The 576716-nt window shown below is 36.2% G+C and overlaps 2 protein-coding genes across 3 annotated transcripts; both read right to left on the reverse strand.

Annotated features, from left to right (window-relative positions):
• Positions 1-185165: 185165 nt before the first annotated feature.
• Positions 185166-196448, reverse strand: LOC149345473 (uncharacterized). 2 transcript variants are annotated; one of them, XM_089546663.1, is made up of 6 exons: positions 196292-196448; positions 192569-194900; positions 192444-192485; positions 190250-190336; positions 188302-188549; positions 185166-185521 (listed from the first exon to the last, which is right to left on the reverse strand). In XM_089546663.1, exons 2-6 carry the CDS (start codon positions 192675-192677, stop codon positions 185186-185188), a joined length of 822 nt encoding a protein of 273 aa, XP_089402789.1. In that variant the 5' UTR covers positions 192678-194900; positions 196292-196448; the 3' UTR covers positions 185166-185185. The 2 variants fall into 2 exon arrangements, with proteins under 2 accessions (XP_089402789.1, XP_089402790.1); XM_089546664.1 differs by lacking the exon at positions 192444-192485.
• A 58708-nt stretch (positions 196449-255156) lies between these two features.
• On the reverse strand, positions 255157-258716 carry LOC149345474 (uncharacterized). The gene is made up of 3 exons (XM_089547430.1): positions 257328-258716; positions 255564-256220; positions 255157-255360 (listed from the first exon to the last, which is right to left on the reverse strand). The coding sequence occupies exons 1-3, from the start codon at positions 258714-258716 to the stop codon at positions 255247-255249; spliced, it is 2160 nt and encodes a 719-aa protein (XP_089403556.1). The 3' UTR covers positions 255157-255246.
• Between the last annotated feature and the right edge of the window lie 318000 nt (positions 258717-576716).

Below are 576716 nucleotides of genomic sequence, written 5' to 3' on the forward strand. Positions count from 1 at the left end.
TTTTTTTACATCACGCACATGATAGGGTGACCAAACAGCGCATGTATGATCAAGAATTGGTCTTATTAGGCATTTTTATATGCGGTAAGCTTGTGCTTTTGAGCAAATTAAGTCGATATGCCTGTGGATTAGGTGTTAATGTTATTCCCAGATACTGAAATCTCTTTACTTGTGATAAGTTGTTTGATCTGTTTTTATAAGTGTATTTAAATGGTTCGTTTTTGGTCGTAAGTGTCATGACAACGATTTTCTTGAAATTAAATTTGCCATTTATCACTTCAATCGCAGAACACTGAAAACGCTTCATTTAGTTTCTCTTGCTGCCGTAAATAAATCTCATTGCTTTTCTTTGAAGAGACTCAGGTTTTTTTACATCACGCACATGATAGGGTGACCAAACAGCGCATGTATGATCAAGAATTGGTCTTATTAGGCATTTTTATATGCGGTAAGCTTGTGCTTTTGAGCAAATTTTTATTTATTTATTTCAGTATACTGCAAGCCAGAGTTGGCCCAAGCAGGAGGGGCATACAACTAAAAAAATTTCTAAAAGAGCATCAGCTACAACACCGCGAGTCAGTAAACAGGACACAAATCCAGAGTCATCAAACAAGATACTAGGAGCCATACAATAAGTTCTTGAGCTCCTTCTCAAAATTTCTAGACTTACATAGACCCGAAGGAAGGCCATTCCACTCCGCGACAGTGTTCGGAAAAAAACTGTTCTTAAACCCACTAGTTCGTGCAAAAATTGGTGCTAATGACTGCTCATGTACATGACGTGTTCTCCTAGTGCTCGCCAGCTTCACGCAATCAGGAAGATCTGCCTTCAAATTTCCAGACATGTAATTATGAAGCAGTACTAGACGGGTAACTTTTCTTCTTATTGCCAAGAACTGTAAATTACTCTTTCGAATTAATGCAGTTGGAGAGTCTATCCTTCTATATTTCCCATAAATAAAACGAACTGCTTTTCGCTGAACACGCTCCAGTTGAGCAATGTCTTTCTTGTTATGCGGGTCCCACACTGCTGCCGCATATTCAAGTCGGGACCTAACACAAGCCTTGTATGCAGTGATTCTGGTACTCACGGGAGAGTTTCTGAGTTTTCTTTTAATAAACCATAACTTCTTTACTGCTGATGAGCAGATGTCAGCTATATGAGTGGACCAAGTAAGTTTGTTCGTGAGGGTTACTCCGAGGTACTTATAGCTTTCTACTTCTAAAATGGGATGATTGTGAAGTATATAACTGTGAATTCTGGGTGCTTTTTTTCTTGTGATTCTTAATAATACGGTTTTGTTTGGGTTAATATCCATGCCCCAGCGCTCACACCAGTCTGCAATTGCTAGCACAGTTTTTTGAAGTGACAAGTGGTCAGAATCACTTACTACCTCTTTAAAAATTATACAATCATCGGCAAACAGCCTCACCTCTACATCCTTTTCAACAATATCCACTAGGTCATTCACATAGATTAAAAATAACAGGGGTCCCAAGACACTGCCTTGAGGAACCCCTGAAGTCACATGCAGCATGTCAGAACAAGAGTCCTGGATTGCTACAAATTGCTGCCTATCTGTAAGATAGGCATGCACCCACTGAATTATAAAAGAGGGAAGTCCAATCGATTGAAGTTTAAACAATAATTTTCCGTGAGGCACCTTGTCAAATGCTTTACTAAAGTCAAAAAATAAGACGTCTGTTTGTCCGGAAGCATCCAGGACTCTTGAAAATTCATGCACTACAGATAAAAGTTGGGTAACAGTAGACATACCTCTCCTAAAACCATGTTGGTAAGCTGTCAAAATATTACGGTCCTCTAAAAATTTTACAATATAACAAAAAATAGCATGCTCTAACAACTTACAGCAATTGTTCGTCAATGAAACAGGGCGATAATTGGTAACTAGTTGGCAGTCACCTTTCTTAAGAATAGGGACAACTCGAGCCTTACGCCAATCAGACGGTATAACACCTGTTGTCAAAGACAAGTTAAACATATCAGTTAAGTATTGAGATATTTGTTCCGCGTAGCGTTTAAGAAATGAATTCGGAACACCATCGGGTCCGGAAGATTTTTTTGTGTTAAGTTTAAGTAACATTGCTAAAACTCCTTCGCGACTAATTATCAGTTCGTTACTACAAACAGAAGAATAATCATTACTACAAACACACTGAGGTTTAAAATCATCTAGCTTCGTGAAGACACTCTGGAAGTAATTGTTAAAATGTGTTGCAATCTCATTAGCGTCTGTTATAGTCACCTCGTCAATTTTTATCTTCGTGATTTCGTGCCTGGAAGGATTCAAATGGCGCCAGAACTTTGATGGGTCCGACCTCATGAACTCTTCAAGCCTGTTTTTGAAAAAGCTATTTCTGGCTTCTCTTACTTTGTCTGTCATCTTGCTTTTTAATGACTCAAACAGTGGAGTTCCTGTCCTGTGCTGTTTCCTAAGTCTTTTAAGTTTCCGTTTAACATGAATTATCTCTCGATTAATCCAAGGATTTTCACTGCGTTTAACGACTTTCTTGAGCGGAACAAATTTGTCAATACAAAACATAACTGCATTGCAGAATTGTGTCCAACAACCCTCAACATCACTGGTAACAGAGCTAAGGTGACATTCCAAATAATCAAGAATCGCGACATCATCAGCTCTGCTAAAATCTCTGAAGCTGATCACTTTAACGGTTTTTTCGGTCTTATCACCAGTGATTTTCCCGCAAAAGCATATTAATTTGTGGTCGGAGATGCCGCGCTCTACGTGAACAGTGCCATTACTGAACGACTCGCTCACAAACAACAGGTCCAAGATCGCTGATCCCCGTGTACAGTCATTCACAATCTGTTCAAGATTGAGCGAGAACATCATATCTAAAATGAAATCATTAGACGAAGAGAGGCCATAGTTCAAGTCATTCCAGTTAACAGACGGCAAATTAAAGTCACCGGTAATAATTATATTCTTACCACGAAATTTCAGCAAATAATCGTATAGCTTGCACAAAAACAAATCATCCGAGTCCGGCGCACGATAAACTGCACAAAGAACAAACGTGTTCCCCCAAATAGAAACCTTCAAACACAAACTTTCATGGTCTTCCAACTGGTCGATTTCAAAGACATCGATACTGTTTTTTAGAATGATCGCTACTCCCCCACCACGGGAAGCCCTATCTCTTCTTTGCATTTTATATCCTGGTGGTATAATCTCATCATCTCTAATCATATCGTGCAACCAGGTTTCAGTTAGCACGCAGATGTGCGGATCATACTGCAATAACACGTGCTCAAGTTCATTCACCTTATTAACTATACTTCTAGCATTCAGAGAAATCAGACGGAGCTGGTGTGACTTTCGTTGCTAGCTTTGGGAAAGCGCACTGCACAAATCAGGAACCAAACGGCGAGAGCCTGTCTTTTCATCCCACGTGTAAACTTTGCCATCAATTCGGAGCTTATCGTGTTTCAGTGACACCTTTTTCCCGGCTGCCTTATCTGCTCTAGCGCTTTCCCACAGCTGCTTGCGTTTGCGCTGTGTGTCAGCGGTGTAATCATTCTGCAAACTTATTCCAGTTCCTTTCAGCTTCCAAGCATTTCGCAAAACTTCTTGTTTGTCTGCATAGTTGTGAAAACTTAAAATAACCGGCCTTGCCAACGAACCCTTTCCTAGTCTTTGAATTTTTGCAATAGAAGAACAGGTCACTCCCAATCTATGCTTGAAAACATCGTTGATTATTGCATTACGCAATTCAAGTTCAGATTCGTTTTCGAGCTCTGAAATCCCAAAAACAACAAGGTTAGATTTACGATCACGGTCTTCAAAATTGGGAAATATTTCGTGCTGGTTCCTCAGGATATCTCTAACATTAGCTGTGAAAGCGTTTAGTTGCTCCGTCCCGCCCCATTTGATTGCAACTCATTGATGCTTACTTCAAGGTTAATCAGACGCCTACCAAAACCAGACACGATTTCTTCAGTGCGTTCAAGGCATGCTTTGATGTCTGCAATGTCAGCCCTAATGGCCTGTTGCCCATCAATAATTCTGAGATAAGTTTCCTCCAGTGGGGGACCAGGGTTTACCTCGATATCCCCGCACAACACCAGCATGCAGGAACAGAAACAGTTGTAGGCAATATTCAAACACATGCGTGGGCACGGGAGGACTACAAGAAATCTATCGTCACTACGTAAGGAAGAGCAATAACTAACCTGCGCCACAAAGAAAAGACGCATGGTGAACGTCCGCTGCCGTGCGTCCTCTCCGCGCCCACTGACGATGTTTGCTGTCGATGCAGTCTTTATAGGCGTCGATCCTGATGACGTCTGCCATCCTGATGACGTATTCCAGCTTTGATTATGAATTGTAACTGTGTCGTCGCTGATAAGAGAATGGTTCCCAGCTTGCGTCCCGCTGAAGCCTGACAAGGGTGTGGTAGGCGTGATGTGAAGCCACGCTGATGCATTGCCCGAAAGCAGCAAAGCGATGTTTGCTGTCGATGCAGTCTTTATAGGCGTCGATCCTGATGACGTCTGCCATCCTGATGACGTATTCCAGCTTTGATTATGAATTGTAACTGTGTCGTCGCTGATAAGAGAATGGTTCCCAGCTTGCGTCCCGCTGAAGCCTGACAAGGGTGTGGTAGGCGTGATGTGAAGCCACGCTGATGCATTGCCCGAAAGCAGCAAAGCCTGCGCCACAAAGAAAAGACGCATGGTGAACGTCCGCTGCCGTGCGTCCTCTCCGCGCCCACTCATTAAGTCGATATGCCTGTGGATTAGGTGTTAATGTTATTCCCAGATACTGAAATCTCTTTACTTGTGATAAGTTGTTTGATCTGTTTTTATAAGTGTATTTAAATGGTTTTTTTGGTCGTAAGTGTCATGACAACGATTTTCTTGAAATTAAATTTGCCATTTCTCACTTGAATCGCAGAACACTGAAAACGCTTCATTTAGTTTCTCTTCCTGCCGTAAATAAATCTTATTGCTTTTCTTTGAAGAGACTCAGGTTTTTTTTACATCACGCACATGATAGGGTGACCAAACAGTGCATGTATGCTCAAGAATTGGTCTTGTTAGGCATATTTATATGCGGTAAGCTTGTGCTTTGGAGCAAATTAGGTCGATATGCCTGTGCATTAGGTGTGAATGTGAAGACTGAAATCTCTTTACTTGTGATAAGTTGTTTGATCTGTTTTTATAAGTGTATTTAAATGGTTCTTTTTTGGTCGTAAGTGTCATGACAACGATATTCTTGAAATTAAATTTGCCATTTATCACTTCAATCGCAGAACACTGAAAACGCTTCATTTAGTTTCTCTTGCTGCCGTAAATAAATCTTATTGCTTTTCTTTGAAGAGACTCAGGTTTTTTTACATCACGCACATGATAGGGTGACCAAACAGCGCATGTATGATCAAGAATTGGTCTTATTAGGCATTTTTATATGCGGTAAGCTTGTGCTTTTGAGCAAATTAGGTCGATATGCCTGTGGATTAGGTGTGAATGTTATTCCCAGATACTGAAATCTCTTTACTTGTGATAAGTTGTTTGATCTGTTTTTATAAGTGTATTTAAATGGTTCGTTTTTGGTCGTAAGTGTCATGGCAACGATTTTCTTGAAATTAAATTTGCCATTTCTCACTTGAATCGCAGAACACTGAAAACGCTTCATTTAGTTTCTCTTGCTGCCGTAAATAAATCTTATTGCTTTTTTTGAAGAGACTCAGGTTTCTTTTACATCACTCACATGATAGGGTGACCAAACAGGGTATGTATGCTCTAGAATTGATCTTATTAGGCATTTTTATATGCGGTAAGCTTGTGCTTTGGAGCAAATTAGGTCGATATGCCTGTGCATTAGGTGTGAATGTTACTCCCAAAGACTGAAATCTCTTTACTTGTGATAAGTTGTTTGAGCTGTTTTTATAAGTGTATTTAAATGGTTTTTTGGTCGTAAGTGTCATGACAACGATTTTCTTGAAATTAAATTTGCCATTTCTCACGTCAATCGCAGAACACTGAAAACGCTTCATTTAGTTTCTCTTCCTGCCGTAAATAAATCTTATGGCTTTTCTTTGAAGAGACTCAGGTTTTTTTTACATCACGCACATGATAGGGTGACCAAACAGTGCGTGTATGCTCAAGAATTGGTCTTATTACGCATATTTATATGCGGTAAGCTTGTGCTTTGGAGCAAATTAGGTCGATATGCCTGTGCATTAGGTGTGAATGTGAAGACTGAAATCTCTTTACTTGTGATAAGTTGTTTGATCTGTTTTTATAAGTGTATTTAAATGGTTCTTTTTTGGTCGTAAGTGTCATGACAACGATATTCTTGAAATTAAATTTGCCATTTATCACTTCAATCGCAGAACACTGAAAACGCTTCATTTAGTTTCTCTTGCTGCCGTAAATAAATCTTATTGCTTTTCTTTGAAGAGACTCAGGTTTTTTTACATCACGCACATGATAGGGTGACCAAACAGCGCATGTATGATCAAGAATTGGTCTTATTAGGCATTTTTATATGCGGTAAGCTTGTGCTTTTGAGCAAATTAGGTCGATATGCCTGTGGATTAGGTGTGAATGTTATTCCCAGATACTTAAATCTCTTTACTTGTGATAAGTTGTTTGATCTCTTTTTATAAGTGTATTTAAATGGTTCTTATTTGGTCGTAAGTTTCATGACGATTTTCTTGAAATTAAATTTGCCATTTCTCACTTCAATCGCAGAACAGTGAAAACGCTTCATTTAGTTTCTCTCTTGCTGTAAATAAATCTTATTGCTTTTCTTTGAAGAGACTCAGATTTTTTTACATCACGCACATGATAGGGTGACCAAACAGCGCATGTATGCTCAAGAATTGGTCTTATTAGGCATTTTTATATGCGGTAAGCTGGTGCTTTAGAGCAAATTAGGTCGATATGCCTGTGCATTAGGTGTGAATGTGAAGACTGAAATCTCTTTACTTGTGATAAGTTGTTTGATGTGTTTTTATAAGTGTATTTAAATCGTTCTTTTTTGGTCGTAAGTGTCATGACAACGGTTTTCTTGAAATTAAATTTGCCATTTCTCACTTCGATCGCAAAACACTGAAAACGCTTCATTTAGTTTCTCTTGCTGCCGTAAATAAATCTTATTGCTTTTCTTTGAAAAGACACAGGTTTTTTAACATCACGCACATGAAAGGGTGACCAAACAGCGCATGCATGCTCAAGAATTGATCTTATTAGACATTTTTATATGCGGTAAGCTTGTGCTTTGGAGCAAATTAGGTCGATATGCCTGTGGATTAGGTGTGAATGTTACTCCCGGATACTGAAATCTCTTTACTTGTGATAAGTTGTTTGATCTGTTTTTATAAGTGTATTTAAATGGTTCTTTTTTGGTCGTAAGTGTGATGACAACGATATTCTTGAAATTAAATTTGCCATTTATCACTTCAATCGCAGAACACTGAAAACGCTTCATTTAGTTTCTCTTGCTGCCGTAAATAAATCTTATTGCTTTTCTTTGAAGAGACTCAGGTTTTTTTACATCACGCACATGATAGGGTGACCAAACAGCGCATGTATGATCAAGAATTGGTCCTATTAGGAATTTATATATGCGGTAAGCTTGTGCTTTTGAGCAAATTAGGTCGATATGCCTGTGGATTAGGTGTGAATGTTATTCCCAGATACTTAAATCTCTTTACTTGTGATAAGTTGTTTGATCTCTTTTTATAAGTGTATTTAAATGGTTCTTTTTTGGTCGTAAGTTTCATGACGATTTTCTTGAAATTAAATTTGCCATTTCTCACTTCAATCGCAGAACAGTGAAAACGCTTCATTTTGTTTCTCTTGCTGGTGTAAATAAATCTTATTGCTTTTCTTTGAAGAGACCCAGGTTTTTTTACATCACGCACATGATAGGGTGACCAAACAGCGCATGTATGCTCAAGAATTGGTCTTATTAGGCATTTTTATATGCGGTAAGCTGGTGCTTTGGAGCAAATTAGGTCGATATGCCTGTGCATTAGGTGTGAATGTGAAGACTGAAATCTCTTTAATTGTGATAAGTTGTTTGATGTGTTTTTATAAGTGTATTTAAATGGTTCTTTTTTGGTCGTAAGTGTCATGACAACGGTTTTCTTGAAATTAAATTTGCCATTTCTCACTTCGATCGCAAAACACTGAAAACGCTTCATTTAGTTTCTCTTGCTGCCGTAAATAAATCTTATTGCTTTTCTTTGAAGAGACACAGGTTTTTTTACATCACGCACATGATAGGGTGACTAAACAGCGCATGTATGATCAAGAATTGGTCTTATTAGGCATTTTTATATGCGGTAAGCTTGTGCTTTGGAGCAAATTAGGTCATATGCCTGTGCATTAGATGTGAATGTTACTCCCAGATACTGAAATCTCTTTACTTGTGATAAGTTGTTTGATCTGTTTTTATAAGTGTATTTAAATGGTTCTTTTTTGGTCGTAAGTGTCATGACAACGATTTTCTTGAAATTAACTTTGCCATTTATCACTTCAATCGCAGAACACTGAAAACGCTTCATTTAGTTTCTGTTGCTGCCGTAAATAAATCTTATTGCTTTTCTTTGAAGAGACTCACGTTTTTTTACATCACGCACATGATAGGGTGACCAAACAGCGCATGTATGATCAAGAATTGGTCTTATTAGGCATTTTTATATGCGGTAAGCTTGTGCTTTTGAGCAAATTAAGTCGATATGCCTGTGGATTAGGTGTTAATGTTATTCCCAGATACTGAAATCTCTTTACTTGTGATAAGTTGTTTGATCTGTTTTTATAAGTGTATTTAAATGGTTCGTTTTTGGTCGTAAGTGTCATGACAACGATTTTCTTGAAATTAAATTTGCCATTTATCACTTCAATCGCAGAACACTGAAAACGCTTCATTTAGTTTCTCTTGCTGCCGTAAATAAATCTTATTGCTTTTCTTTGAAGAGACTCAGGTTTTTTTACATCACGCACATGATAGGGTGACCAAACAGCGCATGTATGATCAAGAATTGGTCTTATTAGGCATTTTTATATGCGGTAAGCTTGTGCTTTTGAGCAAATTAAGTCGATATGCCTGTGGATTAGGTGTTAATGTTATTCCCAGATACTGAAATCTCTTTACTTGTGATAAGTTGTTTGATCTGTTTTTATAAGTGTATTTAAATGGTTTTTTTGGTCGTAAGTGTCATGACAACGATTTTCTTGAAATTAAATTTGCCATTTCTCACTTGAATCGCAGAACACTGAAAACGCTTCATTTAGTTTCTCTTCCTGCCGTAAATAAATCTTATTGCTTTTCTTTGAAGAGACTCAGGTTTTTTTTACATCACGCACATGATAGGGTGACCAAACAGTGCATGTATGCTCAAGAATTGGTCTTGTTAGGCATATTTATATGCGGTAAGCTTGTGCTTTGGAGCATATTAGGTCGATATGCCTGTGCATTAGGTGTGAATGTGAAGACTGAAATCTCTTTACTTGTGATAAGTTGTTTGATCTGTTTTTATAAGTGTATTTAAATGGTTCTTTTTTGGTCGTAAGTGTCATGACAACGATATTCTTGAAATTAAATTTGCCATTTATCACTTCAATCGCAGAACACTGAAAACGCTTCATTTAGTTTCTCTTGCTGCCGTAAATAAATCTTATTGCTTTTCTTTGAAGAGACTCAGGTTTTTTTACATCACGCACATGATAGGGTGACCAAACAGCGCATGTATGATCAAGAATTGGTCTTATTAGGCATTTTTATATGCGGTAAGCTTGTGCTTTTGAGCAAATTAGGTCGATATGCCTGTGGATTAGGTGTGAATGTTATTCCCAGATACTGAAATCTCTTTACTTGTGATAAGTTGTTTGATCTGTTTTTATAAGTGTATTTAAATGGTTCGTTTTTGGTCGTAAGTGTCATGACAACGATTTTCTTGAAATTAAATTTGCCATTTCTCACTTGAATCGCAGAACACTGAAAACGCTTCATTTAGTTTCTCTTGCTGCCGTAAATAAATCTTATTGCTTTTTTTGAAGAGACTCAGGTTTCTTTTACATCACTCACATGATAGGGTGACCAAACAGGGTATGTATGCTCTAGAATTGATCTTATTAGGCATTTTTATATGCGGTAAGCTTGTGCTTTGGAGCAAATTAGGTCGATATGCCTGTGCATTAGGTGTGAATGTTACTCCCAAAGACTGAAATCTCTTTACTTGTGATAAGTTGTTTGAGCTGTTTTTATAAGTGTATTTAAATGGTTTTTTTGGTCGTAACTGTCATGACAACGATTTTCTTGAAATTAATTTTGCCATTTCTCACGTCAATCGCAGAACACTGAAAACGCTTCATTTAGTTTCTCTTCCTGCCGTAAATAAATCTTATGGCTTTTCTTTGAAGAGACTCAGGTTTTATTTACATCACGCACAGGATAGGGTGACCAAACAGTGCATGTATGCTCAAGAATTGGTCTTATTACGCATATTTATATGCGGTAAGCTTGTGCTTTGGAGCAAATTAGGTCGATATGCCTGTGCATTAGGTGTGAATGTGAAGACTGAAATCTCTTTACTTGTGATAAGTTGTTTGATCTGTTTTTATAAGTGTATTTAAATGGTTCTTTTTTGGTCGTAAGTGTCATGACAACGATATTCTTGAAATTAAATTTGCCATTTATCACTTCAATCGCAGAACACTGAAAACGCTTCATTTAGTTTCTCTTGCTGCCGTAAATAAATCTTATTGCTTTTCTTTGAAGAGACTCAGGTTTTTTTACATCACGCACATGATAGGGTGACCAAACAGCGCATGTATGATCAAGAATTGGTCTTATTAGGCATTTTTATATGCGGTAAGCTTGTGCTTTTGAGCAAATTAGGTCGATATGCCTGTGGATTAGGTGTGAATGTTATTCCCAGATACTTAAATCTCTTTACTTGTGATAAGTTGTTTGATCTCTTTTTATAAGTGTATTTAAATGGTTCTTTTTTGGTCGTAAGTTTCATGACGATTTTCTTGAAATTAAATTTGCCATTTCTCACTTCAATCGCAGAACAGTGAAAACGCTTCATTTAGTTTCTCTTGCTGCTGTAAATAAATCTTATTGCTTTTCTTTGAAGAGACTCAGGTTTTTTTACATCACGCACATGATAGGGTGACCAAACAGCGCATGTATGCTCAAGAATTGGTCTTATTAGGCATTTTTATATGCGGTAAGCTGGTGCTTTGGAGCAAATTAGGTCGATATGCCTGTGCATTAGGTGTGAATGTGAAGACTGAAATCTCTTTACTTGTGATAAGTTGTTTGATGTGTTTTTATAAGTGTATTTAAATGGTTCTTTTTTGGTCGTAAGTGTCATGACAACGGTTTTCTTGAAATTAAATTTGCCATTTCTCACTTCGATCGCAAAACACTGAAAACGCTTCATTTAGTTTCTCTTGCTGCCGTAAATAAATCTTATTGCTTTTCTTTGAAGAGACACACGTTTTTTAACATCACGCACATGAAAGGGTGACCAAACAGCGCATGCATGCTCAAGAATTGATCTTATTAGGCATTTTTATATGCGGTAAGCTTGTGCTTTGGAGCAAATTAGGTCGATATGCCTGTGGATTAGGTGTGAATGTTACTCCCGGATACTGAAATCTCTTTACTTGTGATAAGTTGTTTGATCTGTTTTTATAAGTGTATTTAAATGGTTTTTTTGGTCGTAAGTGTCATGACAACGATTTTCTTGAAATTAAATTTGCCATTTCTCACTTGAATCGCAGAACACTGAAAACGCTTCATTTAGTTTCTCTTCCTGCCGTAAATAAATCTTATTGCTTTTCTTTGATGAGACTCAGGTTTTTTTTACATCACGCACATGATAGGGTGACCAAACAGTGCATGTATGCTCAAGAATTGGTCTTGTTAGGCATATTTATATGCGGTAAGCTTGTGCTTTGGAGCAAATTAGGTCGATATGCCTGTGCATTAGGTGTGAATGTGAAGACTGAAATCTCTTTACTTGTGATAAGTTGTTTGATCTGTTTTTATAAGTGTATTTAAATGGTTCTTTTTTGGTCGTAAGTGTCATGACAACGATATTCTTGAAATTAAATTTGCCATTTATCACTTCAATCGCAGAACACTGAAAACGCTTCATTTAGTTTCTCTTGCTGCCGTAAATAAATCTTATTGCTTTTCTTTGAAGAGACTCAGGTTTTTTTACATCACGCACATGATAGGGTGACCAAACAGCGCATGTATGATCAAGAATTGGTCTTATTAGGCATTTTTATATGCGGTAAGCTTGTGCTTTTGAGCAAATTAGGTCGATATGCCTGTGGATTAGGTGTGAATGTTATTCCCAGATACTGAAATCTCTTTACTTGTGATAAGTTGTTTGATCTGTTTTTATAAGTGTATTTAAATGGTTCGTTTTTGGTCGTAAGTGTCATGACAACGATTTTCTTGAAATTAAATTTGCCATTTCTCACTTGAATCGCAGAACACTGAAAACGCTTCATTTAGTTTCTCTTGCTGCCGTAAATAAATCTTATTGCTTTTTTTGAAGAGACTCAGGTTTCTTTTACATCACTCACATGATAGGGTGACCAAACAGGGTATGTATGCTCTAGAATTGATCTTATTAGGCATTTTTATATGCGGTAAGCTTGTGCTTTGGAGCAAATTAGGTCGATATGCCTGTGCATTAGGTGTGAATGTTACTCCCAAAGACTGAAATCTCTTTACTTGTGATAAGTTGTTTGAGCTGTTTTTATAAGTGTATTTAAATGGTTTTTTTGGTCGTAAGTGTCATGACAACGATTTTCTTGAAATTAAATTTGCCATTTCTCACGTCAATCGCAGAACACTGAAAACGCTTCATTTAGTTTCTCTTCCTGCCGTAAATAAATCTTATGGCTTTTCTTTGAAGAGACTCAGGTTTTTTTTACATCACGCACATGATAGGGTGACCAAACAGTGCATGTATGCTCAAGAATTGGTCTTATTACGCATATTTATATGCGGTAAGCTTGTGCTTTGGAGCAAATTAGGTCGATATGCCTGTGCATTAGGTGTGAATGTGAAGATTGAAATCTCTTTACTTGTGATAAGTTGTTTGATCTGTTTTTATAAGTGTATTTAAATGGTTCTTTTTTGGTCGTAAGTGTCATGACAACGATATTCTTGAAATTAAATTTGCCATTTATCACTTCAATCGCAGAACACTGAAAACGCTTCATTTAGTTTCTCTTGCTGCCGTAAATAAATCTTATTGCTTTTCTTTGAAGAGACTCAGGTTTTTTTACATCACGCACATGATAGGGTGACCAAACAGCGCATGTATGATCAAGAATTGGTCTTATTAGGCATTTTTATATGCGGTAAGCTTGTGCTTTTGAGCAAATTAGGTCGATATGCCTGTGGATTAGGTGTGAATGTTATTCCCAGATACTTAAATCTCTTTACTTGTGATAAGTTGTTTGATCTCTTTTTATAAGTGTATTTAAATGGTTCTTTTTTGGTCGTAAGTTTCATGACGATTTTCTTGAAAATAAATTTGCCATTTCTCACTTCAATCGCAGAACAGTGAAAACGCTTCATTTAGTTTCTCTTGCTGCTGTAAATAAATCTTATTGCTTTTCTTTGAAGAGACTCAGGTTTTTTTACATCACGCACATGATAGGGTGACCAAACAGCGCATGTATGCTCAAGAATTGGTCTTATTAGGCATTTTTATATGCGGTAAGCTGGTTCTTTGGAGCAAATTAGGTCGATATGCCTGTGCATTAGGTGTGAATGTGAAGACTGAAATCTCTTTACCTGTGATAAGTTGTTTGATGTGTTTTTATAAGTGTATTTAAATGGTTCTTTTTTGGTCGTAAGTGTCATGACAACGGTTTTCTTGAAATTAAATTTGCCATTTCTCACTTCGATCGCAAAACACTGAAAACGCTTCATTTAGTTTCTCTTGCTGCCGTAAATAAATCTTATTGCTTTTCTTTGAAGAGACACACGTTTTTTAACATCACGCACATGAAAGGGTGACCAAACAGCGCATGCATGCTCAAGAATTGATTTTATTAGGCATTTTTATATGCGGTAAGCTTGTGCTTTGGAGCAAATTAGGTCGATATGCCTGTGGATTAGGTGTGAATGTTACTCCCGGATACTGAAATCTCTTTACTTGTGATAAGTTGTTTGATCTGTTTTTATAAGTGTATTTAAATGGTTTTTTTGGTCGTAAGTGTCATGACAACGATTTTCTTGAAATTAAATTTGCCATTTCTCACTTGAATCGCAGAACACTGAAAACGCTTCATTTAGTTTCTCTTCCTGCTGTAAATAAATCTTATTGCTTTTCTTTGAAGAGACTCAGGTTTTTTTACATCACGCACATGATAGGGTGACCAAACAGTGCATGTATGATCAAGAATTGGTCCTATTAGGAATTTTTATATGCGGTAAGCTTGTGCTTTTGAGCAAATTAGGTCGATATGCCTGTGGATTAGGTGTGAATGTTATTCCCAGATACTTAAATCTCTTTACTTGTGATAAGTTGTTTGATCTCTTTTTATAAGTGTATTTAAATGGTTCTTTTTTGGTCGTAAGTTTCATGACGATTTTCTTGAAATTAAATTTGCCATTTCTCACTTCAATCGCAGAACAGTGAAAACGCTTCATTTTGTTTCTCTTGCTGCTGTAAATAAATCTTATTGCTTTTCTTTGAAGAGACTCAGGTTTTTTTACATCACGCACATGATAGGGTGACCAAACAGCGCATGTATGCTCAAGAATTGGTCTTATTAGGCATTTTTATATGCGGTAAGCTGGTGCTTTGGAGCAAATTAGGTCGATATGCCTGTGCATTAGGTGTGAATGTGAAGACTGAAATCTCTTTAATTGTGATAAGTTGTTTGATGTGTTTTTATAAGTGTATTTAAATGGTTCTTTTTTGGTCGTAAGTGTCATGACAACGGTTTTCTTGAAATTAAATTTGCCATTTCTCACTTCGATCGCAAAACACTGAAAACGCTTCATTAGTTTCTCTTGCTGCCGTAAATAAATCTTATTGCTTTTCTTTGAAGAGACACAGGTTTTTTTACATCACGCACATGATAGGGTGACCAAACAGCGCATGTATGATCAAGAATTGGTCTTATTAGGCATTTTTATATGCGGTAAGCTTGTGCTTTGGAGCAAATTAGGTCATATGCCTGTGCATTAGATGTGAATGTTACTCCCAGATACTGAAATCTCTTTACTTGTGATAAGTTGTTTGATCTGTTTTTATAAGTGTATTTAAATGGTTCTTTTTTGGTCGTAAGTGTCATGACAACGATTTTCTTGAAATTAACTTTGCCATTTATCACTTCAATCGCAGAACACTGAAAACGCTTCATTTAGTTTCTCTTGCTGCCGTAAATAAATCTTATTGCTTTTCTTTGAAGAGACTCAGGTTTTTTTACATCACGCACATGATAGGGTGACCAAACAGCGCATGTATGATCAAGAATTGGTCTTATTAGGCATTTTTATATGCGGTAAGCTTGTGCTTTTGAGCAAATTAAGTCGATATGCCTGTGGATTAGGTGTTAATGTTATTCCCAGATACTGAAATCTCTTTACTTGTGATAAGTTGTTTGATCTGTTTTTATAAGTGTATTTAAATGGTTCGTTTTTGGTCGTAAGTGTCATGACAACGATTTTCTTGAAATTAAATTTGCCATTTATCACTTCAATCGCAGAACACTGAAAACGCTTCATTTAGTTTCTCTTGCTGCTGTAAATAAATCTTATTGCTTTTCTTTGAAGAGACTCAGGTTTTTTTACATCACGCACATGATAGGGTGACCAAACAGCGCATGTATGATCAAGAATTGGTCTTATTAGGCATTTTTATATGCGGTAAGCTTGTGCTTTTGAGCAAATTAAGTCGATATGCCTGTGGATTAGGTGTTAATGTTATTCCCAGATACTGAAATCTCTTTACTTGTGATAAGTTGTTTGATCTGTTTTTATAAGTGTATTTAAATGGTTTTTTTGGTCGTAAGTGTCATGACAACGATTTTCTTGAAATTAAATTTGCCATTTCTCACTTGAATCGCAGAACACTGAAAACGCTTCATTTAGTTTCTCTTCCTGCCGTAAATAAATCTTATTGCTTTTCTTTGAAGAGACTCAGGTTTTTTTTACATCACGCACATGATAGGGTGACCAAACAGTGCATGTATGCTCAAGAATTGGTCTTGTTAGGCATATTTATATGCGGTAAGCTTGTGCTTTGGAGCAAATTAGGTCGATATGCCTGTGCATTAGGTGTGAATGTGAAGACTGAAATCTCTTTACTTGTGATAAGTTGTTTGATCTGTTTTTATAAGTGTACTTAAATGGTTCTTTTTTGGTCGTAAGTGTCATGACAACAATATTCTTGAAATTAAATTTGCCATTTATCACTTCAATCGCAGAACACTGAAAACGCTTCATTTAGTTTCTCTTGCTGCCGTAAATAAATCTTATTGCTTTTCTTTGAAGAGACTCAGGTTTTTTTACATCACGCACATGATAGGGTGACCAAACAGCGCATGTATGATCAAGAATTGGTCTTATTAGGCATTTTTATATGCGGTAAGCTTGTGCTTTTGAGCAAATTAGGTCGATATGCCTGTGGATTAGGTGTGAATGTTATTCCCAGATACTTAAATCTCTTTACTTGTGATAAGTTGTTTGATCTCTTTTTATAAGTGTATTTAAATGGTTCTTTTTTGGTCGTAAGTTTCATGACGATTTTCTTGAAATTAAATTTGCCATTTCTCACTTCAATCGCAGAACAGTGAAAACGCTTCATTTAGTTTCTCTTGCTGCTGTAAATAAATCTTATTGCTTTTCTTTGAAGAGACTCAGGTTTTTTTACATCACGCACATGATAGGGTGACCAAACAGCGCATGTATGCTCAAGAATTGGTCTTATTAGGCATTTTTATATGCGGTAAGCTGGTGCTTTGGAGCAAATTAGGTCGATATGCCTGTGCATTAGGTGTGAATGTGAAGACTGAAATCTCTTTACTTGTGATAAGTTGTTTGATGTGTTTTTAAAAGTGTATTTAAATGGTTCTTTTTTGGTCGTAAGTGTCATGACAACGGTTTTCTTGAAATTAAATTTGCCATTTCTCACTTCGATCGCAAAACACTGAAAACGCTTCATTTAGTTTCTCTTGCTGCCGTAAATAAATCTTATTGCTTTTCTTTGAAGAGACACACGTTTTTTAACATCACGCACATGAAAGGGTGACCAAACAGCGCATGCATGCTCAAGAATTGATCTTATTAGGCATTTTTATATGCGGTAAGCTTGTGCTTTGGAGCAAATTAGGTCGATATGCCTGTGGATTAGGTGTGAATGTTACTCCCGGATACTGAAATCTCTTTACTTGTGATAAGTTGTTTGATCTGTTTTTATAAGTGTATTTAAATGGTTTTTTTGGTCGTAAGTGTCATGACAACGATTTTCTTGAAATTAAATTTGCCATTTCTCACTTGAATCGCAGAACACTGAAAACGCTTCATTTAGTTTCTCTTCCTGCCGTAAATAAATCTTATTGCTTTTCTTTGATGAGACTCAGGTTTTTTTTACATCACGCACATGATAGGGTGACCAAACAGTGCATGTATGCTCAAGAATTGGTCTTGTTAGGCATATTTATATGCGGTAAGCTTGTGCTTTGGAGCAAATTAGGTCGATATGCCTGTGCATTAGGTGTGAATGTGAAGACTGAAATCTCTTTACTTGTGATAAGTTGTTTGATCTGTTTTTATAAGTGTATTTAAATGGTTCTTTTTTGGTCGTAAGTGTCATGACAACGATATTCTTGAAATTAAATTTGCCATTTATCACTTCAATCGCAGAACACTGAAAACGCTTCATTTAGTTTCTCTTGCTGCCGTAAATAAATCTTATTGCTTTTCTTTGAAGAGACTCAGGTTTTTTTACATCACGCACATGATAGGGTGACCAAACAGCGCATGTATGATCAAGAATTGGTCTTATTAGGCATTTTTATATGCGGTAAGCTTGTGCTTTTGAGCAAATTAGGTCGATATGCCTGTGGATTAGGTGTGAATGTTATTCCCAGATACTGAAATCTCTTTACTTGTGATATGTTGTTTGATCTGTTTTTATAAGTGTATTTAAATGGTTCGTTTTTGGTCGTAAGTGTCATGACAACGATTTTCTTGAAATTAAATTTGCCATTTCTCACTTGAATCGCAGAACACTGAAAACGCTTCATTTAGTTTCTCTTGCTGCCGTAAATAAATCTTATTGCTTTTTTTGAAGAGACTCAGGTTTCTTTTACATCACTCACATGATAGGGTGACCAAACAGGGTATGTATGCTCTAGAATTGATCTTATTAGGCATTTTTATATGCGGTAAGCTTGTGCTTTGGAGCAAATTAGGTCGATATGCCTGTGCATTAGGTGTGAATGTTACTCCCAAAGACTGAAATCTCTTTACTTGTGATAAGTTGTTTGAGCTGTTTTTATAAGTGTATTTAAATGGTTTTTTTGGTCGTAAGTGTCATGACAACGATTTTCTTGAAATTAAATTTGCCATTTCTCACGTCAATCGCAGAACACTGAAAACGCTTCATTTAGTTTCTCTTCCTGCTGTAAATAAATCTTATGGCTTTTCTTTGAAGAGACTCAGGTTTTTTTTTACATCACGCACATGATAGGGTGACCAAACAGTGCATGTATGCTCAAGAATTGGTCTTATTACGCATATTTATATGCGGTAAGCTTGTGCTTTGGAGCAAATTAGGTCGATATGCCTGTGCATTAGGTGTGAATGTGAAGATTGAAATCTCTTTACTTGTGATAAGTTGTTTGATCTGTTTTTATAAGTGTATTTAAATGGTTCTTTTTTGGTCGTAAGTGTCATGACAACGATATTCTTGAAATTAAATTTGCCATTTATCACTTCAATCGCAGAACACTGAAAACGCTTCATTTAGTTTCTCTTGCTGCCGTAAATAAATCTTATTGCTTTTCTTTGAAGAGACTCAGGTTTTTTTACATCACGCACATGATAGGGTGACCAAACAGCGCATGTATGATCAAGAATTGGTCTTATTAGGCATTTTTATATGCGGTAAGCTTGTGCTTTTGAGCAAATTAGGTCGATATGCCTGTGGATTAGGTGTGAATGTTATTCCCAGATACTTAAATCTCTTTACTTGTGATAAGTTGTTTGATCTCTTTTTATAAGTGTATTTAAATGGTTCTTTTTTGGTCGTAAGTTTCATGACGATTTTCTTGAAATTAAATTTGCCATTTCTCACTTCAATCGCAGAACAGTGAAAACGCTTCATTTAGTTTCTCTTGCTGCTGTAAATAAATCTTATTGCTTTTCTTTGAAGAGACTCAGGTTTTTTTACATCACGCACATGATAGGGTGACCAAACAGCGCATGTATGCTCAAGAATTGGTCTTATTAGGCATTTTTATATGCGGTAAGCTGGTGCTTTGGAGCAAATTAGGTCGATATGCCTGTGCATTAGGTGTGAATGTGAAGACTGAAATCTCTTTACTTGTGATAAGTTGTTTGATGTGTTTTTATAAGTGTATTTAAATGGTTCTTTTTTGGTCGTAAGTGTCATGACAACGGTTTTCTTGAAATTAAATTTGCCATTTCTCACTTCGATCGCAAAACACTGAAAACGCTTCATTTAGTTTCTCTTGCTGCCGTAAATAAATCTTATTGCTTTTCTTTGAAGAGACACACGTTTTTTAACATCACGCACATGAAAGGGTGACCAAACAGCGCATGCATGCTCAAGAATTGATCTTATTAGGCATTTTTATATGCGGTAAGCTTGTGCTTTGGAGCAAATTAGGTCGATATGCCTGTGGATTAGGTGTGAATGTTACTCCCGGATACTGAAATCTCTTTACTTGTGATAAGTTGTTTGATCTGTTTTTATAAGTGTATTTAAATGGTTTTTTTGGTCGTAAGTGTCATGACAACGATTTTCTTGAAATTAAATTTGCCATTTCTCACTTGAATCGCAGGACACTGAAAACGCTTCATTTAGTTTCTCTTCCTGCCGTAAATAAATCTTATTGCTTTTCTTTGAAGAGACTCAGGTTTTTTTACATCACGCACATGATAGGGTGACCAAACAGCGCATGTATGATCAAGAATTGGTCTTATTAGGCATTTTTATATGCGGTAAGCTTGTGCTTTTGAGCAAATTAAGTCGATATGCCTGTGGATTAGGTGTTAATGTTATTCCCAGATACTGAAATCTCTTTACTTGTGATAAGTTGTTTGATCTGTTTTTATAAGTGTATTTAAATGGTTCGTTTTTGGTCGTAAGTGTCATGACAACGATTTTCTTGAAATTAAATTTGCCATTTATCACTTCAATCGCAGAACACTGAAAACGCTTCATTTAGTTTCTCTTGCTGCCGTAAATAAATCTTATTGCTTTTCTTTGAAGAGACTCAGGTTTTTTTACATCACGCACATGATAGGGTGACCAAACAGCGCATGTATGATCAAGAATTGGTCTTATTAGGCATTTTTATATGCGGTAAGCTTGTGCTTTTGAGCAAATTAAGTCGATATGCCTGTGGATTAGGTGTTAATGTTATTCCCAGATACTGAAATCTCTTTACTTGTGATAAGTTGTTTGATCTGTTTTTATAAGTGTATTTAAATGGTTTTTTTGGTCGTAAGTGTCATGACAACGATTTTCTTGAAATTAAATTTGCCATTTCTCACTTGAATCGCAGAACACTGAAAACGCTTCATTTAGTTTCTCTTCCTGCCGTAAATAAATCTTATTGCTTTTCTTTGAAGAGACTCAGGTTTTTTTTACATCACGCACATGATAGGGTGACCAAACAGCGCATGTATGCTCAAGAATTGGTCTTGTTAGGCATATTTATATGCGGTAAGCTTGTGCTTTGGAGCAAATTAGGTCGATATGCCTGTGCATTAGGTGTGAATGTGAAGACTGAAATCTCTTTACTTGTGATAAGTTGTTTGATCTGTTTTTATAAGTGTATTTAAATGGTTCTTTTTTGGTCGTAAGTGTCATGACAACGATATTCTTGAAATTAAATTTGCCATTTATCACTTCAATCGCAGAACACTGAAAACGCTTCATTTAGTTTCTCTTGCTGCCGTAAATAAATCTTATTGCTTTTCTTTGAAGAGACTCAGGTTTTTTTACATCACGCACATGATAGGGTGACCAAACAGCGCATGTATGATCAAGAATTGGTCTTATTAGGCATTTTTATATGCGGTAAGCTTGTGCTTTTGAGCAAATTAGGTCGATATGCCTGTGGATTAGGTGTGAATGTTATTCCCAGATACTGAAATCTCTTTACTTGTGATAAGTTGTTTGATCTGTTTTTATAAGTGTATTTAAATGGTTCGTTTTTGGTCGTAAGTGTCATGACAACGATTTTCTTGAAATTAAATTTGCCATTTCTCACTTGAATCGCAGAACACTAAAAACGCTTCATTTAGTTTCTCTTGCTGCCGTAAATAAATCTTATTGCTTTTTTTGAAGAGACTAAGGTTTCTTTTACATCACTCACATGATAGGGTGACCAAACAGGGTATGTATGCTCTAGAATTGATCTTATTAGGCATTTTTATATGCGGTAAGCTTGTGCTTTGGAGCAAATTAGGTCGATATGCCTGTGCATTAGGTGTGAATGTTACTCCCAAAGACTGAAATCTCTTTACTTGTGATAAGTTGTTTGAGCTGTTTTTATAAGTGTATTTATATGGTTTTTTTGGTCGTAAGTGTCATGACAACGATTTTCTTGAAATTAAATTTGCCATTTCTCACGTCAATCGCAGAACACTGAAAACGCTTCATTTAGTTTCTCTTCCTGCCGTAAATAAATCTTATGGCTTTTCTTTGAAGAGACTCAGGTTTTTTTTACATCACGCACATGATAGGGTGACCAAACAGTGCATGTATGCTCAAGAATTGGTCTTATTACGCATATTTATATGCGGTAAGCTTGTGCTTTGGAGCAAATTAGGTCGATATGCCTGTGCATTAGGTGTGAATGTGAAGACTGAAATCTCTTTACTTGTGATAAGTTGTTTGATCTGTTTTTATAAGTGTATTTAAATGGTTCTTTTTTGGTCGTAAGTGTCATGACAACGATATTCTTGAAATTAAATTTGCCATTTATCACTTCAATCGCAGAACACTGAAAACGCTTCATTTAGTTTCTCTTGCTGCCGTAAATAAATCTTATTGCTTTTCTTTAGGTTTTTTTACATCACGCACATGATAGGGTGACCAAACAGCGCATGTATGATCAAGAATTGGTCTTATTAGGCATTTTTATATGCGGTAAGCTTGTGCTTTTGAGCAAATTAGGTCGATATGCCTGTGGATTAGGTGTGAATGTTATTCCCAGATACTTAAATCTCTTTACTTGTGATAAGTTGTTTGATCTCTTTTTATAAGTGTATTTAAATGGTTCTTTTTTGGTCGTAAGTTTCATGACGATTTTCTTGAAATTAAATTTGCCATTTCTCACTTCAATCGCAGAACAGTGAAAACGCTTCATTTAGTTTCTCTTGCTGCTGTAAATAAATCTTATTGCTTTTCTTTGAAGAGACTCAGGTTTTTTTACATCACGCACATGATAGGGTGACCAAACAGCGCATGTATGCTCAAGAATTGGTCTTATTAGGCATTTTTATATGCGGTAAGCTGGTGCTTTGGAGCAAATTAGGTCGATATGCCTGTGCATTAGGTGTGAATGTGAAGACTGAAATCTCTTTACTTGTGATAAGTTGTTTGATGTGTTTTTATAAGTGTATTTAAATGGTTCTTTTTTGGTCGTAAGTGTCATGACAACGGTTTTCTTGAAATTAAATTTGCCATTTCTCACTTCGATCGCAAAACACTGAAAACGCTTCATTTAGTTTCTCTTGCTGCCGTAAATAAATCTTATTGCTTTTCTTTGAAGAGACACACGTTTTTTAACATCACGCACATGAAAGGGTGACCAAACAGCGCATGCATGCTCAAGAACTGATCTTATTAGGCATTTTTATATGCGGTAAGCTTGTGCTTTGGAGCAAATTAGGTCGATATGCCTGTGGATTAGGTGTGAATGTTACTCCCGGATACTGAAATCTCTTTACTTGTGATAAGTTGTTTGATCTGTTTTTATAAGTGTATTTAAACGGTTCTTTTTTGGTCGTAAGTGTCATGACAACTATTTTCTTGAAATTAAATTCGCCATTTATCACTTCAATCGCAGAACACTGAAAACGCTTCATTTAGTTTCTCTTGCTGCCGTAAATAAATCTTATTGCTTTTCTTTGAAGAGACTCAGGTTTTTTTACATCACGCACATGATAGGGTGACCAAACAGCGCATGTATGATCAAGAATTGGTCTTATTAGGCATTTTTATATGCGGTAAGCTTGTGCTTTTGAGCAAATTAAGTCGATATGCCTGTGGATTAGGTGTTAATGTTATTCCCAGATACTGAAATCTCTTTACTTGTGATAAGTTGTTTGATCTGTTTTTATAAGTGTATTTAAATGGTTCGTTTTTGGTCGTAAGTGTCATGACAACGATTTTCTTGAAATTAAATTTGCCATTTCTCACTTGAATCGCAGAACACTGAAAACGCTTCATTTAGTTTCTCTTGCTGCCGTAAATAAATCTTATTGCTTTTTTTGAAGAGACTCAGGTTTCTTTTACATCACTCACATGATAGGGTGACCAAACAGGGTATGTATGCTCTAGAATTGATCTTATTAGGCATTTTTATATGCGGTAAGCTTGTGCTTTGGAGCAAATTAGGTCGATATGCCTGTGCATTAGGTGTGAATGTTACTCCCAAAGACTGAAATCTCTTTACTTGTGATAAGTTGTTTGAGCTGTTTTTATAAGTGTATTTAAATGGTTTTTTTGGTCGTAAGTGTCATGACAACGATTTTCTTGAAATTAAATTTGCCATTTCTCACGTCAATCGCAGAACACTGAAAACGCTTCATTTAGTTTCTCTTCCTGCCGTAAATAAATCTTATGGCTTTTCTTTGAAGAGACTCAGGTTTTTTTTACATCACGCACATGATAGGGTGACCAAACAGTGCATGTATGCTCAAGAATTGGTCTTATTACGCATATTTATATGCGGTAAGCTTGTGCTTTGGAGCAAATTAGGTCGATATGCCTGTGCATTAGGTGTGAATGTGAAGACTGAAATCTCTTTACTTGTGATAAGTTGTTTGATCTGTTTTTATAAGTGTATTTAAATGGTTCTTTTTTGGTCGTAAGTGTCATGACAACGATATTCTTGAAATTAAATTTGCCATTTATCACTTCAATCGCAGAACACTGAAAACGCTTCATTTAGTTTCTCTTGCTGCCGTAAATAAATCTTATTGCTTTTCTTTGAAGAGACTCAGGTTTTTTTACATCACGCACATGATAGGGTGACCAAACAGCGCATGTATGATCAAGAATTGGTCTTATTAGGCATTTTTATATGCGGTAAGCTTGTGCTTTTGAGCAAATTAGGTCGATATGCCTGTGGATTAGGTGTGAATGTTATTCCCAGATACTTAAATCTCTTTACTTGTGATAAGTTGTTTGATCTCTTTTTATAAGTGTATTTAAATGGTTCTTTTTTGGTCGTAAGTTTCATGACGATTTTCTTGAAATTAAATTTGCCATTTCTCACTTCAATCGCAGAACAGTGAAAACGCTTCATTTAGTTTCTCTTGCTGCTGTAAATAAATCTTATTGCTTTTCTTTGAAGAGACTCAGGTTTTTTTACATCACGCACATGATAGGGTGACCAAACAGCGCATGTATGCTCAAGAATTGGTCTTATTAGGCATTTTTATATGCGGTAAGCTGGTGCTTTGGAGCAAATTAGGTCGATATGCCTGTGCATTAGGTGTGAATGTGAAGACTGAAATCTCTTTACTTGTGATAAGTTGTTTGATGTGTTTTTATAAGTGTATTTAAATGGTTCTTTTTTGGTCGTAAGTGTCATGACAACGGTTTTCTTGAAATTAAATTTGCCATTTCTCACTTCGATCGCAAAACACTGAAAACGCTTCATTTAGTTTCTCTTGCTGCCGTAAATAAATCTTATTCCTTTTCTTTGAAGAGACACACGTTTTTTAACATCACGCACATGAAAGGGTGACCAAACAGCGCATGCATGCTCAAGAATTGATCTTATTAGGCATTTTTATATGCGGTAAGCTTGTGCTTTGGAGCAAATTAGGTCGATATGCCTGTGGATTAGGTGTGAATGTTACTCCCGGATACTGAAATCTCTTTACTTGTGATAAGTTGTTTGATCTGTTTTTATAAGTGTATTTAAACGGTTCTTTTTTGGTCGTAAGTGTCATGACAACTATTTTCTTGAAATTAAATTCGCCATTTATCACTTCAATCAAAGAACACTGAAAACGCTTCATTTAGTTTCTCTTGCTGCCGTAAATAAATCTTATTGCTTTTCTTTGAAGAGACTCAGGTTTTTTTACATCACGCACATGATAGGGTGACCAAACAGCGCATGTATGATCAAGAATTGGTCTTATTAGGCATTTTTATATGCGGTAAGCTTGTGCTTTTGAGCAAATTAAGTCGATATGCCTGTGGATTAGGTGTTAATGTTATTCCCAGATACTGAAATCTCTTTACTTGTGATAAGTTGTTTGATCTGTTTTTATAAGTGTATTTAAATGGTTTTTTTGGTCGTAAGTGTCATGACAACGATTTTCTTGAAATTAAATTTGCCATTTCTCACTTGAATCGCAGAACACTGAAAACGCTTCATTTAGTTTCTCTTCCTGCCGTAAATAAATCTTATTGCTTTTCTTTGAAGAGACTCAGGTTTTTTTTACATCACGCACATGATAGGGTGACCAAACAGTGCATGTATGCTCAAGAATTGGTCTTGTTAGGCATATTTATATGCGGTAAGCTTGTGCTTTGGAGCAAATTAGGTCGATATGCCTGTGCATTAGGTGTGAATGTGAAGACTGAAATCTCTTTACTTGTGATAAGTTGTTTGATCTGTTTTTATAACTGTATTTAAATGGTTCTTTTTTGGTCGTAAGTGTCATGACAACGATATTCTTGAAATTAAATTTGCCATTTATCACTTCAATCGCAAAACACTGAAAACGCTTCATTTAGTTTCTCTTGCTGCCGTAAATAAATCTTATTGCTTTTCTCTGAAGAGACTCAGGTTTTTTTACATCACGCACATGATAGGGTGACCAAACAGCGCATGTATGATCAAGAATTGGTCTTATTAGGCATTTTTATATGCGGTAAGCTTGTGCTTTTGAGCAAATTAGGTCGATATGCCTGTGGATTAGGTGTGAATGTTATTCCCAGATACTGAAATCTCTTTACTTGTGATAAGTTGTTTGATCTGTTTTTATAAGTGTATTTAAATGGTTCGTTTTTGGTCGTAAGTGTCATGACAACGATTTTCTTGAAATTAAATTTGCCATTTCTCACTTGAATCGCAGAACACTGAAAACGCTTCATTTAGTTTCTCTTGCTGCCGTAAATAAATCTTATTGCTTTTTTTGAAGAGACTCAGGTTTCTTTTACATCACTCACATGATAGGGTGACCAAACAGGGTATGTATGCTCTAGAATTGATCTTATTAGGCATTTTTATATGCGGTAAGCTTGTGCTTTGGAGCAAATTAGGTCGATATGCCTGTGCATTAGGTGTGAATGTTACTCCCAAAGACTGAAATCTCTTTACTTGTGATAAGTTGTTTGAGCTGTTTTTATAAGTGTATTTAAATGGTTTTTTTGGTCGTAAGTGTCATGACAACGATTTTCTTGAAATTAAATTTGCCATTTCTCACGTCAATCGCAGAACACTGAAAACGCTTCATTTAGTTTCTCTTCCTGCCGTAAATAAATCTTATGGCTTTTCTTTGAAGAGACTCAGGTTTTTTTACATCACGCACATGATAGGGTGACCAAACAGCGCATGTATGATCAAGAATTGGTCTTATTAGGCATTTTTATATGCGGTAAGCTTGTGCTTTTGAGCAAATTAGGTCGATATGCCTGTGGATTAGGTGTGAATGTTATTCCCAGATACTTAAATCTCTTTACTTGTGATAAGTTGTTTGATCTCTTTTTATAAGTGTATTTAAATGGTTCTTTTTTGGTCGTAAGTTTCATGACGATTTTCTTGAAATTAAATTTGCCATTTCTCACTTCAATCGCAGAACAGTGAAAACGCTTCATTTAGTTTCTCTTGCTGCTGTAAATAAATCTTATTGCTTTTCTTTGAAGAGACTCAGGTTTTTTTACATCACGCACATGATAGGGTGACCAAACAGCGCATGTATGCTCAAGAATTGGTCTTATTAGGCATTTTTATATGCGGTAAGCTGGTGCTTTGGAGCAAATTAGGTCGATATGCCTGTGCATTAGGTGTGAATGTGAAGACTGAAATCTCTTTACTTGTGATAAGTTGTTTGATGTGTTTTTATAAGTGTATTTAAATGGTTCTTTTTTGGTCGTAAGTGTCATGACAACGGTTTTCTTGAAATTAAATTTGCCATTTCTCACTTCGATCGCAAAACACTGAAAACGCTTCATTTAGTTTCTCTTGCTGCCGTAAATAAATCTTATTCCTTTTCTTTGAAGAGACACACGTTTTTTAACATCACGCACATGAAAGGGTGACCAAACAGCGCATGCATGCTCAAGAATTGATCTTATTAGGCATTTTTATATGCGGTAAGCTTGTGCTTTGGAGCAAATTAGGTCGATATGCCTGTGGATTAGGTGTGAATGTTACTCCCGGATACTGAAATCTCTTTACTTGTGATAAGTTGTTTGATCTGTTTTTATAAGTGTATTTAAACGGTTCTTTTTTGGTCGTAAGTGTCATGACAACTATTTTCTTGAAATTAAATTCGCCATTTATCACTTCAATCGCAGAACACTGAAAACGCTTCATTTAGTTTCTCTTGCTGCCGTAAATAAATCTTATTGCTTTTCTTTGAAGAGACTCAGGTTTTTTTACATCACGCACATGATAGGGTGACCAAACAGCGCATGTATGATCAAGAATTGGTCTTATTAGGCATTTTTATATGCGGTAAGCTTGTGCTTTTGAGCAAATTAAGTCGATATGCCTGTGGATTAGGTGTTAATGTTATTCCCAGATACTGAAATCTCTTTACTTGTGATAAGTTGTTTGATCTGTTTTTATAAGTGTATTTAAATGGTTTTTTTGGTCGTAAGTGTCATGACAACGATTTTCTTGAAATTAAATTTGCCATTTCTCACTTGAATCGCAGAACACTGAAAACGCTTCATTTAGTTTCTCTTCCTGCCGTAAATAAATCTTATTGCTTTTCTTTGAAGAGACTCAGGTTTTTTTTACATCACGCACATGATAGGGTGACCAAACAGTGCATGTATGCTCAAGAATTGGTCTTGTTAGGCATATTTATATGCGGTAAGCTTGTGCTTTGGAGCAAATTAGGTCGATATGCCTGTGCATTAGGTGTGAATGTGAAGACTGAAATCTCTTTACTTGTGATAAGTTGTTTGATCTGTTTTTATAAGTGTATTTAAATGGTTCTTTTTTGGTCGTAAGTGTCATGACAACGATATTCTTGAAATTAAATTTGCCATTTATCACTTCAATCGCAAAACACTGAAAACGCTTCATTTAGTTTCTCTTGCTGCCGTAAAAAAATCTTATTGCTTTTCTTTGAAGAGACTCAGGTTTTTTTACATCACGCACATGATAGGGTGACCAAACAGCGCATGTATGATCAAGAATTGGTCTTATTAGGCATTTTTATATGCGGTAAGCTTGTGCTTTTGAGCAAATTAGGTCGATATGCCTGTGGATTAGGTGTGAATGTTATTCCCAGATACTGAAATCTCTTTACTTGTGATAAGTTGTTTGATCTGTTTTTATAAGTGTATTTAAATGGTTCGTTTTTGGTCGTAAGTGTCATGACAACGATTTTCTTGAAATTAAATTTGCCATTTCTCACTTGAATCGCAGAACACTGAAAACGCTTCATTTAGTTTCTCTTGCTGCCGTAAATAAATCTTATTGCTTTTTTTGAAGAGACTCAGGTTTCTTTTACATCACTCACATGATAGGGTGACCAAACAGGGTATGTATGCTCTAGAATTGATCTTATTAGGCATTTTTATATGCGGTAAGCTTGTGCTTTGGAGCAAATTAGGTCGATATGCCTGTGCATTAGGTGTGAATGTTACTCCCAAAGACTGAAATCTCTTTACTTGTGATAAGTTGTTTGAGCTGTTTTTATAAGTGTATTTAAATGGTTTTTTTGGTCGTAAGTGTCATGACAACGATTTTCTTGAAATTAAATTTGCCATTTCTCACGTCAATCGCAGAACACTGAAAACGCTTCATTTAGTTTCTCTTCCTGCCGTAAATAAATCTTATGGCTTTTCTTTGAAGAGACTCAGGTTTTTTTTTACATCACGCACATGATAGGGTGACCAAACAGTGCATGTATGCTCAAGAATTGGTCTTATTACGCATATTTATATGCGGTAAGCTTGTGCTTTGGAGCAAATTAGGTCGATATGCCTGTGCATTAGGTGTGAATGTGAAGACTGAAATCTCTTTACTTGTGATAAGTTGTTTGATCTGTTTTTATAAGTGTATTTAAATGGTTCTTTTTTGGTCGTAAGTGTCATGACAACGATATTCTTGAAATTAAATTTGCCATTTATCACTTCAATCGCAGAACACTGAAAACGCTTCATTTAGTTTCTCTTGCTGCCGTAAATAAATCTTATTGCTTTTCTTTGAAGAGACTCAGGTTTTTTTACATCACGCACATGATAGGGTGACCAAACAGCGCATGTATGCTCTAGAATTGATCTTATTAGGCATTTTTATATGCGGTAAGCTTGTGCTTTGGAGCAAATTAGGTCGATATGCCTGTGCATTAGGTGTGAATGTTACTCCCAAAGACTGAAATCTCTTTACTTGTGATAAGTTGTTTGAGCTGTTTTTATAAGTGTATTTAAATGGTTTTTTTGGTCGTAAGTGTCATGACAACGATTTTCTTGAAATTAAATTTGCCATTTCTCACGTCAATCGCAGAACACTGAAAACGCTTCATTTAGTTTCTCTTCCTGCCGTAAATAAATCTTATGGCTTTTCTTTGAAGAGACTCAGGTTTTTTTTACATCACGCACATGATAGGGTGACTAAACAGTGCATGTATGCTCAAGAATTCGTCTTATTAGGCATTTTTATATGCGGTAAGCTTGTGTTTTGGAGCAAATTAGGTCGATATGCCTGTGGATTAGGTGTGAATGTTACTCCCAGATACTGACATCTCTTTACATGTGATAAGTTGTTTGATCTGTTCTTATAAGTGTATTTAAATGGTTCTTTTTTGGTCGTAAGTGTCATGACAACGATTTTCTTGAAATTAAATTCGCCATTTATCACTTCAATCGCAGAACACTGAAAACGCTTCATTTAGTTTCTCTTGCTGCCGTAAATAAATCTTATTGCTTTTCTTTGAAGAGACTCAGGTTTTTTTACATCACGCACATGATAGGGTGACCAAACAGCGCATGTATGATCAAGAATTGGTCTTATTAGGCATTTTTATATGCGGTAAGCCTGTGCTTTGGAGCAAATTAGGTCATATGCCTGTGCATTAGATGTGAATGTTACTCCCAGATACTGAAATCTCTTTACTTGTGATAAGTTGTTTGATCTGTTTTTATAAGTGTATTTAAATGGTTCTTTTTTGGTCGTAAGTGTCATGACAACGATTTTCTTGAAATTAAATTTGCCATTTCTCACTTGAATCGCAGAACACTGAAAACGCTTCATTTAGTTTCTCTTGCTGCCGTAAATAAATCTTATTGCTTTTTTTGAAGAGACTCAGGTTTCTTTTACATCACTCACATGATAGGGTGACCAAACAGGGTATGTATGCTCTAGAATTGATCTTATTAGGCATTTTTATATGCGGTAAGCTTGTGCTTTGGAGCAAATTAGGTCGATATGCCTGTGCATTAGGTGTGAATGTTACTCCCAAAGACTGAAATATCTTTACTTGTGATAAGTTGTTTGAGCTGTTTTTATAAGTGTATTTAAATGGTTTTTTTGGTCGTAAGTGTCATGACAACGATTTTCTTGAAATTAAATTTGCCATTTCTCACGTCAATCGCAGAACACTGAAAACGCTTCATTTAGTTTCTCTTCCTGCCGTAAATAAATCTTATGGCTTTTCTTTGAAGAGACTCAGGTTTTTTTTACATCACGCACATGATAGGGTGACTAAACAGTGCATGTATGCTCAAGAATTGGTCTTATTACGCATATTTATATGCGGTAAGCTTGTGCTTTGGAGCAAATTAGGTCGATATGCCTGTGCATTAGGTGTGAATGTGAAGACTGAAATCTCTTTACTTGTGATAAGTTGTTTGATCTGTTTTTATAAGTGTATTTAAATGGTTCTTTTTTGGTCGTAAGTGTCATGACAACGATATTCTTGAAATTAAATTTGCCATTTATCACTTCAATCGCAGAACACTGAAAACGCTTCATTTAGTTTCTCTTGCTGCCGTAAATAAATCTTATTGCTTTTCTTTGAAGAGACTCAGGTTTTTTTACATCACGCACATGATAGGGTGACCAAACAGCGCATGTATGATCAAGAATTGGTCTTATTAGGCATTTTTATATGCGGTAAGCTTGTGCTTTTGAGCAAATTAGGTCGATATGCCTGTGGATTAGGTGTGAATGTTATTCCCAGATACTTAAATCTCTTTACTTGTGATAAGTTGTTTGATCTCTTTTTATAAGTGTATTTAAATGGTTCTTTTTTGGTCGTAAGTTTCATGACGATTTTCTTGAAATTAAATTTGCCATTTCTCACTTCAATCGCAGAACAGTGAAAACGCTTCATTTAGTTTCTCTTGCTGCTGTAAATAAATCTTATTGCTTTTCTTTGAAGAGACTCAGGTTTTTTTACATCACGCACATGATAGGGTGACCAAACAGCGCATGTATGCTCAAGAATTGGTCTTATTAGGCATTTTTATATGCGGTAAGCTGGTGCTTTGGAGCAAATTAGGTCGATATGCCTGTGCATTAGGTGTGAATGTGAAGACTGAAATCTCTTTACTTGTGATAAGTTGTTTGATGTGTTTTTATAAGTGTATTTAAATGGTTCTTTTTTGGTCGTAAGTGTCATGACAACGGTTTTCTTGAAATTAAATTTGCCATTTCTCACTTCGATCGCAAAACACTGAAAACGCTTCATTTAGTTTCTCTTGCTGCCGTAAATAAATCTTATTGCTTTTCTTTGAAGAGACACACGTTTTTTAACATCACGCACATGAAAGGGTGACCAAACAGCGCATGCATGCTCAAGAATTGATCTTATTAGGCATTTTTATATGCGGTAAGCTTGTGCTTTGGAGCAAATTAGGTCGATATGCCTGTGGATTAGGTGTGAATGTTACTCCCGGATACTGAAATCTCTTTACTTGTGATAAGTTGTTTGATCTGTTTTTATAAGTGTATTTAAACGGTTCTTTTTTGGTCGTAAGTGTCATGACAACTATTTTCTTGAAATTAAATTCGCCATTTATCACTTCAATCGCAGAACACTGAAAACGCTTCATTTAGTTCCTCTTGCTGCCGTAAATAAATCTTATTGCTTTTCTTTGAAGAGACTCAGGTTTTTTTACATCACGCACATGATAGGGTGACCAAACAGCGCATGTATGATCAAGAATTGGTCTTATTAGGCATTTTTATATGCGGTAAGCTTGTGCTTTTGAGCAAATTAAGTCGATATGCCTGTGGATTATGTGTTAATTTTATTACCAGATACTGAAATCTCTTTACTTGTGATAAGTTGTTTGATCTGTTTTTATAAGTGTATTTAAATGGTTTTTTTGGTCGTAAGTGTCATGACAACGATTTTCTTGAAATTAAATTTGCCATTTATCACTTCAATCGCAGAACACTGAAAACGCTTCATTTAGTTTCTCTTGCTGCCGTAAATAAATCTTATTGCTTTTCTTTGAAGAGACTCAGGTTTTTTTACATCACGCACATGATAGGGTGACCAAACAGCGCATGTATGATCAAGAATTGGTCTTATTAGGCATTTTTATATGCGGTAAGCTTGTGCTTTTGAGCAAATTAGGTCGATATGCCTGTGGATTAGGTGTGAATGTTATTCCCAGATACTGAAATCTCTTTACTTGTGATAAGTTGTTTGATCTGTTTTTATAAGTGTATTTAAATGGTTCGTTTTTGGTCGTAAGTGTCATGACAACGATTTTCTTGAAATTAAATTTGCCATTTCTCACTTGAATCGCAGAACACTGAAAACGCTTCATTTAGTTTCTCTTGCTGCCGTAAATAAATCTTATTGCTTTTTTTGAAGAGACTCAGGTTTCTTTTACATCACTCACATGATAGGGTGACCAAACAGCGCATGTATGCTCAAGAATTGGTCTTATTAGGCATTTTTATATGCGGTAAGCTGGTGCTTTGGAGCAAATTAGGTCGATATGCCTGTGCATTAGGTGTGAATGTGAAGACTGAAATCTCTTTACTTGTGATAAGTTGTTTGATGTGTTTTTATAAGTGTATTTAAATGGTTCTTTTTTGGTCGTAAGTGTCATGACAACGGTTTTCTTGAAATTAAATTTGCCATTTCTCACGTCAATCGCAGAACACTGAAAACGCTTCATTTAGTTTCTCTTCCTGCCGTAAATAAATCTTATAGCTTTTCTTTGAAGAGACTCAGGTTTTTTTTACATCACGCACATGATAGGGTGACCAAACAGTGCATGTATGCTCAAGAATTGGTCTTATTACGCATATTTATATGCGGTAAGCTTGTGCTTTGGAGCAAATTAGGTCGATATGCCTGTGCATTAGGTGTGAATGTGAAGACTGAAATCTCTTTACTTGTGATAAGTTGTTTGATCTGTTTTTATAAGTGTATTTAAATGGTTCTTTTTTGGTCGTAAGTGTCATGACAACGATATTCTTGAAATTAAATTTGCCATTTATCACTTCAATCGCAGAACACTGAAAACGCTTCATTTAGTTTCTCTTGCTGCCGTAAATAAATCTTATTGCTTTTCTTTAGGTTTTTTTACATCACGCACATGATAGGGTGACCAAACTGCGCATGTATGATCAAGAATTGGTCTTATTAGGCATTTTTATATGCGGTAAGCTTGTGCTTTTGAGCAAATTAGGTCGATATGCCTGTGGATTAGGTGTGAATGTTATTCCCAGATACTTAAATCTCTTTACTTGTGATAAGTTGTTTGATCTCTTTTTATAAGTGTATTTAAATGGTTCTTTTTTGGTCTAAGTTTCATGACGATTTTCTTGAAATTAAATTTGGCATTTCTCACTTCAATCGCAGAACAGTGAAAACGCTTCATTTAGTTTCTCTTGCTGCTGTAAATAAATCTTATTGCTTTTCTTTGAAGAGACTCAGGTTTTTTTACATCACGCACATGATAGGGTGACCAAACAGCGCATGTATGCTCAAGAATTGGTCTTATTAGGCATTTTTATATGCGGTAAGCTGGTGCTTTGGAGCAAATTAGGTCGATATGCCTGTGCATTAGGTGTGAATGTGAAGACTGAAATCTCTTTACTTGTGATAAGTTGTTTGATGTGTTTTTATAAGTGTATTTAAATGGTTCTTTTTTGGTCGTAAGTGTCATGACAACGGTTTTCTTGAAATTAAATTTGCCATTTCTCACTTCGATCGCAAAACACTGAAAACGCTTCATTTAGTTTCTCTTGCTGCCGTAAATAAATCTTATTGCTTTTCTTTGAAGAGACACAGGTTTTTTAACATCACGCACATGAAAGGGTGACCAAACAGCGCATGCATGCTCAAGAATTGATCTTATTAGGCATTTTTATATGCGGTAAGCTTGTGCTTTGGAGCAAATTAGGTCGATATGCCTGTGGATTAGGTGTGAATGTTACTCCCGGATACTGAAATCTCTTTACTTGTGATAAGTTGTTTGATCTGTTTTTATAAGTGTATTTAAACGGTTCTTTTTTGGTCGTAAGTGTCATGACAACTATTTTCTTGAAATTAAATTCGCCATTTATCACTTCAATCGCAGAACACTGAAAACGCTTCATTTAGTTTCTCTTGCTGCCGTAAATAAATCTTATTGCTTTTCTTTGAAGAGACTCAGGTTTTTTTACATCACGCACATGATAGGGTGACCAAACAGCGCATGTATGATCAAGAATTGGTCTTATTAGGCATTTTTATATGCGGTAAGCTTGTGCTTTGGAGCAAATTAGGTCATATGCCTGTGCATTAGATGTGAATGTTACTCCCAGATACTGAAATCTCTTTACTTGTGATAAGTTGTTTGATATGTTTTTATAAGTGTATTTAAATGGTTCTTTTTTGGTCGTAAGTGTCATGACAACGATTTTCTTGAAATTAAATTTGCCATTTATCACTTCAATCGCAGAACACTGAAAACGCTTCATTTAGTTTCTCTTGCTGCCGTAAATAAATCTTATTGCTTTTCTTTGAAGAGACTCAGGTTTTTTTACATCACGCACATGATAGGGTGACCAAACAGCGCATGTATGATCAAGAATTGGTCTTATAAGGCATTTTTATATGCGGTAAGCTGGTGCTTTGGAGCAAATTAGGTCGATATGCCTGTGCATTAGGTGTGAATGTGAAGACTGAAATCTCTTTACTTGTGATAAGTTGTTTGATGTGTTTTTATAAGTGTATTTAAATGGTTCTTTTTTGGTCGTAAGTGTCATGACAACGGTTTTCTTGAAATTAAATTTGCCATTTCTCACTTCGATCGCAAAACACTGAAAACGCTTCATTTAGTTTCTCTTGCTGCCGTAAATAAATCTTATTGCTTTTCTTTGAAGAGACACAGGTTTTTTAACATCACGCACATGAAAGGGTGACCAAACAGCGCATGCATGCTCAAGAATTGATCTTATTAGGCATTTTTATATGCGGTAAGCTTGTGCTTTGGAGCAAATTAGGTCGATATGCCTGTGGATTAGGTGTGAATGTTACTCCCGGATACTGAAATCTCTTTACTTGTGATAAGTTGTTTGATCTGGTTTTATAAGTGTATTTAAACGGTTCTTTTTTGGTCGTAAGTGTCATGACAACGATTTTCTTGAAATTAAATTCGCCATTTATCACTTCAATCGCAGAACACTGAAAACGCTTCATTTAGTTTCTCTTCCTGCCGTAAATAAATCTTATAGCTTTTCTTTGAAGAGACTCAGGTTTTTTTTACATCACGCACATGATAGGGTGACCAAACAGTGCATGTATGCTCAAGAATTGGTCTTATTACGCATATTTATATGCGGTAAGCTTGTGCTTTGGAGCAAATTAGGTCGATATGCCTGTGCATTAGGTGTGAATGTGAAGACTGAAATCTCTTTACTTGTGATAAGTTGTTTGATCTGTTTTTATAAGTGTATTTAAATGGTTCTTTTTTGGTCGTAAGTGTCATGACAACGATATTCTTGAAATTAAATTTGCCATTTATCACTTCAATCGCAGAACACTGAAAACGCTTCATTTAGTTTCTCTTGCTGCCGTAAATAAATCTTATTGCTTTTCTTTAGGTTTTTTTACATCACGCACATGATAGGGTGACCAAACTGCGCATGTATGATCAAGAATTGGTCTTATTAGGCATTTTTATATGCGGTAAGCTTGTGCTTTTGAGCAAATTAGGTCGATATGCCTGTGGATTAGGTGTGAATGTTATTCCCAGATACTTAAATCTCTTTACTTGTGATAAGTTGTTTGATCTCTTTTTATAAGTGTATTTAAATGGTTCTTTTTTGGTCTAAGTTTCATGACGATTTTCTTGAAATTAAATTTGGCATTTCTCACTTCAATCGCAGAACAGTGAAAACGCTTCATTTAGTTTCTCTTGCTGCTGTAAATAAATCTTATTGCTTTTCTTTGAAGAGACTCAGGTTTTTTTACATCACGCACATGATAGGGTGACCAAACAGCGCATGTATGCTCAAGAATTGGTCTTATTAGGCATTTTTATATGCGGTAAGCTGGTGCTTTGGAGCAAATTAGGTCGATATGCCTGTGCATTAGGTGTGAATGTGAAGACTGAAATCTCTTTACTTGTGATAAGTTGTTTGATGTGTTTTTATAAGTGTATTTAAATGGTTCTTTTTTGGTCGTAAGTGTCATGACAACGGTTTTCTTGAAATTAAATTTGCCATTTCTCACTTCGATCGCAAAACACTGAAAACGCTTCATTTAGTTTCTCTTGCTGCCGTAAATAAATCTTATTGCTTTTCTTTGAAGAGACACAGGTTTTTTAACATCACGCACATGAAAGGGTGACCAAACAGCGCATGCATGCTCAAGAATTGATCTTATTAGGCATTTTTATATGCGGTAAGCTTGTGCTTTGGAGCAAATTAGGTCGATATGCCTGTGGATTAGGTGTGAATGTTACTCCCGGATACTGAAATCTCTTTACTTGTGATAAGTTGTTTGATCTGTTTTTATAAGTGTATTTAAACGGTTCTTTTTTGGTCGTAAGTGTCATGACAACTATTTTCTTGAAATTAAATTCGCCATTTATCACTTCAATCGCAGAACACTGAAAACGCTTCATTTAGTTTCTCTTGCTGCCGTAAATAAATCTTATTGCTTTTCTTTGAAGAGACTCAGGTTTTTTTACATCACGCACATGATAGGGTGACCAAACAGCGCATGTATGATCAAGAATTGGTCTTATTAGGCATTTTTATATGCGGTAAGCTTGTGCTTTGGAGCAAATTAGGTCATATGCCTGTGCATTAGATGTGAATGTTACTCCCAGATACTGAAATCTCTTTACTTGTGATAAGTTGTTTGATATGTTTTTATAAGTGTATTTAAATGGTTCTTTTTTGGTCGTAAGTGTCATGACAACGATTTTCTTGAAATTAAATTTGCCATTTATCACTTCAATCGCAGAACACTGAAAACGCTTCATTTAGTTTCTCTTGCTGCCGTAAATAAATCTTATTGCTTTTCTTTGAAGAGACTCAGGTTTTTTTACATCACGCACATGATAGGGTGACCAAACAGCGCATGTATGATCAAGAATTGGTCTTATAAGGCATTTTTATATGCGGTAAGCTGGTGCTTTGGAGCAAATTAGGTCGATATGCCTGTGCATTAGGTGTGAATGTGAAGACTGAAATCTCTTTACTTGTGATAAGTTGTTTGATGTGTTTTTATAAGTGTATTTAAATGGTTCTTTTTTGGTCGTAAGTGTCATGACAACGGTTTTCTTGAAATTAAATTTGCCATTTCTCACTTCGATCGCAAAACACTGAAAACGCTTCATTTAGTTTCTCTTGCTGCCGTAAATAAATCTTATTGCTTTTCTTTGAAGAGACACAGGTTTTTTAACATCACGCACATGAAAGGGTGACCAAACAGCGCATGCATGCTCAAGAATTGATCTTATTAGGCATTTTTATATGCGGTAAGCTTGTGCTTTGGAGCAAATTAGGTCGATATGCCTGTGGATTAGGTGTGAATGTTACTCCCGGATACTGAAATCTCTTTACTTGTGATAAGTTGTTTGATCTGGTTTTATAAGTGTATTTAAACGGTTCTTTTTTGGTCGTAAGTGTCATGACAACGATTTTCTTGAAATTAAATTCGCCATTTATCACTTCAATCGCAGAACACTGAAAACGCTTCATTTAGTTTCTCTTGCTGCCGTAAATAAATCTTATTACTTTTCTTTGAAGAGACTCAGGTTTTTTTACATCACGCACATGATAGGGTGACCAAACAGCGCATGTATGATAAAGAATTGGTCTTATTAAGCATTTTTATATGCGGTAAGCTTGTGCTTTGGAGCAAATTAGGTCATATGCTTGTGCATTAGATGTGAATGTTACTCCCAGATACTGAAATCTCTTTACTTGTGAGAAGTTGTTTGATCTGTTTTATAAGTGTATTTAAATGGTTCTTTTTTGGTCGTAAGTGTCATGACAACGATTTTCTTGAAATTAAATTTGCCATTTATCACTTCAATCGCAGAACACTGAAAACGCTTCATTTAGTTTCTCTTGCTGCCGTAAATAAATCTTATTGCTTTTCTTTGAAGAGACTCAGGTTTTTTTACATCACGCACATGATAGGGTGACCAAACAGCGCATGTATGATCAAGAATTGGTCTTATTAAGCATTTTTATATGCGGTAAGCTTGTGCTTTTGAGCAAATTAGGTCGATATGCCTGTGCATTAGGTGTGAATGTTACTCCCAAAGACTGAAATCTCTTTACTTGTGATAAGTTGTTTGAGCTGTTTTTATAAGTGTATTTAAATGGTTTTTTTGGTCGTAAGTGTCATGACAACGATTTTCTTGAAATTAAATTTGCCATTTCTCACTTGAATCGCAGAACACTGAAAACGCTTCATTTAGTTTCTCTTCCTGCCGTAAATAAATCTTATTGCTTTTCTTTGAAGAGACTCAGGTTTTTTTTACATCACGCACATGATAGGGTGACCAAACAGTGCATGTATGCTCAAGAATTGGTCTTATTAGGCATATTTATATGCGGTAAGCTTGTGCTTTGGAGCAAATTAGGTCGATATGCCTGTGCATTAGGTGTGAATGTGAAGACTGAAATCTCTTTACTTGTGATAAGTTGTTTGATCTGTTTTTATAAGTGTATTTAATTGGTTCTTTTTTGGTCGTAAGTGTCATGACAACGATATTCTTGAAATTAAATTTGCCATTTATCACTTCAATCGCAGAACACTGAAAACGCTTCATTTAGTTTCTCTTGCTGCCGTAAATAAATCTTATTGCTTTTCTTTGAAGAGACTCAGGTTTTTTTACATCACGCACATGATAGGGTGACCAAACACCGCATGTATGATCAAGAATTGGTCTTATTAGGCATTTTTATATGCGGTAAGCTTGTGCTTTTGAGCAAATTAGGTCGATATGCCTGTGGATTAGGTGTGAATGTTATTCCCAGATACTTAAATCTCTTTACTTGTGATAAGTTGTTTGATCTCTTTTTATAAGTGTATTTAAATGGTTCGTATTTGGTCGTAAGTTTCATGACGATTTTCTTGAAATTAAATTTGCCATTTCTCACTTCAATCGCAGAACAGTGAAAACGCTTCATTTAGTTTCTCTCTTGCTGTAAATAAATCTTATTGCTTTTCTTTGAAGAGACTCAGATTTTTTTACATCACGCACATGATAGGGTGACCAAACAGCGCATGTATGCTCAAGAATTGGTCTTATTAGGCATTTTTATATGCGGTAAGCTGGTGCTTTAGAGCAAATTAGGTCGATATGCCTGTGCGTTAGGTGTGAATGTGAAGACTGAAATCTCTTTACTTGTGATAAGTTGTTTGATGTGTTTTTATAAGTGTATTTAAATGGTTCTTTTTTGGTCGTAAGTGTCATGACAACGGTTTTCTTGAAATTAAATTTGCCATTTCTCACTTCGATCGCAAAACACTGAAAACGCTTCATTTAGTTTCTCTTGCTGCCGTAAATAAATCTTATTGCTTTTCTTTGAAGAGACACACGTTTTTTAACATCACGCACATGAAAGGGTGACCAAACAGCGCATGCATGCTCAAGAATTGATCTTATTAGGCATTTTTATATGCGGTAAGCTTGTGCTTTGGAGCAAATTAGGTCGATATGCCTGTGGATTAGGTGTGAATGTTACTCCCGGATACTGAAATCTCTTTACTTGTGATAAGTTGTTTGATCTGTTTTTATAAGTGTATTTAAACGGTTCTTTTTTGGTCGTAAGTGTCATGACAGCTATTTTCTTGAAATTAAATTCGCCATTTATCACTTCAATCGCAGAACACTGAAAACGCTTCATTTAGTTTCTCTTGCTGCCGTAAATAAATCTTATTGCTTTTCTTTGAAGAGACTCAGGTTTTTTTACATCACGCACATGATAGGGTGACCAAACAGCGCATGTATGATCAAGAATTGGTCTTATTAAGCATTTTTATATGCGGTAAGCTTGTGCTTTTGAGCAAATTAGGTCGATATGCCTGTGCATTAGGTGTGAATGTTACTCCCAAAGACTGAAATCTCTTTACTTGTGATAAGTTGTTTGAGCTGTTTTTATAAGTGTATTTAAATGGTTTTTTTGGTCGTAAGTGTCATGACAACGATTTTCTTGACATTAAATTTGCCATTTCTCACTTGAATCGCAGAACACTGAAAACGCTTCATTTAGTTTCTCTTCCTGCCGTAAATAAATCTTATTGCTTTTCTTTGAAGAGACTCAGGTTTTTTTTACATCACGCACATGATAGGGTGACCAAACAGTGCATGTATGCTCAAGAATTGGTCTTATTAGGCATATTTATATGCGGTAAGCTTGTGCTTTGGAGCAAATTAGGTCGATATGCCTGTGCATTAGGTGTGAATGTGAAGACTGAAATCTCTTTACTTGTGATAAGTTGTTTGATCTGTTTTTATAAGTGTATTTAAATGGTTCTTTTTTGGTCGTAAGTGTCATGACAACGATATTCTTGAAATTAAATTTGCCATTTATCACTTCAATCGCAGAACACTGAAAACGCTTCATTTAGTTTCTCTTGCTGCCGTAAATAAATCTTATTGCTTTTCTTTGAAGAGACTCAGGTTTTTTTACATCACGCACATGATAGGGTGACCAAACAGCGCATGTATGATCAAGAATTGGTCTTATTAGGCATTTTTATATGCGGTAAGCTTGTGCTTTTGAGCAAATTAGGTCGATATGCCTGTGGATTAGGTGTGAATGTTATTCCCAGATACTTAAATCTCTTTACTTGTGATAAGTTGTTTGATCTCTTTTTATAAGTGTATTTAAATGGTTCTTATTTGGTCGTAAGTTTCATGACGATTTTCTTGAAATTAAATTTGCCATTTCTCACTTCAATCGCAGAACAGTGAAAACGCTTCATTTAGTTTCTCTTGCTGCCGTAAATAAATCTTATTGCTTTTCTTTGAAGAGACTCAGGTTTTTTTTACATCACGCACATGATAGGGTGACCAAACAGCGCATGTATGCTCAAGAATTGGTCTTATTAGGCATTTTTATATGCGGTAAGCTGGTGCTTTAGAGCAAATTAGGTCGATATGCCTGTGCATTAGGTGTGAATGTGAAGACTGAAATCTCTTTACTTGTGATAAGTTGTTTGATGTGTTTTTATAAGTGTATTTAAATGGTTCTTTTTTGGTCGTAAGTGTCATGACAACGGTTTTCTTGAAATTAAATTTGCCATTTCTCACTTCGATCGCAAAACACTGAAAACGCTTCATTTAGTTTCTCTTGCTGCCGTAAATAAATCTTATTGCTTTTCTTTGAAGAGACACAGGTTTTTTAACATCACGCACATGAAAGGGTGACCAAACAGCGCATGCATGCTCAAGAATTGATCTTATTAGGCATTTTTATATGCGGTAAGCTTGTGCTTTGGAGCAAATTAGGTCGATATGCCTGTGGATTAGGTGTGAATGTTACTCCCGGATACTGAAATCTCTTTACTTGTGATAAGTGGTTTGATCTGTTTTTATAAGTGTATTTAAATGGTTCTTTTTTGGTCGTAAGTGTCATGACAACGATATTCTTGAAATTAAATTTGCCATTTATCACTTCAATCGCAGAACACTGAAAACGCTTCATTTATTTTCTCTTGCTGCCGTAAATAAATCTTATTGCTTTTCTTTGAAGAGACTCAGGTTTTTTTACATCACGCACATGATACGGTGACCAAACAGCGCATGTATGATCAAGAATTGGTCCTATTAGGCATTTTTATATGCGGTAAGCTTGTGCTTTTGAGCAAATTAGGTCGATATGCCTGTGGATTAGGTGTGAATATTATTCCCAGATACTTAAATCTCTTTACTTGTGATAAGTTGTTTGATCTCTTTTTATAAGTGTATTTAAATGGTTCTTTTTTGGTCGTAAGTTTCATGACGATTTTCTTGAAATTAAATTTGCCATTTCTCACTTCAATCGCAGAACAGTGAAAACGCTTCATTTTGTTTCTCTTGCTGCTGTAAATAAATCTTATTGCTTTTCTTTGAAGAGACTCAGGTTTTTTTACATCACGCACATGATAGGGTGACCAAACAGCGCATGTATGCTCAAGAATTGGTCTTATTAGGCATTTTTATATGCGGTAAGCTGGTGCTTTGGAGCAAATTAGGTCGATATGCCTGTGCATTAGGTGTGAATGTGAAGACTGAAATCTCTTTACTTGTGATAAGTTGTTTGATGTGTTTTTATAAGTGTATTTAAATGGTTCTTTTTTGGTCGTAAGTGTCATGACAACGGTTTTCTTGAAATTAAATTTGCCATTTCTCACTTCGATCGCAAAACACTGAAAACGCTTCATTTAGTTTCTCTTGCTGCCGTAAATAAATCTTGTTGCTTTTCTTTGAAGAGACACAGGTTTTTTTACATCACGCACATGATAGGGTGACCAAACAGCGCATGTATGATCAAGAATTGGTCTTATTAGGCATTTTTATATGCGGTAAGCTTGTGCTTTGGAGCAAATTAGGTCATATGCCTGTGCATTAGATGTGAATGTTACTCCCAGATACTGAAATCTCTTTACTTGTGATAAGTTGTTTGATCTGTTTTTATAAGTGTATTTAAATGGTTCTTTTTTGGTCGTAAGTGTCATGACAACGATTTTCTTGAAATTAACTTTGCCATTTATCACTTCAATCGCAGAACACTGAAAACGCTTCATTTAGTTTCTCTTGCTGCCGTAAATAAATCTTATTGCTTTTCTTTGAAGAGACTCAGGTTTTTTTACATCATGCACATGATAGGGTGACCAAACAGCGCATGTATGATCAAGAATTGGTCTTATTAGGCATTTTTATATGCGGTAAGCTTGTGCTTTTGAGCAAATTAAGTCGATATGCCTGTGGATTAGGTGTTAATGTTATTCCCAGATACTGAAATCTCTTTACTTGTGATAAGTTGTTTGATCTGTTTTTATAAGTGTATTTAAGTGGTTCGTTTTTGGTCGTAAGTGTCATGACAACGATTTTCTTGAAATTAAATTTGCCATTTATCACTTCAATCGCAGAACACTGAAAACGCTTCATTTAGTTTCTCTTGCTGCCGTAAATAAATCTTATTGCTTTTCTTTGAAGATACTCAGGTTTTTTTACATCACGCACATGATAGGGTGACCAAACAGCGCATGTATGATCAAAAATTGGTCTTATTAGGCATTTTTATATGCGGTAAGCTTGTGCTTTTGAGCAAATTAAGTCGATATGCCTGTGGATTAGGTGTTAATGTTATTCCCAGATACTGAAGTCTCTTTACTTGTGATAAGTTGTTTGATCTGTTTTTATAAGTGTATTTAAATGGTTTTTTTGGTCGTAAGTGTCATGACAACGATTTTCTTGAAATTAAATTTGCCATTTCTCACTTGAATCGCAGAACACTGAAAACGCTTCATTTAGTTTCTCTTCCTGCCGTAAATAAATCTTATTGCTTTTCTTTGAAGAGACTCAGGTTTTTTTTACATCACGCACATGATAGGGTGACCAAACAGTGCATGTATGCTCAAGAATTGGTCTTGTTAGGCATATTTATATGCGGTAAGCTTGTGCTTTGGAGCAAATTAGGTCGATATGCCTGTGCATTAGGTGTGAATGTGAAGACTGAAATCTCTTTACTTGTGATAAGTTGTTTGATCTGTTTTTATAAGTGTATTTAAATGGTTCTTTTTTGGTCGTAAGTGTCATGACAACGATATTCTTGAAATTAAATTTGCCATTTATCACTTCAATCGCAGAACACTGAAAACGCTTCATTTAGTTTCTCTTGCTGCCGTAAATAAATTTTATTGCTTTTCTTTGAAGAGACTCAGGTTTTTTACATCACGCACATGATAGGGTGACCAAACAGCGCATGTATGATCAAGAATTGGTCTTATTAGGCATTTTTATATGCGGTAAGCTTGTGCTTTTGAGCAAATTAGGTCGATATGCCTGTGGATTAGGTGTGAATGTTATTCCCAGATACTGAAATCTCTTTACTTGTGATAAGTTGTTTGATCTGTTTTTATAAGTGTATTTAGATGGTTCGTTTTTGGTCGTAAGTGTCATGACAACGATTTTCTTGAAATTAAATTTGCCATTTCTCACTTGAATCGCAGAACACTGAAAACGCTTCATTTAGTTTCTCTTGCTGCCGTAAATAAATCTTATTGCTTTTCTTTGAAGAGACTCAGGTTTTTTTTACATCACGCACATGATAGGGTGACCAAACAGCGCATGTATGATCAAGAATTGGTCTTATTAGGCATTTTTATATGCGGTAAGCTTGTGCTTTTGAGCAAATTAGGTCGATATGCCTGTGGATTAGATGTGAATGTTATTCCCAGATACTTAAATCTCTTTACTTGTGATAAGTTGTTTGATCTCTTTTTATAAGTGTATTTAAATGGTTCTTATTTGGTCGTAAGTTTCATGACGATTTTCTTGAAATTAAATTTGCCATTTCTCACTTCAATCGCAGAACAGTGAAAACGCTTCATTTAGTTTCTCTCTTGCTGTAAATAAATCTTATTGCTTTTCTTTGAAGAGACTCAGATTTTTTTACATCACGCACATGATAGGGTGACCAAACAGCGCATGTATTCTCAAGAATTGGTCTTATTAGGAATTTTTATATGCGGTAAGCTGGTGCTTTAGAGCAAATTAGGTCGATATGCCTGTGCATTAGGTGTGAATGTGAAGACTGAAATCTCTTTACTTGTGATAAGTTGTTTGATGTGTTTTTATAAGTGTATTTAAATGGTTCTTTTTTGGTCGTAAGTGTCATGACAACGGTTTTCTTGAAATTAAATTTGCCATTTCTCACTTCGATCGCAAAACACTGAAAACGCTTCATTTAGTTTCTCTTGCTGCCGTAAATAAATCTTATTGCTTTTCTTTGAAGAGACACACGTTTTTTAACATCACGCACATGAAAGGGTGACCAAACAGCGCATGCATGCTCAAGAATTGATCTTATTAGGCATTTTTATATGCGGTAAGCTTGTGCTTTGGAGCAAATTAGGTCGATATGCCTGTGGATTAGGTGTGAATGTTACTCCCGGATACTGAAATCTCTTTACTTGTGATAAGTTGTTTGATCTGTTTTTATAAGTGTATTTAAACGGTTCTTTTTTGGTCGTAAGTGTCATGACAGCTATTTTCTTGAAATTAAATTCGCCATTTATCACTTCAATCGCAGAACACTGAAAACGCTTCATTTAGTTTCTCTTGCTGCCGTAAATAAATCTTATTGCTTTTCTTTGAAGAGACTCAGGTTTTTTTACATCACGCACATGATAGGGTGACCAAACAGCGCATGTATGATCAAGAATTGGTCTTATTAGGCATTTTTATATGCGGTAAGCTTGTGCTTTGGAGCAAATTAGGTCATATGCCTGTGCATTAGATGTGAATGTTACTCCCAGATACTGAAATCTCTGTACTTGTGATAAGTTGTTTGATCTGTTTTTATAAGTGTATTTAAATGGTTCTTTTTTGGTCGTAAGTGTCATGACAACGATTTTCTTGAAATTAAATTTGCCATTTATCACTTCAATCGCAGAACACTGAAAACGCTTCATTTAGTTTCTCTTGCTGCCGTAAATAAATCTTATTGCTTTTCTTTGAAGAGACTCAGGTTTTTTTACATCACGCACATGATAGGGTGACCAAACAGCGCATGTATGATCAAGAATTGGTCTTATTAAGCATTTTTATATGCGGTAAGTTTGTGCTTTTGAGCAAATTAGGTCGATATGCCTGTGCATTAGGTGTGAATGTTACTCCCAAAGACTGAAATCTCTTTACTTGTGATAAGTTGTTTGAGCTGTTTTTATAAGTGTATTTAAATGGTTCTTTGGTCGCAAGTGTCATGACAACGATTTTCTTGAAATTAAATTTGCCATTTCTCACTTGAATCGCAGAACACTGAAAACGCTTCATTTAGTTTCTCTTCCAGCCGTAAATAAATCTTATTGCTTTTCTTTGAAGAGACTCAGGTTTTTTTTACATCACGCACATGATAGGGTGACCAAACAGTGCATGTATGCTCAAGAATTGGTCTTATTAGGCATATTTATATGCGGTAAGCTTGTGCTTTGGAGCAAATTAGGTCGATATGCCTGTGCATTAGGTGTGAATGTGAAGACTGAAATCTCTTTACTTGTGATAAGTTGTTTGATCTGTTTTTATAAGTGTATTTAAATGGTTCTTTTTTGGTCGTAAGTGTCATGACAACGATATTCTTGAAATTAAATTTGCCATTTATCACTTCAATCGCAGAACACTGAAAACGCTTCATTTAGTTTCTCTTGCTGCCGTAAATAAATCTTATTGCTTTTCTTTGAAGAGACTCAGGTTTTTTTACATCACGCACATGATAGGGTGACCAAACAGCGCATGTATGATCAAGAATTGGTCTTATTAGGCATTTTTATATGCGGTAAGCTTGTGCTTTTGAGCAAATTAGGTCGATATGCCTGTGGATTAGGTGTGAATGTTATTCCCAGATACTTAAATCTCTTTACTTGTGATAAGTTGTTTGATCTCTTTTTATAAGTGTATTTAAATGGTTCTTATTTGGTCGTAAGTTTCATGACGATTTTCTTGAAATTAAATTTGCCATTTCTCACTTCAATCGCAGAACAGTGAAAACGCTTCATTTAGTTTCTCTTGCTGCCGTAAATAAATCTTATTGCTTTTCTTTGAAGAGACTCAGGTTTTTTTTACATCACGCACATGATAGGGTGACCAAACAGCGCATGTATGCTCAAGAATTGGTCTTATTAGGCATTTTTATATGCGGTAAGCTGGTGCTTTAGAGCAAATTAGGTCGATATGCCTGTGCATTAGGTGTGAATGTGAAGACTGAAATCTCTTTACTTGTGATAAGTTGTTTGATGTGTTTTTATAAGTGTATTTAAATGGTTCTTTTTTGGTCGTAAGTGTCATGACAACGGTTTTCTTGAAATTAAATTTGCCATTTCTCACTTCGATCGCAAAACACTGAAAACGCTTCATTTAGTTTCTCTTGCTGCCGTAAATAAATCTTATTGCTTTTCTTTGAAGAGACACAGGTTTTTTAACATCACGCACATGAAAGGGTGACCAAACAGCGCATGCATGCTCAAGAATTGATCTTATTAGGCATTTTTATATGCGGTAAGCTTGTGCTTTGGAGCAAATTAGGTCGATATGCCTGTGGATTAGGTGTGAATGTTACTCCCGGATACTGAAATGTCTTTACTTGTGATAAGTGGTTTGATCTGTTTTTATAAGTGTATTTAAATGGTTCTTTTTTGGTCGTAAGTGTCATGACAACGATATTCTTGAAATTAAATTTGCCATTTATCACTTCAATCGCAGAACACTGAAAACGCTTCATTTAGTTTCTCTTGCTGCCGTAAATAAATCTTATTGCTTTTCTTTGAAGAGACTCAGGTTTTTTTACTTCACGCACATGATAGGGTGACCAAACAGCGCATGTATGATCAAGAATTGGTCCTATTAGGCATTTTTATATGCGGTAAGCTTGTGCTTTTGAGCAAATTAGGTCGATATGCCTGTGGATTAGGTGTGAATATTATTCCCAGATACTTAAATCTCTTTACTTGTGATAAGTTGTTTGATCTCTTTTTATAAGTGTATTTAAATGGTTCTTTATTGGTCGTAAGTTTCATGACGATTTTCTTGAAATTAAATTTGCCATTTCTCACTTCAATCGCAGAACAGTGAAAACGCTTCATTTTGTTTCTCTTGCTGCTGTAAATAAATCTTATTGCTTTTCTTTGAAGAGACTGAGGTTTTTTTACATCACGCACATGATAGGGTGACCAAACAGCGCATGTATGCTCAAGAATTGGTCTTATTAGGCATTTTTATATGCGGTAAGCTGGTGCTTTGGAGCAAATTAGGTCGATATGCCTGTGCATTAGGTGTGAATGTGAAGACTGAAATCTCTTTACTTGTGATAAGTTGTTTGATGTGTTTTTATAAGTGTATTTAAATGGTTCTTTTTTGGTCGTAAGTGTCATGACAACGGTTTTCTTGAAATTAAATTTGCCATTTCTCACTTCGATCGCAAAACACTGAAAACGCTTCATTTAGTTTCTCTTGCTGCCGTAAATAAATCTTGTTGCTTTTCTTTGAAGAGACACAGGTTTTTTTACATCACGCACATGATAGGGTGACCGAACAGCGCATGTATGATCAAGAATTGGTCTTATTAGGCATTTTTATATGCGGTAAGCTTGTGCTTTGGAGCAAATTAGGTCATATGCCTGTGCATTAGATGTGAATGTTACTCCCAGATACTGAAATCTCTTGTGATAAGTTGTTTGATCTGTTTTTATAAGTGTATTTAAATGGTTCTTTTTTGGTCGTAAGTGTCATGACAACGATTTTCTTGAAATTAACTTTGCCATTTATCACTTCAATCGCAGAACACTGAAAACGCTTCATTTAGTTTCTCTTGCTGCCGTAAATAAATCTTATTGCTTTTCTTTGAAGAGACTCAGGTTTTTTTACATCATGCACATGATAGGGTGACCAAACAGCGCATGTATGATCAAGAATTGGTCTTATTAGGCATTTTTATATGCGGTAAGCTTGTGCTTTTGAGCAAATTAAGTCGATATGCCTGTGGATTAGGTGTTAATGTTATTCCCAGATACTGAAATCTCTTTACTTGTGATAAGTTGTTTGATCTGTTTTTATAAGTGCATTTAAATGGTTCGTTTTTGGTCGTAAGTGTCATGACAACGATTTTCTTGAAATTAAATTTGCCATTTATCACTTCAATCGCAGAACACTGAAAACGCTTCATTTAGTTTCTCTTGCTGCCGTAAATAAATCTTATTGCTTTTCTTTGAAGAGACTCAGGTTTTTTTACATCACGCACATGATAGGGTGACCAAACAGCGCATGTATGATCAAAAATTGGTCTTATTAGGCATTTTTATATGCGGTAAGCTTGTGCTTTTGAGCAAATTAAGTCGATATGCCTGTGGATTAGGTGTTAATGTTATTCCCAGATACTGAAATCTCTTTACTTGTGATAAGTTGTTTGATCTGTTTTTATAAGTGTATTTAAATGGTTTTTTTGGTCGTAAGTGTCATGACAACGATTTTCTTGAAATTAAATTTGCCATTTCTCACTTGAATCGCAGAACACTGAAAACGCTTCATTTAGTTTCTCTTCCTGCCGTAAATAAATCTTATTGCTTTTCTTTGAAGAGACTCAGGTTTTTTTTACATCACGCACATGATAGGGTGACCAAACAGTGCATGTATGCTCAAGAATTGGTCTTGTTAGGCATATTTATATGCGGTAAGCTTGTGCTTTGGAGCAAATTAGGTCGATATGCCTGTGCATTAGGTGTGAATGTGAAGACTGAAATCTCTTTACTTGTGATAAGTTGTTTGATCTGTTTTTATAAGTGTATTTAAATGGTTCTTTTTTGGTCGTAAGTGTCATGACAACGATATTCTTGAAATTAAATTTGCCATTTATCACTTCAATCGCAGAACACTGAAAACGCTTCATTTAGTTTCTCTTGCTGCCGTAAATAAATTTTATTGCTTTTCTTTGAAGAGACTCAGGTTTTTTTACATCACGCACATGATAGGGTGACCAAACAGCGCATGTATGATCAAGAATTGGTCTTATTAGGCATTTTTATATGCGGTAAGCTTGTGCTTTTGAGCAAATTAGGTCGATATGCCTGTGGATTAGGTGTGAATGTTATTCCCAGATACTGAAATCTCTTTACTTGTGATAAGTTGTTTGATCTGTTTTTATAAGTGTATTTAAATGGTTCGTTTTTGGTCGTAAGTGTCATGACAACGATTTTCTTGAAATTAAATTTGCCATTTCTCACTTGAATCGCAGAACACTGAAAACGCTTCATTTAGTTTCTCTTGCTGCCGTAAATAAATCTTATTGCTTTTTTTGAAGAGACTCAGGTTTCTTTTACATCACTCACATGATAGGGTGACCAAACAGTGCATGTATGCTCTAGAATTGATCTTATTAGGCATTTTTATATGCGGTAAGCTTGTGCTTTGGAGCAAATTAGGTCGATATGCCTGTGCATTAGGTGTGAATGTTACTCCCAAAGACTGAAATCTCTTTACTTGTGATAAGTTGTTTGAGCTGTTTTTATAAGTGTATTTAAATGGTTTTTTTGGTCGTAAGTGTCATGACAACGATTTTCTTGAAATTAAATTTGCCATTTCTCACTTCAATCGCAGAACACTGAAAACGCTTCATTTAGTTTCTCTTCCTGCCGTAAATAAATCTTATGGCTTTTCTTTGAAGAGACTCAGGTTTTTTTTACATCACGCACATGATAGGGTGACCAAACAGTGCATGTATGCTCAAGAATTGGCCTTATTACGCATATTTATATGCGGTAAGCTTGTGCTTTGGAGCAAATTAGGTCGATATGCCTGTGCATTAGGTGTGAATGTGAAGACTGAAATCTCTTTACTTGTGATAAGTTGTTTGATCTGTTTTTATAAGTGTATTTAAATGGTTCTTTTTTGGTCGTAAGTGTCATGACAACGATATTCTTGAAATTAAATTTGCCATTTATCACTTCAATCGCAGAACACTGAAAACGCTTCATTTAGTTTCTCTTGCTGCCGTAAATAAATCTTATTGCTTTTCTTTGAAGAGACTCAGGTTTTTTTACATCACGCACATGATAGGGTGACCAAACAGCGCATGTATGATCAAGAATTGGTCTTATTAAGCATTTTTATATGCGGTAAGCTTGTGCTTTTGAGCAAATTAGGTCGATATGCCTGTGGATTAGGTGTGAATGTTATTCCCAGATACTTAAATCTCTTTACTTGTGATAAGTTGTTTGATCTCTTTTTATAAGTGTATTTAAATGGTTCTTTTTTGGTCGTAAGTTTCATGACGATTTTCTTGAAATTAAATTTGCCATTTCTCACTTCAATCGCAGAACAGCGAAAACGCTTCATTTAGTTTCTCTTGCTGCTGTAAATAAATCTTATTGCTTTTCTTTGAAGAGACTCAGGTTTTTTTACATCACGCACATGATAGGGTGACCAAACAGCCATGTATGCTCAAGAATTGGTCTTATTAGGCATTTTTATATGCGGTAAGCTGGTGCTTTGGAGCAAATTAGGTCGATATGCCTGTGTATTAGGTGTGAATGTGAAGACTGAAATCTCTGTACTTGTGATAAGTTGTTTGATGTGTTTTTATAAGTGTATTTAAATGGTTCTTTTTTGGTCGTAAGTGTCATGACAACGATTTTCTTGAATTTAACTTTGCCATTTATCACTTCAATCGCAGAACACTGAAAACGCTTCATTTAGTTTCTCTTGCTGCCGTAAATAAATCTTATTGCTTTTCTTTGAAGAGACTCAGGTTTTTTTACATCATGCACATTATAGGGTGACCAAACAGCGCATGTATGATCAAGAATTGGTCTTATTAGGCATTTTTATATGCGGTAAGCTTGTGCTTTTGAGCAAATTAAGTCGATATGCCTGTGGATTAGGTGTTAATGTTATTCCCAGATACTGAAATCTCTTTACTTGTGATAAGTTGTTTGATCTGTTTTTATAAGTGCATTTAAATGGTTCGTTTTTGGTCGTAAGTGTCATGACAACGATTTTCTTGAAATTAAATTTGCCATTTATCACTTCAATCGCAGAACACTGAAAACGCTTCATTTAGTTTCTCTTGCTGCCGTAAATAAATCTTATTGCTTTTCTTTGAAGAGACTCAGGTTTTTTTACATCACGCACATGATAGGGTGACCAAACAGCGCATGTATGATCAAAAATTGGTCTTATTAGGCATTTTTATATGCGGTAAGCTTGTGCTTTTGAGCAAATTAAGTCGATATGCCTGTGGATTAGGTGTTAATGTTATTCCCAGATACTGAAATCTCTTTACTTGTGATAAGTTGTTTGATCTGTTTTTATAAGTGTATTTAAATGGTTCGTTTTTGGTCGCAAGTGTCATGACAACGATTTTCTTGAAATTAAATTTGCCATTTCTCACTTGAATCGCAGAACACTGAAAACGCTTCATTTAGTTTCTCTTGCTGCCGTAAATAAATCTTATTGCTTTTTTTGAAGAGACTCAGGTTTTTATTACATCACTCACATGATAGGGTGACCAAACAGGGCATGTATGCTCTAGAATTGATCTTATTAGGCATTTTATATGCGGTAAGCTTGTGCTTTGGAGCAAATTAGGTCGATATGCCTGTGCATTAGGTGTGAATGTTGCTCCCAAAGACTGAGATCTCTTTACTTGTGATAAGTTGTTTGAGCTGTTTTTATAAGTGTATTTAAATGGTTTTTTTTGGTCGTAAGTGTCATGACAACGATTTTCTTGAAATTAAATTTGCCATTTCTCACTTGAATCGCAGAACACTGAAAACGCTTCATTTAGTTTCTGTTCCTGCCGTAAATAAATCTTATTGCTTTTCTTTGAAGAGACTCAGGTTTTTTTTACATCACGCACATGATAGGGTGACCAAACAGTGCATGTATGCTCAAGAATTGGTCTCATTAGGCATTTTTATATGCGATAAGCTGGTGCTTTGGAGCAAATTAGGTTGATATGCCTGTGCATTAGGTGTGAATGTGAAGACTGAAATCTCTTTACTTGTGATAATAGTTAGTTAGTTATATTGATTTTTATGGCGCAAAAGCAACTGAGGCTATGCTGCGCCAACCTCAAGGTTAGAGTTTTTGTTAATGGTGAAGCTTTTTTAAAAATACTTAGAGTTTGTTTAAAACGTTGGCTTCCTTGAGAAACCTAAAAATACATGAAATGTCAACCAGTGCTCGATCACCTAAGAGTAGCATGGGGTGTAATGGGATGCTTTCCCTGTAAAATGTTGTGAAATATTTCTTTCTTAGTTCTTCTAATTTTATGCATGAAATTAAAATGTGGTTCACTGTGAGTTCAGCACCACACATTTCACAGACAGGTTTGTTTTGTTTTGCTAGCAGAAAGTTGTGCGTGAGGTGGGTGTGTCCAATGCGGAGCCGACATAAAATAACTTCGGTAAAACGTTCTTGATGCCTACATGATTGCCATTCCCCTAAAATTAGTTTCACAGAATGTAATTTGTTGTTTACGTGATCTTGCCATGCGGCCTGCCACTTATTTCTGAGTTTACTGTTGATAAACTTTAAGCAATCCCTGTGCGGTATGCTCACTTGTTTTATTTGGCCATTCCGGGCTTGTGCAGCGCATACATCTGCTTTTTCATTACCTACGATTCCAACATGGCTAGGAACCCAGCAGAATTTAATGTTACGTTTTTGTTTTGTGATTTTAACAATGTTATGTATGATGTTACCTATTATGGGTTCAGCAGCATTTCTGGAGTGCAGTGCTTTGAGCATACTCAGGGAATCGGTGTAAATGATGCTATTTTTGATATTCTCTCTTACTATTTTTTCCACAGCTACAAAGATGGCATAACACTCAGCAGTAAAAACCGATGCGCATTCTGGTAGTCGCATTATCTGTTTGTTTTTTCCTTGTATTACTGCACTTCCAACGTGATTTTCTGTTTTTGAGCCATCGGTATAAAATTCAATGTAAGTGTCATACTTTTCTTGTAGTGCAAAGAATTCCTGTAATATGTACTCATTTGGCGTTTGCTTTTTATCTAAATGTGTCATTGTGAGGTCACATACTGAAGGCAGGCTGTACCATGGTGGTAAATATTCATTCCTTTGTGCAATATTCGGCAGGGCATCTAGTACTGTTAGCTCTTCACATTTGTCTTCAAAGCGCAATAGTAATGGTCTGATAGAATGTGGTTTGTTGATGAATAATCTTTTAGATGGGCACTTGGTGACAACTGGATGGCAGAGATGTTTCGGAAGAGAACGGATTTTTAAGACATATGAGCATGTAAGGGCGATTCTTCGGTCCTCAAGAGCGGGCTCATTAGTTTCAACGTATAGGCTGGCTACTGGTGATGTTCTGTATGCTCCAGATGATAGGCGGAGACCAAGATTATGAATGGGGTCTAATCTTTTCAAGTAGGATGCTCTTGCCGAGCCATATACTATGCACCCGTAGTCCAGCTTGGAGCGCACCAGAGAGCGATATATTTGTAAAAGGCTTGCTCTATCGGACCCCCACCGCTTCCGTGAGAGCACTTTTAAGACATTGAGGGCTTGAGAAGCTTTCTTTTTAAGGTTGTTAATGTGTGGTAGAAATGTGAGTTTCTTGTCGAAAGTTAGGCCTAAAAATTTGTGTTCTTGTTTAATTGGTAGCGCAGTGTGATTCAAGTATAGACTGGGATCGACCTGTAGGCCTCGTCGCAATGAAAAAAGAACAGCTACTGTTTTTTGAGGAGAAAATTTAAACCCATTTATGTCTGCCCAAGCACCTAGTTTATTTAGTGTGATTTGTATTTGTCTCTCACAGGTTGATATGCTAGAGGACGTGCATGCTATTTGTAGGTCATCTACATAGACTGAATACATTATGGACTTGGGTATTACTTTAGCTAAGGAATTCATTTTTACTATGAAGAGTGTCGTGCTTAGAATGCACCCCTGGGGTACGCCGTTCTCTTGGGTGAAAGTCATGGAGAGAGTTGCTCCTAGGCGGACTCGGAATGTGCGGTTAGCCAGGAAGTCGTTCAAGCAGTTCAACATCCTGCCGCGGATACCTAGCTCTGCTAGGTCACGGAGGATGCCGAACTTCCACGTAGTATCGTAGGCCTTCTCCAAGTCGAAGAAGACCCCAATACAGTGCTGCTTGTGGATGAACGCCTCCCGGATGGTGTTTTCTAGGCGGACAAGATGATCTGTGGTGGAGCATGTTTTCTTAAACCCACATTGGTGTTTATCTAGTAGTTGCCGAGATTCAAGTACGAAGGTTAGTCTAATGTTTATTACACTTTCGAAAGATTTAGCAATGCAGGTGGTGAGGGCTATTGGTCTGTAACTGCTAGGACTTGTTGGTGGTTTTCCGGGTTTGAGAAAAGGTATTATGACTGCTTTTTTCCACTCGTCAGGTATATTTCCAGTTATCCAGATTTTATTAAAGAATTTTAACAGTGCCTCTACAGCAGCCTCGGAGAGATGTGCAAGCATAGCGTAATGCACGTTGTCTGGTCCTGGTGCTGTCTTTTTTCCAGAAGATAATACTTTATTTAATTCTTGTAGTGTGAGAGGCTGGTTATAATCCTCATGTATACCTGCTCCGGATGGAAATTTTTGTTTTTCAGCTATTGATTTGTGTTTCTGAAATGTGTTTGTGTAGTTGGATGAGCTTGAGATCTCAGCAAAATGCTCGCCCAGTATGTTGGCCTGTTCTTCTAAAGATGTTTGTGTCCCGGGTGCTGTCAAGAGAGGAAGTGTGAAAGGGGTATGGTCACCAGTAAATTTACGCACTTTTTCCCACATTTTCTTTGATGTTATTGAACTATTTATTGAGGAGACATATTTCTGCCAAGAGGTTTTCTCTGCATTTCTTCGCACATACCGCGCTCTGGCTTTTGCCTTCTTAAAGGTGAGTAGGTTCTCTGCAGTGGGATATCGACGCAGAGCGCTCCAGGCTTTCTTTTGTTGTTTTTTTGCTAATGTGCATTCTTTTGTCCACCACACTTTGTGTTTCTTTTGTGCAAGTCCTGTTGTTTGTGGTATAGCGAGTGTTGCGGCTGATATTATGCATTCTGTAAACTTCTCATTAATTTCATCTGTGCTAAGGTCGTCACAAAATTCTTTTTCCAGAGTGGCACTTTTTGTAAAAAGTGACCAGTCGGCGAGCTGAATTTTCCAGCGCCGTGGCCTTGTGGGGATGATTGGAGTGGACGATGAGAGCCTGATGACGGTAGGTAAGTGATCGCTGCCCATGGGGTCATTTAAAACATCCCATTTAAAATCGTTAAAAAGTAATGGTGATGCGAAAGCTAAATCGAGAGAGCTCATTTTTGCTGAGCTTGGACAGCAATATGTGGCTTTTCCCGTATTTAAAAGACAGACATTATTAGAAAGTATAAAATCTTCGATTGTTTGGCCTCTAGAGTCACAGCGTTCGCTTCCCCAAAACGGAGAGTGAGCGTTAAAATCGCCAACTACCAGAAATGGCTCCGGCAGTTCATCGATCAGGGCTTCTAGATCTTGGCATGTTAATGTGATGTGTGGGGGAAGATATACGGAACATATTGTAATGGTTTTGTAGCTGATGACGCTAACCGCAACCGCCTCAAGTTTCGTTTTCAATTTGATTTCTTGAGTCGGGACGCCGCTTTGGATGATGATTGCGACGCCTCCCGAGAGTCTATTTGCATGTTCGTGATCACGCCTAAAAGTTGTATAATGTTTTAAGATATTTGAATGTTGTGGACCAAGATTGGTCTCCTGGAGACATAGGGCTAGAGGCATCACTGACCCTAGAATATGAGTTATATCACTGTAGTTCCTCAACATTCCTCTACAGTTCCATTGTATTATGAAAGCCATCTTAGTTTTGTGTTTGTACTGATTGAAAAGCTAGATCAAGTTGTTTATGGCCCCGTGACACGGGGCCTGTCTCTTTTTGACCGATCCAGGGAGCTCCGCCGACCATCCGACGTGGACGGTGAGGGGCTGCCCGGGGTCGTGTCCATCGCCTCTGCAGAGGCACTGGACGACCGTGCAGGAGGCACATTGATTTTTGAGTTAGACCTCGACCTGTGGGAAGAGGTCTTTGGGCCCGCCGACCCGGGGGTCTGCGTCCCCTCCTTTGGGGTAGGCGGAGTAGCGTGAGCTACTCCACCAGACGGCGCGGATGGCCCCGCCCCAGGCTCACTACGTGTGACCTGGACAGGTACCGAAGCCTGGTGTGGTGCGCCGCGCCCACGCACCACATCGGCGAAGTTTGTTTTTGCAGTGAAGGAGAATTTGTTTGTTTGAGAGTATTGCCTTCTTGCTTCTTTGAAAGAAATGTTTTGCGTAGTCTTGAGAGTAATGATTTCTTTTTCTTTCTTCCAGGACGGACAAGCCCTGGAGTAGGCAGCATGGTCGCCTTCACAATTTGCACACCGTGGGTTAGCAACACATTCTTCAGATTGGTGTTCTTTTGACGAGCATTTTGCGCAAGTTTTGCGGCCGCGACAACTCTGCGAGCCGTGGCCAAATCTCTGGCAGTTGAAACATCTGCGTGGGTTGGGAATATACGGTCTTACATTGATTTTCAGGTAGCCTACTTCAATGGATTCGGGTAATGTGCTCATGTTGAATGTCAAGATCAGGTGTTTGGTGTCCACTTCTTTGCCATCCTTCCGGATTTTGATCCGGTGGACATCTATAACTTCTTGGTCAGTAAGTCCTTCGAGCATTTCCTTTTCAGAAAGGTGGACAAAATCTATTTCAGAAATGACGCCTCGTACAGTATTCAGAGACCGATGTGGGGTCACAGAGACAGGGATGTCCCCAATGGATACAATTGTTGCAACTTTTGAGTGTTGTGTGCTGTCGCGCAGTTCAAGAAGTAAGTCGCCACTGGCCATTTTTGACACCTTGTAGCCAAGGCCTAAGGCATCTGTCAAGCGTTTTGAGACTTGGAATGGGGATATTATCCTTGCTTGCATTTCTTCTGCTTTGCTATGGATGACGTGAAATTTTGGAAATGATACTTTTCTTTTTTGAAAAAAGTCGTCTGCTTCGGTCCGCCCTCTCTTGAGAGAGCGATCAAGTTTTGAAAGGGGGGGAGCCATAAAAAATTGAGGTTTTTCGGTCATGGTGCCAGCCACCCACCATGGAGCCCAACAGGGGGACGCGACAGGAACTTGAAAGCAAGTCCTGCCCACACCAGCTGTACACCTTAACTATAACCTAATATGACTCAACTCAGGGTAGTTGGTCACACACGGTTAACCCTCGCCGCCAGGAAAAAGCGGAAAAAACGAAGAAGAGAGGAGGAGACAGGAGAGTTGTAAGAAAGAGATAGTAAAGTGAAAGATAGAGGGGAGGATAGGAAAAGGCGACTGCCGATTTCCTCCGGTCGGGTCAGGCCGGAGGTGCCGTCTACAGGAAGCTGGGGCCAAAGTGGTGTGTTGCCTCCGCCGAGGGGCCTTAAGGGTCCAAACGCTCGGCATCGGCTCAACCACCAGGATCCCCTTTTCCCCGGACACGGCGATGCCACGCACGGCTAAGCGCGGATGCTCGGGTCCGTGGTGACGCATTGTTCACCATCATCCCCCTGCGGGGATGTCCCTGCGGATGCTCGGGTTAACCCCGTGGTGTCGCCACTCACCAACGTCTGCATGCTGCAGACGCCTCCCTGCGGGGATTTACTTGTGATAAGTTGTTTGAGCTGCTTTTATAAGTGTATATAAATTGTTCTTTTTTGGTCGTGTCATGACAACGATTTTTTTTAAAATTAAATTTGCCATTTCTCACTTCGATCGCAAAACACTGAAAACGCTTCATTTAGTTTCTCTTGCTGCCGTAAATAACTCTTATTGCTTTTCTTTGAAGAGACACAGGTTTTTTTACATCACGCACATGAAAGGGTGACCAAACAGCGCATGCATGCTCAAGAATTGATCTTATTAGGCATTTTTATATGCGGTAAGCTTGTGCTTTTGAGCAAACTAGGTCGATATGCCTGTGGATTAGGTGTGAATGTTATTCCCAGATACTGAAATCTCTTTACTTGTGATAAGTTGTTTGATCTGTTTTTATAAGTGTATTTAAATGGTTCGTTTTTGGTCGTAAGTGTCATGACAACGATTTTCTTGAAATTAAATTTGCCATTTCTCACTTGAATCGCAGAACACTGAAAACGCTTCATTTAGTTTCTCTTGCTGCCGTAAATAAATCTTATTGCTTTTTTTGAAGAGACTCAGGTTTTTTTTTACATCACTCACATGATAGGGTGACCACACAGGGCATGTATGCTCTAGAATTGATCTTATTAGGCATTTTTATATGCGGTAAGCTTGTGCTTTGTACAAATTAGGTCGATATGCCTGTGCATTAGGTGTGAATGTTACTCCCAAAGACTGAAATCTCTTTACTTGTGATAAGTTGTTTGAGCTGTTTTTATAAGTGTATTTAAATGGTTTTTTTGGTCGTAAGTATCATGACAACGATTTTCTTGAAATTAAATTTGCCATTTCTCACTTGAATCGCAGAACACTGAAAACGCTTCATTTAGTTTCTCTTCCTGCCGTAAATAAATCTTATTGCTTTTCTTTGAAGAGACTCAGGTTTTTTTTACATCACGCACATGAAAGGGCGACCAAACAGCGCATGCATGCTCAAGAATTGATCTTATTAGGCATTTTTATATGCGGTAAGCTTGTGCTTTGGAGCAAATTAAGTCATATGCCTGTGCATTAGATGTGAATGTTACTCCCAGATACTGAAATCTCTTTACTTGCGATAAGTTGTTTGATCTGTTTTTATAAGTGTATTTAAATGGTTCTTTTTTGGTCGTAAGTGTCATGACAACGATTTTCTTGAAATTAAATTTGCCATTTATCACTTCAATCGCAGAACACTGAAAACGCTTCATTTAGTTTCTCTTGCTGCCGTAAATAAATCTTATTGCTTTTCTTTGAAGAGACTCAGGTTTTTTTACATCACGCACATGATAGGGTCACCAAACAGCGCATGTGTGATCAAGAATTGGTCTTATTAGGCATTTTTATATGCGGTAAGCTTGTGCTTTTGAGCAAATTAGGTCGATATGCCTGTGGATTAGGTGTTAATGTTATTCCCAGATACTGAAATCTCTTTACTTGTGATAAGTTGTTTGATCTGTTTTTATAAGTGTATTTAAATGGTTCGTTTTTGGTCGTAAGTGTCATGACAACGATTTTCTTGAAATTAAATTTGCCATTTCTCACTTGAATCGCAGAACACTGAAAACGCTTCATTTAGTTTCTCTTGCTGCCGTAAATAAATCTTATTGCTTTTTTTGAAGAGACTCAGGATTTTTTTACATCACTCACATGATAGGGTGACCAAACAGGGTATGTATGCTCTAGAATTGATCTTATTAGGCATTTTTACATGCGGTAAGCTTGTGCTTTGGAGCAAATTAGGTCGATATGCCTGTGCATTAGGTGTGAATGTTACTCCCAAAGACTGAAATCTCTTTACTTGTGATAAGTTGTTTGAGCTGTTTTTATAAGTGTATTTAAATGGTTTTTTTGGTCGTAAGTGTCATGACAACGATTTTCTTGAAATTAAATTTGCCATTTCTCACTTGAATCGCAGAACACTGAAAACGCTTCATTTAGTTTCTCTTCCTGCCGTAAATAAATCTTATAGCTTTTCTTTGAAGAGACTCAGGTTTTTTTTACATCACGCACATGATAGGGTGACCAAATAGTGCATGTATGCTCAAGAATTGGTCTTATTAGGCATATTTATATGCGGTAAGCTTGTGCTTTGGAGCAAATTAGGTCGATATGCCTGTGCATTAGGTGTGAATGTGAAGACTGAAATCTCTTTACTTGTGATAAGTTGTTTGATCTGTTTTTATAAGTATATTTAAATGGTTCGTTTTTGGTCGTAAGTGTCATGACAACGATTTTCTTGAAATTAAATTTGCCATTTCTCACTTGAATCGCAGAACACTGAAAACGCTTCATTTAGTTTCTCTTGCTGCCGTAAATAAATCTTATTGCTTTTTTTGAAGAGACTCAGGTTTTTATTACATCACTCACATGATAGGGTGACCAAACAGGGCATGTATGCTCAAGAATTGATCTTATTAGGCATTTTATATGCGGTAAGCTTGTGCTTTGGAGCAAATTAGGTCGATATGCCTGTGCATTAGGTGTGAATGTTGCTCCCAAAGACTGAAATCTGTTTACTTGTGATAAGTTGTTTGAGCTGTTTTTATAAGTGTATTTAAATGGTTTTTTTTGGTCGTAAGTGTTATGACAACGATTTTCTTGAAATTAAATTTGCCATTTCTCACTTGAATCGCAGAACACTGAAATCGCTTCATTTAGTTTCTGTTCCTGCCGTAAAAAAATCTTATTGCTTTTCTTTTGAAGAGACTCAGGTTTTTTTTACATCACGCACATGATAGGGTGACCAAACAGTGCATGTATGCTCAAGAATTGGTCTCATTAGGCATTTTTATATGCGGTAAGCTGGTGCATTGGAGCAAATTAGGTCGATATGCCTGTGCATTAGGTGTGAATGTGAAGACTGAAATCTCTTTACTTGTGATAAGTTGTTTGATGTGTTTTTATAAGTGTATATAAATTGTTCTTTTTTGGTCGTGTCATTACAACGATTTTTTGAAATTAAATTTGCCATTTCTCACTTCGATCGCAAAACACTGAAAACGCTTCATTTAGTTTCTCTTGCTGCCGTAAATAAATCTTATTGCTTTTCTTTGAAGAGACACAGGTTTTTTTACATCACGCACATGAAAGGGTGACCAAACAGCGCATGCATGTTCAAGAATTGATCTTATTAGGCATTTTTATATGTGGTAAGCTTGTGCTTTTGAGCAAACTAGGTCGATATGCCTGTGGATTAGGTGTGAATGTTATTCCCAGATACTGAAATCTCTTTACTTGTGATAAGTTGTTTGATCTGTTTTTATAAGTGTATTTAAATGGTTCGTTTTTGGTCGTAAGTGTCATGACAACGATTTTCTTGAAATTAAATTTGCCATTTATCACTTCAATCGCAGAACACTGAAAACGCTTCATTTAGTTTCTCTTGCTGCCGTAAATAAATCTTATTGCTTTTCTTTGAAGAGACTCAGGTTTTTTTACATCACGCACATGATAGGGTGACCAAACAGCGCATGTATGATCAAGAATTGGTCTTATTAGGCATTTTTATATGCGGTAAGCTTGTGCTTTTGAGCAAATTAGGTCGATATGCCTGTGGATTAGGTGTGAATGTTATTCCCAGATACTGAAATCTCTTTACTTGTGATAAGTTGTTTTATCTGTTTTTATAAGTGTATTTAAATGGTTCGTTTTTGGTCGTAAGTGTCATGACAACGATTTTCTTGAAATTAAATTTGCCATTTCTCACTTGAATCGCAGAACACTGAAAACGCTTCATTTAGTTTCTCTTGCTGCCGTAAATAAATCTTATTGCTTTTTTTGAAGAGACTCAGGTTTTTTTTACATCACTCACATGATAGGGTGACCAAACAGGGTATGTATGCTCTAGAATCGATCTTATTAGGCATTTTTATATGCGGTAAGCACGTGCATTGGAGCAAATTAGGTCGATATGCCTGTGCATTAGGTGTGAATGTTACTCCCAAAGACTGAAATCTCTTTACTTGTGATAAGTTGTTTGAGCTGTTTTTATAAGTGTATTTAAATGGTTTTTTTGGTCGTAAGTGTCATGACAACGATTTTCTTGAAATTAAACTTGCTATTTCTCACTTGAATCGCAGAACACTGAAAAGGCTTCATTTATTTTCTCTTCCTGCCGTAAATAAATCTTATTGCTTTTCTTTGAAGAGACTCAGGTTTTTTTTACGTCACGCACATGAAAGGGTGACCAAACAGCGCATGCATGCTCAAGAATTGATCTTATTAGGCATTTTTATATGCGGTAAGCTTGTGCTTTGGAGCAAATTAGGTCGATATGCCTGTGGATTAGGTGTTAATGTTATTCCCAGATACTGAAATCTCTTTACTTGTGATAAGTTGTTTGATCTGTTTTTATAAGTGTATTTAAATGGTTCGTTTTTGGTCGTAAGTGTCATGACAAGGATTTTCTTGAAATTAAATTTGCCATTTCTCACTTGAATCGCAGAACACTGAAAACGCTTCATTTAGTTTCTCTTGCTGCCGTAAATAAATCTTATTGCTTTTCTTTGAAGAGACTCAGGTTTTTTTACATCACGCACATGATAGGGTGACCAAACAGCGCATGTATGATCAAGAATTGGTCTTATTAGGCATTTTTATATGCGGTAAGCTTGTGCTTTTGAGCAAATTAGGTCGATATGCCTGTGGATTAGGTGTGAATGCTATTCCCAGATACTTAAATCTCTTTACTTGTGATAAGTTGTTTGATCTCTTTTTATAAGTGTATTTAAATGGTTCTTTTTTGGTCGTAAGTTTCATGACGATTTTCTTGAAATTAAATTTGCCATTTCTCACTTCAATCGCAGAACAGTGAAAACGCTTCATTTAGTTTCTCTTGCTGCTGTAAATAAATCTTATTGCTTTTCTTTGAAGAGACTCAGGTTTTTTTACATCACGCACATGATAGGGTGACCAAACAGCGCATGTATGCTCAAGAATTGGTCTTATTAGGCATTTTTATATGCGGTAAGCTGGTGCTTTGGAGCAAATTAGGTCGATATGCCTGTGGATTAGGTGTGAATGTTATTCCCAGATACTTAAATCTCTTTACTTGTGATAAGTTGTTTGATCTCTTTTTATAAGTGTATTTAAATGGTTCTTTTTTGGTCGTAAGTTTCATGACGATTTTCTTGAAATTAAATTTGCCATTTCTCACTTCAATCGCAGAACAGTGAAAACGCTTCATTTAGTTTCTCTTGCTGCTGTAAATAAATCTTATTGCTTTTCTTTGAAGAGACTCAGGTTTTTTTTTACATCACGCACATGATAGGGTGACCAAACAGCGCATGTATGCTCAAGAATTGGTCTTATTAGGCATATTTATATGCGGTAAGCTTGTGCTTTGGAGCAAATTAGGTCGATATGCCTGTGCATTAGGTGTGAATGTGAAGACTGAAATCTCTTTACTTGTGATAAGTTGTTTGATGTGTTTTTATAAGTGTATTTAAATGGTTCTTTTTTGGTCGTAAGTGTCATGACAACGATTTTCTTGAAATTAAATTTGCCATTTCTCACTTCGATCGCAAAACACTGAAAACGCTTCATTTAGTTTCTCTTGCTGCCGTAAATAAATCTTATTGCTTTTCTTTGAAGAGACACAGGTTTTTTAACATCACGCGCATCAAAGGGTGACCAAACAGCGCATGCATGCTCAAGAATTGATCTTATTAGGCATTTTTATATGCGGTAAGCTTGTGCTTTGGAGCAAATTAGGTCGATATGCCTGTGGATTAGGTGTGAATGTTACTCCCGGATACTGAAATCTCTTTACTTGTGATAAGTTGTTTGATCTGTTTTTATAAGTGTATTTAAACGGTTCTTTTTTGGTCGTAAGTGTCATGACAACGATTTTCTTGAAATTAAATTCGGCATTTATCACTTCAATCGCAGAACACTGAAAACGCTTCATTTAGTTTCTCTTGCTGCCGTAAATAAATCTTATTGCTTTTCTTTGAAGAGACTAAGGTTTTTTTACATCACGCACATGATAGGGTGACCAAACAGCGCATGTATGATCAAGAATTGGTCTTATTAGGCATTTTTATATGCGGTAAGCTTGTGCTTTTGAGCAAATTAGGTCGATATGCCTGTGGATTAGGTGCGAATGTTACTCCCAGATACTGAAATCTCTTTACTTGTGATAAGTTGTTTGATCTGTTTTTATAAGTGTATTTAAATGGTTTGTTTTTGGTCGTAAGTTTCATGACAACGATTTTCTTGAAATTAAATTTGCGATTTCTCACTTGAATCGCAGAACACTGAAAACGCTTCATTTAGTTTCTCTTGCTGCCGTAAATAAATCTTATTGCTTTTTTTGAAGAGACTCAGGTTTTTATTACATCACTCACATGATAGGGTGACCAAACAGGGCATGTATGCTCTAGAATTGATCTTATTAGGCATTTTATATGCGGTAAGCTTGTGCTTTGGAGCAAATTAGGTCGATATGCCTGTGCATTAGGTGTGAATGTTGCTCCCAAAGACTGAAATCTCTTTACTTGTGATAAGTTGTTTGAGCTGTTTTTATAAGTGTATTTAAATGGTTTTTTTTGGTCGTAAGTGTTATGACAACGATTTTCTTGAAATTAAATTTGCCATTTCTCACTTGAATCGCAGAACACTGAAATCGCTTCATTTAGTTTCTGTTCCTGCCGTAAAAAAATCTTATTGCTTTTCTTTTGAAGAGACTCAGGTTTTTTTTACATCACGCACATGATAGGGTGACCAAACAGTGCATGTATGCTCAAGAATTGGTCTCATTAGGCATTTTTATATGCGGTAAGCTGGTGCATTGGAGCAAATTAGGTCGATATGCCTGTGCATTAGGTGTGAATGTGAAGACTGAAATCTCTTTACTTGTGATAAGTTGTTTGATGTGTTTTTATAAGTGTATATAAATTGTTCTTTTTTGGTCGTGTCATTACAACGATTTTTTGAAATTAAATTTGCCATTTCTCACTTCGATCGCAAAACACTGAAAACGCTTCATTTAGTTTCTCTTGCTGCCGTAAATAAATCTTATTGCTTTTCTTTGAAGAGACACAGGTTTTTTTACATCACGCACATGAAAGGGTGACCAAACAGCGCATGCATGTTCAAGAATTGATCTTATTAGGCATTTTTATATGTGGTAAGCTTGTGCTTTTGAGCAAACTAGGTCGATATGCCTGTGGATTAGGTGTGAATGTTATTCCCAGATACTGAAATCTCTTTACTTGTGATAAGTTGTTTGATCTGTTTTTATAAGTGTATTTAAATGGTTCGTTTTTGGTCGTAAGTGTCATGACAACGATTTTCTTGAAATTAAATTTGCCATTTATCACTTCAATCGCAGAACACTGAAAACGCTTCATTTAGTTTCTCTTGCTGCCGTAAATAAATCTTATTGCTTTTCTTTGAAGAGACTCAGGTTTTTTTACATCACGCACATGATAGGGTGACCAAACAGCGCATGTATGATCAAGAATTGGTCTTATTAGGCATTTTTATATGCGGTAAGCTTGTGCTTTTGAGCAAATTAGGTCGATATGCCTGTGGATTAGGTGTGAATGTTATTCCCAGATACTGAAATCTCTTTACTTGTGATAAGTTGTTTTATCTGTTTTTATAAGTGTATTTAAATGGTTCGTTTTTGGTCGTAAGTGTCATGACAACGATTTTCTTGAAATTAAATTTGCCATTTCTCACTTGAATCGCAGAACACTGAAAACGCTTCATTTAGTTTCTCTTGCTGCCGTAAATAAATCTTATTGCTTTTTTTGAAGAGACTCAGGTTTTTTTTACATCACTCACATGATAGGGTGACCAAACAGGGTATGTATGCTCTAGAATCGATCTTATTAGGCATTTTTATATGCGGTAAGCACGTGCATTGGAGCAAATTAGGTCGATATGCCTGTGCATTAGGTGTGAATGTTACTCCCAAAGACTGAAATCTCTTTACTTGTGATAAGTTGTTTGAGCTGTTTTTATAAGTGTATTTAAATGGTTTTTTTGGTCGTAAGTGTCATGACAACGATTTTCTTGAAATTAAACTTGCTATTTCTCACTTGAATCGCAGAACACTGAAAAGGCTTCATTTATTTTCTCTTCCTGCCGTAAATAAATCTTATTGCTTTTCTTTGAAGAGACTCAGGTTTTTTTTACGTCACGCACATGAAAGGGTGACCAAACAGCGCATGCATGCTCAAGAATTGATCTTATTAGGCATTTTTATATGCGGTAAGCTTGTGCTTTGGAGCAAATTAGGTCGATATGCCTGTGGATTAGGTGTTAATGTTATTCCCAGATACTGAAATCTCTTTACTTGTGATAAGTTGTTTGATCTGTTTTTATAAGTGTATTTAAATGGTTCGTTTTTGGTCGTAAGTGTCATGACAAGGATTTTCTTGAAATTAAATTTGCCATTTCTCACTTGAATCGCAGAACACTGAAAACGCTTCATTTAGTTTCTCTTGCTGCCGTAAATAAATCTTATTGCTTTTCTTTGAAGAGACTCAGGTTTTTTTACATCACGCACATGATAGGGTGACCAAACAGCGCATGTATGATCAAGAATTGGTCTTATTAGGCATTTTTATATGCGGTAAGCTTGTGCTTTTGAGCAAATTAGGTCGATATGCCTGTGGATTAGGTGTGAATGCTATTCCCAGATACTTAAATCTCTTTACTTGTGATAAGTTGTTTGATCTCTTTTTATAAGTGTATTTAAATGGTTCTTTTTTGGTCGTAAGTTTCATGACGATTTTCTTGAAATTAAATTTGCCATTTCTCACTTCAATCGCAGAACAGTGAAAACGCTTCATTTAGTTTCTCTTGCTGCTGTAAATAAATCTTATTGCTTTTCTTTGAAGAGACTCAGGTTTTTTTACATCACGCACATGATAGGGTGACCAAACAGCGCATGTATGCTCAAGAATTGGTCTTATTAGGCATTTTTATATGCGGTAAGCTGGTGCTTTGGAGCAAATTAGGTCGATATGCCTGTGGATTAGGTGTGAATGTTATTCACAGATACTTAAATCTCTTTACTTGTGATAAGTTGTTTGATCTCTTTTTATAAGTGTATTTAAATGGTTCTTTTTTGGTCGTAAGTTTCATGACGATTTTCTTGAAATTAAATTTGCCATTTCTCACTTCAATCGCAGAACAGTGAAAACGCTTCATTTAGTTTCTCTTGCTGCTGTAAATAAATCTTATTGCTTTTCTTTGAAGAGACTCAGGTTTTTTTTACATCACGCACATGATAGGGTGACCAAACAGCGCATGTATGCTCAAGAATTGGTCTTATTAGGCATATTTATATGCGGTAAGCTTGTGCTTTGGAGCAAATTAGGTCGATATGCCTGTGCATTAGGTGTGAATGTGAAGACTGAAATCTCTTTACTTGTGATAAGTTGTTTGATGTGTTTTTATAAGTGTATTTAAATGGTTCTTTTTTGGTCGTAAGTGTCATGACAACGATTTTCTTGAAATTAAATTTGCCATTTCTCACTTCGATCGCAAAACACTGAAAACGCTTCATTTAGTTTCTCTTGCTGCCGTAAATAAATCTTATTGCTTTTCTTTGAAGAGACACAGGTTTTTTAACATCACGCGCATCAAAGGGTGACCAAACAGCGCATGCATGCTCAAGAATTGATCTTATTAGGCATTTTTATATGCGGTAAGCTTGTGCTTTGGAGCAAATTAGGTCGATATGCCTGTGGATTAGGTGTGAATGTTACTCCCGGATACTGAAATCTCTTTACTTGTGATAAGTTGTTTGATCTGTTTTTATAAGTGTATTTAAACGGTTCTTTTTTGGTCGTAAGTGTCATGACAACGATTTTCTTGAAATTAAATTCGGCATTTATCACTTCAATCGCAGAACACTGAAAACGCTTCATTTAGTTTCTCTTGCTGCCGTAAATAAATCTTATTGCTTTTCTTTGAAGAGACTAAGGTTTTTTTACATCACGCACATGATAGGGTGACCAAACAGCGCATGTATGATCAAGAATTGGTCTTATTAGGCATTTTTATATGCGGTAAGCTTGTGCTTTTGAGCAAATTAGGTCGATATGCCTGTGGATTAGGTGTGAATGTTACTCCCAGATACTGAAATCTCTTTACTTGTGATAAGTTGTTTGATCTGTTTTTATAAGTGTATTTAAATGGTTCGTTTTTGGTCGTAAGTTTCATGACAACGATTTTCTTGAAATTAAATTTGCGATTTCTCACTTGAATCGCAGAACACTGAAAACGCTTCATTTAGTTTCTCTTGCTGCCGTAAATAAATCTTATTGCTTTTTTTGAAGAGACTCAGGTTTTTATTACATCACTCACATGATAGGGTGACCAAACAGGGCATGTATGCTCTAGAATTGATCTTATTAGGCATTTTATATGCGGTAAGCTTGTGCTTTGGAGCAAATTAGGTCGATATGCCTGTGCATTAGGTGTGAATGTTGCTCCCAAAGACTGAAATCTCTTTACTTGTGATAAGTTGTTTGAGCTGTTTTTATAAGTGTATTTAAATGGTTTTTTTGGTCGTAAGTGTCATGACAACGATTTTCTTGAAATTAAATTTGCCATTTCTCACTTCAATCGCAGAACACTGAAAACGCTTCATTTAGTTTCTCTTGCTGCTGTAATTAAATCTTGTGGGTTTCTGCGTGGACACAGGCCACCACCCACCGCGGGTTCGAGCTTCGCGCGAGCCAAGGGCCCCGACCAGCCGTCACCACACACACACTGGGACACCGATGCGGTGCACTCAACCTCCGCTGGGAGGAGAGCGATTCGCCGCAAAGAAATAGGCCTCCAAGTTCACAAAGGAGACGTTTATTCACATCGTCCTCCAGCTGGTACACACACACTCAATAGTCACCCCGTCCCGGGGGCGCGCGAGGAGCAAGGCTCCGCTGCGCGCACGAAGCGACTCGAGTAATGCGCACCGCTAGCACGCCGCTGCAGGAGAATGTCCCCGCGGCAGTGCTGTGATCTCTCTCTCGTGTCGACCGTTGGGCCGGTTGCGAGAGAGAGTGGGCATTCAACACAAGGTACGCCTGTCAGAGGTCGCTGGACCCCGCTGGACAGGCTCGAGCCGCTGCAGGTCAGAGGACACGTGCGGGCGAGCTCGAGTAAGCACTGGTCCGAACGGCAAGGCCGGCACGGACAAACAGTAACGTACGCACCTTGCGCTGTCTCGGAGGGATCTCTCTCTCTGGGCCCCGCTCGGACGGTCGCGCGGCGCGCGGCCGCCCAAAGCGGGGTCCCGAATTCCCGCCAAAAGGCGCCAATGGCAAAGGCCCTTGGGGAGCCGGGGCGGAGCTGTGGCTAAATGACAGTGATTAGTCACCCAGCCGCCTCTCCACCGCCTGAGGCGGGAGCAAGGGAAAGAGGAGAAACAACGCGGGAGGCCGGCTAGCCGCGCAAAGGCGACGGCGAAAGCCAGGATTCCCACATCCCCCTCTCCTTAAATGCCCTCCTACCCATCGGCAAAGCACGCGGCCAAAATAAAGAAATCAATACACAAAAAAAAGCTACACTTCAGTTCCAAAATAAAGAAATGAATACACAAAAAAAACTAGCTACACTTCAGTTCCAGCCAGAACAATGTAAAAAAAAACAAAGGAAAAACAAGGCAAACAACACTTGCATACGCTTCAGTAAATCAAAACAGCTTGCAGATTATATACACGGTACACAAGAAGATGTGAATACAACTGTACAACTATGTTACAGGTGGATGCCAGCCTCAAAGTTCGGTGGCGCGGCCCAGTGGGCCTGTCGGCGACTCACCGCTCGCAGACTTCAAGTTTAACGGGTTGGGAGGGCCGACGACTGATGGCGGTCTTCTTTCCGTTGATGTAGGGTGCGTTGATGACGACGGGGCCGCGGCAGAGCACTGACCTCGCGCCCTTGGACACGACATCACGTTCGGGCACAAGACAGTTAGTGCACCCCCTTCACGCCGGCTGAAACGGGCGAGGACGTTCGGCGGCGTCCAGATGTGTAACCTTGTCCACAGCGAGGGGTCCTTCTCATCCTCGCGCTCACGCAGAAGGACACAACGGCACAACTCACAGGCGTCGCCTTGGCTCATGGTTACGCGCGCACACAGCCACAGCCACAAACACGCATACACCGGCACGTGCGCGGACGCTGGTCGGCGACAACGACCCCCCTCATCAGAAGCGTCCAGAGGCGCCGCGGCGAGGGTCAAAGGGTGCACTTTCCGCCCCCCATCGTCCCAAACGCCCCGCCAACTTCCCCTCCATACGGGCCGCACAAAACTCGCACCGCGACACACGGCTCCTTAACGATCCAACCACCCACAGTCGGGCCGGAAATGAGAAAAGGCGCGCTGTACAAACGACACCCAATCTATTCCTTCTAGCAGATAAGAGCAAGCACGAGCGGGCTGAAGTTTGCCTATGTACATCTGGGTACAGTTAGAACCAAAACAGACGAGCAAGCGGGGAAACGAAAGTGGCTAGAAACTGACTCAAACAAAACAAATAAATAAATAGATAAACACGCAAGGCTGGAACTGACCATGATGCAAAAACAAAAAAAAATTAACACACCGTGCTTCGCCTGGGTAGGGCCTGACGAGAAAGCTCGCCAGCTGGCTGAGGCTGCGTGCCTTCGGTTGCGGAAAAGTCCGCCGTCCGGCATCAATCACACCGGTGACCGTCGCCTCAGATTGTACCGGTGCTCCGTACGCTTGCGTTCCGCAGCACCAGTTGTGCCTTTGCGCTTGCCTTTGATACCAATGGGTATCGGCGCAAGCTCGTCAGACCGTGACGCGTAGGCCTTCAGGTCTGCGATGTGGGCACGGCTGGTTTTCCCCGTAAGGGGATCCTCCAGCAGGTACGCGAGTGGCGACCAGACTCTGACCACTCGGTACGGACCAAGCCACTTAGGAGCGAGCGAGGCTGAGAACCCCTTGCTGGCATCGCTAAGAACGTGGTTGCGCTTCAGGACAAGATCACCCACCTGAAAAGTCAGGCGGCGGTGCTTGCGGTCATATTGAGCCTTCTGTTGGGCTCTGGCTGCCGCCAAACTCTGCCTTGCTCTGTTGAGACTCAGGTTTTTTTACATCACGCACATGATAGGGTGACCAAACAGCGCATGTATGATCAAGAATTGGTCTTATTAGGCATTTTTATATGCGGTAAGCTTGTGCTTTTGAGCAAATTAGGTCGATATGCCTGTGGATTAGGTGTGAATGTTACTCCCAGATACTGAAATCTCTTTACTTGTGATAAGTTGTTTGATCTGTTTTTATAAGTGTATTTAAATGGTTCGTTTTTGGTCGTAAGTTTCATGACAACGATTTTCTTGAAATTAAATTTGCCATTTCTCACTTGAATCGCAGAACACTGAAAACGCTTCATTTAGTTTCTCTTGCTGCCGTAAATAAATCTTATTCCTTTTTTTGAAGAGACTCAGGTTTTTATTACATCACTCACATGATAGGGTGACCAAACAGGGCATGTATGCTCTAGAATTGATCTTATTAGGCATTTTATATGCGGTAAGCTTGTGCTTTGGAGCAAATTAGGTCGATATGCCTGTGCATTAGGTGTGAATGTGAAGACTGAAATCTCTTTACTTGTGATAAGTTGTTTGATCTGTTTTTATAAGTGTATTTAAATGGTTCTTTTTTGGTCGTAACTTTCATGACAACGATTTTCTTGAAATTAAATTTGCCATTTTTCACTTCAATCGCAGAACACTGAAAACGCTTCATTTAGTTTCTCTTGCTGCTGTAAATAAATCTTATTGCTTTTCTTTGAAGAGACTCAGGTTTTTTTACATCACGCACATGATATGGTGACCAAACAGTGCATGTATGCTCAAGAATTTGTCTTATTAGGCATACTTATATGCGGTAAGCTGGTGCTTTGAGCAAATTAGGTCGATATGCCTGTGCATTAGGTGTGAATGTGAAGACTGAAATCTCTTTACTTGTGATAAGTTGTTTGATCTGTTTTTATAAGTGTATTTAAATGGTTCTTTTTTGGTCGTAACTTTCATGACAACGATTTTCTTGAAATTAAATTTGCCATTTTTCACTTCAATCGCAGAACACTGAAAACGCTTCATTTAGTTTCTCTTGCTGCTGTAAATAAATCTTATTGCTTTTCTTTGAAGAGACTCAGGTTTTTTTACATCACGCACATAATAGGGTGACCAAACAGTGCATGTATGCTCAAGAATTTGTCTTATTAGGCATACTTATATGCGGTAAGCTTGTGCTTTGGAGCAAATTAGGTCGATATGCCTGTGCATTAGGTGTGAATGTGAAGACTGAAATCTCTTTACTTGTGATAAGTTGTTTGATCTGTTTTTATAAGTGTATTTAAATGGTTCTTTTTTGGTCGTAACTTTCATGACAACGATTTTCTTGAAATTAAATTTGCCATTTTTCACTTCAATCGCAGAACACTGAAAACGCTTCATTTAGTTTCTCTTGCTGCTGTAAATAAATCTTATTGCTTTTCTTTGAAGAGACTCAGGTTTTTTTACATCACGCACATGATATGGTGACCAAACAGTGCATGTATGCTCATGAATTTGTCTTATTAGGCATACTTATATGCGGTAAGCTGGTGCTTTGGAGCAAATTAGGTCGATATGCCTGTGCATTAGATGTGAATGTGAAGACTGAAATCTCGTTACTTGTGATAAGTTGTTTGGTTTTTTTTATAAGTGTATTTAAATGGTTCTTTTTTGGTCGTAACTTTCATGACAACGATTTTCTTGAAATTAAATTTGCCATTTTTCACTTCAATCGCAGAACACTGAAAACGCTTCATTTAGTTTCTCTTGCTGCTGTAAATAAATCTTATTGCTTTTCTTTGAAGAGACTCAGGTTTTTTTACATCACGCACATGATATGGTGACCAAACAGTGCATGTATGCTCAAGAATTTGTCTTATTAGGCATACTTATATGCGGTAAGCTGGTGCTTTGGAGCAAATTAGGTCGATATGCCTGTGCATTAGGTGTGAATGTGAAGACTGAAATCTCTTTACTTGTGATAAGTTGTTTGATCTGTTTTTATAAGTGTATTTAAATGGTTCTTTTTTGGTCGTAACTTTCATGACAACGATTTTCTTGAAATTAAATTTGCCATTTCTCACTTGAATCGCAGAACACTGAAAACGCTTCATTTAGTTTCTGTTCCTGCCGTAAATAAATCTTATTGCTTTTCTTTGAAGAGACTCACGTTTTTTTTACATCACGCACATGTAGGGGGACCAAACAGCGCATGTATCCTCAAGAATTGTTCTTATTAGGCATTTTTATATGCGGTAAGCTTGTGCTTTGGAGCAAATTAGGTCGATATGCCTGTGCATTAGGTGTGAATGTGAAGACTGAAATCTCTTTACTTGTGATAAGTTGTTTGATCTGTTTTTATAAGTGTATTTAAACGTTTCTTTTTTGGTCGTAAGTGTCATGACAACGATTTTCTTGAAATTAAATTCGCCATTTATCACTTCAATCGCAGAACACTGAAAACGCTTCATTTAGTTTCTCTTGCTGCCGTAAATAAATCTTATTGCTTTTCATTGAAGAGACTCAGGTTTTTTTACATCACGCACATGATAGGGTGACAAAACAGCGCATGTATGATCAAGAATTGGTCTTATTAGGCATTTTTATATGCGGTAAGCTTGTGCTTTTGAGCAAATTAGGTCGATATGCCTGTGGATTAGGTGTGAATGTTACTCCCAGATACTGAAATCTCTTTACTTGTGATAAGTTCAAAAGAAAACATTCGACAGAAGTCTGTCTGGTTGGGAAATTTAATGTTAGGAGAAGGTAAGTGACGCCAACCAAGTAAAATACAGGAAAAACACGACGTTTCGGGACCGGCTCGGCCCCTTCTTCACGGTGTGACTACGGGCGAGCGCAGCTTGGCTTTTTAAGCCCCTGTGTGGAGGACCTGCGGGTCAATGGCCGCAGCCCATGGACGTAGGATGAGGGGAGAGTCCCCAGGGAACGATTAACATTCTCTCGTGTTTGCTGTATGTGCCACGACTCGAGTAGAAGCCTCCTGCGTGGGTTAGCTTCCGTTTCCAATACAATGGTGCTGTCGAAGTCAATTGGGTGGTCACACCCTTCACAGTGTTCGGCCACGGCGCTGCGTTGACGATTCATGTGACGGACGTCCGCTTTGTGTTGGTTCATCCTTTCCGCGAAGTTCTTCGTTTCCCCTATGTACGACGCCGGGCAGACGGAACACGGAATTTTGTACACGACGCCCTGGGCCTTTTCTCTGGGCTGCCGGTTTTTTGGGCGGGGGAGAAGGCGACCGATAGTGCTGGTCGGTTTGTGTGTTGTCAGCACCCCTTCTTTTCCGAGAATGCGACCGAGCGTCTCGCTCACGCCTCTCACGTAGGGGATGCAAACACGTTTTCGCTTCTGGCATGCGTCTGAGGAAATAATAGACCGGATTTTGTTTTGCCTTTCTTGCTTCCTGATAATGCGCCGGATGAATGAGCTTGGGTAGCCGTTCTTTTGGAGGTCAGAAATGACTCGGTTCTTCTCCTTCCTTTTATCTTCACTTGAGGAACATATGGAGTCGGCTCTCTTCAGTAATGACGTCACGACAGATGCTTTGTGCGGGATGGGATGGTTCGAATCGAAATGTAGGTACCGTCCTGTGTGGGTTGGCTTCCTGTGCACAAAGGCCTGCAGTCCTCGGTGCACAGGAAGCCAACCCACACAGGACGGTACCTACATTTCGATTCGAACCATCCCATCCCGCACAAAGCATCTGTCGTGACGTCATTACTGAAGAGAGCCGACTCCATATGTTCCTCAAGTGAAGATAAAAGGAAGGAGAAGAACCGAGTCATTTCTGACCTCCAAAAGAACGGCTACCCAAGCTCATTCATCCGGCGCATTATCAGGAAGCAAGAAAGGCAAAACAAAATCCGGTCTATTATTTCCTCAGACGCATGCCAGAAGCGAAAACGTGTTTGCATCCCCTACGTGAGAGGCGTGAGCGAGACGCTCGGTCGCATTCTCGGAAAAGAAGGGGTGCTGACAACACACAAACCGACCAGCACTATCGGTCGCCTTCTCCCCCGCCCAAAAAACCGGCAGCCCAGAGAAAAGGCCCAGGGCGTCGTGTACAAAATTCCGTGTTCCGTCTGCCCGGCGTCGTACATAGGGGAAACGAAGAACTTCGCGGAAAGGATGAACCAACACAAAGCGGACGTCCGTCACATGAATCGTCAACGCAGCGCCGTGGCCGAACACTGTGAAGGGTGTGACCACCCAATTGACTTCGACAGCACCATTGTATTGGAAACGGAAGCTAACCCACGCAGGAGGCTTCTACTCGAGTCGTGGCACATACAGCAAACACGAGAGAATGTTAATCGTTCCCTGGGGACTCTCCCCTCATCCTACGTCCATGGGCTGCGGCCATTGACCCGCAGGTCCTCCACACAGGGGCTTAAAAAGCCAAGCTGCGCTCGCCCGTAGTCACACCGTGAAGAAGGGGCCGAGCCGGTCCCGAAACGTCGTGTTTTTCCTGTATTTTACTTGGTTGGCGTCACTTACCTTCTCCTAACTTGTGATAAGTTGTTTGATCTGTTTTTATAAGTGTATTTAAATGGTTCGTTTTTGGTCGTAAGTGTCATGACAACGATTTTCTTGAAATTAAATTTGCCATTTCTCACTTGAATCGCAGAACACTGAAAACGCTTCATTTAGTTTCTGTTCCTGCCGTAAATAAATCTTATTGCTTTTCTTTGAAGAGACTCAGGTTTTTTTTACATCACGCACATGATAGGGTGACCAAACAGTGCATGTATGCTCAAGAATTTGTCTTATTAGGCATATTTATATGCGGTAAGCTTGTGCTTTGGAGCAAATTAGGTCGATATGCCTGTGCATTAGGTGTGAATGTGAAGACTGAAATCTCTTTGCTTGTGATAAGTTGTTTGATCTGTTTTTATAAGTGTATTTAAATGGTTCTTTTTTGGTCGTAAGTTTCATGACAACGATTTTCTTGAAATTAAATTTGCCATTTCTCACTTCAATCGCAGAACACTGAAAACGCTTCATTTAGTTTCTCTTGCTGCTGTAATTAAATCTTATTGCTTTTCTTTGAAGAGACACAGGTTTTTTTACATCCCGCACATGAAAGGGTGACCAAACAGCGCATGCATGCTCAAGAATTGATCTTATTAGGCATTTTTATATGCGGTAAGCTTGTGCTTTGGAGCAAATTAGGTCATATGCCTGTGCATTAGATGTGAATGTTACTCCCAGATACTGAAATCTCTTTACTTGTGATAAGTTGTTTGATCTGTTTTTATAAGTGTATTTAAATGGTTCTTTTTTGGTCGTAAGTGTCATGACAACGATTTTCTTGAAATTAAATTTGCCATTTCTCACTTGAATCGCAGAACACTGAAAACGCTTCATTTAGTTTCTCTTCCTGCCGTAAATAAATCTTATTGCTTTTCTTTGAAGAGACTCAGGTTTTTTTTACATCACGCACATGATAGGGTGACCAAACAGTGCATGTATGCTCAAGAATTGGTCTTATTAGGCATATTTATATGCGGTAAGCTTGTGCTTTGGAGCAAATTAGGTCGATATGCCTGTGCATTCGGTGTGAATGTGAAGACTGAAATCTCTTTACTTGTGATAAGTTGTTTGATCTGTTTTTATAAGTGTATTTAAATGGTTCTTTTTTGGTCGTAAGTGTCGACGATTTTCTTGAAATTAAATTTTCCATTTATCACTTCAATCGCAGAACTCTGAAAACGCTTCATTTAGTTTCTCTTGCTGCCGTAAATAAATCTTATTGCTTTTCTTTGAAGAGACTCAGGTTTTTTTACATCACGCACATGATAGGGTGACCAAACAGCGCATGTATGATCAAGAATTGGTCTTATTAGGCATTTTTATATGCGGTAAGCTTGTGCTTTTGAGCAAATTAGGTCGATATGCCTGTGGATTAGGTGTGAATGTTACTCCCAGATACTGAAATCTCTTTACTTGTGATAAGTTGTTTGATCTGTTTTTATAAGTGTATTTAAATGGTTCGTTTTTGGTCGTAAGTTTCATGACAACGATTTTCTTGAAATTAAATTTGCCATTTCTCACTTGAATCGCAGAACACTGAAAACGCTTCATTTAGTTTCTCTTGCTGCCGTAAATAAATCTTATTGCTTTTCTTTGAAGAGACTCACGTTTTTTTTACATCACGCACATGATATGGTGACCAAACAGTGCATGTATGCTCAAGAATTTGTCTTATTAGGCATACTTATATGCGGTAAGCTTGTGCTTTGGAGCAAATTAGGTCGATATGCCTGTGCATTAGGTTTGAATGTGAAGACTGAAATCTCTTTACTTGTGATAAGTTGTTTGATCTGTTTTTATGCGTGTATTTAAATGGTTCTTTTTTGGTCGTAACTTTCATGACAACGATTTTCTTGAAATTAAATTTGCCATTTCTCACTTGAATCGCAGAACACTGAAAACGCTTCATTTAGTTTCTCTTGCTGCCGTAAATAAATCTTATTGCTTTTCTTTGAAGAGACTCACGTTTTTTTTACATCACGCACATGATATGGTGACCAAACAGTGCATGTATGCTCAAGAATTTGTCTTATTAGGCATACTTATATGCGGTAAGCTGGTGCTTTGGAGCAAATTAGGTCGATATGCCTGTGCATTAGGTGTGAATGTGAAGACTGAAATCTCTTTACTTGTGATAAGTTGTTTGATCTGTTTTTATAAGTGTATTTAAATGGTTCTTTTTTGGTCGTAACATTCATGACAACGATTTTCTTGAAATTAAATTTGCCATTTCTCACTTGAATCGCAGAACACTGAAAACGCTTCATTTAGTTTCTGTTCCTGCCGAAAATAAATCTTATTGCTTTTCTTTGAAGAGACTCACGTTTTTTTTACATCACGCACATAATAGGGTGACCAAACAGTGCATGTATGCTCAAGAATTTGTCTTATTAGGCATACTTATATGCGGTAAGCTGGTGCTTTGGAGCAAATTAGGTCGATATGCCTGTGCATTAGGTGTGAATGTTGCTCCCAAAGACTGAAATCTCTTTACTTGTGATAAGTTGTTTGAGCTGTTTTTATAAGTGTATTTAAATGGTTTTTTTTGGTCGTAAGTGTCATGACAACGATTTTCTTGAAATTAAATTTGCCATTTTTCACTTCAATCGCAGAACACTGAAAACGCTTCATTTAGTTTCTCTTGCTGCTGTAAATAAATCTTATTGCTTTTCTTTGAAGAGACTCAGGTTTTTTTACATCACGCACATGATATGGTGACCAAACAGTGCATGTATGCTCATGAATTTGTCTTATTAGGCATACTTATATGCGGTAAGCTGGTGCTTTGGAGCAAATTAGGTCGATATGCCTGTGCATTAGATGTGAATGTGAAGACTGAAATCTCGTTACTTGTGATAAGTTGTTTGGTTTTTTTTATAAGTGTATTTAAATGGTTCTTTTTTGGTCGTAACTTTCATGACAACGATTTTCTTGAAATTAAATTTGCCATTTTTCACTTCAATCGCAGAACACTGAAAACGCTTCATTTAGTTTCTCTTGCTGCTGTAAATAAATCTTATTGCTTTTCTTTGAAGAGACTCAGGTTTTTTTACATCACGCACATGATATGGTGACCAAACAGTGCATGTATGCTCAAGAATTTGTCTTATTAGGCATACTTATATGCGGTAAGCTGGTGCTTTGGAGCAAATTAGGTCGATATGCCTGTGCATTAGGTGTGAATGTGAAGACTGAAATCTCTTTACTTGTGATAAGTTGTTTGATCTGTTTTTATAAGTGTATTTAAATGGTTCTTTTTTGGTCGTAACTTTCATGACAACGATTTTCTTGAAATTAAATTTGCCATTTCTCACTTGAATCGCAGAACACTGAAAACGCTTCATTTAGTTTCTGTTCCTGCCGTAAATAAATCTTATTGCTTTTCTTTGAAGAGACTCACGTTTTTTTTACATCACGCACATGTAGGGGGACCAAACAGCGCATGTATCCTCAAGAATTGTTCTTATTAGGCATTTTTATATGCGGTAAGCTTGTGCTTTGGAGCAAATTAGGTCGATATGCCTGTGCATTAGGTGTGAATGTGAAGACTGAAATCTCTTTACTTGTGATAAGTTGTTTGATCTGTTTTTATAAGTGTATTTAAACGTTTCTTTTTTGGTCGTAAGTGTCATGACAACGATTTTCTTGAAATTAAATTCGCCATTTATCACTTCAATCGCAGAACACTGAAAACGCTTCATTTAGTTTCTCTTGCTGCCGTAAATAAATCTTATTGCTTTTCATTGAAGAGACTCAGGTTTTTTTACATCACGCACATGATAGGGTGACAAAACAGCGCATGTATGATCAAGAATTGGTCTTATTAGGCATTTTTATATGCGGTAAGCTTGTGCTTTTGAGCAAATTAGGTCGATATGCCTGTGGATTAGGTGTGAATGTTACTCCCAGATACTGAAATCTCTTTACTTGTGATAAGTTCAAAAGAAAACATTCGACAGAAGTCTGTCTGGTTGGGAAATTTAATGTTAGGAGAAGGTAAGTGACGCCAACCAAGTAAAATACAGGAAAAACACGACGTTTCGGGACCGGCTCGGCCCCTTCTTCACGGTGTGACTACGGGCGAGCGCAGCTTGGCTTTTTAAGCCCCTGTGTGGAGGACCTGCGGGTCAATGGCCGCAGCCCATGGACGTAGGATGAGGGGAGAGTCCCCAGGGAACGATTAACATTCTCTCGTGTTTGCTGTATGTGCCACGACTCGAGTAGAAGCCTCCTGCGTGGGTTAGCTTCCGTTTCCAATACAATGGTGCTGTCGAAGTCAATTGGGTGGTCACACCCTTCACAGTGTTCGGCCACGGCGCTGCGTTGACGATTCATGTGACGGACGTCCGCTTTGTGTTGGTTCATCCTTTCCGCGAAGTTCTTCGTTTCCCCTATGTACGACGCCGGGCAGACGGAACACGGAATTTTGTACACGACGCCCTGGGCCTTTTCTCTGGGCTGCCGGTTTTTTGGGCGGGGGAGAAGGCGACCGATAGTGCTGGTCGGTTTGTGTGTTGTCAGCACCCCTTCTTTTCCGAGAATGCGACCGAGCGTCTCGCTCACGCCTCTCACGTAGGGGATGCAAACACGTTTTCGCTTCTGGCATGCCTCTGAGGAAATAATAGACCGGATTTTGTTTTGCCTTTCTTGCTTCCTGATAATGCGCCGGATGAATGAGCTTGGGTAGCCGTTCTTTTGGAGGTCAGAAATGACTCGGTTCTTCTCCTTCCTTTTATCTTCACTTGAGGAACATATGGAGTCGGCTCTCTTCAGTAATGACGTCACGACAGATGCTTTGTGCGGGATGGGATGGTTCGAATCGAAATGTAGGTACCGTCCTGTGTGGGTTGGCTTCCTGTGCACAAAGGCCTGCAGTCCTCGGTGCACAGGAAGCCAACCCACACAGGACGGTACCTACATTTCGATTCGAACCATCCCATCCCGCACAAAGCATCTGTCGTGACGTCATTACTGAAGAGAGCCGACTCCATATGTTCCTCAAGTGAAGATAAAAGGAAGGAGAAGAACCGAGTCATTTCTGACCTCCAAAAGAACGGCTACCCAAGCTCATTCATCCGGCGCATTATCAGGAAGCAAGAAAGGCAAAACAAAATCCGGTCTATTATTTCCTCAGACGCATGCCAGAAGCGAAAACGTGTTTGCATCCCCTACGTGAGAGGCGTGAGCGAGACGCTCGGTCGCATTCTCGGAAAAGAAGGGGTGCTGACAACACACAAACCGACCAGCACTATCGGTCGCCTTCTCCCCCGCCCAAAAAACCGGCAGCCCAGAGAAAAGGCCCAGGGCGTCGTGTACAAAATTCCGTGTTCCGTCTGCCCGGCGTCGTACATAGGGGAAACGAAGAACTTCGCGGAAAGGATGAACCAACACAAAGCGGACGTCCGTCACATGAATCGTCAACGCAGCGCCGTGGCCGAACACTGTGAAGGGTGTGACCACCCAATTGACTTCGACAGCACCATTGTATTGGAAACGGAAGCTAACCCACGCAGGAGGCTTCTACTCGAGTCGTGGCACATACAGCAAACACGAGAGAATGTTAATCGTTCCCTGGGGACTCTCCCCTCATCCTACGTCCATGGGCTGCGGCCATTGACCCGCAGGTCCTCCACACAGGGGCTTAAAAAGCCAAGCTGCGCTCGCCCGTAGTCACACCGTGAAGAAGGGGCCGAGCCGGTCCCGAAACGTCGTGTTTTTCCTGTATTTTACTTGGTTGGCGTCACTTACCTTCTCCTAACTTGTGATAAGTTGTTTGATCTGTTTTTATAAGTGTATTTAAATGGTTCGTTTTTGGTCGTAAGTGTCATGACAACGATTTTCTTGAAATTAAATTTGCCATTTCTCACTTGAATCGCAGAACACTGAAAACGCTTCATTTAGTTTCTGTTCCTGCCGTAAATAAATCTTATTGCTTTTCTTTGAAGAGACTCAGGTTTTTTTTACATCACGCACATGATAGGGTGACCAAACAGTGCATGTATGCTCAAGAATTTGTCTTATTAGGCATATTTATATGCGGTAAGCTTGTGCTTTGGAGCAAATTAGGTCGATATGCCTGTGCATTAAGTGTGAATGTTACTCCCAAACACTGAAATCTCTTTACTTGAGATAAGTTGTTTGATCTGTTTTTATAAGTGTATTTAAATGGTTCTTTTTTGGTCGTAAGTGTCATGACAACGATTTTTTTGAAATTAAATTTGCCATTTCTCACTTCGATCGCAAAACACTGAAAACGCTTCATTTAGTTTCTCTTGCTGCTGTAAATAAATCTTATTGCTTTTCTTTGAAGAGACACAGGTTTTTTTACATCACGCACATGAAAGGGTGACCAAACAGCGCATGCATGCTCAAGAATTGGTCTTATTAGGCATTTTTATATGCGGTAAGCTTGTGCTTTGGAGCAAATTAGGTCGATATGCCTGTGCATTAGGTGTGAATGTTGCTCCCAAAGACTGAAATCTCTTTACTTGTGATAAGTTGTTTGAGCTGTTTTTATAAGTGTATTTAAATGGTTTTTTTTTGGTCGTAAGTGTCATGACAACGATTTTCTTGAAATTAAATTTGCCATTTCTCACTTGAATCGCAGAACACTGAAAACGCTTCATTTAGTTTCCGTTCCTGCCGTAAATAAATCTTATTGCTTTTCTTTGAAGAGACTCAGGTTTTTTTTACATCACGCACATGATAGGGTGACCAAACAGTGCATGTATGCTCAAGAATTTGTCTTATTAGGCATATTTATATGCGGTAAGCTTGTGCTTTGGAGCAAATTAGGTCGATATGCCTGTGCATTAGGTGTGAATGTGAAGACTGAAATCTCTTTGCTTGTGATAAGTTGTTTGATCTGTTTTTATAAGTGTATTTAAATGGTTCTTTTTTGGTCGTAAGTTTCATGACAACGATTTTCTTGAAATTAAATTTGCCATTTCTCACTTCAATCGCAGAACACTGAAAACGCTTCATTTAGTTTCTCTTGCTGCTGTAATTAAATCTTATTGCTTTTCTTTGAAGAGACACAGGTTTTTTTACATCCCGCACATGAAAGGGTGACCAAACAGCGCATGCATGCTCAAGAATTGATCTTATTAGGCATTTTTATATGCGGTAAGCTTGTGCTTTGGAGCAAATTAGGTCATATGCCTGTGCATTAGATGTGAATGTTACTCCCAGATACTGAAATCTCTTTACTTGTGATAAGTTGTTTGATCTGTTTTTATAAGTGTATTTAAATGGTTCTTTTTTGGTCGTAAGTGTCATGACAACGATTTTCTTGAAATTAAATTTGCCATTTCTCACTTGAATCGCAGAACACTGAAAACGCTTCATTTAGTTTCTCTTCCTGCCGTAAATAAATCTTATTGCTTTTCTTTGAAGAGACTCAGGTTTTTTTTACATCACGCACATGATAGGGTGACCAAACAGTGCATGTATGCTCAAGAATTGGTCTTATTAGGCATATTTATATGCGGTAAGCTTGTGCTTTGGAGCAAATTAGGTCGATATGCCTGTGCATTCGGTGTGAATGTGAAGACTGAAATCTCTTTACTTGTGATAAGTTGTTTGATCTGTTTTTATAAGTGTATTTAAATGGTTCTTTTTTGGTCGTAAGTGTCGACGATTTTCTTGAAATTAAATTTTCCATTTATCACTTCAATCGCAGAACTCTGAAAACGCTTCATTTAGTTTCTCTTGCTGCCGTAAATAAATCTTATTGCTTTTCTTTGAAGAGACTCAGGTTTTTTTACATCACGCACATGATAGGGTGACCAAACAGCGCATGTATGATCAAGAATTGGTCTTATTAGGCATTTTTATATGCGGTAAGCTTGTGCTTTTGAGCAAATTAGGTCGATATGCCTGTGGATTAGGTGTGAATGTTACTCCCAGATACTGAAATCTCTTTACTTGTGATAAGTTGTTTGATCTGTTTTTATAAGTGTATTTAAATGGTTCGTTTTTGGTCGTAAGTTTCATGACAACGATTTTCTTGAAATTAAATTTGCCATTTCTCACTTGAATCGCAGAACACTGAAAACGCTTCATTTAGTTTCTCTTGCTGCCGTAAATAAATCTTATTGCTTTTCTTTGAAGAGACTCACGTTTTTTTTACATCACGCACATGATATGGTGACCAAACAGTGCATGTATGCTCAAGAATTTGTCTTATTAGGCATACTTATATGCGGTAAGCTTGTGCTTTGGAGCAAATTAGGTCGATATGCCTGTGCATTAGGTTTGAATGTGAAGACTGAAATCTCTTTACTTGTGATAAGTTGTTTGATCTGTTTTTATGCGTGTATTTAAATGGTTCTTTTTTGGTCGTAACTTTCATGACAACGATTTTCTTGAAATTAAATTTGCCATTTCTCACTTGAATCGCAGAACACTGAAAACGCTTCATTTAGTTTCTCTTGCTGCCGTAAATAAATCTTATTGCTTTTCTTTGAAGAGACTCACGTTTTTTTTACATCACGCACATGATATGGTGACCAAACAGTGCATGTATGCTCAAGAATTTGTCTTATTAGGCATACTTATATGCGGTAAGCTGGTGCTTTGGAGCAAATTAGGTCGATATGCCTGTGCATTAGGTGTGAATGTGAAGACTGAAATCTCTTTACTTGTGATAAGTTGTTTGATCTGTTTTTATAAGTGTATTTAAATGGTTCTTTTTTGGTCGTAACATTCATGACAACGATTTTCTTGAAATTAAATTTGCCATTTCTCACTTGAATCGCAGAACACTGAAAACGCTTCATTTAGTTTCTGTTCCTGCCGAAAATAAATCTTATTGCTTTTCTTTGAAGAGACTCACGTTTTTTTTACATCACGCACATAATAGGGTGACCAAACAGTGCATGTATGCTCAAGAATTTGTCTTATTAGGCATACTTATATGCGGTAAGCTGGTGCTTTGGAGCAAATTAGGTCGATATGCCTGTGCATTAGGTGTGAATGTTGCTCCCAAAGACTGAAATCTCTTTACTTGTGATAAGTTGTTTGAGCTGTTTTTATAAGTGTATTTAAATGGTTTTTTTTGGTCGTAAGTGTCATGACAACGATTTTCTTGAAATTAAATTTGCCATTTCTCACTTGAATCGCAGAACACTGAAAACGCTTCATTTAGTTTCTCTTGCTGCCGTAAATAAATCTTATTGCTTTTCTTTGAAGAGACTCACGTTTTTTTTACATCACGCACATGATATGGTGACCAAACAGTGCATGTATGCTCAAGAATTTGTCTTATTAGGCATACTTATATGCGGTAAGCTGGTGCTTTGGAGCAAATTAGGTCGATATGCCTGTGCATTAGGTGTGAATGTGAAGACTGAAATCTCTTTACTTGTGATAAGTTGTTTGATCTGTTTTTATAAGTGTATTTAAATGGTTCTTTTTTGGTCGTAACATTCATGACAACGATTTTCTTGAAATTAAATTTGCCATTTCTCACTTGAATCGCAGAACACTGAAAACGCTTCATTTAGTTTCTGTTCCTGCCGAAAATAAATCTTATTGCTTTTCTTTGAAGAGACTCACGTTTTTTTTACATCACGCACATAATAGGGTGACCAAACAGTGCATGTATGCTCAAGAATTTGTCTTATTAGGCATACTTATATGCGGTAAGCTGGTGCTTTGGAGCAAATTAGGTCGATATGCCTGTGCATTAGGTGTGAATGTTGCTCCCAAAGACTGAAATCTCTTTACTTGTGATAAGTTGTTTGAGCTGTTTTTATAAGTGTATTTAAATGGTTCTTTTTTGGTCGTAAGTTTCATGACAACGATTTTCTTGAAATTAAATTTGCCATTTCTCACTTCAATCGCAGAACACTGAAAACGCTTCATTTAGTTTCTCTTGCTGCTGTAATTAAATCTTATTGCTTTTCTTTGAAGAGACACAGGTTTTTTTACATCACGCACATGAAAGGGTGACCAAACAGCGCATGCATGCTCAAGAATTGATCTTATTAGGCATTTTTATATGCGGTAAGCTTGTGCTTTGGAGCAAATTAGGTCATATGCCTGTGCATTAGATGTGAATGTTACTCCCAGATACTGAAATCTCTTTACTTGTGATAAGTTGTTTGATCTGTTTTTATAAGTGTATTTAAATGGTTCTTTTTTGGTCGTAAGTGTCATGACAACGATTTTCTTGAAATTAAATTTGCCATTTATCACTTCAATCGCAGAACACTGAAAACGCTTCATTTAGTTTCTCTTGCTGCCGTAAATAAATCTTATTGCTTTTCTTTGAAGAGACTCAGGTTTTTAAACATCACGCACTTGATAGGGTGACCAAACAGCGCATGTATGATCAAGAATTGGTCTTATTAGGCATTTTTATATGCGGTAAGCTTGTGCTTTTGAGCAAATTAGGTCGATATGCCTGTGGATTAGGTGTGAATGTTATTCCCAGATACTTAAATCTATTTACTTGTGATAAGTTGTTTGATCTGTTTTTATAAGTGTATTTAAAAGGTTCGTTTTTGGTCGTAAGTGTCATGACAACGATTTTCTTGAAATTAAATTTGCCATTTCTCACTTGAATCGCAGAACACTGAAAGCGCTTCATTTAGTTTCTCTTGCTGCCGTAAATAAATCTTATTGCTTTTTTTGAAGAGACTCAGGTTTTTTTTACATCACTCACATGATAGGGTGACCAAACAGGGTATGTATGCTCTAGAATTGATCTTATTAGGCATTTTTATATGCGGTAAGCTTGTGCTTTGGAGCAAATTAGGTCGATATGCCTGTGCATTAGGTGTGAATGTTACTCCCAAAGACTGAAATCTCTTTACTTGTGATAAGTTGTTTGAGCTGTTTCTATAAGTGTATTTAAATGGTTTTTTTGGTCGTAAGTGTCATGACAACGATTTTCTTGAAATTAAATTTGCCATTATTCACTTGAATCGCAGAACACTGAAAACGCTTCATTTAGTTTCTCTTCCTGCCGTAAATAAATCTTATTGCTTTTCTTTGAAGAGACTCAGGTTTTTTTTTACATCACGCACATGATAGGGTGACCAAACAGTGCATGTATGCTCAAGAATTGGTCTTATTAGGCATATTTATATGCGGTAAGCTTGTGCTTTGGAGCAAATTAGGTCGATATGCCTGTGCATTCGGTGTGAATGTGAAGACTGAAATCTCTTTACTTGTGATAAGTTGTTTGATCTGTTTTTATAAGTGTATTTAAATGGTTCTTTTTTGGTCGTAAGTGTCGACGATTTTCTTGAAATTAAATTTTCCATTTATCACTTCAATCGCAGAACTCTGAAAACGCTTCATTTAGTTTCTCTTGCTGCCGTAAATAAATCTTATTGCTTTTCTTTGAAGAGACTCAGGTTTTTTTACATCACGCACATGATAGGGTGACCAAACAGCGCATGTATGATCAAGAATTGGTCTTATTAGGCATTTTTATATGCGGTAAGCTTGTGCTTTTGAGCAAATTAGGTCGATATGCCTGTGGATTAGGTGTGAATGTTACTCCCAAATACTGAAATCTCTTTACTTGTGATAAGTTGTTTGATCTGTTTTTATAAGTGTATTTAAATGGTTCGTTTTTGGTCGTAAGTTTCATGACAACGATTTTCTTGAAATTAAATTTGCCATTTCTCACTTGAATCGCAGAACACTGAAAACGCTTCATTTAGTTTCTCTTGCTGCCGTAAATAAATCTTATTGCTTTTCTTTGAAGAGACTCACGTTTTTTTTACATCACGCACATGATATGGTGACCAAACAGTGCATGTATGCTCAAGAATTTGTCTTATTAGGCATACTTATATGCGGTAAGCTGGTTCTTTGGAGCAAATTAGGTCGATATGCCTGTGCATTAGGTGTGAATGTGAAGACTGAAATCTCTTTACTTGTGATAAGTTGTTTGATGTGTTTTTATAAGTGTATTTAAATTGTTCTTTTTTGGTCGTGTCATGACAACGATTTTTTTTAAATTAAATTTGCCATTTCTCACTTCGATCGCAAAACACTGAAAACGCTTCATTTAGTTTCTCTTGCCGCCGTAAATAAATCTTATTGCTTTTCTTTGAAGAGACTCAGGTTTTTTTACATCACGCACATGATAGGGTGACCAAACAGCGCATGCATGCTCAAGAATTGATCTTATTAGGCATTTTTATATGCGGTAAGCTTGTGCTTTGGAGCAAATTAGGTCATATGCCTGTGCATTAGATGTGAATGTTACTCCCAGATACTGAAATCTCTTTACTTGTGATAAGTTGTTTGATCTGTTTTTATAAGTGTATTTAAATGGTTCGTTTTTGGTCGTAAGTGTCATGACAACGATTTTCTTGAAATTAAATTTGCCATTTCTCACTTGAATCGCAGAACACTGAAAGCGCTTCATTTAGTTTCTCTTGCTGCCGTAAATAAATCTTATTGCTTTTTTTGAAGAGACTCAGGTTTTTTTTACATCACTCACATGATAGGGTGACCAAACAGGGTATGTATGCTCTAGAATTGATCTTATTAGGCATACTTATATGCGGTAAGCTGGTGCTTTGGAGCAAATTAGGTCGATATGCCTGTGCATTAGGTGTGAATGTGAAGACTGAAATCTCTTTACTTGTGATAAGTTGTTTGATCTGTTTTTATAAGTGTATTTAAATGGTTCTTTTTTGGTCGTAACTTTCATGACAACGATTTTCTTGAAATTAAATTTGCCATTTTTCACTTCAATCGCAGAACACTGAAAACGCTTCATTTAGTTTCTCTTGCTGCTGTAAATAAATCTTATTGCTTTTCTTTGAAGAGACTCAGGTTTTTTTACATCACGCACATGATATGGTGACCAAACAGTGCATGTATGCTCAAGAATTTGTCTTATTAGGCATACTTATATGCGGTAAGCTTGTGCTTTGGAGCAAATTATTTCGATATGCCTGTGCATTAGGTTTGAATGTGAAGACTGAAATCTCTTTACTTGTGATAAGTTGTTTGATCTGTTTTTATAAGTGTATTTAAATGGTTCTTTTTTGGTCGTAACATTCATGACAACGATTTTCTTGAAATTAAATTTGCCATTTCTCACTTGAATCGCAGAACACTGAAAACGCTTCATTTAGTTTCTGTTCCTGCCGTAAATAAATCTTATTGCTTTTCTTTGAAGAGACTCACGTTTTTTTTACATCACGCACATAATAGGGTGACCAAACAGTGCATGTATGCTCAAGAATTTGTCTTATTAGGCATACTTATATGCGGTAAGCTGGTGCTTTGGAGCAAATTAGGTCGATATGCCTGTGCATTAGGTGTGAATGTGAAGACTGAAATCTCTTTACTTGTGATAAGTTGTTTGATCTGTTTTTATAAGTGTATTTAAATGGTTCGTTTTTGGTCGTAAGTTTCATGACAACGATTTTCTTGAAATTAAATTTGCCATTTCTCACTTGAATCGCAGAACACTGAAAACGCTTCATTTAGTTTCTCTTGCTGCCGTAAATAAATCTTATTGCTTTTCTTTGAAGAGACTCACGTTTTTTTTACATCACGCACATGATATGGTGACCAAACAGTGCATGTATGCTCAAGAATTTGTCTTATTAGGCATACTTATATGCGGTAAGCTGGTTCTTTGGAGCAAATTAGGTCGATATGCCTGTGCATTAGGTGTGAATGTGAAGACTGAAATCTCTTTACTTGTGATAAGTTGTTTGATGTGTTTTTATAAGTGTATTTAAATTGTTCTTTTTTGGTCGTGTCATGACAACGATTTTTTTTAAATTAAATTTGCCATTTCTCACTTCGATCGCAAAACACTGAAAACGCTTCATTTAGTTTCTCTTGCTGCTGTAAATAAATCTTATTGCTTTTCTTTGAAGAGACTCAGGTTTTTTTACATCACGCACATGATAGGGTGACCAAACAGCGCATGCATGCTCAAGAATTGATCTTATTAGGCATTTTTATATGCGGTAAGCTTGTGCTTTGGAGCAAATTAGGTCATATGCCTGTGCATTAGATGTGAATGTTACTCCCAGATACTGAAATCTCTTTACTTGTGATAAGTTGTTTGATCTGTTTTTATAAGTGTATTTAAATGGTTCGTTTTTGGTCGTAAGTGTCATGACAACGATTTTCTTGAAATTAAATTTGCCATTTCTCACTTGAATCGCAGAACACTGAAAGCGCTTCATTTAGTTTCTCTTGCTGCCGTAAATAAATCTTATTGCTTTTTTTGAAGAGACTCAGGTTTTTTTTACATCACTCACATGATAGGGTGACCAAACAGGGTATGTATGCTCTAGAATTGATCTTATTAGGCATACTTATATGCGGTAAGCTGGTGCTTTGGAGCAAATTAGGTCGATATGCCTGTGCATTAGGTGTGAATGTGAAGACTGAAATCTCTTTACTTGTGATAAGTTGTTTGATCTGTTTTTATAAGTGTATTTAAATGGTTCTTTTTTGGTCGTAACTTTCATGACAACGATTTTCTTGAAATTAAATTTGCCATTTTTCACTTCAATCGCAGAACACTGAAAACGCTTCATTTAGTTTCTCTTGCTGCTGTAAATAAATCTTATTGCTTTTCTTTGAAGAGACTCAGGTTTTTTTACATCACGCACATGATATGGTGACCAAACAGTGCATGTATGCTCAAGAATTTGTCTTATTAGGCATACTTATATGCGGTAAGCTTGTGCTTTGGAGCAAATTATTTCGATATGCCTGTGCATTAGGTTTGAATGTGAAGACTGAAATCTCTTTACTTGTGATAAGTTGTTTGATCTGTTTTTATAAGTGTATTTAAATGGTTCTTTTTTGGTCGTAACATTCATGACAACGATTTTCTTGAAATTAAATTTGCCATTTCTCACTTGAATCGCAGAACACTGAAAACGCTTCATTTAGTTTCTGTTCCTGCCGTAAATAAATCTTATTGCTTTTCTTTGAAGAGACTCACGTTTTTTTTACATCACGCACATAATAGGGTGACCAAACAGTGCATGTATGCTCAAGAATTTGTCTTATTAGGCATACTTATATGCGGTAAGCTGGTGCTTTGGAGCAAATTAGGTCGATATGCCTGTGCATTAGGTGTGAATGTGAAGACTGAAATCTCTTTACTTGTGATAAGTTGTTTGATCTGTTTTTATAAGTGTATTTAAATGGTTCTTTTTTGGTCGTAACTTTCATGACAACGATTTTCTTGAAATTAAATTTGCCATTTTTCACTTCAATCGCAGAACACTGAAAACGCTTCATTTAGTTTCTCTTGCTGCTGTAAATAAATCTTATTGCTTTTCTTTGAAGAGACTCAGGTTTTTTTACATCACGCACATGATAGGGTGACCAAACAGCGCATGCATGCTCAAGAATTGATCTTATTAGGCATTTTTATATGCGGTAAGCTTGTGCTTTTGAGCAAATTAGGTCGATATGCCTTTGGATTTGGTGTGAATGTTATTCCCAGATACTGAAATCTCTTTACTTGTGATAAGTTGTTTGATCTGTTTTTATAAGTGTATTTAAATGGTTCTTTTTTGGTCGTAAGTGTCATGACAACGATTTTCTTGAAATTAAATTTGCCATTTCTCACTTCAATCGCAGAACACTGAAAACGCTTCATTTAGTTTCTCTTGCTGCCGTAAATAAATCTTATTGCTTTTCTTAGAAGAGACTCAGGTTTTTTTACATCACGCACATGTAGGGGGACCAAACAGCGCATGTATGCCCAAGAATTGTTCTTATTAGGCATTTTTATATGCGGTAAGCTTGTGCTTTGGAGCAAATTAGGTCGATATGCCTGTGCATTAGGTGTGAATGTGAAGACTGAAATCTCTTTACTTGTGATAAGTTGTTTGATCTGTTTTTATAAGTGTATTTAAACGTTTCTTTTTTGGTCGTAAGTGTCATGACAACGATTTTCTTGAAATTAAATTCGCCATTTATCACTTCAATCGCAGAACACTGAAAACGCTTCATTTAGTTTCTCTTGCTGCCGTAAATAAATCTTATTGCTTTTCATTGAAGAGACTCAGGTTTTTTTACATCACGCACATGATAGGGTGACAAAACAGCGCATGTATGATCAAGAATTGGTCTTATTAGGCATTTTTATATGCGGTAAGCTTGTGCTTTTGAGCAAATTAGGTCGATATGCCTGTGGATTAGGTGTGAATGTTACTCCCAGATACTGAAATCTCTTTACTTGTGATAAGTTGTTTGATCTGTTTTTATAAGTGTATTTAAATGGTTCGTTTTTGGTCGTAAGTGTCATGACAACGATTTTCTTGAAATTAAATTTGCCATTTCTCACTTGAATCGCAGAACACTGAAAACGCTTCATTTAGTTTCTGTTCCTGCCGTAAATAAATCTTATTGCTTTTCTTTGAAGAGACTCAGGTTTTTTTTTACATCACGCACATGATAGGGTGACCAAACAGTGCATGTATGCTCAAGAATTTGTCTTATTAGGCATATTTATATGCGGTAAGCTTGTGCTTTGGAGCAAATTAGGTCGATATGCCTGTGCATTAAGTGTGAATGTTACTCCCAAACACTGAAATCTCTTTACTTGTGATAAGTTGTTTGATCTGTTTTTATAAGTGTATTTAAATGGTTCTTTTTTGGTCGTAAGTGTCATGACAACGATTTTCTTGAAATTAAATTTGACATTTCACACTTCAATCGCAGAACACTGAAAACGCTTCATTTAGTTTTTCTTGCTGCCGTAAATAAATCTTATTGCTTTTCTCTGAAGAGACTCAGGTTTTTTTACATCACGCACATGATAGGGTGACCAAACAGCGAATGTATGCTCAAGAATTGGTCTCATTAGGCATTTTTATATTCGGTAAGCTGGTGCTTTGGAGCAAATTAGGTCGATATGCCTGTGCATTAGGTGTGAATGTGAAGACTGAAATCTCTTTACTTGTGATAAGTTGTTTGATGTGTTTTTATAAGTGTATATAAATTGTTCTTTTTTGGTCGTGTCATGACAACGATTTTTTTGAAATTAAATTTGCCATTTCTCACTTCGATCGCAAAACACTGAAAACGCTTCATTTAGTTTCTCTTGCTGCTGTAAATAAATCTTATTGCTTTTCTTTGAAGAGACACAGGTTTTTTACATCACGCACATGAAAGGGTGACCAAACAGCGCATGCATGCTCAAGAATTGGTCTTATTAGGCATTTTTATATGCGGTAAGCTTGTGCTTTGGAGCAAATTAGGTCGATATGCCTGTGCATTAGGTGTGAATGTTGCTCCCAAAGACTGAAATCTCTTTACTTGTGATAAGTTGTTTGAGCTGTTTTTATAAGTGTATTTAAATGGTTTTTTTTGGTCGTAAGTGTCATGACAACGATTTTCTTGAAATTAAATTTGCCATTTCTCACTTGAATCGCAGAACACTGAAAACGCTTCATTTAGTTTCCGTTCCTGCCGTAAATAAATCTTATTGCTTTTCTTTGAAGAGACTCAGGTTTTTTTTACATCACGCACATGATAGGGTGACCAAACAGTGCATGTATGCTCAAGAATTTGTCTTATTAGGCATATTTATATGCGGTAAGCTTGTGCTTTGGAGCAAATTAGGTCGATATGCCTGTGCATTAGGTGTGAATGTGAAGACTGAAATCTCTTTGCTTGTGATAAGTTGTTTGATCTGTTTTTATAAGTGTATTTAAATGGTTCTTTTTTGGTCGTAAGTTTCATGACAACGATTTTCTTGAAATTAAATTTGCCATTTCTCACTTCAATCGCAGAACACTGAAAACGCTTCATTTAGTTTCTCTTGCTGCTGTAATTAAATCTTATTGCTTTTCTTTGAAGAGACACAGGTTTTTTTACATCACGCACATGAAAGGGTGACCAAACAGCGCATGCATGCTCAAGAATTGATCTTATTAGGCATTTTTATATGCGGTAAGCTTGTGCTTTGGAGCAAATTAGGTCATATGCCTGTGCATTAGATGTGAATGTTACTCCCAGATACTGAAATCTCTTTACTTGTGATAAGTTGTTTGATCTGTTTTTATAAGTGTATTTAAATGGTTCTTTTTTGGTCGTAAGTGTCATGACAACGATTTTCTTGAAATTAAATTTGCCATTTATCACTTCAATCGCAGAACACTGAAAACGCTTCATTTAGTTTCTCTTGCTGCCGTAAATAAATCTTATTGCTTTTCTCTGAAGAGACTCAGGTTTTTTTACATCACGCACTTGATAGGGTGACCAAACAGCGCATGTATGATCAAGAATTGGTCTTATTAGGCATTTTTATATGCGGTAAGCTTGTGCTTTTGAGCAAATTAGGTCGATATGCCTGTGGATTAGGTGTGAATGTTATTCCCAGATACTTAAATCTATTTACTTGTGATAAGTTGTTTGATCTGTTTTTATAAGTGTATTTAAAAGGTTCGTTTTTGGTCGTAAGTGTCATGACAACGATTTTCTTGAAATTAAATTTGCCATTTCTCACTTGAATCGCAGAACACTGAAAGCGCTTCATTTAGTTTCTCTTGCTGCCGTAAATAAATCTTATTGCTTTTTTTGAAGAGACTCAGGTTTTTTTTACATCACTCACATGATAGGGTGACCAAACAGGGTATGTATGCTCTAGAATTGATCTTATTAGGCATTTTTATATGCGGTAAGCTTGTGCTTTGGAGCAAATTAGGTCGATATGCCTGTGCATTAGGTGTGAATGTTACTCCCAAAGACTGAAATCTCTTTACTTGTGATAAGTTGTTTGAGCTGTTTCTATAAGTGTATTTAAATGGTTTTTTTGGTCGTAAGTGTCATGAGAACGATTTTCTTGAAATTAAATTTGCCATTTCTCACTTGAATCGCAGAACACTGAAAACGCTTCATTTAGTTTCTCTTCCTGCCGTAAATAAATCTTATTGCTTTTCTTTGAAGAGACTCAGGTTTTTTTTACATCACGCACATGATAGGGTGACCAAACAGTGCATGTATGCTCAAGAATTGGTCTTATTAGGCATATTTATGTGCGGTAAGCTTGTGCTTTGGAGCAAATTAGGTCGATATGCCTGTGCATTCTGTGTGAATGTGAAGACTGAAATCTCTTTACTTGTGATAAGTTGTTTGATCTGTTTTTATAAGTGTATTTAAATGGTTCTTTTTTGGTCGTAAGTGTCGACGATTTTCTTGAAATTAAATTTTCCATTTATCACTTCAATCGCAGAACACTGAAAACGCTTCATTTAGTTTCTCTTGCTGCCGTAAATAAATCTTATTGCTTTTCTTTGAAGAGACTCAGGTTTTTTTACATCACGCACATGATAGGGTGACCAAACAGCGCATGTATGATCAAGAATTGGTCTTATTAGGCATTTTTATATGCGGTAAGCTTGTGCTTTTGAGCAAATTAGGTCGATATGCCTGTGGATTAGGTGTGAATGTTACTCCCAGATACTGAAATCTCTTTACTTGTGATAAGTTGTTTGATCTGTTTTTATAAGTGTATTTAAATGGTTCTTTTTTGGTCGTAAGTGTCATGACAACGATTTTCTTGAAATTAAATTTGCCATTTCTCACTTCAATCGCAGAACACTGAAAACGCTTCATTTAGTTTCTCTTGCTGCCGTAAATAAATCTTATTGCTTTTCTTAGAAGAGACTCAGGTTTTTTTACATCACGCACATGTAGGGGGACCAAACAGCGCATGTATGCTCAAGAATTGTTCTTATTAGGCATTTTTATATGCGGTAAGCTTGTGCTTTGGAGCAAATTAGGTCGATATGCCTGTGCATTAGGTGTGAATGTGAAGACTGAAATCTCTTTACTTGTGATAAGTTGTTTGATCTGTTTTTATAAGTGTATTTAAACGTTTCTTTTTTGGTCGTAAGTGTCATGACAACGATTTTCTTGAAATTAAATTCGCCATTTATCACTTCAATCGCAGAACACTGAAAACGCTTCATTTAGTTTCTCTTGCTGCCGTAAATAAATCTTATTGCTTTTCATTGAAGAGACTCAGGTTTTTTTTACATCACGCACATGATAGGGTGACAAAACAGCGCATGTATGATCAAGAATTGGTCTTATTAGGCATTTTTATATGCGGTAAGCTTGTGCTTTTGAGCAAATTAGGTCGATATGCCTGTGGATTAGGTGTGAATGTTACTCCCAGATACTGAAATCTCTTTACTTGTGATAAGTTGTTTGATCTGTTTTTATAAGTGTATTTAAATGGTTCGTTTTTGGTCGTAAGTGTCATGACAACGATTTTCTTGAAATTAAATTTGCCATTTCTCACTTGAATCGCAGAACACTGAAAACGCTTCATTTAGTTTCTGTTCCTGCCGTAAATAAATCTTATTGCTTTTCTTTGAAGAGACTCAGGTTTTTTTTACATCACGCACATGATAGGGTGACCAAACAGTGCATGTATGCTCAAGAATGTGTCTTATTAGGCATATTTATATGCGGTAAGCTTGTGCTTTGGAGCAAATTAGGTCGATATGCCTGTGCATTAAGTGTGAATGTTACTCCCAAACACTGAAATCTCTTTACTTGAGATAAGTTGTTTGATCTGTTTTTATAAGTTTATTTAAATGGTTCTTTTTTGGTCGTAAGTGTCATGACAACGATTTTTTTGAAATTAAATTTGCCATTTCTCACTTCGATCGCAAAACACTGAAAACGCTTCATTTAGTTTCTCTTGCTGCTGTAAATAAATCTTATTGCTTTTCTTTGAAGAGACACAGGTTTTTTTACATCACGCACATGAAAGGGTGACCAAACAGCGCATGCATGCTCAAGAATTGGTCTTATTAGGCATTTTTATATGCGGTAAGCTTGTGCTTTGGAGCAAATTAGGTCGATATGCCTGTGCATTAGGTGTGAATGTTGCTCCCAAAGACTGAAATCTCTTTACTTGTGATAAGTTGTTTGAGCTGTTTTTATAAGTGTATTTAAATGTTTTTTTTTGGTCGTAAGTTTCATGACAACGATTTTCTTGAAATTAAATTTGCCATTTCTCACTTGAATCGCAGAACACTGAAAACGCTTCATTTAGTTTCCGTTCCTGCCGTAAATAAATCTTATTGCTTTTCTTTGAAGAGACTCAGGTTTTTTTTACATCACGCACATGATAGGGTGACCAAACAGTGCATGTATGCTCAAGAATTTGTCTTATTAGGCATATTTATATGCGGTAAGCTTGTGCTTTGGAGCAAATTAGGTCGATATGCCTGTGCATTAGGTGTGAATGTGAAGACTGAAATCTCTTTGCTTGTGATAAGTTGTTTGATCTGTTTTTATAAGTGTATTTAAATGGTTCTTTTTTGGTCGTAAGTTTCATGACAACGATTTTCTTGAAATTAAATTTGCCATTTCTCACTTCAATCGCAGAACACTGAAAACGCTTCATTTAGTTTCTCTTGCTGCTGTAATTAAATCTTATTGCTTTTCTTTGAAGAGACACAGGTTTTTTTACATCACGCACATGAAAGGGTGACCAAACAGCGCATGCATGCTCAAGAATTGATCTTATTAGGCATTTTTATATGCGGTAAGCTTGTGCTTTGGAGCAAATTAGGTCATATGCCTGTGCATTAGATGTGAATGTTACTCCCAGATACTGAAATCTCTTTACTTGTGATAAGTTGTTTGATCTGTTTTTATAAGTGTATTTAAATGGTTCTTTTTTGGTCGTAAGTGTCATGACAACGATTTTCTTGAAATTAAATTTGCCATTTATCACTTCAATCGCAGAACACTGAAAACGCTTCATTTAGTTTCTCTTGCTGCCGTAAATAAATCTTATTGCTTTTCTTTGAAGAGACTCAGGTTTTTTTACATCACGCACTTGATAGGGTGACCAAACAGCGCATGTATGATCAAGAATTGGTCTTATTAGGCATTTTTATATGCGGTAAGCTTGTGCTTTTGAGCAAATTAGGTCGATATGCCTGTGGATTAGGTGTGAATGTTATTCCCAGATACTTAAATCTATTTACTTGTGATAAGTTGTTTGATCTGTTTTTATAAGTGTATTTAAAAGGTTCGTTTTTGGTCGTAAGTGTCATGACAACGATTTTCTTGAAATTAAATTTGCCATTTCTCACTTGAATCGCAGAACACTGAAAGCGCTTCATTTAGTTTCTCTTGCTGCCGTAAATAAATCTTATTGCTTTTTTTGAAGAGACTCAGGTTTTTTTTACATCACGCACATGATAGGGTGACAAAACAGCGCATGTATGATCAAGAATTGGTCTTATTAGGCATTTTTATATGCGGTAAGCTTGTGCTTTTGAGCAAATTAGGTCGATATGCCTGTGGATTAGGTGTGAATGTTACTCCCAGATACTGAAATCTCTTTACTTGTGATAAGTTGTTTGATCTGTTTTTATAAGTGTATTTAAATGGTTCGTTTTTGGTCGTAAGTGTCATGACAACGATTTTCTTGAAATTAAATTTGCCATTTCTCACTTGAATCGCAGAACACTGAAAACGCTTCATTTAGTTTCTGTTCCTGCCGTAAATAAATCTTATTGCTTTTCTTTGAAGAGACTCAGGTTTTTTTTACATCACGCACATGATAGGGTGACCAAACAGTGCATGTATGCTCAAGAATGTGTCTTATTAGGCATATTTATATGCGGTAAGCTTGTGCTTTGGAGCAAATTAGGTCGATATGCCTGTGCATTAAGTGTGAATGTTACTCCCAAACACTGAAATCTCTTTACTTGAGATAAGTTGTTTGATCTGTTTTTATAAGTTTATTTAAATGGTTCTTTTTTGGTCGTAAGTGTCATGACAACGATTTTTTTGAAATTAAATTTGCCATTTCTCACTTCGATCGCAAAACACTGAAAACGCTTCATTTAGTTTCTCTTGCTGCTGTAAATAAATCTTATTGCTTTTCTTTGAAGAGACACAGGTTTTTTTACATCACGCACATGAAAGGGTGACCAAACAGCGCATGCATGCTCAAGAATTGGTCTTATTAGGCATTTTTATATGCGGTAAGCTTGTGCTTTGGAGCAAATTAGGTCGATATGCCTGTGCATTAGGTGTGAATGTTGCTCCCAAAGACTGAAATCTCTTTACTTGTGATAAGTTGTTTGAGCTGTTTTTATAAGTGTATTTAAATGTTTTTTTTTGGTCGTAAGTTTCATGACAACGATTTTCTTGAAATTAAATTTGCCATTTCTCACTTGAATCGCAGAACACTGAAAACGCTTCATTTAGTTTCCGTTCCTGCCGTAAATAAATCTTATTGCTTTTCTTTGAAGAGACTCAGGTTTTTTTTACATCACGCACATGATAGGGTGACCAAACAGTGCATGTATGCTCAAGAATTTGTCTTATTAGGCATATTTATATGCGGTAAGCTTGTGCTTTGGAGCAAATTAGGTCGATATGCCTGTGCATTAGGTGTGAATGTGAAGACTGAAATCTCTTTGCTTGTGATAAGTTGTTTGATCTGTTTTTATAAGTGTATTTAAATGGTTCTTTTTTGGTCGTAAGTTTCATGACAACGATTTTCTTGAAATTAAATTTGCCATTTCTCACTTCAATCGCAGAACACTGAAAACGCTTCATTTAGTTTCTCTTGCTGCTGTAATTAAATCTTATTGCTTTTCTTTGAAGAGACACAGGTTTTTTTACATCACGCACATGAAAGGGTGACCAAACAGCGCATGCATGCTCAAGAATTGATCTTATTAGGCATTTTTATATGCGGTAAGCTTGTGCTTTGGAGCAAATTAGGTCATATGCCTGTGCATTAGATGTGAATGTTACTCCCAGATACTGAAATCTCTTTACTTGTGATAAGTTGTTTGATCTGTTTTTATAAGTGTATTTAAATGGTTCTTTTTTGGTCGTAAGTGTCATGACAACGATTTTCTTGAAATTAAATTTGCCATTTATCACTTCAATCGCAGAACACTGAAAACGCTTCATTTAGTTTCTCTTGCTGCCGTAAATAAATCTTATTGCTTTTCTTTGAAGAGACTCAGGTTTTTTTACATCACGCACTTGATAGGGTGACCAAACAGCGCATGTATGATCAAGAATTGGTCTTATTAGGCATTTTTATATGCGGTAAGCTTGTGCTTTTGAGCAAATTAGGTCGATATGCCTGTGGATTAGGTGTGAATGTTATTCCCAGATACTTAAATCTATTTACTTGTGATAAGTTGTTTGATCTGTTTTTATAAGTGTATTTAAAAGGTTCGTTTTTGGTCGTAAGTGTCATGACAACGATTTTCTTGAAATTAAATTTGCCATTTCTCACTTGAATCGCAGAACACTGAAAGCGCTTCATTTAGTTTCTCTTGCTGCCGTAAATAAATCTTATTGCTTTTTTTGAAGAGACTCAGGTTTTTTTTACATCACTCACATGATAGGGTGACCAAACAGGGTATGTATGTGTGAGGACTCTGTGAGAGATTGCAGGTCTTATTTTCAACAAACACCAAAGTACAAACAATAAACGAGGCGGATTTTAACGGAAAGGAAACCAATTACAATATGAGCGAGAAGAAAGGAAAGGAACAAGAGAACAACACAACAATACACGGGAAAAACACACGGGGGAACAGAACAAGGTGCTTATGATAAATGCAGGAAAAAGAGTCAAAGAGGAAAGTTCACACTACTTGTCTTATTCGAGCAACGAGCGGAGAGGACTGGCTGGGTGTCGGGCAATCAAGGAGTCTCTTGGCGTTCCAACGTCGATGCAACGCTACCGCAGCGTTCGTGGGCTCCCGGCACGGTTTCCAGGTCTGGTATCCCGGAAAAGTCACGTAGGCGCCCGAAGCGGCCTATGTAGAGCAGCTGACGGATGGACGGAGAAGAGTAGCGCCTGAGCCTGGTGGTTGAGGCTCTCGACGATGGAAGTCCAGGTCTGGTGGCCCGGACGTCTGCGGCTAAGGCCCAAGCCCGGAACTCGGGGAGCCAGCAGAACTCGTCCACGTCCGTCGCCCACCGCGCTCTTCTCTTCTCTGCCACGTAATCCTCTTCGACCTGCCCCGCGTTCGTTCCCCTCAGCACGCGCTCCTCGTGCTTTGTCTTCTTCTCCTCACGAACGCCGCTGGGTGGCGCTATCTCCTTACAGTATGCTCTAGAATTGATCTTATTAGGCAATTTTATATGCGGTAAGCTTGTGCTTTGGAGCAAATTAGGTCGATATGCCTGTGCATTAGGTGTGAATGTTACTCCCAAAGACTGAAATCTCTTTACTTGTGATAAGTTGTTTGAGCTGTTTCTATAAGTGTATTTAAATGGTTTTTTTGGTCGTAAGTGTCATGACAACGATTTTCTTGAAATTAAATTTGCCATTTCTCACTTGAATCGCAGAACACTGAAAACGCTTCATTTAGTTTCTCTTCCTGCCGTAAATAAATCTTATTGCTTTTCTTTGAAGAGACTCAGGTTTTTTTTACATCACGCACATGATAGGGTGACCAAACAGTGCATGTATGCTCAAGAATTGGTCTTATTAGGCATATTTATATGCGGTAAGCTTGTGCTTCGGAGCAAATTAGGTCGATATGCCTGTGCATTCGGTGTGAATGTGAAGACTGAAATCTCTTTACTTGTGATAAGTTGTTTGATCTGTTTTTATAAGTGTATTTAAATGGTTCTTTTTTGGTCGTAAGTGTCGACGATTTTCTTGAAATTAAATTTTCCATTTATCACTTCAATCGCAGAACTCTGAAAACGCTTCATTTAGTTTCTCTTGCTGCCGTAAATAAATCTTATTGCTTTTCTTTGAAGAGACTCAGGTTTTTTTACATCACGCACATGATAGGGTGACCAAACAGCGCATGTATGATCAAGAATTGGTCTTATTAGGCATTTTTATATGCGGTAAGCTTGTGCTTTTGAGCAAATTAGGTCGATATGCCTGTGGATTAGGTGTGAATGTTACTCCCAGATACTGAAATCTCTTTACTTGTGATAAGTTGTTTGATCTGTTTTTATAAGTGTATTTAAATGGTTCGTTTTTGGTCGTAAGTTTCATGACAACGATTTTCTTGAAATTAAATTTGCCATTTCTCACTTGAATCGCAGAACACTGAAAACGCTTCATTTAGTTTCTCTTGCTGCCGTAAATAAATCTTATTGCTTTTTTTGAAGAGACTCAGGTTTTTATTACATCACTCACATGATAGGGTGACCAAACAGGGCATGTATGCTCTAGAATTGATCTTATTAGGCATTTTATATGCGGTAAGCTTGTGCTTTGGAGCAAATTAGGTCGATATGCCTGTGCATTAGGTGTGAATGTTACTCCCAAAGACTGAAATCTCTTTACTTGTGATAAGTTGTTTGAGCTGTTTTTATAAGTGTATTTAAATGGTTTTTTTTGGTCGTAAGTGTCATGACAACGATTTTCTTGAAATTAAATTTTCCATTTATCACTTCAATCGCAGAACTCTGAAAACGCTTCATTTAGTTTCTGTTCCTGCCGTAAATAAATCTTATTGCTTTTCTTTGAAGAGACTCACGTTTTTTTTACATCACGCACATGATATGGTGACCAAACAGTGCATGTATGCTCAAGAATTTGTCTTATTAGGCATACTTATATGCGGTAAGCTGGTGCTTTGGAGCAAATTAGGTCGATATGCCTGTGCATTAGGTGTGAATGTGAAGACTGAAATCTCTTTACTTGTGATAAGTTGTTTGATCTGTTTTTATAAGTGTATTTAAATGGTTCTTTTTTGGTCGTAAGTTTCATGAGAACGATTTTCTTGAAATTAAATTTGCCATTTTTCACTTCAATCGCAGAACACTGAAAACGCTTCATTTAGTTTCTCTTGCTGTTGTAAATAAATCTTATTGCTTTTCTTTGAAGAGACTCAGGTTTTTTTACATCACGCACATGATATGGTGACCAAACAGCGCATGTATGCTCAAGAATTGGTCTTATTAGGCATTTTTATATGCGGTAAGCTGGTGCTTTGGAGCAAATTAGGTCGATATGCCTGTGCATTAGGTGTGAATGTGAAGACTGAAATCTCTTTACTTGTGATAAGTTGTTTGATGTGTTTTTATAAGTGTATTTAAATTGTTCTTTTTTGGTCGTGTCATGACAACGATTTTTTTTAAATTAAATTTGCCATTTCTCACTTCGATCGCAAAACACTGAAAACGCTTCATTTAGTTTCTCTTGCTGCCGTAAATAAATCTTATTGCTTTTCTTTGAAGAGACTCAGGTTTTTTTACATCACGCACATGATAGGGTGACCAAACAGCGCATGCATGCTCAAGAATTGATCTTATTAGGCATTTTTATATGCGGTAAGCTTGTGCTTTGGAGCAAATTAGGTCATATGCCTGTGCATTAGATGTGAATGTTACTCCCAGATACTGAAATCTCTTTACTTGTGATAAGTTGTTTGATCTGTTTTTATAAGTGTATTTAAATGGTTCGTTTTTGGTCGTAAGTGTCATGACAACGATTTTCTTGAAATTAAATTTGCCATTTCTCACTTGAATCGCAGAACACTGAAAGCGCTTCATTTAGTTTCTCTTGCTGCCGTAAATAAATCTTATTGCTTTTTTTGAAGAGACTCAGGTTTTTTTTACATCACTCACATGATAGGGTGACCAAACAGGGTATGTATGCTCTAGAATTGATCTTATTAGGCATACTTATATGCGGTAAGCTGGTGCTTTGGAGCAAATTAGGTCGATATGCCTGTGCATTAGGTGTGAATGTGAAGACTGAAATCTCTTTACTTGTGATAAGTTGTTTGATCTGTTTTTATAAGTGTATTTAAATGGTTCTTTTTTTGGTCGTAACTTTCATGACAACGATTTTCTTGAAATTAAATTTGCCATTTTTCACTTCAATCGCAGAACACTGAAAACGCTTCATTTAGTTTCTCTTGCTGCTGTAAATAAATCTTATTGCTTTTCTTTGAAGAGACTAAGGTTTTTTTACATCACGCACATGATATGGTGACCAAACAGTGCATGTATGCTCAAGAATTTGTCTTATTAGGCATACTTATATGCGGTAAGCTTGTGCTTTGGAGCAAATTAGGTCGATATGCCTGTGCATTAGGTTTGAATGTGAAGACTGAAATCTCTTTACTTGTGATAAGTTGTTTGATCTGTTTTTATAAGTGTATTTAAATGGTTCTTTTTTGGTCGTAACTTTCATGACAACGATTTTCTTGAAATTAAATTTGCCATTTCTCACTTGAATCGCAGAACACTGAAAACGCTTCATTTAGTTTCTGTTCCTGCCGTAAATAAATCTTATTGCTTTTCTTTGAAGAGACTCACGTTTTTTTTACATCACGCACATAATAGGGTGACCAAACAGTGCATGTATGCTCAAGAATTTGTCTTATTAGGCATACTTATATGCGGTAAGCTGGTGCTTTGGAGCAAATTAGGTCGATATGCCTGTGCATTAGGTGTGAATGTGAAGACTGAAATCTCTTTACTTGTGATAAGTTGTTTGATCTGTTTTTATAAGTGTATTTAAATGGTTCTTTTTTGGTCGTAACTTTCATGACAACGATTTTCTTGAAATTAAATTTGCCATTTTTCACTTCAATCGCAGAACACTGAAAACGCTTCATTTAGTTTCTCTTGCTGCTGTAAATAAATCTTATTGCTTTTCTTTGAAGAGACTCAGGTTTTTTTACATCACGCACATGATATGGTGACCAAACAGTGCATGTATGCTCAAGAATTTGTCTTATTAGGCATACTTATATGCGGTAAGCTTGTGCTTTGGAGCAAATTAGGTCGATATGCCTGTGCATTAGGTTTGAATGTGAAGACTGAAATCTCTTTACTTGTGATAAGTTGTTTGATCTGTTTTTATAAGTGTATTTAAATGGTTCTTTTTTGGTCGTAACTTTCATGACAACGATTTTCTTGAAATTAAATTTGCCATTTCTCACTTGAATCGCAGAACACTGAAAACGCTTCATTTAGTTTCTGTTCCTGCCGTAAATAAATCTTATTGCTTTTCTTTGAAGAGACTCACGTTTTTTTTACATCACGCACATAATAGGGTGACCAAACAGTGCATGTATGCTCAAGAATTTGTCTTATTAGGCATACTTATATGCGGTAAGCTGGTGCTTTGGAGCAAATTAGGTCGATATGCCTGTGCATTAGGTGTGAATGTGAAGACTGAAATCTCTTTACTTGTGATAAGTTGTTTGATCTGTTTTTATAAGTGTATTTAAATGGTTCTTTTTTGGTCGTAACTTTCATGACAACGATTTTCTTGAAATTAAATTTGCCATTTTTCACTTCAATCGCAGAACACTGAAAACGCTTCATTTAGTTTCTCTTGCTGCTGTAAATAAATCTTATTGCTTTTCTTTGAAGAGACTCAGGTTTTTTTACATCACGCACATGATATGGTGACCAAACAGTGCATGTATGCTCAAGAATTTGTCTTATTAGGCATACTTATATGCGGTAAGCTTGTGCTTTGGAGCAAATTAGGTCGATATGCCTGTGCATTAGGTTTGAATGTGAAGACTGAAATCTCTTTACTTGTGATAAGTTGTTTGATCTGTTTTTATAAGTGTATTTAAATGGTTCTTTTTTGGTCGTAACTTTCATGACAACGATTTTCTTGAAATTAAATTTGCCATTTCTCACTTGAATCGCAGAACACTGAAAACGCTTCATTTAGTTTCTGTTCCTGCCGTAAATAAATCTTATTGCTTTTCTTTGAAGAGACTCACGTTTTTTTTACATCACGCACATAATAGGGTGACCAAACAGTGCATGTATGCTCAAGAATTTGTCTTATTAGGCATACTTATATGCGGTAAGCTTGTGCTTTGGAGCAAATTAGGTCGATATGCCTGTGCATTAGGTGTGAATGTGAAGACTGAAATCTCTTTACTTGTGATAAGTTGTTTGATCTGTTTTTATAAGTGTATTTAAATGGTTCTTTTTTGGTCGTAACTTTCATGACAACGATTTTCTTGAAATTAAATTTGCCATTTTTCACTTCAATCGCAGAACACTGAAAACGCTTCATTTAGTTTCTCTTGCTGCTGTAAATAAATCTTATTGCTTTTCTTTGAAGAGACTCAGGTTTTTTTACATCACGCACATGATATGGTGACCAAACAGCACATGTATGCTCAAGAATTGGTCTTATTAGGCATTTTTATAGGCGGTAAGCTGGTGCTTTGGAGCAAATTAGGTCGATATGCCTGTGCATTAGGTGTGAATGTGAAGACTGAAATCTCTTTACTTGTGATAAGTTGTTTGATGTGTTTTTATAAGTGTATTTAAATTGTTCTTTTTTGGTCGTGTCATGACAACGATTTTTTTGAAATTAAATTTGCCATTTCTCACTTCGATCGCAAAACACTGAAAACGCTTCATTTAGTTTCTCTTGCTGCCGTAAATAAATCTTATTGCTTTTCTTTGAAGAGACTCAGGTTTTTTTACATCACGCACATGATAGGGTGACCAAACAGCGCATGCATGCTCAAGAATTGATCTTATTAGGCATTTTTATATGCGGTAAGCTTGTGCTTTGGAGCAAATTAGGTCATATGCCTGTGCATTAGATGTGAATGTTACTCCCAGATACTGAAATCTCTTTACTTGTGATAAGTTGTTTGATCTGTTTTTATAAGTGTATTTAAATGGTTCGTTTTTGGTCGTAAGTGTCATGACAACGATTTTCTTGAAATTAAATTTGCCATTTCTCACTTGAATCGCAGAACACTGAAAGCGCTTCATTTAGTTTCTCTTGCTGCCGTAAATAAATCTTATTGCTTTTTTTGAAGAGACTCAGGTTTTTTTTACATCACTCACATGATAGGGTGACCAAACAGGGTATGTATGCTCTAGAATTGATCTTATTAGGCATATTTATATGCGGTAAGCTTGTGCTTTGGAGCAAATTAGGTCGATATGCCTGTGCATTAGGTGTGAATGTGAAGACTGAAATCTCTTTACTTGTGATAAGTTGTTTGTTTTTTTTTTATAAGTGTATTTAAATGGTTCTTTTTTGGTCGTAAGTGTCATGACAACGATTTTCTTGAAATTAAATTTGCCATTTCTCACTTCAATCGCAGAACACTGAAAACGCTTCATTTAGTTTCTCTTGCTGCCGTAAATAAATCTTATTGCTTTTCTTAGAAGAGACTCAGGTTTTTTTACATCACGCACATGTAGGGGGACCAAACAGCGCATGTATGCTCAAGAATTGTTCTTATTAGGCATTTTTATATGCGGTAAGCTTGTGCTTTGGAGCAAATTAGGTCGATATGCCTGTGCATTAGGTGTGAATGTGAAGACTGAAATCTCTTTACTTGTGATAAGTTGTTTGATCTGTTTTTATAAGTGTATTTAAACGTTTCTTTTTTGGTCGTAAGTGTCATGACAACGATTTTCTTTAAATTAAATTCGCCATTTATCACTTCAATCGCAGAACACTGAAAACGCTTCATTTAGTTTCTCTTGCTGCCGTAAATAAATCTTATTGCTTTTCATTGAAGAGACTCAGGTTTTTTTACATCACGCACATGATAGGGTGACAAAACAGCGCATGTATGATCAAGAATTGGTCTTATTAGGCATTTTTATATGCGGTAAGCTCGTGCTTTTGAGCAAATTAGGTCGATATGCCTGTGGATTAGGTGTGAATGTTACTCCCAGATACTGAAATCTCTTTACTTGTGATAAGTTGTTTGATCTGTTTTTATAAGTGTATTTAAATGGTTCGTTTTTGGTCGTAAGTGTCATGACAACGATTTTCTTGAAATTAAATTTGCCATTTCTCACTTGAATCGCAGAACACTGAAAACGCTTCATTTAGTTTCTGTTCCTGCCGTAAATAAATCTTATTGCTTTTCTTTGAAGAGACTCAGGTTTTTTTTACATCACGCACATGATAGGGTGACCAAACAGTGCATGTATGCTCAAGAATTTGTCTTATTAGGCATATTTATATGCGGTAAGCTTGTGCTTTGGAGCAAATTAGGTCGATATGCCTGTGCATTAAGTGTGAATGTTACTCCCAAACACTGAAATCTCTTTACTTGTGATAAGTTGTTTGATCTGTTTTTATAAGTGTATTTAAATGGTTCTTTTTTGGTCGTAACTTTCATGACAACGATTTTCTTGAAATTAAATTTGCCATTTTTCACTTCAATCGCAGAACACTGAAAACGCTTCATTTAGTTTCTCTTGCTGCTGTAAATAAATCTTAATGCTTTTCTTTGAAGAGACTCAGGTTTTTTTACATCACGCACATGATATGGTGACCAAACAGTGCATGTATGCTCAAGAATTTGTCTTATTAGGCATACTTATATGCGGTAAGCTTGTGCTTTGGAGCAAATTAGGTCGATATGCCTGTGCATTAGGTTTGAATGTGAAGACTGAAATCTCTTTACTTGTGATAAGTTGTTTGATCTGTTTTTATAAGTGTATTTAAATGGTTCTTTTTTGGTCGTAACTTTCATGACAACGATTTTCTTGAAATTAAATTTGCCATTTCTCACTTGAATCGCAGAACACTGAAAACGCTTCATTTAGTTTCTGTTCCTGCCGTAAATAAATCTTATTGCTTTTCTTTGAAGAGACTCACGTTTTTTTTACATCACGCACATAATAGGGTGACCAAACAGTGCATGTATGCTCAAGAATTTGTCTTATTAGGCATACTTATATGCGGTAAGCTGGTGCTTTGGAGCAAATTAGGTCGATATGCCTGTGCATTAGGTGTGAATGTGAAGACTGAAATCTCTTTACTTGTGATAAGTTGTTTGATCTGTTTTTATAAGTGTATTTAAATGGTTCTTTTTTGGTCGTAACTTTCATGACAACGATTTTCTTGAAATTAAATTTGCCATTTTTCACTTCAATCGCAGAACACTGAAAACGCTTCATTTAGTTTCTCTTGCTGCTGTAAATAAATCTTATTGCTTTTCTTTGAAGAGACTCAGGTTTTTTTACATCACGCACATGATATGGTGACCAAACAGTGCATGTATGCTCAAGAATTTGTCTTATTAGGCATACTTATATGCGGTAAGCTTGTGCTTCGGAGCAAATTAGGTCGATATGCCTGTGCATTAGGTTTGAATGTGAAGACTGAAATCTCTTTACTTGTGATAAGTTGTTTGATCTGTTTTTATAAGTGTATTTAAATGGTTCTTTTTTGGTCGTAACTTTCATGACAACGATTTTCTTGAAATTAAATTTGCCATTTCTCACTTGAATCGCAGAACACTGAAAACGCTTCATTTAGTTTCTGTTCCTGCCGTAAATAAATCTTATTGCTTTTCTTTGAAGAGACTCACGTTTTTTTTACATCACGCACATAATAGGGTGACCAAACAGTGCATGTATGCTCAAGAATTTGTCTTATTAGGCATACTTATATGCGGTAAGCTTGTGCTTTGGAGCAAATTAGGTCGATATGCCTGTGCATTAGGTGTGAATGTGAAGACTGAAATCTCTTTACTTGTGATAAGTTGTTTGATCTGTTTTTATAAGTGTATTTAAATGGTTCTTTTTTGGTCGTAACTTTCATGACAACGATTTTCTTGAAATTAAATTTGCCATTTTTCACTTCAATCGCAGAACACTGAAAACGCTTCATTTAGTTTCTCTTGCTGCTGTAAATAAATCTTATTGCTTTTCTTTGAAGAGACTCAGGTTTTTTTACATCACGCACATGATATGGTGACCAAACAGCACATGTATGCTCAAGAATTGGTCTTATTAGGCATTTTTATAGGCGGTAAGCTGGTGCTTTGGAGCAAATTAGGTCGATATGCCTGTGCATTAGGTGTGAATGTGAAGACTGAAATCTCTTTACTTGTGATAAGTTGTTTGATGTGTTTTTATAAGTGTATTTAAATTGTTCTTTTTTGGTCGTGTCATGACAACGATTTTTTTGAAATTAAATTTGCCATTTCTCACTTCGATCGCAAAACACTGAAAACGCTTCATTTAGTTTCTCTTGCTGCCGTAAATAAATCTTATTGCTTTTCTTTGAAGAGACTCAGGTTTTTTTACATCACGCACATGATAGGGTGACCAAACAGCGCATGCATGCTCAAGAATTGATCTTATTAGGCATTTTTATATGCGGTAAGCTTGTGCTTTGGAGCAAATTAGGTCATATGCCTGTGCATTAGATGTGAATGTTACTCCCAGATACTGAAATCTCTTTACTTGTGATAAGTTGTTTGATCTGTTTTTATAAGTGTATTTAAATGGTTCGTTTTTGGTCGTAAGTGTCATGACAACGATTTTCTTGAAATTAAATTTGCCATTTCTCACTTGAATCGCAGAACACTGAAAGCGCTTCATTTAGTTTCTCTTGCTGCCGTAAATAAATCTTATTGCTTTTTTTGAAGAGACTCAGGTTTTTTTTACATCACTCACATGATAGGGTGACCAAACAGGGTATGTATGCTCTAGAATTGATCTTATTAGGCATATTTATATGCGGTAAGCTTGTGCTTTGGAGCAAATTAGGTCGATATGCCTGTGCATTAGGTGTGAATGTGAAGACTGAAATCTCTTTACTTGTGATAAGTTGTTTGTTTTTTTTTTATAAGTGTATTTAAATGGTTCTTTTTTGGTCGTAAGTGTCATGACAACGATTTTCTTGAAATTAAATTTGCCATTTCTCACTTCAATCGCAGAACACTGAAAACGCTTCATTTAGTTTCTCTTGCTGCCGTAAATAAATCTTATTGCTTTTCTTAGAAGAGACTCAGGTTTTTTTACATCACGCACATGTAGGGGGACCAAACAGCGCATGTATGCTCAAGAATTGTTCTTATTAGGCATTTTTATATGCGGTAAGCTTGTGCTTTGGAGCAAATTAGGTCGATATGCCTGTGCATTAGGTGTGAATGTGAAGACTGAAATCTCTTTACTTGTGATAAGTTGTTTGATCTGTTTTTATAAGTGTATTTAAACGTTTCTTTTTTGGTCGTAAGTGTCATGACAACGATTTTCTTTAAATTAAATTCGCCATTTATCACTTCAATCGCAGAACACTGAAAACGCTTCATTTAGTTTCTCTTGCTGCCGTAAATAAATCTTATTGCTTTTCATTGAAGAGACTCAGGTTTTTTTACATCACGCACATGATAGGGTGACAAAACAGCGCATGTATGATCAAGAATTGGTCTTATTAGGCATTTTTATATGCGGTAAGCTCGTGCTTTTGAGCAAATTAGGTCGATATGCCTGTGGATTAGGTGTGAATGTTACTCCCAGATACTGAAATCTCTTTACTTGTGATAAGTTGTTTGATCTGTTTTTATAAGTGTATTTAAATGGTTCGTTTTTGGTCGTAAGTGTCATGACAACGATTTTCTTGAAATTAAATTTGCCATTTCTCACTTGAATCGCAGAACACTGAAAACGCTTCATTTAGTTTCTGTTCCTGCCGTAAATAAATCTTATTGCTTTTCTTTGAAGAGACTCAGGTTTTTTTTACATCACGCACATGATAGGGTGACCAAACAGTGCATGTATGCTCAAGAATTTGTCTTATTAGGCATATTTATATGCGGTAAGCTTGTGCTTTGGAGCAAATTAGGTCGATATGCCTGTGCATTAAGTGTGAATGTTACTCCCAAACACTGAAATCTCTTTACTTGTGATAAGTTGTTTGATCTGTTTTTATAAGTGTATTTAAATGGTTCTTTTTTGGTCGTAACTTTCATGACAACGATTTTCTTGAAATTAAATTTGCCATTTTTCACTTCAATCGCAGAACACTGAAAACGCTTCATTTAGTTTCTCTTGCTGCTGTAAATAAATCTTATTGCTTTTCTTTGAAGAGACTCAGGTTTTTTTACATCACGCACATGATATGGTGACCAAACAGTGCATGTATGCTCAAGAATTTGTCTTATTAGGCATACTTATATGCGGTAAGCTTGTGCTTTGGAGCAAATTAGGTCGATATGCCTGTGCATTAGGTTTGAATGTGAAGACTGAAATCTCTTTACTTGTGATAAGTTGTTTGATCTGTTTTTATAAGTGTATTTAAATGGTTCTTTTTTGGTCGTAACTTTCATGACAACGATTTTCTTGAAATAAAATTTGCCATTTCTCACTTGAATCGCAGAACACTGAAAACGCTTCATTTAGTTTCTGTTCCTGCCGTAAATAAATCTTATTGCTTTTCTTTGAAGAGACTCACGTTTTTTTTACATCACGCACATAATAGGGTGACCAAACAGTGCATGTATGCTCAAGAATTTGCCTTATTAGGCATACTTATATGCGGTAAGCTTGTGCTTTGGAGCAAATTAGGTCGATATGCCTGTGCATTAGGTGTGAATGTGAAGACTGAAATCTCTTTACTTGTGATAAGTTGTTTGATCTGTTTTTATAAGTGTATTTAAATGGTTCTTTTTTGGTCGTAACTTTCATGACAACGATTTTCTTGAAATTAAATTTGCCATTTTTCACTTCAATCGCAGAACACTGAAAACGCTTCATTTAGTTTCTCTTGCTGCTGTAAATAAATCTTATTGCTTTTCTTTGAAGAGACTCAGGTTTTTTTACATCACGCACATGATATGGTGACCAAACAGCACATGTATGCTCAAGAATTGGTCTTATTAGGCATTTTTATATGCGGTAAGCTGGTGCTTTGGAGCAAATTAGGTCGATATGCCTGTGCATTAGGTGTGAATGTGAAGACTGAAATCTCTTTACTTGTGATAAGTTGTTTGATGTGTTTTTATAAGTGTATTTAAATTGTTCTTTTTTGGTCGTGTCATGACAACGATTTTTTTGAAATTAAATTTGCCATTTCTCACTTCGATCGCAAAACACTGAAAACGCTTCATTTAGTTTCTCTTGCTGCCGTAAATAAATCTTATTGCTTTTCTTTGAAGAGACTCAGGTTTTTTTACATCACGCACATGATAGGGTGACCAAACAGCGCATGCATGCTCAAGAATTGATCTTATTAGGCATTTTTATATGCGGTAAGCTTGTGCTTTGGAGCAAATTAGGTCATATGCCTGTGCATTAGATGTGAATGTTACTCCCAGATACTGAAATCTCTTTACTTGTGATAAGTTGTTTGATCTGTTTTTATAAGTGTATTTAAATGGTTCGTTTTTGGTCGTAAGTGTCATGACAACGATTTTCTTGAAATTAAATTTGCCATTTCTCACTTGAATCGCAGAACACTGAAAGCGCTTCATTTAGTTTCTCTTGCTGCCGTAAATAAATCTTATTGCTTTTTTTGAAGAGACTCAGGTTTTTTTTACATCACTCACATGATAGGGTGACCAAACAGGGTATGTATGCTCTAGAATTGATCTTATTAGGCATATTTATATGCGGTAAGCTTGTGCTTTGGAGCAAATTAGGTCGATATGCCTGTGCATTAGGTGTGAATGTGAAGACTGAAATCTCTTTACTTGTGATAAGTTGTTTGATCTGTTTTTATAAGTGTATTTAAATGGTTCTTTTTTGGTCGTAAGTGTCATGACAACGATTTTCTTGAAATTAAATTTGCCATTTCTCACTTCAATCGCAGAACACTGAAAACGCTTCATTTAGTTTCTCTTGCTGCCGTAAATAAATCTTATTGCTTTTCTTAGAAGAGACTCAGGTTTTTTTACATCACGCACATGTAGGGGGACCAAACAGCGCATGTATGCTCAAGAATTGTTCTTATTAGGCATTTTTATATGCGGTAAGCTTGTGCTTTGGAGCAAATTAGGTCGATATGCCTGTGCATTAGGTGTGAATGTGAAGACTGAAATCTCTTTACTTGTGATAAGCTGTTTGATCTGTTTTTATAAGTGTATTTAAACGTTTCTTTTTTGGTCGTAAGTGTCATGACAACGATTTTCTTTAAATTAAATTCGCCATTTATCACTTCAATCGCAGAACACTGAAAACGCTTCATTTAGTTTCTCTTGCTGCCGTAAATAAATCTTATTGCTTTTCATTGAAGAGACTCAGGTTTTTTTACATCACGCACATGATAGGGTGACAAAACAGCGCATGTATGATCAAGAATTGGTCTTATTAGGCATTTTTATATGCGGTAAGCTCGTGCTTTTGAGCAAATTAGGTCGATATGCCTGTGGATTAGGTGTGAATGTTACTCCCAGATACTGAAATCTCTTTACTTGTGATAAGTTGTTTGATCTGTTTTTATAAGTGTATTTAAATGGTTCGTTTTTGGTCGTAAGTGTCATGACAACGATTTTCTTGAAATTAAATTTGCCATTTCTCACTTGAATCGCAGAACACTGAAAACGCTTCATTTAGTTTCTGTTCCTGCCGTAAATAAATCTTATTGCTTTTCTTTGAAGAGACTCAGGTTTTTTTTACATCACGCACATGATAGGGTGACCAAACAGTGCATGTATGCTCAAGAATTTGTCTTATTAGGCATATTTATATGCGGTAAGCTTGTGCTTTGGAGCAAATTAGGTCGATATGCCTGTGCATTAAGTGTGAATGTTACTCCCAAACACTGAAATCTCTTTACTTGTGATAAGTTGTTTGATCTGTTTTTATAAGTGTATTTAAATGGTTCTTTTTTGGTCGTAAGTGTCATGACAACGATTTTCTTGAAATTAAATTTGACATTTCACACTTCAATCGCAGAACACTGAAAACGCTTCATTTAGTTTTTCTTGCTGCCGTAAATAAATCTTATTGCTTTTCTCTGAAGAGACTCAGGTTTTTTTACATCACGCACATGATAGGGTGACCAAACAGCGAATGTATGCTCAAGAATTGGTCTCATTAGGCATTTTTATATTCGGTAAGCTGGTGCTTTGGAGCAAATTAGGTCGATATGCCTGTGCATTAGGTGTGAATGTGAAGACTGAAATCTCTTTACTTGTGATAAGTTGTTTGATGTGTTTTTATAAGTGTATATAAATTGTTCTTTTTTGGTCGTGTCATGACAACGATTTTTTTTAAATTAAATTTGCCATTTCTCACTTCGATCGCAAAACACTGAAAACGCTTTATTTAGTTTCTCTTGCTGCTGTAAATAAATCTTATTGCTTTTCTTTGAAGAGACACAGGTTTTTTTACATCACGCACATGAAAGGGTGACCAACAGCGCATGCATGCTCAAGAATTGGTCTTATTAGGCATTTTTATATGCGGTAAGCTTGTGCTTTGGAGCAAATTAGGTCGATATGCCTGTGCATTAGGTGTGAATGTTGCTCCCAAAGACTGAAATCTCTTTACTTGTGATAAGTTGTTTGAGCTGTTTTTATAAGTGTATTTAAATGGTTTTTTTTGGTCGTAAGTGTCATGACAACGATTTTCTTGAAATTAAATTTGCCATTTCTCACTTGAATCGCAGAACACTGAAAACGCTTCATTTAGTTTCCGTTCCTGCCGTAAATAAATCTTATTGCTTTTCTTTGAAGAGACTGAGGTTTTTTTTACATCACGCACATGATAGGGTGACCAAACAGTGCATGTATGCTCAAGAATTTGTCTTATTAGGCATATTTATATGCGGTAAGCTTGTGCTTTGGAGCAAATTAGGTCGATATGCCTGTGCATTAGGTGTGAATGTGAAGACTGAAATCTCTTTGCTTGTGATAAGTTGTTTGATCTGTTTTTATAAGTGTATTTAAATGGTTCTTTTTTGGTCGTAAGTTTCATGACAACGATTTTCTTGAAATTAAATTTGCCATTTTTCACTTCAATCGCAGAACACTGAAAACGCTTCATTTAGTTTCTGTTGCTGCTGTAAATAAATCTTATTGCTTTTCTTTGAAGAGACTCAGGTTTTTTTACATCACGCACATGATAGGGTGACCAAACAGCGCATGTATGATCAAGAATTGGTCTTATTAGGCATTTTTATATGCGGTAAGCTTGTGCTTTTGAGCAAATTAGGTCGATATGCCTGTGGATTAGGTGTGAATGTTACGCCCAGATACTGAAATCTCTTTACTTGTGATAAGTTGTTTGATCTGTTTTTATAAGTGTATTTAAATGGTTCATTTTTGGTCGTAAGTTTCATGACAACGATTTTCTTGAAATTAAATTTGCCATTTCTCACTTGAATCGCAGAACACTGAAAACGCTTCATTCAGTTTCTCTTGCTGCCGTAAATAAATCTTATTGCTTTTTTTGAAGAGACTCAGGTTTTTATTACATCACTCACATGATAGGGTGACCAAACAGGGCATGTATGCTCTAGAATTGATCTTATTAGGCATTTTATATGCGGTAAGCTTGTGCTTTGGAGCAAATTAGGTCGATATGCCTGTGCATTAGGTGTGAATGTTACTCCCAAAGACTGAAATCTCTTTACTTGTGATAAGTTGTTTGAGCTGTTTTTATAAGTGTATTTAAATGGTTTTTTTTGGTCGTAAGTGTCATGACAACGATTTTCTTGAAATTAAATTTGCCATTTCTCACTTGAATCGCAGAACACTGAAAACGCTTCATTTAGTTTTTCTTGCTGCCGTAAATAAATCTTATTGCTTTTCTCTGAAGAGACTCAGGTTTTTTTACATCACGCACATGATAGGGTGACCAAACAGCGAATGTATGCTCAAGAATTGGTCTCATTAGGCATTTTTATATTCGGTAAGCTGGTGCTTTGGAGCAAATTAGGTCGATATGCCTGTGCATTAGGTGTGAATGTGAAGACTGAAATCTCTTTACTTGTGATAAGTTGTTTGATGTGTTTTTATAAGTGTATATAAATTGTTCTTTTTTGGTCGTGTCATGACAACGATTTTTTTTAAATTAAATTTGCCATTTCTCACTTCGATCGCAAAACACTGAAAACGCTTTATTTAGTTTCTCTTGCTGCTGTAAATAAATCTTATTGCTTTTCTTTGAAGAGACACAGGTTTTTTTACATCACGCACATGAAAGGGTGACCAACAGCGCATGCATGCTCAAGAATTGGTCTTATTAGGCATTTTTATATGCGGTAAGCTTGTGCTTTGGAGCAAATTAGGTCGATATGCCTGTGCATTAGGTGTGAATGTTGCTCCCAAAGACTGAAATCTCTTTACTTGTGATAAGTTGTTTGAGCTGTTTTTATAAGTGTATTTAAATGGTTTTTTTTGGTCGTAAGTGTCATGACAACGATTTTCTTGAAATTAAATTTGCCATTTCTCACTTGAATCGCAGAACACTGAAAACGCTTCATTTAGTTTCCGTTCCTGCCGTAAATAAATCTTATTGCTTTTCTTTGAAGAGACTGAGGTTTTTTTTACATCACGCACATGATAGGGTGACCAAACAGTGCATGTATGCTCAAGAATTTGTCTTATTAGGCATATTTATATGCGGTAAGCTTGTGCTTTGGAGCAAATTAGGTCGATATGCCTGTGCATTAGGTGTGAATGTGAAGACTGAAATCTCTTTGCTTGTGATAAGTTGTTTGATCTGTTTTTATAAGTGTATTTAAATGGTTCTTTTTTGGTCGTAAGTTTCATGACAACGATTTTCTTGAAATTAAATTTGCCATTTTTCACTTCAATCGCAGAACACTGAAAACGCTTCATTTAGTTTCTGTTGCTGCTGTAAATAAATCTTATTGCTTTTCTTTGAAGAGACTCAGGTTTTTTTACATCACGCACATGATAGGGTGACCAAACAGCGCATGTATGATCAAGAATTGGTCTTATTAGGCATTTTTATATGCGGTAAGCTTGTGCTTTTGAGCAAATTAGGTCGATATGCCTGTGGATTAGGTGTGAATGTTACGCCCAGATACTGAAATCTCTTTACTTGTGATAAGTTGTTTGATCTGTTTTTATAAGTGTATTTAAATGGTTCATTTTTGGTCGTAAGTTTCATGACAACGATTTTCTTGAAATTAAATTTGCCATTTCTCACTTGAATCGCAGAACACTGAAAACGCTTCATTCAGTTTCTCTTGCTGCCGTAAATAAATCTTATTGCTTTTTTTGAAGAGACTCAGGTTTTTATTACATCACTCACATGATAGGGTGACCAAACAGGGCATGTATGCTCTAGAATTGATCTTATTAGGCATTTTATATGCGGTAAGCTTGTGCTTTGGAGCAAATTAGGTCGATATGCCTGTGCATTAGGTGTGAATGTTACTCCCAAAGACTGAAATCTCTTTACTTGTGATAAGTTGTTTGAGCTGTTTTTATAAGTGTATTTAAATGGTTTTTTTGGTCGTAAGTGTCATGACAACGATTTTCTTGAAATTAAATTTGCCATTTCTCACTTGAATCGCAGAACACTGAAAACGCTTCATTTAGTTTCTGTTCCTGCCGTAAATAAATCTTATTGCTTTTCTTTGAAGAGACTCACGTTTTTTTTACATCACGCACATAATAGGGTGACCAAACAGTGCATGTATGCTCAAGAATTTGTCTTATTAGGCATACTTATATGCGGTAAGCTGGTGCTTTGGAGCAAACTTAGGTCGATATGCCTGTGCATTAGGTGTGAATGTGAAGACTGAAATCTCTTTACTTGTGATAAGTTGTTGGATCTGTTTTTATCAGTGTATTTAAATGGTTCTTTTTTGGTCGTAAGTTTCATGACAACGATTTTCTTGAAATTAAATTTGCCATTTTTCACTTCAATCGCAGAACACTGAAAACGCTTCATTTAGTTTCTCTTGCTGCTGTAAATAAATCTTATTGCTTTTCTTTGAAGAGACTCAGGTTTTTTTACATCGCGCACATGATATGGTGACCAAACAGCGCATGTATGCTCAAGAATTGGTCTTATTAGGCATTTTTATATGCGGTAAGCTGGTGCTTTGGAGCAAATTAGGTCGATATGCCTGTGCATTAGGTGTGAATGTGATAGACTGAAATCTCTTTACTTGTGATAAGTTGTTTGATGTGTTTTTATAAGTGTATTTAAATTGTTCTTTTTTGGTCGTGTCATGACAACGATTTTTTGAAATTAAATTTGCCATTTCTCACTTCGATCGCAAAACACTGAAAACGCTTCATTTAGTTTCTCTTGCTGCCGTAAATAAATCTTATTGCTTTTCTTTGAAGAGACTCAGGTTTTTTACATCACGCACATGATAGGGTGACCAAACAGCGCATGCATGATCAAGAATTGGTCTTATTAGGCATTTTTATATGCGGTAAGCTTGTGCTTTTGAGCAAATTAGGTCGATATGCCTGTGGATTAGGTGTGAATGTTATTCCCAGATACTGAAATCTCTTTACTTGTGATAAGTTGTTTGATCTGTTTTTATAAGTGTATTTAAATGGTTTTTTTGGTCGTAAGTGTCATGACAACGATTTTCTTGAAATTAAATGTGCCATTTCTCACTTGAATCGCAGAACACTGAAAACGCTTCATTTAGTTTCTCTTCCTGCCGTAAATAAATCTTATTGCTTTTTTTGAAGAGACTCAGGTTTTTTTTACATCACGCACATGATAGGGTGACCAAACAGTGCATGTATGCTCAAGAATTGGTCTTATTAGGCATATTTATATGCGGTAAGCTTGTGCTTTGGAGCAAATTAGGTCGATATGCCTGTGCATTAGGTGTGAATGTGAAGACTGAAATCTCTTTATTGTGATAAGTTGTTTGATCTGTTTTTATAAGTGTATTTTAATGGTTCTTTTTTGGTCGTAAGTGTCATGACAACGATTTTCTTGAAATTAAATTTGCCATTTCTCACTTCAATCGCAGAACACTGAAAACGCTTCATTTAGTTTCTCTTGCTGCCGTAAATAAATCTTATTGCTTTTTTTGAAGAGACTCATGTTTTTTTTACATCACTCACATGTTAGGGTGACCAAACAGGGTATGTATGCTCTAGAATTGATCTTATTAGGCATTTTTATATGCGGTAAGCTTGTGCTTTGGAGCAAATTAGGTCGATATGCCTGTGCATTAGGTGTGAATGTTACTCCCAAAGACTGAAATCTCTTTACTTGTGATAAGTTGTTTGATCTGTTTATATAAGTGTATTTAAATGGTTTTTTTGGTCGTAAGTGTCATGACAACGATTTTCTCGAAATTAAATTTGCAATTTCTCACTTGAATCCCAGAACACTGAAAACGCTTCATTTAGTTTCTCTTCCTGCCGTAAATAAATCTTATTGCTTTTCTTAGAAGAGACTCAGGTTTTTTTACATCACGCACATGTAGGGGGACCAAACAGCGCATGTATGCTCAAGAATTGTTCTAATTAGGCATTTTTATATGCGGTAAGCTTGTGCTTTGGAGCAAATTAGGTCGATATGCCTGTGCATTAGGTGTGAATGTGAAGACTGAAATCTCTTTACTTGTGATAAGTTGTTTGATCTGTTTTTATAAGTGTATTTAAACGGTTCTTTTTTGGTCGTAAGTGTCATGACAACGATTTTCTTGAAATTAAATTCGCCATTTATCACTTCAATCGCAGAACACTGAAAACGCTTCATTTAGTTTCTCTTGCTGCCGTAAATAAATCTTATATCTTTTCTTTGAAGAGACTCAGGTTTTTTTACATCACGCACATGATAGGGTGACCAAACAGCGCATGTATGATCAAGAATTGGTCTTATTAGGCAATTTTATATGCGGTAAGCTTGTGATTTTGAGCAAATTAGGTCGATATGCCTGTGGATTAGGTGTGAATGTTATTCCCAGATACTGAAATCTCTTTACTTGTGATAAGTTGTTTGATCTGTTTTTATAAGTGTATTTAAATGGTTCGTTTTTGGTCGCAACTGTCATGACAACGATTTTCTTGAAATTAAATTTGCCATTTCTCACTTGAATCGCAGAACACTGAAAACGCTTCATTTAGTTTCTCTTGCTGCCGTAAATAAATCTTATTGCTTTTTTTGAAGAGACTCAGGTTTTTTTTACATCACTCACATGATAGGGTGACCAAACAGGGTATGTATGCTCTAGAATTGATCTTATTAGGCATTTTTATATGCGGTAAGCTTGTGCTTTGGAGCAAATTAGGTCGATATGCCTGTGCATTAGGTGTGAATGTTACTCCCAAAGACTGAAATCTCTTTACTTGTGATAAGTTGTTTGAGCTGTTTTTATGAATGTATTTAAATGGTTTTTTTGGTCGTAAGTGTCATGACAACGATTTTCTTGAAATTAAATTTGCCATTTCTCACTTGAATCGCAGAACACTGAAAACGCTTCATTTAGTTTCTCTTCCTGCCATAAATAAATCTTATTGCTTTTCTTTGAAGAGACTCAGGTTTTTTTTACATCACGCACATGATAGGGTGACCAAACAGTGCATGTATGCTCAAGAATTGGTCTTATTAGGCATATTTATATGCGGTAAGCTTGTGCTTTGGAGCAAATTAGGTCGATATGCCTGTGCATTAGGTGTGAATGTGAAGACTGAAATCTCTTTACTTGTGATAAGTTGTTTGATCTGTTTTTATAAGTGTATTTAAATGTTTCTTTTTTGGTCGTAAGTGTCATGACAACGATATTCTTGAAATTAAATTTGCCATTTATCACTTCAATCGCAGAACACTGAAAACGCTTCATTTAGTTTCTCTTGCTGCCGTAAATAAATCTTATTGCTTTTCTTTGAAGAGACTCAGGTTTTTTTACATCACGCACATGATAGGGTGACCAAACAGCGCATGTATGATCAAGAATTGGTCGTATTAGGCATTTTTATATGCGGTAAGCTTGTGCTTTTGAGCAAATTAGGTCGATATGCCTGTGGATTAGGTGTGAATGTTATTCCCAGATACTTAAATCTCTTTACTTGTGATAAGTTGTTTGATCTCTTTTTATAAGTGTATTTAAATGGTTCTTTTTTGGTCGTAAGTTTCATGACGATTTTCTTGAAATTAAATTTGCCATTTCTCACTTCAATCGCAGAACAGTGAAAACGCTTCATTTAGTTTCTCTTGCTGCTGTAAATAAATCTTATTGCTTTTCTTTGAAGAGACTCAGGTTTTTTTACATCACGCACATGAAAGGGTGACCAAACAGCGCATGCATGCTCAAGAATTGATCTTATTAGGCATTTTTATATGCGGTAAGCTTGTGCTTTGGAGCAAATTAGGTCGATATGCCTGTGGATTAGGTGTGAATGTTACTCCCGGATACTGAAATCTCTTTACTTGTGATAAGTTGTTTGATCTGTTTTTATAAGTGTATTTAAACAGTTCTTTTTTGGTCGTAAGTGTTATGACAACGATTTTCTTGAAATTAAATTCGCCATTTATCACTTCAATCGCAGAACACTGAAAACGCTTCATTTAGTTTCTCTTGCTGCCGTAAATAAATCTTATTGCTTTTCTTTGAAGAGACTCAGGTTTTTTTACATCACGCACATGATAGGGTGACCAAACAGCGCATGTATGATCAAGAATTGGTCTTATTAGGCATTTTTATATGCGGTAAGCTTGTGCTTTTGAGCAAATTAGGTCGATATGCCTGTGGATTAGGTGTGAATGTTATTCCCAGATACTGAAATCTCTTTACTTGTGATAAGTTGTTTGATCTGTTTTTATAAGTGTATTTAAATGGTTTGTTTTTGGTCGTAAGTGTCATGACAACGTTTTTCTTGAAATTAAATTTGCCATTTCTCAATTGAATCGCAGAACACTGAAAACGCTTCATTTAGTTTCTCTTGCTGCCGTAAATAAATCTTATTGCTTTTTTTGAAGAGACTCAGGTTTTTTTTACATCACTCACATGATAGGGTGACCAAACAGGGTATGTATGCTCTAGAATTGATCTTATTAGGCATTTTTATATGCGGTAAGCTTGTGCTTTGGAGCAAATTAGGTCGATATGCCTGTGCATTAAGTGTGAATGTTACTCCCAAAGACTGAAATCTCTTTACTTGTGATAAGTTGTTTGATCTGTTTTTATAAGTGTATTTAAATGGTTCTTTTTTGGTCGTAAGTGTCATGACAACGATTTTCTTGAAATTAAATTTGACATTTCACACTTCAATCGCAGAACACTGAAAACGCTTCATTTAGTTTTTCTTGCTGCCGTAAATAAATCTTATTGCTTTTCTTTGAAGAGACTCAGGTTTTTTTACATCACGCACATGATAGGGTGACCAAACAGCGAATGTATGCTCAAGAATTGGTCTCATTAGGCATTTTTATATTCGGTAAGCTGGTGCTTTGGAGCAAATTAGGTCGATATGCCTGTGCATTCGGTGTGAATGTGAAGACTGAAATCTCTTTACTTGTGATAAGTTGTTTGATCTGTTTTTATAAGTGTATTTAAATGGTTCTTTTTTGGTCGTAAGTGTCGACGATTTTCTTGAAATTAAATTTTCCATTTATCACTTCAATCGCAGAACACTGAAAACGCTTCATTTAGTTTCTCTTGCTGCCGTAAATAAATCTTATTGCTTTTCTTTGAAGAGACTCAGGTTTTTTTACATCACGCACATGATAGGGTGACCAAACAGCGCATGTATGATCAAGAATTGGTCTTATTAGGCATTTTTATATGCGGTAAGCTTGTGCTTTTGAGCAAATTAGGTCGATATGCCTGTGGATTAGGTGTGAATGTTACTCCCAGATACTGAAATCTCTTTACTTGTGATAAGTTGTTTGATCTGTTTTTATAAGTGTATTTAAATGGTTCGTTTTTGGTCGTAAGTTTCATGACAACGATTTTCTTGAAATTAAATTTGCCATTTCTCACTTGAATCGCAGAACACTGAAAACGCTTCATTTAGTTTCTCTTGCTGCCGTAAATAAATCTTATTGCTTTTTTTGAGGAGACTCAGGTTTTTATTACATCACTCACATGATAGGGTGACCAAACAGGGCATGTATGCTCTAGAATTGATCTTATTAGGCATTTTATATGCGGTAAGCTTGTGCTTTGGAGCAAATTAGGTCGATATGCCTGTGCATTAGGTGTGAATGTTACTCCCAAAGACTGAAATCTCTTTACTTGTGATAAGTTGTTTGAGCTGTTTTTATAAGTGTATTTAAATGGTTTTTTTTGGTCGTAAGTGTCATGACAACGATTTTCTTGAAATTAAATTTGCCATTTCTCACTTGAATCGCAGAACACTGAAAACGCTTCATTTAGTTTCTCTTCCTGCCGTAAATAAATCTTATTGCTTTTCTTTGAAGAGACTCACGTTTTTTTTACATCACGCACATAATAGGGTGACCAAACAGTGCATGTATGCTCAAGAATTTGTCTTATTAGGCATACTTATATGCGGTAAGCTGGTGCTTTGGAGCAAATTAGGTCGATATGCCTGTGCATTAGGTGTGAATGTGAAGACTGAAATCTCTTTACTTGTGATAAGTTGTTTGATCTGTTTTTATAAGTGTATTTAAATGGTTCTTTTTTGGTCGTAAGTTTCATGACAACGATTTTCTTGAAATTAAATTTGCCATTTTTCACTTCAATCGCAGAACACTGAAAACGCTTCATTTAGTTTCTCTTGCTGCTGTAAATAAATCTTATTGCTTTTCTTTGAAGAGACTCAGGTTTTTTTACATCACGCACATGATATGGTGACCAAACAGCGCATGTATGCTCAAGAATTGGTCTTATTAGGCATTTTTATATGCGGTAAGCTGGTGCTTTGGAGCAAATTAGGTCGATATGCCTGTGCATTAGGTGTGAATGTGAAGACTGAAATCTCTTTACTTGTGATAAGTTGTTTGATGTGTTTTTATAAGTGTATTTAAATTGTTCTTTTTTGGTCGTGTCATGACAACGATTTTTTTGAAATTAAATTTGCCATTTCTCACTTCGATCGCAAAACACTGAAAACGCTTCATTTAGTTTCTCTTGCTGCCGTAAATAAATCTTATTGCTTTTCTTTGAAGAGACTCAGGTTTTTTTACATCACGCACATGATAGGGTGACCAAACCGCGCATGCATGATCAAGAATTGGTCTTATTAGGCATTTTTATATGCGGTAAGCTTGAGCAAATTAGGTCGATATGCCTGTGGATTAGGTGTGAATGTTATTCCCAGATACTGAAATCTCTTTACTTGTGATAAGTTGTTTGATCTGTTTTTATAAGTGTATTTAAATGGTTTTTTTGGTCGTAAGTGTCATGACAACGATTTTCTTGAAATTAAATTTGCCATTTCTCACTTGAATCGCAGAACACTGAAAACGCTTCATTTAGTTTCTCTTCCTGCCGTAAATAAATCTTATTGCTTTTCTTTGAAGAGACTCAGGTTCTTTTTACATCACGCACATGATAGGGTGACCAAACAGTGCATGTATGCTCAAGAATTGGTCTTATTAGGCATATTTATATGCGGTAAGCTTGTGCTTTGGAGCAAATTAGGTCGATATGCCTGTGCATTAGGTGTGAATGTGAAGACTGAAATCTCTTTACTTGCGATAAGTTGTTTGATCTGTTTTTATAAGTGTATTTAAATGGTTCTTTTTTGGTCGTAAGTGTCATGACAACGATTTTCTTGAAATTAAATTTGCCATTTCTCCCTTCAATCGCAGAACACTGAAAACGCTTCATTTAGTTTCTCTTGCTGCCGTAAATAAATCTTATTGCTTTTTTTGAAGAGACTCATGTTTTTTTTTACATCACTCACATGATAGGGTGACCAAACAGGGTATGTATGCTCTAGAATTGATCTTATTAGGCATTTTTATATGCGGTAAGCTTGTGCTTTGGAGCAAATTAGGTCGATATGCCTGTGCATTAGGTGTGAATGTTACTCCCAAAGACTGAAATCTCTTTACTTGTGATAAGTTTGATCTGTTTATATAAGTGTATTTAAATGTTTTTTTTGGTCGTAAGTGTCATGACAACCATTTTCTCGAAATTAAATTTGCCATTTCTGACTTGAATCCCAGAACACTGAAAACGCTTCATTTAGTTTCTCTTGCTGCCGTAAATAAATCTTATTGCTTTTCTTAGAAGAGACTCATGTTTTTTTTTACATCACTCACATGATAGGGTGACCAAACAGGGTATGTATGCTCTAGAATTGATCTTATTAGGCATTTTTATATGCGGTAAGCTTGTGCTTTGGAGCAAATTAGGTCGATATGCCTGTGCATTAGGTGTGAATGTTACTCCCAAAGACTGAAATCTCTTTACTTGTGATAAGTTTGATCTGTTTATATAAGTGTATTTAAATGTTTTTTTTGGTCGTAAGTGTCATGACAACCATTTTCTCGAAATTAAATTTGCCATTTCTGACTTGAATCCCAGAACACTGAAAACGCTTCATTTAGTTTCTCTTGCTGCCGTAAATAAATCTTATTGCTTTTCTTAGAAGAGACTCAGGTTTTTTTACATCACGCACATGATAGGGTGACCAAACAGGGTATGTATGCTCTAGAATTGATCTTATTAGGCATTTTTATATGCGGTAAGCTTGTGCTTTGGAGCAAATTAGGTCGATATGCCTGTGCATTAGGTGTGAATGTTACTCCCAAAGACTGAAATCTCTTTACTTGTGATAAGTTTGATCTGTTTTTATAAGTGTATTTAAACGGTTCTTTTTTGGTCGTAAGTGTCATGACAACGATTTTCTTGAAATTAAATTCGCCATTTATCACTTCAATCGCAGAACACTGAAAACGCTTCATTTAGTTTCTCTTGCTGCCGTAAATAAATCTTATTGCTTTTCTTTGAAGAGACTCAGGTTTTTTTACATCACGCACATGATAGGGTGACCAAACAGCGCATGTATGATCAAGAATTGGTCTTATTAGGCATTTTTATATGCGGTAAGCTTGTGCTTTTGAGCAAATTAGGTCGATATGCCTGTGGATTAGGTGTGAATGTTACTCCCAGATACTGAAATCTATTTACTTGTGATAAGTTGTTTGATCTGTTTTTATAAGTGTATTTAAATGGTTCGTTTTTGGTCGTAAGTGTCATGACAACGATTTTCTTGAAATTAAATTTGCCATTTCTCACTTGAATCGCAGAACACTGAAAACGCTTCATTTAGTTTCTCTTACTGCCGTAAATAAATCTTATTGCTTTTTTTGAAGAGACTCAGGTTTTTATTACATCACTCACATGATAGGGTGACCAAACAGGGCATGTATGCTCTAGAATTGATCTTATTAGGCATTTTATATGCGGTAAGCTTGTGCTTTGGAGCAAATTAGGTCGATATGCCTGTGCATTAGGTGTGAATGTTACTCCCAAAGACTGAAATCTCTTTACTTGTGATAAGTTGTTTGAGCTGTTTTTATAAGTGTATTTAAATGGTTTTTTTTGGTCGTAAGTGTCATGACAACGAGTTTCTTGAAATTAAATTTGCCATTTCTCACTTGAACCGCAGAACACTGAAAACGCTTCATTTATTTTGCTTTTCCTGCCGTAAATAAATCTTATTGCTTTTCTTTGAAGAGACTCAGGTTTTTTTTACATCAAGCACATGATAGGGTGACCAAACAGTGCATGTATGCTCAAGAATTGGTCTTATTAGGCATATTTATATGCGGTAAGCTTGTGCTTTGGAGCAAATTAGGTCGATATGCCTGTGCATTAGGTGTGAATGTGAAGACTGAAATCTCTTTACTTGTGATAAGTTGTTTGATCTGTTTTTATAAGTGTATTTAAATGGTTCTTTTTTGGTCGTAAGTGTCATGACAACGATATTCTTGAAATTAAATTTGCCATTTATCACTTCAATCGCAGAACACTGAAAACGCTTCATTTAGTTTCTCTTGCTGCCGTAAATAAATCTTATTGCTTTTCTTTGAAGAGACTCAGGTTTTTTTACATCACGCACATGATAGGGTGACCAAACAGCGCATGTATGCTCAAGAATTTGTCTTATTAGGCATATTTATATGCGGTAAGCTTGTGCTTTGGAGCAAATTAAGTCGATATGCTTGTGCATTAAGTGTGAATGTTACTCCCAAACACTGAAATCTCTTTACTGGTGATAAGTTGTTTGATCTGTTTTTATAAGTGTATTTAAATGGTTCTTTTTTGGTCGTAAGTGTCATGACAACGATTTTCTTGAAATTAATTTTAACATTTCACACTTCAATCGCAGAACACTGAAAACGCTTCATTTAGTTTTTCTTGCTGCCGTAAATAAATCTTATTGCTTTTCTTTGAAGAGACACAGGTTTTTTTACATCACGCACATGAAAGGGTGACCAAACAGCGCATGCATGCTCAAGAATTGATCTTATTAGGCATTTTTATATGCGGTAAGCTTGTGCTTTGGAGCAAATTAGAACATATGCCTGTGCATTAGATGTGAATATTACTCCCAGATACTGAAATCTCTTTACTTGTGATATGTTGTTTGATCTGTTTTTATAAGTGTATTTAAATGGTTCTTTTTTGGACGTAAGTGTCATGACAACGATTTTCTTGAAATTAAATTTGCCATTTATCACTTCAATCGCAGAACACTGAAAACGCTTCATTTAGTTTCTCTTGCTGCCGTAAATAAATCTTATATCTTTTCTTTGAAGAGACTCAGGTTTTTTTACATCACGCACATGATAGGGTGACCAAACAGCGCATGTATGATCAAGAATTGTCTTATTAGGCATTTTTATATGCGGTAAGCTTGTGATTTTGAGCAAATTAGGTCGATATGCCTGTGGATTAGGTGTGAATGTTATTCCCAGATACTGAAATCTCTTTACTTGTGATAAGTTGTTTGATCTGTTTTTATAAGTGTATTTAAATGGTTCGTTTTTGGTCGTAAGTGTCATGACAACGATTTTCTTGAAATTAAATTTGCCATTTCTCACTTGAATCGCAGAACACTGAAAACGCTTCATTTAGTTTCTCTTGCTGCCGTAAATAAATCTTATTGCTCTTTTTGAAGAGACTCAGGTTTTTTTTACATCACTCACATGATAGGGTGACCAAACAGGGTATGTATGCTCTAGAATTGATCTTATTAGGCATTTTTATATGCGGTAAGCTTGTGCTTTGGAGCAAATTAGGTCGATATGCCTGTGCATTAGGTGTGAATGTTACTCCCAAAGACTGAAATCTCTTTACTTGTGATAAGTTGTTTGAGCTGTTTTTATAAGTGTATTTAAATGGTTTTTTTGGTCGTGTCATGACAACGATTTTCTTGAAATTAAATTTGCCATTTATCACTTCAATCGCAGAACACTGAAAACGCTTCATTTAGTTTCTCTTGCTGCCGTAAATAAATCTTATTGCTTTTCTTTGAAGAGGCTCAGGTTTTTTTACATCACGCACATGATAGGGTGACCAAACAGCGCATGTATGATCAAGAATTGGTCGTATTAGGCATTTTTATATGCGGTAAGCTTGTGCTTTTGAGCAAATTAGGTCGATATGCCTGTGGATTAGGTGTGAATGTTATTCCCAGATACTTAAATCTCTTTACTTGTGATTAGTTGTTTGATCTCTTTTTATAAGTGTATTTAAATGGTTCATTTTTGGTCGTAAGTTTCATGACGATTTTCTTGAAATTAAATTTGCCATTTCTCACTTCAATCGCAGAACAGTGAAAACGCTTCATTTAGTTTCTCTCTCTGCTGTAAATAAATCTTATTGCTTTTCTTTGAAGAGACTCAGGTTTTTTTACATCACGCACATGAAAGGGTGACCAAACAGCGCATGCATGCTCAAGAATTGATCTTATTAGGCATTTTTATATGCGGTAAGCTTGTGCTTTGGAGCAAATTAGGTCGATATGCCTGTGGATTAGGTGTGAATGTTACTCCCGGATACTGAAATCTCTTTACTTGTGATAAGTTGTTTGATCTGTTTTTATAAGTGTATTTAAACAGTTCTTTTTTGGTCGTAAGTGTCATGACAACGATTTTCTTGAAATTAAATTCGCCATTTATCACTTCAATCGCAGAACACTGAAAACGCTTCATTTAGTTTCTCTTGCTGCTGTAAATAAATCTTATTGCTTTTCTTTGAAGAGACTCAGGTTTTTTTACATCACGCACATGATACGGTGACCAAACAGCGCATGTATGATCAAGAATTGGTCTTATTAGGCATTTTTATATGCGGTAAGCTTGTGCTTTTGAGCAAATTAGGTCGATATGCCTGTGGATTAGGTGCGAATGTTACTCCCAGATACTGAAATCTCTTTACTTGTGATAAGTTGTTTGATCTGTTTTTATAAGTGTATTTAAATGGTTCGTTTTTGGTCGTAAGTGTCATGACAACGATTTTCTTGAAATTAAATTTGCCATTTCTCACATGAATCGCAGAACACTGAAAACGCTTCATTTAGTTTCTCTTGCTGCCGTAAATAAATCTTATTGCTTTTTTTGAAGAGACTCAGGTTTTTATTACATCACTCACATGATAGGGTGACCAAACAGGGCATGTATGCTCTAGAATTGATCTTATTAGGCATTTTATATGCGGTAACCTTGTGCTTTGGAGCAAATTAGGTCGATATGCCTGTGCATTAGGTGTGAAAGTTACTCCCAAAGACTGAAATCTCTTTACTTGTGATAAGTTGTTTGAGCTGTTTTTATAAGTGTATTTAAATGGTTTTTTTGGTCGTAAGTGTCATGACAACGATTTTCTTGAAATTAAATTTGCCATTTCTCACTTGAATCGCAGAACACTGAAAACGCTTCATTTAGTTTCTGTTCCTGCCGTAAATAAATCTTATTGCTTTTCTTTGAAGAGACTCAGGTTTTTTTTACATCACTCACATGATAGGGTGACCAAACAGGGTATGTATGCTCTAGAATTGATCTTATTAGGCATTTTTATATGCGGTAAGCTTGTGCTTTGGAGCAAATTAGGTCGATATGCCTGTGCATTAAGTGTGAATGTTACTCCCAAAGACTGAAATCTCTTTACTTGTGATAAGTTGTTTGATCTGTTTTTATAAGTGTATTTAAATGGTTCTTTTTTGGTCGTAAGTGTCATGACAACGATTTTCTTGAAATTAAATTTGACATTTCACACTTCAATCGCAGAACACTGAAAACGCTTCATTTAGTTTTTCTTGCTGCCGTAAATAAATCTTATTGCTTTTCTTTGAAGAGACTCAGGTTTTTTTACATCACGCACATGATAGGGTGACCAAACAGCGAATGTATGCTCAAGAATTGGTCTCATTAGGCATTTTTATATTCGGTAAGCTGGTGCTTTGGAGCAAATTAGGTCGATATGCCTGTGCATTAGGTGTGAATGTGAAGACTGAAATCTCTTTACTTGTGATAAGTTGTTTGATGTGTTTTTATAAGTGTATATAAATTGTTCTTTTTTGGTCGTGTCATGACAACGATTTTTTTAAAATTAAATTTGCTATTTCTCACTTCGATCGCAAAACACTGAAAACGCTTCATTTAGTTTCTCTTGCTGCCGTAAATAAATCTTATTGCTTTTCTTTGAAGAGACACAGGTTTTTTTACATCACGCACATGAAAGGGTGACCAAACAGCGCATGCATGCTTAAGAATTGATCTTATTAGGCATTTTTATATGCGGTAAGCTTGTGCTTTGGAGCAAATTAGAACATATGCCTGTGCATTAGATGTGAATGTTACTCCCAGCTACTGAAATCTCTTTACTTGTGATAAGTTGTTTGATCTGTTTTTATAAGTGTATTTAAATGGTTCTTTTTTGGACGTAAGTGTCATGACAACGATTTTCTTGAAATTAAATTTGCCATTTCTCACTTCAATCGCAGAACAGTGAAAACGCTTCATTTAGTTTCTCTCTCTGCTGTAAATAAATCTTATTGCTTTTCTTTGAAGAGACTCAGGTTTTTTTACATCACGCACATGATATGGTGACCAAACAGCGCATGTATGCTCAAGAATTGGTCTTATTAGGCATTTTTATATGCGGTAAGCTGGTGCTTTGGAGCAAATTAGGTCGATATGCCTGTGCATTAGGTGTGAATGTGAAGACTGAAATCTCTTTACTTGTGATAAGTTGTTTGATGTGTTTTTATAAGTGTATTTAAATTGTTCTTTTTTGGTCGTGTCATGACAACGATTTTTTTGAAATTAAATTTGCCATTTCTCACTTCGATCGCAAAACACTGAAAACGCTTCATTTAGTTTCTCTTGCTGCCGTAAATAAATCTTATTGCTTTTCTTTGAAGAGACTCAGGTTTTTTTACATCACGCACATGATAGGGTGACCAAACCGCGCATGCATGATCAAGAATTGGTCTTATTAGGCATTTTTATATGCGGTAAGCTTGAGCAAATTAGGTCGATATGCCTGTGGATTAGGTGTGAATGTTATTCCCAGATACTGAAATCTCTTTACTTGTGATAAGTTGTTTGATCTGTTTTTATAAGTGTATTTAAATGGTTTTTTTGGTCGTAAGTGTCATGACAACGATTTTCTTGAAATTAAATTTGCCATTTCTCACTTGAATCGCAGAACACTGAAAACGCTTCATTTAGTTTCTCTTCCTGCCGTAAATAAATCTTATTGCTTTTCTTTGAAGAGACTCAGGTTCTTTTTACATCACGCACATGATAGGGTGACCAAACAGTGCATGTATGCTCAAGAATTGGTCTTATTAGGCATATTTATATGCGGTAAGCTTGTGCTTTGGAGCAAATTAGGTCGATATGCCTGTGCATTAGGTGTGAATGTGAAGACTGAAATCTCTTTACTTGCGATAAGTTGTTTGATCTGTTTTTATAAGTGTATTTAAATGGTTCTTTTTTGGTCGTAAGTGTCATGACAACGATTTTCTTGAAATTAAATTTGCCATTTCTCCCTTCAATCGCAGAACACTGAAAACGCTTCATTTAGTTTCTCTTGCTGCCGTAAATAAATCTTATTGCTTTTTTTGAAGAGACTCATGTTTTTTTTACATCACTCACATGATAGGGTGACCAAACAGGGTATGTATGCTCTAGAATTGATCTTATTAGGCATTTTTATATGCGGTAAGCTTGTGCTTTGGAGCAAATTAGGTCGATATGCCTGTGCATTAGGTGTGAATGTTACTCCCAAAGACTGAAATCTCTTTACTTGTGATAAGTTTGATCTGTTTATATAAGTGTATTTAAATGTTTTTTTTGGTCGTAAGTGTCATGACAACCATTTTCTCGAAATTAAATTTGCCATTTCTGACTTGAATCCCAGAACACTGAAAACGCTTCATTTAGTTTCTCTTGCTGCCGTAAATAAATCTTATTGCTTTTCTTAGAAGAGACTCAGGTTTTTTTACATCACGCACATCTAGGGGGACCAAACAGCGCATGTATGCTCAAGAATTGTTCTTATTAGGCATTTTTATATGCGGTAAGCTTGTGCTTTGGAGCAAATTAGGTCGATATGCCTGTGCATTAGGTGTGAATGTGAAGACTGAAATCTCTTTACTTGTGATAAGTTGTTTGATCTGTTTTTATAAGTGTATTTAAACGGTTCTTTTTTGGTCGTAAGTGTCATGACAACGATTTTCTTGAAATTAAATTCGCCATTTATCACTTCAATCGCAGAACACTGAAAACGCTTCATTTAGTTTCTCTTGCTGCCGTAAATAAATCTTATTGCTTTTCTTTGAAGAGACTCAGGTTTTTTTACATCACGCACATGATAGGGTGACCAAACAGCGCATGTATGATCAAGAATTGGTCTTATTAGGCATTTTTATATGCGGTAAGCTTGTGCTTTTGAGCAAATTAGGTCGATATGCCTGTGGATTAGGTGTGAATGTTACTCCCAGATACTGAAATCTCTTTACTTGTGATAAGTTGTTTGATCTGTTTTTATAAGTGTATTTAAATGGTTCGTTTTTGGTCGTAAGTGTCATGACAACGATTTTCTTGAAATTAAATTTGCCATTTCTCACTTGAATCGCAGAACACTGAAAACGCTTCATTTAGTTTCTCTTACTGCCGTAAATAAATCTTATTGCTTTTTTTGAAGAGACTCAGGTTTTTATTACATCACTCACATGATAGGGTGACCAAACAGGGCATGTATGCTCTAGAATTGATCTTATTAGGCATTTTATATGCGGTAAGCTTGTGCTTTGGAGCAAATTAGGTCGATATGCCTGTGCATTAGGTGTGAATGTTACTCCCAAAGACTGAAATCTCTTTACTTGTGATAAGTTGTTTGAGCTGTTTTTATAAGTGTATTTAAATGGTTTTTTTTGGTCGTAAGTGTCATGACAACGAGTTTCTTGAAATTAAATTTGCCATTTCTCACTTGAACCGCAGAACACTGAAAACGCTTCATTTATTTTGCTTTTCCTGCCGTAAATAAATCTTATTGCTTTTCTTTGAAGAGACTCAGGTTTTTTTTACATCAAGCACATGATAGGGTGACCAAACAGTGCATGTATGCTCAAGAATTGGTCTTATTAGGCATATTTATATGCGGTAAGCTTGTGCTTTGGAGCAAATTAGGTCGATATGCCTGTGCATTAGGTGTGAATGTGAAGACTGAAATCTCTTTACTTGTGATAAGTTGTTTGATCTGTTTTTATAAGTGTATTTAAATGGTTCTTTTTTGGTCGTAAGTGTCATGACAACGATATTCTTGAAATTAAATTTGCCATTTATCACTTCAATCGCAGAACACTGAAAACGCTTCATTTAGTTTCTCTTGCTGCCGTAAATAAATCTTATTGCTTTTCTTTGAAGAGACTCAGGTTTTTTTACATCACGCACATGATAGGGTGACCAAACAGCGCATGTATGCTCAAGAATTTGTCTTATTAGGCATATTTATATGCGGTAAGCTTGTGCTTTGGAGCAAATTAAGTCGATATGCTTGTGCATTAAGTGTGAATGTTACTCCCAAACACTGAAATCTCTTTACTGGTGATAAGTTGTTTGATCTGTTTTTATAAGTGTATTTAAATGGTTCTTTTTTGGTCGTAAGTGTCATGACAACGATTTTCTTGAAATTAATTTTAACATTTCACACTTCAATCGCAGAACACTGAAAACGCTTCATTTAGTTTTTCTTGCTGCCGTAAATAAATCTTATTGCTTTTCTTTGAAGAGACACAGGTTTTTTTACATCACGCACATGAAAGGGTGACCAAACAGCGCATGCATGCTCAAGAATTGATCTTATTAGGCATTTTTATATGCGGTAAGCTTGTGCTTTGGAGCAAATTAGAACATATGCCTGTGCATTAGATGTGAATATTACTCCCAGATACTGAAATCTCTTTACTTGTGATATGTTGTTTGATCTGTTTTTATAAGTGTATTTAAATGGTTCTTTTTTGGACGTAAGTGTCATGACAACGATTTTCTTGAAATTAAATTTGCCATTTATCACTTCAATCGCAGAACACTGAAAACGCTTCATTTAGTTTCTCTTGCTGCCGTAAATAAATCTTATATCTTTTCTTTGAAGAGACTCAGGTTTTTTTACATCACACACATGATAGGGTGACCAAACAGCGCATGTATGATCAAGAATTGTCTTATTAGGCATTTTTATATGCGGTAAGCTTGTGATTTTGAGCAAATTAGGTCGATATGCCTGTGGATTAGGTGTGAATGTTATTCCCAGATACTGAAATCTCTTTACTTGTGATAAGTTGTTTGATCTGTTTTTATAAGTGTATTTAAATGGTTCGTTTTTGGTCGTAAGTGTCATGACAACGATTTTCTTGAAATTAAATTTGCCATTTCTCACTTGAATCGCAGAACACTGAAAACGCTTCATTTAGTTTCTCTTGCTGCCGTAAATAAATCTTATTGCTTTTTTTGAAGAGACTCAGGTTTTTTTTACATCACTCACATGATAGGGTGACCAAACAGGGTATGTATGCTCTAGAATTGATCATATTAGGCATTTTTATATGCGGTAAGCTTGTGCTTTGGAGCAAATTAGGTCGATATGCCTGTGCATTAGGTGTGAATGTTACTCCCAAAGACTGAAATCTCTTTACTTGTGATAAGTTGTTTGAGCTGTTTTTATAAGTGTATTTAAATGGTTTTTTTGGTCGTGTCATGACAACGATTTTCTTGAAATTAAATTTGCCATTTATCACTTCAATCGCAGAACACTGAAAACGCTTCATTTAGTTTCTCTTGCTGCCGTAAATAAATCTTATTGCTTTTCTTTGAAGAGACTCAGGTTTTTTTACATCACGCACATGATAGGGTGACCAAACAGCGCATGTATGATCAAGAATTGGTCGTATTAGGCATTTTTATATGCGGTAAGCTTGTGCTTTTGAGCAAATTAGGTCGATATGCCTGTGGATTAGGTGTGAATGTTATTCCCAGATACTTAAATCTCTTTACTTGTGATAAGTTGTTTGATCTCTTTTTATAAGTGTATTTAAATGGTTCATTTTTGGTCGTAAGTTTCATGACGATTTTCTTGAAATTAAATTTGCCATTTCTCACTTCAATCGCAGAACAGTGAAAACGCTTCATTTAGTTTCTCTCTCTGCTGTAAATAAATCTTATTGCTTTTCTTTGAAGAGACTCAGGTTTTTTTACATCACGCACATGAAAGGGTGACCAAACAGCGCATGCATGCTCAAGAATTGATCTTATTAGGCATTTTTATATGCGGTAAGCTTGTGCTTTGGAGCAAATTAGGTCGATATGCCTGTGGATTAGGTGTGAATGTTACTCCCGGATACTGAAATCTCTTTACTTGTGATAAGTTGTTTGATCTGTTTTTATAAGTGTATTTAAACAGTTCTTTTTTGGTCGTAAGTGTCATGACAACGATTTTCTTGAAATTAAATTCGCCATTTATCACTTCAATCGCAGAACACTGAAAACGCTTCATTTAGTTTCTCTTGCTGCTGTAAATAAATCTTATTGCTTTTCTTTGAAGAGACTCAGGTTTTTTTACATCACGCACATGATACGGTGACCAAACAGCGCATGTATGATCAAGAATTGGTCTTATTAGGCATTTTTATATGCGGTAAGCTTGTGCTTTTGAGCAAATTAGGTCGATATGCCTGTGGATTAGGTGCGAATGTTACTCCCAGATACTGAAATCTCTTTACTTGTGATAAGTTGTTTGATCTGTTTTTATAAGTGTATTTAAATGGTTCGTTTTTGGTCGTAAGTGTCATGACAACGATTTTCTTGAAATTAAATTTGCCATTTCTCACATGAATCGCAGAACACTGAAAACGCTTCATTTAGTTTCTCTTGCTGCCGTAAATAAATCTTATTGCTTTTTTTGAAGAGACTCAGGTTTTTATTACATCACTCACATGATAGGGTGACCAAACAGGGCATGTATGCTCTAGAATTGATCTTATTAGGCATTTTATATGCGGTAACCTTGTGCTTTGGAGCAAATTAGGTCGATATGCCTGTGCATTAGGTGTGAATGTTACTCCCAAAGACTGAAATCTCTTTACTTGTGATAAGTTGTTTGAGCTGTTTTTATAAGTGTATTTAAATGGTTTTTTTGGTCGTAAGTGTCATGACAACGATTTTCTTGAAATTAAATTTGCCATTTCTCACTTGAATCGCAGAACACTGAAAACGCTTCATTTAGTTTCTGTTCCTGCCGTAAATAAATCTTATTGCTTTTCTTTGAAGAGACTCAGGTTTTTTTTACATCACTCACATGATAGGGTGACCAAACAGGGTATGTATGCTCTAGAATTGATCTTATTAGGCATTTTTATATGCGGTAAGCTTGTGCTTTGGAGCAAATTAGGTCGATATGCCTGTGCATTAAGTGTGAATGTTACTCCCAAAGACTGAAATCTCTTTACTTGTGATAAGTTGTTTGATCTGTTTTTATAAGTGTATTTAAATGGTTCTTTTTTGGTCGTAAGTGTCATGACAACGATTTTCTTGAAATTAAATTTGACATTTCACACTTCAATCGCAGAACACTGAAAACGCTTCATTTAGTTTTTCTTGCTGCCATAAATAAATCTTATTGCTTTTCTTTGAAGAGACTCAGGTTTTTTTACATCACGCACATGATAGGGTGACCAAACAGCGAATGTATGCTCAAGAATTGGTCTCATTAGGCATTTTTATATTCGGTAAGCTGGTGCTTTGGAGCAAATTAGGTCGATATGCCTGTGCATTAGGTGTGAATGTGAAGACTGAAATCTCTTTACTTGTGATAAGTTGTTTGATGTGTTTTTATAAGTGTATATAAATTGTTCTTTTTTGGTCGTGTCATGACAACGATTTTTTTAAAATTAAATTTGCCATTTCTCACTTCGATCGCAAAACACTGAAAACGCTTCATTTAGTTTCTCTTGCTGCCGTAAATAAATCTTATTGCTTTTCTTTGAAGAGACACAGGTTTTTTTACATCACGCACATGAAAGGGTGACCAAACAGCGCATGCATGCTTAAGAATTGATCTTATTAGGCATTTTTATATGCGGTAAGCTTGTGCTTTGGAGCAAATTAGAACATATGCCTGTGCATTAGATGTGAATGTTACTCCCAGCTACTGAAATCTCTTTACTTGTGATAAGTTGTTTGATCTGTTTTTATAAGTGTATTTAAATGGTTCTTTTTTGGACGTAAGTGTCATGACAACGATTTTCTTGAAATTAAATTTGCCATTTATCACTTCAATCGCAGAACACTGAAAACGCTTCATTTAGTTTCTCTTGCTGCAGTAAATAAATCTTATATCTTTTCTTTGAAGAGACTCAGGTTTTTTTACATCACGCACATGATAGGGTGACCAAACAGCGCATGTATGATCAAGAATTGGTCTTATTAGGCATTTTTATATGCGGTAAGCTTGTGCTTTTGAGCAAATTAGGTCGATATGCCTGTGGATTAGGTGTGAATGTTATTCCCAGATACTGAAATCTCTTTACTTGTGATAAGTTGTTTGATCTGTTTTTATAAGTGTATTTAAATGGTTTGTTTTTGGTCGTAAGTGTCATGACAACGATTTTCTTGAAATTAAATTTGCCGTTTCTCACTTGAATCGCAGAACACTGAAAACGCTTCATTTAGTTTCTCTTGCTGCCGTAAATAAATCTTATTGCTTTTTTTGAAGAGACTCAGGTTTTTTTTACATCACTCACATGATAGGGTGACCAAACAGGGTATGTATGCTCTAGAATTGATCTTATTAGGCATTTTTATATGCGGTAAGCTTGTGCTTTGGAGCAAATTAGGTCGATAAGCCTGTGCATTAGGTGTGAATGTTACTCTCAAAGACTGAAATCTCTTTACTTGTGATAAGTTGTTTGAGCTGTTTTTATAAGTGTATTTAAATGGTTTTTTTGGTCGTAAGTGTCATGACAACGATTTTCTTGAAATTAAATTTGCCATTTCTCACTTGAATCGCAGAACACTGAAAACGCTTCATTTAGTTTCTGTTCCTGCCGTAAATAAATCTTATTGCTTTTCTTTGAAGAGACTCAGGTTTTTTTTACATCACGCACATGATAGGGTGACCAAACAGTGCATGTATGCTCAAGAATTGGTCTTATTAGGCATATTTATATGCGGTAAGCTTGTGCTTTGGAGCAAATTAGGTCGATATGCCTGTGCATTAGGTGTGAATGTGAAGACTGAAATCTCTTTACTTGTGATAAGTTGTTTGATCTGTTTTTATAAGTGTATTTAAATGGTTCTTTTTTGGTCGTAAGTGTCATGACAACGATATTCTTGAAATTAAATTTGCCATTTATCACTTCAATCGCAGAACAGTGAAAACGCTTCATTTAGTTTCTCTTGCTGCTGTAAATAAATCTTATTGCTTTTCTTTGAAGAGACTCAGGCTTTTTTACATCACGCACATGATAGGGTGACCAATCAGCGCATGCATGCTCAAGAATTGATCTTATTAGGCATTTTTATATGCGGTAAGCTTGTGCTTTGGAGCAAATTAGGCCATATGCCTGTGCATTAGATGTGAATGTTACTCCCAGATACTGAAATCTCTTTACTTGTGATAAGTTGTTTGATCTGTTTTTATAAGTGTATTTAAATGGTTCGTTTTTGGTCGTAAGTGTCATGACAACGATTTTCTTGAAATTAAATGTGCCATTTCTCACTTGAATCGCAGAACACTGAAAACGCTTCATTTAGTTTCTCTTGCTGCCGTAAATAAATCTTATTGCTTTTTTTGAAGAGACTCAGGTTTTTATTACATCACTCACATGATAGGGTGACCAAACAGGGCATGTATGCTCTAGAATTGATCTTATTAGGCATTTTATATGCGGTAAGCTTGTGCTTTGGAGCAAATTAGGTCGATATGCCTGTGCATTAGGTGTGAATGTTACTCCCAAAGACTGAAATCTCTTTACTTGTGATAAGTTGTTTGAGCTGTTTTTATAAGTGTATTTAAATGGTTTTTTTTGGTCGTAAGTGTCATGACAACGATTTTCTTGAAATTAAATTTGCCATTTCTCACTTGAATCGCTGAACACTGAAAACGCTTCATTTAGTTTCTGTTCCTGCCGTAAATAAATCTGATTGCTTTTCTTTGAAGAGACTCAGGTTTTTTTTACATCACGCACATGATAGGGTGACCAAACAGTGCATGTATGCTCAAGAATTTGTCTTATTAGGCATATTTATATGCGGTAAGCTTGTGCTTTGGAGCAAATTAGGTCGATATGCCAGTGCATTAAGTGTGAATGTTACTCCCAAACACTGAAATCTCTTTACTTGTGATAAGTTGTTTGATCTGTTTTTATAAGTGTATTTAAATGGTTCTTTTTTGGTCGTAAGTGTCATGACAACGATTTTCTTGAAATTAAATTTGACATTTCACACTTCGATCGCAAAACACTGAAAACGCTTCATTTAGTTTCTCTTGCTGCTGTAAATAAATCTTATTGCTTTTCTTTGAAGAGACTTAGGTTTTTTTACATCACGCACATGATAGGGTGACCAAACAGCGAATGTATGCTCAAGAATTGGTCTCATTAGGCATTTTTATATTCGGTAAGCTGGTGCTTTGGAGCAAATTAGGTCGATATGCCTGTGCATTAGGTGTGAATGTGAAGACTGAAATCTCTTTACTTGTGATAAGTTGTTTGATGTGTTTTTATGAGTGTATATAAATTGTTCTTTTTTGGTCGTGTCATGACAACGATTTTTTTGAAATTAAATTTGCCATTTCTCACTTCGATCGCAAAACACTGAAAACGCTTCATTTAGTTTCTCTTGCTGCCGTAAATAAATCTTATTGCTTTTCTTTGAAGAGACACAGGTTTTTTTACATCACGCACATGAAAGGGTGACCAAACAGCGCATGCATGCTCAAGAATTGATCTTATTAGGCATTTTTATATGCGGTAAGCTTGTGCTTTGGAGCAAATTAGAACATATGCCTGTGCATTAGATGTGAATGTTACTCCCAGATACTGAAATCTCTTTACTTGTGATATGTTGTTTGATCTGTTTTTATAAGTGTATTTAAATGGTTCTTTTTTGGACGTAAGTGTCATGACAACGATTTTCTTGAAATTAAATTTGCCATTTATCACTTCAATCGCAGAACACTGAAAACGCTTCATTTAGTTTCTCTTGCTGCCGTAAATAAATCTTATATCTTTTCTTTGAAGAGACTCAGGTTTTTTTACATCACGCACATGATAGGGTGACCAAACAGCGCATGTATGATCAAGAATTGGTCTTATTAGGCATTTTTATATGCGGTAAGCTTGTGATTTTGAGCAAATTAGGTCGATATGCCTGTGCATTAGGTGTGAATGTTATTCCCAGATACTGAAATCTCTTTACTTGTGATAAGTTGTTTGATCTGTTTTTATAAGTGTATTTAAATGGTTCGTTTTTGGTCGTAAGTGTCATGACAACGATTTTCTTGAAATTAAATTTGCCATTTCTCACTTGAATCGCAGAACACTGAAAACGCTTCATTTAGTTTCTCTTGCTGCCGTAAATAAATCTTATTGCTTTTTTTGAAGAGACTCAGGTTTTTTTTACATCACTCACATGATAGGGTGACCAAACATGGTATGTATGCTCTAGAATTGATCTTATTAGGCATTTTTATATGCGGTAAGCTTGTGCTTTGGAGCAAATTAGGTCGATATGCCTGTGCATTAGGTGTGAATGTTACTCCCAAAGACTGAAATCACTTTACTTGTGATAAGTTGTTTGAGCTGTTTTTATAAGTGTATTTAAATGGTTTTTTTGGTCGTAAGTGTCATGACAACGATTTTCCTGAAATTAAATTTGCCATTTCTCACTTGAATCGCAGAACACTGAAAACGCTTCATTTAGTTTCTCTTCCTGCCATAAATAAATCTTATTGCTTTTCTTTGAAGAGACTCAGGTTTTTTTTACATCACGCACATGATAGGGTGACCAAACAGTGCATGTATGCTCAAGAATTGGTCTTATTAGGCATTTTTATATGCGGTAAGCTTGTGCTTTTGAGCAAATTAGGTCGATATGCCTGTGGATTAGGTGTGAATGTTATTCCCAGATACTTAAATCTCTTTACTTGTGATAAGTTGTTTGATCTCTTTTTATAAGTGTATTTAAATGGTTCTTTTTTGGTCGTAAGTTTCATGACGATTTTCTTGAAATTAAATTTGCCATTTCTCACTTCAATCGCAGAACAGTGAAAACGCTTCATTTAGTTTCTCTTGCTGCTGTAAATAAATCTTATTGCTTTTCTTTGAAGAGACTCAGGTTTTTTTTACATCAAGCACATGATAGGGTGACCAAACAGTGCATGTATGCTCAAGAATTGGTCTTATTAGGCATATTTATATGCGGTAAGCTTGTGCTTTGGAGCAAATTAGGTCGATATGCCTGTGCATTAGGTGTGAATGTGAAGACTGAAATCTCTTTACTTGTGATAAGTTGTTTGATCTGTTTTTATAAGTGTATTTAAATGGTTCTTTTTTGGTCGTAAGTGTCATGACAACGATATTCTTGAAATTAAATTTGCCATTTATCACTTCAATCGAAGAACACTGAAAACGCTTCATTTAGTTTCTCTTGCTGCCGTAAATAAATCTTATTGCTTTTCTTTGAAGAGACTCAGGTTTTCTTACATCACGCACATGATAGGGTGACCAAACAGCGCATGTATGATCAAGAATTGGTCTTATTAGGCATTTTTATATGCGGTAAGCTTGTGCTTTTGAGCAAATTAGGTCGATATGCCTGTGGATTAGGTGTGAATGTTATTCCCAGATACTTAAATCTCTTTACTTGTGATAAGTTGTTTGATCTCTTTTTATAAGTGTATTTAAATGGTTCTTTTTTGGTCGTAAGTTTGATGACGATTTTCTTGAAATTAAATTTGCCATTTCTCACTTCAATCGCAGAACAGTGAAAACGCTTCATTTAGTTTCTCTTGCTGCTGTAAATAAATCTTATTGCTTTTCTTTGAAGAGACTCAGGTTTTTTTTACATCAAGCACATGATAGGGTGACCAAACAGTGCATGTATGCTCAAGAATTGGTCTTATTAGGCATATTTATATGCGGTAAGCTTGTGCTTTGGAGCAAATTAGGTCGATATGGATGTGCATTAGGTGTGAATGTGAAGACTGAAATCTCTTTACTTGTGATAAGTTGTTTGATCTGTTTTTATAAGTGTATTTAAATGGTTCTTTTTTGGTCGTAAGTGTCATGACAACGATATTCTTGAAATTAAATTTGCCATTTATCACTTCAATCGCAGAACACTGAAAACGCTTCATTTAGTTTCTCTTGCTGCCGTAAATAAATCTTATTGCTTTTCTTTGAAGAGACTCAGGTTTTTTTACATCACGCACATGATAGGGTGACCAAACAGCGCATGTATGATCAAGAATTGGTCTTATTAGGCATTTTTATATGCGGTAAGCTTGTGCTTTTGAGCAAATTAGGTCGATATGCCTGTGGATTAGGTGTGAATGTTATTCCCAGATACTTAAATCTCTTTACTTGTGATAAGTTGTTTGATCTCTTATTATAAGTGTATTTAAATGGTTCTTTTTTGGTCGTAAGTTTCATGACGATTTTCTTGAAATTAAATTTGCCATTTCTCACTTCAATCGCAGAACAGTGAAAACGCTTCATTTAGTTTCTCTTGCTGCTGTAAATAAATCTTATTGCTTTTCTTTGAAGAGACTCAGGTTTTTTTACATCACGCACATGATAGGGTGACCAATCAGCGCATGCATGCTCAAGAATTGATCTTATTAGGCATTTTTATATGCGGTAAGCTTGTGCTTTGGAGCAAATTAGGTCATATGCCTGTGCATTAGATGTGAATGTTACTCCCAGATACTGAAATCTCTTTACTTGTGATAAGTTGTTTGATCTGTTTTTATAAGTGTATTTAAATGGTTCGTTTTTGGTCGTAAGTGTCATGACAACGATTTTCTTGAAATTAAATTTGCCATTTCTCACTTGAATCGCAGAACACTGAAAACGCTTCATTTAGTTTCTCTTGCTGCCGTAAATAAATCTTATTGCTTTTTTTGAAGAGACTCAGGTTTTTATTACATCACTCACATGATAGGGTGACCAAACAGGGCATGTATGCTCTAGAATTGATCTTATTAGGCATTTTATATGCGGTAAGCTTGTGCTTTGGAGCAAATTAGGTCGATATGCCTGTGCATTAGGTGTGAATGTTACTCCCAAAGACTGAAATCTCTTTACTTGTGATAAGTTGTTTGAGCTGTTTTTATAAGTGTATTTAAATGGTTTTTTTTGGTCGTAAGTGTCATGACAACGATTTTCTTGAAATTAAATTTGCCATTTCTCACTTGAATCGCTGAACACTGAAAACGCTTCATTTAGTTTCTGTTCCTGCCGTAAATAAATCTTATTGCTTTTCTTTGAAGAGACTCAGGTTTTTTTTTACATCACGCACATGATAGGGTGACCAAACAGTGCATGTATGCTCAAGAATTTGTCTTATTAGGCATATTTATATGCGGTAAGCTTGTGCTTTGGAGCAAATTAGGTCGATATGCCTGTGCATTAAGTGTGAATGTTACTCCCAAAGACTGAAATCACTTTACTTGTGATAAGTTGTTTGAGCTGTTTTTATAAGTGTATTTAAATGGTTTTTTTGGTCGTAAGTGTCATGACAACGATTTTCCTGAAATTAAATTTGCCATTTCTCACTTGAATCGCAGAACACTGAAAACGCTTCATTTAGTTTCTCTTCCTGCCATAAATAAATCTTATTGCTTTTCTTTGAAGAGACTCAGGTTTTTTTTACATCACGCACATGATAGGGTGACCAAACAGTGCATGTATGCTCAAGAATTGGTCTTATTAGGCATTTTTATATGCGGTAAGCTTGTGCTTTTGAGCAAATTAGGTCGATATGCCTGTGGATTAGGTGTGAATGTTATTCCCAGATACTTAAATCTCTTTACTTGTGATAAGTTGTTTGATCTCTTTTTATAAGTGTATTTAAATGGTTCTTTTTTGGTCGTAAGTTTCATGACGATTTTCTTGAAATTAAATTTGCCATTTCTCACTTCAATCGCAGAACAGTGAAAACGCTTCATTTAGTTTCTCTTGCTGCTGTAAATAAATCTTATTGCTTTTCTTTGAAGAGACTCAGGTTTTTTTTACATCAAGCACATGATAGGGTGACCAAACAGTGCATGTATGCTCAAGAATTGGTCTTATTAGGCATATTTATATGCGGTAAGCTTGTGCTTTGGAGCAAATTAGGTCGATATGCCTGTGCATTAGGTGTGAATGTGAAGACTGAAATCTCTTTACTTGTGATAAGTTGTTTGATCTGTTTTTATAAGTGTATTTAAATGGTTCTTTTTTGGTCGTAAGTGTCATGACAACGATATTCTTGAAATTAAATTTGCCATTTATCACTTCAATCGAAGAACACTGAAAACGCTTCATTTAGTTTCTCTTGCTGCCGTAAATAAATCTTATTGCTTTTCTTTGAAGAGACTCAGGTTTTCTTACATCACGCACATGATAGGGTGACCAAACAGCGCATGTATGATCAAGAATTGGTCTTATTAGGCATTTTTATATGCGGTAAGCTTGTGCTTTTGAGCAAATTAGGTCGATATGCCTGTGGATTAGGTGTGAATGTTATTCCCAGATACTTAAATCTCTTTACTTGTGATAAGTTGTTTGATCTCTTTTTATAAGTGTATTTAAATGGTTCTTTTTTGGTCGTAAGTTTCATGACGATTTTCTTGAAATTAAATTTGCCATTTCTCACTTCAATCGCAGAACAGTGAAAACGCTTCATTTAGTTTCTCTTGCTGCTGTAAATAAATCTTATTGCTTTTCTTTGAAGAGACTCAGGTTTTTTTTACATCAAGCACATGATAGGGTGACCAAACAGTGCATGTATGCTCAAGAATTGGTCTTATTAGGCATATTTATATGCGGTAAGCTTGTGCTTTGGAGCAAATTAGGTCGATATGGATGTGCATTAGGTGTGAATGTGAAGACTGAAATCTCTTTACTTGTGATAAGTTGTTTGATCTGTTTTTATAAGTGTATTTAAATGGTTCTTTTTTGGTCGTAAGTGTCATGACAACGATATTCTTGAAATTAAATTTGCCATTTATCACTTCAATCGCAGAACACTGAAAACGCTTCATTTAGTTTCTCTTGCTGCCGTAAATAAATCTTATTGCTTTTCTTTGAAGAGACTCAGGTTTTTTTACATCACGCACATGATAGGGTGACCAAACAGCGCATGTATGATCAAGAATTGGTCTTATTAGGCATTTTTATATGCGGTAAGCTTGTGCTTTTGAGCAAATTAGGTCGATATGCCTGTGGATTAGGTGTGAATGTTATTCCCAGATACTTAAATCTCTTTACTTGTGATAAGTTGTTTGATCTCTTATTATAAGTGTATTTAAATGGTTCTTTTTTGGTCGTAAGTTTCATGACGATTTTCTTGAAATTAAATTTGCCATTTCTCACTTCAATCGCAGAACAGTGAAAACGCTTCATTTAGTTTCTCTTGCTGCTGTAAATAAATCTTATTGCTTTTCTTTGAAGAGACTCAGGTTTTTTTACATCACGCACATGATAGGGTGACCAATCAGCGCATGCATGCTCAAGAATTGATCTTATTAGGCATTTTTATATGCGGTAAGCTTGTGCTTTGGAGCAAATTAGGTCATATGCCTGTGCATTAGATGTGAATGTTACTCCCAGATACTGAAATCTCTTTACTTGTGATAAGTTGTTTGATCTGTTTTTATAAGTGTATTTAAATGGTTCGTTTTTGGTCGTAAGTGTCATGACAACGATTTTCTTGAAATTAAATTTGCCATTTCTCACTTGAATCGCAGAACACTGAAAACGCTTCATTTAGTTTCTCTTGCTGCCGTAAATAAATCTTATTGCTTTTTTTGAAGAGACTCAGGTTTTTATTACATCACTCACATGATAGGGTGACCAAACAGGGCATGTATGCTCTAGAATTGATCTTATTAGGCATTTTATATGCGGTAAGCTTGTGCTTTGGAGCAAATTAGGTCGATATGCCTGTGCATTAGGTGTGAATGTTACTCCCAAAGACTGAAATCTCTTTACTTGTGATAAGTTGTTTGAGCTGTTTTTATAAGTGTATTTAAATGGTTTTTTTTGGTCGTAAGTGTCATGACAACGATTTTCTTGAAATTAAATTTGCCATTTCTCACTTGAATCGCTGAACACTGAAAACGCTTCATTTAGTTTCTGTTCCTGCCGTAAATAAATCTTATTGCTTTTCTTTGAAGAGACTCAGGTTTTTTTTACATCACGCACATGATAGGGTGACCAAACAGTGCATGTATGCTCAAGAATTTGTCTTATTAGGCATATTTATATGCGGTAAGCTTGTGCTTTGGAGCAAATTAGGTCGATATGCCTGTGCATTAAGTGTGAATGTTACTCCCATACACTGAAATCTCTTTACTTGTGATAAGTTGTTTGATCTGCTTTTATAAGTGTATTTAAATGGTTCTTTTTTGGTCGTAAGTGTCATGACAACGATTTTCTTGAAATTAAATTTGACATTTCACACTTCAATCGCAGAACACTGAAAACGCTTCATTTAGTTTTTCTTGCTGCCGTAAATAAATCTTATTGCTTTTCTCTGAAGAGACTCAGGTTTTTTTACATCACGCACATGATAGGGTGACCAAACAGCGAATGTATGCTCAAGAACTGGTCTCATTAGGCATTTTTATATTCGGTAAGCTGGTGCTTTGGAGCAAATTAGGTCGATATGCCTGTGCATTAGGTGTGAATGTGAAGACTGAAATCTCTTTACTTGTGATAAGTTGTTTGATGTGTTTTTATGAGTGTATATAAATTGTTCTTTTTTGGTCGTGTCATGACAACGATTTTTTTGAAATTAAATTTGCCATTTCTCACTTCGATCGCAAAACACTGAAAACGCTTCATTTAGTTTCTCTTGCTGCCGTAAATAAATCTTATTGCTTTTCTTTGAAGAGACACAGGTTTTTTTACATCACGCACATGATAGGGTGACCAAACATGGTATGTATGCTCTAGAATTGATCTTATTAGGCATTTTTATATGCGGTAAGCTTGTGCTTTGGAGCAAATTAGGTCGATATGCCTGTGCATTAGGTGTGAATGTTACTCCCAAAGACTGAAATCACTTTACTTGTGATAAGTTGTTTGAGCTGTTTTTATAAGTGTATTTAAATGGTTTTTTTGGTCGTAAGTGTCATGACAACGATTTTCCTGAAATTAAATTTGCCATTTCTCACTTGAATCGCAGAACACTGAAAACGCTTCATTTAGTTTCTCTTCCTGCCATAAATAAATCTTATTGCTTTTCTTTGAAGAGACTCAGGTTTTTTTTACATCACGCACATGATAGGGTGACCAAACAGTGCATGTATGCTCAAGAATTGGTCTTATTAGGCATTTTTATATGCGGTAAGCTTGTGCTTTTGAGCAAATTAGGTCGATATGCCTGTGGATTAGGTGTGAATGTTATTCCCAGATACTTAAATCTCTTTACTTGTGATAAGTTGTTTGATCTCTTTTTATAAGTGTATTTAAATGGTTCTTTTTTGGTCGTAAGTTTCATGACGATTTTCTTGAAATTAAATTTGCCATTTCTCACTTCAATCGCAGAACAGTGAAAACGCTTCATTTAGTTTCTCTTGCTGCTGTAAATAAATCTTATTGCTTTTCTTTGAAGAGACTCAGGTTTTTTTTACATCAAGCACATGATAGGGTGACCAAACAGTGCATGTATGCTCAAGAATTGGTCTTATTAGGCATATTTATATGCGGTAAGCTTGTGCTTTGGAGCAAATTAGGTCGATATGCCTGTGCATTAGGTGTGAATGTGAAGACTGAAATCTCTTTACTTGTGATAAGTTGTTTGATCTGTTTTTATAAGTGTATTTAAATGGTTCTTTTTTGGTCGTAAGTGTCATGACAACGATATTCTTGAAATTAAATTTGCCATTTATCACTTCAATCGAAGAACACTGAAAACGCTTCATTTAGTTTCTCTTGCTGCCGTAAATAAATCTTATTGCTTTTCTTTGAAGAGACTCAGGTTTTCTTACATCACGCACATGATAGGGTGACCAAACAGCGCATGTATGATCAAGAATTGGTCTTATTAGGCATTTTTATATGCGGTAAGCTTGTGCTTTTGAGCAAATTAGGTCGATATGCCTGTGGATTAGGTGTGAATGTTATTCCCAGATACTTAAATCTCTTTACTTGTGATAAGTTGTTTGATCTCTTTTTATAAGTGTATTTAAATGGTTCTTTTTTGGTCGTAAGTTTCATGACGATTTTCTTGAAATTAAATTTGCCATTTCTCACTTCAATCGCAGAACAGTGAAAACGCTTCATTTAGTTTCTCTTGCTGCTGTAAATAAATCTTATTGCTTTTCTTTGAAGAGACTCAGGTTTTTTTTACATCAAGCACATGATAGGGTGACCAAACAGTGCATGTATGCTCAAGAATTGGTCTTATTAGGCATATTTATATGCGGTAAGCTTGTGCTTTGGAGCAAATTAGGTCGATATGGATGTGCATTAGGTGTGAATGTGAAGACTGAAATCTCTTTACTTGTGATAAGTTGTTTGATCTGTTTTTATAAGTGTATTTAAATGGTTCTTTTTTGGTCGTAAGTGTCATGACAACGATATTCTTGAAATTAAATTTGCCATTTATCACTTCAATCGCAGAACACTGAAAACGCTTCATTTAGTTTCTCTTGCTGCCGTAAATAAATCTTATTGCTTTTCTTTGAAGAGACTCAGGTTTTTTTACATCACGCACATGATAGGGTGACCAAACAGCGCATGTATGATCAAGAATTGGTCTTATTAGGCATTTTTATATGCGGTAAGCTTGTGCTTTTGAGCAAATTAGGTCGATATGCCTGTGGATTAGGTGTGAATGTTATTCCCAGATACTTAAATCTCTTTACTTGTGATAAGTTGTTTGATCTCTTATTATAAGTGTATTTAAATGGTTCTTTTTTGGTCGTAAGTTTCATGACGATTTTCTTGAAATTAAATTTGCCATTTCTCACTTCAATCGCAGAACAGTGAAAACGCTTCATTTAGTTTCTCTTGCTGCTGTAAATAAATCTTATTGCTTTTCTTTGAAGAGACTCAGGTTTTTTTACATCACGCACATGATAGGGTGACCAATCAGCGCATGCATGCTCAAGAATTGATCTTATTAGGCATTTTTATATGCGGTAAGCTTGTGCTTTGGAGCAAATTAGGTCATATGCCTGTGCATTAGATGTGAATGTTACTCCCAGATACTGAAATCTCTTTACTTGTGATAAGTTGTTTGATCTGTTTTTATAAGTGTATTTAAATGGTTCGTTTTTGGTCGTAAGTGTCATGACAACGATTTTCTTGAAATTAAATTTGCCATTTCTCACTTGAATCGCAGAACACTGAAAACGCTTCATTTAGTTTCTCTTGCTGCCGTAAATAAATCTTATTGCTTTTTTTGAAGAGACTCAGGTTTTTATTACATCACTCACATGATAGGGTGACCAAACAGGGCATGTATGCTCTAGAATTGATCTTATTAGGCATTTTATATGCGGTAAGCTTGTGCTTTGGAGCAAATTAGGTCGATATGCCTGTGCATTAGGTGTGAATGTTACTCCCAAAGACTGAAATCTCTTTACTTGTGATAAGTTGTTTGAGCTGTTTTTATAAGTGTATTTAAATGGTTTTTTTTGGTCGTAAGTGTCATGACAACGATTTTCTTGAAATTAAATTTGCCATTTCTCACTTGAATCGCTGAACACTGAAAACGCTTCATTTAGTTTCTGTTCCTGCCGTAAATAAATCTTATTGCTTTTCTTTGAAGAGACTCAGGTTTTTTTTACATCACGCACATGATAGGGTGACCAAACAGTGCATGTATGCTCAAGAATTTGTCTTATTAGGCATATTTATATGCGGTAAGCTTGTGCTTTGGAGCAAATTAGGTCGATATGCCTGTGCATTAAGTGTGAATGTTACTCCCATACACTGAAATCTCTTTACTTGTGATAAGTTGTTTGATCTGCTTTTATAAGTGTATTTAAATGGTTCTTTTTTGGTCGTAAGTGTCATGACAACGATTTTCTTGAAATTAAATTTGACATTTCACACTTCAATCGCAGAACACTGAAAACGCTTCATTTAGTTTTTCTTGCTGCCGTAAATAAATCTTATTGCTTTTCTCTGAAGAGACTCAGGTTTTTTTACATCACGCACATGATAGGGTGACCAAACAGCGAATGTATGCTCAAGAACTGGTCTCATTAGGCATTTTTATATTCGGTAAGCTGGTGCTTTGGAGCAAATTAGGTCGATATGCCTGTGCATTAGGTGTGAATGTGAAGACTGAAATCTCTTTACTTGTGATAAGTTGTTTGATGTGTTTTTATGAGTGTATATAAATTGTTCTTTTTTGGTCGTGTCATGACAACGATTTTTTTGAAATTAAATTTGCCATTTCTCACTTCGATCGCAAAACACTGAAAACGCTTCATTTAGTTTCTCTTGCTGCCGTAAATAAATCTTATTGCTTTTCTTTGAAGAGACACAGGTTTTTTTACATCACGCACATGAAAGGGTGACCAAACAGCGCATGCATGCTCAAGAATTGATCTTATTAGGCATTTTTATATGCGGTAAGCTTGTGCTTTGGAGCAAATTAGAACATATGCCTGTGCATTAGATGTGAATGTTACTCCCAGATACTGAAATCTCTTTACTTGTGATATGTTGTTTGATCTGTTTTTATAAGTGTATTTAAATGGTTCTTTTTTGGACGTAAGTGTCATGACAACGATTTTCTTGAAATTAAATTTGCCATTTATCACTTCAATCGCAGAACACTGAAAACGCTTCATTTAGTTTCTCTTGCTGCCGTAAATAAATCTTATATCTTTTCTTTGAAGAGACTCAGGTTTTTTTACATCACGCACATGATAGGGTGACCAAACAGCGCATGTATGATCAAGAATTGGTCTTATTAGGCATTTTTATATGCGGTAAGCTTGTGATTTTGAGCAAATTAGGTCGATATGCCTGTGCATTAGGTGTGAATGTTATTCCCAGATACTGAAATCTCTTTACTTGTGATAAGTTGTTTGATCTGTTTTTATAAGTGTATTTAAATGGTTCGTTTTTGGTCGTAAGTGTCATGACAACGATTTTCTTGAAATTAAATTTGCCATTTCTCACTTGAATCGCAGAACACTGAAAACGCTTCATTTAGTTTCTCTTGCTGCCGTAAATAAATCTTATTGCTTTTTTTGAAGAGACTCAGGTTTTTTTTACATCACTCACATGATAGGGTGACCAAACAGTGCATGTATGCTCAAGAATTGGTCTTATTAGGCATATTTATATGCGGTAAGCTTGTGCTTTGGAGCAAATTAGGTCGATATGCCTGTGCATTAGGTGTGAATGTGAAGACTGAAATCTCTTTACTTGTGATAAGTTGTTTGATCTCTTTTTATAAGTGTATTTAAATGTTTCTTTTTTGGTCGTAAGTGTCATGACAACGATATTCTTGAAATTAAATTTGCCATTTATCACTTCAATCGCAGAACACTGAAAACGCTTCATTTAGTTTCTCTTGCTGCCGTAAATAAATCTTATTGCTTTTCTTTCAAGAGACTCAGGTTTTTTTACATCACGCACATGATAGGGTGACCAAACAGCGCATGTATGATCAAGAATTGGTCTTATTAGGCATTTTTATATGCGGTAAGCTTGTGCTTTTGAGCAAATTAGGTCGATATGCCTGTGGATTAGGTGTGAATGTTATTCCCAGATACTTAAATCTCTTTACTTGTGATAAGTTGTTTGATCTCTTTTTATAAGTGTATTTAAATGGTTCTTTTTTGGTCGTAAGTTTCATGACGATTTTCTTGAAATTAAATTTGCCATTTCTCACTTCAATCGCAGAACAGTGAAAACGCTTCATTTAGTTTCTCTTGCTGCTGTAAATAAATCTTATTGCTTTTTTTGAAGAGACTCAGGTTTTTATTACATCACTCACATGATAGGGTGACCAAACAGGGCATGTATGCTCTAGAATTGATCTTATTAGGCATTTTATATGCGGTAAGCTTGTGCTTTGGAGCAAATTAGGTCGATATGCCTGTGCATTAGGTGTGAATGTTACTCCCAAAGACTGAAATCTCTTTACTTGTGATAAGTTGTTTGAGCTGTTTTTATAAGTGTATTTAAATGGTTTTTTTTGGTCGTAAGTGTCATGACAACGATTTTCTTGAAATTAAATTTGCCATTTCTCACTTGAATCGCTGAACACTGAAAACGCTTCATTTAGTTTTTCTTGCTGCCGTAAATAAATCTTATTGCTTTTCTCTGAAGAGACTCAGGTTTTTTTACATCACGCACATGATAGGGTGACCAAACAGCGAATGTATGCTCAAGAATTGGTCTCATTAGGCATTTTTATATTCGGTAAGCTGGTGCTTTGGAGCAAATTAGGTCGATATGCCTGTGCATTAGGTGTGAATGTGAAGACTGAAATCTCTTTACTTGTGATAAGTTGTCTGATGTGTTTTTATGAGTGTATATAAATTGTTCTTTTTTGGTCGTGTCATGACAACGATTTTTTTGAAATTAAATTTGCCATTTCTCACTTCGATCGCAAAACACTGAAAACGCTTCATTTAGTTTCTCTTGCTGCCGTAAATAAATCTTATTGCTTTTCTTTGAAGAGACACAGGTTTTTTTACATCACGCACATGAAAGGGTGACCAAACAGCGCATGCATGCTCAAGAATTGATCTTATTAGGCATTTTTATATGCGGTAAGCTTGTGCTTTGGAGCAAATTAGAACATATGCCTGTGCATTAGATGTGAATGTTACTCCCAGATACTGAAATCTCTTTACTTGTGATATGTTGTTTGATCTGTTTTTATAAGTGTATTTAAATGGTTCTTTTTTGGACGTAAGTGTCATGACAACGATTTTCTTGAAATTAAATTTGCCATTTATCACTTCAATCGCAGAACACTGAAAACGCTTCATTTAGTTTCTCTTGCTGCCGTAAATAAATCTTATATCTTTTCTTTGAAGAGACTCAGGTTTTTTTACATCACGCACATGATAGGGTGACGAAACAGCGCATGTATGATCAAGAATTGGTCTTATTAGGCATTTTTATATGCGGTAAGCTTGTGATTTTGAGCAAATTAGGTCGATATGCCTGTGCATTAGGTGTGAATGTTATTCCCAGATACTGAAATCTCTTTACTTGTGATAAGTTGTTTGATCTGTTTTTATAAGTGTATTTAAATGGTTCGTTTTTGGTCGTAAGTGTCATGACAACGATTTTCTTGAAATTAAATTTGCCATTTCTCAATTGAATCGCAGAACACTGAAAACGCTTCATTTATTTTCTCTTGCTGCCGTAAATAAATCTTATTGCTTTTTTTGAAGATACTCAGGTTTTTTTTACATCACTCACATGATAGGGTGACCAAACAGGGCATGTATGCTCTAGAATTGATCTTATTAGGCATTTTATATGCGGTAAGCTTGTGCTTTGGAGCAAATTAGGTCGATATGCCTGTGCATTAGGTGTGAATGTTACTCCCAAAGACTGAAATCTCTTTACTTGTGATAAGTTGTTTGAGCTGTTTTTATAAGTGTATTTAAATGGTTTTTTTTGGTCGTAAGTGTCATGACAACGATTTTCTTGAAATTAAATTTGCCATTTCTCACTTGAATCGCTGAACACTGAAAACGCTTCATTTAGTTTCTGTTCCTGCCGTAAATAAATCTTATTGCTTTTCTTTGAAGAGACTCAGGTTTTTTTACATCACGCACATGATAGGGTGACCAAACAGCGCATGTATGATCAAGAATTGGTCTTATTAGGCATTTTTATATGCGGTAAGCTTGTGCTTTTGAGCAAATTAGGTCGATATGCCTGTGGATTAGGTGTGAATGTTATTCCCAGATACTTAAATCTCTTTACTTGTGATAAGTTGTTTGATCTCTTATTATAAGTGTATTTAAATGGTTCTTTTTTGGTCGTAAGTTTCATGACGATTTTCTTGAAATTAAATTTGCCATTTCTCACTTCAATCGCAGAACAGTGAAAACGCTTCATTTAGTTTCTCTTGCTGCTGTAAATAAATCTTATTGCTTTTCTTTGAAGAGACTCAGGTTTTTTTACATCACGCACATGATAGGGTGACCAATCAGCGCATGCATGCTCAAGAATTGATCTTATTAGGCATTTTTATATGCGGTAAGCTTGTGCTTTGGAGCAAATTAGGTCATATGCCTGTGCATTAGATGTGAATGTTACTCCCAGATACTGAAATCTCTTTACTTGTGATAAGTTGTTTGATCTGTTTTTATAAGTGTATTTAAATGGTTCGTTTTTGGTCGTAAGTGTCATGACAACGATTTTCTTGAAATTAAATTTGCCATTTCTCACTTGAATCGCAGAACACTGAAAACGCTTCATTTAGTTTCTCTTGCTGCCGTAAATAAATCTTATTGCTTTTTTTGAAGAGACTCAGGTTTTTATTACATCACTCACATGATAGGGTGACCAAACAGGGCATGTATGCTCTAGAATTGATCTTATTAGGCATTTTATATGCGGTAAGCTTGTGCTTTGGAGCAAATTAGGTCGATATGCCTGTGCATTAGGTGTGAATGTTACTCCCAAAGACTGAAATCTCTTTACTTGTGATAAGTTGTTTGAGCTGTTTTTATAAGTGTATTTAAATGGTTTTTTTTGGTCGTAAGTGTCATGACAACGATTTTCTTGAAATTAAATTTGCCATTTCTCACTTGAATCGCTGAACACTGAAAACGCTTCATTTAGTTTCTGTTCCTGCCGTAAATAAATCTTATTGCTTTTCTTTGAAGAGACTCAGGTTTTTTTTACATCACGCACATGATAGGGTGACCAAACAGTGCATGTATGCTCAAGAATTTGTCTTATTAGGCATATTTATATGCGGTAAGCTTGTGCTTTGGAGCAAATTAGGTCGATATGCCTGTGCATTAAGTGTGAATGTTACTCCCATACACTGAAATCTCTTTACTTGTGATAAGTTGTTTGATCTGCTTTTATAAGTGTATTTAAATGGTTCTTTTTTGGTCGTAAGTGTCATGACAACGATTTTCTTGAAATTAAATTTGACATTTCACACTTCAATCGCAGAACACTGAAAACGCTTCATTTAGTTTTTCTTGCTGCCGTAAATAAATCTTATTGCTTTTCTCTGAAGAGACTCAGGTTTTTTTACATCACGCACATGATAGGGTGACCAAACAGCGAATGTATGCTCAAGAACTGGTCTCATTAGGCATTTTTATATTCGGTAAGCTGGTGCTTTGGAGCAAATTAGGTCGATATGCCTGTGCATTAGGTGTGAATGTGAAGACTGAAATCTCTTTACTTGTGATAAGTTGTTTGATGTGTTTTTATGAGTGTATATAAATTGTTCTTTTTTGGTCGTGTCATGACAACGATTTTTTTGAAATTAAATTTGCCATTTCTCACTTCGATCGCAAAACACTGAAAACGCTTCATTTAGTTTCTCTTGCTGCCGTAAATAAATCTTATTGCTTTTCTTTGAAGAGACACAGGTTTTTTTACATCACGCACATGAAAGGGTGACCAAACAGCGCATGCATGCTCAAGAATTGATCTTATTAGGCATTTTTATATGCGGTAAGCTTGTGCTTTGGAGCAAATTAGAACATATGCCTGTGCATTAGATGTGAATGTTACTCCCAGATACTGAAATCTCTTTACTTGTGATATGTTGTTTGATCTGTTTTTATAAGTGTATTTAAATGGTTCTTTTTTGGACGTAAGTGTCATGACAACGATTTTCTTGAAATTAAATTTGCCATTTATCACTTCAATCGCAGAACACTGAAAACGCTTCATTTAGTTTCTCTTGCTGCCGTAAATAAATCTTATATCTTTTCTTTGAAGAGACTCAGGTTTTTTTACATCACGCACATGATAGGGTGACCAAACAGCGCATGTATGATCAAGAATTGGTCTTATTAGGCATTTTTATATGCGGTAAGCTTGTGATTTTGAGCAAATTAGGTCGATATGCCTGTGCATTAGGTGTGAATGTTATTCCCAGATACTGAAATCTCTTTACTTGTGATAAGTTGTTTGATCTGTTTTTATAAGTGTATTTAAATGGTTCGTTTTTGGTCGTAAGTGTCATGACAACGATTTTCTTGAAATTAAATTTGCCATTTCTCACTTGAATCGCAGAACACTGAAAACGCTTCATTTAGTTTCTCTTGCTGCCGTAAATAAATCTTATTGCTTTTTTTGAAGAGACTCAGGTTTTTTTTACATCACTCACATGATAGGGTGACCAAACAGTGCATGTATGCTCAAGAATTGGTCTTATTAGGCATATTTATATGCGGTAAGCTTGTGCTTTGGAGCAAATTAGGTCGATATGCCTGTGCATTAGGTGTGAATGTGAAGACTGAAATCTCTTTACTTGTGATAAGTTGTTTGATCTCTTTTTATAAGTGTATTTAAATGTTTCTTTTTTGGTCGTAAGTGTCATGACAACGATATTCTTGAAATTAAATTTGCCATTTATCACTTCAATCGCAGAACACTGAAAACGCTTCATTTAGTTTCTCTTGCTGCCGTAAATAAATCTTATTGCTTTTCTTTCAAGAGACTCAGGTTTTTTTACATCACGCACATGATAGGGTGACCAAACAGCGCATGTATGATCAAGAATTGGTCTTATTAGGCATTTTTATATGCGGTAAGCTTGTGCTTTTGAGCAAATTAGGTCGATATGCCTGTGGATTAGGTGTGAATGTTATTCCCAGATACTTAAATCTCTTTACTTGTGATAAGTTGTTTGATCTCTTTTTATAAGTGTATTTAAATGGTTCTTTTTTGGTCGTAAGTTTCATGACGATTTTCTTGAAATTAAATTTGCCATTTCTCACTTCAATCGCAGAACAGTGAAAACGCTTCATTTAGTTTCTCTTGCTGCTGTAAATAAATCTTATTGCTTTTTTTGAAGAGACTCAGGTTTTTATTACATCACTCACATGATAGGGTGACCAAACAGGGCATGTATGCTCTAGAATTGATCTTATTAGGCATTTTATATGCGGTAAGCTTGTGCTTTGGAGCAAATTAGGTCGATATGCCTGTGCATTAGGTGTGAATGTTACTCCCAAAGACTGAAATCTCTTTACTTGTGATAAGTTGTTTGAGCTGTTTTTATAAGTGTATTTAAATGGTTTTTTTTGGTCGTAAGTGTCATGACAACGATTTTCTTGAAATTAAATTTGCCATTTCTCACTTGAATCGCTGAACACTGAAAACGCTTCATTTAGTTTTTCTTGCTGCCGTAAATAAATCTTATTGCTTTTCTCTGAAGAGACTCAGGTTTTTTTACATCACGCACATGATAGGGTGACCAAACAGCGAATGTATGCTCAAGAATTGGTCTCATTAGGCATTTTTATATTCGGTAAGCTGGTGCTTTGGAGCAAATTAGGTCGATATGCCTGTGCATTAGGTGTGAATGTGAAGACTGAAATCTCTTTACTTGTGATAAGTTGTCTGATGTGTTTTTATGAGTGTATATAAATTGTTCTTTTTTGGTCGTGTCATGACAACGATTTTTTTGAAATTAAATTTGCCATTTCTCACTTCGATCGCAAAACACTGAAAACGCTTCATTTAGTTTCTCTTGCTGCCGTAAATAAATCTTATTGCTTTTCTTTGAAGAGACACAGGTTTTTTTACATCACGCACATGAAAGGGTGACCAAACAGCGCATGCATGCTCAAGAATTGATCTTATTAGGCATTTTTATATGCGGTAAGCTTGTGCTTTGGAGCAAATTAGAACATATGCCTGTGCATTAGATGTGAATGTTACTCCCAGATACTGAAATCTCTTTACTTGTGATATGTTGTTTGATCTGTTTTTATAAGTGTATTTAAATGGTTCTTTTTTGGACGTAAGTGTCATGACAACGATTTTCTTGAAATTAAATTTGCCATTTATCACTTCAATCGCAGAACACTGAAAACGCTTCATTTAGTTTCTCTTGCTGCCGTAAATAAATCTTATATCTTTTCTTTGAAGAGACTCAGGTTTTTTTACATCACGCACATGATAGGGTGACGAAACAGCGCATGTATGATCAAGAATTGGTCTTATTAGGCATTTTTATATGCGGTAAGCTTGTGATTTTGAGCAAATTAGGTCGATATGCCTGTGCATTAGGTGTGAATGTTATTCCCAGATACTGAAATCTCTTTACTTGTGATAAGTTGTTTGATCTGTTTTTATAAGTGTATTTAAATGGTTCGTTTTTGGTCGTAAGTGTCATGACAACGATTTTCTTGAAATTAAATTTGCCATTTCTCAATTGAATCGCAGAACACTGAAAACGCTTCATTTATTTTCTCTTGCTGCCGTAAATAAATCTTATTGCTTTTTTTGAAGATACTCAGGTTTTTTTTACATCACTCACATGATAGGGTGACCAAACAGGGCATGTATGCTCTAGAATTGATCTTATTAGGCATTTTATATGCGGTAAGCTTGTGCTTTGGAGCAAATTAGGTCGATATGCCTGTGCATTAGGTGTGAATGTTACTCCCAAAGACTGAAATCTCTTTACTTGTGATAAGTTGTTTGAGCTGTTTTTATAAGTGTATTTAAATGGTTTTTTTTGGTCGTAAGTGTCATGACAACGATTTTCTTGAAATTAAATTTGCCATTTCTCACTTGAATCGCTGAACACTGAAAACGCTTCATTTAGTTTCTGTTCCTGCCGTAAATAAATCTTATTGCTTTTCTTTGAAGAGACTCAGGTTTTTTTTACATCACGCACATGATAGGGTGACCAAACAGTGCATGTATGCTCAAGAATTTGTCTTATTAGGCATATTTATATGCGGTAAGCTTGTGCTTTGGAGCAAATTAGGTCGATATGCCTGTGCATTAAGTGTGAATGTTACTCCCATACACTGAAATCTCTTTACTTGTGATAAGTTGTTTGATCTGTTTTTATAAGTGTATTTAAATGGTTCTTTTTTGGTCGTAAGTGTCATGACAACGATTTTCTTGAAATTAAATTTGACATTTCACACTTCAATCGCAGAACACTGAAAACGCTTCATTTAGTTTTTCTTGCTGCCGTAAATAAATCTTATTGCTTTTCTCTGAAGAGACTCAGGTTTTTTTACATCACGCACATGATAGGGTGACCAAACAGCGAATGTATGCTCAAGAATTGGTCTCATTAGGCATTTTTATATTCGGTAAGCTGGTGCTTTGGAGCAAATTAGGTCGATATGCCTGTGCATTAGGTGTGAATGTGAAGACTGAAATCTCTTTACTTGTGATAAGTTGTTTGATGTGTTTTTATGAGTGTATATAAATTGTTCTTTTTTGGTCGTGTCATGACAACGATTTTTTTGAAATTAAATTTGCCATTTCTCACTTCGATCGCAAAACACTGAAAACGCTTAATTTAGTTTCTCTTGCTGCCGTAAATAAATCTTATTGCTTTTCTTTGAAGAGACACAGGTTTTTTTACATCACGCACATGAAAGGGTGACCAAACAGCGCATGCATGCTCAAGAATTGATCTTATTAGGCATTTTTATATGCGGTAAGCTTGTGCTTTGGAGCAAATTAGAACATATGCCTGTGCATTAGATGTGAATGTTACTCCCAGATACTGAAATCTCTTTACTTGTGATATGTTGTTTGATCTGTTTTTATAAGTGTATTTAAATGGTTCTTTTTTGGACGTAAGTGTCATGACAACGATTTTCTTGAAATTAAATTTGCCATTTATCACTTCAATCGCAGAACACTGAAAACGCTTCATTTAGTTTCTCTTGCTGCCGTAAATAAATCTTATATCTTTTCTTTGAAGAGACTCAGGTTTTTTTACATCACGCACATGATAGGGTGACCAAACAGCGCATGTATGATCAAGAATTGGTCTTATTAGGCATTTTTATATGCGGTAAGCTTGTGATTTTGAGCAAATTAGGTCGATATGCCTGTGCATTAGGTGTGAATGTTATTCCCAGATACTGTAATCTCTTTACTTGTGATAAGTTGTTTGATCTGTTTTTATAAGTGTATTTAAATGGTTCGTTTTTGGTCGTAAGTGTCATGACAACGATTTTCTTGAAATTAAATTTGCCATTTCTCACTTGAATCGCAGAACACTGAAAACGCTTCATTTAGTTTCTCTTGCTGCCGTAAATAAATCTTATTGCTTTTTTTGAAGAGACTCAGGTTTTTTTTACATCACTCACATGATAGGGTGACCAAACAGTGCATGTATGCTCAAGAATTGGTCTTATTAGGCATATTTATATGCGGTAAGCTTGTGCTTTGGAGCAAATTAGGTCGATATGCCTGTGCATTAGGTGTGAATGTGAAGACTGAAATCTCTTTACTTGTGATAAGTTGTTTGATCTGTTTTTATAAGTGTATTTAAATGTTTCTTTTTTGGTCGTAAGTGTCATGACAACGATATTCTTGAAATTAAATTTGCCATTTATCACTTCAATCGCAGAACACTGAAAACGCTTCATTTAGTTTCTCTTGCTGCCGTAAATAAATCTTATTGCTTTTCTTTCAAGAGACTCAGGTTTTTTTACATCACGCACATGATAGGGTGACCAAACAGCGCATGTATGATCAAGAATTGGTCTTATTAGGCATTTTTATATGCGGTAAGCTTGTGCTTTTGAGCAAATTAGGTCGATATGCCTGTGGATTAGGTGTGAATGTTATTCCCAGATACTTAAATCTCTTTACTTGTGATAAGTTGTTTGATCTCTTTTTATAAGTGTATTTAAATGGTTCTTTTTTGGTCGTAAGTTTCATGACGATTTTCTTGAAATTAAATTTGCCATTTCTCACTTCAATCGCAGAACAGTGAAAACGCTTCATTTAGTTTCTCTTGCTGCTGTAAATAAATCTTATTGCTTTTTTTGAAGAGACTCAGGTTTTTATTACATCACTCACATGATAGGGTGACCAAACAGGGCATGTATGCTCTAGAATTGATCTTATTAGGCATTTTATATGCGGTAAGCTTGTGCTTTGGAGCAAATTAGGTCGATATGCCTGTGCATTAGGTGTGAATGTTACTCCCAAAGACTGAAATCTCTTTACTTGTGATAAGTTGTTTGAGCTGTTTTTATAAGTGTATTTAAATGGTTTTTTTTGGTCGTAAGTGTCATGACAACGATTTTCTTGAAATTAAATTTGCCATTTCTCACTTGAATCGCTGAACACTGAAAACGCTTCATTTAGTTTTTCTTGCTGCCGTAAATAAATCTTATTGCTTTTCTCTGAAGAGACTCAGGTTTTTTTACATCCCGCACATGATAGGGTGACCAAACAGCGAATGTATGCTCAAGAATTGGTCTCATTAGGCATTTTTATATTCGGTAAGCTGGTGCTTTGGAGCAAATTAGGTCGATATGCCTGTGCATTAGGTGTGAATGTGAAGACTGAAATCTCTTTACTTGTGATAAGTTGTCTGATGTGTTTTTATGAGTGTATATAAATTGTTCTTTTTTGGTCGTGTCATGACAACGATTTTTTTGAAATTAAATTTGCCATTTCTCACTTCGATCGCAAAACACTGAAAACGCTTCATTTAGTTTCTCTTGCTGCCGTAAATAAATCTTATTGCTTTTCTTTGAAGAGACACAGGTTTTTTTACATCACGCACATGAAAGGGTGACCAAACAGCGCATGCATGCTCAAGAATTGATCTTATTAGGCATTTTTATATGCGGTAAGCTTGTGCTTTGGAGCAAATTAGAACATATGCCTGTGCATTAGATGTGAATGTTACTCCCAGATACTGAAATCTCTTTACTTGTGATATGTTGTTTGATCTGTTTTTATAAGTGTATTTAAATGGTTCTTTTTTGGAAGTAAGTGTCATGACAACGATTTTCTTGAAATTAAATTTGCCATTTATCACTTCAATCGCAGAACACTGAAAACGCTTCATTTAGTTTCTCTTGCTGCCGTAAATAAATCTTATACCTTTTCTTTGAAGAGACTCAGGTTTTTTTACATCACGCACATGATAGGGTGACGAAACAGCGCATGTATGATCAAGAATTGGTCTTATTAGGCATTTTTATATGCGGTAAGCTTGTGATTTTGAGCAAATTAGGTCGATATGCCTGTGCATTAGGTGTGAATGTTATTCCCAGATACTGAAATCTCTTTACTTGTGATAAGTTGTTTGATCTGTTTTTATAAGTGTATTTAAATGGTTCGTTTTTGGTCGTAAGTGTCATGACAACGATTTTCTTGAAATTAAATTTGCCATTTCTCAATTGAATCGCAGAACACTGAAAACGCTTCATTTAGTTTCTCTTGCTGCCGTAAATAAATCTTATTGCTTTTTTTGAAGATACTCAGGTTTTTTTTACATCACTCACATGATAGGGTGACCAAACAGGGCATGTATGCTCTAGAATTGATCTTATTAGGCATTTTATATGCGGTAAGCTTGTGCTTTGGAGCAAATTAGGTCGATATGCCTGTGCATTAGGTGTGAATGTTACTCCCAAAGACTGAAATCTCTTTACTTGTGATAAGTTGTTTGAGCTGTTTTTATAAGTGTATTTAAATGGTTTTTTTTGGTCGTAAGTGTCATGACAACGATTTTCTTGAAATTAAATTTGCCATTTCTCACTTGAATCGCTGAACACTGAAAACGCTTCATTTAGTTTCTGTTCCTGCCGTAAATAAATCTTATTGCTTTTCTTTGAAGAGACTCAGGTTTTTTTTACATCACGCACATGATAGGGTGACCAAACAGTGCATGTATGCTCAAGAATTTGTCTTATTAGGCATATTTATATGCGGTAAGCTTGTGCTTTGGAGCAAATTAGGTCGATATGCCTGTGCATTAAGTGTGAATGTTACTCCCATACACTGAAATCTCTTTACTTGTGATAAGTTGTTTGATCTGTTTTTATAAGTGTATTTAAATGGTTCTTTTTTGGTCGTAAGTGTCATGACAACGATATTCTTGAAATTAAATTTGCCATTTATCACTTCAATCGCAGAACACTGAAAACGCTTCATTTAGTTTCTCTTGCTGCCGTAAATAAATCTTATTGCTTTTCTTTCAAGAGACTCAGGTTTTTTTACATCACGCACATGATAGGGTGACCAAACAGCGCATGTATGATCAAGAATTGGTCTTATTAGGCATTTTTATATGCGGTAAGCTTGTGCTTTTGAGCAAATTAGGTCGATATGCCTGTGGATTAGGTGTGAATGTTATTCCCAGATACTTAAATCTCTTTACTTGTGATAAGTTGTTTGATCTCTTTTTATAAGTGTATTTAAATGGTTCTTTTTTGGTCGTAAGTTTCATGACGATTTTCTTGAAATTAAATTTGCCATTTCTCACTTCAATCGCAGAACAGTGAAAACGCTTCATTTAGTTTCTCTTGCTGCTGTAAATAAATCTTATTGCTTTTTTTGAAGAGACTCAGGTTTTTATTACATCACTCACATGATAGGGTGACCAAACAGGGCATGTATGCTCTAGAATTGATCTTATTAGGCATTTTATATGCGGTAAGCTTGTGCTTTGGAGCAAATTAGGTCGATATGCCTGTGCATTAGGTGTGAATGTTACTCCCAAAGACTGAAATCTCTTTACTTGTGATAAGTTGTTTGAGCTGTTTTTATAAGTGTATTTAAATGGTTTTTTTTGGTCGTAAGTGTCATGACAACGATTTTCTTGAAATTAAATTTGCCATTTCTCACTTGAATCGCTGAACACTGAAAACGCTTCATTTAGTTTTTCTTGCTGCCGTAAATAAATCTTATTGCTTTTCTCTGAAGAGACACAGGTTTTTTTACATCACGGACATGAAAGGGTGACCAAACAGCGCATGCATGCTCAAGAATTGATCTTATTAGGCATTTTTATATGCGGTAAGCTTGTGCTTTGGAGCAAATTAGAACATATGCCTGTGCATTAGATGTGAATGTTACTCCCAGATACTGAAATCTCTTTACTTGTGATATGTTGTTTGATCTGTTTTTATAAGTGTATTTAAATGGTTCTTTTTTGGACGTAAGTGTCATGACAACGATTTTCTTGAAATTAAATTTGCCATTTATCACTTCAATCGCAGAACACTGAAAACGCTTCATTTAGTTTCTCTTGCTGCCGTAAATAAATCTTATATCTTTTCTTTGAAGAGACTCAGGTTTTTTTACATCACGCACATGATAGGGTGACCAAACAGCGCATGTATGATCAAGAATTGGTCTTATTAGGCATTTTTATATGCGGTAAGCTTGTGATTTTGAGCAAATTAGGTCGATATGCCTGTGCATTAGGTGTGAATGTTATTCCCAGATACTGTAATCTCTTTACTTGTGATAAGTTGTTTGATCTGTTTTTATAAGTGTATTTAAATGGTTCGTTTTTGGTCGTAAGTGTCATGACAACGATTTTCTTGAAATTAAATTTGCCATTTCTCACTTGAATCGCAGAACACTGAAAACGCTTCATTTAGTTTCTCTTGCTGCCGTAAATAAATCTTATTGCTTTTTTTGAAGAGACTCAGGTTTTTTTTACATCACTCACATGATAGGGTGACCAAACAGTGCATGTATGCTCAAGAATTGGTCTTATTAGGCATATTTATATGCGGTAAGCTTGTGCTTTGGAGCAAATTAGGTCGATATGCCTGTGCATTAGGTGTGAATGTGAAGACTGAAATCTCTTTACTTGTGATAAGTTGTTTGATCTGTTTTTATAAGTGTATTTAAATGTTTCTTTTTTGGTCGTAAGTGTCATGACAACGATATTCTTGAAATTAAATTTGCCATTTATCACTTCAATCGCAGAACACTGAAAACGCTTCATTTAGTTTCTCTTGCTGCCGTAAATAAATCTTATTGCTTTTCTTTCAAGAGACTCAGGTTTTTTTACATCACGCACATGATAGGGTGACCAAACAGCGCATGTATGATCAAGAATTGGTCTTATTAGGCATTTTTATATGCGGTAAGCTTGTGCTTTTGAGCAAATTAGGTCGATATGCCTGTGGATTAGGTGTGAATGTTATTCCCAGATACTTAAATCTCTTTACTTGTGATAAGTTGTTTGATCTCTTTTTATAAGTGTATTTAAATGGTTCTTTTTTGGTCGTAAGTTTCATGACGATTTTCTTGAAATTAAATTTGCCATTTCTCACTTCAATCGCAGAACAGTGAAAACGCTTCATTTAGTTTCTCTTGCTGCTGTAAATAAATCTTATTGCTTTTTTTGAAGAGACTCAGGTTTTTATTACATCACTCACATGATAGGGTGACCAAACAGGGCATGTATGCTCTAGAATTGATCTTATTAGGCATTTTATATGCGGTAAGCTTGTGCTTTGGAGCAAATTAGGTCGATATGCCTGTGCATTAGGTGTGAATGTTACTCCCAAAGACTGAAATCTCTTTACTTGTGATAAGTTGTTTGAGCTGTTTTTATAAGTGTATTTAAATGGTTTTTTTTGGTCGTAAGTGTCATGACAACGATTTTCTTGAAATTAAATTTGCCATTTCTCACTTGAATCGCTGAACACTGAAAACGCTTCATTTAGTTTTTCTTGCTGCCGTAAATAAATCTTATTGCTTTTCTCTGAAGAGACTCAGGTTTTTTTACATCACGCACATGATAGGGTGACCAAACAGCGAATGTATGCTCAAGAATTGGTCTCATTAGGCATTTTTATATTCGGTAAGCTGGTGCTTTGGAGCAAATTAGGTCGATATGCCTGTGCATTAGGTGTGAATGTGAAGACTGAAATCTCTTTACTTGTGATAAGTTGTCTGATGTGTTTTTATGAGTGTATATAAATTGTTCTTTTTTGGTCGTGTCATGACAACGATTTTTTTGAAATTAAATTTGCCATTTCTCACTTCGATCGCAAAACACTGAAAACGCTTCATTTAGTTTCTCTTGCTGCCGTAAATAAATCTTATTGCTTTTCTTTGAAGAGACACAGGTTTTTTTACATCACGCACATGAAAGGGTGACCAAACAGCGCATGCATGCTCAAGAATTGATCTTATTAGGCATTTTTATATGCGGTAAGCTTGTGCTTTGGAGCAAATTAGAACATATGCCTGTGCATTAGATGTGAATGTTACTCCCAGATACTGAAATCTCTTTACTTGTGATATGTTGTTTGATCTGTTTTTATAAGTGTATTTAAATGGTTCTTTTTTGGAAGTAAGTGTCATGACAACGATTTTCTTGAAATTAAATTTGCCATTTATCACTTCAATCGCAGAACACTGAAAACGCTTCATTTAGTTTCTCTTGCTGCCGTAAATAAATCTTATATCTTTTCTTTGAAGAGACTCAGGTTTTTTTACATCACGCACATGATAGGGTGACGAAACAGCGCATGTATGATCAAGAATTGGTCTTATTAGGCATTTTTATATGCGGTAAGCTTGTGATTTTGAGCAAATTAGGTCGATATGCCTGTGCATTAGGTGTGAATGTTATTCCCAGATACTGAAATCTCTTTACTTGTGATAAGTTGTTTGATCTGTTTTTATAAGTGTATTTAAATGGTTCGTTTTTGGTCGTAAGTGTCATGACAACGATTTTCTTGAAATTAAATTTGCCATTTCTCAATTGAATCGCAGAACACTGAAAACGCTTCATTTAGTTTCTCTTGCTGCCGTAAATAAATCTTATTGCTTTTTTTGAAGATACTCAGGTTTTTTTTACATCACTCACATGATAGGGTGACCAAACAGGGCATGTATGCTCTAGAATTGATCTTATTAGGCATTTTATATGCGGTAAGCTTGTGCTTTGGAGCAAATTAGGTCGATATGCCTGTGCATTAGGTGTGAATGTTACTCCCAAAGACTGAAATCTCTTTACTTGTGATAAGTTGTTTGAGCTGTTTTTATAAGTGTATTTAAATGGTTTTTTTTGGTCGTAAGTGTCATGACAACGATTTTCTTGAAATTAAATTTGCCATTTCTCACTTGAATCGCTGAACACTGAAAACGCTTCATTTAGTTTCTGTTCCTGCCGTAAATAAATCTTATTGCTTTTCTTTGAAGAGACTCAGGTTTTTTTTACATCACGCACATGATAGGGTGACCAAACAGTGCATGTATGCTCAAGAATTTGTCTTATTAGGCATATTTATATGCGGTAAGCTTGTGCTTTGGAGCAAATTAGGTCGATATGCCTGTGCATTAAGTGTGAATGTTACTCCCATACACTGAAATCTCTTTACTTGTGATAAGTTGTTTGATCTGTTTTTATAAGTGTATTTAAATGGTTCTTTTTTGGTCGTAAGTGTCATGACAACGATATTCTTGAAATTAAATTTGCCATTTATCACTTCAATCGCAGAACACTGAAAACGCTTCATTTAGTTTCTCTTGCTGCCGTAAATAAATCTTATTGCTTTTCTTTCAAGAGACTCAGGTTTTTTTACATCACGCACATGATAGGGTGACCAAACAGCGCATGTATGATCAAGAATTGGTCTTATTAGGCATTTTTATATGCGGTAAGCTTGTGCTTTTGAGCAAATTAGGTCGATATGCCTGTGGATTAGGTGTGAATGTTATTCCCAGATACTTAAATCTCTTTACTTGTGATAAGTTGTTTGATCTCTTTTTATAAGTGTATTTAAATGGTTCTTTTTTGGTCGTAAGTTTCATGACGATTTTCTTGAAATTAAATTTGCCATTTCTCACTTCAATCGCAGAACAGTGAAAACGCTTCATTTAGTTTCTCTTGCTGCTGTAAATAAATCTTATTGCTTTTTTTGAAGAGACTCAGGTTTTTATTACATCACTCACATGATAGGGTGACCAAACAGGGCATGTATGCTCTAGAATTGATCTTATTAGGCATTTTATATGCGGTAAGCTTGTGCTTTGGAGCAAATTAGGTCGATATGCCTGTGCATTAGGTGTGAATGTTACTCCCAAAGACTGAAATCTCTTTACTTGTGATAAGTTGTTTGAGCTGTTTTTATAAGTGTATTTAAATGGTTTTTTTTGGTCGTAAGTGTCATGACAACGATTTTCTTGAAATTAAATTTGCCATTTCTCACTTGAATCGCTGAACACTGAAAACGCTTCATTTAGTTTTTCTTGCTGCCGTAAATAAATCTTATTGCTTTTCTCTGAAGAGACTCAGGTTTTTTTACATCACGCACATGATAGGGTGACCAAACAGCGAATGTATGCTCAAGAATTGGTCTCATTAGGCATTTTTATATTCGGTAAGCTGGTGCTTTGGAGCAAATTAGGTCGATATGCCTGTGCATTAGGTGTGAATGTGAAGACTGAAATCTCTTTACTTGTGATAAGTTGTCTGATGTGTTTTTATGAGTGTATATAAATTGTTCTTTTTTGGTCGTGTCATGACAACGATTTTTTTGAAATTAAATTTGCCATTTCTCACTTCGATCGCAAAACACTGAAAACGCTTCATTTAGTTTCTCTTGCTGCCGTAAATAAATCTTATTGCTTTTCTTTGAAGAGACACAGGTTTTTTTACATCACGCACATGAAAGGGTGACCAAACAGCGCATGCATGCTCAAGAATTGATCTTATTAGGCATTTTTATATGCGGTAAGCTTGTGCTTTGGAGCAAATTAGAACATATGCCTGTGCATTAGATGTGAATGTTACTCCCAGATACTGAAATCTCTTTACTTGTGATATGTTGTTTGATCTGTTTTTATAAGTGTATTTAAATGGTTCTTTTTTGGAAGTAAGTGTCATGACAACGATTTTCTTGAAATTAAATTTGCCATTTATCACTTCAATCGCAGAACACTGAAAACGCTTCATTTAGTTTCTCTTGCTGCCGTAAATAAATCTTATATCTTTTCTTTGAAGAGACTCAGGTTTTTTTACATCACGCACATGATAGGGTGACGAAACAGCGCATGTATGATCAAGAATTGGTCTTATTAGGCATTTTTATATGCGGTAAGCTTGTGATTTTGAGCAAATTAGGTCGATATGCCTGTGCATTAGGTGTGAATGTTATTCCCAGATACTGAAATCTCTTTACTTGTGATAAGTTGTTTGATCTGTTTTTATAAGTGTATTTAAATGGTTCGTTTTTGGTCGTAAGTGTCATGACAATGATTTTCTTGAAATTAAATTTGCCATTTCTCAATTGAATCGCAGAACACTGAAAACGCTTCATTTAGTTTCTCTTGCTGCCGTAAATAAATCTTATTGCTTTTTTTGAAGATACTCAGGTTTTTTTTACATCACTCACATGATAGGGTGACCAAACAGGGCATGTATGCTCTAGAATTGATCTTATTAGGCATTTTATATGCGGTAAGCTTGTGCTTTGGAGCAAATTAGGTCGATATGCCTGTGCATTAGGTGTGAATGTTACTCCCAAAGACTGAAATCTCTTTACTTGTGATAAGTTGTTTGAGCTGTTTTTATAAGTGTATTTAAATGGTTTTTTTTGGTCGTAAGTGTCATGACAACGATTTTCTTGAAATTAAATTTGCCATTTCTCACTTGAATCGCTGAACACTGAAAACGCTTCATTTAGTTTCTGTTCCTGCCGTAAATAAATCTTATTGCTTTTCTTTGAAGAGACTCAGGTTTTTTTTACATCACGCACATGATAGGGTGACCAAACAGTGCATGTATGCTCAAGAATTTGTCTTATTAGGCATATTTATATGCGGTAAGCTTGTGCTTTGGAGCAAATTAGGTCGATATGCCTGTGCATTAAGTGTGAATGTTACTCCCATACACTGAAATCTCTTTACTTGTGATAAGTTGTTTGATCTGTTTTTATAAGTGTATTTAAATGGTTCTTTTTTGGTCGTAAGTGTCATGACAACGATTTTCTTGAAATTAAATTTGACATTTCACACTTCAATCGCAGAACACTGAAAACGCTTCATTTAGTTTTTCTTGCTGCCGTAAATAAATCTTATTGCTTTTCTCTGAAGAGACTCAGGTTTTTTTACATCACGCACATGATAGGGTGACCAAACAGCGAATGTATGCTCAAGAATTGGTCTCATTAGGCATTTTTATATTCGGTAAGCTGGTGCTTTGGAGCAAATTAGGTCGATATGCCTGTGCATTAGGTGTGAATGTGAAGACTGAAATCTCTTTACTTGTGATAAGTTGTTTGATGTGTTTTTATGAGTGTATATAAATTGTTCTTTTTTGGTCGTGTCATGACAACGATTTTTTTGAAATTAAATTTGACATTTCTCACTTCGATCGCAAAACACTGAAAACGCTTCATTTAGTTTCTCTTGCTGCCGTAAATAAATCTTATTGCTTTTCTTTGAAGAGACACAGGTTTTTTTACATCACGCACATGAAAGGGTGACCAAACAGCGCATGCATGCTCAAGAATTGATCTTATTAGGCATTTTTATATGCGGTAAGCTTGTGCTTTGGAGCAAATTAGAACATATGCCTGTGCATTAGATGTGAATGTTACTCCCAGATATTGAAATCTCTTTACTTGTGATATGTTGTTTGATCTGTTTTTATAAGTGTATTTAAATGGTTCTTTTTTGGACGTAAGTGTCATGACAACGATTTTCTTGAAATTAAATTTGCCATTTATCACTTCAATCGCAGAACACTGAAAACGCTTCATTTAGTTTCTCTTGCTGCCGTAAATAAATCTTATATCTTTTCTTTGAAGAGACTCAGGTTTTTTTACATCACGCACATGATAGGGTGACCAAACAGCGCATGTATGATCAAGAATTGGTCTTATTAGGCATTTTTATATGCGGTAAGCTTGTGATTTTGAGCAAATTAGGTCGATATGCCTGTGCATTAGGTGTGAATGTTATTCCCAGATACTGAAATCTCTTTACTTGTGATAAGTTGTTTGATCTGTTCGTTTTTGGTCGTAAGTGTCATGACAACGATTTTCTTGAAATTAAATTTGCCATTTCTCACTTGAATCGCAGAACACTGAAAACGCTTCATTTAGTTTCTCTTGCTGCCGTAAATAAATCTTATTGCTTTTTTTGAAGAGACTTTTTTTTTTTTTACATCACTCACATGATAGGGTGACCAAACAGTGCATGCATGCTCAAGAATTGGTCTTATTAGGCATATTTATATGCGGTAAGCTTGTGCTTTGGAGCAAATTAGGTCGATATGCCTGTGCATTAGGTGTGAATGTGAAGACTGAAATCTCTTTACTTGTGATAAGTTGTTTGATCTGTTTTTATAAGTGTATTTAAATGTTTCTTTTTTGGTCGTAAGTGTCATGACAACGATATTCTTGAAATTAAATTTGCCATTTATCACTTCAATCGCAGAACACAGAAAACGCTTCATTTAGTTTCTCTTGCTGCCGTAAATAAATCTTATTGCTTTTCTTTCAAGAGACTCAGGTTTTTTTACATCACGCACATGATAGGGTGACCAAACAGCGCATGTATGATCAAGAATTGGTCTTATTAGGCATTTTTATATGCGGTAAGCTTGTGCTTTTGAGCAAATTAGGTCGATATGCCTGTGGATTAGGTGTGAATGTTATTCCCAGATACTTAAATCTCTTTACTTGTGATAAGTTGTTTGATCTCTTTTTATAAGTGTATTTAAATGGTTCTTTTTTGGTCGTAAGTTTCATGACGATTTTCTTGAAATTAAATTTGCCATTTCTCACTTCAATCGCAGAACAGTGAAAACGCTTCATTTAGTTTCTCTTGCTGCCGTAAATAAATCTTATTGCTTTTCTTTGAAGAGACACAGGTTTTTTTACATCACGCACATGAAAGGGTGACCAAACAGCGCATGCATGCTCAAGAATTGATCTTATTAGGCATTTTTATATGCGGTAAGCTTGTGCTTTGGAGCAAATTAGAACATATGCCTGTGCATTAGATGTGAATGTTACTCCCAGATACTGAAATCTCTTTACTTGTGATATGTTGTTTGATCTGTTTTTATAAGTGTATTTAAATGGTTCTTTTTTGGACGTAAGTGTCATGACAACGATTTTCTTGAAATTAAATTTGCCATTTATCACTTCAATCGCAGAACACTGAAAACGCTTCATTTAGTTTCTCTTGCTGCCGTAAATAAATCTTATATCTTTTCTTTGAAGAGACTCAGGTTTTTTTACATCACGCACATGATAGGGTGACCAAACAGCGCATGTATGATCAAGAATTGGTCTTATTAGGCATTTTTATATGCGGTAAGCTTGTGATTTTGAGCAAATTAGGTCGATATGCCTGTGCATTAGGTGTGAATGTTATTCCCAGATACTGAAATCTCTTTACTTGTGATAAGTTGTTTGATCTGTTTTTATAAGTGTATTTAAATGGTTCGTTCTTGGTCGTAAGTGTCATGACAACGATTTTCTTGAAATTAAATTTGCCATTTCTCACTTGAATCGCAGAACACTGAAAACGCTTCATTTAGTTTCTCTTGCTGCCGTAAATAAATCTTATTGCTTTTTTTGAAGATACTCAGGTTTTTTTTACATCACTCACATGATAGGGTGACCAAACAGGGTATGTATGCTCTAGAATTGATCTTATTAGGCATTTTTATATGCGGTAAGCTTGTGCTTTGGAGCAAATTAGGTCGATATGCCTGTGCATTAGGTGTGAATGTTACTCCCAAAGACTGAAATCTCTTTACTTGTGATAAGTTGTTTGAGCTGTTTTTATAAGTGTATTTAAATGGTTTTTTTGGTCGTAAGTGTCATGACAACGATTTTCCTGAAATTAAATTTGCCATTTCTCACTTGAATCGCAGAACACTGAAAACGCTTCATTTAGTTTCTCTTCCTGCCATAAATAAATCTTATTGCTTTTCTTTGAAGAGACTCAGGTTTTTTTTACATCACGCACATGATAGGGTGACCAAACAGTGCATGTATGCTCAAGAATTGGTCTTATTAGGCATATTTATATGCGGTAAGCTTGTGCTTTGGAGCAAATTAGGTCGATATGCCTGTGCATTAGGTGTGAATGTGAAGACTGAAATCTCTTTACTTGTGATAAGTTGTTTGATCTGTTTTTATAAGTGTATTTAAATGTTTCTTTTTTGGTCGTAAGTGTCATGACAACGATATTCTTGAAATTAAATTTGCCATTTATCACTTCAATCGCAGAACACTGAAAACGCTTCATTTAGTTTCTCTTGCTGCCGTAAATAAATCTTATTGCTTTTCTTTCAAGAGACTCAGGTTTTTTTACATCACGCACATGATAGGGTGACCAAACAGCGCATGTATGATCAAGAATTGGTCTTATTAGGCATTTTTATATGCGGTAAGCTTGTGCTTTTGAGCAAATTAGGTCGATATGCCTGTGGATTAGGTGTGAATGTTATTCCCAGATACTTAAATCTCTTTACTTGTGATAAGTTGTTTGATCTCTTTTTATAAGTGTATTTAAATGGTTCTTTTTTGGTCGTAAGTTTCATGACGATTTTCTTGAAATTAAATTTGCCATTTCTCACTTCAATCGCAGAACAGTGAAAACGCTTCATTTAGTTTCTCTTGCTGCTGTAAATAAATCTTATTGCTTTTCTTTGAAGAGACTCAGGTTTTTTTACATCACGCACATGAAAGGGTGACCAAACAGCGCATGCATGCTCAAGAATTGATCTTATTAGGCATTTTTATATGCGGTAAGCTTGTGCTTTGGAGCAAATTAGGTCGATATGCCTGTGGATTAGGTGTGAATGTTACTCCCGGATACTGAAATCTCTTTACTTGTGATAAGTTGTTTGATCTGTTTTTATAAGTGTATTTAAATGGTTCGTGTTTGGTCGTAAGTGTCATGACAACGATTTTCTTGAAATTAAATTTGCCATTTCTCACATGAATCGCAGAACACTGAAAACGCTTCATTTAGTTTCTCTTGCTGCCGTAAATAAATCTTATTGCTTTTTTTGAAGAGACTCAGGTTTTTATTACATCACTCACATGATAGGGTGACCAAACAGGGCATGTATGCTCTAGAATTGATCTTATTAGGCATTTTATATGTGGTAAGCTTGTGCTTTGGAGCAAATTAGGTCGATATGCCTGTGCATTAGGTGTGAATGTTACTCCCAAAGACTGAAATCTCTTTACTTGTGATAAGTTGTTTGAGCTGTTTTTATAAGTGTATTTAAATGGTTTTTTTGGTCGTAAGTGTCATGACAACGATTTTCTTGAAATTAAATTTGCCATTTCTCACTTGAATCGCAGAACACTGAAAACGCTTCATTTAGTTTCTGTTCCTGCCGTAAATAAATCTTATTGCTTTTCTTTGAAGAGACTCAGGTTTTTTTTACATCACGCACATGATAGGGTGACCAAACAGTGCATGTATGCTCAAGAATTTGTCTTATTAGGCATATTTATATGCGGTAAGCTTGTGCTTTGGAGCAAATTAGGTCGATATGCCTGTGCATTAAGTGTGAATGTTACTCCCAAAGACTGAAATCTCTTTACTTGTGATAAGTTGTTTGATCTGTTTTTATAAGTGTATTTAAATGGTTCTTTTTTGGTCGTAAGTGTCATGACAACGATTTTCTTGAAATTAAATTTGACATTTCACACTTCAATCGCAGAACACTGAAAACGCTTCATTTAGTTTTTCTTGCTGCCGTAAATAAATCTTATTGCTTTTCTTTGAAGAGACTCAGGTTTTTTTACATCACGCACATGATAGGGTGACCAAACAGCGAATGCATGCTCAAGAATTGGTCTCATTAGGCATTTTTATATTCGGCAAGCTGGTGCTTTGGAGCAAATTAGGTCGATATGCCTGTGCATTAGGTGTGAATGTGAAGACTGAAATCTCTTTACTTGTGATAAGTTGTTTGATGTGTTTTTATAAGTGTATATAAATTTTTCTTTTTTGGTCGTGTCATGACAACGATTTTTTTTTAATTAAATTTGCCATTTCTCACTTCGATCGCAAAACACTGAAAACGCTTCATTTAGTTTCTCTTGCTGCCGTAAATAAATCTTATTGCTTTTCTTTGAAGAGACACAGGTTTTTTTACATCACGCACATGAAAGGGTGACCAAACAGCGCATGCATGCTTAAGAATTGATCTTATTAGGCATTTTTATATGCGGTAAGCTTGTGCTTTGGAGCAAATTAGAACATATGCCTGTGCATTAGATGTGAATGTTACTCCCAGATACTGAAATCTCTTTACTTGTGATAAGTTGTTTGATCTGTTTTTATAAGTGTATTTAAATGGTTCTTTTTTGGACGTAAGTGTCATGACAACGATTTTCTTGAAATTAAATTTGCCATTTATCACTTCAATCGCAGAACACTGAAAACGCTTCATTTAGTTTCTCTTGCTGCCGTAAATAAATCTTATATCTTTTCTTTGAAGAGACTCAGGTTTTTTTACATCACGCACATGATAGGGTGACCAAACAGCGCATGTATGATCAAGAATTGGTCTTATTGGGCATTTTTATATGCGGTAAGCTTGTGCTTTTGAGCAAATTAGGTCGATATGCCTGTGGATTAGGTGTGAATGTTATTCCCAGATACTGAAATCTCTTTACTTGTGATAAGTAGTTTGATCTGTTTTTATAAGTGTATTTAAATGGTTTGTTTTTGGTCGTAAGTGTCATGACAACGATTTTCTTGAAATTAAATTTGCCATTTCTCACTTGAATCGCAGAACACTGAAAACGCTTCATTTAGTTTCTCTTGCTGCCGTAAATAAATCTTATTGGTTTTTTTGAAGAGACTCAGGTTTCTTTTACATCACTCACATGATAGGGTGACCAAACAGGGTATGTATGCTCTGGAATTGATCTTATTAGGCATTTTTATATGCGGTAAGCTTGTGCTTTGGAGCAAATTAGGTCGATATGCCTGTGCATTAAGTGTGAATGTTACTCCCAGACTGAAATCTCTTTACTTGTGATAAGTTGTTTGATCTGTTTTTATAAGTGTATTTAAATGGTTCTTTTTTGGTCGTAAGTGTCATGACAACGATTTTCTTGAAATTAAATTTGACATTTCACACTTCAATCGCAGAACACTGAAAACGCTTCATTTAGTTTTTCTTGCTGCCGTAAATAAATCTTATTGCTTTTCTTTGAAGAGACTCAGGTTTTTTTACATTACGCACATGATAGGGTGACCAAACAGCGAATGTATGCTCAAGAATTGGTCTCATTAGGCATTTTTATATTCGGTAAGCTGGTGCTTTGGAGCAAATTAGGTCGATATGCCTGTGCATTAGGTGTGAATGTGAAGACTGAAATCCCTTTACTTGTGATAAGTTGTTTGATGTGTTTTTATAAGTGTATATAAATTGTTCTTTTTTGGTCGTGTCATGACAACGATTTTTTTTAAATTAAATTTGCCATTTCTCACTTCGATCGTAAAACACTGAAAACGCTTCATTTAGTTTCTCTTGCTGCCGTAAATAAATCTTATTGCTTTTCTTTGAAGAGACACAGGTTTTTTTGCAGAAGGGTTGAAATGCGGGCCAGTTGGTACATTGAAGGCAGTGGCTGAATCGCTGCTTCAGAACCTCAAGAAAGGACGCACGAAGAGGACTGACGTTGGGCCAACTGAACGAAAGAAGTTCGAGGTCATGCCGTACGTGCACAAAGCGAGCCACAACTTGAAAAAAGTGGCGGCCAAGCAGGGAGTGAGCATGGTGTTCTCTGCTCCTTGCAAGCTGTCGGCACTGTGTTCGCGCATTTCTCGAGGCAGGGAAAGGAACCACGTTTGCACAACGCAGCATGAGAATCGCTTCACGACATGTGTCGCACAGGTGGTGTACAAGTTCCCCCTCACATGCGAGAGAGTTTACATCGGCCAAACTGGCCGGTGTATTAATGACCGGCTTCGTGAGCATCACTCCTCCCTGGGGTCCGGTGGCGGTGCAAACTTGCCTCGCCATTGCAACGAATGTGGCTGTTATCCTTTGTTTAGCAATGCCACCATTCTTGGTAGAGGCAAGGGAAAACAGGAGCGGGAAATACTGGAGGCATATCATATCGGTTTGTTAGGCTCTGATTGTATAAGCACAACTTCGGTGAGCTTACTTGAAAAAGAATTTGCTTTTTTAGATCGTCCACGATAGTTTAGATTTCTTGTCTTTGTCTCTTTTGCGCAGTGATTATTGATGATGCTGTTGCGCATGCTCTGCTGGCCTTGCTCGGACCATGTATTTTCCAATAAACTTCAGTTGTTAGTCCAGTCGTTGTGGTGTGTACACTCTTCTTGTCCGTCGTCTTGTGTGACTGGTTTTTTCTCAGTTTACAGGTTTTTTTACATCACGTACATGAAAGGGTGACCAAACAGCGCATGCATGCTTAAGAATTGATCTTATTAGGCATTTTTATATGCGGTAAGCTTGTGCTTTGGAGCAAATTAGAACATATGCCTGTGCATTAGATGTGAATGTTACTCCCAGATACTGAAATCTCTTTACTTGTGATAAGTTGTTTGATCTGTTTTTATAAGTGTATTTAAATGGTTCTTTTTTGGACGTAAGTGTCATGACAACGATTTTCTTGAAATTAAATTTGCCATTTATCACTTCAATCGCTGAACACTGAAAACGCTTCATTTAGTTTCCCTTGCTGCCGTAAATAAATCTTATATCTTTTCTTTGAAGAGACTCAGGTTTTTTTACATCACGCACATGATAGGGTGACCAAACAGCGCATGTATGATCAAGAATTGGTCTTATTAGGCATTTTTATATGCGGTAAGATTGTGCTTTTGAGCAAATTAGGTCGATATGCCTGTGGATTAGGTGTGAATGTTATTCCCAGATACTGAAATCTCTTTACTTGTGATAAGTTGTTTGATCTGTTTTTATAAGTGAATTTAAATGGTTTGTTTTTGGTCGTAAGTGTCATGACAACGATTTTCTTGAAATTAAATTTGCCATTTCTCACTTGAATCGCAGAACACTGAAAACGCTTCATTTAGTTTCTCTTGCTGCCGTAAATAAATCTTATTGCTTTTTTTGAAGAGACTCAGGTTTTTTTTACATCACTCACATGATAGGGTGACCAAACAGGGTATGTATGCTCTAGAATTGATCTTATTAGGCATTTTTATATGCGGTAAGCTTGTGCTTTGGAGCAAATTAGGTCGATATGCCTGTGCATTAGGTGTGAATGTTACTCCCAAAGACTGAAATCTCTTTACTTGTGATAAGTTGTTTGAGCTGTTTTTATAAGTGTATTTAAATGGTTTTTTTGGTCGTAAGTGTCATGACAACGATTTTCTTGAAATTAAATTTGCCATTTCTCACTTGAATCGCAGAACACTGAAAACGCTTCATTTAGTTTCTCTTCCTGCCGTAAATAAATCTTATTGCTTTTCTTTGAAGAGACTCAGGTTTTTTTACATCAGGCACATGATAGGGTGACCAAACAGTGCATGTATGCTCAAGAATTGGTCTTATTAGGCATATTTATATGCGGTAAGCTTGTGCTTTGGAGCAAATTAGGTCGATATGCCTGTGCATTAGGTGTGAATGTGAAGACTGAAATCTCTTTACTTGTGATAAGTTGTTTGATCTGTTTTTATAAGTGTATTTAAATGTTTCTTTTTTGGTCGTAAGTGTCATGACAACGATATTCTTGAAATTAAATTTGCCATTTATCACTTCTATTGCAGAACACTGAAAACGCTTCATTTAGTTTCTCTTGCTGCCGTAAATAAATCTTATTGCTTTTCTTTGAAGAGACTCAGGTTTTTTTACATCACGCACATGATAGGGTGACCAAACAGCGCATGTATGATCAAGAATTGGTCTTATTAGACATTTTTATATGCGGTAAGCTTGTGCTTTTGAACAAATTAGGTCGATATGCCTGTGGATTAGGTGTGAATGTTATTCCCAGATACTTAAATCTCTTTACTTGTGATAAGTTGTTTGATCTCTTTTTATAAGTGTATTTAAATGGTTCTTTTTTGGTCGTAAGTTTCATGACGATTTTCTTGAAATTAAATTTGCCATTTCTCACTTCAATCGCAGAACAGTGAAAACGCTTCATTTAGTATCTCTTGCTGCTGTAAATAAATCTTATTGCTTTTCTTTGAAGAGACTCAGGTTTTTTTACATCACGCACATGAAAGGGTGACCAAACAGCGCATGCATGCTCAAGAATTGATCTTATTAGGCATTTTTATATGCGGTAAGCTTGAGCTTTGGAGCAAATTAGGTCGATATGCCTGTGGATTAGGTGTGAATGTTACTCCCGGATACTGAAATCTCTTTACTTGTGATAAGTTGTTTGATCTGTTTTTATAAGTGTATTTAAACGGTTCTTTTTTGGTCGTAAGTATCATGACAACGATTTTCTTGAAATTAAATTCGCCATTTATCACTTCAATCGCAGAACACTGAAAACGCTTCATTTAGTTTCTCTTGCTGCCGTAAATAAATCTTATTGCTTTTCTTTGAAGAGACTCAGGTTTTTTTACATCACGCACATGATAGGGTGACCAAACAGCGCATGTATGATCAAGAATTGGTCTTATTAGGCATTTTTATATGAGGTAAGCTTGTGCTTTTGAGCAAATTAGGTCGATATGCCTGTGGATTAGGTGTGAATGTTATTCCCAGATACTGAAATCTCTTTACTTGTGATAAGTTGTTTGATCTGTTTTTATAAGTGTATTTAAATGGTTTGTTTTTGGTCGTAAGTGTCATGACAACGATTTTCTTGAAATTAAATTTGCCATTTCTCACTTGAATCGCAGAACACTGAAAACGCTTCATTTAGTTTCTCTTGCTGCCGTAAATAAATCTTATTGCTTTTTTTGAAGAGACTCAGGTTTTTTTTACATCACTCACATGATAGGGTGACCAAACAGGGTATGTATGCTCTAGAATTGATCTTATTAGGCATTTTTATATGCGGTAAGCTTGTGCTTTGGAGCAAATTAGGTCGATATGCCTGTGCATTAAGTGTGAATTTTACTCCCAAAGACTGAAATCTCTTTACTTGTGATAAGTTGTTTGATCTGTTTTTATAAGTGTATTTAAATGGTTCTTTTTTGGTCGTAAGTGTCATGACAACGATTTTCTTGAAATTAAATTTGACATTTCACACTTCAATCGCAGAACACTGAAAACGCTTCATTTAGTTTTTCTTGCTGCCGTAAATAAATCTTATTGCTTTTCTTTGAAGAGACTCAGGTTTTTTTTACATCACGCACATGATAGGGTGACCAAACAGCGAATGTATGCTCAAGAATTGGTCTCATTAGGCATTTTTATATTCGGTAAGCTGGTGCTTTGGAGCAAATTAGGTCGATATGCCTGTGCATTAGGTGTGAATGTGAAGACTGAAATCCCTTTACTTGTGATAAGTTGTTTGATGTGTTTTTATAAGTGTATATAAATTGTTCTTTTTTGGTCGTGTCATGACAACGATTTTTTTTAAATTAAATTTGCCATTTCTCACTTCGATCGCAAAACACTGAAAACGCTTCATTTAGTTTCTCTTGCTGCCGTAAATAAATCTTATTGCTTTTCTTTGAAGAGACACAGGTTTTTTTACATCACGCACATGAAAGGGTGACCAAACAGCGCATGCATGCTTAAGAATTGATCTTACTAGGCATTTTTATATGCGGTAAGCTTGTGCTTTGGAGCAAATTAGAACATATGCCTGTGCATTAGATGTGAATGTTACTCCCAGATACTGAAATCTGTTTACTTGTGATAAGTTGTTTGATCTGTTTTTATAAGTGTATTTAAATGGTTCTTTTTTGGACGTAAGTGTCATGACAACGATTTTCTTGAAATTAAATTTGCCATTTATCACTTCAATCGCAGAACACTGAAAACGCTTCATTTAGTTTCTCTTGCTGCCGTAAATAAATCTTATATCTTTTATTGAAGAGACTCAGGTTTTTTTTACATCACTCACATGATAGGGTGACCAAACAGGGTATGTATGCTCTAGAATTGATCTTATTAGGCATTTTTATATGCGGTAAGCTTGTGCTTTGGAGCAAATTAGGTCGATATGCCTGTGCATCAGGTGTGAATGTTACTCCCAAAGACTGAAATCTCTTTACTTGTGATAAGTTGTTTGAGCTGTTTTTATAAGTGTATTTAAATGGTTTTTTTGGTCGTAAGTGTCATGACAACGATTTTCTTGAAATTAAATTTGCCATTTCTCGATTGAATCGCAGAACACTGAAAACGCTTCATTTAGTTTCTCTTCCTGCCGTAAATAAATCTTATTGCTTTTCTTTGAAGAGACTCAGGTTTTTTTTACATCACGCACATGATAGGGTGACCAAACAGTGCATGTATGCTCAAGAATTGGTCTTATTAGGCATATTTATATGCGGTAAGCTTGTGCTTTGGAGCAAATTAGGTCGATATGCCTGTGCATTAGGTGTGAATGTGAAGACTGAAATCTCTTTACTTGTGATAAGTTGTTTGATCTTTTTTCATAAGTGTATTTAAATGTTTCTTTTTTGGTCGTAAGTGTCATGACAACGATTTTCTTGAAATTAAATTTGACATTTCACATTTCAATCGCAGAACACTGAAAACGCTTCATTTAGTTTTTCTTGCTGCCGTAAATAAATCTTATTGCTTTTCTTTGAAGAGACTCAGGTTTTTTTACATCACGCACATGATAGGGTGACCAAACAGCGAATGTATGCTCAAGAATTGGTCTCATTAGGCATTTTTATATTCGGTAAGCTGGTGCTTTCGAGCAAATTAGGTCGATATGCCTGTGCATTAGGTGTGAATGTGAAGACTGAAATCTCTTTACTTGTGATAAGTTGTTTGATCTTTTTTATAAGTGTATTTAAATGTTTCTTTTTTGGTCGTAAGTGTCATGACAACGATTTTTTTTAAATTAAATTTGCCATTTCTCACTTCGATCGCAAAACACTGAAAACGCTTCATTTAGTTTCTCTTGCTGCCGTAAATAAATCTTATTGCTTTTCTTTGAAGAGACACAGGTTTTTTTACATCACGCACATGAAAGGGTGACCAAACAGCGCATGCATGCTTAAGAATTGATCTTATTAGGCATTTTTATATGCGGTAAGCTTGTGCTTTGGAGCAAATTAGAACATCCCAAGCAGCACACCAACAATGGACCGACGCTGGCATAATGCTGGTCAAAACCGGCTCGAAAGTCGTACCGACGTCGGCATTGGGGCAAAAAGTTACTTTTTCCAACCTTGGCCTGATGTTCGGACCAACACTGAACCGACATTCATGCCACTATCAGACCACTGTTCAGCCGCTCTACCAACACTGAACCGACATTCATGCCACTCTCAGACCACTGTTCAGCCGCTCTACCAACACTGAACCAACATTCATGCCACTCTCAGACCACTGTTCAGCCGCTCTACCAACACTGAACCGACATTCACGCCGCTATTGTACCCACTTTCAGCCACTCTACCAACACTGAACCGACATTCATGCCACTATCAGACCACTGTTCAGCCGCTCTACCAACACTGAACCGACATTCATGCCGCTATTGTACCCACTTTCAGCTGCTCTACCAACACCGGCTTGACATACCACAATTAGGCCACTGTTCAGCCTTTCTGCTAACGCTTGCCCGAAGTTTATGCCATTGCATTTCCAGTTCAGCGAATATTCACATTCCAGTTAATGTTCGCATTGGGAAAGCCATGGGTTTTGGCATTGCAAAGCTGCAATCATCTCTTCTATACACATGCACAACAAAATGAGGCAACGAAAGAATCCAACTGAGAAACTATTTATTAAATAATTAGGCACCGTGGCTGGGGACGCGCGGTTGCGCGAGTCCTGCGAGGCAGCGAGGGCCGCGCAGGAGGCGGGACCTTGGGAAGGAGCCAGGGCCGCGCGGGAGGAGGATTTCTGGGAGGTGGGGGCCGCTTGGGGAAGGGAGGGCACTGTGCTGGGGGCTGAAGCACAGGGGCTCGCAGTGGTTGCCAGGCCGGCAGCGGTACTTGGCAGAAACGCTTCGGCAAAACGCCTTTTGCGTCCGCCGCCACGGTCCACCGAACCTGGCAACCACTTCCTAATAAACCCCTGCGCTTCCACCACATCCGCCCCCGTCTTCTCACAGATGGCATCTGCATAAGATAAGCGTTCATTTTAGGCCAGCAGAAAAAGTTTGCTCGTTAACAGAAATCAAGATTATTTCAGCAACAGAGAAAACAGAAAAGGCCACAAGTACATGTTAACTCAAAGTGCGTGCCAAAATGAAAGGACTACAGTATCCAAATACAACTTGAGGAGAAAATCCACCTGAAAGCTCTTCTAACCAACTGTATAAAGCTGCTGTGACATCACGGTCGACCACTTTGCACTACTAACATATGGGAGCACAAATGGCTGGCAGATACAAGGCACGACTACGATCCATGACAAGAGATGGATATGACTGATGGGAGGGCTTTCTTTGAAAGGCATCTGCTGACTCATATATCTTCAGATGCACATGGAAGAAAACTGCAGATGACTACCCCCATAAAAACAGTAACAAAATATTCACCTGTAATGAAAAAGAAAACTGGTAAAGTATCAACTGAAAAGAAGAAAAGAAAACAAAGCGCAGCAGAACCTGGTGCATGTTCTTCCACTCATCTTCTAAAATTCAGTTAAAAGCTACTGCAACAACATACCTGTTGCCACCTTGCATAGCTTCAGGGCAATAAATGACCACTTGCCCTTGCGGCCATGGAGGCTGTACATCCTCTGTACAGCCACCCCCATGATGGCGGTCATTATGTTGGAGCCCACCTCCCTCAGAAACACCACAGGTGCACAAGCTATTAGGCACAAACATCAATTATAATTTCATTTAGTTTAGCAGAATCGAATAGCTAAGACAATTGTGTGACTACCTGTCAACAGCCCATGCGAGTACCTACAATCATAATGCATAATTTCTGTATGATACAATAGCTTGACTAGTTGCTACCAGCAGAAAGCACCACCACCAATATGGACATTCTTTTTTTTCCCAGTTTACTAAGAGCAGGGAAACTTTAGCGATTAAGCAAAGGTGGCCAACTCCTACCCATTATGCTTTGCATCTTGGACATTATTATATTATAACTATAATGCTTTTTGCAGATATCTATGTGCTGGATGTGTTTTCTCTGCACAGCCGTTACGCTAAAATTGATTTGGTTTGTAGAACTTAAAGTTCCAAAGTGACTCAGGCTATGATGAGGGACACCATAGTGGAGGGCTCCGGAAGTTTCGACCACGTGGGGTCTTTAACATGCGCCACTGACATCACACTGCACACGGGCGCCTTGCTTTTCGCCTCCATGGAAAACTGGCCATCACGGCTCGGTTTGAACCTGAGTCTTTGGGTTCAGCAGTCGAGTGCCCTAACCACTGAGCCACCATGGCGGGGCTCACTACCCTGAAATTGAGCAGTCTAATTAATGCTATACAAAGGGCGCTTATTTAAATCCCCAAGCACCTGAGTAAAGCTGCGTGCTTAGCAACCACATTTAATTAAACGATGTTGCTTGTTTTTGGCAGCAGATTAAGTAATGAAATGTGCATAATGTGAGCAAAAGACAGGGAAGAGGTGGGTTAAAGCTGCCCCATTATTTGGGAAACCTAGCCGAAATTAAAGACGCGCTGAGAGAGGACCAACTTCCAGCTGTGTTCACAGCAGTTCATGCAACAGTATATTAACCGAAAGCTCAGCTTCCTGTAAAACAGACCTTACAACATCCTTAATGTTAGCTACAAAGTCCACTGCTGAACTAAATTAAAACAGCACAACAATAAATGACAAATGTAAGGAAAATGAGGGGCTCGTTATGAGACACATACGAAGAAAGGCAGCCACAGGCAACAAAAGCATAGGGGATTTTTTTTTGCTGTTGATCGATGTAAAACAATAATGTAATCACAGAAATATTTGACTGAGAAAAAAAATTTGTTGGAACCAAGTCTGTTATGCAACGACCGGCCACCGGCAGAGCTCTGGAAAACTACATCGAATGACATTGAGTGACACCATCTGAGAGCAACTGCCCCAAAAAAGCCTGTGACTGCACCGCCAAATACCAAGCTACTACAAGATGTGATAGGTGCAATGCTTCGCACAGAACCAGCATCAGTAGCTTGGTTTGCTGTTTAGCGCTCCTTCTCGCCTAAACGCTCTGATGCGACAGCAGTCTCGCAGGTGGCATTTTCTTTGCATTGCGTGGCTGAAACATGATGTAACTGGCACTTGCCGTAAGCAATATTGCGAGCGCCACATGTTCAGCACTGCTACTGAGCCCAACAAATTGATAGGAGCCAAAGAGCAGATAAAGAGAGTCCCCTAACAGCTGTCCCGACACGTGATGCAGTTTTTGCAAGCTCTGCTACCGGCTGGGCATTGCGTACCACTTTTGCTTCCAACAGTAAATCTCACCACACAAGGAATCGACAGGGCGTTCCAGTGAACACTCTCAAAAATTCCTAAAGAAGCGCAAGTTCGATATGGGAAAACAATTTTTTTTTTTGGAGGAACGATCTCTCAGCAGTGGTGGACATAATTTACTGCATAACTGTGCGTGTGTACCTGCAAATATTTCTTCTATTTTGAACTCCCTATTCTTAGGAATTCCTGAAAATGTTCACTGAAACAGCCAGTGTGTATATCAGCAAGCAACTTTCATGAACAAGACATTTACATTAACAAAACACACTGTGACAGCACACTCCAGCACAACAGTAGGAATTATATCTATGAAGAGCATGTTATTCACAGAGCACGGCATGCAAATACTCTTGGAGCTCAAGATTTCTTCACAAACCTCGGAATTACATTATGCATGCAATTCGTTAGTAGGCATTCATTTTTTCCAGACACGAATTATCAGAAACATTAAATCACCAGTCCAGCAGCCACGCTGTCGTCCTGGACGGCAGCTTCCGCAGTGTCCAACTCCTCGGGGGAGAATGCGGGCAGTGCAAGGGTGGGAGGCGGTGGCGAGGGGGACACTGGCCGAGTCCTCTGCTCCAGCTGCCGGTCCGACCGCAGCAGCACGTGATCCTCCAGCCTTTGTAACCGCTGCATTAAGTCGCGCTGCTGCTGTCGGACCTCCAGCACCAGGCACATCAGCTTCAGCAGGGTAGCTGAAACTGAAGCAATCAACAATTTCAGTGAGAGCAGGGTTAACCTGGGCGCAATAATATCATTTGCGCACTGAGGTACAATAAAGAACAGTATGAGGCTAACAGTAGGCAGCAACACACTCTGTACTATGCTCCTAAACTTCCCCCAGTTTTTATCCTCCAGGACACTTCTAATTCATGTTCTATTCCTTGCTAGCCTAATTTAAATGCCATAAATGTCACCATGCACTGACAAACACCTAGGTGAAATGGAGCTGCTCTATGTGTGATAGCTAGCACAGAACCTGCAGCCTTGTTGTGTAAAGGACTTCTCAGTCTATGAGCTTCGCCAATTTTTACATTGCTTCATGGGCATTTCCACTGCTATTGCACCATGGCAGAGATGGCAGCAGTTAGTCGCAAATGGATTCTTCCAGTGTCATGAGAAGCATGTGCTAATAGAAGCGAGAAAGCAGAGCAGGCCTGTGCCCTTAATATAGCATTGCACCATTTGGAAAGTATTGCTCACGGCAAAACCCACATTGGCCAAATGCTGGAGGTAGACATCTGTTCTAACTGCAAGTGCTGGCAGGGATCAATGCATTAAAACTGCAACAAAGATAGCCCTTATGGAATTATAGCCCTTAGCTGACAAGCGAAATGCAACAAAGAGGTGGACCAAATGTTTCTTGCTAGGCACAGGAGGTCCCAAACCGTTGAGAAATAAAACAAGGTCACATTTATCTCTTACCACGCATCCATTTTCTGCAGGCAAGACAAGACTAGGAGCCAGCTGATGTGCTCACAAGGCAGTTAGGCTGTTCAGTTCTTTCCTAAGCAAGAGGTCCTCCTTCAGAGCATGCCACTATTATTGGCTGCTTATCTCCTTCAGCACCCTTTATGGGAGCTTTGTGATAGCGCAATTAATTTTTTTTCAGCACATTTCGCTGCATCCAAGGCACTGCATTGACTTCCAACCAGTAAACTTTTAAAATACTTTGAAAGACAATGAAAAATTACAATATGGGCCTTGCTGACCAACCGCGACCAAGCGACCAAATTATGCTGGTAAGGAAACAAATGCACAGAACATGGGACTACTGTGTAGAGTGCAATTCGTAGGAGTGGCTTCCTGGTGGTGATGTAGGCCGAGAGAGGCAACAGAAATGCCAGGATCCAAAAGAACCCAACAAAAGCACAACATACAGCTCTTGGGAAGGGCACACAACAACCACTCCACTATGAATCACAAGAGGAGAAAGCAATGGAAGTACTAGGTTGTAAATTCCAGTACCACTTCAGTTCAATACAATGGTTTTTGAGAAATACATGTGATGATTTTCAGAGTGACCCCTTTCAAAGCACATAGTTTGAAACTAGAAATGTGCTCCTAGCACCGTTTCAAGAGCCACTGAGGAGAACTCCGTGCAAATATCTTCCTGAATAAGTATATTCTCTAGGTCTTTCTGGGCCTGTTGACTGCTGCTCGGCAGCAGCAGGTACAATGAGAAATTTAAAATTTGCTCTGTTTTTCTTTAAGGCAAAGCAGATCTAGCTTCTATATTTTGTTGTGTCACTTGATACTAGACAAAATAAGAGTGTAATCAAAAGAAAGGAACACAGTGAAAAGACGGGACAAGCAGCATTTGTTCTGTCCTCTCACTGTGTCCCCATGTTTGGCTTGCATTTCTCTTTTTGCACAAAAGTAAACAAAGTGAAAATCTCACCATCAACAGTCCCAGCTGTCGACCCCTCCAGCTTGCTGGGTGGCGCACTGTTTTCGTTCACGCTCTCCCCAGCATGATTCAGTGGGGCTGGAGATGAACATGCGTCATTGATGGCAATCCAGGAAGTACAGAACACACTACTGTGTACAACCACAATGTCACATTTCTATCCTAATTGAATGCAGAAATGCTACTTCAGGATATTTTTGGAGAAGGGACAGAACAGTTGCATGGCCAGGCTGTTTTTCATACAGGTGATCTTTTTAAAACACAATAGACACAAAATTACGAAGTTCAGAAACAAATTCCTGGTTATATAGAGATGCCCCCCAGGCAATAGTAACACTTCCTTTGGCCGAAAAGATATTTTAATTTGGTTTCAATCACAGGCTGTACAAAGACTTCATAATTCAAAACCCATCAAAACCGACACCTCCATGACAAGTAGTTGACGTGACAAACAATGTCACATCATGCAGATACCTATGACACATAAAAGAACGTTGTGATCCGACTGCGGCGGCGCGTTTCGATGGAGGCGAAACGCAAGAGGTGCCCGTGTGCTGTGCGATGTCAGTGCACGTTAAAGATCCCCAGTCGGCTGAAATTATCCCAGGGCGCTACGGCACCTCCTTCTTCCTTTCTTCTCACACTCCCTCCTTTATCCCTTCTCTTATGAATGTCCACCGAAATGCGAGAGAATTACTGCACCACTTTCTTTCCTGAAAAATCAGTTTTCAATTTTTTAAATATGTGTCTATAGTACTTCAATAATTACATTTCTCATGCACCAGCATGGTGCATTGGTACCGTATTTTCCGGTGTATAAGACGCGGCTGTTTTCAAAAATCTTGCTGGTGCGTCCTATACAAGGGTGCGTCTTATATGCAAATTTTTCGTTTTTTTTTTAGAGAGTTCAGAAATTACTCAGGTTCATGTTCAAGCCTTTTTTACCGAAAAAATATCACTAGCAATGAAGCGGTTGTAACACGGTTAATACTTCAATACGGGGACCACCGTGCGCAACTTTTTTTAGGTGAACTTTATCATGAAACGACGGGGATGACGACTTCCGGGATCACAAACACACCACCGTTTCGGAGGCCCCAAGCAAAAGTAATGTGAAATGCCAAAAGATGACGACAATCACGCTTCTCGCCATTGTCAAGACAAGCCAGGACAAGCCGGCGTTCTTTTTTCAGCCACCCTTTGCCACTTTGTTTGCTCCATGTACGTAGTGCGAAGAGAATATTTCAGTCGCGCTGCCACCAGAAATGGGCGAACTTTTTGATAGCGCATCCGAAGGTGAAGACTTCCAAGGTTTTAAGTAGAAATAAAATGTTCTTATGGACATGTGGGAGAGTTTTTTCGTTTTTCTTTCTTTTTTTCCAAAACGTGGGCAGGAATGGCGTGAGTGTTGCCTTTTTCGACCACTTAGCGTTGCTTAAGAATTTCTCACAAGTACGGTGAATTTCGTGATGGTCGCGCAAGCGTGTTTAATTGATCCTCACTAGCCCAACTGGGAAAACTGGGGTGCGTCTTATATAGCAACTTTTTCAATTACAGCCTGCATATATGGCGGGTGCGTCTTATACACGGGAAAATACGGTACATTTAAGGACACAAAAGAAACTGTCATGGCGAAACCAAACACAGAGAGCGGAATATATGTCATGTGAATAGAAACCTGTTCGCAGTACTGTTAACGTGGGTAAGAGAGTTTGCCACGAAATGGTTACTGGCAGAATCACTGCTGATCTGAGAGCATGGCAAATGTAAAAAGCTGATGCCAAGTCTGAGCACGTTCCATTTCTCTGCAAGTGCAATTAGCTACGGTGGAGTTTTTTTCCCAGATTTTGCAAGCATACTACCATAAATCCCCAATCAAAACTAACACAATGTCGACCTTACATTAAATAGAAATGAGAAATGGTGTTTTAGTTTTAAGGCGGTTAACATCCAAAGACGACTCAGGCTATGAGGGACACCGTAGTGAAGGGCTCCGGAAATTTCGACCACCTGGGGTTCTTCAACGTGCACTGACATCGCACAGCACACGGGCCTCTAGAATTTCGCCTCCATCAAAATTCGACCGCCTTGGCCGGGATCGTACCCGCGTCTTTCGGGTCAGCAGCCGAGCGCCGTAACCACTGAGCCACCGCGGCGGCTTAACAAATGAGAATTCATGTCTTACGTGGTGACGGCGGCTGTACAACATCGTTGTGGCCCTCATTTCCTAAAAAAGAATTGCACATGAACGTCTTGTTGAGTATGCAAAATAATTTCTCATCAATAAAGAAATATGAGAATTTCAATTACCAGAAACTGCCGAGCTTTCTAGGGCTGAAGTGAACTCGTAGCGCCGCACCTTTTTTTCGGCGCTCTTGTAGGATCCTGCAAACATTCTCAATATCTCGACAAAAACCATGTCATCTCCAAGCAACAGTACGGATTTCAAAAAAACAAAACAACTGAGGCCGCCTTACTGGAAATCAAAGAAAAGCTAATTGAAAACATAGAAAATAAACTGCTAACAGTTGGCATATTCCTCGATATGAGGAAAGCGTTTGACTCGGTTAACCATAAGATATTGCTTGAAAAAATGCATTGTTATGGAATACGCGGTGTTCCTTTAACCTTATTTGCTAGCTACCTTGACAACCGATCTCAAACAACTATCATTAACGGTATTTCATCTGGGATCGGTCAGATTGTGTCTGGTGCGCCACAGGGCTCCGTTCTAGGACCAACGTTGTTCTTATTATATATTAATGATATCGTCAACCTTCATCCAGCAGACAACATTATAATCTATGCAGACGATACTAACGTATTTTTTTCAGGGCAAGATAGTAATATTTTGCAAGCAGCCTCCAATAGTTGGTTATCCCAATTGTCTGTTTGGTTAAAATCAAATAGGTTAGAACTTAATGTCAGGAAAACAAAGTACATACTGTTTAGAGCCAAAAATAAGGAAGTTCCGAACAACTTCCAAATTCACTTCGAGCAAGCTCCTATAACTCATGTCAGCTCTACAATGTTCCTTGGAGTCATTTTTGAAGAACATTTACTCTGGACAGATCGTGTAAACTACGTTTGCACTAAAATGGCTCGCTCTGTTGGTATCCTAAATAAATTTCGCACAATACTGCCTCGAAAATTCAAACTACAAATTTATTTCTCTCTAGTCTTTTCGCATGTACAATATTGTTTGTTGATCTGGGGAACGACTACCTCAACCAATTTTGTGAAAGTACTTACTTTACAAAAAAGAGCTGTACGAGCGATTGATAACTTACATTACAGTGAGAGCACGGGTCCTTCCTTCCTCAACCATAGACTGCTAACCATCACGGCCGCTTACCACAAGAAGCTTGCTGTTTATATCAGAAACCTTATGAAAGGAAACTGGCAGACTTTCGAGAGCACATATTTAATTGCCCAAACAGCATACAGTCTTAGGCACCCTCAATACCATGCACCAAAATCTCGTACAAACTATGGGTTCCAAAAACTAACTCACATAATTCCTCATAATTAAACACGTATCCATACTTAACAGAATTGTCGCTACAAAATATGTCCGAGGGCTGCTTTGCTGACTTGATGCCCGTTCAGCTGCCTGTATAGCAACACTCAGGCCAACAGACTATCAGTTTGAAAGCCTGTGAAACACTCATGTGGCAGAGGCATTGTTTTATTTACAATTAAAAGTGTGATTCTGGTTTCTAGGATTTAACAGCTTTAAGCTATGAAGAATGACGTAGCGGAAGACTCCAGATTAATTTAGACCACATGGGGTTGTTTAACATGCACTGATATTACAGAGCACAAGCGCATTCTGCACTGCTCCATTTCACCACAGACAGGATGTAACCTGGGCCCTCGGCTCAGCAGCATGGACCACTCAGCTACTGCGACAGGCTAACAATTCAAACTGAACTAAATGTAAACAGCTGGATGAGTTGGTTCTGAATTTGCATTATGAAACACTGTCTCAGTGCACAACAAACATGGATGAGGAAAGAGCACACAACGCAAAGCATCAATTGATGTCTGGCATTTGTATTGTGTGCTCTTTCCTTGTCTGTGCTTTTTGTGTGCCAAAAAATGTTTCATAATGCAAAAAAAAAAATTACCATACTAAACCTTTCTGTACTAAATATTATAAAGCATACTGAGTGCAGCACTAATTCTGGGAACTACAGGTCTTCAAAAACAAGGCACTAATGAGTTTCAGATGTAGTTCATCAGCTTACAAGTGCAATAGCTAACAGTTCATTCTGCTCCTCTTTTTGACAGCTGGCTAAGCGGTGGCTATCAACATGACTTCTTAGTCGTAATTTAGCCATGCAGAGGTGCAGACTCACAGAATCTAGCAAAGAGGCCTTTACAATCGCTGATGAAGCTACCATCAATATGTCTGCAATAAGACTACTTATGGCAAGTGGTAACGACGACCACTGGGCAACGCATCCACTCCCCTCCGAGAGCTGGCTCGGCCTCAGCTTTTGCGAGCCGCGTCACCTCCGAGCTCCTGGCCACAGGCCAGTAGCACTCTTCTTTTGTCTCTGTGAGCCATCCGACAGGAATGACTGCAAGGCAGTCGTCCTCAAGAGGAAACTTCACCACAGCGAATGGTTTTGACATGCTGCACAGAGGAAACACGACAAAAGATTAATGGGCAAACAAGGATTTTTACCAGACACTCTCTGTGCCATTCTCTACTGGCACTTGCCTGTTTGGGTGCCGAAAACTTCACACTACCATGACAACTGACAGGTACTCTTACAACCATCTCGTTCTACTTCGCAACGCACTTCTGAACTTTCATGAGTTGAGAGTTACAAGTGTCACGAGCGCCTGCAATTTGGGACTTATTTAAACAATATTTCTGTGCCTGCTGTCATGTGAAACAAATAATAGCCAGCAATAGTGGCGTGCAACTTCACTGCATTGAACATCAAACTGAGTGCAGTCTACCAGGAGCATAGTGATGAAAAAAGAAACCAGTAAAACGCAAGATTGACCAAATGAGGAAGAGAGAAAACAAGCGCGTTCAATTAGCGAGCTCGAAACTAGCACTCGCTATATGTAGAGTCACACTGATCTAGACTTTGTAATACAAGGCTCTGAGTAGCGGGAAGGGACACACATAAATAAAAAGTACTCTCAATTTTTTTTCTGTAACCGATCACTGGCAGGAGCAGCATTACTTCTGGCAGTACAGAAGAATTGTGTTCATTCATCCTGTTCTTGTCACATTTCTCTCATCGCACGGAGACTCGCAACGCAACAATGTCAACACTGCCATGGAAGCATTTGTCAATCAAGCACAAGGCATGCAGGCTGCGACTCTATGACGTCTGACATGCATGCCTGAACCAAGCGATTAGCCTCACAAAAGCAAAAATTGGCGATGAAAAACACTCAACTGCATCGCACGTGGCAACTGGTTGGTCATGGGGGGCGCCGCAGAGAACGGCTCCGGAAATTTCGACCACCTGGGGTTCTTTAGAGTGCACCGATATCGCGCACAGTACACGGGCCTCTAGAATTTCACCTCCATCGAAATTCGACCGCCGCAGCCGGGATCGAACCCGCGTATTTCGAGTCAGCAGCCGAGCGCCGTAACCACATGACGACTGTCATTGCGATCATGATCATAATATCTATACACGTACATAAATGTACGATGTGCCGTGAGAAACAAACCCTCTCAGAAGCAATGCGCCAACAAGATTTGCCGGGATAGTGCGTTCACCCTGATGAAGGAACACACAAACACACACGACATTTAGAAGCGCTTCCCTTCGTGTACGTGTGTGTTACTTCATATTACCCCAACCCTTACACGCAGTTACACCTTGCAATGCGCCGCTGAGTTAATCAAAAGACAACTGCTGACAGATGCCTACAGACAAGTTAGATAAAGGGGCGACACACGAGGCGTGCTCATTGTCCTCACTCTTGACAAGTTCACAAGTAAATATTAGCTGACAACTAACATGAAAGGGAAAAAAGGACAGAATGTATACTTACGCAAGCAGTGCCTCCTGGTTCCCCTCGGTGACTCACGCGTGCCGCCACCAAACTTCAAAAAGCTTGAAGAAATAAAAATTCACAAGCGCGCGCTTTGCTGCCAAACGTCCAAACGAAATGACCACAAGCTATGGATTGGGATTGGCTTGGAACGTACGTGGGAGCGAGAGCGGATGCCTACGTTTATGCGTAAAGCGGTGTTTAGTTTCGAAAAATTTCTTTGAAGCTTAGTGTTGACAACACCGCCAAGAATAATTTTTATCAATTTTTTTACACTTCAATTTATTAATGAGCAAAACATCTTATTTTACGCGACAGCTAAGATGGAATGGCATGGCTACTTTTGACTACTTTCAGCTCAAGTTTTGGCTCCTTTTAAAATGTTCCCAACGGCAACCCTGCCCGCGAGTCATGCCGCGAGTGCTCGCGCTTGTTTTTCTTTTGTGGTGTGGAGGTGTTGGTCGTACTGCCTGTCTGCTGTCCCTTTGTGCGGCTGTTGCGGTCCTCGTCTTTCACCGCAAAGCTTCTGCATTTCGCCATGAATGCAAAGCAACGCAAGTACCGTATCGTTGAAAAAGAATACCGTGAGATCTTGCAAGATCTCGGTATTTCACAACGGCCGGTCGCATCTACGTCTTCAAGCTTGGATCAAGGCGGCAGGAAACGATCGCACTCCGAAACATCAGTCGACGTACGCACCCCCCAACTCTTGCTACCGTCCGAAGCAACCACGCGACGCAGAAGCGAAGTGCGCGCTGAAGACGCGTGATTGAAATCTATGACCGTAATCAATATGAAGACGATTAACCGATAGCGATTAATACGTCCCTATCGAAAAATCTCGTATATATGTGTCATATGTGTCTGGTTCATACGAGATTATGGAATATCTCGTATGTGTCATATGACATCATATGTGTCTGGTTTGCAATTTTTGGGAAAGGAAAGGGAAGGGCTGGGGTGGAATTATAAGGCAATTAACAATAAAATAGCTTCCATTGAAGTTAGTAAACTAAAGAAAGTAAAAAAAAAATTCGGACGCGAAAAAAAAAACTACGCGCCGTTCCGGATTCGAACCACCGACGTAGAGATCTACAGCTCACTACACTACCCATTACACCACTGCTGGCATGGCAAAAACTGCTTTACATTTCGATGACAAGACTTATGCTATGCTTCCCACTATAGAATTCGTCGGTTAGGTGCGAGGACAAATGTTTATTTTTAAGGTATAAGGAGCTGAACTACAGCCGATTGCACTTCCACTGATTTTGTGGATCTTGATGTGCTCTGCGATAAGCACTGAAAGATCTGATATTTGTATGTATTTTAATTTTCACAGCGCCTGCACCATTGATCGTAGTACTCTCATTGCGCACATATTGTTAACTACAGTCGGAGCTCTTGCATGAAAATACCTGGCGTTATTAGCTCAACTAAGCCCAGAAGGCAACATTTGCCTTCTGGCTGAACGTTTGTCCAAGCACATTGGAAACGCCTAACGTCATACTGTTTGGATAGGCGCGGTTTACAACAGGAGGGCACAAGCAGAGAATCAAGGAGAAAAATATTTGAAACAGGCCAAGAGTTTTTTTTATGCGTTGGTTGGGCACTTGTTAATCGCTTGTTCATCCCTTCTTTTCCGCGTGTTTCAAACAGCAAGGCCCACTCTATGAGAGGCACTCATCAGCGGCTATGTGTTTCGCACGAGATTGATGTAAGCTGATACGGTGCATATCGGAGCTCTTGTGTACGCACGAGTGTCGCGTGTCAGTTAAGGTATGCCACATATGTAATCCATACAAGTCACCTTTCCGTAGCGCGTGAACTACTATATATGCAGCAGATGTGTTCATCTGTGACATTTGTGACGCGTATGAGCTCGTAAGCAGCCTATACGCGTTCATACGAGACACATTAATTTGTGACACACATGAACTCGTATGAAGTATATGTGCTGATACGAGGCGCATTTGTCGACACATGGCTCATATGGTGCCCATATGAGTCAAACGAGGCACATATGAACTCGTATGAAGCCTATATGTGTTCATATGAGGCACATATACTGACACATATAACTCATATGGGCTGCATACGAGGCAAAGGGAGAGAACGAGTACCGTGGAGGCGCAATGCCTTCGCATTCTTCCAATTCGAGTTCCCGCAGACGATGTAACGTTTTTTTCTTAAGCTATATGTATCTCTTATATAAGCGCATGGTCAGCGCTGTCCTATCATGGAGCAAACGCACGTTACTCTTTACCCATTCCTGCTTTAATGGAGTGCTCGACACGTTGCGCCATGCATATATGTTTTGGTGCTGTTCTGCAGGTATACCGCATTAACTGCGACGCCCAAGCACATCAAGGTACAGCGTATTTAACGTTAGAGTCGAGAAGTTATTTTTATAAAATGCTATTTATAGTTTTTGAAATTCAGGCCTGAAAATCGGTGCTGCATATATGTTTCTCCGACTCGCATTCTTTCATTGCACGACTGGACTTTTTACATTTACACAGAACGAAGACCACAACCTTAAAGGGGGAAATAATCGCATGCATGCATGCAACTTTGCATATTTTAGTTTAAAAAACAGATTTAAAAAATCTCACAGGAGGTTATGCGGGTTTTTACGAAGATATCATTATCTACGCCCCGGACTATATATGCTAATAAATAATTAACAATGTGCGAGCTATATATATATATATATATATATATCGCGCCTATCGCCGCAATTGAGAAAACTAAGAAGTCACAATAGCAACTGCATGATGCTCCATAGCAGTCGGCACTTCAAAGTTGCGTTGCCTATTGCAGGAATTGGCCAGCTTCTAAATATGGCAAAGTCAATGCAGGGGAAACATTCGAGAAAGTGGTCCAATACTGCCAACTTCTAAAAATGGCTGAGCCAAGGCGGGTGAAACGTCCGAGAAATTGGTCCAATACTACCAACTTCTAAAAATGGCTGAGCCAAGGCGGGGAAAACGTCCGAGAAATTGGTCCAATACTACCAACTTCTAAAAATGGCTGAGCCAAGGCGGGGAAAACGTCCGAGAAATTGGTCCAATACTACCAACTTCTAAAAATGGCTGAGCCAAGGCTGGGAGAACGTCCGAGAAACTGGTCCAATACTGCCAACTTCTAAAAATGGCTGAGCCAAGGCTGGGAGAACAGAGGCAACGCGGGGCCTTCACAGGGCTGTCGTTTGCCAACTCAGATCCTACATTGGACCGATGTCATGTGCTGCTTGGGATATGCCTGTGCATTAGATGTGAATGTTACTCCCAGATACTGAAATCTCTTTACTTGTGATAAGTTGTTTGATCTGTTTTTATAAGTGTATTTAAATGGTTCTTTTTTGGACGTCAGTGTCATGACAACGATTTTCTTGAAATTAAATTTGCCATTTATCACTTCAATCGGAGAACACTGAAAACGCTTCATTTAGTTTCTCTTGCTGCCCTAAATAAATCTTATATCTTTTCTTTGAAGAGACTCAGGTTTTTTTACATCACGCACATGATAGGGTGACCAAACAGCGCATGTATGATCAAGAATTGGTCTTATTGGGCATTTTTATATGCGGTAAGCTTGTGCTTTTGAGCAAATTAGGTCGATATGCCTGTGGATTAGGTGTGAATGTTATTCCCAGATACTGAAATCTCTTTACTTGTGATAAGTTGTTTGATCTGTTTTTATAAGTTTATTTTATTTAAATGGTTTGTTTTTGGTCGTAAGTGTCATGACAACGATTTTCTTGAAATTAAATTTGCCATTTCTCACTTGAATCGCAGAACACTGAAAACGCTTCATTTAGTTTCTCTTGCTGCCGTAAATAAATCTAATTGCTTTTTTTGAAGAGACTCAGGTTTTTTTTACATCACTCACATGATAGGGTGACCAAACAGGGTATGTATGCTCTAGAATTGATCTTATTAGGCATTTTTATATGCGGTAAGCTTGTGCTTTGGAGCAAATTAGGTCGATATGCCTGTGCATTAAGTGTGAATGTTACTCCCAAAGACTGAAATCTCTTTACTTGTGATAAGTTGTTTGATCTGTTTTTATAAGTGTATTTAAATGGTTCTTTTTTGGTCGTAAGTGTCATGACAACGATTTTCTTGAAATTAAATTTGACATTTCTAACTTCAATCGCAGAACACTGAAAACGCTTCATTTAGTTTTTCTTGCTGCCGTAAATAATTCTTATTGCTTTTCTTTGAAGAGACTCAGGTTTTTTTACATCACGCACATGATAGGGTGACCAAACAGCGAATGTATGCTCAAGAATTGGTCTCATTAGGCATTTTTATATTCGGTAAGCTGGTGCTTTGGAGCAAATTAGGTCGATATGCCTGTGCATTAGGTGTGAATGTGAAGACTGAAATCCCTTTACTTGTGATAAGTTGTTTGATGTGTTTTTATAAGTGTATATAAATTGTTCTTTTTTGGTCGTGTCATGACAACGATTTTTTTGAAATTAAATTTGCCATTTCTCACTTGAATCGCAGAACACTGAAAACGCTTCATTTAGTTTCTCTTGCTGCCGTAAATAAATCTTATTGCTTTTTTTGAAGAGACTCAGGTTTTTTTTACATCACTCACATGATAGGGTGACCAAACAGGGTATGTATGCTCTAAAATTGATCTTATTAGGCATTTTTATATGCGGTAAGCTTGTGCTTTGGAGCAAATTAGGTCGATATGCCTGTGCATTAAGTGTGAATGTTACTCCCAAAGACTGAAATCTCTTTACTTGTGATAAGTTGTTTGATCTGTTTTTATAAGTGTATTTAAATGGTTCTTTTTTGGTCGTAAGTGTCATGACAACGATTTTCTTGAAATTAAATTTGACATTTCTAACTTCAATCGCAGAACACTGAAAACGCTTCATTTAGTTTTTCTTGCTGCCGTAAATAATTCTTATTGCTTTTCTTTGAAGAGACTCAGGTTTTTTTACATCACGCACATGATAGGGTGACCAAACAGCGAATGTATGCTCAAGAATTGGTCTCATTAGGCATTTTTATATTCGGTAAGCTGGTGCTTTGGAGCAAATTAGGTCGATATGCCTGTGCATTAGGTGTGAATGTGAAGACTGAAATCCCTTTACTTCTGATAAGTTGTTTGATGTGTTTTTATAAGTGTATATAAATTGTTCTTTTTTGGTCGTGTCATGACAACGATTTTTTTGAAATTAAATTTGCCATTTCTCACTTGAATCGCAGAACACTGAAAACGCTTCATTTAGTTTCTCTTGCTGCCGTAAATAAATCTTATTGCTTTTTTTGAAGAGACTCAGGTTTTTTTTACATCACTCACATGATAGGGTGACCAAACAGGGTATGTATGCTCTAAAATTGATCTTATTAGGCATTTTTATATGCGGTAAGCTTGTGCTTTGGAGCAAATTAGGTCGATATGCCTGTGCATTAAGTGTGAATGTTACTCCCAAAGACTGAAATCTCTTTACTTGTGATAAGTTGTTTGATCTGTTTTTATAAGTGTATTTAAATGGTTCTTTTTTGGTCGTAAGTGTCATGACAACGATTTTCTTGAAATTAAATTTGACATTTCTAACTTCAATCGCAGAACACTGAAAACGCTTCATTTAGTTTTTCTTGCAGCCGTAAATAATTCTTATTGCTTTTCTTTGAAGAGACTCAGGTTTTTTTACATCACGCACATGATAGGGTGACCAAACAGCGAATGTATGCTCAAGAATTGGTCTCATTAGGCATTTTTATATTCGGTAAGCTGGTGCTTTGGAGCAAATTAGGTCGATATGCCTGTGCATTAGGTGTGAATGTGAAGACTGAAATCCCTTTACTTGTGATAAGTTGTTTGATGTGTTTTTATAAGTGTATATAAATTGTTCTTTTTTGGTCGTGTCATGACAACGATTTTTTTGAAATTAAATTTGCCATTTCTCACTTCGATCGCAAAACACTGAAAACGCTTCATTTAGTTTCTCTTGCTGCCGTAAATAAATCTTATTGCTTTTCTTTGAAGAGACACAGGTTTTTTTACATCACGCACATGAAAGGGTGACCAAACAGCGCATGCATGCTTAAGAATTGATCTTATTAGGCATTTTTATATGCGGTAAGCTTGTGCTTTGGAGCAAATTAGAACATATGCCTGTGCATTAGATGTGAATGTTACTCCCAGATACTGAAATCTCTTTACTTGTGATAAGTTGTTTGATCTGTTTTTATAAGTGTATTTAAATGGTTCTTTTTTGGACGTAAGTGTCATGACAACGATTTTCTTGAAATTATATATGCCATTTATCACTTCAATCGCAGAACACTGAAAACGCTTCATTTAGTTTCTCTTGCTGCCGTAAATAAATCTTATATCTTTTCTTTGAAGAGACTCAGGTTTTTTTACATCACGCACATGATAGGGTGACCAAACAGCGCATGTATGATCAAGAATTGGTCTTATTAGGCATTTTTATATGCGGTAAGCTTGTGCTTTTGAGCAAATTAGGTCGATATGCCTGTGGATTAGGTGTGAATGTTATTCCCAGATACTGAAATCTCTTTACTTGTGATAAGTTGTTTGATCTGTTTTTATAAGTGTATTTAAATGGTTTGTTTTTGGTCGTAAGTGTCATGACAACGATTTTCTTGAAATTAAATTTGCCATTTCTCACTTGAATCGCAGAACACTGAAAACGCTTCATTTAGTTTCTCTTGCTACCGTAAATAAATCTTATTGCTTTTTTTGAAGAGACTCAGGTTTTTTTTACATCACTCACATGATAGGGTGACCAAACAGGGTATGTATGCTCTAGAATTGATCTTATTAGGCATTTTTATATGCGGTAAGCTTGTGCTTTGGAGCAAATTAGGTCGATATGCCTGTGCATTAGGTGTGAATGTTACTCCCAAAGACTGAAATCTCTTTACTTGTGATAAGTTGTTTGAGCTGTTTTTATAAGTGTATTTAAATGGTTTTTTTGGTCGTAAGTGTCATGACAACGATTTTCTTGAAATTAAATTTGCCATTTCTCACTTGAATCGCAGAACACTGAAAACGCTTCATTTAGTTTCTCTTCCTGCGGTAAATAAATCTTATTGCTTTTCTTTGAAGAGACTCAGGTTTTTTTACATCACGCACATGATAGGGTGACCAAACAGTGCATGTATGCTCAAGAATTGGTCTTATTAGGCATATTTATATGCGGTAAGCTTGTGCTTTGGAGCAAATTAGGTCGATATGCCTGTGGATTAGGTGTGAATGTTATTCCCAGATACTTAAATCTCTTTACTTGTGATAAGTTGTTTGATCTCTTTTTATAAGTGTATTTAAATGGTTCTTTTTTGGTCGTAAGTTTCATGACAACGATATTCTTGAAATTAAATTTGCCATTTATCGCTTCTATCGCAGAACACTGAAAACGCTTCATTTAGTTTCTCTTGCTGCCGTAAATAAATCTTATTGCTTTTCTTTGAAGAGACTCAGGTTTTTTTACATCACGCACATGATAGGGTGACCAAACAGCGCATGTATGATCAAGAATTGGTCTTATTAGGCATTTTTATATGCGGTAAGCTTGTGCTTTTGAGCAAATTAGGTCGATATGCCTGTGGATTAGGTGTGAATGTTTTTCCCAGATACTTAAATCTCTTTACTTGTGATAAGTTGTTTGATCTCTTTTTATAAGTGTATTTAAATGGTTCTTTTTTGGTCGTAAGTTTCATGACGATTTTCTTGAAATTAAATTTGCCATTTCTCACTTCAATCGCAGAACAGTGAAAACGCTTCATTTAGTTTCTCTTGCTGCTGTAAATAAATCTTATTGCTTTTCTTTGAAGAGACTCAGGTTTTTTTACATCACGCACATGAAAGGGTGACCAAACAGCGCATGCATGCTCAAGAATTGATCTTATTAGGCATTTTTATATGCGGTAAGCTTGTGCTTTGGAGCAAATTAGGTCGATATGCCTGTGGATTAGGTGTGAATGTTACTCCCAGATACTGAAATCTCTTTACTTGTGATAAGTTGTTTGATCTGTTTTTATAAGTGTATTTAAACGGTTCTTTTTTGGTCGTAAGTGTCATGACAACGATTTTCTTGAAATTAAATTCGCCATTTATCACTTCAATCGCAGAACACTGAAAACGCTTCATTTAATTTCTCTTGCTGCCGTAAATAAATCTTATTGCTTTTCTTTGAAGAGACTCAGGTTTTTTTACATCACGCACATGATAGGGTGACCAAACAGCGCATGTATGATCAAGAATTGGTCTTATTAGGCATTTTTATATGCGGTAAGCTTGTGCTTTTGAGCAAATTAGGTCGATATGCCTGTGGATTAGGTGTGAATGTTACTCCCAGATACTGAAATCTCTTTACTTGTGATAAGTTGTTTGATCTGTTTTTATAAGTGTATTTAAATGGTTTGTTTTTGGTCGTAAGTGTCATGACAACGATTTTCTTGAAATTAAATTTGCCATTTCTCACTTGAATCGCAGAACACTGAAAACGCTTCATTTAGTTTCTCTTGCTACCGTAAATAAATCTTATTGCTTTTTTTGAAGAGACTCAGGTTTTTTTTACATCACTCACATGATAGGGTGACCAAACAGGGTATGTATGCTCTAGAATTGATCTTATTAGGCATTTTTATATGCGGTAAGCTTGTGCTTTGGAGCAAATTAGGTCGATATGCCTGTGCATTAGGTGTGAATGTTACTCCCAAAGACTGAAATCTCTTTACTTGTGATAAGTTGTTTGAGCTGTTTTTATAAGTGTATTTAAATGGTTTTTTTGGTCGTAAGTGTCATGACAACGATTTTCTTGAAATTAAATTTGCCATTTCTCACTTGAATCGCAGAACACTGAAAACGCTTCATTTAGTTTCTCTTCCTGCGGTAAATAAATCTTATTGCTTTTCTTTGAAGAGACTCAGGTTTTTTTACATCACGCACATGATAGGGTGACCAAACAGTGCATGTATGCTCAAGAATTGGTCTTATTAGGCATATTTATATGCGGTAAGCTTGTGCTTTGGAGCAAATTAGGTCGATATGCCTGTGGATTAGGTGTGAATGTTATTCCCAGATACTTAAATCTCTTTACTTGTGATAAGTTGTTTGATCTCTTTTTATAAGTGTATTTAAATGGTTCTTTTTTGGTCGTAAGTTTCATGACAACGATATTCTTGAAATTAAATTTGCCATTTATCGCTTCTATCGCAGAACACTGAAAACGCTTCATTTAGTTTCTCTTGCTGCCGTAAATAAATCTTATTGCTTTTCTTTGAAGAGACTCAGGTTTTTTTACATCACGCACATGATAGGGTGACCAAACAGCGCATGTATGATCAAGAATTGGTCTTATTAGGCATTTTTATATGCGGTAAGCTTGTGCTTTTGAGCAAATTAGGTCGATATGCCTGTGGATTAGGTGTGAATGTTTTTCCCAGATACTTAAATCTCTTTACTTGTGATAAGTTGTTTGATCTCTTTTTATAAGTGTATTTAAATGGTTCTTTTTTGGTCGTAAGTTTCATGACGATTTTCTTGAAATTAAATTTGCCATTTCTCACTTCAATCGCAGAACAGTGAAAACGCTTCATTTAGTTTCTCTTGCTGCTGTAAATAAATCTTATTGCTTTTCTTTGAAGAGACTCAGGTTTTTTTACATCACGCACATGAAAGGGTGACCAAACAGCGCATGCATGCTCAAGAATTGATCTTATTAGGCATTTTTATATGCGGTAAGCTTGTGCTTTGGAGCAAATTAGGTCGATATGCCTGTGGATTAGGTGTGAATGTTACTCCCAGATACTGAAATCTCTTTACTTGTGATAAGTTGTTTGATCTGTTTTTATAAGTGTATTTAAACGGTTCTTTTTTGGTCGTAAGTGTCATGACAACGATTTTCTTGAAATTAAATTCGCCATTTATCACTTCAATCGCAGAACACTGAAAACGCTTCATTTAATTTCTCTTGCTGCCGTAAATAAATCTTATTGCTTTTCTTTGAAGAGACTCAGGTTTTTTTACATCACGCACATGATAGGGTGACCAAACAGCGCATGTATGATCAAGAATTGGTCTTATTAGGCATTTTTATATGCGGTAAGCTTGTGCTTTTGAGCAAATTAGGTCGATATGCCTGTGGATTAGGTGTGAATGTTACTCCCAGATACTGAAATCTCTTTACTTGTGATAAGTTGTTTGATCTGTTTTTATAATTGTATTTAAATGGTTCGTTTTCGGTCGTAAGTGTCATGACAACGATTTTCTTGAAATTAAATTTGCCATTTCTCACTTGAATCGTAGAACACTGAAAACGCTTCATTTAGTTTCTCTTGCTGCCGTAAATAAATCTTATTGCTTTTTTTGAAGAGACTCAGGTTTTTATTACATCACTCACATGATAGGGTGACCAAACAGGGCATGTATGCTCTAGAATTGATCTTATTAGGCATTTTATATGCGGTAAGCTTGTGCTTTGGAGCAAATTAGGTCGATATGCCTGTGCATTAGGTGTGAATGTTACTCCCAAAGACTGAAATCTCTTTACTTGTGATAAGTTGTTTGAGCTGTTTTTATAAGTGTATTTAAATGGTTTTTTTGGTCGTAAGTGTCATGACAACGATTTTCTTGAAATTAAATTTGCCATTTCTCACTTGAATCGCAGAACACTGAAAACGCTTCATTTAGTTTCTGTTCCTGCCGTAAATAAATCTTATTGCTTTTCTTTGAAGAGACTCAGGTTTTTTTTACATCACGCACATGATAGGGTGACCAAACAGTGCATGTATGCTCAAGAATTTGTCTTATTAGGCATATCTATATGCGGTAAGCTTGTGCTTTGGAGCAAATTAGGTCGATATGCCTGTGCATTAAGTGTGAATGTTACTCCCAAAGACTGAAATCTCTTTACTTGTGATAAGTTGTTTGATCTGTTTTTATAAGTGTATTTAAATGGTTCTTTTTTGGTCGTAAGTGTCATGACAACGATTTTCTTGAAATTAAATTTGACATTTCACACTTCAATCACAGAACACTGAAAACGCTTCATTTAGTTTTTCTTGCTGCCGTAAATAAATCTTATTGCTTTTCTTTGAAGAGACTCAGGTTTTTTTACATCACGCACATGATAGGGTGACCAAACAGCGAATGTATGCTCAAGAATTGGTCTCATTAGGCATTTTTATATTCGGTAAGCTGGTGCTTTGGAGCAAATTAGGTCGATATGCCTGTGCATTAGGTGTGAATGTGAAGACTGAAATCTCTTTACTTGTGATAAGTTGTTTGATGTGTTTTTATAAGTGTATATAAATTGTTCTTTTTTGGCCGTGTCATGACAACAATTTTCTTGAAATTAAATTTCCCATTTCTCACTTCGATCGCAAAACACTGAAAACGCTTCATTTAGTTTCTCTTGCTGCCGTAAATAAATCTTATTGCTTTTCTTTGAAGAGACACGGGTTTTTTTACATCACGCACATGAAAGGGTGACCAAACAGCGCATGCATGCTTAAGAATTGATCTTATTAGGCATTTTTATATGCGGTAAGCTTGTGCTTTGGAGCAAATTAGAACATATGCCTGTGCATTAGATGTGAATGTTACTCCCAGATACTGAAATCTCTTTACTTGTGATAAGTTGTTTGATCTGTTTTTATAAGTGTATTTAAATGGTTCTTTTTTGGACGTAAGTGTCATGACAACGATTTTCCTGAAATTAAATTTGCCATTTATCACTTCAACCGCAGAACACTGAAAACGCTTCATTTAGTTTCTCTTGCTGCCGTAAATAAATCATATCTTTTCTTTGAAGAGACTCAGGTTTTTTTACATCACGCACAAGATAAGGTGACCAAACAGCGCATGTATGATCAAGAATTGGTCTTATTAGGCATTTTTATATGCGGTAAGCTTGTGCTTTTGAGCAAATTAGGTCAATATGCCTGTGGATTAGGTGTGAATGTTATTCCCAGATACTGAAATCTCTTTACTTGTGATAAGTTGTTTGATCTGTTTTTATAAGTGTATTTAAATGGTTCGTTTTTGGTCGTAAGTGTCATGACAACGATTTTCTTGAAATTAAATTTGCCATTTCTCACTTGAATCGCAGAACACTGAAAACGCTTCATTTAGTTTCTCTTGCTGCCGTAAATAAATCTTATTGCTTTTTTTGAAGAGACTCAGGTTTTTTTTACATCACTCACATGATAGGGTGACCAAACAGGGTATGTATGCTCTAGAATTGATCTTATTAGGCATTTTTATATGCGGTAAGCTTGTGCTTTGGAGCAAATTAGGTCGATATGCCTGTGCATTAGGTGTGAATGTTACTCCCAAAGACTGAAATCTCTTTACTTGTGATAAGTTGTTTGAGCTGTTTTTATAAGTGTATTTAAATGGTTTTTTTGGTCGTAAGTGTCATGACAACGATTTTCTTGAAATTAAATTTGCCATTTCTCACTTGAATCGCAGAACACTGAAATCGCTTCATTTAGTTTCTGTTCCTGCCGTAAATAAATCTTATTGCTTTTCTTTGAAGAGACTCAGGTTTTTTTACATCACGCACATGATAGGGTGACCAAACAGTGCATGTATGCTCAAGAATTGGTCTTATTAGGCATATTTATATGCGGTAAGCTTGTGCTTTGGAGCAAATTAGGTCGATATGCCTGTGCATTAGGTGTGAATGTGAAGACTGAAATCTCTTTACTTGTGATAAGTTGTTTGATCTGTTTTTATAAGTGTATTTAAATGGTTCTTTTTTGGTCGTAAGTGTCATGACAACGATATTCTTGAAATTAAATTTGCCATTTATCACTTCAATCGCAGAACACTGAAAACGCTTCATTTAGTTTCTCTTGCTGCCGTAAATAAATCTTATTGCTTTTCTTTGAAGAGACACAGGTTTTTTTACATCACGCACATGAAAGGGTGACCAAACAGCGCATGCATGCTTAAGAATTGATCTTATTAGGCATTTTTATATGCGGTAAGCTTGTGCTTTGGAGCAAATTAGAACATATGCCTGTGCATTAGATGTGAATGTTACTCCCAGATACTGAAATCTCTTTACTTGTGATAAGTTGTTTGATCTGTTTTTATAAGTGTATTTAAATGGTTCTTTTTTGGACGTCAGTGTCATGACAACGATTTTCTTGAAATTAAATTTGCCATTTATCACTTCAATCGGAGAACACTGAAAACGCTTCATTTAGTTTCTCTTGCTGCCGTAAATAAATCTTATATCTTTTCTTTGAAGAGACTCAGGTTTTTTTACATCACGCACATGATAGGGTGACCAAACAGCGCATGTATGATCAAGAATTGGTCTTATTAGGCATTTTTATATGCGGTAAGCTTGTGCTTTTGAGCAAATTAGGTCGATATGCCTGTGGATTAGGTGTGAATGTTATTCCCAGATACTGAAATCTCTTTACTTGTGATAAGTTGTTTGATCTGTTTTTATAAGTGTATTTAAATGGTTTGTTTTTGGTCGTAAGTGTCATGACAACGATTTTCTTGAAATTAAATTTGCCATTTCTCACTTGAATCGCAGAACACTGAAAACGCTTCATTTAGTTTCTCTCTCTGCCGTAAATAAATCTTATTGCTTTTATTGAAGAGACTCAGGTTTTTTTTACATCACTCACATGATAGGGTGACCAAACAGGGTATGTATGCTCTAGAATTGATCTTATTAGGCATTTTTATATGCGGTAAGCTTGTGCTTTGGAGCAAATTAGGTCGATATGCCTGTGCATCAGGTGTGAATGTTACTCCCAAAGACTGAAATCTCTTTACTTGTGATAAGTTGTTTGAGCTGTTTTTATAAGTGTATTTAAATGGTTTTTTTGGTCGTAAGTGTCATGACAACGATTTTCTTGAAATTAAATTTGCCATTTCTCGATTGAATCGCAGAACACTGAAAACGCTTCATTTAGTTTCTCTTCCTGCCGTAAATAAATCTTATTGCTTTTCTTTGAAGAGACTCAGGTTTTTTTTACATCACGCACATGATAGGGTGACCAAACAGTGCATGTATGCTCAAGAATTGGTCTTATTAGGCATATTTATATGCGGTAAGCTTGTGCTTTGGAGCAAATTAGGTCGATATGCCTGTGCATTAGGTGTGAATGTGAAGACTGAAATCTCTTTACTTGTGATAAGTTGTTTGATCTGTTTTTATAAGTGTATTTAAATGTTTCTTTTTTGGTCGTAAGTGTCATGACAACGATTTTCTTGAAATTAAATTTGACATTTCACATTTCAATCGCAGAACACTGAAAACGCTTCATTTAGTTTTTCTTGCTGCCGTAAATAAATCTTATTGCTTTTCTTTGAAGAGACTCAGGTTTTTTTACATCACGCACATGATAGGGTGACCAAACAGCGAATGTATGCTCAAGAATTGGTCTCATTAGGCATTTTTATATTCGGTAAGCTGGTGCTTTGGAGCAAATTAGGTCGATATGCCTGTGCATTAGGTGTGAATGTGAAGACTGAAATCTCTTTACTTGTGATAAGTTGTTTGATCTTTTTTATAAGTGTATTTAAATGTTTCTTTTTTGGTCGTAAGTGTCATGACAACGATTTTCTTGAAATTAAATTCGCCATTTATCACTTCAATCGCAGAACACTGAAAACGCTTCAATTAATTTCTCTTGCTGCCGTAAATAAATCTTATTGCTTTTCTTTGAAGAGACTCAGGTTTTTTTACATCACGCACATGATAGGGTGACCAAACAGCGCATGTATGATCAAGAATTGGTCTTATTAGGCATTTTTATATGCGGTAAGCTTGTGCTTTTGAGCAAATTAGGTCGATATGCCTGTGGATTAGGTGTGAATGTTACTCCCAGATACTGAAATCTCTTTACTTGTGATAAGTTGTTTGATCTGTTTTTATAATTGTATTTAAATGGTTCGTTTTCGGTCGTAAGTGTCATGACAACGATTTTCTTGAAATTAAATTTGCCATTTCTCACTTGAATCGTAGAACACTGAAAACGCTTCATTTAGTTTCTCTTGCTGCCGTAAATAAATCTTATTGCTTTTTTTGAAGAGACTCAGGTTTTTATTACATCACTCACATGATAGGGTGACCAAACAGGGCATGTATGCTCTAGAATTGATCTTATTAGGCATTTTTATATTCGGTAAGCTGGTGCTTTGGAGCAAATTAGGTCGATATGCCTGTGCATTAGGTGTGAATGTGAAGACTGAAATCTCTTTACTTGTGATAAGTTGTTTGATGTGTTTTTATAAGTGTATATAAATTGTTCTTTTTTGGTCGTGTCATGGCAACAATTTTCTTGAAATTAAATTTCCCATTTCTCACTTCGATCGCAAAACACTGAAAACGCTTCATTTAGTTTCTCTTGCTGCCGTAAATAAATCTTATTGCTTTTCTTTGAAGAGACACGGGTTTTTTTACATCACGCACATGAAAGGGTGACCAAACAGCGCATGCATGCTTAAGAATTGATCTTATTAGGCATTTTTATATGCGGTAAGCTTGTGCTTTGGAGCAAATTAGAACATATGCCTGTGCATTAGATGTGAATGTTACTCCCAGATACTGAAATCTCTTTACTTGTGATAAGTTGTTTGATCTGTTTTTATAAGTGTATTTAAATGGTTCTTTTTTGGACGTAAGTGTCATGACAACGATTTTCCTGAAATTAAATTTGCCATTTATCACTTCAACCGCAGAACACTGAAAACGCTTCATTTAGTTTCTCTTGCTGCCGTAAATAAATCATATCTTTTCTTTGAAGAGACTCAGGTTTTTTTACATCACGCACAAGATAAGGTGACCAAACAGCGCATGTATGATCAAGAATTGGTCTTATTAGGCATTTTTATATGCGGTAAGCTTGTGCTTTTGAGCAAATTAGGTCAATATGCCTGTGGATTAGGTGTGAATGTTATTCCCAGATACTGAAATCTCTTTACTTGTGATAAGTTGTTTGATCTGTTTTTATAAGTGTATTAAATGGTTCTTTTTTGGACGTAAGTGTCATGACAACGATTTTCCTGAAATTAAATTTGCCATTTATCACTTCAACCGCAGAACACTGAAAACGCTTCATTTAGTTTCTCTTGCTGCCGTAAATAAATCATATCTTTTCTTTGAAGAGACTCAGGTTTTTTTACATCACGCACAAGATAAGGTGACCAAACAGCGCATGTATGATCAAGAATTGGTCTTATTAGGCATTTTTATATGCGGTAAGCTTGTGCTTTTGAGCAAATTAGGTCGATATGCCTGTGCATTAGGTGTGAATGTTACTCCCAAAGACTGAAATCTCTTTACTTGTGATAAGTTGTTTGAGCTGTTTTTATAAGTGTATTTAAATGGTTTTTTTGGTCGTAAGTGTCATGACAACGATTTTCTTGAAATTAAATTTGCCATTTCTCACTTGAATCGCAGAACACTGAAATCGCTTCATTTAGTTTCTGTTCCTGCCGTAAATAAATCTTATTGCTTTTCTTTGAAGAGACTCAGGTTTTTTTACATCACGCACATGATAGGGTGACCAAACAGCGCATGTATGATCAAGAATTGGTCTTATTAGGCATTTTTATATGCGGTAAGCTTGTGGTTTTGAGCAAATTAGGTCGATATGCCTGTGGATTAGGTGTGAATGTTATTCCCAGATACTTAAATCTCTTTACTTGTGATAAGTTGTTTGATCTCTTTTTATAAGTGTATTTAAATGGTTCTTTTTTGGTCGTAAGTTTCATGACGATTTTCTTTAAATTAAATTTGCCATTTCTGACTTCAATCGCAGAACAGTGAAAACGCTTCATTTAGTTTCTCTTGCTGCCGTAAATAAATCTTATTGCTTTTCTTTGAAGAGACACAGGTTTTTTTACATCACGCACATGAAAGGGTGACCAAACAGCGCATGCATGCTTAAGAATTGATCTTATTAGGCATTTTTATATGCGGTAAGCTTGTGCTTTGGAGCAAATTAGAACATATGCCTGTGCATTAGATGTGAATGTTACTCCCAGATACTGAAATCTCTTTACTTGTGATAAGTTGTTTGATCTGTTTTTATAAGTGTATTTAAATGGTTCTTTTTTGGACGTCAGTGTCATGACAACGATTTTCTTGAAATTAAATTTGCCATTTATCACTTCAATTGGAGAACACTGAAAACGCTTCATTTAGTTTCTCTTGCTGCCGTAAATAAATCTTATATCTTTTCTTTGAAGAGACTCAGGTTTTTTTACATCACGCACATGATAGGGTGACCAAACAGCGCATGTATGATCAAGAATTGGTCTTATTAGGCATTTTTATATGCGGTAAGCTTGTGCTTTTGAGCAAATTAGGTCGATACGCCTGTGGATTAGGTGTGAATGTTATTCCCAGATACTGAAATCTCTTTACTTGTGATAAGTTGTTTGATCTGTTTTTATAAGTGTATTTAAATGGTTTGTTTTTGGTCGTAAGTGTCATGACAACGATTTTCTTGAAATTAAATTTGCCATTTCTCACTTGAATCGCAGAACACTGAAAACGCTTCATTTAGTTTCTCTTGCTGCCGTAAATAAATCTTATTGCTTTTATTGAAGAGACTCAGGTTTTTTTTACATCACTCACATGATAGGGTGACAGAACAGGGTATGTATGCTCTAGAATTGATCTTATTAGGCATTTTTATATGCGGTAAGCTTGTGCTTTGGAGCAAATTAGGTCGATATGCCTGTGCATCAGGTGTGAATGTTACTCCCAAAGACTGAAATCTCTTTACTTGTGATAAGTTGTTTGAGCTGTTTTTATAAGTGTATTTAAATGGTTTTTTTGGTCGTAAGTGTCATGACAACGATTTTCTTGAAATTAAATTTGCCATTTCTCGATTGAATCGCAGAACACTGAAAACGCTTCATTTAGTTTCTCTTCCTGCCGTAAATAAATCTTGTTGCTTTTCTTTGAAGAGACTCAGGTTTTTTTTACATCACGCACATGATAGGGTGACCAAACAGTGCATGTATGCTCAAGAATTGGTCTTATTAGGCATATTTATATGCGGTAAGCTTGTGCTTTGGAGCAAATTAGGTCGATATGCCTGTGCATTAGGTGTGAATGTGAAGACTGAAATCTCTTTACTTGTGATAAGTTGTTTGATCTGTTTTTATAAGTGTATTTAAATGTTTCTTTTTTGGTCGTAAGTGTCATGACAACGATTTTCTTGAAATTAAATTTGACATTTCACATTTCAATCGCAGAACACTGAAAACGCTTCATTTAGTTTTTCTTGCTGCCGTAAATAAATCTTATTGCTTTTCTTTGAAGAGACTCAGGTTTTTTTACATCACGCACATGATAGGGTGACCAAACAGCGAATGTATGCTCAAGAATTGGTCTCATTAGGCATTTTTATATTCGGTAAGCTGGTGCTTTGGAGCAAATTAGGTCGATATGCCTGTGCATTAGGTGTGAATGTGAAGACTGAAATCTCTTTACTTGTGATAAGTTGTTTGATCTTTTTTATAAGTGTATTTAAATGTTTCTTTTTTGGTCGTAAGTGTCATGACAACGATTTTTTTTAAATTAAATTTGCCATTTCTCACTTCGATCGCAAAACACTGAAAACGCTTCATTTAGTTTCTCTTGCTGCCGTAAATAAATCTTATTGCTTTTCTTTGAAGAGACACAGGTTTTTTTACATCACGCACATGAAAGGGTGACCAAACAGCGCATGCATGCTTAAGAATTGATCTTATTAGGCATTTTTATATGCGGTAAGCTTGTGCTTTGGAGCAAATTAGAACATATGCCTGTGCATTAGATGTGAATGTTACTCCCAGATACTGAAATCTCTTTACTTGTGATAAGTTGTTTGATCTGTTTTTATAAGTGTATTTAAATGGTTCTTTTTTGGACGTCAGTGTCATGACAACGATTTTCTTGAAATTAAATTTGCCATTTATCACTTCAATCGGAGAACACTGAAAACGCTTCATTTAGTTTCTCTTGCTGCCGTAAATAAATCTTATATCTTTTCTTTGAAGAGACTCAGGTTTTTTTACATCACGCACATGATAGGGTGACCAAACAGCGCATGTATGATCAAGAATTGGTCTTATTGGGCATTTTTATATGCGGTAAGCTTGTGCTTTTGAGCAAATTAGGTCGATATGCCTGTGGATTAGGTGTGAATGTTATTCCCAGATACTGAAATCTCTTTACTTGTGATAAGTTGTTTGATCTGTTTTTATAAGTGTATTTAAATGGTTTGTTTTTGGTCGTAAGTGTCATGACAACGATTTTCTTGAAATTAAATTTGCCATTTCTCACTTGAATCGCAGAACACTGAAAACGCTTCATTTAGTTTCTCTTGCTGCCGTAAATAAATCTTATTGCTTTTTTTGAAGAGACTCAGGTTTTTTTTACATCACTCACATGATAGGGTGACCAAACAGGGTATGTATGCTCTAGAATTGATCTTATTAGGCATTTTTATATGCGGTAAGCTTGTGCTTTGGAGCAAATTAGGTCGATATGCCTGTGCATTAAGTGTGAATGTTACTCCCAAAGACTGAAATCTCTTTACTTGTGATAAGTTGTTTGATCTGTTTTTATAAGTGTATTTAAATGGTTCTTTTTTGGTCGTAAGTGTCATGACAACGATTTTCTTGAAATTAAATTTGACATTTCTAACTTCAATCGCAGAACACTGAAAACGCTTCATTTAGTTTTTCTTGCTGCCGTAAATAATTCTTATTGCTTTTCTTTGAAGAGACTCAGGTTTTTTTACATCACGCACATGATAGGGTGACCAAACAGCGAATGTATGCTCAAGAATTGGTCTTATTAGGCATTTTTATATGCGGTAAGCTTGTGCTTTGGAGCAAATTAGAACATATGCCTGTGCATTAGATGTGAATGTTACTCCCAGATACTGAAATCTCTTTACTTGTGATAAGTTGTTTGATCTGTTTTTATAAGTGTATTTAAATGGTTCTTTTTTGGACGTAAGTGTCATGACAACGCTTTTCTTGAAATTAAATATGCCATTTATCACTTCAATCGCAGAACACTGAAAACGCTTCATTTAGTTTCTCTTGCTGCCGTAAATAAATCTTATATCTTTTCTTTGAAGAGACTCAGGTTTTTTTACATCACGCACATGATAGGGTGACCAAACAGCGCATGTATGATCAAGAATTGGTCTTATTAGGCATTTTTATATGCGGTAAGCTTGTGCTTTTGAGCAAATTAGGTCGATATGCCTGTGGATTAGGTGTGAATGTTATTCCCAGATACTGAAATCTCTTTACTTGTGATAAGTTGTTTGATCTGTTTTTATAAGTGTATTTAAATGGTTTGTTTTTGGTCGTAAGTGTCATGACAACGATTTTCTTGAAATTAAATTTGCCATTTCTCACTTGAATCGCAGAACACTGAAAACGCTTCATTTAGTTTCTCTTGCTGCCGTAAATAAATCTTATTGCTTTTTTTGAAGAGACTCAGGTTTTTTTTACATCACTCACATGATAGGGTGACCAAACAGGGTATGTATGCTCTAGAATTGATCTTATTAGGCATTTTTATATGCGGTAAGCTTGTGCTTTGGAGCAAATTAGGTCGATATGCCTGTGCATTAGGTGTGAATGTTACTCCCAAAGACTGAAATCTCTTTACTTGTGATAAGTTGTTTGAGCTGTTTTTATAAGTGTATTTAAATGGTTTTTTTGGTCGTAAGTGTCATGACAACGATTTTCTTGAAATTAAATTTGCCATTTCTCACTTGAATCGCAGAACACTGAAAACGCTTCATTTAGTTTCTCTTCCTGCCGTAAATAAATCTTATTGCTTTTCTTTGAAGAGACTCAGGTTTTTTTACATCACGCACATGATAGGGTGACCAAACAGTGCATGTATGCTCAAGAATTGGTCTTATTAGGCATATTTATATGCGGTAAGCTTGTGCTTTGGAGCAAATTAGGTCGATATGCCTGTGGATTAGGTGTGAATGTTATTCCCAGATACTTAAATCTCTTTACTTGTGATAAGTTGTTTGATCTCTCTTTATAAGTGTATTTAAATGGTTCTTTTTTGGTCGTAAGTTTCATGACAACGATATTCTTGAAATTAAATTTGCCATTTATCGCTTCTATCGCAGAACACTGAAAACGCTTCATTTAGTTTCTCTTGCTGCCGTAAATAAATCTTATTGCTTTTCTTTGAAGAGACTCAGGTTTTTTTACATCACGCACATGATAGGGTGACCAAACAGCGCATGTATGATCAAGAATTGGTCTTATTAGGCATTTTTATATGCGGTAAGCTTGTGCTATTGAGCAAATTAGGTCGATATGCCTGTGGATTAGGTGTGAATGTTATTCCCAGATACTTAAATCTCTTTACTTGTGATAAGTTGTTTGATCTCTTTTTATAAGTGTATTTAAATGGTTCTTTTTTGGTCGTAAGTTTCATGACGATTTTCTTGAAATTAAATTTGCCATTTCTCACTTCAATCGCAGAACAGTGAAAACGCTTCATTTAGTTTCTCTTGCTGCTGTAAATAAATCTTATTGCTTTTCTTTGAAGAGACTCAGGTTTTCTTACATCACGCACATGAAAGGGTGACCAAACAGCGCATGCATGCTCAAGAATTGATCTTATTAGGCATTTTTATATGCGGTAAGCTTGTGCTTTGGAGCAAATTAGGTCGATATGCCTGTGGATTAGGTGTGAATGTTACTCCCAGATACTGAAATCTCTTTACTTGTGATAAGTTGTTTGATCTGTTTTTATAAGTGTATTTAAACGGTTCTTTTTTGGTCGTAAGTGTCATGACAACGATTTTCTTGAAATTAAATTCGCCATTTATCACTTCAATCGCAGAACACTGAAAACGCTTCATTTAATTTCTCTTGCTGCCGTAAATAAATCTTATTGCTTTTCTTTGAAGAGACTCAGGTTTTTTTACATCACGCACATGATAGGGTGACCAAACAGCGCATGTATGATCAAGAATTGGTCTTATTAGGCATTTTTATATGCGGTAAGCTTGTGCTTTTGAGCAAATTAGGTCGATATGCCTGTGGATTAGGTGTGAATGTTACTCCCAGATACTGAAATCTCTTTACTTGTGATAAGTTGTTTGATCTGTTTTTATAATTGTATTTAAATGGTTCGTTTTCGGTCGTAAGTGTCATGACAACGATTTTCTTGAAATTAAATTTGCCATTTCTCACTTGAATCGTAGAACACTGAAAACGCTTCATTTAGTTTCTCTTGCTGCCGTAAATAAATCTTATTGCTTTTTTTGAAGAGACTCAGGTTTTTATTACATCACTCACATGATAGGGTGACCAAACAGGGCATGTATGCTCTAGAATTGATCTTATTAGGCATTTTATATGCGGTAAGCTTGTGCTTTGGAGCAAATTAGGTCGATATGCCTGTGCATTAGGTGTGAATGTTACTCCCAAAGACTGAAATCTCTTTACTTGTGATAAGTTGTTTGAGCTGTTTTTATAAGTGTATTTAAATGGTTTTTTTGGTCGTAAGTGTCATGACAACGATTTTCTTGAAATTAAATTTGCCATTTCTCACTTGAATCGCAGAACACTGAAAACGCTTCATTTAGTTTCTGTTCCTGCCGTAAATAAATCTTATTGCTTTTCTTTGAAGAGACTCAGGTTTTTTTTACATCACGCACATGATAGGGTGACCAAACAGTGCATGTATGCTCAAGAATTTGTCTTATTAGGCATATCTATATGCGGTAAGCTTGTGCTTTGGAGCAAATTAGGTCGATATGCCTGTGCATTAAGTGTGAATGTTACTCCCAAAGACTGAAATCTCTTTACTTGTGATAAGTTGTTTGATCTGTTTTTATAAGTGTATTTAAATGGTTCTTTTTTGGTCGTAAGTGTCATGACAACGATTTTCTTGAAATTAAATTTGACATTTCACACTTCAATCACAGAACACTGAAAACGCTTCATTTAGTTTTTCTTGCTGCCGTAAATAAATCTTATTGCTTTTCTTTGAAGAGACTCAGGTTTTTTTACATCACGCACATGATAGGGTGACCAAACAGCGAATGTATGCTCAAGAATTGGTCTCATTAGGCATTTTTATATTCGGTAAGCTGGTGCTTTGGAGCAAATTAGGTCGATATGCCTGTGCATTAGGTGTGAATGTGAAGACTGAAATCTCTTTACTTGTGATAAGTTGTTTGATGTGTTTTTATAAGTGTATATAAATTGTTCTTTTTTGGTCGTGTCATGACAACAATTTTCTTGAAATTAAATTTCCCATTTCTCACTTCGATCGCAAAACACTGAAAACGCTTCATTTAGTTTCTCTTGCTGCCGTAAATAAATCTTATTGCTTTTCTTTGAAGAGACACGGGTTTTTTTACATCACGCACATGAAAGGGTGACCAAACAGCGCATGCATGCTTAAGAATTGATCTTATTAGGCATTTTTATATGCGGTAAGCTTGTGCTTTGGAGCAAATTAGAACATATGCCTGTGCATTAGATGTGAATGTTACTCCCAGATACTGAAATCTCTTTACTTGTGATAAGTTGTTTGATCTGTTTTTATAAGTGTATTTAAATGGTTCTTTTTTGGACGTAAGTGTCATGACAACGATTTTCCTGAAATTAAATTTGCCATTTATCACTTCAACCGCAGAACACTGAAAACGCTTCATTTAGTTTCTCTTGCTGCCGTAAATAAATCTTATATCTTTTCTTTGAAGAGACTCAGGTTTTTTTACATCACGCACAAGATAAGGTGACCAAACAGCGCATGTATGATCAAGAATTGGTCTTATTAGGCATTTTTATATGCGGTAAGCTTGTGCTTTTGAGCAAATTAGGTCAATATGCCTGTGGATTACGTGTGAATGTTATTCCCAGATACTGAAATCTCTTTACTTGTGATAAGTTGTTTGATCTGTTTTTATAAGTGTATTTAAATGGTTCGTTTTTGGTCGTAAGTGTCATGACAACGATTTTCTTGAAATTAAATTTGCCATTTCTCACTTGAATCGCAGAACACTGAAAACGCTTCATTTAGTTTCTCTTGCTGCCGTAAATAAATCTTATTGCTTTTTTTGAAGAGACTCAGGTTTTTTTTACATCACTCACATGATAGGGTGACCAAACAGGGTATGTATGCTCTAGAATTGATCTTATTAGGCATTTTTATATGCGGTAAGCTTGTGCTTTGGAGCAAATTAGGTCGATATGCCTGTGCATTAGGTGTGAATGTTACTCCCAAAGACTGAAATCTCTTTACTTGTGATAAGTTGTTTGAGCTGTTTTTATAAGTGTATTTAAATGGTTTTTTTGGTCGTAAGTGTCATGACAACGATTTTCTTGAAATTAAATTTGCCATTTCTCACTTGAATCGCAGAACACTGAAAACGCTTCATTTAGTTTCTGTTCCTGCCGTAAATAAATCTTATTGCTTTTCTTTGAAGAGACTCAGGTTTTTTTACATCACGCACATGATAGGGTGACCAAACAGTGCATGTATGCTCAAGAATTGGTCTTATTAGGCATATTTATATGCGGTAAGCTTGTGCTTTGGAGCAAATTAGGTCGATATGCCTGTGCATTAGGTGTGAATGTGAAGACTGAAATCTCTTTACTTGTGATAAGTTGTTTGATCTGTTTTTATAAGTGTATTTAAATGGTTCTTTTTTGGTCGTAAGTGTCATGACAACGATATTCTTGAAATTAAATTTGCCATTTATCACTTCAATCGCACAACACTGAAAACGCTTCATTTAGTTTCTCTTGCTGCCGTAAATAAATCTTATTGCTTTTCTTTGAAGAGACTCAGGTTTATTTACATCACGCACATGATAGGGTGACCAAACAGCGCATGTATGATCAAGAATTGGTCTTATTAGGCATTTTTATATGCGGTAAGCTTGTGCTTTTGAGCAAATTAGGTCGATATGCCTGTGGATTAGGTGTGAATGTTATTCCCAGATACTTAAATCTTACTTGTGATAAGTTGTTTGATCTCTTTTTATAAGTGTATTTAAATGGTTCTTTTTTGGACGTCAGTGTCATGACAACGATTTTCTTGAAATTAAATTTGCCATTTATCACTTCAATCGGAGAACACTGAAAACGCTTCATTTAGTTTCTCTTGCTGCCGTAAATAAATCTTATATCTTTTCTTTGAAGAGACTCAGGTTTTTTTACATCACGCACATGATAGGGTGACCAAACAGCGCATGTATGATCAAGAATTGGTCTTATTGGGCATTTTTATATGCGGTAAGCGTGTGCTTTTGAGCAAATTAGGTCGATATGCCTGTGGATTAGGTGTGAATGTTATTCCCAGATACTGAAATCTCTTTACTTGTGATAAGTTGTTTGATCTGTTTTTATAAGTGTATTTAAATGGTTTGTTTTTGGTCGTAAGTGTTATGACAACGATTTTCTTGAAATTAAATTTGCCATTTCTCACTTGAATCGCAGAACACTGAAAACGCTTCATTTAGTTTCTCTTGCTGCTGTAAATAAATCTTATTGCTTTTCTTTGAAGAGACTCAGGTTTTTTTACATCACGCACATGAAAGGGTGACCAAACAGCGCATGCATGCTCAAGAATTGATCTTATTAGGCATTTTTATATGCGGTAAGCTTGTGCTTTGGAGCAAATTAGGTCGATATGCCTGTGGATTAGGTGTGAATGTTACTCCCAGATAATGAAATCTCTTTACTTGTGATAAGTTGTTTGATCTGTTTTTATAAGTGTATTTAAACGGTTCTTTTTTGGTCGTAAGTGTCATGACAACGATTTTCTTGAAATTAAATTCGCCATTTATCACTTCAATCGCAGAACACTGAAAACGCTTCATTTAATTTCTCTTGCTGCCGTAAATAAATCTTATTGCTTTTCTTTGAAGAGACTCAGGTTTTTTTACATCACGCACATGATAGGGTGACCAAACAGCGCATGTATGATCAAGAATTGGTCTTATTAGGCATTTTTATATGCGGTAAGCTTGTGCTTTTGAGCAAATTAGGTCGATATGCCTGTGGATTAGGTGTGAATGTTACTCCCAGATACTGAAATCTCTTTACTTGTGATAAGTTGTTTGATCTGTTTTTATAATTGTATTTAAATGGTTCGTTTTCGGTCGTAAGTGTCATGACAACGATTTTCTTGAAATTAAATTTGCCATTTCTCACTTGAATCGTAGAACACTGAAAACGCTTCATTTAGTTTCTCTTGCTGCCGTAAATAAATCTTATTGCTTTTTTTGAAGAGACTCAGGTTTTTATTACATCACTCACATGATAGGGTGACCAAACAGGGCATGTATGCTCTAGAATTGATCTTATTAGGCATTTTATATGCGGTAAGCTTGTGCTTTGGAGCAAATTAGGTCGATATGCCTGTGCATTAGGTGTGAATGTTACTCCCAAAGACTGAAATCTCTTTACTTGTGATAAGTTGTTTGAGCTGTTTTTATAAGTGTATTTAAATGGTTTTTTTGGTCGTAAGTGTCATGACAACGATTTTCTTGAAATTAAATTTGCCATTTCTCACTTGAATCGCAGAACACTGAAAACGCTTCATTTAGTTTCTGTTCCTGCCGTAAATAAATCTTATTGCTTTTCTTTGAAGAGACTCAGGTTTTTTTTACATCACGCACATGATAGGGTGACCAAACAGTGCATGTATGCTCAAGAATTTGTCTTATTAGGCATATCTATATGCGGTAAGCTTGTGCTTTGGAGCAAATTAGGTCGATATGCCTGTGCATTAAGTGTGAATGTTACTCCCAAAGACTGAAATCTCTTTACTTGTGATAAGTTGTTTGATCTGTTTTTATAAGTGTATTTAAATGGTTCTTTTTTGGTCGTAAGTGTCATGACAACGATTTTCTTGAAATTAAATTTGACATTTCACACTTCAATCACAGAACACTGAAAACGCTTCATTTAGTTTTTCTTGCTGCCGTAAATAAATCTTATTGCTTTTCTTTGAAGAGACTCAGGTTTTTTTACATCACGCACATGATAGGGTGACCAAACAGCGAATGTATGCTCAAGAATTGGTCTCATTAGGCATTTTTATATTCGGTAAGCTGGTGCTTTGGAGCAAATTAGGTCGATATGCCTGTGCATTAGGTGTGAATGTGAAGACTGAAATCTCTTTACTTGTGATAAGTTGTTTGATGTGTTTTTATAAGTGTATATAAATTGTTCTTTTTTGGTCGTGTCATGACAACAATTTTCTTGAAATTAAATTTCCCATTTCTCACTTCGATCGCAAAACACTGAAAACGCTTCATTTAGTTTCTCTTGCTGCCGTAAATAAATCTTATTGCTTTTCTTTGAAGAGACACGGGTTTTTTTACATCACGCACATGAAAGGGTGACCAAACAGCGCATGCATGCTTAAGAATTGATCTTATTAGGCATTTTTATATGCGGTAAGCTTGTGCTTTGGAGCAAATTAGAACATATGCCTGTGCATTAGATGTGAATGTTACTCCCAGATACTGAAATCTCTTTACTTGTGATAAGTTGTTTGATCTGTTTTTATAAGTGTATTTAAATGGTTCTTTTTTGGACGTAAGTGTCATGACAACGATTTTCCTGAAATTAAATTTGCCATTTATCACTTCAACCGCAGAACACTGAAAACGCTTCATTTAGTTTCTCTTGCTGCCGTAAATAAATCTTATATCTTTTCTTTGAAGAGACTCAGGTTTTTTTACATCACGCACAAGATAAGGTGACCAAACAGCGCATGTATGATCAAGAATTGGTCTTATTAGGCATTTTTATATGCGGTAAGCTTGTGCTTTTGAGCAAATTAGGTCGATATGCCTGTGGATTAGGTGTGAATGTTATTCCCAGATACTTAAATCTCTTTACTTGTGATAAGTTGTTTGATCTCTTTTTATAAGTGTATTTAAATGGTTCTTTTTTGGTCGTAAGTTTCATGACGATTTTCTTTAAATTAAATTTGCCATTTCTGACTTCAATCGCAGAACAGTGAAAACGCTTCATTTAGTTTCTCTTGCTGCCGTAAATAAATCTTATTGCTTTTCTTTGAAGAGACACAGGTTTTTTTACATCACGCACATGAAAGGGTGACCAAACAGCGCATGCATGCTTAAGAATTGATCTTATTAGGCATTTTTATATGCGGTAAGCTTGTGCTTTGGAGCAAATTAGAACATATGCCTGTGCATTAGGTGTGAATGTGAAGACTGAAATCTCTTTACTTGTGATAAGTTGTTTGATGTGTTTTTATAAGTGTATATAAATTGTTCTTTTTTGGTCGTGTCATGACAACAATTTTCTTGAAATTAAATTTCCCATTTCTCACTTCGATCGCAAAACACTGAAAACGCTTCATTTAGTTTCTCTTGCTGCCGTAAATAAATCTTATTGCTTTTCTTTGAAGAGACACGGGTTTTTTTACATCACGCACATGAAAGGGTGACCAAACAGCGCATGCATGCTTAAGAATTGATCTTATTAGGCATTTTTATATGCGGTAAGCTTGTGCTTTGGAGCAAATTAGAACATATGCCTGTGCATTAGATGTGAATGTTACTCCCAGATACTGAAATCTCTTTACTTGTGATAAGTTGTTTGATCTGTTTTTATAAGTGTATTTAAATGGTTCTTTTTTGGACGTAAGTGTCATGACAACGATTTTCCTGAAATTAAATTTGCCATTTATCACTTCAACCGCAGAACACTGAAAACGCTTCATTTAGTTTCTCTTGCTGCCGTAAATAAATCATATCTTTTCTTTGAAGAGACTCAGGTTTTTTTTACATCACTCACATGATAGGGTGACCAAACAGCGCATGTATGCTCTAGAATTGATCTTATTAGGCATTTTTATATGCCGTAAGCTTGTGCTTTGGAGCAAATTAGGTCGATATGCCTGTGCATTAGGTGTGAATGTTACTCCCAAAGACTGAAATCTCTTTACTTGTGATAAGTTGTTTGAGCTGTTTTTATAAGTGTATTTAAATGGTTTTTTTGGTCGTAAGTGTCATGACAACGATTTTCTTGAAATTAAATTTGCCATTTCTCACTTGAATCGCAGAACACTGAAATCGCTTCATTTAGTTTCTGTTCCTGCCGTAAATAAATCTTATTGCTTTTCTTTGAAGAGACTCAGGTTTTTTTACATCACGCACATGATAGGGTGACCAAACAGCGCATGTATGATCAAGAATTGGTCTTATTAGGCATTTTTATATGCGGTAAGCTTGTGGTTTTGAGCAAATTAGGTCGATATGCCTGTGGATTAGGTGTGAATGTTATTCCCAGATACTTAAATCTCTTTACTTGTGATAAGTTGTTTGATCTCTTTTTATAAGTGTATTTAAATGGTTCTTTTTTGGTCGTAAGTTTCATGACGATTTTCTTTAAATTAAATTTGCCATTTCTGACTTCAATCGCAGAACAGTGAAAACGCTTCATTTAGTTTCTCTTGCTGCCGTAAATAAATCTTATTGCTTTTCTTTGAAGAGACACAGGTTTTTTTACATCACGCACATGAAAGGGTGACCAAACAGCGCATGCATGCTTAAGAATTGATCTTATTAGGCATTTTTGTATGCGGTAAGCTTGTGCTTTGGAGCAAATTAGAACATATGCCTGTGCATTAGATGTGAATGTTACTCCCAGATACTGAAATCTCTTTACTTGTGATAAGTTGTTTGATCTGTTTTTATAAGTGTATTTAAATGGTTCTTTTTTGGACGTCAGTGTCATGACAACGATTTTCTTGAAATTAAATTTGCCATTTATCACTTCAATCGGAGAACACTGAAAACGCTTCATTTAGTTTCTCTTGCTGCCGTAAATAAATCTTATATCTTTTCTTTGAAGAGACTCAGGTTTTTTTACATCACGCACATGATAGGGTGACCAAACAGCGCATGTATGATCAAGAATTGGTCTTATTAGGCATTTTTATATGCGGTAAGCTTGTGCTTTTGAGCAAATTAGGTCGATATGCCTGTGGATTAGGTGTGAATGTTATTCCCAGATACTGAAATCTCTTTACTTGTGATAAGTTGTTTGATCTGTTTTTATAAGTGTATTTAAATGGTTTGTTTTTGGTCGTAAGTGTCATGACAACGATTTTCTTGAAATTAAATTTGCCATTTCTCACTTGAATCGCAGAACACTGAAAACGCTTCATTTAGTTTCTCTTGCTGCCGTAAATAAATCTTATTGCTTTTATTGAAGAGACTCAGGTTTTTTTTACATCACTCACATGATAGGGTGACAGAACAGGGTATGTATGCTCTAGAATTGATCTTATTAGGCATTTTTATATGCGGTAAGCTTGTGCTTTGGAGCAAATTAGGTCGATATGCCTGTGCATCAGGTGTGAATGTTACTCCCAAAGACTGAAATCTCTTTACTTGTGATAAGTTGTTTGAGCTGTTTTTATAAGTGTATTTAAATGGTTTTTTTGGTCGTAAGTGTCATGACAACGATTTTCTTGAAATTAAATTTGCCATTTCTCGATTGAATCGCAGAACACTGAAAACGCTTCATTTAGTTTCTCTTCCTGCCGTAAATAAATCTTATTGCTTTTCTTTGAAGAGACTCAGGTTTTTTTTACATCACGCACATGATAGGGTGACCAAACAGTGCATGTATGCTCAAGAATTGGTCTTATTAGGCATATTTATATGCGGTAAGCTTGTGCTTTGGAGCAAATTAGGTCGATATGCCTGTGCATCAGGTGTGAATGTGAAGACTGAAATCTCTTTACTTGTGATAAGTTGTTTGATCTGTTTTTATAAGTGTATTTAAATGTTTCTTTTTTGGTCGTAAGTGTCATGACAACGATTTTCTTGAAATTAAATTTGACATTTCACATTTCAATCGCAGAACACTGAAAACGCTTCATTTAGTTTTTCTTGCTGCCGTAAATAAATCTTATTGCTTTTCTTTGAAGAGACTCAGGTTTTTTTACATCACGCACATGATAGGGTGACCAAACAGCGAATGTATGCTCAAGAATTGGTCTAATTAGGCATTTTTATATTCGGTAAGCTGGTGCTTTGGAGCAAATTAGGTCGATATGCCTGTGCATTAGGTGTGAATGTGAAGACTGAAATCTCTTTACTTGTGATAAGTTGTTTGATCTTTTTTATAAGTGTATTTAAATGTTTCTTTTTTGGTCGTAAGTGTCATGACAACGATTTTTTTTAAATTAAATTTGCCATTTCTCACTTCGATCGCAAAACACTGAAAACGCTTCATTTAGTTTCTCTTGCTGCCGTAAATAAATCTTATTGCTTTTCTTTGAAGAGACACAGGTTTTTTTACATCACGCACATGAAAGGGTGACCAAACAGCGCATGCATGCTTAAGAATTGATCTTATTAGGCATTTTTATATGCGGTAAGCTTGTGCTTTGGAGCAAATTAGAACATATGCCTGTGCATTAGATGTGAATGTTACTCCCAGATACTGAAATCTCTTTACTTGTGATAAGTTGTTTGATCTGTTTTTATAAGTGTATTTAAATGGTTCTTTTTTGGACGTCAGTGTCATGACAACGATTTTCTTGAAATTAAATTTGCCATTTATCACTTCAATCGGAGAACACTGAAAACGCTTCATTTAGTTTCTCTTGCTGCCGTAAATAAATCTTATATCTTTTCTTTGAAGAGACTCAGGTTTTTTTACATCACGCACATGATAGGGTGACCAAACAGCGCATGTATGATCAAGAATTGGTCTTATTGGGCATTTTTATATGCGGTAAGCTTGTGCTTTTGAGCAAATTAGGTCGATATGCCTGTGGATTAGGTGTGAATGTTATTCCCAGATACTGAAATCTCTTTACTTGTGATAAGTTGTTTGATCTGTTTTTATAAGTGTATTTAAATGGTTTGTTTTTGGTCGTAAGTGTCATGACAACGATTTTCTTGAAATTAAATTTGCCATTTCTCACTTGAATCGCAGAACACTGAAAACGCTTCATTTAGTTTCTCTTGCTGCCGTAAATAAATCTTACTGCTTTTTTTGAAGAGACTCAGGTTTTTTTTACATCACTCACATGATAGGGTGACCAAACAGGGTATGTATGCTCTAGAATTGATCTTATTAGGCATTTTTATATGCGGTAAGCTTGTGCTTTGGAGCAAATTAGGTCGATATGCCTGTGCATTAAGTGTGAATGTTACTCCCAAAGACTGAAATCTCTTTACTTGTGATAAGTTGTTTGATCTGTTTTTATAAGTGTATTTAAATGGTTCTTTTTTGGTCGTAAGTGTCATGACAACGATTTTCTTGAAATTAAATTTGACATTTCTAACTTCAATCGCAGAACACTGAAAACGCTTCATTTAGTTTTTCTTGCTGCCGTAAATAATTCTTATTGCTTTTCTTTGAAGAGACTCAGGTTTTTTTACATCACGCACATGATAGGGTGACCAAACAGCGAATGTATGCTCAAGAATTGGTCTCATTAGGCATTTTTATATTCGGTAAGCTGGTGCTTTGGAGCAAATTAGGTCGATATGCCTGTGCATTAGGTGTGAATGTGAAGACTGAAATCCCTTTACTTGTGATAAGTTGTTTGATGTGTTTTTATAAGTGTATATAAATTGTTCTTTTTTGGTCGTGTCATGACAACGATTTTTTGAAATTAAATTTGCCATTTCTCACTTCGATCGCAAAACACTGAAAACGCTTCATTTAGTTTCTCTTGCTGCCGTAAATAAATCTTATTGCTTTTCTTTGAAGAGACACAGGTTTTTTTACATCACGCACATGAAAGGGTGACCAAACAGCGCATGCATGCTTAAGAATTGATCTTATTAGGCATTTTTATATGCGGTAAGCTTGTGCTTTGGAGCAAATTAGAACATATGCCTGTGCATTAGATGTGAATGTTACTCCCAGATACTGAAATCTCTTTACTTGTGATAAGTTGTTTGATCTGTTTTTATAAGTGTATTTAAATGGTTCTTTTTTGGACGTAAGTGTCATGACAACGCTTTTCTTCAAATTAAATATGCCATTTATCACTTCAATCGCAGAACACTGAAAACGCTTCATTTAGTTTCTCTTGCTGCCGTAAATAAATCTTATATCTTTTCTTTGAAGAGACTCAGGTTTTTTTACATCACGCACATGATAGGGTGACCAAACAGCGAATGTATGCTCAAGAATTGGTCTCATTAGGCATTTTTATATTCGGTAAGCTGGTGCTTTGGAGCAAATTAGGTCCATATGCCTGTGCATTAGGTGTGAATGTGAAGACTGAAATCTCTTTACTTGTGATAAGTTGTTTGATGTGTTTTTATAAGTGTATATAAATTGTTCTTTTTTGGTCGTGTCATGACAACAATTTTCTTGAAATTAAATTTCCCATTTCTCACTTCGATCGCAAAACACTGAAAACGCTTCATTTAGTTTCTCTTGCTGCCGTAAATAAATCTTATTGCTTTTCTTTGAAGAGACACGGGTTTTTTTACATCACGCACATGAAAGAGTGACCAAACAGCGCATGCATGCTTAAGAATTGATCTTATTAGGCATTTTTATATGCGGTAAGCTTGTGCTTTGGAGCAAATTAGAACATATGCCTGTGCATTAGATGTGAATGTTACTCCCAGATACTGAAATCTCTTTACTTGTGATAAGTTGTTTGATCTGTTTTTATAAGTGTATTTAAATGGTTCTTTTTTGGACGTAAGTGTCATGACAACGATTTTCCTGAAATTAAATTTGCCATTTATCACTTCAACCGCAGAACACTGAAAACGCTTCATTTAGTTTCTCTTGCTGCCGTAAATAAATCTTATATCTTTTCTTTGAAGAGACTCAGGTTTTTTTACATCACGCACAAGATAAGGTGACCAAACAGCGCATGTATGATCAAGAATTGGTCTTATTAGGCATTTTTATATGCGGTAAGCTTGTGCTTTTGAGCAAATTAGGTCGATATGCCTGTGGATTAGGTGTGAATGTTATTCCCAGATACTTAAATCTCTTTACTTGTGATAAGTTGTTTGATCTCTTTTTATAAGTGTATTTAAATGGTTCTTTTTTGGTCGTAAGTTTCATGACGATTTTCTTTAAATTAAATTTGCCATTTCTGACTTCAATCGCAGAACAGTGAAAACGCTTCATTTAGTTTCTCTTGCTGCCGTAAATAAATCTTATTGCTTTTCTTTGAAGAGACACAGGTTTTTTTACATCACGCACATGAAAGGGTGACCAAACAGCGCATGCATGCTTAAGAATTGATCTTATTAGGCATTTTTATATGCGGTAAGCTTGTGCTTTGGAGCAAATTAGAACATATGCCTGTGCATTAGATGTGAATGTTACTCCCAGATACTGAAATCTCTTTACTTGTGATAAGTTGTTTGATCTGTTTTTATAAGTGTATTTAAATGGTTCTTTTTTGGACGTCAGTGTCATGACAACGATTTTCTTGAAATTAAATTTGCCATTTATCACTTCAATCGGAGAACACTGAAAACGCTTCATTTAGTTTCTCTTGCTGCCGTAAATAAATCTTATATCTTTTCTTTGAAGAGACTCAGGTTTTTTTACATCACGCACATGATAGGGTGACCAAACAGCGCATGTATGATCAAGAATTGGTCTTATTGGGCATTTTTATATGCGGTAAGCGTGTGCTTTTGAGCAAGTTAGGTCGATATGCCTGTGGATTAGGTGTGAATGTTATTCCCAGATACTGAAATCTCTTTACTTGTGATAAGTTGTTTGATCTGTTTTTATAAGTGTATTTAAATGGTTTGTTTTTGGTCGTAAGTGTCATGACAAGGATTTTCTTGAAATTAAATTTGCCATTTCTCACTTGAATCGCAGAACACTGAAAACGCTTCATTTAGTTTCTCTAGCTGCCGTAAATAAATCTTATTGCTTTTTTTGAAGAGACTCAGGTTTTTTTTACATCACTCACATGATAGGGTGACCAAACAGGGTATGTATGCTCTAGAATTGATCTTATTAGGCATTTTTATATGCGGTAAGCTTGTGCTTTGGAGCAAATTAGGTCGATATGCCTGTGCATTAAGTGTGAATGTTACTCCCAAAGACTGAAATCTCTTTACTTGTGATAAGTTGTTTGATCTGTTTTTTATAAGTGTATTTAAATGGTTCTTTTTTGGTCGTAAGTGTCATGACAACGATTTTCCTGAAATTAAATTTGACATTTCACACTTCAATCGCAGAACACTGAAAACGCTTCATTTAGTTTTTCTTGCTGCCGTAAATAAATCTTATTGCTTTTCTTTGAAGAGACTCAGGTTTTTTTACATCACGCACATGATAGGGTGACCAAACAGCGAATGTATGCTCAAGAATTGGTCTCATTAGGCATTTTTATATTCGGTAAGCTGGTGCTTTGGAGCAAATTAGGTCGATATGCCTGTGCATTAGGTGTGAATGTGAAGACTGAAATCCCTTTACTTGTGATAAGTTGTTTGATGTGTTTTTATAAGTGTATATAAATTGTTCTTTTTTGGTCGTGTCATGACAACGATTTTTTTTAAATTAAATTTGCCATTTCTCACTTCGATCGCAAAACACTGAAAACGCTTCATTTAGTTTCTCTTGCTGCCGTAAATAAATCTTATTGCTTTTCTTTGAAGAGACACAGGTTTTTTTACATCACGCACATGAAAGGGTGACCAAACAGCGCATGCATGCTTAAGAATTGATCTTATTAGGCATTTTTATATGCGGTAAGCTTGTGCTTTGGAGCAAATTAGAACATATGCCTGTGCATTAGATGTGAATGTTACTCCCAGATACTGAAATCTCTTTACTTGTGATAAGTTGTTTGATCTGTTTTTATAAGTGTATTTAAATGGTTCTTTTTTGGACGTAAGTGTCATGACAACGATTTTCTTGAAATTAAATATGCCATTTATCACTTCAATCGCAGAACACTGAAAACGCTTCATTTAGTTTCTCTTGCTGCCGTAAATAAATCTTATATCTTTTCTTTGAAGAGACTCAGGTTTTTTTACATCACGCACATCATAGGGTGACCAAACAGCGCATGTATGATCAAGAATTGGTCTTATTAGGCATTTTTATATGCGGTAAGCTTGTGCTTTTGAGCAAATTAGGTCGATATGCCTGTGGATTAGGTGTGAATGTTATTCCCAGATACTGAAATCTCTTTACTTGTGATAAGTTGTTTGATCTGTTTTTATAAGTGTATTTAAATGGTTTGTTTTTGGTCGTAAGTGTCATGACAACGATTTTCTTGAAATTAAATTTGCCATTTCTCACTTGAATCGCAGAACACTGAAAACGCTTCATTTAGTTTTTCTTGCTGCCGTAAATAAATCTTATTGCTTTTTTTGATTAGACTCAGGTTTTTTTTACATCACTCACATGATAGGGTGACCAAACAGGGTATGTATGCTCTAGAATTGATCTTATTAGGCATTTTTATATGCGGTAAGCTTGTGCTTTGGAGCAAATTAGGTCGATATGCCTGTGCATTAGGTGTGAATGTTACTCCCAAAGACTGAAATCTCTTTACTTGTGATAAGTTGTTTGAGCTGTTTTTATAAGTGTATTTAAATGGTTTTTTTGGTCGTAAGTGTCATGACAACGATTTTCTTGAAATTAAATTTGCCATTTCTCACTTGAATCGCAGAACACTGAAAACGCATCATTTAATTTCTCTTGCTGCCGTAAATAAATCTTATTGCTTTTCTTTGAAGAGACTCAGGTTTTTTTACATCACGCACATGATAGGGTGACCAAACAGCGCATGTATGATCAAGAATTGGTCTTATTAGGCATTTTTATATGCGGTAAGCTTGTGCTTTTGAGCAAATTAGGTCGATATGCCTGTGGATTAGGTGTGAATGTTACTCCCAGATACTGAAACCTCTTTACTTGTGATAAGTTGTTTGATCTGTTTTTATAATTGTATTTAAATGGTTCGTTTTCGGTCGTAAGTGTCATGACAACGATTTTCTTGAAATTAAATTTGCCATTTCTCACTTGAATCGTAGAACACTGAAAACGCTTCATTTAGTTTCTCTTGCTGCCGTAAATAAATCTTATTGCTTTTTTTGAAGAGACTCAGGTTTTTATTACATCACTCACATGATAGGGTGACCAAACAGGGCATGTATGCTCTAGAATTAATCTTATTAGGCATTTTATATGCGGTAAGCTTGTGCTTTGGAGCAAATTAGGTCGATATGCCTGTGCATTAGGTGTGAATGTTACTCCCAAAGACTGAAATCTCTTTACTTGTGATAAGTTGTTTGAGCTGTTTTTATAAGTGTATTTAAATGGTTTTTTTTGGTCGTAAGTGTCATGACAACGATTTTCTTGAAATTAAATTTGCCATTTCTCACTTGAATCGCAGAACACTGAAAACGCTTCATTTAGTTTCTGTTCCTGCCGTAAATAAATCTTATTGCTTTTCTTTGAAGAGACTCAGGTTTTTTTTACATCACGCACATGATAGGGTGACCAAACAGTGCATGTATGCTCAAGAATTTGTCTTATTAGGCATATTTATATGCGGTAAGCTTGTGCTTTGGAGCAAATTAGGTCGATATGCCTGTGCATTAAGTGTGAATGTTACTCCCAAAGACTGAAATCTCTTTACTTGTGATAAGTTGTTTGATCTGTTTTTATAAGTGTATTTAAATGGTTCTTTTTTGGTCGTAAGTGTCATGACAACGATTTTCTTGAAATTAAATTTGACATTTCACACTTCAATCACAGAACACTGAAAACGCTACATTTAGTTTTTCTTGCTGCCGTAAATAAATCTTATTGCTTTTTTTGAAGAGACTCAGGTTTTTTTTACATCACTCACATGATAGGGTGACCAAACAGGGTATGTATGCTCTAGAATTGATCTTATTAGGCATTTTTATATGCGGTAAGCTTGTGCTTTGGAGCAAATTAGGTCGATATGCCTGTGCATTAGGTGTGAATGTTACTCCCAAAGACTGAAATCTCTTTACTTGTGATAAGTTGTTTGATCTGTTTTTTATAAGTGTATTTAAATGGTTCTTTTTTGGTCGTAAGTGTCATGACAACGATTTTCCTGAAATTAAATTTGACATTTCACACTTCAATCGCAGAACACTGAAAACGCTTCATTTAGTTTTTCTTGCTGCCGTAAATAAATCTTATTGCTTTTCTTTGAAGAGACTCAGGTTTTTTTACATCACGCACATGATAGGGTGACCAAACAGCGAATGTATGCTCAAGAATTGGTCTCATTAGGCATTTTTATATTCGGTAAGCTGGTGCTTTGGAGCAAATTAGGTCGATATGCCTGTGCATTAGGTGTGAATGTGAAGACTGAAATCCCTTTACTTGTGATAAGTTGTTTGATGTGTTTTTATAAGTGTATATAAATTGTTCTTTTTTGGTCGTGTCATGACAACGATTTTTTTTAAATTAAATTTGCCATTTCTCACTTCGATCGGAAAACACTGAAAACGCTTCATTTAGTTTCTCTTGCTGCCGTAAATAAATCTTATTGCTTTTCTTTGAAGAGACACAGGTTTTTTTACATCACGCACATGAAAGGGTGACCAAACAGCGCATGCATGCTTAAGAATTGATCTTATTAGGCATTTTTATATGCGGTAAGCTTGTGCTTTGGAGCAAATTAGAACATATGCCTGTGCATTAGATGTGAATGTTACTCCCAGATACTGAAATCTCTTTACTTGTGATAAGTTGTTTGATCTGTTTTTATAAGTGTATTTAAATGGTTCTTTTTTGGACGTAAGTGTCATGACAACGATTTTCTTGAAATTAAATATGCCATTTATCACTTCAATCGCAGAACACTGAAAACGCTTCATTTAGTTTCTCTTGCTGCCGTAAATAAATCTTATATCTTTTCTTTGAAGAGACTCAGGTTTTTTTACATCACGCACATGATAGGGTGACCAAACAGCGCATGTATGATCAAGAATTGGTCTTATTAGGCATTTTTATATGCGGTAAGCTTGTGCTTTTGAGCAAATTAGGTCGATATGCCTGTGGATTAGGTGTGAATGTTATTCCCAGATACTGAAATCTCTTTACTTGTGATAAGTTGTTTGATCTGTTTTTATAAGTGTATTTAAATGGTTTGTTTTTCGTCGTAAGTGTCATGACAACGATTTTCTTGAAATTAAATTTGCCATTTCTCACTTGAATCGCAGAACACTGAAAACGCTTCATTTAGTTTCTCTTGCTGCCGTAAATAAATCTTATTGCTTTTTTTGATTAGACTCAGGTTTTTTTTACATCACTCACATGATAGGGTGACCAAACAGGGTATGTATGCTCTAGAATTGATCTTATTAGGCATTTTTATATGCGGTAAGCTTGTGCTTTGGAGCAAATTAGGTCGATATGCCTGTGCATTAGGTGTGAATGTTACTCCCAAAGACTGAAATCTCTTTACTTGTGATAAGTTGTTTGAGCTGTTTTTATAAGTGTATTTAAATGGTTTTTTTGGTCGTAAGTGTCATGACAACGATTTTCTTGAAATTAAATTTGCCATTTCTCACTTGAATCGCAGAACACTGAAAACGCATCATTTAATTTCTCTTGCTGCCGTAAATAAATCTTATTGCTTTTCTTTGAAGAGACTCAGGTTTTTTTACATCACGCACATGATAGGGTGACCAAACAGCGCATGTATGATCAGGAATTGGTCTTATTAGGCATTTTTATATGCGGTAAGCTTGTGCTTTTGAGCAAATTAGGTCGATATGCCTGTGCATTAAGTGTGAATGTTACTCCCAAAGACTGAAATCTCTTTACTTGTGATAAGTTGTTTGATCTGTTTTTTATAAGTGTATTTAAATGGTTCTTTTTTGGTCGTAAGTGTCATGACAACGATTTTCCTGAAATTAAATTTGACATTTCACACTTCAATCGCAGAACACTGAAAACGCTTCATTTAGTTTTTCTTGCTGCCGTAAATAAATCTTATTGCTTTTCTTTGAAGAGACTCAGGTTTTTTTACATCACGCACATGATAGGGTGACCAAACAGCGAATGTATGCTCAAGAATTGGTCTCATTAGGCATTTTTATATTCGGTAAGCTGGTGCTTTGGAGCAAATTAGGTCGATATGCCTGTGCATTAGGTGTGAATGTGAAGACTGAAATCCCTTTACTTGTGATAAGTTGTTTGATGTGTTTTTATAAGTGTATATAAATTGTTCTTTTTTGGTCGTGTCATGACAACGATTTTTTTTAAATTAAATTTGCCATTTCTCACTTCGATCGCAAAACACTGAAAACGCTTCATTTAGTTTCTCTTGCTGCCGTAAATAAATCTTATTGCTTTTCTTTGAAGAGACACAGGTTTTTTTACATCACGCACATGAAAGGGTGACCAAACAGCGCATGCATGCTTAAGAATTGATCTTATTAGGCATTTTTATATGCGGTAAGCTTGTGCTTTGGAGCAAATTAGAACATATGCCTGTGCATTAGATGTGAATGTTACTCCCAGATACTGAAATCTCTTTACTTGTGATAAGTTGTTTGATCTGTTTTTATAAGTGTATTTAAATGGTTCTTTTTTGGACGTAAGTGTCATGACAACGATTTTCTTGAAATTAAATATGCCATTTATCACTTCAATCGCAGAACACTGAAAACGCTTCATTTAGTTTCTCTTGCTGCCGTAAATAAATCTTATATCTTTTCTTTGAAGAGACTCAGGTTTTTTTACATCACGCACATGATAGGGTGACCAAACAGCGCATGTATGATCAAGAATTGGTCTTATTAGGCATTTTTATATGCGGTAAGCTTGTGCTTTTGAGCAAATTAGGTCGATATGCCTGTGGATTAGGTGTGAATGTTATTCCCAGATACTGAAATCTCTTTACTTGTGATAAGTTGTTTGATCTGTTTTTATAAGTGTATTTAAATGGTTTGTTTTTGGTCGTAAGTGTCATGACAACGATTTTCTTGAAATTAAATTTGCCATTTCTCACTTGAATCGCAGAACACTGAAAACGCTTCATTTAGTTTCTCTTGCTGCCGTAAATAAATCTTATTGCTTTTTTTGATTAGACTCAGGTTTTTTTTACATCACTCACATGATAGGGTGACCAAACAGGGTATGTATGCTCTAGAATTGATCTTATTAGGCATTTTTATATGCGGTAAGCTTGTGCTTTGGAGCAAATTAGGTCGATATGCCTGTGCATTAGGTGTGAATGTTACTCCCAAAGACTGAAATCTCTTTACTTGTGATAAGTTGTTTGAGCTGTTTTTATAAGTGTATTTAAATGGTTTTTTTGGTCGTAAGTGTCATGACAGCGATTTTCTTGAAATTAAATTTGCCATTTCTCACTTGAATCGCAGAACACTGAAAACGCATCATTTAATTTCTCTTGCTGCCGTAAATAAATCTTATTGCTTTTCTTTGAAGAGACTCAGGTTTTTTTACATCACGCACATGATAGGGTGACCAAACAGCGCATGTATGATCAAGAATTGGTCTTATTAGGCATTTTTATATGCGGTAAGCTTGTGCTTTTGAGCAAATTAGGTCGATATGCCTGTGGATTAGGTGTGAATGTTACTCCCAGATACTGAAACCTCTTTACTTGTGATAAGTTGTTTGATCTGTTTTTATAATTGTATTTAAATGGTTCGTTTTCGGTCGTAAGTGTCATGACAACGATTTTCTTGAAATTAAATTTGCCATTTCTCACTTGAATCGTAGAACACTGAAAACGCTTCATTTAGTTTCTCTTGCTGCCGTAAATAAATCTTATTGCTTTTTTTGAAGAGACTCAGGTTTTTATTACATCACTCACATGATAGGGTGACCAAACAGGGCATGTATGCTCTAGAATTAATCTTATTAGGCATTTTATATACGGTAAGCTTGTGCTTTGGAGCAAATTAGGTCGATATGCCTGTGCATTAGGTGTGAATGTTACTCCCAAAGACTGAAATCTCTTTACTTGTGATAAGTTGTTTGAGCTGTTCTTATAAGTGTATTTAAATGGTTTTTTTTGGTCGTAAGTGTCATGACAACGATTTTCTTGAAATTAAATTTGCCATTTCTCACTTGAATCGCAGAACACTGAAAACGCTTCATTTAGTTTCTGTTCCTGCCGTAAATAAATCTTATTGCTTTTCTTTGAAGAGACTCAGGTTTTTTTTACATCACGCACATGATAGGGTGACCAAACAGTGCATGTATGCTCAAGAATTTGTCTTATTAGGCATATTTATATGCGGTAAGCTTGTGCTTTGGAGCAAATTAGGTCGATATGCCTGTGCATTAAGTGTGAATGTTACTCCCAAAGACTGAAATCTCTTTACTTGTGATAAGTTGTTTGATCTGTTTTTATAAGTGTATTTAAATGGTTCTTTTTTGGTCGTAAGTGTCATGACAACGATTTTCTTGAAATTAAATTTGACATTTCACACTTCAATCACAGAACACTGAAAACGCTACATTTAGTTTTTCTTGCTGCCGTAAATAAATCTTATTGCTTTTCTTTGAAGAGACTCAGGTTTTTTTACATCACGCACATGATAGGGTGACCAAACAGCGAATGTATGCTCAAGAATTGGTCTCATTAGGCATTTTTATATTCGGTAAGCTGGTGCTTTGGAGCAAATTAGGTCGATATGCCTGTGCATTAGGTGTGAATGTGAAGACTGAAATCTCTTTACTTGTGATAAGTTGTTTGATGTGTTTTTATAAGTGTATATAAATTGTTCTTTTTTGGTCGTGTCATGACAACGATTTTTTTGAAATTAAATTTCCCATTTCTCACTTCGATCGCAAAACACTGAAAACGCTTCATTTAGTTTCTCTTGCTGCCATAAATAAATCTTATTGCTTTTCTTTGAAGAGACACGGGTTTTTTTACATCACGCACATGAAAGGGTGACCAAACAGCGCATGCATGCTTAAGAATTGATCTTATTAGGCATTTTTATATGCGGTAAGCTTGTGCTTTGGAGCAAATTAGAACATATGCCTGTGGATTAGGTGTGAATGTTACTCCCAGATACTGAAATCTCTTTACTTGTGATAAGTTGTTTGATCTGTTTTTATAAGTCTATTTAAATGGTTCGTTTTTGGTCGTAAGTGTCATGACAACGATTTTCTTGAAATTAAATTTGCCATTTCTCACTTGAATCGCAGAACACTGAAAACGCTTCATTTAGTTTCTGTTCCTGCCGTAAATAAATCTTATTGCTTTTCTTTGAAGAGACTCAGGTTTTTTTTACATCACGCACATGATAGGGTGACCAAACAGTGCATGTATGCTCAAGAATTTGTCTTATTAGGCATATTTATATGCGGTAAGCTTGTGCTTTGGAGCAAATTAGGTCGATATGCCTGTGCATTAAGTGTGAATGTTACTCCCAAAGACTGAAATCTCTTTACTTGTGATAAGTTGTTTGATCTGTTTTTATAAGTGTATTTAAATGGCTCTTTTTTGGTCGTAAGTGTCATGACAACGATTTTCTTGAAATTAAATTTGACATTTCACACTTCAATCGCAGAACACTGAAAACGCTTCATTTAGTTTTTCTTGCTGCCGTAAATAAATCTTATTGCTTTTCTTTGAAGAGACACAGGTTTTTTTACATCACGCACATGAAAGGGCGACCAAACAGCGCATGCATGCTAGAGAATTGATCTTATTAGGCATTTTTATATGCGGTAAGCTTGTGCTTTGGAGCAAATTAGAACATATGCCTGTGCATTAGATGTGAATGTTACTCCCAGATACTGAAATCTCTTTACTTGTGATAAGTTGTTTGATCTGTTTTTATAAGTGTATTTAAATGGTTCTTTTTTGGACGTAAGTGTCATGACAACGATTTTCTTGAAATTAAATTTGCCATTTATCACTTCAATCGCAGAACACTGAAAACGCTTCATTTAGTTTCTCTTGCTGCCGTAAATAAATCTTATATCTTTTCTTTGAAGAGACTCAGGTTTTTTTTACATCACTCACATGATAGGGTGACCAAACAGGGTATGTATGCTCTAGAATTGATCTTATTAGGCATTTTTATAATCGGTAAGCTTGTGCTTTGGAGCAAATTAGGTCGATATGCCTGTGCATTAGGTGTGAATGTTACTCCCAAAGACTGAAATCTCTTTACTTGTGATAAGTTGTTTGAGCTGTTTTTATAAGTGTATTTAAATGGTTCTTTTTTGGTCGTAAGTTTCATGACGATTTTCTTTAAATTAAATTTGCCATTTCTGACTTCAATCGCAGAACAGTGAAAACGCTTCATTTAGTTTCTCTTGCTGCTGTAAATAAATCTTATTGCTTTTCTTTGAAGAGACTCAGGTTTTTTTACATCACGCACATGAAAGGGTGACCAAACAGCGCATGCATGCTCAAGAATTGATCTCATTAGGCATTTTTATATGCGGTAAGCTTGTGCTTTGGAGCAAATTAGGTCGATATGCCTGTGGATTAGGTGTGAATGTTACTCCCGGATACTGAAATCTCTTTACTTGTGATAAGTTGTTTGATCTGTTTTTATAAGTGTATTTAAATGGTTCTTTTTTGGTCGTAAGTGTCATGACAACGATTTTCTTGAAATTAAATTTGACATTTCACACTTCAATCACAGAACACTGAAAACGCTTCATTTAGTTTTTCTTGCTGCCGTAAATAAATCTTATTGCTTTTCTTTGAAGAGACTCAGGTTTTTTTACATCACGCACATGATAGAGTGACCAAACAGCGAATGTATGCTCAAGAATTGGTCTCATTAGGCATTTTTATATTCGGTAAGCTGGTGCTTTGGAGCAAATTAGGTCGATATGCCTGTGCATTAGGTGTGAATGTGAAGACTGAAATCTCTTTACTTGTGATAAGTTGTTTGATGTGTTTTTATAAGTGTATATAAATTGTTCTTTTTTGGTCGTGTCATGACAACGATTTTTTTGAAATTAAATTTCCCACTTCTCACTTCGATCGCAAAACACTGAAAACGCTTCATTTAGTTTCTCTTGCTGCCATAAATAAATCTTATTGCTTTTCTTTGAAGAGACACGGATTTTTTTACATCACGCACATGAAAGGGTGACCAAACAGCGCATGCATGCTTAAGAATTGATCTTATTAGGCATTTTTATATGCGGTAAGCTTGTGCTTTGGAGCAAATTAGAACATATGCCTGTGCATTAGATGTAAATGTTACTCCCAGATACTGAAATCTCTTTACTTGTGATAAGTTGTTTGATCTGTTTTTATAAGTGTATTTAAATGGTTCTTTTTTGGACGTAAGTGTCATGACAACGATTTTCCTGAAATTAAATTTGCCATTTATCACTTCAACCGCAGAACACTGAAAACGCTTCATTTAGTTTCTCTTGCTGCCGTAAATAAATCTTATATCTTTTCTTTGAAGAGACTCAGGTTTTTTTACATCACGCACAAGATAAGGTGACCAAACAGCGCATGTATGATCAAGAATTGGTCTTATTAGGCATTTTTATATGCGGTAAGCTTGTGCTTTTGAGCAAATTAGGTCGATATGCCTGTGGATTAGGTGTGAATGTTATTCCCAGATACTTAAATCTCTTTACTTGTGGTAAGTTGTTTGATCTCTTTTTATAAGTGTATTTAAATGGTTCTTTTTTGGTCGTAAGTTTCATGACGATTTTCTTTAAATTAAATTTGCCATTTCTGACTTCAATCGCAGAACAGTGAAAACGCTTCATTTAGTTTCTCTTGCTGCTGTAAATAAATCTTATTGCTTTTCTTTGAAGAGACTCAGGTTTTTTTACATCACGCACATGAAAGGGTGACCAAACAGCGCATGCATGCTCAAGAATTGATCTCATTAGGCATTTTTATATGCGGTAAGCTTGTGCTTTGGAGCAAATTAGGTCGATATGCCTGTGGATTAGGTGTGAATGTTACTCCCGGATACTGAAATCTCTTTACTTGTGATAAGTTGTTTGATCTGTTTTTATAAGTGTATTTAAATGGTTCTTTTTTGGACGTAAGTGTCATGACAACGATTTTCCTGAAATTAAATTTGCCATTTATCACTTCAACCGCAGAACACTGAAAACGCTTCATTTAGTTTCTCTTGTTGCCGTAAATAAATCTTATATCTTTTCTTTGAAGAGACTCAGGTTTTTTTACATCACGCACAAGATAAGGTGACCAAACAGCGCATGTATGATCAAGAATTGGTCTTATTAGGCATTTTTATATGCGGTAAGCTTGTGCTTTTGAGCAAATTAGGTCGATATGCCTGTGGATTAGGTGTGAATGTTATTCCCAGATACTTAAATATCTTTACTTGTGGTAAGTTGTTTGATCTCTTTTTATAAGTGTATTTAAATGGTTCTTTTTTGGTCGTAAGTTTCATGACGATTTTCTTTAAATTAAATTTGCCATTTCTGACTTCAATCGCAGAACAGTGAAAACGCTTCATTTAGTTTCTCTTGCTGCTGTAAATAAATCTTATTGCTTTTCTTTGAAGAGACTCAGGTTTTTTTACATCACGCACATGAAGGGTGACCAAACAGCGCATGCATGCTCAAGAATTGATCTCATTAGGCATTTTTATATGCGGTAAGCTTGTGCTTTGGAGCAAATTAGGTCGATATGCCTGTGGATTAGGTGTGAATGTTACTCCCGGATACTGAAATCTCTTTACTTGTGATAAGTTGTTTGATCTGTTTTTATAAGTGTATTTAAACGGTTCTTTTTTGGTCGTAAGTGTCATGACAACGATTTTCTTGAAATTAAATTCGCCATTTATCACTTCAATCGCAGAACACTGAAAACGCTTCATTTAGTTTCTCTTGCTGCCGTAAATAAATCTTATTGCTTTTCTTTGAAGAGACTCAGGTTTTTTTACATCACGCACATGATAGGGTGACCAAACAGCGCATGTATGATCAAGAATTGGTCTTATTAGGCATTTTTATATGCGGTAAGCTTGTGCTTTTGAGCAAATTAGGTCGATATGCCTGTGGATTAGGTGTGAATGTTACTCCCAGATACTGAAATCTCTTTACTTGTGATAAGTTGTTTGATCTGTTTTTATAAGTCTATTTAAATGGTTCGTTTTTGGTCGTAAGTGTCATGACAACGATTTTCTTGAAATTAAATTTGCCATTTCTCACTTGAATCGCAGAACACTGAAAACGCTTCATTTAGTTTCTGTTCCTGCCGTAAATAAATCTTATTGCTTTTCTTTGAAGAGACTCAGGTTTTTTTTACATCACGCACATGATAGGGTGACCAAACAGTGCATGTATGCTCAAGAATTTGTCTTATTAGGCATATTTATATGCGGTAAGCTTGTGCTTTGGAGCAAATTAGGTCGATATGCCTGTGCATTAAGTGTGAATGTTACTCCCAAAGACTGAAATCTCTTTACTTGTGATAAGTTGTTTGATCTGTTTTTATAAGTGTATTTAAATGGCTCTTTTTTGGTCGTAAGTGTCATGACAACGATTTTCTTGAAATTAAATTTGACATTTCACACTTCAATCACAGAACACTGAAAACGCTTCAGTTAGTTTTTCTTGCTGCCGTAAATAAATCTTATTGCTTTTCTTTGAAGAGACTCAGGTTTTTTTACATCACGCACATGATAGGGTGACCAAACAGCGAATGTATGCTCAAGAATTGGTCTCATTAGGCATTTTTATATTCGGTAAGCTGGTGCTTTGGAGCAAATTAGGTCGATATGCCTGTGCATTAGGTGTGAATGTGAAGACTGAAATCTCTTTCCTTGTGATAAGTTGTTTGATGTGTTTTTATAAGTGTATATAAATTGTTCTTTTTTGGTCGTGTCATGACAACGATTTGTTTGAAATTAAATTTCCCATTTCTCACTTCGATCGCAAAACACTGAAAACGCTTCATTTAGTTTCTCTTGCTGCCATAAATAAATCTTATTGCTTTTCTTTGAAGAGACACGGGTTTTTTTACATCACGCACATGAAAGGGTGACCAAACAGCGCATGCATGCTTAAGAATTGATCTTATTAGGCATTTTTATATGCGGTAAGCTTGTGCTTTGGAGCAAATTAGAACATATGCCTGTGCATTAGATGTAAATGCACAGATACTGAAATCTCTTTACTTGTGATAAGTTGTTTGATCTGTTTTTATAAGTGTATTTAAATGGTTCTTTTTTGGACGTAAGTGTCATGACAACGATTTTCCTGAAATTAAATTTGCCATTTATCACTTCAACCGCAGAACACTGAAAACGCTTCATTTAGTTTCTCTTGCTGCCGTAAATAAATCTTATATCTTTTCTTTGAAGAGACTCAGGTTTTTTTACATCACGCACAAGATAAGGTGACCAAACAGCGCATGTATGATCAAGAATTGGTCTTATTAGGCATTTTTATATGCGGTAAGCTTGTGCTTTTGAGCAAATTAGGTCGATATGCCTGTGGATTAGGTGTGAATGTTACTCCCAGATACTGAAATCTCTTTACTTGTGATAAGTTGTTTGATCTGTTTTTATAAGTCTATTTAAATGGTTCGTTTTTGGTCGTAAGTGTCATGACAACGATTTTCTTGAAATTAAATTTGCCATTTCTCACTTGAATCGCAGAACACTGAAAACGCTTCATTTAGTTTCTGTTCCTGCCGTAAATAAATCTTATTGCTTTTCTTTGAAGAGACTCAGGTTTTTTTTACATCACGCACATGATAGGGTGACCAAACAGTGCATGTATGCTCAAGAATTTGTCTTATTAGGCATATTTATATGCGGTAAGCTTGTGCTTTGGAGCAAATTAGGTCGATATGCCTGTGCATTAAGTGTGAATGTTACTCCCAAAGACTGAAATCTCTTTACTTGTGATAAGTTGTTTGATCTGTTTTTATAAGTGTATTTAAATGGCTCTTGTTTGGTCGTAAGTGTCATGACAACGATTTTCTTGAAATTAAATTTGACATTTCACACTTCAATCGCAGAACACTGAAAACGCTTCATTTAGTTTTTCTTGCTGCCGTAAATAAATCTTATTGCTTTTCTTTGAAGAGACACAGGTTTTTTTACATCACGCACATGAAAGGGCGACCAAACAGCGCATGCATGCTAGAGAATTGATCTTATTAGGCATTTTTATATGCGGTAAGCTTGTGCTTTGGAGCAAATTAGAACATATGCCTGTGCATTAGATGTGAATGTTACTCCCAGATACTGAAATCTCTTTACTTGTGATAAGTTGTTTGATCTGTTTTTATAAGTGTATTTAAATGGTTCTTTTTTGGACGTAAGTGTCATGACAACGATTTTCTTGAAATTAAATTTGCCATTTATCACTTCAATCGCAGAACACTGAAAACGCTTCATTTAGTTTCTCTTGCTGCCGTAAATAAATCTTATATCTTTTCTTTGAAGAGACTCAGGTTTTTTTTACATCACTCACATGATAGGGTGACCAAACAGGGTATGTATGCTCTAGAATTGATCTTATTAGGCATTTTTATAATCGGTAAGCTTGTGCTTTGGAGCAAATTAGGTCGATATGCCTGTGCATTAGGTGTGAATGTTACTCCCAAAGACTGAAATCTCTTTACTTGTGATAAGTTGTTTGAGCTGTTTTTATAAGTGTATTTAAATGGTTCTTTTTTGGTCGTAAGTTTCATGACGATTTTCTTTAAATTAAATTTGCCATTTCTGACTTCAATCGCAGAACAGTGAAAACGCTTCATTTAGTTTCTCTTGCTGCTGTAAATAAATCTTATTGCTTTTCTTTGAAGAGACTCAGGTTTTTTTACATCACGCACATGAAAGGGTGACCAAACAGCGCATGCATGCTCAAGAATTGATCTCATTAGGCATTTTTATATGCGGTAAGCTTGTGCTTTGGAGCAAATTAGGTCGATATGCCTGTGGATTAGGTGTGAATGTTACTCCCGGATACTGAAATCTCTTTACTTGTGATAAGTTGTTTGATCTGTTTTTATAAGTGTATTTAAATGGTTCTTTTTTGGTCGTAAGTGTCATGACAACGATTTTCTTGAAATTAAATTTGACATTTCACACTTCAATCACAGAACACTGAAAACGCTTCATTTAGTTTTTCTTGCTGCCGTAAATAAATCTTATTGCTTTTCTTTGAAGAGACTCAGGTTTTTTTACATCACGCACATGATAGGGTGACCAAACAGCGAATGTATGCTCAAGAATTGGTCTCATTAGGCATTTTTATATTCGGTAAGCTGGTGCTTTGGAGCAAATTAGGTCGATATGCCTGTGCATTAGGTGTGAATGTGAAGACTGAAATCTCTTTACTTGTGATAAGTTGTTTGATGTGTTTTTATAAGTGTATATAAATTGTTCTTTTTTGGTCGTGTCATGACAACGATTTTTTTGAAATTAAATTTCCCATTTCTCACTTCGATCGCAAAACACTGAAAACGCTTCATTTAGTTTCTCTTGCTGCCATAAATAAATCTTATTGCTTTTCTTTGAAGAGACACGGGTTTTTTTACATCACGCACATGAAAGGGTGACCAAACAGCGCATGCATGCTTAAGAATTGATCTTATTAGGCATTTTTATATGCGGTAAGCTTGTGCTTTGGAGCAAATTAGAACATATGCCTGTGCATTAGATGTAAATGTTACTCCCAGATACTGAAATCTCTTTACTTGTGATAAGTTGTTTGATCTGTTTTTATAAGTGTATTTAAATGGTTCTTTTTTGGACGTAAGTGTCATGACAACGATTTTCCTGAAATTAAATTTGCCATTTATCACTTCAACCGCAGAACACTGAAAACGCTTCATTTAGTTTCTCTTGCTGCCGTAAATAAATCTTATATCTTTTCTTTGAAGAGACTCAGGTTTTTTTACATCACGCACAAGATAAGGTGACCAAACAGCGCATGTATGATCAAGAATTGGTCTTATTAGGCTTTTTTATATGCGGTAAGCTTGTGCTTTTGAGCAAATTAAGTCGATATGCCTGTGGATTAGGTGTGAATGTTATTCCCAGATACTTAAATCTCTTTACTTGTGGTAAGTTGTTTGATCTCTTTTTATAAGTGTATTTAAATGGTTCTTTTTTGGTCGTAAGTTTCATGACGATTTTCTTTAAATTAAATTTGCCATTTCTGACTTCAATCGCAGAACAGTGAAAACGCTTCATTTAGTTTCTCTTGCTGCTGTAAATAAATCTTATTCCTTTTCTTTGAAGAGACTCAGGTTTTTTTACATCACGCACATGAAAGGGTGACCAAACAGCGCATGCATGCTCAAGAATTGATCTCATTAGGCATTTTTATATGCGGTAAGCTTGTGCTTTGGAGCAAATTAGGTCGATATGCCTGTGGATTAGGTGTGAATGTTACTCCCGGATACTGAAATCTCTTTACTTGTGATAAGTTGTTTGATCTGTTTTTATAAGTGTATTTAAATGGTTCTTTTTTGGACGTAAGTGTCATGACAACGATTTTCCTGAAATTAAATTTGCCATTTATCACTTCAACCGCAGAACACTGAAAACGCTTCATTTAGTTTCTCTTGCTGCCGTAAATAAATCTTATATCTTTTCTTTGAAGAGACTCAGGTTTTTTTACATCACGCACAAGATAAGGTGACCAAACAGCGCATGTATGATCAAGAATTGGTCTTATTAGGCATTTTTATATGCGGTAAGCTTGTGCTTTTGAGCAAATTAGGCCGATATGCCTGTGGATTAGGTGTGAATGTTATTCCCAGATACTTAAATCTCTTTACTTGTGGTAAGTTGTTTGATCTCTTTTTATAAGTGTATTTAAATGGTTCTTTTTTGGTCGTAAGTTTCATGACGATTTTCTTTAAATTAAATTTGCCATTTCTGACTTCAATCGCAGAACAGTGAAAACGCTTCATTTAGTTTCTCTTGCTGCTGTAAATAAATCTTATTGCTTTTCTTTGAAGAGACTCAGGTTTTTTTACATCACGCACATGAAGGGTGACCAAACAGCGCATGCATGCTCAAGAATTGATCTCATTAGGCATTTTTATATGCGGTAAGCTTGTGCTTTGGAGCAAATTAGGTCGATATGCCTGTGGATTAGGTGTGAATGTTACTCCCGGATACTGAAATCTCTTTACTTGTGATAAGTTGTTTGATCTGTTTTTATAAGTGTATTTAAACGGTTCTTTTTTGGTCGTAAGTGTCATGACAACGATTTTCTTGAAATTAAATTCGCCATTTATCACTTCAATCGCAGAACACTGAAAACGCTTCATTTAGTTTCTCTTGCTGCCGTAAATAAATCTTATTGCTTTTCTTTGAAGAGACTCAGGTTTTTTTACATCACGCACATGATAGGGTGACCAAACAGCGCATGTATGATCAAGAATTGGTCTTATTAGGCATTTTTATATGCGGTAAGCTTGTGCTTTTGAGCAAATTAGGTCGATATGCCTGTGGATTAGGTGTGAATGTTACTCCCAGATACTGAAATCTCTTTACATGTGATAAGTTGTTTGATCTGTTTTTATAAGTCTATTTAAATGGTTCGTTTTTGGTCGTAAGTGTCATGACAACGATTTTCTTGAAATTAAATTTGCCATTTCTCACTTGAATCGCAGAACACTGAAAACGCTTCATTTAGTTTCTGTTCCTGCCGTAAATAAATCTTATTGCTTTTCTTTGAAGAGACTCAGGTTTTTTTTACATCACGCACATGATAGGGTGACCAAACAGTGCATGTATGCTCAAGAATTTGTCTTATTAGGCATATTTATATGCGGTAAGCTTGTGCTTTGGAGCAAATTAGGTCGATATGCCTGTGCATTAAGTGTGAATGTTACTCCCAAAGACTGAAATCTCTTTACTTGTGATAAGTTGTTTGATCTGTTTTTATAAGTGTATTTAAATGGCTCTTTTTTGGTCGTAAGTGTCATGACAACGATTTTCTTGAAATTAAATTTGACATTTCACACTTCAATCGCAGAACACTGAAAACGCTTCATTTAGTTTTTCTTGCTGCCGTAAATAAATCTTATTGCTTTTCTTTGAAGAGACACAGGTTTTTTTACATCACGCACATGAAAGGGCGACCAAACAGCGCATGCATGCTAGAGAATTGATCTTATTAGGCATTTTTATATGCGGTAAGCTTGTGCTTTGGAGCAAATTAGAACATATGCCTGTGCATTAGATGTGAATGTTACTCCCAGATACTGAAATCTCTTTACTTGTGATAAGTTGTTTGATCTGTTTTTATAAGTGTATTTAAATGGTTCTTTTTTGGACGTAAGTGTCATGACAACGATTTTCTTGAAATTAAATTTGCCATTTATCACTTCAATCGCAGAACACTGAAAACGCTTCATTTAGTTTCTCTTGCTGCCGTAAATAAATCTTATATCTTTTCTTTGAAGAGACTCAGGTTTTTTTTACATCACTCACATGATAGGGTGACCAAACAGGGTATGTATGCTCTAGAATTGATCTTATTAGGCATTTTTATAATCGGTAAGCTTGTGCTTTGGAGCAAATTAGGTCGATATGCCTGTGCATTAGGTGTGAATGTTATTCCCAAAGACTGAAATCTCTTTACTTGTGATAAGTTGTTTGAGCTGTTTTTATAAGTGTATTTAAATGGTTCTTTTTTGGTCGTAAGTTTCATGACGATTTTCTTTAAATTAAATTTGCCATTTCTGACTTCAATCGCAGAACAGTGAAAACGCTTCATTTAGTTTCTCTTGCTGCTGTAAATAAATCTTATTGCTTTTCTTTGAAGAGACTCAGGTTTTTTTACATCACGCACATGAAAGGGTGACCAAACAGCGCATGCATGCTCAAGAATTGATCTCATTAGGCATTTTTATATGCGGTAAGCTTGTGCTTTGGAGCAAATTAGGTCGATATGCCTGTGGATTAGGTGTGAATGTTACTCCCGGATACTGAAATCTCTTTACTTGTGATAAGTTGTTTGATCTGTTTTTATAAGTGTATTTAAATGGTTCTTTTTTGGTCGTAAGTGTCATGACAACGATTTTCTTGAAATTAAATTTGACATTTCACACTTCAATCACAGAACACTGAAAACGCTTCAGTTAGTTTTTCTTGCTGCCGTAAATAAATCTTATTGCTTTTCTTTGAAGAGACTCAGGTTTTTTTACATCACGCACATGATAGGGTGACCAAACAGCGAATGTATGCTCAAGAATTGGTCTCATTAGGCATTTTTATATTCGGTAAGCTGGTGCTTTGGAGCAAATTAGGTCGATATGCCTGTGCATTAGGTGTGAATGTGAAGACTGAAATCTCTTTCCTTGTGATAAGTTGTTTGATGTGTTTTTATAAGTGTATATAAATTGTTCTTTTTTGGTCGTGTCATGACAACGATTTTTTTGAAATTAAATTTCCCATTTCTCACTTCGATCGCAAAACACTGAAAACGCTTCATTTAGTTTCTCTTGCTGCCATAAATAAATCTTATTGCTTTTCTTTGAAGAGACACGGGTTTTTTTACATCACGCACATGAAAGGGTGACCAAACAGCGCATGCATGCTTAAGAATTGATCTTATTAGGCATTTTTATATGCGGTAAGCTTGTGCTTTGGAGCAAATTAGAACATATGCCTGTGCATTAGATGTAAATGTTACTCCCAGATACTGAAATCTCTTTACTTGTGATAAGTTGTTTGATCTGTTTTTATAAGTGTATTTAAATGGTTCTTTTTTGGACGTAAGTGTCATGACAACGATTTTCCTGAAATTAAATTTGCCATTTATCACTTCAACCGCAGAACACTGAAAACGCTTCATTTAGTTTCTCTTGCTGCCGTAAATAAATCTTATATCTTTTCTTTGAAGAGACTCAGGTTTTTTTACATCACGCACAAGATAAGGTGACCAAACAGCGCATGTATGATCAAGAATTGGTCTTATTAGGCATTTTTATATGCGGTAAGCTTGTGCTTTTGAGCAAATTAGGTCGATATGCCTGTGGATTAGGTGTGAATGTTATTCCCAGATACTTAAATCTCTTTACTTGTGGTAAGTTGTTTGATCTCTTTTTATAAGTGTATTTAAATGGTTCTTTTTTGGTCGTAAGTTTCATGACGATTTTCTTTAAATTAAATTTGCCATTTCTGACTTCAATCGCAGAACAGTGAAAACGCTTCATTTAGTTTCTCTTGCTGCTGTAAATAAATCTTATTGCTTTTCTTTGAAGAGACTCAGGTTTTTTTACATCACGCACATGAAAGGGTGACCAAACAGCGCATGCATGCTCAAGAATTGATCTCATTAGGCATTTTTATATGCGGTAAGCTTGTGCTTTGGAGCAAATTAGGTCGATATGCCTGTGGATTAGGTGTGAATGTTACTCCCGGATACTGAAATCTCTTTACTTGTGATAAGTTGTTTGATCTGTTTTTATAAGTGTATTTAAACGGTTCTTTTTTGGTCGTAAGTGTCATGACAACGATTTTCTTGAAATTAAATTCGCCATTTATCACTTCAATCGCAGAACACTGAAAACGCTTCATTTAGTTTCTCTTGCTGCCGTAAATAAATCTTATTGCTTTTCTTTGAAGAGACTCAGGTTTTTTTACATCACGCACATGATAGGGTGACCAAACAGCGCATGTATGATCAAGAATTGGTCTTATTAGGCATTTTTATATGCGGTAAGCTTGTGCTTTTGAGCAAATTAGGTCGATATGCCTGTGGATTAGGTGTGAATGTTACTCCCAGATACTGAAATCTCTTTACTTGTGATAAGTTGTTTGATCTGTTTTTATAAGTCTATTTAAATGGTTCGTTTTTGGTCGTAAGTGTCATGACAACGATTTTCTTGAAATTAAATTTGCCATTTCTCACTTGAATCGCAGAACACTGAAAACGCTTCATTTAGTTTCTGTTCCTGCCGTAAATAAATCTTATTGCTTTTCTTTGAAGAGACTCAGGTTTTTTTTACATCACGCACATGATAGGGTGACCAAACAGTGCATGTATGCTCAAGAATTTGTCTTATTAGGCATATTTATATGCGGTAAGCTTGTGCTTTGGAGCAAATTAGGTCGATATGCCTGTGCATTAAGTGTGAATGTTACTCCCAAAGACTGAAATCTCTTTACTTGTGATAAGTTGTTTGATCTGTTTTTATAAGTGTATTTAAATGGCTCTTTTTTGGTCGTAAGTGTCATGACAACGATTTTCTTGAAATTAAATTTGACATTTCACACTTCAATCGCAGAACACTGAAAACGCTTCATTTAGTTTTTCTTGCTGCCGTAAATAAATCTTATTGCTTTTCTTTGAAGAGACACAGGTTTTTTTACATCACGCACATGAAAGGGCGACCAAACAGCGCATGCATGCTAGAGAATTGATCTTATTAGGCATTTTTATATGCGGTAAGCTTGTGCTTTGGAGCAAATTAGAACATATGCCTGTGCATTAGATGTGAATGTTACTCCCAGATACTGAAATCTCTTTACTTGTGATAAGTTGTTTGATCTGTTTTTATAAGTGTATTTAAATGGTTCTTTTTTGGACGTAAGTGTCATGGCAACGATTTTCTTGAAATTAAATTTGCCATTTATCACTTCAATCGCAGAACACTGAAAACGCTTCATTTAGTTTCTCTTGCTGCCGTAAATAAATCTTATATCTTTTCTTTGAAGAGACTCAGGTTTTTTTTACATCACTCACATGATAGGGTGACCAAACAGGGTATGTATGCTCTAGAATTGATCTTATTAGGCATTTTTATAATCGGTAAGCTTGTGCTTTGGAGCAAATTAGGTCGATATGCCTGTGCATTAGGTGTGAATGTTACTCCCAAAGACTGAAATCTCTTTACTTGTGATAAGTTGTTTGAGCTGTTTTTATAAGTGTATTTAAATGGTTTTTTTGGTCGTAAGTGTCATGACAACGATTTTCTTGAAATTAAATTTGCCATTTCTCACTTGAATCGCAGAACACTGAAAACGCTTCATTTAGTTTCTCTTCCTGCCGTAAATAAATCTTATTGCTTTTCTTTGAAGAGACTCAGGTTTTTTTTACATCACGCACATGATAGGGTGACCAAACAGTGCATGTATGCTCAAGAATTGGTCTTATTAGGCATATTTATATGCGGTAAGCTTGTGCTTTGGAGCAAATTAAGTCGATATGCCTATGCATTAGGTGTGAATGTGAAGACTGAAATCTCTTTATTGTGATAAGTTGTTTGATCTGTTTTTATAAGTGTATTTAAATGGTTCTTTTTGGTCGTAAGTGTCATGACAACGATATTCTTGAAATTAAATTTGCCATTTATCACTTCAATCGCAGACCACTGAAAACGCTTCATTTAGTTTCTCTTGCTGCCGTAAATAAATCTTATTGCTTTTCTTTGAAGAGACTCAGGTTTTTTTACATCACGCACATGATAGGGTGACCAAACAGCGCATGTATGATCAAGAATTGGTCTTATTAGGCAATTTTATATGCGGTAAGCTTGTGCTTTTGAGCAAATTAGGTCGATATGCCTGTGGATTAGGTGTGAATGTTATTATCAGATACTTAAATCTCTTTACTTGTGATAAGTTGTTTGATCTATTTTTATAAGTGTATTTAAATGGTTCTTTTTTGGTCGTAAGTTTCATGACGATTTTCTTGAAGTTAAATTTGCCATTTCTCACTTCAATCGCAGAACAGTGAAAACGCTTCATTTAGTTTCTCTTGTTGCTGTAAATAAATCTTATTGCTTTCCTTTGAAGAGACTCAGGTATTTTTACATCACGCACATGAAAGGGTGACCAAACAGGGCATGCATGGTCAAGAATTGATCTTATTAGGCATTTTTATATGCGGTAAGCTTGTGCTTTGGAGCAAATTAGGTCGATATGCCTGTGGATTAGGTGTGAATGTTACTCCCGGATACTGAAATCTCTTTACTTGTGATAAGTTGTTTGATCTGTTTTTATAAGTGTATTTAAACGGTTCTTTTTTGGTCGTAAGTGTCATGACAACGATTTTCTTGAAATTAAATTCGCCATTTATCACTTCAATCGCAGAACACTGAAAACGCTTCATTTAGTTTCTCTTGCTGCCGTAAATAAATCTTATTGCTTTTCTTTGAAGAGACTCAGGTTTTTTTACATCACGCACATGATAGGGTGACCAAACAGTGCATGTATGATCAAGAATTGGTCTTATTAGGCATTTTTATATGCGGTAAGCTTGTGCTGTTGAGCAAATTAGGTCGATATGCCTGTGGATTAGGTGTGAATGTTACTCCCAGATACTGAAATCTCTTTACTTGTGATAAGTTGTTTGATCTGTTTTTATAAGTGTATTTAAATGGTTCGTTTTTGGTCGTAAGTGTCTGTTTCGTCTCGTTGTCCAGTGAAGTGACGCATGCCAGTGTGAAGGGAACAATGCCGTGCTGTTTATTCAGCGAGCATATTTAAAGAGAAATAGTGGCAAGGGGGTTAAGAAAGAGGGGACACAATATCAAGTCAGGGCGAGGGCACAGCGCTATCTTGCGCACGCAGGTTGCGATACGATACATCCTCCTCCGTCACAGTTTTTCGCAGCACATTTAACGCTGGTGGCTGATTTGCTTGAAGTTCTCGTCGTAATGAAGGCGGTCAAGCGGCTTTCTCACACGTGCGGACCGGCGGGGTTGCTGGGGCGCCGGACTGGTGTCTCTGGTCGGCATAACCGGAGCCGCTGGTGCCGGTGGTAGGGTTGACGACTCTTCCCGGGCTAAAATGCTGTCATCGCTAGATTCATCGCTGTCTGAGGCCTCAGTGTCAAACTTCTCCTTTGTTGCCAGTAAATGTTGTCGATTGCGCCGCAACGTCTTGCCATCATTGGTTTGCACGTAGTAGGAGCGAGGAGCTGCCTCTGCAGTTACCTTGGCCTTGCGATCCCACGTTGTCCCCTTAATGCGCACGACGTCGTCTTTTTGAAGTGGGGCCAGGCATCGGGTGGCGTGACTCGCCTGCTCATGTTTCTTGACCCGTGTAACAGCCTGACGTCGAAAGTCTGGCAAAGTCGTGCGCAGGGTCCTCCCTTGGAGCAGTTCGCCGGGCGACCGGCCGTCTTCCAATGGGCTTGATCTGTAATTGAGCATACCAAGCCAAAAGTTTTCATTCGCCTCTGTGGTTTTCTTGAGGATACGCTTTACTACTTGCACTCCCTTTTCGGCCAGCCCATTGGACCGAGGAAACATCGGGCTTGACGTAACATGTTTGAAGTCGTACAGCTCAGCGAAAAGAGCGAACTCATGGCTGGAGAACTGTGGGCCATTATCTGTGCATACCTCCATCGGGATTCCGAATCGTGAAAACATGGCCCCAAGTTTTTCGATGACGCCGGATGCCGTTTGGTCGCAGAGCTCCTCGACATCTGGAAAATTCGACATGGCATCGTAAGCAATGAGGTAGTATTTTCCGCCATATTGAAATATGTCGACACCAACGCGGTACCAGGCTTGGGTTGGAGTGGCGCGGAGCATCAGTGGCTCTGATGGTTGGTTATAAGCATACTTTCTGCAGGTTGAACAACCCTCAATCATCGATGCAACGTCACTGTTGATGTTTGGCCAGTACACCAGCTGCCTTGCCCTTGCTCTGCACTTCGCAATGCCAAGATGCCCAGCATGAATGCGTTTCAATGTCTCGGCCCGCATGCTTCGAGGTATAACGACCTTCGTTCCTTTAAACAGTATTCCACCCACTACTGAAAGTTCAGCAGCCACAGATTTGAGCGGACCTTCAACCGTGACCCCGTCTGCGAGGTTCTGCATCACCACTTTGAGATAGGTATCAGCTCCCGTCTCACGCGCAAGTAGTGCAGCTGTTCTGTCACTCACCAGTGCAGACAAAATGCTGATGGCATGGACTTCAACATCTTCTGTCTCCGAGTGGCTGATGTCAGCAGGACCCGCCGACCTTGAGAGCATGTCTGCCAACTGCATCTGTTTACCCGGAACAAATGTTAGAGCGTAATCATATTTCAACAGTCTCAGGAAAAACCGCTGCAATCTCGGCGGCATGTCTGCTATGGCCTTTTTTGATATATTTATTAGCGGCTGATGGTCACTTTCAAGCAAGACTGGGCGACCGTATGTGAAGTGGTCAAACTTCTCACAGCCAAATACGAGAGCCATCGCTTCTTTTTCGATCTGTGAATAGCGCTGTTCACACTCTGTCAGTGTTTTCGACGCGTAAGCGACTGGCCTCCAATTTACGCCGTGCCGCTGTAGCAGAGCTGAACCGATGCCGTTCTGTGACGCGTCTGACGTCACTTTTGTTTCTTTCTGTGGGTCAAAAATTGCGAGTAATGGTGCCTTGGTGAGCGCGTCGCATATATCTTTCCACTCTCTCTCGTGATTGGCCGTCCATTCGAATAAAACATTTTTCTTTAGAAGAGAGCGGAGAATTGGTGTTCGCAGAGCTAGGGATGGCAAGTACTTGCTGAAGTAATTTACCACCCCGAGCAACCTGTGTACTGCCTGTTTGTTTTGTGGTTTTGGCATGTTCCTTACGCTTTCGACCAGGGCCGGACTAGGGCTTATTCCTTCGCTGCTGATCACGTCGCCTAAAAATGCTATTTTTTCGGCGCCAAACTCGCATTTTGCAACATTGAATGTCAGGCCTGCAGCTTCAGCTGCTTTTAGTGCACATCTTAGTCGTTCATCGTGCTCTTCTCTGGTAGTGCCCCAAATGAGAACGTCATCCACGTACACCCGTACTCCAGGAACACCGTCAAAGACTTCATTCAGCGCCTTTTGAAACACCTAGCTGGCGGACGCGAGCCCGAAAGGAAGCCGGAGAAAGCAGTACCGGCCGAAGGGCGTTGCGAACGTACAAAGTTTCGACGACCGCTCCTCAAGCGGGATCTGGTGAAAGCCCGCATTTGCGTCTAGACGAGAAAAGAACTTAGCTCCCGCTAACTCCGCCTCGATATCTTCCCGACGCGGCATCTGGTAGTGCTCTCTTTTCAGGCTGTCGTTGATCCTTCTCGGATCCATGCACACCCTCATTTTTCCGTCTTTCTTGCGTGTAATGACTAGTGGGCTTACCCAGTCGGTTGGGTCGCTGACCTTTCTGATGATTCCTTCTTTCTCCATTCGCTGTAGCTCAGTACGCAATGGCTCCTGTAAGGCAATGGGCACCCTCCGAGCAGCTTGAACGACGGGCACAGCGTCCTTGCGCAGCAGTATCCTGTATTCACGTTGTAAGCACCCAGTTCCTTGAAAGAGCCCAGGGTACTCCCTAGCCACTTCATGAGAAGAGGTCGAGGTGACGGTGTCCACTGTGCGGCGAAGTAGACCTAGCAGCTCGCTGGCTTGAAGTCCCAAGATGGCCTGGTGGTTTTTCTTGACTATGAAGAATTCAGTGCAAATTTTTCGTTCACCTACTTGCACCGGCGCTGAGCACGTGCCGCAGTGTTTGATGATAGCACCTCCGTACGACCGCAGAACGGCACCACTGGGCTTCAGTGCACCTGCATTTAACGTCCGAAAGAGTGACATAGGTACAAGATTCGCCTGGGAGCCAGTGTCGACCTTGAACGTCACCTCCTTGCCGCCAAATTTGGCCTTCACACACCAGTCGCGGTTGCTTATGACACTGCCAATGGCTATGTCCAGAACGTCAAAATCGTCACCTTCGTGCTGTACTTCTTGAACGTGGGCATTCGCTCTGCAGCACGATGCGAAGTGGTTGGGCCTGCTGCACGAATAGCAAGTCTTGCCATAGGCAGGGCACTGTCGTGGGGCGTGAGTGCGGTCGCATCGACTGCACCTGGAAACTCGCCTCGAGAGCTGTTGTAGCTTCACTCCGGTTCTACTCGAAGAGACAGCGTTGATCTCGGACAGTTTCTTTGTTCGACTCCAGAACTCGTTCTGACGTGCTGATGTTTCTGCCGCCTTGCACAAATCTACGGCTTTTCCCAGAGTTAGCTTCTTTTCCCGCAGCATTTTTTCTCGCAGTTTTGGAGAGTTCGTGCCGAATACAATTTGGTCGCGAACCATATCGTCTGCACTTGTCCCAAAGTTGCAATTCATGGCCTGCTTTTTTAGGTCGCGAAGGAACTGTTCGAATGGCTCTGCTTCGCCTTGGATCCGTGAACGAAACACATACCGTTCGTGTACTTCGTTCTGTTGCTCGACGCAGTATTCCTCGAACTTCGCAATGACGGTGGCGTAGTCTTCTCTGTCTTCCCCGTCGGCAAACAAAAAATTATTGAACACTTCAATTGCATCCTCACCGGCCACGCTAAGGAAGAGTGCAGTTTTTGCTGCTTCTGATGCTGGCTTGCTGGCAGTGGTTTTTTCTGCTTCTGATGCTGGCTTGCTGGAACTGGACGTTGCTTGCAAAAAGAGTTCAAATTTCTGTTTGAACAACTTCCAACTTTGACCGCCGTCTCCTGTTAGACGCAGTGGTTCTGGCGGCCTTAGGCGCTCCATTTCTTGCTTCCAGCAGCACGCCGCCGGCAGCCGTTCCAGGTCCTAGGTGCAGGGGCGTTCCTTAGGCCGAGCCTTATCCCACTTCTGACACCATGTTTCGTCTCGTTGTCCAGTGAAGTGACGCATGCCAGTGTGAAGGGAACAATGCCGTGCTGTTTATTCAGCGAGCATATTTAAAGAGAAATAGTGGCAAGGGGGTTAAGAAAGAGGGGACACAATATCAAGTCAGGGCGAGGGCACAGCGCTATCTTGCGCACGCAGGTTGCGATACGATACAGTGTCATGACAACGATTTTCTTGAAATTAAATTTGCCATTTCTCACTTGAATCGCAGAACACTGAAAACGCTTCATTTAGTTTCTCTTGCTGCCGTAAATAAATCTTATTGCTTTTTTTGAAGAGACTCAGGTTTTTATTACATCACTCACATGATAGGGTGACCAAACAGGGCATGTATGCTCTAGAATTGATCTTATTAGGCATTTTATATGCGGTAAGCTTGTGCTTTGGAGCAAATTAGGTCGATATGCCTGTGCATTAGGTGTGAATGTTACTCCCAAAGACTGAAATCTCTTTACTTGTGATAAGTTGTTTGAGCTGTTTTTATAAGTGTATTTAAATGGTTTTTTTTGGTCGTAAGTGTCATGACAACGATTTTCTTGAAATTAAATTTGCCATTTCTCACTTGAATCGCAGAACACTGAAAACGCTACATTTAGTTTCTGTTCCTGCCGTAAATAAATCTTATTGCTTTTCTTTGAAGAGACTCAGGTTTTTTTACATCACGCACATGATAGGGTGACCAAACAGCGAATGTATGCTCAAGAATTGGTCTCATTAGGCATTTTTATATGCGGTAAGCTGGTGCTTTGGAGCAAATTAGGTCGATATCCCTGTGCATTAGGTGTGAATGTGAAGACTGAAATCTCTTTACTTGTGATAAGTTGTTTGATGTGTTTTTATAAGTGTATATAAATTGTTCTTTTTTGGTCGTGTCATGACAACGATTTTTTTTAAATTAAATTTGCCATTTATCACTTCGATCGCAAAACACTGAAAACGCTTCATTTAGTTTCTCTTGCTGCCGTAAATAAATCTTATTGCTCTTCTTTGAAGAGACACAGGTTTTTTTACATCACGCACATGAAAGGGTGACCAAACAGCGCATGCATGCTCAAGAATTGATCTTATTAGGCATTTTTATATGCGGTAAGATTGTTCTTTGGAGCAAATTAGGTCATATGCCTGTGCATTAGATGTGAATGTTACTCCCAGATACTGAAATCTCTTTACTTGTGATAAGTTGTTTGATCTGTTTTATAAGTGTATTTAAATGGTTCTTTTTTGGTCGTAAGTGTCATGACAACGATTTTCTTGAAATTAAATTTGCCATTTATCACTTCAATCGCAGAACACTGAAAACGCTTCATTTAGTTTCTCTTGCTGCCGTAAATAAATCTTATTGCTTTTCTTTGAAGAGACTCAGGTTTTTTTACATCACGCACATGATAGGGTGACCAAACAGCGCATGTATGATCAAGAATTGGTCTTATTAGGCATTTTTATATGCGGTAAGCTTGTGCTTTGGAGCAAATTAGGTCGATATGCCTGTGCATTAGGTGTGAATGTTACTCCCAAAGACTGAAATCTCTTTACTTGTGATAAGTTGTTTGAGCTGTTTTTATAAGTGTATTTAAATGGTTTTTTTGGTCGTAAGTGTCATGACAACGATTTTCTTGAAATTAAATTTGCCATTTCTCACTTGAATCGCAGAACACTGAAAACGCTTCATTTAGTTTCTCTTCCTGCCGTAAATAAATCTTATTGCTTTTCTTTGAAGAGACTCAGGTTTTTTTTACATCACGCACATGATAGGGTGACCAAACAGTGCATGTATGCTCAAGAATTGGTCTTATTAGGCATATTTATATGCGGTAAGCTTGTGCTTTGGAGCAAATTAGGTCGATATGCCTGTGCATTAGGTGTGAATGTGAAGACTGAAATCTCTTTACTTGTGATAAGTTGTTTGATCTCTTTTTATAAGTGTATTTAAATGGTTCTTTTTTGGTCGTAAGTTTCATGACGATTTTCTTGAAATTAAATTTGCCATTTCTCACTTCATTCGCAGAACAGTGAAAACGCTTCATTTAGTTTCTCTTGCTGCTGTAAATAAATCTTATTGCTTTTCTTTGAAGAAACTCAGGTTTTTTTACATCACGCACATGAAAGGGTGACCAAACAGCGCATGCATGCTCAAGAATTGATCTTATTAGGCATTTTTATATGCGGTAAGCTTGTGCTTTGGAGCAAATTAGGTCGATATGCCTGTGGATTAGGTGTGAATGTTACTCCCGGATACTGAAATCTCTTTACTTGTGATAAGTTTGATCTCTTTTTATAAGTGTATTTAAACGGTTCTTTTTTGGTCGTAAGTGTCATGACAACGATTTTCTTGAAATTAAATTTGCCATTTCTCACTTGAATCGCAGAACACTGAAAACGCTTCATTTAGTTTCTCTTGCTGCCGTAAATAACTCTTATTGCTTTTTTTGAAGAGACTCAGGTTTTTATTACATCACTCACATGATAGGGTGACCAAACAGGGCATGTATGCTCTAGAATTGATCTTATTAGGCATTTTATATGCGGTAAGCTTGTGCTTTGGAGCAAATTAGGTAGATATGCCTGTGCATTAGGTGTGAATGTTACTCCCAAAGACTGAAATCTCTTTACTTGTGATAAGTTGTTTGAGCTGTTTTTATAAGTGTATTTAAATGGTTTTTTTTGGTCGTAAGTGTCATGACAACGATTTTCTTGAAATTAAATTTGCCATTTCTCACTTGAATCGCAGAACACTGAAAACGCTACATTTAGTTTCTGTTCCTGCCGTAAATAAATCTTATTGCTTTTCTTTGAAGAGACTCAGGTTTTTTTTACATCACGCACATGATAGGGTGACCAAACAGTGCATGTATGCTCAAGAATTTGTCTTATTAGGCATATTTATATGCGGTAAGCTTGTGCTTTGGAGCAAATTAGGTCGATATGCCTGTGCATTAGGTGTGAATGTGAAGACTGAAATCTCTTTACTTGTGATAAGTTGTTTGATGTGTTTTTATAAGTGTATATAAATTGTTCTTTTTTGGTCGTGTCATGACAACGATTTTTTTTAAATTAAATTTGCCATTTCTCACTTCGACCGCAAAACACTGAAAACGCTTCATTTAGTTTCTCTTGCTGCCGTAAATAAATCTTATTGCTTTTCTTTGAAGAGACACAGGTTTTTTTACATCACGCACATGAAAGGGTGACCAAACAGCGCATGCATGCTCAAGAATTGATCTTATTAGGCATTTTTATATGCGGTAAGCTTGTGCTTTGGAGCAAATTAGGTCATATGCCTGTGCATTAGATGTGAATGTTACTCCCAGATACTGAAATCTCTTTACTTGTGATAAGTTGTTTGATCTGTTTTATAAGTGTATTTAAATGGTTATTTTTTGGTCGTAAGTGTCATGACAACGATTTTCTTGAAATTAAATTTGCCATTTATCAATTCAATCGCAGAACACTGAAAACGCTTCATTTAGTTTCTCTTGCTGCCGTAAATAAATCTTATTGCTTTTCTTTGAAGAGACTCAGGTTTTTTTACATCACGCACAAGATAGGGTGACCAAACAGCGCACGTATGATCAAGAATTGGTCTTATTAGGCATTTTTATATGCGGTAAGCTTGTGCTTTTGAGCAAATTAGGTCAATATGCCTGTGGATTAGGTGTGAATGATATTCCCAGATACTGAAGTCTCTTTACTTGTGATAAGTTGTTTGATCTGTTTTTATAAGTGTATTTAAATGGTTCGTTTTTGGTCGTAAGTGTCATGACAACGATTTTCTTGAAATTAAATTTGCCATTTCTCACTTGAATCGCAGAACACTGAAAACGCTTCATTTAGTTTCTCTTGCTGCCGTAAATAAATCTTATTGCTTTTTTTGAAGAGACTCAGGTTTTTTTACATCACTCACATGATAGGGTGACCAAACAGAGTATATATGCTCTAGAATTGATCTTATTAGGCATTTTTATATGCGGTAAGCTTGTGCTTTGGAGCAAATTAGGTCGATATGCCTGTGCATTAGGTGTGAATGTTACTCCCTTAGACTGAAATCTCTTTACTTGTGATAAGTTGTTTGAGCTGTTTTTATAAGTGTATTTAAATGGTTTTTTTGGTCGTAAGTGTCATGACAACGATTTTCTTGAAATTAAATTTGCCATTTCTCACTTGAATCGCAGAACACTGAAAACGCTTCATTTAGTTTCTGTTCCTGCCGTAAATAAATCTTATTGCTTTTCTTTGAAGAGAGTCAGGTTTTTTTACATCACGCACATGATAGGGTGACCAAACAGTGCATGTATGCTCAAGAATTGGTCTTATTAGGCATATTTATATGCGGTAAGCTTGTGCTTTGGAGCAAATTAGGTCGATATGCCTGTGCATTAGGTGTGAATGTGAAGACTGAAATCTCTTTACTTGTGATAAGTTGTTTGATCTGTTTTTATGGTTCTTTTTTCGTCGTAAGTGTCATGACAACGATATTCTTGAAATTAAATTTGCCATTTATCACTTCAATCGCAGAACACTGAAAACGCTTCATTTAGTTTCTCTTGCTGCCGTAAATAAATCTTATTGCTTTTCTTTGAAGAGACTCAGGTTTTTTTACATCACGCACATGATAGGGTGACCAAACAGCACATGTATGATCAAGAATTGGTCTTATTAGGCATTTTTATATGCGGTAAGCTTGTGCTTTTGAGCAAATTAGGTCGATATGCCTGTGGATTAGGTGTGAATGTTATTCCCAGATACTTAAATCTCTTTACTTGTGATAAGTTGTTTGATCTCTTTTTATAAGTGTATTTAAATGGTTCTTTTTTGGTCGTAAGTTTCATGACGATTTTCTTTAAATTAAATTTGCCATTTCTGACTTCAATCGCAGAACAGTGAAAACGCTTCATTTAGTTTCTCTTGCTGCTGTAAATAAATCTTATTGCTTTTCTTTGAAGAGACTCAGGTTTTTTTACATCACGCACATGAAAGGGTGACCAAACAGCGCATGCATGCTCAAGAATTGATCTTATTAGGCATTTTTATATGCGGTAAGCTTGTGCTTTGGAGCAAATTAGGTCGATATGCCTGTGGATTAGATGTGAATGTTTTTCCCAGATACTGAAATCTCTTTACTTGTGATAAGTTGTTTAATCTGTTTTTATAAGTGTATTTAAATGGTTCGTTTTTGGTCGTAAGTGTCATGACAACGATTTTCTTGAAATTAAATTTGCCATTTCTCACTTGAATCGCAGAACACTGAAAACGCTTCATTTAGTTTCTCTTGCTGCCGTAAATAAATCTTATTGCTTTTTTTGAAGAGACTCAGGTTTTTTTTACATCACTCACATGATAGGGTGACCAAACAGGGTATGTATGCTCTAGAATTGATCTTATTAGGCATTTTTATATACGGTAAGCTTGTGTTTTGGAGCAAATTAGGTCGATATGCCTGTGCATTAGGTGTGAATGTTACTCCCAAAGACTGAAAGCTCTTTACTTGTGATAAGTTGTTTGAGCTGTTTTTATAAGTGTATTTAAATGGTTTTTTTGGTCGTAAGTGTCATGACAACGATTTTCTTGAAATTAAATTTGCCATTTCTCACTTGAATCGCAGAACACTGAAAACGCTTCATTTAGTTTCTCTTCCTGCCGTAAATAAATCTTATTGCTTTTCTTTGAAGAGACTCAGGTTTTTTTTACATCACGCACATGATAGGGTGACCAAACAGTGCATGTATGCTCAAGAATTGGTCTTATTAGGCATATTTATATGCGGTAAGCTTGTGCTTTGGAGCAAATTAGGTCGATATGCCTGTGCATTAGGTGTGAATGTGAAGACTGAAATCTCTTTACTTGTGATAAGTTGTTTGATCTCTTTTTATAAGTGTATTTAAATGGTTCTTTTTTGGTCGTAAGTTTCATGACGATTTTCTTGAAATTAAATTTGCCATTTCTCACTTCATTCGCAGAACAGTGAAAACGCTTCATTTAGTTTCTCTTGCTGCTGTAAATAAATCTTATTACTTTTCTTTGAAGAGACTCAGGTTTTTTTACATCACGCACATGAAAGGGTGACCAAACAGCGCATGCATGCTCAAGAATTGATCTTATTAGGCATTTTTATATGCGGTAAGCTTGTGCTTTGGAGCAAATTAGGTCGATATGCCTGTGGATTAGGTGTGAATGTTACTCCCGGATACTGAAATCTCTTTACTTGTGATAAGTTTGATCTCTTTTTATAAGTGTATTTAAACGGTTCTTTTTTGGTCGTAAGTGTCATGACAACGATTTTCTTGAAATTAAATTTGCCATTTCTCACTTGAATCGCAGAACACTGAAAACGCTTCATTTAGTTTCTCTTGCTGCCGTAAATAACTCTTATTGCTTTTTTTGAAGAGACTCAGGTTTTTATTACATCACTCACATGATAGGGTGACCAAACAGGGCATGTATGCTCTAGAATTGATCTTATTAGGCATTTTATATGCGGTAAGCTTGTGCTTTGGAGCAAATTAGGTAGATATGCCTGTGCATTAGGTGTGAATGTTACTCCCAAAGACTGAAATCTCTTTACTTGTGATAAGTTGTTTGAGCTGTTTTTATAAGTGTATTTAAATGGTTTTTTTTGGTCGTAAGTGTCATGACAACGATTTTCTTGAAATTAAATTTGCCATTTCTCACTTGAATCGCAGAACAATGAAAACGCTACATTTAGTTTCTTTTCCTGCCGTAAATAAATCTTATTGCTTTTCTTTGAAGAGACTCAGGTTTTTTTTACATCACGCACATGATAGGGTGACCAAACAGTGCATGTATGCTCAAGAATTTGTCTTATTAGGCATATTTATATGCGGTAAGCTTGTGCTTTGGAGCAAATTAGGTCGATATGCCTGTGCATTAGGTGTGAATGTGAAGACTGAAATCTCTTTACTTGTGATAAGTTGTTTGATGTGTTTTTATAAGTGTATATAAATTGTTCTTTTTTGGTCGTGTCATGACAACGATTTTTTTTAAATTAAATTTGCCATTTCTCACTTCGACCGCAAAACACTGAAAACGCTTCATTTAGTTTCTCTTGCTGCCGTAAATAAATCTTATTGCTTTTCTTTGAAGAGACACAGGTTTTTTTTACATCACGCACATGAAAGGGTGACCAAACAGCGCATGCATGCTCAAGAATTGATCTTATTAGGCATTTTTATATGCGGTAAGCTTGTGCTTTGCAGCAAATTAGGTCATATGCCTGTGCATTAGATGTGAATGTTACTCCCAGATACTGAAATCTCTTTACTTGTGATAAGTTGTTTGATCTGTTTTATAAGTGTATTTAAATGGTTATTTTTTGGTCGTAAGTGTCATGACAACGATTTTCTTGAAATTAAATTTGCCATTTATCAATTCAATCGCAGAACACTGAAAACGCTTCATTTAGTTTCTCTTGCTGCCGTAAATAAATCTTATTGCTTTTCTTTGAAGAGACTCAGGTTTTTTTACATCACGCACAAGATAGGGTGACCAAACAGCGCACGTATGATCAAGAATTGGTCTTATTAGGCATTTTTATATGCGGTAAGCTTGTGCTTTTGAGCAAATTAGGTCAATATGCCTGTGGATTAGGTGTGAATGATATTCCCAGATACTGAAGTCTCTTTACTTGTGATAAGTTGTTTGATCTGTTTTTATAAGTGTATTTAAATGGTTCGTTTTTGGTCGTAAGTGTCATGACAACGATTTTCTTGAAATTAAATTTGCCATTTCTCACTTGAATCGCAGAACACTGAAAACGCTTCATTTAGTTTCTCTTGCTGCCGTAAATAAATCTTATTGCTTTTTTTGAAGAGACTCAGGTTTTTTTACATCACTCACATGATAGGGTGACCAAACAGAGTATATATGCTCTAGAATTGATCTTATTAGGCATTTTTATATGCGGTAAGCTTGTGCTTTGGAGCAAATTAGGTCGATATGCCTGTGCATTAGGTGTGAATGTTACTCCCTTAGACTGAAATCTCTTTACTTGTGATAAGTTGTTTGAGCTGTTTTTATAAGTGTATTTAAATGGTTTTTTTGGTCGTAAGTGTCATGACAACGATTTTCTTGAAATTAAATTTGCCATTTCTCACTTGAATCGCAGAACACTGAAAACGCTTCATTTAGTTTCTGTTCCTGCCGTAAATAAATCTTATTGCTTTTCTTTGAAGAGAGTCAGGTTTTTTTACATCACGCACATGATAGGGTGACCAAACAGTGCATGTATGCTCAAGAATTGGTCTTATTAGGCATATTTATATGTGGTAAGCTTGTGCTTTGGAGCAAATTAGGTCGATATGCCTGTGCATTAGGTGTGAATGTGAAGACTGAAATCTCTTTACTTGTGATAAGTTGTTTGATCTGTTTTTATGGTTCTTTTTTCGTCGTAAGTGTCATGACAACGATATTCTTGAAATTAAATTTGCCATTTATCACTTCAATCGCAGAACACTGAAAACGCTTCATTTAGTTTCTCTTGCTGCCGTAAATAAATCTTATTGCTTTTCTTTGAAGAGACTCAGGTTTTTTTACATCACGCACATGATAGGGTGACCAAACAGCACATGTATGATCAAGAATTGGTCTTATTAGGCATTTTTATATGCGGTAAGCTTGTGCTTTTGAGCAAATTAGGTCGATATGCCTGTGGATTAGGTGTGAATGTTATTCCCAGATACTTAAATCTCTTTACTTGTGATAAGTTGTTTGATCTCTTTTTATAAGTGTATTTAAATGGTTCTTTTTTGGTCGTAAGTTTCATGACGATTTTCTTTAAATTAAATTTGCCATTTCTGACTTCAATCGCAGAACAGTGAAAACGCTTCATTTAGTTTCTCTTGCTGCTGTAAATAAATCTTATTGCTTTTCTTTGAAGAGACTCAGGTTTTTTTACATCACGCACATGAAAGGGTGACCAAACAGCGCATGCATGCTCAAGAATTGATCTTATTAGGCATTTTTATATGCGGTAAGCTTGTGCTTTGGAGCAAATTAGGTCGATATGCCTGTGGATTAGATGTGAATGTTTTTCCCAGATACTGAAATCTCTTTACTTGTGATAAGTTGTTTAATCTGTTTTTATAAGTGTATTTAAATGGTTCGTTTTTGGTCGTAAGTGTCATGACAACGATTTTCTTGAAATTAAATTTGCCATTTCTCACTTGAATCGCAGAACACTGAAAACGCTTCATTTAGTTTCTCTTGCTGCCGTAAATAAATCTTATTGCTTTTTTTGAAGAGACTCAGGTTTTTTTTACATCACTCACATGATAGGGTGACCAAACAGGGTATGTATGCTCTAGAATTGATCTTATTAGGCATTTTTATATACGGTAAGCTTGTGTTTTGGAGCAAATTAGGTCGATATGCCTGTGCATTAGGTGTGAATGTTACTCCCAAAGACTGAAAGCTCTTTACTTGTGATAAGTTGTTTGAGCTGTTTTTATAAGTGTATTTAAATGGTTTTTTTGGTCGTAAGTGTCATGACAACGATTTTCTTGAAATTAAATTTGCCATTTCTCACTTGAATCGCAGAACACTGAAAACGCTTCATTTAGTTTCTCTTCCTGCCGTAAATAAATCTTATTGCTTTTCTTTGAAGAGACTCAGGTTTTTTTTACATCACGCACATGATAGGGTGACCAAACAGTGCATGTATGCTCAAGAATTGGTCTTATTAGGCATATTTATATGCGGTAAGCTTGTGCTTTGGAGCAAATTAGGTCGATATGCCTGTGCATTAGGTGTGAATGTGAAGACTGAAATCTCTTTACTTGTGATAAGTTGTTTGATCTCTTTTTATAAGTGTATTTAAATGGTTCTTTTTTGGTCGTAAGTTTCATGACGATTTTCTTGAAATTAAATTTGCCATTTCTCACTTCATTCGCAGAACAGTGAAAACGCTTCATTTAGTTTCTCTTGCTGCTGTAAATAAATCTTATTACTTTTCTTTGAAGAGACTCAGGTTTTTTTACATCACGCACATGAAAGGGTGACCAAACAGCGCATGCATGCTCAAGAATTGATCTTATTAGGCATTTTTATATGCGGTAAGCTTGTGCTTTGGAGCAAATTAGGTCGATATGCCTGTGGATTAGGTGTGAATGTTACTCCCGGATACTGAAATCTCTTTACTTGTGATAAGTTGTTTGATCTGTTTTTATAAGTGTATTTAAACGGTTCTTTTTTGGTCGTAAGTGTCATGACAACGATTTTCTTGAAATTAAATTCGCCATTTATCACTTCAATCGCAGAACACTGAAAACGCTTCATTTAGTTTCTCTTGCTGCCGTAAATAAATCTTATTGCTTTTCTTTGAAGAGACTCAGGTTTTTTTACATCACGCACATGATAGGGTGACCAAACAGCGCATGTATGATCAAGAATTGGTCTTATTAGGCATATTTATATGCGGTAAGCTTGTGCTTTGGAGCAAATTAGGTCGATATGCCTGTGCCTTAGGTGTGAATGTGAAAACTGAAATCTCTTTACTTGTGATAAGTTGTTTGATCTGTTTTTATAAGTGTATTTAAATGGTTCTTTTATGGTCGTAAGTTTCATGACAACGATTTTCTTGAAATTAAATTTGCCATTTCCCACTTCAATCGCAGAACACTGAAAACGCTTCATTTAGTTTCTCTTGCTGCTGTAAATAAATCTTATTGCTTTTCTTTGAAGAGACTCAGGTTTTTTTAGATCACGCACATGATAGGGTGACCAAACAGCGAATGTATGCTCAAGAATTGGTCTCATTAGGCATTTTTATATGCGGTAAGCTGGTGCTTTGGAGCAAATTAGGTCGATATCCCTGTGCAGTAGGTGTGAATGTGAAGACTGAAATCTCTTTACTTGTGATAAGTTGTTTGATGTGTTTTTATAAGTGTATATAAATTGTTCTTTTTTGGTCGTGTCATGACAACGATTTTTTTTAAATTAAATTTGCCATTTCTCACTTCGACCGCAAAACACTGAAAACGCTTCATTTAGTTTCTCTTGCTGCCGTAAATAAATCTTATTGCTTTTCTTTGAAGAGACACAGGTTTTTTTACATCACGCACATGAAAGGGTGACCAAACAGCGCATGCATGCTCAAGAATTGATCTTATTAGGCATTTTTATATGCGGTAAGCTTGTGCTTTGGAGCAAATTAGGTCATATGCCTGTGCATTAGATGTGAATGTTACTCCCAGATACTGAAATCTCTTTACTTGTGATAAGTTGTTTGATCTGTTTTATAAGTGTATTTAAATGGTTCTTTTTTGGTCGTAAGTGTCATGACAACGATTTTCTTGAAATTAAATTTGCCATTTATCAATTCAATCGGAGAACACTGAAAACGCTTCATTTAGTTTCTCTTGCTGCCGTAAATAAATCTTATTGCTTTTCTTTGAAGAGACTCAGGTTTTTTTACATCACGCACAAGATAGGGTGACCAAACAACGCATGTATGATCAAGAATTGGTCTTATTAGGCATTTTTATATGCGGTAAGCTTGTGCTTTTGAGCAAATTAGGTCAATATGCCTGTGGATTAGGTGTGAATGTTATTCCCAGATACTGAAATCTCTTTACTTTTGATAAGTTGTTTGATCTGTTTTTATAAGTGTATTTAAATGGTTCGTTTTTGGTCGTAAGTGTCATGACAACGATTTTCTTGAAATTAAATTTGCCATTTCTCACTTGAATCGCAGAACACTGAAAACGCTTCATTTAGTTTCTCTTGCTGCCGTAAATAAATCTTATTGCTTTTCTTTGAAGAGACTCAGGTTTTTTTTACATCACTCACATGATAGGGTGACCAAACAGAGTATGTATGCTCTAGAATTGATCTTATTAGGCATTTTTATATGCGGTAAGCTTGTGCTTTGGAGCAAATTAGGTCGATATGCCTGTGCATTAGGTGTGAATGTTACTCCCAAAGACTGAAATCTCTTTACTTGTGATAAGTTGTTTGAGCTGTTTTTATAAGTGTATTTAAATGGTTTTTTTGGTCGTAAGTGTCATGACAACGATTTTCTTGAAATTAAATTTGCCATTTCTCACTTGAATCGCAGAACACTGAAAACGCTTCATTTAGTTTCTGTTCCTGCCGTAAATAAATCTTATTGCTTTTCTTTGAAGAGACTCAGGTTTTTTTACATCACGCACATGATAGGGTGACCAAACAGTGCATGTATGCTCAAGAATTGGTCTTATTAGGCATATTTATATGCGGTAAGCTTGTGCTTTGGAGCAAATTAGGTCGATATGCCTGTGCATTAGGTGTGAATGTGAAGACTGAAATCTCTTTACTTGTGATAAGTTGTTTGATCTGTTTTTATGGTTCTTTTTTGGTCGTAAGTGTCATGACAACGATATTCTTGAAATTAAATTTGCCATTTATCACTTCAATCGCAGAACACTGAAAACGCTTCATTTAGTTTCTCTTGCTGCCGTAAATAAATTTTATTGCTTTTCTTTGAAGAGACTCAGGTTTTTTTACATCACGCACATGATAGGGTGACCAAACAGCACATGTATGATCAAGAATTGGTCTTATTAGGCATTTTTATATGCGGTAAGCTTGTGCTTTTGAGCAAATTAGGTCGATATGCCTGTGGATTAGGTGTGAATGTTATTCCCAGATACTTAAATCTCTTTACTTGTGATAAGTTGTTTGATCTCTTTTTATAAGTGTATTTAAATGATTCTTTTTTGGTCGTAAGTTTCATGACGATTTTCTTTAAATTAAATTTGCCATTTCTGACTTCAATCGCAGAACAGTGAAAACGCTTCATTTAGTTTCTCTTGCTGCTGTAAATAAATCTTATTGCTTTTCTTTGAAGAGACTCAGGTTTTTTTACATCACGCACATGAAAGGGTGACCAAACAGCGCATGCATGCTCAAGAATTGATCTTATTAGGCATTTTTATATGCGGTAAGCTTGTGCTTTGGAGCAAATTAGGTCGATATGCCTGTGGATTAGGTGCGAATGTTACTCCCGGATACTGAAATCTCTTTACTTGTGATAAGTTGTTTGATCTGTTTTTATAAGTGTATTTAAACGGTTCTTTTTTGGTCGTAAGTGTCATGACAACGATTTTCTTGAAATTAAATTCGCCATTTATCACTTCAATCGCAGAACACTGAAAACGGTTCATTTAGTTTCTCTTGCTGCCGTAAATAAATCTTATTGCTTTTCTTTGAAGAGACTCAGGTTTTTTTACATCACGCACATGATAGGGTGACCAAACAGCGCATGTATGATCAAGAATTGGTCTTATTAGGCATTTTTATATGCGGTAAGCTTGTGCTTTTGACAAATTAGGTCGATAGGCCTGTGGATTAGGTGTGAATGTTACTCCCAGATACTGAAATCTCTTTACTTGTGATAAGTTGTTTGATCTGTTTTTATAAGTCTATTTAAATGGTTCGTTTTTGGTCGTAAGTGTCATGACAACGATTTTCTTGAAATTAAATTTGCCATTTCTCACTTGAATCGCAGAACACTGAAAACGCTTCATTTAGTTTCTGTTCCTGCCGTAAATAAATCTTATTGCTTTTCTTTGAAGAGACTCAGGTTTTTTTTACATCACGCACATGATAGGGTGACCAAACAGTGCATGTATGCTCAAGAATTTGTCTTATTAGGCATATTTATATGCGGTAAGCTTGTGCTTTGGAGCAAATTAGGTCGATATGCCTGTGCATTAAGTGTGAATGTTACTCCCAAAGACTGAAATCTCTTTACTTGTGATAAGTTGTTTGATCTGTTTTTATAAGTGTATTTAAATGGTTCTTTTTTGGTCGTAAGTGTCATGACAACGATTTTCTTGAAATTAAATTTGACATTTCACACTTCAATCGCAGAACACTGAAAACGCTTCATTTAGTTTTTCTTGCTGCCGTAAATAAATCTTATTCCTTTTCTTTGAAGAGACACAGGTTTTTTTACATCACGCACATGAAAGGGCGACCAAACAGCGCATGCATGCTAGAGAATTGATCTTATTAGGCATTTTTATATGCGGTAAGCTTGTGCTTTGGAGCAAATTAGAACATATGCCTGTGCATTAGATGTGAATGTTACTCCCAGATACTGAAATCTCTTTACTTGTGATAAGTTGTTTGATCTGTTTTTATAAGTGTATTTAAATGGTTCTTTTTTGGACGTAAGTGTCATGACAACGATTTTCTTGAAATTAAATTTGCCATTTATCACTTCAATCGCAGAACACTGAAAACGCTTCATTTAGTTTCTCTTGCTGCCGTAAATAAATCTTATATCTTTTCTTTGAAGAGACTCAGGTTTTTTTTACATCACTCACATGATAGGGTGACCAAACAGGGTATGTATGCTCTAGAATTGATCTTGTTAGGCATTTTTATAATCGGTAAGCTTGTGCTTTGGAGCAAATTAGGTCGATATGCCTGTGCATTAGGTGTGAATGTTACTCCCAAAGACTGAAATCTCTTTACTTGTGATAAGTTGTTTGAGCTGTTTTTATAAGTGTATTTAAACGGTTCTTTTTTGGTCGTAAGTGTCATGACAACGATTTTCTTGAAATTAAATTCGCCATTTATCACTTCAATCGCAGAACACTGAAAACGGTTCATTTAGTTTCTCTTGCTGCCGTAAATAAATCTTATTGCTTTTCTTTGAAGAGACTCAGGTTTTTTTACATCACGCACATGATAGGGTGACCAAACAGCGCATGTATGATCAAGAATTGGTCTTATTAGGCATTTTTATATGCGGTAAGCTTGTGCTTTTGACAAATTAGGTCGATAGGCCTGTGGATTAGGTGTGAATGTTACTCCCAGATACTGAAATCTCTTTACTTGTGATAAGTTGTTTGATCTGTTTTTATAAGTCTATTTAAATGGTTCGTTTTTGGTCGTAAGTGTCATGACAACGATTTTCTTGAAATTAAATTTGCCATTTCTCACTTGAATCGCAGAACACTGAAAACGCTTCATTTAGTTTCTGTTCCTGCCGTAAATAAATCTTATTGCTTTTCTTTGAAGAGACTCAGGTTTTTTTTACATCACGCACATGATAGGGTGACCAAACAGTGCATGTATGCTCAAGAATTTGTCTTATTAGGCATATTTATATGCGGTGTGCTTTGGAGCAAATTAGGTCGATATGCCTGTGCATTAAGTGTGAATGTTACTCCCAAAGACTGAAATCTCTTTACTTGTGATAAGTTGTTTGATCTGTTTTTATAAGTTTATTTTATTTAAATGGTTCTTTTTTGGTCGTAAGTGTCATGACAACGATTTTCTTGAAATTAAATTTGACATTTCACACTTCAATCGCAGAACACTGAAAACGCTTCATTTAGTTTTTCTTGCTGCCGTAAATAAATCTTATTCCTTTTCTTTGAAGAGACACAGGTTTTTTTACATCACGCACATGAAAGGGCGACCAAACAGCGCATGCATGCTAGAGAATTGAACTTATTAGGCATTTTTATATGCGGTAAGCTTGTGCTTTGGAGCAAATTAGAACATATGCCTGTGCATTAGATGTGAATGTTACTCCCAGATACTGAAATCTCTTTACTTGTGATAAGTTGTTTGATCTGTTTTTATAAGTGTATTTAAATGGTTCTTTTTTGGACGTAAGTGTCATGACAACGATTTTCTTGAAATTAAATTTGCCATTTATCACTTCAATCGCAGAACACTGAAAACGCTTCATTTAGTTTCTCTTGCTGCCGTAAATAAATCTTATATCTTTTCTTTGAAGAGACTCAGGTTTTTTTTACATCACTCACATGATAGGGTGACCAAACAGGGTATGTATGCTCTAGAATTGATCTTGTTAGGCATTTTTATAATCGGTAAGCTTGTGCTTTGGAGCAAATTAGGTCGATATGCCTGTGCATTAGGTGTGAATGTTACTCCCAAAGACTGAAATCTCTTTACTTGTGATAAGTTGTTTGAGCTGTTTTTATAAGTGTATTTAAATGGTTTTTTTGGTCGTAAGTGTCATGACAACGATTTTCTTGAAATTAAATTTGCCATTTCTCACTTGAATCGCAGAACACTGAAAACGCTTCATTTAGTTTCTCTTCCTGCCGTAAATAAATCTTATTGCTTTTCTTTGAAGAGACTCAGGTTTTTTTTACATCACGCACATGATAGGGTGACCAAACAGTGCATGTATGCTCAAGAATTGGTCTTATTAGGCATATTTATATGCGGCAAGCTTGTGCTTTGGAGCAAATTAGGTTGATATGCCTGTGCATTAGGTGTGAATGTGAAGACTGAAATCTCTTTATTGTGATAAGTTGTTTGATCTGTTTTTATAGGTGTATTTAAATGGTTCTTTTTGGTCGTAAGTGTCATGACAACGATATTCTTGAAATTAAATTTGCCATTTATCACTTCAATCGCAGAACACTGAAAACGCTTCATTTAGTTTCTCTTGCTGCCGTAAATAAATCTTATTGCTTTTCTTTGAAGAGACTCAGGTTTTTTTACATCACGCACATGATAGGGTGACCAAACAGCGCATGTATGATCAAGAATTGGTCTTATTAGGCAATTTTATATGCGGTAAGCTTGTGCTTTTGAGCAAATTAGGACGATATGCCTGTGGATTAGGTGTGAATGTTATTCCCAGATACTTAAATCTCTTTACTTGTGATAAGTTGTTTGATCTATTTTTATAAGTGTATTTAAATGGTTCTTTTTTGGTCGTAAGTTTCATGACGATTTTCTTGAAATTAAATTTGCCATTTCTCACTTCAATCGCAGAACACTGAAAACGGTTCATTTAGTTTCTCTTGTTGCTGTAAATAAATCTTATTGGTTTTCTTTGAAGAGACTCAGGTTTTTTTACATCACGCACATGAAAGGGTGACCAAACAGCGCATGCATGCTCAAGAATTGATCTTATTAGGCATTTTTATATGCGGTAAGCTTGTGCTTTGGAGCAAATTAGGTCATATGCCTGTGCATTAGATGTGAATGTTACTCCCAGATACTGAAATCTCTTTACTTGTGATAAGTTGTTTGATCTGTTTTATAAGTGTATTTAAATGGTTCTTTTTTGGTCGTAAGTGTTATGACAACGATTTTCTTGAAATTAAATTTGCCATTTATCAATTCAATCGGAGAACACTGAAAACGCTTCATTTAGTTTCTCTTGCTGCCGTAAATAAATCTTATTGCTTTTCTTTGAAGAGACTCAGGTTTTTTTACATCACGCACAAGATAGGGTGACCAAACAACGCATGTATGATCAAGAATTGGTCTTATTAGGCATTTTTATATGCGGTAAGCTTGTGCTTTTGAGCAAATTAGGTCAATATGCCTGTGGATTAGGTGTGAATGTTATTCCCAGATACTGAAATCTCTTTACTTTTGATAAGTTGTTTGATCTGTTTTTATAAGTGTATTTAAATGGTTCGTTTTTGGTCGTAAGTGTCATGACAACGATTTTCTTGAAATTAAATTTGCCATTTCTCACTTGAATCGCAGAACACTGAAAACGCTTCATTTAGTTTCTCTTGCTGCCGTAAATAAATCTTATTGCTTTTTTTGAAGAGACTGAGGTTTTTTTTACATCACTCACATGATAGGGTGACCAAACAGAGTATGTATGCTCTAGAATTGATCTTATTAGGCATTTTTATATGCGGTAAGCTTGTGCTTTGGAGCAAATTAGGTCGATATGCCTGTGCATTAGGTGTGAATGTTACTCCCAAAGACTGAAATCTCTTTACTTGTGATAAGTTGTTTGAGCTGTTTTTATAAGTGTATTTAAATGGTTTTTTTGGTCGTAAGTGTCATGACAACGATTTTCTTGAAATTAAATTTGCCATTTCTCACTTGAATCGCAGAACACTGAAAACGCTTCATTTAGTTTCTGTTCCTGCCGTAAATAAATCTTATTGCTTTTCTTTGAAGAGACTCAGGTTTTTTTACATCACGCACATGATAGGGTGACCAAACAGTGCATGTATGCTCAAGAATTGGTCTTATTAGGCATATTTATATGCGGTAAGCTTGTGCTTTGGAGCAAATTAGGTCGATATGCCTGTGCATTAGGTGTGAATGTGAAGACTGAAATCTCTTTACTTGTGATAAGTTGTTTGATCTGTTTTTATGGTTCTTTTTTGGTCGTAAGTGTCATGACAACGATATTCTTGAAATTAAATTTGCCATTTATCACTTCAATCGCAGAACACTGAAAACGCTTCATTTAGTTTCTCTTGCTGCCGTAAATAAATCTTATTGCTTTTCTTTGAAGAGACTCAGGTTTTTTTACATCACGCACATGATAGGGTGACCAAACAGCACATGTATGATCAAGAATTGGTCTTATTAGGCATTTTTATATGCGGTAAGCTTGTGCTTTTGAGCAAATTAGGTCGATATGCCTGTGGATTAGGTGTGAATGTTATTCCCAGATACTTAAATCTCTTTACTTGTGATAAGTTGTTTGATCTCTTTTTATAAGTGTATTTAAATGGTTCTTTTTTGGTCGTAAGTTTCATGACGATTTTCTTTAAATTAAATTTGCCATTTCTGACTTCAATCGCAGAACAGTGAAAACGCTTCATTTAGTTTCTCTTGCTGCTGTAAATAAATCTTATTGCTTTTCTTTGAAGAGACTCAGGTTTTTTTACATCACGCACATGAAAGGGTGACCAAACAGCGCATGCATGCTCAAGAATTGATCTTATTAGGCATTTTTATATGCGGTAAGCTTGTGCTTTGGAGCAAATTAGGTCGATATGCCTGTGGATTAGGTGCGAATGTTACTCCCGGATACTGAAATCTCTTTACTTGTGATAAGTTGTTTGATCTGTTTTTATAAGTGTATTTAAACGGTTCTTTTTTGGTCGTAAGTGTCATGACAACGATTTTCTTGAAATTAAATTCGCCATTTATCACTTCAATCGCAGAACACTGAAAACGGTTCATTTAGTTTCTCTTGCTGCCGTAAATAAATCTTATTGCTTTTCTTTGAAGAGACTCAGGTTTTTTTACATCACGCACATGATAGGGTGACCAAACAGCGCATGTATGCTCTAGAATTGATCTTATTAGGCATTTTTATATGCGGTAAGCTTGTGCTTTGGAGCAAATTAGGTCGATATGCCTGTGCATTAGGTGTGAATGTTACTCCCAAAGACTGAAATCTCTTTACTTGTGATAAGTTGTTTGAGCTGTTTTTATAAGTGTATTTAAATGGTTTTTTTGGTCGTAAGTGTCATGACAACGATTTTCTTGAAATTAAATTTGCCATTTCTCACTTGAATCGCAGAACACTGAAAACGCTTCATTTAGTTTCTGTTCCTGCCGTAAATAAATCTTATTGCTTTTCTTTGAAGAGACTCAGGTTTTTTTACATCACGCACATGATAGGGTGACCAAACAGTGCATGTATGCTCAAGAATTGGTCTTATTAGGCATATTTATATGCGGTAAGCTTGTGCTTTGGAGCAAATTAGGTCGATATGCCTGTGCATTAGGTGTGAATGTGAAGACTGAAATCTCTTTACTTGTGATAAGTTGTTTGATCTGTTTTTATGGTTCTTTTTTGGTCGTAAGTGTCATGACAACGATATTCTTGAAATTAAATTTGCCATTTATCACTTCAATCGCAGAACACTGAAAACGCTTCATTTAGTTTCTCTTGCTGCCGTAAATAAATCTTATTGCTTTTCTTTGAAGAGACTCAGGTTTTTTTACATCACGCACATGATAGGGTGACCAAACAGCACATGTATGATCAAGAATTGGTCTTATTAGGCATTTTTATATGCGGTAAGCTTGTGCTTTTGAGCAAATTAGGTCGATATGCCTGTGGATTAGGTGTGAATGTTATTCCCAGATACTTAAATCTCTTTACTTGTGATAAGTTGTTTGATCTCTTTTTATAAGTGTATTTAAATGGTTCTTTTTTGGTCGTAAGTTTCATGACGATTTTCTTTAAATTAAATTTGCCATTTCTGACTTCAATCGCAGAACAGTGAAAACGCTTCATTTAGTTTCTCTTGCTGCTGTAAATAAATCTTATTGCTTTTCTTTGAAGAGACTCAGGTTTTTTTACATCACGCACATGAAAGGGTGACCAAACAGCGCATGCATGCTCAAGAATTGATCTTATTAGGCATTTTTATATGCGGTAAGCTTGTGCTTTGGAGCAAATTAGGTCGATATGCCTGTGGATTAGGTGCGAATGTTACTCCCGGATACTGAAATCTCTTTACTTGTGATAAGTTGTTTGATCTGTTTTTATAAGTGTATTTAAACGGTTCTTTTTTGGTCGTAAGTGTCATGACAACGATTTTCTTGAAATTAAATTCGCCATTTATCACTTCAATCGCAGAACACTGAAAACGGTTCATTTAGTTTCTCTTGCTGCCGTAAATAAATCTTATTGCTTTTCTTTGAAGAGACTCAGGTTTTTTTACATCACGCACATGATAGGGTGACCAAACAGCGCATGTATGATCAAGAATTGGTCTTATTAGGCATTTTTATATGCGGTAAGCTTGTGCTTTTGACAAATTAGGTCGATAGGCCTGTGGATTAGGTGTGAATGTTACTCCCAGATACTGAAATCTCTTTACTTGTGATAAGTTGTTTGATCTGTTTTTATAAGTCTATTTAAATGGTTCGTTTTTGGTCGTAAGTGTCATGACAACGATTTTCTTGAAATTAAATTTGCCATTTCTCACTTGAATCGCAGAACACTGAAAACGCTTCATTTAGTTTCTGTTCCTGCCGTAAATAAATCTTATTGCTTTTCTTTGAAGAGACTCAGGTTTTTTTTACATCACGCACATGATAGGGTGACCAAACAGTGCATGTATGCTCAAGAATTTGTCTTATTAGGCATGTTTATATGCGGTAAGCTTGTGCTTTGGAGCAAATTAGGTCGATATGCCTGTGCATTAAGTGTGAATGTTACTCCCAAAGACTGAAATCTCTTTACTTGTGATAAGTTGTTTGATCTGTTTTTATAAGTGTATTTTATTTAAATGGTTCTTTTTTGGTCGTAAGTGTCATGACAACGATTTTCTTGAAATTAAATTTGACATTTCACACTTCAATCGCAGAACACTGAAAACGCTTCATTTAGTTTTTCTTGCTGCCGTAAATAAATCTTATTCCTTTTCTTTGAAGAGACACAGGTTTTTTTACATCACGCACATGAAAGGGCGACCAAACAGCGCATGCATGCTAGAGAATTGATCTTATTAGGCATTTTTATATGCGGTAAGCTTGTGCTTTGGAGCAAATTAGAACATATGCCTGTGCATTAGATGTGAATGTTACTCCCAGATACTGAAATCTCTTTACTTGTGATAAGTTGTTTGATCTGTTTTTATAAGTGTATTTAAATGGTTCTTTTTTGGACGTAAGTGTCATGACAACGATTTTCTTGAAATTAAATTTGCCATTTATCACTTCAATCGCAGAACACTGAAAACGCTTCATTTAGTTTCTCTTGCTGCCGTAAATAAATCTTATATCTTTTCTTTGAAGAGACTCAGGTTTTTTTTACATCACTCACATGATAGGGTGACCAAACAGGGTATGTATGCTCTAGAATTGATCTTGTTAGGCATTTTTATAATCGGTAAGCTTGTGCTTTGGAGCAAATTAGGTCGATATGCCTGTGCATTAGGTGTGAATGTTACTCCCAAAGACTGAAATCTCTTTACTTGTGATAAGTTGTTTGAGCTGTTTTTATAAGTGTATTTAAATGGTTTTTTTGGTCGTAAGTGTCATGACAACGATTTTCTTGAAATTAAATTTGCCATTTCTCACTTGAATCGCAGAACGCTGAAAACGCTTCATTTAGTTTCTCTTCCTGCCGTAAATAAATCTTATTGCTTTTCTTTGAAGAGACTCAGGTTTTTTTTACATCACGCACATGATAGGGTGACCAAACAGTGCATGTATGCTCAAGAATTGGTCTTATTAGGCATATTTATATGCGGCAAGCTTGTGCTTTGGAGCAAATTAGGTCGATATGCCTGTGCATTAGGTGTGAATGTAAAGACTGAAATCTCTTTATTGTGATAAGTTGTTTGATCTGTTTTTATAAGTGTATTTAAATGGTTCTTTTTGGCCGTAAGTGTCATGACAACGATATTCTTGAAATTAAATTTGCCATTTATCACTTCAATCGCAGAACACTGAAAACGCTTCATTTAGTTTCTCTTGCTGCCGTAAATAAATCTTATTGCTTTTCTTTCAAGAGACTCAGGTTTTTTTACATCACGCACATGATAGGGTGACCAAACAGCGCATGTATGATCAAGAATTGGTCTTATTAGGCAATTTTATATGCGGTAAGCTTGTGCTTTTGAGCAAATTAGGTCGATATGCCTGTGGATTAGGTGTGAATGTTATTCCCAGATACTTAAATCTCTTTACTTGTGATAAGTTGTTTGATCTATTTTTATAAGTGTATTTAAATGGTTCTTTTTTGGTCGTAAGTTTCATGACGATTTTCTTGAAATTAAATTTGCCATTTCTCACTTCAATCGCAGAACAGTGAAAACGCTTCATTTAGTTTCTCTTGTTGCTGTAAATAAATCTTATTGCTTTTCTTTGAAGAGACTCAGGTTTTTTTACATCACGCACATGAAAGGGTGACCAAACAGCGCATGCATGCTCAAGAATTGATCTTATTAGGCATTTTTATATGCGGTAAGCTTGTGCTTTGGAGGAAATTAGGTCGATATGCCTGTGGATTAGGTGTGAATGTTACTCCCGGATACTGAAATCTCTTCACTTGTGATAAGTTGTTTGATCTGTTTTTATAAGTGTATTTAAACGGTTCTTTTTTGGTCGTGTCATGACAACGATTTTCTTGAAATTAAATTCGCCATTTATCACTTCAATCGCAGAACACTGAAAACGCTTCATTTAGTTTCTCTTGCTGCCGTAAATAAATCTTATTGCTTTTCTTTGAAGAGACTCAGGTTTTTTTACATCACGCACATGATAGGGTGACCAAACAGCGCATGTATGATCAAGAATTGGTCTTATTAGGCATTTTTATATGCGGTAAGCTTGTGCTTTTGAGCAAATTAGGTCGATATGCCTGTGGATTAGGTGTGAATGTTACTCCCAGATACTGAAATCTCTTTACTTGTGATAAGTTGTTTGATCTGTTTTTATAAGTGTATTTAAATGGTTCGTTTTTGGTCGTAAGTGTCATGACAACGATTTTCTTGAAATTAAATTTGCCATTTCTCACTTGAATCGCAGAACACTGAAAACGCTTCATTTAGTTTCTCTTGCTGCCGTAAATAAATCTTATTGCTTTTTTTTGAAGAGACTCAGGTTTTTATTACATCACTCACATGACAGGGTGACCAAACAGGGCATGTATGCTCTAGAATTAATCTTATTAGGCATTTTATATGCGGTAAGCTTGTGCTTTGGAGCAAATTAGGTCGATATGCCTGTGCATTAGGTGTGAATGTTACTCCCAAAGACTGAAATCTCTTGTGATAAGTTGTTTGAGCTGTTTTTATAAGTGTATTTAAATGGTTTTTTTTGGTCGTAAGTGTCATGACAACGATTTTCTTGAAATTAAATTTGCCATTTCTCACTTGAATCGCAGAACACTGAAAACGCTACATTTAGTTTCTGTTCCTGCCGTAAATAAATCTTATTGCTTTTCTTTGAAGAGACTCAGGTTTTTTTACATCACGCACATGATAGGGTGACCAAACAGTGCATGTATGCTCAAGAATTTGTCTTATTAGGCATATTTATATGCGGTAAGCTTGTGCTTTGGAGCAAATTAGGTCGATATGCCTGTGCATTAGGTGTGAATGTGAAAACTGAAATCTCTTTACTTGTGATAAGTTGTTTGATCTGTTTTTATAAGTGTATTTAAATGGTTCTTTTTTGGACGTAAGTGTCATGACAACGATTTTCTTGAAATTAAATTTGCCATTTATCACTTCAATCGCAGAACACTGAAAACGCTTCATTTAGTTTCTCTTGCTGCCGTAAATAAATCTTATATCTTTTCTTTGAAGAGACTCAGGTTTTTTTTACATCACTCACATGATAGGGTGACCAAACAGGGTATGTATGCTCTAGAATTGATCTTGTTAGGCATTTTTATAATCGGTAAGCTTGTGCTTTGGAGCAAATTAGGTCGATATGCCTGTGCATTAGGTGTGAATGTTACTCCCAAAGACTGAAATCTCTTTACTTGTGATAAGTTGTTTGAGCTGTTTTTATAAGTGTATTTAAATGGTTTTTTTGGTCGTAAGTGTCATGACAACGATTTTCTTGAAATTAAATTTGCCATTTCTCACTTGAATCGCAGAACGCTGAAAACGCTTCATTTAGTTTCTCTTCCTGCCGTAAATAAATCTTATTGCTTTTCTTTGAAGAGACTCAGGTTTTTTTTACATCACGCACATGATAGGGTGACCAAACAGTGCATGTATGCTCAAGAATTGGTCTTATTAGGCATATTTATATGCGGCAAGCTTGTGCTTTGGAGCAAATTAGGTCGATATGCCTGTGCATTAGGTGTGAATGTAAAGACTGAAATCTCTTTATTGTGATAAGTTGTTTGATCTGTTTTTATAAGTGTATTTAAATGGTTCTTTTTGGCCGTAAGTGTCATGACAACGATATTCTTGAAATTAAATTTGCCATTTATCACTTCAATCGCAGAACACTGAAAACGCTTCATTTAGTTTCTCTTGCTGCCGTAAATAAATCTTATTGCTTTTCTTTCAAGAGACTCAGGTTTTTTTACATCACGCACATGATAGGGTGACCAAACAGCGCATGTATGATCAAGAATTGGTCTTATTAGGCAATTTTATATGCGGTAAGCTTGTGCTTTTGAGCAAATTAGGTCGATATGCCTGTGGATTAGGTGTGAATGTTATTCCCAGATACTTAAATCTCTTTACTTGTGATAAGTTGTTTGATCTATTTTTATAAGTGTATTTAAATGGTTCTTTTTTGGTCGTAAGTTTCATGACGATTTTCTTGAAATTAAATTTGCCATTTCTCACTTCAATCGCAGAACAGTGAAAACGCTTCATTTAGTTTCTCTTGTTGCTGTAAATAAATCTTATTGCTTTTCTTTGAAGAGACTCAGGTTTTTTTACATCACGCACATGAAAGGGTGACCAAACAGCGCATGCATGCTCAAGAATTGATCTTATTAGGCATTTTTATATGCGGTAAGCTTGTGCTTTGGAGGAAATTAGGTCGATATGCCTGTGGATTAGGTGTGAATGTTACTCCCGGATACTGAAATCTCTTCACTTGTGATAAGTTGTTTGATCTGTTTTTATAAGTGTATTTAAACGGTTCTTTTTTGGTCGTGTCATGACAACGATTTTCTTGAAATTAAATTCGCCATTTATCACTTCAATCGCAGAACACTGAAAACGCTTCATTTAGTTTCTCTTGCTGCCGTAAATAAATCTTATTGCTTTTCTTTGAAGAGACTCAGGTTTTTTTACATCACGCACATGATAGGGTGACCAAACAGCGCATGTATGATCAAGAATTGGTCTTATTAGGCATTTTTATATGCGGTAAGCTTGTGCTTTTGAGCAAATTAGGTCGATATGCCTGTGGATTAGGTGTGAATGTTACTCCCAGATACTGAAATCTCTTTACTTGTGATAAGTTGTTTGATCTGTTTTTATAAGTGTATTTAAATGGTTCGTTTTTGGTCGTAAGTGTCATGACAACGATTTTCTTGAAATTAAATTTGCCATTTCTCACTTGAATCGCAGAACACTGAAAACGCTTCATTTAGTTTCTCTTGCTGCCGTAAATAAATCTTATTGCTTTTTTTTGAAGAGACTCAGGTTTTTATTACATCACTCACATGACAGGGTGACCAAACAGGGCATGTATGCTCTAGAATTAATCTTATTAGGCATTTTATATGCGGTAAGCTTGTGCTTTGGAGCAAATTAGGTCGATATGCCTGTGCATTAGGTGTGAATGTTACTCCCAAAGACTGAAATCTCTTGTGATAAGTTGTTTGAGCTGTTTTTATAAGTGTATTTAAATGGTTTTTTTTGGTCGTAAGTGTCATGACAACGATTTTCTTGAAATTAAATTTGCCATTTCTCACTTGAATCGCAGAACACTGAAAACGCTACATTTAGTTTCTGTTCCTGCCGTAAATAAATCTTATTGCTTTTCTTTGAAGAGACTCAGGTTTTTTTACATCACGCACATGATAGGGTGACCAAACAGTGCATGTATGCTCAAGAATTTGTCTTATTAGGCATATTTATATGCGGTAAGCTTGTGCTTTGGAGCAAATTAGGTCGATATGCCTGTGCATTAGGTGTGAATGTGAAAACTGAAATCTCTTTACTTGTGATAAGTTGTTTGATCTGTTTTTATAAGTGTATTTAAATGGTTCTTTTATGGTCGTAAGTTTCATGACAACGATTTTCTTGAAATTAAATTTGCCATTTCTCACTTCAATCGCAGAACACTGAGAACGCTTCATTTAGTTTCTCTTGCTGCTGTAAATAAATCTTATTGCTTTTCTTTAAAGAGACTCAGGTTTTTTTACATCACGCACATGATAGGGTGACCAAACAGCGAATGTATGCTCAAGAATTGGTCTCATTAGGCATTTTTATATGCGGTAAGCTGGTGCTTTGGAGCAAATTAGGTCGATATCCCTGTGCATTAGGTGTGAATGTGAAGACTGAAATCTCTTTACTTGTGGTAAGCTGTTTGATGTGTTTTTATAAGTGTATATAAATTGTTCTTTTTTGGTCGTGTCATGACAGCGATTTTTTATAAATTAAATTTGCCATTTCTCACTTCGATCGCAAAACACTGAAAACGCTTCATTTAGTTTCTCTTGCTGCCGTAAATAAATCTTATTGCTTTTCTTTGAAGAGACTCAGGTTTTTTTTACATCACGCACATGATAGGGTGACCAAACAGTGCATGTATGCTCAAGAATTGGTCTTATTAGGCATATTTATATGCGGTAAGCTTGTGGTTTGGAGCAAATTAGGTCGATATGCCTGTGCATTAGGTGTGAATGTGAAGACTGAAATCTCTTTACTTGTGATAAGTTGTTTGATCTCTTTTTATAAGTGTATTTAAATGGTTCTTTTTTGGTCGTAAGTTTCATGACGATTTTCTTGAAATTAAATTTGCCATTTCTCACTTCATTCGCAGAACAGTGAAAATGCTTCATTTAGTTTCTCTTGCTGCTGTAAATAAATCTTATTGCTTTTCTTTGAAGAGACTCAGATTTTTTTACATCACGCACATGAAAGGGTGACCAAACAGCGCATGCATGCTCAAGAATTGATCTTATTAGGCATTTTTATATGCGGTAAGCTTGTGCTTTGGAGCAAATTAGGTCGATATGCCTGTGGATTAGGTGTGAATGTTACTCCCGGATACTGAAATCTCTTTACTTGAGATAAGTTGTTTGATCTGTTTTTATAAGTGTATTTAAACGGTTCTTTTTTGGTCGTAAGTGTCATGACAACGATTTTCTTGAAATTAAATTCGCCATTTATCACTTCAATCGCAGAACACTGAAAACGCTTCATTTAGTTTCTCTTGCTGCCGTAAATAAATCTTATTGCTTTTCTTTGAAGAGACTCAGGTTTTTTTACGTCACGCACATAATAGGGTGACCAAACAGCGCATGTATGATCAAGAATTGGTCTTATTAGGCATTTTTATATGCGGTAAGCTTGTGCTTTTGAGCAAATTAGGTCGATATGCCTGTGGATTAGGTGTGAATGTTACTCCCAGATACTGAAATCTCTTTACTTGTGATAAGTTGTTTGATCTGTTTTTATAAGTGTATTTTATTTAAATGGTTCTTTTTTGGTCGTAAGTGTCATGACAACGATTTTCTTGAAATTAAATTTGACATTTCACACTTCAATCGCAGAACACTGAAAACGCTTCATTTAGTTTTTCTTGCTGCCGTAAATAAATCTTATTCCTTTTCTTTGAAGAGACACAGGTTTTTTTACATCACGCACATGAAAGGGCGACCAAACAGCGCATGCATGCTAGAGAATTGATCTTATTAGGCATTTTTATATGCGGTAAGCTTGTGCTTTGGAGCAAATTAGAACATATGCCTGTGCATTAGATGTGAATGTTACTCCCAGATACTGAAATCTCTTTACTTGTGATAAGTTGTTTGATCTGTTTTTATAAGTGTATTTAAATGGTTCTTTTTTGGACGTAAGTGTCATGACAACGATTTTCTTGAAATTAAATTTGCCATTTATCACTTCAATCGCAGAACACTGAAAACGCTTCATTTAGTTTCTCTTGCTGCCGTAAATAAATCTTATATCTTTTCTTTGAAGAGACTCAGGTTTTTTTTACATCACTCACACGATAGGGTGACCAAACAGGGTATGTATGCTCTAGAATTGATCTTGTTAGGCATTTTTATAATCGGTAAGCTTGTGCTTTGGAGCAAATTAGGTCGATATGCCTGTGCATTAGGTGTGAATGTTACTCCCAAAGACTGAAATCTCTTTACTTGTGATAAGTTGTTTGAGCTGTTTTTATAAGTGTATTTAAATGGTTTTTTTGGTCGTAAGTGTCATGACAACGATTTTCTTGAAATTAAATTTGCCATTTCTCACTTGAATCGCAGAACACTGAAAACGCTTCATTTAGTTTCTCTTCCTGCCGTAAATAAATCTTATTGCTTTTCTTTGAAGAGACTCAGGTTTTTTTTACATCACGCACATGATAGGGTGACCAAACAGTGCATGTATGCTCAAGAATTGGTCTTATTAAGCATATTTATATGCGGTAAGCTTGTGCTTTGGAGCAAATTAGGTCGATATGCCTGTGCATTAGGTGTGAATGTTACTCCCAAAGACTGAAATCTCTTTACTTGTGATAAGTTGTTTGAGCTGTTTTTATAAGTGTATTTAAATGGTTTTTTTGGTCGTAAGTGTCATGACAACGATTTTCTTGAAATTAAATTTGCCATTTCTCACTTGAATCGCAGAACACTGAAAACGCTTCATTTAGTTTCTCTTGCTGCCGTAAATAAATCTTATTGCTTTTTTTTGAAGAGACTCAGGTTTTTATTACATCACTCACATGACAGGGTGACCAAACAGGGCATGTATGCTCTAGAATTAATCTTATTAGGCATTTTATATGCGGTAAGCTTGTGCTTTGGAGCAAATTAGGTCGATATGCCTGTGCATTAGGTGTGAATGTTACTCCCAAAGACTGAAATCTCTTGTGATAAGTTGTTTGAGCTGTTTTTATAAGTGTATTTAAATGGTTTTTTTTGGTCGTAAGTGTCATGACAACGATTTTCTTGAAATTAAATTTGCCATTTCTCACTTGAATCGCAGAACACTGAAAACGCTACATTTAGTTTCTGTTCCTGCCGTAAATAAATCTTATTGCTTTTCTTTGAAGAGACTCAGGTTTTTTTACATCACGCACATGATAGGGTGACCAAACAGTGCATGTATGCTCAAGAATTTGTCTTATTAGGCATATTTATATGCGGTAAGCTTGTGCTTTGGAGCAAATTAGGTCGATATGCCTGTGCATTAGGTGTGAATGTGAAAACTGAAATCTCTTTACTTGTGATAAGTTGTTTGATCTGTTTTTATAAGTGTATTTAAATGGTTCTTTTATGGTCGTAAGTTTCATGACAACGATTTTCTTGAAATTAAATTTGCCATTTCTCACTTCAATCGCAGAACACTGAGAACGCTTCATTTAGTTTCTCTTGCTGCTGTAAATAAATCTTATTGCTTTTCTTTAAAGAGACTCAGGTTTTTTTACATCACGCACATGATAGGGTGACCAAACAGCGAATGTATGCTCAAGAATTGGTCTCATTAGGCATTTTTATATGCGGTAAGCTGGTGCTTTGGAGCAAATTAGGTCGATATCCCTGTGCATTAGGTGTGAATGTGAAGACTGAAATCTCTTTACTTGTGGTAAGCTGTTTGATGTGTTTTTATAAGTGTATATAAATTGTTCTTTTTTGGTCGTGTCATGACAGCGATTTTTTATAAATTAAATTTGCCATTTCTCACTTCGATCGCAAAACACTGAAAACGCTTCATTTAGTTTCTCTTGCTGCCGTAAATAAATCTTATTGCTTTTCTTTGAAGAGACTCAGGTTTTTTTTACATCACGCACATGATAGGGTGACCAAACAGTGCATGTATGCTCAAGAATTGGTCTTATTAGGCATATTTATATGCGGTAAGCTTGTGGTTTGGAGCAAATTAGGTCGATATGCCTGTGCATTAGGTGTGAATGTGAAGACTGAAATCTCTTTACTTGTGATAAGTTGTTTGATCTCTTTTTATAAGTGTATTTAAATGGTTCTTTTTTGGTCGTAAGTTTCATGACGATTTTCTTGAAATTAAATTTGCCATTTCTCACTTCATTCGCAGAACAGTGAAAATGCTTCATTTAGTTTCTCTTGCTGCTGTAAATAAATCTTATTGCTTTTCTTTGAAGAGACTCAGATTTTTTTACATCACGCACATGAAAGGGTGACCAAACAGCGCATGCATGCTCAAGAATTGATCTTATTAGGCATTTTTATATGCGGTAAGCTTGTGCTTTGGAGCAAATTAGGTCGATATGCCTGTGGATTAGGTGTGAATGTTACTCCCGGATACTGAAATCTCTTTACTTGAGATAAGTTGTTTGATCTGTTTTTATAAGTGTATTTAAACGGTTCTTTTTTGGTCGTAAGTGTCATGACAACGATTTTCTTGAAATTAAATTCGCCATTTATCACTTCAATCGCAGAACACTGAAAACGCTTCATTTAGTTTCTCTTGCTGCCGTAAATAAATCTTATTGCTTTTCTTTGAAGAGACTCAGGTTTTTTTACGTCACGCACATAATAGGGTGACCAAACAGCGCATGTATGATCAAGAATTGGTCTTATTAGGCATTTTTATATGCGGTAAGCTTGTGCTTTTGAGCAAATTAGGTCGATATGCCTGTGGATTAGGTGTGAATGTTACTCCCAGATACTGAAATCTCTTTACTTGTGATAAGTTGTTTGATCTGTTTTTATAAGTGTATTTTATTTAAATGGTTCTTTTTTGGTCGTAAGTGTCATGACAACGATTTTCTTGAAATTAAATTTGACATTTCACACTTCAATCGCAGAACACTGAAAACGCTTCATTTAGTTTTTCTTGCTGCCGTAAATAAATCTTATTCCTTTTCTTTGAAGAGACACAGGTTTTTTTACATCACGCACATGAAAGGGCGACCAAACAGCGCATGCATGCTAGAGAATTGATCTTATTAGGCATTTTTATATGCGGTAAGCTTGTGCTTTGGAGCAAATTAGAACATATGCCTGTGCATTAGATGTGAATGTTACTCCCAGATACTGAAATCTCTTTACTTGTGATAAGTTGTTTGATCTGTTTTTATAAGTGTATTTAAATGGTTCTTTTTTGGACGTAAGTGTCATGACAACGATTTTCTTGAAATTAAATTTGCCATTTATCACTTCAATCGCAGAACACTGAAAACGCTTCATTTAGTTTCTCTTGCTGCCGTAAATAAATCTTATATCTTTTCTTTGAAGAGACTCAGGTTTTTTTTACATCACTCACACGATAGGGTGACCAAACAGGGTATGTATGCTCTAGAATTGATCTTGTTAGGCATTTTTATAATCGGTAAGCTTGTGCTTTGGAGCAAATTAGGTCGATATGCCTGTGCATTAGGTGTGAATGTTACTCCCAAAGACTGAAATCTCTTTACTTGTGATAAGTTGTTTGAGCTGTTTTTATAAGTGTATTTAAATGGTTTTTTTGGTCGTAAGTGTCATGACAACGATTTTCTTGAAATTAAATTTGCCATTTCTCACTTGAATCGCAGAACACTGAAAACGCTTCATTTAGTTTCTCTTCCTGCCGTAAATAAATCTTATTGCTTTTCTTTGAAGAGACTCAGGTTTTTTTTACATCACGCACATGATAGGGTGACCAAACAGTGCATGTATGCTCAAGAATTGGTCTTATTAGGCATATTTATATGCGGCAAGCTTGTGCTTTGGAGCAAATTAGGTCGATATGCCTGTGCATTAGGTGTGAATGTGAAGACTGAAATCTCTTTATTGTGATAAGTTGTTTGATCTGTTTTTATAAGTGTATTTAAATGGTTCTTTTTGGCCGTAAGTGTCATGACAACGATATTCTTGAAATTAAATTTGCCATTTATCACTTCAATCGCAGAACACTGAAAACGCTTCATTTAGTTTCTCTTGCTGCCGTAAATAAATCTTATTGCTTTTCTTTCAAGAGACTCAGGTTTTTTTACATCACGCACATGATAGGGTGACCAAACAGCGCATGTATGATCAAGAATTGGTCTTATTAGGCAATTTTATATGCGGTAAGCTTGTGCTTTTGAGCAAATTAGGTCGATATGCCTGTGGATTAGGTGTGAATGTTATTCCCAGATACTTAAATCTCTTTACTTGTGATAAGTTGTTTGATCTATTTTTATAAGTGTATTTAAATGGTTCTTTTTTGGTCGTAAGTTTCATGACGATTTTCTTGAAATTAAATTTGCCATTTCTCACTTCAATCGCAGAACAGTGAAAACGCTTCATTTAGTTTCTCTTGTTGCTGTAAATAAATCTTATTGCTTTTCTTTGAAGAGACTCAGGTTTTTTTACATCACGCACATGAAAGGGTGACCAAACAGCGCATGCATGCTCAAGAATTGATCTTATTAGGCATTTTTATATGCGGTAAGCTTGTGCTTTGGAGGAAATTAGGTCGATATGCCTGTGGATTAGGTGTGAATGTTACTCCCGGATACTGAAATCTCTTCACTTGTGATAAGTTGTTTGATCTGTTTTTATAAGTGTATTTAAACGGTTCTTTTTTGGTCGTAAGTGTCATGACAACGATTTTCTTGAAATTAAATTCGCCATTTATCACTTCAATCGCAGAACACTGAAAACGCTTCATTTAGTTTCTCTTGCTGCCGTAAATAAATCTTATTGCTTTTCTTTGAAGAGACTCAGGTTTTTTTACATCACGCACATGATAGGGTGACCAAACAGCGCATGTATGATCAAGAATTGGTCTTATTAGGCATTTTTATATGCGGTAAGCTTGTGCTTTTGAGCAAATTAGGTCGATATGCCTGTGGATTAGGTGTGAATGTTACTCCCAGATACTGAAATCTCTTTACTTGTGATAAGTTGTTTGATCTGTTTTTATAAGTGTATTTAAATGGTTCGTTTTTGGTCGTAAGTGTCATGACAACGATTTTCTTGAAATTAAATTTGCCATTTCTCACTTGAATCGCAGAACACTGAAAACGCTTCATTTAGTTTCTCTTGCTGCCGTAAATAAATCTTATTGCTTTTTTTTGAAGAGACTCAGGTTTTTATTACATCACTCACATGACAGGGTGACCAAACAGGGCATGTATGCTCTAGAATTAATCTTATTAGGCATTTTATATGCGGTAAGCTTGTGCTTTGGAGCAAATTAGGTCGATATGCCTGTGCATTAGGTGTGAATGTTACTCCCAAAGACTGAAATCTCTTGTGATAAGTTGTTTGAGCTGTTTTTATAAGTGTATTTAAATGGTTTTTTTTGGTCGTAAGTGTCATGACAACGATTTTCTTGAAATTAAATTTGCCATTTCTCACTTGAATCGCAGAACACTGAAAACGCTACATTTAGTTTCTGTTCCTGCCGTAAATAAATCTTATTGCTTTTCTTTGAAGAGACTCAGGTTTTTTTACATCACGCACATGATAGGGTGACCAAACAGTGCATGTATGCTCAAGAATTTGTCTTATTAGGCATATTTATATGCGGTAAGCTTGTGCTTTGGAGCAAATTAGGTCGATATGCCTGTGCATTAGGTGTGAATGTGAAAACTGAAATCTCTTTACTTGTGATAAGTTGTTTGATCTGTTTTTATAAGTGTATTTAAATGGTTCTTTTATGGTCGTAAGTTTCATGACAACGATTTTCTTGAAATTAAATTTGCCATTTCTCACTTCAATCGCAGAACACTGAGAACGCTTCATTTAGTTTCTCTTGCTGCTGTAAATAAATCTTATTGCTTTTCTTTAAAGAGACTCAGGTTTTTTTACATCACGCACATGATAGGGTGACCAAACAGCGAATGTATGCTCAAGAATTGGTCTCATTAGGCATTTTTATATGCGGTAAGCTGGTGCTTTGGAGCAAATTAGGTCGATATCCCTGTGCATTAGGTGTGAATGTGAAGACTGAAATCTCTTTACTTGTGGTAAGCTGTTTGATGTGTTTTTATAAGTGTATATAAATTGTTCTTTTTTGGTCGTGTCATGACAGCGATTTTTTTTAAATTAAATTTGCCATTTCTCACTTCGATCGCAAAACACTGAAAACGCTTCATTTAGTTTCTCTTGCTGCCGTAAATAAATCTTATTGCTTTTCTTTGAAGAGACTCAGGTTTTTTTTACATCACGCACATGATAGGGTGACCAAACAGTGCATGTATGCTCAAGAATTGGTCTTATTAGGCATATTTATATGCGGTAAGCTTGTGGTTTGGAGCAAATTAGGTCGATATGCCTGTGCATTAGGTGTGAATGTGAAGACTGAAATCTCTTTACTTGTGATAAGTTGTTTGATCTCTTTTTATAAGTGTATTTAAATGGTTCTTTTTTGGTCGTAAGTTTCATGACGATTTTCTTGAAATTAAATTTGCCATTTCTCACTTCATTCGCAGAACAGTGAAAATGCTTCATTTAGTTTCTCTTGCTGCTGTAAATAAATCTTATTGCTTTTCTTTGAAGAGACTCAGGTTTTTTTACATCACGCACATGAAAGGGTGACCAAACAGCGCATGCATGCTCAAGAATTGATCTTATTAGGCATTTTTATATGCGGTAAGCTTGTGCTTTGGAGCAAATTAGGTCGATATGCCTGTGGATTAGGTGTGAATGTTACTCCCGGATACTGAAATCTCTTTACTTGAGATAAGTTGTTTGATCTGTTTTTATAAGTGTATTTAAACGGTTCTTTTTTGGTCGTAAGTGTCATGACAACGATTTTCTTGAAATTAAATTCGCCATTTATCACTTCAATCGCAGAACACTGAAAACGCTTCATTTAGTTTCTCTTGCTGCCGTAAATAAATCTTATTGCTTTTCTTTGAAGAGACTCAGGTTTTTTTACGTCACGCACATGATAGGGTGACCAAACAGCGCATGTATGATCAAGAATTGGTCTTATTAGGCATTTTTATATGCGGTAAGCTTGTGCTTTTGAGCAAATTAGGTCGATATGCCTGTGGATTAGGTGTGAATGTTACTCCCAGATACTGAAATCTCTTTACTTGTGATAAGTTGTTTGATCTGTTTTTATAAGTGTATTTAAATGGTTCGTTTTTGGTCGTAAGTGTCATGACAACGATTTTGTTGAAATTAAATTTGCCATTTCTCACTTGAATCGCAGAACACTTAAAACGCTTCATTTAGTTTCTCTTGCTGCCGTAAATAAATCTTATTGCTTTTTTTGAAGAGACTCAGGTTTTTATTACATCACTCACATGATAGGGTGACCAAACAGGGCATGTATGCTCTAGAATTGATCTTATTAGGCATTTTATATGCGGTAAGCTTGTGCTTTGGAGCAAATTAGGTCGATATGCCTGTGCATTAGGTGTGAATGTTACTCCCAAAGACTGAAATCTCTTTACTTATGATAAGTTGTTTGAGCTGGTTTTATAAGTGTATTTAAATGGATTTTTTTTGGTCGTAAGTGTCATGACAACGATTTTCTTGAAATTAAATTTGCCATTTCTCACTTGAATCGCAGAACACTCAAAAAAGCTACATTTAGTTTCTATTCCTGCCGTAAATAAATCTTATTGCTTTTCTTTGAAGAGACTGAGGTTTTTTTTACATCACGCACATGATAGGGTGACCAAACAGTGCATGTATGCTCAAGAATTGGTCTTATTAGGCATATTTATATGCGGCAAGCTTGTGCTTTGGAGCAAATTAGGTCGATATGCCTGTGCATTAGGTGTGAATGTGAAGACTGAAATCTCTTTATTGTGATAAGTTGTTTGATCTGTTTTTATAAGTGTATTTAAATGGTTCTTTTTGGCCGTAAGTGTCATGACAACGATATTCTTGAAATTAAATTTGCCATTTATCACTTCAATCGCAGAACACTGAAAACGCTTCATTTAGTTTCTCTTGCTGCCGTAAATAAATCTTATTGCTTTTCTTTCAAGAGACTCAGGTTTTTTTACATCACGCACATGATAGGGTGACCAAACAGCGCATGTATGATCAAGAATTGGTCTTATTAGGCAATTTTATATGCGGTAAGCTTGTGCTTTTGAGCAAATTAGGTCGATATGCCTGTGGATTAGGTGTGAATGTTATTCCCAGATACTTAAATCTCTTTACTTGTGATAAGTTGTTTGATCTATTTTTATAAGTGTATTTAAATGGTTCTTTTTTGGTCGTAAGTTTCATGACGATTTTCTTGAAATTAAATTTGCCATTTCTCACTTCAATCGCAGAACAGTGAAAACGCTTCATTTAGTTTCTCTTGTTGCTGTAAATAAATCTTATTGCTTTTCTTTGAAGAGACTCAGGTTTTTTTACATCACGCACATGAAAGGGTGACCAAACAGCGCATGCATGCTCAAGAATTGATCTTATTAGGCATTTTTATATGCGGTAAGCTTGTGCTTTGGAGGAAATTAGGTCGATATGCCTGTGGATTAGGTGTGAATGTTACTCCCGGATACTGAAATCTCTTCACTTGTGATAAGTTGTTTGATCTGTTTTTATAAGTGTATTTAAACGGTTCTTTTTTGGTCGTAAGTGTCATGACAACGATTTTCTTGAAATTAAATTCGCCATTTATCACTTCAATCGCAGAACACTGAAAACGCTTCATTTAGTTTCTCTTGCTGCCGTAAATAAATCTTATTGCTTTTCTTTGAAGAGACTCAGGTTTTTTTACATCACGCACATGATAGGGTGACCAAACAGCGCATGTATGATCAAGAATTGGTCTTATTAGGCATTTTTATATGCGGTAAGCTTGTGCTTTTGAGCAAATTAGGTCGATATGCCTGTGGATTAGGTGTGAATGTTACTCCCAGATACTGAAATCTCTTTACTTGTGATAAGTTGTTTGATCTGTTTTTATAAGTGTATTTAAATGGTTCGTTTTTGGTCGTAAGTGTCATGACAACGATTTTCTTGAAATTAAATTTGCCATTTCTCACTTGAATCGCAGAACACTGAAAACGCTTCATTTAGTTTCTCTTGTTGCCGTAAATAAATCTTATTGCTTTTTTTTGAAGAGACTCAGGTTTTTATTACATCACTCACATGACAGGGTGACCAAACAGGGCATGTATGCTCTAGAATTAATCTTATTAGGCATTTTATATGCGGTAAGCTTGTGCTTTGGAGCAAATTAGGTCGATATGCCTGTGCATTAGGTGTGAATGTTACTCCCAAAGACTGAAATCTCTTGTGATAAGTTGTTTGAGCTGTTTTTATAAGTGTATTTAAATGGTTTTTTTTGGTCGTAAGTGTCATGACAACGATTTTCTTGAAATTAAATTTGCCATTTCTCACTTGAATCGCAGAACACTGAAAACGCTACATTTAGTTTCTGTTCCTGCCGTAAATAAATCTTATTGCTTTTCTTTGAAGAGACTCAGGTTTTTTTACATCACGCACATGATAGGGTGACCAAACAGTGCATGTATGCTCAAGAATTTGTCTTATTAGGCATATTTATATGCGGTAAGCTTGTGCTTTGGAGCAAATTAGGTCGATATGCCTGTGCATTAGGTGTGAATGTGAAAACTGAAATCTCTTTACTTGTGATAAGTTGTTTGATCTGTTTTTATAAGTGTATTTAAATGGTTCTTTTATGGTCGTAAGTTTCATGACAACGATTTTCTTGAAATTAAATTTGCCATTTCTCACTTCAATCGCAGAACACTGAGAACGCTTCATTTAGTTTCTCTTGCTGCTGTAAATAAATCTTATTGCTTTTCTTTAAAGAGACTCAGGTTTTTTTACATCACGCACATGATAGGGTGACCAAACAGCGAATGTATGCTCAAGAATTGGTCTCATTAGGCATTTTTATATGCGGTAAGCTGGTGCTTTGGAGCAAATTAGGTCGATATCCCTGTGCATTAGGTGTGAATGTGAAGACTGAAATCTCTTTACTTGTGGTAAGCTGTTTGATGTGTTTTTATAAGTGTATATAAATTGTTCTTTTTTGGTCGTGTCATGACAGCGATTTTTTTTAAATTAAATTTGCCATTTCTCACTTCGATCGCAAAACACTGAAAACGCTTCATTTAGTTTCTCTTGCTGCCGTAAATAAATCTTATTGCTTTTCTTTGAAGAGACTCAGGTTTTTTTTACATCACGCACATGATAGGGTGACCAAACAGTGCATGTATGCTCAAGAATTGGTCTTATTAGGCATATTTATATGCGGTAAGCTTGTGGTTTGGAGCAAATTAGGTCGATATGCCTGTGCATTAGGTGTGAATGTGAAGACTGAAATCTCTTTACTTGTGATAAGTTGTTTGATCTCTTTTTATAAGTGTATTTAAATGGTTCTTTTTTGGTCGTAAGTTTCATGACGATTTTCTTGAAATTAAATTTGCCATTTCTCACTTCATTCGCAGAACAGTGAAAATGCTTCATTTAGTTTCTCTTGCTGCTGTAAATAAATCTTATTGCTTTTCTTTGAAGAGACTCAGGTTTTTTTACATCACGCACATGAAAGGGTGACCAAACAGCGCATGCATGCTCAAGAATTGATCTTATTAGGCATTTTTATATGCGGTAAGCTTGTGCTTTGGAGCAAATTAGGTCGATATGCCTGTGGATTAGGTGTGAATGTTACTCCCGGATACTGAAATCTCTTTACTTGAGATAAGTTGTTTGATCTGTTTTTATAAGTGTATTTAAACGGTTCTTTTTTGGTCGTAAGTGTCATGACAACGATTTTCTTGAAATTAAATTCGCCATTTATCACTTCAATCGCAGAACACTGAAAACGCTTCATTTAGTTTCTCTTGCTGCCGTAAATAAATCTTATTGCTTTTCTTTGAAGAGACTCAGGTTTTTTTACGTCACGCACATGATAGGGTGACCAAACAGCGCATGTATGATCAAGAATTGGTCTTATTAGGCATTTTTATATGCGGTAAGCTTGTGCTTTTGAGCAAATTAGGTCGATATGCCTGTGGATTAGGTGTGAATGTTACTCCCAGATACTGAAATCTCTTTACTTGTGATAAGTTGTTTGATCTGTTTTTATAAGTGTATTTAAATGGTTCGTTTTTGGTCGTAAGTGTCATGACAACGATTTTGTTGAAATTAAATTTGCCATTTCTCACTTGAATCGCAGAACACTTAAAACGCTTCATTTAGTTTCTCTTGCTGCCGTAAATAAATCTTATTGCTTTTTTTGAAGAGACTCAGGTTTTTATTACATCACTCACATGATAGGGTGACCAAACAGGGCATGTATGCTCTAGAATTGATCTTATTAGGCATTTTATATGCGGTAAGCTTGTGCTTTGGAGCAAATTAGGTCGATATGCCTGTGCATTAGGTGTGAATGTTACTCCCAAAGACTGAAATCTCTTTACTTATGATAAGTTGTTTGAGCTGGTTTTATAAGTGTATTTAAATGGATTTTTTTTGGTCGTAAGTGTCATGACAACGATTTTCTTGAAATTAAATTTGCCATTTCTCACTTGAATCGCAGAACACTCAAAAAAGCTACATTTAGTTTCTATTCCTGCCGTAAATAAATCTTATTGCTTTTCTTTGAAGAGACTGAGGTTTTTTTTACATCACGCACATGATAGGGTGACCAAACAGTGCATGTATGCTCAAGAATTTGTCTTATTAGGCATATTTATATGCGGTAAGCTTGTGCTTTGGAGCAAATTAGGTCGATATGCCTGTGCATTAGGTGTGAATGTGAAAACTGAAATCTCTTTACTTGTGATAAGTTGTTTGATCTGTTTTTATAAGTGTATTTAAATGGTTCTTTTATGGTCGTAAGTTTCATGACAACGATTTTCTTGAAATTAAATTTGCCATTTCTCACTTCAATCGCAGAACACTGAAAACGCTTCATTTAGTTTCTCTTGCTGCTGTAAATAAATCTTATTGCTTTTCTTTGAAGAGACTCAGGTTTTTTTACATCACGCACATGATAGGGTGACCAAACAGCGAATGTATGCTCAAGAATTGGTCTCATTAGGCATTTTTATATGCGGTAAGCTGGTGCTTTGGAGCAAATTAGGTCGATATCCCTGTGCATTAGGTGTGAATGTGAAGACTGAAATCTCTTTACTTGTGATAAGTTGTTTGATGTGTTTTTATAAGTGTATATAAATTGTTCTTTTTTGGTCGTGTCATGACAACGATTTTTTTTAAATTAAATTTGCCATTTCTCACTTCGATCGCAAAACACTGAAAACGCTTCATTTAGTTTCTCTTGCTGCCGTAAATAAATCTTATTGCTTTTCTTTGAAGAGACTCAGGTTTTTTTACGTCACGCACATGATAGGGTGACCAAACAGCGCATGTATGATCAAGAATTGGTCTTATTAGGCATTTTTATATGCGGTAAGCTTGTGCTTTTGAGCAAATTAGGTCGATATGCCTGTGGATTAGGTGTGAATGTTACTCCCAGATACTGAAATCTCTTTACTTGTGATAAGTTGTTTGATCTGTTTTTATAAGTGTATTTAAATGGTTCGTTTTTGGTCGTAAGTGTGATGACAACGATTTTGTTGAAATTAAATTTGCCATTTCTCACTTGAATCGCAGAACACTGAAAACGCTTCATTTAGTTTCTCTTGCTGCCGTAAATAAATCTTATTGCTTTTTTTGAAGAGACTCAGGTTTTTATTACATCACTCACATGATAGGGTGACCAAACAGGGCATGTATGCTCTAGAATTGATCTTATTAGGCATTTTATATGCGGTAAGCTTGTGCTTTGGAGCAAATTAGGTCGATATGCCTGTGCATTAGGTGTGAATGTTACTCCCAAAGACTGAAATCTCTTTACTTGTGATAAGTTGTTTGAGCTGGTTTTATAAGTGTATTTAAATGGTTTTTTTTTGGTCGTAAGTGTCATGACAACGATTTTCTTGAAATTAAATTTGCCATTTCTCACTTGAATCGCAGAACACTGAAAACGCTACATTTAGTTTCTGTTCCTGCCGTAAATAAATCTTATTGCTTTTCTTTGAAGAGACTCAGGTTTTTTTTACATCACGCACATGATAGGGTGACCAAACAGTGCATGTATGCTCAAGAATTTGTCTTATTAGGCATATTTATATGCGGTAAGCTTGTGCTTTGGAGCAAATTAGGTCGATATGCCTGTGCATTAGGTGTGAATGTGAAAACTGAAATCTCTTTACTTGTGATAAGTTGTTTGATCTGTTTTTATAAGTGTATTTAAATGGTTCTTTTATGGTCGTAAGTTTCATGACAACGATTTTCTTGAAATTAAATTTGCCATTTCTCACTTCAATCGCAGAACACTGAAAACGCTTCATTTAGTTTCTCTTGCTGCTGTAAATAAATCTTATTGCTTTTCTTTGAAGAGACTCAGGTTTTTTTACATCACGCACATGATAGGGTGACCAAACAGCGAATGTATGCTCAAGAATTGGTCTCATTAGGCATTTTTATATGCGGTAAGCTGGTGCTTTGGAGCAAATTAGGTCGATATCCCTGTGCATTAGGTGTGAATGTGAAGACTGAAATCTCTTTACTTGTGATAAGTTGTTTGATGTGTTTTTATAAGTGTATATAAATTGTTCTTTTTTGGTCGTGTCATGACAACGATTTTTTTTAAATTAAATTTGCCATTTCTCACTTCGATCGCAAAACACTGAAAACGCTTCATTTAGTTTCTCTTGCTGCCGTAAATAAATCTTATTGCTTTTCTTTGAAGAGACACAGGTTTTTTTACATCACGCACATGAAAGGGTGACCAAACAGCGCATGCATGCTCAAGAATTGATCTTATTAGGCATTTTTATATGCGGTAAGCTTGTGCTTTGGAGCAAATTAGGTCATATGCCTGTGCATTAGATGTGAATGTTACTCCCAGATACTGAAATATCTTTACTTGTGATAAGTTGTTTGATCTGTTTTATAAGTGTATTTAAATGGTTCTTTTTTGGTCGTAAGTGTCATGACAACGATTTTCTTGAAATTAAATTTGCCATTTCTCACTTCAATCGCAGAACAGTGAAAACGCTTCATTTAGTTTCTCTTGTTGCTGTAAATAAATCTTATTGCTTTTCTTTGAAGAGACTCAGGTTTTTTTACATCACGCACATGAAAGGGTGACCAAACAGCGCATGCATGCTCAAGAATTGATCTTATTAGGCATTTTTATATGCGGTAAGCTTGTGCTTTGGAGCAAATTAGGTCGATATGCCTGTGGATTAGGTGTGAATGTTACTCCCGGATACTGAAATCTCTTGACTTGTGATAAGTTGTTTGATCTGTTTTTATAAGTGTATTTAAACGGTTCTTTTTTGGTCGTAAGTGTCATGACAACGATTTTCTTGAAATTAAATTCGCCATTTATCACTTCAATCGCAGAACACTGAAAACGCTTCATTTAGTTTCTCTTGCTGCCGTAAATAAATCTTATTGCTTTTCTTTGAAGAGACTCAGGTTTTTTTACATCACGCACATGATAGGGTGACCAAACAGCGCATGTATGATCAAGAATTGGTCTTATTAGGCATTTTTATATGCGGTAAGCTTGTGCTTTTGAGCAAATTAGGTCGATATGCCTGTGGATTAGGTGTGAATGTTACTCCCAGATACTGAAATCTCTTTACTTGTGATAAGTTGTTTGATCTGTTTTTATAAGTGTATTTAAATGGTTCGTTTTTGGTCGTAAGTGTCGCGACAACGATTTTCTTGAAATTAAATTTGCCATTTATCACTTCAATCGCAGAACACTGAAAACGCTTCATTTAGTTTCTCTTGCTGCCGTAAATAAATCTTATTGCTTTTCTTTGAAGAGACTCAGGTTTTTTTACATCACGCACATGATAGGGTGACCAAACAGCGCATGTATGATCAAGAATTGGTCTTATTAGGCATTTTTATATGCGGTAAGCTTGTGCTTTTGAGCAAATTAGGTCGATATGCCTGTGGATTAGGTGTGAATGTTACTCCCAGATACTGAAATCTCTTTACTTGTGATAAGTTGTTTGATCTGTTTTTATAAGTGTATTTAAATGGTTCGTTTTTGGTCGTAAGTGTCATGACAACGATTTTCTTGAAATTAAATTTGCCATTTCTCACTTCAATCGCAGAACACTGAAAACGCTTCATTTAGTTTCTCTTGCTGCTGTAAATAAATCTTATTGCTTTTCTTTGAAGAGACTCAGGTTTTTTTACATCACGCACATGATAGGGTGACCAAACAGCGAATGTATGCTCATGAATTGGTCTCATTAGGCATTTTTATATGCGGTAAGCTGGTGCTTTGGAGCAAATTAGGTCGATATCCCTGTGCATTAGGTGTGAATGTGAAGACTGAAATCTCTTTACTTGTGATAAGTTGTTTGATGTGTTTTTATAAGTGTATATAAATTGTTCTTTTTTGGTCGTGTCATGACAACGATTTTTTTTAAATTAAATTTGCCATTTCTCACTTCGATCGCAAAACACTGAAAACGCTTCATTTAGTTTCTCTTGCTGCCGTAAATAAATCTTATTGCTTTTCTTTGAAGAGACTCAGGTTTTTTTACGTCACGCACATGATAGGGTGACCAAACAGCGCATGTATGATCAAGAATTGGTCTTATTAGGCATTTTTATATGCGGTAAGCTTGTGCTTTTGAGCAAATTAGGTCGATATGCCTGTGGATTAGGTGTGAATGTTACTCCCAGATACTGAAATCTCTTTACTTGTGATAAGTTGTTTGATCTGTTTTTATAAGTGTATTTAAATGGTTCGTTTTTGGTCGTAAGTGTGATGACAACGATTTTGTTGAAATTAAATTTGCCATTTCTCACTTGAATCGCAGAACACTGAAAACGCTTCATTTAGTTTCTCTTGCTGCCGTAAATAAATCTTATTGCTTTTTTTGAAGAGACTCAGGTTTTTATTACATCACTCACATGATAGGGTGACCAAACAGGGAATGTATGCTCTAGAATTGATCTTATTAGGCATTTTATATGCGGTAAGCTTGTGCTTTGGAGCAAATTAGGTCGATATGCCTGTGCATTAGGTGTGAATGTTACTCCCAAAGACTGAAATCTCTTTACTTGTGATAAGTTGTTTGAGCTGGTTTTATAAGTGTATTTAAATGGTTTTTTTTTGGTCGTAAGTGTCATGACAACGATTTTCTTGAAATTAAATTTGCCATTTCTCACTTGAATCGCAGAACACTGAAAACGCTACATTTAGTTTCTGTTCCTGCCGTAAATAAATCTTATTGCTTTTCTTTGAAGAGACTCAGGTTTTTTTTACATCACGCACATGATAGGGTGACCAAACAGTGCATGTATGCTCAAGAATTTGTCTTATTAGGCATATTTATATGCGGTAAGCTTGTGCTTTGGAGCAAATTAGGTCGATATGCCTGTGCATTAGGTGTGAATGTGAAAACTGAAATCTCTTTACTTGTGATAAGTTGTTTGATCTGTTTTTATAAGTGTATTTAAATGGTTCTTTTATGGTCGTAAGTTTCATGACAACGATTTTCTTGAAATTAAATTTGCCATTTCTCACTTCAATCGCAGAACACTGAAAACGCTTCATTTAGTTTCTCTTGCTGCTGTAAATAAATCTTATTGCTTTTCTTTGAAGAGACTCAGGTTTTTTTACATCACGCACATGATAGGGTGACCAAACAGCGAATGTATGCTCAAGAATTGGTCTCATTAGGCATTTTTATATGCGGTAAGCTGGTGCTTTGGAGCAAATTAGGTCGATATCCCTGTGCATTAGGTGTGAATGTGAAGACTGAAATCTCTTTACTTGTGATAAGTTGTTTGATGTGTTTTTATAAGTGTATATAAATTGTTCTTTTTTGGTCGTGTCATGACAACGATTTTTTTTAAATTAAATTTGCCATTTCTCACTTCGATCGCAAAACACTGAAAACGCTTCATTTAGTTTCTCTTGCTGCCGTAAATAAATCTTATTGCTTTTCTTTGAAGAGACACAGGTTTTTTTACATCACGCACATGAAAGGGTGACCAAACAGCGCATGCATGCTCAAGAATTGATCTTATTAGGCATTTTTATATGCGGTAAGCTTGTGCTTTGGAGCAAATTAGGTCATATGCCTGTGCATTAGATGTGAATGTTACTCCCAGATACTGAAATATCTTTACTTGTGATAAGTTGTTTGATCTGTTTTATAAGTGTATTTAAATGGTTCTTTTTTGGTCGTAAGTGTCATGACAACGATTTTCTTGAAATTAAATTTGCCATTTCTCACTTCAATCGCAGAACAGTGAAAACGCTTCATTTAGTTTCTCTTGTTGCTGTAAATAAATCTTATTGCTTTTCTTTGAAGAGACTCAGGTTTTTTTACATCACGCACATGAAAGGGTGACCAAACAGCGCATGCATGCTCAAGAATTGATCTTATTAGGCATTTTTATATGCGGTAAGCTTGTGCTTTGGAGCAAATTAGGTCGATATGCCTGTGGATTAGGTGTGAATGTTACTCCCGGATACTGAAATCTCTTGACTTGTGATAAGTTGTTTGATCTGTTTTTATAAGTGTATTTAAACGGTTCTTTTTTGGTCGTAAGTGTCATGACAACGATTTTCTTGAAATTAAATTCGCCATTTATCACTTCAATCGCAGAACACTGAAAACGCTTCATTTAGATTCTCTTGCTGCCGTAAATAAATCTTATTGCTTTTCTTTGAAGAGACTCAGGTTTTTTTACATCACGCACATGATAGGGTGACCAAACAGCGCATGTATGATCAAGAATTGGTCTTATTAGGCATTTTTATATGCGGTAAGCTTGTGCTTTTGAGCAAATTAGGTCGATATGCCTGTGGATTAGGTGTGAATGTTACTCCCAGATACTGAAATCTCTTTACTTGTGATAAGTTGTTTGATCTGTTTTTATAAGTGTATTTAAATGGTTCGTTTTTGGTCGTAAGTGTCATGACAACGATTTTCTTGAAATTAAATTTGCCATTTATCACTTCAATCGCAGAACACTGAAAACGCTTCATTTAGTTTCTCTTGCTGCCGTAAATAAATCTTATTGCTTTTCTTTGAAGAGACTCAGGTTTTTTTACATCACGCACATGATAGGGTGACCAAACAGCGCATGTATGATCAAGAATTGGTCTTATTAGGCATTTTTATATGCGGTAAGCTTGTGCTTTTGAGCAAATTAGGTCGATATGCCTGTGGATTAGGTGTGAATGTTACTCCCAGATACTGAAATCTCTTTACTTGTGATAAGTTGTTTGATCTGTTTTTATAAGTGTATTTAAATGGTTCGTTTTTGGTCGTAAGTGTCATGACAACGATTTTCTTGAAATTAAATTTGCCATTTCTCACATCAATCGCAGAACACTGAGAACGCTTCATTTAGTTTCTCTTGCTGCTGTAAATAAATCTTATTGCTTTTCTTTGAAGAGACTCAGGTTTTTTTACATCACGCACATGATAGGGTGACCAAACAGCGAATGTATGCTCAAGAATTGGTCTCATTAGGCATTTTTATATGCGGTAAGCTGGTGCTTTGGAGCAAATTAGGTCGATATCCCTGTGCATTAGGTGTGAATGTGAAGACTGAAATCTCTTTACTTGTGGTAAGCTGTTTGATGTGTTTTTATAAGTGTATATAAATTGTTCTTTTTTGGTCGTGTCATGACAACGATTTTTTTAAAATTAAATTTGCCATTTCTCACTTCGATCGCAAAACACTGAAAACGCTTCATTATGTTTCTCTTGCTGCCGTAAATAAATCTTATTGCTTTTCTTTGAAGAGACACAGGTTTTTTTACATCACGCACATGAAAGGGTGACCAAACAGCGCATGCATGCTCAAGAATTGATCTTATTAGGCATTTTTATATGCGGTAAGCTTGTGCTTTGGAGCAAATTAGGTCATATGCCTGTGCATTAGATGTGAATGTTACTCCCAGATACTGAAATCTCTTTACTTGTGATAAGTTGTTTGATCTGTTTTATAAGTGTATTTAAATGGTTCTTTTTTGGTCGTAAGTGTCATGACAACGATTTTCTTGAAATTAAATTTGCCATTTATCACTTCAATCGCAGAACACTGAAAATGCTTCATTTAGTTTCTCTTGCTGCCGTAAATAAATCTTATTGCTTTTCTTTGAAGAGGCTCAGGTTTTTTTACATCACGCACATGATAGGGTGACCAAACAGCGCATGTATGATCAAGAATTGGTCTTATTAGGCATTTTTATATGCGGTAAGCTTGTGCTTTTGAGCAAATTAGGTCGATATGCCTGTGGATTAGATGTGAATGTTTTTCCCAGATACTGAAATCTCTTTACTTGTGATAAGTTGTTTCATCTGTTTTTATAAGTGTATTTAAATGGTTCGTTTTTGGTCGTAAGTGTCATGACAACGATTTTCTTGAAATTAAATTTGCCATTTCTCACTTGAATCGCAGAACACTGAAAACGCTTCATTTAGTTTCTCTTCCTGCCGTAAATAAATCTTATTGCTTTTCTTTGAAGAGACTCAGGTTTTTTTTACATCACGCACATGATAGGGTGACCAAACAGTGCATGTATGCTCAAGAATTGGTCTTATTAGGCATATTTATATGCGGTAAGCTTGTGCTTTGGAGCAAATTAGGTCGATATGCCTGTGCATTAGGTGTGAATGTGAAGACTGAAATCTCTTTACTTGTGATAAGTTGTTTGATCTCTTTTTATAAGTGTATTTAAATGGTTCTTTTTTGGTCGTAAGTTTCATGACGATTTTCTTGAAATTAAATTTGCCATTTCTCACTTCATTCGCAGAACAGTGAAAATGCTTCATTTAGTTTCTCTTGCTGCTGTAAATAAATCTTATTGCTTTTCTTTGAAGAGACTCAGGTTTTTTTACATCACGCACATGAAAGGGTGACCAAACAGCGCATGCATGCTCAAGAATTGATCTTATTAGGCATTTTTATATGCGGTAAGCTTGTGCTTTGGAGCAAATTAGGTCGATATGCCTGTGGATTAGGTGTGAATGTTACTCCCGGATACTGAAATCTCTTTACTTGAGATAAGTTGTTTGATCTGTTTTTATAAGTGTATTTAAACGGTTCTTTTTTGGTCGTAAGTGTCATGACAACGATTTTCTTGAAATTAAATTCGCCATTTATCACTTCAATCGCAGAACACTGAAAACGCTTCATTTAGTTTCTCTTGCTGCCGTAAATAAATCTTATTGCTTTTCTTTGAAGAGACTCAGGTTTTTTTACGTCACGCACATGATAGGGTGACCAAACAGCGCATGTATGATCAAGAATTGGTCTTATTAGGCATTTTTATATGCGGTAAGCTTGTGCTTTTGAGCAAATTAGGTCGATATGCCTGTGCATTAGGTGTGAATGTTACTCCCAAAGACTGAAATCTCTTTACTTGTGATAAGTTGTTTGAGCTGGTTTTATAAGTGTATTTAAATGGTTTTTTTTTGGTCGTAAGTGTCATGACAACGATTTTCTTGAAATTAAATTTGCCATTTCTCACTTGAATCGCAGAACACTGAAAACGCTACATTTAGTTTCTGTTCCTGCCGTAAATAAATCTTATTGCTTTTCTTTGAAGAGACTCAGGTTTTTTTTACATCACGCACATGATAGGGTGACCAAACAGTGCATGTATGCTCAAGAATTTGTCTTATTAGGCATATTTATATGCGGTAAGCTTGTGCTTTGGAGCAAATAAGGTCGATATGCCTGTGCATTAGGTGTGAATGTGAAAACTGAAATCTCTTTACTTGTGATAAGTTGTTTGATCTGTTTTTATAAGTGTATTTAAATGGTTCTTTTATGGTCGTAAGTTTCATGACAACGATTTTCTTGAAATTAAATTTGCCATTTCTCACCTCAATCGCAGAACACTGAAAACGCTTCATTTAGTTTCTCTTGCTGCTGTAAATAAATCTTATTGCTTTTCTTTGAAGAGACTCAGGTTTTTTTACATCACGCACATGATAGGGTGACCAAACAGCGCATGTATGATCAAGAATTGGTCTTATTAGGCAATTTTATATGCGGTAAGCTTGTGCTTTTGAGCAAATTAGGTCGATATGCCTGTGGATTAGGTGTGAATGTTATTCCCAGATACTTAAATCTCTTTACCTGTGATAAGTTGTTTGATCTATTTTTATAAGTGTATTTAAATGGTTCTTTTTTGGTCGTAAGTTTCATGACGATTTTCTTGAAATTAAATTTGCCATTTCTCACTTCAATCGCAGAACAGTGAAAACGCTTCATTTAGTTTCTCTTGTTGCTGTAAATAAATCTTATTGCTTTTCTTTGAAGAGACTCAGGTTTTTTTACATCACGCACATGAAAGGGTGACCAAACAGCGCATGCATGCTCAAGAATTGATCTTATTAGGCATTTTTATATGCGGTAAGCTTGTGCTTTGGAGGAAATTAGGTCGATATGCCTGTGGATTAGGTGTGAATGTTACTCCCGGATACTGAAATCTCTTTACTTGTGATAAGTTGTTTGATCTGTTTTTATAAGTGTATTTAAACGGTTCTTTTTTGGTCGTAAGTGTCATGACAACGATTTTCTTGAAATTAAATTCGCCATTTATCACTTCAATCGCAGAACACTGAAAACGCTTCATTTAGTTTCTCTTGCTGCCGTAAATAAATCTTATTGCTTTTCTTTGAAGAGACTCAGGTTTTTTTACATCACGCACATGATAGGGTGACCAAACAGCGCATGTATGATCAAGAATTGGTCTTATTAGGCATTTTTATATGCGGTAAGCTTGTGCTTTTGAGCAAATTAGGTCGATATGCCTGTGGATTAGGTGTGAATGTTACTCCCAAATACTGAAATCTCTTTACTTGTGATAAGTTGTTTGATCTGTTTTTATAAGTGTATTTAAATGGTTCGTTTTTGGTCGTAAGTGTCATGACAACGATTTTCTTGAAATTAAATTTGCCATTTCTCACTTGAATCGCAGAACACTGAAAACGCTTCATTTAGTTTCTCTTGCTGCCGTAAATAAATCTTATTGCTTTTTTTTGAAGAGACTCAGGTTTTTATTACATCACTCACATGACAGGGTGACCAAACAGGGCATGTATGCTTTAGAATTAATCTTATTAGGCATTTTATATCCGGTAAGCTTGTGCTTTGGAGCAAATTAGGTCGATATGCCTGTGCATTAGGTGTGAATGTTACTCCCAAAGACTGAAATCTCTTGTGATAAGTTGTTTGAGCTGTTTTTATAAGTGTATTTAAATGGTTTTTTTTGGTCGTAAGTGTCATGACAACGATTTTCTTGAAATTAAATTTGCCATTTCTCACTTGAATCGCAGAACACTGAAAACGCTACATTTAGTTTCTGTTCCTGCCGTAAATAAATCTTATTGCTTTTCTTTGAAGAGACTCAGGTTTTTTTTACATCACGCACATGATAGGGTGACCAAACAGTGCATGTATGCTCAAGAATTTGTCTTATTAGGCATATTTATATGCGGTAAGCTTGTGCTTTGGAGCAAATTAGGTCGATATGCCTGTGCATTAGGTGTGAATGTGAAAACTGAAATCTCTTTACTTGTGATAAGTTGTTTGATCTGTTTTTATAAGTGTATTTAAATGGTTCTTTTATGGTCGTAAGTTTCATGACAACGATTTTCTTGACATTAAATTTGCCATTTCTCACTTCAATCGCAGAACACTGAGAACGCTTCATTTAGTTTTTCTTGCTGCCGTAAATAAATCTTATTCCTTTTCTTTGAAGAGACACAGGTTTTTTTACATCACGCACATGATAGGGTGACCAAACAGCGAATGTATGCTCAAGAATTGGTCTCATTAGGCATTTTTATATGCGGTAAGCTGGTGCTTTGGAGCAAATTATGTCGATATCCCTGTGCATTAGGTGTGAATGTGAAGACTGAAATCTCTTTACTTGTGGTAAGCTGTTTGATGTGTTTTTATAAGTGTATATAAATTGTTCTTTTTTGGTCGTGTCATGACAACGATTTTTTTTAAATTAAATTTGCCATTTCTCACTTCGATCGCAAAACACTGAAAACGCTTCATTTAGTTTCTCTTGCTGCCGTAAATAAATCTTATTGCTTTTCTTTGAAGAGACACAGGTTTTTTTACATCACGCACATGAAAGGGTGACCAAACAGCGCATGCATGCTCAAGAATTGATCTTATTAGGCATTTTTATATGCGGTAAGCTTGTGCTTTGGAGCAAATTAGGTCATATGCCTGTGCATTAGATGTGAATGTTACTCCCAGATACTGAAATCTCTTTACTTGTGATAAGTTGTTTGATCTGTTTTATAAGTGTATTTAAATGGTTCTTTTTTGGTCGTAAGTGTCATGACAACGATTTTCTTGAAATTAAATTTGCCATTTATCACTTCAATCGCAGAACACTGAAAACGCTTCATTTAGTTTCTCTTGCTGCCGTAAATAAATCTTATTGCTTTTCTTTGAAGAGACTCAGGTTTTTTTACATCACGCACATGATAGGGTGACCAAACAGCGCATGTATGATCAAGAATTGGTCTTATTAGGCATTTTTATATGCGGTAAGCTTGTGCTTTTGAGCAAATTAGGTCGATATGCCTGTGGATTAGATGTGAATTTTTTTACCAGATACTGAAATCTCTTTACTTGTGATAAGTTGTTTCATCTGTTTTTATAAGTGTATTTAAATGGTTCGTTTTTGGTCGTAAGTGTCATGACAACGATTTTCTTGAAATTAAATTTGCCATTTCTCACTTGAATCGCAGAACACTGAAAACGCTTCATTTAGTTTCTCTTGCTGCCGTAAATAAATCTTATTGCTTTTTTTCAAGAGACTCAGGTTTTTTTTACATCACTCACATGATAGGGTGACCAAACAGGGTATGTATGCTCTAGAATTGATCTTATTAGGCATTTTTATATGCGGTAAGCTTGTGCTTTGGAGCAAATTAGGTCGATATGCCTGTGCATTAGGTGTGAATGTTACTCCCAAAGACTGAAATCTCTTTACTTGTGATAAGTTGTTTGAGCTGTTTTTATAAGTGTATTTAAATGGTTTTTTTGGTCGTAAGTGTCATGACAACGATTTTCTTGGAATTAAATTTGCCATTTCTCACTTGAATCGCAGAACACTGAAAACGCTTCATTTAGTTTCTCTTCCTGCCGTAAATAAATCTTATTGCTTTTCTTTGAAGAGACTCAGGTTTTTTACATCACGCACATTATAGGGTGACCAAACAGCGCATGTATGCTGAAGAATTGGTCTTATTAGGCATTTTTATATGCGGTAAGCTGGTGCTTTAGAGCAAATTAGGTCGATATGCCTGTGCATAGGTGTGAATGTGAAGACTGAAATCTCTTTACTTCTGATAAGTTGTTTGATGTGTTTTTATAAGTGTATTTAAATGGTTCTTTTTTGGTCGTAAGTGTCATGACAACGGTTTTCTTGAAATTAATTTTGCCAATTCTCACTTCGATCGCAAAGCACTGAAAACGCTTCATTTAGTTTCTCTTGCTGCTGTAAATAAATCTTATTGCTTTTCTTTGAAGAGACACAGGTTTTTTAACATCACGCACATGAAAGGGTGACCAAACAGCGCATGCATGCTCAAGAATTGATCTTATTAGGCATTTTTATATGCGGTAAGCTTGTGCTTTGGAGCAAATTAGGTCGATATGCCTGTGGATTAGGTGTGAATGTTACTCCCGGATACTGAAATCTCTTTACTTGTGATAAGTTGTTTGAGCTGTTTTTATAAGTGTATTTAAACGGTTCTTTTTTGGTCGTAAGTGTCATGACAACGATTTTCTTGAAATTAAATTCGCCATTTATCACTTCAATCGCAGAACACTGAAAACGCTTCATTTAGTTTCTCTTGCTGCCGTAAATAAATCTTATTGCTTTTCTTTGAAGAGACTCGGGTTTTTTTACATCACGCACATGATAGGGTGACCAAACAGCGCATGTATGATCAAGAATTGGTCTTATTAGGCATTTTTATATGCGGTAAGCTTGTGCTTTGGAGCAAATTAGGTCATATGCCTGTGCATTAGATGTGAATGTTACTCCCAGATACTGAAATCTCTTTACTTGTGATAAGTTGTTTGATCTGTTTTTATAAGTGTATTTAAATGGTTCTTTTTTGGTCGTAAGTGTCATGACAACGATTTTCTTGAAATTAAATTTGCCATTTATCACTTCAATCGCAGAACACTGAAAACGCTTCATTTAGTTTCTCTTGCTGCCGTAAATAAATCTTATTGCTTTTCTTTGAAGAGACTCAGGTTTTTTTACATCACGCACATGATAGGGTGACCAAACAGCTCATGTATGATCAAGAATTGGTCTTATTAGGCATTTTTATATGCGGTAAGCTTGTGCTTTTGAGCAAATTAAGTCGATATGCCTGTGGATTAGGTGTTAATGTTATTCCCAGATACTGAAATCTCTTTACTTGTGATAAGTTGTTTGATCTGTTTTTATAAGTGTATTTAAATGGTTTTTTTGGTTGTAAGTGTCATGACAACGATTTTCTTGAAATTAAATTTGCCATTTCTCACTTGAATCGCAGAACACTGAAAACGCTTCATTTAGTTTCTCTTGCTGCCGTAAATAAATCTTATTGCTTTTTTTGAAGAGACTCATTTTTTTTTACATCACTCACATGATAGGGTAACCAAACAGGGTATGTATGGTCTAGAATTGATCTTATTAGGCATTTTTATATGCGGTTTGCTTGTGCTTTGGAGCAAATTAAGTCGATATGCCAGTGCATTAGGTGTGAATGTTACTCCCAAAGACTGAAATCTCTTTACTTGTGATAAGTTGTTTGAGCTGTTTTTATAAGTGTATTTAAATGGTTTTTTTGGTCGTAAGTGTTATGACAACGATTTTCTTGAAATTAAATTTGCCATTTCTCACTTGAATCGCAGAACACTGAAAACGCTTCATTTAGTTTCTCTTCCTGCCGTAAATAAATCTTATTGCTTTTCTTTGAAGAGACTCAGGTTTTTTTTACATCACGCACATGATAGGGTGACCAAACAGTGCATGTATGCTCAAGAATTGGTCTTATTAGGCATATTTATATGCGGTAAGCTTGTGCTTTGGAGCAAATTAGGTCGATATGCCTGTGCATTAGGTGTGAATGTGAAGACTGAAATCTCTTTACTTGTGATAAGTTGTTTGATCTGTTTTTATAAGTGTATTTAAATGGTTCTTTTTTGGTCGTAAGTGTCATGACAACGATATTCTTGAAATTAAATTTGCCATTTATCACTTCAATCGCAGAACACTGAAAACGCTTCATTTAGTTTCTCTTGCTGCCGTAAATAAATCTTATTGCTTTTCTTTGAAGAGACTCAGGTTTTTTTACATCACGCACATGAAAGGGTGACCAAACAGCGCATGCATGCTCAAGAATTGATCTTATTAGGCATTTTTATATGCGGTAAGCTTGTGCTTTGGAGCAAATTAGGTCGATATGCCTGTGGATTAGGTGTGAATGTTACTCCCGGATACTGAAATCTCTTTACTTGAGATAAGTTGTTTGATCTGTTCTTATAAGTGTATTTAAACGGTCTTTTTTGGTCGTAAGTGTCATGACAACGATTTTCTTGAAATTAAATTCGCCATTTATCACTTCAATCGCAGAACACTGAAAACGCTTCATTTAGTTTCTCTTGCTGCCGTAAATAAATCTTATTGCTTTTCTTTGAAGAGACTCAGGTTTTTTTACGTCACGCACATGATAGGGTGACCAAACAGCGCATGTATGATCAAGAATTGGTCTTATTAGGCATTTTTATATGCGGTAAGCTTGTGCTTTTGAGCAAATTAGGTCGATATGCCTGTGGATTAGGTGTGAATGTTACTCCCAGATACTGAAATCTCTTTACTTGTGATAAGTTGTTTGATCTGTTTTTATAAGTGTATTTAAATGGTTCGTTTTTGGTCGTAAGTGTCATGACAACGATTTTGTTGAAATTAAATTTGCCATTTCTCACTTGAATCGCAGAACACTGAAAACGCTTCATTTAGTTTCTCTTGCTGCCGTAAATAAATCTTATTGCTTTTTTTGAAGAGACTCAGGTTTTTATTACATCACTCACATGATAGGGTGACCAAACAGGGCATGTATGCTCTAGAATTGATCTTATTAGGCATTTTATATGCGGTAAGCTTGTGCTTTGGAGCAAATTAGGTCGATATGCCTGTGCATTAGGTGTGAATGTTACTCCCAAAGACTGAAATCTCTTTACTTGTGATAAGTTGTTTGAGCTAGTTTTATAAGTGTATTTAAATGGTTTTTTTTTGGTCGTAAGTGTCATGACAACGATTTTCTTGAAATTAAATTTGCCATTTCTCACTTGAATCGCAGAACACTGAAAACGCTACATTTAGTTTCTGTTCCTGCCGTAAATAAATCTTATTGCTTTTCTTTGAAGAGACTCAGGTTTTTTTTACATCACGCACATGATAGGGTGACCAAACAGTGCATGTATGCTCAAGAATTTGTCTTATTAGGCATATTTATATGCGGTAAGCTTGTGCTTTGGAGCAAATTAGGTCGATTTGCCTGTGCATTAGGTGTGAATGTGAAAACTGAAATCTCTTTACTTGTGATAAGTTGTTTGATCTGTTTTTATAAGTGTATTTAAATGGTTCTTTTATGGTCGTAAGTTTCATGACAACGATTTTCTTGAAATTAAATTTGCCATTTCTCACTTCAATCGCAGAACACTGAAAACGCTTCATTTAGTTTCTCTTGCTGCTGTAAATAAATCTTATTGCTTTTCTTTGAAGAGACTCAGGTTTTTTTACATCACGCACATGATAGGGTGACCAAACAGCGAATGTATGCTCAAGAATTGGTCTCATTAGGCATTTTTATATGCGGTAAGCTGGTGCTTTGGAGCAAATTAGGTCGATATCCCTGTGCATTAGGTGTGAATGTGAAGACTGAAATCTCTTTACTTGTGATAAGTTGTTTGATGTGTTTTTATAAGTGTATATAAATTGTTCTTTTTTGGTCGTGTCATGACAACGATTTTTTTTAAATTAAATTTGCCATTTCTCACTTCGATCGCAAAACACTGAAAACGCTTCATTTAGTTTCTCTTGCTGCCGTAAATAAATCTTATTGCTTTTCTTTGAAGAGACACAGGTTTTTTTTACATCACGCACATGAAAGGGTGACCAAACAGCGCATGCATGCTCAAGAATTGATCTTATTAGGCATTTTTATATGCGGTAAGCTTGTGCTTTGGAGCAAATTAGGTCATATGCCTGTGCATTAGATGTGAATGTTACTCCCAGATACTGAAATCTCTTTACTTGTGATAAGTTGTTTGATCTGTTTTATAAGTGTATTTAAATGGTTCTTTTTTGGTCGTAAGTGTCATGACAACAATTTTCTTGAAATTAAATTTGCCATTTCTCACTTCAATCGCAGAACAGTGAAAACGCTTCATTTAGTTTCTCTTGTTGCTGTAAATAAATCTTATTGCTTTTCTTTGAAGAGACTCAGGTTTTTTTACATCACGCACATGAAAGGGTGACCAAACAGCGCATGCATGCTCAAGAATTGATCTTATTAGGCATTTTTATATGCGGTAAGCTTGTGCTTTGGAGCAAATTAGGTCGATATGCCTGTGGATTAGGTGTGAATGTTACTCCCGGATACTGAAATCTCTTGACTTGTGATAAGTTGTTTGATCTGTTTTTATAAGTGTATTTAAACGGTTCTTTTTTGGTCGTAAGTGTCATGACAACGATTTTCTTGAAATTAAATTCGCCATTTATCACTTCAATCGCAGAACACTGAAAACGCTTCATTTAGTTTCTCTTGCTGCCGTAAATAAATCTTATTGCTTTTCTTTGAAGAGACTCAGGTTTTTTTACATCACGCACATGATAGGGTGACCAAACAGCGCATGTATGATCAAGAATTGGTCTTATTAGGCATTTTTATATGCGGTAAGCTTGTGCTTTTGAGCAAATTAGGTCGATATGCCTGTGGATTAGGTGTGAATGTTACTCCCAGATACTGAAATCTCTTTACTTGTGATAAGTTGTTTGATCTGTTTTTATAAGTGTATTTAAATGGTTCGTTTTTGGTCGTAAGTGTCATGACAACGATTTTCTTGAAATTAAATTTGCCATTTCTCACTTCAATCGCAGAACAGTGAAAACGCTTCATTTAGTTTCTCTTGTTGCTGTAAATAAATCTTATTGCTTTTCTTTGAAGAGACTCAGGTTTTTTTACATCACGCACATGATAGGGTGACCAAACAGCGCATGTATGATCAAGAATTGGTCTTATTAGGCAATTTTATATGCGGTAAGCTTGTGCTTTTGAGCAAAATAGGTCGATATGCCTGTGGATTAGGTGTGAATGTTATTCCCAGATACTTAAATCTCTTTACTTGTGATAAGTTGTTTGATCTATTTTTATAAGTGTATTTAAATGGTTCTTTTTTGGTCGTAAGTTTCATGACGATTTTCTTGAAATTAAATTTGCCATTTCTCACTTCAATCGCAGAACAATGAAAACGCTTCATTTAGTTTCTCTTGTTGCTGTAAATAAATCTTATTGCTTTTCTTTGAAGAGACTCAGGTTTTTTTACATCACGCACATGAAAGGGTGACCAAACAGTGCATGTATGCTCAAGAATTTGTCTTATTAGGCATATTTATATGCGGTAAGCTTGTGCTTTGGAGCAAATTAGGTCGATATGCCTGTGCATTAGGTGTGAATGTGAAAACTGAAATCTCTTTACTTGTGATAAGTTGTTTGATCTGTTTTTATAAGTGTATTTAAATGGTTCTTTTATGGTCGTAAGTTTCATGACAACGATTTTCTTGAAATTAAATTTGCCATTTCTCACTTCAATCGCAGAACGCTGAAAACGCTTCATTTAGTTTCTCTTGCTGCTGTAAATAAATCTTATTGCTTTTCTTTGAAGAGACTCGGGTTTTTTTACATCACGCACATGATAGGGTGACCAAACAGCGAATGTATGCTCAAGAATTGGTCTCATTAGGCATTTTTATATGCGGTAAGCTGGTGCTTTGGAGCAAATTAGGTCGATATCCCTGTGCATTAGGTGTCAATGTGAAGACTGAAATCTCTTTACTTGTGATAAGTTGTTTGATGTGTTTTTATAAGTGTATATAAATTGTTCTTTTTTGGTCGTGTCATGACAACGATTTTTTAAAAATTAAATTTGCCATTTCTCACTTCGATCGCAAAACACTGAAAACGCTTCATTTAGTTTCTCTTGCTGCCGTAAATAAATCTTATTGCTTTTCTTTGAAGAGACACAGGTTTTTTTACATCACGCACATGAAAGGGTGACGAAACAGCGCATGCATGCTCAAGAATTGATCTTATTAGGCATTTTTATATGCGGTAAGCTTGTGCTTTGGAGCAAATTAGGTCATATGCCTGTGCATTAGATGTGAATGTTACTCCCAGATACTGAAATCTCTTTACTTGTGATAAGTTGTTTGATCTGTTTTATAAGTGTATTTAAATGGTTCTTTTTTGGTCGTAAGTGTCATGACAACGATTTTCTTGAAATTAAATTTGCCATTTATCACTTCAATCGCAGAACACTGAAAACGCTTCATTTAGTTTCTCTTGCTGCCGTAAATAAATCTTATTGCTTTTCTTTGAAGAGACTCAGGTTTTTTTACATCACGCACATGATAGGGTGACCAAACAGCGCATGTATGATCAAGAATTGGTCTTATTAGGCATTTTTATATGCGGTAAGCTTGTGCTTTTGAGCAAATTAGGTCGATATGCCTGTGGATTAGATGTGAATGTTTTTCCCAGATACTGAAATCTCTTTACTTGTGATAAGTTGTTTCATCTGTTTTTATAAGTGTATTTAAATGGTTCGTTTTTGGTCGTAAGTGTCATGACAACGATTTTCTTGAAATTAAATTTGCCATTTCTCACTTGAATCTCAGAACACTGAAAACGCTTCATTTAGTTTCTCTTGCTGCCGTAAATAAATCTTATTGCTTTTTTTGAAGAGACTCAGGTTTTTTTTACATCACTCACATGATAGGGTGACCAAACAGGGTATGTATGCTCTAGAATTGATCTTATTAGGCATTTTTATATGCGGTAAGCTTGTGCTTTGGAGCAAATTAGGTCGATATGCCTGTGCATTAGGTGTGAATGTTACTCCCAAAGACTGAAATCTCTTTACTTGTGATAAGTTGTTTGAGCTGTTTTTATAAGTGTATTTAAATGGTTTTTTTGGTCGTAAGTGTCATGACAACGATTTTCTTGAAATTAAATTTGCCATTTCTCACTTGAATCGCAGAACACTGAAAACGCTTCACTTAGTTTCTCTTCCTGCCGTAAATAAATCTTATTGCTTTTCTTTGAAGAGACTCAGGTTTTTTTACATCACGCACATGATAGGGTGACCAAACAGCGCATGTATGCTCAAGAATTGGTCTTATTAGGCATTTTTATATGCGGTAAGCTGGTGCTTTGGAGCAAATTAGGTCGATATGCCTGTGCATTAGGTGTGAATGTGAAGACTGAAATCTCTTTACTTGTGATAAGTTGTTTGATGTGTTTTCATAAGTGTATTTAAATGGTTCTTTTTTGGTCGTAAGTGTCATGACAACGATTTTCTTGAAATTAAATTTGCCATTTCTCACTTCGATCGCAAAACACTGAAAACGCTTCATTTAGTTTCTCTTGCTGCCGTAAATAAATCTTATTGCTTTTCTTTGAAGAGACTCAGGTTTTTTTACATGACGCACATGTAGGGGGACCAAACAGCGCATGTATGCTCAAGAATTGGTCTTATTAGGCATTTTTATATGCGGTAAGCTTGTGCTTTGGAGCAAATTAGGTCGATATGCCTGTGCATTAGGTGTGAATGTGAAGACTGAAATCTCTACTTGTGATAAGTTGTTTGATCTTTTTTATAAGTGCATTTAAATGGTTCTTTTTTGGTCGTAAGTGTCATGACAACGATTTTCTTGAAATTAAATTTGCCATTTCTCACTTGAATCGCAGAACACTGAAAACGCTTCATTTAGTTTCTCTTGCTGCCGTAAATAAATCTTATTGCTTTTTTTGAAGAGACTCAGGTTTTTATTACATCACTCACATGATAGGGTGACCAAACAGGGCATGTATGCTCTAGAATTGATCTTATTAGGCATTTTATATGCGGTAAGCTTGTGCTTTGGAGCAAATTAGGTCGATATGCCTGTGCATTAGGTGTGAATGTTACTCCCAAAGACTGAAATCTCTTTACTTGTGATAAGTTGTTTGAGCTGTTTTTATAAGTGTATTTAAATGGTTTTTTTTGGTCGTAAGTGTCATGACAACGATTTTCTTGAAATTAAATTTGCCATTTCTCACTTGAATCGCAGAACACTGAAAACGCTTCATTTAGTTTCTCTTGCTGCCATAAATAAATCTTATTGCTTTTCTTTGAAGAGACACAGGTTTTTTTACATCACGCACATGAAAGGGTGACGAAACAGCGCATGCATGCTCAAGAATTGATCTTATTAGGCATTTTTATATGCGGTAAGCTTGTGCTTTGGAGCAAATTAGGTCATATGCCTGTGCATTAGATGTGAATGTTACTCCCAGATACTGAAATCTCTTTACTTGTGATAAGTTGTTTGATCTGTTTTATAAGTGCATTTAAATGGTTCTTTTTTGGTCGTAAGTGTCATGACAACGATTTTCTTGAAATTAAATTTGCCATTTATCACTTCAATCGCAGAACACTGAAAACGCTTCATTTAGTTTCTCTTGCTGCCGTAAATAAATCTTATTGCTTTTCTTTGAAGAGACTCAGGTTTTTTTACATCACGCACATGATAGGGTGACCAAACAGCGCATGTATGATCAAGAATTGGTCTTATTAGGCATTTTTATATGCGGTAAGCTTGTGCTTTTGAGCAAATTAGGTCGATATGCCTGTGGATTAGATGTGAATGTTTTTCCCAGATACTGAAATCTCTTTACTTGTGATAAGTTGTTTCATCTGTTTTTATAAGTGTATTTAAATGGTTCGTTTTTGGTCGTAAGTGTCATGACAACGATTTTCTTGAAATTAAATTTACCATTTCTCACTTGAATCGCAGAACACTGAAAACGCTTCATTTAGTTTCTCTTGCTGCCGTAAATAAATCTTATTGCTTTTTTTGAAGAGACTCAGGTTTTTTTTACATCACTCACATGATAGGGTGACCAAACAGGGCATGTATGCTCTAGAATTGATCTTATTAGGCATTTTATATGCGGTAAGCTTGTGCTTTGGAGCAAATTAGGTCGATATGGCTGTGCATTAGGTGTGAATGTTACTCCCAAAGACTGAAATCTCTTTACTTGTGATAAGTTGTTTGAGCTGTTTTTATAAGTGTATTTAAATGGTTTTTTTTGGTCGTAAGTGTCATGACAACGATTTTCTTGAAATTAAATTTGCCATTTCTCACTTGAATCGCAGAACACTGAAAACGCTTCATTTAGTTTCTGTTCCTGCCGTAAATAAATCTTATTGCTTTTCTTTGAAGAGACACAGGTTTTTTTACATCACGCACATGAAAGGGTGACCAAACAGCGCATGCATGCTCAAGAATTGATCTAATTAGGCATTTTTATATGCGGTAAGCTTGTGCTTTTGAGCAAATTAGGTCGATATGCCTGTGGATTAGGTGTGAATGTTATTCCCAGATACTGAAATCTCTTTACTTGTGATAAGTTGTTTGATCTGTTTTTATAAGTGTATTTAAATGGTTTTTTTGGTCGTAAGTGTCATGACAACGATTTTTTTTAAATTAAATTTGCCATTTCTCACTTCAATCGCAGAACACTGAAAACGCTTCATTTAGTTTCTCTTGCTGCCGTAAATAAATCTTATTGCTTTTCTTAGAAGAGACTCAGGTTTTTTTACATCACGCACATGTAGGGGGACCAAACAGCGCATGTATGCTCAAGAATTGTTCTTATTAGGCATTTTTATATGCGGTAAGCTTGTGCTTTGGAGCAAATTAGGTCGATATGCCTGTGCATTAGGTGTGAATGTGAAGACTGAAATCTCTTTACTTGTGATAAGTTGTTTGATCTTTTTTATAAGTGTATTTAAATGGTTCTTTTTTGGTCGTAAGTGTCATGACAACGATTTTCTTGAAATTAAATTTGCCATTTCTCACTTCAATCGCAGAACACTGAAAACGCTTCATTTAGTTTCTCTTGCTGCCGTAAATAAATCTTATTGCTTTTCTTTGAAGAGACTCAGGTTTTTTTTACATCACGCACATGAAAGGGTGACCAAACAGCGCATGTATGCTCAAGAATTGATTTTTTTAGGCATTTTTATATGCGGTAAGCTTGTGCTTTGGAGCAAATTAGGTCGATATGCCTGTGCATTAGGTGTGAATGTTACTCCCAAAGACTAAAATCTATTTACTTGTGATAAGTTGTTTGATCTGTTTATATAAGTGTATTTAAATGGTTCTTTTTTGGTCGTAAGTGTCATGACAACGATTTTCTTGAAATTAAATTTGCCATTTCTCACTTCAATCGCAGAACACTGAAAACGCTTCATTTAGTTTCTCTTGCTGCCGTAAATAAATCTTATTGCTTTTCTTTGAAGAGACTCAGGTTTTTTTACATCACGCACATGTAGGGGGACCAAACAGCGCATGTATGCTCAAGAATTGTTCTTATTAGGCATTTTTATATGCGGTAAGCTTGTGCTTTGGAGCAAATTAGGTCGATATGCCTGTGCGTTAGGTGTGAATGTGAAGACTGAAATCTCTTTACTTGTGATAAGTTGTTTGATCTTTTTTATAAGTGTATTTAAATGGTTCTTTTTTGGTCGTAAGTGTCATGACAACGATTTTCTTGAAATTAAATTTGCCATTTCTCACTTCAATCGCAGAACACTGAAAACGCTTCATTTAGTTTCTCTTGCTGCCGTCAAAAAATCTTATTGCTTTTCTTTGAAGAGACTCAGGTTTTTTTACATCACGCACATGTAGGGGGACCAAACAGCGCATGTATGCTCAAGAATTGATTTTATTAGGCATTTTTATATGCGGTAAGCTTGTGCTTTGGAGCAAATTAGGTCGATATGCCTGTGCATTAGGTGTGAATGTTACTCCCAAAGACTAAAATCTATTTACTTGTGATAAGTTGTTTGATCTGTTTATATAAGTGTATTTAAATGGTTCTTTATTGGTCGTAAGTGTCATGACAACGATTTTCTTGAAATTAAATTTGCCATTTCTCACTTGAATCGCAGAACACTGAAAACGCTTCATTTAGTTTCTCTTGCTGCCGTAAATAAATCTTATTGCTTTTCTTTGAAGAGACTCAGGTTTTTTTACATCACGCACATGACAGGGTGACCAAACAGCGCATGTATGCTCAAGAATCATGAAGTCAATAGAAGGAACGCCGACCAAAAGGTTGTTGTTTAATATGAAAACGAAGACGTTTCGGCTTCCATACGGAAGCCTTGATCACTGGGCGAAAAGCCGAAAGCACATCGCTTAAGTGCACTGCAGTAATCGTCCCAGGCATCTTGCATATGTAGGCGGGAGATTGCCTGCGTTGTGGTTAAGGGTTTTTTCTGTTGATTAAATTATTAGGGATTCTAGATACCGACGTAACAGCCAATTCTTCTCTCTTGCGATGATTGAAGCTTCTTCCCAGGCTATTTTGTGCGTCGCGGCTTCCACGTGTTCCGCAAGTGCATTAGAAGCAATCCTCTTGTTGCTGACGTCGTTCTTGTGGTCCCTCAATCGTCTCTCGAAATTCCCGCTCTCGCCGATATAGCAGTAGTCGCAATCTGCGCAGGGAATCTTGTAGATGACGCCAGGAAACTTCTCTTTCTTTATCTTGTCTTTGACAGACACCAGCTCGTGCCTCAGCTTGCACGCCGGAACATGAGCGACGTGTACGCCGTAAGTGCGCAAAACGCGAGCCAGAGACTCGCTCACGCCCAGTACATATGGGATAGCGGCTCGGGCTCGACGCGGGGTACCAACTGGTTCTGGCGGGCGTGATGACTGTTGACGAACGGAATCTACGAAGTGCTTCGGGTAGCCGCATTCACTCAGTTCTCGGCGCACTTGGCGTAGGTCAGCAGCCCGATCTTCTGGACTTGGGCAGATGTTTTTGGCACGTCGGACGACGGAAGCCACGACGGAGCGTTCGTGGCAAACCGGGTGCACGGAATTAAAATGAAGGTACCGGCCTGTGTGGGTGTCCTTTCTATCAACTTTGAAAGAAAGGCGGTGGTTACGGCGTTCGACCAAAACGTCCAGAAAAGGAAGACGGCAAGCAGCCTCCTCCTCAACCGTGAATTGAATGGAGTCTTCCATGCTATTGATGTGATCTGTGAAGGCACCTAACGCAACCTTAAGGCGCAGCTTTTCAATTTCTCAAGTTTGCGCAGTGCCACCTGAGCTCACGTTAGAGCGAACTCGTTTAAACTTCATCGAACTCTCCAAACTCCGTTGAACCTGTAAAGTCTGAATCACGAACCACCTTTGCAGGCTGATGGTGCTCGAAACTGGTTTTGCCCCCGAAAGGACACAGCGGGGTATGCGGAGCCTCTTCCAAGCGCACACCCCTGAAGAAGCCGGGCGCCGGGCCGGGGGTGGCTTGTACCCATTTTTAACGGGGGGTGTCCGGCGGTGGGTTTCGAACCAACCACCTCCCGCAGCCGAGGCGGACGACCAAGCCTCTAAGCCAATCTCCCGCCTACGTATGCAAGATGCCTGGGGCGATTACTGCAGTGCACTTAAGCGATGTGCTTTGGGCTTTTCGCCCAGTGATCAAGGCTTCCGTATGGAAGCCGAAACGTCTTCGTTTTCATATTAAACAACAACCTTTTGGTCGGCGTTCCTTCTATTGACTTCAAGAATCTTCTTCCCGACCAGACGAGTTTTCGTCGAACGTTAGATTTTATGCTCAAGAATTGGTCTTATTAGGCATTTTTATATGCTGTAAGCTTGTGCTTTGGAGCAAATTAGGTCGATATGCCTGTGCATTAGGTGTGAATGTTACTCCCAAAGACTGAAATCTTTTTACTTGTGATAAGTTGTTTGGTCTGTTTTTATAAGTGTATTTAAATGGTTCTTTTTTGGTCGTAAGTGTCATGACGATTTTCTTGAATTTAAATTTGCCATTTCTCACTTCAATCGCAGAACACTGAAAACGCTTCATTTAGTTTTTCTTGCTGCCGTAAATAAATCTTATTGCTTTTCTGTGAAGAGACTCAGGTTTTTTTTACATCACGCACATGATAGGGTGACCAAACAGCGCATGTATGCTCAAGAATTGGTCTTATTAGGCATTTTTATACGCGGTAAGGTTGTGCTTTGGAGCAAATTAGGTCGATATGCCTGTGAATTAGGTGTGAATGTGAAGACTGAAATCTCTTTACTTGTGATAAGTTCTTTGTTTTGTTTTTATAAGTTTATTTAAATGGTTCGTTTTTAGTCGTACGTGTCATGACAACGATTTTCTTGAAATTAAATTTGCCATTTCTCACTTGAATCGCAAAACACTGAAAACGCTTCATTTAGTTTCTCTTGCTTCCGTAAATAAATCTTATTGCTTTTTTTGAAGAGACTCAGGTTTTTTTACATCACTCACAAGATAGGGTGACCAAACAGGGCATGTATGCTCAAGAATTGGTCTTATTAGGCATTTTTATATGTGGTAAGCTGGTGCTTTGGAGCAAATTAGGTCATATGCCTGTGCATTAGGTGTGAATGTGAAGACTGAAATCGCTTTACTTGTGATAAGTTGTTTCATCTGTTTTTATAAGTGTATTTAAATGGTTCTTTTTGGTCGTGTCGTGACAACGATTTTCTTGAAATTAAATATGCCATTTCTCACTTCAATCGCAGAACACTGAAAACGCTTCATTTATTTTCTCTTGCTGCCGTAAATAAATCTTATTGCTTTTCTTTGAAGAGACTCAGGTTTTTTCACATTACGCACATGATAGGGTGACCAAACAGCGCATGTATGCTCAAGAATTGGTCTTATTAGGCATTTTTATATGCGGCAAGCTTGTGCTTTGGAGCAAATTAGATCGAAATGCCTGTGGATTAGGTGTGAATGTTACTCCCAGATACTGAAATCTCTTTACTTGTGATAAGTTGTTTGATCTCTTTTTATAAGTGTATTAAAATGGTTCATTTTTGGTCGTAAGTTTCATGACACCGATTTTCTTGAAATTAAATTTCCCATTTCTCACTTTAATCGCAGAACATTGAAAACGCTTCATTTAGTTTCTCTTGCTGCTGTAAATAAATCTTATTGCTTTTCTTTGAAGAGACTCAGGTTTTTTTACATCACGCACATGATAGGGTGACTAAACAGCGCATGTATGCTCAAGAATTGTTCTTATTAGGCATTTTTATATGCGGTAAGATGGTGCTTTGGAGCAAATTAGGTCGATATGCCTGTCCATTAGGTGTGAATGTTACTCCCAAAGACTGAAATCTCTTTACTTGTGATAAGTTGTTTGATCTCTTTTTATAAGTGTATTTAAATGGTTCTTTTTTGGTCGTAAGTTTCATGACACCGATTTTCTTGAAATTAAATTTCCCATTTCTCACTTTAATCGCAGAACATTGAAAACGCTTCATTTAGTTTCTCTTGCTGCTGTAAATAAATCTTATTGCTTTTCTTTGAAGAGACTCAGGTTTTTTACATCACGCACATCATAGGGTGACCAAACAGCGCATGTATGCTCAAGAATTGTTCTTATTAGGCATTTTTATATGCGGTAAGCTGGTGCTTTGGAGCAAATTAGGTCGATATGCTTGTGCATTAGGTGTGAATGTTACTCCCAAAGACTGAAATCTCTTTACTTGTGATAAGTTGTTTGATGTATTTTTATAAGTGTATTTAAATGGTTCTTTTTTGGTCGTAAGTGTCATGACAACGATTTTCTTGAAATTAAATTTGCCATTTCTCACTTCGATCGCAAAACACTGAAAACGCTTCATTTAGTTTCTCTTGCTGCCGTAAATACATCTTATTGCTTTTCATTGAAGAGACACGGGTTTTTTTGCATCACGCATATGAAAGGGTGACCAAACAGCGCATGCATGCTCAAGAATTGATCTTATTAGGCATTTTTATATGCGGTAAGCTTGTGCTTTGGAGCAAATTAGGTCGATATGCCTGTGGATTAGGTGTGAATGTTACTCCCAGATACTGAAATCTCTTTACTTGTGATAAACTGTTTGATCTGTTTTTATAAGTGTATTTAAATGGTTATTTTTTGGTCGTAAGTGTCATGACAACGATTTTCTTGAAATTAAATTTGCCATTTATCACTTCCATCGCAGAACACTGAAAACGCTTCATTTAGTTTCTCTTGCTGCCGTAAATAAATTTTATTGCTTTTCTTTGAAGAGACTCAGGTTTTTTTACATCACTCCCATGATAGGGTGACCAAACAGGGCATGTATGCTCTAGAATTGATCTTATTAGGCATTTTTATATGCGGTAAGCTTGTGCTTTGGAGCAAATTAGGTCGATATGCCTGTGCATTAGGTGTGAATGTTACTCCCAAAGACTGAAATCTCTTTACTTGTGATAAGTTGTTTGAGCTGTTTTTATAAGTGTATTTAAATGGTTTTTTTTGGTCGTAAGTGTCATGACAACGATTTTCTTGAAATTAAATTTGCCATTTCTCACTTGAATCGCAAAACACTGAAAACGCTTCATTTAGTTTCTCTTGCTGCCGTAAATAAATCTTATTGCTTTTTTTGAAGAGACTCAGGTTTTTTTACATCACTCACAAGATAGGGTGACCAAACAGGGCATGTATGCTCAAGAATTGGTCTTATTAGGCATTTTTATATGTGGTAAGCTGGTGCTTTGGAGCAAATTAGGTCATATGCCTGTGCATTAGATGTGAATGTGAAGACTGAAATCGCTTTACTTGTGATAAGTTGTTTCATCTGTTTTTATAAGTGTATTTAAATGGTTCTTTTTTGGTCGTGTCGTGACAACGATTTTCTTGAAATTAAATATGCCATTTCTCACTTCAATCGCAGAACACTGAAAACGCTTCATTTATTTTCTCTTGCTGCCGTAAATAAATCTTATTGCTTTTCTTTGAAGAGACTCAGGTTTTTTCACATTACGCACATGATAGGGCGACCAAACAGCGCATGTATGCTCAAGAATTGGTCTTATTAGGCATTTTTATATGCGGCAAGCTTGTGCTTTGGAGCAAATTAGATCGAAATGCCTGTGGATTAGGTGTGAATGTTACTCCCAGATACTGAAATCTCTTTACTTGTGATAAGTTGTTTGATCTCTTTTTATAAGTGTATTTAAATGGTTCTTTTTTGGTCGTAAGTTTCATGACACCGATTTTCTTGAAATTAAATTTCCCATTTCTCACTTTAATCGCAGAACATTGAAAACGCTTCATTTAGTTTCTCTTGCTGCTGTAAATAAATCTTATTGCTTTTCTTTGAAGAGACTCAGGTTTTTTTACATCACGCACATGATAGGGTGACCAAACAGCGCATGTATGCTCAAGAATTGTTCTTATTAGGCATTTTTATATGCGGTAAGATGGTGCTTTGGAGCAAATTAGGTCGATATGCCTGTCCATTAGGTGTGAATGTTACTCCCAAAGACTGAAATCACTTTACTTGTGATAAGTTGTTTGATCTCTTTTTATAAGTGTATTTAAATGGTTCTTTTTTGGTCGTAAGTTTCATGACACCGATTTTCTTGAAATTAAATTTCCCATTTCTCACTTTAATCGCAGAACATTGAAAACGCTTCATTTAGTTTCTCTTGCTGCTGTAAATAAATCTTATTGCTTTTCTTTGAAGAGACTCAGGTTTTTTACATCACGCACATCATAGGGTGACCAAACAGCGCATGTATGCTCAAGAATTGTTCTTATTAGGCATTTTTATATGCGGTAAGCTTGTGCTTTGGAGCAAATTAGGTCGATATGCCTGTGCATTAGGTGTGAATGTTACTCCCAAAGACTGAAATCTCTTTACTTGTGATAAGTTGTTTGAGCTGTTTTTATAAGTGTATTTAAATGATTTTTTTGGTCGTAAGTGTCATGACAACGATTTTCTTGAAATTAAATTTGCCATTTCTCACTTGAATCGCAGAACACTGAAAACGCTTCACTTAGTTTCTCTTCCTGCCGTAAATAAATCTTATTGCTTTTCTTTGAAGAGACTCAGGTTTTTTTACATCACGCACATGATAGGGTGACCAAACAGCGCATGTATGCTCAAGAATTGGTCTTATTAGGCATTTTTATATGCGGTAAGCTGGTGCTTTGGAGCAAATTAGGTCGATATGCCTGTGCATTAGGTGTGAATGTGAAGACTGAAATCTCTTTACTTGTGATAAGTTGTTTGATGTGTTTTCATAAGTGTATTTAAATGGTTCTTTTTTGGTCGTAAGTGTCATGACAACGATTTTCTTGAAATTAAATTTGCCATTTCTCACTTCGATCGCAAAACACTGAAAACGCTTCATTTAGTTTCTCTTGCTGCCGTAAATAAATCTTATTGCTTTTCTTTGAAGAGACTCAGGTTTTTTTACATGACGCACATGTAGGGGGACCAAACAGCGCATGTATGCTCAAGAATTGGTCTTATTAGGCATTTTTATATGCGGTAAGCTTGTGCTTTGGAGCAAATTAGGTCGATATGCCTGTGCATTAGGTGTGAATGTGAAGACTGAAATCTCTACTTGTGATAAGTTGTTTGATCTTTTTTATAAGTGCATTTAAATGGTTCTTTTTTGGTCGTAAGTGTCATGACAACGATTTTCTTGAAATTAAATTTGCCATTTCTCACTTGAATCGCAGAACACTGAAAACGCTTCATTTAGTTTCTCTTGCTGCCGTAAATAAATCTTATTGCTTTTTTTGAAGAGACTCAGGTTTTTATTACATCACTCACATGATAGGGTGACCAAACAGGGCATGTATGCTCTAGAATTGATCTTATTAGGCATTTTATATGCGGTAAGCTTGTGCTTTGGAGCAAATTAGGTCGATATGCCTGTGCATTAGGTGTGAATGTTACTCCCAAAGACTGAAATCTCTTTACTTGTGATAAGTTGTTTGAGCTGTTTTTATAAGTGTATTTAAATGGTTTTTTTTGGTCGTAAGTGTCATGACAACGATTTTCTTGAAATTAAATTTGCCATTTCTCACTTGAATCGCAGAACACTGAAAACGCTACATTTAGTTTCTGTTCCTGCCGTAAATAAATCTTATTGCTTTTCTTTGAAGAGACTCAGGTTTTTTTTACATCACGCACATGATAGGGTGACCAAACAGTGCATGTATGCTCAAGAATTTGTCTTATTAGGCATATTTATATGCGGTAAGCTTGTGCTTTGGAGCAAATTAGGTCGATATGCCTGTGCATTAGGTGTGAATGTGAAAACTGAAATCTCTTTACTTGTGATAAGTTGTTTGATCTGTTTTTATAAGTGTATTTAAATGGTTCTTTTATGGTCGTAAGTTTCATGACACCGATTTTCTTGAAATTAAATTTCCCATTTCTCACTTTAATCGCAGAACATTGAAAACGCTTCATTTATTTTCTCTTGCTGCTGTAAATAAATCTTATTGCTTTTCTTTGAAGAGACTCAGGTTTTTTACATCACGCACATCATAGGGTGACCAAACAGCGCATGTATGCTCAAGAATTGTTCTTATTAGGCATTTTTATATGCGGTAAGCTTGTGCTTTGGAGCAAATTAGGTCGATATGCCTGTGCATTAGGTGTGAATGTTACTCCCAAAGACTGAAATCTCTTTACTTGTGATAAGTTGTTTGAGCTGTTTTTATAAGTGTATTTAAATGATTTTTTTGGTCGTAAGTGTCATGACAACGATTTTCTTGAAATTAAATTTGCCATTTCTCACTTGAATCGCAGAACACTGAAAACGCTTCACTTAGTTTCTCTTCCTGCCGTAAATAAATCTTATTGCTTTTCTTTGAAGAGACTCAGGTTTTTTTACATCACGCACATGATAGGGTGACCAAACAGCGCATGTATGCTCAAGAATTGGTCTTATTAGGCATTTTTATATGCGGTAAGCTGGTGCTTTGGAGCAAATTAGGTCGATATGCCTGTGCATTAGGTGTGAATGTGAAGACTGAAATCTCTTTACTTGTGATAAGTTGTTTGATGTGTTTTCATAAGTGTATTTAAATGGTTCTTTTTTGGTCGTAAGTGTCATGACAACGATTTTCTTGAAATTAAATTTGCCATTTCTCACTTCGATCGCAAAACACTGAAAACGCTTCATTTAGTTTCTCTTGCTGCCGTAAATAAATCTTATTGCTTTTCTTTGAAGAGACTCAGGTTTTTTTACATGACGCACATGTAGGGGGACCAAACAGCGCATGTATGCTCAAGAATTGGTCTTATTAGGCATTTTTATATGCGGTAAGCTTGTGCTTTGGAGCAAATTAGGTCGATATGCCTGTGCATTAGGTGTGAATGTGAAGACTGAAATCTCTACTTGTGATAAGTTGTTTGATCTTTTTTATAAGTGCATTTAAATGGTTCTTTTTTGGTCGTAAGTGTCATGACAACGATTTTCTTGAAATTAAATTTGCCATTTCTCACTTGAATCGCAGAACACTGAAAACGCTTCATTTAGTTTCTCTTGCTGCCGTAAATAAATCTTATTGCTTTTTTTGAAGAGACTCAGGTTTTTATTACATCACTCACATGATAGGGTGACCAAACAGGGCATGTATGCTCTAGAATTGATCTTATTAGGCATTTTATATGCGGTAAGCTTGTGCTTTGGAGCAAATTAGGTCGATATGCCTGTGCATTAGGTGTGAATGTTACTCCCAAAGACTGAAATCTCTTTACTTGTGATAAGTTGTTTGAGCTGTTTTTATAAGTGTATTTAAATGGTTTTTTTTGGTCGTAAGTGTCATGACAACGATTTTCTTGAAATTAAATTTGCCATTTCTCACTTGAATCGCAGAACACTGAAAACGCTACATTTAGTTTCTGTTCCTGCTGTAAATAAATCTTATTGCTTTTCTTTGAAGAGACTCGGGTTTTTTTACATCACGCACATGATAGGGTGACCAAACAGCGAATGTATGCTCAAGAATTGGTCTCATTAGGCATTTTTATATGCGGTAAGCTGGTGCTTTGGAGCAAATTAGGTCGATATCCCTGTGCATTAGGTGTCAATGTGAAGACTGAAATCTCTTTACTTGTGATAAGTTGTTTGATGTGTTTTTATAAGTGTATATAAATTGTTCTTTTTTGGTCGTGTCATGACAACGATTTTTTTTAAATTAAATTTGCCATTTCTCACTTCGATCGCAAAACACTGAAAACGCTTCATTTAGTTTCTCTTGCTGCCATAAATAAATCTTATTGCTTTTCTTTGAAGAGACACAGGTTTTTTTACATCACGCACATGAAAGGGTGACGAAACAGCGCATGCATGCTCAAGAATTGATCTTATTAGGCATTTTTATATGCGGTAAGCTTGTGCTTTGGAGCAAATTAGGTCATATGCCTGTGCATTAGATGTGAATGTTACTCCCAGATACTGAAATCTCTTTACTTGTGATAAGTTGTTTCATCTGTTTTTATAAGTGTATTTAAATGGTTCGTTTTTGGTCGTAAGTGTCATGACAACGATTTTCTTGAAATTAAATTTGCCATTTCTCACTTGAATCGCAGAACACTGAAAACGCTTCATTTAGTTTCTCTTGCTGCCGTAAATAAATCTTATTGCTTTTTTTGAAGAGACTCAGGTTTTTTTTACATCACTCACATGATAGGGTGACCAAACAGGGTATGTATGCTCTAGAATTGATCTTATTAGGCATTTTTATATGCGGTAAGCTTGTGCTTTGGAGCAAATTAGGTCGATATGCCTGTGCATTAGGTGTGAATGTTACTCCCAAAGACTGAAATCTCTTTACTTGTGATAAGTTGTTTGAGCTGTTTTTATAAGTGTATTTAAATGGTTTTTTTGGTCGTAAGTGTCATGACAACGATTTTCTTGAAATTAAATTTGCCATTTCTCACTTGAATCGCAGAACACTGAAAACGCTTCACTTAGTTTCTCTTCCTGCCGTAAATAAATCTTATTGCTTTTCTTTGAAGAGACTCAGGTTTTTTTACATCACGCACATGATAGGGTGACCAAACAGCGCATGTATGCTCAAGAATTGGTCATATTAGGCATTTTTATATGCGGTAAGCTGGTGCTTTGGAGCAAATTAGGTCGATATGCCTGTGCATTAGGTGTGAATGTGAAGACTGAAATCTCTTTACTTGTGATAAGTTGTTTGATGTGTTTTTATAAGTGTATTTAAATGGTTCTTTTTTGGTCGTAAGTGTCATGACAACGATTTTCTTGAAATTAAATTTGCCATTTCTCACTTCGATCGCAAAACACTGAAAACGCTTCATTTAGTTTCTCTTGCTGCCGTAAATAAATCTTATTGCTTTTTTTGAAGAGACTCAGGTTTTTATTACATCACTCACATGATAGGGTGACCAAACAGGGCATGTATGCTCTAGAATTGATCTTATTAGGCATTTTATATGCGGTAAGCTTGTGCTTTGGAGCAAATTAGGTCGATATGCCTGTGCATTAGGTGTGAATGTTACTCCCAAAGACTGAAATCTCTTTACTTGTGATAAGTTGTTTGAGCTGTTTTTATAAGTGTATTTAAATGGTTTTTTTTGGTCGTAAGTGTCATGACAACGATTTTCTTGAAATTAAATTTGCCATTTCTCACTTGAATCGCAGAACACTGAAAACGCTACATTTAGTTTCTGTTCCTGCTGTAAATAAATCTTATTGCTTTTCTTTGAAGAGACTCGGGTTTTTTTTACATCACGCACATGATAGGGTGACCAAACAGCGAATGTATGCTCAAGAATTGGTCTCATTAGGCATTTTTATATGCGGTAAGCTGGTGCTTTGGAGCAAATTAGGTCGATATCCCTGTGCATTAGGTGTCAATGTGAAGACTGAAATCTCTTTACTTGTGATAAGTTGTTTGATGTGTTTTTATAAGTGTATATAAATTGTTCTTTTTTGGTCGTGTCATGACAACGATTTTTTTTAAATTAAATTTGCCATTTCTCACTTCGATCGCAAAACACTGAAAACGCTTCATTTAGTTTCTCTTGCTGCCATAAATAAATCTTATTGCTTTTCTTTGAAGAGACACAGGTTTTTTTACATCACGCACATGAAAGGGTGACGAAACAGCGCATGCATGCTCAAGAATTGATCTTATTAGGCATTTTTATATGCGGTAAGCTTGTGCTTTGGAGCAAATTAGGTCATATGCCTGTGCATTAGATGTGAATGTTACTCCCAGATACTGAAATCTCTTTACTTGTGATAAGTTGTTTCATCTGTTTTTATAAGTGTATTTAAATGGTTCGTTTTTGGTCGTAAGTGTCATGACAACGATTTTCTTGAAATTAAATTTGCCATTTCTCACTTGAATCGCAGAACACTGAAAACGCTTCATTTAGTTTCTCTTGCTGCCGTAAATAAATCTTATTGCTTTTTTTGAAGAGACTCAGGTTTTTTTTACATCACTCACATGATAGGGTGACCAAACAGGGTATGTATGCTCTAGAATTGATCTTATTAGGCATTTTTATATGCGGTAAGCTTGTGCTTTGGAGCAAATTAGGTCGATATGCCTGTGCATTAGGTGTGAATGTTACTCCCAAAGACTGAAATCTCTTTACTTGTGATAAGTTGTTTGAGCTGTTTTTATAAGTGTATTTAAATGGTTTTTTTGGTCGTAAGTGTCATGACAACGATTTTCTTGAAATTAAATTTGCCATTTCTCACTTGAATCGCAGAACACTGAAAACGCTTCACTTAGTTTCTCTTCCTGCCGTAAATAAATCTTATTGCTTTTCTTTGAAGAGACTCAGGTTTTTTTACATCACGCACATGATAGGGTGACCAAACAGCGCATGTATGCTCAAGAATTGGTCATATTAGGCATTTTTATATGCGGTAAGCTGGTGCTTTGGAGCAAATTAGGTCGATATGCCTGTGCATTAGGTGTGAATGTGAAGACTGAAATCTCTTTACTTGTGATAAGTTGTTTGATGTGTTTTTATAAGTGTATTTAAATGGTTCTTTTTTGGTCGTAAGTGTCATGACAACGATTTTCTTGAAATTAAATTTGCCATTTCTCACTTCGATCGCAAAACACTGAAAACGCTTCATTTAGTTTCTCTTGCTGCCGTAAATAAATCTTATTGCTTTTCTTTGAAGAGACACAGGTTTTTTTACATCACGCACATGAAAGGGTGACCAAACAGCGCATGCATGCTCAAGAATTGATCTTATTAGGCATTTTTATATGCGGTAAGCTTGTGCTTTGGAGCAAATTAGGTCGATATGCCTGTGGATTAGGTGTGAATGTTACTCCCAGATAATGAAATCTCTTTACTTGTGATAAGTTGTTTGATCTGTTTTTATAAGTGTATTTAAATGGTTCGTTTTTGGTCGTAAGTTTCATGACAACGATTTTCTTGAAATTAAATTTGCCATTTCTCACTTGAATCGCAGAACACTGAAAACGCTTCATTTAGTTTCTCTTGCTGCCGTAAATAAATCTTATTGCTTTTTTTGAAGAGACTCATGTTTTTATTACATCACTCACATGATAGGGTGACCAAACAGGGCATGTATGCTCTAGAATTGATCTTATTAGGCATTTTATATGCGGTAAGCTTGTGCTTTGGAGCAAATTAGGTCGATATGGCTTTGCATTAGGTGTGAATGTTACTCCCAAAGACTGAAATCTCTTTACTTGTGATAAGTTGTTTGAGCTGTTTTTATAAGTGTATTTAAATGGTTTTTTTTGGTCGTAAGTGTCATGACAACGATTTTCTTGAAATTAAATTTGCCATTTCTCACTTCGATCGCAAAACACTGAAAACGCTTCATTTAGTTTCTGTTCCTGCCGTAAATAAATCCTATTGCTTTTCTTTGAAGAGACACAGGTTTTTTTACATCACGCACATGAAAGGGTGACCAAACAGCGCATGCATGCTCAAGAATTGATCTAATTAGGCATTTTTATATGCGGTAAGCTTGTGCTTTTGAGCAAATTAGGTCGATATGCCTGTGGATTAGGTGTGAATGTTATTCCCAGATACTGAAATCTCTTTACTTGTGATAAGTTGTTTGATCTGTTTTTATAAGTGTATTTAAATGGTTTTTTTGGTCGTAAGTGTCATGACAACGATTTTTTTGAAATTAAATTTGCCATTTCTCACTTCAATCGCAGAACACTGAAAACGCTTCATTTAGTTTCTCTTGCTGCCGTAAATAAATCTTATTGCTTTTCTTAGAAGAGACTCAGGTTTTTTTACATCACGCACATGTAGGGGGACCAAACAGCGCATGTATGCTCAAGAATTGTTCTTATTAGGCATTTTTATATGCGGTAAGCTTGTGCTTTGGAGCAAATTAGGTCGATATGCCTGTGCATTAGGTGTGAATGTGAAGACTGAAATCTCTTTACTTGTGATAAGTTGTTTGATCTTTTTTATAAGTGTATTTAAATGGTTCTTTTTTGGTCGTAAGTGTCATGACAACGATTTTCTTGAAATTAAATTTGCCATTTCTCACTTCAATCGCAGAACACTGAAAACGCTTCATTTAGTTTCTCTTGCTGCCGTAAATAAATCTTATTGCTTTTCTTTGAAGAGACTCAGGTTTTTTTTACATCACGCACATGAAAGGGTGACCAAACAGCGCATGTATGCTCAAGAATTGATTTTATTAGGCATTTTTATATGCGGTAAGCTTGTGCTTTGGAGCAAATTAGGTCGATATGCCTGTGCATTAGGTGTGAATGTTACTCCCAAAGACTAAAATCTATTTACTTGTGATAAGTTGTTTGATCTGTTTATATAAGTGTATTTAAATGGTTCTTTTTTGGTCGTAAGTGTCATGACAACGATTTTCTTGAAATTAAATTTGCCATTTCTCACTTCAATCGCAGAACACTGAAAACGCTTCATTTAGTTTCTCTTGCTGCCGTAAATAAATCTTATTGCTTTTCTTTGAAGAGACTCAGGTTTTTTTTTACATCACGCACATGATAGGGTGACCAAACAGTGCATGTATGCTCAAGAATTGGTCTTATTAGACATATTTATATGCGGTAAGCTTGTGCTTTGGAGCAAATTAGGTCGATATGCCTGTGCATTAGGTGTGAATGTGAAGACTGAAATCTCTTTACTTGTGATAAGTTGCTTGATCTGTTTTTATAAGTGTATTTAAATGGTTCTTTTTTGGTCGTAAGTGTCATGACAACGATTTTCTTGAAATTAAATTTGCCATTTCTCACTTCAACCGCAGAACACTGAAAACGCTTCATTTAGTTTCTCTTGCTGCCGTAAATAAATCTTATTGCTTTTCTTAGAAGAGACTCAGGTTTTTTTACATCACGCACATGTAGGGGGACCAAACAGCGCATGTATGCTCAAGAATTGTTCTTATTAGGCATTTTTATATGCGGTAAGCTTGTGCTTTGGAGCAAATTAGGTCGATATGCCTGTGCGTTAGGTGTGAATGTGAATACTGAAATCTCTTTACTTGTGATAAGTTGTTTGATCTTTTTTATAAGTGTATTTAAATGGTTCTTTTTTGGTCGTAAGTGTCATGACAACGATTTTCTTGAAATTAAATTTGCCATTTCTCACTTCAATCGCAGAACACTGAAAACGCTTCATTTAGTTTCTCTTGCTGCCGTCAAAAAATCTTATTGCTTTTCTTTGAAGAGACTCAGGTTTTTTTTACATCACGCACATGAAAGAGTGACCAAACAGCGCATGTATGCTCAAGAATTGATTTTATTAGGCATTTTTATATGCGGTAAGCTTGTGCTTTGGAGCAAATTAGGTCGATATGCCTGTGCATTAGGTGTGAATGTTACTCCCAAAGACTAAAATCTATTTACTTGTGATAAGTTGTTTGATCTGTTTATATAAGTGTATTTAAATGGTTCTTTATTGGTCGTAAGTGTCATGACAACGATTTTCTTGAAATTAAATTTGCCATTTCTCACTTGAATCGCAGAACACTGAAAACGCTTCATTTAGTTTCTCTTGCTGCCGTAAATAAATCTTATTGCTTTTCTTTGAAGAGACTCAGGTTTTTTTTACATCACGCACATGATAGGGTGACCAAACAGTGCATGTATGCTCAAGAATTGGTCTTATTAGGCATATTTATATGCGGTAAAATTGTGCTTTGGAGCAAATTAGGTCGATATGACTGTGCATTAGGTGTGAATGTGAAGACTGAAATCTCTACTTGTGATAAGTTTGATGTCTTTTTATAAGTGTATTTAAATGGTTCTTTTTTGGTCGTAAGTGTCATGACAACGATTTTCTTGAAATTAAATTTGCCATTTCTCACTTCGATCGCAAAACACTGAAAACGCTTGATTTGGTTTCTCTTGCTGCCATAAATAAATCTTATTGCTTTTCTTTGAAGAGACACAGGTTTTTTTACATCACGCACATGAAAGGGTGACCAAACAGCGCATGCATGCTCAAGAAATGATCTTATTAGGCATTTTTATATGCGGTAAGCTTGTGCTTTGGAGCAAATTAGGTCGATATGCCTGTGCATTAGGTGTGAATGTTACTCCGAAAGACTGAAATCTCTTTACTTGTGATAAGTTGTTTGATCTGTTTTTATAAGTGTATTTAAATGGTTCTTTTTTGGTCGTAACTGTCATGACAACGATTTTCTTGAAATTAAATTTGACATTTCTCACTTCAATCGCAGAACACTGAAAACGCTTCATTTAGTTTTTCTTGCTGCCGTAAATAAATCTTATTGCTTTTCTTTGAAGAGACTCAGGTTTTTTTACATCACGCACATGACAGGGTGACCAAACAGCGCATGTATGCTCAAGAATCATGAAGTCAATAGAAGGAACGCCGACCAAAAGGTTGTTGTTTAATATGAAAACGAAGACGTTTCGGCTTCCATACGGAAGCCTTGATCACTGGGCGAAAAGCCGAAAGCACATCGCTTAAGTGCACTGCAGTAATCGTCCCAGGCGTCTTGCATACGTAGGCGGGAGATTGCCTGCGTTGTGGTTAAGGGTTTTTTCTGTTGATTAAATTATTAGGGATTCTAGATACCGACGTAACAGCCAATTCTTCTCTCTTGCGATGATTGAAGCTTCTTCCCAGGCTATTTTGTGCGTCGCGGCTTCCACGTGTTCCGCAAGTGCATTAGAAGCAATCCTCTTGTTGCTGACGTCGTTCTTGTGGTCCCTCAATCGTCTCTCGAAATTCCCGCTCTCGCCGATATAGCAGTAGTCGCAATCTGCGCAGGGAATCTTGTAGATGACGCCAGGAAACTTCTCTTTCTTTATCTTGTCTTTGACAGACACCAGCTCGTGCCTCAGCTTGCACGCCGGAACGTGAGCGACGTGTACGCCGTAAGTGCGCAAAACGCGAGCCAGAGACTCGCTCACGCCCAGTACATATGGGATAGCGGCTCGGGCTCGACGCGGGGTACCAACTGGTTCTGGCGGGCGTGATGACTGTTGACGAACGGAATCTACGAAGTGCTTCGGGTAGCCGCATTCACTCAGTTCTCGGCGCACTTGGCGTAGGTCAGCAGCCCGATCTTCTGGACTTGGGCAGATGTTTTTGGCACGTCGGACGACGGAAGCCACGACGGAGCGTTTGTGGCAAACCGGGTGCACGGAATTAAAATGAAGGTACCGGCCTGTGTGGGTGTCCTTTCTATCAACTTTGAAAGAAAGGCGGTGGTTACGGCGTTCGACCAAAACGTCCAGAAAAGGAAGACGGCAAGCAGCCTCCTCCTCAACCGTGAATTGAATGGAGTCTTCCATGCTATTGATGTGATCTGTGAAGGCACCTAACGCATCCTTAAGGCGCAGCTTTTCAATTTCTCAAGTTTGCGCAGTGCCACCTGAGCTCACGTTAGAGCGAACTCGTTTAAACTTCATCGAACTCTCCAAACTCCGTCGAACCTGTAAAGTCTGAATCACGAACCACCTTTGCAGGCTGATGGTGCTCGAAACTGGTTTTGCCCCCGAAAGGACACAGCGGGGTTTGCGGAGCCTCTTCCAAGCGCACACCCCTGAAGAAGCCGGGCGCCGGGCCGGGGGTGGCTTGTACCCATTTTTAACGGGGGGTGTCCGGCGGTGGGTTTCGAACCAACCACCTCCCGCAGCCGAGGCGGACGACCAAGCCTCTAAGCCAATCTCCCGCCTACGTATGCAAGATGCCTGGGGCGATTACTGCAGTGCACTTAAGCGATGTGCTTTGGGCTTTTCGCCCAGTGATCAAGGCTTCCGTATGGAAGCCGAAACGTCTTCGTTTTCATATTAAACAACAACCTTTTGGTCGGCGTTCCTTCTATTGACTTCAAGAATCTTCTTCCCGACCAGACGAGTTTTCGTCGAACGTTAGATTTTATGCTCAAGAATTGGTCTTATTAGGCATTTTTATATGCTGTAAGCTTGTGCTTTGGAGCAAATTAGGTCGATATGCCTGTGCATTAGGTGTGAATGTTACTCCCAAAGACTGAAATCTTTTTACTTGTGATAAGTTGTTTGGTCTGTTTTTATAAGTGTATTTAAATGGTTCTTTTTTGGTCGTAAGTGTCATGACGATTTTCTTGAATTTAAATTTGCCATTTCTCACTTCAATCGCAGAACACTGAAAACGCTTCATTTAGTTTTTCTTGCTGCCGTAAATAAATCTTATTGTTTTTCTCTGAAGAGACTCAGGTTTTTTTTACATCACGCACATGATAGGGTGACCAAACAGCGCATGTATGCTCAAGAATTGGTCTTATTAGGCATTTTTATACGCGGTAAGGTTGTGCTTTGGAGCAAATTAGGTCGATATGCCTGTGAATTAGGTGTGAATGTGAAGACTGAAATCTCTTTACTTGTGATAAGTTCTTTGTTTTGTTTTTATAAGTTTATTTAAATGGTTCGTTTTTAGTCGTACGTGTCATGACAACGATTTTCTTGAAATTAAATTTGCCATTTCTCACTTGAATCGCAAAACACTGAAAACGCTTCATTTAGTTTCTCTTGCTGCCGTAAATAAATCTTATTGCTTTTTTTGAAGAGACTCAGGTTTTTTTACATCACTCACAAGATAGGGTGACCAAACAGGGCATGTATGCTCAAGAATTGGTCTTATTAGGCATTTTTATATGTGGTAAGCTGGTGCTTTGGAGCAAATTAGGTCATATGCCTGTGCATTAGGTGTGAATGTGAAGACTGAAATCGCTTTACTTGTGATAAGTTGTTTCATCTGTTTTTATAAGTGTATTTAAATGGTTCTTTTTTGGTCGTGTCGTGACAACGATTTTCTTGAAATTAAATATGCCATTTCTCACTTCAATCGCAGAACACTGAAAACGCTTCATTTATTTTCTCTTGCCGCCGTAAATAAATCTTATTGCTTTTCTTTGAAGAGACTCAGGTTTTTTCACATTACGCACATGATAGGGTGACCAAACAGCGCATGTATGCTCAAGAATTGGTCTTATTAGGCATTTTTATAAGCGGCAAGCTTGTGCTTTGGAGCAAATTAGATCGAAATGCCTGTGGATTAGGTGTGAATGTTACTCCCAGATACTGAAATCTCTTTACTTGTGATAAGTTGTTTGATCTCTTTTTATAAGTGTATTTAAATGGTTCATTTTTGGTCGTAAGTTTCATGACACCGATTTTCTTGAAATTAAATTTCCCATTTCTCACTTTAATCGCAGAACATTGAAAACGCTTCATTTAGTTTCTCTTGCTGCTGTAAATAAATCTTATTGCTTTTCTTTGAAGAGACTCAGGTTTTTTTACATCACGCACATGATAGGGTGACCAAACAGCGCATGTATGCTCAAGAATTGTTCTTATTAGGCATTTTTATATGCGGTAAGATGGTGCTTTGGAGCAAATTAGGTCGATATGCCTGTCCATTAGGTGTGAATGTTACTCCCAAAGACTGAAATCTCTTTACTTGTGATAAGTTGTTTGATCTCTTTTTATAAGTGTATTTAAATGGTTCTTTTTTGGTCGTAAGTTTCATGACACCGATTTTCTTGAAATTAAATTTCCCATTTCTCACTTTAATCGCAGAACATTGAAAACGCTTCATTTAGTTTCTCTTGCTGCTGTAAATAAATCTTATTGCTTTTCTTTGAAGAGACTAAGGTTTTTTACATCACGCACATCATAGGGTGACCAAACAGCGCATGTATGCTCAAGAATTGTTCTATTAGGCATTTTTATATGCGGTAAGCTGGTGCTTTGGAGCAAATTAGGTCGATATGCTTGTGCATTAGGTGTGAATGTTACTCCCAAAGACTGAAATCTCTTTACTTGTGATAAGTTGTTTGATGTATTTTTATAAGTGTATTTAAATGGTTCTTTTTTGGTCGTAAGTGTCATGACAACGATTTTCTTGAAATTAAATTTGCCATTTCTCACTTCGATCGCAAAACACTGAAAACGCTTCATTTAGTTTCTCTTGCTGCCGTAAATACATCTTATTGCTTTTCTTTGAAGAGACACGGGTTTTTTTGCATCACGCATATGAAAGGGTGACCAAACAGCGCATGCATGCTCAAGAATTGATCTTATTAGGCATTTTTATATGCGGTAAGCTTGTGCTTTGGAGCAAATTAGGTCGATATGCCTGTGGATTAGGTGTGAATGTTACTCCCAGATACTGAAATCTCTTTACTTGTGATAAACTGTTTGATCTGTTTTTATAAGTGTATTTAAATGGTTATTTTTTGGTCGTAAGTGTCATGACAACGATTTTCTTGAAATTAAATTTGCCATTTATCACTTCCATCGCAGAACACTGAAAACGCTTCATTTAGTTTCTCTTGCTGCCGTAAATAAATTTTATTGCTTTTCTTTGAAGAGACTCAGGTTTTTTTACATCACTCCCATGATAGGGTGACCAAACAGGGCATGTATGCTCTAGAATTGATCTTATTAGGCATTTTTATATGCGGTAAGCTTGTGCTTTGGAGCAAATTAGGTCGATATGCCTGTGCATTAGGTGTGAATGTTACTCCCAAAGACTGAAATCTCTTTACTTGTGATAAGTTGTTTGAGCTGTTTTTATAAGTGTATTTAAATGGTTTTTTTTGGTCGTAAGTGTCATGACAACGATTTTCTTGAAATTAAATTTGCCATTTCTCACTTGAATCGCAAAACACTGAAAACGCTTCATTTAGTTTCTCTTGCTGCCGTAAATAAATCTTATTGCTTTTTTTGAAGAGACTCAGGTTTTTTTACATCACTCACAAGATAGGGTGACCAAACAGGGCATGTATGCTCAAGAATTGGTCTTATTAGGCATTTTTATATGTGGTAAGCTGGTGCTTTGGAGCAAATTAGGTCATATGCCTGTGCATTAGATGTGAATGTGAAGACTGAAATCGCTTTACTTGTGATAAGTTGTTTCACCTGTTTTTATAAGTGTATTTAAATGGTTCTTTTTTGGTCGTGTCGTGACAACGATTTTCTTGAAATTAAATATGCCATTTCTCACTTCAATCGCAGAACACTGAAAACGCTTCATTTATTTTCTCTTGCTGCCGTAAATAAATCTTATTGCTTTTCTTTGAAGAGACTCAGGTTTTTTCACATTACGCACATGATAGGGTGACCAAACAGCGCATGTATGCTCAAGAATTGGTCTTATTAGGCATTTTTATATGCGGCAAGCTTGTGCTTTGGAGCAAATTAGATCGAAATGCCTGTGGATTAGGTGTGAATGTTACTCCCAGATACTGAAATCTCTTTACTTGTGATAAGTTGTTTGATCTCTTTTTATAAGTGTATTTAAATGGTTCTTTTTTGGTCGTAAGTTTCATGACACCGATTTTCTTGAAATTAAATTTCCCATTTCTCACTTTAATCGCAGAACATTGAAAACGCTTCATTTAGTTTCTCTTGCTGCTGTAAATAAATCTTATTGCTTTTCTTTGAAGAGACTCAGGTTTTTTACATCACGCACATCATAGGGTGACCAAACAGCGCATGTATGCTCAAGAATTGTTCTTATTAGGCATTTTTATATGCGGTAAGCTGGTGCTTTGGAGCAAATTAGGTCGATATGCTTGTGCATTAGGTGTGAATGTTACTCCCAAAGACTGAAATCTCTTTACTTGTGATAAGTTGTTTGATGTATTTTTATAAGTGTATTTAAATGGTTCTTTTTTGGTCGTAAGTGTCATGACAACGATTTTCTTGAAATTAAATTTGCCATTTCTCACTTCGATCGCAAAACACTGAAAACGCTTCATTTAGTTTCTCTTGCTGCCGTAAATACATCTTATTGCTTTTCTTTGAAGAGACACGGGTTTTTTTGCATCACGCATATGAAAGGGTGACCAAACAGCGCATGCATGCTCAAGAATTGATCTTATTAGGCATTTTTATATGCGGTAAGCTTGTGCTTTGGAGCAAATTAGGTCGATATGCCTGTGGATTAGGTGTGAATGTTACTCCCAGATACTGAAATCTCTTTACTTGTGATAAACTGTTTGATCTGTTTTTATAAGTGTATTTAAATGGTTATTTTTTGGTCGTAAGTGTCATGACAACGATTTTCTTGAAATTAAATTTGCCATTTATCACTTCCATCGCAGAACACTGAAAACGCTTCATTTAGTTTCTCTTGCTGCCGTAAATAAATTTTATTGCTTTTCTTTGAAGAGACTCAGGTTTTTTTACATCACTCCCATGATAGGGTGACCAAACAGGGCATGTATGCTCTAGAATTGATCTTATTAGGCATTTTTATATGCGGTAAGCTTGTGCTTTGGAGCAAATTAGGTCGATATGCCTGTGCATTAGGTGTGAATGTTACTCCCAAAGACTGAAATCTCTTTACTTGTGATAAGTTGTTTGAGCTGTTTTTATAAGTGTATTTAAATGGTTTTTTTTGGTCGTAAGTGTCATGACAACGATTTTCTTGAAATTAAATTTGCCATTTCTCACTTGAATCGCAGAACACTGAAAACGCTTCATTTAGTTTCTCTTCCTGCCGTAAATAATGTTATTGATTTTCTTTGAAGAGACTCAGGTTTTTTTTACATCACGCACATGATAGGGTGACCAAACAGTGCATGTATGCTACAGAATTGGTCTTATTAGGCATATTTATATGCGGTAAGCTTGTGCTTTGGAGCAAATTAGGTCGATATGCCTGTGCATTAGGTGTGAATGTGAAGACTGAAATCTCTTTACTTGTGATAAGTTGTTTGATCTGTTTTTATAAGTGTATTTAAATGGTTCTTTTTTGGTCGTAAGTTTCATGACAACGATTTTCTTCAAATTAAATTTGCCATTTCTCACTTCAATCGCAGAACACTGAAAACGCTTCATTTAGTTTCTCTTGCTGCTATAAATAAATCTTATTGCTTTTCTTTGAAGAGACTCAGGTTTTTTTACATCACGCACATGATAGGGTGACCAAACAACGCATGTAGGCTCTAGAATTGGTCTTATTAGGCATTTTTATATGCGGTAAGCTGGTGCTTTGGAGCAAATTAGGTCGATATGCCTGTGGATTAGGTGTGAATGTTACTCCCAAATACTGAAATCTCTTTACTTGTGATAAGTTGTTTGATCTGTTTTTATAAGTGTATTTAAATGGTTCTTTTTTGGTCGTAAGTGTCATGACAACGATTTTCTTGAAATTAAATTTGCCATTTATCACTTCAATCGCAGAACACTGAAAACGCTTCATTTAGTTTCTCTTGCTGCCGTAAATAAATCTTATTGCTTTTCTTTGAAGAGACTCAGGTTTTTTTACATCACTCACATGATAGGGTGACCAAACAGGGCATGTATGCTCTAGAATTGATCTTATTAGGCATTTTTATATGCGGTAAGCTTGTGCTTTGGAGCAAATTAGGTCGATATGCCTGTGCATTAGGTGTGAATGTTACTCCCAAAGACTGAAATCTCTTTAATTGTGATAAGTTGTTTGAGTTGTTTTTATAAGTGTATTTAAATAGTTTTTTTTTGGTCGTAAGTGTCATGACAACGATTTTCTTGAAATTAAATTTGCCATTTCTCACTTGAATCGCAGAACACTGAAAACGCATCATTTAGTTTCTCTTCCTGCCGTAAATAAATCTTAGTGCTTTTCTTTGAAGCGACACAGGTTTTTTTACATCACGCACATGATAGGGTGACCAAACAGTGCATGTATGCTCAAGAATTGGTCTTATTACGCATATTTATATGCGGTAAGCTTGTGGAGCAAATTAGGTCGATATGCCTGTGCATTAGGTGTGAATGTGAAGACTGAAATCTCTTTACTTGTGATAAGTTGTTTGATCTGTTTTTATAAGTGTATTTAAATGGTTCTTTTTTGGTCGTAAGTGTCATGACAACGATTTTCTTGAAATTAAATTTGCCATTTATCACTTCAATCGCACAACACTGAAAACGCTTCATTTAGTTTCTCTTGCTGCCGTAAATAAATCTTATTGCTTTTCTTTGAAGAGACTCAGGTTTTTTTACATCACTCACATGATAGGGTGACCAAACAGGGCATGTATGCTCTAGAATTGATCTTATTAGGCATTTTTATATGCGGTAAGCTTGTGCTTTGGAGCAAATTAGGTCGATATGCCTGTGCATTAGGTGTGAATGTTACTCCCAAAGACTGAAATCTCTTTAATTGTGATAAGTTGTTTGAGTTGTTTTTATAAGTGTATTTAAATGGTTTTTTTTTGGTCGTAAGTGTCATGACAACGATTTTCTTGAAATTAAATTTGCCATTTCTCACTTGAATCGCAGAACACTGAAAACGCATCATTTAGTTTCTCTTCCTGCCGTAAATAAATCTTATTGCTTTTCTTTGAAGCGACACAGGTTTTTTTACATCACGCACATGATAGGGTGACCAAACAGTGCATGTATGCTCAAGAATTGGTCTTATTACGCATATTTATATGCGGTAAGCTTGTGGAGCAAATTAGGTCGATATGCCTGTGCATTAGGTGTGAATGTGAAGACTGAAATCTCTTTACTTGTGATAAGTTGTTTGATCTGTTTTTATAAGTGTATTTAAATGGTTCTTTTTTGGTCGTAAGTGTCATGACAACGATTTTCTTGAAATTAAATTTGCCATTTCTCACTTCAATCGCACAACACTGAAAACGCTTCATTTAGTTTCTCTTGCTGCCGTAAATAAATCTTATTGCTTTTCTTTGAAGAGACTCAGGTTTTTTTACATCACGCACATGTAGGGGGACCAAACAGCGCATGTATGCTCAAGAATTGGTCTTATTAGGCATTTTTATATGCGGTAAGCTTGTGCTTTGGAGCAAATTAGGTCGATATGCCTGTGCATTAGGTGTGAATGTGAAGACTGAAATCTCTACTTGTGATAAGTTGTTTGATCTTTTTTATAAGTGCATTTAAATGGTTCTTTTTTGGTCGTAAGTGTCATGACAACGATTTTCTTGAAATTAATTTTGCCATTTCTCACTTCAATCGCAGAACACTGAAAACGCTTCATTTAGTTTCTCTTGCTGCCGTAAATAAATCTTATTGCTTTTCTTTGAAGAGACTCAGGTTTTTTTACATCACTCACATGATAGGGTGACCAAACAGGGCATGTATGCTCTAGAATTGATCTTATTAGGCATTTTTATATGCGGTAAGCTTGTGCTTTGGAGCAAATTAGGTCGATATGCCTGTGCATTAGGTGTGAATGTTACTCCCAAAGACTGAAATCTCTTTAATTGTGATAAGTTGTTTGAGTTGTTTTTATAAGTGTATTTAAATGGTTTTTTTTTGGTCGTAAGTGTCATGACAACGATTTTCTTGAAATTAAATTTGCCATTTCTCACTTGAATCGCAGAACACTGAAAACGCATCATTTAGTTTCTCTTCCTGCCGTAAATAAATCTTATTGCTTTTCTTTGAAGCGACACAGGTTTTTTTACATCACGCACATGACAGGGTGACCAAACAGTGCATGTATGCTCAAGAATTGGTCTTATTACGCATATTCATATGCGGTAAGCTTGTGGAGCAAATTAGGTCGATATGCCTGTGCATTAGGTGTGAATGTGAAGACTGAAATCTCTTTACTTGTGATAAGTTGTTTGATCTGTTTTTATAAGTGTATTTTAATGGTTCTTTTTTGGTCGTAAGTGTCATGACAACGATTTTCTTGAAATTAAATTTGCCATTTATCACTTCAATCGCACAACACTGAAAACGCTTCATTTAGTTTCTCTTGCTGCCGTAAATAAATCTTATTGCTTTTCTTTGAAGAGACTCAGGCTTTTTACATCACTCACATGATAGGGTGACCAAACAGGGCATGTATGCTCTAGAATTGATCTTATTAGGCATTTTTATATGCGGTAAGCTTGTGCTTTGGAGCAAATTAGGTCGATATGCCTGTGCATTAGGTGTGAATGTTACTCCCAAAGACTGAAATCTCTTTAATTGTGATAAGTTGTTTGAGTTGTTTTTATAAGTGTATTTAAATGGTTTTTTTTTGGTCGTAAGTGTCATGACAACGATTTTCTTGGAATTAAATTTGCCATTTCTCACTTGAATCGCAGAACACTGAAAACGCATCATTTAGTTTCTCTTCCTGCCGTAAATAAATCTTATTGCTTTTCTTTGAAGCGACACAGGTTTTTTTACATCACGCACATGATAGGGTGACCAAACAGTGCATGTATGCTCAAGAATTGGTCTTATTACGCATATTTATATGCGGTAAGCTTGTGGAGCAAATTAGGTCGATATGCCTGTGCATTAGGTGTGAATGTGAAGACTGAAATCTCTTTACTTGTGATAAGTTGTTTGATCTGTTTTTATAAGTGTATTTAAATGGTTCTTTTTTGGTCGTAAGTGTCATGACAACGATTTTCTTGAAATTAAATTTGCCATTTCTCACTTCAATCGCACAACACTGAAAACGCTTCATTTAGTTTCTCTTGCTGCCGTAAATAAATCTTATTGCTTTTCTTTGAAGAGACTCAGGTTTTTTTACATCACGCACATGAAAGGGTGACCAAACAGCGCATGCATGCTCAAGAATTGATTTTATTAGGCATTTTTATATGCGGTAAGCTTGTGCTTTGGAGCAAATTAGATCGAAATGCCTGTGGATTAGGTGTGAATGTTACTCCCAGATACTGAAATCTCTTTACTTGTGATAAGTTGTTTGATCTCTTTTTATAAGTGTATTTAAATGGTTCTTTTTGGTCGTAAGTTTCATGACACCGATTTTCTTGAAATTAAATTTCCCATTTCTCACTTTAATCGCAGAACATTGAAAACGCTTCATTTAGTTTCTCTTGCTGCTGTAAATAAATCTTATTGCTTTTCTTTGAAGAGACTCAGGTTTTTTTACATCACGCACATGATAGGGTGACCAAACAGCGCATGTATGCTCAAGAATTGTTCTTATTAGGCATTTTTATATGCGGTAAGATGGTGCTTTGGAGCAAATTAGGTCGATATGCCTGTCCATTAGGTGTGAATGTTACTCCCAAAGACTGAAATCTCTTTACTTGTGATAAGTTGTTTGATCTCTTTTTATAAGTGTATTTAAATGGTTCTTTTTTGGTCGTAAGTTTCATGACACCGATTTTCTTGAAATTAAATTTCCCATTTCTCACTTTAATCGCAGAACATTGAAAACGCTTCATTTAGTTTCTCTTGCTGCTGTAAATAAATCTTATTGCTTTTCTTTGAAGAGACTCAGGTTTTTTACATCACGCACATGATAGGGTGACCAAACAGCGCATGTATGCTCAAGAATTGGTCTTATTAGGCATTTTTATATGCGGTAAGCTTGTGCTTTGGAGCAAATTAGATCGAAATGCCTGTGGATTAGGTGTGAATGTTACTCCCAGATACTGAAATCTCTTTACTTGTGATAAGTTGTTTGATCTCTTTTTATAAGTGTATTTAAATGGTTCTTTTTTGGTCGTAAGTTTCATGACACCGATTTTCTTGAAATTAAATTTCCCATTTCTCACTTTAATCGCAGAACATTGAAAACGCTTCATTTAGTTTCTCTTGCTGCTGTAAATAAATCTTATTGCTTTTCTTTGAAGAGACTCAGGTTTTTTTACATCACGCACATCATAGGGTGACCAAACAGCGCATGTATGCTCAAGAATTGTTCTTATTAGGCATTTTTATATGCGGTAAGCTGGTGCTTTGGAGCAAATTAGGTCGATATGCCTGTGCATTAGGTGTGAATGTTACTCCCAAAGACTGAAATCTCTTTACTTGTGATAAGTTGTTTGATGTATTTTTATAAGTGTATTTAAATGGTTCTTTTTTGGTCGTAAGTGTCATGACAACGATTTTCTTGAAATTAAATTTGCCATTTCACACTTCGATCGGAAAACACTGAAAACGCTTCATTTAGTTTCTCTTGCTGCCGTAAATACATCTTATTGCTTTTCTTTGAAGAGACACGGGTTTTTTTGCATCACGCATATGAAAGGGTGACCAAACAGCGCATGCATGCTCAAGAATTGATCTTATTAGGCATTTTTATATGCGGTAAGCTTGTGCTTTGGAGCAAATTAGGTCGATATGCCTGTGGATTAGGTGTGAATGTTACTCCCAGATACTGAAATCTCTTTACTTGTGATAAACTGTTTGATCTGTTTTTATACGTGTATTTAAATGGTTATTTTTTGGTCGTAAGTGTCAAGACAACGATTTTCTTGAAATTAAATTTGCCATTTATCACTTCCATCGCAGAACACTGAAAACGCTTCATTTAGTTTCTCTTGCTGCCGTAAATAAATCTTATTGCTTTTCTTTGAAGAGACTCAGGTTTTTTTACATCACTCCCATGATAGGGTGACCAAACAGGGCATGTATGCTCTAGAATTGATCTTATTAGGCATTTTTATATGCGGTAAGCTTGTGCTTTGGAGCAAATTAGGTCGATATGCCTGTGCATTAGGTGTGAATGTTACTCCCAAAGACTGAAATCTCTTTACTTGTGATAAGTTGTTTGAGCTGTTTTTATAAGTGTATTTAAATGGTTTTTTTTGGTCGTAAGTGTCATGACAACGATTTTCTTGAAATTAAATTTGCCATTTCTCACTTGAATCGCAGAACACTGAAAACGCTTCATTTAGTTTCTCTTCCTGCCGTAAATAAATGTTATTGATTTTCTTTGAAGAGACTCAGGTTTTTTTTACATCACGCACATGATAGGGTGACCAAACAGTGCATGTATGCTACAGAATTGGTCTTATTAGGCATATTTATAAGCGGTAAGCTTGTGCTTTGGAGCAAATTAGGTCGATATGCCTGTGCATTAGGTGTGAATGTGAAGACTGAAATCTCTTTACTTGTGATAAGTTGTTTGATCTGTTTTTATAAGTGTATTTAAATGGTTCTTTTTTGGTCGTAAGTGTCATGACAACGATTTTCTTGAAATTAAATTTGCCATTTATCACTTCAATCGCAGAACATTGAAAACGCTTCATTTAGTTTCTCTTGCTGCTGTAAATAAATCTTATTGCTTTTCTTTGAAGAGACTCAGGTTGTTTACATCACGCACATCATAGGGTGACCAAACAGCGCATGTATGCTCAAGAATTGTTCTTATTAGGCATTTTTATATGCGGTAAGCTGGTGCTTTGGAGCAAATTAGGTCGATATGCTTGTGCATTAGGTGTGAATGTTACTCCCAAAGACTGAAATCTCTTTACTTGTGATAAGTTGTTTGATGTATTTTTATAAGTGTATTTAAATGGTTCTTTTTTGGTCGTAAGTGTCATGACAACGATTTTCTTGAAATTAAATTTGCCATTTCTCACTTCGATCGCAAAACACTGAAAACGCTTCATTTAGTTTCTCTTGCTGCCGTAAATACATCTTATTGCTTTTCTTTGAAGAGACACGGGTTTTTTTGCATCACGCATATGAAAGGGTGACCAAACAGCGCATGCATGCTCAAGAATTGATCTTATTAGGCATTTTTATATGCGGTAAGCTTGTGCTTTGGAGCAAATTAGGTCGATATGCCTGTGGATTAGGTGTGAATGTTACTCCCAGATACTGAAATCTCTTTACTTGTGATAAACTGTTTCATCTGTTTTTATAAGTGTATTTAAATGGTTATTTTTTGGTCGTAAGTGTCATGACAACGATTTTCTTGAAATTAAATTTGCCATTTATCACTTCCATCGCAGAACACTGAAAACGCTTCATTTAGTTTCTCTTGCTGCCGTAAATAAATTTTATTGCTTTTCTTTGAAGAGACTCAGGTTTTTTTACATCACTCCCATGATAGGGTGACCAAACAGTGCATGTATGCTACAGAATTGGTCTTATTAGGCATATTTATATGCGGTAAGCTTGTGCTTTGGAGCAAATTAGGTCGATATGCCTGTGCATTAGGTGTGAATGTGAAGACTGAAATCTCTTTACTTGTGATAAGTTGTTTGATCTGTTTTTATAAGTGTATTTAAATGGTTCTTTTTTGGTCGTAAGTTTCATGACAACGATTTTCTTCAAATTAAATTTGCCATTTCTCACTTCAATCGCAGAACACTGAAAACGCTTCATTTAGTTTCTCTTGCTGCTATAAATAAATCTTATTGCTTTTCTTTGAAGAGACTCAGGTTTTTTTACATCACGCACATGATAGGGTGACCAAACAGCGCATGTAGGCTCTAGAATTGGTCTTATTAGGCATTTTTATATGCGGTAAGCTGGTGCTTTGGAGCAAATTAGGTCGATATGCCTGTGGATTAGGTGTGAATGTTACTCCCAAATACTGAAATCTCTTTACTTGTGATAAGTTGTTTGATCTGCTTTTATAAGTGTATTTAAATGGTTCTTTTTTGGTCGTAAGTGTCATGACAACGATTTTCTTGAAATTAAATTTGCCATTTATCACTTCAATCGCAGAACACTGAAAACGCTTCATTTAGTTTCTCTTGCTGCCGTAAATAAATCTTATTGCTTTTCTTTGAAGAGACTCAGGTTTTTTTACATCACTCACATGATAGGGTGACCAAACAGGGCATGTATGCTCTAGAATTGATCTTATTAGGCATTTTTATATGCGGTAAGCTTGTGCTTTGGAGCAAATTAGGTCGATATGCCTGTGCATTAGGTGTGAATGTTACTCCCAAAGACTGAAATCTCTTTAATTGTGATAAGTTGTTTGAGTTGTTTTTATAAGTGTATTTAAATGGTTTTTTTTTGGTCGTAAGTGTCATGACAACGATTTTCTTGAAATTAAATTTGCCATTTCTCACTTGAATCGCAGAACACTGAAAACGCATCATTTAGTTTCTCTTCCTGCCGTAAATAAATCTTATTGCTTTTCTTTGAAGCGACACAGGTTTTTTTACATCACGCACATGATAGGGTGACCAAACAGTGCATGTATGCTCAAGAATTGGTCTTATTACGCATATTTATATGCGGTAAGCTTGTGCTTTGGAGCAAATCAGGTCGATATGCCTGTGCATTAGGTGTGAATGTGAAGACTGAAATCTCTACTTGTGGTAAGTTGTTTGATCTTTTTTATAAGTGCATTTAAATGGTTCTTTTTTGGTCGTAAGTGTCATGACAACGATTTTCTTGAAATTAAATTTGCCATTTCTCACTTCAATCGCAGAACACTGAAAACGCTTCATTTAGTTTCTCTTGCCTCCGTAAATAAATCTTATTGCTTTTCTTTGAAGAGACTCAGGTTTTTTTTACATCACGCACATGAAAGGGTGACCAAACACCGCATGTATGCTCAAGAATTGATCTTATTAGGCATTTTTATATGAGGTAAGCTTGTGCTTTGGAGCAAATTAGGTCCATATGCCTGTGCATTAGGTGTGAATGTGAAGACTGAAATCTCTTTACTTGTGATAAGTTGTTTGATCTGTTTTTATAAGTGTATTTAAATGGTTCTTTTTTGGTCGTAAGTGTCATGACAACGACTTTCTTGAAATTAAATTTGCCATTTCTCACTTGAATCGCAGAACACTGAAAACGCTTCATTTAGTTCCTCTTACTGCCGTAAATAAATCTTATTGCTTTTCTTTGAAGAGACTCAGGTTTTTTTGCATCACGTACATGATAGGGTGACCAAACAGCGCATATATGCTCAAGAATTGGTCTTATTAGGCATTTTTATATGCGGTAAGCTTGTGCTTTGGAGCAAATTACGTCGATATGCCTGTGCATTAGGTGTGAATGTGAAGACTGAAATCTACTTGTGATAAGTTGTTTGATGTCTTTTTATAAGTGTATTTAAATGGTTCTTTTTTGGTCGTAAGTGTCATGACAACGATTTTCTTGAAATTAAATTTGCCATTTCTCACTTCGATCGCAAAACACTGAAAACGCTTCATTTAGTTTCTCTTGCTGCCGTAAATACATCTTATTGCTTTTCTTTGAAGAGACTCAGGTTTTTTTACATCACTCACATGATAGGGTGACCAAACAGGGCATGTATGCTCTAGAATTGATCTTATTAGGCATTTTTATATGCGGTAAGCTTGTGCTTTGGAGCAAATTAGGTCGATATGCCTGTGCATTAGGTGTGAATGTTACTCCCAAAGACTGAAATCTCTTTAATTGTGATAAGTTGTTGGAGTTGTTTTTATAAGTGTATTTAAATGGTTTTTTTTGGTCGTAAGTGTCATGACAACGATTTTCTTGAAATTAAATTTGCCATTTCTCACTTGAATCGCAGAACACTGAAAACGCATCATTTAGTTTCTCTTCCTGCCGTAAATAAATCTTATTGCTTTTCTTTGAAGCGACACAGGTTTTTTTACATCACGCACATGATAGGGTGACCAAACAGTGCATGTATGCTCAAGAATTGGTCTTATTACGCATATTTATATGCGGTAAGCTTGTGGAGCAAATTAGGTCGATATGCCTGTGCATTAGGTGTGAATGTGAAGACTGAAATCTCTTTACTTGTGATAAGTTGTTTGATCTGTTTTTATAAGTGTATTTAAATGGTTCTTTTTTGGTCGTAAGTGTCATGACAACGATTTTCTTGAAATTAAATTTGCCATTTCTCACTTCAATCGCACAACACTGAAAACGCTTCATTTAGTTTCTCTTGCTGCCGTAAATAAATCTTATTGCTTTTCTTTGAAGAGACTCAGGTTTTTTTACATCACGCACATGTAGGGGGACCAAACAGCGCATGTATGCTCAAGAATTGGTCTTATTAGGCATTTTTATATGCGGTAAGCTTGTGCTTTGGAGCAAATTAGGTCGATGTGCCTGTGCATTAGGTGTGAATGTGAAGACTGAAATCTCTACTTGTGATAAGTTGTTTGATCTTTTTTATAAGTGCATTTAAATGGTTCTTTTTTTTTCGTAAGTGTCATGACAACGATTTTCTTGAAATTAAATTTGCCATTTCTCACTTCAATCGCAGAACACTGAAAACGCTTCATTTAGTTTCTCTTGCTGCCGTAAATAAATCTTATTGCTTTTCTCTGAAGAGACTCAGGTTTTTTTACATCACTCACATGATAGGGTGACCAAACAGGGCATGTATGCTCTAGAATTGATCTTATTAGGCATTTTTATATGCGGTAAGCTTGTGCTTTGGAGCAAATTAGGTCGATATGCCTGTGCATTAGGTGTGAATGTTACTCCCAAAGACTGAAATCTCTTTAATTGTGATAAGTTGTTTGAGTTGTTTTTATAAGTGTATTTAAATGGTTTTTTTTGGTCGTAAGTGTCATGACAACGATTTTCTTGAAATTAAATTTGCCATTTATCACTTCAATCGCACAACACTGAAAACGCTTCATTTAGTTTCTCTTGCTGCCGTAAATAAATCTTATTGCTTTTCTTTGAAGAGACTCAGGTTTTTTTACATCACTCACATGATAGGGTGACCAAACAGGGCATGTATGCTCTAGAATTGATCTTATTAGGCATTTTTATATGCGGTAAGCTTGTGCTTTGGAGCAAATTAGGTCGATATGCCTGTGCATTAGGTGTGAATGTTACTCCCAAAGACTGAAATCTCTTTAATTGTGATAAGTTGTTTGAGTTGTTTTTATAAGTGTATTTAAATGGTTTTTTTTGGTCGTAAGTGTCATGACAACGATTTTCTTGAAATTAAATTTGCCATTTCTCACTTGAATCGCAGAACACTGAAAACGCATCATTTAGTTTCTCTTCCTGCCGTAAATAAATCTTATTGCTTTTCTTTGAAGCGACACAGGTTTTTTTACATCACGCACATGATAGGGTGACCAAACAGTGCATGTATGCTCAAGAATTGGTCTTATTACGCATATTTATATGCGGTAAGCTTGTGGAGCAAATTAGGTCGATATGCCTGTGCATTAGGTGTGAATGTGAAGACTGAAATCTCTTTACTTGTGATAAGTTGTTTGATCTGTTTTTATAAGTGTATTTAAATGGTTCTTTTTTGGTCGTAAGTGTCATGACAACGATTTTCTTGAAATTAAATTTGCCATTTCTCACTTCAATCGCACAACACTGAAAACGCTTCATTTAGTTTCTCTTGCTGCCGTAAATAAATCTTATTGCTTTTCTTTGAAGAGACTCAGGTTTTTTTTACATCACGCATATGAAAGGGTGACCAAACAGCGCATGCATGCTCAAGAATTGATTTTATTAGGCATTTTTATATGCGGTAAGCTTGTGCTTTGGAGCAAATTAGATCGAAATGCCTGTGGATTAGGTGTGAATGTTACTCCCAGATACTGAAATCTCTTTACTTGTGATAAGTTGTTTGATCTCTTTTTATAAGTGTATTTAAATGGTTCTTTTTGGTCGTAAGTTTCATGACACCGATTTTCTTGAAATTAAATTTCCCATTTCTCACTTTAATCGCAGAACATTGAAAACGCTTCATTTAGTTTCTCTTGCTGCTGTAAATAAATCTTATTGCTTTTCTTTGAAGAGACTCAGGTTTTTTTACATCACGCACATGATAGGGTGACCAAACAGCGCATGTATGCTCAAGAATTGTTCTTATTAGGCATTTTTATATGCGGTAAGATGGTGCTTTGGAGCAAATTAGGTCGATATGCCTGTCCATTAGGTGTGAATGTTACTCCCAAAGACTGAAATCTCTTTACTTGTGATAAGTTGTTTGATCTCTTTTTATAAGTGTATTTAAATGGTTCTTTTTTGGTCGTAAGTTTCATGACACCGATTTTCTTGAAATTAAATTTCCCATTTCTCACTTTAATCGCAGAACATTGAAAACGCTTCATTTAGTTTCTCTTGCTGCTGTAAATAAATCTTATTGCTTTTCTTTGAAGAGACTCAGGTTTTTTACATCACGCACATGATAGGGTGACCAAACAGCGCATGTATGCTCAAGAATTGTTCTTATTAGGCATTTTTATATGCGGTAAGCTGGTGCTTTGGAGCAAATTAGGTCGATATGCCTGTGCATTAGGTGTGAATGTTACTCCCAAAGACTGAAATCTCTTTACTTGTGATAAGTTGTTTGATGTATTTTTATAAGTGTATTTAAATGGTTCTTTTTTGGTCGTAAGTGTCATGACAACGATTTTCTTGAAATTAAATTTGCCATTTCTCACTTCGATCGCAAAACACTGAAAACGCTTCATTTAGTTTCTCTTGCTGCCGTAAATACATCTTATTGCTTTTCTTTGAAGAGACACGGGTTTTTTTGCATCACGCATATGAAAGGGTGACCAAACAGCGCATGCATGCTCAAGAATTGATCTTATTAGGCATTTTTATATGCGGTAAGCTTGTGCTTTGGAGCAAATTAGGTCGATATGCCTGTGGATTAGGTGTGAATGTTACTCCCAGATACTGAAATCTCTTTACTTGTGATAAACTGTTTGATCTGTTTTTATAAGTGTATTTAAATGGTTATTTTTTGGTCGTAAGTGTCATGACAACGATTTTCTTGAAATTAAATTTGCCATTTATCACTTCCATCGCAGAACACTGAAAACGCTTCATTTAGTTTCTCTTGCTGCCGTAAATAAATCTTATTGCTTTTCTTTGAAGAGACTCAGGTTTTTTTACATCACTCCCATGATAGGGTGACCAAACAGGGCATGTATGCTCTAGAATTGATCTTATTAGGCATTTTTATATGCGGTAAGCTTGTGCTTTGGAGCAAATTAGGTCGATATGCCTGTGCATTAGGTGTGAATGTTACTCCCAAAGACTGAAATCTCTTTACTTGTGATAAGTTGCTTGAGCTGTTTTTATAAGTGTATTTAAATGGTTTTTTTTGGTCGTAAGTGTTATGACAACGATTTTCTTGAAATTAAATTTGCCATTTCTCACTTGAATCGCAGAACACTGAAAACGCTTCATTTAGTTTCTCTTCCTGCCGTAAATAAATGTTATTGATTTTCTTTGAAGAGACTCAGGTTTTTTTTACATCACGCACATGATAGGGTGACCAAACAGTGCATGTATGCTACAGAATTGGTCTTATTAGGCATATTTATATGCGGTAAGCTTGTGCTTTGGAGCAAATTAGGTCGATATGCCTGTGCATTAGGTGTGAATGTGAAGACTGAAATCTCTTTACTTGTGATAAGTTGTTTGATCTGCTTTTATAAGTGTATTTAAATGGTTCTTTTTTGGTCGTAAGTGTCATGACAACGATTTTCTTGAAATTAAATTTGCCATTTATCACTTCAATCGCAGAACACTGAAAACGCTTCATTTAGTTTCTCTTGCTGCCGTAAATAAATCTTATTGCTTTTCTTTGAAGAGACTCAGGTTTTTTTACATCACTCACATGATAGGGTGACCAAACAGGGCATGTATGCTCTAGAATTGATCTTATTAGGCATTTTTATATGCGGTAAGCTTGTGCTTTGGAGCAAATTAGGTCGATATGCCTGTGGATTAGGTGTGAATGTTACTCCCAAATACTGAAATCTCTTTAATTGTGATAAGTTGTTTGAGTTGTTTTTATAAGTGTATTTAAATGGTTTTTTTTTTGGTCGTAAGTGTCATGACAACGATTTTCTTGAAATTAAATTTGCCATTTCTCACTTGAATCGCAGAACACTGAAAACGCATCATTTAGTTTCTCTTCCTGCCGTAAATAAATCTTATTGCTTTTCTTTGAAGCGACACAGGTTTTTTTACATCACGCACATGATAGGGTGACCAAACAGTGCATATGCGGTAAGCTTGTGGAGCAAATTAGGTCGATATGCCTGTGCATTAGGTGTGAATGTGAAGACTGAAATCTCTTTACTTGTGATAAGTTGTTTGATCTGTTTTTATAAGTGTATTTAAATGGTTCTTTTTTGGTCGTAAGTGTCATGACAACGATTTTCTTGAAATTAAATTTGCCATTTCTCACTTCAATCGCAGAACACTGAAAACACTTCATTTAGTTTCTCTTGCTGCCGTAAATAAATCTTATTGCTTTTCTTTGAAGAGACTCAGGTTTTTTTACATCACGCACATGTAGGGGGACCAAACAGCGCATGTATGCTCAAGAATTGGTCTTATTAGGCATTTTTATATGCGGTAAGCTTGTGCTTTGGAGCAAATTAGGTCGATATGCCTGTGCATTAGGTGTGAATGTGAAGACTGAAATCTCTACTTGTGATAAGTTGTTTGATCTTTTTTATAAGTGCATTTAAATGGTTCTTTTTTGGTCGTAAGTGTCATGACAACGATTTTCTTGAAATTAAATTTGCCATTTCTCACTTCAATCGCAGAACACTGAAAACGCTTCATTTAGTTTCTCTTGCTGCCGTAAATAAATCTTATTGCTTTTCTTTGAAGAGACTCAGGTTTTTTTTACATCACGCACATGAAAGGGTGACCAAACAGCGCATGCATGCTCAAGAATTGATTTTATAAGGCATTTTTATATGCGGTAAGCTTGTGCTTTGGAGCAAATTAGGTCGATACGCCTGTGCATTAGGTGTGAATGTTACTCCCAAAGACTAAAATCTATTTACTTGTGATAAGTGTTTTGATCTGTTTTTATAAGTGTATTTAATTGGTTCTTTTTTGGTCGTAAGTGTCATGACAACGATTTTCTTGAAATTAAATTTGCCATTTCTCACTTGAATCGCAGAACACTGAAAACGCTTCATTTAGTTTCTCTTGCTGCCGTAAATAAATCTTATTGCTTTTCTTTGAAGAGACTCAGGTTTTTTTACATGACGCACATGTAGGGGGACCAAACAGCGCATGTATGCTCAAGAATTGGTCTTATTAGGCATTTTTATATGCGGTAAGCTTGTGCTTTGGAGCAAATTAGGTCGATATGCCTGTGCATTAGGTGTGAATGTGAAGACTGAAATCTCTACTTGTGATAAGTTGTTTGATCTTTTTTATAAGTGCATTTAAATGGTTCTTTTTTGGTCGTAAGTGTCATGACAACGATTTTCTTGAAATTAAATTTGCCATTTCTCACTTCAATCGCAGAACACTGAAAACGCTTCATTTAGTTTCTCTTGCTGCCGTAAATAAATCTTATTGCTTTTCTTTGAAGAGACTCAGGTTTTTTTTACATCACGCACATGAAAGGGTGACCAAACAGCGCATGCATGCTCAAGAATTGATTTTATAAGGCATTTTTATATGCGGTAAGCTTGTGCTTTGGAGCAAATTAGGTCAATACGCCTGTGCATTAGGTGTGAATGTTACTCCCAAAGACTAAAATCTATTTACTTGTGATAAGTGTTTTGATCTGTTTTTATAAGTGTATTTAATTGGTTCTTTTTTGGTCGTAAGTGTCATGACAACGATTTTCTTGAAATTAAATTTGCCATTTATCACTTCCATCGCAGAACACTGAAAACGCTTCATTTAGTTTCTCTTGCTGCCGTAAATAAATTTTTTTGCTTTTCTTTGAAGAGACTCAGGTTTTTTTACATCACTCCCATGATAGGGTGACCAAACAGGGCATGTATGCTCTAGAATTGATCTTATTAGGCATTTTTATATGCGGTAAGCTTGTGCTTTGGAGCGAATTAGGTCGATATGCCTGTGCATTAGGTTTGAATGTTACTCCCAAAGACTGAAATCTCTTTACTTGTGATAAGTTGTTTGAGCTGTTTTTATAAGTGTATTTAAATGGTTTTTTTTGGTCGTAAGTGTCATGACAACGATTTTCTTGAAATTAAATTTGCCATTTCTCACTTGAATCGCAGAACACTGAAAACGCTTCATTTAGTTTCTCTTCCTGCCGTAAATAAATGTTATTGATTTTCTTTGAAGAGACTCAGGTTTTTTTTACATCACGCACATGATAGGGTGACCAAACAGTGCATGTATGCTACAGAATTGGTCTTATTAGGCATATTATATGCGGTAAGCTTGTGCTTTGGAGCAAATTAGGTCGATATGCCTGTGCATTAGGTGTGAATGTGAAGACTGAAATCTCTTTACTTGTGATAAGTTGTTTGATCTGTTTTGATAAGTGTATTTAAATGGTTCTTTTTTGGTCGTAAGTTTCATGACAACGATTTTCTTCAAATTAAATTTGCCATTTCTCACTTCAATCGCAGAACACTGAAAACGCTTCATTTAGTTTCTCTTGCTGCTGTAAATAAATCTTATTGCTTTTCTTTGAAGAGACTCAGGTTTTTTTACATCACGCACATGATAGGGTGACCAAACAGCGCATGTAGGCTCTAGAATTGGTCTTATTAGGTATTTTTATATGCGGTAAGCTGGTGCTTTGGAGCAAATTAGGTCGATATGCCTGTGGATTAGGTGTGAATTTAATCCCAAATATTGAAATCTCTTTACTTGTGATAAGTTGTTTGATCTGTTTTTATAAGTGTATTTAAATGGTTCTTTTTTTGGTCGTAAGTGTCATGACAACGATTTTCTTGAAATTAAATTTGCCATTTATCACTTCAATCGCAGAACACTGAAAACGCTTCATTTAGTTTCTCTTGCTGCCGTAAATAAATCTTATTGCTTTTCTTTGAAGAGACTCAGGTTTTTTTACATCACTCACATGATAGGGTGACCAAACAGGGCATGTATGCTCTAGAATTGATCTTATTAGGCATTTTTATATGCGGTAAGCTTGTGCTTTGGAGCAAATTAGGTCGATATGCCTGTGCATTAGGTGTGAATGTTACTCCCAAAGACTGAAATCTCTTTAATTGTGATAAGTTGTTTGAGTTGTTTTTATAAGTGTATTTAAATGGTTTTTTTTTGGTCGTAAGTGTCATGACAACGATTTTCTTGAAATTAAATTTGCCATTTCTCACTTGAATCGCAGAACACTGAAAACGCATCATTTAGTTTCTCTTCCTGCCGTAAATAAATCTTATTGCTTTTCTTTGAAGCGACACAGGTTTTTTTACATCACGCACATGATAGGGTGACCAAACAGTGCATGTATGCTCAAGAATTGGTCTTATTACGCATATTTATATGCGGTAAGCTTGTGGAGCAAATTAGGTCGATATGCCTGTGCATTAGGTGTGAATGTGAAGACTGAAATCTCTTTACTTGTGATAAGTTGTTTGATCTGTTTTTATAAGTGTATTTAAATGGTTCTTTTTTGGTCGTAAGTGTCATGACAACGATTTTCTTGAAATTAAATTTGCCATTTCTCACTTCAATCGCAGAACACTGAAAACGCTTCATTTAGTTTCTCTTGCTGCCGTAAATAAATCTTATTGCTTTTCTTTGAAGAGACTCAGGTTTTTTTACATCACGCACATGTAGGGGGACCAAACAGCGCATGTATGCTCAAGAATTGGTCTTATTAGGCATTTTTATATGCGGTAAGCTTGTGCTTTGGAGCAAATTAGGTCGATATGCCTGTGCATTAGGTGTGAATGTGAAGACTGAAATCTCTACTTGTGATAAGTTGTTTGATCTTTTTTATAAGTGCATTTAAATGGTTCTTTTTTGGTCGTAAGTGTCATGACAACGATTTTCTTGAAATTAAATTTGCCATTTCTCACTTCAATCGCAGAACACTGAAAACGCTTCATTTAGTTTCTCTTGCTGCCGTAAATAAATCTTATTGCTTTTCTTTGAAGAGACTCAGGTTTTTTTTACATCACGCACATGAAAGGGTGACCAAACAGCGCATGCATGCTCAAGAATTGATTTTATAAGGCATTTTTATATGCGGTAAGCTTGTGCTTTGGAGCAAATTAGGTCGATACGCCTGTGTATTAGGTGTGAATGTTACTCCCAAAGACTAAAATCTATTTACTTGTGATAAGTGTTTTGATCTGTTTTTATAAGTGTATTTAATTGGTTCTTTTTTGGTCGTAAGTGTCATGACAACGATTTTCTTGAAATTAAATTTGCCATTTCTCACTTGAATCGCAGAACACTGAAAACGCTTCATTTAGTTTGTCTTGCTGCCGTAAATAAATCTTATTGCTTTTCTTTGAAGAGACTCAGGTTTTTTTACATCACGCACATGATAGGGTGACCAAACAGCGCATGTATGCTCAAGAATTGGTCTTATTAGGCATTTTTATATGCGGTAAGCTGGTGCTTTGGAGCAAATTAGGTCGATATGCCTGTGCATTACGTGTGAATGTGAAGACTGAAATCTCTTTACTTGTGATAAGTTGTTTGATGTATTTTTATAAGTGTATTTAAATGGTTCTTTTTTGGTCGTAAGTGTTATGACAACGATTTTCTTGAAATTAAATTTGCCATTTCTCACTTCGACCGCAAAACACTGAAAACGCTTCATTTAGTTTCTCTTGCTGCCGTAAATACATCTTATTGCTTTTCTTTGAAGAGACTCAGGTTTTTTTACATCACGCACATGTAGGGGGACCAAACAGCGCATGTATGCTCAAGAATTGGTCTTATTAGGCATTTTTATATGCGGTAAGCTTGTGCTTTGGAGCAAATTAGGTCGATATGCCTGTGCATTAGGTGTGAATGTGAAGACTGAAATCTCTACTTGTGATAAGTTGTTTGATCTTTTTTATAAGTGCATTTAAATGGTTCTTTTTTGGTCGTAAGTGTCATGACAACGATTTTCTTGAAATTAAATTTGACATTTCTCACTTCAATCGCAGAACACTGAAAACGCTTCATTTAGTTTCTCTTGCTGCCGTAAATAAATCTTATTGCTTTTCTTTGAAGAGACTCAGGTTTTTTTACATCACGCACATGAAAGGGTGACCAAACAGCGCATGTATGCTCAAGAATTGATTTTATTAGGCATTTTTATATGCGGTAAGCTTGTGCTTTGGAGCAAATTAGGTCGATATGCCTGTGCATTAGGTGTGAATGTTACTCCCAAAGACTGAAATCTCTTTACTTGTGATAAGTTGTTTGAGCTGTTTTTATAAGTGTATTTAAATGGTTTTTTTTGGTCGTAAGTGTCATGACAACGATTTTCTTGAAATTAAATTTGCCATTTCTCACTTGAATCGCAGAACACTGAAAACGCTTCATTTAGTTTCTCTTCCTGCCGTAAATAAATGTTATTGCTTTTCTTTGAAGAGACCCAGGTTTTTTTTTACATCACGCACATGATAGGGTGACCAAACAGTGCATGTATGCTCAAGAATTGGTCTTATTAGGCATATTTATATGCGGTAAGCTTGTGCTTTGGAGCAAATTAGGTCGATATGCCTGTGCATTAGGTGTGAATGTGAAGACTGAAATCTCTTTACTTGTGATAAGTTGTTTGATCTGTTTTTATAAGTGTATTTAAATGGTTCTTTTTTGGTCGTAAATTTCATGACAACGATTTTCTTGAAATTAAATTTGCCATTTCTCACTTCAATCGCAGAACACTGAAAACGCTTCATTTAGTTTCTCTTGCTGCTGTAAATAAATCTTATTGCTTTTCTTTGAAGAGACTCAGGTTTTTTTACATCACGCACATGATAGGGAGACCAAACAGCGCATGTATGCTCTAGAATTGGTCTTATTAGGCATTTTTATATGCGGTAAGCTGGTGCTTTGGAGCAAATTAGGTCGATATGCCTGTGCATTAGGTGTGAATGTGAAGACTGAAATCTCTTTACTTGTGATAAGTTGTTTGAGTTGTTTTTATAAGTGTATTTAAATGGTTTTTTTGGTCGTTAGTGTCAGGACAACGATTTTCTTGAAATTAAATTTGCCATTTCTCACTTCAATCGCAGAACACTGAAAACGCTTCATTTAGTTTCTCTTGCTGCCGTAAATAAATTTTATTGCTTTTCTTTGAAAAGACTCAGGTTTTTTTTACATCACGCACATGATAGGGTGACCAAACAGCGCATGTATGATCAAGAATTGGTCTTATTAGGCATTTTTATATGCGGTAAGCTTGTGCTTTTGAGCAAATTAGGTCGATATGTCTGTGCATTAGGTGTGAATGTTACTCCCAAAGACTGAAATCTCTTTACTTGTGATAAGTTGTTTGAGCTGTTTTTATAAGTGTATTTAAATGGTTTTCTTTGGTCGTAAGTGTCATGACAACGATTTTCTTGAAATTAAATTTGCCATTTCTCACTTGAATCGCAGAACACTGAAAACGCTTCATTTAGTTTCTCTCCTGCCGTAAATAAATGTTATTGCTTTTCTTTGAAGAGACTCAGGTTTTTTTTACATCACGCACATGATAGGGTGACCAAAGAGTGCATGTATGCTCAAGAATTGGTCTTATTAGACATATTTATATGCGGTAAGCTTGTGCTTTGGAGCAAATTAGGTCGATATGCCTGTGCATTAGGTGTGAATGTGAAGACTGAAATCTCTTTACTTGTGATAAGTTGTTTGATCTGTTTTTATAAGTGTATTTAAATGGTTCTTTTTTGGTCGTAAGTTTCATGACAACGATTTTCTTGAAATTAAATTTGCCATTTCTCACTTCAATCGCAGAACACTGAAAACGCTTCATTTAGTTTCTCTTGCTGCTGTAAATAAATCTTATTGCTTTTCTTTGAAGAGACTCAGGTTTTTTTACATCACGCACATGATAGGGAGACCAAACAGCGCATGTATGCTCTAGAATTGGTCTTATTAGGCATTTTTATATGCGGTAAGCTGGTGCTTTGGAGCAAATTAGGTCGATATGCCTGTGCATTAGGTGTGAATGTGAAGACTGAAATCTCTTTACTTGTGATAAGTTTTTTGAGTTGTTTTTATAAGTGTATTTAAATGGTTTTTTTTGGTCGTAAGTGTCATGACAACGATTTTCTTGAAATTAAATTTGCCATTTCTCACTTGAATCGCAGAACAATGAAAACGCTTCATTTAGTTTCTCTTCCTGCCGTAAATAAATCTTATTGCTTTTCTTTGAAGCGACTCAGGTTTTTTTTACACCACGCACATGATAGGGTGACCAAACAGTGCATGTATGCTCAAGAATTGGTCTTATTACGCATATTTATATGCGGTAAGCTTGTGGAGCAAATTAGGTCGATATGCCTGTGCATTAGGTGTGAATGTGAAGACTGAAATCTCTTTACTTGTGATAAGTTGTTTGATCTGTTTTTATAAGTGTATTTAAATGGTTCTTTTTTGGTCGTAAGTGTCATGACAACGATTTTCTTGAAATTAAATTTGCCATTTCTCACTTCGATCGCAGAACACTGAAAACGCTTCATTTAGTTTCTCTTGCTGCCGTAAATAAATCTTATTGCTTTTCTTTGAAGAGACTCAGGTTTTTTTTACATCACGCACATGAAAGGGTGACCAAACAGCGCATGTATGCTCAAGAATTGATCTTATTAGGCATTTTTATATGAGGTAAGCTTGTGCTTTGGAGCAAATTAGGTCCATATGCCTGTGCATTAGGTGTGAATGTGAAGACTGAAATCTCTTTACTTGTGATAAGTTGTTTGATCTGTTTTTATAAGTGTATTTAAATGGTTCTTTTTTGGTCGTAAGTGTCATGACAACGACTTTCTTGAAATTAAATTTGCCATTTCTCACTTGAATCGCAGAACACTGAAAACGCTTCATTTAGTTCCTCTTACTGCCGTAAATAAATCTTATTGCTTTTCTTTGAAGAGACTCAGGTTTTTTTGCATCACGTACATGATAGGGTGACCAAACAGCGCATGTATGCTCAAGAATTGGTCTTATTAGGCATTTTTTATGCGGTAAGCTTGTGCTTTGGAGCAAATTAGGTCGATATGCCTGTGCATTAGGTGTGAATGTGAAGACTGAAATCTCTACTTGTGATAAGTTGTTTGATGTCTTTTTATAAGTGTATTTAAATGGTTCTTTTTTGGTCGTAAGTGTCATGACAACGATTTTCTTGAAATTAAATTTGCCATTTCTCACTTCAATCGCAGAACACTGAAAACGCTTCATTTAGTTTCTCTTGCTGCCGTAAATACATCTTATTGCTTTTCCTTGAAGAGACACAGGTTTTTTTTACATCACGCATATGAAAGGGTGACCAAACAGCGCATGCATGCTCAAGAATTGATCTTATTAGGCATTTTTATATGCGGTAAGCTTGTGCTTTTGAGCAAATTAGGTCGATATGCCTGTGGATTAGGTGTGAATGTTACTCCCAGATACTGAAATCTCTTTACTTGTGATAAGTTGTTTGATCTGTTTTTATAAGTGTATTTAAATGGTTATTTTTTGGTCGTAAGTGTCATGACAACGATTTTCTTGAAATTAAATTTGCCATTTATCACTTCAATCGCAGAACACTGAAAACGCTTCATTTAGTTTCTCTTGCTGCCGTAAATAAATTTTATTGCTTTTCTTTGAAGAGACTCAGGTTTTTTTACATCACGCACATGATAGGGTGACCAAACAGCGCATGTATGATCAAGAATTGGTCTTATTAGGCATTTTTATATGCGGTAAGCTTGTGCTTTTGAGCAAATTAGGTCGATATGCCTGTGGATTAGGTGTGAATGTTACTCCCAGATACTGAAATCTCTTTACTTGTGATAAGTTGTTTGATCTGTTTTTATAAGTCTATTTAAATGGTTCGTTTTTGGTCGTAAGTGTCATGACAACGATTTTCTTGAAATTAAATTTGCCATTTCTCTCTTGAATCGCAGAACACTGAAAACGCTTCATTTAGTTTCTCTTGCTGCCGTAAATAAATCTTATTGCTTTTTTTGAAGAGACTCAGGTTTTTTTTACATCACTCCCATGATAGGGTGACCAAACAGGGCATGTATGCTCTAGAATTGATCTTATTAGGCATTTTTATATGCGGTAAGCTTGTGCTTTGGAGCAAATTAGGTCGATATGTCTGTGCATTAGGTGTGAATGTTACTCCCAAAGACTGAAATCTCTTTACTTGTGATAAGTTGTTTGAGCTGTTTTTATAAGTGTATTTAAATGGTTTTTTTTTGGTCGTAAGTGTCATGACAACGATTTTCTTGAAATTAAATTTGCCATTTCTCACTTGAATCGCAGAACACTGAAAACGCTTCATTTAGTTTCTCTCCTGCCGTAAATAAATGTTATTGCTTTTCTTTGAAGAGACTCAGGTTTTTTTTACATCACGCACATGATAGGGTGACCAAAGAGTGCATGTATGCTCAAGAATTGGTCTTATTAGGCATATTTATATGCGGTAAGCTTGTGCTTTGGAGCAAATTAGGTCGATATGCCTGTGCATTAGGTGTGAATGTGAAGACTGAAATCTCTTTACTTGTGATAAGTTGTTTGATCTGTTTTTATAAGTGTATTTAAATGGTTCTTTTTTGGTCGCAAGTTTCATGACAACGATTTTCTTGAAATTAAATTTGCCATTTCTCACTTCAATCGCAGAACACTGAAAACGCTTCATTTAGTTTCTCTTGCTGCCGTAAATACATCTTATTGCTTTTCCTTGAAGAGACACAGGTTTTTTTACATCACGCATATGAAAGGGTGACCAAACAGCGCATGCATGTTCAAGAATTGATCTTATTAGGCATTTTTATATGCGGTAAGCTTGTGCTTTTGAGCAAATTAGGTCGATATGCCTGTGGATTAGGTGTGAATGTTACTCCCAGATACTGAAATCTCTTTACTTGTGATAAGTTGTTTGATCTGTTTTTATAAGTGTATTTAAATGGTTATTTTTTGGTCGTAAGTGTCATGACAACGATTTTCTTGAAATTAAATTTGCCATTTATCACTTCAATCGCAGAACACTGAAAACGCTTCATTTAGTTTCTCTTGCTGCCGTAAATAAATTTTATTGCTTTTCTTTGAAGAGACTCAGGTTTTTTTTACATCACGCACATGATAGGGTGACCAAACAGCGCATGTATGATCAAGAATTGGTCTTATTAGGCATTTTTATATGCGGTAAGCTTGTGCTTTTGAGCAAATTAGGTCGATATGCCTGTGGATTAGGTGTGAATGTTACTCCCAGATACTGAAATCTCTTTACTTGTGATAAGTTGTTTGATCTGTTTTTATAAGTGTATTTAAATGGTTCGTTTTTGGTCGTAAGTGTCATGACAACGATTTTCTTGAAATTAAATTTGCCATTTCTCTCTTGAATCGCAGAACACTGAAAACGCTTCATTTAGTTTCTCTTGCTGCCGTAAATAAATCTTATTGCTTTTTTTGAAGAGACTCAGGTTTTTTTTACATCACTCCCATGATAGGGTGACCAAACAGGGCATGTATGCTCTAGAATTGATCTTATTAGGCATTTTTATATGCGGTAAGCTTGTGCTTTGGAGCAAATTAGGTCGATATGTCTGTGCATTAGGTGTGAATGTTACTCCCAAAGACTGAAATCTCTTTACTTGTGATAAGTTGTTTGAGCTGTTTTTATAAGTGTATTTAAATGGTTTTTTTTAGTCGTAAGTGTCATGACAACGATTTTCTTGAAATTAAATTTGCCATTTCTCACTTGAATCGCAGAACACTGAAAACGCTTCATTTAGTTTCTCTCCTGCCGTAAATAAATGTTATTGCTTTTCTTTGAAGAGACTCAGGTTTTTTTTACATCACGCACATGATAGGGTGACCAAAGAGTGCATGTATGCTCAAGAATTGGTCTTATTAGGCATATTTATATGCGGTAAGCTTGTGCTTTGGAGCAAATTAGGTCGATATGCCTGTGCATTAGGTGTGAATGTGAAGACTGAAATCTCTTTACTTGTGATAAGTTGTTTGATCTGTTTTTATAAGTGTATTTAAATGGTTCATTTTGGTCGTAAGTTTCATGACAACGATTTTCTTGAAATTAAATTTGCCATTTCTCACTTCAATCGCAGAACACTGAAAACGCTTCATTTAGTTTCTCTTGCTGCTGTAAATAAATCTTATTGCTTTTCTTTGAAGAGACTCAGGTTTTTTTGCATCACGTACATGATAGGGTGACCAAACAGCGCATGTATGCTCAAGAATTGGTCTTATTAGGCATATTTATATGCGGTAAGCTTGTGCTTTGGAGCAAATTAGGTCGATATGCCTGTGCATTAGGTGTGAATGTTACTCCCAAAGACTAAAATCTATTTACTTGTGATAAGTTGTTTGATCTGTTTTTATAAGTGTATTTAAATGGTTCTTTTTTGGTCGTAAGTGTCATGACAACGATTTTCTTGAAATTAAATTTGCCATTTCTCACTTCAATCGCAGAACACTGAAAACGCTTCATTTATTTTCTCTTGCTGCTGTAAATAAATCTTATTGCTTTTCTTTGAAGAGACTCAGGTTTTTTTGCATCACGTACATGATAGGGTGACCAAACAGCGCATGTATGCTCAAGAATTGGTCTTATTAGGCATTTTTATATGCGGTAAGCTTGTGCTTTGGAGCAAATTAGGTCGATATGCCTGTGCATTAGGTGTGAATGTGAAGACTGAAATCTCTACTTGTGATAAGTTGTTTGATGTCTTTTTATAAGTGTATTTAAATGGTTCTTTTTTGGTCGTAAGTGTCATGACAACGATTTTCTTGAAATTAAATTTGCCATTTCTCACTTCGATCGCAAAACACTGAAAACGCTTCAATTAGTTTCTCTTGCTGCTGTAAATAAATCTTATTGCTTTTCTTTGAAGAGACTCAGGTTTTTTTACATCACGCACATGATAGGGAGACCAAACAGCGCATGTATGCTCTAGAATTGGTCTTATTAGGCATTTTTATATGCGGTAAGCTGGTGCTTTGGAGCAAATTAGGTCGATATGCCTGTGCATTAGGTGTGAATGTGAAGACTGAAATCTCTTTACTTGTGATAAGTTGTTTGAGTTGTTTTTATAAGTGTATTTAAATAGTTTTTTTTTGGTCGTAAGTGTCATGACAACGATTTTCTTGAAATTAAATTTCCCATTTCTCACTTGAATCGCAGAACAATGAAAACGCTTCATTTAGTTTCTCTTCCTGCCGTAAATAAATCTTATTGCTTTTCTTTGAAGCGACTCAGGTTTTTTTTACATCACGCACATGATAGGGTGACCAAACAGTGCATGTATGCTCAAGAATTGGTCTTATTACGCATATTTATATGCGGTAAGCTTGTGGAGCAAATTAGGTCGATATGACTGTGCATTAGGTGTGAATGTGAAGACTGAAATCTCTTTACTTGTGATAAGTTGTTTGATCTGTTTTTATAAGTGTATTTAAATGGTTCTTTTTTGGTCGTAAGTGTCATGACAACGATTTTCTTGAAATTAAATTTGCCATTTCTCACTTCAATCGCAGAACACTGAAAACGCTTCATTTAGTTTCTCTTGCTGCCGTAAATAAATCTTATTGCTTTTCTTTGAAGAGACTCAGGTTTTTTTACATCACGCACATGTAGGGGGACCAAACAGCGCATGTATGCTCAAGAATTGGTCTTATTCGGCATTTTTATATGCGGTAAGCTTGTGCTTTGGAGCAAATCAGGTCGATATGCCTGTGCATTAGGTGTGAATGTGAAGACTGAAATCTCTACTTGTGGTAAGTTGTTTGATCTTTTTTATAAGTGCATTTAAATGGTTCTTTTTTGGTCGTAAGTGTCATGACAACGATTTTCTTGAAATTAAATTTGCCATTTCTCACTTCAATCGCAGAACACTGAAAACGCTTCATTTAGTTTCTCTTGCTGCCGTAAATAAATCTTATTGCTTTTCTTTGAAGAGACTCAGGTTTTTTTTACATCACGCACATGAAAGGGTGACCAAACACCGCATGTATGCTCAAGAATTGATCTTATTAGGCATTTTTATATGAGGTAAGCTTGTGCTTTGGAGCAAATTAGGTCCATATGCCTGTGCATTAGGTGTGAATGTGAAGACTGAAATCTCTTTACTTGTGATAAGTTGTTTGATCTGTTTTTATAAGTGTATTTAAATGGTTCTTTTTTGGTCGTAAGTGTCATGACAACGACTTTCTTGAAATTAAATTTGCCATTTCTCACTTGAATCGCAGAACACTGAAAACGCTTCATTTAGTTCCTCTTACTGCCGTAAATAAATCTCATTGCTTTTCTTTGAAGAGACTCAGGTTTTTTTGCATCACGTACATGATAGGGTGACCAAACAGCGCATGTATGCTCAAGAATTGGTCTTATTAGGCATTTTTATATGCGGTAAGCTTGTGCTTTGGAGCAAATTACGTCGATATGCCTGTGCATTAGGTGTGAATGTGAAGACTGAAATCTACTTGTGATAAGTTGTTTGATGTCTTTTTATAAGTGTATTTAAATGGTTCTTTTTTGGTCGTAAGTGTCATGACAACGATTTTCTTGAAATTAAATTTGCCATTTCTCACTTCGATCGCAAAACACTGAAAACGCTTCATTTAGTTTCTCTTGCTGCCGTAAATACATCTTATTGCTTTTCCTTGAAGAGACACAGGTTTTTTTACATCACGCATATGAAAGGGTGACCAAACAGCGCATGCATGCTCAAGAATTGATCTTATTAGGCATTTTTATATGCGGTAAGCTAGTGCTTTTGAGCAAATTAGGTCGATATGCCTGTGGATTAGGTGTGAATGTTACTCCCAGATACTGAAATCTCTTTACTTGTGATAAGTTGTTTGATCTGTTTTTATAAGTGTATTTAAATGGTTATTTTTTGGTCGTAAGTGTCATGACAACGATTTTCTTGAAATTAAATTTGCCATTTATCACTTCAATCGCAGAACACTGAAAACGCTTCATTTAGTTTCTCTTGCTGCCGTAAATAAATTTTATTGCTTTTCTTTGAAGAGACTCAGGTTTTTTTACATCACGCACATGATAGGGTGACCAAACAGCGCATGTATGATCAAGAATTGGTCTTATTAGGCATTTTTATATGCGGTAAGCTTGTGCTTTTGAGCAAATTAGGTCGATATGCCTGTGGATTAGGTGTGAATGTTACTCCCAGATACTGAAATCTCTTTACTTGTGATAAGTTGTTTGATCTGTTTTTATAAGTGTATTTAAATGGTTCGTTTTTGGTCGTAAGTGTCATGACAACGATTTTCTTGAACTTAAATTTGCCATTTCTCTCTTGAATCGCAGAACACTGAAAACGCTTCATTTAGTTTCTCTTGCTGCCGTAAATAAATCTTATTGCTTTTTTTGAAGAGACTCAGGTTTTTTTTACATCACGCACATGATAGGGTGACCAAAGAGTGCATGTATGCTCAAGAATTGGTCTTATTAGGCATATTTATATGCGGTAAGCTTGTGCTTTGGAGCAAATTAGGTCGATATGCCTGTGCATTAGGTGTGAATGTGAAGACTGAAATCTCTTTACTTGTGATAAGTTGTTTGATCTGTTTTTATAAGTGTATTTAAATGGTTCTTTTTTGGTCGTAAGTGTCATGACAACGACTTTCTTGAAATTAAATTTGCCATTTCTCACTTGAATCGCAGAACACTGAAAACGCTTCATTTAGTTCCTCTTACTGCCGTAAATAAATCTTATTGCTTTTCTTTGAAGAGACTCAGGTTTTTTTGCATCACGTACATGATAGGGTGACCAAACAGCGCATGTATGCTCAAGAATTGGTCTTATTAGGCATTTTTATATGCGGTAAGCTTGTGCTTTGGAGCAAATTACGTCGATATGCCTGTGCATTAGGTGTGAATGTGAAGACTGAAATCTACTTGTGATAAGTTGTTTGATGTCTTTTTATAAGTGTATTTAAATGGTTCTTTTTTGGTCGTAAGTGTCATGACAACGATTTTCTTGAAATTAAATTTGCCATTTCTCACTTCGATCGCAAAACACTGAAAACGCTTCATTTAGTTTCTCTTGCTGCCGTAAATACATCTTATTGCTTTTCCTTGAAGAGACACAGGTTTTTTTACATCACGCATATGAAAGGGTGACCAAACAGCGCATGCATGCTCAAGAATTGATCTTATTAGGCATTTTTATATGCGGTAAGCTAGTGCTTTTGAGCAAATTAGGTCGATATGCCTGTGGATTAGGTGTGAATGTTACTCCCAGATACTGAAATCTCTTTACTTGTGATAAGTTGTTTGATCTGTTTTTATAAGTGTATTTAAATGGTTATTTTTTGGTCGTAAGTGTCATGACAACGATTTTCTTGAAATTAAATTTGCCATTTCTCACTTCAATCGCAGAACACTGAAAACGCTTCATTTAGTTTCTCTTGCTGCCGTAAATAAATTTTATTGCTTTTCTTTGAAGAGACTCAGGTTTTTTTACATCACGCACATGATAGGGTGACCAAACAGCGCATGTATGATCAAGAATTGGTCTTATTAGGCATTTTTATATGCGGTAAGCTTGTGCTTTTGAGCAAATTAGGTCGATATGCCTGTGGATTAGGTGTGAATGTTACTCCCAGATACTGAAATCTCTTTACTTGTGATAAGTTGTTTGATCTGTTTTTATAAGTGTATTTAAATGGTTCGTTTTTGGTCGTAAGTGTCATGACAACGATTTTCTTGAACTTAAATTTGCCATTTCTCTCTTGAATCGCAGAACACTGAAAACGCTTCATTTAGTTTCTCTTGCTGCCGTAAATAAATCTTATTGCTTTTTTTGAAGAGACTCAGGTTTTTTTTACATCACGCACATGATAGGGTGACCAAAGAGTGCATGTATGCTCAAGAATTGGTCTTATTAGGCATATTTATATGCGGTAAGCTTGTGCTTTGGAGCAAATTAGGTCGATATGCCTGTGCATTAGGTGTGAATGTGAAGACTGAAATCTCTTTACTTGTGATAAGTTGTTTGATCTGTTTTTATAAGTGTATTTAAATGGTTCTTTTTTGGTCGTAAGTTTCATGACAACGATTTTCTTGAAATTAAATTTGCCATTTCTCACTTCAATCGCAGAACACTGAAAACGCTTCATTTAGTTTCTCTTGCTGCTGTAAATAAATCTTATTGCTTTTCTTTGAAGAGACTCAGGTTTTTTTGCATCACGTACATGATAGGGTGACCAAACAGCGCATGTATGCTCAAGAATTGGTCTTATTAGGCATTTTTATATGCGGTAAGCTTGTGCTTTGGAGCAAATTAGGTCGATATGCCTGTGCATTAGGTGTGAATGTGAAGACTGAAATCTCTACTTGTGATAAGTTGTTTGATGTCTTTTTATAAGTGTATTTAAATGGTTCTTTTTTGGTCGTAAGTGTCATGACAACGATTTTCTTGAAATTAAATTTGCCATTTCTCACTTCGATCGCAAAACACTGAAAACGCTTCATTTAGTTTCTCTTGCTGCCGTAAATACATCTTATTGCTTTTCTTTGAAGAGACACAGGTTTTTTTACATCACGCATATGAAAGGGTGACCAAACAGCGCATGCATGCTCAAGAATTGATTTTATTAGGCATTTTTATATGCGGTAAGCTTTTGCTTTGGAGCAAATTAGGTCGATACGCCTGTGCATTAGGTGTGAATGTTACTCCCAAAGACTAAAATCTATTTACTTGTGATAAGTTGTTTGATCTGTTTTTATAAGTGTATTTAAATGGTTCTTTTTTGGTCGTAAGTGTCATGACAACGATTTTCTTGAAATTAAATTTGCCATTTCTCACTTCAATCGCAGAACACTGAAAACGCTTCATTTAGTTTCTCTTGCTGCCGTAAATAAATTTTATTGCTTTTCTTTGAAGAGACTAAGGTTTTTTTACATCACGCACATGATAGGGTGACCAAACAGCGCATGTATGCTCAAGAATTGGTCTTATTAGGCATTTTTATATGAGGTAAGCTTGTGCTTTGGAGCAAATTACGTCGATATGCCTGTGCATTAGGTGTGAATGTGAAGACTGAAATCTCTTTACTTGTGATAAGTTGTTTGATCTGTTTTTATAAGTGTATTTAAATGGTTCTTTTTTGGTCGTAAGTGTCATGACAACCATTTTCTTGAAATTAAATTTGCCATTTCTCACTTCAATCGCAGAACACTGAAAACGCTTCATTTAGTTTCTCTTGCTGCCGTAAATAAATCTTATTGCTTTTCTCTGAAGAGACTCAGGTTTTTTTACATCACGCACATGATAGGGTGACCAAACAGCGCATGTATGCTCAAGAATTGGTATTATTAGGCATTTTTATATGCGGTAAGCTTGTGCTTTGGAGCAAACTAGGTCGATATGCCTGTGCATTAGGTTTGAATGTGAAGACTGAAATCTCTTTACTTGTGATAAGTTGTTTGATCTGTTCTTATAAGTGTATTTAAATGGTTCTTTTTTGGTCGTAAGTGTCATGACAACGATTTTCTTGAAATTAAATTTGCCATTTATCACTTCAATCGCAGAACATTGAAAACGCTTCATTTAGTTTCTCTTGCTGCCGTAAATAAATCTTATTGCTTTTCTTTGAAGCGACTCAGGTTTTTTTTACATCACGCACATGATAGGGTGACCAAACAGTGCATGTATGCTCAAGAATTGGTCTTATTACGCATATTTATATGCGGTAAGCTTGTGGAGCAAATTAGGTCGATATGCCTGTGCATTAGGTGTGAATGTGAAGACTGAAATCTCTTTACTTGTGATAAGTTGTTTGATCTGTTTTTATAAGTGTATTTAAATGGTTCTTTTTTGGTCGTAAGTGTCATGACAACGATTTTCTTGAAATTAAATTTGCCATTTCTCACTTCAATCGCAGAACACTGAAAACGCTTCATTTAGTTTCTCTTGCTGCCGTAAATAAATCTTATTGCTTTTCTTTGAAGAGACTCAGGTTTTTTTACATCACGCACATGTAGGGGGACCAAACAGCGCATGTATGCTCAAGAATTGGTCTTATTAGGCATTTTTATATGCGGTAAGCTTGTGCTTTGGAGCAAATCAGGTCGATATGCCTGTGCATTAGGTGTGAATGTGAAGACTGAAATCTCTACTTGTGGTAAGTTGTTTGATCTTTTTTATAAGTGCATTTAAATGGTTCTTTTTTGGTCGTAAGTGTCATGACAACGATTTTCTTGAAATTAAATTTGCCATTTCTCACTTCAATCGCAGAACACTGAAAACGCTTCATTTAGTTTCTCTTGCTGCCGTAAATAAATCTTATTGCTTTTCTTTGAAGAGACTCAGGTTTTTTTTACATCACGCACATGAAAGGGTGACCAAACACCGCATGTATGCTCAAGAATTGATCTTATTAGGCATTTTTATATGAGGTAAGCTTGTGCTTTGGAGCAAATTAGGTCCATATGCCTGTGCATTAGGTGTGAATGTGAAGACTGAAATCTCTTTACTTGTGATAAGTTGTTTGATCTGTTTTTATAAGTGTATTTAAATGGTTCTTTTTTGGTCGTAAGTGTCATGACAACGACTTTCTTGAAATTAAATTTGCCATTTCTCACTTGAATCGCAGAACACTGAAAACGCTTCATTTAGTTCCTCTTACTGCCGTAAATAAATCTTATTGCTTTTCTTTGAAGAGACTCAGGTTTTTTTGCATCACGTACATGATAGGGTGACCAAACAGCGCATGTATGCTCAAGAATTGGTCTTATTAGGCATTTTTATATGCGGTAAGCTTGTGCTTTGGAGCAAATTACGTCGATATGCCTGTGCATTAGGTGTGAATGTGAAGACTGAAATCTACTTGTGATAAGTTGTTTGATGTCTTTTTATAAGTGTATTTAAATGGTTCTTTTTTGGTCGTAAGTGTCATGACAACGATTTTCTTGAAATTAAATTTGCCATTTCTCACTTCGATCGCAAAACACTGAAAACGCTTCATTTAGTTTCTCTTGCTGCCGTAAATACATCTTATTGCTTTTCCTTGAAGAGACACAGGTTTTTTTACATCACGCATATGAAAGGGTGACCAAACAGCGCATGCATGCTCAAGAATTGATCTTATTAGGCATTTTTATATGCGGTAAGCTAGTGCTTTTGAGCAAATTAGGTCGATATGCCTGTGGATTAGGTGTGAATGTTACTCCCAGATACTGAAATCTCTTTATTTGTGATAAGTTGTTTGATCTGTTTTTATAAGTGTATTTAAATGGTTATTTTTTGGTCGTAAGTGTCATGACAACGATTTTCTTGAAATTAAATTTGCCATTTATCACTTCAATCGCAGAACACTGAAAACGCTTCATTTAGTTTCTCTTGCTGCCGTAAATAAATTTTATTGCTTTTCTTTGAAGAGACTCAGGTTTTTTTACATCACGCACATGATAGGGTGACCAAACAGCGCATGTATGATCAAGAATTGGTCTTATTAGGCATTTTTATATGCGGTAAGCTTGTGCTTTGGAGCAAATTAGGTCGATATGTCTGTGCATTAGGTGTGAATGTTACTCCCAAAGACTGAAATCTCTTTACTTGTGATAAGTTGTTTGAGCTGTTTTTATAAGTGTATTTAAATGGTTTTTTTTGGTCGTAAGTGTCATGACAACGATTTTATTGAAATTGACTTTGCCATTTCTCACTTGAATCGCAGAACACTGAAAACGCTTCATTTAGTTTCTCTCCTGCCGTAAATAAATGTTATTGCTTTTCTTTGAAGAGACTCAGGTTTTTTTTACATCACGCACATGATAGGGTGACCAAAGAGTGCATGTATGCTCAAGAATTGGTCTTATTAGGCATATTTATATGCGGTAAGCTTGTGGAGCAAATTAGGTCGATATGACTGTGCATTAGGTGTGAATGTGAAGACTGAAATCTCTTTACTTGTGATAAGTTGTTTGATCTGTTTTTATAAGTGTATTTAAATGGTTCTTTTTTGGTCGTAAGTTTCATGACAACGATTTTCTCGAAATTAAATTTGCCATTTCTCACTTCAATCGCAGAACACTGAAAACGCTTCATTTAGTTTCTCTTGCTGCTGTAAATAAATCTTATTGCTTTTCTTTGAAGAGACACAGGTTTTTTTGCATCACGTACATGATAGGGTGACCAAACAGCGCATGTATGCTCAAGAATTGGCCTTATTAGGCATTTTTATATGCGGTAAGCTTGTGCTTTGGAGCAAATTAGGTCGATATGCCTGTGCATTAGGTGTGAATGTGAAGACTGAAATCTCTACTTGTGATAAGTTGTTTGATGTCTTTTTATAAGTGTATTTAAATGGTTCTTTTTTGGTCGTAAGTGTCATGACAACGATTTTCTTGAAATTAAATTTGCCATTTCTCACTTCGATCGCAAAACACTGAAAACGCTTCATTTAGTTTCTCTTGCTGCCGTAAATACATCTTATTGCTTTTCTTTGAAGAGACAGGTTTTTTTACATCACGCATATGAAAGGGTGACCAAACAGCGCATGCATGCTCAAGAATTGATTTTATTAGGCATTTTTATATGCGGTAAGCTTGTGCTTTGGAGCAAATTAGGTCGATACGCCTGTGCATTAGGTGTGAATGTTACTCCCAAAGACTAAAATCTATTTACTTGTGATAAGTTGTTTGATCTGTTTTTATAAGTGTATTTAAATGGTTCTTTTTTGGTCGTAAGTGTCATGACAACGATTTTCTTGAAATTAAATTTGCCATTTCTCACTTGAATCGCAGAACACTGAAAACGCTTCATTTAGTTTCTCTTGCTGCCGTAAATAAATCTCATTGCTTTTCTTTGAAGAGAGTCAGGTTTTCTTACATCACGCACATGAAAGGGTGACCAAACAGTGCATGTATGCTCAAGAATTGATCTTATTAGGCATTTTTATATGAGGTAAGCTTGTGCTTTGGAGCAAATTACGTCGATATGCCTGTGCATTAGGTTTGAATGTGAAGACTGAAATCTCTTTACTTGTGATAAGTGTTTTGATCTGTTTTTATAAGTGTATTTAAATGGTTCTTTTTTGGTCGTAAGTGTCATGACAACGATTTTCTTGAAATTAAATTTGCCATTTCTCACTTCAATCGCAGAACACTGAAAACGCTTCATTTAGTTTCTCTTGCTGCCGTAAATAAATTTTATTGCTTTTCTTTGAAGAGACTAAGGTTTTTTTACATCACGCACATGATAGGGTGACCAAACAGCGCATGTATGCTCAAGAATTGGTCTTATTAGGCATTTTTATATGCGGTAAGCTTGTGCTTTGGAGCAAACTAGGTCGATATGCCTGTGCATTAGGTTTGAATGTGAAGACTGAAATCTCTTTAATTGTGATAAGTTGTTTGATCTGTTCTTATAAGTGTATTTAAATGGTTCTTTTTTGGTCGTAAGTGTCATGACAACGAGTTTCTTGAAATTAAATTTGCCATTTCTCACTTCAATCGCAGAACACTGAAAACGCTTCATTTAGTTTCTCTTGCTGCCGTAAATAAATCTCATTGCTTTTCTTTGAAGAGAGTCAGGTTTTCTTACATCACGCACATGAAAGGGTGACCAAACAGTGCATGTATGCTCAAGAATTGATCTTATTAGGCATTTTTATATGAGGTAAGCTTGTGCTTTGGAGCAAATTACGTCGATATGCCTGTGCATTAGGTGTGAATGTGAAGACTGAAATCTCTTTACTTGTGATAAGTGTTTTGATCTGTTTTTATAAGTGTATTTAAATGGTTCTTTTTTGGTCGTAAGTGTCATGACAACCATTTTCTTGAAATTAAATTTGCCATTTCTCACTTCAATCGCAGAACACTGAAAACGCTTCATTTAGTTTCTCTTGCTGCCGTAAATAAATCTTATTGCTTTTCTTTGAAGAGACTCAGGTTTTTTTACATCACGCACATGATAGGGTGACCAAACAGCGCATGTATGCTCAAGAATTGGTATTATTAGGCATTTTTATATGCGGTAAGCTTGTGCTTTGGAGCAAACTAGGTCGATATGCCTGTGCATTAGGTTTGAATGTGAAGACTGAAATCTCTTTACTTGTGATAAGTTGTTTGATCTGTTCTTATAAGTGTATTTAAATGGTTCTTTTTTGATCGTAAGTGTCATGACAACGATTTTCTTGAAATTAAATTTGCCATTTATCACTTCAATCGCAGAACACTGAAAACGCTTCATTTAGTTTCTCTTGCTGCCGTAAATAAATCTTATTGCTTTTCTTTGAAGAGACTCAGGTTTTTTTACATCACTCACATGATAGGGTGACCAAACAGGGCATGTATGCTCTAGAATTGATCTTATTAGGCATTTTTATATGCGGTAAGCTTGTGCTTTTGAGCAAATTAGGTCGATATGCCTGTGGATTAGGTGTGAATGTTACTCCCAGATACTGAAATCTCTTTACTTGTGATAAGTTGTTTGATCTGTTTTTATAAGTGTATTTAAATGGTTCGTTTTTGGTCGTAAGTGTCATGACAACGATTTTCTTGAACTTAAATTTGCCATTTCTCTCTTGAATCGCAGAACACTGAAAACGCTTCATTTAGTTTCTCTTGCTGCCGTAAATAAATCTTATTGCTTTTTTTGAAGAGACTCAGGTTTTTTTTACATCACTCCCATGATAGGGTGACCAAACAGGGCATGTATGCTCTAGAATTGATCTTATTAGGCATTTTTATATGCGGTAAGCTTGTGCTTTGGAGCAAATTAGGTCGATATGTCTGTGCATTAGGTGTGAATGTTACTCCCAAAGACTGAAATCTCTTTACTTGTGATAAGTTGTTTGAGCTGTTTTTATAAGTGTATTTAAATGGTTTTTTTTGGTCGTAAGTGTCATGACAACGATTTTATTGAAATTAAATTTGCCATTTCTCACTTGAATCGCAGAACACTGAAAACGCTTCATTTAGTTTCTCTCCTGCCGTAAATAAATGTTATTGCTTTTCTTTGAAGAGACTCAGGTTTTTTTTACATCACGCACATGATAGGGTGACCAAAGAGTGCATGTATGCTCAAGAATTGGTCTTATTAGGCATATTTATATGCGGTAAGCTTGTGCTTTGGAGCAAATTAGGTCGATATGCCTGTGCATTAGGTGTGAATGTGAAGACTGAAATCTCTTTACTTGTGATAAGTTGTTTGATCTGTTTTTATAAGTGTATTTAAATGGTTCTTTTTTGGTCGTAAGTTTCATGACAACGATTTTCTTGAAATTAAATTTGCCATTTCTCACTTCAATCGCAGAACACTGAAAACGCTTCATTTAGTTTCTCTTGCTGCTGTAACTAAATCTTATTGCTTTTCTTTGAAGAGACTCAGGTTTTTTTGCATCACGTACATGATAGGGTGACCAAACAGCGCATGTATGCTCAAGAATTGGTCTTATTAGGCATTTTTATATGCGGTAAGCTTGTGCTTTGGAGCAAATTAGGTCGATATGCCTGTGCATTAGGTGTGAATGTGAAGACTGAAATCTCTACTTGTGATAAGTTGTTTGATGTCTTTTTATAAGTGTATTTAAATGGTTCTTTTTTGGTCGTAAGTGTCATGACAACGATTTTCTTGAAATTAATTTTGCCATTTCTCACTTCGATCGCAAAACACTGAAAACGCTTCATTTAGTTTCTCTTGCTGCCGTAAATACATCTTATTGCTTTTCTTTGAAGAGACACAGGTTTTTTTACATCACGCATATGAAAGGGTGACCAAACAGCGCATGCATGCTCAAGAATTGATTTTATTAGGCATTTTTATATGCGGTAAGCTTTTGCTTTGGAGCAAATTAGGTCGATACGCCTGTGCATTAGGTGTGAATGTTACTCCCAAAGACTAAAATCTATTTACTTGTGATAAGTTGTTTGATCTGTTTTTATAAGTGTATTTAAATGGTTCTTTTTTGGTCGTAAGTGTCATGACAACGATTTTCTTGAAATTAAATTTGCCATTTCTCACTTGAATCGCAGAACACTGAAAACGCTTCATTTAGTTTCTCTTGCTGCCGTAAATAAATCTTATTGCTTTTCTTTGAAGAGACTCAGGTTTTTTTTACATCACGCACATGATAGGGTGACCAAACAGTGCATGTATGCTCAAGAATTGGTCTTATTACGCATATTTATATGCGGTAAGCTTGTGCTTTGGAGCACATTAGGTCGATATGCCTGTGCATTAGGTGTGAATGTGAAGACTGAAATCTCTTTACTTGTGATAAGTTGCTTGATCTGTTTTTATAAGTGTATTTAAATGGTTCTTTTTTGGTCGTAAGTGTCATGACAACGATTTTCTTGAAATTAAATTTGCCATTTCTCACTTCAATCGCAGAACACTGAAAACGCTTCATTTAGTTTCTCTTGCTGCCGTAAATAAATTTTATTGCTTTTCTTTGAAGAGACTAAGGTTTTTTTACATCACGCACATGATAGGGTGACCAAACAGCGCATGTATGCTCAAGAATTGGTCTTATTAGGCATTTTTATATGCGGTAAGCTTGTGCTTTGGAGCAAACTAGGTCGATATGCCTGTGCATTAGGTTTGAATGTGAAGACTGAAATCTCTTTAATTGTGATAAGTTGTTTGATCTGTTCTTATAAGTGTATTTAAATGGTTCTTTTTTGGTCGTAAGTGTCATGACAACGAGTTTCTTGAAATTAAATTTGCCATTTCTCACTTCAATCGCAGAACACTGAAAACGCTTCATTTAGTTTCTCTTGCTGCCGTAAATAAATCTCATTGCTTTTCTTTGAAGAGAGTCAGGTTTTCTTACATCACGCACATGAAAGGGTGACCAAACAGTGCATGTATGCTCAAGAATTGATCTTATTAGGCATTTTTATATGAGGTAAGCTTGTGCTTTGGAGCAAATTACGTCGATATGCCTGTGCATTAGGTGTGAATGTGAAGACTGAAATCTCTTTACTTGTGATAAGTTGTTTGATCTGTTTTTATAAGTGTATTTAAATGGTTCTTTTTTGGTCGTAAGTGTCATGACAACCATTTTCTTGAAATTAAATTTGCCATTTCTCACTTCAATCGCAGAACACTGAAAACGCTTCATTTAGTTTCTCTTGCTGCCGTAAATAAATCTTATTGCTTTTCTTTGAAGAGACTCAGGTTTTTTTACATCACGCACATGATAGGGTGACCAAACAGCGCATGTATGCTCAAGAATTGGTATTATTAGGCATTTTTATATGCGGTAAGCTTGTGCTTTGGAGCAAACTAGGTCGATATGCCTGTGCATTAGGTTTGAATGTGAAGACTGAAATCTCTTTACTTGTGATAAGTTGTTTGATCTGTTCTTATAAGTGTATTTAAATGGTTCTTTTTTGGTCGTAAGTGTCATGACAACGATTTTCTTGAAATTAAATTTGCCATTTATCACTTCAATCGCAGAACATTGAAAACGCTTCATTTAGTTTCTCTTGCTGCCGTAAATAAATCTTATTGCTTTTCTTTGAAGCGACTCAGGTTTTTTTTACATCACGCACATGATAGGGTGACCAAACAGTGCATGTATGCTCAAGAATTGGTCTTATTACGCATATTTATATGCGGTAAGCTTGTGGAGCAAATTAGGTCGATATGAATGTGCATTAGGTGTGAATGTGAAGACTGAAATCTCTTTACTTGTGATAAGTTGTTTGATCTGTTCTTATAAGTGTATTTAAATGGTTCTTTTTTGGTCGTAAGTGTCATGACAACGATTTTCTTGAAATTAAATTTGCCATTTCTCACTTCAATCGCAGAACACTGAAAACGCTTCATTTAGTTTCTCTTGCTGCCGTAAATAAATCTTATTGCTTTTCTTTGAAGAGACTCAGGTTTTTTTACATCACGCACATGTAGGGGGACCAAACAGCGCATGTATGCTCAAGAATTGGTCTTATTAGGCATTTTTATATGCGGTAAGCTTGTGCTTTGGAGCAAATCAGGTCGATATGCCTGTGCATTAGGTGTGAATGTGAAGACTGAAATCTCTACTTGTGGTAAGTTGTTTGATCTTTTTTATAAGTGCATTTAAATGGTTCTTTTTTGGTCGTAAGTGTCATGACAACGATTTTCTTGAAATTAAATTTGCCATTTCTCACTTCAATCGCAGAACACTGAAAACGCTTCATTTAGTTTCTCTTGCTGCCGTAAATAAATCTTATTGCTTTTCTTTGAAGAGACTCAGGTTTTTTTTACATCACGCACATGAAAGGGTGACCAAACACCGCATGTATGCTCAAGAATTGATCTTATTAGGCATTTTTATATGAGGTAAGCTTGTGCTTTGGAGCAAATTAGGTCCATATGCCTGTGCATTAGGTGTGAATGTGAAGACTGAAATCTCTTTACTTGTGATAAGTTGTTTGATCTGTTTTTATAAGTGTATTTAAATGGTTCTTTTTTGGTCGTAAGTGTCATGACAACGACTTTCTTGAAATTAAATTTGCCATTTCTCACTTGAATCGCAGAACACTGAAAACGCTGCATTTAGTTCCTCTTACTGCCGTAAATAAATCTTATTGCTTTTCTTTGAAGAGACTCAGGTTTTTTTGCATCACGTACATGATAGGGTGACCAAACAGCGCATGTATGCTCAAGAATTGGTCTTATTAGGCATTTTTATATGCGGTAAGCTTGTGCTTTGGAGCAAATTACGTCGATATGCCTGTGCATTAGGTGTGAATGTGAAGACTGAAATCTACTTGTGATAAGTTGTTTGATGTCTTTTTATAAGTGTATTTAAATGGTTCTTTTTTGGTCGTAAGTGTCATGACAACGATTTTCTTGAAATTAAATTTGCCATTTCTCACTTCGATCGCAAAACACTGAAAACGCTTCATTTAGTTTCTCTTGCTGCCGTAAATACATCTTATTGCTTTTCCTTGAAGAGACACAGGTTTTTTTACATCACGCATATGAAAGGGTGACCAAACAGCGCATGCATGCTCAAGAATTGATCTTATTAGGCATTTTTATATGCGGTAAGCTAGTGCTTTTGAGCAAATTAGGTCGATATGCCTGTGGATTAGGTGTGAATGTTACTCCCAGATACTGAAATCTCTTTACTTGTGATAAGTTGTTTGATCTGTTTTTATAAGTGTATTTAAATGGTTATTTTTTGGTCGTAAGTGTCATGACAACGATTTTCTTGAAATTAAATTTGCCATTTATCACTTCAATCGCAGAACACTGAAAACGCTTCATTTAGTTTCTCTTGCTGCCGTAAATAAATTTTATTGCTTTTCTTTGAAGAGACTCAGGTTTTTTTACATCACGCACATGATAGGGTGACCAAACAGCGCATGTATGATCAAGAATTGGTCTTATTAGGCATTTTTATATGCGGTAAGCTTGTGCTTTGGAGCAAATTAGGTCGATATGTCTGTGCATTAGGTGTGAATGTTACTCCCAAAGACTGAAATCTCTTTACTTGTGATAAGTTGTTTGAGCTGTTTTTATAAGTGTATTTAAATGGTTTTTTTTGCTCGTAAGTGTCATGACAACGATTTTATTGAAATTAAATTTGCCATTTCTCACTTGAATCGCAGAACACTGAAAACGCTTCATTTAGTTTCTCTCCTGCCGTAAATAAATGTTATTGCTTTTCTTTGAAGAGACTCAGGTTTTTTTTACATCACGCACATGATAGGGTGACCAAAGAGTGCATGTATGCTCAAGAATTGGTCTTATTAGGCATATTTATATGCGGTAAGCTTGTGCTTTGGAGCAAATTAGGTCGATATGCCTGTGCATTAGGTGTGAATGTGAAGACTGAAATCTCTTTACTTGTGATAAGTTGTTTGATCTGTTTTTATAAGTGTATTTAAATGGTTCTTTTTTGGTCGTAAGTTTCATGACAACGATTTTCTCGAAATTAAATTTGCCATTTCTCACTTCAATCGCAGAACACTGAAAACGCTTCATTTAGTTTCTCTTGCTGCTGTAAATAAATCTTATTGCTTTTCTTTGAAGAGACACAGGTTTTTTTGCATCACGTACATGATAGGGTGACCAAACAGCGCATGTATGCTCAAGAATTGGCCTTATTAGGCATTTTTATATGCGGTAAGCTTGTGCTTTGGAGCAAATTAGGTCGATATGCCTGTGCATTAGGTGTGAATGTGAAGACTGAAATCTCTACTTGTGATAAGTTGTTTGATGTCTTTTTATAAGTGTATTTAATTGGTTCTTTTTTGGTCGTAAGTGTCATGACAACGATTTTCTTGAAATTAAATTTGCCATTTCTCACTTCGATCGCAAAACACTGAAAACGCTTCATTTAGTTTCTCTTGCTGCCGTAAATACATCTTATTGCTTTTCTTTGAAGAGACAGGTTTTTTTACATCACGCATATGAAAGGGTGACCAAACAGCGCATGCATGCTCAAGAATTGATTTTATTAGGCATTTTTATATGCGGTAAGCTTGTGCTTTGGAGCAAATTAGGTCGATACGCCTGTGCATTAGGTGTGAATGTTACTCCCAAAGACTAAAATCTATTTACTTGTGATAAGTTGTTTGATCTGTTTTTATAAGTGTATTTAAATGGTTCTTTTTTGGTCGTAAGTGTCATGACAACGATTTTCTTGAAATTAAATTTGCCATTTCTCACTTGAATCGCAGAACACTGAAAACGCTTCATTTAGTTTCTCTTGCTGCCGTAAATAAATCTTATTGCTTTTCTTTGAAGAGACTCAGGTTTTTTTTACATCACGCACATGATAGGGTGACCAAACAGTGCATGTATGCTCAAGAATTGGTCTTATTACGCATATTTATATGCGGTAAGCTTGTGCTTTGGAGCACATTAGGTCGATATGCCTGTGCATTAGGTGTGAATGTGAAGACTGAAATCTCTTTACTTGTGATAAGTTGTTTGATCTGTTTTTATAAGTGTATTTAAATGGTTCTTTTTTGGTCGTAAGTGTCATGACAACGTTTTTCTTGAAATTAAATTTGCCATTTCTCACTTCAATCGCAGAACACTGAAAACGCTTCATTTAGTTTCTCTTGCTGCCGTAAATAAATTTTATTGCTTTTCTTTGAAGAGACTAAGGTTTTTTTACATCACGCACATGATAGGGTGACCAAACAGCGCATGTATGCTCAAGAATTGGTCTTATTAGGCATTTTTATATGCGGTAAGCTTGTGCTTTGGAGCAAACTAGGTCGATATGCCTGTGCATTAGGTTTGAATGTGAAGACTGAAATCTCTTTAATTGTGATAAGTTGTTTGATCTGTTCTTATAAGTGTATTTAAATGGTTCTTTTTTGGTCGTAAGTGTCATGACAACGAGTTTCTTGAAATTAAATTTGCCATTTCTCACTTCAATCGCAGAACACTGAAAACGCTTCATTTAGTTTCTCTTGCTGCCGTAAATAAATCTCATTGCTTTTCTTTGAAGAGAGTCAGGTTTTCTTACATCACGCACATGAAAGGGTGACCAAACAGTGCATGTATGCTCAAGAATTGATCTTATTAGGCATTTTTATATGAGGTAAGCTTGTGCTTTGGAGCAAATTACGTCGATATGCCTGTGCATTAGGTGTGAATGTGAAGACTGAAATCTCTTTACTTGTGATAAGTTGTTTGATCTGTTTTTATAAGTGTATTTAAATGGTTCTTTTTTGGTCGTAAGTGTCATGACAACCATTTTCTTGAATTTAAATTTGCCATTTCTCACTTCAATCGCAGAACACTGAAAACGCTTCATTTAGTTTCTCTTGCTGCCGTAAATAAATCTTATTGCTTTTCTTTGAAGAGACTCAGGTTTTTTTACATCACGCACATGATAGGGTGACCAAACAGCGCATGTATGCTCAAGAATTGGTATTATTAGGCATTTTTATATGCGGTAAGCTTGTGCTTTGGAGCAAACTAGGTCGATATGCCTGTGCATTAGGTTTGAATGTGAAGACTGAAATCTCTTTACTTGTGATAAGTTGTTTGATCTGTTCTTATAAGTGTATTTAAATGGTTCTTTTCTGATCGTAAGTGTCATGACAACGATTTTCTTGAAATTAAATTTGCCATTTATCACTTCAATCGCAGAACACTGAAAACGCTTCATTTAGTTTCTCTTGCTGCCGTAAATAAATCTTATTGCTTTTCTTTGAAGAGACTCAGGTTTTTTTACATCACTCACATGATAGGGTGACCAAACAGGGCATGTATGCTCTAGAATTGATCTTATTAGGCATTTTTATATGCGGTAAGCTTGTGCTTTGGAGCAAATTAGGTCGATATGCCTGTGCATTAGGTGTGAATGTTACTCCCAAAGACTGAAATCTCTTTACTTGTGATAAGTTGTTTGAGTTGTTTTTATAAGTGTATTTAAATGGTTTTTATTTATTTATTTATTTATTTATGAATACTGTCAACCCTCATTTGAGGGTCATTACAGGGAGGGAAAATGAAGAGAAAAAAATGCATATATAACCATGAATGAACAAGCTTCTTCGAGCATACAATACAAGAGAGCATAGAAACGCAACACAACTCACATCACTGTAGAGCCACCTGCTATACAAAAAGAAATATTTGACAATCAGTTACGCGCACGTTTGCAGGAATCCCATGCCTAGACGGAATCCCCAAGTGCATTCAAGAATGCCGCTACACCTGTAGACTCAGCAACGTGAGCGGGCAGTTTATTCCAGTGCTCAATAGCATCCGGAAAGAATGAGCAGCGAAAGACGTTAGTTCGTGTCAAGTATGGCCGAATTGCTTTGTGGTGGTTAAGGCGGGAGCTTAGTCTACCTGGAGGCTGCAGATATTTTTCTTTATTGATGTTAATTTCTCCGTGAATGATTTGGTAAAGTATTTTTAATCTCTGCCTTTTACGTCTTTTTTCTAATGTTTCTAGACTACATGAGTTTAACATATCCGTTACCGAATCTGTTTTCCTGTATTTTGAACAAATAAATCTCGCTGCACGTCTTTGAATCTTTTCTATTTCCGTTGAAAGAATCTTCTGCCGAGGAGACCATACTACAGATGCATATTCTAGGGAAGGCCGGATGAGAGATTTGTATGCTAAAAGTTTGACATCTTTCGTTGCTCTCCCCAACTTTCCTCTTAGAAAACACAGTTTTCTATGTGCCACCGCACAAACATTTTTGACATGATTGTGCCAACTTAGGTTGTGAGAAATTGACACCCCCAGATACTTGAATGTACTAACATTAACCAAATCGTGACCTGCAATACTGTACTGAAAAGAAATTATATTTCGTTTGTTAGTTATATGGGTAAATGTGGTCTTATTGAAGTTGATTTTCATTTCCCATTTCTCACACCAAAGAGCAAAAGCCTGCAGGTTTTGGTTAATGTTAATCTGATCTCCTTCACATGTGACAGGTGCATAAATGAGGCAATCATCCGCAAATAGTTTCAGTTTAACAGAATTTCCAACTGCACATACTACGTCATTGATATAAACTAGAAATAGCAATGGCCCCAGCACAGAACCCTGTGGTACACCAGAATACACATCCAAAAAGCCAGACTCGCAATTGTCAACACGTACCGCCTGTTTGCGTTTCGCCAAGTACGCTTCTATCCATCTAAGGATGTCTCCATTAATGCCAGCCCTTCGCACTTTCAGGAGTAATTTGTCATGAGGAACCTTATCAAAGGCTTTTTCAAAATCTACACAAATAACATCAATCTGTCCCCGGTCATCTATAGCTTTAGAAAGGTCATGTATTGTCTCAATTAACTGTGTCACCGTTGAAAACCCTCGACGGAAGCCATGCTGACATTCAGAAAGTAGTCCATTTGTTTCCAAAAAAATGATAATATGTTTCGCAATAACATGTTCCATTACCTTACAGCAGATTGAAGTAAGTGACACAGGCCGATAGTTGTTCATAAGTGTGCGATTGCCACTTTTAAATACGGGTATAACAATGGCAGTGCGCCAGTCTTGTGGCAGATAATGAGTTACGAGTGATTTTCGGAATATAATTACCAAGTAGAAGGACATCCATTCAGCATACCGTTTCAAGAAGCATGTAGGTATTCCATCCGGGCCGATAGCTTTTTTTTCGTCCAATTCTATCAGCTGCTGAAACACGCCGCTTTGAGTAAAGCTGATAGCATCGATAGACGTTTCACGAGAATGTGCTTCGTCGTGTGCGTCGCTTTGGCTCGTGTTTCTTGCGAATACAGATTGGAAATATTTATTGAAGTGGTCGGCCATATTCGTTTTATCTGCAATCAGTTCGGCTCCCACTGTCACCTGCTTTACTCTTTCCTTTCTTTTATCAAGATAGCGCCAAAATTTCTCTGGAGAATTTCGCAGAAAACCACTAAGAGTGTGATTGAAAAATCTTTCTTTTGCAGCCGATAGCAACATTTTTATTTTTTGACGTAAAACCTGTATGTCGTTGAAGTCGGCTTTCTTTCTACGCAATCTTTTCAACTTCCGTTTCGCGTGAATGATATCCCTGGTGACCCATGGGTTGCGCTGCTTTGTTTTCTTAACTCTAGTTGGAACGTACCGGTCGACACAAGTACTGATGATAACTTTAAGACGCTGCCATAACCATTCAACTGATGCATTTTCAGAGGCACTTTCAAATTCATCAAAACAAGTTTCCAGGTAATCCAGGATGGATGTATCATCGGCCTTCCCGTACTCTTTGATTTCTACTCGAATCATAGGTTCCGCAGGAACGTTTACAGAAGTAAGCACTTTCACGAAAATAATTTTGTGATCAGATATTCCATCGGTGACATTTGTTTCAATATCTCCTACATTATTTGAGAGGAACACCAAGTCTAGTAATGACTGTGACTGAGGCGATATCCGTGTAGGTTGTCCAACTACTTGTCTCAAATTGTAAAAGAAAGCAATATCCAGCAATTTTTCCGCGCTAGAAATTTCTGTATGCCCAGGCGTAGTCAATCCCCAATCAATATGTGGCAAGTTGAAATCGCCAGTCATTATTAGGCGGGTGCTCCTAGTTACATGACTGAAAAGAAACTCATTTAACTTATCGAGAAAATCGGGTGAAGTATTCGGTGGCCTGTAAATTGCTCCTATGACGTACGCAGCACCAGAAAACATAATTTTACACCACACTGACTCCGGCATTTCGCTCGTAATCGTGGAAACTGAGAGCGATGACTTCACAATAATGGCCACACCACCCCCACGGGAATCTCGATCCCATCTGAGCATTGTGTAGCCAGGAGGAACAATGCAATCAGAAGAAACATCACTGTTGAGCCATGTTTCCGTTATGCAAACGACATGCGGGTTCTCTGAGAGCAATAAAAATTCCAATTCTGTGACCTTGTTAAGAATGCTGCGAGCATTCAACAGAACTATCCTGAGCTATGAATTACTTTCACTTCTGGAAGGTGACCCATTATGGCTGTCATCTGCTGTCTCCGATCCGTTGTGGGTGTTTCGAGCACCCTTACGTTGGGTCCGGCAGAGCAAACGCTCGTTTCGAGTGTCATCCCAAGAGTACAGACGGTCATCTATCTTCAGTTTATCGTGAACCAGCGATACCTTTTGTCCGTTAGATCGTTCGACAGCAGCAGACTGCCACAAATTCCTCCGAACTTGTACAATATCTTTTGCGTAGTCATTGCTGACGCTAACAGACGTGCCTTTAAGTTTGTGGCAGTTTTTAAGAACGCTATCTTTTTCCCTGGAATCATAGAATTTCATAATTACTGGTCTAGTAGCTCCTGTTTTCTTTCTTCCTAGGCGATGAATTCTTTCGACTGAAGTAATCTGAACACCAAGATCCTTGTGGAAAATATTGTCTACAACCGCTTTTCTCAGATCTAACTCTGACTCAGTGGCTTGTTCAGGGAGCCCAAAAACTAAAAGATTGTTACGCCGGCCGCGGCTTTCAAATTCCACTAACTTCTTAGCTTGCTCTTTGATGATAGACTCAAGGTTATCAATTCTTGTGCTCATTTCCTTGAATGCCGCTAGAAAGTCCGATAACCCTTCCGTCCTTGCATTCAGCTCACCGATTTCGTCTTGAATAGCTTTCAATTTGCGATCCGTGTCTGCCTGATTCTTTACAATCATCTGCAAGTATTCCTCTGTTGTAGGCCCCGGATTCTCCTCAATATCACCCGACGTCAACAGCAACAACAACACTGTCCAGCAATCACTCAAAATTGCGCGACACCTGCGAGGGCACGGCAGGACTACTACAAATCTATTGTCATTTCTGTTAGAATGAACATTATGCCAGGAACTAACCTGCAAAACCAGCAGAAGGCGTTTAGCCATGCTGTCCCACAGGCGAGTGCCGTGCCCTCTGAAGAGGCCCGCGCAGGACTGCCGCTTTTGTAGATCCGCTGTAGATGACGTAATTGTCCGGTGGTGTTTCTTCTCGGCAAAACGTAGTTCCACCGTCACGTTTTCCAGATGAGCAAGCGGGAATGCGTGCACGGGTAGTACGCAGGCAGTTGCATCTTGTGTCACGCTGCTTTCTAGATGATCCGGCAGGTTCAGTGGTAGCCCATGTGAAGTGTTCGTTGTCGCATCCGAAAACCACGACACGACCTGCAAAACCAGCAGAAGGCGTTTAGCCATGCTGTCCCACAGGCGAGTGCCGTGCCCTCTGAAGAGGCCCGCGCAGGACTGCCGCTTTTGTAGATCCGCTGTAGATGACGTAATTGTCCGGTGGTGTTTCTTCTCGGCAAAACGTAGTTCCACCGTCACGTTTTCCAGATGAGCAAGCGGGAATGCGTGCACGGGTAGTACGCAGGCAGTTGCATCTTGTGTCACGCTGCTTTCTAGATGATCCGGCAGGTTCAGTGGTAGCCCATGTGAAGTGTTCGTTGTCGCATCCGAAAACCACGACACGACCTGCAAAACCAGCAGAAGGCGTTTAGCCATGCTGTCCCACAGGCGAGTGCCGTGCCCTCGCCTGTGGTTCTTGGTCGTAAGTGTCATGACAACGATTTTCTTGAAATTAAATTTGCCATTTCTCACTTGAGTCGCAGAACACTGAAAACGCTTCATTTAGTTTCTCTTCCTGCCGTAAATAAATCTTATTGCTTTTCTTTGAAGCGACTCAGGTTTTTTTTACATCACGCACATGATAGGGTGACCAAACAGTGCATGTATGCTCAAGAATTGGTCTTATTACGCATATTTATATGCGGTAAGCTTGTGGAGCAAATTAGGTCGATATGCCTGTGCATTAGGTGTGAATGTGAAGACTGAAATCTCTTTACTTGTGATAAGTTGTTTGATCTGTTTTTATAAGTGTATTTAAATGGTTCTTTTTTGGTCGTAAGTGTCATGACAACGATTTTCTTGAAATTAAATTTGCCATTTCTCACTTCAATCGCAGAACACTGAAAACGCTTCATTTAGTTTCTCTTGCTGCCGTAAATAAATTTTATTGCTTTTCTTTGAAGAGACTCAGGTTTTTTTACATCACGCACATGATAGGGTGACCAAACAGCGCATGTATGCTCAAGAATAGGTCTTATTAGGCATTTTTATATGCGGTAAGCTTGTGCTTTGGAGCAAACTAGGTCGATATGCCTGTGCATTAGGTTTGAATGTGAAGACTGAAATCTCTTTAATTGTGATAAGTTGTTTGATCTGTTCTTATAAGTGTATTTAAATGGTTCTTTTTTGGTCGTAAGTGTCATGACAACGAGTTTCTTGAAATTAAATTTGCCATTTCTCACTTCAATCGCAGAACACTGAAAACGCTTCATTTAGTTTCTCTTGCTGCCGTAAATAAATCTCATTGCTTTTCTTTGAAGAGAGTCAGGTTTTCTTACATCACGCACATGAAAGGGTGACCAAACAGTGCATGTATGCTCAAGAATTGATCTTATTAGGCATTTTTATATGAGGTAAGCTTGTGCTTTGGAGCAAATTGCGTAGATATGCCTGTGCATTAGGTGTGAATGTGAAGACTGAAATCTCTTTACTTGTGATAAGTTGTTTGATCTGTTTTTATAAGTGTATTTAAATGGTTCTTTTTTGGTCGTAAGTGTCATGACAACCATTTTCTTGAAATTAAATTTGCCATTTCTCACTTCAATCGCAGAACACTGAAAACGCTTCATTTAGTTTCTCTTGCTGCCGTAAATAAATCTTACTGCTTTTCTTTGAAGAGACTCAGGTTTTTTTACATCACGCACATGATAGGGTGACCAAACAGCGCATGTATGCTCAAGAATTGGTATTATTAGGCATTTTTATATGCGGTAAGCTTGTGCTTTGGAGCAAACTAGGTCGATATGCCTGTGCATTAGGTTTGAATGTGAAGACTGAAATCTCTTTACTTGTGATAAGTTGTTTGATCTGTTCTTATAAGTGTATTTAAATGGTTCTTTTTTGGTCGTAAGTGTCATGACAACGATTTTCTTGAAATTAAATTTGCCATTTATCACTTCAATCGCAGAACACTGAAAACGCTTCATTTAGTTTCTCTTGCTGCCGTAAATAAATCTTATTGCTTTTCTTTGAAGAGACTCAGGTTTTTTTACATCACTCACATGATAGGGTGACCAAACAGGGCATGTATGCTCTAGAATTGATCTTATTAGGCATTTTTATATGCGGTAAGCTTGTGCTTTGGAGCAAATTAGGTCGATATGCCTGTGCATTAGGTGTGAATGTTACTCCCAAAGACTGAAATCTCTTTACTTGTGATAAGTTGTTTGAGTTGTTTGTATAAGTGTATTTAAATGGTTTTTTTTTGGTCGTAAGTGTCATGACAACGATTTTCTTGAAATTAAATTTGCCATTTCTCACTTGAATCGCAGAACACTGAAAACGCTTCATTTAGTTTCTCTTCCTGCCGTAAATAAATCTTATTGCTTTTCTTTGAAGCGACTCAGGTTTTTTTTACATCACGCACATGATAGGGTGACCAAACAGTGCATGTATGCTCAAGAATTGGTCTTATTACGCATATTTATATGCGGTAAGCTTGTGGAGCAAATTAGGTCGATATGCCTGTGCATTAGGTGTGAATGTGAAGACTGAAATCTCTTTACTTGTGATAAGTTGTTTGATCTGTTTTTATAAGTGTATTTAAATGGTTCTTTTTTGGTCGTAAGTGTCATGACAACGATTTTCTTGAAATTAAATTTGCCATTTCTCACTTCAATCGCAGAACACTGAAAACGCTTCATTTAGTTTCTCTTGCTGCCGTAAATAAATCTTATTGCTTTTCTTTGAAGAGACTCAGGTTTTTTTACATCACGCACATGTAGGGGGACCAAACAGCGCATGTATGCTCAAGAATTGGTCTTATTAGGCATTTTTATATGCGGTAAGCTTGTGCTTTGGAGCAAATTAGGTCGATATGCCTGTGCATTAGGTGTGAATGTGAAGACTGAAATCTCTACTTGTGATAAGTTGTTTGATCTTTTTTATAAGTGTATTTATATGGTTCTTTTTTGGTCGTAAGTGTCATGACAACGACTTTCTTGAAATTAAATTTGCCATTTCTCACTTGAATCGCAGAACACTGAAAACGCTTCATTTAGTTCCTCTTACTGCCGTAAATAAATCTTATTGCTTTTCTTTGAAGAGACTCAGGTTTTTTTGCATCACGTACATGATAGGGTGACCAAACAGCGCATGTATGCTCAAGAATTGGTCTTATTAGGCATTTTTATATGCGGTAAGCTTGTGCTTTGGAGCAAATTAGGTCGATATGCCTGTGCATTAGGTGTGAATGTGAAGACTGAAATCTCTACTTGTGATAAGTTGTTTGATGTCTTTCTATAAGTGTATTAAATGGTTCTTTTTTGGTCGTAAGTGTCATGACAACGATTTTCTTGAAATTAAATTTGCCATTTCTTACTTCGATCGCAAAACACTGAAAACGCTTCATTTAGTTTCTCTTGCTGCCGTAAATACATCTTATTGCTTTTCCTTGAAGAGACACAGGTTTTTTTACATCACGCATATGAAAGGGTGACCAAACAGCGCATGTATGACCAAGAATTGGTCTTATTAGGCATTTTTATATGCGGTAAGCTTGTGCTTTTGAGCAAATTAGGTCGATATGCCTGTGGATTAGGTGTGAATGTTACTCCCAGATACTGAAATCTCTTTACTTGTGATAAGTTGTTTGATCTGTTCTTATAAGTGTATTTAAATGGTTCTTTTTTGATCGTAAGTGTCATGACAACGATTTTCTTGAAATTAAATTTGCCATTTATCACTTCAATCGCAGAACACTGAAAACGCTTCATTTAGTTTCTCTTGCTGCCGTAAATAAATCTTATTGCTTTTCTTTGAAGAGACTCAGGTTTTTTTACATCACTCACATGATAGGGTGACCAAACAGGGCATGTATGCTCTAGAATTGATCTTATTAGGCATTTTTATATGCGGTAAGCTTGTGCTTTGGAGCAAATTAGGTCGATATGCCTGTGCATTAGGTGTGAATGTTACTCCCAAAAACTGAAATCTCTTTACTTGTGATAAGTTGTTTGAGTTGTTTTTATAAGTGTATTTAAATGGTTTTTCTTGGTCGTAAGTGTCATGACAACGATTTTCTTGAAATTAAATTTGCCATTTCTCACTTGAGTCGCAGAACACTGAAAACGCTTCATTTAGTTTCTCTTCCTGCCGTAAATAAATCTTATTGCTTTTCTTTGAAGCGACTCAGGTTTTTTTTACATCACGCACATGATAGGGTGACCAAACAGTGCATGTATGCTCAAGAATTGGTCTTATTACGCATATTTATATGCGGTAAGCTTGTGGAGCAAATTAGGTCGATATGCCTGTGCATTAGGTGTGAATGTGAAGACTGAAATCTCTTTACTTGTGATAAGTTGTTTGATCTGTTTTTATAAGTGTATTTAAATGGTTCTTTTTTGGTCGTAAGTGTCATGACAACGATTTTCTTGAAATTAAATTTGCCATTTCTCACTTCAATCGCAGAACACTGAAAACGCTTCATTTAGTTTCTCTTGCTGCCGTAAATAAATTTTATTGCTTTTCTTTGAAGAGACTCAGGTTTTTTTACATCACGCACATGATAGGGTGACCAAACAGCGCATGTATGCTCAAGAATAGGTCTTATTAGGCATTTTTATATGCGGTAAGCTTGTGCTTTGGAGCAAACTAGGTCGATATGCCTGTGCATTAGGTTTGAATGTGAAGACTGAAATCTCTTTAATTGTGATAAGTTGTTTGATCTGTTCTTATAAGTGTATTTAAATGGTTCTTTTTTGGTCGTAAGTGTCATGACAACGAGTTTCTTGAAATTAAATTTGCCATTTCTCACTTCAATCGCAGAACACTGAAAACGCTTCATTTAGTTTCTCTTGCTGCCGTAAATAAATCTCATTGCTTTTCTTTGAAGAGAGTCAGGTTTTCTTACATCACGCACATGAAAGGGTGACCAAACAGCGCATGTATGCTCAAGAATTGATCTTATTAGGCATTTTTATATGAGGTAAGCTTGTGCTTTGGAGCAAATTAGGTCCATATGCCTGTGCATTAGGTGTGAATGTGAAGACTGAAATCTCTTTACTTGTGATAAGTTGTTTGATCTGTTTTTATAAGTGTATTTATATGGTTCTTTTTTGGTCGTAAGTGTCATGACAACGACTTTCTTGAAATTAAATTTGCCATTTCTCACTTGAATCGCAGAACACTGAAAACGCTTCATTTAGTTCCTCTTACTGCCGTAAATAAATCTTATTGCTTTTCTTTGAAGAGACTCAGGTTTTTTTGCATCACGTACATGATAGGGTGACCAAACAGCGCATGTATGCTCAAGAATTGGTCTTATTAGGCATTTTTATATGCGGTAAGCTTGTGCTTTGGAGCAAATTAGGTCGATATGCCTGTGCATTAGGTGTGAATGTGAAGACTGAAATCTCTACTTGTGATAAGTTGTTTGATGTCTTTCTATAAGTGTATTAAATGGTTCTTTTTTGGTCGTAAGTGTCATGACAACGATTTTCTTGAAATTAAATTTGCCATTTCTTACTTCGATCGCAAAACACTGAAAACGCTTCATTTAGTTTCTCTTGCTGCCGTAAATACATCTTATTGCTTTTCCTTGAAGAGACACAGGTTTTTTTACATCACGCATATGAAAGGGTGACCAAACAGCGCATGTATGACCAAGAATTGGTCTTATTAGGCATTTTTATATGCGGTAAGCTTGTGCTTTTGAGCAAATTAGGTCGATATGCCTGTGGATTAGGTGTGAATGTTACTCCCAGATACTGAAATCTCTTTACTTGTGATAAGTTGTTTGATCTGTTCTTATAAGTGTATTTAAATGGTTCTTTTTTGATCGTAAGTGTCATGACAACGATTTTCTTGAAATTAAATTTGCCATTTATCACTTCAATCGCAGAACACTGAAAACGCTTCATTTAGTTTCTCTTGCTGCCGTAAATAAATCTTATTGCTTTTCTTTGAAGAGACTCAGGTTTTTTTACATCACTCACATGATAGGGTGACCAAACAGGGCATGTATGCTCTAGAATTGATCTTATTAGGCATTTTTATATGCGGTAAGCTTGTGCTTTGGAGCAAATTAGGTCGATATGCCTGTGCATTAGGTGTGAATGTTACTCCCAAAGACTGAAATCTCTTTACTTGTGATAAGTTGTTTGAGTTGTTTTTATAAGTGTATTTAAATGGTTTTTCTTGGTCGTAAGTGTCATGACAACGATTTTCTTGAAATTAAATTTGCCATTTCTCACTTGAGTCGCAGAACACTGAAAACGCTTCATTTAGTTTCTCTTCCTGCCGTAAATAAATCTTATTGCTTTTCTTTGAAGCGACTCAGGTTTTTTTTACATCACGCACATGATAGGGTGACCAAACAGTGCATGTATGCTCAAGAATTGGTCTTATTACGCATATTTATATGCGGTAAGCTTGTGGAGCAAATTAGGTCGATATGCCTGTGCATTAGGTGTGAATGTGAAGACTGAAATCTCTTTACTTGTGATAAGTTGTTTGATCTGTTTTTATAAGTGTATTTAAATGGTTCTTTTTTGGTCGTAAGTGTCATGACAACGATTTTCTTGAAATTAAATTTGCCATTTCTCACTTCAATCGCAGAACACTGAAAACGCTTCATTTAGTTTCTCTTGCTGCCGTAAATAAATTTTATTGCTTTTCTTTGAAGAGACTCAGGTTTTTTTACATCACGCACATGATAGGGTGACCAAACAGCGCATGTATGCTCAAGAATAGGTCTTATTAGGCATTTTTATATGCGGTAAGCTTGTGCTTTGGAGCAAACTAGGTCGATATGCCTGTGCATTAGGTTTGAATGTGAAGACTGAAATCTCTTTAATTGTGATAAGTTGTTTGATCTGTTCTTATAAGTGTATTTAAATGGTTCTTTTTTGGTCGTAAGTGTCATGACAACGAGTTTCTTGAAATTAAATTTGCCATTTCTCACTTCAATCGCAGAACACTGAAAACGCTTCATTTAGTTTCTCTTGCTGCCGTAAATAAATCTCATTGCTTTTCTTTGAAGAGAGTCAGGTTTTCTTACATCACGCACATGAAAGGGTGACCAAACAGTGCATGTATGCTCAAGAATTGATCTTATTAGGCATTTTTATATGAGGTAAGCTTGTGCTTTGGAGCAAATTGCGTAGATATGCCTGTGCATTAGGTGTGAATGTGAAGACTGAAATCTCTTTACTTGTGATAAGTTGTTTGATCTGTTTTTATAAGTGTATTTAAATGGTTCTTTTTTGGTCGTAAGTGTCATGACAACCATTTTCTTGAAATTAAATTTGCCATTTCTCACTTCAATCGCAGAACACTGAAAACGCTTCATTTAGTTTCTCTTGCTGCCGTAAATAAATCTTACTGCTTTTCTTTGAAGAGACTCAGGTTTTTTTACATCACGCACATGATAGGGTGACCAAACAGCGCATGTATGCTCAAGAATTGGTATTATTAGGCATTTTTATATGCGGTAAGCTTGTGCTTTGGAGCAAACTAGGTCGATATGCCTGTGCATTAGGTTTGAATGTGAAGACTGAAATCTCTTTACTTGTGATAAGTTGTTTGATCTGTTCCTATAAGTGTATTTAAATGGTTCTTTTTTGGTCGTAAGTGTCATGACAACGATTTTCTTGAAATTAAATTTGCCATTTATCACTTCAATCGCAGAACACTGAAAACGCTTCATTTAGTTTCTCTTGCTGCCGTAAATAAATCTTATTGCTTTTCTTTGAAGAGACTCAGGTTTTTTTACATCACTCACATGATAGGGTGACCAAACAGGGCATGTATGCTCTAGAATTGATCTTATTAGGCATTTTTATATGCGGTAAGCTTGTGCTTTGGAGCAAATTAGGTCGATATGCCTGTGCATTAGGTGTGAATGTTACTCCCAAAGACTGAAATCTCTTTACTTGTGATAAGTTGTTTGAGTTGTTTGTATAAGTGTATTTAAATGGTTTTTTTTTGGTCGTAAGTGTCATGACAACGATTTTCTTGAAATTAAATTTGCCATTTCTCACTTGAATCGCAGAACACTGAAAACGCTTCATTTAGTTTCTCTTCCTGCCGTAAATAAATCTTATTGCTTTTCTTTGAAGCGACTCAGGTTTTTTTTACATCACGCACATGATAGGGTGACCAAACAGTGCATGTATGCTCAAGAATTGGTCTTATTACGCATATTTATATGCGGTAAGCTTGTGGAGCAAATTAGGTCGATATGCCTGTGCATTAGGTGTGAATGTGAAGACTGAAATCTCTTTACTTGTGATAAGTTGTTTGATCTGTTTTTATAAGTGTATTTAAATGGTTCTTTTTTGGTCGTAAGTGTCATGACAACGATTTTCTTGAAATTAAATTTGCCATTTCTCACTTCAATCGCAGAACACTGAAAACGCTTCATTTAGTTTCTCTTGCTGCCGTAAATAAATCTTATTGCTTTTCTTTGAAGAGACTCAGGTTTTTTTACATCACGCACATGTAGGGGGACTAAACAGCGCATGTATGCTCAAGAATTGGTCTTATTAGGCATTTTTATATGCGGTAAGCTTGTGCTTTGGAGCAAATTAGGTCGATATGCCTGTGCATTAGGTGTGAATGTGAAGACTGAAATCTCTACTTGTGATAAGTTGTTTGATCTTTTTTATAAGTGCATTTAAATGGTTCTTTTTTGGTCGTAAGTGTCATGACAACGATTTTCTTGAAATTAAATTTGCCATTTCTCACTTCAATCGCAGAACAATGAAAACGCTTCATTTAGTTTCTCTTGCTGCCGTAAATAAATCTTATTGCTTTTCTTTGAAGAGACTCAGGTTTTTTTTTACATCACGCACATGAAAGGGTGACCAAACAGCGCATGTATGCTCAAGAATTGATCTTATTAGGCATTTTTATATGAGGTAAGCTTGTGCTTTGGAGCAAATTAGGTCCATATGCCTGTGCATTAGGTGTGAATGTGAAGACTGAAATCTCTTTACTTGTGATAAGTTGTTTGATCTGTTTTTATAAGTGTATTTATATGGTTCTTTTTTGGTCGTAAGTGTCATGACAACGACTTTCTTGAAATTAAATTTGCCATTTCTCACTTGAATCGCAGAACACTGAAAACGCTTCATTTAGTTCCTCTTACTGCCGTAAATAAATCTTATTGCTTTTCTTTGAAGAGACTCAGGTTTTTTTGCATCACGTACATGATAGGGTGACCAAACAGCGCATGTATGCTCAAGAATTGGTCTTATTAGGCATTTTTATATGCGGTAAGCTTGTGCTTTGGAGCAAATTAGGTCGATATGCCTGTGCATTAGGTGTGAATGTGAAGACTGAAATCTCTACTTGTGATAAGTTGTTTGATGTCTTTCTATAAGTGTATTAAATGGTTCTTTTTTGGTCGTAAGTGTCATGACAACGATTTTCTTGAAATTAAATTTGCCATTTCTCACTTCGATCGCAAAACACTGAAAACGCTTCATTTAGTTTCTCTTGCTGCCGTAAATACATCTTATTGCTTTTCCTTGAAGAGACACAGGTTTTTTTACATCACGCATATGAAAGGGTGACCAAACAGCGCATGTATGACCAAGAATTGGTCTTATTAGGCATTTTTATATGCGGTAAGCTTGTGCTTTTGAGCAAATTAGGTCGATATGCCTGTGGATTAGGTGTGAATGTTACTCCCAGATACTGAAATCTCTTTACTTGTGATAAGTTGTTTGATCTGTTTTTATAAGTGTATTTAAATGGTTCGTTTTTGGTCGTAAGTGTCATGACAACGATTTTCTTGAAATTAAATTTGCCATTTCTCTCTTGAATCGCAGAACACTGAAAACGCTTCATTTAGTTTCTCTTGCTGCCGTAAATAAATCTTATTGCTTTTTTTGAAGAGACTCAGGTTTTTTTTACATCACTCCCATGATAGGGTGACCAAACAGGGCATGTATGCTCTAGAATTGATCTTATTAGGCATTTTTATATGCGGTAAGCTTGTGCTTTGGAGCAAATTAGGTCGATATGTCTGTGCATTAGGTGTGAATGTTACTCCCAAAGACTGAAATCTCTTTACTTGTGATAAGTTGTTTGAGCTGTTTTTATAAGTGTATTTAAATGGTTTTTTTTGGTCGTAAGTGTCATGACAACGATTTTATTGAAATTAAATTTGCCATTTCTCACTTGAATCGCAGAACACTGAAAACGCTTCATTTAGTTTCTCTCCTGCCGTAAATAAATGTTATTGCTTTTCTTTGAAGAGACTCAGGTTTTTTTTACATCACGCACATGATAGGGTGACCAAAGAGTGCATGTATGCTCAAGAATTGGTCTTATTAGGCATATTTATATGCGGTAAGCTTGTGCTTTGGAGCAAATTAGGTCGATATGCCTGTGCATTAGGTGTGAATGTGAAGACTGAAATCTCTTTACTTGTCATAAGTTGTTTGATCTGTTTTTATAAGTGTATTTAAATGGTTCTTTTTTGGACGTAAGTTTCATGACAACGATTTTCTTGAAATTAAATTTGCCATTTCTCACTTCAATCGCAGAACACTGAAAACGCTTCATTTAGTTTCTCTTGCTGCTGTAAATAAATCTTATTGCTTTTCTTTGAAGAGACTCAGGTTTTTTTGCATCACGTACATGATAGGGTGACCAAACAGCGCATGTATGCTCAAGAATTGGTCTTATTAGGCATTTTTATATGCGGTAAGCTTGTGCTTTGGAGCAAATTAGGTCGATATGCCTGTGCATTAGGTGTGAATGTGAAGACTGAAATCTCTACTTGTGATAAGTTGTTTGATGTCTTTTTATAAGTGTATTTAAATGGTTCTTTTTTGGTCGTAAGTGTCATGACAACGATTTTCTTGAAATTAAATTTGCCATTTCTCACTTCGATCGCAAAACACTGAAAACGCTTCATTTAGTTTCTCTTGCTGCCGTAAATACATCTTATTGCTTTTCTTTGAAGAGACACAGGTTTTTTTACATCACGCATATGAAAGGGTGACCAAACAGCGCATGCATGCTCAAGAATTGATTTTATTAGGCATTTTTATATGCGGTAAGCTTGTGCTTTGGAGCAAATTAGGTCGATACGCCTGTGCATTAGGTGTGAATGTTACTCCCAAAGACTAAAATCTATTTACTTGTGATAAGTTGTTTGATCTGTTTTTATAAGTGTATTTAAATGGTTCTTTTTTGGTCGTAAGTGTCATGACAACGATTTTCTTGAAATTAAATTTGCCATTTCTCACTTGAATCGCAGAACACTGAAAACGCTTCATTTAGTTTCTCTTGCTGCCGTAAATAAATCTTATTGCTTTTCTTTGAAGAGACTCAGGTTTTTTTTACATCACGCACATGATAGGGTGACCAAACAGTGCATGTATGCTCAAGAATTGGTCTTATTACGCATATTTATATGCGGTAAGCTTGTGCTTTGGAGCACATTAGGTCGATATGCCTGTGCATTAGGTGTGAATGTGAAGACTGAAATCTCTTTACTTGTGATAAGTTGTTTGATCTGTTTTTATAAGTGTATTTAAATGGTTCTTTTTTGGTCGTAAGTGTCATGACAACGATTTTCTTGAAATTAAATTTGCCATTTCTCACTTCAATCGCAGAACACTGAAAACGCTTCATTTAGTTTCTCTTGCTGCCGTAAATAAATTTTATTGCTTTTCTTTGAAGAGACTAAGGTTTTTTTACATCACGCACATGATAGGGTGACCAAACAGCGCATGTATGCTCAAGAATTGGTCTTATTAGGCATTTTTATATGCGGTAAGCTTGTGCTTTGGAGCAAACTAGGTCGATATGCCTGTGCATTAGGTTTGAATGTGAAGACTGAAATCTCTTTAATTGTGATAAGTTGTTTGATCTCTTCTTATAAGTGTATTTAAATGGTTCTTTTTTGGTCGTAAGTGTCATGACAACGAGTTTCTTGAAATTAAATTTGCCATTTCTCACTTCAATCGCAGAACACTGAAAACGCTTCATTTAGTTTCTCTTGCTGCCGTAAATAAATCTCATTGCTTTTCTTTGAAGAGAGTCAGGTTTTCTTACATCACGCACATGAAAGGGTGACCAAACAGTGCATGTATGCTCAAGAATTGATCTTATTAGGCATTTTTATATGAGGTAAGCTTGTGCTTTGGAGCAAATTACGTCGATATGCCTGTGCATTAGGTGTGAATGTGAAGACTGAAATCTCTTTACTTGTGATAAGTTGTTTGATCTGTTTTTATAAGTGTATTTAAATGGTTCTTTTTTGGTCGTAAGTGTCATGACAACCATTTTCTTGAAATTAAATTTGCCATTTCTCACTTCAATCGCAGAACACTGAAAACGCTTCATTTAGTTTCTCTTGCTGCCGTAAATAAATCTTATTGCTTTTCTTTGAAGAGACTCAGGTTTTTTTACATCACGCACATGATAGGGTGACCAAACAGCGCATGTATGCTCAAGAATTGGTATTATTAGGCATTTTTATATGCGGTAAGCTTGTGCTTTGGAGCAAACTAGGTCGATATGCCTGTGCATTAGGTTTGAATGTGAAGACTGAAATCTCTTTACTTGTGACAAGTTGTTTGATCTGTTCTTATAAGTGTATTTAAATGGTTCTTTTTTGATCGTAAGTGTCATGACAACGATTTTCTTGAAATTAAATTTGCCATTTATCACTTCAATCGCAGAACACTGAAAACGCTTCATTTAGTTTCTCTTGCTGCCGTAAATAAATCTTATTGCTTTTCTTTGAAGAGACTCAGGTTTTTTTACATCACTCACATGATAGGGTGACCAAACAGGGCATGTATGCTCTAGAATTGATCTTATTAGGCATTTTTATATGCGGTAAGCTTGTGCTTTGGAGCAAATTAGGTCGATATGCCTGTGCATTAGGTGTGAATGTTACTCCCAAAGACTGAAATCTCTTTACTTGTGATAAGTTGTTTGAGTTGTTTTTATAAGTGTATTTAAATGGTTTGTTTTGGTCCTAAGTGTCATGACAACGATTTTCTTGAAATTAAATTTGCCATTTCTCACTTGAATCGCAGAACACTGAAAACGCTTCATTTAGTTTCTCTTCCTGCCGTAAATAAATCTTATTGCTTTTCTTTGAAGCGACTCAGGTTTTTTTTACATCACGCACATGATAGGGTGACCAAACAGTGCATGTATGCTCAAGAATTGGTCTTATTACGCATATTTATATGCGGTAAGCTTGTGGAGCAAATTAGGTCGATATGCCTGTGCATTAGATGTGAATGTGAAGACTGAAATCTCTTTACTTGTGATAAGTTGTTTGATCTGTTTTTATAAGTGTATTTAAATGGTTCTTTTTTGGTCGTAAGTGTCATGACAACGATTTTCTTGAAATTAAATTTGCCATTTCTCACTTCAATCGCAGAACACTGAAAACGCTTCATTTCGTTTCTCTTGCTGCCGTAAATAAATTTTATTGCTTTTCTTTGAAGAGACTCAGGTTTTTTTACATCACGCACATGATAGGGTGACCAAACAGCGCATGTATGCTCAAGAATTGGTCTTATTAGGCATTTTTATATGCGGTAAGCTTGTGCTTTGGAGCAAACTAGGTCGATATGCCTGTGCATTAGGTTTGAATGTGAAGACTGAAATCTCTTTAATTGTGATAAGTTGTTTGATCTGTTCTTATAAGTGTATTTAAATGGTTCTTTTTTGGTCGTAAGTGTCATGACAACGAGTTTCTTGAAATTAAATTTGCCATTTCTCACTTCAATCGCAGAACACTGAAAACGCTTCATTTAGTTTCTCTTGCTGCCGTAAATAAATCTCATTGCTTTTCTTTGAAGAGAGTCAGGTTTTCTTACATCACGCACATGAAAGGGTGACCAAACAGTGCATGTATGCTCAAGAATTGATCTTATTAGGCATTTTTATATGAGGTAAGCTTGTGCTTTGGAGCAAATTACGTAGATATGCCTGTGCATTAGGTGTGAATGTGAAGACTGAAATCTCTTTACTTGTGATAAGTTGTTTGATCTGTTTTTATAAGTGTATTTAAATGGTTCTTTTTTGGTCGTAAGTGTCATGACAACCATTTTCTTGAAATTAAATTTGCCATTTCTCACTTCAATCGCAGAACACTGAAAACGCTTCATTTAGTTTCTCTTGCTGCCGTAAATAAATCTTATTGCTTTTCTTTGAAGAGACTCAGGTTTTTTTACATCACGCACATGATAGGGTGACCAAACAGCGCATGTATGCTCAAGAATTGGTATTATTAGGCATTTTTATATGCGGTAAGCTTGTGCTTTGGAGCAAACTAGGTCGATATGCCTGTGCATTAGGTTTGAATGTGAAGACTGAAATCTCTTTACTTGTGATAAGTTGTTTGATCTGTTCTTATAAGTGTATTTAAATGGTTCTTTTTTGGTCGTAAGTGTCATGACAACGATTTTCTTGAAATTAAATTTGCCATTTATCACTTCAATCGCAGAACACTGAAAACGCTTCATTTAGTTTCTCTTGCTGCCGTAAATAAATCTTATTGCTTTTCTTTGAAGAGACTCAGGTTTTTTTACATCACTCACATGATAGGGTGACCAAACAGGGCATGTATGCTCTAGAATTGATCTTATTAGGCATTTTTATATGCGGTAAGCTTGTGCTTTGGAGCAAATTAGGTCGATATGCCTGTGCATTAGGTGTGAATGTTACTCCCAGAGACTGAAATCTCTTTACTTGTGATAAGTTGTTTGAGTTGTTTGTATAAGTGTATTTAAATGGTTTTTTTTGGTCGTAAGTGTCATGACAACGATTTTCTTGAAATTAAATTTGCCATTTCTCACTTGAATCGCAGAACACTGAAAACGCTTCATTTAGTTTCTCTTCCTGCCGTAAATAAATCTTATTGCTTTTCTTTGAAGCGACTCAGGTTTTTTTTACATCACGCACATGATAGGGTGACCAAACAGTGCATGGATGCTCAAGAATTGGTCTTATTACGCATATTTATATGCGGTAAGCTTGTGGAGCAAATTAGGTCGATATGCCTGTGCATTAGGTGTGAATTTGAAGACTGAAATCTCTTTACTTGTGATAAGTTGTTTGATCTGTTTTTATAAGTGTATTTAAATGGTTCTTTTTTGGTCGTAAGTGTCATGACAACGATTTTCTTGAAATTAAATTTGCCATTTCTCACTTCAATCGCAGAACACTGAAAACGCTTCATTTAGTTTCTCTTGCTGCCGTAAATAAATCTTATTGCTTTTCTTTGAAGAGACTCAGGTTTTTTTACATCACGCACATGTAGGGGGACCAAACAGCGCATGTATGCTCAAGAATTGGTCTTATTAGGCATTTTTATATGCGGTAAGCTTGTGCTTTGGAGCAAATTAGGTCGATATGCCTGTGCATTAGGTGTGAATGTGAAGACTGAAATCTCTACTTGTGATAAGTTGTTTGATCTTTTTTATAAGTGCATTTAAATGGTTCTTTTTTGGTCGTAAGTGTCATGACAACGATTTTCTTGAAATTAAATTTGCCATTTCTCACTTCAATCGCAGAACACTGAAAACGCTTCATTTAGTTTCTCTTGCTGCCGTAAATAAATCTTATTGCTTTTCTTTGAAGAGACTCAGGTTTTTTTTTACATCACGCACATGAAAGGGTGACCAAACAGCGCATGTATGCTCAAGAATTGATCTTATTAGGCATTTTTATATGAGGTAAGCTTGTGCTTTGGAGCAAATTAGGTCCATATGCCTGTGCATTAGGTGTGAATGTGAAGACTGAAATCTCTTTACTTGTGATAAGTTGTTTGATCTGTTTTTATAAGTGTATTTATATGGTTCTTTTTTGGTCGTAAGTGTCATGACAACGACTTTCTTGAAATTAAATTTGCCATTTCTCACTTGAATCGCAGAACACTGAAAACGCTTCATTTAGTTCCTCTTACTGCCGTAAATAAATCTTATTGCTTTTCTTTGAAGAGACTCAGGTTTTTTTGCATCACGTACATGATAGGGTGACCAAACAGCGCATGTATGCTCAAGAATTGGTCTTATTAGGCATTTTTATATGCGGTAAGCTTGTGCTTTGGAGCAAATTAGGTCGATATGCCTGTGCATTAGGTGTGAATGTGAAGACTGAAATCTCTACTTGTGATAAGTTGTTTGATGTCTTTCTATAAGTGTATTAAATGGTTCTTTTTTGGTCGTAAGTGTCATGACAACGATTTTCTTGAAATTAAATTTGCCATTTCTCACTTCGATCGCAAAACACTGAAAACGCTTCATTTAGTTTCTCTTACTGCCGTAAATAAATCTTATTGCTTTTCTTTGAAGAGACTCAGGTTTTTTTGCATCACGTACATGATAGGGGGACCAAACAGCGCATGTATGCTCAAGAATTGGTCTTATTAGGCATTTTTATATGCGGTAAGCTTGTGCTTTGGAGCAAATTAGGTCGATATGCCTGTGCATTAGGTGTGAATGTGAAGACTGAAATCTCTACTTGTGATAAGTTGCTTGATCTTTTTTATAAGTGCATTTAAATGGTTCTTTTTTGGTCGTAAGTGTCATGACAACGATTTTCTTGAAATTAAATTTGCCATTTCTCACTTCAATCGCAGAACACTGAAAACGCTTCATTTAGTTTCTCTTGCTGCCGTAAATAAATCTTATTGCTTTTCTTTGAAGAGACTCAGGTTTTTTTTTACATCACGCACATGAAAGGGTGACCAAACAGCGCATGTATGCTCAAGAATTGATCTTATTAGGCATTTTTATATGAGGCAAGCTTGTGCTTTGGAGCAAATTAGGTCCATATGCCTGTGCATTAGGTGTGAATGTGAAGACTGAAATCTCTTTACTTGTGATAAGTTGTTTGATCTGTTTTTATAAGTGTATTTATATGGTTCTTTTTTGGTCGTAAGTGTCATGACAACGACTTTCTTGAAATTAAATTTGCCATTTCTCACTTGAATCGCAGAACACTGAAAACGCTTCATTTAGTTCCTCTTACTGCCGTAAATAAATCTTATTGCTTTTCTTTGAAGAGACTCAGGTTTTTTTGCATCACGTACATGATAGGGTGACCAAACAGCGCATGTATGCTCAAGAATTGGTCTTATTAGGCATTTTTATATGCGGTAAGCTTGTGCTTTGGAGCAAATTAGGTCGATATGCCTGTGCATTAGGTGTGAATGTGAAGACTGAAATCTCTACTTGTGATAAGTTGTTTGATGTCTTTCTATAAGTGTATTAAATGGTTCTTTTTTGGTCGTAAGTGTCATGACAACGATTTTCTTGAAATTAAATTTGCCATTTCTCACTTCGATCGCAAAACACTGAAAACGCTTCATTCTTGCTGCCGTAAATACATCTTATTGCTTTTCCTTGAAGAGACACAGGTTTTTTTACATCACGCATATGAAAGGGTGACCAAACAGCGCACGCATGCTCAAGAATTGATCTTATTAGGCATTTTTATATGCGGTAAGCTTGTGCTTTTGAGCAAATTAGGTCGATATGCCTGTGGATTAGGTGTGAATGTTACTCCCAGATACTGAAATCTCTTTACTTGTGATAAGTTGTTTGATCTGTTTTTATAAGTGTATTTAAATGGTTATTTTTTGGTCGTAAGTGTCATGACAACGATTTTCTTGAAATTAAATTTGCCATTTATCACTTCAATCGCAGAACACTGAAAACGCTTCATTTAGTTTCTCTTGCTGCCGTAAATAAATTTTATTGCTTTTCTTTGAAGAGACTCAGGTTTTTTTACATCACGCACATGATAGGGTGACCAAACAGCGCATGTATGATCAAGAATTGGTCTTATTAGGCATTTTTATATGCGGTAAGCTTGTGCTTTTGAGCAAATTAGGTCGATATGCCTGTGGATTAGGTGTGAATGTTACTCCCAGATACTGAAATCTCTTTACTTGTGATAAGTTGTTTGATCTGTTTTTATAAGTGTATTTAAATGGTTCGTTTTTGGTCGTAAGTGTCATGACAACGATTTTCTTGAAATTAAATTTGCCATTTCTCACTTCGATCGCAAAACACTGAAAACGCTTGATTTGGTTTCTCTTGCTGCCATAAATAAATCTTTTGCTTTTCTTTGAAGAGACACAGGTTTTTTTACATCACGCACATGAAAGGGTGACCAAACAGCGCATGCATGCTCAAGAAATGATCTTATTAGGCATTTTTATATGCGGTAAGCTTGTGCTTTGGAGCAAATTAGGTCGATACGCCTGTGCATTAGGTGTGAATGTTACTCCCAAAGACTAAAATCTATTTACTTGTGATAAGTTGTTTGATCTGTTTTTATAAGTGTATTTAAATGGTTCTTTTTTGGTCGTAAGTGTCATGACAACGATTTTCTTGAAATTAAATTTGCCATTTCTCACTTGAATCGCAGAACACTGAAAACGCTTCATTTAGTTTTTCTTGCTGCCGTAAATAAATCTTATTGCTTTTCTTTGAAGAGACTCAGGTTTTTTTTACATCACGCACATGATAGGGTGACCAAACAGTGCATGTATGCTCAAGAATTGGTCTTATTACGCATATTTATATGCGGTAAGCTTGTGCTTTGGAGCACATTAGGTCGATATGCCTGTGCATTAGGTGTGAATGTGAAGACTGAAATCTCTTTACTTCTGATAAGTTGTTTGATCTGTTTTTATAAGTGTATTTAAATGGTTCTTTTTTGGTCGTAAGTGTCATGACAACGATTTTCTTGAAATTAAGTTTGCCATTTCTCACTTCAATCGCAGAACACTGAAAACGCTTCATTTAGTTTCTCTTGCTGCCGTAAATAAATCTTATTGCTTTTCTTTGAAGAGACTCAGGTTTTTTTACATCACGCACATGATAGGGTGACCAAACAGCGCATGTATGCTCAAGACTTGGTCTTATTAGGCATTTTTATATGCGGTAAGCTTGTGCTTTGGAGCAAACTAGGTCGATATGCCTGTGCATTAGGTTTGAATGTGAAGACTGAGATCTCTTTACTTGTGATAAGTTGTTTGATCTGTTCTTATAAGTGTATTTAAATGGTTCTTTTTTGGTCGTAAGTGTCATGACAACGATTTTCTTGAAATTAAATTTGCCATTTATCACTTCAATCGCAGAACACTGAAAACGCTTCATTTAGTTTCTCTTGCTGCCGTAAATAAATCTTATTGCTTTTCTTTGAAGAGACTCAGGTTTTTTTACATCACTCACATGATAGGGTGACCAAACAGGGCATGTATGCTCAAGAATTGGTCTTATTAGGCATATTTATATGTGGTAAAATTGTGCTTTGGAGCAAATTAGGTCGATATGCCTGTGCATTAGGTGTGAATGTGAAGACTGAAATCTCTACTTGTGATAAGTTGTTTGATGTCTTTTTATAAGTGCATTTAAATGGTTCTTTTTTGGTCGTAAGTGTCATGACAACGATTTTCTTGAAATTAAATTTGCCATTTCTCACTTCGATCGCAAAACACTGAAAACGCTTGATTTGGTTTCTCTTGCTGCCATAAATAAATCTTATTGCTTTTCTTTGAAGAGACACCGGTTTTTTTACATCACGCACATGAAAGGGTGACCAAACAGCGCATGCATGCTCAAGAAATGATCTTATTAGGCATTTTTATATGCGGTAAGCTTGTGCTTTGGAGCAAATTAGGTCGATATACCTGTGCATTAGGTGTGAATGTTACTCCGAAAGACTGAAATCTCTTTACTTGTGATAAGTTGTTTGATCTGTTTTTATAAGTGTATTTAAATGGTTCTTTTTTGGTCGTAACTGTCATGACAACGATTTTCTTGAAATTAAATTTGACATTTCTCACTTCAATCGCAGAACACTGAAAACGCTTCATTTAGTTTTTCTTGCTGCCGTAAATAAATCTTATTGCTTTTCTTTGAAGAGACTCAGGTTTTTTTACATCACGCACATGACAGGGTGACCAAACAGCGCATGTATGCTCAAGAATCATGAAGTCAATAGAAGGAACGCCTACCAAAAGGTTGTTGTTTAATATGAAAACGAAGACGTTTCGGCTTCCATACGGAAGCCTTGATCACTGGGCGAAAAGCCGAAAGCACATCGCTTAAGTGCACTGCAGTAATCGTCCCAGGCATCTTGCATACGTAGGCGGGAGATTGCCTGCGTTGTGGTTAAGGGTTTTTTCTGTTGATTAAATTATTAGGGATTCTAGATACCGACGTAACAGCCAATTCTTCTCTCTTGCGATGATTGAAGCTTCTTCCCAGGCTATTTTGTGCGTCGCGGCTTCCACGTGTTCCGCAAGTGCATTAGAAGCAATCCTCTTGTTGCTGACGTCGTTCTTGTGGTCCCTCAATCGTCTCTCGAAATTCCCGCTCTCGCCGATATAGCAGTAGTCGCAATCTGCGCAGGGAATCTTGTAGATGACGCCAGGAAACTTCTCTTTCTTTATCTTGTCTTTGACAGACACCAGCTCGTGCCTCAGCTTGCACGCCGGAACGTGAGCGACGTGTACGCCGTAATTGCGCAAAACGCGAGCCAGAGACTCGCTCACGCCCAGTACATATGGGATAGCGGCTCGGGCTCGACGCGGGGTACCAACTGGTTCTGGTGGGCGTGATGACTGTTGACGAACGGAATCTACGAAGTGCTTCGGGTAGCCGCATTCACTCAGTTCTCGGCGCACTTGGCGTAGGTCAGCAGCCCGATCTTCTGGACTTGGGCAGATGTTTTTGGCACGTCGGACGACGGAAGCCACGACGGAGCGTTTGTGGCAAACCGGGTGCACGGAATTAAAATGAAGGTACCGGCCTGTGTGGGTGTCCTTTCTATAAACTTTGAAAGAAAGGCGGTGGTTACGGCGTTCGACCAAAACGTCCAGAAAAGGAAGACGGCAAGCAGCCTCCTCCTCAACCGTGAATTGAATGTAGTCTTCCATGCTATTGTGATCTGTGAAGGCACCTAACGCATCCTTAAGGCGCAGCTTTTCAATTTCTCAAGTTTGCGCAGTGCCACCTGAGCTCACGTTAGAGCGAACTCGTTTAAACTTCATCGAACTCTCCAAACTCCGTTGAACCTTTAAAGTCTGAATCACGAACCACCTTTGCAGGCTGATGGTGCTCGAAACTGGTTTTGCCCCCGAAAGGACACAGCGGGGTTTGCGGAGCCTCTTCCAAGCGCACACCCCTGAAGAAGCCGGGCGCCGGGCCGGGGGTGGCTTGTACCCATTTTTAACGGGGGGTGTCCGGCGGTGGGTTTCGAACCAACCACCTTCCGCAGCCGAGGCGGACGACCAAGCCTCTAAGCCCATCTCCCGCCTACGTATGCAAGATGCCTGGGGCGATTACTGCAGTGCACTTAAGCGATGTGCTTTGGGCTTTTCGCCCAGTGATCAAGGCTTCCGTATGGAAGCCGAAACGTCTTCGTTTTCATATTAAACAACAACCTTTTGGTCGGCGTTCCTTCTATTGACTTCAAGAATCTTCTTCCCGACCAGACGAGTTTTCGTCGAACGTTAGATTTTATGCTCAAGAATTGGTCTTATTAGGCATTTTTATATGCTGTAAGCTTGTGCTTTGGAGCAAATTAGGTCGATATGCCTGTGCATTAGGTGTGAATGTTACTCCCAAAGACTGAAATCTTTTTACTTGTGATAAGTTGTTTGGTCTGTTTTTATAAGTGTATTTAAATGGTTCTTTTATGGTCGTAAGTGTCATGACGATTTCCTTGAATTTAAATTTGCCATTTCTCACTTCAATCGCAGAACACTGAAAACGCTTCATTTAGTTTTTCTTGCTGCCGTAAATAAATCTTATTGCTTTTCTGTGAAGAGACTCAGGTTTTTTTTACATCACGCACATGAGAGGGTGACCAAACAGCGCATGTATGCTCAAGAATTGGTCTTATTAGGCATTTTTATACGCGGTAAGGTTGTGCTTTGGAGCAAATTAGGTCGATATGCCTGTGAATTAGGTGTGAATGTGAAGACTGAAATCTCTTTATTTGTGATAAGTTCTTTGTTTTGTTTTTATAAGTTTATTTAAATGGTTCGTTTTTAGTCGTAAGTGTCATGACAACGATTTTCTTGAAATTAAATATGCCATTTCTCACTTCAATCGCAGAACACTGAAAACGCTTCATTTATTTTCTCTTGCTGCCGTAAATAAATCTTATTGCTTTTCTTTGAAGAGACTCAGGTTTTTTCACATTACGCACATGATAGGGTGACCAAACAGCGCATGTATGCTCAAGAATTGGTCTTGTTAGGCATTTTTATATGCGGCAAGCTTGTGCTTTGGAGCAAATTAGGTCGATATGTTTGTGCATTAGGTGTGAATGTTACTCCCAGATACTGAAATCTCTTTACTTGTGATAAGTTGTTTGATCTCTTTTTATAAGTGTATTTAAATGGTTTTTTTTGGTCGTAAGTGTCATGACAACGATTTTCTTGAAATTAAATTTGCCATTTCTCACTTGAATCGCAGAACACTGAAAACGCTTCATTTAGTTTCTCTCCTGCCGTAAATAAATGTTATTGCTTTTCTTTGAAGAGACTCAGGTTTTTTTTACATCACGCACATGATAGGGTGACCAAAGAGTGCATGTATGCTCAAGAATTGGTCTTATTAGGCATATTTATATGCGGTAAGCTTGTGCTTTGGAGCAAATTAGGTCGATATGCCTGTGCATTAGGTGTGAATGTGAAGACTGAAATCTCTTTACTTGTGATAAGTTGTTTGATCTGTTTTTATAAGTGTATTTAAATGGTTCTTTTTTGGTCGTAAGTTTCATGACAACGATTTTCTTGAAATTAAATTTGCCATTTCTCACTTCAATCGCAGAACACTGAAAACGCTTCATTTAGTTTCTCTTGCTGCTGTAAATAAACCTTATTGCTTTTCTTTGAAGAGACTCAGGTTTTTTTGCATCACGTACATGATAGGGTGACCAAACAGCGCATGTATGCTCAAGAATTGGTCTTATTAGGCATTTTTATATGCGGTAAGCTTGTGCTTTGGAGCAAATTAGGTCGATATGCCTGTGCATTAGGTGTGAATGTGAAGACTGAAATCTCTACTTGTGATAAGTTGTTTGATGTCTTTTTATAAGTGTATTTAAATGGTTCTTTTTTGGTCGTAAGTGTCATGACAACGATTTTCTTGAAATTAAATTTGCCATTTCTCACTTCGATCGCAGAACACTGAAAACGCTTCATTTAGTTTCTCTTGCTGCCGTAAATAAATCTTATTGCTTTTTTTGAAGAGACTCAGGTTTTTTTTACATCACTCCCATGATAGGGTGACCAAACAGGGCATGTATGCTCTAGAATTGATCTTATTAGGCATTTTTATATGCGGTAAGCTTGTGCTTTGGAGCAAATTAGGTCGATATGTCTGTGCATTAGGTGTGAATGTTACTCCCACAGACTGAACTCTCTTTACTTGTGATAAGTTGTTTGAGCTGTTTTTATAAGTGTATTGAAATGGTTTTTTTTGGTCGTAAGTGTCATGACAACGATTTTCTTGAAATTAAATTTGCCATTTCTCACTTGAATCGCAGAACACTGAAAACGCTTCATTTAGTTTCTCTCCTGCCGTAAATAAATGTTATTGCTTTTCTTTGAAGAGACTCAGGTTTTTTTTTACATCACGCACATGATAGGGTGACCAAACAGTGCATGTATGCTCAAGAATTGGTCTTATTAGGCATATTTATATGCGGTAAGCTTGTGCTTTGGAGCAAATTAGGTCGATATGCCTGTGGATTAGGTGTGAATGTTACTCCCAGATACTGAAATCTCTTTACTTGTGATAAGTTGTTTGATCTGTTTTTATAAGTGTATTTAAATGGTTCGTTTTTGGTCGTAAGTTTCATGACAACGATTTTCTTGAAATTAAATTTGCCATTTCTCACTTCAATCGCAGAACACTGAAAACGCTTCATTTAGTTTCTCTTGCTGCTGTAAATAAATCTTATTGCTTTTCTTTGAAGAGACTCAGGTTTTTTTGCATCACGTACATGATAGGGTGACCAAACAGCGCATGTATGCTCAAGAATTGGTCTTATTAGGCATTTTTATATGCGGTAAGCTTGTGCTTTGGAGCAAATTAGGTCGATATGCTGTGCATTAGGTGTGAATGTGAAGACTGAAATCTCTACTTGTGATAAGTTGTTTGATGTCTTTTTATAAGTGTATTTAAATGGTTCTTTTTTGGTCGTAAGTGTCATGACAACGATTTTCTTGAAATTACATTTGCCATTTCTCACTTCGATCGCAAAACACTGAAAACGCTTCATTTAGTTTCTCTTGCTGCCGTAAATACATCTTATTGCTTTTCCTTGAAGAGACACAGGTTTTTTTACATCACGCATATGAAAGGGTGACCAAACAGCGCATGCATGCTCAAGAATTGATCTTATTAGGCATTTTTATATGCGGTAAGCTTGTGCTTTTGAGCAAATTAGGTCGATATGCCTGTGGATTAGGTGTGAATGTTACTCCCAGATACTGAAATCTCTTTACTTGTGATAAGCTGTTTGATCTGTTTTTATAAGTGTATTTAAATGGTTATTTTTTGGTCGTAAGTGTCATGACAACGATTTTCTTGAAATTAAATTTGCCATTTATCACTTCAATCGCAGAACACTGAAAACGCTTCATTTAGTTTCTCTTGCTGCCGTAAATAAATTTTATTGCTTTTCTTTGAAGAGACTGGTTTTTTTACATCACGCACATGATAGGGTGACCAAACAGCGCATGTATGATCAAGAATTGGTCTTATTAGGCATTTTTATATGCGATAAGCTTGTGCTTTTGAGAAAATTAGGTCGATATGACTGTGGATTAGGTGTGAATGTTACTCCCAGATACTGAAATCTCTTTACTTGTGATAAGTTGTTTGATCTGTTTTTATAAGTGTATTTAAATGGTTCGTTTTTGGTCGTAAGTGTCATGACAACGATTTTCTTGAAATTAAATTTGCCATTTCTCTCTTGAATCGCAGAACACTGAAAACGCTTCATTTAGTTTCTCTTGCTGCCGTAAATAAATTTTATTGCTTTTCTTTGAAGAGACTCAGGTTTTTTTACATCACGCACATGATAGGGTGACCAAACAGCGCATGTATGATCAAGAATTGGTCTTATTAGGCATTTTTATATGCGGTAAGCTTGTGCTTTTGAGCAAATTAGGTCGATATGCCTGTGGATTAGGTGTGAATGTTACTCCCAGATACTGAAATCTCTTTACTTGTGATAAGTTGTTTGATCTGTTTTTATAAGTGTATTTAAATGGTTCGTTTTTGGTCGTAAGTGTCATGACAACGATTTTCTTGAAATTAAATTTGCCATTTCTCTCTTGAATCCCAGAACACTGAAAACGCTTCATTTAGTTTCTCTTGCTGCCGTAAATAAATCTTATTGCTTTTCTTTGAAGAGACTCAGGTTTTTTTACATCACGCACATGATAGGGTGACCAAACAGCGCATGTATGATTAAGAATTGGTCTTATTAGGCATTTTTATATGCGGTAAGCTTGTGCTTTGGAGCAAACTAGGTCGATATGCCTGTGCATTAGGTTTGAATGTGAAGACTGAAATCTCTTTACTTGTGATAAGTTGTTTGATCTGTTCTTATAAGTGTATTTAAATGGTTCTTTTTTGGTCGTAAGTGTCATGACAACGATTTTCTTGAAATTAAATTTGCCATTTCTCACTTGAATCGCAGAACACTGAAAACGCTTCATTTAGTTTCTCTTCCTGCCGTAAATAAATCTTATTGCTTTTCTTTGAAGCGACTCAGGTTTTTTTTACATCACGCACATGATAGGGTGACCAAACAGTGCATGTATGCTCAAGAATTGGTCTTATTACGCATATTTATATGCGGTAAGCTTGTGGAGCAAATTAGGTCGATATGCCTGTGCATTAGGTGTGAATGTGAAGACTGAAATCTCTTTACTTGTGATAAGTTGTTTGATCTGTTCTTATAAGTGTATTTAAATGGTTCTTTTTTGGTCGTAAGTGTCATGACAACGATTTTCTTGAAATTAAATTTGCCATTTCTCACTTGAATCGCAGAACACTGAAAACGCTTCATTTAGTTTCTCTTCCTGCCGTAAATAAATCTTATTGCTTTTCTTTGAAGCGACTCAGGTTTTTTTTACATCACGCACATGATAGGGTGACCAAACAGTGCATGTATGCTCAAGAATTGGTCTTATTACGCATATTTATATGCGGTAAGCTTGTGGAGCAAATTAGGTCGATATGCCTGTGCATTAGGTGTGAATGTGAAGACTGAAATCTCTTTACTTGTGATAAGTTGTTTGATCTGTTTTTATAAGTGCATTTAAATGGTTCTTTTTTGGTCGTAAGTGTCATGACAACGATTTTATTGAAATTAAATTTGCCATTTCTCACTTCAATTGCAGAACACTGAAAACGCTTCATTTAGTTTCTCTTGCTGCTGTAAATAAATCTTATTGCTTTTCTTTGAAGAGACTCAGGTTTTTTTGCATCACGTACATGATAGGGTGACCAAACAGCGCATGTATGCTCAAGAATTGGTCTTATTAGGCATTTTTATATGCGGTAAGCTTGTGCTTTGGAGCAAATTAGGTCGATATGCTGTGCATTAGGTGTGAATGTGAAGACTGAAATCTCTACTTGTGATAAGTTGTTTGATGTCTTTTTATAAGTGTATTTAAATGGTTCTTTTTTGGTCGTAAGTGTCATGACAACGATTTTCTTGAAATTACATTTGCCATTTCTCACTTCGATCGCAAAACACTGAAAACGCTTCATTTAGTTTCTCTTGCTGCCGTAAATACATCTTATTGCTTTTCCTTGAAGAGACACAGGTTTTTTTACATCACGCATATGAAAGGGTGACCAAACAGCGCATGCATGCTCAAGAATTGATCTTATTAGGCATTTTTATATGCGGTAAGCTTGTGCTTTTGAGCAAATTAGGTCGATATGCCTGTGGATTAGGTGTGAATGTTACTCCCAGATACTGAAATCTCTTTACTTGTGATAAGCTGTTTGATCTGTTTTTATAAGTGTATTTAAATGGTTATTTTTTGGTCGTAAGTGTCATGACAACGATTTTCTTGAAATTAAATTTGCCATTTATCACTTCAATCGCAGAACACTGAAAACGCTTCATTTAGTTTCTCTTGCTGCCGTAAATAAATTTTATTGCTTTTCTTTGAAGAGACTGGTTTTTTTACATCACGCACATGATAGGGTGACCAAACAGCGCATGTATGATCAAGAATTGGTCTTATTAGGCATTTTTATATGCGATAAGCTTGTGCTTTTGAGAAAATTAGGTCGATATGACTGTGGATTAGGTGTGAATGTTACTCCCAGATACTGAAATCTCTTTACTTGTGATAAGTTGTTTGATCTGTTTTTATAAGTGTATTTAAATGGTTCGTTTTTGGTCGTAAGTGTCATGACAACGATTTTCTTGAAATTAAATTTGCCATTTCTCTCTTGAATCGCAGAACACTGAAAACGCTTCATTTAGTTTCTCTTGCTGCCGTAAATAAATTTTATTGCTTTTCTTTGAAGAGACTCAGGTTTTTTTACATCACGCACATGATAGGGTGACCAAACAGCGCATGTATGATCAAGAATTGGTCTTATTAGGCATTTTTATATGCGGTAAGCTTGTGCTTTTGAGCAAATTAGGTCGATATGCCTGTGGATTAGGTGTGAATGTTACTCCCAGATACTGAAATCTCTTTACTTGTGATAAGTTGTTTGATCTGTTTTTATAAGTGTATTTAAATGGTTCGTTTTTGGTCGTAAGTGTCATGACAACGATTTTCTTGAAATTAAATTTGCCATTTCTCTCTTGAATCCCAGAACACTGAAAACGCTTCATTTAGTTTCTCTTGCTGCCGTAAATAAATCTTATTGCTTTTCTTTGAAGAGACTCAGGTTTTTTTACATCACGCACATGATAGGGTGACCAAACAGCGCATGTATGATTAAGAATTGGTCTTATTAGGCATTTTTATATGCGGTAAGCTTGTGCTTTGGAGCAAACTAGGTCGATATGCCTGTGCATTAGGTTTGAATGTGAAGACTGAAATCTCTTTACTTGTGATAAGTTGTTTGATCTGTTCTTATAAGTGTATTTAAATGGTTCTTTTTTGGTCGTAAGTGTCATGACAACGATTTTCTTGAAATTAAATTTGCCATTTCTCACTTGAATCGCAGAACACTGAAAACGCTTCATTTAGTTTCTCTTCCTGCCGTAAATAAATCTTATTGCTTTTCTTTGAAGCGACTCAGGTTTTTTTTACATCACGCACATGATAGGGTGACCAAACAGTGCATGTATGCTCAAGAATTGGTCTTATTACGCATATTTATATGCGGTAAGCTTGTGGAGCAAATTAGGTCGATATGCCTGTGCATTAGGTGTGAATGTGAAGACTGAAATCTCTTTACTTGTGATAAGTTGTTTGATCTGTTTTTATAAGTGTATTTAATTGGTTCTTTTTTGGTCGTAAGTGTCATGACAACGATTTTCTTGAAATTAAATTTGCCATTTCTCACTTCAATCGCAGAACACTGAAAACGCTTCATTTAGTTTTTCTTGCTGCCGTAAATAAATCTTATTGCTTTTCTTTGAAGAGACTCAGGTTTTTTTACATCACGCACATGTAGGGGGACCAAACAGCGCATGTATGCTCAAGAATTGGTCTTATTAGGCATTTTTATATGCGGTAAGCTTGTGCTTTGGAGCAAATTAGGTCGATATGCCTGTGCATTAGGTGTGAATGTGAAGACTGAAATCTCTACTTGTGATAAGTTGTTTGATCTTTTTTATAAGTGCATTTAAATGGTTCTTTTTTGGTCGTAAGTGTCATGACAACGATTTTATTGAAATTAAATTTGCCATTTCTCACTTCAATTGCAGAACACTGAAAACGCTTCATTTAGTTTCTCTTGCTGCCGTAAATAAATCTTATTGCTTTTCTTTGAAGAGACTCAGGTTTTTTTTTACATCACGCACATGAAAGGGTGACCAAACAGCGCATGTATGCTCAAGAATTGATCTTATTAGGCATTTTTATATGAGGTAAGCTTGTGCTTTGGAGCAAATTAGGTCCATATGCCTGTGCATTAGGTGCGAATGTGAAGACTAAAATCTCTTTACTTGTGATAAGTTGTTTGATCTGTTTTTATAAGTGTATTTAAATGGTTCTTTTTTGGTCGTAAGTGTCATGACAACGACTTTCTTGAAATTAAATTTGCCATTTCTCACTTGAATCGCAGAACACTCAAAACGCTTCATTTAGTTCCTCTTACTGCCGTAAATAAATCTTATTGCTTTTCTTTGAAGAGACTCAGGTTTTTTTGCATCACGTACATGATAGGGTGACCAAACAGCGCATGTATGCTCAAGAATTGGTCTTATTAGGCATTTTTATATGCGGTAAGCTTGTGCTTTGGAGCAAATTAGGTCGATATGCCTGTGCATTAGGTGTGAATGTGAAGACTGAAATCTCTACTTGTGATAAGTTGTTTGATGTCTTTTTATAAGTGTATTTAAATGGTTCTTTTTTGGTCGTAAGTGTCATGACAACGATTTTCTTGAAATTAAATTTGCCATTTCTCACTTCGATCGCAAAACACTGAAAACGCTTCATTTAGTTTCTCTTGCTGCCGTAAATACATCTTATTGCTTTTCCTTGAAGAGACACAGGTTTTTTTACATCACGCATATGAAAGGGTGACCAAACAGCGCATGCATGCTCAAGAATTGATCTTATTAGGCATTTTTATATGCGGTAAGCTTGTGCTTTTGAGCAAATTAGGTCGATATGCCTGTGGATTAGGTGTGAATGTTACTCCCAGATACTGAAATCTCTTTACTTGTGATAAGTTGTTTGATCTGTTTTTATAAGTGTATTTAAATGGTTCGTTTTTGGTCGTAAGTGTCATGACAACGATTTTCTTGAAATTAAATTTGCCATTTCTCTCTTGAATCCCAGAACACTGAAAACGCTTCATTTAGTTTCTCTTGCTGCCGTAAATAAATCTTATTGCTTTTTTTGAAGAGACTCAGGTTTTTTTTACATCACTCCCATGATAGGGTGACCAAACAGGGCATGTATGCTCTAGAATTGATCTTATTAGGCATTTTTATATGCGGTAAGCTTGTGCTTTGGAGCAAATTAGGTCGATATGTCTGTGCATTAGGTGTGAATGTTACTCCCAAAGACTGAAATCTCTTTACTTGTGATAAGTTTTCTGAGCTGTTTTTATAAGTGTATTTAAATGGTTTTTTTTGGTCGTAAGTGTCATGACAACGATTTTCTTGAAATTAAATTTGCCATTTCTCACTTGAATCCCAGAACACTGAAAACGCTTCATTTAGTTTCTCTCCTGCCGTAAATAAATGTTATCGCTTTTCTTTGAAGAGACTCAGGTTTTTTTTACATCACGCACATGATAGGGTGACCAAAGAGTGCATGTATGCTCAAGAATTGGTCTTATTAGGCATATTTATATGCGGTAAGCTTGTGCTTTGGAGCAAATTAGGTCGATATGCCTGTGCATTAGGTGTGAATGTGAAGACTGAAATCTCTTTACTTGTGATAAGTTGTTTGATCTGTTTTTATAAGTGTATTTAAATGGTTCTTTTTTGGTCGTAAGTTTCATGACAACGATTTTCTTGAAATTAAATTTGCCATTTCTCACTTCAATCGCAGAACACTGAAAACGCTTCATTTAGTTTCTCTTGCTGCTGTAAATAAATCTTATTGCTTTTCTTTGAAGAGACTCAGGTTTTTTTGCATCACGTACATGATAGGGTGACCAAACAGCGCATGTATGCTCAAGAATTGGTCTTATTAGGCATTTTTATATGCGGTAAGCTTGTGCTTTGGAGCAAATTAGGTCGATATGCCTGTGCATTAGGTGTGAATGTGAAGACTGAAATCTCTACTTGTGATAAGTTGTTTGATGTCTTTTTATAAGTGTATTTAAATGGTTCTTTTTTGGTCGTAAGTGTCATGCCAACGATTTTCTTGAAATTAAATTTGCCATTTCTCACTTCGATCGCAAAACACTGAAAACGCTTCATTTAGTTTCTCTTGCTGCCGTAAATACATCTTATTGCTTTTCTTTGAAGAGACACAGGTTTTTTTACATCACGTATATGAAAGGGTGACCAAACAGCGCATGCATGCTCAAGAATTGATTTTATTAGGCATTTTTATATGCGGTAAGCTTGTGCTTTGGAGCAAATTAGGTCGATATGCCTGTGCATTAGGTGTGAATGTGAAGACTGAAATCTCTTTACTTGTGATAAGTTGTTTGATCTGTTTTTATAAGTGTATTTAAATGGTTCTTTTTTGGTCGTAAGTGTCATGACAACGATTTTATTGAAATTAAATTTGCCATTTCTCACTTCAATCGCAGAACACTGAAAACGCTTCATTTAGTTTCTCTTGCTGCCGTAAATAAATCTTATTGCTTTTCTTTGAAGAGACTCCGGTTTTTTTACATCACGCACATGATAGGGTGACCAAACAGCGCATGTATGCTCAAGAATTGGTCTTATTAGGCATTTTTATATGCGGTAAGCTTGTGCTTTGGAGCAAACTAGGTCGATATGCCTGTGCATTAGGTTTGAATGTGAAGACTGAAATCTCTTTACTTGTGATAAGTTGTTTGATCTGTTCTTATAAGTGTATTTAAATGGTTCTTTTTTGGTCGTAAGTGTCATGACAACGATTTTCTTGAAATTAAATTTGCCATTTCTCACTTGAATCGCAGAACACTGAAAACGCTTCATTTAGTTTCTCTTCCTGCCGTAAATAAATCTTATTGCTTTTCTTTGAAGCGACTCAGGTTTTTTTTACATCACGCACATGATAGGGTGACCAAACAGTGCATGTATGCTCAAGAATTGGTCTTATTACGCATATTTATATGCGGTAAGCTTGTGGAGCAAATTAGGTCGATATGCCTGTGCATTAGGTGTGAATGTGAAGACTGAAATCTCTTTACTTGTGATAAGTTGTTTGATCTGTTTTTATAAGTGTATTTAATTGGTTCTTTTTTGGTCGTAAGTGTCATGACAACGATTTTCTTGAAATTAAATTTGCCATTTCTCACTTCAATCGCAGAACACTGAAAACGCTTCATTTAGTTTTTCTTGCTGCCGTAAATAAATCTTATTGCTTTTCTTTGAAGAGACTCAGGTTTTTTTACATCACGCACATGTAGGGGGACCAAACAGCGCATGTATGCTCAAGAATTGGTCTTATTAGGCATTTTTATATGCGGTAAGCTTGTGCTTTGGAGCAAATTAGGTCGATATGCCTGTGCATTAGGTGTGAATGTGAAGACTGAAATCTCTACTTGTGATAAGTTGTTTGATCTTTTTTATAAGTGCATTTAAATGGTTCTTTTTTGGTCGTAAGTGTCATGACAACGATTTTATTGAAATTAAATTTGCCATTTCTCACTTCAATTGCAGAACACTGAAAACGCTTCATTTAGTTTCTCTTGCTGCCGTAAATAAATCTTATTGCTTTTCTTTGAAGAGACTCAGGTTTTTTTTTACATCACGCACATGAAAGGGTGACCAAACAGCGCATGTATGCTCAAGAATTGATCTTATTAGGCATTTTTATATGAGGTAAGCTTGTGCTTTGGAGCAAATTAGGTCCATATGCCTGTGCATTAGGTGCGAATGTGAACACTAAAATCTCTTTACTTGTGATAAGTTGTTTGATCTGTTTTTATAAGTGTATTTAAATGGTTCTTTTTTGGTCGTAAGTGTCATGACAACGACTTTCTTGAAATTAAATTTGCCATTTCTCACTTGAATCGCAGAACACTCAAAACGCTTCATTTAGTTCCTCTTACTGCCGTAAATAAATCTTATTGCTTTTCTTTGAAGAGACTCAGGTTTTTTTGCATCACGTACATGATAGGGTGACCAAACAGCGCATGTATGCTCAAGAATTGGTCTTATTAGGCATTTTTATATGCGGTAAGCTTGTGCTTTGGAGCAAATTAGGTCGATATGCCTGTGCATTAGGTGTGAATGTGAAGACTGAAATCTCTACTTGTGATAAGTTGTTTGATGTCTTTTTATAAGTGTATTTAAATGGTTCTTTTTTGGTCGTAAGTGTCATGACAACGATTTTCTTGAAATTAAATTTGCCATTTCTCACTTCGATCGCAAAACACTGAAAACGCTTCATTTAGTTTCTCTTGCTGCCGTAAATACATCTTATTGCTTTTCCTTGAAGAGACACAGGTTTTTTTACATCACGCATATGAAAGGGTGACCAAACAGCGCATGCATGCTCAAGAATTGATCTTATTAGGCATTTTTATATGCGGTAAGCTTGTGCTTTTGAGCAAATTAGGTCGATATGCCTGTGGATTAGGTGTGAATGTTACTCCCAGATACTGAAATCTCTTTACTTGTGATAAGTTGTTTGATCTGTTTTTATAAGTGTATTTAAATGGTTCGTTTTTGGTCGTAAGTGTCATGACAACGATTTTCTTGAAATTAAATTTGCCATTTCTCTCTTGAATCCCAGAACACTGAAAACGCTTCATTTAGTTTCTCTTGCTGCCGTAAATAAATCTTATTGCTTTTTTTGAAGAGACTCAGGTTTTTTTTACATCACTCCCATGATAGGGTGACCAAACAGGGCATGTATGCTCTAGAATTGATCTTATTAGGCATTTTTATATGCGGTAAGCTTGTGCTTTGGAGCAAATTAGGTCGATATGTCTGTGCATTAGGTGTGAATGTTACTCCCAAAGACTGAAATCTCTTTACTTGTGATAAGTTTTCTGAGCTGTTTTTATAAGTGTATTTAAATGGTTTTTTTTGGTCGTAAGTGTCATGACAACGATTTTCTTGAAATTAAATTTGCCATTTCTCACTTGAATCGCAGAACACTGAAAACGCTTCATTTAGTTTCTCTCCTGCCGTAAATAAATGTTATTGCTTTTCTTTGAAGAGACTCAGGTTTTTTTGCATCACGTACATGATAGGGTGACCAAACAGCGCATGTATGCTCAAGAATTGGTCTTATTAGGCATTTTTATATGCGGTAAGCTTGTGCTTTGGAGCAAATTAGGTCGATATGCCTGTGCATTAGGTGTGAATGTGAAGACTGAAATCTCTACTTGTGATAAGTTGTTTGATGTCTTTTTATAAGTGTATTTAAATGGTTCTTTTTTGGTCGTAAGTGTCATGCCAACGATTTTCTTGAAATTAAATTTGCCATTTCTCACTTCGATCGCAAAACACTGAAAACGCTTCATTTAGTTTCTCTTGCTGCCGTAAATACATCTTATTGCTTTTCTTTGAAGAGACACAGGTTTTTTTACATCACGCATATGAAAGGGTGACCAAACAGCGCATGCATGCTCAAGAATTGATTTTATTAGGCATTTTTATATGCGGTAAGCTTGTGCTTTGGAGCAAATTAGGTCGATATGCCTGTGCATTAGGTGTGAATGTGAAGACTGAAATCTCTTTACTTGTGATAAGTTGTTTGATCTGTTTTTATAAGTGTATTTAAATGGTTCTTTTTTGGTCGTAAGTGTCATGACAACGATTTTCTTGAAATTAAATTTGCCATTTCTCACTTCAATCGCAGAACACTGAAAACGCTTCATTTAGTTTCTCTTGCTGCCGTAAATAAATCTGATTGCTTTTCTTTGAAGAGACTCCGGTTTTTTTACATCACGCACATGATAGGGTGACCAAACAGCGCATGTATGCTCAAGAATTGGTCTTATTAGGCATTTTTATATGCGGTAAGCTTGTGCTTTGGAGCAAATTAGGTCGATATGCCTGTGCATTAGGTTTGAATGTGAAGACTGAAATCTCTTTACTTGTGATAAGTTGTTTGATCTGTTCTTATAAGTGCATTTAAATGGTTCTTTTTTGGTCGTAAGTGTCATGACAACGATTTTCTTGAAATTAAATTTGCCATTTCTCACTTCAATTGCAGAACACTGAAAACGCTTCATTTAGTTTCTCTTGCTGCCGTAAATAAATCTTATTGCTTTTCTTTGAAGAGACTCAGGTTTTTTTTTACATCACGCACATGAAAGGGTGACCAAACAGCGCATGTATGCTCAAGAATTGATCTTATTAGGCATTTTTATATGAGGTAAGCTTGTGCTTTGGAGCAAATTAGGTCCATATGCCTGTGCATTAGGTGTGAATGTGAAGACTAAAATCTCTTTACTTGTGATAAGTTGTTTGATCTGTTTTTATAAGTGTATTTAAATGGTTCTTTTTTGGTCGTAAGTGTCATGACAACGACTTTCTTGAAATTAAATTTGCCATTTCTCACTTGAATCGCAGAACACTCAAAACGCTTCATTTAGTTCCTCTTACTGCCGTAAATAAATCTTATTGCTTTTCTTTGAAGAGACTCAGGTTTTTTTGCATCACGTACATGATAGGGTGACCAAACAGCGCATGTATGCTCAAGAATTGGTCTTATTAGGCATTTTTATATGCGGTAAGCTTGTGCTTTGGAGCAAATTAGGTCGATATGCCTGTGCATTAGGTGTGAATGTGAAGACTGAAATCTCTACTTGTGATAAGTTGTTTGATGTCTTTTTATAAGTGTATTTAAATGGTTCTTTTTTGGTCGTAAGTGTCATGACAACGATTTTCTTGAAATTAAATTTGCCATTTCTCACTTCGATCGCAAAACACTGAAAACGCTTCATTTAGTTTCTCTTGCTGCCGTAAATACATCTTATTGCTTTTCCTTGAAGAGACACAGGTTTTTTTACATCACGCATATGAAAGGGTGACCAAACAGCGCATGCATGCTCAAGAATTGATCTTATTAGGCATTTTTATATGCGGTAAGCTTGTGCTTTTGAGCAAATTAGGTCGATATGCCTGTGGATTAGGTGTGAATGTTACTCCCAGATACTGAAATCTCTTTACTTGTGATAAGTTGTTTGATCTGTTTTTATAAGTGTATTTAAATGGTTCGTTTTTGGTCGTAAGTGTCATGACAACGATTTTCTTGAAATTAAATTTGCCATTTCTCTCTTGAATCCCAGAACACTGAAAACGCTTCATTTAGTTTCTCTTGCTGCCGTAAATAAATCTTATTGCTTTTTTTGAAGAGACTCAGGTTTTTTTTACATCACTCCCATGATAGGGTGACCAAACAGGGCATGTATGCTCTAGAATTGATCTTATTAGGCATTTTTATATGCGGTAAGCTTGTGCTTTGGAGCAAATTAGGTCGATATGTCTGTGCATTAGGTGTGAATGTTACTCCCAAAGACTGAAATCTCTTTACTTGTGATAAGTTGTTTGATCTGTTCTTATAAGTGCATTTAAATGGTTCTTTTTTGGTCGTAAGTGTCATGACAACGATTTTCTTGAAATTAAATTTGCCATTTCTCACTTCAATTGCAGAACACTGAAAACGCTTCATTTAGTTTCTCTTGCTGCCGTAAATAAATCTTATTGCTTTTCTTTGAAGAGACTCAGGTTTTTTTTTACATCACGCACATGAAAGGGTGACCAAACAGCGCATGTATGCTCAAGAATTGATCTTATTAGGCATTTTTATATGAGGTAAGCTTGTGCTTTGGAGCAAATTAGGTCCATATGCCTGTGCATTAGGTGTGAATGTGAAGACTAAAATCTCTTTACTTGTGATAAGTTGTTTGATCTGTTTTTATAAGTGTATTTAAATGGTTCTTTTTTGGTCGTAAGTGTCATGACAACGACTTTCTTGAAATTAAATTTGCCATTTCTCACTTGAATCGCAGAACACTCAAAACGCTTCATTTAGTTCCTCTTACTGCCGTAAATAAATCTTATTGCTTTTCTTTGAAGAGACTCAGGTTTTTTTGCATCACGTACATGATAGGGTGACCAAACAGCGCATGTATGCTCAAGAATTGGTCTTATTAGGCATTTTTATATGCGGTAAGCTTGTGCTTTGGAGCAAATTAGGTCGATATGCCTGTGCATTAGGTGTGAATGTGAAGACTGAAATCTCTACTTGTGATAAGTTGTTTGATGTCTTTTTATAAGTGTATTTAAATGGTTCTTTTTTGGTCGTAAGTGTCATGACAACGATTTTCTTGAAATTAAATTTGCCATTTCTCACTTCGATCGCAAAACACTGAAAACGCTTCATTTAGTTTCTCTTGCTGCCGTAAATACATCTTATTGCTTTTCCTTGAAGAGACACAGGTTTTTTTACATCACGCATATGAAAGGGTGACCAAACAGCGCATGCATGCTCAAGAATTGATCTTATTAGGCATTTTTATATGCGGTAAGCTTGTGCTTTTGAGCAAATTAGGTCGATATGCCTGTGGATTAGGTGTGAATGTTACTCCCAGATACTGAAATCTCTTTACTTGTGATAAGTTGTTTGATCTGTTTTTATAAGTGTATTTAAATGGTTCGTTTTTGGTCGTAAGTGTCATGACAACGATTTTCTTGAAATTAAATTTGCCATTTCTCTCTTGAATCCCAGAACACTGAAAACGCTTCATTTAGTTTCTCTTGCTGCCGTAAATAAATCTTATTGCTTTTTTTGAAGAGACTCAGGTTTTTTTTACATCACTCCCATGATAGGGTGACCAAACAGGGCATGTATGCTCTAGAATTGATCTTATTAGGCATTTTTATATGCGGTAAGCTTGTGCTTTGGAGCAAATTAGGTCGATATGTCTGTGCATTAGGTGTGAATGTTACTCCCAAAGACTGAAATCTCTTTACTTGTGATAAGTTTTCTGAGCTGTTTTTATAAGTGTATTTAAATGGTTTTTTTTGGTCGTAAGTGTCATGACAACGATTTTCTTGAAATTAAATTTGCCATTTCTCACTTGAATCGCAGAACACTGAAAACGCTTCATTTAGTTTCTCTCCTGCCGTAAATAAATGTTATTGCTTTTCTTTGAAGAGACTCAGGTTTTTTTGCATCACGTACATGATAGGGTGACCAAACAGCGCATGTATGCTCAAGAATTGGTCTTATTAGGCATTTTTATATGCGGTAAGCTTGTGCTTTGGAGCAAATTAGGTCGATATGCCTGTGCATTAGGTGTGAATGTGAAGACTGAAATCTCTACTTGTGATAAGTTGTTTGATGTCTTTTTATAAGTGTATTTAAATGGTTCTTTTTTGGTCGTAAGTGTCATGCCAACGATTTTCTTGAAATTAAATTTGCCATTTCTCACTTCGATCGCAAAACACTGAAAACGCTTCATTTAGTTTCTCTTGCTGCCGTAAATACATCTTATTGCTTTTCTTTGAAGAGACACAGGTTTTTTTACATCACGCATATGAAAGGGTGACCAAACAGCGCATGCATGCTCAAGAATTGATTTTATTAGGCATTTTTATATGCGGTAAGCTTGTGCTTTGGAGCAAATTAGGTCGATATGCCTGTGCATTAGGTGTGAATGTGAAGACTGAAATCTCTTTACTTGTGATAAGTTGTTTGATCTGTTTTTATAAGTGTATTTAAATGGTTCTTTTTTGGTCGTAAGTGTCATGACAACGATTTTCTTGAAATTAAATTTGCCATTTCTCACTTCAATCGCAGAACACTGAAAACGCTTCATTTAGTTTCTCTTGCTGCCGTAAATAAATCTTATTGCTTTTCTTTGAAGAGACTCCGGTTTTTTTACATCACGCACATGATAGGGTGACCAAACAGCGCATGTATGCTCAAGAATTGGTCTTATTAGGCATTTTTATATGCGGTAAGCTTGTGCTTTGGAGCAAACTAGGTCGATATGCCTGTGCATTAGGTGTGAATGTTACTCCCAGATACTGAAATCTCTTTACTTGTGATAAGTTGTTTGATCTGTTTTTATAAGTGTATTTAAATGGTTCGTTTTTGGTCGTAAGTGTCATGACAACGATTTTCTTGAAATTAAATTTGCCATTTCTCTCTTGAATCGCAGAACACTGAAAACGCTTCATTTAGTTTCTCTTGCTGCCGTAAATAAATTTTATTGCTTTTCTTTGAAGAGACTCAGGTTTTTTTACATCACGCACATGATAGGGTGACCAAACAGCGCATGTATGATCAAGAATTGGTCTTATTAGGCATTTTTATATGCGGTAAGCTTGTGCTTTTGAGCAAATTAGGTCGATATGCCTGTGGATTAGGTGTGAATGTTACTCCCAGATACTGAAATCTCTTTACTTGTGATAAGTTGTTTGATCTGTTTTTATAAGTGTATTTAAATGGTTCGTTTTTGGTCGTAAGTGTCATGACAACGATTTTCTTGAAATTAAATTTGCCATTTCTCTCTTGAATCCCAGAACACTGAAAACGCTTCATTTAGTTTCTCTTGCTGCCGTAAATAAATCTTATTGCTTTTTTTGAAGAGACTCAGGTTTTTTTTACATCACTCCCATGATAGGGTGACCAAACAGGGCATGTATGCTCTAGAATTGATCTTATTAGGCATTTTTATATGCGGTAAGCTTGTGCTTTGGAGCAAATTAGGTCGATATGTCTGTGCATTAGGTGTGAATGTTACTCCCAAAGACTGAAATCTCTTTACTTGTGATAAGTTTTTTGAGCTGTTTTTATAAGTGTATTTAAATGGTTTTTTTTGGTCGTAAGTGTCATGACAACGATTTTCTTGAAATTAAATTTGCCATTTCTCACTTGAATCGCAGAACACTGAAAACGCTTCATTTAGTTTCTCTCCTGCCGTAAATAAATGTTATCGCTTTTCTTTGAAGAGACTCAGGTTTTTTTTACATCACGCACATGATAGGGTGACCAAAGAGTGCATGTATGCTCAAGAATTGGTCTTATTAGGCATATTTATATGCGGTAAGCTTGTGCTTTGGAGCAAATTAGGTCGATATGCCTGTGCATTAGGTGTGAATGTGAAGACTGAAATCTCTTTACTTGTGATAAGTTGTTTGATCTGTTTTTATAAGTGTATTTAAATGGTTCTTTTTTGGTCGTAAGTTTCATGACAACGATTTTCTTGAAATTAAATTTGCCATTTCTCACTTCAATCGCAGAACACTGAAAACGCTTCATTTAGTTTCTCTTGCTGCTGTAAATAAATCTTATTGCTTTTCTTTGAAGAGACTCAGGTTTTTTTGCATCACGTACATGATAGGGTGACCAAACAGCGCATGTATGCTCAAGAATTGGTCTTATTAGGCATTTTTATATGCCGTAAGCTTGTGCTTTGGAGCAAATTAGGTCGATATGCCTGTGCATTAGGTGTGAATGTGAAGACTGAAATCTCTACTTGTGATAAGTTGTTTGATGTCTTTTTATAAGTGTATTTAAATGGTTCTTTTTTGGTCGTAAGTGTCATGCCAACGATTTTCTTGAAATTAAATTTGCCATTTCTCACTTCGATCGCAAAACACTGAAAACGCTTCATTTAGTTTCTCTTGCTGCCGTAAATACATCTTATTGCTTTTCTTTGAAGAGACACAGGTTTTTTTACATCACGTATATGAAAGGGTGACCAAACAGCGCATGCATGCTCAAGAATTGATTTTATTAGGCATTTTTATATGCGGTAAGCTTGTGCTTTGGAGCAAATTAGGTCGATATGCCTGTGCATTAGGTGTGAATGTGAAGACTGAAATCTCTTTACTTGTGATAAGTTGTTTGATCTGTTTTTATAAGTGTATTTAAATGGTTCTTTTTTGGTCGTAAGTGTCATGACAACGATTTTCTTGAAATTAAATTCGCCATTTCTCACTTCAATCGCAGAACACTGAAAACGCTTCATTTAGTTTCTCTTGCTGCCGTAAATAAATCTTATTGCTTTTCTTTGAAGAGACTCCGGTTTTTTTACATCACGCACATGATAGGGTGACCAAACAGCGCATGTATGCTCAAGAATTGGTCTTATTAGGCATTTTTATATGCGGTAAGCTTGTGCTTTGGAGCAAACTAGGTCGATATGCCTGTGCATTAGGTTTGAATGTGAAGACTGAAATCTCTTTACTTGTGATAAGTTGTTTGATCTGTTCTTATAAGTGTATTTAAATGGTTCTTTTTTGGTCGTAAGTGTCATGACAACGATTTTCTTGAAATTAAATTTGCCATTTCTCACTTGAATCGCAGAACACTGAAAACGCTTCATTTAGTTTCTCTTCCTGCCGTAAATAAATCTTATTGCTTTTCTTTGAAGCGACTCAGGTTTTTTTTACATCACGCACATGATAGGGTGACCAAACAGTGCATGTATGCTCAAGAATTGGTCTTATTACGCATATTTATATGCGGTAAGCTTGTGGAGCAAATTAGGTCGATATGCCTGTGCATTAGGTGTGAATGTGAAGACTGAAATCTCTTTACTTGTGATAAGTTGTTTGATCTGTTTTTATAAGTGTATTTAATTGGTTCTTTTTTGGTCGTAAGTGTCATGACAACGATTTTCTTGAAATTAAATTTGCCATTTCTCACTTCAATCGCAGAACACTGAAAACGCTTCATTTAGTTTTTCTTGCTGCCGTAAATAAATCTTATTGCTTTTCTTTGAAGAGACTCAGGTTTTTTTACATCACGCACATGTAGGGGGACCAAACAGCGCATGTATGCTCAAGAATTGGTCTTATTAGGCATTTTTATATGCGGTAAGCTTGTGCTTTGGAGCAAATTAGGTCGATATGCCTGTGCATTAGGTGTGAATGTGAAGACTGAAATCTCTACTTGTGATAAGTTGTTTGATCTTTTTTATAAGTGCATTTAAATGGTTCTTTTTTGGTCGTAAGTGTCATGACAACGATTTTATTGAAATTAAATTTGCCATTTCTCACTTCAATTGCAGAACACTGAAAACGCTTCATTTAGTTTCTCTTGCTGCCGTAAATAAATCTTATTGCTTTTCTTTGAAGAGACTCAGGTTTTTTTTTGCATCACGCACATGAAAGGGTGACCAAACAGCGCTTGTATGCTCAAGAATTGATCTTATTAGGCATTTTTATATGAGGTAAGCTTGTGCTTTGGAGCAAATTAGGTCCATATGCCTGTGCATTAGGTGCGAATGTGAAGACTAAAATCTCTTTACTTGTGATAAGTTGTTTGATCTGTTTTTATAAGTGTATTTAAATGGTTCTTTTTTGGTCGTAAGTGTCATGACAACGACTTTCTTGAAATTAAATTTGCCATTTCTCACTTGAATCGCAGAACACTCAAAACGCTTCATTTAGTTCCTCTTACTGCCGTAAATAAATCTTATTGCTTTTCTTTGAAGAGACTCAGGTTTTTTTGCATCACGTACATGATAGGGTGACCAAACAGCGCATGTATGCTCAAGAATTGGTCTTATTAGGCATTTTTATATGCGGTAAGCTTGTGCTTTGGAGCAAATTAGGTCGATATGCCTGTGCATTAGGTGTGAATGTGAAGACTGAAATCTCTACTTGTGATAAGTTGTTTGATGTCTTTTTATAAGTGTATTTAAATGGTTCTTTTTTGGTCGTAAGTGTCATGACAACGATTTTCTTGAAATTAAATTTGCCATTTCTCACTTCGATCGCAAAACACTGAAAACGCTTCATTTAGTTTCTCTTGCTGCCGTAAATACATCTTATTGCTTTTCCTTGAAGAGACACAGGTTTTTTTACATCACGCATATGAAAGGGTGACCAAACAGCGCATGCATGCTCAAGAATTGATCTTATTAGGCATTTTTATATGCGGTAAGCTTGTGCTTTTGAGCAAATTAGGTCGATATGCCTGTGGATTAGGTGTGAATGTTACTCCCAGATACTGAAATCTCTTTACTTGTGATAAGTTGTTTGATCTGTTTTTATAAGTGTATTTAAATGGTTCGTTTTTGGTCGTAAGTGTCATGACAACGATTTTCTTGAAATTAAATTTGCCATTTCTCTCTTGAATCCCAGAACACTGAAAACGCTTCATTTAGTTTCTCTTGCTGCCGTAAATAAATCTTATTGCTTTTTTTGAAGAGACTCAGGTTTTTTTTACATCACTCCCATGATAGGGTGACCAAACAGGGCATGTATGCTCTAGAATTGATCTTATTAGGCATTTTTATATGCGGTAAGCTTGTGCTTTGGAGCAAATTAGGTCGATATGTCTGTGCATTAGGTGTGATTGTTACTCCCAAAGACTGAAATCTCTTTACTTGTGATAAGTTTTCTGAGCTGTTTTTATAAGTGTATTTAAATGGTTTTTTTTGGTCGTAAGTGTCATGACAACGATTTTCTTGAAATTAAATTTGCCATTTCTCACTTGAATCGCAGAACACTGAAAACGCTTCATTTAGTTTCTCTCCTGCCGTAAATAAATGTTATCGCTTTTCTTTGAAGAGACTCAGGTTTTTTTTACATCACGCACATGATAGGGTGACCAAAGAGTGCATGTATGCTCAAGAATTGGTCTTATTAGGCATATTTATATGCGGTAAGCTTGTGCTTTGGAGCAAATTAGGTCGATATGCCTGTGCATTAGGTGTGAATGTGAAGACTGAAATCTCTTTACTTGTGATAAGTTGTTTGATCTGTTTTTATAAGTGTATTTAAATGGTTCTTTTTTGGTCGTAAGTTTCATGACAACGATTTTCTTGAAATTAAATTTGCCATTTCTCACTTGAATCGCAGAACACTGAAAACGCTTCATTTAGTTTCTCTCCTGCCGTAAATAAATGTTATCGCTTTTCTTTGAAGAGACTCAGGTTTTTTTTACATCACGCACATGATAGGGTGACCAAACAGCGCATGTATGCTCAAGAATTGGTCTTATTAGGCATTTTTATATGCGGTAAGCTTGTGCTTTGGAGCAAATTAGGTCGATATGCCTGTGCATTAGGTGTGAATGTGAAGACTGAAATCTCTACTTGTGATAAGTTGTTTGATGTCTTTTTATAAGTGTATTTAAATGGTTCTTTTTTGGTCGTAAGTGTCATGCCAACGATTTTCTTGAAATTAAATTTGCCATTTCTCACTTCGATCGCAAAACACTGAAAACGCTTCATTTAGTTTCTCTTGCTGCCGTAAATACATCTTATTGCTTTTCTTTGAAGAGACACAGGTTTTTTTACATCACGTATATGAAAGGGTGACCAAACAGCGCATGCATGCTCAAGAATTGATTTTATTAGGCATTTTTATATGCGGTAAGCTTGTGCTTTGGAGCAAATTAGGTCGATATGCCTGTGCATTAGGTGTGAATGTGAAGACTGAAATCTCTTTACTTGTGATAAGTTGTTTGATCTGTTTTTATAAGTGTATTTAAATGGTTCTTTTTTGGTCGTAAGTGTCATGACAACGATTTTCTTGAAATTAAATTTGCCATTTCTCACTTCAATCGCAGAACACTGAAAACGCTTCATTTAGTTTCTCTTGCTGCCGTAAATAAATCTTATTGCTTTTCTTTGAAGAGACTCCGGTTTTTTTACATCACGCACATGATAGGGTGACCAAACAGCGCATGTATGCTCAAGAATTGGTCTTATTAGGCATTTTTATATGCGGTAAGCTTGTGCTTTGGAGCAAACTAGGTCGATATGCCTGTGCATTAGGTTTGAATGTGAAGACTGAAATCTCTTTACTTGTGATAAGTTGTTTGATCTGTTCTTATAAGTGTATTTAAATGGTTCTTTTTTGGTCGTAAGTGTCATGACAACGATTTTCTTGAAATTAAATTTGCCATTTCTCACTTGAATCGCAGAACACTGAAAACGCTTCATTTAGTTTCTCTTCCTGCCGTAAATAAATCTTATTGCTTTTCTTTGAAGCGACTCAGGTTTTTTTTACATCACGCACATGATAGGGTGACCAAACAGTGCATGTATGCTCAAGAATTGGTCTTATTACGCATATTTATATGCGGTAAGCTTGTGGAGCAAATTAGGTCGATATGCCTGTGCATTAGGTGTGAATGTGAAGACTGAAATCTCTTTACTTGTGATAAGTTGTTTGATCTGTTTTTATAAGTGTATTTAATTGGTTCTTTTTTGGTCGTAAGTGTCATGACAACGATTTTCTTGAAATTAAATTTGCCATTTCTCACTTCAATCGCAGAACACTGAAAACGCTTCATTTAGTTTTTCTTGCTGCCGTAAATAAATCTTATTGCTTTTCTTTGAAGAGACTCAGGTTTTTTTACATCACGCACATGTAGGGGGACCAAACAGCGCATGTATGCTCAAGAATTGGTCTTATTAGGCATTTTTATATGCGGTAAGCTTGTGCTTTGGAGCAAATTAGGTCGATATGCCTGTGCATTAGGTGTGAATGTGAAGACTGAAATCTCTACTTGTGATAAGTTGTTTGATCTTTTTTATAAGTGCATTTAAATGGTTCTTTTTTGGTCGTAAGTGTCATGACAACGATTTTATTGAAATTAAATTTGCCATTTCTCACTTCAATTGCAGAACACTGAAAACGCTTCATTTAGTTTCTCTTGCTGCCGTAAATAAATCTTATTGCTTTTCTTTGAAGAGACTCAGGTTTTTTTGCATCACGTACATGATAGGGTGACCAAACAGCGCATGTATGCTCAAGAATTGGTCTTATTAGGCATTTTTATATGCGGTAAGCTTGTGCTTTGGAGCAAATTAGGTCGATATGCCTGTGCATTAGGTGTGAATGTGAAGACTGAAATCTCTACTTGTGATAAGTTGTTTGATGTCTTTTTATAAGTGTATTTAAATGGTTCTTTTTTGGTCGTAAGTGTCATGACAACGATTTTCTTGAAATTAAATTTGCCATTTCTCACTTCGATCGCAAAACACTGAAAACGCTTCATTTAGTTTCTCTTGCTGCCGTAAATACATCTTATTGCTTTTCCTTGAAGAGACACAGGTTTTTTTACATCACGCATATGAAAGGGTGACCAAACAGCGCATGCATGCTCAAGAATTGATCTTATTAGGCATTTTTATATGCGGTAAGCTTGTGCTTTTGAGCAAATTAGGTCGATATGCCTGTGGATTAGGTGTGAATGTTACTCCCAGATACTGAAATCTCTTTACTTGTGATAAGTTGTTTGATCTGTTTTTATAAGTGTATTTAAATGGTTCGTTTTTGGTCGTAAGTGTCATGACAACGATTTTCTTGAAATTAAATTTGCCATTTCTCTCTTGAATCCCAGAACACTGAAAACGCTTCATTTAGTTTCTCTTGCTGCCGTAAATAAATCTTATTGCTTTTTTTGAAGAGACTCAGGTTTTTTTTTACATCACTCCCATGATAGGGTGACCAAACAGGGCATGTATGCTCTAGAATTGATCTTATTAGGCATTTTTATATGCGGTAAGCTTGTGCTTTGGAGCAAATTAGGTCGATATGTCTGTGCATTAGGTGTGAATGTTACTCCCAAAGACTGAAATCTCTTTACTTGTGATAAGTTTTCTGAGCTGTTTTTATAAGTGTATTTAAATGGTTTTTTTTGGTCGTAAGTGTCATGACAACGATTTTCTTGAAATTAAATTTGCCATTTCTCACTTGAATCGCAGAACACTGAAAACGCTTCATTTAGTTTCTCTCCTGCCGTAAATAAATGTTATTGCTTTTCTTTGAAGAGACTCAGGTTTTTTTGCATCACGTACATGATAGGGTGACCAAACAGCGCATGTATGCTCAAGAATTGGTCTTATTAGGCATTTTTATATGCGGTAAGCTTGTGCTTTGGAGCAAATTAGGTCGATATGCCTGTGCATTAGGTGTGAATGTGAAGACTGAAATCTCTACTTGTGATAAGTTGTTTGATGTCTTTTTATAAGTGTATTTAAATGGTTCTTTTTTGGTCGTAAGTGTCATGCCAACGATTTTCTTGAAATTAAATTTGCCATTTCTCACTTCGATCGCAAAACACTGAAAACGCTTCATTTAGTTTCTCTTGCTGCCGTAAATACATCTTATTGCTTTTCTTTGAAGAGACACAGGTTTTTTTACATCACGCATATGAAAGGGTGACCAAACAGCGCATGCATGCTCAAGAATTGATTTTATTAGGCATTTTTATATGCGGTAAGCTTGTGCTTTGGAGCAAATTAGGTCGATATGCCTGTGCATTAGGTGTGAATGTGAAGACTGAAATCTCTTTACTTGTGATAAGTTGTTTGATCTGTTTTTATAAGTGTATTTAAATGGTTCTTTTTTGGTCGTAAGTGTCATGACAACGATTTTCTTGAAATTAAATTTGCCATTTCTCACTTCAATCGCAGAACACTGAAAACGCTTCATTTAGTTTCTCTTGCTGCCGTAAATAAATCTGATTGCTTTTCTTTGAAGAGACTCCGGTTTTTTTACATCACGCACATGATAGGGTGACCAAACAGCGCATGTATGCTCAAGAATTGGTCTTATTAGGCATTTTTATATGCGGTAAGCTTGTGCTTTGGAGCAAACTAGGTCGATATGCCTGTGCATTAGGTTTGAATGTGAAGACTGAAATCTCTTTACTTGTGATAAGTTGTTTGATCTGTTCTTATAAGTGTATTTAAATGGTTCTTTTTTGGTCGTAAGTGTCATGACAACGATTTTCTTGATATTAAATTTGCCATTTCTCACTTGAATCGCAGAACACTGAAAACGCTTCATTTAGTTTCTCTTCCTGCCGTAAATAAATCTTATTGCTTTTCTTTGAAGCGACTCAGGTTTTTTTTACATCACGCACATGATAGGGTGACCAAACAGTGCATGTATGCTCAAGAATTGGTCTTATTACGCATATTTATATGCGGTAAGCTTGTGGAGCAAATTAGGTCGATATGCCTGTGCATTAGGTGTGAATGTGAAGACTGAAATCTCTTTACTTGTGATAAGTTGTTTGATCTGTTTTTATAAGTGTATTTAATTGGTTCTTTTTTGGTCGTAAGTGTCATGACAACGATTTTCTTGAAATTAAATTTGCCATTTCTCACTTCAATCGCAGAACACTGAAAACGCTTCATTTAGTTTTTCTTGCTGCCGTAAATAAATCTTATTGCTTTTCTTTGAAGAGACTCAGGTTTTTTTACATCACGCACATGTAGGGGGACCAAACAGCGCATGTATGCTCAAGAATTGGTCTTATTAGGCATTTTTATATGCGGTAAGCTTGTGCTTTGGAGCAAATTAGGTCGATATGCCTGTGCATTAGGTGTGAATGTGAAGACTGAAATCTCTACTTGTGATAAGTTGTTTGATCTTTTTTATAAGTGCATTTAAATGGTTCTTTTTTGGTCGTAAGTGTCATGACAACGATTTTCTTGAAATTAAATTTGCCATTTCTCACTTCAATTGCAGAACACTGAAAACGCTTCATTTAGTTTCTCTTGCTGCCGTAAATAAATCTTATTGCTTTTCTTTGAAGAGACTCAGGTTTTTTTTTACATCACGCACATGAAAGGGTGACCAAACAGCGCATGTATGCTCAAGAATTGATCTTATTAGGCATTTTTATATGAGGTAAGCTTGTGCTTTGGAGCAAATTAGGTCCATATGCCTGTGCATTAGGTGTGAATGTGAAGACTAAAATCTCTTTACTTGTGATAAGTTGTTTGATCTGTTTTTATAAGTGTATTTAAATGGTTCTTTTTTGGTCGTAAGTGTCATGACAACGACTTTCTTGAAATTAAATTTGCCATTTCTCACTTGAATCGCAGAACACTCAAAACGCTTCATTTAGTTCCTCTTACTGCCGTAAATAAATCTTATTGCTTTTCTTTGAAGAGACTCAGGTTTTTTTGCATCACGTACATGATAGGGTGACCAAACAGCGCATGTATGCTCAAGAATTGGTCTTATTAGGCATTTTTATATGCGGTAAGCTTGTGCTTTGGAGCAAATTAGGTCGATATGCCTGTGCATTAGGTGTGAATGTGAAGACTGAAATCTCTACTTGTGATAAGTTGTTTGATGTCTTTTTATAAGTGTATTTAAATGGTTCTTTTTTGGTCGTAAGTGTCATGACAACGATTTTCTTGAAATTAAATTTGCCATTTCTCACTTCGATCGCAAAACACTGAAAACGCTTCATTTAGTTTCTCTTGCTGCCGTAAATACATCTTATTGCTTTTCCTTGAAGAGACACAGGTTTTTTTACATCACGCATATGAAAGGGTGACCAAACAGCGCATGCATGCTCAAGAATTGATCTTATTAGGCATTTTTATATGCGGTAAGCTTGTGCTTTTGAGCAAATTAGGTCGATATGCCTGTGGATTAGGTGTGAATGTTACTCCCAGATACTGAAATCTCTTTACTTGTGATAAGTTGTTTGATCTGTTTTTATAAGTGTATTTAAATGGTTCGTTTTTGGTCGTAAGTGTCATGACAACGATTTTCTTGAAATTAAATTTGCCATTTCTCTCTTGAATCCCAGAACACTGAAAACGCTTCATTTAGTTTCTCTTGCTGCCGTAAATAAATCTTATTGCTTTTTTTGAAGAGACTCAGGTTTTTTTTACATCACTCCCATGATAGGGTGACCAAACAGGGCATGTATGCTCTAGAATTGATCTTATTAGGCATTTTTATATGCGGTAAGCTTGTGCTTTGGAGCAAATTAGGTCGATATGTCTGTGCATTAGGTGTGAATGTTACTCCCAAAGACTGAAATCTCTTTACTTGTGATAAGTTTTCTGAGCTGTTTTTATAAGTGTATTTAAATGGTTTTTTTTGGTCGTAAGTGTCATGACAACGATTTTCTTGAAATTAAATTTGCCATTTCTCACTTGAATCGCAGAACACTGAAAACGCTTCATTTAGTTTCTCTCCTGCCGTAAATAAATGTTATTGCTTTTCTTTGAAGAGACTCAGGTTTTTTTGCATCACGTACATGATAGGGTGACCAAACAGCGCATGTATGCTCAAGAATTGGTCTTATTAGGCATTTTTATATGCGGTAAGCTTGTGCTTTGGAGCAAATTAGGTCGATATGCCTGTGCATTAGGTGTGAATGTGAAGACTGAAATCTCTACTTGTGATAAGTTGTTTGATGTCTTTTTATAAGTGTATTTAAATGGTTCTTTTTTGGTCGTAAGTGTCATGCCAACGATTTTCTTGAAATTAAATTTGCCATTTCTCACTTCGATCGCAAAACACTGAAAACGCTTCATTTAGTTTCTCTTGCTGCCGTAAATACATCTTATTGCTTTTCTTTGAAGAGACACAGGTTTTTTTACATCACGCATATGAAAGGGTGACCAAACAGCGCATGCATGCTCAAGAATTGATTTTATTAGGCATTTTTATATGCGGTAAGCTTGTGCTTTGGAGCAAATTAGGTCGATATGCCTGTGCATTAGGTGTGAATGTGAAGACTGAAATCTCTTTACTTGTGATAAGTTGTTTGATCTGTTTTTATAAGTGTATTTAAATGGTTCTTTTTTGGTCGTAAGTGTCATGACAACGATTTTCTTGAAATTAAATTTGCCATTTCTCACTTCAATCGCAGAACACTGAAAACGCTTCATTTAGTTTCTCTTGCTGCCGTAAATAAATCTTATTGCTTTTCTTTGAAGAGACTCCGGTTTTTTTACATCACGCACATGATAGGGTGACCAAACAGCGCATGTATGCTCAAGAATTGGTCTTATTAGGCATTTTTATATGCGGTAAGCTTGTGCTTTGGAGCAAACTAGGTCGATATGCCTGTGCATTAGGTTTGAATGTGAAGACTGAAATCTCTTTACTTGTGATAAGTTGTTTGATCTGTTCTTATAAGTGTATTTAAATGGTTCTTTTTTGGTCGTAAGTGTCATGACAACGATTTTCTTGAAATTAAATTTGCCATTTCTCACTTGAATCGCAGAACACTGAAAACGCTTCATTTAGTTTCTCTTCCTGCCGTAAATAAATCTTATTGCTTTTCTTTGAAGCGACTCAGGTTTTTTTTACATCACGCACATGATAGGGTGACCAAACAGTGCATGTATGCTCAAGAATTGGTCTTATTACGCATATTTATATGCGGTAAGCTTGTGGAGCAAATTAGGTCGATATGCCTGTGCATTAGGTGTGAATGTGAAGACTGAAATCTCTACTTGTGATAAGTTGTTTGATCTTTTTTATAAGTGCATTTAAATGGTTCTTTTTTGGTCGTAAGTGTCATGACAACGATTTTCTTGAAATTAAATTTGCCATTTCTCACTTCAATCGCAGAACACTGAAAACGCTTCATTTAGTTTCTCTTGCTGCCGTAAATAAATCTTATTGCTTTTCTTTGAAGAGACTCGGGTTTTTTTTTACATCACGCACATGAAAGGGTGACCAAACAGCGCATGTATGCTCAAGAATTGATCTTATTAGGCATTTTTATATGAGGTAAGCTTGTGCTTTGGAGCAAATTAGGTCCATATGCCTGTGCATTAGGTGTGAATGTGAAGACTAAAATCTCTTTACTTGTGATAAGTTGTTTGATCTGTTTTTATAAGTGTATTTAAATGGTTCTTTTTTGGTCGTAAGTGTCATGACAACGACTTTCTTGAAATTAAATTTGCCATTTCTCACTTGAATCGCAGAACACTGAAAACGCTTCATTTAGTTCCTCTTACTGCCGTAAATAAATCTTATTGCTTTTCTTTGAAGAGACTCAGGTTTTTTTGCATCACGTACATGATAGGGTGACCAAACAGCGCATGTATGCTCAAGAATTGGTCTTATTAGGCATTTTTATATGCGGTAAGCTTGTGCTTTGGAGCAAATTAGGTCGATATGCCTGTGCATTAGGTGTGAATGTGAAGACTGAAATCTCTACTTGTGATAAGTTGTTTGATGTCTTTTTATAAGTGTATTTAAATGGTTCTTTTTTGGTCGTAAGTGTCATGACAACGATTTTCTTGAAATTAAATTTGCCATTTCTCACTTCGATCGCAAAACACTGAAAACGCTTCATTTAGTTTCTCTTGCTGCCGTAAATACATCTTATTGCTTTTTCTTGAAGAGACACAGGTTTTTTTACATCACGCATATGAAAGGGTGACCAAACAGCGCATGCATGCTCAAGAATTGATCTTATTAGGCATTTTTATATGCGGTAAGCTTGTGCTTTTGAGCAAATTAGGTCGATATGCCTGTGGATTAGGTGTGAATGTTACTCCCAGATACTGAAATCTCTTTACTTGTGATAAGTTGTTTGATCTGTTTTTATAAGTGTATTTAAATGGTTCGTTTTTGGTCGTAAGTGTCATGACAACGATTTTCTTGAAATTAAATTTGCCATTTCTCTCTTGAATCGCAGAACACTGAAAACGCTTCATTTAGTTTCTCTTGCTGCCGTAAATAAATCTTATTGCTTTTTTTGAAGAGACTCAGGTTTTTTTTACATCACTCCCATGATAGGGTGACCAAACAGGGCATGTATGCTCTAGAATTGATCTTATTAGGCATTTTTATATGCGGTAAGCTTGTGCTTTGGAGCAAATTAGGTCGATATGTCTGTGCATTAGGTGTGAATGTTACTCCCAAAGACTGAACTCTCTTTACTTGTGATAAGTTGTTTGAGCTGTTTTTATAAGTGTATTTAAATGGTTTTTTTTGGTCGTAAGTGTCATGACAACGATTTTCTTGAAATTAAATTTGCCATTTCTCACTTGAATCGCAGAACACTGAAAACGCTTCATTTAGTTTCTCTCCTGCCGTAAATAAATGTTATTGCTTTTCTTTGAAGAGACTGAGGTTTTTTTTACATCACGCACATGATAGGGTGACCAAACAGTGCATGTATGCTCAAGAATTGGTCTTATTAGGCATATTTATATGCGGTAAGCTTGTGCTTTGGAGCAAATTAGGTCGATATGCCTGTGCATTAGGTGTGAATGTGAAGACTGAAATCTCTTTACTTGTGATAAGTTGTTTGATCTGTTTTTATAAGTGTATTTAAATGATTCTTTTTTGGTCGTAAGTTTCATGACAACGATTTTCTTGAAATTAAATTTGCCATTTCTCACTTCAATCGCAGAACACTGAAAACGCTTCATTTAGTTTCTCTTGCTGCTGTAAATAAATCTTATTGCTTTTCTTTGAAGAGACTCAGGTTTTTTTGCATCACGTACATGATAGGGTGACCAAACAGCGCATGTATGCTCAAGAATTGGTCTTATTAGGCATTTTTATATGCGGTAAGCTTGTGCTTTGGAGCAAATTAGGTCGATATGCCTGTGCATTAGGTGTGAATGTGAAGACTGAAATCTCTACTTGTGATAAGTTGTTTGATGTCTTTTTATAAGTGTATTTAAATGGTTCTTTTTTGGTCGTAAGTGTCATGACAACGATTTTCTTGAAATTACATTTGCCATTTCTCACTTCGATCGCAAAACACTGAAAACGCTTCATTTAGTTTCTCTTGCTGCCGTAAATACATCTTATTGCTTTTCCTTGAAGAGACACAGGTTTTTTTACATCACGCATATGAAAGGGTGACCAAACAGCGCATGCATGCTCAAGAATTGATCTTATTAGGCATTTTTATATGCGGCAAGCTTGTGCTTTTGAGCAAATTAGGTCGATATGCCTGTGGATTAGGTGTGAATGTTACTCCCAGATACTGAAATCTCTTTACTTGTGATAAGTTGTTTGATCTGTTTTTATAAGTGTATTTAAATGGTTCTTTTTGGTCGTAAGTGTCATGACAACGATTTTCTTGAAATTAAATTTGCCATTTATCACTTCAATCGCAGAACACTGAAAACGCTTCATTTAGTTTCTCTTGCTGCCGTAAATAAATTTTATTGCTTTTCTTTGAAGAGACTCAGGTTTTTGTTACATCACGCACATGATAGGGTGACCAAACAGCGCATGTATGATCAAGAATTGGTCTTATTAGGCATTTTTATATGCGGTAAGCTGGTGCTTTTGAGCAAATTAGGTCGATATGCCTGTGGATTAGGTGTGAATGTTACTCCCAGATACGGAAATCTCTTTACATGTGATAAGTTGTTTGATCTGTTTTTATAAGTGTATTTAAATGGTTCGTTTTTGGTCGTAAGTGTCATGACAACGATTTTCTTGAAATTAAATTTGCCATTTCTCTCTTGAATCGCAGAACACTGAAAACGCTTCATTTAGTTTCTCTTGCTGCCGTAAATAAATTTTATTGCTTTTCTTTGAAGAGACTCAGGTTTTTTTACATCACGCACATGATAGGGTGACCAAACAGCGCATGTATGATCAAGAATTGGTCTTATTAGGCATTTTTATATGCGGTAAGCTTGTGCTCTTGAGCAAATTAGGTCGATATGCCTGTGGATTAGGTGTGAATGTTACTCCCAGATACTGAAATCTCTTTACTTGTGATAAGTTGTTTGATCTGTTTTTATAAGTGTATTTAAATGGTTCGTTTTTGGTCGTAAGTGTCATGACAACGATTTTCTTGAAATTAAGTTTGCCATTTCTCTCTTGAATCGCAGAACACTGAAAACGCTTCATTTAGTTTCTCTTGCTGCCGTAAATAAATCTTATTGCTTTTTTTGAAGAGACTCAGGTTTTTTTTACATCACTCCCATGATAGGGTGACCAAACAGGGCATGTATGCTCTAGAATTGATCTTATTAGGCATTTTTATATGCGGTAAGCTTGTGCTTTGGAGCAAATTAGGTCGATATGTCTGTGCATTAGGTGTGAATGTTACTCCCAAAGACTGAAATCTCTTTACTTGTGATAAGTTTTTTGAGCTGTTTTTATAAGTGTATTTAAATGGTTTTTTTTGGTCGTAAGTGTCATGACAACGATTTTCTTGAAATTAAATTTGCCATTTCTCACTTGAATCGCAGAACACTGAAAACGCTTCATTTAGTTTCTCTCCTGCCGTAAATAAATGTTATTGCTTTTCTTTGAAGAGACTCAGGTTTTTTTTACATCACGCACATGATAGGGTGACCAAAGAGTGCATGTATGCTCAAGAATTGGTCTTATTAGGCATATTTATATGCGGTAAGCTTGTGCTTTGGAGCAAATTAGGTCGATATGCCTGTGCATTAGGTGTGAATATGAAGACTGAAATCTCTTTACTTGTGATAAGTTGTTTGATCTGTTTTTATAAGTGTATTTAAATGGTTCTTTTTTGGTCGTAAGTTTCATGACAACGATTTTCTTGAAATTAAATTTGCCATTTCTCACTTCAATCGCAGAACACTGAAAACGCTTCATTTAGTTTCTCTTGCTGCTGTAAATAAACCTTATTGCTTTTCTTTGAAGAGACTCAGGTTTTTTTGCATCACGTACATGATAGGGTGACCAAACAGCGCATGTATGCTCAAGAATTGGTCTTATTAGGCATTTTTATATGCGGTAAGCTTGTGCTTTGGAGCAAATTAGGTCGATATGCCTGTGCATTAGGTGTGAATGTGAAGACTGAAATCTCTACTTGTGATAAGTTGTTTGATGTCTTTTTATAAGTGTATTTAAATGGTTCTTTTTTGGTCGTAAGTGTCATCACAACGATTTTCTTGAAATTAAATTTGCCATTTATCACTTCAATCGCAGAACACTGAAAACGCTTCATTTAGTTTCTCTTGCTGCCGTAAATAAATCTTATTGCTTTTTTTGAAGAGACTCAGGTTTTTTTACATCACTCACATGATAGGGTGACCAAACAGGGCATGTATGCTCTAGAATTGATCTTATTAGGCATTTTTATATGCGGTAAGCTTGTGCTTTGGAGCAAATTAGGTCGATATGTCTGTGCATTAGGTGTGAATGTTACTCCCAAAGACTGAACTCTCTTTACTTGTGATAAGTTGTTTGAGCTGTTTTTATAAGTGTATTGAAATGGTTTTTTTTGGTCGTAAGTGTCATGACAACGATTTTCTTGAAATTAAATTTGCCATTTCTCACTTGAATCGCAGAACACTGAAAACGCTTCATTTAGTTTCTCTCCTGCCGTAAATAAATGTTATTGCTTTTCTTTGAAGAGACTCAGGTTTTTTTTTACATCACGCACATGATAGGGTGACCAAACAGTGCATGTATGCTCAAGAATTGGTCTTATTAGGCATATTTATATGCGGTAAGCTTGTGCTTTGGAGCAAATTAGGTCGATATGCCTGTGCATTAGGTGTGAATGTGAAGACTGAAATCTCTTTACTTGTGATAAGTTGTTTGATCTGTTTTTATAAGTGTATTTAAATGATTCTTTTTTGGTCGTAAGTTTCATGACAACGATTTTCTTGAAATTAAATTTGCCATTTCTCACTTCAATCGCAGAACACTGAAAACGCTTCATTTAGTTTCTCTTGCTGCTGTAAATAAATCTTATTGCTTTTCTTTGAAGAGACTCAGGTTTTTTTGCATCACGTACATGATAGGGTGACCAAACAGCGCATGTATGCTCAAGAATTGGTCTTATTAGGCATTTTTATATGCGGTAAGCTTGTGCTTTGGAGCAAATTAGGTCGATATGCTGTGCATTAGGTGTGAATGTGAAGACTGAAATCTCTACTTGTGATAAGTTGTTTGATGTCTTTTTATAAGTGTATTTAAATGGTTCTTTTTTGGTCGTAAGTGTCATGACAACGATTTTCTTGAAATTACATTTGCCATTTCTCACTTCGATCGCAAAACACTGAAAACGCTTCATTTAGTTTCTCTTGCTGCCGTAAATGCATCTTATTGCTTTTCCTTGAAGAGACACAGGTTTTTTTACATCACGCATATGAAAGGGTGACCAAACAGCGCATGCATGATCAAGAATTGATCTTATTAGGCATTTTTATATGCGGTAAGCTTGTGCTTTTGAGCAAATTAGGTCGATATGCCTGTGGATTAGGTGTGAATGTTACTCCCAGATACTGAAATCTCTTTACTTGTGATAAGCTGTTTGATCTGTTTTTATAAGTGTATTTAAATGGTTATTTTTTGGTCGTAAGTGTCATGACAACGATTTTCTTGAAATTAAATTTGCCATTTATCACTTCAATCGCAGAACACTGAAAACGCTTCATTTAGTTTCTCTTGCTGCCGTAAATAAATTTTATTGCTTTTCTTTGAAGAGACTCAGGTTTTTTTACATCACGCACATGATAGGGTGACCAAACAGCGCATGTATGATCAAGAATTGGTCTTATTAGGCATTTTTATATGCGATAAGCTCGTGCTTTTGAGCAAATTAGGTCGATATGCCTGTGGATTAGGTGTGAATGTTACTCCCAGATACTGAAATCTCTTTACTTGTGATAAGTTGTTTGATCTGTTTTTATAAGTGTATTTAAATGGTTCGTTTTTGGTCGTAAGTGTCATGACAACGATTTTCTTGAAATTAAATTTGCCATTTCTCTCTTGAATCGCAGAACACTGAAAACGCTTCATTTAGTTTCTCTTGCTGCCGTAAATAAATTTTATTGCTTTTCTTTGAAGAGACTCAGGTTTTTTTACATCACGCACATGATAGGGTGACCAAACAGCGCATGTATGATCAAGAATTGGTCTTATTAGGCATTTTTATATGCGGTAAGCTTGTGCTTTTGAGCAAATTAGGTCGATATGCCTGTGGATTAGGTGTGAATGTTACTCCCAGATACTGAAATCTCTTTACTTGTGATAAGTTGTTTGATCGGTTTTTATAAGTGTATTTAAATGGTTCGTTTTTGGTCGTAAGTGTCATGACAACGATTTTCTTGAAATTAAATTTGCCATTTCTCTCTTGAATCCCAGAACACTGAAAACGCTTCATTTAGTTTCTCTTGCTGCCGCAAATAAATCTTATTGCTTTTTTTGAAGAGACTCAGGTTTTTTTTACATCACTCCCATGATAGGGTGACCAAACAGGGCATGTATGCTCTAGAATTGATCTTATTAGGCATTTTTATATGCGGTAAGCTTGTGCTTTGGAGCAAATTAGGTCGATATGTCTGTGCATTAGGTGTGAATGTTACTCCCAAAGACTGAAATCTCTTTACTTGTGATAAGTTGTTTGATCTGTTTTTATAAGTGTATTTAAATGGTTCTTTTTTGGTCGTAAGTTTCATGACAACGATTTTCTTGAAATTAAATTTGCCATTTCTCACTTCAATCGCAGAACACTGAAAACGCTTCATTTAGTTCCTCTTGCTGCTGTAAATAAATCTTATTGCTTTTCTTTGAAGAGACTCAGGTTTTTTTGCATCACGTACATGATAGGGTGACCAAACAGCGCATGTATGCTCAAGAATTGGTCTTATTAGGCATTTTTATATGCGGTAAGCTTGTGCTTTGGAGCAAATTAGGTCGATATGCCTGTGCATTAGGTGTGAATGTGAAGACTGAAATCTCTACTTGTGATAAGTTGTTTGATGTCTTTTTATAAGTGTATTTAAATGGTTCTTTTTTGGTCGTAAGTGTCATGACAACGATTTTCTTGAAATTAAATTTGCCATTTCTCACTTCGATCGCAAAACACTGAAAACGCTTCATTTAGTTTCTCTTGCTGCCGTAAATACATCTTATTGCTTTTCTTTGAAGAGACACAGGTTTTTTTACATCACGCATATGAAAGGGTGACCAAACAGCGCATGCATGCTCAAGAATTGATTTTATTAGGCATTTATATATGCGGTAAGCTTGTGCTTTGGAGCAAATTAGGTCGATATGCCTGTGCATTAGGTGTGAATGTGAAGACTGAAATCTCTTTACTTGTGATAAGTTGTTTGATCTGTTTTTATAAGTGTATTTAAATGGTTCTTTTTTGGTCGTAAGTGTCATGACAACGATTTTCTTGAAATTAAATTTGCCATTTCTCACTTCAATCGCAGAACACTGAAAACGCTTCATTTAGTTTCTCTTGCTGCCGTAAATAAATCTTATTGCTTTTCTTTGAAGAGACTCCGGTTTTTTTACATCACGCACATGATAGGGTGACCAAACAGCGCATGTATGCTCAAGAATTGGTCTTATTAGGCATTTTTATATGCGGTAAGCTTGTGCTTTGGAGCAAACTAGGTCGATATGCCTGTGCATTAGGTTTGAATGTGAAGACTGAAATCTCCTTACTTGTGATAAGTTGTTTGATCTGTTCTTATAAGTGTATTTAAATGGTTCTTTTTTGGTCGTAAGTGTCATGACAACGATTTTCTTGAAATTAAATTTGCCATTTCTCACTTGAATCGCAGAACACTGAAAACGCTTCATTTAGTTTCTCTTGCTGCCGTAAATACATCTTATTGCTTTTCCTTGAAGAGACACAGGTTTTTTTACATCACGCATATGAAAGGGTGACCAAACAGCGCATGCATGATCAAGAATTGGTCTTATTAGGCATTTTTATATGCGGTAAGCTGGTGCTTTTGAGCAAATTAGGTCGATATGCCTGTGGATTAGGTGTGAATGTTACTCCCAGATACTGAAATCTCTTTACTTGTGATAAGTTGTTTGATCTGTTTTTATAAGTGTATTTAAATGGTTATTTTTTGGTCGTAAGTGTCATGACAACGATTTTCTTGAAATTAAATTTGCCATTTATCACTTCAATCGCAGAACACTGAAAACGCTTCATTTAGTTTCTCTTGCTGCCGTAAATAAATTTTATTGCTTTTCTTTGAAGAGACTCAGGTTTTTGTTACATCACGCACATGATAGGGTGACCAAACAGCGCATGTATGATCAAGAATTGGTCTTATTAGGCATTTTTATATGCGGTAAGCTGGTGCTTTTGAGCAAATTAGGTCGATATGTCTGTGCATTAGGTGTGAATGTTACTCCCAAAGACTGAAATCTCTTTACTTGTGATAAGTTGTTTGAGCTGTTTTTATAAGTGTATTTAAATGGTTTTTTTTGGTCGTAAGTGTCATGACAACGATTTTATTGAAATTAAATTTGCCATTTCTCACTTGAATCGCAGAACACTGAAAACGCTTCATTTAGTTTCTCTCCTGCCGTAAATAAATGTTATTGCTTTTCTTTGAAGAGACTCAGGTTTTTTTTACATCACGCACATGATAGGGTGACCAAAGAGTGCATGTATGCTCAAGAATTGGTCTTATTAGGCATATTTATATGCGGTAAGCTTGTGCTTTGGAGCAAATTAGGTCGATATGCCTGTGCATTAGGTGTGAATGTGAAGACTGAAATCTCTTTACTTGTGATAAGTTGTTTGATCTGTTTTTATAAGTGTATTTAAATGGTTCTTTTTTGGTCGTAAGTTTCATGACAACGATTTTCTTGAAATTAAATTTGCCATTTCTCACTTCAATCGCAGAACACTGAAAACGCTTCATTTAGTTTCTCTTGCTGCTGTAACTAAATCTTATTGCTTTTCTTTGAAGAGACTCAGGTTTTTTTGCATCACGTACATGATAGGGTGACCAAACAGCGCATGTATGCTCAAGAATTGGTCTTATTAGGCATTTTTATATGCGGTAAGCTTGTGCTTTGGAGCAAATTAGGTCGATATGCCTGTGCATTAGGTGTGAATGTGAAGACTGAAATCTCTACTTGTGATAAGTTGTTTGATGTCTTTTTATAAGTGTATTTAAATGGTTCTTTTTTGGTCGTAAGTGTCATGACAACGATTTTCTTGAAATTAATTTTGCCATTTCTCACTTCGATCGCAAAACACTGAAAACGCTTCATTTAGTTTCTCTTGCTGCCGTAAATACATCTTATTGCTTTTCTTTGAAGAGACACAGGTTTTTTTACATCACGCATATGAAAGGGTGACCAAACAGCGCATGCATGCTCAAGAATTGATTTTATTAGGCATTTTTATATGCGGTAAGCTTTTGCTTTGGAGCAAATTAGGTCGATACGCCTGTGCATTAGGTGTGAATGTTACTCCCAAAGACTAAAATCTATTTACTTGTGATAAGTTGTTTGATCTGTTTTTATAAGTGTATTTAAATGGTTCTTTTTTGGTCGTAAGTGTCATGACAACGATTTTCTTGAAATTAAATTTGCCATTTCTCACTTGAATCGCAGAACACTGAAAACGCTTCATTTAGTTTCTCTTGCTGCCGTAAATAAATCTTATTGCTTTTCTTTGAAGAGACTCAGGTTTTTTTTACATCACGCACATGATAGGGTGACCAAACAGTGCATGTATGCTCAAGAATTGGTCTTATTACGCATATTTATATGCGGTAAGCTTGTGCTTTGGAGCACATTAGGTCGATATGCCTGTGCATTAGGTGTGAATGTGAAGACTGAAATCTCTTTACTTGTGATAAGTTGCTTGATCTGTTTTTATAAGTGTATTTAAATGGTTCTTTTTTGGTCGTAAGTGTCATGACAACGATTTTCTTGAAATTAAATTTGCCATTTCTCACTTCAATCGCAGAACACTGAAAACGCTTCATTTAGTTTCTCTTGCTGCCGTAAATAAATTTTATTGCTTTTCTTTGAAGAGACTAAGGTTTTTTTACATCACGCACATGATAGGGTGACCAAACAGCGCATGTATGCTCAAGAATTGGTCTTATTAGGCATTTTTATATGCGGTAAGCTTGTGCTTTGGAGCAAACTAGGTCGATATGCCTGTGCATTAGGTTTGAATGTGAAGACTGAAATCTCTTTAATTGTGATAAGTTGTTTGATCTGTTCTTATAAGTGTATTTAAATGGTTCTTTTTTGGTCGTAAGTGTCATGACAACGAGTTTCTTGAAATTAAATTTGCCATTTCTCACTTCAATCGCAGAACACTGAAAACGCTTCATTTAGTTTCTCTTGCTGCCGTAAATAAATCTCATTGCTTTTCTTTGAAGAGAGTCAGGTTTTCTTACATCACGCACATGAAAGGGTGACCAAACAGTGCATGTATGCTCAAGAATTGATCTTATTAGGCATTTTTATATGAGGTAAGCTTGTGCTTTGGAGCAAATTACGTCGATATGCCTGTGCATTAGGTGTGAATGTGAAGACTGAAATCTCTTTACTTGTGATAAGTTGTTTGATCTGTTTTTATAAGTGTATTTAAATGGTTCTTTTTTGGTCGTAAGTGTCATGACAACCATTTTCTTGAAATTAAATTTGCCATTTCTCACTTCAATCGCAGAACACTGAAAACGCTTCATTTAGTTTCTCTTGCTGCCGTAAATAAATCTTATTGCTTTTCTTTGAAGAGACTCAGGTTTTTTTACATCACGCACATGATAGGGTGACCAAACAGCGCATGTATGCTCAAGAATTGGTATTATTAGGCATTTTTATATGCGGTAAGCTTGTGCTTTGGAGCAAACTAGGTCGATATGCCTGTGCATTAGGTTTGAATGTGAAGACTGAAATCTCTTTACTTGTGATAAGTTGTTTGATCTGTTCTTATAAGTGTATTTAAATGGTTCTTTTTTGGTCGTAAGTGTCATGACAACGATTTTCTTGAAATTAAATTTGCCATTTATCACTTCAATCGCAGAACATTGAAAACGCTTCATTTAGTTTCTCTTGCTGCCGTAAATAAATCTTATTGCTTTTCTTTGAAGCGACTCAGGTTTTTTTTACATCACGCACATGATAGGGTGACCAAACAGTGCATGTATGCTCAAGAATTGGTCTTATTACGCATATTTATATGCGGTAAGCTTGTGGAGCAAATTAGGTCGATATGAATGTGCATTAGGTGTGAATGTGAAGACTGAAATCTCTTTACTTGTGATAAGTTGTTTGATCTGTTTTTATAAGTGTATTTAAATGGTTCTTTTTTGGTCGTAAGTGTCATGACAACGATTTTCTTGAAATTAAATTTGCCATTTCTCACTTCAATCGCAGAACACTGAAAACGCTTCATTTAGTTTCTCTTGCTGCCGTAAATAAATCTTATTGCTTTTCTTTGAAGAGACTCAGGTTTTTTTACATCACGCACATGTAGGGGGACCAAACAGCGCATGTATGCTCAAGAATTGGTCTTATTAGGCATTTTTATATGCGGTAAGCTTGTGCTTTGGAGCAAATCAGGTCGATATGCCTGTGCATTAGGTGTGAATGTGAAGACTGAAATCTCTACTTGTGGTAAGTTGTTTGATCTTTTTTATAAGTGCATTTAAATGGTTCTTTTTTGGTCGTAAGTGTCATGACAACGATTTTCTTGAAATTAAATTTGCCATTTCTCACTTCAATCGCAGAACACTGAAAACGCTTCATTTAGTTTCTCTTGCTGCCGTAAATAAATCTTATTGCTTTTCTTTGAAGAGACTCAGGTTTTTTTTACATCACGCACATGAAAGGGTGACCAAACACCGCATGTATGCTCAAGAATTGATCTTATTAGGCATTTTTATATGAGGTAAGCTTGTGCTTTGGAGCAAATTAGGTCCATATGCCTGTGCATTAGGTGTGAATGTGAAGACTGAAATCTCTTTACTTGTGATAAGTTGTTTGATCTGTTTTTATAAGTGTATTTAAATGGTTCTTTTTTGGTCGTAAGTGTCATGACAACGACTTTCTTGAAATTAAATTTGCCATTTCTCACTTGAATCGCAGAACACTGAAAACGCTGCATTTAGTTCCTCTTACTGCCGTAAATAAATCTTATTGCTTTTCTTTGAAGAGACTCAGGTTTTTTTGCATCACGTACATGATAGGGTGACCAAACAGCGCATGTATGCTCAAGAATTGGTCTTATTAGGCATTTTTATATGCGGTAAGCTTGTGCTTTGGAGCAAATTACGTCGATATGCCTGTGCATTAGGTGTGAATGTGAAGACTGAAATCTACTTGTGATAAGTTGTTTGATGTCTTTTTATAAGTGTATTTAAATGGTTCTTTTTTGGTCGTAAGTGTCATGACAACGATTTTCTTGAAATTAAATTTGCCATTTCTCACTTCGATCGCAAAACACTGAAAACGCTTCATTTAGTTTCTCTTGCTGCCGTAAATACATCTTATTGCTTTTCCTTGAAGAGACACAGGTTTTTTTACATCACGCATATGAAAGGGTGACCAAACAGCGCATGCATGCTCAAGAATTGATCTTATTAGGCATTTTTATATGCGGTAAGCTAGTGCTTTTGAGCAAATTAGGTCGATATGCCTGTGGATTAGGTGTGAATGTTACTCCCAGATACTGAAATCTCTTTACTTGTGATAAGTTGTTTGATCTGTTTTTATAAGTGTATTTAAATGGTTATTTTTTGGTCGTAAGTGTCATGACAACGATTTTCTTGAAATTAAATTTGCCATTTATCACTTCAATCGCAGAACACTGAAAACGCTTCATTTAGTTTCTCTTGCTGCCGTAAATAAATTTTATTGCTTTTCTTTGAAGAGACTCAGGTTTTTTTACATCACGCACATGATAGGGTGACCAAACAGCGCATGTATGATCAAGAATTGGTCTTATTAGGCATTTTTATATGCGGTAAGCTTGTGCTTTGGAGCAAATTAGGTCGATATGTCTGTGCATTAGGTGTGAATGTTACTCCCAAAGACTGAAATCTCTTTACTTGTGATAAGTTGTTTGAGCTGTTTTTATAAGTGTATTTAAATGGTTTTTTTTGCTCGTAAGTGTCATGACAACGATTTTATTGAAATTAAATTTGCCATTTCTCACTTGAATCGCAGAACACTGAAAACGCTTCATTTAGTTTCTCTCCTGCCGTAAATAAATGTTATTGCTTTTCTTTGAAGAGACTCAGGTTTTTTTTACATCACGCACATGATAGGGTGACCAAAGAGTGCATGTATGCTCAAGAATTGGTCTTATTAGGCATATTTATATGCGGTAAGCTTGTGCTTTGGAGCAAATTAGGTCGATATGCCTGTGCATTAGGTGTGAATGTGAAGACTGAAATCTCTTTACTTGTGATAAGTTGTTTGATCTGTTTTTATAAGTGTATTTAAATGGTTCTTTTTTGGTCGTAAGTTTCATGACAACGATTTTCTCGAAATTAAATTTGCCATTTCTCACTTCAATCGCAGAACACTGAAAACGCTTCATTTAGTTTCTCTTGCTGCTGTAAATAAATCTTATTGCTTTTCTTTGAAGAGACACAGGTTTTTTTGCATCACGTACATGATAGGGTGACCAAACAGCGCATGTATGCTCAAGAATTGGCCTTATTAGGCATTTTTATATGCGGTAAGCTTGTGCTTTGGAGCAAATTAGGTCGATATGCCTGTGCATTAGGTGTGAATGTGAAGACTGAAATCTCTACTTGTGATAAGTTGTTTGATGTCTTTTTATAAGTGTATTTAATTGGTTCTTTTTTGGTCGTAAGTGTCATGACAACGATTTTCTTGAAATTAAATTTGCCATTTCTCACTTCGATCGCAAAACACTGAAAACGCTTCATTTAGTTTCTCTTGCTGCCGTAAATACATCTTATTGCTTTTCTTTGAAGAGACAGGTTTTTTTACATCACGCATATGAAAGGGTGACCAAACAGCGCATGCATGCTCAAGAATTGATTTTATTAGGCATTTTTATATGCGGTAAGCTTGTGCTTTGGAGCAAATTAGGTCGATACGCCTGTGCATTAGGTGTGAATGTTACTCCCAAAGACTAAAATCTATTTACTTGTGATAAGTTGTTTGATCTGTTTTTATAAGTGTATTTAAATGGTTCTTTTTTGGTCGTAAGTGTCATGACAACGATTTTCTTGAAATTAAATTTGCCATTTCTCACTTGAATCGCAGAACACTGAAAACGCTTCATTTAGTTTCTCTTGCTGCCGTAAATAAATCTTATTGCTTTTCTTTGAAGAGACTCAGGTTTTTTTTACATCACGCACATGATAGGGTGACCAAACAGTGCATGTATGCTCAAGAATTGGTCTTATTACGCATATTTATATGCGGTAAGCTTGTGCTTTGGAGCACATTAGGTCGATATGCCTGTGCATTAGGTGTGAATGTGAAGACTGAAATCTCTTTACTTGTGATAAGTTGTTTGATCTGTTTTTATAAGTGTATTTAAATGGTTCTTTTTTGGTCGTAAGTGTCATGACAACGTTTTTCTTGAAATTAAATTTGCCATTTCTCACTTCAATCGCAGAACACTGAAAACGCTTCATTTAGTTTCTCTTGCTGCCGTAAATAAATTTTATTGCTTTTCTTTGAAGAGACTAAGGTTTTTTTACATCACGCACATGATAGGGTGACCAAACAGCGCATGTATGCTCAAGAATTGGTCTTATTAGGCATTTTTATATGCGGTAAGCTTGTGCTTTGGAGCAAACTAGGTCGATATGCCTGTGCATTAGGTTTGAATGTGAAGACTGAAATCTCTTTAATTGTGATAAGTTGTTTGATCTGTTCTTATAAGTGTATTTAAATGGTTCTTTTTTGGTCGTAAGTGTCATGACAACGAGTTTCTTGAAATTAAATTTGCCATTTCTCACTTCAATCGCAGAACACTGAAAACGCTTCATTTAGTTTCTCTTGCTGCCGTAAATAAATCTCATTGCTTTTCTTTGAAGAGAGTCAGGTTTTCTTACATCACGCACATGAAAGGGTGACCAAACAGTGCATGTATGCTCAAGAATTGATCTTATTAGGCATTTTTATATGAGGTAAGCTTGTGCTTTGGAGCAAATTACGTCGATATGCCTGTGCATTAGGTGTGAATGTGAAGACTGAAATCTCTTTACTTGTGATAAGTTGTTTGATCTGTTTTTATAAGTGTATTTAAATGGTTCTTTTTTGGTCGTAAGTGTCATGACAACCATTTTCTTGAATTTAAATTTGCCATTTCTCACTTCAATCGCAGAACACTGAAAACGCTTCATTTAGTTTCTCTTGCTGCCGTAAATAAATCTTATTGCTTTTCTTTGAAGAGACTCAGGTTTTTTTACATCACGCACATGATAGGGTGACCAAACAGCGCATGTATGCTCAAGAATTGGTATTATTAGGCATTTTTATATGCGGTAAGCTTGTGCTTTGGAGCAAACTAGGTCGATATGCCTGTGCATTAGGTTTGAATGTGAAGACTGAAATCTCTTTACTTGTGATAAGTTGTTTGATCTGTTCTTATAAGTGTATTTAAATGGTTCTTTTCTGATCGTAAGTGTCATGACAACGATTTTCTTGAAATTAAATTTGCCATTTATCACTTCAATCGCAGAACACTGAAAACGCTTCATTTAGTTTCTCTTGCTGCCGTAAATAAATCTTATTGCTTTTCTTTGAAGAGACTCAGGTTTTTTTACATCACTCACATGATAGGGTGACCAAACAGGGCATGTATGCTCTAGAATTGATCTTATTAGGCATTTTTATATGCGGTAAGCTTGTGCTTTGGAGCAAATTAGGTCGATATGCCTGTGCATTAGGTGTGAATGTTACTCCCAAAGACTGAAATCTCTTTACTTGTGATAAGTTGTTTGAGTTGTTTTTATAAGTGTATTTAAATGGTTTTTATTTATTTATTTATTTATTTATGAATACTGTCAACCCTCATTTGAGGGTCATTACAGGGAGGGAAAATGAAGAGAAAAAAATGCATATATAACCATGAATGAACAAGCTTCTTCGAGCATACAATACAAGAGAGCATAGAAACGCAACACAACTCACATCACTGTAGAGCCACCTGCTATACAAAAAGAAATATTTGACAATCAGTTACGCGCACGTTTGCAGGAATCCCATGCCTAGACGGAATCCCCAAGTGCATTCAAGAATGCCGCTACACCTGTAGACTCAGCAACGTGAGCGGGCAGTTTATTCCAGTGCTCAATAGCATCCGGAAAGAATGAGCAGCGAAAGACGTTAGTTCGTGTCAAGTATGGCCGAATTGCTTTGTGGTGGTTAAGGCGGGAGCTTAGTCTACCTGGAGGCTGCAGATATTTTTCTTTATTGATGTTAATTTCTCCGTGAATGATTTGGTAAAGTATTTTTAATCTCTGCCTTTTACGTCTTTTTTCTAATGTTTCTAGACTACATGAGTTTAACATATCCGTTACCGAATCTGTTTTCCTGTATTTTGAACAAATAAATCTCGCTGCACGTCTTTGAATCTTTTCTATTTCCGTTGAAAGAATCTTCTGCCGAGGAGACCATACTACAGATGCATATTCTAGGGAAGGCCGGATGAGAGATTTGTATGCTAAAAGTTTGACATCTTTCGTTGCTCTCCCCAACTTTCCTCTTAGAAAACACAGTTTTCTATGTGCCACCGCACAAACATTTTTGACATGATTGTGCCAACTTAGGTTGTGAGAAATTGACACCCCCAGATACTTGAATGTACTAACATTAACCAAATCGTGACCTGCAATACTGTACTGAAAAGAAATTATATTTCGTTTGTTAGTTATATGGGTAAATGTGGTCTTATTGAAGTTGATTTTCATTTCCCATTTCTCACACCAAAGAGCAAAAGCCTGCAGGTTTTGGTTAATGTTAATCTGATCTCCTTCACATGTGACAGGTGCATAAATGAGGCAATCATCCGCAAATAGTTTCAGTTTAACAGAATTTCCAACTGCACATACTACGTCATTGATATAAACTAGAAATAGCAATGGCCCCAGCACAGAACCCTGTGGTACACCAGAATACACATCCAAAAAGCCAGACTCGCAATTGTCAACACGTACCGCCTGTTTGCGTTTCGCCAAGTACGCTTCTATCCATCTAAGGATGTCTCCATTAATGCCAGCCCTTCGCACTTTCAGGAGTAATTTGTCATGAGGAACCTTATCAAAGGCTTTTTCAAAATCTACACAAATAACATCAATCTGTCCCCGGTCATCTATAGCTTTAGAAAGGTCATGTATTGTCTCAATTAACTGTGTCACCGTTGAAAACCCTCGACGGAAGCCATGCTGACATTCAGAAAGTAGTCCATTTGTTTCCAAAAAAATGATAATATGTTTCGCAATAACATGTTCCATTACCTTACAGCAGATTGAAGTAAGTGACACAGGCCGATAGTTGTTCATAAGTGTGCGATTGCCACTTTTAAATACGGGTATAACAATGGCAGTGCGCCAGTCTTGTGGCAGATAATGAGTTACGAGTGATTTTCGGAATATAATTACCAAGTAGAAGGACATCCATTCAGCATACCGTTTCAAGAAGCATGTAGGTATTCCATCCGGGCCGATAGCTTTTTTTTCGTCCAATTCTATCAGCTGCTGAAACACGCCGCTTTGAGTAAAGCTGATAGCATCGATAGACGTTTCACGAGAATGTGCTTCGTCGTGTGCGTCGCTTTGGCTCGTGTTTCTTGCGAATACAGATTGGAAATATTTATTGAAGTGGTCGGCCATATTCGTTTTATCTGCAATCAGTTCGGCTCCCACTGTCACCTGCTTTACTCTTTCCTTTCTTTTATCAAGATAGCGCCAAAATTTCTCTGGAGAATTTCGCAGAAAACCACTAAGAGTGTGATTGAAAAATCTTTCTTTTGCAGCCGATAGCAACATTTTTATTTTTTGACGTAAAACCTGTATGTCGTTGAAGTCGGCTTTCTTTCTACGCAATCTTTTCAACTTCCGTTTCGCGTGAATGATATCCCTGGTGACCCATGGGTTGCGCTGCTTTGTTTTCTTAACTCTAGTTGGAACGTACCGGTCGACACAAGTACTGATGATAACTTTAAGACGCTGCCATAACCATTCAACTGATGCATTTTCAGAGGCACTTTCAAATTCATCAAAACAAGTTTCCAGGTAATCCAGGATGGATGTATCATCGGCCTTCCCGTACTCTTTGATTTCTACTCGAATCATAGGTTCCGCAGGAACGTTTACAGAAGTAAGCACTTTCACGAAAATAATTTTGTGATCAGATATTCCATCGGTGACATTTGTTTCAATATCTCCTACATTATTTGAGAGGAACACCAAGTCTAGTAATGACTGTGACTGAGGCGATATCCGTGTAGGTTGTCCAACTACTTGTCTCAAATTGTAAAAGAAAGCAATATCCAGCAATTTTTCCGCGCTAGAAATTTCTGTATGCCCAGGCGTAGTCAATCCCCAATCAATATGTGGCAAGTTGAAATCGCCAGTCATTATTAGGCGGGTGCTCCTAGTTACATGACTGAAAAGAAACTCATTTAACTTATCGAGAAAATCGGGTGAAGTATTCGGTGGCCTGTAAATTGCTCCTATGACGTACGCAGCACCAGAAAACATAATTTTACACCACACTGACTCCGGCATTTCGCTCGTAATCGTGGAAACTGAGAGCGATGACTTCACAATAATGGCCACACCACCCCCACGGGAATCTCGATCCCATCTGAGCATTGTGTAGCCAGGAGGAACAATGCAATCAGAAGAAACATCACTGTTGAGCCATGTTTCCGTTATGCAAACGACATGCGGGTTCTCTGAGAGCAATAAAAATTCCAATTCTGTGACCTTGTTAAGAATGCTGCGAGCATTCAACAGAACTATCCTGAGCTATGAATTACTTTCACTTCTGGAAGGTGACCCATTATGGCTGTCATCTGCTGTCTCCGATCCGTTGTGGGTGTTTCGAGCACCCTTACGTTGGGTCCGGCAGAGCAAACGCTCGTTTCGAGTGTCATCCCAAGAGTACAGACGGTCATCTATCTTCAGTTTATCGTGAACCAGCGATACCTTTTGTCCGTTAGATCGTTCGACAGCAGCAGACTGCCACAAATTCCTCCGAACTTGTACAATATCTTTTGCGTAGTCATTGCTGACGCTAACAGACGTGCCTTTAAGTTTGTGGCAGTTTTTAAGAACGCTATCTTTTTCCCTGGAATCATAGAATTTCATAATTACTGGTCTAGTAGCTCCTGTTTTCTTTCTTCCTAGGCGATGAATTCTTTCGACTGAAGTAATCTGAACACCAAGATCCTTGTGGAAAATATTGTCTACAACCGCTTTTCTCAGATCTAACTCTGACTCAGTGGCTTGTTCAGGGAGCCCAAAAACTAAAAGATTGTTACGCCGGCCGCGGCTTTCAAATTCCACTAACTTCTTAGCTTGCTCTTTGATGATAGACTCAAGGTTATCAATTCTTGTGCTCATTTCCTTGAATGCCGCTAGAAAGTCCGATAACCCTTCCGTCCTTGCATTCAGCTCACCGATTTCGTCTTGAATAGCTTTCAATTTGCGATCCGTGTCTGCCTGATTCTTTACAATCATCTGCAAGTATTCCTCTGTTGTAGGCCCCGGATTCTCCTCAATATCACCCGACGTCAACAGCAACAACAACACTGTCCAGCAATCACTCAAAATTGCGCGACACCTGCGAGGGCACGGCAGGACTACTACAAATCTATTGTCATTTCTGTTAGAATGAACATTATGCCAGGAACTAACCTGCAAAACCAGCAGAAGGCGTTTAGCCATGCTGTCCCACAGGCGAGTGCCGTGCCCTCTGAAGAGGCCCGCGCAGGACTGCCGCTTTTGTAGATCCGCTGTAGATGACGTAATTGTCCGGTGGTGTTTCTTCTCGGCAAAACGTAGTTCCACCGTCACGTTTTCCAGATGAGCAAGCGGGAATGCGTGCACGGGTAGTACGCAGGCAGTTGCATCTTGTGTCACGCTGCTTTCTAGATGATCCGGCAGGTTCAGTGGTAGCCCATGTGAAGTGTTCGTTGTCGCATCCGAAAACCACGACACGACCTGCAAAACCAGCAGAAGGCGTTTAGCCATGCTGTCCCACAGGCGAGTGCCGTGCCCTCTGAAGAGGCCCGCGCAGGACTGCCGCTTTTGTAGATCCGCTGTAGATGACGTAATTGTCCGGTGGTGTTTCTTCTCGGCAAAACGTAGTTCCACCGTCACGTTTTCCAGATGAGCAAGCGGGAATGCGTGCACGGGTAGTACGCAGGCAGTTGCATCTTGTGTCACGCTGCTTTCTAGATGATCCGGCAGGTTCAGTGGTAGCCCATGTGAAGTGTTCGTTGTCGCATCCGAAAACCACGACACGACCTGCAAAACCAGCAGAAGGCGTTTAGCCATGCTGTCCCACAGGCGAGTGCCGTGCCCTCGCCTGTGGTTCTTGGTCGTAAGTGTCATGACAACGATTTTCTTGAAATTAAATTTGCCATTTCTCACTTGAGTCGCAGAACACTGAAAACGCTTCATTTAGTTTCTCTTCCTGCCGTAAATAAATCTTATTGCTTTTCTTTGAAGCGACTCAGGTTTTTTTTACATCACGCACATGATAGGGTGACCAAACAGTGCATGTATGCTCAAGAATTGGTCTTATTACGCATATTTATATGCGGTAAGCTTGTGGAGCAAATTAGGTCGATATGCCTGTGCATTAGGTGTGAATGTGAAGACTGAAATCTCTTTACTTGTGATAAGTTGTTTGATCTGTTTTTATAAGTGTATTTAAATGGTTCTTTTTTGGTCGTAAGTGTCATGACAACGATTTTCTTGAAATTAAATTTGCCATTTCTCACTTCAATCGCAGAACACTGAAAACGCTTCATTTAGTTTCTCTTGCTGCCGTAAATAAATTTTATTGCTTTTCTTTGAAGAGACTCAGGTTTTTTTACATCACGCACATGATAGGGTGACCAAACAGCGCATGTATGCTCAAGAATAGGTCTTATTAGGCATTTTTATATGCGGTAAGCTTGTGCTTTGGAGCAAACTAGGTCGATATGCCTGTGCATTAGGTTTGAATGTGAAGACTGAAATCTCTTTAATTGTGATAAGTTGTTTGATCTGTTCTTATAAGTGTATTTAAATGGTTCTTTTTTGGTCGTAAGTGTCATGACAACGAGTTTCTTGAAATTAAATTTGCCATTTCTCACTTCAATCGCAGAACACTGAAAACGCTTCATTTAGTTTCTCTTGCTGCCGTAAATAAATCTCATTGCTTTTCTTTGAAGAGAGTCAGGTTTTCTTACATCACGCACATGAAAGGGTGACCAAACAGTGCATGTATGCTCAAGAATTGATCTTATTAGGCATTTTTATATGAGGTAAGCTTGTGCTTTGGAGCAAATTGCGTAGATATGCCTGTGCATTAGGTGTGAATGTGAAGACTGAAATCTCTTTACTTGTGATAAGTTGTTTGATCTGTTTTTATAAGTGTATTTAAATGGTTCTTTTTTGGTCGTAAGTGTCATGACAACCATTTTCTTGAAATTAAATTTGCCATTTCTCACTTCAATCGCAGAACACTGAAAACGCTTCATTTAGTTTCTCTTGCTGCCGTAAATAAATCTTACTGCTTTTCTTTGAAGAGACTCAGGTTTTTTTACATCACGCACATGATAGGGTGACCAAACAGCGCATGTATGCTCAAGAATTGGTATTATTAGGCATTTTTATATGCGGTAAGCTTGTGCTTTGGAGCAAACTAGGTCGATATGCCTGTGCATTAGGTTTGAATGTGAAGACTGAAATCTCTTTACTTGTGATAAGTTGTTTGATCTGTTCTTATAAGTGTATTTAAATGGTTCTTTTTTGGTCGTAAGTGTCATGACAACGATTTTCTTGAAATTAAATTTGCCATTTATCACTTCAATCGCAGAACACTGAAAACGCTTCATTTAGTTTCTCTTGCTGCCGTAAATAAATCTTATTGCTTTTCTTTGAAGAGACTCAGGTTTTTTTACATCACTCACATGATAGGGTGACCAAACAGGGCATGTATGCTCTAGAATTGATCTTATTAGGCATTTTTATATGCGGTAAGCTTGTGCTTTGGAGCAAATTAGGTCGATATGCCTGTGCATTAGGTGTGAATGTTACTCCCAAAGACTGAAATCTCTTTACTTGTGATAAGTTGTTTGAGTTGTTTGTATAAGTGTATTTAAATGGTTTTTTTTTGGTCGTAAGTGTCATGACAACGATTTTCTTGAAATTAAATTTGCCATTTCTCACTTGAATCGCAGAACACTGAAAACGCTTCATTTAGTTTCTCTTCCTGCCGTAAATAAATCTTATTGCTTTTCTTTGAAGCGACTCAGGTTTTTTTTACATCACGCACATGATAGGGTGACCAAACAGTGCATGTATGCTCAAGAATTGGTCTTATTACGCATATTTATATGCGGTAAGCTTGTGGAGCAAATTAGGTCGATATGCCTGTGCATTAGGTGTGAATGTGAAGACTGAAATCTCTTTACTTGTGATAAGTTGTTTGATCTGTTTTTATAAGTGTATTTAAATGGTTCTTTTTTGGTCGTAAGTGTCATGACAACGATTTTCTTGAAATTAAATTTGCCATTTCTCACTTCAATCGCAGAACACTGAAAACGCTTCATTTAGTTTCTCTTGCTGCCGTAAATAAATCTTATTGCTTTTCTTTGAAGAGACTCAGGTTTTTTTACATCACGCACATGTAGGGGGACCAAACAGCGCATGTATGCTCAAGAATTGGTCTTATTAGGCATTTTTATATGCGGTAAGCTTGTGCTTTGGAGCAAATTAGGTCGATATGCCTGTGCATTAGGTGTGAATGTGAAGACTGAAATCTCTACTTGTGATAAGTTGTTTGATCTTTTTTATAAGTGCATTTAAATGGTTCTTTTTTGGTCGTAAGTGTCATGACAACGATTTTCTTGAAATTAAATTTGCCATTTCTCACTTCAATCGCAGAACAATGAAAACGCTTCATTTAGTTTCTCTTGCTGCCGTAAATAAATCTTATTGCTTTTCTTTGAAGAGACTCAGGTTTTTTTTTACATCACGCACATGAAAGGGTGACCAAACAGCGCATGTATGCTCAAGAATTGATCTTATTAGGCATTTTTATATGAGGTAAGCTTGTGCTTTGGAGCAAATTAGGTCCATATGCCTGTGCATTAGGTGTGAATGTGAAGACTGAAATCTCTTTACTTGTGATAAGTTGTTTGATCTGTTTTTATAAGTGTATTTATATGGTTCTTTTTTGGTCGTAAGTGTCATGACAACGACTTTCTTGAAATTAAATTTGCCATTTCTCACTTGAATCGCAGAACACTGAAAACGCTTCATTTAGTTCCTCTTACTGCCGTAAATAAATCTTATTGCTTTTCTTTGAAGAGACTCAGGTTTTTTTGCATCACGTACATGATAGGGTGACCAAACAGCGCATGTATGCTCAAGAATTGGTCTTATTAGGCATTTTTATATGCGGTAAGCTTGTGCTTTGGAGCAAATTAGGTCGATATGCCTGTGCATTAGGTGTGAATGTGAAGACTGAAATCTCTACTTGTGATAAGTTGTTTGATGTCTTTCTATAAGTGTATTAAATGGTTCTTTTTTGGTCGTAAGTGTCATGACAACGATTTTCTTGAAATTAAATTTGCCATTTCTTACTTCGATCGCAAAACACTGAAAACGCTTCATTTAGTTTCTCTTGCTGCCGTAAATACATCTTATTGCTTTTCCTTGAAGAGACACAGGTTTTTTTACATCACGCATATGAAAGGGTGACCAAACAGCGCATGTATGACCAAGAATTGGTCTTATTAGGCATTTTTATATGCGGTAAGCTTGTGCTTTTGAGCAAATTAGGTCGATATGCCTGTGGATTAGGTGTGAATGTTACTCCCAGATACTGAAATCTCTTTACTTGTGATAAGTTGTTTGATCTGTTCTTATAAGTGTATTTAAATGGTTCTTTTTTGATCGTAAGTGTCATGACAACGATTTTCTTGAAATTAAATTTGCCATTTATCACTTCAATCGCAGAACACTGAAAACGCTTCATTTAGTTTCTCTTGCTGCCGTAAATAAATCTTATTGCTTTTCTTTGAAGAGACTCAGGTTTTTTTACATCACTCACATGATAGGGTGACCAAACAGGGCATGTATGCTCTAGAATTGATCTTATTAGGCATTTTTATATGCGGTAAGCTTGTGCTTTGGAGCAAATTAGGTCGATATGCCTGTGCATTAGGTGTGAATGTTACTCCCAAAAACTGAAATCTCTTTACTTGTGATAAGTTGTTTGAGTTGTTTTTATAAGTGTATTTAAATGGTTTTTCTTGGTCGTAAGTGTCATGACAACGATTTTCTTGAAATTAAATTTGCCATTTCTCACTTGAGTCGCAGAACACTGAAAACGCTTCATTTAGTTTCTCTTCCTGCCGTAAATAAATCTTATTGCTTTTCTTTGAAGCGACTCAGGTTTTTTTTACATCACGCACATGATAGGGTGACCAAACAGTGCATGTATGCTCAAGAATTGGTCTTATTACGCATATTTATATGCGGTAAGCTTGTGGAGCAAATTAGGTCGATATGCCTGTGCATTAGGTGTGAATGTGAAGACTGAAATCTCTTTACTTGTGATAAGTTGTTTGATCTGTTTTTATAAGTGTATTTAAATGGTTCTTTTTTGGTCGTAAGTGTCATGACAACGATTTTCTTGAAATTAAATTTGCCATTTCTCACTTCAATCGCAGAACACTGAAAACGCTTCATTTAGTTTCTCTTGCTGCCGTAAATAAATTTTATTGCTTTTCTTTGAAGAGACTCAGGTTTTTTTACATCACGCACATGATAGGGTGACCAAACAGCGCATGTATGCTCAAGAATAGGTCTTATTAGGCATTTTTATATGCGGTAAGCTTGTGCTTTGGAGCAAACTAGGTCGATATGCCTGTGCATTAGGTTTGAATGTGAAGACTGAAATCTCTTTAATTGTGATAAGTTGTTTGATCTGTTCTTATAAGTGTATTTAAATGGTTCTTTTTTGGTCGTAAGTGTCATGACAACGAGTTTCTTGAAATTAAATTTGCCATTTCTCACTTCAATCGCAGAACACTGAAAACGCTTCATTTAGTTTCTCTTGCTGCCGTAAATAAATCTCATTGCTTTTCTTTGAAGAGAGTCAGGTTTTCTTACATCACGCACATGAAAGGGTGACCAAACAGCGCATGTATGCTCAAGAATTGATCTTATTAGGCATTTTTATATGAGGTAAGCTTGTGCTTTGGAGCAAATTAGGTCCATATGCCTGTGCATTAGGTGTGAATGTGAAGACTGAAATCTCTTTACTTGTGATAAGTTGTTTGATCTGTTTTTATAAGTGTATTTATATGGTTCTTTTTTGGTCGTAAGTGTCATGACAACGACTTTCTTGAAATTAAATTTGCCATTTCTCACTTGAATCGCAGAACACTGAAAACGCTTCATTTAGTTCCTCTTACTGCCGTAAATAAATCTTATTGCTTTTCTTTGAAGAGACTCAGGTTTTTTTGCATCACGTACATGATAGGGTGACCAAACAGCGCATGTATGCTCAAGAATTGGTCTTATTAGGCATTTTTATATGCGGTAAGCTTGTGCTTTGGAGCAAATTAGGTCGATATGCCTGTGCATTAGGTGTGAATGTGAAGACTGAAATCTCTACTTGTGATAAGTTGTTTGATGTCTTTCTATAAGTGTATTAAATGGTTCTTTTTTGGTCGTAAGTGTCATGACAACGATTTTCTTGAAATTAAATTTGCCATTTCTTACTTCGATCGCAAAACACTGAAAACGCTTCATTTAGTTTCTCTTGCTGCCGTAAATACATCTTATTGCTTTTCCTTGAAGAGACACAGGTTTTTTTACATCACGCATATGAAAGGGTGACCAAACAGCGCATGTATGACCAAGAATTGGTCTTATTAGGCATTTTTATATGCGGTAAGCTTGTGCTTTTGAGCAAATTAGGTCGATATGCCTGTGGATTAGGTGTGAATGTTACTCCCAGATACTGAAATCTCTTTACTTGTGATAAGTTGTTTGATCTGTTCTTATAAGTGTATTTAAATGGTTCTTTTTTGATCGTAAGTGTCATGACAACGATTTTCTTGAAATTAAATTTGCCATTTATCACTTCAATCGCAGAACACTGAAAACGCTTCATTTAGTTTCTCTTGCTGCCGTAAATAAATCTTATTGCTTTTCTTTGAAGAGACTCAGGTTTTTTTACATCACTCACATGATAGGGTGACCAAACAGGGCATGTATGCTCTAGAATTGATCTTATTAGGCATTTTTATATGCGGTAAGCTTGTGCTTTGGAGCAAATTAGGTCGATATGCCTGTGCATTAGGTGTGAATGTTACTCCCAAAGACTGAAATCTCTTTACTTGTGATAAGTTGTTTGAGTTGTTTTTATAAGTGTATTTAAATGGTTTTTCTTGGTCGTAAGTGTCATGACAACGATTTTCTTGAAATTAAATTTGCCATTTCTCACTTGAGTCGCAGAACACTGAAAACGCTTCATTTAGTTTCTCTTCCTGCCGTAAATAAATCTTATTGCTTTTCTTTGAAGCGACTCAGGTTTTTTTTACATCACGCACATGATAGGGTGACCAAACAGTGCATGTATGCTCAAGAATTGGTCTTATTACGCATATTTATATGCGGTAAGCTTGTGGAGCAAATTAGGTCGATATGCCTGTGCATTAGGTGTGAATGTGAAGACTGAAATCTCTTTACTTGTGATAAGTTGTTTGATCTGTTTTTATAAGTGTATTTAAATGGTTCTTTTTTGGTCGTAAGTGTCATGACAACGATTTTCTTGAAATTAAATTTGCCATTTCTCACTTCAATCGCAGAACACTGAAAACGCTTCATTTAGTTTCTCTTGCTGCCGTAAATAAATTTTATTGCTTTTCTTTGAAGAGACTCAGGTTTTTTTACATCACGCACATGATAGGGTGACCAAACAGCGCATGTATGCTCAAGAATAGGTCTTATTAGGCATTTTTATATGCGGTAAGCTTGTGCTTTGGAGCAAACTAGGTCGATATGCCTGTGCATTAGGTTTGAATGTGAAGACTGAAATCTCTTTAATTGTGATAAGTTGTTTGATCTGTTCTTATAAGTGTATTTAAATGGTTCTTTTTTGGTCGTAAGTGTCATGACAACGAGTTTCTTGAAATTAAATTTGCCATTTCTCACTTCAATCGCAGAACACTGAAAACGCTTCATTTAGTTTCTCTTGCTGCCGTAAATAAATCTCATTGCTTTTCTTTGAAGAGAGTCAGGTTTTCTTACATCACGCACATGAAAGGGTGACCAAACAGTGCATGTATGCTCAAGAATTGATCTTATTAGGCATTTTTATATGAGGTAAGCTTGTGCTTTGGAGCAAATTGCGTAGATATGCCTGTGCATTAGGTGTGAATGTGAAGACTGAAATCTCTTTACTTGTGATAAGTTGTTTGATCTGTTTTTATAAGTGTATTTAAATGGTTCTTTTTTGGTCGTAAGTGTCATGACAACCATTTTCTTGAAATTAAATTTGCCATTTCTCACTTCAATCGCAGAACACTGAAAACGCTTCATTTAGTTTCTCTTGCTGCCGTAAATAAATCTTACTGCTTTTCTTTGAAGAGACTCAGGTTTTTTTACATCACGCACATGATAGGGTGACCAAACAGCGCATGTATGCTCAAGAATTGGTATTATTAGGCATTTTTATATGCGGTAAGCTTGTGCTTTGGAGCAAACTAGGTCGATATGCCTGTGCATTAGGTTTGAATGTGAAGACTGAAATCTCTTTACTTGTGATAAGTTGTTTGATCTGTTCCTATAAGTGTATTTAAATGGTTCTTTTTTGGTCGTAAGTGTCATGACAACGATTTTCTTGAAATTAAATTTGCCATTTATCACTTCAATCGCAGAACACTGAAAACGCTTCATTTAGTTTCTCTTGCTGCCGTAAATAAATCTTATTGCTTTTCTTTGAAGAGACTCAGGTTTTTTTACATCACTCACATGATAGGGTGACCAAACAGGGCATGTATGCTCTAGAATTGATCTTATTAGGCATTTTTATATGCGGTAAGCTTGTGCTTTGGAGCAAATTAGGTCGATATGCCTGTGCATTAGGTGTGAATGTTACTCCCAAAGACTGAAATCTCTTTACTTGTGATAAGTTGTTTGAGTTGTTTGTATAAGTGTATTTAAATGGTTTTTTTTTGGTCGTAAGTGTCATGACAACGATTTTCTTGAAATTAAATTTGCCATTTCTCACTTGAATCGCAGAACACTGAAAACGCTTCATTTAGTTTCTCTTCCTGCCGTAAATAAATCTTATTGCTTTTCTTTGAAGCGACTCAGGTTTTTTTTACATCACGCACATAATAGGGTGACCAAACAGTGCATGTATGCTCAAGAATTGGTCTTATTACGCATATTTATATGCGGTAAGCTTGTGGAGCAAATTAGGTCGATATGCCTGTGCATTAGGTGTGAATGTGAAGACTGAAATCTCTTTACTTGTGATAAGTTGTTTGATCTGTTTTTATAAGTGTATTTAAATGGTTCTTTTTTGGTCGTAAGTGTCATGACAACGATTTTCTTGAAATTAAATTTGCCATTTCTCACTTCAATCGCAGAACACTGAAAACGCTTCATTTAGTTTCTCTTGCTGCCGTAAATAAATCTTATTGCTTTTCTTTGAAGAGACTCAGGTTTTTTTACATCACGCACATGTAGGGGGACTAAACAGCGCATGTATGCTCAAGAATTGGTCTTATTAGGCATTTTTATATGCGGTAAGCTTGTGCTTTGGAGCAAATTAGGTCGATATGCCTGTGCATTAGGTGTGAATGTGAAGACTGAAATCTCTACTTGTGATAAGTTGTTTGATCTTTTTTATAAGTGCATTTAAATGGTTCTTTTTTGGTCGTAAGTGTCATGACAACGATTTTCTTGAAATTAAATTTGCCATTTCTCACTTCAATCGCAGAACAATGAAAACGCTTCATTTAGTTTCTCTTGCTGCCGTAAATAAATCTTATTGCTTTTCTTTGAAGAGACTCAGGTTTTTTTTTACATCACGCACATGAAAGGGTGACCAAACAGCGCATGTATGCTCAAGAATTGATCTTATTAGGCATTTTTATATGAGGTAAGCTTGTGCTTTGGAGCAAATTAGGTCCATATGCCTGTGCATTAGGTGTGAATGTGAAGACTGAAATCTCTTTACTTGTGATAAGTTGTTTGATCTGTTTTTATAAGTGTATTTATATGGTTCTTTTTTGGTCGTAAGTGTCATGACAACGACTTTCTTGAAATTAAATTTGCCATTTCTCACTTGAATCGCAGAACACTGAAAACGCTTCATTTAGTTCCTCTTACTGCCGTAAATAAATCTTATTGCTTTTCTTTGAAGAGACTCAGGTTTTTTTGCATCACGTACATGATAGGGTGACCAAACAGCGCATGTATGCTCAAGAATTGGTCTTATTAGGCATTTTTATATGCGGTAAGCTTGTGCTTTGGAGCAAATTAGGTCGATATGCCTGTGCATTAGGTGTGAATGTGAAGACTGAAATCTCTACTTGTGATAAGTTGTTTGATGTCTTTCTATAAGTGTATTAAATGGTTCTTTTTTGGTCGTAAGTGTCATGACAACGATTTTCTTGAAATTAAATTTGCCATTTCTCACTTCGATCGCAAAACACTGAAAACGCTTCATTTAGTTTCTCTTGCTGCCGTAAATACATCTTATTGCTTTTCCTTGAAGAGACACAGGTTTTTTTACATCACGCATATGAAAGGGTGACCAAACAGCGCATGTATGACCAAGAATTGGTCTTATTAGGCATTTTTATATGCGGTAAGCTTGTGCTTTTGAGCAAATTAGGTCGATATGCCTGTGGATTAGGTGTGAATGTTACTCCCAGATACTGAAATCTCTTTACTTGTGATAAGTTGTTTGATCTGTTTTTATAAGTGTATTTAAATGGTTCGTTTTTGGTCGTAAGTGTCATGACAACGATTTTCTTGAAATTAAATTTGCCATTTCTCTCTTGAATCGCAGAACACTGAAAACGCTTCATTTAGTTTCTCTTGCTGCCGTAAATAAATCTTATTGCTTTTTTTGAAGAGACTCAGGTTTTTTTTACATCACTCCCATGATAGGGTGACCAAACAGGGCATGTATGCTCTAGAATTGATCTTATTAGGCATTTTTATATGCGGTAAGCTTGTGCTTTGGAGCAAATTAGGTCGATATGTCTGTGCATTAGGTGTGAATGTTACTCCCAAAGACTGAAATCTCTTTACTTGTGATAAGTTGTTTGAGCTGTTTTTATAAGTGTATTTAAATGGTTTTTTTTGGTCGTAAGTGTCATGACAACGATTTTATTGAAATTAAATTTGCCATTTCTCACTTGAATCGCAGAACACTGAAAACGCTTCATTTAGTTTCTCTCCTGCCGTAAATAAATGTTATTGCTTTTCTTTGAAGAGACTCAGGTTTTTTTTACATCACGCACATGATAGGGTGACCAAAGAGTGCATGTATGCTCAAGAATTGGTCTTATTAGGCATATTTATATGCGGTAAGCTTGTGCTTTGGAGCAAATTAGGTCGATATGCCTGTGCATTAGGTGTGAATGTGAAGACTGAAATCTCTTTACTTGTCATAAGTTGTTTGATCTGTTTTTATAAGTGTATTTAAATGGTTCTTTTTTGGACGTAAGTTTCATGACAACGATTTTCTTGAAATTAAATTTGCCATTTCTCACTTCAATCGCAGAACACTGAAAACGCTTCATTTAGTTTCTCTTGCTGCTGTAAATAAATCTTATTGCTTTTCTTTGAAGAGACTCAGGTTTTTTTGCATCACGTACATGATAGGGTGACCAAACAGCGCATGTATGCTCAAGAATTGGTCTTATTAGGCATTTTTATATGCGGTAAGCTTGTGCTTTGGAGCAAATTAGGTCGATATGCCTGTGCATTAGGTGTGAATGTGAAGACTGAAATCTCTACTTGTGATAAGTTGTTTGATGTCTTTTTATAAGTGTATTTAAATGGTTCTTTTTTGGTCGTAAGTGTCATGACAACGATTTTCTTGAAATTAAATTTGCCATTTCTCACTTCGATCGCAAAACACTGAAAACGCTTCATTTAGTTTCTCTTGCTGCCGTAAATACATCTTATTGCTTTTCTTTGAAGAGACACAGGTTTTTTTACATCACGCATATGAAAGGGTGACCAAACAGCGCATGCATGCTCAAGAATTGATTTTATTAGGCATTTTTATATGCGGTAAGCTTGTGCTTTGGAGCAAATTAGGTCGATACGCCTGTGCATTAGGTGTGAATGTTACTCCCAAAGACTAAAATCTATTTACTTGTGATAAGTTGTTTGATCTGTTTTTATAAGTGTATTTAAATGGTTCTTTTTTGGTCGTAAGTGTCATGACAACGATTTTCTTGAAATTAAATTTGCCATTTCTCACTTGAATCGCAGAACACTGAAAACGCTTCATTTAGTTTCTCTTGCTGCCGTAAATAAATCTTATTGCTTTTCTTTGAAGAGACTCAGGTTTTTTTTACATCACGCACATGATAGGGTGACCAAACAGTGCATGTATGCTCAAGAATTGGTCTTATTACGCATATTTATATGCGGTAAGCTTGTGCTTTGGAGCACATTAGGTCGATATGCCTGTGCATTAGGTGTGAATGTGAAGACTGAAATCTCTTTACTTGTGATAAGTTGTTTGATCTGTTTTTATAAGTGTATTTAAATGGTTCTTTTTTGGTCGTAAGTGTCATGACAACGATTTTCTTGAAATTAAATTTGCCATTTCTCACTTCAATCGCAGAACACTGAAAACGCTTCATTTAGTTTCTCTTGCTGCCGTAAATAAATTTTATTGCTTTTCTTTGAAGAGACTAAGGTTTTTTTACATCACGCACATGATAGGGTGACCAAACAGCGCATGTATGCTCAAGAATTGGTCTTATTAGGCATTTTTATATGCGGTAAGCTTGTGCTTTGGAGCAAACTAGGTCGATATGCCTGTGCATTAGGTTTGAATGTGAAGACTGAAATCTCTTTAATTGTGATAAGTTGTTTGATCTCTTCTTATAAGTGTATTTAAATGGTTCTTTTTTGGTCGTAAGTGTCATGACAACGAGTTTCTTGAAATTAAATTTGCCATTTCTCACTTCAATCGCAGAACACTGAAAACGCTTCATTTAGTTTCTCTTGCTGCCGTAAATAAATCTCATTGCTTTTCTTTGAAGAGAGTCAGGTTTTCTTACATCACGCACATGAAAGGGTGACCAAACAGTGCATGTATGCTCAAGAATTGATCTTATTAGGCATTTTTATATGAGGTAAGCTTGTGCTTTGGAGCAAATTACGTCGATATGCCTGTGCATTAGGTGTGAATGTGAAGACTGAAATCTCTTTACTTGTGATAAGTTGTTTGATCTGTTTTTATAAGTGTATTTAAATGGTTCTTTTTTGGTCGTAAGTGTCATGACAACCATTTTCTTGAAATTAAATTTGCCATTTCTCACTTCAATCGCAGAACACTGAAAACGCTTCATTTAGTTTCTCTTGCTGCCGTAAATAAATCTTATTGCTTTTCTTTGAAGAGACTCAGGTTTTTTTACATCACGCACATGATAGGGTGACCAAACAGCGCATGTATGCTCAAGAATTGGTATTATTAGGCATTTTTATATGCGGTAAGCTTGTGCTTTGGAGCAAACTAGGTCGATATGCCTGTGCATTAGGTTTGAATGTGAAGACTGAAATCTCTTTACTTGTGACAAGTTGTTTGATCTGTTCTTATAAGTGTATTTAAATGGTTCTTTTTTGATCGTAAGTGTCATGACAACGATTTTCTTGAAATTAAATTTGCCATTTATCACTTCAATCGCAGAACACTGAAAACGCTTCATTTAGTTTCTCTTGCTGCCGTAAATAAATCTTATTGCTTTTCTTTGAAGAGACTCAGGTTTTTTTACATCACTCACATGATAGGGTGACCAAACAGGGCATGTATGCTCTAGAATTGATCTTATTAGGCATTTTTATATGCGGTAAGCTTGTGCTTTGGAGCAAATTAGGTCGATATGCCTGTGCATTAGGTGTGAATGTTACTCCCAAAGACTGAAATCTCTTTACTTGTGATAAGTTGTTTGAGTTGTTTTTATAAGTGTATTTAAATGGTTTGTTTTGGTCCTAAGTGTCATGACAACGATTTTCTTGAAATTAAATTTGCCATTTCTCACTTGAATCGCAGAACACTGAAAACGCTTCATTTAGTTTCTCTTCCTGCCGTAAATAAATCTTATTGCTTTTCTTTGAAGCGACTCAGGTTTTTTTTACATCACGCACATGATAGGGTGACCAAACAGTGCATGTATGCTCAAGAATTGGTCTTATTACGCATATTTATATGCGGTAAGCTTGTGGAGCAAATTAGGTCGATATGCCTGTGCATTAGATGTGAATGTGAAGACTGAAATCTCTTTACTTGTGATAAGTTGTTTGATCTGTTTTTATAAGTGTATTTAAATGGTTCTTTTTTGGTCGTAAGTGTCATGACAACGATTTTCTTGAAATTAAATTTGCCATTTCTCACTTCAATCGCAGAACACTGAAAACGCTTCATTTCGTTTCTCTTGCTGCCGTAAATAAATTTTATTGCTTTTCTTTGAAGAGACTCAGGTTTTTTTACATCACGCACATGATAGGGTGACCAAACAGCGCATGTATGCTCAAGAATTGGTCTTATTAGGCATTTTTATATGCGGTAAGCTTGTGCTTTGGAGCAAACTAGGTCGATATGCCTGTGCATTAGGTTTGAATGTGAAGACTGAAATCTCTTTAATTGTGATAAGTTGTTTGATCTGTTCTTATAAGTGTATTTAAATGGTTCTTTTTTGGTCGTAAGTGTCATGACAACGAGTTTCTTGAAATTAAATTTGCCATTTCTCACTTCAATCGCAGAACACTGAAAACGCTTCATTTAGTTTCTCTTGCTGCCGTAAATAAATCTCATTGCTTTTCTTTGAAGAGAGTCAGGTTTTCTTACATCACGCACATGAAAGGGTGACCAAACAGTGCATGTATGCTCAAGAATTGATCTTATTAGGCATTTTTATATGAGGTAAGCTTGTGCTTTGGAGCAAATTACGTAGATATGCCTGTGCATTAGGTGTGAATGTGAAGACTGAAATCTCTTTACTTGTGATAAGTTGTTTGATCTGTTTTTATAAGTGTATTTAAATGGTTCTTTTTTGGTCGTAAGTGTCATGACAACCATTTTCTTGAAATTAAATTTGCCATTTCTCACTTCAATCGCAGAACACTGAAAACGCTTCATTTAGTTTCTCTTGCTGCCGTAAATAAATCTTATTGCTTTTCTTTGAAGAGACTCAGGTTTTTTTACATCACGCACATGATAGGGTGACCAAACAGCGCATGTATGCTCAAGAATTGGTATTATTAGGCATTTTTATATGCGGTAAGCTTGTGCTTTGGAGCAAACTAGGTCGATATGCCTGTGCATTAGGTTTGAATGTGAAGACTGAAATCTCTTTACTTGTGATAAGTTGTTTGATCTGTTCTTATAAGTGTATTTAAATGGTTCTTTTTTGGTCGTAAGTGTCATGACAACGATTTTCTTGAAATTAAATTTGCCATTTATCACTTCAATCGCAGAACACTGAAAACGCTTCATTTAGTTTCTCTTGCTGCCGTAAATAAATCTTATTGCTTTTCTTTGAAGAGACTCAGGTTTTTTTACATCACTCACATGATAGGGTGACCAAACAGGGCATGTATGCTCTAGAATTGATCTTATTAGGCATTTTTATATGCGGTAAGCTTGTGCTTTGGAGCAAATTAGGTCGATATGCCTGTGCATTAGGTGTGAATGTTACTCCCAGAGACTGAAATCTCTTTACTTGTGATAAGTTGTTTGAGTTGTTTGTATAAGTGTATTTAAATGGTTTTTTTTGGTCGTAAGTGTCATGACAACGATTTTCTTGAAATTAAATTTGCCATTTCTCACTTGAATCGCAGAACACTGAAAACGCTTCATTTAGTTTCTCTTCCTGCCGTAAATAAATCTTATTGCTTTTCTTTGAAGCGACTCAGGTTTTTTTTACATCACGCACATGATAGGGTGACCAAACAGTGCATGGATGCTCAAGAATTGGTCTTATTACGCATATTTATATGCGGTAAGCTTGTGGAGCAAATTAGGTCGATATGCCTGTGCATTAGGTGTGAATTTGAAGACTGAAATCTCTTTACTTGTGATAAGTTGTTTGATCTGTTTTTATAAGTGTATTTAAATGGTTCTTTTTTGGTCGTAAGTGTCATGACAACGATTTTCTTGAAATTAAATTTGCCATTTCTCACTTCAATCGCAGAACACTGAAAACGCTTCATTTAGTTTCTCTTGCTGCCGTAAATAAATCTTATTGCTTTTCTTTGAAGAGACTCAGGTTTTTTTACATCACGCACATGTAGGGGGACCAAACAGCGCATGTATGCTCAAGAATTGGTCTTATTAGGCATTTTTATATGCGGTAAGCTTGTGCTTTGGAGCAAATTAGGTCGATATGCCTGTGCATTAGGTGTGAATGTGAAGACTGAAATCTCTACTTGTGATAAGTTGTTTGATCTTTTTTATAAGTGCATTTAAATGGTTCTTTTTTGGTCGTAAGTGTCATGACAACGATTTTCTTGAAATTAAATTTGCCATTTCTCACTTCAATCGCAGAACACTGAAAACGCTTCATTTAGTTTCTCTTGCTGCCGTAAATAAATCTTATTGCTTTTCTTTGAAGAGACTCAGGTTTTTTTTTACATCACGCACATGAAAGGGTGACCAAACAGCGCATGTATGCTCAAGAATTGATCTTATTAGGCATTTTTATATGAGGTAAGCTTGTGCTTTGGAGCAAATTAGGTCCATATGCCTGTGCATTAGGTGTGAATGTGAAGACTGAAATCTCTTTACTTGTGATAAGTTGTTTGATCTGTTTTTATAAGTGTATTTATATGGTTCTTTTTTGGTCGTAAGTGTCATGACAACGACTTTTTTGAAATTAAATTTGCCATTTCTCACTTGAATCGCAGAACACTGAAAACGCTTCATTTAGTTCCTCTTACTGCCGTAAATAAATCTTATTGCTTTTCTTTGAAGAGACTCAGGTTTTTTTGCATCACGTACATGATAGGGTGACCAAACAGCGCATGTATGCTCAAGAATTGGTCTTATTAGGCATTTTTATATGCGGTAAGCTTGTGCTTTGGAGCAAATTAGGTCGATATGCCTGTGCATTAGGTGTGAATGTGAAGACTGAAATCTCTACTTGTGATAAGTTGTTTGATGTCTTTCTATAAGTGTATTAAATGGTTCTTTTTTGGTCGTAAGTGTCATGACAACGATTTTCTTGAAATTAAATTTGCCATTTCTCACTTCGATCGCAAAACACTGAAAACGCTTCATTTAGTTTCTCTTACTGCCGTAAATAAATCTTATTGCTTTTCTTTGAAGAGACTCAGGTTTTTTTGCATCACGTACATGATAGGGGGACCAAACAGCGCATGTATGCTCAAGAATTGGTCTTATTAGGCATTTTTATATGCGGTAAGCTTGTGCTTTGGAGCAAATTAGGTCGATATGCCTGTGCATTAGGTGTGAATGTGAAGACTGAAATCTCTACTTGTGATAAGTTGCTTGATCTTTTTTATAAGTGCATTTAAATGGTTCTTTTTTGGTCGTAAGTGTCATGACAACGATTTTCTTGAAATTAAATTTGCCATTTCTCACTTCAATCGCAGAACACTGAAAACGCTTCATTTAGTTTCTCTTGCTGCCGTAAATAAATCTTATTGCTTTTCTTTGAAGAGACTCAGGTTTTTTTTTACATCACGCACATGAAAGGGTGACCAAACAGCGCATGTATGCTCAAGAATTGATCTTATTAGGCATTTTTATATGAGGCAAGCTTGTGCTTTGGAGCAAATTAGGTCCATATGCCTGTGCATTAGGTGTGAATGTGAAGACTGAAATCTCTTTACTTGTGATAAGTTGTTTGATCTGTTTTTATAAGTGTATTTATATGGTTCTTTTTTGGTCGTAAGTGTCATGACAACGACTTTCTTGAAATTAAATTTGCCATTTCTCACTTGAATCGCAGAACACTGAAAACGCTTCATTTAGTTCCTCTTACTGCCGTAAATAAATCTTATTGCTTTTCTTTGAAGAGACTCAGGTTTTTTTGCATCACGTACATGATAGGGTGACCAAACAGCGCATGTATGCTCAAGAATTGGTCTTATTAGGCATTTTTATATGCGGTAAGCTTGTGCTTTGGAGCAAATTAGGTCGATATGCCTGTGCATTAGGTGTGAATGTGAAGACTGAAATCTCTACTTGTGATAAGTTGTTTGATGTCTTTCTATAAGTGTATTAAATGGTTCTTTTTTGGTCGTAAGTGTCATGACAACGATTTTCTTGAAATTAAATTTGCCATTTCTCACTTCGATCGCAAAACACTGAAAACGCTTCATTCTTGCTGCCGTAAATACATCTTATTGCTTTTCCTTGAAGAGACACAGGTTTTTTTACATCACGCATATGAAAGGGTGACCAAACAGCGCACGCATGCTCAAGAATTGATCTTATTAGGCATTTTTATATGCGGTAAGCTTGTGCTTTTGAGCAAATTAGGTCGATATGCCTGTGGATTAGGTGTGAATGTTACTCCCAGATACTGAAATCTCTTTACTTGTGATAAGTTGTTTGATCTGTTTTTATAAGTGTATTTAAATGGTTATTTTTTGGTCGTAAGTGTCATGACAACGATTTTCTTGAAATTAAATTTGCCATTTATCACTTCAATCGCAGAACACTGAAAACGCTTCATTTAGTTTCTCTTGCTGCCGTAAATAAATTTTATTGCTTTTCTTTGAAGAGACTCAGGTTTTTTTACATCACGCACATGATAGGGTGACCAAACAGCGCATGTATGATCAAGAATTGGTCTTATTAGGCATTTTTATATGCGGTAAGCTTGTGCTTTTGAGCAAATTAGGTCGATATGCCTGTGGATTAGGTGTGAATGTTACTCCCAGATACTGAAATCTCTTTACTTGTGATAAGTTGTTTGATCTGTTTTTATAAGTGTATTTAAATGGTTCGTTTTTGGTCGTAAGTGTCATGACAACGATTTTCTTGAAATTAAATTTGCCATTTCTCACTTCGATCGCAAAACACTGAAAACGCTTGATTTGGTTTCTCTTGCTGCCATAAATAAATCTTTTGCTTTTCTTTGAAGAGACACAGGTTTTTTTACATCACGCACATGAAAGGGTGACCAAACAGCGCATGCATGCTCAAGAAATGATCTTATTAGGCATTTTTATATGCGGTAAGCTTGTGCTTTGGAGCAAATTAGGTCGATACGCCTGTGCATTAGGTGTGAATGTTACTCCCAAAGACTAAAATCTATTTACTTGTGATAAGTTGTTTGATCTGTTTTTATAAGTGTATTTAAATGGTTCTTTTTTGGTCGTAAGTGTCATGACAACGATTTTCTTGAAATTAAATTTGCCATTTCTCACTTGAATCGCAGAACACTGAAAACGCTTCATTTAGTTTTTCTTGCTGCCGTAAATAAATCTTATTGCTTTTCTTTGAAGAGACTCAGGTTTTTTTTACATCACGCACATGATAGGGTGACCAAACAGTGCATGTATGCTCAAGAATTGGTCTTATTACGCATATTTATATGCGGTAAGCTTGTGCTTTGGAGCACATTAGGTCGATATGCCTGTGCATTAGGTGTGAATGTGAAGACTGAAATCTCTTTACTTCTGATAAGTTGTTTGATCTGTTTTTATAAGTGTATTTAAATGGTTCTTTTTTGGTCGTAAGTGTCATGACAACGATTTTCTTGAAATTAAATTTGCCATTTCTCACTTCAATCGCAGAACACTGAAAACGCTTCATTTAGTTTCTCTTGCTGCCGTAAATAAATCTTATTGCTTTTCTTTGAAGAGACTCAGGTTTTTTTACATCACGCACATGATAGGGTGACCAAACAGCGCATGTATGCTCAAGACTTGGTCTTATTAGGCATTTTTATATGCGGTAAGCTTGTGCTTTGGAGCAAACTAGGTCGATATGCCTGTGCATTAGGTTTGAATGTGAAGACTGAGATCTCTTTACTTGTGATAAGTTGTTTGATCTGTTCTTATAAGTGTATTTAAATGGTTCTTTTTTGGTCGTAAGTGTCATGACAACGATTTTCTTGAAATTAAATTTGCCATTTATCACTTCAATCGCAGAACACTGAAAACGCTTCATTTAGTTTCTCTTGCTGCCGTAAATAAATCTTATTGCTTTTCTTTGAAGAGACTCAGGTTTTTTTACATCACTCACATGATAGGGTGACCAAACAGGGCATGTATGCTCAAGAATTGGTCTTATTAGGCATATTTATATGTGGTAAAATTGTGCTTTGGAGCAAATTAGGTCGATATGCCTGTGCATTAGGTGTGAATGTGAAGACTGAAATCTCTACTTGTGATAAGTTGTTTGATGTCTTTTTATAAGTGCATTTAAATGGTTCTTTTTTGGTCGTAAGTGTCATGACAACGATTTTCTTGAAATTAAATTTGCCATTTCTCACTTCGATCGCAAAACACTGAAAACGCTTGATTTGGTTTCTCTTGCTGCCATAAATAAATCTTATTGCTTTTCTTTGAAGAGACACCGGTTTTTTTACATCACGCACATGAAAGGGTGACCAAACAGCGCATGCATGCTCAAGAAATGATCTTATTAGGCATTTTTATATGCGGTAAGCTTGTGCTTTGGAGCAAATTAGGTCGATATGCCTGTGCATTAGGTGTGAATGTTACTCCGAAAGACTGAAATCTCTTTACTTGTGATAAGTTGTTTGATCTGTTTTTATAAGTGTATTTAAATGGTTCTTTTTTGGTCGTAACTGTCATGACAACGATTTTCTTGAAATTAAATTTGACATTTCTCACTTCAATCGCAGAACACTGAAAACGCTTCATTTAGTTTTTCTTGCTGCCGTAAATAAATCTTATTGCTTTTCTTTGAAGAGACTCAGGTTTTTTTACATCACGCACATGACAGGGTGACCAAACAGCGCATGTATGCTCAAGAATCATGAAGTCAATAGAAGGAACGCCTACCAAAAGGTTGTTGTTTAATATGAAAACGAAGACGTTTCGGCTTCCATACGGAAGCCTTGATCACTGGGCGAAAAGCCGAAAGCACATCGCTTAAGTGCACTGCAGTAATCGTCCCAGGCATCTTGCATACGTAGGCGGGAGATTGCCTGCGTTGTGGTTAAGGGTTTTTTCTGTTGATTAAATTATTAGGGATTCTAGATACCGACGTAACAGCCAATTCTTCTCTCTTGCGATGATTGAAGCTTCTTCCCAGGCTATTTTGTGCGTCGCGGCTTCCACGTGTTCCGCAAGTGCATTAGAAGCAATCCTCTTGTTGCTGACGTCGTTCTTGTGGTCCCTCAATCGTCTCTCGAAATTCCCGCTCTCGCCGATATAGCAGTAGTCGCAATCTGCGCAGGGAATCTTGTAGATGACGCCAGGAAACTTCTCTTTCTTTATCTTGTCTTTGACAGACACCAGCTCGTGCCTCAGCTTGCACGCCGGAACGTGAGCGACGTGTACGCCGTAATTGCGCAAAACGCGAGCCAGAGACTCGCTCACGCCCAGTACATATGGGATAGCGGCTCGGGCTCGACGCGGGGTACCAACTGGTTCTGGTGGGCGTGATGACTGTTGACGAACGGAATCTACGAAGTGCTTCGGGTAGCCGCATTCACTCAGTTCTCGGCGCACTTGGCGTAGGTCAGCAGCCCGATCTTCTGGACTTGGGCAGATGTTTTTGGCACGTCGGACGACGGAAGCCACGACGGAGCGTTTGTGGCAAACCGGGTGCACGGAATTAAAATGAAGGTACCGGCCTGTGTGGGTGTCCTTTCTATAAACTTTGAAAGAAAGGCGGTGGTTACGGCGTTCGACCAAAACGTCCAGAAAAGGAAGACGGCAAGCAGCCTCCTCCTCAACCGTGAATTGAATGTAGTCTTCCATGCTATTGTGATCTGTGAAGGCACCTAACGCATCCTTAAGGCGCAGCTTTTCAATTTCTCAAGTTTGCGCAGTGCCACCTGAGCTCACGTTAGAGCGAACTCGTTTAAACTTCATCGAACTCTCCAAACTCCGTTGAACCTTTAAAGTCTGAATCACGAACCACCTTTGCAGGCTGATGGTGCTCGAAACTGGTTTTGCCCCCGAAAGGACACAGCGGGGTTTGCGGAGCCTCTTCCAAGCGCACACCCCTGAAGAAGCCGGGCGCCGGGCCGGGGGTGGCTTGTACCCATTTTTAACGGGGGGTGTCCGGCGGTGGGTTTCGAACCAACCACCTTCCGCAGCCGAGGCGGACGACCAAGCCTCTAAGCCCATCTCCCGCCTACGTATGCAAGATGCCTGGGGCGATTACTGCAGTGCACTTAAGCGATGTGCTTTGGGCTTTTCGCCCAGTGATCAAGGCTTCCGTATGGAAGCCGAAACGTCTTCGTTTTCATATTAAACAACAACCTTTTGGTCGGCGTTCCTTCTATTGACTTCAAGAATCTTCTTCCCGACCAGACGAGTTTTCGTCGAACGTTAGATTTTATGCTCAAGAATTGGTCTTATTAGGCATTTTTATATGCTGTAAGCTTGTGCTTTGGAGCAAATTAGGTCGATATGCCTGTGCATTAGGTGTGAATGTTACTCCCAAAGACTGAAATCTTTTTACTTGTGATAAGTTGTTTGGTCTGTTTTTATAAGTGTATTTAAATGGTTCTTTTATGGTCGTAAGTGTCATGACGATTTCCTTGAATTTAAATTTGCCATTTCTCACTTCAATCGCAGAACACTGAAAACGCTTCATTTAGTTTTTCTTGCTGCCGTAAATAAATCTTATTGCTTTTCTGTGAAGAGACTCAGGTTTTTTTTACATCACGCACATGAGAGGGTGACCAAACAGCGCATGTATGCTCAAGAATTGGTCTTATTAGGCATTTTTATACGCGGTAAGGTTGTGCTTTGGAGCAAATTAGGTCGATATGCCTGTGAATTAGGTGTGAATGTGAAGACTGAAATCTCTTTATTTGTGATAAGTTCTTTGTTTTGTTTTTATAAGTTTATTTAAATGGTTCGTTTTTAGTCGTAAGTGTCATGACAACGATTTTCTTGAAATTAAATATGCCATTTCTCACTTCAATCGCAGAACACTGAAAACGCTTCATTTATTTTCTCTTGCTGCCGTAAATAAATCTTATTGCTTTTCTTTGAAGAGACTCAGGTTTTTTCACATTACGCACATGATAGGGTGACCAAACAGCGCATGTATGCTCAAGAATTGGTCTTGTTAGGCATTTTTATATGCGGCAAGCTTGTGCTTTGGAGCAAATTAGGTCGATATGTTTGTGCATTAGGTGTGAATGTTACTCCCAGATACTGAAATCTCTTTACTTGTGATAAGTTGTTTGATCTCTTTTTATAAGTGTATTTAAATGGTTTTTTTTGGTCGTAAGTGTCATGACAACGATTTTCTTGAAATTAAATTTGCCATTTCTCACTTGAATCGCAGAACACTGAAAACGCTTCATTTAGTTTCTCTCCTGCCGTAAATAAATGTTATTGCTTTTCTTTGAAGAGACTCAGGTTTTTTTTACATCACGCACATGATAGGGTGACCAAAGAGTGCATGTATGCTCAAGAATTGGTCTTATTAGGCATATTTATATGCGGTAAGCTTGTGCTTTGGAGCAAATTAGGTCGATATGCCTGTGCATTAGGTGTGAATGTGAAGACTGAAATCTCTTTACTTGTGATAAGTTGTTTGATCTGTTTTTATAAGTGTATTTAAATGGTTCTTTTTTGGTCGTAAGTTTCATGACAACGATTTTCTTGAAATTAAATTTGCCATTTCTCACTTCAATCGCAGAACACTGAAAACGCTTCATTTAGTTTCTCTTGCTGCTGTAAATAAACCTTATTGCTTTTCTTTGAAGAGACTCAGGTTTTTTTGCATCACGTACATGATAGGGTGACCAAACAGCGCATGTATGCTCAAGAATTGGTCTTATTAGGCATTTTTATATGCGGTAAGCTTGTGCTTTGGAGCAAATTAGGTCGATATGCCTGTGCATTAGGTGTGAATGTGAAGACTGAAATCTCTACTTGTGATAAGTTGTTTGATGTCTTTTTATAAGTGTATTTAAATGGTTCTTTTTTGGTCGTAAGTGTCATGACAACGATTTTCTTGAAATTAAATTTGCCATTTCTCACTTCGATCGCAGAACACTGAAAACGCTTCATTTAGTTTCTCTTGCTGCCGTAAATAAATCTTATTGCTTTTTTTGAAGAGACTCAGGTTTTTTTTACATCACTCCCATGATAGGGTGACCAAACAGGGCATGTATGCTCTAGAATTGATCTTATTAGGCATTTTTATATGCGGTAAGCTTGTGCTTTGGAGCAAATTAGGTCGATATGTCTGTGCATTAGGTGTGAATGTTACTCCCACAGACTGAACTCTCTTTACTTGTGATAAGTTGTTTGAGCTGTTTTTATAAGTGTATTGAAATGGTTTTTTTTGGTCGTAAGTGTCATGACAACGATTTTCTTGAAATTAAATTTGCCATTTCTCACTTGAATCGCAGAACACTGAAAACGCTTCATTTAGTTTCTCTCCTGCCGTAAATAAATGTTATTGCTTTTCTTTGAAGAGACTCAGGTTTTTTTTTACATCACGCACATGATAGGGTGACCAAACAGTGCATGTATGCTCAAGAATTGGTCTTATTAGGCATATTTATATGCGGTAAGCTTGTGCTTTGGAGCAAATTAGGTCGATATGCCTGTGGATTAGGTGAGAATGTTACTCCCAGATACTGAAATCTCTTTACTTGTGATAAGTTGTTTGATCTGTTTTTATAAGTGTATTTAAATGGTTCGTTTTTGGTCGTAAGTTTCATGACAACGATTTTCTTGAAATTAAATTTGCCATTTCTCACTTCAATCGCAGAACACTGAAAACGCTTCATTTAGTTTCTCTTGCTGCTGTAAATAAATCTTATTGCTTTTCTTTGAAGAGACTCAGGTTTTTTTGCATCACGTACATGATAGGGTGACCAAACAGCGCATGTATGCTCAAGAATTGGTCTTATTAGGCATTTTTATATGCGGTAAGCTTGTGCTTTGGAGCAAATTAGGTCGATATGCTGTGCATTAGGTGTGAATGTGAAGACTGAAATCTCTACTTGTGATAAGTTGTTTGATGTCTTTTTATAAGTGTATTTAAATGGTTCTTTTTTGGTCGTAAGTGTCATGACAACGATTTTCTTGAAATTACATTTGCCATTTCTCACTTCGATCGCAAAACACTGAAAACGCTTCATTTAGTTTCTCTTGCTGCCGTAAATACATCTTATTGCTTTTCCTTGAAGAGACACAGGTTTTTTTACATCACGCATATGAAAGGGTGACCAAACAGCGCATGCATGCTCAAGAATTGATCTTATTAGGCATTTTTATATGCGGTAAGCTTGTGCTTTTGAGCAAATTAGGTCGATATGCCTGTGGATTAGGTGTGAATGTTACTCCCAGATACTGAAATCTCTTTACTTGTGATAAGCTGTTTGATCTGTTTTTATAAGTGTATTTAAATGGTTATTTTTTGGTCGTAAGTGTCATGACAACGATTTTCTTGAAATTAAATTTGCCATTTATCACTTCAATCGCAGAACACTGAAAACGCTTCATTTAGTTTCTCTTGCTGCCGTAAATAAATTTTATTGCTTTTCTTTGAAGAGACTGGTTTTTTTACATCACGCACATGATAGGGTGACCAAACAGCGCATGTATGATCAAGAATTGGTCTTATTAGGCATTTTTATATGCGATAAGCTTGTGCTTTTGAGAAAATTAGGTCGATATGACTGTGGATTAGGTGTGAATGTTACTCCCAGATACTGAAATCTCTTTACTTGTGATAAGTTGTTTGATCTGTTTTTATAAGTGTATTTAAATGGTTCGTTTTTGGTCGTAAGTGTCATGACAACGATTTTCTTGAAATTAAATTTGCCATTTCTCTCTTGAATCGCAGAACACTGAAAACGCTTCATTTAGTTTCTCTTGCTGCCGTAAATAAATTTTATTGCTTTTCTTTGAAGAGACTCAGGTTTTTTTACATCACGCACATGATAGGGTGACCAAACAGCGCATGTATGATCAAGAATTGGTCTTATTAGGCATTTTTATATGCGGTAAGCTTGTGCTTTTGAGCAAATTAGGTCGATATGCCTGTGGATTAGGTGTGAATGTTACTCCCAGATACTGAAATCTCTTTACTTGTGATAAGTTGTTTGATCTGTTTTTATAAGTGTATTTAAATGGTTCGTTTTTGGTCGTAAGTGTCATGACAACGATTTTCTTGAAATTAAATTTGCCATTTCTCTCTTGAATCCCAGAACACTGAAAACGCTTCATTTAGTTTCTCTTGCTGCCGTAAATAAATCTTATTGCTTTTCTTTGAAGAGACTCAGGTTTTTTTACATCACGCACATGATAGGGTGACCAAACAGCGCATGTATGATTAAGAATTGGTCTTATTAGGCATTTTTATATGCGGTAAGCTTGTGCTTTGGAGCAAACTAGGTCGATATGCCTGTGCATTAGGTTTGAATGTGAAGACTGAAATCTCTTTACTTGTGATAAGTTGTTTGATCTGTTCTTATAAGTGTATTTAAATGGTTCTTTTTTGGTCGTAAGTGTCATGACAACGATTTTCTTGAAATTAAATTTGCCATTTCTCACTTGAATCGCAGAACACTGAAAACGCTTCATTTAGTTTCTCTTCCTGCCGTAAATAAATCTTATTGCTTTTCTTTGAAGCGACTCAGGTTTTTTTTACATCACGCACATGATAGGGTGACCAAACAGTGCATGTATGCTCAAGAATTGGTCTTATTACGCATATTTATATGCGGTAAGCTTGTGGAGCAAATTAGGTCGATATGCCTGTGCATTAGGTGTGAATGTGAAGACTGAAATCTCTTTACTTGTGATAAGTTGTTTGATCTGTTCTTATAAGTGTATTTAAATGGTTCTTTTTTGGTCGTAAGTGTCATGACAACGATTTTCTTGAAATTAAATTTGCCATTTCTCACTTGAATCGCAGAACACTGAAAACGCTTCATTTAGTTTCTCTTCCTGCCGTAAATAAATCTTATTGCTTTTCTTTGAAGCGACTCAGGTTTTTTTTACATCACGCACATGATAGGGTGACCAAACAGTGCATGTATGCTCAAGAATTGGTCTTATTACGCATATTTATATGCGGTAAGCTTGTGGAGCAAATTAGGTCGATATGCCTGTGCATTAGGTGTGAATGTGAAGACTGAAATCTCTTTACTTGTGATAAGTTGTTTGATCTGTTTTTATAAGTGCATTTAAATGGTTCTTTTTTGGTCGTAAGTGTCATGACAACGATTTTATTGAAATTAAATTTGCCATTTCTCACTTCAATTGCAGAACACTGAAAACGCTTCATTTAGTTTCTCTTGCTGCTGTAAATAAATCTTATTGCTTTTCTTTGAAGAGACTCAGGTTTTTTTGCATCACGTACATGATAGGGTGACCAAACAGCGCATGTATGCTCAAGAATTGGTCTTATTAGGCATTTTTATATGCGGTAAGCTTGTGCTTTGGAGCAAATTAGGTCGATATGCTGTGCATTAGGTGTGAATGTGAAGACTGAAATCTCTACTTGTGATAAGTTGTTTGATGTCTTTTTATAAGTGTATTTAAATGGTTCTTTTTTGGTCGTAAGTGTCATGACAACGATTTTCTTGAAATTACATTTGCCATTTCTCACTTCGATCGCAAAACACTGAAAACGCTTCATTTAGTTTCTCTTGCTGCCGTAAATACATCTTATTGCTTTTCCTTGAAGAGACACAGGTTTTTTTACATCACGCATATGAAAGGGTGACCAAACAGCGCATGCATGCTCAAGAATTGATCTTATTAGGCATTTTTATATGCGGTAAGCTTGTGCTTTTGAGCAAATTAGGTCGATATGCCTGTGGATTAGGTGTGAATGTTACTCCCAGATACTGAAATCTCTTTACTTGTGATAAGCTGTTTGATCTGTTTTTATAAGTGTATTTAAATGGTTATTTTTTGGTCGTAAGTGTCATGACAACGATTTTCTTGAAATTAAATTTGCCATTTATCACTTCAATCGCAGAACACTGAAAACGCTTCATTTAGTTTCTCTTGCTGCCGTAAATAAATTTTATTGCTTTTCTTTGAAGAGACTGGTTTTTTTACATCACGCACATGATAGGGTGACCAAACAGCGCATGTATGATCAAGAATTGGTCTTATTAGGCATTTTTATATGCGATAAGCTTGTGCTTTTGAGAAAATTAGGTCGATATGACTGTGGATTAGGTGTGAATGTTACTCCCAGATACTGAAATCTCTTTACTTGTGATAAGTTGTTTGATCTGTTTTTATAAGTGTATTTAAATGGTTCGTTTTTGGTCGTAAGTGTCATGACAACGATTTTCTTGAAATTAAATTTGCCATTTCTCTCTTGAATCGCAGAACACTGAAAACGCTTCATTTAGTTTCTCTTGCTGCCGTAAATAAATTTTATTGCTTTTCTTTGAAGAGACTCAGGTTTTTTTACATCACGCACATGATAGGGTGACCAAACAGCGCATGTATGATCAAGAATTGGTCTTATTAGGCATTTTTATATGCGGTAAGCTTGTGCTTTTGAGCAAATTAGGTCGATATGCCTGTGGATTAGGTGTGAATGTTACTCCCAGATACTGAAATCTCTTTACTTGTGATAAGTTGTTTGATCTGTTTTTATAAGTGTATTTAAATGGTTCGTTTTTGGTCGTAAGTGTCATGACAACGATTTTCTTGAAATTAAATTTGCCATTTCTCTCTTGAATCCCAGAACACTGAAAACGCTTCATTTAGTTTCTCTTGCTGCCGTAAATAAATCTTATTGCTTTTCTTTGAAGAGACTCAGGTTTTTTTACATCACGCACATGATAGGGTGACCAAACAGCGCATGTATGATTAAGAATTGGTCTTATTAGGCATTTTTATATGCGGTAAGCTTGTGCTTTGGAGCAAACTAGGTCGATATGCCTGTGCATTAGGTTTGAATGTGAAGACTGAAATCTCTTTACTTGTGATAAGTTGTTTGATCTGTTCTTATAAGTGTATTTAAATGGTTCTTTTTTGGTCGTAAGTGTCATGACAACGATTTTCTTGAAATTAAATTTGCCATTTCTCACTTGAATCGCAGAACACTGAAAACGCTTCATTTAGTTTCTCTTCCTGCCGTAAATAAATCTTATTGCTTTTCTTTGAAGCGACTCAGGTTTTTTTTACATCACGCACATGATAGGGTGACCAAACAGTGCATGTATGCTCAAGAATTGGTCTTATTACGCATATTTATATGCGGTAAGCTTGTGGAGCAAATTAGGTCGATATGCCTGTGCATTAGGTGTGAATGTGAAGACTGAAATCTCTTTACTTGTGATAAGTTGTTTGATCTGTTTTTATAAGTGTATTTAATTGGTTCTTTTTTGGTCGTAAGTGTCATGACAACGATTTTCTTGAAATTAAATTTGCCATTTCTCACTTCAATCGCAGAACACTGAAAACGCTTCATTTAGTTTTTCTTGCTGCCGTAAATAAATCTTATTGCTTTTCTTTGAAGAGACTCAGGTTTTTTTACATCACGCACATGTAGGGGGACCAAACAGCGCATGTATGCTCAAGAATTGGTCTTATTAGGCATTTTTATATGCGGTAAGCTTGTGCTTTGGAGCAAATTAGGTCGATATGCCTGTGCATTAGGTGTGAATGTGAAGACTGAAATCTCTACTTGTGATAAGTTGTTTGATCTTTTTTATAAGTGCATTTAAATGGTTCTTTTTTGGTCGTAAGTGTCATGACAACGATTTTATTGAAATTAAATTTGCCATTTCTCACTTCAATTGCAGAACACTGAAAACGCTTCATTTAGTTTCTCTTGCTGCCGTAAATAAATCTTATTGCTTTTCTTTGAAGAGACTCAGGTTTTTTTTTACATCACGCACATGAAAGGGTGACCAAACAGCGCATGTATGCTCAAGAATTGATCTTATTAGGCATTTTTATATGAGGTAAGCTTGTGCTTTGGAGCAAATTAGGTCCATATGCCTGTGCATTAGGTGCGAATGTGAAGACTAAAATCTCTTTACTTGTGATAAGTTGTTTGATCTGTTTTTATAAGTGTATTTAAATGGTTCTTTTTTGGTCGTAAGTGTCATGACAACGACTTTCTTGAAATTAAATTTGCCATTTCTCACTTGAATCGCAGAACACTCAAAACGCTTCATTTAGTTCCTCTTACTGCCGTAAATAAATCTTATTGCTTTTCTTTGAAGAGACTCAGGTTTTTTTGCATCACGTACATGATAGGGTGACCAAACAGCGCATGTATGCTCAAGAATTGGTCTTATTAGGCATTTTTATATGCGGTAAGCTTGTGCTTTGGAGCAAATTAGGTCGATATGCCTGTGCATTAGGTGTGAATGTGAAGACTGAAATCTCTACTTGTGATAAGTTGTTTGATGTCTTTTTATAAGTGTATTTAAATGGTTCTTTTTTGGTCGTAAGTGTCATGACAACGATTTTCTTGAAATTAAATTTGCCATTTCTCACTTCGATCGCAAAACACTGAAAACGCTTCATTTAGTTTCTCTTGCTGCCGTAAATACATCTTATTGCTTTTCCTTGAAGAGACACAGGTTTTTTTACATCACGCATATGAAAGGGTGACCAAACAGCGCATGCATGCTCAAGAATTGATCTTATTAGGCATTTTTATATGCGGTAAGCTTGTGCTTTTGAGCAAATTAGGTCGATATGCCTGTGGATTAGGTGTGAATGTTACTCCCAGATACTGAAATCTCTTTACTTGTGATAAGTTGTTTGATCTGTTTTTATAAGTGTATTTAAATGGTTCGTTTTTGGTCGTAAGTGTCATGACAACGATTTTCTTGAAATTAAATTTGCCATTTCTCTCTTGAATCCCAGAACACTGAAAACGCTTCATTTAGTTTCTCTTGCTGCCGTAAATAAATCTTATTGCTTTTTTTGAAGAGACTCAGGTTTTTTTTACATCACTCCCATGATAGGGTGACCAAACAGGGCATGTATGCTCTAGAATTGATCTTATTAGGCATTTTTATATGCGGTAAGCTTGTGCTTTGGAGCAAATTAGGTCGATATGTCTGTGCATTAGGTGTGAATGTTACTCCCAAAGACTGAAATCTCTTTACTTGTGATAAGTTTTCTGAGCTGTTTTTATAAGTGTATTTAAATGGTTTTTTTTGGTCGTAAGTGTCATGACAACGATTTTCTTGAAATTAAATTTGCCATTTCTCACTTGAATCCCAGAACACTGAAAACGCTTCATTTAGTTTCTCTCCTGCCGTAAATAAATGTTATCGCTTTTCTTTGAAGAGACTCAGGTTTTTTTTACATCACGCACATGATAGGGTGACCAAAGAGTGCATGTATGCTCAAGAATTGGTCTTATTAGGCATATTTATATGCGGTAAGCTTGTGCTTTGGAGCAAATTAGGTCGATATGCCTGTGCATTAGGTGTGAATGTGAAGACTGAAATCTCTTTACTTGTGATAAGTTGTTTGATCTGTTTTTATAAGTGTATTTAAATGGTTCTTTTTTGGTCGTAAGTTTCATGACAACGATTTTCTTGAAATTAAATTTGCCATTTCTCACTTCAATCGCAGAACACTGAAAACGCTTCATTTAGTTTCTCTTGCTGCTGTAAATAAATCTTATTGCTTTTCTTTGAAGAGACTCAGGTTTTTTTGCATCACGTACATGATAGGGTGACCAAACAGCGCATGTATGCTCAAGAATTGGTCTTATTAGGCATTTTTATATGCGGTAAGCTTGTGCTTTGGAGCAAATTAGGTCGATATGCCTGTGCATTAGGTGTGAATGTGAAGACTGAAATCTCTACTTGTGATAAGTTGTTTGATGTCTTTTTATAAGTGTATTTAAATGGTTCTTTTTTGGTCGTAAGTGTCATGCCAACGATTTTCTTGAAATTAAATTTGCCATTTCTCACTTCGATCGCAAAACACTGAAAACGCTTCATTTAGTTTCTCTTGCTGCCGTAAATACATCTTATTGCTTTGCTTTGAAGAGACACAGGTTTTTTTACATCACGTATATGAAAGGGTGACCAAACAGCGCATGCATGCTCAAGAATTGATTTTATTAGGCATTTTTATATGCGGTAAGCTTGTGCTTTGGAGCAAATTAGGTCGATATGCCTGTGCATTAGGTGTGAATGTGAAGACTGAAATCTCTTTACTTGTGATAAGTTGTTTGATCTGTTTTTATAAGTGTATTTAAATGGTTCTTTTTTGGTCGTAAGTGTCATGACAACGATTTTATTGAAATTAAATTTGCCATTTCTCACTTCAATCGCAGAACACTGAAAACGCTTCATTTAGTTTCTCTTGCTGCCGTAAATAAATCTTATTGCTTTTCTTTGAAGAGACTCCGGTTTTTTTACATCACGCACATGATAGGGTGACCAAACAGCGCATGTATGCTCAAGAATTGGTCTTATTAGGCATTTTTATATGCGGTAAGCTTGTGCTTTGGAGCAAACTAGGTCGATATGCCTGTGCATTAGGTTTGAATGTGAAGACTGAAATCTCTTTACTTGTGATAAGTTGTTTGATCTGTTCTTATAAGTGTATTTAAATGGTTCTTTTTTGGTCGTAAGTGTCATGACAACGATTTTCTTGAAATTAAATTTGCCATTTCTCACTTGAATCGCAGAACACTGAAAACGCTTCATTTAGTTTCTCTTCCTGCCGTAAATAAATCTTATTGCTTTTCTTTGAAGCGACTCAGGTTTTTTTTACATCACGCACATGATAGGGTGACCAAACAGTGCATGTATGCTCAAGAATTGGTCTTATTACGCATATTTATATGCGGTAAGCTTGTGGAGCAAATTAGGTCGATATGCCTGTGCATTAGGTGTGAATGTGAAGACTGAAATCTCTTTACTTGTGATAAGTTGTTTGATCTGTTTTTATAAGTGTATTTAATTGGTTCTTTTTTGGTCGTAAGTGTCATGACAACGATTTTCTTGAAATTAAATTTGCCATTTCTCACTTCAATCGCAGAACACTGAAAACGCTTCATTTAGTTTTTCTTGCTGCCGTAAATAAATCTTATTGCTTTTCTTTGAAGAGACTCAGGTTTTTTTACATCACGCACATGTAGGGGGACCAAACAGCGCATGTATGCTCAAGAATTGGTCTTATTAGGCATTTTTATATGCGGTAAGCTTGTGCTTTGGAGCAAATTAGGTCGATATGCCTGTGCATTAGGTGTGAATGTGAAGACTGAAATCTCTACTTGTGATAAGTTGTTTGATCTTTTTTATAAGTGCATTTAAATGGTTCTTTTTTGGTCGTAAGTGTCATGACAACGATTTTATTGAAATTAAATTTGCCATTTCTCACTTCAATTGCAGAACACTGAAAACGCTTCATTTAGTTTCTCTTGCTGCCGTAAATAAATCTTATTGCTTTTCTTTGAAGAGACTCAGGTTTTTTTTTACATCACGCACATGAAAGGGTGACCAAACAGCGCATGTATGCTCAAGAATTGATCTTATTAGGCATTTTTATATGAGGTAAGCTTGTGCTTTGGAGCAAATTAGGTCCATATGCCTGTGCATTAGGTGCGAATGTGAAGACTAAAATCTCTTTACTTGTGATAAGTTGTTTGATCTGTTTTTATAAGTGTATTTAAATGGTTCTTTTTTGGTCGTAAGTGTCATGACAACGACTTTCTTGAAATTAAATTTGCCATTTCTCACTTGAATCGCAGAACACTCAAAACGCTTCATTTAGTTCCTCTTACTGCCGTAAATAAATCTTATTGCTTTTCTTTGAAGAGACTCAGGTTTTTTTGCATCACGTACATGATAGGGTGACCAAACAGCGCATGTATGCTCAAGAATTGGTCTTATTAGGCATTTTTATATGCGGTAAGCTTGTGCTTTGGAGCAAATTAGGTCGATATGCCTGTGCATTAGGTGTGAATGTGAAGACTGAAATCTCTACTTGTGATAAGTTGTTTGATGTCTTTTTATAAGTGTATTTAAATGGTTCTTTTTTGGTCGTAAGTGTCATGACAACGATTTTCTTGAAATTAAATTTGCCATTTCTCACTTCGATCGCAAAACACTGAAAACGCTTCATTTAGTTTCTCTTGCTGCCGTAAATACATCTTATTGCTTTTCCTTGAAGAGACACAGGTTTTTTTACATCACGCATATGAAAGGGTGACCAAACAGCGCATGCATGCTCAAGAATTGATCTTATTAGGCATTTTTATATGCGGTAAGCTTGTGCTTTTGAGCAAATTAGGTCGATATGCCTGTGGATTAGGTGTGAATGTTACTCCCAGATACTGAAATCTCTTTACTTGTGATAAGTTGTTTGATCTGTTTTTATAAGTGTATTTAAATGGTTCGTTTTTGGTCGTAAGTGTCATGACAACGATTTTCTTGAAATTAAATTTGCCATTTCTCTCTTGAATCCCAGAACACTGAAAACGCTTCATTTAGTTTCTCTTGCTGCCGTAAATAAATCTTATTGCTTTTTTTGAAGAGACTCAGGTTTTTTTTACATCACTCCCATGATAGGGTGACCAAACAGGGCATGTATGCTCTAGAATTGATCTTATTAGGCATTTTTATATGCGGTAAGCTTGTGCTTTGGAGCAAATTAGGTCGATATGTCTGTGCATTAGGTGTGAATGTTACTCCCAAAGACTGAAATCTCTTTACTTGTGATAAGTTTTCTGAGCTGTTTTTATAAGTGTATTTAAATGGTTTTTTTTGGTCGTAAGTGTCATGACAACGATTTTCTTGAAATTAAATTTGCCATTTCTCACTTGAATCGCAGAACACTGAAAACGCTTCATTTAGTTTCTCTCCTGCCGTAAATAAATGTTATTGCTTTTCTTTGAAGAGACTCAGGTTTTTTTGCATCACGTACATGATAGGGTGACCAAACAGCGCATGTATGCTCAAGAATTGGTCTTATTAGGCATTTTTATATGCGGTAAGCTTGTGCTTTGGAGCAAATTAGGTCGATATGCCTGTGCATTAGGTGTGAATGTGAAGACTGAAATCTCTACTTGTGATAAGTTGTTTGATGTCTTTTTATAAGTGTATTTAAATGGTTCTTTTTTGGTCGTAAGTGTCATGCCAACGATTTTCTTGAAATTAAATTTGCCATTTCTCACTTCGATCGCAAAACACTGAAAACGCTTCATTTAGTTTCTCTTGCTGCCGTAAATACATCTTATTGCTTTTCTTTGAAGAGACACAGGTTTTTTTACATCACGCATATGAAAGGGTGACCAAACAGCGCATGCATGCTCAAGAATTGATTTTATTAGGCATTTTTATATGCGGTAAGCTTGTGCTTTGGAGCAAATTAGGTCGATATGCCTGTGCATTAGGTGTGAATGTGAAGACTGAAATCTCTTTACTTGTGATAAGTTGTTTGATCTGTTTTTATAAGTGTATTTAAATGGTTCTTTTTTGGTCGTAAGTGTCATGACAACGATTTTCTTGAAATTAAATTTGCCATTTCTCACTTCAATCGCAGAACACTGAAAACGCTTCATTTAGTTTCTCTTGCTGCCGTAAATAAATCTGATTGCTTTTCTTTGAAGAGACTCCGGTTTTTTTACATCACGCACATGATAGGGTGACCAAACAGCGCATGTATGCTCAAGAATTGGTCTTATTAGGCATTTTTATATGCGGTAAGCTTGTGCTTTGGAGCAAATTAGGTCGATATGCCTGTGCATTAGGTTTGAATGTGAAGACTGAAATCTCTTTACTTGTGATAAGTTGTTTGATCTGTTCTTATAAGTGCATTTAAATGGTTCTTTTTTGGTCGTAAGTGTCATGACAACGATTTTCTTGAAATTAAATTTGCCATTTCTCACTTCAATTGCAGAACACTGAAAACGCTTCATTTAGTTTCTCTTGCTGCCGTAAATAAATCTTATTGCTTTTCTTTGAAGAGACTCAGGTTTTTTTTTACATCACGCACATGAAAGGGTGACCAAACAGCGCATGTATGCTCAAGAATTGATCTTATTAGGCATTTTTATATGAGGTAAGCTTGTGCTTTGGAGCAAATTAGGTCCATATGCCTGTGCATTAGGTGTGAATGTGAAGACTAAAATCTCTTTACTTGTGATAAGTTGTTTGATCTGTTTTTATAAGTGTATTTAAATGGTTCTTTTTTGGTCGTAAGTGTCATGACAACGACTTTCTTGAAATTAAATTTGCCATTTCTCACTTGAATCGCAGAACACTCAAAACGCTTCATTTAGTTCCTCTTACTGCCGTAAATAAATCTTATTGCTTTTCTTTGAAGAGACTCAGGTTTTTTTGCATCACGTACATGATAGGGTGACCAAACAGCGCATGTATGCTCAAGAATTGGTCTTATTAGGCATTTTTATATGCGGTAAGCTTGTGCTTTGGAGCAAATTAGGTCGATATGCCTGTGCATTAGGTGTGAATGTGAAGACTGAAATCTCTACTTGTGATAAGTTGTTTGATGTCTTTTTATAAGTGTATTTAAATGGTTCTTTTTTGGTCGTAAGTGTCATGACAACGATTTTCTTGAAATTAAATTTGCCATTTCTCACTTCGATCGCAAAACACTGAAAACGCTTCATTTAGTTTCTCTTGCTGCCGTAAATACATCTTATTGCTTTTCCTTGAAGAGACACAGGTTTTTTTACATCACGCATATGAAAGGGTGACCAAACAGCGCATGCATGCTCAAGAATTGATCTTATTAGGCATTTTTATATGCGGTAAGCTTGTGCTTTTGAGCAAATTAGGTCGATATGCCTGTGGATTAGGTGTGAATGTTACTCCCAGATACTGAAATCTCTTTACTTGTGATAAGTTGTTTGATCTGTTTTTATAAGTGTATTTAAATGGTTCGTTTTTGGTCGTAAGTGTCATGACAACGATTTTCTTGAAATTAAATTTGCCATTTCTCTCTTGAATCCCAGAACACTGAAAACGCTTCATTTAGTTTCTCTTGCTGCCGTAAATAAATCTTATTGCTTTTTTTGAAGAGACTCAGGTTTTTTTTACATCACTCCCATGATAGGGTGACCAAACAGGGCATGTATGCTCTAGAATTGATCTTATTAGGCATTTTTATATGCGGTAAGCTTGTGCTTTGGAGCAAATTAGGTCGATATGTCTGTGCATTAGGTGTGAATGTTACTCCCAAAGACTGAAATCTCTTTACTTGTGATAAGTTGTTTGATCTGTTCTTATAAGTGCATTTAAATGGTTCTTTTTTGGTCGTAAGTGTCATGACAACGATTTTCTTGAAATTAAATTTGCCATTTCTCACTTCAATTGCAGAACACTGAAAACGCTTCATTTAGTTTCTCTTGCTGCCGTAAATAAATCTTATTGCTTTTCTTTGAAGAGACTCAGGTTTTTTTTTACATCACGCACATGAAAGGGTGACCAAACAGCGCATGTATGCTCAAGAATTGATCTTATTAGGCATTTTTATATGAGGTAAGCTTGTGCTTTGGAGCAAATTAGGTCCATATGCCTGTGCATTAGGTGTGAATGTGAAGACTAAAATCTCTTTACTTGTGATAAGTTGTTTGATCTGTTTTTATAAGTGTATTTAAATGGTTCTTTTTTGGTCGTAAGTGTCATGACAACGACTTTCTTGAAATTAAATTTGCCATTTCTCACTTGAATCGCAGAACACTCAAAACGCTTCATTTAGTTCCTCTTACTGCCGTAAATAAATCTTATTGCTTTTCTTTGAAGAGACTCAGGTTTTTTTGCATCACGTACATGATAGGGTGACCAAACAGCGCATGTATGCTCAAGAATTGGTCTTATTAGGCATTTTTATATGCGGTAAGCTTGTGCTTTGGAGCAAATTAGGTCGATATGCCTGTGCATTAGGTGTGAATGTGAAGACTGAAATCTCTACTTGTGATAAGTTGTTTGATGTCTTTTTATAAGTGTATTTAAATGGTTCTTTTTTGGTCGTAAGTGTCATGACAACGATTTTCTTGAAATTAAATTTGCCATTTCTCACTTCGATCGCAAAACACTGAAAACGCTTCATTTAGTTTCTCTTGCTGCCGTAAATACATCTTATTGCTTTTCCTTGAAGAGACACAGGTTTTTTTACATCACGCATATGAAAGGGTGACCAAACAGCGCATGCATGCTCAAGAATTGATCTTATTAGGCATTTTTATATGCGGTAAGCTTGTGCTTTTGAGCAAATTAGGTCGATATGCCTGTGGATTAGGTGTGAATGTTACTCCCAGATACTGAAATCTCTTTACTTGTGATAAGTTGTTTGATCTGTTTTTATAAGTGTATTTAAATGGTTCGTTTTTGGTCGTAAGTGTCATGACAACGATTTTCTTGAAATTAAATTTGCCATTTCTCTCTTGAATCCCAGAACACTGAAAACGCTTCATTTAGTTTCTCTTGCTGCCGTAAATAAATCTTATTGCTTTTTTTGAAGAGACTCAGGTTTTTTTTACATCACTCCCATGATAGGGTGACCAAACAGGGCATGTATGCTCTAGAATTGATCTTATTAGGCATTTTTATATGCGGTAAGCTTGTGCTTTGGAGCAAATTAGGTCGATATGTCTGTGCATTAGGTGTGAATGTTACTCCCAAAGACTGAAATCTCTTTACTTGTGATAAGTTTTCTGAGCTGTTTTTATAAGTGTATTTAAATGGTTTTTTTTGGTCGTAAGTGTCATGACAACGATTTTCTTGAAATTAAATTTGCCATTTCTCACTTGAATCGCAGAACACTGAAAACGCTTCATTTAGTTTCTCTCCTGCCGTAAATAAATGTTATTGCTTTTCTTTGAAGAGACTCAGGTTTTTTTGCATCACGTACATGATAGGGTGACCAAACAGCGCATGTATGCTCAAGAATTGGTCTTATTAGGCATTTTTATATGCGGTAAGCTTGTGCTTTGGAGCAAATTAGGTCGATATGCCTGTGCATTAGGTGTGAATGTGAAGACTGAAATCTCTACTTGTGATAAGTTGTTTGATGTCTTTTTATAAGTGTATTTAAATGGTTCTTTTTTGGTCGTAAGTGTCATGCCAACGATTTTCTTGAAATTAAATTTGCCATTTCTCACTTCGATCGCAAAACACTGAAAACGCTTCATTTAGTTTCTCTTGCTGCCGTAAATACATCTTATTGCTTTTCTTTGAAGAGACACAGGTTTTTTTACATCACGCATATGAAAGGGTGACCAAACAGCGCATGCATGCTCAAGAATTGATTTTATTAGGCATTTTTATATGCGGTAAGCTTGTGCTTTGGAGCAAATTAGGTCGATATGCCTGTGCATTAGGTGTGAATGTGAAGACTGAAATCTCTTTACTTGTGATAAGTTGTTTGATCTGTTTTTATAAGTGTATTTAAATGGTTCTTTTTTGGTCGTAAGTGTCATGACAACGATTTTCTTGAAATTAAATTTGCCATTTCTCACTTCAATCGCAGAACACTGAAAACGCTTCATTTAGTTTCTCTTGCTGCCGTAAATAAATCTTATTGCTTTTCTTTGAAGAGACTCCGGTTTTTTTACATCACGCACATGATAGGGTGACCAAACAGCGCATGTATGCTCAAGAATTGGTCTTATTAGGCATTTTTATATGCGGTAAGCTTGTGCTTTGGAGCAAACTAGGTCGATATGCCTGTGCATTAGGTGTGAATGTTACTCCCAGATACTGAAATCTCTTTACTTGTGATAAGTTGTTTGATCTGTTTTTATAAGTGTATTTAAATGGTTCGTTTTTGGTCGTAAGTGTCATGACAACGATTTTCTTGAAATTAAATTTGCCATTTCTCTCTTGAATCGCAGAACACTGAAAACGCTTCATTTAGTTTCTCTTGCTGCCGTAAATAAATTTTATTGCTTTTCTTTGAAGAGACTCAGGTTTTTTTACATCACGCACATGATAGGGTGACCAAACAGCGCATGTATGATCAAGAATTGGTCTTATTAGGCATTTTTATATGCGGTAAGCTTGTGCTTTTGAGCAAATTAGGTCGATATGCCTGTGGATTAGGTGTGAATGTTACTCCCAGATACTGAAATCTCTTTACTTGTGATAAGTTGTTTGATCTGTTTTTATAAGTGTATTTAAATGGTTCGTTTTTGGTCGTAAGTGTCATGACAACGATTTTCTTGAAATTAAATTTGCCATTTCTCTCTTGAATCCCAGAACACTGAAAACGCTTCATTTAGTTTCTCTTGCTGCCGTAAATAAATCTTATTGCTTTTTTTGAAGAGACTCAGGTTTTTTTTACATCACTCCCATGATAGGGTGACCAAACAGGGCATGTATGCTCTAGAATTGATCTTATTAGGCATTTTTATATGCGGTAAGCTTGTGCTTTGGAGCAAATTAGGTCGATATGTCTGTGCATTAGGTGTGAATGTTACTCCCAAAGACTGAAATCTCTTTACTTGTGATAAGTTTTTTGAGCTGTTTTTATAAGTGTATTTAAATGGTTTTTTTTGGTCGTAAGTGTCATGACAACGATTTTCTTGAAATTAAATTTGCCATTTCTCACTTGAATCGCAGAACACTGAAAACGCTTCATTTAGTTTCTCTCCTGCCGTAAATAAATGTTATCGCTTTTCTTTGAAGAGACTCAGGTTTTTTTTACATCACGCACATGATAGGGTGACCAAAGAGTGCATGTATGCTCAAGAATTGGTCTTATTAGGCATATTTATATGCGGTAAGCTTGTGCTTTGGAGCAAATTAGGTCGATATGCCTGTGCATTAGGTGTGAATGTGAAGACTGAAATCTCTTTACTTGTGATAAGTTGTTTGATCTGTTTTTATAAGTGTATTTAAATGGTTCTTTTTTGGTCGTAAGTTTCATGACAACGATTTTCTTGAAATTAAATTTGCCATTTCTCACTTCAATCGCAGAACACTGAAAACGCTTCATTTAGTTTCTCTTGCTGCTGTAAATAAATCTTATTGCTTTTCTTTGAAGAGACTCAGGTTTTTTTGCATCACGTACATGATAGGGTGACCAAACAGCGCATGTATGCTCAAGAATTGGTCTTATTAGGCATTTTTATATGCCGTAAGCTTGTGCTTTGGAGCAAATTAGGTCGATATGCCTGTGCATTAGGTGTGAATGTGAAGACTGAAATCTCTACTTGTGATAAGTTGTTTGATGTCTTTTTATAAGTGTATTTAAATGGTTCTTTTTTGGTCGTAAGTGTCATGCCAACGATTTTCTTGAAATTAAATTTGCCATTTCTCACTTCGATCGCAAAACACTGAAAACGCTTCATTTAGTTTCTCTTGCTGCCGTAAATACATCTTATTGCTTTTCTTTGAAGAGACACAGGTTTTTTTACATCACGTATATGAAAGGGTGACCAAACAGCGCATGCATGCTCAAGAATTGATTTTATTAGGCATTTTTATATGCGGTAAGCTTGTGCTTTGGAGCAAATTAGGTCGATATGCCTGTGCATTAGGTGTGAATGTGAAGACTGAAATCTCTTTACTTGTGATAAGTTGTTTGATCTGTTTTTATAAGTGTATTTAAATGGTTCTTTTTTGGTCGTAAGTGTCATGACAACGATTTTCTTGAAATTAAATTCGCCATTTCTCACTTCAATCGCAGAACACTGAAAACGCTTCATTTAGTTTCTCTTGCTGCCGTAAATAAATCTTATTGCTTTTCTTTGAAGAGACTCCGGTTTTTTTACATCACGCACATGATAGGGTGACCAAACAGCGCATGTATGCTCAAGAATTGGTCTTATTAGGCATTTTTATATGCGGTAAGCTTGTGCTTTGGAGCAAACTAGGTCGATATGCCTGTGCATTAGGTTTGAATGTGAAGACTGAAATCTCTTTACTTGTGATAAGTTGTTTGATCTGTTCTTATAAGTGTATTTAAATGGTTCTTTTTTGGTCGTAAGTGTCATGACAACGATTTTCTTGAAATTAAATTTGCCATTTCTCACTTGAATCGCAGAACACTGAAAACGCTTCATTTAGTTTCTCTTCCTGCCGTAAATAAATCTTATTGCTTTTCTTTGAAGCGACTCAGGTTTTTTTTACATCACGCACATGATAGGGTGACCAAACAGTGCATGTATGCTCAAGAATTGGTCTTATTACGCATATTTATATGCGGTAAGCTTGTGGAGCAAATTAGGTCGATATGCCTGTGCATTAGGTGTGAATGTGAAGACTGAAATCTCTTTACTTGTGATAAGTTGTTTGATCTGTTTTTATAAGTGTATTTAATTGGTTCTTTTTTGGTCGTAAGTGTCATGACAACGATTTTCTTGAAATTAAATTTGCCATTTCTCACTTCAATCGCAGAACACTGAAAACGCTTCATTTAGTTTTTCTTGCTGCCGTAAATAAATCTTATTGCTTTTCTTTGAAGAGACTCAGGTTTTTTTACATCACGCACATGTAGGGGGACCAAACAGCGCATGTATGCTCAAGAATTGGTCTTATTAGGCATTTTTATATGCGGTAAGCTTGTGCTTTGGAGCAAATTAGGTCGATATGCCTGTGCATTAGGTGTGAATGTGAAGACTGAAATCTCTACTTGTGATAAGTTGTTTGATCTTTTTTATAAGTGCATTTAAATGGTTCTTTTTTGGTCGTAAGTGTCATGACAACGATTTTATTGAAATTAAATTTGCCATTTCTCACTTCAATTGCAGAACACTGAAAACGCTTCATTTAGTTTCTCTTGCTGCCGTAAATAAATCTTATTGCTTTTCTTTGAAGAGACTCAGGTTTTTTTTTACATCACGCACATGAAAGGGTGACCAAACAGCGCTTGTATGCTCAAGAATTGATCTTATTAGGCATTTTTATATGAGGTAAGCTTGTGCTTTGGAGCAAATTAGGTCCATATGCCTGTGCATTAGGTGCGAATGTGAAGACTAAAATCTCTTTACTTGTGATAAGTTGTTTGATCTGTTTTTATAAGTGTATTTAAATGGTTCTTTTTTGGTCGTAAGTGTCATGACAACGACTTTCTTGAAATTAAATTTGCCATTTCTCACTTGAATCGCAGAACACTCAAAACGCTTCATTTAGTTCCTCTTACTGCCGTAAATAAATCTTATTGCTTTTCTTTGAAGAGACTCAGGTTTTTTTGCATCACGTACATGATAGGGTGACCAAACAGCGCATGTATGCTCAAGAATTGGTCTTATTAGGCATTTTTATATGCGGTAAGCTTGTGCTTTGGAGCAAATTAGGTCGATATGCCTGTGCATTAGGTGTGAATGTGAAGACTGAAATCTCTACTTGTGATAAGTTGTTTGATGTCTTTTTATAAGTGTATTTAAATGGTTCTTTTTTGGTCGTAAGTGTCATGACAACGATTTTCTTGAAATTAAATTTGCCATTTCTCACTTCGATCGCAAAACACTGAAAACGCTTCATTTAGTTTCTCTTGCTGCCGTAAATACATCTTATTGCTTTTCCTTGAAGAGACACAGGTTTTTTTACATCACGCATATGAAAGGGTGACCAAACAGCGCATGCATGCTCAAGAATTGATCTTATTAGGCATTTTTATATGCGGTAAGCTTGTGCTTTTGAGCAAATTAGGTCGATATGCCTGTGGATTAGGTGTGAATGTTACTCCCAGATACTGAAATCTCTTTACTTGTGATAAGTTGTTTGATCTGTTTTTATAAGTGTATTTAAATGGTTCGTTTTTGGTCGTAAGTGTCATGACAACGATTTTCTTGAAATTAAATTTGCCATTTCTCTCTTGAATCCCAGAACACTGAAAACGCTTCATTTAGTTTCTCTTGCTGCCGTAAATAAATCTTATTGCTTTTTTTGAAGAGACTCAGGTTTTTTTTACATCACTCCCATGATAGGGTGACCAAACAGGGCATGTATGCTCTAGAATTGATCTTATTAGGCATTTTTATATGCGGTAAGCTTGTGCTTTGGAGCAAATTAGGTCGATATGTCTGTGCATTAGGTGTGATTGTTACTCCCAAAGACTGAAATCTCTTTACTTGTGATAAGTTTTCTGAGCTGTTTTTATAAGTGTATTTAAATGGTTTTTTTTGGTCGTAAGTGTCATAACAACGATTTTCTTGAAATTAAATTTGCCATTTCTCACTTGAATCGCAGAACACTGAAAACGCTTCATTTAGTTTCTCTCCTGCCGTAAATAAATGTTATCGCTTTTCTTTGAAGAGACTCAGGTTTTTTTTACATCACGCACATGATAGGGTGACCAAAGAGTGCATGTATGCTCAAGAATTGGTCTTATTAGGCATATTTATATGCGGTAAGCTTGTGCTTTGGAGCAAATTAGGTCGATATGCCTGTGCATTAGGTGTGAATGTGAAGACTGAAATCTCTTTACTTGTGATAAGTTGTTTGATCTGTTTTTATAAGTGTATTTAAATGGTTCTTTTTTGGTCGTAAGTTTCATGACAACGATTTTCTTGAAATTAAATTTGCCATTTCTCACTTGAATCGCAGAACACTGAAAACGCTTCATTTAGTTTCTCTCCTGCCGTAAATAAATGTTATCGCTTTTCTTTGAAGAGACTCAGGTTTTTTTTACATCACGCACATGATAGGGTGACCAAACAGCGCATGTATGCTCAAGAATTGGTCTTATTAGGCATTTTTATATGCGGTAAGCTTGTGCTTTGGAGCAAATTAGGTCGATATGCCTGTGCATTAGGTGTGAATGTGAAGACTGAAATCTCTACTTGTGATAAGTTGTTTGATGTCTTTTTATAAGTGTATTTAAATGGTTCTTTTTTGGTCGTAAGTGTCATGCCAACGATTTTCTTGAAATTAAATTTGCCATTTCTCACTTCGATCGCAAAACACTGAAAACGCTTCATTTAGTTTCTCTTGCTGCCGTAAATACATCTTATTGCTTTTCTTTGAAGAGACACAGGTTTTTTTACATCACGTATATGAAAGGGTGACCAAACAGCGCATGCATGCTCAAGAATTGATTTTATTAGGCATTTTTATATGCGGTAAGCTTGTGCTTTGGAGCAAATTAGGTCGATATGCCTGTGCATTAGGTGTGAATGTGAAGACTGAAATCTCTTTACTTGTGATAAGTTGTTTGATCTGTTTTTATAAGTGTATTTAAATGGTTCTTTTTTGGTCGTAAGTGTCATGACAACGATTTTCTTGAAATTAAATTTGCCATTTCTCACTTCAATCGCAGAACACTGAAAACGCTTCATTTAGTTTCTCTTGCTGCCGTAAATAAATCTTATTGCTTTTCTTTGAAGAGACTCCGGTTTTTTTACATCACGCACATGATAGGGTGACCAAACAGCGCATGTATGCTCAAGAATTGGTCTTATTAGGCATTTTTATATGCGGTAAGCTTGTGCTTTGGAGCAAACTAGGTCGATATGCCTGTGCATTAGGTTTGAATGTGAAGACTGAAATCTCTTTACTTGTGATAAGTTGTTTGATCTGTTCTTATAAGTGTATTTAAATGGTTCTTTTTTGGTCGTAAGTGTCATGACAACGATTTTCTTGAAATTAAATTTGCCATTTCTCACTTGAATCGCAGAACACTGAAAACGCTTCATTTAGTTTCTCTTCCTGCCGTAAATAAATCTTATTGCTTTTCTTTGAAGCGACTCAGGTTTTTTTTACATCACGCACATGATAGGGTGACCAAACAGTGCATGTATGCTCAAGAATTGGTCTTATTACGCATATTTATATGCGGTAAGCTTGTGGAGCAAATTAGGTCGATATGCCTGTGCATTAGGTGTGAATGTGAAGACTGAAATCTCTTTACTTGTGATAAGTTGTTTGATCTGTTTTTATAAGTGTATTTAATTGGTTCTTTTTTGGTCGTAAGTGTCATGACAACGATTTTCTTGAAATTAAATTTGCCATTTCTCACTTCAATCGCAGAACACTGAAAACGCTTCATTTAGTTTTTCTTGCTGCCGTAAATAAATCTTATTGCTTTTCTTTGAAGAGACTCAGGTTTTTTTACATCACGCACATGTAGGGGGACCAAACAGCGCATGTATGCTCAAGAATTGGTCTTATTAGGCATTTTTATATGCGGTAAGCTTGTGCTTTGGAGCAAATTAGGTCGATATGCCTGTGCATTAGGTGTGAATGTGAAGACTGAAATCTCTACTTGTGATAAGTTGTTTGATCTTTTTTATAAGTGCATTTAAATGGTTCTTTTTTGGTCGTAAGTGTCATGACAACGATTTTATTGAAATTAAATTTGCCATTTCTCACTTCAATTGCAGAACACTGAAAACGCTTCATTTAGTTTCTCTTGCTGCCGTAAATAAATCTTATTGCTTTTCTTTGAAGAGACTCAGGTTTTTTTTTACATCACGCACATGAAAGGGTGACCAAACAGCGCATGTATGCTCAAGAATTGATCTTATTAGGCATTTTTATATGAGGTAAGCTTGTGCTTTGGAGCAAATTAGGTCCATATGCCTGTGCATTAGGTGCGAATGTGAAGACTAAAATCTCTTTACTTGTGATAAGTTGTTTGATCTGTTTTTATAAGTGTATTTAAATGGTTCTTTTTTGGTCGTAAGTGTCATGACAACGACTTTCTTGAAATTAAATTTGCCATTTCTCACTTGAATCGCAGAACACTCAAAACGCTTCATTTAGTTCCTCTTACTGCCGTAAATAAATCTTATTGCTTTTCTTTGAAGAGACTCAGGTTTTTTTGCATCACGTACATGATAGGGTGACCAAACAGCGCATGTATGCTCAAGAATTGGTCTTATTAGGCATTTTTATATGCGGTAAGCTTGTGCTTTGGAGCAAATTAGGTCGATATGCCTGTGCATTAGGTGTGAATGTGAAGACTGAAATCTCTACTTGTGATAAGTTGTTTGATGTCTTTTTATAAGTGTATTTAAATGGTTCTTTTTTGGTCGTAAGTGTCATGACAACGATTTTCTTGAAATTAAATTTGCCATTTCTCACTTCGATCGCAAAACACTGAAAACGCTTCATTTAGTTTCTCTTGCTGCCGTAAATACATCTTATTGCTTTTCCTTGAAGAGACACAGGTTTTTTTACATCACGCATATGAAAGGGTGACCAAACAGCGCATGCATGCTCAAGAATTGATCTTATTAGGCATTTTTATATGCGGTAAGCTTGTGCTTTTGAGCAAATTAGGTCGATATGCCTGTGGATTAGGTGTGAATGTTACTCCCAGATACTGAAATCTCTTTACTTGTGATAAGTTGTTTGATCTGTTTTTATAAGTGTATTTAAATGGTTCGTTTTTGGTCGTAAGTGTCATGACAACGATTTTCTTGAAATTAAATTTGCCATTTCTCTCTTGAATCCCAGAACACTGAAAACGCTTCATTTAGTTTCTCTTGCTGCCGTAAATAAATCTTATTGCTTTTTTTGAAGAGACTCAGGTTTTTTTTACATCACTCCCATGATAGGGTGACCAAACAGGGCATGTATGCTCTAGAATTGATCTTATTAGGCATTTTTATATGCGGTAAGCTTGTGCTTTGGAGCAAATTAGGTCGATATGTCTGTGCATTAGGTGTGAATGTTACTCCCAAAGACTGAAATCTCTTTACTTGTGATAAGTTTTCTGAGCTGTTTTTATAAGTGTATTTAAATGGTTTTTTTTGGTCGTAAGTGTCATGACAACGATTTTCTTGAAATTAAATTTGCCATTTCTCACTTGAATCGCAGAACACTGAAAACGCTTCATTTAGTTTCTCTCCTGCCGTAAATAAATGTTATTGCTTTTCTTTGAAGAGACTCAGGTTTTTTTGCATCACGTACATGATAGGGTGACCAAACAGCGCATGTATGCTCAAGAATTGGTCTTATTAGGCATTTTTATATGCGGTAAGCTTGTGCTTTGGAGCAAATTAGGTCGATATGCCTGTGCATTAGGTGTGAATGTGAAGACTGAAATCTCTACTTGTGATAAGTTGTTTGATGTCTTTTTATAAGTGTATTTAAATGGTTCTTTTTTGGTCGTAAGTGTCATGCCAACGATTTTCTTGAAATTAAATTTGCCATTTCTCACTTCGATCGCAAAACACTGAAAACGCTTCATTTAGTTTCTCTTGCTGCCGTAAATACATCTTATTGCTTTTCTTTGAAGAGACACAGGTTTTTTTACATCACGCATATGAAAGGGTGACCAAACAGCGCATGCATGCTCAAGAATTGATTTTATTAGGCATTTTTATATGCGGTAAGCTTGTGCTTTGGAGCAAATTAGGTCGATATGCCTGTGCATTAGGTGTGAATGTGAAGACTGAAATCTCTTTACTTGTGATAAGTTGTTTGATCTGTTTTTATAAGTGTATTTAAATGGTTCTTTTTTGGTCGTAAGTGTCATGACAACGATTTTCTTGAAATTAAATTTGCCATTTCTCACTTCAATCGCAGAACACTGAAAACGCTTCATTTAGTTTCTCTTGCTGCCGTAAATAAATCTGATTGCTTTTCTTTGAAGAGACTCCGGTTTTTTTACATCACGCACATGATAGGGTGACCAAACAGCGCATGTATGCTCAAGAATTGGTCTTATTAGGCATTTTTATATGCGGTAAGCTTGTGCTTTGGAGCAAACTAGGTCGATATGCCTGTGCATTAGGTTTGAATGTGAAGACTGAAATCTCTTTACTTGTGATAAGTTGTTTGATCTGTTCTTATAAGTGTATTTAAATGGTTCTTTTTTGGTCGTAAGTGTCATGACAACGATTTTCTTGATATTAAATTTGCCATTTCTCACTTGAATCGCAGAACACTGAAAACGCTTCATTTAGTTTCTCTTCCTGCCGTAAATAAATCTTATTGCTTTTCTTTGAAGCGACTCAGGTTTTTTTTACATCACGCACATGATAGGGTGACCAAACAGTGCATGTATGCTCAAGAATTGGTCTTATTACGCATATTTATATGCGGTAAGCTTGTGGAGCAAATTAGGTCGATATGCCTGTGCATTAGGTGTGAATGTGAAGACTGAAATCTCTTTACTTGTGATAAGTTGTTTGATCTGTTTTTATAAGTGTATTTAATTGGTTCTTTTTTGGTCGTAAGTGTCATGACAACGATTTTCTTGAAATTAAATTTGCCATTTCTCACTTCAATCGCAGAACACTGAAAACGCTTCATTTAGTTTTTCTTGCTGCCGTAAATAAATCTTATTGCTTTTCTTTGAAGAGACTCAGGTTTTTTTACATCACGCACATGTAGGGGGACCAAACAGCGCATGTATGCTCAAGAATTGGTCTTATTAGGCATTTTTATATGCGGTAAGCTTGTGCTTTGGAGCAAATTAGGTCGATATGCCTGTGCATTAGGTGTGAATGTGAAGACTGAAATCTCTACTTGTGATAAGTTGTTTGATCTTTTTTATAAGTGCATTTAAATGGTTCTTTTTTGGTCGTAAGTGTCATGACAACGATTTTCTTGAAATTAAATTTGCCATTTCTCACTTCAATTGCAGAACACTGAAAACGCTTCATTTAGTTTCTCTTGCTGCCGTAAATAAATCTTATTGCTTTTCTTTGAAGAGACTCAGGTTTTTTTTTACATCACGCACATGAAAGGGTGACCAAACAGCGCATGTATGCTCAAGAATTGATCTTATTAGGCATTTTTATATGAGGTAAGCTTGTGCTTTGGAGCAAATTAGGTCCATATGCCTGTGCATTAGGTGTGAATGTGAAGACTAAAATCTCTTTACTTGTGATAAGTTGTTTGATCTGTTTTTATAAGTGTATTTAAATGGTTCTTTTTTGGTCGTAAGTGTCATGACAACGACTTTCTTGAAATTAAATTTGCCATTTCTCACTTGAATCGCAGAACACTCAAAACGCTTCATTTAGTTCCTCTTACTGCCGTAAATAAATCTTATTGCTTTTCTTTGAAGAGACTCAGGTTTTTTTGCATCACGTACATGATAGGGTGACCAAACAGCGCATGTATGCTCAAGAATTGGTCTTATTAGGCATTTTTATATGCGGTAAGCTTGTGCTTTGGAGCAAATTAGGTCGATATGCCTGTGCATTAGGTGTGAATGTGAAGACTGAAATCTCTACTTGTGATAAGTTGTTTGATGTCTTTTTATAAGTGTATTTAAATGGTTCTTTTTTGGTCGTAAGTGTCATGACAACGATTTTCTTGAAATTAAATTTGCCATTTCTCACTTCGATCGCAAAACACTGAAAACGCTTCATTTAGTTTCTCTTGCTGCCGTAAATACATCTTATTGCTTTTCCTTGAAGAGACACAGGTTTTTTTACATCACGCATATGAAAGGGTGACCAAACAGCGCATGCATGCTCAAGAATTGATCTTATTAGGCATTTTTATATGCGGTAAGCTTGTGCTTTTGAGCAAATTAGGTCGATATGCCTGTGGATTAGGTGTGAATGTTACTCCCAGATACTGAAATCTCTTTACTTGTGATAAGTTGTTTGATCTGTTTTTATAAGTGTATTTAAATGGTTCGTTTTTGGTCGTAAGTGTCATGACAACGATTTTCTTGAAATTAAATTTGCCATTTCTCTCTTGAATCCCAGAACACTGAAAACGCTTCATTTAGTTTCTCTTGCTGCCGTAAATAAATCTTATTGCTTTTTTTGAAGAGACTCAGGTTTTTTTTACATCACTCCCATGATAGGGTGACCAAACAGGGCATGTATGCTCTAGAATTGATCTTATTAGGCATTTTTATATGCGGTAAGCTTGTGCTTTGGAGCAAATTAGGTCGATATGTCTGTGCATTAGGTGTGAATGTTACTCCCAAAGACTGAAATCTCTTTACTTGTGATAAGTTTTCTGAGCTGTTTTTATAAGTGTATTTAAATGGTTTTTTTTGGTCGTAAGTGTCATGACAACGATTTTCTTGAAATTAAATTTGCCATTTCTCACTTGAATCGCAGAACACTGAAAACGCTTCATTTAGTTTCTCTCCTGCCGTAAATAAATGTTATTGCTTTTCTTTGAAGAGACTCAGGTTTTTTTGCATCACGTACATGATAGGGTGACCAAACAGCGCATGTATGCTCAAGAATTGGTCTTATTAGGCATTTTTATATGCGGTAAGCTTGTGCTTTGGAGCAAATTAGGTCGATATGCCTGTGCATTAGGTGTGAATGTGAAGACTGAAATCTCTACTTGTGATAAGTTGTTTGATGTCTTTTTATAAGTGTATTTAAATGGTTCTTTTTTGGTCGTAAGTGTCATGCCAACGATTTTCTTGAAATTAAATTTGCCATTTCTCACTTCGATCGCAAAACACTGAAAACGCTTCATTTAGTTTCTCTTGCTGCCGTAAATACATCTTATTGCTTTTCTTTGAAGAGACACAGGTTTTTTTACATCACGCATATGAAAGGGTGACCAAACAGCGCATGCATGCTCAAGAATTGATTTTATTAGGCATTTTTATATGCGGTAAGCTTGTGCTTTGGAGCAAATTAGGTCGATATGCCTGTGCATTAGGTGTGAATGTGAAGACTGAAATCTCTTTACTTGTGATAAGTTGTTTGATCTGTTTTTATAAGTGTATTTAAATGGTTCTTTTTTGGTCGTAAGTGTCATGACAACGATTTTCTTGAAATTAAATTTGCCATTTCTCACTTCAATCGCAGAACACTGAAAACGCTTCATTTAGTTTCTCTTGCTGCCGTAAATAAATCTTATTGCTTTTCTTTGAAGAGACTCCGGTTTTTTTACATCACGCACATGATAGGGTGACCAAACAGCGCATGTATGCTCAAGAATTGGTCTTATTAGGCATTTTTATATGCGGTAAGCTTGTGCTTTGGAGCAAACTAGGTCGATATGCCTGTGCATTAGGTTTGAATGTGAAGACTGAAATCTCTTTACTTGTGATAAGTTGTTTGATCTGTTCTTATAAGTGTATTTAAATGGTTCTTTTTTGGTCGTAAGTGTCATGACAACGATTTTCTTGAAATTAAATTTGCCATTTCTCACTTGAATCGCAGAACACTGAAAACGCTTCATTTAGTTTCTCTTCCTGCCGTAAATAAATCTTATTGCTTTTCTTTGAAGCGACTCAGGTTTTTTTTACATCACGCACATGATAGGGTGACCAAACAGTGCATGTATGCTCAAGAATTGGTCTTATTACGCATATTTATATGCGGTAAGCTTGTGGAGCAAATTAGGTCGATATGCCTGTGCATTAGGTGTGAATGTGAAGACTGAAATCTCTACTTGTGATAAGTTGTTTGATCTTTTTTATAAGTGCATTTAAATGGTTCTTTTTTGGTCGTAAGTGTCATGACAACGATTTTCTTGAAATTAAATTTGCCATTTCTCACTTCAATCGCAGAACACTGAAAACGCTTCATTTAGTTTCTCTTGCTGCCGTAAATAAATCTTATTGCTTTTCTTTGAAGAGACTCGGGTTTTTTTTTACATCACGCACATGAAAGGGTGACCAAACAGCGCATGTATGCTCAAGAATTGATCTTATTAGGCATTTTTATATGAGGTAAGCTTGTGCTTTGGAGCAAATTAGGTCCATATGCCTGTGCATTAGGTGTGAATGTGAAGACTAAAATCTCTTTACTTGTGATAAGTTGTTTGATCTGTTTTTATAAGTGTATTTAAATGGTTCTTTTTTGGTCGTAAGTGTCATGACAACGACTTTCTTGAAATTAAATTTGCCATTTCTCACTTGAATCGCAGAACACTGAAAACGCTTCATTTAGTTCCTCTTACTGCCGTAAATAAATCTTATTGCTTTTCTTTGAAGAGACTCAGGTTTTTTTGCATCACGTACATGATAGGGTGACCAAACAGCGCATGTATGCTCAAGAATTGGTCTTATTAGGCATTTTTATATGCGGTAAGCTTGTGCTTTGGAGCAAATTAGGTCGATATGCCTGTGCATTAGGTGTGAATGTGAAGACTGAAATCTCTACTTGTGATAAGTTGTTTGATGTCTTTTTATAAGTGTATTTAAATGGTTCTTTTTTGGTCGTAAGTGTCATGACAACGATTTTCTTGAAATTAAATTTGCCATTTCTCACTTCGATCGCAAAACACTGAAAACGCTTCATTTAGTTTCTCTTGCTGCCGTAAATACATCTTATTGCTTTTCCTTGAAGAGACACAGGTTTTTTTACATCACGCATATGAAAGGGTGACCAAACAGCGCATGCATGCTCAAGAATTGATCTTATTAGGCATTTTTATATGCGGTAAGCTTGTGCTTTTGAGCAAATTAGGTCGATATGCCTGTGGATTAGGTGTGAATGTTACTCCCAGATACTGAAATCTCTTTACTTGTGATAAGTTGTTTGATCTGTTTTTATAAGTGTATTTAAATGGTTCGTTTTTGGTCGTAAGTGTCATGACAACGATTTTCTTGAAATTAAATTTGCCATTTCTCTCTTGAATCGCAGAACACTGAAAACGCTTCATTTAGTTTCTCTTGCTGCCGTAAATAAATCTTATTGCTTTTTTTGAAGAGACTCAGGTTTTTTTTACATCACTCCCATGATAGGGTGACCAAACAGGGCATGTATGCTCTAGAATTGATCTTATTAGGCATTTTTATATGCGGTAAGCTTGTGCTTTGGAGCAAATTAGGTCGATATGTCTGTGCATTAGGTGTGAATGTTACTCCCAAAGACTGAACTCTCTTTACTTGTGATAAGTTGTTTGAGCTGTTTTTATAAGTGTATTTAAATGGTTTTTTTTGGTCGTAAGTGTCATGACAACGATTTTCTTGAAATTAAATTTGCCATTTCTCACTTGAATCGCAGAACACTGAAAACGCTTCATTTAGTTTCTCTCCTGCCGTAAATAAATGTTATTGCTTTTCTTTGAAGAGACTGAGGTTTTTTTTACATCACGCACATGATAGGGTGACCAAACAGTGCATGTATGCTCAAGAATTGGTCTTATTAGGCATATTTATATGCGGTAAGCTTGTGCTTTGGAGCAAATTAGGTCGATATGCCTGTGCATTAGGTGTGAATGTGAAGACTGAAATCTCTTTACTTGTGATAAGTTGTTTGATCTGTTTTTATAAGTGTATTTAAATGATTCTTTTTTGGTCGTAAGTTTCATGACAACGATTTTCTTGAAATTAAATTTGCCATTTCTCACTTCAATCGCAGAACACTGAAAACGCTTCATTTAGTTTCTCTTGCTGCTGTAAATAAATCTTATTGCTTTTCTTTGAAGAGACTCAGGTTTTTTTGCATCACGTACATGATAGGGTGACCAAACAGCGCATGTATGCTCAAGAATTGGTCTTATTAGGCATTTTTATATGCGGTAAGCTTGTGCTTTGGAGCAAATTAGGTCGATATGCCTGTGCATTAGGTGTGAATGTGAAGACTGAAATCTCTACTTGTGATAAGTTGTTTGATGTCTTTTTATAAGTGTATTTAAATGGTTCTTTTTTGGTCGTAAGTGTCATGACAACGATTTTCTTGAAATTACATTTGCCATTTCTCACTTCGATCGCAAAACACTGAAAACGCTTCATTTAGTTTCTCTTGCTGCCGTAAATACATCTTATTGCTTTTCCTTGAAGAGACACAGGTTTTTTTACATCACGCATATGAAAGGGTGACCAAACAGCGCATGCATGCTCAAGAATTGATCTTATTAGGCATTTTTATATGCGGCAAGCTTGTGCTTTTGAGCAAATTAGGTCGATATGCCTGTGGATTAGGTGTGAATGTTACTCCCAGATACTGAAATCTCTTTACTTGTGATAAGTTGTTTGATCTGTTTTTATAAGTGTATTTAAATGGTTCTTTTTGGTCGTAAGTGTCATGACAACGATTTTCTTGAAATTAAATTTGCCATTTATCACTTCAATCGCAGAACACTGAAAACGCTTCATTTAGTTTCTCTTGCTGCCGTAAATAAATTTTATTGCTTTTCTTTGAAGAGACTCAGGTTTTTGTTACATCACGCACATGATAGGGTGACCAAACAGCGCATGTATGATCAAGAATTGGTCTTATTAGGCATTTTTATATGCGGTAAGCTGGTGCTTTTGAGCAAATTAGGTCGATATGCCTGTGGATTAGGTGTGAATGTTACTCCCAGATACGGAAATCTCTTTACATGTGATAAGTTGTTTGATCTGTTTTTATAAGTGTATTTAAATGGTTCGTTTTTGGTCGTAAGTGTCATGACAACGATTTTCTTGAAATTAAATTTGCCATTTCTCTCTTGAATCGCAGAACACTGAAAACGCTTCATTTAGTTTCTCTTGCTGCCGTAAATAAATTTTATTGCTTTTCTTTGAAGAGACTCAGGTTTTTTTACATCACGCACATGATAGGGTGACCAAACAGCGCATGTATGATCAAGAATTGGTCTTATTAGGCATTTTTATATGCGGTAAGCTTGTGCTCTTGAGCAAATTAGGTCGATATGCCTGTGGATTAGGTGTGAATGTTACTCCCAGATACTGAAATCTCTTTACTTGTGATAAGTTGTTTGATCTGTTTTTATAAGTGTATTTAAATGGTTCGTTTTTGGTCGTAAGTGTCATGACAACGATTTTCTTGAAATTAAGTTTGCCATTTCTCTCTTGAATCGCAGAACACTGAAAACGCTTCATTTAGTTTCTCTTGCTGCCGTAAATAAATCTTATTGCTTTTTTTGAAGAGACTCAGGTTTTTTTTACATCACTCCCATGATAGGGTGACCAAACAGGGCATGTATGCTCTAGAATTGATCTTATTAGGCATTTTTATATGCGGTAAGCTTGTGCTTTGGAGCAAATTAGGTCGATATGTCTGTGCATTAGGTGTGAATGTTACTCCCAAAGACTGAAATCTCTTTACTTGTGATAAGTTTTTTGAGCTGTTTTTATAAGTGTATTTAAATGGTTTTTTTTGGTCGTAAGTGTCATGACAACGATTTTCTTGAAATTAAATTTGCCATTTCTCACTTGAATCGCAGAACACTGAAAACGCTTCATTTAGTTTCTCTCCTGCCGTAAATAAATGTTATTGCTTTTCTTTGAAGAGACTCAGGTTTTTTTTACATCACGCACATGATAGGGTGACCAAAGAGTGCATGTATGCTCAAGAATTGGTCTTATTAGGCATATTTATATGCGGTAAGCTTGTGCTTTGGAGCAAATTAGGTCGATATGCCTGTGCATTAGGTGTGAATATGAAGACTGAAATCTCTTTACTTGTGATAAGTTGTTTGATCTGTTTTTATAAGTGTATTTAAATGGTTCTTTTTTGGTCGTAAGTTTCATGACAACGATTTTCTTGAAATTAAATTTGCCATTTCTCACTTCAATCGCAGAACACTGAAAACGCTTCATTTAGTTTCTCTTGCTGCTGTAAATAAACCTTATTGCTTTTCTTTGAAGAGACTCAGGTTTTTTTGCATCACGTACATGATAGGGTGACCAAACAGCGCATGTATGCTCAAGAATTGGTCTTATTAGGCATTTTTATATGCGGTAAGCTTGTGCTTTGGAGCAAATTAGGTCGATATGCCTGTGCATTAGGTGTGAATGTGAAGACTGAAATCTCTACTTGTGATAAGTTGTTTGATGTCTTTTTATAAGTGTATTTAAATGGTTCTTTTTTGGTCGTAAGTGTCATCACAACGATTTTCTTGAAATTAAATTTGCCATTTATCACTTCAATCGCAGAACACTGAAAACGCTTCATTTAGTTTCTCTTGCTGCCGTAAATAAATCTTATTGCTTTTTTTGAAGAGACTCAGGTTTTTTTACATCACTCACATGATAGGGTGACCAAACAGGGCATGTATGCTCTAGAATTGATCTTATTAGGCATTTTTATATGCGGTAAGCTTGTGCTTTGGAGCAAATTAGGTCGATATGTCTGTGCATTAGGTGTGAATGTTACTCCCAAAGACTGAACTCTCTTTACTTGTGATAAGTTGTTTGAGCTGTTTTTATAAGTGTATTGAAATGGTTTTTTTTGGTCGTAAGTGTCATGACAACGATTTTCTTGAAATTAAATTTGCCATTTCTCACTTGAATCGCAGAACACTGAAAACGCTTCATTTAGTTTCTCTCCTGCCGTAAATAAATGTTATTGCTTTTCTTTGAAGAGACTCAGGTTTTTTTTTACATCACGCACATGATAGGGTGACCAAACAGTGCATGTATGCTCAAGAATTGGTCTTATTAGGCATATTTATATGCGGTAAGCTTGTGCTTTGGAGCAAATTAGGTCGATATGCCTGTGCATTAGGTGTGAATGTGAAGACTGAAATCTCTTTACTTGTGATAAGTTGTTTGATCTGTTTTTATAAGTGTATTTAAATGATTCTTTTTTGGTCGTAAGTTTCATGACAACGATTTTCTTGAAATTAAATTTGCCATTTCTCACTTCAATCGCAGAACACTGAAAACGCTTCATTTAGTTTCTCTTGCTGCTGTAAATAAATCTTATTGCTTTTCTTTGAAGAGACTCAGGTTTTTTTGCATCACGTACATGATAGGGTGACCAAACAGCGCATGTATGCTCAAGAATTGGTCTTATTAGGCATTTTTATATGCGGTAAGCTTGTGCTTTGGAGCAAATTAGGTCGATATGCTGTGCATTAGGTGTGAATGTGAAGACTGAAATCTCTACTTGTGATAAGTTGTTTGATGTCTTTTTATAAGTGTATTTAAATGGTTCTTTTTTGGTCGTAAGTGTCATGACAACGATTTTCTTGAAATTACATTTGCCATTTCTCACTTCGATCGCAAAACACTGAAAACGCTTCATTTAGTTTCTCTTGCTGCCGTAAATGCATCTTATTGCTTTTCCTTGAAGAGACACAGGTTTTTTTACATCACGCATATGAAAGGGTGACCAAACAGCGCATGCATGATCAAGAATTGATCTTATTAGGCATTTTTATATGCGGTAAGCTTGTGCTTTTGAGCAAATTAGGTCGATATGCCTGTGGATTAGGTGTGAATGTTACTCCCAGATACTGAAATCTCTTTACTTGTGATAAGCTGTTTGATCTGTTTTTATAAGTGTATTTAAATGGTTATTTTTTGGTCGTAAGTGTCATGACAACGATTTTCTTGAAATTAAATTTGCCATTTATCACTTCAATCGCAGAACACTGAAAACGCTTCATTTAGTTTCTCTTGCTGCCGTAAATAAATTTTATTGCTTTTCTTTGAAGAGACTCAGGTTTTTTTACATCACGCACATGATAGGGTGACCAAACAGCGCATGTATGATCAAGAATTGGTCTTATTAGGCATTTTTATATGCGATAAGCTCGTGCTTTTGAGCAAATTAGGTCGATATGCCTGTGGATTAGGTGTGAATGTTACTCCCAGATACTGAAATCTCTTTACTTGTGATAAGTTGTTTGATCTGTTTTTATAAGTGTATTTAAATGGTTCGTTTTTGGTCGTAAGTGTCATGACAACGATTTTCTTGAAATTAAATTTGCCATTTCTCTCTTGAATCGCAGAACACTGAAAACGCTTCATTTAGTTTCTCTTGCTGCCGTAAATAAATTTTATTGCTTTTCTTTGAAGAGACTCAGGTTTTTTTACATCACGCACATGATAGGGTGACCAAACAGCGCATGTATGATCAAGAATTGGTCTTATTAGGCATTTTTATATGCGGTAAGCTTGTGCTTTTGAGCAAATTAGGTCGATATGCCTGTGGATTAGGTGTGAATGTTACTCCCAGATACTGAAATCTCTTTACTTGTGATAAGTTGTTTGATCGGTTTTTATAAGTGTATTTAAATGGTTCGTTTTTGGTCGTAAGTGTCATGACAACGATTTTCTTGAAATTAAATTTGCCATTTCTCTCTTGAATCCCAGAACACTGAAAACGCTTCATTTAGTTTCTCTTGCTGCCGCAAATAAATCTTATTGCTTTTTTTGAAGAGACTCAGGTTTTTTTTACATCACTCCCATGATAGGGTGACCAAACAGGGCATGTATGCTCTAGAATTGATCTTATTAGGCATTTTTATATGCGGTAAGCTTGTGCTTTGGAGCAAATTAGGTCGATATGTCTGTGCATTAGGTGTGAATGTTACTCCCAAAGACTGAAATCTCTTTACTTGTGATAAGTTGTTTGATCTGTTTTTATAAGTGTATTTAAATGGTTCTTTTTTGGTCGTAAGTTTCATGACAACGATTTTCTTGAAATTAAATTTGCCATTTCTCACTTCAATCGCAGAACACTGAAAACGCTTCATTTAGTTTCTCTTGCTGCTGTAAATAAATCTTATTGCTTTTCTTTGAAGAGACTCAGGTTTTTTTGCATCACGTACATGATAGGGTGACCAAACAGCGCATGTATGCTCAAGAATTGGTCTTATTAGGCATTTTTATATGCGGTAAGCTTGTGCTTTGGAGCAAATTAGGTCGATATGCCTGTGCATTAGGTGTGAATGTGAAGACTGAAATCTCTACTTGTGATAAGTTGTTTGATGTCTTTTTATAAGTGTATTTAAATGGTTCTTTTTTGGTCGTAAGTGTCATGACAACGATTTTCTTGAAATTAAATTTGCCATTTCTCACTTCGATCGCAAAACACTGAAAACGCTTCATTTAGTTTCTCTTGCTGCCGTAAATACATCTTATTGCTTTTCTTTGAAGAGACACAGGTTTTTTTACATCACGCATATGAAAGGGTGACCAAACAGCGCATGCATGCTCAAGAATTGATTTTATTAGGCATTTATATATGCGGTAAGCTTGTGCTTTGGAGCAAATTAGGTCGATATGCCTGTGCATTAGGTGTGAATGTGAAGACTGAAATCTCTTTACTTGTGATAAGTTGTTTGATCTGTTTTTATAAGTGTATTTAAATGGTTCTTTTTTGGTCGTAAGTGTCATGACAACGATTTTCTTGAAATTAAATTTGCCATTTCTCACTTCAATCGCAGAACACTGAAAACGCTTCATTTAGTTTCTCTTGCTGCCGTAAATAAATCTTATTGCTTTTCTTTGAAGAGACTCCGGTTTTTTTACATCACGCACATGATAGGGTGACCAAACAGCGCATGTATGCTCAAGAATTGGTCTTATTAGGCATTTTTATATGCGGTAAGCTTGTGCTTTGGAGCAAACTAGGTCGATATGCCTGTGCATTAGGTTTGAATGTGAAGACTGAAATCTCCTTACTTGTGATAAGTTGTTTGATCTGTTCTTATAAGTGTATTTAAATGGTTCTTTTTTGGTCGTAAGTGTCATGACAACGATTTTCTTGAAATTAAATTTGCCATTTCTCACTTGAATCGCAGAACACTGAAAACGCTTCATTTAGTTTCTCTTGCTGCCGTAAATACATCTTATTGCTTTTCCTTGAAGAGACACAGGTTTTTTTACATCACGCATATGAAAGGGTGACCAAACAGCGCATGCATGATCAAGAATTGGTCTTATTAGGCATTTTTATATGCGGTAAGCTGGTGCTTTTGAGCAAATTAGGTCGATATGCCTGTGGATTAGGTGTGAATGTTACTCCCAGATACTGAAATCTCTTTACTTGTGATAAGTTGTTTGATCTGTTTTTATAAGTGTATTTAAATGGTTATTTTTTGGTCGTAAGTGTCATGACAACGATTTTCTTGAAATTAAATTTGCCATTTATCACTTCAATCGCAGAACACTGAAAACGCTTCATTTAGTTTCTCTTGCTGCCGTAAATAAATTTTATTGCTTTTCTTTGAAGAGACTCAGGTTTTTGTTACATCACGCACATGATAGGGTGACCAAACAGCGCATGTATGATCAAGAATTGGTCTTATTAGGCATTTTTATATGCGGTAAGCTGGTGCTTTTGAGCAAATTAGGTCGATATGCCTGTGGATTAGGTGTGAATGTTACTCCCAGATACGGAAATCTCTTTACATGTGATAAGTTGTTTGATCTGTTTTTATAAGTGTATTTAAATGGTTCGTTTTTGGTCGTAAGTGTCATGACAACGATTTTCTTGAAATTAAATTTGCCATTTCTCTCTTGAATCGCAGAACACTGAAAACGCTTCATTTAGTTTCTCTTGCTGCCGTAAATAAATTTTATTGCTTTTCTTTGAAGAGACTCAGGTTTTTTTACATCACGCACATGATAGGGTGACCAAACAGCGCATGTATGATCAAGAATTGGTCTTATTAGGCATTTTTATATGCGGTAAGCTTGTGCTTTTGAGCAAATTAGGTCGATATGCCTGTGGATTAGGTGTGAATGTTACTCCCAGATACTGAAATCTCTTTACTTGTGATAAGTTGTTTGATCTGTTTTTATAAGTGTATTTAAATGGTTCGTTTTTGGTCGTAAGTGTCATGACAACGATTTTCTTGAAATTAAGTTTGCCATTTCTCTCTTGAATCGCAGAACACTGAAAACGCTTCATTTAGTTTCTCTTGCTGCCGTAAATAAATCTTATTGCTTTTTTTGAAGAGACTCAGGTTTTTTTTACATCACTCCCATGATAGGGTGACCAAACAGGGCATGTATGCTCTAGAATTGATCTTATTAGGCATTTTTATATGCGGTAAGCTTGTGCTTTGGAGCAAATTAGGTCGATATGTCTGTGCATTAGGTGTGAATGTTACTCCCAAAGACTGAAATCTCTTTACTTGTGATAAGTTTTTTGAGCTGTTTTTATAAGTGTATTTAAATGGTTTTTTTTGGTCGTAAGTGTCATGACAACGATTTTCTTGAAATTAAATTTGCCATTTCTCACTTGAATCGCAGAACACTGAAAACGCTTCATTTAGTTTCTCTCCTGCCGTAAATAAATGTTATTGCTTTTCTTTGAAGAGACTCAGGTTTTTTTTACATCACGCACATGATAGGGTGACCAAAGAGTGCATGTATGCTCAAGAATTGGTCTTATTAGGCATATTTATATGCGGTAAGCTTGTGCTTTGGAGCAAATTAGGTCGATATGCCTGTGCATTAGGTGTGAATATGAAGACTGAAATCTCTTTACTTGTGATAAGTTGTTTGATCTGTTTTTATAAGTGTATTTAAATGGTTCTTTTTTGGTCGTAAGTTTCATGACAACGATTTTCTTGAAATTAAATTTGCCATTTCTCACTTCAATCGCAGAACACTGAAAACGCTTCATTTAGTTTCTCTTGCTGCTGTAAATAAACCTTATTGCTTTTCTTTGAAGAGACTCAGGTTTTTTTGCATCACGTACATGATAGGGTGACCAAACAGCGCATGTATGCTCAAGAATTGGTCTTATTAGGCATTTTTATATGCGGTAAGCTTGTGCTTTGGAGCAAATTAGGTCGATATGCCTGTGCATTAGGTGTGAATGTGAAGACTGAAATCTCTACTTGTGATAAGTTGTTTGATGTCTTTTTATAAGTGTATTTAAATGGTTCTTTTTTGGTCGTAAGTGTCATCACAACGATTTTCTTGAAATTAAATTTGCCATTTATCACTTCAATCGCAGAACACTGAAAACGCTTCATTTAGTTTCTCTTGCTGCCGTAAATAAATCTTATTGCTTTTTTTGAAGAGACTCAGGTTTTTTTACATCACTCACATGATAGGGTGACCAAACAGGGCATGTATGCTCTAGAATTGATCTTATTAGGCATTTTTATATGCGGTAAGCTTGTGCTTTGGAGCAAATTAGGTCGATATGTCTGTGCATTAGGTGTGAATGTTACTCCCAAAGACTGAACTCTCTTTACTTGTGATAAGTTGTTTGAGCTGTTTTTATAAGTGTATTGAAATGGTTTTTTTTGGTCGTAAGTGTCATGACAACGATTTTCTTGAAATTAAATTTGCCATTTCTCACTTGAATCGCTGAACACTGAAAACGCTTCATTTAGTTTCTGTTCCTGCCGTAAATAAATCTTATTGCTTTTCTTTGAAGAGACTCAGGTTTTTTTTACATCACGCACATGATAGGGTGACCAAACAGTGCATGTATGCTCAAGAATTTGTCTTATTAGGCATATTTATATGCGGTAAGCTTGTGCTTTGGAGCAAATTAGGTCGATATGCTGTGCATTAGGTGTGAATGTGAAGACTGAAATCTCTACTTGTGATAAGTTGTTTGATGTCTTTTTATAAGTGTATTTAAATGGTTCTTTTTTGGTCGTAAGTGTCATGACAACGATTTTCTTGAAATTACATTTGCCATTTCTCACTTCGATCGCAAAACACTGAAAACGCTTCATTTAGTTTCTCTTGCTGCCGTAAATGCATCTTATTGCTTTTCCTTGAAGAGACACAGGTTTTTTTACATCACGCATATGAAAGGGTGACCAAACAGCGCATGCATGATCAAGAATTGATCTTATTAGGCATTTTTATATGCGGTAAGCTTGTGCTTTTGAGCAAATTAGGTCGATATGCCTGTGGATTAGGTGTGAATGTTACTCCCAGATACTGAAATCTCTTTACTTGTGATAAGCTGTTTGATCTGTTTTTATAAGTGTATTTAAATGGTTATTTTTTGGTCGTAAGTGTCATGACAACGATTTTCTTGAAATTAAATTTGCCATTTATCACTTCAATCGCAGAACACTGAAAACGCTTCATTTAGTTTCTCTTGCTGCCGTAAATAAATTTTATTGCTTTTCTTTGAAGAGACTCAGGTTTTTTTACATCACGCACATGATAGGGTGACCAAACAGCGCATGTATGATCAAGAATTGGTCTTATTAGGCATTTTTATATGCGATAAGCTCGTGCTTTTGAGCAAATTAGGTCGATATGCCTGTGGATTAGGTGTGAATGTTACTCCCAGATACTGAAATCTCTTTACTTGTGATAAGTTGTTTGATCTGTTTTTATAAGTGTATTTAAATGGTTCGTTTTTGGTCGTAAGTGTCATGACAACGATTTTCTTGAAATTAAATTTGCCATTTCTCTCTTGAATCGCAGAACACTGAAAACGCTTCATTTAGTTTCTCTTGCTGCCGTAAATAAATTTTATTGCTTTTCTTTGAAGAGACTCAGGTTTTTTTACATCACGCACATGATAGGGTGACCAAACAGCGCATGTATGATCAAGAATTGGTCTTATTAGGCATTTTTATATGCGGTAAGCTTGTGCTTTTGAGCAAATTAGGTCGATATGCCTGTGGATTAGGTGTGAATGTTACTCCCAGATACTGAAATCTCTTTACTTGTGATAAGTTGTTTGATCGGTTTTTATAAGTGTATTTAAATGGTTCGTTTTTGGTCGTAAGTGTCATGACAACGATTTTCTTGAAATTAAATTTGCCATTTCTCTCTTGAATCCCAGAACACTGAAAACGCTTCATTTAGTTTCTCTTGCTGCCGTAAATAAATCTTATTGCTTTTTTTGAAGAGACTCAGGTTTTTTTTACATCACTCCCATGATAGGGTGACCAAACAGGGCATGTATGCTCAAGAATTGGTCTTATTAGGCATATTTATATGCGGTAAGCTTGTGCTTTGGAGCAAATTAGGTCGATATGCCTGTGCATTAGGTGTGAATGTGAAGACTGAAATCTCTTTACTTGTGATAAGTTGTTTGATCTGTTTTTATAAGTGTATTTAAATGATTCTTTTTTGGTCGTAAGTTTCATGACAACGATTTTCTTGAAATTAAATTTGCCATTTCTCACTTCAATCGCAGAACACTGAAAACGCTTCATTTAGTTTCTCTTGCTGCTGTAAATAAATCTTATTGCTTTTCTTTGAAGAGACTCAGGTTTTTTTGCATCACGTACATGATAGGGTGACCAAACAGCGCATGTATGCTCAAGAATTGGTCTTATTAGGCATTTTTATATGCGGTAAGCTTGTGCTTTGGAGCAAATTAGGTCGATATGCTGTGCATTAGGTGTGAATGTGAAGACTGAAATCTCTACTTGTGATAAGTTGTTTGATGTCTTTTTATAAGTGTATTTAAATGGTTCTTTTTTGGTCGTAAGTGTCATGACAACGATTTTCTTGAAATTACATTTGCCATTTCTCACTTCGATCGCAAAACACTGAAAACGCTTCATTTAGTTTCTCTTGCTGCCGTAAATGCATCTTATTGCTTTTCCTTGAAGAGACACAGGTTTTTTTACATCACGCATATGAAAGGGTGACCAAACAGCGCATGCATGATCAAGAATTGATCTTATTAGGCATTTTTATATGCGGTAAGCTTGTGCTTTTGAGCAAATTAGGTCGATATGCCTGTGGATTAGGTGTGAATGTTACTCCCAGATACTGAAATCTCTTTACTTGTGATAAGCTGTTTGATCTGTTTTTATAAGTGTATTTAAATGGTTATTTTTTGGTCGTAAGTGTCATGACAACGATTTTCTTGAAATTAAATTTGCCATTTATCACTTCAATCGCAGAACACTGAAAACGCTTCATTTAGTTTCTCTTGCTGCCGTAAATAAATTTTATTGCTTTTCTTTGAAGAGACTCAGGTTTTTTTACATCACGCACATGATAGGGTGACCAAACAGCGCATGTATGATCAAGAATTGGTCTTATTAGGCATTTTTATATGCGATAAGCTCGTGCTTTTGAGCAAATTAGGTCGATATGCCTGTGGATTAGGTGTGAATGTTACTCCCAGATACTGAAATCTCTTTACTTGTGATAAGTTGTTTGATCTGTTTTTATAAGTGTATTTAAATGGTTCGTTTTTGGTCGTAAGTGTCATGACAACGATTTTCTTGAAATTAAATTTGCCATTTCTCTCTTGAATCGCAGAACACTGAAAACGCTTCATTTAGTTTCTCTTGCTGCCGTAAATAAATTTTATTGCTTTTCTTTGAAGAGACTCAGGTTTTTTTACATCACGCACATGATAGGGTGACCAAACAGCGCATGTATGATCAAGAATTGGTCTTATTAGGCATTTTTATATGCGGTAAGCTTGTGCTTTTGAGCAAATTAGGTCGATATGCCTGTGGATTAGGTGTGAATGTTACTCCCAGATACTGAAATCTCTTTACTTGTGATAAGTTGTTTGATCGGTTTTTATAAGTGTATTTAAATGGTTCGTTTTTGGTCGTAAGTGTCATGACAACGATTTTCTTGAAATTAAATTTGCCATTTCTCTCTTGAATCCCAGAACACTGAAAACGCTTCATTTAGTTTCTCTTGCTGCCGTAAATAAATCTTATTGCTTTTTTTGAAGAGACTCAGGTTTTTTTTACATCACTCCCATGATAGGGTGACCAAACAGGGCATGTATGCTCAAGAATTGGTCTTATTAGGCATATTTATATGCGGTAAGCTTGTGCTTTGGAGCAAATTAGGTCGATATGCCTGTGCATTAGGTGTGAATGTGAAGACTGAAATCTCTTTACTTGTGATAAGTTGTTTGATCTGTTTTTATAAGTGTATTTAAATGATTCTTTTTTGGTCGTAAGTTTCATGACAACGATTTTCTTGAAATTAAATTTGCCATTTCTCACTTCAATCGCAGAACACTGAAAACGCTTCATTTAGTTTCTCTTGCTGCTGTAAATAAATCTTATTGCTTTTCTTTGAAGAGACTCAGGTTTTTTTGCATCACGTACATGATAGGGTGACCAAACAGCGCATGTATGCTCAAGAATTGGTCTTATTAGGCATTTTTATATGCGGTAAGCTTGTGCTTTGGAGCAAATTAGGTCGATATGCTGTGCATTAGGTGTGAATGTGAAGACTGAAATCTCTACTTGTGATAAGTTGTTTGATGTCTTTTTATAAGTGTATTTAAATGGTTCTTTTTTGGTCGTAAGTGTCATGACAACGATTTTCTTGAAATTACATTTGCCATTTCTCACTTCGATCGCAAAACACTGAAAACGCTTCATTTAGTTTCTCTTGCTGCTGTAAATAAACCTTATTGCTTTTCTTTGAAGAGACTCAGGTTTTTTTGCATCACGTACATGATAGGGTGACCAAACAGCGCATGTATGCTCAAGAATTGGTCTTATTAGGCATTTTTATATGCGGTAAGCTTGTGCTTTGGAGCAAATTAGGTCGATATGCCTGTGCATTAGGTGTGAATGTGAAGACTGAAATCTCTACTTGTGATAAGTTGTTTGATGTCTTTTTATAAGTGTATTTAAATGGTTCTTTTTTGGTCGTAAGTGTCATCACAACGATTTTCTTGAAATTAAATTTGCCATTTATCACTTCAATCGCAGAACACTGAAAACGCTTCATTTAGTTTCTCTTGCTGCCGTAAATAAATCTTATTGCTTTTTTTGAAGAGACTCAGGTTTTTTTACATCACTCACATGATAGGGTGACCAAACAGGGCATGTATGCTCTAGAATTGATCTTATTAGGCATTTTTATATGCGGTAAGCTTGTGCTTTGGAGCAAATTAGGTCGATATGTCTGTGCATTAGGTGTGAATGTTACTCCCAAAGACTGAACTCTCTTTACTTGTGATAAGTTGTTTGAGCTGTTTTTATAAGTGTATTGAAATGGTTTTTTTTTGGTCGTAAGTGTCATGACAACGATTTTCTTGAAATTAAATTTGCCATTTCTCACTTGAATCGCAGAACACTGAAAACGCTTCATTTAGTTTCTCTCCTGCCGTAAATAAATGTTATTGCTTTTCTTTGAAGAGACTCAGGTTTTTTTTTACATCACGCACATGATAGGGTGACCAAACAGTGCATGTATGCTCAAGAATTGGTCTTATTAGGCATATTTATATGCGGTAAGCTTGTGCTTTGGAGCAAATTAGGTCGATATGCCTGTGCATTAGGTGTGAATGTGAAGACTGAAATCTCTTTACTTGTGATAAGTTGTTTGATCTGTTTTTATAAGTGTATTTAAATGATTCTTTTTTGGTCGTAAGTTTCATGACAACGATTTTCTTGAAATTAAATTTGCCATTTCTCACTTCAATCGCAGAACACTGAAAACGCTTCATTTAGTTTCTCTTGCTGCTGTAAATAAATCTTATTGCTTTTCTTTGAAGAGACTCAGGTTTTTTTGCATCACGTACATGATAGGGTGACCAAACAGCGGATGTATGCGCAAGAATTGGTCTTATTAGGCATTTTTATATGCGGTAAGCTTGTGCTTTGGAGCAAATTAGGTCGATATGCTGTGCATTAGGTGTGAATGTGAAGACTGAAATCTCTACTTGTGATAAGTTGTTTGATGTCTTTTTATAAGTGTATTTAAATGGTTCTTTTTTGGTCGTAAGTGTCATGACAACGATTTTCTTGAAATTACATTTGCCATTTCTCACTTCGATCGCAAAACACTGAAAACGCTTCATTTAGTTTCTCTTGCTGCCGTAAATGCATCTTATTGCTTTTCCTTGAAGAGACACAGGTTTTTTTACATCACGCATATGAAAGGGTGACCAAACAGCGCATGCATGATCAAGAATTGATCTTATTAGGCATTTTTATATGCGGTAAGCTTGTGCTTTTGAGCAAATTAGGTCGATATGCCTGTGGATTAGGTGTGAATGTTACTCCCAGATACTGAAATCTCTTTACTTGTGATAAGCTGTTTGATCTGTTTTTATAAGTGTATTTAAATGGTTATTTTTTGGTCGTAAGTGTCATGACAACGATTTTCTTGAAATTAAATTTGCCATTTATCACTTCAATCGCAGAACACTGAAAACGCTTCATTTAGTTTCTCTTGCTGCCGTAAATAAATTTTATTGCTTTTCTTTGAAGAGACTCAGGTTTTTTTACATCACGCACATGATAGGGTGACCAAACAGCGCATGTATGATCAAGAATTGGTCTTATTAGGCATTTTTATATGCGATAAGCTCGTGCTTTTGAGCAAATTAGGTCGATATGCCTGTGGATTAGGTGTGAATGTTACTCCCAGATACTGAAATCTCTTTACTTGTGATAAGTTGTTTGATCTGTTTTTATAAGTGTATTTAAATGGTTCGTTTTTGGTCGTAAGTGTCATGACAACGATTTTCTTGAAATTAAATTTGCCATTTCTCTCTTGAATCGCAGAACACTGAAAACGCTTCATTTAGTTTCTCTTGCTGCCGTAAATAAATTTTATTGCTTTTCTTTGAAGAGACTCAGGTTTTTTTACATCACGCACATGATAGGGTGACCAAACAGCGCATGTATGATCAAGAATTGGTCTTATTAGGCATTTTTATATGCGGTAAGCTTGTGCTTTTGAGCAAATTAGGTCGATATGCCTGTGGATTAGGTGTGAATGTTACTCCCAGATACTGAAATCTCTTTACTTGTGATAAGTTGTTTGATCGGTTTTTATAAGTGTATTTAAATGGTTCGTTTTTGGTCGTAAGTGTCATGACAACGATTTTCTTGAAATTAAATTTGCCATTTCTCTCTTGAATCCCAGAACACTGAAAACGCTTCATTTAGTTTCTCTTGCTGCCGTAAATAAATCTTATTGCTTTTTTTGAAGAGACTCAGGTTTTTTTTACATCACTCCCATGATAGGGTGACCAAACAGGGCATGTATGCTCTAGAATTGATCTTATTAGGCATTTTTATATGCGGTAAGCTTGTGCTTTGGAGCAAATTAGGTCGATATGTCTGTGCATTAGGTGTGAATGTTACTCCCAAAGACTGAAATCTCTTTACTTGTGATAAGTTGTTTGATCTGTTTTTATAAGTGTATTTAAATGGTTCTTTTTTGGTCGTAAGTTTCATGACAACGATTTTCTTGAAATTAAATTTGCCATTTCTCACTTCAATCGCAGAACACTGAAAACGCTTCATTTAGTTTCTCTTGCTGCTGTAAATAAATCTTATTGCTTTTCTTTGAAGAGACTCAGGTTTTTTTGCATCACGTACATGATAGGGTGACCAAACAGCGCATGTATGCTCAAGAATTGGTCTTATTAGGCATTTTTATATGCGGTAAGCTTGTGCTTTGGAGCAAATTAGGTCGATATGCCTGTGCATTAGGTGTGAATGTGAAGACTGAAATCTCTACTTGTGATAAGTTGTTTGATGTCTTTTTATAAGTGTATTTAAATGGTTCTTTTTTGGTCGTAAGTGTCATGACAACGATTTTCTTGAAATTAAATTTGCCATTTCTCACTTCGATCGCAAAACACTGAAAACGCTTCATTTAGTTTCTCTTGCTGCCGTAAATACATCTTATTGCTTTTCTTTGAAGAGACACAGGTTTTTTTACATCACGCATATGAAAGGGTGACCAAACAGCGCATGCATGCTCAAGAATTGATTTTATTAGGCATTTATATATGCGGTAAGCTTGTGCTTTGGAGCAAATTAGGTCGATATGCCTGTGCATTAGGTGTGAATGTGAAGACTGAAATCTCTTTACTTGTGATAAGTTGTTTGATCTGTTTTTATAAGTGTATTTAAATGGTTCTTTTTTGGTCGTAAGTGTCATGACAACGATTTTCTTGAAATTAAATTTGCCATTTCTCACTTCAATCGCAGAACACTGAAAACGCTTCATTTAGTTTCTCTTGCTGCCGTAAATAAATCTTATTGCTTTTCTTTGAAGAGACTCCGGTTTTTTTACATCACGCACATGATAGGGTGACCAAACAGCGCATGTATGCTCAAGAATTGGTCTTATTAGGCATTTTTATATGCGGTAAGCTTGTGCTTTGGAGCAAACTAGGTCGATATGCCTGTGCATTAGGTTTGAATGTGAAGACTGAAATCTCTTTACTTGTGATAAGTTGTTTGATCTGTTCTTATAAGTGTATTTAAATGGTTCTTTTTTGGTCGTAAGTGTCATGACAACGATTTTCTTGAAATTAAATTTGCCATTTCTCACTTGAATCGCAGAACACTGAAAACGCTTCATTTAGTTTCTCTTGCTGCCGTAAATACATCTTATTGCTTTTCCTTGAAGAGACACAGGTTTTTTTACATCACGCATATGAAAGGGTGACCAAACAGCGCATGCATGATCAAGAATTGATCTTATTAGGCATTTTTATATGCGGTAAGCTTGTGCTTTTGAGCAAATTAGGTCGATATGCCTGTGGATTAGGTGTGAATGTTACTCCCAGATACTGAAATCTCTTTACTTGTGATAAGCTGTTTGATCTGTTTTTATAAGTGTATTTAAATGGTTATTTTTTGGTCGTAAGTGTCATGACAACGATTTTCTTGAAATTAAATTTGCCATTTATCACTTCAATCGCAGAACACTGAAAACGCTTCATTTAGTTTCTCTTGCTGCCGTAAATAAATTTTATTGCTTTTCTTTGAAGAGACTCAGGTTTTTTTACATCACGCACATGATAGGGTGACCAAACAGCGCATGTATGATCAAGAATTGGTCTTATTAGGCATTTTTATATGCGATAAGCTTGTGCTTTTGAGCAAATTAGGTCGATATGCCTGTGGATTAGGTGTGAATGTTACTCCCAGATACTGAAATCTCTTTACTTGTGATAAGTTGTTTGATCTGTTTTTATAAGTGTATTTAAATGGTTCGTTTTTGGTCGTAAGTGTCATGACAACGATTTTCTTGAAATTAAATTTGCCATTTCTCTCTTGAATCGCAGAACACTGAAAACGCTTCATTTAGTTTCTCTTGCTGCCGTAAATAAATTTTATTGCTTTTCTTTGAAGAGACTCAGGTTTTTTTACATCACGCACATGATAGGGTGACCAAACAGCGCATGTATGATCAAGAATTGGTCTTATTAGGCATTTTTATATGCGGTAAGCTTGTGCTTTTGAGCAAATTAGGTCGATATGCCTGTGGATTAGGTGTGAATGTTACTCCCAGATACTGAAATCTCTTTACTTGTGATAAGTTGTTTGATCGGTTTTTATAAGTGTATTTAAATGGTTCGTTTTTGGTCGTAAGTGTCATGACAACGATTTTCTTGAAATTAAATTTGCCATTTCTCTCTTGAATCCCAGAACACTGAAAACGCTTCATTTAGTTTCTCTTGCTGCCGTAAATAAATCTTATTGCTTTTTTTGAAGAGACTCAGGTTTTTTTTACATCACTCCCATGATAGGGTGACCAAACAGGGCATGTATGCTCTAGAATTCATCTTATTAGGCATTTTTATATGCGGTAAGCTTGTGCTTTGGAGCAAATTAGGTCGATATGTCTGTGCATTAGGTGTGAATGTTACTCCCAAAGACTGAAATCTCTTTACTTGTGATAAGTTGTTTGATCTGTTTTTATAAGTGTATTTAAATGGTTCTTTTTTGGTCGTAAGTTTCATGACAACGATTTTCTTGAAATTAAATTTGCCATTTCTCACTTCAATCGCAGAACACTGAAAACGCTTCATTTAGTTTCTCTTGCTGCTGTAAATAAAGCTTATTGCTTTTCTTTGAAGAGACTCAGGTTTTTTTGCATCACGTACATGATAGGGTGACCAAACAGCGCATGTATGCTCAAGAATTGGTCTTATTAGGCATTTTTATATGCGGTAAGCTTGTGCTTTGGAGCAAATTAGGTCGATATGCCTGTGCATTAGGTGTGAATGTGAAGACTGAAATCTCTACTTGTGATAAGTTGTTTGATGTCTTTTTATAAGTGTATTTAAATGGTTCTTTTTTGGTCGTAAGTGTCATGACAACGATTTTCTTGAAATTAAATTTGCCATTTCTCACTTCGATCGCAAAACACTGAAAACGCTTCATTTAGTTTCTCTTGCTGCCGTAAATACATCTTATTGCTTTTCTTTGAAGAGACACAGGTTTTTTTACATCACGCATATGAAAGGGTGACCAAACAGCGCATGCATGCTCAAGAATTGATTTTATTAGGCATTTATATATGCGGTAAGCTTGTGCTTTGGAGCAAATTAGGTCGATATGCCTGTGCATTAGGTGTGAATGTGAAGACTGAAATCTCTTTACTTGTGATAAGTTGTTTGATCTGTTTTTATAAGTGTATTTAAATGGTTCTTTTTTGGTCGTAAGTGTCATGACAACGATTTTCTTGAAATTAAATTTGCCATTTCTCACTTCAATCGCAGAACACTGAAAACGCTTCATTTAGTTTCTCTTGCTGCCGTAAATAAATCTTATTGCTTTTCTTTGAAGAGACTCCGGTTTTTTTACATCACGCACATGATAGGGTGACCAAACAGCGCATGTATGCTCAAGAATTGGTCTTATTAGGCATTTTTATATGCGGTAAGCTTGTGCTTTGGAGCAAACTAGGTCGATATGCCTGTGCATTAGGTTTGAATGTGAAGACTGAAATCTCTTTACTTGTGATAAGTTGTTTGATCTGTTCTTATAAGTGTATTTAAATGGTTCTTTTTTGGTCGTAAGTGTCATGACAACGATTTTCTTGAAATTAAATTTGCCATTTCTCACTTGAATCGCAGAACACTGAAAACGCTTCATTTAGTTTCTCTTGCTGCCGTAAATACATCTTATTGCTTTTCCTTGAAGAGACACAGGTTTTTTTACATCACGCATATGAAAGGGTGACCAAACAGCGCATGCATGATCAAGAATTGATCTTATTAGGCATTTTTATATGCGGTAAGCTTGTGCTTTTGAGCAAATTAGGTCGATATGCCTGTGGATTAGGTGTGAATGTTACTCCCAGATACTGAAATCTCTTTACTTGTGATAAGCTGTTTGATCTGTTTTTATAAGTGTATTTAAATGGTTATTTTTTGGTCGTAAGTGTCATGACAACGATTTTCTTGAAATTAAATTTGCCATTTATCACTTCAATCGCAGAACACTGAAAACGCTTCATTTAGTTTCTCTTGCTGCCGTAAATAAATTTTATTGCTTTTCGTTGAAGAGACTCAGGTTTTTTTACATCACGCACATGATAGGGTGACCAAACAGCGCATGTATGATCAAGAATTGGTCTTATTAGGCATTTTTATATGCGATAAGCTTGTGCTTTTGAGCAAATTAGGTCGATATGCCTGTGGATTAGGTGTGAATGTTACTCCCAGATACTGAAATCTCTTTACTTGTGATAAGTTGTTTGATCTGTTTTTATAAGTGTATTTAAATGGTTCGTTTTTGGTCGTAAGTGTCATGACAACGATTTTCTTGAAATTAAATTTGCCATTTCTCTCTTGAATCGCAGAACACTGAAAACGCTTCATTTAGTTTCTCTTGCTGCCGTAAATAAATTTTATTGCTTTTCTTTGAAGAGACTCAGGTTTTTTTACATCACGCACATGATAGGGTGACCAAACAGCGCATGTATGATCAAGAATTGGTCTTATTAGGCATTTTTATATGCGGTAAGCTTGTGCTTTTGAGCAAATTAGGTCGATATGCCTGTGGATTAGGTGTGAATGTTACTCCCAGATACTGAAATCTCTTTACTTGTGATAAGTTGTTTGATCGGTTTTTATAAGTGTATTTAAATGGTTCGTTTTTGGTCGTAAGTGTCATGACAACGATTTTCTTGAAATTAAATTTGCCATTTCTCTCTTGAATCCCAGAACACTGAAAACGCTTCATTTAGTTTCTCTTGCTGCCGTAAATAAATCTTATTGCTTTTTTTGAAGAGACTCAGGTTTTTTTTACATCACTCCCATGATAGGGTGACCAAACAGGGCATGTATGCTCTAGAATTGATCTTATTAGGCATTTTTATATGCGGTAAGCTTGTGCTTTGGAGCAAATTAGGTCGATATGTCTGTGCATTAGGTGTGAATGTTACTCCCAAAGACTGAAATCTCTTTACTTGTGATAAGTTGTTTGATCTGTTTTTATAAGTGTATTTAAATGGTTCTTTTTTGGTCGTAAGTTTCATGACAACGATTTTCTTGAAATTAAATTTGCCATTTCTCACTTCAATCGCAGAACACTGAAAACGCTTCATTTAGTTTCTCTTGCTGCTGTAAATAAATCTTATTGCTTTTCTTTGAAGAGACTCAGGTTTTTTTGCATCACGTACATGATAGGGTGACCAAACAGCGCATGTATGCTCAAGAATTGGTCTTATTAGGCATTTTTATATGCGGTAAGCTTGTGCTTTGGAGCAAATTAGGTCGATATGCCTGTGCATTAGGTGTGAATGTGAAGACTGAAATCTCTACTTGTGATAAGTTGTTTGATGTCTTTTTATAAGTGTATTTAAATGGTTCTTTTTTGGTCGTAAGTGTCATGACAACGATTTTCTTGAAATTAAATTTGCCATTTCTCACTTCGATCGCAAAACACTGAAAACGCTTCATTTAGTTTCTCTTGCTGCCGTAAATACATCTTATTGCTTTTCTTTGAAGAGACACAGGTTTTTTTACATCACGCATATGAAAGGGTGACCAAACAGCGCATGCATGCTCAAGAATTGATTTTATTAGGCATTTATATATGCGGTAAGCTTGTGCTTTGGAGCAAATTAGGTCGATATGCCTGTGCATTAGGTGTGAATGTGAAGACTGAAATCTCTTTACTTGTGATAAGTTGTTTGATCTGTTTTTATAAGTGTATTTAAATGGTTCTTTTTTGGTCGTAAGTGTCATGACAACGATTTTCTTGAAATTAAATTTGCCATTTCTCACTTCAATCGCAGAACACTGAAAACGCTTCATTTAGTTTCTCTTGCTGCCGTAAATACATCTTATTGCTTTTCCTTGAAGAGACACAGGTTTTTTTACATCACGCATATGAAAGGGTGACCAAACAGCGCATGCATGATCAAGAATTGATCTTATTAGGCATTTTTATATGCGGTAAGCTTGTGCTTTTGAGCAAATTAGGTCGATATGCCTGTGGATTAGGTGTGAATGTTACTCCCAGATACTGAAATCTCTTTACTTGTGATAAGCTGTTTGATCTGTTTTTATAAGTGTATTTAAATGGTTATTTTTTGGTCGTAAGTGTCATGACAACGATTTTCTTGAAATTAAATTTGCCATTTATCACTTCAATCGCAGAACACTGAAAACGCTTCATTTAGTTTCTCTTGCTGCCGTAAATAAATTTTATTGCTTTTCTTTGAAGAGACTCAGGTTTTTTTACATCACGCACATGATAGGGTGACCAAACAGCGCATGTATGATCAAGAATTGGTCTTATTAGGCATTTTTATATGCGATAAGCTTGTGCTTTTGAGCAAATTAGGTCGATATGCCTGTGGATTAGGTGTGAATGTTACTCCCAGATACTGAAATCTCTTTACTTGTGATAAGTCGTTTGATCTGTTTTTATAAGTGTATTTAAATGGTTCGTTTTTGGTCGTAAGTGTCATGACAACGATTTTCTTGAAATTAAATTTGCCATTTCTCTCTTGAATCGCAGAACACTGAAAACGCTTCATTTAGTTTCTCTTGCTGCCGTAAATAAATTTTATTGCTTTTCTTTGAAGAGACTCAGGTTTTTTTACATCACGCACATGATAGGGTGACCAAACAGCGCATGTATGATCAAGAATTGGTCTTATTAGGCATTTTTATATGCGGTAAGCTTGTGCTTTTGAGCAAATTAGGTCGATATGCCTGTGGATTAGGTGTGAATGTTACTCCCAGATACTGAAATCTCTTTACTTGTGATAAGTTGTTTGATCGGTTTTTATAAGTGTATTTAAATGGTTCGTTTTTGGTCGTAAGTGTCATGACAACGATTTTCTTGAAATTAAATTTGCCATTTCTCTCTTGAATCCCAGAACACTGAAAACGCTTCATTTAGTTTCTCTTGCTGCCGTAAATAAATCTTATTGCTTTTTTTGAAGAGACTCAGGTTTTTTTTACATCACTCCCATGATAGGGTGACCAAACAGGGCATGTATGCTCTAGAATTGATCTTATTAGGCATTTTTATATGCGGTAAGCTTGTGCTTTGGACCAAATTAGGTCGATATGTCTGTGCATTAGGTGTGAATGTTACTCCCAAAGACTGAAATCTCTTTACTTGTGATAAGTTGTTTGATCTGTTTTTATAAGTGTATTTAAATGGTTCTTTTTTGGTCGTAAGTTTCATGACAACGATTTTCTTGAAATTAAATTTGCCATTTCTCACTTCAATCGCAGAACACTGAAAACGCTTCATTTAGTTTCTCTTGCTGCTGTAAATAAATCTTATTGCTTTTCTTTGAAGAGACTCAGGTTTTTTTGCATCACGTACATGATAGGGTGACCAAACAGCGCATGTATGCTCAAGAATTGGTCTTATTAGGCATTTTTATATGCGGTAAGCTTGTGCTTTGGAGCAAATTAGGTCGATATGCCTGTGCATTAGGTGTGAATGTGAAGACTGAAATCTCTACTTGTGATAAGTTGTTTGATGTCTTTTTATAAGTGTATTTAAATGGTTCTTTTTTGGTCGTAAGTGTCATGACAACGATTTTCTTGAAATTAAATTTGCCATTTCTCACTTCGATCGCAAAACACTGAAAACGCTTCATTTAGTTTCTCTTGCTGCCGTAAATACATCTTATTGCTTTTCTTTGAAGAGACACAGGTTTTTTTACATCACGCATATGAAAGGGTGACCAAACAGCGCATGCATGCTCAAGAATTGATTTTATTAGGCATTTATATATGCGGTAAGCTTGTGCTTTGGAGCAAATTAGGTCGATATGCCTGTGCATTAGGTGTGAATGTGAAGACTCAAATCTCTTTACTTGTGATAAGTTGTTTGATCTGTTTTTATAAGTGTATTTAAATGGTTCTTTTTTGGTCGTAAGTGTCATGACAACGATTTTCTTGAAATTAAATTTGCCATTTCTCACTTCAATCGCAGAACACTGAAAACGCTTCATTTAGTTTCTCTTGCTGCCGTAAATACATCTTATTGCTTTTCCTTGAAGAGACACAGGTTTTTTTACATCACGCATATGAAAGGGTGACCAAACAGCGCATGCATGATCAAGAATTGATCTTATTAGGCATTTTTATATGCGGTAAGCTTGTGCTTTTGAGCAAATTAGGTCGATATGCCTGTGGATTAGGTGTGAATGTTACTCCCAGATACTGAAATCTCTTTACTTGTGATAAGCTGTTTGATCTGTTTTTATAAGTGTATTTAAATGGTTATTTTTTGGTCGTAAGTGTCATGACAACGATTTTCTTGAAATTAAATTTGCCATTTATCACTTCAATCGCAGAACACTGAAAACGCTTCATTTAGTTTCTCTTGCTGCCGTAAATAAATTTTATTGCTTTTCTTTGAAGAGACTCAGGTTTTTTTACATCACGCACATGATAGGGTGACCAAACAGCGCATGTATGATCAAGAATTGGTCTTATTAGGCATTTTTATATGCGATAAGCTTGTGCTTTTGAGCAAATTAGGTCGATATGCCTGTGGATTAGGTGTGAATGTTACTCCCAGATACTGAAATCTCTTTACTTGTGATAAGTTGTTTGATCTGTTTTTATAAGTGTATTTAAATGGTTCGTTTTTGGTCGTAAGTGTCATGACAACGATTTTCTTGAAATTAAATTTGCCATTTCTCTCTTGAATCGCAGAACACTGAAAACGCTTCATTTAGTTTCTCTTGCTGCCGTAAATAAATTTTATTGCTTTTCTTTGAAGAGACTCAGGTTTTTTTACATCACGCACATGATAGGGTGACCAAACAGCGCATGTATGATCAAGAATTGGTCTTATTAGGCATTTTTATATGCGGTAAGCTTGTGCTTTTGAGCAAATTAGGTCGATATGCCTGTGGATTAGGTGTGAATGTTACTCCCAGATACTGAAATCTCTTTACTTGTGATAAGTTGTTTGATCGGTTTTTATAAGTGTATTTAAATGGTTCGTTTTTGGTCGTAAGTGTCATGACAACGATTTTCTTGAAATTAAATTTGCCATTTCTCTCTTGAATCCCAGAACACTGAAAACGCTTCATTTAGTTTCTCTTGCTGCCGTAAATAAATCTTATTGCTTTTTTTGAAGAGACTCAGGTTTTTTTTTACATCACTCCCATGATAGGGTGACCAAACAGGGCATGTATGCTCTAGAATTGATCTTATTAGGCATTTTTATATGCGGTAAGCTTGTGCTTTGGAGCAAATTAGGTCGATATGTCTGTGCATTAGGTGTGAATGTTACTCCCAAAGACTGAAATCTCTTTACTTGTGATAAGTTGTTTGATCTGTTTTTATAAGTGTATTTAAATGGTTCTTTTTTGGTCGTATGTTTCATGACAACGATTCTCTTGAAATTAAATTTGCCATTTCTCACTTCAATCGCAGAACACTGAAAACGCTTCATTTAGTTTCTCTTGCTGCTGTAAATAAATCTTATTGCTTTTCTTTGAAGAGACTCAGGTTTTTTTGCATCACGTACATGATAGGGTGACCAAACAGCGCATGTATGCTCAAGAATTGGTCTTATTAGGCATTTTTATATGCGGTAAGCTTGTGCTTTGGAGCAAATTAGGTCGATATGCCTGTGCATTAGGTGTGAATGTGAAGACTGAAATCTCTACTTGTGATAAGTTGTTTGATGTCTTTTTATAAGTGTATTTAAATGGTTCTTTTTTGGTCGTAAGTGTCATGACAACGATTTTCTTGAAATTAAATTTGCCATTTCTCACTTCGATCGCAAAACACTGAAAACGCTTCATTTAGTTTCTCTTGCTGCCGTAAATACATCTTATTGCTTTTCTTTGAAGAGACACAGGTTTTTTTACATCACGCATATGAAAGGGTGACCAAACAGCGCATGCATGCTCAAGAATTGATTTTATTAGGCATTTATATATGCGGTAAGCTTGTGCTTTGGAGCAAATTAGGTCGATATGCCTGTGCATTAGGTGTGAATGTGAAGACTGAAATCTCTTTACTTGTGATAAGTTGTTTGATCTGTTTTTATAAGTGTATTTAAATGGTTCTTTTTTGGTCGTAAGTGTCATGACAACGATTTTCTTGAAATTAAATTTGCCATTTCTCACTTCAATCGCAGAACACTGAAAACGCTTCATTTAGTTTCTCTTGCTGCCGTAAATAAATCTTATTGCTTTTCTTTGAAGAGACTCCGGTTTTTTTACATCACGCACATGATAGGGTGACCAAACAGCGCATGTATGCTCAAGAATTGGTCTTATTAGGCATTTTTATATGCGGTAAGCTTGTGCTTTGGAGCAAACTAGGTCGATATGCCTGTGCATTAGGTTTGAATGTGAAGACTGAAATCTCTTTACTTGTGATAAGTTGTTTGATCTGTTCTTATAAGTGTATTTAAATGGTTCTTTTTTGGTCGTAAGTGTCATGACAACGATTTTCTTGAAATTAAATTTGCCATTTCTCACTTGAATCGCAGAACACTGAAAACGCTTCATTTAGTTTCTCTTGCTGCCGTAAATACATCTTATTGCTTTTCCTTGAAGAGACACAGGTTTTTTTACATCACGCATATGAAAGGGTGACCAAACAGCGCATGCATGATCAAGAATTGATCTTATTAGGCATTTTTATATGCGGTAAGCTTGTGCTTTTGAGCAAATTAGGTCGATATGCCTGTGGATTAGGTGTGAATGTTACTCCCAGATACTGAAATCTCTTTACTTGTGATAAGCTGTTTGATCTGTTTTTATAAGTGTATTTAAATGGTTATTTTTTGATCGTAAGTGTCATGACAACGATTTTCTTGAAATTAAATTTGCCATTTATCACTTCAATCGCAGAACACTGAAAACGCTTCATTTAGTTTCTCTTGCTGCCGTAAATAAATTTTATTGCTTTTCTTTGAAGAGACTCAGGTTTTTTTACATCACGCACATGATAGGGTGACCAAACAGTGCATGTATGATCAAGAATTGGTCTTATTAGGCATTTTTATATGCGATAAGCTTGTGCTTTTGAGCAAATTAGGTCGATATGCCTGTGGATTAGGTGTGAATGTTACTCCCAGATACTGAAATCTCTTTACTTGTGATAAGTTGTTTGATCTGTTTTTATAAGTGTATTTAAATGGTTCGTTTTTGGTCGTAAGTGTCATGACAACGATTTTCTTGAAATTAAATTTGCCATTTCTCTCTTGAATCGCAGAACACTGAAAACGCTTTATTTAGTTTCTCTTGCTGCCGTAAATAAATTTTATTGCTTTTCTTTGAAGAGACTCAGGTTTTTTTACATCACGCACATGATAGGGTGACCAAACAGCGCATGTATGATCAAGAATTGGTCTTATTAGGCATTTTTATATGCGGTAAGCTTGTGCTTTTGAGCAAATTAGGTCGATATGCCTGTGGATTAGGTGTGAATGTTACTCCCAGATACTGAAATCTCTTTACTTGTGATAAGTTGTTTGATCGGTTTTTATAAGTGTATTTAAATGGTTCGTTTTTGGTCGTAAGTGTCATGACAACGATTTTCTTGAAATTAAATTTGCCATTTCTCTCTTGAATCCCAGAACACTGAAAACGCTTCATTTAGTTTCTCTTGCTGCCGTAAATAAATCTTATTGCTTTTTTTGAAGAGACTCAGGTTTTTTTTACATCACTCCCATGATAGGGTGACCAAACAGGGCATGTATGCTCTAGAATTGATCTTATTAGGCATTTTTATATGCGGTAAGCTTGTGCTTTGGAGCAAATTAGGTCGATATGTCTGTGCATTAGGTGTGAATGTTACTCCCAAAGACTGAAATCTCTTTACTTGTGATAAGTTGTTTGATCTGTTTTTATAAGTGTATTTAAATGGTTCTTTTTTGGTCGTAAGTTTCATGACAACGATTTTCTTGAAATTAAATTTGCCATTTCTCACTTCAATCGCAGAACACTGAAAACGCTTCATTTAGTTTCTCTTGCTGCTGTAAATAAATCTTATTGCTTTTCTTTGAAGAGACTCAGGTTTTTTTGCATCACGTACATGATAGGGTGACCAAACAGCGCATGTATGCTCAAGAATTGGTCTTATTAGGCATTTTTATATGCGGTAAGCTTGTGCTTTGGAGCAAATTAGGTCGATATGCCTGTGCATTAGGTGTGAATGTGAAGACTGAAATCTCTACTTGTGATAAGTTGTTTGATGTCTTTTTATAAGTGTATTTAAATGGTTCTTTTTTGGTCGTAAGTGTCATGACAACGATTTTCTTGAAATTAAATTTGCCATTTCTCACTTCGATCGCAAAACACTGAAAACGCTTCATTTAGTTTCTCTTGCTGCCGTAAATACATCTTATTGCTTTTCTTTGAAGAGACACAGGTTTTTTTACATCACGCATATGAAAGGGTGACCAAACAGCGCATGCATGCTCAAGAATTGATTTTATTAGGCATTTATATATGCGGTAAGCTTGTGCTTTGGAGCAAATTAGGTCGATATGCCTGTGCATTAGGTGTGAATGTGAAGACTGAAATCTCTTTACTTGTGATAAGTTGTTTGATCTGTTTTTATAAGTGTATTTAAATGGTTCTTTTTTGGTCGTAAGTGTCATGACAACGATTTTCTTGAAATTAAATTTGCCATTTCTCACTTCAATCGCAGAACACTGAAAACGCTTCATTTAGTTTCTCTTGCTGCCGTAAATAAATCTTATTGCTTTTCTTTGAAGAGACTCCGGTTTTTTTACATCACGCACATGATAGGGTGACCAAACAGCGCATGTATGCTCAAGAATTGGTCTTATTAGGCATTTTTATATGCTGTAAGCTTGTGCTTTGGAGCAAACTAGGTCGATATGCCTGTGCATTAGGTTTGAATGTGAAGACTGAAATCTCTTTACTTGTGATAAGTTGTTTGATCTGTTCTTATAAGTGTATTTAAATGGTTCTTTTTTGGTCGTAAGTGTCATGACAACGATTTTCTTGAAATTAAATTTGCCATTTCTCACTTGAATCGCAGAACACTGAAAACGCTTCATTTAGTTTCTCTTCCTGCCGTAAATAAATCTTATTGCTTTTCTTTGAAGCGACTCAGGTTTTTTTTACATCACGCACATGATAGGGTGACCAAACAGTGCATGTATGCTCAACAATTGGACTTATTACGCATATTTATATGCGGTAAACTTGTGGAGCAAATTAGGTCGATATGCCTGTGCATTAGGTGTGAATGTGAAGACTGAAATCTCTGTACTTGTGATAAGTTGTTTGATCTGTTTTTATAAGTGTATTTAATTGGTTCTTTTTTGGTCGTAAGTGTCATGACAACGATTTTCTTGAAATTAAATTTGCCATTTCTCACTTCAATCGCAGAACACTGAAAACGCTTCATTTAGTTTCTCTTGCTGCCGTAAATAAATCTTATTGCTTTTCTTTGAAGAGACTCAGGTTTTTTTACATCACGCACATGTAGGGGGACCAAACAGCGCATGTATGCTCAAGAATTGGTCTTATTAGGCATTTTTATATGCGGTAAGCTTGTGCTTTGGAGCAAATTAGGTCGATATGCCTGTGCATTAGGTGTGAATGTGAAGACTGAAATCTCTACTTGAGATAAGTTGTTTGATCTTTTTTATAAGTGCATTTAAATGGTTCTTTTTTGGTCGTAAGTGTCATGACAACGATTTTCTTGAAATTAAATTTGCCATTTCTCACTTCAATCGCAGAACACTGAAAACGCTTCATTTAGTTTCTCTTGCTGCCGTAAATAAATCTTATTGCTTTTCTTTGAAGAGACTCAGGTTTTTTTCTACATCACGCACATGAAAGGGTGACCAAACAGCGCATGTATGCTCAAGAATTGATCTTATTAGGCATTTTTATATGAGGTAAGCTTGTGCTTTGGAGCAAATTAGGTCCATATGCCTGTGCATTAGGTGTGAATGTGAAGACTAAAATCTCTTTACTTGTGATAAGTTGTTTGATCTGTTTTTATAAGTGTATTTAAATGGTTCTTTTTTGGTCGTAAGTGTCATGAACACGACTTTCTTGAAATTAAATTTGCCATTTCTCACTTGAATCGCAGAACACTGAAAACGCTTCATTTAGTTCCTCTTACTGCCGTAAATAAATCTTATTGCTTTTCTTTGAAGAGACTCAGGTTTTTTTGCATCACGTACATGATAGGGTGACCAAACAGCGCATGTATGCTCAAGAATTGGTCTTATTAGGCATTTTTATATGCGGTAAGCTTGTGCTTTAGAGCAAATTAGGTCGATATGCCTGTGCATTAGGTGTGAATGTGAAGACTGAAATCTCTACTTGTGATAAGTTGTTTGATGTCTTTTTATAAGTGTATTTAAATGGTTCTTTTTTGGTCGTAAGTGTCATGACAACGATTTTCTTGAAATTAAATTTGCCATTTCTCACTTCGATCGCAAAACACTGAAAACGCTTCATTTAGTTTCTCTTGCTGCCGTAAATACATCTTATTGCTTTTCCTTGAAGAGACACAGGTTTTTTTACATCACGCATATGAAAGGGTGACCAAACAGCGCATGCATGCTCAAGAATTGATCTTATTAGGCATTTTTATATGCGGTAAGCTTGTGCTTTTGAGCAAATTAGGTCGATATGCCTGTGGATTAGGTGTGAATGTTACTCCCAGATACTGAAATCTCTTTACTTGTGATAAGTTGTTTGATCTGTTTTTATAAGTGTATTTAAATGGTTCGTTTTTGGTCGTAAGTGTCATGACAACGATTTTCTTGAAATTAAATTTGCCCTTTCTCTCTTGAATCGCAGAACACTGAAAACGCTTCATTTAGTTTCTCTTGCTGCCGTAAATAAATCTTATTGCTTTTTTTGAAGAGACTCAGGTTTTTTTACATCACGCACATGATAGGGTGACCAAACAGTGCATGTATGCTCAAGAATTGGTCTTATTAGGCATATTTATATGCGGTAAGCTTGTGCTTTGGAGCAAATTAGGTCGATATGCCTGTGCATTAGGTGTGAATGTGAAGACTGAAATCTCTTTACTTGTGATAAGTTGTTTGATCTGTTTTTATAAGTGTATTTAAATGGTTCTTTTTTGGTCGTAAGTTTCATGACAACGATTTTCTTGAAATTAAATTTGCCATTTCTCACTTCAATCGCAGAACACTGAAAACGCTTCATTTAGTTTCTCTTGCTGCTGTAAATAAATCTTATTGCTTTTCTTTGAAGAGACTCAGGTTTTTTTGCATCACGTACATGATAGGGTGACCAAACAGCGCATGTATGCTCAAGAATTGGTCTTATTAGGCATTTTTATATGCGGTAAGCTTGTGCTTTGGAGCAAATTAGGTCGATATGCCTGTGCATTAGGTGTGAATGTGAAGACTGAAATCTCTACTTGTGATAAGTTGTTTGATGTCTTTTTATAAGTGTATTTAAATGGTTCTTTTTTGGTCGTAAGTGTCATGACAACGATTTTCTTGAAATTAAATTTGCCATTTCTCACTTCGATCGCAAAACACTGAAAACGCTTCATTTAGTTTCTCTTGCTGCCGTAAATACATCTTATTGCTTTTCTTTGAAGAGACACAGGTTTTTTTACATCACGCATATGAAAGGGTGACCAAACAGCGCATGCATGCTCAAGAATTGATTTTATTAGGCATTTATATATGCGGTAAGCTTGTGCTTTGGAGCAAATTAGGTCGATATGCCTGTGCATTAGGTGTGAATGTGAAGACTGAAATCTCTTTACTTGTGATAAGTTGTTTGATCTGTTTTTATAAGTGTATTTAAATGGTTCTTTTTTGGTCGTAAGTGTCATGACAACGATTTTCTTGAAATTAAATTTGCCATTTCTCACTTCAATCGCAGAACACTGAAAACGCTTCATTTAGTTTCTCTTGCTGCCGTAAATAAATCTTATTGCTTTTCTTTGAAGAGACTCCGGTTTTTTTACATCACGCACATGATAGGGTGACCAAACAGCGCATGTATGCTCAAGAATTGGTCTTATTAGGCATTTTTATATGCGGTAAGCTTGTGCTTTGGAGCAAACTAGGTCGATATGCCTGTGCATTGGGTTTGAATGTGAAGACTGAAATCTCTTTACTTGTGATAAGTTGTTTGATCTGTTCTTATAAGTGTATTTAAATGGTTCTTTTTTGGTCGTAAGTGTCATGACAACGATTTTCTTGAAATTAAATTTGCCATTTCTCACTTGAATCGCAGAACACTGAAAACGCTTCATTTAGTTTCTCTTCCTGCCGTAAATAAATCTTATTGCTTTTCTTTGAAGCGACTCAGGTTTTTTTTACATCACGCACATGATAGGGTGACCAAACAGTGCATGTATGCTCAACAATTGGTCTTATTACGCATATTTATATGCGCTAAACTTGTGGAGCAAATTAGGTCGATATGCCTGTGCATTAGGTGTGAATGTGAAGACTGAAATCTCTGTACTTGTGATAAGCTGTTTGATCTGTTTTTATAAGTGTATTTAATTGGTTCTTTTTTGGTCGTAAGTGTCATGACAACGATTTTCTTGAAATTAAATTTGCCATTTCTCACTTCAATCGCAGAACACTGAAAACGCTTCATTTAGTTTCTCTTGCTGCCGTAAATAAATCTTATTGCTTTTCTTTGAAGAGACTCAGGTTTTTTTACATCACGCACATGTAGGGGGACCAAACAGCGCATGTATGCTCAAGAATTGGTCTTATTAGGCATTTTTATATGCGGTAAGCTTGTGCTTTGGAGCAAATTAGGTCGATATGCCTGTGCATTAGGTGTGAATGTGAAGACTGAAATCTCTACTTGTGATAAGTTGTTTGATCTTTTTTATAAGTGCATTTAAATGGTTTTTTTTTGGTCGTAAGTGTCATGACAACGATTTTCTTGAAATTAAATTTGCCATTTCTCACTTCAATCGCAGAACACTGAAAACGCTTCATTTAGTTTCTCTTGCTGCCGTAAATAAATCTTATTGCTTTTCTTTGAAGAGACTCAGGTTTTTTTCTACATCACGCACATGAAAGGGTGACCAAACAGCGCATGTATGCTCAAGAATTGATCTTATTAGGCATTTTTATATGAGGTAAGCTTGTGCTTTGGAGCAAATTAGGTCCATATGCCTGTGCATTAGGTGTGAATGTGAAGACTAAAATCTCTTTACTTGTGATAAGTTGTTTGATCTGTTTTTATAAGTGTATTTAAATGGTTCTTTTTTGGTCGTAAGTGTCATGACAACGACTTTCTTGAAATTAAATTTGCCATTTCTCACTTGAATCGCAGAACACTGAAAACGCTTCATTTAGTTCCTCTTACTGCCGTAAATAAATCTTATTGCTTTTCTTTGAAGAGACTCAGGTTTTTTTGCATCACGTACATGATAGGGTGACCAAACAGCGCATGTATGCTCAAGAATTGGTCTTATTAGGCATTTTTATATGCGGTAAGCTTGTGCTTTAGAGCAAATTAGGTCGATATGCCTGTGCATTAGGTGTGAATGTGAAGACTGAAATCTCTACTTGTGATAAGTTGTTTGATGTCTTTTTATAAGTGTATTTAAATGGTTCTTTTTTGGTCGTAAGTGTCATGACAACGATTTTCTTGAAATTAAATTTGCCATTTCTCACTTCGATCGCAAAACACTGAAAACGCTTCATTTAGTTTCTCTTGCTGCCGTAAATACATCTTATTGCTTTTCCTTGAAGAGACACAGGTTTTTTTACATCACGCATATGAAAGGGTGACCAAACAGCGCATGCATGCTCAAGAATTGATCTTATTAGGCATTTTTATATGCGGTAAGCTTGTGCTTTTGAGCAAATTAGGTCGATATGCCTGTGGATTAGGTGTGAATGTTACTCCCAGATACTGAAATCTCTTTACTTGTGATAAGTTGTTTGATCTGTTTTTATAAGTGTATTTAAATGGTTCGTTTTTGGTCGTAAGTGTCATGACAACGATTTTCTTGAAATTAAATTTGCCCTTTCTCTCTTGAATCGCAGAACACTGAAAACGCTTCATTTAGTTTCTCTTGCTGCCGTAAATAAATCTTATTGCTTTTTTTGAAGAGACTCAGGTTTTTTTTACATCACGCACATGATAGGGTGACCAAACAGTGCATGTATGCTCAAGAATTGGTCTTATTAGGCATATTTATATGCGGTAAGCTTGTGCTTTGGAGCAAATTAGGTCGATATGCCTGTGCATTAGGTGTGAATGTGAAGACTGAAATCTCTTTACTTGTGATAAGTTGTTTGATCTGTTTTTATAAGTGTATTTAAATGATTCTTTTTTGGTCGTAAGTTTCATGACAACGATTTTCTTGAAATTAAATTTGCCATTTCTCACTTCAATCGCAGAACACTGAAAACGCTTCATTTAGTTTCTCTTGCTGCTGTAAATAAATCTTATTGCTTTTCTTTGAAGAGACTCAGGTTTTTTTGCATCACGTACATGATAGGGTGACCAAACAGCGCATGTATGCTCAAGAATTGGTCTTATTAGGCATTTTTATATGCGGTAAGCTTGTGCTTTGGAGCAAGTTAGGTCGATATGCCTGTGCATTAGGTGTGAATGGGAAGACTGAAATCTCTACTTGTGATAAGTTGTTTGATGTCTTTTTATAAGTGTATTTAAATGGTTCTTTTTTGGTCGTAAGTGTCATGACAACGATTTTCTTGAAATTACATTTGCCATTTCTCACTTCGATCGCAAAACACTGAAAACGCTTCATTTAGTTTCTCTTGCTGCCGTAAATACATCTTATTGCTTTTCCTTGAAGAGACACAGGTTTTTTTACATCACGCATATGAAAGGGTGACCAAACAGCGCATGCATGCTCAAGAATTGATCTTATTAGGCATTTTTATATGCGGCAAGCTTGTGCTTTTGAGCAAATTAGGTCGATATGCCTGTGGATTAGGTGTGAATGTTACTCCCAGATACTGAAATCTCTTTACTTGTGATAAGTTGTTTGATCTGTTTTTATAAGTGTATTTAAATGGTTATTTTTTGGTCGTAAGTGTCATGACAACGATTTTCTTGAAATTAAATTTGCCATTTATCACTTCAATCGCAGAACACTGAAAACGCTTCATTTAGTTTCTCTTGCTGCCGTAAATAAATTTTATTGCTTCTCTTTGAAGAGACTCAGGTTTTTGTTACATCACGCACATGATAGGGTGACCAAACAGCGCATGTATGATCAAGAATTGGTCTTATTAGGCATTTTTATATGCGGTAAGCTGGTGCTTTTGAGCAAATTAGGTCGATATGCCTGTGGATTAGGTGTGAATGTTACTCCCAGATACTGAAATCTCTTTACATGTGATAAGTTGTTTGATCTGTTTTTATAAGTGTATTTAAATGGTTCGTTTTTGGTCGTAAGTGTCATGACAACGATTTTCTTGAAATTAAATTTGCCATTTCTCTCTTGAATCGCAGAACACTGAAAACGCTTCATTTAGTTTCTCTTGCTGCCGTAAATAAATTTTATTGCTTTTCTTTGAAGAGACTCAGGTTTTTTTACATCACGCACATGATAGGGTGACCAAACAGCGCATGTATGATCAAGAATTGGTCTTATTAGGCTTTTTTATATGCGGTAAGCTTGTGCTTTTGAGCAAATTAGGTCGATATGCCTGTGGATTAGGTGTGAATGTTACTCCCAGATACTGAAATCTCTTTACTTGTGATAAGTTGTTTGATCTGTTTTTATAAGTGTATTTAAATGGTTCGTTTTTGGTCGTAAGTGTCATGACAACGATTTTCTTGAAATTAAGTTTGCCATTTCTCTCTTGAATCGCAGAACACTGAAAACGCTTCATTTAGTTTCTCTTGCTGCCGTAAATAAATCTTATTGCTTTTTTTGAAGAGACTCAGGTTTTTTTTACATCACTCCCATGATAGGGTGACCAAACAGGGCATGTATGCTCTAGAATTGATCTTATTAGGCATTTTTATATGCGGTAAGCTTGTGCTTTGGAGCAAATTAGGTCGATATGTCTGTGCATTAGGTGTGAATGTTACTCCCAAAGACTGAAATCTCTTTACTTGTGATAAGTTTTTTGAGCTGTTTTTATAAGTGTATTTAAATGGTTTTTTTTGGTCGTAAGTGTCATGACAACGATTTTCTTGAAATTAAATTTGCCATTTCTCACTTGAATCGCAGAACACTGAAAACGCTTCATTTAGTTTCTCTCCTGCCGTAAATAAATGTTATTGCTTTTCTTTGAAGAGACTCAGGTTTTTTTTACATCACGCACATGATAGGGTGACCAAAGAGTGCATGTATGCTCAAGAATTGGTCTTATTAGGCATATTTATATGCGGTAAGCTTGTGCTTTGGAGCAAATTAGGTCGATATGCCTGTGCATTAGGTGTGAATGTGAAGACTGAAATCTCTTTACTTGTGATAAGTTGTTTGATCTGTTTTTATAAGTGTATTTAAATGGTTCTTTTTTGGTCGTAAGTTTCATGACAACGATTTTCTTGAAATTAAATTTGCCATTTCTCACTTCAATCGCAGAACACTGAAAACGCTTCATTTAGTTTCTCTTGCTGCTGTAAATAAATCTTATTGCTTTTCTTTGAGGAGACTCAGGTTTTTTTGCATCACGTACATGATAGGGTGACCAAACAGCGCATGTATGCTCAAGAATTGGTCTTATTAGGCATTTTTATATGCGGTAAGCTTGTGCTTTGGAGCAAATTAGGTCGATATGTCTGTGCATTAGGTGTGAATGTTACTCCCAAAGACTGAAATCTCTTTACTTGTGATAAGTTTTTTGAGCTGTTTTTATAAGTGTATTTAAATGGTTTTTTTTGGTCGTAAGTGTCATGACAACGATTTTCTTGAAATTAAATTTGCCATTTCTCACTTGAATCGCAGAACACTGAAAACGCTTCATTTAGTTTCTCTCCTGCCGTAAATAAATGTTATTGCTTTTCTTTGAAGAGACTCAGGTTTTTTTTACATCACGCACATGATAGGGTGACCAAAGAGTGCATGTATGCTCAAGAATTGGTCTTATTAGGCATATTTATATGCGGTAAGCTTGTGCTTTGGAGCAAATTAGGTCGATATGCCTGTGCATTAGGTGTGAATGTGAAGACTGAAATCTCTTTACTTGTGATAAGTTGTTTGATCTGTTTTTATAAGTGTATTTAAATGGTTCTTTTTTGGTCGTAAGTTTCATGACAACGATTTTCTTGAAATTAAATTTGCCATTTCTCACTTCAATCGCAGAACACTGAAAACGCTTCATTTAGTTTCTCTTGCTGCTGTAAATAAATCTTATTGCTTTTCTTTGAGGAGACTCAGGTTTTTTTGCATCACGTACATGATAGGGTGACCAAACAGCGCATGTATGCTCAAGAATTGGTCTTATTAGGCATTTTTATATGCGGTAAGCTTGTGCTTTGGAGCAAATTAGGTCGATATGTCTGTGCATTAGGTGTGAATGTTACTCCCAAAGACTGAACTCTCTTTACTTGTGATAAGTTGTTTGAGCTGTTTTTATAAGTGTATTGAAATGGTTTTTTTTGGTCGTAAGTGTCATGACAACGATTTTCTTGAAATTAAATTTGCCATTTCTCACTTGAATCGCAGAACACTGAAAACGCTTCATTTAGTTTCTCTCCTGCCGTAAATAAATGTTATTGCTTTTCTTTGAAGAGACTCAGGTTTTTTTTACATCACGCACATGATAGGGTGACCAAACAGTGCATGTATGCTCAAGAATTGGTCTTATTAGGCATATTTATATGCGGTAAGCTTGAGCTTTGGAGCAAATTAGGTCGATATGCCTGTGCATTAGGTGTGAATGTGAAGACTGAAATCTCTTTACTTGTGATAAGTTGTTTGATCTGTTTTTATAAGTGTATTTAAATGATTCTTTTTTGGTCGTAAGTTTCATGACAACGATTTTCTTGAAATTAAATTTGCCATTTCTCACTTCAATCGCAGAACACTGAAAACGCTTCATTTAGTTTCTCTTGCTGCTGTAAATAAATCTTATTGCTTTTCTTTGAAGAGACTCAGGTTTTTTTGCATCACGTACATGATAGGGTGACCAAACAGCGCATGTATGCTCAAGAATTGGTCTTATTAGGCATTTTTATATGCGGTAAGCTTGTGCTTTGGAGCAAATTAGGTCGATATGCTGTGCATTAGGTGTGAATGTGAAGACTGAAATCTCTACTTGCGATAAGTTGTTTGATGTCTTTTTATAAGTGTATTTAAATGGTTCTTTTTTGGTCGTAAGTGTCATGACAACGATTTTCTTGAAATTACATTTGCCATTTCTCACTTCGATCGCAAAACACTGAAAACGCTTCATTTAGTTTCTATTGCTGCCGTAAATACATCTTATTGCTTTTCCTTGAAGAGACAGGTTTTTTTACATCACGCATATGAAAGGGTGACCAAACAGCGCATGCATGCTCAAGAATTGATCTTATTAGGCATTTTTATATGCGGTAAGCTTGTGCTTTTGAGCAAATTAGGTCGATATGCCTGTGGATTAGGTGTGAATGTTACTCCCAGATACTGAAATCTCTTTACTTGTGATAAGTTGTTTGATCTGTTTTTATAAGTGTATTTAAATGGTTATTTTTTGGTCGTAAGTGTCATGACAACGATTTTCTTGAAATTAAATTTGCCATTTATCACTTCAATCGCAGAACACTGAAAACGCTTCATTTAGTTTCTCTTGCTGCCGTAAATAAATTTTATTGCTTTTCTTTGAAGAGACTCAGGTTTTTTTACATCACGCACATGATAGGGTGACCAAACAGCGCATGTATGATCAAGAATTGGTCTTATTAGGCATTATTATATGCGATAAGCTTGTGCTTTTGAGCAAATTAGGTCGATATGCCTGTGGATTAGGTGTGAATGTTACTCCCAGATACTGAAATCTCTTTACTTGTGATAAGTTGTTTGATCTGTTTTTATAAGTGTATTTAAATGGTTCGTTTTTGGTCGTAAGTGTCATGACAACGATTTTCTTGAAATTAAATTTGCCATTTCTCTCTTGAATCGCAGAACACTGAAAACGCTTCATTTAGTTTCTCTTGCTGCCGTAAATAAATTTTATTGCTTTTCATTGAAGAGACTCAGGTTTTTTTACATCACGCACATGATAGGGTGACCAAACAGCGCATGTATGATCAAGAATTGGTCTTATTAGGCATTTTTATATGCGGTAAGCTTGTGCTTTTGAGCAAATTAGGTCGATATGCCTGTGGATTAGGTGTGAATGTTACTCCCAGATACTGAAATCTCTTTACTTGTGATAAGTTGTTTGATCTGTTTTTATAAGTGTATTTAAATGGTTCGTTTTTGGTCGTAAGTGTCATGACAACGATTTTCTTGAAATTAAATTTGCCATTTCTCTCTTGAATCGCAGAACACTGAAAACGCTTCATTTAGTTTCTCTTGCTGCCGTAAATAAATCTTATTGCTTTTTTTGAAGAGACTCAGGTTTTTTTTTACATCACTCCCATGAAAGGGTGACCAAACAGGGCATGTATGCTCTAGAATTGATCTTATTAGGCATTTTTATATGCGGTAAGCTTGTGCTTTGGAGCAAATTAGGTCGATATGTCTGTGCATTAGGTGTGAATGTTACTCCCAAAGACTGAAATCTCTTTACTTGTGATAAGTTTTTTGAGCTGTTTTTATAAGTGTATTTAAATGGTTTTTTTGGTCGTAAGTGTCATGACAACGATTTTCTTGAAATTAAATTTGCCATTTCTCACTTGAATCGCAGAACACTGAAAACGCTTCATTTAGTTTCTCTCCTGCCGTAAATAAATGTTATTGCTTTTCTTTGAAGAGACTCAGGTTTTTTTTACATCACGCACATGATAGGGTGACCAAAGAGTGCATGTATGCTCAAGAATTGGTCTTATTAGGCATATTTATATGCGGTAAGCTTGTGCTTTGGAGCAAATTAGGTCGATATGCCTGTGCATTAGGTGTGAATGTGAAGACTGAAATCTCTTTACTTGTGATAAGTTGTTTGATCTGTTTTTATAAGTGTATTTAAATGGTTCTTTTTTGGTCGTAAGTGTCATGACAACGATTTTCTTGAAATTAAATTTGCCATTTCTCACTTCGATCGCAAAACACTGAAAACGCTTCATTTAGTTTCTCTTGCTGCCGTAAATACATCTTATTGCTTTTCTTTGAAGAGACACAGGTTTTTTTACATCACGCATATGAAAGGGTGACCAAACAGCGCATGCATGCTCAAGAATTGATTTTATTAGGCATTTTTATATGCGGTAAGCTTGTGCTTTGGAGCAAATTAGGTCGATATGCCTGTGCATTAGGTGTGAATGTGAAGACTGAAATCTCTTTACTTGTGATAAGTTGTTTGATCTGTTTTTATAAGTGTATTTAAATGGTTCTTTTTTGGTCGTAAGTGTCATGACAACGATTTTCTTGAAATTAAATTTGCCATTTCTCACTTCAATCGCAGAACACTGAAAACGCTTCATTTAGTTTCTCTTGCTGCCGTAAATACATCTTATTGCTTTTCCTTGAAGAGACACAGGTTTTTTTACATCACGCATATGAAAGGGTGACCAAACAGCGCATGCATGCTCAAGAATTGATCTTATTAGGCATTTTTATATGCGGTAAGCTTGTGCTTTTGAGCAAATTAGGTCGATATGCCTGTGGATTAGGCGTGAATGTTACTCCCAGATACTGAAATCTCTTTACTTGTGATAAGTTGTTTGATCTGTTTTTATAAGTGTATTTAAATGGTTATTTTTTGGTCGTAAGTGTCATGACAACGATTTTCTTGAAATTAAATTTGCCATTTATCACTTCAATCGCAGAACACTGAAAACGCTTCATTTAGTTTCTCTTGCTGCCGTAAATAAATTTTATTGCTTTTCTTTGAAGAGACACAGGTTTTTTTACATCACGCATATGAAAGGGTGACCAAACAGCGCATGCATGCTCAAGAATTGATCTTATTAGGCATTTTTATATGCGGTAAGCTTGTGCTTTTGAGCAAATTAGGTCGATATGCCTGTGGATTAGGTGTGAATGTTACTCCCAGATATTGAAATCTCTTTACTTGTGATAAGTTGTTTGATCTGTTTTTATAAGTGTATTTAAATGGTTATTTTTTGGTCGTAAGTGTCATGACAACGATTTTCTTGAAATTAAATTTGCCATTTATCACTTCAATCGCAGAACACTGAAAACGCTTCATTTAGTTTCTCTTGCTGCCGTAAATAAATTTTATTGCTTTTCTTTGAAGAGACTCAGGTTTTTTTACATCACGCACATGATAGGGTGACCAAACAGCGCATGTATGATCAAGAATTGGTCTTATTAGGCATATTTATATGCGGTAAGCTTGTGCTTTGGAGCAAATTAGGTCGATATGCCTGTGCATTAGGTGTGAATGTGAAGACTGAAATCTCTTTACTTGTGATAAGTTGTTTGATCTGTTTTTATAAGTGTATTTAAATGATTCTTTTTTGGTCGTAAGTTTCATGACAACGATTTTCTTGAAATTAAATTTGCCATTTCTCACTTCAATCGCAGAACACTGAAAACGCTTCATTTAGTTTCTCTTGCTGCTGTAAATAAATCTTATTGCTTTTCTTTGAAGAGACTCAGGTTTTTTTGCATCACGTACATGATAGGGTGACCAAACAGCGCATGTATGCTCAAGAATTGGTCTTATTAGGCATTTTTATATGCGGTAAGCTTGTGCTTTGGAGCAAATTAGGTCGATATGCTGTGCATTAGGTGTGAATGTGAAGACTGAAATCTCTACTTGTGATAAGTTGTTTGATGTCTTTTTATAAGTGTATTTAAATGGTTCTTTTTTGGTAGTAAGTGTCATGACAACGATTTTCTTGAAATTACATTTGCCATTTCTCACTTCGATCGCAAAACACTGAAAACGCTTCATTTAGTTTCTCTTGCTGCCGTAAATACATCTTATTGCTTTTCCTTGAAGAGACACAGGTTTTTTTACATCACGCATATGAAAGGGTGACCAAACAGCGCATGCATGCTCAAGAATTGATCTTATTAGGCATTTTTATATGCGGTAAGCTTGTGCTTTTGAGCAAATTAGGTCGATATGCCTGTGGATTAGGTGTGAATGTTACTCCCAGATACTGAAATCTCTTTACTTGTGATAAGTTGTTTGATCTGTTTTTATAAGTGTATCTAAATGGTTATTTTTTGGTCGTAAGTGTCATGACAACGATTTTCTTGAAATTAAATTTGCCATTTATCACTTCAATCGCAGAACACTGAAAACGCTTCATTTAGTTTCTCTTGCTGCCGTAAATAAATTTTATTGCTTTTCTTTGAAGAGACTCAGGTTTTTTTACATCTCGCACATGATAGGGTGACCAAACAGCGCATGTATGATCAAGAATTGGTCTTATTAGGCATTATTATATGCGATAAGCTTGTGCTTTTGAGCAAATTAGGTCGATATGCCTGTGGATTAGGTGTGAATGTTACTCCCAGATACTGAAATCTCTTTACTTGTGATAAGTTGTTTGATCTGTTTTTATAAGTGTATTTAAATGGTTTGTTTTTGGTCGTAAGTGTCATGACAACGATTTTCTTGAAATTAAATTTGCCATTTCTCTCTTGAATCGCAGAACACTGAAAACGCTTCATTTAGTTTCTCTTGCTGCCGTAAATAAATCTTATTGCTTTTTTTGAAGAGACTCAGGTTTTTTTTACATCACTCCCATGATAGGGTGACCAAACAGGGCATGTATGCTCTAGAATTGATCTTATTAGGCATTTTTATATGCGGTAAGCTTGTGCTTTGGAGCAAATTAGGTCGATATGTCTGTGCATTAGGTGTGAATGTTACTCCCAAAGACTGAAATCTCTTTACTTGTGATAAGTTTTTTGAGCTGTTTTTATAAGTGTATTTAAATGGTTTTTTTGGTCGTAAGTGTCATGACAACGATTTTCTTGAAATTAAATTTGCCATTTCTCACTTGAATCGCAGAACACTGAAAACGCTTCATTTAGTTTCTCTCCTGCCGTAAATAAATGTTATTGCTTTTCTTTGAAGAGACTCAGGTTTTTTTTACATCACGCACATGATAGGGTGACCAAAGAGAGCATGTATGCTCAAGAATTGGTCTTATTAGGCATATTTATATGCGGTAAGCTTGTGCTTTGGAGCAAATTAGGTCGATATGCCTGTGCATTAGGTGTGAATGTGAAGACTGAAATCTCTTTACTTGTGATAAGGGTTTTGATCTGTTTTTATAAGTGTATTTAAATGGTTCTTTTTTGGTCGTAAGTGTCATGACAACGATTTTCTTGAAATTAAATTTGCCATTTCTCACTTCAATCGCAGAACACTGAAAACGCTTCATTTAGTTTCTCTTGCTGCCGTAAATAAATCTTATTGCTTTTCTTTGAAGAGACTCAGGTTTTTTTACATCACGCACATGATAGGGTGACCAAACAGCGCATGTATGCTCAAGAATTGGTCTTATTAGGCATTTTTATATGCGGTAAGCTTGTGCTTTGGAGCAAACTAGGTCGATATGCCTGTGCATTAGGTTTGAATGTGAAGACTGAAATCTCTTTACTTGTGATAAGTTGTTTGATCTGTTCTTATAAGTGTATTTAAATGGTTCTTTTTTGGTCGTAAGTGTCATGACAACGATTTTCTTGAAATTAAATTTGCCATTTATCACTTCAATCGCAGAACACTGAAAACGCTTCATTTAGTTTCTCTTGCTGCCGTAAATAAATCTTATTGCTTTTTTTGAAGAGACTCAGGTTTTTTTTACATCACTCCCATGATAGGGTGACCAAACAGGGCATGTATGCTCTAGAATTGATCTTATTAGGCATTTTTATATGCGGTAAGCTTGTGCTTTGGAGCAAATTAGGTCGATATGTCTGTGCATTAGGTGTGAATGTTACTCCCAAAGACTGAACTCTCTTTACTTGTGATAAGTTGTTTGAGCTGTTTTTATAAGTGTATTTAAATGGTTTTTTTTGGTCGTAAGTGTCATGACAACGATTTTCTTGAAATTAAATTTGCCATTTCTCACTTGAATCGCAGAACACTGAAAACGCTTCATTTAGTTTCTCTCCTGCCGTAAATAAATGTTATTGCTTTTCTTTGAAGAGACTCAGGTTTTTTTACATCACGCACATGATAGGGTGACCAAACAGCGCATGTATGATCAAGAATTGGTCTTATTAGGCATATTTATATGCGGTAAGCTTGTGCTTTGGAGCAAATTAGGTCGATATGCCTGTGCATTAGGTGTGAATGTGAAGACTGAAATCTCTTTACTTGTGATAAGTTGTTTGATCTGTTTTTATAAGTGTATTTAAATGATTCTTTTTTGGTCGTAAGTTTCATGACAACGATTTTCTTGAAATTAAATTTGCCATTTCTCACTTCAATCGCAGAACACTGAAAACGCTTCATTTAGTTTCTCTTGCTGCTGTAAATAAATCTTATTGCTTTTCTTTGAAGAGACTCAGGTTTTTTTGCATCACGTACATGATAGGGTGACCAAACAGCGCATGTATGCTCAAGAATTGGTCTTATTAGGCATTTTTATATGCGGTAAGCTTGTGCTTTGGAGCAAATTAGGTCGATATGCTGTGCATTAGGTGTGAATGTGAAGACTGAAATCTCTACTTGTGATAAGTTGTTTGATGTCTTTTTATAAGTGTATTTAAATGGTTCTTTTTTGGTAGTAAGTGTCATGACAACGATTTTCTTGAAATTACATTTGCCATTTCTCACTTCGATCGCAAAACACTGAAAACGCTTCATTTAGTTTCTCTTGCTGCCGTAAATACATCTTATTGCTTTTCCTTGAAGAGACACAGGTTTTTTTACATCACGCATATGAAAGGGTGACCAAACAGCGCATGCATGCTCAAGAATTGATCTTATTAGGCATTTTTATATGCGGTAAGCTTGTGCTTTTGAGCAAATTAGGTCGATATGCCTGTGGATTAGGTGTGAATGTTACTCCCAGATACTGAAATCTCTTTACTTGTGATAAGTTGTTTGATCTGTTTTTATAAGTGTATTTAAATGGTTATTTTTTGGTCGTAAGTGTCATGACAACGATTTTCTTGAAATTAAATTTGCCATTTATCACTTCAATCGCAGAACACTGAAAACGCTTCATTTAGTTTCTCTTGCTGCCGTAAATAAATTTTATTGCTTTTCTTTGAAGAGACTCAGGTTTTTTTACATCTCGCACATGATAGGGTGACCAAACAGCGCATGTATGATCAAGAATTGGTCTTATTAGGCATTATTATATGCGATAAGCTTGTGCTTTTGAGCAAATTAGGTCGATATGCCTGTGGATTAGGTGTGAATGTTACTCCCAGATACTGAAATCTCTTTACTTGTGATAAGTTGTTTGATCTGTTTTTATAAGTGTATTTAAATGGTTCGTTTTTGGTCGTAAGTGTCATGACAACGATTTTCTTGAAATTAAATTTGCCATTTCTCTCTTGAATCGCAGAACACTGAAAACGCTTCATTTAGTTTCTCTTGCTGCCGTAAATAAATCTTATTGCTTTTTTTGAAGAGACTCAGGTTTTTTTTACATCACTCCCATGATAGGGTGACCAAACAGGGCATGTATGCTCTAGAATTGATCTTATTAGGCATTTTTATACGCGGTAAGCTTGTGCTTTGGAGCAAATTAGGTCGATATGTCTGTGCATTAGGTGTGAATGTTACTCCCAAAGACTGAAATCTCTTTACTTGTGATAAGTTTTTTGAGCTGTTTTTATAAGTGTATTTAAATGGTTTTTTTGGTCGTAAGTGTCATGACAACGATTTTCTTGAAATTAAATTTGCCATTTCTCACTTGAATCGCAGAACACTGAAAACGCTTCATTTAGTTTCTCTCCTGCCGTAAATAAATGTTATTGCTTTTCTTTGAAGAGACTCAGGTTTTTTTTACATCACGCACATGATAGGGTGACCAAAGAGTGCATGTATGCTCAAGAATTGGTCTTATTAGGCATATTTATATGCGGTAAGCTTGTGCTTTGGAGCAAATTAGGTCGATATGCCTGTGCATTAGGTGTGAATGTGAAGACTGAAATCTCTTTACTTGTGATAAGTTGTTTGATCTGTTTTTATAAGTGTATTTAAATGGTTCTTTTTTGGTCGTAAGTGTCATGACAACGATTTTCTTGAAATTAAATTTGCCATTTCTCACTTCAATCGCAGAACACTGAAAACGCTTCATTTAGTTTCTCTTGCTGCCGTAAATAAATCTTATTGCTTTTCTTTGAAGAGACTCAGGTTTTTTTACATCACGCACATGATAGGGTGACCAAACAGCGCATGTATGCTCAAGAATTGGTCTTATTAGGCATTTTTATATGCGGTAAGCTTGTGCTTTGGAGCAAACTAGGTCGATATGCCTGTGCATTAGGTTTGAATGTGAAGACTGAAATCTCTTTACTTGTGATAAGTTGTTTGATCTGTTCTTATAAGTGTATTTAAATGGTTCTTTTTTGGTCGTAAGTGTCATGACAACGATTTTCTTGAAATTAAATTTGCCATTTATCACTTCAATCGCAGAACACTGAAAACGCTTCATTTAGTTTCTCTTGCTGCCGTAAATAAATCTTATTGCTTTTTTTGAAGAGACTCAGGTTTTTTTTACATCACTCCCATGATAGGGTGACCAAACAGGGCATGTATGCTCTAGAATTGATCTTATTAGGCATTTTTATATGCGGTAAGCTTGTGCTTTGGAGCAAATTAGGTCGATATGTCTGTGCATTAGGTGTGAATGTTACTCCCAAAGACTGAACTCTCTTTACTTGTGATAAGTTGTTTGAGCTGTTTTTATAAGTGTATTTAAATGGTTTTTTTTGGTCGTAAGTGTCATGACAACGATTTTCTTGAAATTAAATTTGCCATTTCTCACTTGAATCGCAGAACACTGAAAACGCTTCATTTAGTTTCTCTCCTGCCGTAAATAAATGTTATTGCTTTTCTTTGAAGAGACTCAGGTTTTTTTTACATCACGCACATGATAGGGTGACCAAACAGTGCATGTATGCTCAAGAATTGGTCTTATTAGGCATATTTATATGCGGTAAGCTTGTGCTTTGGAGCAAATTAGGTCGATATGCCTGTGCATTAGGTGTGAATGTGAAGACTGAAATCTCTTTACTTGTGACAAGTTGTTTGATCTGTTTTTATAAGTGTATTTAAATGATTCTTTTTTGGTCGTAAGTTTCATGACAACGATTTTCTTGAAATTAAATTTGCCATTTCTCACTTCAATCGCAGAACACTGAAAACGCTTCATTTAGTTTCTCTTGCTGCTGTAAATAAATCTTATTGCTTTTCTTTGAAGAGACTCAGGTTTTTTTGCATCACGTACATGATAGGGTGACCAAACAGCGCATGTATGCTCAAGAATTGGTCTTATTAGGCATTTTTATATGCGGTAAGCTTGTGCTTTGGAGCAAATTAGGTCGATATGCCTGTGCATTAGGTGTGAATGTGAAGACTGAAATCTCTACTTGTGATAAGTTGTTTGATGTCTTTTTATAAGTGTATTTAAATGGTTCTTTTTTGGTCGTAAGTGTCATGACAACGATTTTCTTGAAATTAAATTTGCCATTTCTCACTTCAATCGCAGAACACTGAAAACGCTTCATTTAGTTTCTCTTGCTGCTGTAAATAAATCTTATTGCTTTTCTTTGAAGAGACTCAGTTTTTTTGCATCACGTACATGATAGGGTGACCAAACAGCGCATGTATGCTCAAGAATTGGTCTTATTAGGCATTTTTATATGCGGTAAGCTTGTGCTTTGGAGCAAATTAGGTCGATATGCCTGTGCATTAGGTGTGAATGTGAAGACTGAAATCTCTACTTGTGATAAGTTGTTTGATGTCTTTTTATAAGTGTATTTAAATGGTTCTTTTTTGGTCGTAAGTGTCATGACAACGATTTTCTTGAAATTAAATTTGCCATTTCTCACTTCGATCGCAAAACACTGAAAACGCTTCATTTAGTTTCTCTTGCTGCCGTAAATACATCTTATTGCTTTTCTTTGAAGAGACACAGGTTTTTTTACATCACGCATATGAAAGGGTGACCAAACAGCGCATGCATGCTCAAGAATTGATTTTATTAGGCATTTTTATATGCGGTAAGCTTGTCCTTTGGAGCAAATTAGGTCGATATGCCTGTGCATTAGGTGTGAATGTGAAGACTGAAATCTCTTTACTTGTGATAAGTTGTTTGATCTGTTTTTATAAGTGTATTTAAATGGTTCTTTTTTGGTCGTAAGTGTCATGACAACGATTTTCTTGAAATTAAATTTGCCATTTCTCACTTCAATCGCAGAACACTGAAAACGCTTCATTTAGTTTCTCTTGCTGCCGTAAATACATCTTATTGCTTTTCCTTGAAGAGACACAGGTTTTTTTACATCACGCATATGAAAGGGTGACCAAACAGCGCATGCATGCTCAAGAATTGATCTTATTAGGCATTTTTATATGCGGTAAGCTTGTGCTTTTGAGCAAATTAGGTCGATATGCCTGTGGATTAGGTGTGAATGTTACTCCCAGATACTGAAATCTCTTTACTTGTGATAAGTTGTTTGATCTGTTTTTATAAGTGTATTTAAATGGTTATTTTTTGGTCGTAAGTGTCATGACAACGATTTTCTTGAAATTAAATTTGCCATTTATCACTTCAATCGCAGAACACTGAAAACGCTTCATTTAGTTTCTCTTGCTGCCGTAAATAAATTTTATTGCTTTTCTTTGAAGAGACACAGGTTTTTTTACATCACGCATATGAAAGGGTGACCAAACAGCGCATGCATGCTCAAGAATTGATCTTATTAGGCATTTTTATATGCGGTAAGCTTGTGCTTTTGAGCAAATTAGGTCGATATGCCTGTGGATTAGGTGTGAATGTTACTCCCAGATATTGAAATCTCTTTACTTGTGATAAGTTGTTTGATCTGTTTTTATAAGTGTATTTAAATGGTTATTTTTTGGTCGTAAGTGTCATGACAACGATTTTCTTGAAATTAAATTTGCCATTTATCACTCCAATCGCAGAACACTGAAAACGCTTCATTTAGTTTCTCTTGCTGCCGTAAATAAATCTTATTGCTTTTTTTGAAGAGACTCAGGTTTTTTTTACATCACTCTCATGATAGGGTGACCAAACAGGGCATGTATGCTCTAGAATTGATCTTATTAGGCATTTTTATATGCGGTAAGCTTGTGCTTTGGAGCAAATTAGGTCGATATGTCTGTGCATTAGGTGTGAATGTTACTCCCAAAGACTGGAATCTCTTTACTTGTGATAAGTTTTCTGAGCTGTTTTTATAAGTGTATTTAAAGGGTTTTTTTTGGTCGTAAGTGTCATGACAACGATTTTCTTGAAATTAAATTTGCCATTTCTCACTTGAATCGCAGAACACTGAAAACGCTTCATTTAGTTTCTCTCCTGCCGTAAATAAATGTTATTGCTTTTCTTTGAAGAGACTCAGGTTTTTTTGCATCACGTACATGATAGGGTGACCAAACAGCGCATGTATGCTCAAGAATTGGTCTTATTAGGCATTTTTATATGCGGTAAGCTTGTGCTTTGGAGCAAATTAGGTCGATATGCCTGTGCATTAGGTGTGAATGTGAAGACTGAAATCTCTACTTGTGATAAGTTGTTTGATGTCTTTTTATAAGTGTATTTAAATGGTTCTTTTTTGGTCGTAAGTGTCATGCCAACGATTTTCTTGAAATTAAATTTGCCATTTCTCACTTCGATCGCAAAACACTGAAAACGCTTCATTTATTTTCTCTTGCTGCCGTAAATACATCTTATTGCTTTTCTTTGAAGAGACTCAGGTTTTTTTACATCACGCACATGATAGGGTGACCAAACAGCGCATGTATGATCAAGAATTGGTCTTATTAGGCATATTTATATGCGGTAAGCTTGTGCTTTGGAGCAAATTAGGTCGATATGCCTGTGCATTAGGTGTGAATGTGAAGACTGAAATCTCTTTACATGTGATAAGTTGTTTGATCTGTTTTTATAAGTGTATTTAAATGATTCTTTTTTGGTCGTAAGTTTCATGACAACGATTTTCTTGAAATTAAATTTGCCATTTCTCACTTCAATCGCAGAACACTGAAAACGCTTCATTTAGTTTCTCTTGCTGCTGTAAATAAATCTTATTGCTTTTCTTTGAAGAGACTCAGGTTTTTTTGCATCACGTACATGATAGGGTGACCAAACAGCGCATGTATGCTCAAGAATTGGTCTTATTAGGCATTTTTATATGCGGTAAGCTTGTGCTTTGGAGCAAATTAGGTCGATATGCTGTGCATTAGGTGTGAATGTGAAGACTGAAATCTCTACTTGTGATAAGTTGTTTGATGTCTTTTTGTAAGTGTATTTAAATGGTTCTTTTTTGGTAGTAAGTGTCATGACAACGATTTTCTTGAAATTACATTTGCCATTTCTCACTTCGATCGCAAAACACTGAAAACGCTTCATTTAGTTTCTCTTGCTGCCGTAAATAAATCTTATTGCTTTTTTTGAAGAGACTCAGGTTTTTTTTACATCACTCCCATGATAGGGTGACCAAACAGGGCATGTATGCTCTAGAATTGATCTTATTAGGCATTTTTATATGCGGTAAGCTTGTGCTTTGGAGCAAATTAGGTCGATATGTCTGTGCATTAGGTGTGAATGTTACTCCCAAAGACTGAACTCTCTTTACTTGTGATAAGTTGTTTGAGCTGTTTTTATAAGTGTATTTAAATGGTTTTTTTTGGTCGTAAGTGTCATGACAACGATTTTCTTGAAATTAAATTTGCCATTTCTCACTTGAATCGCAGAACACTGAAAACGCTTCATTTAGTTTCTCTCCTGCTGTAAATAAATGTTATTGCTTTTCTTTGAAGAGACTCAGGTTTTTTTTACATCACGCACATGATAGGGTGACCAAACAGTGCATGTATGCTCAAGAATTGGTCTTATTAGGCATATTTATATGCGGTAAGCTTGTGCTTTGGAGCAAATTAGGTCGATATGCCTGTGCATTAGGTGTGAATGTGAAGACTGAAATCTCTTTACTTGTGACAAGTTGTTTGATCTGTTTTTATAAGTGTATTTAAATGATTCTTTTTTGGTCGTAAGTTTCATGACAACGATTTTCTTGAAATTAAATTTGCCATTTCTCACTTCAATCGCAGAACACTGAAAACGCTTCATTTAGTTTCTCTTGCTGCTGTAAATAAATCTTATTGCTTTTCTTTGAAGAGACTCAGGTTTTTTTGCATCACGTACATGATAGGGTGACCAAACAGCGCATGTATGCTCAAGAATTGGTCTTATTAGGCATTTTTATATGCGGTAAGCTTGTGCTTTGGAGCAAATTAGGTCGATATGCCTGTGCATTAGGTGTGAATTTGAAGACTGAAATCTCTACTTGTGATAAGTTGTTTGATGTCTTTTTATAAGTGTATTTAAATGGTTCTTTTTTGGTCGTAAGTGTCATGACAACGATTTTCTTGAAATTAAATTTGCCATTTCTCACTTCAATCGCAGAACACTGAAAACGCTTCATTTAGTTTCTCTTGCTGCTGTAAATAAATCTTATTGCTTTTCTTTGAAGAGACTCAGGTTTTTTTGCATCACGTACATGATAGGGTGACCAAACAGCGCATGTATGCTCAAGAATTGGTCTTATTAGGCATTTTTATATGCGGTAAGCTTGTGCTTTGGAGCAAATTAGGTCGATATGCCTGTGCATTAGGTGTGAATGTGAAGACTGAAATCTCTAGTTGTGATAAGTTGTTTGATGTCTTTTTATAAGTGTATTTAAATGGTTCTTTTTTGGTCGTAAGTGTCATGACAACGATTTTCTTGAAATTAAATTTGCCATTTCTCACTTCGATCGCAAAACACTGAAAACGCTTCATTTAGTTTCTCTTGCTGCCGTAAATACATCTTATTGCTTTTCTTTGAAGAGACACAGGTTTTTTTACATCACGCATATGAAAGGGTGACCAAACAGCGCATGCATGCTCAAGAATTGATTTTATTAGGCATTTTTATATGCGGTAAGCTTGTGCTTTGGAGCAAATTAGGTCGATATGCCTGTGCATTAGGTGTGAATGTGAAGACTGAAATCTCTTTACTTGTGATAAGTTGTTTGATCTGTTTTTATAAGTGTATTTAAATGGTTCTTTTTTGGTCGTAAGTGTCATGACAACGATTTTCTTGAAATTAAATTTGCCATTTCTCACTTCAATCGCAGAACACTGAAAACGCTTCATTTAGTTTCTCTTGCTGCCGTAAATACATCTTATTGCTTTTCCTTGAAGAGACGCAGGTTTTTTTACATCACGCATATGAAAGGGTGACCAAACAGCGCATGCATGCTCAAGAATTGATCTTATTAGGCATTTTTATATGCGGTAAGCTTGTGCTTTTGAGCAAATTAGGTCGATATGCCTGTGGATTAGGTGTGAATGTTACTCCCAGATACTGAAATCTCTTTACTTGTGATAAGTTGTTTGATCTGTTTTTATAAGTGTATTTAAATGGTTATTTTTTGGTCGTAAGTGTCATGACAACGATTTTCTTGAAATTAAATTTGCCATTTATCACTTCAATCGCAGAACACTGAAAACGCTTCATTTAGTTTCTCTTGCTGCCGTAAATAAATTTTATTGCTTTTCTTTGAAGAGACACAGGTTTTTTTACATCACGCATATGAAAGGGTGACCAAACAGCGCATGCATGCTCAAGAATTGATCTTATTAGGCATTTTTATATGCGGTAAGCTTGTGCTTTTGAGCAAATTAGGTCGATATGCCTGTGGATTAGGTGTGAATGTTACTCCCAGATATTGAAATCTCTTTACTTGTGATAAGTTGTTTGATCTGTTTTTATAAGTGTATTTAAATGGTTATTTTTTGGTCGTAAGTGTCATGACAACGATTTTCTTGAAATTAAATTTGCCATTTATCACTTCAATCGCAGAACACTGAAAACGCTTCATTTAGTTTCTCTTGCTGCCGTAAATAAATTTTATTGCTTTTCTTTGAAGAGACTCAGGTTTTTTTACATCACGCACATGATAGGGTGACCAAACAGCGCATGTATGATCAAGAATTGGTCTTATTAGGCATATTTATATGCGGTAAGCTTGTGCTTTGGAGCAAATTAGGTCGATATGCCTGTGCATTAGGTGTGAATGTGAAGACTGAAATCTCTTTACTTGTGATAAGTTGTTTGATCTGTTTTTATAAGTGTATTTAAATGATTCTTTTTTGGTCGTAAGTTTCATGACAACGATTTTCTTGAAATTAAATTTGCCATTTCTCACTTCAATCGCAGAACACTGAAAACGCTTCATTTAGTTTCTCTTGCTGCTGTAAATAAATCTTATTGCTTTTCTTTGAAGAGACTCAGGTTTTTTTGCATCACGTACATGATAGGGTGACCAAACAGCGCATGTATGCTCAAGAATTGGTCTTATTAGGCATTTTTATATGCGGTAAGCTTGTGCTTTGGAGCAAATTAGGTCGATATGCTGTGCATTAGGTGTGAATGTGAAGACTGAAATCTCTACTTGTGATAAGTTGTTTGATGTCTTTTTATAAGTGTATTTAAATGGTTCTTTTTTGGTCGTAAGTGTCATGACAACGATTTTCTTGAAATTAAATTTGCCATTTCTCACTTCAATCGCAGAACACTGAAAACGCTTCATTTAGTTTCTCTTGCTGCTGTAAATAAATCTTATTGCTTTTCTTTGAAGAGACTCAGGTTTTTTTGCATCACGTACATGATAGGGTGACCAAACAGCGCATGTATGCTCAAGAATTGGTCTTATTAGGCATTTTTATATGCGGTAAGCTTGTGCTTTGGAGCAAATTAGGTCGATATGCCTGTGCATTAGGTGTGAATGTGAAGACTGAAATCTCTACTTGTGATAAGTTGTTTGATGTCTTTTTATAAGTGTATTTAAATGGTTCTTTTTTGGTCATAAGTGTCATGACAACGATTTTCTTGAAATTAAATTTGCCATTTCTCACTTCGATCGCAAAACACTGAAAACGCTTCATTTAGTTTCTCTTGCTGCCGTAAATACATCTTATTGCTTTTCTTTGAAGAGACACAGGTTTTTTTACATCACGCATATGAAAGGGTGACCAAACAGCGCATGCATGCTCAAGAATTGATTTTATTAGGCATTTTTATATGCGGTAAGCTTGTGCTTTGGAGCAAATTAGGTCGATATGCCTGTGCATTAGGTGTGAATGTGAAGACTGAAATCTCTTTACTTGTGATAAGTTGTTTGATCTGTTTTTATAAGTGTATTTAAATGGTTCTTTTTTGGTCGTAAGTGTCATGACAACGATTTTCTTGAAATTAAATTTGCCATTTCTCACTTCAATCGCAGAACACTGAAAACGCTTCATTTAGTTTCTCTTGCTGCCGTAAATACATCTTATTGCTTTTCCTTGAAGAGACACAGGTTTTTTTACATCACGCATATGAAAGGGTGACCAAACAGCGCATGCATGCTCAAGAATTGATCTTATTAGGCATTTTTATATGCGGTAAGCTTGTGCTTTGGAGCAAATTAGGTCGATATGCCTGTGCATTAGGTGTGAATGTGAAGACTGAAATCTCTTTACTTGTGATAAGTTGTTTGATCTGTTTTTATAAGTGTATTTAAATGGTTCTTTTTTGGTCGTAAGTGTCATGACAACGATTTTCTTGAAATTAAATTTGCCATTTCTCACTTCAATCGCAGAACACTGAAAACGCTTCATTTAGTTTCTCTTGCTGCCGTAAATACATCTTATTGCTTTTCCTTGAAGAGACACAGGTTTTTTTACATCACGCATATGAAAGGGTGACCAAACAGCGCATGCATGCTCAAGAATTGATCTTATTAGGCATTTTTATATGCGGTAAGCTTGTGCTTTTGAGCAAATTAGGTCGATATGCCTGTGGATTAGGTGTGAATGTTACTCCCAGATACTGAAATCTCTTTACTTGTGATAAGTTGTTTGATCTGTTTTTATAAGTGTATTTAAGTGGTTATTTTTTGGTCGTAAGTGTCATGACAACGATTTTCTTGAAATTAAATTTGCCATTTATCACTTCAATCGCAGAACACTGAAAACGCTTCATTTAGTTTCTCTTGCTGCCGTAAATAAATTTTATTGGTTTTTTTTTAAGAGACACAGGTTTTTTTACATCACGCATATGAAAGGGTGACCAAACAGCGCATGCATGCTCAAGAATTGATCTTATTAGGCATTTTTATATGCGGTAAGCTTGTGCTTTTGAGCAAATTAGGTCGATATGCCTGTGGATTAGGTGTGAATGTTACTCCCAGATATTGAAATCTCTTTACTTGTGATAAGTTGTTTGATCTGTTTTTATAAGTGTATTTAAATGGTTATTTTTTGGTCGTAAGTGTCATGACAACGATTTTCTTGAAATTAAATTTGCCATTTATCACTTCAATCGCAGAACACTGAAAACGCTTCATTTAGTTTCTCTTGCTGCCGTAAATAAATTTTATTGCTTTTCTTTGAAGAGACTCAGGTTTTTTTACATCACGCACATGATAGGGTGACCAAACAGCGCATGTATGATCAAGAATTGGTCTTATTAGGCATATTTATATGCGGTAAGCTTGTGCTTTGGAGCAAATTAGGTCGATATGCCTGTGCATTAGGTGTGAATGTGAAGACTGAAATCTCTTTACTTGTGATAAGTTGTTTGATCTGTTTTTATAAGTGTATTTAAATGATTCTTTTTTGGTCGTAAGTTTCATGACAACGATTTTCTTGAAATTAAATTTGCCATTTCTCACTTCAATCGCAGAACACTGAAAACGCTTCATTTAGTTTCTCTTGCTGCTGTAAATAAATCTTATTGCTTTTCTTTGAAGAGACTCAGGTTTTTTTGCATCACGTACATGATAGGGTGACCAAACAGCGCATGTATGCTCAAGAATTGGTCTTATTAGGCATTTTTATATGCGGTAAGCTTGTGCTTTGGAGCAAATTAGGTCGATATGCTGTGCATTAGGTGTGAATGTGAAGACTGAAATCTCTACTTGTGATAAGTTGTTTGATGTCTTTTTATAAGTGTATTTAAATGGTTCTTTTTTGGTCGTAAGTGTCATGACAACGATTTTCTTGAAATTAAATTTGCCATTTCTCACTTCGATCGCAAAACACTGAAAACGCTTCATTTAGTTTCTCTTGCTGCCGTAAATACATCTTATTGCTTTTCTTTGAAGAGACACAGGTTTTTTTACATCACGCATATGAAAGGGTGACCAAACAGCGCATGCATGCTCAAGAATTGATTTTATTAGGCATTTTTATATGCGGTAAGCTTGTGCTTTGGAGCAAATTAGGTCGATATGCCTGTGCATTAGGTGTGAATGTGAAGACTGAAATCTCTTTACTTGTGATAAGTTGTTTGATCTGTTTTTATAAGTGTATTTAAATGGTTCTTTTTTGGTCGTAAGTGTCATGACAACGATTTTCTTGAAATTAAATTTGCCATTTCTCACTTCAATCGCAGAACACTGAAAACGCTTCATTTAGTTTCTCTTGCTGCCGTAAATACATCTTATTGCTTTTCCTTGAAGAGACACAGGTTTTTTTACATCACGCATATGAAAGGGTGACCAAACAGCGCATGCATGCTCAAGAATTGATCTTATTAGGCATTTTTATATGCGGTAAGCTTGTGCTTTTGAGCAAATTAGGTCGATATGCCTGTGGATTAGGTGTGAATGTTACTCCCAGATACTGAAATCTCTTTACTTGTGATAAGTTGTTTGATCTGTTTTTATAAGTGTATTTAAATGGTTCTTTTTTGGTCGTAAGTGTCATGACAACGATTTTCTTGAAATTAAATTTGCCATTTCTCACTTCAATCGCAGAACACTGAAAACGCTTCATTTAGTTTCTCTTGCTGCTGTAAATAAATCTTATTGCTTTTCTTTGAAGAGACTCAGGTTTTTTTGCATCACGTACATGATAGGTTGACCAAACAGCGCATGTATGCTCAAGAATTGGTCTTATTAGGCATTTTTATATGCGGTAAGCTTGTGCTTTGGAGCAAATTAGGTCGATATGCCTGTGCATTAGGTGTGAATGTGAAGACTGAAATCTCTACTTGTGATAAGTTGTTTGATGTCTTTTTATAAGTGTATTTAAATGGTTCTTTTTTGGTCGTAAGTGTCATGACAACGATTTTCTTGAAATTAAATTTGCCATTTCTCACTTCGATCGCAAAACACTGAAAACGCTTCATTTAGTTTCTCTTGCTGCCGTAAATACATCTTATTGCTTTTCTTTGAAGAGACACAGGTTTTTTTACATCACGCATATGAAAGGGTGACCAAACAGCGCATGCATGCTCAAGAATTGATTTTATTAGGCATTTTTATATGCGGTAAGCTTGTGCTTTGGAGCAAATTAGGTCGATATGCCTGTGCATTAGGTGTGAATGTGAAGACTGAAATCTCTTTACTTGTGATAAGTTGTTTGATCTGTTTTTATAAGTGTATTTAAATGGTTCTTTTTTGGTCGTAAGTGTCATGACAACGATTTTCTTGAAATTAAATTTGCCATTTCTCACTTCAATCGCAGAACACTGAAAACGCTTCATTTAGTTTCTCTTGCTGCCGTAAATACATCTTATTGCTTTTCCTTGAAGAGACACAGGTTTTTTTACATCACGCATATGAAAGGGTGACCAAACAGCGCATGCATGCTCAAGAATTGATCTTATTAGGCATTTTTATATGCGGTAAGCTTGTGCTTTTGAGCAAATTAGGTCGATATGCCTGTGGATTAGGTGTGAATGTTACTCCCAGATACTGAAATCTCTTTACTTGTGATAAGTTGTTTGATCTGTTTTTATAAGTGTATTTAAATGGTTATTTTTTGGTCGTAAGTGTCATGACAACGATTTTCTTGAAATTAAATTTGCCATTTATCACTTCAATCGCAGAACACTGAAAACGCTTCATTTAGTTTCTCTTGCTGCCGTAAATAAATTTTATTGCTTTTCTTTGAAGAGACACAGGTTTTTTTACATCACGCATATGAAAGGGTGACCAAACAGCGCATGCATGCTCAAGAATTGATCTTATTAGGCATTTTTATATGCGGTAAGCTTGTGCTTTTGAGCAAATTAGGTCGATATGCCTGTGGATTAGGTGTGAATGTTACTCCCAGATATTGAAATCTCTTTACTTGTGATAAGTTGTTTGATCTGTTTTTATAAGTGTATTTAAATGGTTATTTTTTGGTCGTAAGTGTCATGACAACGATTTTCTTGAAATTAAATTTGCCATTTATCACTTCAATCGCAGAACACTGAAAACGCTTCATTTAGTTTCTCTTGCTGCCGCAAATAAATTTTATTGCTTTTCTTTGAAGAGACTCAGGTTTTTTTACATCACGCACATGATAGGGTGACCAAACAGCGCATGTATGATCAAGAATTGGTCTTATTAGGCATATTTATATGCGGTAAGCTTGTGCTTTGGAGCAAATTAGGTCGATATGCCTGTGCATTAGGTGTGAATGTGAAGACTGAAATCTCTTTACTTGTGATAAGTTGTTTGATCTGTTTTTATAAGTGTATTTAAATGATTCTTTTTTGGTCGTAAGTTTCATGACAACGATTTTCTTGAAATTAAATTTGCCATTTCTCACTTCAATCGCAGAACACTGAAAACGCTTCATTTAGTTTCTCTTGCTGCTGTAAATAAATCTTATTGCTTTTCTTTGAAGAGACTCAGGTTTTTTTGCATCACGTACATGATAGGTTGACCAAACAGCGCATGTATGCTCAAGAATTGGTCTTATTAGGCATTTTTATATGCGGTAAGCTTGTGCTTTGGAGCAAATTAGGTCGATATGCCTGTGCATTAGGTGTGAATGTGAAGACTGAAATCTCTACTTGTGATAAGTTGTTTGATGTCTTTTTATAAGTGTATTTAAATGGTTCTTTTTTGGTCGTAAGTGTCATGACAACGATTTTCTTGAAATTAAATTTGCCATTTCTCACTTCGATCGCAAAACACTGAAAACGCTTCATTTAGTTTCTCTTGCTGCCGTAAATACATCTTATTGCTTTTCTTTGAAGAGACACAGGTTTTTTTACATCACGCATATGAAAGGGTGACCAAACAGCGCATGCATGCTCAAGAATTGATTTTATTAGGCATTTTTATATGCGGTAAGCTTGTGCTTTGGAGCAAATTAGGTCGATATGCCTGTGCATTAGGTGTGAATGTGAAGACTGAAATCTCTTTACTTGTGATAAGTTGTTTGATCTGTTTTTATAAGTGTATTTAAATGGTTCTTTTTTGGTCGTAAGTGTCATGACAACGATTTTCTTGAAATTAAATTTGCCATTTCTCACTTCAATCGCAGAACACTGAAAACG

The sequence above is a fragment of the Amblyomma mixtum genome, chromosome 5 (assembly GCF_055824585.1).
Source record: "Amblyomma mixtum isolate Tamu chromosome 5, ASM5582458v1, whole genome shotgun sequence".
Lineage (NCBI taxonomy): Eukaryota > Metazoa > Arthropoda > Arachnida > Ixodida > Ixodidae > Amblyomma > Amblyomma mixtum.

What these genes read in the sequence shown, in the direction of transcription:
- LOC149345473 (XM_089546663.1), bottom strand. Translation starts at nt 192,677, where the DNA reads ATGGTTTTTGTCGAGATATTGAGAATGTTTGCAGGATCCTACAAGAGC. An exon ending in TGTACAGCCGCCGTCACCAC is followed by an intron (nt 190,337 to 192,443) that starts GTAAGACATGAA and finishes GTTCATCTCCAG; the next exon opens with CCCCACTGAATCATGCTGGG. An exon ending in ACAGCGTGGCTGCTGGACTG is followed by an intron (nt 185,522 to 188,301) that starts GTGATTTAATGT and finishes TATCTTATGCAG; the next exon opens with ATGCCATCTGTGAGAAGACG.
- LOC149345474 (XM_089547430.1), bottom strand. Translation starts at nt 258,716, where the DNA reads ATGGAGCGCCTAAGGCCGCCAGAACCACTGCGTCTAACAGGAGACGGC. An exon ending in TCAGCGACCCAACCGACTGG is followed by an intron (nt 256,221 to 257,327) that starts GTAAGCCCACTA and finishes CCGGGTAAACAG; the next exon opens with ATGCAGTTGGCAGACATGCT. An exon ending in GATTCGGAATCCCGATGGAG is followed by an intron (nt 255,361 to 255,563) that starts GTATGCACAGAT and finishes GCTCAATTACAG; the next exon opens with ATCAAGCCCATTGGAAGACG.